This window comes from Strix aluco, chromosome Z (assembly GCF_031877795.1).
Source record: "Strix aluco isolate bStrAlu1 chromosome Z, bStrAlu1.hap1, whole genome shotgun sequence".
Classification (NCBI taxonomy): Eukaryota; Metazoa; Chordata; class Aves; order Strigiformes; family Strigidae; genus Strix; species Strix aluco.
The window spans coordinates 23,422,994-23,999,709 of NC_133971.1; the positions used below are offsets into that span (position 1 = coordinate 23,422,994).

At 42.5% G+C, this 576,716-nt stretch overlaps 5 protein-coding genes across 16 annotated transcripts; 2 read left to right on the forward strand and 3 right to left on the reverse strand.

Moving 5' to 3' along the window:
• Positions 1-7,847: 7,847 nt before the first annotated feature.
• Positions 7,848-68,154, forward strand: KIAA1958 (KIAA1958 ortholog). The gene is made up of 3 exons (XM_074812681.1): positions 7,848-7,999; positions 39,440-40,709; positions 62,677-68,154. The coding sequence occupies exons 2-3, from the start codon at positions 39,557-39,559 to the stop codon at positions 63,720-63,722; spliced, it is 2,199 nt and encodes a 732-aa protein (XP_074668782.1). The 5' UTR covers positions 7,848-7,999; positions 39,440-39,556; the 3' UTR covers positions 63,723-68,154.
• A 41,866-nt stretch (positions 68,155-110,020) lies between these two features.
• On the reverse strand, positions 110,021-123,475 carry INIP (INTS3 and NABP interacting protein). Of its 2 annotated transcripts, none has more exons than XM_074812691.1 (6): positions 123,389-123,475; positions 122,626-122,826; positions 122,041-122,127; positions 115,138-115,240; positions 112,514-112,604; positions 110,021-110,750 (listed from the first exon to the last, which is right to left on the reverse strand). In XM_074812691.1, exons 3-6 carry the CDS (start codon positions 122,063-122,065, stop codon positions 110,655-110,657), a joined length of 315 nt encoding a protein of 104 aa, XP_074668792.1. In that variant the 5' UTR covers positions 122,066-122,127; positions 122,626-122,826; positions 123,389-123,475; the 3' UTR covers positions 110,021-110,654. The 2 variants fall into 2 exon arrangements, with proteins under 2 accessions (XP_074668792.1, XP_074668793.1); XM_074812692.1 differs by having other exon boundaries at positions 122,626-122,733; positions 123,389-123,443.
• Positions 123,476-132,268: 8,793 nt separating this feature from the next.
• On the forward strand, positions 132,269-196,274 carry SNX30 (sorting nexin family member 30). 2 transcript variants are annotated; one of them, XM_074812336.1, is made up of 9 exons: positions 132,269-132,549; positions 152,259-152,447; positions 158,852-158,962; positions 162,644-162,802; positions 165,613-165,808; positions 166,428-166,627; positions 171,945-172,031; positions 176,884-177,036; positions 195,422-196,274. In XM_074812336.1, exons 1-9 carry the CDS (start codon positions 132,388-132,390, stop codon positions 195,509-195,511), a joined length of 1,347 nt encoding a protein of 448 aa, XP_074668437.1. In that variant the 5' UTR covers positions 132,269-132,387; the 3' UTR covers positions 195,512-196,274. The 2 variants fall into 2 exon arrangements, with proteins under 2 accessions (XP_074668437.1, XP_074668438.1); XM_074812337.1 differs by lacking the exon at positions 195,422-196,274 and adding an exon at positions 178,893-184,159 and having other exon boundaries at positions 132,270-132,549.
• On the reverse strand, positions 185,497-191,729 carry SLC46A2 (solute carrier family 46 member 2). The gene is made up of 4 exons (XM_074812938.1): positions 190,467-191,729; positions 188,801-188,884; positions 187,014-187,170; positions 185,497-185,554 (listed from the first exon to the last, which is right to left on the reverse strand). The coding sequence occupies exons 1-4, from the start codon at positions 191,542-191,544 to the stop codon at positions 185,497-185,499; spliced, it is 1,377 nt and encodes a 458-aa protein (XP_074669039.1). The 5' UTR covers positions 191,545-191,729.
• A 7,609-nt stretch (positions 196,275-203,883) lies between the features above and the next one.
• Positions 203,884-474,655, reverse strand: PALM2AKAP2 (PALM2 and AKAP2 fusion). 10 transcript variants are annotated; one of them, XM_074811957.1, is made up of 12 exons: positions 474,213-474,655; positions 428,046-428,126; positions 412,396-412,526; positions 365,039-365,153; positions 364,413-364,434; positions 356,145-356,246; positions 350,694-351,398; positions 318,272-318,354; positions 226,751-229,142; positions 217,503-217,681; positions 214,098-214,136; positions 203,884-207,536 (listed from the first exon to the last, which is right to left on the reverse strand). In XM_074811957.1, exons 1-12 carry the CDS (start codon positions 474,255-474,257, stop codon positions 207,444-207,446), a joined length of 3,987 nt encoding a protein of 1,328 aa, XP_074668058.1. In that variant the 5' UTR covers positions 474,258-474,655; the 3' UTR covers positions 203,884-207,443. The 10 variants fall into 10 exon arrangements, with proteins under 10 accessions (XP_074668058.1, XP_074668060.1, XP_074668061.1 ...); XM_074811959.1 differs by lacking the exon at positions 214,098-214,136; XM_074811960.1 differs by lacking the exon at positions 350,694-351,398 and having other exon boundaries at positions 474,213-474,654.
• Between the last annotated feature and the right edge of the window lie 102,061 nt (positions 474,656-576,716).

Consider the following 576,716-nt stretch of genomic DNA (forward strand, 5'->3'; position numbering starts at 1 on the left):
AAAAGCAGAGTGCCCGAGGTCACATCTATTGACTCAGGTCTCTCAAACTTCTAAGTTTACCAGGCCAAAAATGGAGGGAATAAAAGAATAATATGGTTGACTTACCCAAATCTTCTAGGAAACAAACCCAGCTGGCTCACTTGGAATAAATGCTCCTGTGATGGTGACAGCTGAACACAACCTAAGTAAATAATGCTCCATCTTCATGTTTACTACCTTGGTTGCTGTTATTTTCTTTTCTTTGAAAAAAAGAAGAGCCCCCAAAGACATGACATATGAGACACTGTTGTCAGCCTGCTACAGGTGGGCAACTGCACCAAAGGCTGGAAATGGCTCCAAGATTTCTGTGGCGGAACCTAAAATCAGCCCCCACACCAGTCCAGCTGTCATTGCAACACTCTTCCCCACCCTCCACTGTTTTGTGGTTGCACTGTGAGCTCTGTAAGGCATCTTGTAAAAAAGCAGGTCTGCCCTCACAGACCAGTGTTAAGAGGGGAATAGAAATGGACATCCTGTGGGTCAGCTATAGCCTTCATATGTCGCTACCCCGTTGCTGAACTCAGAAACTCACAGCTAACAATGCAAGGGGGTGAAAAGCACAACCTGTTCTGTTTTAAAACCACTCTCTGTGTTGTGAAGCACATTAGGGAATAACTTGAGGCCACAGGCTGGAGACCAAAGTGTCATGACTTCTTAGACATAGAAACAGCCCACTGTCCTTATCTTATATGTAGAAATTACACATTGTACATTCTTACTAATATTAGCACATAATATAATTAGCACATACTTATACTGCCAAGTCCCTGCTTTCTTTCAAGTGGATTTCTTGTTGAGCTGTTATTATACATTTTTACCATACTCATTATTCAGGCTTTTGTTTAAATTGCTCTGCTTTACCTATGTATTTCTGTCATGCAACAGCTGACACATAGATGTGTCCTGTTGCTTCAAAACCCCAGGTGTCTCTAGTATCATTAGGAGTCTTCCCAAAACAAACCGGGAGCTGCTATCAAGTTGAAGAGGAAATGGAGAACTCCAGTCCCGTCCTTTTCTGTCTCAAACCTTTGTGGCAGACAGATGCTCTGGGGAAGCTGTACAATGTGTGCAGTTCATCAATGCTTTCTCTGACTCTGTTTTTTATTTTCCATATTAGTCTTTTTTTGCTTGTAAGACATTTTTAGTTATTCACCTAAAGCAGAAGTAATTTTCAATATTGAAAGCAGCTCATTCGTTATATTTTTAAAACATTTTTGTAAGAGCTCCATCTTCCAAGCAAACATTGAAGAAATCAGGAGCTTTTCCATATTGCTGCAGTTCACATTCTGTCTGATTTACACACAGAGGGCACTGTCAGCCTCATTTGTCCTTCCATGAGAAAAAGTGACTCAAACGGCTTCACGTGTAGTAAAAGTGTAATGAGCAGTGCAAATGAGACTTCTTAGACTCTCTGAAGTCATATCAGACAAGACAAGCCTGTAAAGTGAAGTAAATGAAAATCCACAGGAATTTCATACAAAGCAGAGTTGTGCAGTGACAACTCTACAAACAGACTGGATTCTCAAGGATATTTCAGGCCTCTGGTAAAGTAGCATAGGATTTTCAAAAGCATCTCAGGGACTGATCTTCATATGCCTTTTTCTGTGTTAGTACTAATTGTTAGTTGCAGTCTAGTAACAAATCAAACAAAGGAAGGACCAGCAGGAAGTGAGTTCTGCTCTGATATGCTCGGGTGTGAATGCGAAGTAGCCTTGTCACACCCACGATGACAGGATTTTTTTGCAGTGTGTCCTACAGCACCATGAACACATGAAGGAAAGATGGCTGCTGCACATGACAGCCTGAGGTGTTGGTCAGGAGAAAACTCACAGGTACCTCTGTCAGATTGTTAGCTGCTCCAGATGGGGCAAGAAGAAAATCTAGAGCTGACCCAAAGGCTGAGTGTTTTTCCTGGGCACTATCATCTCTCTGTAGGCTTTTGTAAACTGTTACCATTTTGCATTTTGTCAGTACACACTCTTACTCACTGTGATCTTAACTCTGACAATGCTAGGCATTCTGCTTTTTTTTAAAAAAAAAAAAGTTGATGACTAACTGCCATGTTAACATATCCAGTCACTGCGAGTTGGGTGGTCTTTAGTGCTGGTACTTATTCCCCCATGTTCCCTCAGGATGTCCAAAGGAAAATGGGAGTGCCCCCATGTGTGCCATAGGCTGGGTTGTGAATCTCCAAATAGAGTGTGGGAAGGGCAGGAGTCTTCTGTTAATCAGTGATTACTGGGAAAAGACAAAACCTTTGCAGTGCATTATGATGGCTGAATCCCTGCTCCTCAGATTGTCCCACTCTGCCTTCTACGTAGGAAACAAGCTCAGGACACTCCTTGCCTGATCACCCCTTTCAATTCAGCCTGGTGTTTCCTACTGGACCAGAAAGATGTCTGCTTGAGCGCTTGCTTAAGTCTGCCCTGCCCTGGTCAGACAGAGCAGTATTTGCAACAACTAACCATAGAAATCTGCTGCAGGCAGCTGGAGAAGACCACTCTCCTCAAGCTTCCCTGTTTGTATCAGGCTCATTGTGGGCTTCTATCTTCTGTTACTGACCCAGAAGGGAGGATGCCTTCGTCTCTTGTGCATCTCTTTAGCTCTCTGTGTCCTGGTTTCTGACCTGTGGAGAAGGGATGTAGGGTCAGTGTTAAAGGCAGCATTGCAAGTGCTGAAGCACTGTTGAGCAGGGTGCAACCAGATGCTGTGGTGAAGGACTGGCAGAGCAGAAGGACCACAGTCTAACAAAGGTGAATTTGTTCTGAAATCATCTCCAGAAGTGACAGAAATCTTACGACAACATGCAGTGGTCCCACAAGTAATTTTTGGGGATACAAAGCCCTCTGCATAAGCCATGAGAGGACTCTGCCTCCTTATTTGCTAACCCCCAGCACGGCACTTGTCCACTTGTCACACCGGTTGTCTGCATAACCTCTACTTGTCACACTAGTTGTCTGCAAGTCGGACCACTTGTCTTCCTGCGGATAGGGAGGAAACTGCCACCCACCTTGCTGTTGTTGACTTCCAGTCCTCATGGTTGGGTGTCTGGAAGCTGTGCCTGCCCCACAGACCCACCTCTTGCTCTGCCCTTCCAGAGCATTGATGTCCCACCAGGGAACCCACCCTTTGTCCAACCCATTACTACTGACTTGCAGGCACCTGTCTCTCAGCAAGCCCTTTTCCCCAAAGAAGCGTGTGAGCCAAGACTGAGTGGGTCTACTCGTGTTTAGTTCTCTGAGAGGGGACTGGAGGAGTGCTCCAGACTGACACATGGATGTTTGGAGTGGGAAGCTGGGTCCCTGGATTTTCTGTGCTTGTATCTTTGACTCAGGTGGAGGCAGTCTCAGTGAAGATCCAGCTGTCTGCCTGCATGCCGGAAGGCTGCCTAAAACAGGCTCCTCTCACAGCGGTACAGAGGAGGCAGTGTGGGACACCACAAGGTTCTGCTGGCATTGCAGCTCTTCTGGGACCTTCTGGGACTCCCAGATATGACTCCCTGCTCCAGCTGACTGACGAGGTCAAATCTTGCTTGCGTCACAGCAAATGAAGACTAAAAAGGAAGATGTTTCTTTTAACTCACACTGCTGTCTCAGGGGGCTGCCTTTTACAAGCTACTGGCTGTGCAAGGAATTCTTCCTGACTCAAAAGTGGTTCTAGCTTAACTTCTTGCACTGCAGGAACTAGTCTGGCATCTGGCACACATTCTTCTGAGGAACATACCTCTGAAAAACACAGCAGTGTATTCCTGCTGTGATAAGACATTGATTCGTGATCTGCATTTGGCTGGTGCCAGCCATGATCAGCAGGCCTTGGAGGAGACAGGGCTGGTGTGGCAGTGGCCTGATCCTGCCCCTCTTCCTGTGATGCAACCAGTCCTGATGGACATAAAACCTATGTGTGGTCAAAAGCATCATTCTTGGCCTTTCTTGTCTTTCAGTCTCATCCCAGCTGCTCTTGTCATAGGTCCTTAGCATATGGCCAACTTTCTGCTAAAAACAGAAGTATTTTCTGATTGCCCCTGTCTCCTTCCCAGCCTGTTCATTACCTCCCAGGGCAGGTTCCTCCTGCTGGGAGAGCTGGGGGATTTCACAGGGGTGCTGTTTCACCTTTGTGTTTCAGCTGGCAAAGCTTCTGGCACAAGATCAGGCTCATGGCTGCTGGTGGGGGCTGATGGAGAGCATATGAGCACGCTGGCACACACTGCTCAACTGGTCAGAAGCAAGCAAGCACGGCCAGGGCACAAACTGTAGGGCCCTGACTCATTGATTGTTTCCTTGCTGTCTGGGTCAAATGCAGGGCAGACCTTGGCAGCAGAATCAAACCTCTCAGCATGAATCCCAGCTCACCTGCCAGTCCTGCACAAACAGGAAACAGCCCTTGCTCGTGCCACTGATGCGAGTCGGTACCTGTCTCTTCTCACAGAGGATGTCCCTGGGAAAAGCCAAGCTCTGCTCGTTGCTGCTTGAAGATGTGAGGTCACTGGTTGTCCATGCGTTTTCTGTGAGGTGGTGACACCTGCGCTCTCATGTAGCTGTAATTTGCTGTGAGTGTGGGACCTCTCTTCAAGCAGACAAACAGGTGTTTCCAAACAGGAGGGCAGCGATTTCTTTCCCTCGTGTTTGACAACTTGTGTACCTTGTTTAACAGTCTACTGGCCCAGCCAATCTTTCCCTGCAGAAGACTCAGTTCTTGGGACATTTGGGATGCTTTTGCCTTTGGCCACTGTTTTTGTCCTGCTGGTGGCACTGGTGTTAATGGGATGGCAGGCAATCCAGCAGGCTGCCCAGTGGTTCAGGAGGGGAGAGCATGAGCTTCAGCCGAGCACCATGGGCAGTAGTTTCCCTGGCACTGTGGCCTGGAATGAGCAAATTCCACATTGTCACACAGCCTGATAGGGCTGATAAATGGTCATAGCACAGACAGGTAAACAGAGGTTAGTGGGTGGCCTGCTGTCACAGAAGAAAGTTTACATTAGGTCTGGGATGAGGATGTGATATATTGTTTTCCTCTGCCTACTGCATTAATGACAGGATCCTGCTGCCTCATCTGAGCATGCAGACCATCTGTGAGGAGAGGCTTAGAACCTCCTGCAGGTGTGCATGCCAACAATCAGGGCTCTGCCTCCATGCGTTTTATGCCAAGTGAGGAATAGGAGGAGAAATGATCAGCAATAACACCACCTCACAGCGGCAGTCCCTCAGCTGTGCAGAGGCAGGGCAGTCTGTCTGTCTGCCCGCCCAACCTGTAGCGACCAGCACAGTCCTGTTGAGTCAATACCAGCAGCTCTTCTTCCCAGAGAAAATCTTGTTTTCACAGGAACATGGGTGCACCCTGCTCACTGCCGTTCCAGTGCAGTTACTAATACAGGCAGGGAGCTAAAATGAGTTCATCTAAACTTGCAATTCTTTGCTGAAGTGCTGGTGACATTACTAGGCTAGCTGAGCTCTTTGGCAGTGCATATGATATGAACCAGAAACCTCTGATGCTACAGCCCTGTGTACAACACGTTGATGGTAATAGGGCACAATAGCCAAGCAACCATGTCAGAGGTTTAAGAAGCATTTTCAAACCCTCTTTTTAATTAATGAGTGCAGACACAGCATTGACCTGGGGCTGCTCCTAACAATGAAGAAGTGAAGAAAGAGGTGGGGGAAGAAGGTGGGAGGAGTGTGGGTTTGGAGACTACTTTCTCCTGTTGCCACAGAAATGCATGAGAGAAAAGGAGAAAAGCAAAGAAACAATGAAAAGGAGTTTGGAGAAAGGAAGGAGGGATCAGAAATGAGAATGAAGAAGCCATGTAAGACAGGTAATGGCTTTCAAACTGTGGCTTGCAGACTGCTTCCAAGTGGTCTGCAAAGTCAACTGCAAAAACAAGTCCATGAGCAATTCACCAGTCTACATAGAAGTTATGGCCAGAAGAGTCAGTTCCTCCACTGCAGAAAGGACACAAGCAACAGGATTGAAGACCATCAGTGAAGAGCAAGCCCCTTCTGTTGCCTGACTGCACATGATGTGCCTGGTTTTAAGGCCCACAGAGTGTTTGTTTAGAAGGCAGTTCTCCAGGAATTCCTTAGTGACATAATTTGTGAAAATGTAACTATTTGATCTTGAAACGAGCATGCAGCAGCCCCAACTCAGAGGCAAACAGAGCACTGGTTTGAACCCTATGACCTGTACAGCCTCTGCCCTGGAGGTGTTTGGTGGCCCGAGGGGTACTGTGGGGGCATATCTCTGAAGAGCAGCCCAGCCCCTGGCAGCAGCCTGTGGACACAGCAGGGTCCAGGAAGGTGCTGGTCTCATCCTCAATGTTGCCAGTGCTTTGACTCCAGGTCCCCGAACTAAAAGTGAGAAGATGTGGGAGCAGGGTGTCATGTGTTTGACCGATATGGATAGAGGCAGACTCTCCCTTTACTCCCTGGAGTAATTATTTCTTCCATTTAGGGTTCTCCATCTTTAGGAGTCTAACACTGAACTCTTAATTTTAAGGTATCTGCTGAGTTGCAATGACATGACAATGATATCTTACTGAAAATAACAATAGCAGAAGGGATGGCAATCTTCCCCAGGCAAAGTTAACGCTGCTACCAAATTCCCCTGCTGCATCACAGGCAAACCCGGAAAGAACATTACTTTTGGCACGAATACACTTCCAGATTGCCTCCATTATACTCTTGCGCAAGCATTGTTGCCATCGTAGCTAGTAGCATGTGTTAGCCCATTCAAGTTTTGCAAATGTTGGCATAAGGAAGACGAGGAAAGGAAACCTCTGGGGCATTAAGCAGTCAGCTTGGAAGGCTGATATTCTCCCAGCAGCAGCCAGGTCTGTCTCCTTCTGGAGTGATGAAACAAGGCAGGGAAAAAATGTCCAACTGAGGAGATGAGCAGAGTTTGCTTTGGCGTGCACCTCACTTACTGTGGGAGAACCAACACCCAGAGAAAATGCTGCAAGCACATGGTGAGCCCTCCCATGATTAACTGCAAAAAAATGCTGATATGAGTAATGTTGCTGTTGAGATCTGTAGTTGTGGACAAATCAAGAAAGTCACGGTTGTCACAACAGATAAATTGCAATTCTTATTGGCCTATATATAGGCGTAGGAGGGGGGCACATATATGCGTGTGTATGTATATACCCCACATAGTAAACACATGGTGCTGTACCTGTGATCTCATGCAAAAAAGTGAAAGAATAGTAAATTGTGTATCTGTCCATCTGCACAAAACAACTGAGTAGCTGTCGTTTGGACACAGCTACTTTGATTAGCCCAGCTGGAGTGAGCCGTCAGATCTCCATCGGAACAATTCGCATTACATTATTTTATGCTGGTCGAGAGCGTGTCCCTCGGGGTTCGTGAGACAGCCCCGGCTTCACGCGCACGCATTTCCCTCCTCGTTTCTCGAGGCAAGCACTAGCCCTGGCGATGCCGAAAACATCCCCATCAGCCCGTCCTCACTCAGAGCCGCGCGGCCGCCGCCCCCCCTCACCCACGGCGGGTTTTTGCCGCCCGGTGTGTCTCCTGCGGGCAGCCTTTGCTCCCGTTCGCCTTCGCGGCGGCCCTGCGGCGGCGCCCCCGGGCCGGGGGGTGCGGGGGGCGGCGGGTGTGCCATTGCACACTTCCTGCGGTGTGTGTGACCAGCGACCGTTTCCGGTAGCTGACAGGAGCCGGAGGCCGCCTCTGCCTCCTCCGGCGGGGAGTACCACCGCGCGCACACACACGCACACACACACGCGCGCGCACGCACGCACACACATACATACATACATACGCACGCACACATACATACATACACACGCACGGGTGGGGGTTGGGGGCGGAGGAGGAGGAAGAGGGCGGAGGGACCGGAGCAGCCCTCCCTCCCCAGCCTCCAGCAATTATCACCCTAATCACCCCCCATGCAATATAAGCGGTATTGCGCAGCCTCCCCACCCTACGCTCCCGTGGACAAGCACCTGCAGGTACGTGACCCGCCCGGCGGCGCCGTGGGGGGGTGTGGGGTGTGCGTGGGTTTGTGCATCCAGCGCTGCCCGCCGCGGGGGCGGGCGGTGTTCCCCGTATCTCCCTTTGTGCGCAGCGGAGGGCTCTCCGGGAAGCTTCCCTGGGCAGATAGACCCTCCCCACCCCGACACCCCCCGGCCTTTCCGTGGGGCAGGGGTCGGTGTGCACCCCCGTGCTGCGCGGGAGGTGCCGCTGCGGGGCGCGGTTGGGGTAGGGCTGCCTGAGGGTCGGGGTTTGGCGCAACCCCCCATTGCATCCTCCTACGAGAAAAAAAAGCGACCCTTCCTGCCCGCCCGCCCTCCCCGAGCTGAAATAGAGGTGGGAGGGGGGCAGCCGGGGAGGCTGCGGTTTGGGGACTCGGGGTCTGGCGGCCGAGCCGCGGGCAGAGGGGCAGTGCCTGGCCGTATGGTTTGGGCCCCTCCCGGGGGGAGTTCAGCCCCCAACGCCCGCCACTTCCCACGGGAGGGCAGGGGGGCGCCGGGCTGAGGGGGGCCTCTCGCCCCCAGCCCGAGCAGGCAGTGGGGTGCGTGCTGGGAAAGGCAGCCCCTTGCAAACTTGGCTTGGCACTGAGACGAGGCAGGAGTGATAAGGGAAGCCAGAAATCTGTGAAACAAGCTTAGAAAAGATGGTTAAGTGCAAAGGAAAAGAGTGAAAACGGTGGAGAGATCTATTGAGCCTTCTGCAATTTAATTCCAGCTGTCAGAAACAGAGCTGCTTTCCAGCCAAAGGAATAACTATGTCACATACGTTAAAACTCACCTTCCATCTACAGTGTTAATGGTTATAAATATCCCCTGAACACAGCTGTTATTCAGTAGTACTAGATGTAGAGTAAGGCTGCTTCCATTCGAGTCAATGAAGATCTGTCATAGAAACAAAACAATACACCAGGTAAAAATGAAGTCTTTTATATGCCTGGCTTTCAACATTTGAATTGTTAATGTGTGAAGTTTGTTTTTGCCTGCCTGCTCTGCCATTCCCCCACTGTCCTTCTCAGAAATACAACCTCTGCAAGTAGTGCTGCAATGCTAAAGCTTCACTGTGAACTGATAAGGACAGTAATGGCTTTCCTTTTTTCTGTTGATCTGAAGAGAAATGGGACCAAGCCCTTAGCGTGCTTGTTAGCAGCAGTGAAAATATGTATCAATCAAATGATTACATTCCTTTGCTGTGTTCTAGATGGCAACTTTTCAGGTCAGGGACTAGACTTGTTTTCCTTAACTTTTTTCCTTCTTTAAACAGAGTAACCCCAAAAGGTCTTTTCAGGTCAGGAGTGACCAGTTCCTGTTCCCCCCCCTGAGTGCCTGTTTCTGTCCCCTCCATATAATTCAGAGCTCAGACGGACAGGGCTGTACTCATGTGGTACTGCAATTAACCTAATAACTCCAGCCAGCACCCTGCTAGGGATGCATGCCTGACCCACAGCACATGTGCCTCGGTTCAGACTGCTTCTGACTGACTGGCATTACCAGGAGACGACTGAAATCACCTTGCGGGTCAGATCTGCCAGTTGTCTCAGGCTGATTTTTCAAATGTCGTTTCAGGCTTGGCTAAACCTATTTTTGGCCACTTCTAAAGCCACACAAGTCAAAGTTGGAAGTCATGCAGTTCATGTGCTTACCTGCTGTCCTGTACTGAGCTATGCACAGGACCTGGCTAAGTGATACCCAGAGCTCCGCTTCCCCTTCTGCCTGTGGCTTTCAGCAAAAAGCTATTTTTTCAACCCTATGCTCCAGCTCTTTGAAATCATTTATAGGTAAACTAACAAACCAAACTGATTAAAAACCTTGCACCCAAATGAGTAATAAAGAGGTAAGAATTGGCAAAAAGATACTGTGTGAACTAAGTATTAACAGAAAGTGTTTGCAGGGATAATAGATGGTCTTGCATGCAGTGTAAAGCTTGTTGTGAGAGATATGCTGTGGAATTACTCTTTCTGGTGTTGTCAGTAACTCAAGAGTGTAACACAGGTTGTCTTTGTATTCCACTAAAATAGCTAGGTTTCCAGGAAGTAGCCTGAAACTTATAGAAAAGCTTTAACAGCTCAAGTACTTCTCTAGCCATTGTTAGCAAGCTGGTGTTTTGTTTTGTTTTTTAAGCAAATATATTTTGATGTTGCTCCTGTACTGATGATGCATTTATGCACTGTTAGTCCCTGTACTGCACCAGGAAGTTTCATATAACTGAATTTACTGGAAGTTTCAAAAGTACAGTATAATTCTGTTTCATTCATGCAATGATAATGAGTTTATAGTCACCGAGTTCCCAAAGAGGTAGCAGATTGCTTTGTTAGCAGTTCACATCTGGCAGTCACCAGGTGTACCTTCATTAAGTGGCCACTGAACCTTGCCTTGGTGCCAGAGCAAGTGTCTACGTGCTTCAGCTCAACGGAGGCTGTTGGAGTTTCACCAATACCATCTTTTGGTATTTTCAGTCTCCCGACCTTATGCCTCTCAGCCTCCTTTCCCTGATAGTTATAAAATGCAGACAGAAGAGGTCTGAAGGTCTTAAGTGTGGCCAGACCTGTAATCCCAACCTTGGCACTCATTTCCACAGTGCCACTGTTTTTCCAAATCTGCACTCTGGGAGTGATAACCTATCCATGCACAGCTCACAGAGGTGGTGTGAAAATTAACTACTGTTTGTTTGTAAGGCACTTCACAGAAACATATATGGCAATTAGTCCTCTTGAGGATTGTTATGCATCTGGTAATTCAAGTGTAACTAGCTGAACATAAGGCTCTGCTTTCAAAGGTTATTGCTGCACACCTTTCTGCGAAGTAAAGTGGGGTGAGATGAAGGTTAGTGGCTTGAAGTAGTGCAAACTTTTATCAGCCTTTCTGGTTCCTTTTCTGTGAAAAATATTCAAAAAGGAGTGTTAATTTGAGTCAAACATTTCTGTGATGGAGCTGCATAATAGTTCAAAGGAACTTGAAAGACTTACACCTTAGCAGTATTAATAATGAAGGTGACCTATAAGGCACGGCTGCTTCATCTTCACTTACTTAACCTTGGCTAGGATTTGTTGATTTATGAACTTTATTTACTAGCAGGGTTGGTGAATTCTTTTGCAAGACAGAAATTACAGCGTGCCAGTCCTCTTTTGTTTCTGTGGTAACAAGTACATGGCACAGATTCTCTAATGAGACCCTTGGCTGGCCACTGATTGTCTGTGTTTTTCTGGTTTGTTAATTCTGGGCTCTGAAGTAAATGAAAGGTCTTGTCCATTTGACTGTCAGAACTCAAGCAGTCAAAATGGAAACAGACATAAAAGAATAGATGACTTCAGCATGGTGAGAATGTACTGTAATTTAGCCTTGGTCATACACACATGGATGGGATATAAGTAAATAACTTTCAGTATTGTGTTTTCTTCTGAGAAGGGTATGGTGAAAAAGATCCATCCCAGATCTTGGTTTTAGTTTGAGCTTTGTGTACCTCCTCTGTGGCTGATATGTGTGCAAAATAAGTTATTTTGCATCACCTGGGGGCTCTTCTCAATTACAGGTGTTCCATATTTTCTGGTCTGCCAGCTTTTATCACAGTCCTTGTATTACTGGGCAGTTTCTTCATATTGCTCCATTCCCTTTTCTTATATATGGCTTAACAACAGGCAGAATCTGCTTTTTTCACCTGCCTGATGTTAGCTCAGAGATATCATATGAGTCCTGTTGGACCCAGGCATCTTAGGGTTTTAGTCCTGTGAAGAGTTACAGGAACAAAAGTTGGGTTTTTTTGTAGTGCAAAATCAGAGGATTAGATTCATGGTATTCACAGTGAGCGCTGTGACCTTCTGCAAGTTTTTATTTCCACTGTAAGAGTTCAAAGTAATTATTTTCCAAAAACAGTCACTGTACCTAAAATATTTTATATGTCTGATTTATAAAGGCTACCTAAGATAACTGGAAGAGATAAGGGGAGGGAAGAGGTGCCTCTTCCTTTTTCTCTCCAGCTTTGTTTGATTAATTTTCCCACCCTTTTTTGTATGGTCTGCCCTCTTATTTTCCTCTGATCTTCAGTAAAGTGAGTGTCTTTGGTCAGTATGGACAACCAGGCAAAAAAAACCTCCAAAATATTTTTTAAAACCAGGAACATAAACATATAGCAGTGGGCAAACATCCAAACACACATGTTGCTTAGCTTTGGCAACTGGACTAGTTAAGCAGTTTTCTTGAATCACCCATGCTATAGCTTGAAAGCTTTATTGTTTGGTGCTTTTGCCTATGAACAGCTGCATCTTAACGAAAGCAATAGATGAGAAAGGTATCCATGATATAATTATCTTCTATAGCAGTTTTATTCAAAATATGTGTAAAGTTGCTGGCAACTGAATTTAGTAATTTCAAATTTCAGTGGCTATCCTTTCACGGGTTAAGGCTGGAGAAAAGAAAAACCACTGAAGGTCTAGTACACATTGAGTTTACATTGAAATCCTTTCTCCTCCCTGCCAGAAGCAGCCTCTAAATGACCTCGGTACTTAACTGCTATTAACCCATCCTGCCTTAAAAATTGCTGATTGGTATGACAAACAGAATAAAACTCATTGGGAGAAGTGGTGGGTTAGAAATCCACCTTAAAGGGGAAGCTGTGAAGTGACTAACAGACACCACACACCTTATTTAGGCTCCTATCGTGTTCTTTAGAGGTAGCAGTATTTTAAAACAGTGTTATCTCCTGTGTAGAAGTGTGCTGGCTTGCGAACAAGGGAGCTGGGGTTGTTGAAAGCTGTTGTTGGCTCTGTTTTGGCTGCCAGTGTCAAATGCCATCCCCTGCCCCTGCACACACCCTCCTCCAAAAAAGCAGAGTTTCTAATATGTCTCTGCGGAACCCAGCCATTTGTTTTGTGGGTGTAAATTTCCACATGGTCAAGGGCTGTGGTTTACAAAGTTGTTTTGGGAAGTCACTTAAGAGTTTGCCCAGTAGTAACCCAAAATGAAGTGCTATCATATTTTATAAATACATAAAGATGTATCATATAGAAATATTAATTAGATACTAATATAAAATTATGTTTTTATAAATATATAATATGTACATATACTTGTACTACATATATTTTGGTTTATATTGGATTATGTATTCTATATTTAATATACTACATAATATCTAATATTAACATGGTATATATTTTTAATTATACATTATTTTAATACATATTCTGTAGTCAGATGAGAGAGAAAAGATAGGTCTCAGAGAAGGTGTCTGACTTACATGATCAGAGTGCTGTGGTTCTGCTGGGATCTCTCTGTTCCTGGTCCTATCCGGTATTTTCCCAAATGATACAATGGAAAGAATAATGCATCTCCTCCCCTATTGCACCTGCGCAGAGCATGAGGCTGGAAGGAGCTGCAAAGATGTGGGAGCACAGAATCAGATTTCAAAATAATCTCAACAGGTTGGAAATCTGGGCTGGAGACGGCAGGGTGTGAGTTGTAAAACACAGGGTTCCGCTCTGTGGTAGGGTTAGAGAAATGTTGAAATTACAAGCTGGGTAGCGATTTTTTAGCCAAAATTTTTTTTAGCAAAAATGCTCTGTAAAAGGAAAGGGAGTTACTTTGCTCCATGGCCAAGGTGAATGGGACAGGAAACAATAACTTTCAGTAGGAGGGAAGGTCAGAGCTAGGCATCAAAACGTGTTCTCTAAGGAAAAAGGCTCACAAAGCTCTGGGGTAACTTGTGAGGATGCTGCTGTGGGAAGTCCTCGCAATGAGGTTAAATGAGTGTCTCTCAGTGGGGAGAGAGGAACTCAGTCTGCTTAGAAGGAGCCCTAATTTTTAGTGATTTTTCTTTCCTGATGAAATCCTTTGTATGTAGGAAGTTTTTCTCTAGAACAAGAGTATAATGGACATTTCCCAACAGGGCTGAAGACAGACAACCAGAAACTCATTTTTTTAGTAGGAAATGGGAAGAAGATGGGAGAAAGGGTGCCTATCCGAAGTTGTGACTGCAAAGCATTACTTTGTAATGTAGAGCAGCATGACCTGGTGTGATGTGTGGAGGGATGCCAGTGACATGAAGAGGGAAATGCCGTGGCAAAATTAAAACTTTTCAATTGGTGTATCTTCAGCCTTGTCCTTGTCGTGGTGCCAATATCTTCCTAGAAGTAGTCCTGGAGCACGAAAGCACTTGAACAGTTAGCAGCCTCTTCCCTTTTCTGAGCAGTGTGGTAGTATGGCATTTACACCTTAGCTGGGCTACAATCAGGTATTTCCATGTAATTGTGCACAGCAAGTTTCCAGAATGATAGCTGAAATTGGGGAAAGATGAGCTCTTGGTATGTGCCTGGTGTGGCAGTGTTTTAACTTTTCTATTTGTCTCCTCTCCTCAAACCTGAAGCTGCAGACTGTAATTTCTATACTTGTGGTGTCTCTGCAGTCTAACTATGGAAGGGAGAGGATGTATTTATGTTCTTTGCTAAGTGTTCTCCTGAAGCTGTAGAAAAAACCCTCATTGCCCTGTGATAGTTTGCAAAATCCACTGCAACACACCATAAGGAGGCAGCATATTTTAGCTGGTAACACTCCAAATGTCATAGCTTAGAATTTGCAAAATATTGCAGGATGGAAAAAAATTAATGAACTAGCCTCAAAATGTAGAAGCTGACACTTTTTTAAATCTGCGAGATTTTGATCCTTGCTGTTGAGCCAGTTTTGCACAGAAGATGTACTTGCTCGGTGGAATTCTCCAAGTGGATTGTCCCCTACAGCACCCTAGTCATCCCAGGTCATGCCACTCTATGCTGTGAGGTTAAATATTTGCTCAGATTTTATTGTAACTGAAAGCTTCTTATAGAGTCTTTTTTTTGTGTTTGGGACGGTTTTTGTGTTAGGAAAGTGAGTATTTCCTGTCTGAAATTTAGATTTCATACTGTCTTTTTTTTAGCTCTGTAAAGGAGAAAAATCATGTTTGGTTTTTTAGTTAAAACATATTTTAACCTTCTTATCTGCAACTGTAAAATCAAGGGTGCCTTTTAAAAACTGAGCTCTTACTCACAGACTCAGCATTAAATTTCTTAGACCCAAGGGCAAACATTTACTGTGCAACCAGTAAACTACAACTGAAATTATTCTGTAAAGCACTTGACATAGTCTGTGCCAGATGTGTGAATCCTAGCAATTTTAACAGACTTGATGAGTGTTGATGACAATTTTAAACCATTTAAACCATTTAGGTTTACCATTTCCAAAAATACAGATAACTGTTATGAATGAACATTAAATATCCACCAACAGGGAGATAATTTCCAAATCTTATAGATTTCAAGTTACATCTCAATGTAGATTCTCCTTACAATTTTTAAAATTTGTGCCCGCCAGTCAAGGTATGCAAAAAAACTCTCATACAAAACCTCTTTCAGTTAGATCATGTTTTCTGCACAAAGCTTCATTTCATAGCAGGGTATAGCTAAGAACCCCATAAATGGCATATTTTTGCTGAACTGAACATTAAGAATTAAGCAATGTAGGAGACTGCACCCACTTTGTCTGACCTGATGCCTGGCATCAACCTAACAATTGGGCACAGTGCTTTGCTGAACAGGCAGTGTAATTTCATTGAAATACTGGTGACTGAAGATTGTTTTGGCCGGGAAGAGGTGGGTCAGATACTTTGATTTTACAAATCTGTCTATCTGAGGGAGAGAAGATATTTATTGTGCGGGTGAGTGAAGAAAGCCAGAAATTTATATATGCGATATATATAAATCCACAGTATGTAGATTTTTCCCCCGTCTTACCATAAATAATCTTAAGGGTTCAGTCCCATAATGTATTAGACATTACAGTGCAATTCAGCAAAACACAGGTGAATCATCCTCCCAGAAACAGAAGCACTAATCAATTAATGCTTGCAAATTTTAATTAGTTCCAGGCTTTTTTTCCCCAAATTGTTGATGAGTATATTTTTCTTTCAGCTAGTACTTTTGTCTGGTTAGACAATCTATTCTGAAATGATGAGACTGATTTCAGTATGGAAATGTACAGCAGCCCTTCTTAGTAATGCATTCACATGTATGGAAAAAGACTGTGTGGCAGAGAAAAAACACAAAAAATTTGTAAACTTGGATTTACAGTTTCTTTTGGACTGCAAGAGAATACATTATATCGAGCATTGCAAGTAAGTCGTGTTTTGGAACAGCTCCACAAGATAGTAGAGCATTACTGGAATAAAGCATCAGGCAGTTCATATGGAGGGTGGTTATTCACCCAGCTCTTTATTTGCAAGAAACATTCCACACTTTAATTGAGCTCTCTTCAATATGCTGCATCTGCTTTAATGCACTGTGTTTGCTCTCTGCATTTGAACAGTCTCATAAAGATGGTCAAAATTGGCTTTGGTCTAGCCAGGAGTCAAGGAGAAATAGCGGGTTGGAGCCATATAGTGAAGATATGCACTGTTAACCATTGCAATTTAATTTTTTGCCTCTGTGTGTGTTAACATTCAATACTTTACTGTTGGATAGTTAACTCCGTAAAGCTAAGTGACCTCTTTCCAGTCAGGCATCTCTAAAACTTGTCTTCACCTCTGCTGACCTCCTAGATACTGATTAAACTGTTCAGCTGTGTTTGATTAGCTTAGTTTACAGACCATTTAACTGGTACAGAAGTATTTACATGGGATAATACTGTGAAGATTAAGATGGGGGAAGTAAAAATCTGGAACCACTTCAGCAGGTTTTATGAAACAAAAGAGGTATGAATACAGCGTGTGTGCATTTTAAAATCTCAGGGCTTGCCTTTTGGGTTCAATGATTTATTTTTCTTCTGGAGAAGAAGCTGGTCTTCCTCCTTCAGTGGAGGGCAATGATTTCCTCATTGCAGCAGTTCTTCTCATGGCTGTATCCTGATGCCAGTGTTGTGCCCATGGCTGTGAGATTCACACTGGGCATGAGGGATATGCTTTTAAATAAGATAAGAGCAGAGCAAATTGCTCCGTGCTTTACTTCGTTAGTATTGATGCACTATCACTGTGCTAGCACAATTAAAAAGTGGAAAGTCTGAGTGAAGACATCTAGGCATCAGCTGTTCAGTGTCTTTCCTTGGCTGCTTCCACCTGTGAAATTTACTACTTGCCTACACTGTGCAGTGTTGAAAGACAGGTTTTCTTGTTCCCACTGGCATAGCTGGGGTAAATTTGTAATATTATATCTGTCCTTTTCATAAAGTGCCCTTTTTTCCACTGCTAATGGTTACTGGGCAGTGATCTTCACTGATGTGTTCAAAGGGAGTTGCCAGTCTTTTTTTTTTTTTTCCTCTCTTGTTTTTTTGGCAGACTGTAGCTCTTTGGAAGAAATTGGGATGACCAGTTCATGGTCATCCCAATGCATTTCTTACCCAGATTGTTCATCAGGAAGGACTTCATTGTACCTCTCTGTGAGGAGATGGAGGAGCATTTGTGTGTGGCTTTTAAGACTCTTGTGTGGAGGAGGGAGCTGGAGTCTTTGCTCAAATGTGGTTTTGCCCTGGCCCCCACAGATATCATTGTCAGGGTTTTGGGACTGGGTTGGCAAGTCAGTAGGAAGGCCTGAAAGACATGCTTGGTTGCCTTGATGGTATTATACAAATCTTCCTGTAAAATGAAGACAGCCTTCGGTAGCCTTGAGGAGGTCAATAGGTGGGGGATATCCTGACTGTGCAGAGGGACCAGGGCTTTTGTGTGGATGAATCTACCATTTCCCTGGGTTTTGTGAGGGTTGTCCATCTTGCACAGTTTGGAGGTGCAGTGAGTTTCCTGCAGTCTTGCACGGGACTTTTGTCCAGGGCTGATGTCCCAGGAAATGTGTTTCTGGGGCTGGGTTAAGCAGAGGTCTGCAGTGCTGGCAGGTGTAAAAGCCTCTTCCCAGCTAACTGGTGACTGGAAAGTTGAAACCAGGCCCCTGTGACTAATGCCGGAGCCTTCTGTCAGCAAGGTCCTTCTCATATGGTGGGAAGGTCTGCTGTTCCCATTGCATACAGCTTTTATGTGAATTAATACTTACTGTCTAAGACATGAAGTATCTTGTTGAAGCTTTAGTGAAGGTCAGGTAAATTAAGTTGTATAGGTCGTTTTCATCTGCTTGATTCACCTTTCCTCACTATTTAATGACTACTTTGAAAGACTCTCACAGCCATCAGGGGTCTAGAAGCTTTCCCTTATGACTGTTGGGGAAGTGTAATCCTATCCAGTTGGATTTAAGTGCAGCACCACTTTTTAGTCATGCTCTGCTTGTGCAAGATACTTTCTCAAAAATAATAGAAGTGTATCACTTCTGCTGTATTTATAATTATACTATAAGGAAGTCAGAAGGACATCAAAGTAAAATTTTTGCTGATATGACATGCTATTTGAGAAACAATGTTTTTGTTGTGTGGGGGGTTTTTTGCTGGTTTCAGGGGACTGACAAAAGAAGACAGCATTACCATTTTTTGCATGGTTTGACCCATTAGATTGTTTGGTAGAAAATATTTGAGTAGGTGGCAAATTGAATTACTTTTACATTTTCAAGACACTTAAGATAGAAAATAGGAAAGACAGCACTAGATAAACATGCTGCATATATAATAATATTACTGCCAAGGAAATTTAATTCTGTCTTCAGTGATGGGTTTGGGCAGATGTGTTGCCTTCAGCTAGAGATAAGGTAATGCATTCAGTGCAGTCTCAAGTAAGTAGGAACAGAATGAAACTGATATTTTGCATTAGTTGTGTATTATTTATTGTATCTAACAGTGTACAGCAGACACCTGATACTACCACCATCTGCCTGGTATCAGATACTGGATCTGCATGTGGAAAGGGTGAGGTGGTGCTCTCTGGACTTTCTGTAGAAGAGTTGCCTCAAAAGCTTTTATTTTGTAAACAACTACTTTGCTAGTGCTTTTCTGGGTAATTTCTTTCTTTGCTAGGGCTGTAGTTCTGTCATTAAAAATAAAGATTTGTATTAGTGGTTGGCCACTAGTGTGCAATGGTCCCAGTATTTTATCTCAAGACAGTGAAAAGCAGTGGTTATGATCAGCTGCTGTAAGAAACCAATACTCCTGTGGTCCGAGGGTAGGAGACTAAGGGAAGACAGTTTTGGGGTATTCTGGTATCAGACTATACTGTGAAGGGGAAGAAAGTCTCAAGTTTCATAAAAGTGCTTTGCCTGAGTGCTCTGAAGAGACAGATGTCAGTAATATCCTTAGAGAATGAGAGAAGGAAGAAAATAACATGAAAAATGCATGGAAGTTTCCAGCTGTTCAAGTAGAAAATAGTTTCTTCCATCAGTTTATCTGGTGTACCAGATAACCTGCTGGTTATGTGCCTTGATGCTGTTCAGCTGGGAGATGAGGTGGGACTTTCAAACTTGAGTTTGCCTCAGTAGCCACATAAGACTGGTGCTTCCAGAAAGAGCTTACCATATTTTGGTATAAATCTCTCGAAGGGAAAACAAGTTTTGAATCAAATTCTCATGCAGGAGACTACAGTTCCCTCTGAAAGGGTGTGGTCAGCAATGGTCTGCCTTGGTCCTGTCCACTCTCCATCCAGCTGCCCCTGATGATCCCCAGGGAAGGCCATGGGGGCTGTTCACAATGCACTACCTTTTGCACTACAGAAATGTGATTCCCATTTTACAGAAGGAGAAACTGAGTCAGAGACCTCAGCTAAAGGGTGTTTTGTTGCTAAAGGGCATATATGCAGTCAGACCACTGAGTTCCTGACTGCTCCAATATGAAAAAGCCTCCAGGGCAATAAGTAGGGGTTGCCTTGCTTTTCCTGAGAGCGCTGACAGCTACAGTGATTTTCCTTCCTGCCTGTGAAGGGATGAGCTCCAGAGGGTGAAAGGAGGATGTTGCAGTGTTGGGCTTGAGCTGTGCAATCCTGCTGCATGTATCTGCCTTGAGTTCAGAAACCCTTATGCTTGAACAGACCACCTTCTCCAAGGCTGGATGCAAGGGAAAGGCCTCTGTTTCTTAGGCTCTTTTCCCAGTCATAAAGCTGGATTTTCAGATAGCCCAGTAGTGTCAGATTTATAATTAAAGGAAACAGCTTTTTTGCCACTGTCACCCCATTGCTCCAAAAGCAGGATTGTTTCCAGGGTGCAAAACCAGGGATCCAGTCCAGGAAGAAGGGGAGTTGCAAGTCTGGTGGTCTAACAGGTCACAGAGGCACAAAATGGGGATAACAACTTCTATCTTCCCACCTGCACCACTGGGAACAACTAGGACCTTCGAAATCATGTGAAAATTACTTCTGAGGGGGAAGTGTATGCAAGAGGCTTGCTCAGCTACAAAGGTGGGTAAAAATAATGAGCAATGTGTTTTGGCAAATACATGGCTCCACTGAGGAGTGTCATGTGCTGCAGCCCTGGTGAAATCTGCACTTCTCCAGGTGGAGGGGAAAAGTGCTCAAGAAGGAAGGTGCCTAATGGTTTCTGGTCTTAAGGAGCACCTGAGCCACTTCAGTGGCCTTTCAGGCAATGCCCAAGGTCAGGAGTAGGCGGTTCCCTGCTGGGTTCATGCTCTTGAGCTGTGTGGTGGAGGACATGTGCAATAAGGATAAAGGAGGGGGACATGAATGAACAGTTGCCAAACAACCTGCACCTGGACAGCACCATGAGCTGTTCTGGCAGTTTAGTGGTAACCTCTTCCTGTTGTTTTCTTGGCTCTCATGTCAGAAAGGACTGGGAGTGTGGCAGATGTGACACACAAAATACCCTCCCCACAGACAGGGTCAAAGCAGTAGGTTTATCTGGGAAGAGGAGGGAACAATATTCAGCAGTGCCTTTGGGGAATGATACCTTATTGATACCTCCAGAAAGGGACCCAAAATGGGCAATGAAAGAGCTATCCTGGTGCTTGTCAGGAAATGCAGCTTGCTGTGTGTGGTGCATGTGGACCTCGTGTTCCACTGCACCTGCAGCATGCAAGCCACCCGGCTTCTCTGCAAAACAATATGCCTGAGTTTTGCTGACAGAAATAGAAAGGGTTTTTTTTTCTTTATGGGATGCATTTGCTTGTAATGCTAGGGGAGCATGGAGTAACCTGGGCAGACAGACGGAATCACCATGCATACCCTCTGGCAAGACACAGTGTTGTTCTGACAAAATCCTATTTTATTCTGGTTTGTTTTGTGTTTGTAAAGGCCTCTGCAGTGCATGCTGGGGACTGAGTGGGCTGGGAGTGGGAAGTTGCAGACTGCTGGGGAGAGCAGTTTTTCAGGAACTTTTGCTGCTGTAAATGAAACCCATGCTCTGTCTGGTTGCCAGCTGCTTCTTCACAGTTAAGAGAAGGTTGTCTAGAAACTGCCATAAGGAGCAATCCTTGATTTTATGTAGTAAGGGTAGTTGGAGGAGATTTACAGGTATTGTGAATTTAATTTTACAGGCATCTGTGCTCACCAAGAGTGCTCCCAACTGCTCCCTCTCCTGTGTGGCATGGAAAGCGTGTGCTGCCTCAGCTCTTGCACCCTGACCAGAATCCCCCCTGATTTCAGGGCTGTGCAGATTATCACACTAGTGAGATACATCTCTCTTATGTTAACTTCAGTGCCAAAGTTTAGTGTGGTGTGAATGGGGAGGTGCAAGGAAAATCAAGTCAGTGTCCTCGTAGTGAATTACTCATGATCTGGCTTCTGACTGGCAACTGGGAATCCTGGTTGGCTGTGACATGCATGGCAGCAGCATGTGCTGTGAAGGTGCACGGTCTGGATGGAGCTGATGAAGTTGAGCCATGATGAAGTTGAGGCATGAAACCTTCACCTTACCTTCCACCAGTCCCTCTGGATGGGCCTAGTTGTCTTGCATATTTCTCTGTGCCTCTATGTGTAATGGTAGAACTGCTAGCACTGTTGGGGGGTTGGATGCTGTGAGCAAGCATTAAGGAAGTCACAGGCATATGTGAGCCTTGCTGAAATCAGCAGGGAGTATTTGAGTTAGTTGGATAACAAGTGAATTTCTTAATAGTAATTAATAAAGGCTAAAGCACTTCCAACTGAAGCTGGAAGCACTTGTTAAAGCAGAGGCAGTGACAGTGTTGCTCTGTTTCACTTAATAGTTTAGTCCAATAACATTACTACTTGTGTTCTTCACGGGCATTTATATAAAATATATCTGTGTTTTGGTTTTGGGGCCTTTTTACTGACATTCATTTCTCAATCTCATCCTAATGTTAAGTGCTGGTGTCATAGACATTGTATGTTACTGACATCAAAAACATTCCATAGGTAGCAGAAGTGAGCTGGTGGTTTTTAAAGTATGAAACTAATAAATGCAGAATGACACCAAATCAGGGAGCCCTGAATGATGCTGCTCTAGCTGACCCCAATATTGCATGTTGCAGAGCTGTGGCTGTGGTCCAGATTTGCACTGTGTTCCAGTGATAAACACCCAACACTTGCAGCCACCCAGGTGAGCAGGTCAGTCTCACTGAGCACCGCCTGCCCAGTGGTGAGGTAGTCTCTGGTGCTGTCTCCCCCTCTCACCTCTTGGCCTGAATGGTCTCATATATTGAAGGCAATGGGGGAGAGAGTTTCTTCTGCATGGCTTGTATCTTCACAGGGTTGGGTCAAGTATCACTTTTAGTTGCTGGCACAGAACCAGTGCTGTCTGCCAAGTGATGTATTTGTCCCAAATAGTGCTCTCCTACCCCCCACCCTGCCCCACCCTTCTTCCCATGTCCATTGGATTGGACTCCAAATGTGAACAACCAGAAGTTTTACCTTTAAATAATTTTTAACAATGGGTAGTTACCAGACAGCGAGCTCTTAGCTATTAAATGTTTAATTTGAGCAGCTGTGATGCAGAGAGAAATCTTTTGACTGTCCTTTCCCTATCTATCATCTTTCAAAAGTGTACACAGCTAAGGGATTTTAATTTCTTGCCTTTTTGTCTTTGGCAGACTTATTCTCGTGCTTCACAGCTGTTCTAAACACAAGCCTTTTAAAATGCTCTGTGAGGCTTTATTTTGTTTGTATCTGTTTTAGAAGTATTCCTAGGTCTATTTGTTCCAATCTGGCAGACAGTTGAGTAGGTTAAATTTCCCCTGACATCCCTGGGTGTGTTGCTTGCTTTAGCAACCATAGGGCTAGACTCCACTGTAGTGTGATGTTGGTGCAGCTTGAAATGAAACCTGATTTTAACAAGGGTGGATGCACCTCTGAGGTCCAAACTGAAGACCATACTTTAACTGATCAAAGAGTATATCCATAAAAGATGTTTAAAGAGGGAACAGAGCTGGTCAGTTTTATCTCCTGCTGCTGGGCTTTATGAAGGTGGTAATGAGGAGCTTGCCCTTTGCAACTATGATTTGGAATGCCTGAACTTCTCAATGTTCTCTGTTTTGTAAAGCCTTTGAGTGCTTTGTTTCAGTGCCGTTCTCTTCATGGATGTTGGCTGCTGTAATTTGGTTACAAACAGGCATGGTTACAGAAGTGATGACATTTGTGCCCCATCAGAAGCAGTATTTCAGCACTTGCTTTTCCATGGTAGTGAAATGGTTAAATTTGAAAAGCTGATTGCAGAGAGATCAGCTTGTCAATATTGTAGATGGCATAAGGAAAGGCATGTCTGTCTGTCCTGTAAGCCTAAATGTGTTCATCTGTTGGGTGTGGCAGCATTTCTTCTTTCTATCACTACAGGAAAGTGTGTGTCGGAAATTGCTTCCAACCTTTTGCTTAGCCAGGGCAGGGGCATGTTGTGCCCCCATGGTACAGTAAGTGAAATGTGCCCTTTCATCTGGCACTCCAGCAAAGTCCCCATGTAGGGGGCTGGTTTGCAGCATTGTTGTTGTCTTTTGTACATGTAATGGGACTCTGACGGGAGGTGCCAGCTTGCTCTGACTCTTCAATGTAATCTCTGTAGATAGATGCTATTGAAACCTTAGACTGAACTAGCAGCATCAGTAGTGTTAGGAAGCTGAACATAGCATGGATACTGACACTATTTTAATTATTTCAGTGATAAAAATCTGCACCTCCATCCTTCTCTTTGGTGCCAGCATATACCTTTTTCTTGTGATTGGGCAGGTGGAAGTTGGGCGGGATGACAGGGATTCCCCTTCAAATCTGGTGGATCTTGTTTTCTCCTGCCTTGCACGTGATACAGTGGTTCTTGAGATGCATGCAGGTAAAGGTGAAATGCTGTCAGTGCAAAGCAGGGATGAAAATCAGCTGGAGGCTTATATCTGGTGTAAGGCAGGGGTGAATTGGTCCTCTGGCTTCTTAGGTTTCTCCAGCATTGAGAGTGGATATTGCAATGTGCAGCAGGGTGAAAGGACATCTGCCTTGGCAAAGTCAGGATAAGTACTATCCAGAGAGAGGTACCAACAACATCACTGCTGAGTGTGGTGGTAGTAACTTTCTCTGCTCCCCCATCAACTCTCACTGGTAATGGTTTGCAAGTGGAAGAAGCTGGTCATGTTTGTAAACACCTAAAGAATGGTGCAAGGCATTAATATAAGAATACACAATACAGAAGTTTTTGTTTTGAACTCACTGTAATAGTAAATGAGCAGCTCTTTCTGAGAGAAGGGGAGATGAAGCTGTCCAAGTGTATTGCCAAAGAAGTCCTTTTGGAAAAACGTCAGCAGAAATTCAAGAAAGCTGGTCAGGGCAGTTCCATACTCTTAGCCCCTGTATTGATGTCAGCATGTTCTTTTTCACCTTTCTCCTTTTTGGTTTTTTTTTTTTAATTTCTAACTAAGAAATCATTCATCAGTATAATTCCAAAATAGCCCTTCTAGGTTCTGCTTTATTCCTCCAAACAAGATATGTCCAGATATCTGCTGAATCTGCATCAACAGTTACGTGTAAGAGACCTGACTGGCTTCAAATGCAAATACCCATTCATCCAGCCATGTCAGAGTGTATCTAATGTGTGCATGTCCTTGCAGAAAATGTTTACAAAAATTAGATTAGTAATTACATATGTTGGAATGCTCTGTGTTACCTAGACTGTGATATTCAGTTATTCTTGACATGTTTTCCAGTGTTTGTTATTAATTGCTAATAGATTATTCGTATCTGGAGAGAACTAGAAGGAATTGGATATTGATATCAATGTCCCTGGAATGACTATAGGGTATGAGACTTCTGGTGATATTTATGGGATAAAGGTTTCTTTCTTTTTTTTTTTTGAATGAGCAATGGCTGTATATTTTCTAACTCTATTCAAAGGCTGAAATAAATGCAACCACAAGAAAAAATTAGGTGGAAACACCGTCAAGTTAATGTAATAAAATATCTTCTGATATCTTTGAAACTTACTGTGTTAAGAAATATTTTGGTTTATTTTGTCTTTTGGCAAGAGAAGAGAAGAGAAAGTCTGGAGTACTGCAGATGGAAAGCTTTATATTTTTTAAGGATTTCTTGTGTTATCTTTGGAGAGACTAAGAAGTTTATTTGGATGCATTTCTTAAAGGGAGTTAGTGGTGTGCTTTTGAAGTGTGTATCTTAAATTGCTATCCTGCTGGTAATTACTTTTCTTCAGCTGTGTTTACTAGTATGGATTTTGTCACTCTAATCATGAAATGAACCAGTATGAACAGAAATAGGTAATTTTGGAAGGAACTTCCTCATCTGTTTGGTGCAATAGATGCAGTACTAATGAAGCATAGCACGAACACACTTTAATGAAGATGTGCAATGCAACAATATATTAATGTTTTTTTCTTTTACTCTCCCTTCCATATTACTGGTCACATGATATATAGTCTTATTTTTATTTGGTCTGCCAAACATTCAGCAGTGTAAGTAGCATGTTGTTCTGAACTCCAGTTGTCCAAAGGCTGCATTTCTGGTTTTGAATCTCCAAGAGGAAATAAGTGAGGGTTCTTGAGACTCTTCAGTGTCTTCCAGTATAGGTAGAGCTCTTCTTCCAAAGTTGTCTTTTGTGTGCCAGCTGCCAGTGTAAAACATGAGTATTTCTCTGTTTCTTAATCATGCACCATCCCTAGATCTCCATGTTGTACGTGCCAGATCTTGCACTGCTGTTAATAAAAACTGTGCTTGCTTAAGAACACTAATTTATCTCTTGGCCAAAGATTTGGAACTTGCCTGGATAAAGCTTGCACAGGTTTTTAGACACTCAGGGTGAGATTTTATATATGTTTACATGCCTACAGAGACCTCTGAAAATCCCACTCAGTGCTTGTCCATCTTTTTGATTATATAAATGCCTTTAAGAACTGGGGCCTGGCTTGACTGAGCCAGACAAGGTCAAAGGGACCTTTTCCATGTACATACATCTAAGCATCTGTCGCTCCAGTCCCACTGAACTCAGACCTGCAGGCTTTGAAATGCCATGCAGAATGGCCTAGGTAGGCTCTGTCCCCGAGATCCCTACATCGCGCTGTGGCCTGCTTCCTGCTTTCTCCAAGAGCAACAGCAGGTCAGGCTGCTCACTCTGTGACTTTGCCACCACCGCCTCACCTCTATGTAGGTACAACATCATGAGGCTTTGATCTCTTTGGGCATTTTCAGGGAACCCATCTCAGTAATCTTAAAATTTTAAATTTTAGGATGATCTGAATTGATCAAATATGATGTTAGAGGCACACAGCTAGAAATGTTTCCAGGAATAATGGAAAAATTGGTGCATAGCTGGGTGAAGCATTTCTTATTTGTTTTTATCCACTGGCTGCTCAGTACAGGATGTTACCCATTATTTCTAACTGGCTTACATTTGAATGTGAATCCTTACTTTTCCTGGCTCATCTCTAGGGCAGCTTTCATATTACTGTTTTTTCTACATCATGTCAAAGTCATGTCTAGGAACTTTATTAGGGGACTCAGCCACATCTTATCTGTTATGTACAGTTGGATACAAGCCTGTTCATGGAATAATCTGCTGTCTTTATTTCTTGTATTTTTTTCTCATGTCTCTTCTTTCTTCCAACTCTTCTCCAAGTTTTTGGGTTTGGTTTTTTTAAGATTTTAAAAAGCAACTGCAGGGCAGGGCCTCGGTCTGATGCCAGTAATTTAATGATAAGGATAATAGTTGATACTTGAAAAAGTGCACTGTAAAGACAGTTTCACAGTGTTTTTCTAGCTGAAAATTAAGTCCTTAGAAAATCATTTAACATCCAAAGCCATCTCTGTTTAAAAAAAAAAAGGGAAAACCTAAACCCTTACATTGTAGTATAGAAAGTGGAATTTCATCCTCACGCAGAAATGCCAAGTTGCTGTGATTGTTCTGTTTTTCTACAGAAAACAACCCCTCTGTTTTGTGTAGATGGTTAATGGCATGTTTTTGCTGCCACTATGTAACTGAATAGTGCATGTTTTCAATATTGCCATGGTTGCACTATTTCAATTTCCCTTAGTTTAGAAAAGCCCTGAAGTGAAAGAAATCCTACAAATAAATACAAACTGAATCTGACACAGTAAAGTCTTTCATCGACAGAAGCTGCTTGTGTTTGCTTGTGAGGAGTGTCATGGTATAGTTAAGTTGTTTGGGCTGGAACTGAAGGCACTGGTTTTCCACTAAGATGATGTGAGAGCTGTGTCTTCATAATTTGTGTGTAAGTCAACATTAATATTTCTGGTGTTTTTTAGTAAATTATGTGCAGATTTTCTCTTAATACAACTTCTAGGAAAATGAAAGAGCAGGGAAAACATCTTGGCTTTAAGCTGTGTTCTTCGTTCTTTGCACTCTAATTCTAAAATTAGAGCGGGTACATACACTTCACTGTAAACTCAGGAAATAATATATTTTAAAGATTTACCAAACGTAGTGCAATTCCTCCATTAAAGTATGATTATGACCTGCAAGCTGAGGCAAATGCTAGTGTCTTTGATATAGTGCAGTCTTATATTCAGAACATCCTGAGAAATGGTGTGAAGAAAGATGTTATTTTGAAACAAATATTAATAAACACAAAATAACCAAGCCATGATACATAAGCTCCCTGGTAGCTGAGTAAAAGCTAGGCTTTTTTCCAAACACTCAACACTTTATAATCTTATTGTTGATATACTTTTCAGAAATTATTTACTAGAAAATGCATTCTTTGTTTAAAAATGTCCTTTGCTGAATACAGAAATAGTAAAATGAGAGATGGCCAAGATCGACTTGAGGCTACAGTAAAACTGCCTGCTATGTCTTACTAATCCTAATGCAGAGGGGTATTTAGTCCTCTGAGCTGTCCCACTGGTTGCATGGTGTAGCAGTACATTGGTGTCACCATCATATTTATGCTGACATGGCTGTTGACAGTCATATTGACAAGGCTTGTGGAAATGCTGTGAATACTGGGTCTTTACCCTGGCACTGTTTCAGCAGAGGTGTTTACATCTTAAGGTGTTGGCTGGATGCAAAGTTCCCTGTCACTGTCATTTCTGCCTCCTCCCCAGAGCAGCTTTTATCCCAGCAGCTCTGCACTGAGTACCAGAGGTACCTGAGTAGTCCCTGCTTGGTTATTGTAAGACCCCTGTCTGGCAAAATCAAACCAGGGACACGTTGCATTTGCTCTGGAAAGCTGTGTTGCTGTTGTCACCCCTTCTATAGCTTGCTCTGAGGGAGGGTGCCAGCTCCTGTATGAAGCATAGCTTGCAGTCATTAAAAGTGGAGGTGTTTCTAGCACTTGAAGAGATTCTGGATTGAGAGAAATGAAGCAAGTGGTCTTATTCTTGTTTCCTGGAGACTTGATCCTGTTACCACATTTCAGCCCTGATCTGAGTGCTATAGCAATGACTTTGGGCTCTCATGAACAGTTGGAAATTCCTGGGTAAAATCTGAGCCTGGACCAGAAACCAAACAACTCCAAAAAGGCTGTTTTCCAGAGCTGTAACACACCTCTGTTTCAGCACAGCCCATGTATTTCTATGGGACTTGCAAAGCTCTGAAAGGAGCTTTAGAGAAAAACCCATGAGCAGGCACTGCTGTATGTGGGATTACCCACTCATGCTGAATTCCTCAGCAAATGTTGTTGGAGCCAGAGCCCAGTAAATCACTTGCCCTGCTGTTGTTTTGGTTTGTTTTTTATATTAAATTTGGCTAGACAAAAGCAAGAGAATCTGGCTTACTACAGGGATCGAAGGACTGGTGACTTAGCTAAAACAATGCTATCTATTAAAGATAATAATTGAAGAATTATGAGTGTGGAGGCATACTTGAATCTGTTCTGGCTCCCCCAAAGAACAGATCAAACTTCACCCATCTAGGGAAGTGACTGCAGGGACACTATTCCTTGGCCAAGCCCAGACTCATAAAATAGATGTTTGGGCCTGATTCAGTGACCACTGAGTTCAATGATTCTTCATTTTGGTGAGTATCAGATCGAGCTCTCCTAAGCAAATTTGATGGTGGATAGTTTGGCTGTACTACAACAGCTATTTCTTTCTGTGCAGCAGTGGTCCTACCTATATTAAAGGAATAAGCAACCATACAGTAATAAAAATGTCAGAGCTAGAAACCTTCATTTTGATTTTGCTGTAGAAAGATGCTTTATGAAAAGGATGGATTGGGTTTGGAGATATGGAAAAGTTCAGTGTCAGACCCATTAGAACCTCAAAGGAATGTAGAGCCAAATTCAAACAAGTGGCAGTTGCACAGCTTTCCATGGGCTTTTATATCCAGGATGGATTTTGCTCTGGTCCTCATTCTTGCTACATCTTCTCCGCTGTTGCTAGTGGAGAAAGCCATGAGTGCAACTGGAAATGTTTGCTCTCTCCTTGCTTTTGCTCTGGAGACATTTCCACTATTGTAGGAACAAATACTGGAGTGAACAGTAAGTAATCATTGTTTCTTCTAGGATGATGGAGCATTATGTTTTTAAAAGCAGAATTTGAGCTGGGCCAGCTAGTGTATTTTTATTTTGAAAGTTCTATTTCATATAGAAGCATTCCTAACATCTATGTTGGATCATATATATATGGTCATTTTGGGGCACTGCAGCAAGCAGCATTCTGGAATGCAAATGTAAATTTGGTAGTAGCTCAGAGGGGAAGGCAGACCTAGATTCATCTTAGCTGCAGGAGGAGTCTGACGCTTTAGCAGTTCAGTAATGTGGGACTTGGCTTGTGGGTTTGGTTCAAGTACATTTAAAACCAATTGTGTTTTCCCTTCATCAAAACTCTGACATTTTTAAAAGTGCATCAAAAATTGTTATATGGGAGCAAACTTCTAAAAACTGGTTGGTGACATAATGAAGACTTGAAAGTTCATTTCTACTCCTTTTCCCTCTCCACGCTTGGAATTTAAGATTATAGCCAGAAATAAATACACATATGTGCACTGAGCACACAAGTGTGTTCATTCGTCGTACATAGATAAGTAAAAAAAAAAACCCAACAAGCCCCAATTGCTTGCTTAGTCATTAAATTCTGACATGGAGATACAACTTGAATTGGAGTGCTGAGACTGATTGCACAGAGATGAGACAGGTGAGCTAGATTTCATTGGTGATGCAAGCAGCTACAAATGCTGCCCAGCATTGCATGTTGGTGAGGTGAAACACCGAATGTGAATGCAGCTCACTGAGCGTGCAGTGGGAAATTATTTCCATGTTAGGTCCCTGCAGTTCCCCTCAGCCGATGTCACTAACCTGGGGGCACACAATGCTTGTGAGAGAGTTCATCTAACAGTCTGTAAGTGGGCAGAACTGCTAATGCTAAACTTTGCTTTCATTTGTCAGCCTGAAGAAACACAGCTTTCAAGCCAGGACATAGAATCCATCTTGTCTCTCGGGTCTTTGCTGCAGACCATGGTGAGAAGTGTCTGCATTAACAAAATGAGCTACATTTCACTGAGGCTTTGAGAGAAAGTTTCAAGGGTGCACTTGCTAAATACTGAGTTGGATAAATAGGATTTCTCTGTCTTCTGTGTTTACACTATTCAAGCGCTATAACTATGTTTCCACTATTCAGTGCTTTCAAAATCCTAAAATATTTTCTGAGTTCAGCTGTACCCTGCTCAGTTGTAAGCAGTGTGAAGGATTAATATTTTCGAGGATTACCTTAGTGCTATAGAGCTTCTGGGAAGAACATGGTGGAACATGTCCTTTATGGGATATGCAAGGAAGATGCAAGCTAAAAACAAATGAAGTGTAGCACTGCCACATGCTTTGACTTCTCTGGAGCTGGAGGTGCTCAGCAACTTTGCAGATACATTCATGAACTGTAGAAAGCTCACTTGCCTTTCTGACATCTTCCTTGGAAGGAAGATCCTTCCTCAGCAAGAAGCAGTCCCGTGCATTTCTGTACTGTTCTCTGATGATCCTAATGAAACACAGAAATTGACTCAACAGCAAAGTTTTTTACTGTTAAGTAGGTATTCTTTATTAGCAGTGCTGGGGTTGCCCTGGGGATTCTCCACCATAAGGGCTCCCAAGAGTTAGTAAGGGACATGAGTATATACATAAAAATCATACATATTCATTAGATTTCCGGGAAAGGGGTGTCTTGTATTAATGAGTTCTTGGAATTCATTTACTTAAGTTGACACCCCTTTGAGCATGTGTCCTAAGTTCTATTGGGGGTCTTTAGTGGTCGAGATAAGTAGTCTTCCTCACGGTGTTTGCCAGTTGACCTTCTTTCCAGAGCATGTGCTGTGATGTAGAGTCCAGGTGTCTTCTACCGGAATCAGCACAAATCATCCTCCCTACTACAGGGTCTCTGTATCCTTTTGTCCAAGTCCCTCTTATCTTAGTTTGTACATTTCAGCAGTTGCCCAAGTGTCTATTGAAGGTCCTGAGTCTCTGTTATCAGTGATTTACACAGGAAGCCTAATGAGTGTTAATCCTACCTAAACCAAGAGGCCTGGGGAAACAGTTAAGGAGTCCTTGGGAAACAAAGATACAAGCAAAGCAAAACACAAGCTAAGTTTCCATAGATCACAGTTTAGTCCTAATCAAGGACTATCAGGAATTCATTTGTTTGAGCCCCTTTCACTATGTACTGCAAGTGAGGACAATGAAATCGGGCTTCTGTTCCTGAGGTCTGAAGCTCAGGACTGGGAAGCACCAGCAGAGGGTGTGGCTTGGTAGAGGATTCATGATAAGGTATTAACATGTCTGAGCAGTTATCCAGAGAGTTGCACTGAGCTGGGGGGAATGGAGTGAGGAATGGGTCTGTCTCAGGAAGCTTAAACTGAGACATTGACATTTGGATGAGAAGAGAGGTTTTTAGGTGACAAGATCCTGCTCAGATTTACTGTACCACCTGGTCTGCTCCCTTTTCACCTGCTTCTACTTTTGGTGCTCTTTTAAAGGCCCCTCTATGACCCTTCAGCCATGCTGTACAAGAGCAAGGCTCACATAGCTCCTGTTTAGTAGGTGCTGAGGAAAAAAAAAATAGAAGCAGTGGTGTTTGTAGCATTACATTTGGATTAAGGATCAATCCCCCAAACAGTTCCTCAGTCTGTTCTGCTGTCAATGGATGGATCATTTCATTTTGTGAATGAGGCAGACTCTTGGGAGGTTCATAATTCTGTGGTAGTCTTCCATGTGAAAAGGCAAGGAAACCCTCAAAACAGCATCCCTGCAAATCCTCCTCTTTCTCAGCCAACTGAAGGCATTTCACCAGCAAATGGGTTTTGCTGCTTTCCTCAGTCTTGCTGTGATGACAGCTGCAGTTGAAGGCGTGCCACACTTGGCAAGGAGAGCCTCCCTGAAGACTAACCATCAGCTGAGGAGGAGCTGCAGTCTCATGGAGCAAGTGTGACTTTCCTGTCACATTTAGGATTTTTCTGAATGGAGAACAGCACTACTGGTCCAGAAAGATGTAATTTTTTTTGTTCCTACATCCCCCTGCACCCCTATCTCAGGAAGTGTTCTTTGCTGCTCATTGATGATAAGAATAATAACTGTGGTTCATTGTGGATGAAGCCCTGGCCTGATTAATCAATAGCAGAGCTCTTACTGACTTCAGAAGGTCTAAGATACAAGCACAGAAGCTCCGAGACACAAAAAAGGGAAGGCACTTGTTGCACATAAATGTTTGAATTGATACAAAATTTGAGATAAGCGCAGAATTGTGGAGGTGGAAAATTAGCATGAAGGTTTTGTTTTGCTCCTACTGTACATCCCTATTTCTAAATCGGTTCTGACAGAGCTAAAGCATAAACAAATAGTATAAACACACATAATTTGGAAATAGTCAATATTTTTAAGGTGAGAGGTTGTTTTTCCCTTGAAGATACCAGCTGGAGACCTTACAAAAGTGGTAAGGAAACAGTAACAAATGAGCATAGCTGGAGGAATTATTCTCTAGTTTAAGAACATGTGACATTGACAAACCGTCTCACAGGCTTGCAAAACTTGCCAGAATTTGTAAGCCTTTCTTCTGTAATTTATACCCCTTTTGTTTCTTGGAGAGACTTTCAAATAAAAACATGTTTTCCTAACTAAAGGGAACCATATGCAGTTTGTATGGAGTTTGTATAGATGGAGGTCTGCCCCACCATGGTAAAGTAGGAAGTCTAGTTGATTCATATCTTGCCTATAAGATGTCATTATTTTCTACATGTTTGCTTTCTCTCTCTCTGCTGCTTCTTGCTTCATAGTCTTTGTTTTGAGCAGAAAGTAAATTGAATAATATTTGAGTTGACATAGAAGTTTTGTACTGCTGAGATCTAAAATTAGAGAAAATTCACTGACCTGTTCCTAGCCCTTCCAGTTCACTGGCCTGTTTTGAATGAGTGGTGGTCCATCCTCGTCCTTTGACAAGTCAATGACATGCTTAGCAATATCCATGAAGAAATCAAACACCAGGGCAAAGAGGCCAAGTTTCAACTCTGCTGTTAGTAGCAGTCCCCTTGTAGGAGATAGCAGGGAAGGTAACTAGTAGCAGCATGATTTTTGGGTGCTCTGTTGCATGGCTGGGGCCTCTGACAGTTGGAGAGTGCTGTTTGGGGAGGCAGCAGCTCCTGCTGAGTCTGCTTCAGCCCCTTACTTTGGGAAGGAGAAATACTGCCTTCAAGCCTAGATTGATGGCTAGCGGGGCCTATGGGACTGCAGCAGGACCTTGTGGTGACCTCAGTACTGCTCTGCCTTCTCTGAGGAATGGACACTTGGATTTCTGCTGGTGTTGACTTCAATCCTTTAGCAATGTTAAGCATTTGGCTTAAGAAATTATAATAATAAAAGAAGCCTAATATTGTCCATTGGCTAAAATCTTGAATGAGATAAGTACTTACACCATGGTGGCCAAACCTTTAATTCACAGTACTCTCAATGTGTTAGCTAGCAATTGAGTTTCCTTACTTCCACATGGAAAACAAAGATTCTTCAAAATGAATCAGTGTTTCCCCTTCAAATGGTGATGAGTAACAGCCCAGCATATTTGGCCAGAGCAGAGAAGCTGAAAACAAAGAGGATTTATAATGTTCTGAGTTTCTTTTGCTAGTGTGATAAAGCAAACAAAGATTTGGGAACTCTGAATGTAGAAGCTGATAAAACAGTGCTGCTCCCTAAAACCACCTAAAAGTCAAGTTTCAGCTGTTGTAAGATTGGTTTGAATCCATGCTATGTAACATGTGTAAATTCAGGGTTTTTTATGCTTGTCTTTTAATGTTTTAGGATTCATGTTTTAGAGTTTTTATACAGCTGTGAGATTAGAAAGATTACTTTTTATTATTAACATCATAGTCTTAATTAAGAATCTTGGGCTTTTAAGAAATTCTCAGTAATGTCAGCCTTGGGATCATATTCCAAGAGTTGGTTAATGTAGCCATGGTTATACTGTTCCCTTGGACAAAAATCAGCATGGAAGTTCCTGAAATGCTAGAACATGGAATAGGGGTGCTCTTCACAGGGTTTCTATTTTTTCATTACCCTTTGGTCAGTAGGGTAGATCTCTCCTATGGCAAAACCCTGGTTCTGGATACAGAAAATGCTCCCTTTACCAGATCAAATGATGTTCCAGTTAATGCATTAATGGATCTCAATGAATGGTTTTGCAATAACAGCGCTTTCTGGCATAGCATGTATTCTGTACACAGTAGTTACTACAGTGACACGTAAATTAGGTTGTAAAAGCAAAACAAGCCATAAAATTGGATTCTTAATTTAGGGTCCAGATAGCTGCAGTGAATTTCCAGTGCCTAATTCACTCTGAATTAGATATTGCTAGGCTCTGAACTGCAGAACAGTGCTGTGGATGGTTAAGGCTTTGCCATCAGTAATGCAGTTAAAATATCAGTGTTATTCATACTGAAGCTATAGCATGTTTTTACCAGCTACTGTATGATTTCAGAGTATACATGCTAGCAGGTTATTAAGCCTGAGTCATCTTATGGAATCTTGCCAGTCTGAATGAAGGACTTACACAATCTTTAAAATGTGATTTAACAAATAAGCAGACTCAGCCAGCAGCATGCTGTATGACTGAGCAGACAAGGTCCCTCTTCAGGAAACTGGGTAGATAAAGATGGATTTTCTGTGCTTTCTACAGGGTGACTCCTTCCCTGCCAAAGTGTCATTGTCAACTTACACTGCAGTTGACAAACCGAAGACACAGTGCTTCTGAATAACTGATACTTTTGGATTTTCAGCCCTGCACAATCTAGACTGTGGCAGTTGACCTGATATCACTTCCCTGTGGGGAAAATGTTTCTTCAGCCAAATGGGGCTTTGAATCTTCCCAAAACGCATCCCTGGTTGTGCAGAAACTGAGCAGCTCCATGTTTTCCCATGGATTTGCACTGATGTATCTTCTGACTATATCCCTGACTAGCTCTCCCTCCTTTTCCCTGTTTGCTTTCCATATTGTACTGCTCACTTTGTGTGAGTATGGTGTTACTCCTTCAGTCTTTTGGTGCTTCTGTGAGGGGGGACATTGTAAGTCTGTATCTCTGAATACAGCAGTCAGCAGAAACATGGATGCCCTGGGGGTTTTGACCACTGTCAAGACTGACAGTGTATCTTTAAAAGGTTTAAAACAAATATAATAAAGAACCTCTAGATGTTTAATAGCTGTATGTTTGAAAGGGGGAGACTTCTCCAGTGCCTAAAAGGGTTGCAAGGTGGGGACCTGCTACATATACTATACTGCACAGAGGCAGTGGTCATGCAAGGAGCTTTGTGTTGCAGGTGATGCTGTGAGATCTGTACCATTGCTGGGGTTTCACGTGGGCAATAACAGAAGTTTGAATTTGAGTTATTGTAGCAGTTGTTCTCTGTGCATGTACCCTGGCTTGAGCTACTGCAAAACTAAGCTTGAATCTTACACCATTTTAACTGTTTCCTGATGATGTTCGTCCATTATCCAGGACTTCCCTCCATGTCATGCTTAATTTCAGAGATGTTGGAGAAATACCTAGAAGCCTGCAAAATGTCTAGAAATTACCAAGCTGGCTCCATTCTTGACCCCACCAGTGAGGCACAGTGCCTGAGTGGGGAGGAAAGACCCATGGGGAGCCTCATGGAGGGATCTGTATGTAGTACTAGTCCATCCTGTTTCCAGTTTGGGTTTGCACAGCCCACCCTTTGCCTCATCAACAGGAGTGGGTGGGCAGGGAAACACAGGCTGCAAAGCCATCGAAACACAGCCTCCTCACCTCCCTTGGCACAGAACAAACATGGTTATCTGCAGCTAGCTGGCAGGTGACTTTGAAGAGCAAGTGAGTAGGCAGGTAGTAATTTGTGTTGATTTTTAGGGAAAGCATTCTCCAGGGGCAGTTAGCTACCATGTAGCTGTCTTCTTGAGCCATGGTAAAGTTCATTTTGCATCTCAAAATGCTTGTGGAGAAGAGGGCAGGGGACAAAATGAGGTGTGACACTGGCATGAATGCTGCATTTCAGTTGGGAAAAATGTGAAGGGCTTTTCTGCCTATGTGGAAATACAAGTGAGATGAAAAACAATGGGAGCTCTAAGTCTTGCATCTCACCTTCACAAGGCACAGAAGGGAGAAGGTTAGGGAGAGTCTCCAAACAGGTCTGCAGAATTGAGCAGAAGTTCCCAGTCACTTGTAGCTGTCTGAGAGTCACTGGATGTGACTTCTGTTACCAGGTGTATACAAGGAGAGACACTCAGAGTTTGCTATCATCTGATGGTGCTGCAGTTTCTTTGGTATCCCTTGGTTACTTTAATGAAAAAAGTTCCATTTAGGTGATTAATAATTTTAAAAATATATTTACCAAATTGAAATTATATTAGATGTGATCCCTTATCTGAAAAAGTGACCTCTAGCAGGTAACAGCTGGTGAGATAGGAAACATGGATATTGTTAGAGAAATATAAACATACATTTAATCCCTATTAATTTAGCTGAGCAGTAACCTCAAAACATTCTCAGCCCAGACTGTGCCCAGCAACCATGAAATTTTGAGCTCTTATTACTGATCTTCAGCAACTCAAATAACCTTCATTTTTAAAAGTAAGACAATAGTGTAAAGAAAGACTGTTCAGTTCTGTATTAATAATAGTGAGGACCCTGGGTGAGGACTATGTGTTGGGGTCCATCTGTGAAGAGCTGACTTTCCTACAGACCTCTGAAGTCTGAGTTACCTGGATGTGTTGAAGTCAGCTAGAGCTTCACATTAGACTTTGATCTATTTAATCCACGGTCCTTGAGGATCTTTACAGTAGGGGGTAATAATTTCCCACCTCAGAAATGGACTACTGAGGAGTCCAGTATCCTAGCAGTGGGATCTGTGCGAAAACTGGTTTGTGCCATCTTTCTCAATGCGATCATTGTTCTAGGATTATACAGACATTTGAATATCTCATTTGGTTAAGGGGAAAAAAAAATGTTATTGCAGTAGTTAAGTAATACAATACTTGGATAACAGGAAAATGGGCATTGGCTGCAGCTTAAATCTGGAAATGTGTGGAATGTAGAACACTGGATGAAAAATAATTATTAATAGCAAATGTTCCTGTGAATAACTGCTTACAGTAACAGATAATTTAGATACAATATGAGAGGCCAACAGATATATACAAGCTGAGCATTCCCACTGCAAGCTTAATTTTTTGCCCTAAGGGCACCCGTGGGCATTAATAGTACTGCTCAGCCTGCCCTGGGACCCCCACCCACGCCCTGCCCATGGCCCAGGAGCCTTGTTTCAGCTCAGCCTGGGTCTGTCAGTCCAGTGCACAATGTCTGGGGCTGCCACAGCTGCTTGTCCCTCAGCCCCAGCAGTGCACTGTTTGAAGCAGTAACTAAGCCCTGTGTCATTAATTCCAGAGACACCTTATAGCCATGCTTATATACAGAAGGTTACTACTCAGATTGTTGAATTTTGATACAAGATAACTTGGTAAACCACTCAGGGAAAAGAAAGCTACAGTCCAAGAAGTTACCTGTAAACAGTTTCACTATTTAGCTGAGTTATGTTACAATTCCTTGCTCTTCTTTGTTTACTGAAAGAATGGTTAATCTTCAAATTTACTCTATCTTTTCCTACTTTTCCCCTCTATTTACTTAAACAAATGAAGCATCTCCTGCATCATGTTTCATTGTCTTTTTTTATGGTGGTAAAAGAAATGTGGATGAGAGAAACAGCTGCAAGTTCTCCTAGAAAGTCCTAGCACTGAAGTCCTGAGAAGTTGAGGGCTTGCCATCTTGTGTGGGATGAGACCTTGCCTGGAAAATAGTTGTACAGTGTGGGCAGGAAGCAGTTCCTAGCTGGAAAAGATGAACATGTGATAGATTTTGTATCTTTTTTTACCTGAAATACTGTAGAATTCATGGCTTTGGGCCCAAAGGTCCATGCCTTGTGCTGCAAATTTCTAAATAGTTCTGATGAAAATGGCACATGTTTTTCTTGAAGAGAATCGTGATTTAGATCTGGGAAAATAGACAATGTGATAAGAGCAAAAGGTTAACTCTCAGTTTAAGGAAGGTTACAACTTAAACCTTGCAGGTGCCTTAAGTGTCTCTAAGCCTTTGGACAACTGATGACTCAGTATAGCACAGTGAAGGGTGAACTTGTTTGTTTTTTCCTTAAATTGAAAACTAAAGTTTCTGGCCTTCATTTTGATGCCTCTTAAATTCAGTTGAAAAGGAGATATTTGCTACATTTGAGAAAGGTGCATAAATGATGTAAAATGTCAAAGCTTCATCAGGTGCAGAGGGAGTGTCTTGAGTTGGTGCTTGATTGCCAACCTGGTGTTCAAAATGAATTGTATGTTTTAAGATTTTATTTGGATTTCCTAAATATGAAGACACAATCACCGTCTTTTGGGCTACATTTGCATTTTGTCAGAGATTTAAGCTTCAAATCATGTTGTCACTGATACCGAACTGTCTTGTTTAAAAAGCTGTTTTATTTTAGTTGTGTGTTGCAGTGATATTCCTTCCCTTGGGTTTAAAGGCAGATTATTTGCAGGCAGAATGAGGAATGAGGCCACGTAAAAGCAGACGCTGTTTTGAGAAATGTGTTTTGGAACGCATGAGATGAGTGAAATGGGTTTTAGTTGAGCTTACAATATTTCACTTGCCCATGCAAATGTGGTCTTGCTTTGGGAGTGCTGAAGAGCAGGGTTTTGCTCTCTGTTTGCAGGCGAGTCAAGCTCATGCTTGCTGCAGCACGTGACTGTTGAGTGCCAGGACCCTATCTGTGATCTGAACCGTGTCTTCAGCTGACTTTCCAGTGGCGAGGCACTGTTGATCCTGTACCATGGAGGACTGCCTTCACACCTCCTCTGAAAATCTCTCCAAGCTGGTGAGCTGGGCCCACAGCCACGGGACCATCTGCAGCCTCATCCCCAACCTCAAGCACCTGCTCTCTGAGGGGAACCATGGCAACCTGACAGCCATGTGGGGCTGTAGTGCCGGCCATGCCTACCACTGGCCCCTGGCTGCCACTTGCCGGGCTGGCTCCCAGGAGCGCATCTGCTTCCAGGACAGCCGCAGCTTCAACTCTGACAGCCCCAGCATGATGGGGGTGTCCTCAGAGACACAGACCAGCTCCCTGGAGCGCTACCCAAGCCGGCTGGGGAAGACCAAGCTGGAATATACCCGCATTCGTGAGTCCTGTGACTACTACTTCAGCGAGCCATCAGAGATGGGTGAGCCTGGGGAGGAGTATGAGGATGAGTCCACCGTCTTCGACATGGTCTGCGAGTCCTCTGTCACCGACGAAGACAGCGACTTCGAGCCGCACCCCCACCGGGCTCCCACTGGCCCCCGTAAGCGGCTGACCAGCAGTGTGCCCACCAGTGCCCAGGCCCAGGCTACTGACGAGAGCGATAGTGAGGCATTCACCAAAAAGATCAAGCAAGAGCTTCCTGAAGACTACTACATAGTGGCCAATGCTGAGCTGACAGCTGGTGCCCACGGGCCGGCCCTGGCCCTGACACAGATGCCCACACCCAAGCCACAGGCCCAGGCTGGCCCTTCCTGCCCGGGCCCTGCTAGGGCCCTGCCCCAGCCCGCCATGGGCCCTGACCCTGACCCACAGCACCGCTCTGCCTCCCCTGCCACCTTGCCCCGGCTGACAGCACAGATGCTGTCCCGGGGCCCCCTGGCCTCCCTGGCACGGGGGGCAGGAGGTAGCCCCGTGGCTGCCCTGCAGGTGCCAGCCACAAGCTCCAATACTGCCGTTGCTGCCGGGAAACCCATCAGCATCCCCCTCTCAGCCCTGCAGCTGCCTGGTCAGGAGGAGCCACCTGCTGCTGAGGACACCCTCCCACCTGCCCCACAACTGCTCCTGGGCAGCGAGGCGGACAGCTCGCCCTCGGTGAGCACTGAGCCTGAGGTCAGCTCCAGTCAGCAGCAGCCCCATGCTGCCTCCACCACCACCACCGAGTCAGTGGTGCAGTCGATGCCAGGTAGGATGCTGGGCGGGAGTTACGGGGTGGTGGTGTTTTGTGGGTGGCCCCCTGGGCATGGCTTGGCAAAGGGTCAGCCAGGGAGGAGGTGCTGTATTGCAGGAGGGTGCCCTGATCCTGCTGGCTTGTAAGCCAGTAGATGGAGAAATCACCCCCTATTTGGAAGAGTGGTTGAAAGACTTCTCAACTGAGCAAAGGCCAGGAGCACTCCCCATGAGAAAGTGTACTGCTGCCATAGGGAAAGCACTTCTTTAGGACAGGTTTGTGGATCTGGTTTTGGGTGCAGTTGTGTCATGGGAGGGGGCATGCAGCTATCTTGCTGTGCATGGGGCGGGGAGGACATGAAAGCTGGCTGTGCACTCTTTTGATGAACCAGCAGCAAACGGTCTCAGCCAGCGGAGCCTAGAGGTGGGAGTTGGGTGTTGCCTTCACCCTGTAGGAATAGTGATGTTTGACATGAAGGGGCACAAGGAGAGCACCTGGAGAGAGGTTTGCACTTCTAGAAACCTTTATTAAGTGTTTTCCCTGACCTGTAAATCAGAGCAGCCTGCACATATGAGAAGAACCACAACCTTAACCATGAAATTGATAACAAACTTTAATCCAAGAGACAAAATTGATAATTTTTTTTCCCCTGTTATCAATGGAAGTTCTCATATCCTGGGTCCTTCATTTTTTTCATTTCCCACTGCTGCCAAAGCAGTGAGAATTGGCACAAACAGATCAACATTATTGGATAAAGAGCATGTTAAAACAGCATACTTCTGCTGAATAATTATTCTATGTGCAGAATAACTCAGTATTGGATGTAGGCCTTCTGGAGCAGGAGGAAATCTGTTTCTTAAGCAGAGTCACCAGCTCCCTCTGGACTTGAGTGCAGACAGTGCTGGTTTTGCTCCTCTAGCTGGTATGTGGTGCCATGCAAGGAGGCTAGGGCAGGAGCGAGTTCTCCATCTGCTCCTTTGCTGGCTCAGCCTAGTAGTGTCTAGTAAGAGCAGAGCCAGACAGTGGAGGGGGGAACGAATTACCTATATGCAGTCCCTGTGACAGTTGCTGTAAGTGCTAAAACCAATGACTTCAACAGCCTGGATGATACTTCAACCTAGATATCCTGAAACCTGGTTGAACGTTAGTAAATCTATTAATTGACAAGAGCATACAGATGTTGTTGCCAGATAAAACAGTGGGCAAAGTTAAATACCCAGTTTTGCTAAGTAAAACTCCCCTAAGCATTAGAAAGGATGATAATTGTCTTAGTTACAGCAAAGCAAATTCTCCTTTGGGACCTATTTCTGCATGGCTGCATCTTTGAGATGTTACTTTACAGTAGTCCTGTCATGTACCATCCCTTATGGAAACTCCCTTACCAAACGCCATCTGGTTTAGAACTGACTCTACTCAGGTAAATGAGAGAGATGGGATGCCTGATGTCAATCCAAATTGCGTGGTAAACCTACTTATTCTGCATTCCTCAGTTTATAGCATATTACTGCTGTATATACTAGAGTTGGTTTCTACCAACCTGCCTCTGCAACTTGCTCAGTCTCAAACTTGCAAGGTGGGGCAACAGAATACAAGCCTAGGCAGAATTTGTCCGTGTAGGTGTGTATTATCTAAGAGAGTGATTTACTTTTAACATATTAATTAAAAAACCCAAACTCTTTCAAACTTTTTGCCAGATCTTCAAAAGCCTAACAAGGTTAGCACTTGTTACTGCTTAGGGCTAAACCTTACAAAAATGGACACAGCATATATTTTCACACTTACATAGTTTCCAGAGCAGGATTGGTCATGTCTAGCGTCTCACTGTGAGGACAAAGTGGGATTGCATCAAGATTTACACCTACTGCGTAAATCAATCCTCAAAACCTCCTGTTCTCAGTACTTCTATTTCTTGTGTTGTTCTCAGTGTTATGCAGTTCCTCTCCTCAGCCTGGTATAGTGTTGTTATAATATGCTGTTGCTGTACTCAGAGGTAGCTGCATCTTAACTAGGGTAAAATGATTGGCATGTGACTAAAACTTGGTATTCACTTCAGTGAAGTCTCCTATTTCCACAGAGCCTGCTCCTTTGGGAAAGCAGTACTGGCATTAATCGTCAAATTGCAGAGAAGTGGGCAATGTTGGCAAGTGAATTTATTACAAATGCATAGTTCTGCATAGCAGATTCTTACAGATAAAATGTGGAGGTTGGATTAAAGACTAGTGGGATGACGGCTCATGTACAGTGATTTCCTTGCATTGTTTCTTAACAAAGACTAATGCACTGGAAGTAGTGAATGATATATAAATTTTGAGCAATATTGAACTACAAGAGGATGTTTACCTATCTTATGTTAAAATGCTTCTGTCCTAAATGGAGAGAAACAAGGTTGAGTATAATTCTTACGTTAAAAAAGGCAGAAAATAATTATACCAAGGAGCCTAGAGCTTTTGTTTGTTTGTAGATTCAGTGGATGCTTGACGAACATACAAAGGTGCAGCTGAACGTAAGCAGGGAATTTAAATTCTGCCTTATCCCCTACAAAGTGTTGCTTAATTTTTAAAATATGTGAAACCTAGCTCCTGGTCCCATTAGAACTGGTTGTATGTTTGAGATCTTTGCAGGACTAAGGCCTTAAATGGTAAGTTTTATGATTAAAGGGTGCGATCCAACTATCAAGAAATACTACTTTTGAGTTTTAGCATAAGTCACATGGCCTTGCATTTGTATCAGACACAGCTGATAGTTTCTATGCGTGATGATCTCATAGGTCATGAAAGTTTGAGATTTTCCATGAAACCAGAAATCTCAATGTTATGTTAGCTTAGGCCAGTTTAAGCCACATGATACTTTTGGATGAGTTTCTCTTTCAAACATTTCTTTCTTTTTTCTCTTTTACTCTTTAACTGTGGCAAGTGAATTTGTAAGCAGGGAAAAGGGTTTTCGTGTCTTAAAGGTGAAGTGGCATCCCTGTGAAGATTCAGTGAAGTTAGACACTGATTTCGGTTAAGTTCAGGTCTCCATCTAAGCATTGTGGAATATACCAAATTATTTTTTGTTAAACTTCATCCCTAATAAGTGGATATTCATCTGTGACTTTTTGGATTGTCTTATTAACAAAACCTTCAAGAATGAACAAATTAGCTGAAAATCAAGCTGAAAAAATGAGAGGACCTACATCTGATAGGAGAGAGATTTTTGCAGTGGTGGAGAGTAGGGAATTTCTGCAACTTCTACTTCCCAAACACTCTCTTTTGGCTTTCTGTTGTGCTACTACTTGGTCTGGTGTTTATGTCAGAACCAGCAAGGGCAAGGTAGGTCAGATCAGTGAAGATAGAAGGTAAGTAACATGTTGGTTTAGATTGCAGTACAACGCAGCCTAGAGAAATTAGTGATATTTGAACATCTGAAATCATGAATGGAAAAGATCTGGTGCAGAAGGATATGGAGGAGGACTATGGCTCAAAGCAGGATAGAGCTTATTGTGTAGGAAGGCAAGCTTTGATTCTGAGAGGTAGGACTTGCTTTGTAGAGCAGAACTGCTGAAGTACTTACGAAGATACTCACTTTCCACCTGAACACTAAGGGTGAAGATGTACTTTGGATTAACAAGACACTGCAGCAAGACATCTCTGGTCCAACACTATAAATATAGGGGCAAAGAGTTCCATAAGGATACACTAAAAATGTCAAATACATATGTACAAAATGTGCAGAATGCAAAGAGTAGTGAGTAGAAATGCAAAATAAAAAGTCCTGTAAATGAAGTGATTAGGGTTGTTGCTTCTGTCAGATGTGGCAAATCATATTCTGTGGGTACCATCACAATGCCATCGTGCATTATACATCGCTGAATTTGCCAGGCTGCATTATGTCTTATGTGTACAGGCATTTACAGAGTTTGGAAGGGAAACATGTTGTCCCCAAGCACCACTGCTTCCTTAGTGAGCATGCTGCACACTGTCCCTCTGCCGTGGTTATCGAACGGTGTTGGTAGCTGAATGCATGCTGTGATGGATGGTGCCCTGGTCTGTGCTGAGGGCAGTATTGTAGCCTTGTTGACTCTCACCTCTGCTCTGAGATCCCCCTGTTATTTTCTTTTCTGTAGCTGGTATGTCAGGATCCCAGATCAGTGTGTGGTGATCACCTTAGCCTGGTGACTTGGGCAAAGATCTAGTTCTGGTCCTGTGCTCTCATCATGGGAATGTGTGAACAGCAATTGCAGCTTTTCATGATTGGCACCCAACATGGGTTCACTCTTGCCCTGCTTGCAGTGTGGATATCCCTGTAGATTCCAGGTCTGAACATGACCCAGTGCATCTGGGGTTTGTCTGGTGTTAATGTAGAGCTTTTAGGTGGGATATTTTAAATTATTTTTCTGCAGTCAAAAGGCTTAGGATGTCTCCCTTTACCACCACCCCTCACAATTGTGTGGGGTTAAGTGAGAGCTGAGATCCTTGTGTGATTGTAAGACTCAGATTAGGAGCTGTTAGATGAGCATCAAAATGTTACAAGAGTGAGGAGAAAGAAGTCCCCCACACCTCATAAATTGCCAATTTTGACTAGGTTTAGCCTAAACTCCTAAATCACTGTTTATACTGAAAGGGAAAAAAAATGTCAGCTAGCACATTTCAAAGAAGTGCAAAAAAAAAAAAGTCTTTTTTTAGAGGTATATAAAGCATCAGCCATACATACAGAAAGGCCAAATTAATCCCTGCTGTAATTCTTCCAAGTCCAGTGGAACTGTGCCAGGAATGAATGTAACACAAGGCAAGCAATCATGTCAAAAGTAAGTTAGAAACACTCAAATAATCGCTGATTGGTCTATGTGTTTGTAATTCACGTACAAAGATTGATGACTTCTGGCTGAAGTGACTGCTGAAGCCTGCCTCCAGGGACATATGCTGCTGAATGTGGTCAAGCAAACAATTATATGTATGTAGGGGTGAAACAGTCTCTTTGGACTAAAGTTCAGAGTCCACTGGTGACTCTTTAGGTCCCATAATTAGTATCTGTACTTGCTCTAGTAGCTGAACTAAAAATAAGTGCTGAGATACATAAATACAACAAGCATAGTACTTTTTTGTTTCAAGGGCTGACTTATTTAGAAGCATAGTATTAGATCATTATAGTTTTAAACAGAAAAAGGAAGCTGAGTTCATTAAGCACCTCCTGCACTGTCACTGCCTTCTGATCTTGCAGCATTGATTTGCCAGCCCACTCCCACCCTTAATTATCTGTGTCCAAATACTGTTAAATTATAAACTAATGTTATGGGGGGCTTTATTCCAGAAGTTCTGGTAATGTGGCTGATATAACTTACCTTTACAATACTGTAAGGGAGTTCTGTTTAAATGCAGGACAGGTTTGTAAAAAGGACAAATTCAGCCTTGGCAAAGTACTCATCATTATCATTGGGTATATAGCATGACAATCCAAAAAAATTATAAAACCATAGTGCTAATAATTCTAATACAAGAGTATGTTTTATGAAGCTGTTCCTACAAGAAGCGTTTATCAAGTGACTAATTCTTGCAGGAGAACACTAAAATGAAGGCTCATCAAGTATTGCCACATCTTTAGATTTTCACTGTACTTAAAAATGTATTTATCACCATTTCAGTATTCCACATGTATTTTCTTTAGTGGAAATTCCTTCCAGATACAAAAGGCTTGTGCCAGCCTCTTTGCAGTCTTGAAGACCAGCAGTGGATTTCTCATGTAGAGGGTGATCTTCTTGATGTCCTAACTATTAAGTATTTATCAAAGCAGCTGTCCACATAAGAGATTAGGCTGCTGCCCTTCTTGATGTCAGGACTTGTTTCGTCGCTTCACTATGGACCTTCTCTGAGTAGAACTACCTGCAGCATACCGATCTCTCTTGGCAGCAGTGGTACAGGATATATATACATATTTTGGAGGAAACCATTTGTGGGTATTCACGCTGAAAGTAGGTTGTTGCGGGAGACATTTGGGGATGGACTTTGAGTTGATTCCTGCAATAAAAGCTGCATGGGCCTATTGATCCTCTGTAACAGGTGAGGAATGGTAGTTTCCATGCAGTCTGTGGAAGTTGCTTGCCTGTAGCTAGGAGGGAGTTGAATCTGTACCCTCGGGAATATCTATTGCAGCCAGGCCCCAGCAGTTTTAAGGCTTAAACAGACTGCTGTTCCATGCAAAGTATTGTGTTTTCCGATAAAGGAAGGAAATAAGGACTCTGCTGGTTCTAGCTGTCCTGAAAACATATGGAAGCAACAAAGGAAACTGGACAAGTCTGTACTGAACATCACTTTATTTTTAGGAAATAGGTGGTTATTATTTAACATGGTGTTTTTTATCAGGGATCTTTTTTTTTGCTGTGTGGTCTTTGCACTTGCTTTGTTTAATTTTGGAGCTGTTTTCATCTCATGATTTGTGAGTTTCTAAGTAAGAAAAGAGGCAAGACATGATCAGATTATGATTTGCCAAGGAGATGCAGCCCAGTGGCCAAGAGACACAGACCCTGGAAAGGCCTCAGACATGCACTTTCCTTTGGCACTTTGGATGGGTGAAGGGATGGAAAGGGAATACAGGACTTGGTGTTTTAGGTTGGGATACTTTCTGAGAGTGTTTCCTCTTAGGATGAGGCTGGTACTTCAGTAAATATATCTACAGATCTATTTCACGTATGTATTCAAGGTCTAATCTTTTAGTAGCAGCAGTAAACTCCTGAGGAACAGTTTTTGTATGTGTCCATGATGGGGACATGCCACTTTTGCATAAGCTGTTCTGTGAAGCTAGCACACAGTGTTTTCTAATTTCTCCCATCTTCTTCATATGTAAATTATTTCCCTTTTAACGAGCCTAGTTCTGTCATGCTGTATTTTTGTGCTTGCAGTGAACTTAGAACCTGCTTGATCATGAAACAAATTAGTAAAAATTTCTGTGTATTTTCTATCTAAGCAAGATAACAATTTTGAATACAAATTTTTGTTTTGATTTTTCTAGCAAAAATAGAATGATGGTGGTAGATATTTAATCATGGCTGGCACAGCACAGAGCAGTGCTTGCTGAAATCTGATCCTGGAAGCACTGAAACATGCTGAAATCTGTCTGTCTTTGATAAAGTATGCTTAAATGAAGCCTATGCTCATGCTGTTCCCACGAAGTGTTGAACCACACCACTAAATCAGAGACTCGAGAGAAACTGAAATGCCTACTTTCCCTGATGAATCTTTCTTGGTGGGGCACTACATGGACTGGTCACACAAAAGCTGCTTTTGACATTCGTTGTTCTGAACAACTTGAATGTGGCTAGTGGTCTCTGGGATGGATGGGTGGGCAGAGCTGTATTTTTGTTTCCCAAATGAGTCCACATTTGTCTAGAGCCAAGCAATGCTGCTGTGCAAAAATGGCAGGATGCTGCTGATTACATGAATGTTGTGTTAAAGGCAGCAGTTCCCAGCTCCTGACTTCCACTGACCCCTGCCCCTGGTGAGAGTCAGGAACAGGGCTTCCTGCATGCATGATATCTAAAATGTGGTGCTGAGGATCTTGTTGTGTCTGATGAAAGCTTTGTTATGTGTTTAATTATACATTGACCATTAATTAATGATCAATAATAATTGATCATTAATGCAGCATTGGCTTCTGACATATACCTGTTGCTCCCATTAACTGTAATTAAACACTAAGTGCACGCACACACACAGAAATACTCTATGTGTTTCTGTTGACTAAATTTGGGATTATCTTTAGATTCGCAGTGACACTGTGGTCTGTTGCTTTTCATTAACTATGTCTTCAGGATGAAAACATCGCTTGAAAACATACAGCTATGGATTAGTAATACTTAATTGCTTGCTGATTTGTCCTTAAGGAAAAAAAAAAGACAGAACAAAGCTGGCCTTCTGTTTTGTTCAGAGTGAAAAAATTGATTCTAAGATATTCTGACTTGGGTCCTATCACCCCAGTTCAAAAGCTGAATATTCTGTTTTACTGAATTATTTCAAGCAGGACATACCTGTACCCAAAGATGAAGCCTGTGAAAGATAAGGACATTCATCGCTGATCTTTGAATAGCCTGCTTCAGTTTTCTGTTTCTCTCAAGTGGGTATCTGCCTAATCTCTGCTTTACTACTGTGACTGTTCAAGGATAGCAGTATGAATGAGCCACGGAAGCATGGATGTTTTTGTACGGGAATAATTAAATTCTGTCCACAACTTGGAGGACTCTTCTGGTTGCGGTGAGCTCTGTCCTTCAGTCATGTGGATGTGCCAGGTCATAGGGATTTTTTTTGTCATTGACTCTTGGGAAATGGAGTGTTGCAGTTGTTTGGGTCTCAATTTGTTTTCTTGGATGTGTAGTCAGTAACAGACAAAAGAACTACTCTTGGCGTTACAGTGCAGCATTCACACCTGTATGCTGATATAAGCTTTGCTTTATGCTCAGATTTACATTTCTTTTTTCTGTCTGTATAAAGTGTCTTTTTGCCTCTGTTTCCTCTCCCCTGATTTTAGATAGCCCTCAAAACTTAGTTTGACAATTAACTTGTATAAGTGATGGTAAATGGGACAATTGTTAAATATATCAAGACTATTTATTGTACTAGTGCATAATAGTTGTATATGTATAATATATATCCATAATTGTATCCATTAAACTATACCCCATGTTACCTCTTATATGAATAAGTTGGTGTTGGTTTTGGTATAAACTCATTCAGTAGCAGGACAAGTGATTGTTCATATCCTATATAGAAAAGCAAATTATTTTTATGGAAATAATACTGCAATCCTGACAGGAAAATTTTGATAACATAATTACAGAAGGGAAATAATAGCCGTATTCTGAGCAGCAAAGAGGTGTGTATGTGGTGTGTGCTCTCTGTATGTGTACATAGCTAGAAAAAATTTGAAATGCCTCAATTTGTTTACAAAGACTTTACTCAAGTAGAGCTGCAAAATGTGACTAAATGTCTGTGCAATTAAACTAATATAAAGTAAGTTTAAACAGGTGTTCAACGACAGAAATAAACAAGTTGTGTCATGAACAGCAGCCCAGCTTCTGACAATGTGTGTTTCTTATCTCTTCATCTCCTCTCTGTGCAGAATTTCCATCACCTCCTGTGCCTCTTGGGTCTCTTTGTCCTGGCAAATGCATGGACGTGCTGTGGCTAGTCTGGAACAAAGTGTATGCTCTTTGGTCAGCAGCATGTGAGCAGCTGCCTAGCAGAGTATCTAACACCTGAGGTCTGTGGCCTTTCTACAAAATGTTGTGTTCATGTCTCCAGCCTCTGCCCAGCTGTTGAGTCTCCCCCAACCTTGTAGGACCTTTACATCTTTGAACTTCCACCCCTTCCTAATATAGTGAGAGTTGTGTTTGCAAAGGTTAAAGTGAAGTTCAAAGTCATCATTTTTGCTGGAGTGTGAGGAGGAGAGGACACTCAGAACAGGCTCAAAACAGAAAAGCAAACTAAAAAAATCAACTTCAGGAGCTGTTTCACTTAAAAGTGTTGCACGTCATTCTCTCTGGAGAAATGTGTAAAGAACTGGTCCTTAAATTCTGCCCTCTGACCCAGTGAAGATAAAGGAAATAAGTGTGCATTGAAACTAGTTAGGCAAGGTTGTAAATCGTGAGCTCTTCATAGAGTTTGTGCCCTTTGTAGCTCGCTTCACTCATACTGGAGAATATACAGCGTGGAAAGGTAAAAGCAAATTGGTCTGGTTGGGCAAAGTCACAAATGGAGAAGTTCAGAAATAAAACTGCAAGCTCAGCAACAAGGCAATTTGAGTAGTTTCCTAAATTAAAGTTGGGGTGGGAGAAAAGGTAGTGAAATGCAGTTCTTTGGGATTGCACGTGCTGCAATCTGTGTTATCAGAAGTCAATGGCACAAGCTTCTGACGTGTTTCCTATTACATCTGCAGTGGATAGTTCAGCCAGAACAGAAGAGGGTATCTTTTGATTCACTACCAATGGTACTTTAACAAAATAGAGGGAGAAATGTCTGCAGTCTCTAATAAGCAATATATCAACTAAGCCCTGTCAGCCTGTGTAGAGCGTTCCACAGCATGATTTATCATGTTAATTACAGTCATGTGGGCCTCACACTCTTAAGTCTGAAACTGCTTACATTCTCAGCTTGATTTAAGAACATGCTTTGGCCAAGACTTAAAGTGCAGCTTATTATGATTAATGTAATAAAATATTTATTACATACTCCTTTATTTGTTTCACTGCTTGTTGCCCCAGTTAGACTGCCTCATTCTGAAAGTGACATAAATTATATTTCAGATGATGAGGATACTCATCTGGTTTTAGTCTCTCTCTTCAGTGCTGTTCTTTTTTTCACATCCCTTTGTTCTGATTTCCCTTCTCCCCCTCTTGTCTTTATTTGCCTCCTATATTTCCCAACTCTGCTTCTCAACTGCTGTCTGGAGGGCATCAAAAGCAGGCAAACTTCATAGCCCTGGCTCATCCCTTCAAGACCTCTTGCATTGCTTTTCTCAACTATGCTTATTAAAGTTAGATCTTAAATGAAATGACATTAAAACTTGTGGTAGGCTGTAGCTGAGAACACACTGAATGGAGCATGTAAAGAGAAGACTAAACTGTAAGAGGATACACATTTGTGTCCTGTTTTTCATTATTCTTCCACAGGGCTTGCAACTGCAGACCGGCACAAAATTCCACTGTGTCAAATTTTCCAAAATGCTGTATAAATATATACCTGTGATTTTGTGCAAACCAGCCCACTAGTTAAGTTGCTGGCTGAGCAATCCATGCTTGCAGGATCTGTTTACGCATGTAAATCTGTTTTTCTCTGTATGAGCATTTAAAGGTGGAAACATTATGGAAAATGCAGCTGCTTATTTTATTATAAGAGAAATGGGGTTTTGCCAAGATAATTTGTGGTTTTTTCCCTAATGCTTCACTAATTCTTAAGTGATAAGCTTAATTCGACAAAGGAGGTATTTCTCAGTTCTTTACAGTTTTCTCTCTTAATTTTGATTAGTTCTGCTTGTTTTTTTTTCCTCTTGGCAACTTTTGAATCAAGTCATGTTATACATATAAATGTTATTCAGTTGTGCCCCTCTTCCACCTTCTAAACATATAGTCCAGTTGATTTCTACCTTTCTACATAAGCATATACTTAAATACAGGGACCCCAATCCAGAATGCACTTAAATGCTTTGTTGAATTGGAAACTTATTTGGGAGAGAAACAGATATTCTGCTGAGGATGTGTGCAACACTTTCTGGACTGGTGCCAAGTCCTCTTGGAAAATGAGTGCATTGCTTCTGCTGTGCATCATCCAGCTTCCTCTTCTCAGGGTAGATTAGACAATCACTGACATACTCCTTTAATTTCTTCTACCACAGATCATGAAGTAAATAACATGCTCTAAAAGGGCAATATTTCATTGTGTTGCTAAAAAATCCTGTGTAAAAAAGAATTCTATTTTCTTCGGGTTAAATACTTAATTCTGGAAAATCATCGGCAAAAAATGTCTCTTGTCTTTAGCCTTAAACTGAATTAGTACTCTGAGTTTTGTAAGTGGAGCTAGGCATAAATTAGTTGGAAATTATTAGAAGATTATATGACTGAATACAAAGACGCATGCTCAACAGAAAGCTGACATTGCTTCACATTCTAGGTAGTGTTTTGCCACTTGTCACCTCCGGCAGCATACCACTTTACCTGATTTTTTTTTTTTTTTTAACCTGAGCTCTAAAAGAGGAGCAATGATGTGTTAGAAGTGAACATAACTGATTAAACTTTCTTCAACTATTTTGCAAAGAAAGGGGTTTCATGGGTTTTTTAAAGTTTTCTAATGTTTTTAGGTTTTCAGTATAGAAATCTCCAAGCATGGCTTTTATGTCTTTCACCTCTGTGAAGAGTTGGGTCCCTGAACCGCAGTCAGTTATACAAGGGTCCTACTGTAAAGTTAATAGCTAATATAGAAATAAGAGAGAGAGATAAGGCAGAGCAGGTAGACCTGGAGCTGGTTCCAGGCTTGGTTATAATCCAGGTGACTGACTCAGAACAAAGCATCTAAAATGGCAGACTCCAGTCCAGCTGTGAGCTTAGTACATTTTCCCTGGGTATCACCTAAGTACCAGATATATAAGTTTCTCTAGTGGTCTTGCAATATATCTTCTGTTTCTGCTCTTCTCCATGCTGTGCCACAGGGAGCAGCTATAGTGTCCTGCTGTGAAGTGCTGTGGTGTTGGGCAAGCCTGAGAGAGCTGGAGTTTGGTGTATTTGTTCGTGCCAAATGGAGGTGGGATCTGGGTAAATATGAACTGAGTAGCCCTACTGTCGGGGTACAGAGGAAATGCATCCCATTTTGCATTGCAGCAATTCACAGTGCATCACAGAACAGCTTCAAAAGGAGGTGGGAAACTATACAGTCTCATATCCCAGAAATACCACTGTAAGTGTTCAGTGGAAGAAGTGAAATATGAGGTATAACTAGCAGGGACCACTTCTCCACTATCTCTGGCAAAACCAGACTAGGTGAAGTGGAGATCATACTTTGAACAAATTAAAATGTCTTTGATTTAGAAGATGCATTTTTAGAACCTTTGGGTTGAAATATCTCAGATGTCATATACAGTTAGGTGGAGAAGGAAGGGAACCTTGTACAAATCAAAGTCCCTAGAGCGCTGCTGTTTTGAACAATTCATTAGTGATTGCTAGTATCCACTGTGTAAAAGGCTGATACAGTCAGTTATAGGAGGACATAAATTCTTAATACCTTGTCATGGCTACAAATTTTCTGTCATCTGAGGATCGTGCAGTAGTCCTATTAATATTAATGTGAATTTTATTGTTGACTTTGCTAGCAGCCAAATTACACTTCATATCTTTCAGGCTGTTGCGGTGTGTAAGTAGTGAAAGTGAATGCACACTGAAAACCAATGCTCAGACCATTCTGTACCTTGCAAAAAATGTACAAATGACTATAGTTTATTTTAGTGACTCTTATATCATGGAGATACCAATGTGTAAATATTCCCATGCTCATTTCTTTGCAGGCTGCGTCCTTTTTTCTTTGACAGAATCTAAAGCTTTTTATTTTCAGAATTATAAAATATTTCGATGATGATTTTGTTGGAGGAGGTTAACTGAATAGAAGCATAATTTGGTTTTGCCTGAAAACATAACATCTTCATAAATGGATTTTAATTAATTTCTGTCATACTACAGGTTTTACATGCTAATGACAGCCTTTTCTGAAAATGTTGAACTACAGAGAGTTTGACTTAATGTAGCGGAAGCATGGTACTTGTAATTGTTTTAGTAGCAACATCAGATGCGTAGGGCAGAAATTCAGGAAAAAATGCAGGAGCACTTTCTTCTACTTCAGTAATCTGCAGCTAACAAATTAATCGTTTGACCCTGCAGAGCTCAGAAGCTGTTAGATGTCAAAACCTGATGAAAGTTTCCAGACAGTCACAGGGTTTTCCCCCTCTTTTTACTCTGATTCACCAAGCCCAAGCTTAATTAAGTATGATTATTATGGCATAGGAAGCGTGCTTTATTTGGCCTTAGGACTTCCTAAAGAAAGGGTTATTGTTGGATATGAAATAATTACATTACAACATATTTATTTTTGACTTAAGCCTTTGACTACTGCATGTGTGTAGGAGTTGCCCCAAGGAAGTTAGTCCATACCAGATGGTAAAAGTGCCAAAAATATAATTCTTCAAGTGTTTAGCTCTCCCAGCCTCTTAATCTCAGGGTGTTTCTGCAAATGCTCAGAGGCACTTCTGCCTGGGAGACCTCACCCTTGCTTTTCAGTGGCGAGATGGAAGAATGGCTTTCCCTTGGTTATTCCTGTGATATCGTGAAAGCCAATTGTTGGCTTTTTAATTTCTGTATGAAGAAAGTACTTATATTCGGGGCTGCCGTGGTACAGCGGTAGCATTCAGCCACTCCTGACAGGGGAGCTATCGCACTGCTTCCAGGAGGGCACATTTGTCAGAGGGTCCCCCCTGCCTTTCTGCTGCCATGACTTGGCCCCGCCTTCGACCTCTGCCTACTGCGATTGTCGACTTGAACGTCATTTACCTGCAGATCCCCATCCCCTCCTGTTGCAAGAGGGTGAAAAGGAGGTTCAGAGCAGGCTGTGGATTACATTAGCTGTTTTAGTGGGCTGTGTGTGGCCATGGCCCATGGATTGGATATTGCTGTTTTTCAGTAACTGCAGAGTAAGGGCAAGAGCTAGCCTGCAATGTGCTGGGGTGTGAAGAGAGAGCACTTAGCACCAGTGTGAGGATACCTGTGTGCACCATTGTCCTGATCCAATGTCAGGGGAGGTTTTGATATGATCCCAAGAGCGAGATTAAGATACAAATGAGGTCAAACGCTGTATACCCAAACCAGGTTTTTATTATTAAAAAAGTGAAGAGGGGTAGTGATAGGATAGAATGGAAGGAAAAGACAGAAATAAAGCAAGGATGCGGGATAGGGCTCCAAGAATAGTCACCACCATGGATCCAGTGGTGTCCCCTTGCTCCTCAGTCTTCAGTTCTTCAGTGGTGGGTGCACACGGATCTGGCTTCGATGATGGATGCACACTGAGCAAAATTTTCTGCTGCCTTAAGTTCATCCTATCCACTGATTAACATATCTGCCCACCTTTAGTTTTTTTTCCTCTGGTTCCACAGGTTTTGTTGCATCTGGCTTCAGGGCAGGAACCTTTGCCTCTTGTCAGTTCATTAGCAATGCAGGCATGGGGCCTGGCCTACACAGTAGAGTCACAAATGGCTACAGGATGGAGACAGCTCGGTATAGTCTGCCCCTTTGAGGCTTATCTAAGGAGTCCAACAATGCAACTGCAAAGAAGTGGGGGGATGCATCCTTCAATCACTCCCGCTTCTCTGGGAAACACTCCACAGACCAATCCACAGGCTGCAGCAGCTTCTCTTGGAGGTTTGCACAGACACAAGCAAGCTTTGAGACAGTCATATGACATTCCAGTCTCTCAAACCATGTAGACTTTTTCACCTGAATGAAAGCATTGTGGTGGAAGCAGATCTGCTGCAGAAGCATTTTCCTAGTCAGAACACAAATTAGGCAGAGAAGACTTTGGATGGTGATGTGATTACCACCAAAAAACCCCCTTACTTCTAATGTACTTCTGAGATCTCATTGCCTACCTTAAACTGAGTTTAAGGCTGTTTGCAATAATAGCTCAGGTGCATGATTAACATTACAAACCCTCTCTGAACATTAATCTGCATCTGTCTGTTGTAAACACAAGGGCCTTTCCCTCCACCATGCATAATTACAGAGGTTATGTCCTTTTCAGGGAGTCTGTGTGTATGTATGCAAGCTGAAATAAAAACAACCCTGAATATGATATCTGCTGATAATGTTAAGTCTTGGCTGTGTTAAGATCACATTATGAAAAAATCAGAAGAAAGCTGTTGCTCTGTAAGAAGGATCATCTCATGGTTGAGGGCTAGCCTGGAACACTTGGCTCCCACTTGGTTGTCTGTTTAATCTCTGCCAGGTCACTTTATCTCTTTGGCTACATTTAAACTGGGAGATCTAAACTACTCGGCACTCTTTCAAACTTAGTTGGGAGTTTACCCCCCAGATTCCACAGTAGGGTGAGTTTTACTGGCTTTTTCTGCCATGTTCTTGTTTTCTTGGAAATGAAACTCCGATGTTGGATCAGATAGGAAACACCAGAGCTCATTTGTTCAGTGATGCAGATGACGGGGCAGGACCTCAGGAAATGCATCTCCAACTCTATTTTTTATGTTTCTGTTCCTAGTCTGTAAGACAGGATTAACAGCACTACCAATTCTGAAGGTTGTGTTATGACAAAGAAAAAGCATTAAGGATAGCTTCGTGTGATAGATCAATGATGACAATTTTTGGTTGGCTGGTTCACACCATTTTACTAGCTGAGACAAATTAGAGCATAATATGAGAGTATCTGTCTTCCTAACAGAGCCTAACAACAGACATCTACAGAAGACTAAGAAGGGTGTGAATATATATAACTCCCCAGCCTCCTATCCTCCAGCAATTTGCAGCTCTGGGCCTTCCTGATACAGAGGTATTCTCTTGTATTGAGAAGTGCTTTGTGATTTCTTTTCATGCTTTTACCTAGTTTTGGAACCCATGCACACTGGAGGGTTGATGATACAGTGAGCAGTGGAGGCCCAAGAGCAAACAGGTTTATGTTTGCAGTAGTCATGAAACTAATGTAGATCCTGTTGTGGTTTCAGCTCAGAGTGCAACTGAGTGTCACACAGCTACTCACTCACCCCTTTCCCCCCAGTGCTGGGACAGAGAAAAATTAATCAAAAGGCTCAGGAATGGAGATAAGGACAGAGAGGGGTAGCTCACCCATTATGGTCATGAGCAAACAGGTTTGTTAGTGGAAGGAAAAGGACATCACTTTAATTCAAAACGCTAACACCACCACCACTTAGACAGAATGAGACAGTGAGAAGCATTACCACACCTTAAAATAAACCTCACCTTCCCCCCACCCCTCCCTTCTTCCTGGGCTCAGTTTTGTTCCAGATATCTCTACCTCCTCTCCCCAGTGGCGCAGGGGATGGGGGGTGCAGTCAGTCCACCATTTCTTCCTCCAAAGGAGAGGGGGAAGCACTCCTCTGCATTCTTCCCACTGTTCCACATCACTCCCCTCTCATGGGAGACAGTCCTCCATGAACTTTCTCCAGCATGAGTCCTTCCCCCAGGATGCAGCTGTTCCCAGGCTGCTCCAGCATGGCTCCCCTCTGCATGTTGCAGTCCTCCCAGTGCCAGACTACAACTGTGGGGACTTCTTTCCACAGAGTCCCAGCTTCCTTGAAGAGCAGCTGCCTGCTCCGGCATGGGGTCCTCCACAGGCTGCAGGCGAGTCTCTACTCCTCTGGTGACCTCCATGGGTGGCAGGGAAGTGGCCCTGCCCTCTCACCGTGGGATACAGGGTGGGGTCCCTGCTCCAGCACACCTCCCCCACTTCCTCCACCTTTCCACTGATTTCAGTGTTCACACAGGTGTCTGTCTTGTAACTCCTCCTCAAAGTCCCAATCCTCTCCCAGAGGCACAGCCACCGTCACTAATCATCTCGACCTTGGCCAGAGGCGGGTCTGACTTGGAGCTGGGGAAGCATCAAGAAGCTTCTCACAGGGGCCACTGCTGTAGCCCCCTCCCCTGCTACCAAAAACTGTGCCACACAAATGCAGCACAATCCGCACCCGTGTTTTCAGTAATTTTCAGCAGGAAAAAGGTGAGACCAAGCAAACATCTGGGAACTGTTATATTGGAAATGCTCCCAAGGACAAGAACATTCACTTTTAATACCCAGACCCAGTGATGAAGTCTTGTACCTCAACAGTTTTCCCAGCTTCTCAGATCCTTACTGTAACATACACATTTTCAAAACTTCACTGTGATGGCACTTGAGATGCCTTTTAGTCTTGAGTTTGTAGTGATTGAATTACTTTTATGTAGCATTTCTTTCTGTGTTAGTCTGGGTGGATTTGTAAGAAACAAAATGACATTACACCAGCCTAATCTTCTCTGGCAAGGTTGCAAGGCCACGTGGCTAAAGCAGAAGCAATCAATGCCAAATGTCCAGACTGTGGTAAAGTCTTTGGTTCTGTTTCTGCTTATTTCCTTTAGGCAAAGTAGAGACATGTAGAGTAGATGGGTGTGTTGTAAGTATTTCACAAGGGCCATTTGCAGACTGCACCCAGAGAATACTTTTTGTGGTGGTCTTGTCCTGTCAAAGGTTGTAGGGAAAGGATGCAAGGTGCGCTTGGTCTTGGGCACTGTTTAATTGGTGATTCAGATGGCGTAATTGTACTGGGTCTGGCTGGGATGGAGTTAACTTTCTTCATGCCCTGCTGTGTTTCAGATTTGTGACTAAAACAGTGTTAATGACAGGACAGTGTTTTGACTGTTGATGAGGCAGACTGGCACAGTGTCGAGGCTTTCTCTTCTTCCCACTCTGTCCCCATAGCAGCTAGATCTAGGGTAGGAGGGGACACAACAAGGACAACCAGCCCACACTAACCAACATATTGCCTGCCCTATGATATCATGCTCAGCAAAAAAGCTGAAGGGAGGGTTTTTTCAGGGAGGTGGGCATTGCTCAAAGACTGAGTGGGCATTGGTCTCCCTTGTGGGAGGTGGTGAGTGATTGCCTTTGCATCACTTGCCAGTTGGGTTTCTTTTTCCTCTTCAGTTATTAAACTGTCTTTGGCTTGACTCACAGGTTTCTTGCTTTTGCTCTTCCTATTCTCGTCCCTGTCCCTCTGGGATGAGGAGTGAGCAAGTGGCTGCGAGGTCCTTAGGTGCTGGGCAGGGTCAACCACCACAATAATAGAGAATAAGGTTATGAAATTAGCAAGAAACACAAAATTCAGCAGTATTAAAAGCATGCCTGGATACAATTTATGTTTCCATGGTAGTGGGAGGTGGATTATATGGTTTCTTTCAGCACTATGAAATCTCCTTATTGAAATGAAGAAGTAAGACTTTAATGACATGAAGAATTATGTCTCCTTCCTCAGCTATCCTAGGCTATAAAGAGCTGTCTTAAGTTAAGTTAGGCTCAACTGCATCATCTGCTTTTGCTGTGGGTGAAAAGCATATGCAAATGATAACAGTGGCTCAGCTGACATCTGATGACTTTGACTGTCTCAGACTCCGTCCATTGGGTCTCACTGCCTCCCTGCAGTCATCCCATGCTATGAGATATCCCTGATTTTGAACAGTCTCATAAGGAAGAGAATAATCCACTACTACTGCAGGCTGGATTTACAGTCAAAATTGATGTAGCTCTCCTGATGTGGCTGGATGAGAAGCTGACCCATTATCTTTAACATCTTCCACCTGCCTTGTGGAGTAACACACCCCAGCACCGCAGGAATGCAGTGTTTCTGGGATACTGTTTTGCTCATGCAACTTCAGGGCATCTTTAATTCAGCATGGGTTTTATAACTGTTAGCTGCAGATGCGGCAATTCCCTTTGCAGATTAAGGAAAGATGCCATAACATAAATGACTGAGTGTCACTTCTGTGTTGTGACAGGCTATCCTCTAAGAAGTAGTGATTGATGACGTGTAAAACTGAGCTGTATATGTGCTGTTTATATTGAAACAGTATTTAAAATGTGGGCTGTCAGTCAAAGCACTGATTACTTACACAGTGCTATAATAAGTGGTGGTGGGTGCAGTGAACAAGGTACCAGAGTAAATGTTTGTTTCAGAGCTTCAAACATCAGTGTCTCTTTATTTCCAGCCTGCATCTAGCCATAATAAAAGGATCTATCCTATACATTGCCTAAAGCATGAGACTTCACTGCAGGCTGCTAGGAGCTCTTTGATACTGACATCAATATTAAAACCAGTTTCTGAAACAGGCTGGTGACCTTTTCTTTTTCTCCTTAAGCACAGTTCAAGCAAATCTCAGTGCTCTGTGGCTGCATTTTTCGTGGCTGCAGAAGCCTCCAGAGGCCTCAGCTGCAGACCCTCTGCTTCTCTGTGTTTTACAGAGGGCTTGAGGACCCCTCTTAATAGGTTTCACTGAGTGCTATGGATGCAGTGGATGCCTTGCAGTGAAGACCCAGGATCTGGTCCCCAGGGATATAAACTCAGCCCTGTTTTTGGCCTGCTGGCAAGTCCTGAAGCAAGTCACTCCCTGTGCCTCTGTATGCAGCTGTGGTATGGAGGTGATGGTGATACCGTAAAAGTCGGTCGGAGAAGAACTCTCTAAAACTCAGAAGTCAGAGTGTTAGAAAGCAGGCATTCTTTATTTCAGCGCTGGGTGCATGGGGGATCTCTCCACCAAACATGCACACCTTAAGCCAGTGAAACCCCGACTTAAATGCAGGTATCTCATACATATTCACGAGGTCTTACAATACAAACATACATATTCATAATGATGTGTAATTAGTCCTAGAATTTCTGTATCAACAGTCTCTTCTGTCTTATCTGAGACGTGATGTGTATCCTTGAGATTGATGTCATCCGCTTAGGCCATAAATGTATCAACATTGTCATGCTTTCCTCCATCTTACCGAAACATGATATGATGCGCATCCTTGAGCAGTGCTATCTTCCTTGGTTCTCGTGTTTGATGTGTGATGCATATCCTTGAATGGGGAGTCATCCTTTGTGTTGCAAATCACAGGTGTCCCTCGTCTTCGGGGGTGCAGGTGTCCTCCATCTCCAGGTATGCAGATGTCCTCCATCTCCGGGTGTCAGAGGCCCCAGTCCTTTGTCCTTGGGGCCCCCATCTTTATTTATGTATGCTTGTGTTCCTTGTTTTACAATTCAGAAATGCCTTGCTTTTACAGCTTAAAGGAATTTTAGTTTAAAGTACAATTTAAGTTTACTATAGCTAACTATTTTACAGTTATGCTTAACTTTCTTAATATACCTATATCAATGGGATGAACTCTCCTCAGAGTCACTCTGTAGATGGGTGGAAGGGGAAGCTGCCCAGCTGTGCACCAACGTTTCTGCACCACATGAAACATTGCAGGTAGACTAGGAAATGAGGTAGAGCCACCTTTCTTTCCCTGCTGCCTCCTCCATTAAGAGGCTTGCAGGGCAGAGTGGGCCTAAGGAGCAAGCATCTGAGCACTGCTGCAAACCATGGGTGTGCTACATGGCCTGGCCTGAATGACAGAGAGGCAGTAGGATCTTCACCTGATCACATACCGCTTCGTAGTGTGTATGTTGGGTGGGAAACACCTGATGAGTGTTACGATGGCACTGGTGAAAGGACACCAAAATATATGGGTTTTGCAATGAGATAGAACAAAAAAGAACTTGCTTTTTTCTCCTCTCCTGCTTATTAAGTGGAACAGAGAAAAAAGAATGTTTTACTCACAATTGCAGAAAATAGTCAAATAATTGAATTTTTCCTTCTTTGTGTTTGCTGTTCATTTTCTAAAACCATTAAGGTTAATCACATTCATAAGGACAGTTCCACCTATGTGTTTGTAGTCTGCATCCTTGTACAGACAGATTTTAGCATATGCCAAGAAAAGTGTCCTTAAGTACACACATCACTTAGATGTAAAAAGCTTTTCTTTTTTATGTTTATCTTATGATCAGCCCAAAAATCAGCTGTCAGTAACAACCTTCATAGTGGTAGCATCTGAATATTGCGGTTGGATATGTCACTGATTGTAAGGACCTTTGAGTATAGCCTTATAGAGCAATATAAAGTTATTTCCAGAATTTGTTTTTCTGCCAAATTAAAAGAAAAGGTCACAAGTGTACTTCTACTGTCAAGGTACAGCTTGATTATGTAGAGAGACTGTACAATCGTGTTTTTCTTCCATATTTTCTGATGTGAGCATATTAATTTTTTTTAATTCTTGTGCATTTGTAAATTACACATTGCTCTGTAGTAGTTTTACCTGCCAACTCCTTTGTTAGGATGTGCTGCTAATGCACATCCTGTACATTTCTGTACTGTTTTGTACTGTACATTTCTGTCTATATTTAGCTTTTTTAAAATGTGTCTGATTAAAGATCATTTTTACTGTCATAAATATGATGCTTTAGCTATCTTTTGTAGAAGAACATTGGAACCAGTACAACCTCTGGTTTCACAAATGAAGTAATTCAGAATGGGCTTATTACTCCGATTGGGCCCTGCACACAGCATTGGGATCCATAGATCCTTCTACCTTGTATTTATTCTAAAAAGCAGATTGCCTCTAATCCCACTGTTTTACACAAATCTCTGGGCACAAAACTGTGCCCTAGTGTCATGAGGATCTCACTTTGGTTTTGTGCCATACTCTAGTACATCATTTGTGAAACTGAAGTTGGCTGTTCAGTCATGTAACAGGTATGTAATTATATTTTCCAGTGCTCTTTCTGAAATTGATTTTAATTTTTTTGCCTTTTTTTCCTTTTAAAGGATATTTGTTCTGGGGAAAAGCACATTGCACAAACTCATTGCTTCTGCTTTCTTTTGTCTTTCCCCTTCTCCTTCTTCCAGACCAGGATGAGAGAGCAGCGGAGCTCAGCAGGGAGCAGAATGAGAAGACCATTCGCAGCACACAGACAGCTCTCCGCAATTTCCGAGAGTTCCTCATCTCCAAGTACCCCTCTGAGACCCGGGAGATCTACGTCATCCCCTGTAAAGAGCTTGATGCCTACCTTGCTTCCTTCTTTGTGGACGCCAGACAGAAGGATGGGTCTGAATACGAGCCAAACAGTCTGGCCAACTATCAGTGTGGGCTGGAGCGGTATCTCAAAGAGCACAGGTATGGATACAGTATTACGAGGGATAAGGAGTTCAAGAGGTCCCAGGAAGCATTAAAGCAAAAGCAGATAGAGCTGAGGTGTAAAGGAAAAGGAAACAAGCCACACAAATCCATGAAGCTCACCTTTGCTGATGAGCTTATCCTGCGCAAAAGAGGCTTGTTGAGCCGGTACAATCCTGAAGGGCTGCTGAATCTTGTCTGGCTAAACAACACTAAGGCATTTGGACACTGCACGGGTTTTCATGGGTCCACCCTCAAGTGGGGAGACATCAGACTGCGGGTGACAGAGACTGGGTTGGAGTACCTGGAGTGGATGGGGCCAGACAATGGAGATGTCAATGCCAAGAGCAAGAGAGGCGGAACAGACTCCCGGGTATACGCCACCCAGCACTCCCCACAGACCTGCCCTGTGCAAGACTACAAGGAGTACGCCCAGAGGCGGCCTCCAGCCATGCGCTACGAGGACGCACCTTTTTATCTGTCCATCAAACCCGTCGTCAACTTGGCCGCACTTCACTGGTACAATTGCCAAGCCCTGGGGAAAAACAAGCTTGCCAAGATGGTAAAGACAATGTGCGAGAAAGGCAACATCCCCGGTCGGAAGACCAACTTCAGCGTCTACCAGAGCTGTAGCACCCTCTCAGAAGCGCAGAGCAACCAGCTGGTGCTGATTTGCAATAACTTGAGCCAGCAGGCTGCCCAGTCCATGGCAAGCCACTCCAATACTGGCAACTTCATAGTGTCAGCATCCTATGACTCCTCCTCTGACACGGCTTGAAAGAGGAATATCACCTGAACACTTTTTTCTTTTCCTTTTTGTTTCAAGTGTTGAATTTGTGCCCAATAATACACATCAACTGTGATTGTACACTATTCCCCCATAGCCCTCTCTCCAGTGTTAATTCACTTTATAAAAATATATAAATATATAATATATTTTTCTTTTTACAAATAAGTCAATAGAAATAGTTTAGTATTACTAACATAGTATTTATAGTGTTAATACAAAAACGTAATGTACTTATGGGTTATAATATAAATGCAGATTTTAAAAGGACAAAAATGGTTCTCAGGCAACACAAGATAGACTGGAAATACCATTTTTAACATGCACACATCAGTGAGTTTAAATCCCCAGGGAGGCTTACATAGCAATTCTATTTTAAATCATTTTTTCAACTTATTTTAACATGACCTCCCAGAGTGGAGGAGACAAACTTACCACTGGCTGCTGCTTCTTACCTGCTGGCTTATTCTTGATCAGCAAGACCAAGAAATAAGAGATACATCAATGTAAGTTCATGAAACCATTTAACACATTTTTTTGTCTGTTTTTTATTTTGTTTCCTGAGGCTCATTTATGCTAGATGGGAAAAAAATCCTGAAGTCAGCTAAAGACTGTTTTTAACTTTTGTTTTTGTTGATAATTTTCTCTGATCAAAATGTTGCTAGTCTTTAGACTAAAAAGTATTGTTTTCAACAATATGCAAAACTCTAATGGCAAAACCACTGTCAGACACATAATTTTAACTGTTTAAGTATGGGTTGTTAGTATTCTGTCACTATGTATACTTAATTTAAAATCTACTGACTTAGAGCCACTCTTTCAGTATTATGGGGAATGCAACAGTGCAGAAGAACCACAGTCTTACCCCAAACTGTACAGAAAAAAATTACTTCAAATATGTCTTAAGCCACCATTTGAAATCTGCAAAAAAATAGCATAGAGAGTGTAATGATAGTTTCGTATTTACTACAGAAAATTAAAAAGTTGGATAGTTTTAAGTGCTGGAAAACAAATTTAAGTCAGCTACACATAATCTATTTCCATTGCAGACAATGGAAGATGTGCATGTGAATCTGAAGGCAGAATTTGGTCCTTAAAGCCTTGAGATAATGAATGCTACTGTTCCAACATTTGGCCTTGCAATGCAGTTCTTCTTCTGCTCTAAGTATGAGGAAAACACTAAAAAATTCAGTATTCCAGTGAATTATTATAATCCTTGAACTTTAAAATGATGTACAATACTTCTCCAGTAATTCAGCTTAGTTTATGTTCCTCTAGGATATCCTGAGGCTGTGATGAGGCTTTAGACAAGTCTGCTGGGGTGTTCTAATGCCCGCTGAAGTCAATGAAAGAGTCAACCTCAGCTGACTTCCAAAGGGTGTTGGATCAAACTGTTACTGAGGGTGTTTTTTGTTTTGGTGTTTTTTATTGTTGGTTTTCTTTTATTCCTTCCCATTCCTGCATATCCTTCATATTCTTTAGATCTGCAACTGTGCAGTGACTTTAATCATCACTAATTCCAAAGAAAGTGTGAAACAAAGGTAGCAGACAGAAAAAAATAACCAACCTGGCACCATTTAAAACTTGCTTCCTATGTTGCTGGGATGAAACATTCCTGTGTGCAAGGGAGGTGGCAGAATGCCTGCACCTCACTTAAGCCTTACTGAAGGTCTGTTTGGGAGATGAGGTAGGTAGCAGATGTGCCACTGGAAGGTCTAAGAGCAGAGATTCCACTATAATAAACATCTGTCTTCCCACAAAGCTTCCTGCAGGTGACACAGGCTGGCTCTGATCTCTTTGTACTCTGCACATAGCAAGGCTGGTACAAAGTCTGGGTTTCCTGAGTGCCAACTGTCCCAGGGTCTTGCATGCCATGGCAGTGTAGCCACCAAATCTGCAGCCTCTGAGTTACAGGCCACTGTCTCTCAGGGCTGTAGGGTAGGCAGTGGATTGGTGGGCACAGACAGTCATTCATTCTGCAGAGCTGTGCTTTTGTGACTTGGTTCTGGGGCTTGAGACCAAATCATGACACTACTGAAGTGAGTGCAAGCTGTGCCCATGACTTTCAGTGCCGTGGCAAATCAGACTTGTAGGTGAAGGAGAGGGAAGCACAAAAAGGCTTTGGCTGCCCAGCTTCCAAATGAGGCCAGCCATCTGATTGTTGTTTGCACAGCCTTGCCTTTTCATGGCAGTGCTTTTAATGTGATAGACTTAAAAATAGTTTTTCAAGGCCAGTGCTGCTCTCTGTGGGATTTCTTTGCTGTTTCTCACTGAAGATTCACGCAGCTGTTCTTAATATGTGCTGGAGTGCGGGGGAGGTCCCATGCCAAGTAGCTCCCTATGGGTGCCAGGTGGGAGCTCAACCATGGAGCCAGCCTCTAGGAAAGTCTTTGGTTTCTGTTTCTCTCCTGTTGGCACTCATCTCAGCACTTCTCAGTGGCATCTATTGCAGGATCTGACCTACTTCCCCACCTTACCTTTCCTGTGCTGCAACACGAGGCTGGGTGTCAGCGTGGTCTTTGTGGGGCAGCAGATGTCTGCTTCCCACCTCTCCTCCCCTGTGCAACCACCCCTCTTTGCTGGGAAGAGCTGCCTTGAGCTTGTAGGGGAAAGAAGCCACCCCAAGGTGCAGCTGTCTTGTGTCTCCCCTCAAGCCCCACAAGGCTGGAAACCAGACCTTATAGCCAAATTGCTTCTCACGCTATTATCAGGCTCAGAACTTGGCAATGGTTCACATCTTCTGCAGGTATGCCTTAAGCATGTTGCTTCAGAGTGGGCTATTTTGTGTGGGTTATTTAGTGTGGTAATTCCACAATTCTTCTTGTCTATGAGGAGGCAGATCACTGGCTGCCGATGTGCTGTGCTGCAAGCAGGTCTTTGAAGTGCTGCTTCACATCAGTGCTGTAATGCAGCCAAGCACAGACCTTGGCTCCGTTGTCAGGAGCCAAAAATGCTCAGAGTGACCCAGAAGAAAGATGGGCACTCTTGGGTTTTCAGCTGGGATGTCATAAAAAGCATTTCCCATGACTTCTTGACTCCACATACTGTCTGAGTCATTTACCACAGTATGAGGATGGTTTGTGCTAATGTCCAGCCCATGTGCTGGGTGAGGCAACATTTCTGATACCCTTGGCTCGGCAGGGCACATCAGCAACTGCTGCCTGTCTGGTTGGGGGATAAGCTGTGGAGTATGTGTGCTTATTGTGATAGCCTCAATATTATAGGGGCGGTTTTGTTCTGCTTTGTGACATCTCTAGTAACTCCAGCTTCCAGTTGGTGCTGATGGCAGATTGCCTGGCAAATTCTGATGGGGCAGCCCCAAACAGGCTATTTGTTGAAGTAGTTAAACACATATGGCCAGTATATGATACCCAAGTAGTATCACATTTCAAAAAAAAAAAAAATTAGCTTTGAAGGGCATTTAGCACAACATACTATCCAGTCTTCATATGTGGAAAGTTGCAAGGAATCAGGTGACCACAGCTTAATGAATTACCATTTGTATTAAGGCCCTGGGAGGGTTGTTAACTGACTAGGAGGAAGACTTCTGATTTAAACCACTCTCATGGTTTTGTCTCATGCTGGTGGGAGAGTAGATGTCCCAGCTGCTGCAGCTCAGCTGACAGTTGGCAACCCAGTTGCTTGTAACTGTCTCCCAGTACTCTGAAGGTGTCAAACCTGCTCCACCAGCAAGTTGCAAGCTCACCACAGTGGTGTGCAGCTTCCCTGGTGCTAAGACATGGCAGTGTGGCCAGGGGCTAGTGCTGCCAACTCCTACAAGCCTTCCTCGCTGCCTAAGCAAAGGATTGGGGTCTCCTACCATGGCTCTTGATACTGAGTACCTTTTACCATGAAATCAAAAGGGCAGCTGGCAAAACACCATACTGCTCCTGTCCAGCACAGTCTGTAAGCTGGTGATTGGGTGGGCTGGCTTACAGTGAGGCACTGCAGGTGGGTGGCTGTCCTCCTGACTACATTGTGCTTCAATGTAAAAGCCAAGCTTTTGCCCCACACAGTAAGGCTGTGATTTCCATAAGATGGAGGTAGCTGGCTCCAAAATGGGACTCGCTTTTCTCCTTTCTTTCTCCCTTTTTTCCTGCCACTCACCTTTCTTCGGTCTGGTGGTATATCTCTTCAGTGAGTCATTTCAACTCACTAGCCCAGCAGAAAATGCAGCAGAAAAAGGGGAAGTCAGATTATTTGGTGCCAGATTTCAGAGTTGAATCTGCTCACAAATTGAGGTGCAGAGCCAGTGGGGGAGATGGAGGTGTGTGTTCCCCTTCCAGTATCACAGAGTCACTAGCCTGGCTCAGGTACTGCAGCCTTGGAAACTCATCAAAAAGCTAATCAGATTGAGATCTGAATCATTTGCAGAAGTACCGGTTGCCTTCAGAACCATCTACCAGCTTTTGGGAGGTTTGGGAGCTACCAAGAGCAAAGTTTGGCCTTGAATTTAAGAAAGAGGCAGAGTGCCAAAGCACAGGCCTGCACACAGTGTGAAGGAGTCTGCACCAATGTTAGCGCAGCCTTTCCCACGTGGCCTTCTCATGACACCAAACCAAGATTCAGACATGGGGATTATACATGGATGTCACTGGACTGATCTGGATGCAGCTGTGCACAATACATGCACTTGGATCTGTTCACGTGATTGCACATTTAGCTGGACAGAGCTGTGGGCACTTGGATGGCTTAAGCTCTGTTTTATTAATCACTCACGCATGTATTTATGATATTGTGGGTTTGCACAATGTACATGTATTCACACAGGTAGTTGGAACTGAAGTCTTTGATATTTGGGTGCTGCAAACTGCCTGTTTAATTTTCAAATATGTATTTATGCAACAAAATGTATTTTTTAGTGCAGGAGAATGAAATACTGTTGTGGACTACATTGTAGACTAAATTACAAGGGATATCTAAAATAACAGCACATAATTTGTTCATTTGCATAGTGCAATAATTCTATGATAGCAGCATCCAGGCTATTGACATATAGGACAATCTAACAATGGAATCAGTGTCCCTGTTGCATATTCTCCTTCATGAAGAATATCAATGCTTTCGAGCTGTTTTGTGTTTCTGTGTTTAGAAGCTGCTGTGCACTGGTATTCAGTCTACAGCATAGTTGCCCTCTTAGAAAGCTGTGTAGGTGCAAGCAACATGTTGTACTGCTGTGCATGCTTGTCTCAGATGTTTGTGACCAGATCTTGTTCTTGCGCAAGCAATGTGGGGTGGGAAGATGGGGATCAGGAAGAGCAGGTGTTGTGCCACTCTAGAGCCTGGGCTGCCCTGAGGACTGAAACAGCCTTAAAGGAAACTGAGATTCCTGTTGCACTAGGTTTCCTCCCTGTCCAGCTTCTATTTACCCTTTCTTGTCACCGTGTCTGAGTACATCCCTAAGTGCATTGACTGACCCGACTAGCACATGTGGTGCATGGGCTGTTCATTCCTTCTGACAATAAGCTGCAAATGACTGTGATTGACTGACTGGTCTTCCCCATCCCCGACATCCTTGCATCTGCACCGTGGGGCAAGGGGACCACTTTGTGCAGGGTGGCTCTTGGCTGAGAGCTCCCTCCTGCCTTTCAAGTGACCTTGTGCTTTGGGGATAACGCGCTCAGGGCAGACCACCTCACGTCAGGTACGTGGGGTTTGTGGGATACTGCACGCGAGCACTCTGGAGGCTCGCATCTCTCATGCTAGAAGCACTCTCCCTCTCTCTTCACTTCTGCTTTTTGTGAGAGCGCTTTCAATTCACGAAATGAGATGAAATTCACTCCTGTGTAGAGGACCAGGCCCACGTCTGTGTGCTGCTTGGCCTTCCACCGACACCCTTAAAATAGGACTGAGATGGCTGGTCCTCAACAGTATGTAACTTTTGGGCTCACTGCATCATGGAAATCAGATCATCACATGGTGTGGCAACAGAGCATGGGGATCCCCCTGACTCCCTGAACTCCCAGAGGCAGTGCGAATGTGTGGAAAGAAGGAGAGCTTACAGGACACAGAAATGCAATTTGATTTGCCTGAAATGAGCCGATTCATGCTTCTGGTTTAGGGTAGAGAAGGACTCAGCTGTTCACTATGAAACGTGACTGGAAGTGGATCTGCACTTCTTAATGAGGGTTCTTTGCTAAACGTCAGTGTGAGGAGATGGCTGCTTTGCTGTCCTTGTGCTTAAGAGAGAGGATGTGTTTTCTTTCTGTGCTTTCATGTGTCTGCGCTGAATCTGCACTCTCAGTGCTGAGGAGGAGTGTGGAGAGAAGGCAGTCCAGCATAAATATGGCTATATTCCTAGCCAAAAAACCTGAACTATACTCTCTGGTGATGGTCCCCATGTGCTGAGCCATGCCTTCCTTGGTGGTCGGGGACAGTACTGCATCAGCTGGTGTCTCCCAGGACATCTGTTGGCTCTGTGCAGAGCCAGCATGGGTGTCGCTGCGCCACTCTCCAGAAACTGAGAGCCTGGGGGTAGCTTGTCAAGAACACCCCTATCAGCCAGGCATCTGCAAGCCAAGAAGGGGGAAGGCCCTAAGCACAACTAAATGATGATGCTTTCCCCATGGACAGCATATGACAGACACGTGAGGCTGGGCTGATACCTCCTCAAGGGTTTTGGAAACCTAAGGGACCTCACCAGGGACATCACCACTTCACCTCTTTCACGGAAGCATAACTTCAGCTGGCGATGGAGTGACCCTTCTGAGGACATGTTGGGTTTCTCTGAGCCCTCGGCAAGTTGTGTGGTTGCACTGCTTCCAGCTCCACTCGTGCAAACCAGGGGCCAGCCTGTTCCTCCCCCCTGCACTGTCTCAGGCTGAGGCCCTGCAAAGCTCTTCTGAAGTTGTCCTCCAGCACCTCGACACTTCCCGAAAGCAGCAGAGAGGCATTTACAGTGGTGAAATACTGGAAAGCTAAAAAGCCCCACAGCTTAGAGACACCTGTGAGCTTGTTGAAAAGTTTGACACTAGCCATTCACTGGAACATGTTCAAAGCAATGGTGATGGCTTTAATTCCAAATCAGATAGGGGAAAGAATGGGTTTGGCATGAAATTTGCTTGTTACATGAACTGATGGGTTCAACATAGTCTCTAGAGTCTCTGTCTCAAGCAAGCAATTTATTTCCTCTGTTTTTTCACTGAATTGGTTGTTAGTTGGTAATGCAGACAAAATTCTATTTGTTTTATTATACAAATGCCATTAAATTAGTTGTCTGTGCGTTAGAAATGGATTTACTGTTTCAAAGGGATTAGGATGCTTTTGCCTAATCTTTTATTCTTGTGCTCAACATTCATTACACAGCAGTCACTAGTATCTGAAAAAATCAGTACCTTTTCAGATTTCAATGTCATCTTTTGTAACTAATAGAGACGTTTTGTTCACAGTATCTAAGAAACTGGTGAGGTAGGTGCTATCATTGAAATTCAGTGGGATAGAGGTTCAGTGGGAATGAGAAGAGGTGTTTAGCTCTTTCACAATGCTTCCGGAATCTGCGTTTGTGTTTTTTGGTTACTACTGTTTTATACAGTCCATAAGTGTCAAGAAAATAAACAGCCAAGTGAGGGGAAGAGAGTCAAGAAAATGCAAAATGTTTTGTACAAAAATATTGTATTATTCCTACACTAGAAAACTAAACTCTAAAAATTAATTTTGCAGATATCATCTTTGCCACTTCAGCTGTTATTTTTGTGAACAAAGATGACTCTCTAACTTTCCTCATGTCTAGAATTTGATCTGCTTTCTGAAGGCTGTAATCTTGCCAAGACTGTTTTCCTTATCATTATAGCATGTTCTCAGCTGTCCTAAATCACCCTGGTCTGCCCCACATTGCTCCTGCCAGAATTCCTCCTTCTCTTCTATCACACATTTAATACACTTAGTATGTGTCAAATTTCCAGCCTGAAAACAAGCCAGTGCCAGAGCCCATACTTCAGCCTCTGTATTCTCAGCAGTGGATGCGAAGTGTAGACGCAGAAGGCAAGGCAATAGAAACTGGCTTCAAAATGATTCGGTAACTTTTGTGTAGGAAGACAAATCTTCTCCTAGTGACTCTTAGTGAGGCTGAAGGTGCACTGAGCAATGACTGCAGTGTAAAACGCTTTCTTTTTTGCCTGGTGCTTCTGCTTCAGATCTTGCAAGCTTTGCCTTCTGTGGGAGCTTTCTCTGTGAGCAGCTCTCAAGACTGGATTCCTCTGCAGAAGGCTGGGTGCGTGGATGTGAAACGCAAGTGAAGAAATACCCAGAGCATTCAGGGATGTGCAGACAAAACATGGCATGAAATGTATGGAGTCTGAATGCTGCCAGGGAAAGAAATGCTGAGCACCTGGTTTTGCTCCCGTTTATGGCAGTGCATGCCAGCCGGGTGGTACTGCTGCTGCAGCAGATTTGGTGCCTGTTCTGCAGAACAATGTGAGAAATGCATGTCCCTGCTGCCTGCTGCTGCCCAGCTCGGGCTGTTAGCTGTAAGCGCATGTCTGGCCCCACTGGAACAAATGGGTCTGAAGTATGCAGGAAAGGACATTGCTTGGCCGTAGTTGTGTTGTCAGTGTTTGGTTTTGTCTGTGTGACCCATCTGTCTCAGAATCATCTTGAGACCTATCAGGGTAGACCAAATATTCAAGACTGGAAGAAAGAGAAGTGGCAGAATATCTAAGTGTGATGAAGAAGTGGAAAGGCAATGGGAAAGCCTGACAAACACAATGGAAGTTTTTGTCTTTTTTTCTAACGAAGGCAGCAAAATCCTTATCCTTTAATATCCTACTTTGTTTTACATTTGAATTAGAAAATCTTTTCAATTTGTTTTAATTATCTGCTGGCTTTAACTGCCTTTGAAAAGCATTTTTGCTATGACAACCCTTGGTCTCAAGGTGAGCAGTACTGGGGAGAAACAGCTAAAGTAAGGCTTTTATCTTTCCCTGCATGCAGTGTTTAATCTTTTTAATCTTTTAATGTGAAGGTGTTTTCTCCCATTTTGTATATTGACAAGATTGGCACCGTTTCTTCCAAAACAGCAGCTGAAAAACATATTTTGCTTAAGTAACCAAATTTCCACCAAACAATGTGAATTCTCCTAAGTGACCAATTCATTCTCAGAGTTAAACCTCTCTCTAAGGCTAACTTCCACTCACTGACTTCAATGACAACTCAACTTTTTTAAGAACAGTTTGTAAAAAAGTAGATTTTGTTAATTCTTTTGTTTTGTTTTATAAGAAAAAGATTCACTGTCTTGCCAAATAATAATAATGATATTAATAATTAATATTTCTATGCATTGTGTGATTCAGTGATGTTGCTGTTGAAATTTTGCATGTTTTCTAGATGTTTTGACATTTGTATGTTTATGTGGTACTTGTAAAAATGCTAACCATTGCTGCTATAATCACCACCCTTGTAGGTAACTGAAAACTGTACTATGAAGCTGTGCCAGTTAGCAGGTTTTTGTGCGTGTCATGGTAAAACTCTGCATTCTGCTGTTTTTTCCTGTTTTAAGCCAGTATTTAGTGCCTTCTGTGGAAGGAATCAATATGTTGTGGTAGACAGGAGGTGCCAAACTTCTAATATCTTGTTCTGCACAGATGATCACTTACCAGCTTGAAGCTTAAAAAAAAAAAAGTAAAAAAAAAATAATCTTGAACTCTCTATCTTTCTTTAAAGTGTCTTCTCATTAATTTTCATTTGGAAAAAAACCCTTTAATAGAGCTGAAAACAAGCCATCTTCCCCAGCTACACCTCCTGCAGCAGCAGTCTGCCAACTGTGAATGTGAGGGGTACGAGGGAATGCGCAGTACTCAAATGTTCCTGTTGAATCCTGTTGGATCCACTGATTAGCCAAGCCTGTTCAAGTCATTGCAGAGCATGCTAAAATGCCGTTTAATGAAAGCAATCCTCTGATTACCATAAGAAACTGTTAGCTCTCATAACAGTTGTGAGCCTGCTCTTGTAAACAAGTGTCAGCCTGGTCAAGTGGTGGATTCCAGTCCCTGTTCCGCCTCCGCTGAAGCCATGCATTGCTGCCAAATGAGACTTGGATGAAATTCAAGCCCAAGATTTTTGGTCTCGTTCTTTCCAACTGCTTTCATGGCAGACAAGCCCTGTTTATCGAAATTCTGACATTGCATTTTCAGCTCCTTTTCCACCCTCTGCTTAGAATCTGGCAATATAGCAAATACACGCATATGCATTCATTTGGATTTTTATAAGATTTTGACAGGCTGGAATCATACCATAGTGTAGTCATGCAACAGAAACAGACAGGAGGGAAATGTGAGGTGTTAATCTGTCTAGCGCATTTCCCAGCCACCAGGCATGGTCAACTGCCTAGGCTGGTCTTCAAAATAGTATTTTGTATGGAAAAAAGAAAAGACTAACCATCACTTTTCCATCTTGACTGAGAGATGAAAGCCTGTTACATGTCTTGAAAAGACTTTTAAAATCAGAGTAACAATTTGCCAGAAAAACTGTGTGATTGGGAAAATAAGAGTGCATTGAATTCATCCTGATTGGTGCTGGTCTAAAGCCATCTCTGTTCTCCAGCAAGACAACTTACAACCCTTGTGAAGTGAAATACTTCCAAAAAAAAAAAAAAGAAGTTTATGCCAATATTTTCAAAGTAGCTGTTTCTTTTTGTGATACCCGGGACACGTACAAAAAACATTAATGAAGAATGCAGCCCAGAACACACTGAAAATCATCCCATGTAGTAGGTTGAAAACCAGCCCCACTAAATTGATGAATTTGAAAAACCCGGCTGAAGATCTAAACCTTTCAGAAGTGATTAGGGTGCTTAGAAGCCTTTTGCAGCACCTTAGTTCCCATCTCCTGGAGAGAATAGGGCTCTCTTCAGAAATGTTAGGCCCTTTTGTTGTCCTTTAAAAATAGGCAGCTGCTTCAGGTTCCTGACAGATCACAAGCCAGCTGTGACCAGTTGTAATGTGTTTTTCCATTGTTTTGCTTGTCTAGTAGCCATTTACACATGAACACGTGCTTCCACTAGTATGAGTGAAGAGGTTTGACTCTGCAGAACTCCTGCATATGTGGCCCTAATATTAAATATGCAAGACAGTGATACACAGTCTTATTTCCTGCATTTCTTCTATTTATAACTAGATCTGAGTCTTCATAGTCCCGCCAATTGCACTAATTGTCTTACCAGTTGGTCTTCCTAGCTGCTTCCACGTGTTGGCCCAACAAGCAAAAAAAATGCAGCACAGCAGCTGGTTTTTTCCCCATCTTCTCTTCCATTGTGAAGCTAGATATATCTGCATTACCTTCATCTTGGATTTGAATCAGGAAAGCTATCAATATCCTTTATTTAGCACTTTGCATGCTGGAAATGCGGTTGCAGTTCTACAGGTGCAGATCTGTCTTCAGGATTTAGCCTGCTGCCTGTAGCATGTCAGAGTCTCTAGTGGTATTTGCTTTCCACCATGGTTCACTGGTTTCAAGATGCAATCTGGCTGATACTAATGGTGGGCTGGTTTAGAGACCACCTTCCAATCACTGTGATGCCTTCAGCGTACATATTGTCAGTCCTGTAATTGCTTGTGTAATTACATTCTGTCTCAAGTGCATTATATTGCAGGACAAGCTTTCCTTTTGTTTGGTGGGTTGGTTGTTTGGGGTTTTTTTCCAGGAAAAAAATACAGCTTAGGCTGTGCTACTGAAAGGAGCCAGGAGAGAATTACCCATCTAAACCCCAGTGTAATTTGGGGATTTAGCTTTTTTCAGACCCCTTTGCAAGCCCCAGCTGTAATCAGCTATTTCAGGCAGAGATTTTAGCATGAGCAGTGCTTCATATCTTCCACTCATTTAAAATGCAGTTTTCTGTACACAGGGCACCTTCTTACAAGATCTCTTGCCCTGCATTTGGCAGATTATATACACAATGGTTTATTAGGGAGAAGTAATATTTTGATGCATTTTAATGCATTAAGCTCTGCAAATCTAAAATATCTGAGGGGAGGGGAGAGATTACTGGATCTTTTCTGAAAATATGAGCAAAGGTGTCAATTACAGTCCATTTTTAGAGCTACCTGTTCAGCCCCATTGTCCTCAAATCACCTTCTTTCTGGAATTGCACAGTGACCTGAGAAAAACAAGCAAAAAGGTTTACTGCTGTAAATGAGGAAAGATTTCATAACCTACTTTGAGCCCCAGATCCCCAACTGGGCTTCCAGGGCTGGTAATCTTTTTACTCATCAGCTGGGTAAGTTTTGACCCATGTGGATGCCATATCACTATTTCTGCAGCATATTTTTAAGAAGCAAACTTCATACGGGGTAAGGTCCTCCACAGGTGAAGACAAATACGGTCAGCAAAGGTTCTGTCACTTGTGCCAGTTGAGAACTTTTTTCTGTTGTGGTTTGGTTTTTTTTCCTACTGCAAGACACTCCACTCATCTTTAATTGGGATGGAGTAAACAGATGTATGTTGTACTGCTGTCTGCCACATTTCAGTCAGATGTCTCCTTGAAAAATGTTCTTTTAGTGTTTGAATACTAAAGTGCCCTCAATAAGAAGAAAGTAAAACCAAGAGGTCTTTTTTTTTTTTTTTTTTAAATGGTGTCTGAGTTTCATCCCTTGCTCAGTTGTCAGATAATGAGGCTTTTAAAAAGAATGTGTTCAGTTGTCTGCTAATTGGAGTATGACATTCACTTTTACTGATCTGCAAATTCCGGAGATATTCTGATCTTTATTGCACTTCAGCTCCATTTTTATTCCCTTATGATAATCTTTAAGAAGTCTGGTTCTGCTGCATTAGAAATTGATTTCACTGTCTGTACAATGTTTGCTACAATTGTAGTGTGACTTTTTATTTTCATTTTTTAAAATTTTTATTGGTACAGCCTTAAACTTACAGAATTAAAGATTATTTAAAAAATAATAAAGATAGTCATTGATGTCTGAGATAAGTGCATGCTTTATTCACAATATTTTGTCTGTAATTAGGTGTAGCGACCAAGTCTCATGTGTTTAATAAACTGTTTCTGCAAAGTTGGCTGCTTTCTTTAATCAAGTCAAAACAATAGACTTGGCATTTTGAAGCATGTTGTATAAAAAAAGCATAGCTCTCATGCTTTTGAAGTATCAGCATAGCTGGGAAATTCCCATGGACCTGTGATGCATTTTGATTAGCAGAGTGCAAATAGGCTTACTAAGAAATAGTTGCTGTCATACTCTCTTTAACTTCTGGGGTTGTGTTTCAGGAAAACATTTAAACAATTGCTTAAGTCCTTTCCTGCTCAGGAATGTACTTACGAGCAAACTTGACTTGAACCATGTGCTTGTTTAATCTCACTTCAGTAGGACTGAAAGCCTACATCCTGAGAGCCTTTTTTGGATTAAAGTAATTTTCCTGAACCTCATCTGGTTACATCAATTCCAAGGCACAGTTTGGCTTGAAATTACTCATTTTGCACTTAGAATTTCAGCAGTAAGGTCTGCTCTCCACATTGTTTTGTTTTAAATGTCCATCTAGAATAAAACTAAATGTGCATCCAAGGATAGGCATCTTTCAAGACAGTTGCTTGTCAGGTCTGAATTTTCTCTATTCAAGAGGTTTTAAAATTAAAGGACCAGAAAACTAAAGCTAATAAAGCCCCTATATTGTGAAAGAGAAACACACCAAGTGGAAAAATCCCTTGAGAGCTCCAACAAAATTCCACTCTGCTGCTGTTCATGGGATGACAACTGTGTTGGAGAAGGTCAGAGTGTCTCAGGTTCTGGCAAAGGAACATGAGAAAAAAGAAGCCAAATCACTCAGGGAACTGCCATCTAGGGAACAGCAGTGTATTTGTGTTGGTGTTAGGACATCAGTGCAGGACAGGAAGAGCTAAGTGACACGATGGGTGAGGGATAGAGGAACATGATTTTCACCAGGTATTCTGGGACTGCATTTCCATCACCCGGCAAATGATGCTAAATAAATCCCCTTCTTTCCGCTTGGTGCTGGTGGTGGGACTGTGTGTTGTTGCTCAGCACAACAGCATGTAAAAGGAATCGTGTCAAAGGTCCTGCCATGGTCCCAATGACAAGTGGAAAGAAAAAATGGAGGCCTTTGGATTAAGAGATAGAGAAATGAGGTATGGACAGGTGATGTCCAGGGTCTATCAGGTGCTTTTGCTATCTGTTGGAAATGCCCAGTAAACCTGTTGACTTAAACTCTATAGCTTGGATTAAGCTGTCTTCACAGAGGTTGAAGTTAATGTGCTTTCCTTTGGTCTAAAAGTGAGTATGCAGGTGGTGGTTAATGGTTAATGTGGTTAACGCAGGTTCAGCTAATCAAATTGGTAAAGTTCTGATAACTGAGCTGCTTTCACTTTTTCCTTTGTACACTGATTTAACTCAGATTGCACTTTAATAACAGCTCTGCTTCCACAGCCCATGGGATGGCTGCATGTCCTCTCCTGCTCTCATACCCAAGAATAACCAGCAGCAGCGTGCACATGTCTGCAGTCTTGCAGGGTTCAGGCCTTCTGGGTAGGTAGGCAAACAGCACTGAGGAATTTGACTCGGGTAATCTGAAGTGCTTCCCCAGGATGATCTCACAAATGTGATGAAGTCTCCTGGTTGCAGCTGAATATATCTGAACATTGCTTAAGAATATCATGACTACAACTGATGCGGAAGTTGCTTGGGGACATTATGGCACATTGCCTCTTCACATTGGCTTTGAAGATGGCAAAGTGGGGTCTGTAACTCACTGGTGGTTTGCTTTGTAATATACACCAAAGACAAATGGAAACTGGCAGCTATCCCTGGAAAGATCTGCAAGATTCCTTTTTAGAGTAGCCTGATGGCTTCCTATGTTACAGCCTTCACTATTGATAGCATTGACTAGCTCTCAAAGAGAATAAATAGAACTGGTAAAACCAGCAATGGCTATGTATAAGAAGATAGAGCTATTGTGTACACACACAAGCACCAAATTCCTACAGGTACCTGGCAGAGAATGCACACGCCAGACTGGCAGCACATGAGACATGCTTATGACTGCTCCTCTGAAAGCTGTGAGGAAATGACACCTGCAAGTGCTTGAAGACAAAATCTGCATGTAGCATGGTTACTCACCTCAGAGCTCCTTGTGTACTTGCAAATACATTTTTAGTTATTCTTGTCCCTATGCAAAATAGCAAACAGAACAGGACTGGAGAAGACCCTGCTTCAAATGTATACCCAGGGAAAGGCAGGCAGAAGCACTGGGTGTTGAGGAGATACAACCCTGCTAGCCATGGAGCCATTAACCCTGTAATACAAGATGATGCCATTCATCTGCATTTGGAAGGAGATTTCTGTATGTCTGGCACTCAGAAACTTCTTGGAGGCTCAGAGCGGCCACATGTTCTTGTGTGCAGACAGTTGCCTGAGGAAACTGTTGAGCAGATAAGCATTGCCCATCCTACAAAACTAGACAGCTAAGCTGTATCCTTTGCAGTGCCAACTGCTATGGGGTTTGCCTTTCCACATCATCTGTGTCCTTCAGGCTTCTGAGTCTGGAGCCCCTTCTGGAAGCGGGACTGGTTACATGGTTGTAAAATGCGGTCATCGAACTGCTCAGCAGACCAGAAATCAATCAGGCCACATTGGCGCTGTATCAGACACCTGTTGCCTGCAAGCCAGCAGGGAGTGTCTCCCTGCTCACCTTGTGAGAGCTGGGTGGCCTCTAGACAGTGTCTAAAATCACTGCGCTTTCTGGACAACAGTGATATCTGCCAGGACCCTGTGATACTTGTCAGCATCTGTGCGGCATGGGCTAGCACAAAAATGAGTAAAGGCCAGTTACAGATGAGTAGCATCTGGGGATTTTAGGAACATCCAGATATGGCAGATATCTTTATCTTCTTTAGGGTAGATGGGCCGGGGATTAGTATGTCTGCTTCCATAGAGGGAGAATGAATACAGTCATCTGGCTTTTCTGATGTAGTGCAACTGAGACAGTGACTGCTGATTTGCAGCATGAACAGCAACAGCCGTGTGAGGAACTGCCTTTGCTTTAGGGGAAGATGCAGAGATGTAAAGAGAAATCAGATCTGAAACCTCACCAGTTTTGATGGCATCTTACTAGCTTGTCTGGCAACCCTCCTCTTCTTCCCTCACCTAACACACACAGTACAACTCCTGGCTTCAGCATGAAGCAGAGCATTAGGTGTCTAGACATTTACCATGTGCATTTCAACTTAAAAGATCTGGCATGCAGCCCCTACGAACCATCAGATAATAGCACAGTTGTCTGCATAGATGTAGGGTGTGTGCATGTTTTGGCAAGCAGTGACAAATATAACTGTTTTTTTCCTGTACGATGTATCATCTCAGTGACAGAAGTTTGGCAAGAGGGCTTGTGCCTGCACAGATGACTGTTTTATGTCATTTTGCAGGTTTCTGCCACGAGTGTAGCATCAGGTGAACCAAACACAAAGATGACTTTTTCAAAGGAACCATCATTACTGAGGTCTTCAAGTGCTGTGTATTCACGTGCCTAGCCCACATCCCCTGAAGTGTTGTTTGAAGATAAACCCTCAGGTAACCTCCAGGAAGAGGGAGGCAAAAAGTGTATTAGGGGTGAGGGAGCAGCACTCTCAGATTTAGGTGCAAGATCTCCGCTATGTTAGTTATTCATGCTGTACCTACAGCGTACTGAGTCAGGACTTGCTTGCTTTCACAGGCAGCCTGTGAGTTACACACATAAAAATGCAGTCTTGCGGGACTTGATCCAGAACCTGCAAGTGTTGATGTAATTATAACCCAGAGCACCAGTGTTTGGAAGGCCCTTCTGGATATGGGATGTGTGTTTCTGGCCTCTTAATGCTTTTCCAAAATCCAAACAAAACCAACAGGTCCCAGTGAGAACTCCTGTCCACGCTCGGTAAGGGTGTAGATTTTGTTAGTGTCTCCTCGTGGTGTCCCAACACCTCTATCACATACTCCAGGTGGCACTCAGACATTGAAAACTCTTAGAGCATTATCCAGCTGCTGACAGGCAACATTGGGGAAAGAGCTTTGTGGTCTGGTATGCAGCTGCTGAAGCCAGTGATGAAGGCAGGATGGGAATACCCTTATCTTTAAACAGAGCCCATGCACTGATGCGTCTCTGAACCAAGGTCCCAGCCTTTTCCAGGACTCCTTCACCTGTCTGAGAATGAAAGGGATAAACTGTTTTCTCCGGGACAAAAGAAAGCAAATATTCATTATGCTGATTAAAAAAAAAACCAAAACAAAACAAAAACAAAAACAGAGAGAAGCAAGGAACATCTATTTCCTTCAGGAGTGGAAAATTGGGTAATTCTTATTCCAGCCTTCTGACGATACAACACCCTTATACATGGTAGCTGATACATGCCTGCCACCACAACACCATCATTTTATTTCATTTTTATTTAGTTATGCCAAGACTCCTTTGCTGCAAGTATTAGAGCTGCACACTACTCACAGTAGTCATTACTTTGATCTGGCTACACTTTCAAGCCTTAGAGCAACTCATGACAATTTTAGTAGTTTCCGAGTTCATGAGGACAAGGTGTCTGGTGGGAAGAAAAGGCGAAGGTGATATAGACTTTAATTGGCATCACCGTGCATAAGGTGTGAAATATCCCTGAATGGCCATCTGTGTATCCTGTTCTGGTGCAGCACTTGACTCGCTGTCCCAGTTCAGCACTGAAGTAGCACTAATAACAAGCTGTTACTGTTAGCTCTATCAAGTATCAGAGCTCAGCTCAAACCAGATGCCCCAATTTTGAAAATCTGTAATCTGTAGAAACCAGGCACTATGACTTAATTTCCTAGCACATGATAAACCCTGCCTTGGGAAGCCAGAAGCAATCTAAGTCTCTGTCTTCTGTTGTGGTTCAATAAATTGCCCAAGTGATACTGTGATTCAGGAAATGGCCACCATAATTTTCAAACCAAGGCCTGTCAGAAGTTAATTAATCCCTGTGAGATTAATTGCAGTATGAGAACTTTAGTGAGGCTGGTGCTGTTGTATCTTCCAGGGCAACCGGCACTGTATGGTTAGGCTCTTGATTTTAGTAGGCTGTTTCCCAAAATGCTCTTGGTGGTCTCAGGAGTCCTTGCATGAGCCAGCAGAGTGAGCCGGTGGCAGCTCTTGAGGTGGCAATTTCAGAAGCAGAGTAGCAAGCAACTTGTGGGGAAATGTGGTATGGGGGTGAATGCTACCAATCCACAGGCTAGGCAAACAAACATTCTAGGAAGTGTGAGACTTTATGCAGAACTGACCCAAGATTTGCTTACTGGTAAGGAGGCAACAGTGCCTGAACAGTCATTGCGAGAGAGTTGTAGCAAGGCCTGAGGGCACAAGGAGGGCAAACCCTTGTCCAGGAGACTGCTAGTGACTGAACAGCTCATCATTTCCATGAGCATCCCAGCCTTTCTTTAGCAGAGTTGTCCACCTAGTAACTGACGGCACAGAGCTTGTGAAGCCACTGACCAGAGGAACTTCCACCCAAGATCATGCCACCTGAGTTTGTCACAACACCCCTGTTCTGCAGCACCATCCCTGGGCTAGCAGGAGAGCAAGTTGTGGGGATGGATGAAGAAGAATACCGGAGAACTCAACAGATGAACTTGTGGCTCCAAGACTGGTGTTACCGGCAGGTCTTTGGATTTTTCAATCATGGGTTGGCATACAGGACACCAGACCTTTTGGCTTTAGACGGGATGCACCTGTCCCAGAGGGGGAAGAGGATCTTGGGGCAGGAGTTAGCTGGGCTCATTGACAGAGCTTTAAACTAGATCTGAAGGGGAAAGGGGGCAAAACATCAGCCCATCTGAAGTGCATGTATACCAATGCACACAGCATGGGTAACAAACAGGAGGAGCTTGAAGCCATGATGAAACAGGAAAATTATGATGTCGTGGCTATTACAGAAACATGGTGAGATGTCTCCCATGACTGGAGTGCGCCTGTTGATGGCCAGAAGCTCTTTAGGAAGGAGAGGTGGTGGGGTGGTGCTGTATGTTAGGGACTGTTATGATTGCTTTGAGCACAAGTGTAGTGAAGACAGGGTAGAGTGTCTTTGCGTTAGAATCAGGGGGAAGGCCAACAGGACAGATGTTGTAGTAGGAGTCTACTATAGGCCACCCACCCAGGACAGAGAGATGGATGAAATATTCTATAGGCATTTAGGAGAAATCTCACGATCGCTTGCCCTTGTTCTTGTGGGAGACTTTAACTTCCCAGACATCTGCTGGAAATAAAACACAGCAGAGCGGAACCAGTCCCGGAGATTCCTGGAATGTGTGGCAGATAACTTCCTGACGCAACTGGTGAATGAACTGACCAGAGAAGGTGCCCTGCTGGATCTCCTCTTTGTGAACAGAGAAGGACTTGGTGGATGATGTGGCGGTCGGAGGACGACTAGGGCACAACGGTCATGAAATAATAGAGTTCTCTATTCTTAGAGAGGCCAGGAGAGGGCTAAGCAGAACTGACATCCTGGACTTCAAAAGGGCTGACTTTGTCTTGTTTGGGCACCTGCTTGACAAGATCCCTTGGGAGATGATCCTGAAGGGTATAGGGGTCCAGGAAGGCTGGGCACTCTTCAAGAAGGAAGTCTTAATGGCTCAGGAACAGGCGGTCCCCAGGTGCTGTAAGAGAAGCGGGCGACAGAGAAGACCACCCTGGCTAAACAGGGAGCTTTGGCTGCAGCTCAGGGACAAAAGGAGAGTTTACAGCTTTTGGAAGAAGGGGCTAGCCACTCACAGTGATTACAAAGATGCTGTGAGGCTATGCAGGGTGGAAATCAGGAGGTCTAAAGCCCAGCTGGAAATTACCCTGGCTTCAGCAATCAAGGACAACAAGAAATGTTTCTATAAGTATGTGAACAGCAAAACAAAGACCAGAGAGAGCCTCCATCCCCTGCTAGATGCAGGAAGAAACATGGTAACAAGTGATGAGGAGAAGGCTGAGGTGCTTAATGCCTTCTTTGCCTCAGTCTTTAATAACAAGACTAGTTGTATTGAGGGAATCCAGCCTCCTCAGCCAGAAGACAGAGACTGGGAGAACGAACCCCGCCACAATCCAGGAGACAGTCAGTGACCTACTGCATCACATAGACACACACAAGTCTATGGGACCGGATGGGACACAGCTGAGGGTGCTGAAGGAGCTGGCTGGGGTGCTCGCCAAGCTGCTTTCCATCATTTACCAGCAGTCCTGGCTGACCGGGGAGGTCCCTACAGATTGGAAATTGGCCAGTGTGACGCCCATCTATAAGAAGGGTCGGAAGGATGATCCAGGAAATTACAGGCCTGTCAGCTTTACTTCAGTGCCCGGGAAGCTGATGGAGCAGCTCATCCTGAGTACCATCACACAACACATGCGGGACAACCAGATGATCAGGCCCAGTCAGCAGGGGTTTGTGAAAGGCAGGTCCTGCTTGACAAACCTGATCTCCTTCTACGACAGGGCGACCTGCTTATTGGATGAGGGAAAGGCTGTGGATGTTGTTTACCTTGACTTCAGTAAGGCCTTTGACACCGTTTCCCACAGCATTCTCCTGGTGAAACTGGCTGCTCGAGGCTTGGATGATCACACGCTTTGCTGGGTAAAAAACTGTCTGGATGGCCGGGCCCAAAGAGTTGTGGTGAATGGAGTTAAATCCAATTGGTGGCTGGTCACAAGTGATGTTGCCCAGGGCTCGGTGTTGGGGCCACTCCTGTTTAAGATCTTTATTGATGATCTAGATGAGGGGATCGAGTGCACCCTCAGTAAGTTTGCAGATGACACCAAGTTGGGTGGGAGTGTTGATCTGCTCGAGGGTAGGGAGGCTCTGCAGAGAGACCTGGACAGGCTGGAGCGATGGGCTCAGGCCAACTGTAGGAGTTTCAATAAGGCCAAATGCCGGGTGCTGCACTTGGGCCACAACAACCCCCAGCAGCGCTACAGGCTTGGGGAGGAGTGGCTGGAGAGCTGCCAGTCAGAGAGGGACCTGGGGGTGTTGATTGACAGCCGGCTGAACAGGAGCCAGCAGTGTGCCCAGGTGGCCAAGAAGGCCAATGGCATCCTGGCTTGTATCAGAAATAGCGTGGCCAGCAGGGACAGGGAAGTGATCTTGCCCCTGTACTCGGCACTGGTGAGGCCGCACCTTGATTACTGTGTTCAGTTTTGGGCCCCTCACTACAAAAAGGACATTGAATTACTCGAGCGTGTCCAGAGAAGGGCAACGAAGCTGGTGCAGGGTCTGGAGCACATGTCGTACGAGGAGCGGCTGAGGGGACTGGGGTTGTTTAGTCTGGAGAAGAGGACGCTGAGGGGAGACCTCATCGCCCTCTACAACTACCTGAAAGGAGGTTGCAGAGAGCTGGGGATGAGTCTCTTTAACCAAGTAATAAGTGATAGAACAAGAGGTAATGGCCTCAAGTTGTGCCAGGGAAGGTTTAGACTAGGTATTAGGAAGCATTTCTTTACAGAACGGGTAGTTAGGTGTTGGAATGGGCTGCCCAGGGAGGTGGTGGAGTCCCCATCCCTGGAGGTGTTTAAGAGTAGGGTCGACAAAGCGCTGAGGGATCTGGTGTAGTTGGGAACTGTCAGTGCTAAGTTAATGGACTAGGTGATCTTCAAGGTCTTTTCTAACCTAGACGATTCTGTGACTGTGATTCTGTGGCTGACAGGCACCACAGGCAGTGGTCATCAGCACAGACAGGGGAGGATCATCTGTCATCAGCAAAGTCTGTAAGTACAGCTGAGTTTAGAAAAAATACTTGCAGCCTACCTTTCAGATGGAAAGAAGTCCTATTTTTGTCCACTGACTAGTTGCAGTGTACGGAAGGAAGAGAGGGTCTCTTCAGTTTGTGAGACCTCTGCCCCTGAACAGGCTTGTACGGCAATGTGCATTTTTCGGACGTGCCCTCTGTGTAGCATGCTTTTTTTCCAGCAATCTCTCTTGGAGTCTTCAGGAGGAGACCCTGGGCTGTCAGGTTCTGCAGACCACAGACGGAGGATTCCTGTTACAGAATTGTCCAGAGCTCAGAGGATCAAACAACATGTTTACATTGTTAGCCTGTGCACGGTGAATCTGGTCAGCTTTCCAGCTTGTTTCACTTGCACTGGGTTCTTCAGTTGCGTTTATGCAGTTCCTTTACCTTTTATATACATTAACAGCAAAAGATGCAACAATAGAAACCTCTTTTTAAAATCACTTCTTCCTAGCATGCAGAGTTATTCCTCTGGGGCTGCAGTAACGGTCAGCTGTGGCTGCAGAATTGAAGGTTAGAAGGAGAAATCCAACACCTCCCTCCTCTTGAGTGTACACCATCTTCTCTTTTCCTGCTGCACTGAGATGGTCACCATGGGGATCACTAACTCAGTGCATGGATGTTGAGAGCAACCTTTCATAGCTAACATGCATTGGGCTGCAAAATCCATTAGCTTCAGCCCTGTAAAAAGTAGACTTAAAGTATAGTGGATATAATAAAATTATATTGGTATCATAAAAATGTATTACCCTATCATAAAGGATATTAAATGTCTTAACAGCTATAAAAAGGTTCTCCATCAATCCTCTACTTTCAGTTCCTGCCCGTGGGGCTGAGGCTTTTCTTTTAAGAAATGCAAACTGCATGTCTTCACTTAAGTCATGGTATTCATCAAGATGCACCTGCCTTTGGTCCACTGAAGCAACAGGGCCCGATTCTGTTGTGCCTAACATGGAATAGGAAGTGGATGTGAGTGGAAAATCATACTTGGTTAGCATGGTCTGTCCAGCTTGCACAGACACCCATGGTACTGTGACACACCAGCAACACAGAGTCAGGCTGTATAGGAATAGGACGAGTTTTATCCCTGCTCCTGAGTTGACTAACAAAGGAAAAACCTTTGCCTTTGTCATCCTCCCACTATTTCTGCAGGGAGGTTAAAGATGCTGTGTTACTCCATGTCTATTACTGGCTCTGTGTGGCAGTACATTTTTAGCTTTGCAGCAACCTTAGGCTGACTTCATGTTGGTGGCCCTTCTGCCACACATGAGTTTTCAGTGCACAAACTCATGGGAAATAATCAGGGAAGTGCTGTGTTTCATCTTTCTTAAATTCCTCACTTTTTGTGAAAAATACAAAGTTGCTCTTAGCTAGAAATGTTGGCAGCATGTCACTAGGACAAGCTATTTTTATCCCCTTTATTTGTTTTCTAGCATATTCAACTAAGCTCAACAAGTTTCCTGTCTTTAATCTTGATGACGACCTCAAGTACCTGTGTATCAGTGCTGTAAGCCCCAACACCACCAAGGCCACCCTATATGCTCTCAACGTGTGGAGATACCGGTGCATGAGCAAAGGACTCAGAGATTACATGGACATCACTAAGGTCAGAAAACTTAGCAAAATACTGTTTTCTCAGTGGTGGGAGCCAGCCCCTCTGGTCAAATGAAATTACCATAAAGTTTGAAAAGAGATGGGATTTCAGACTTCTTTATGTCCTTGTGGTCTTGGGGACCTTCCAAGTTTCTCTTAATAAAGCTGTAACCTTTTCTAATTGACACCCTGTTGCCTTTATGGTTGAGCCAGTGGCTTGGAAACCCAGGGTGATCCTGAAGATTTCCATGTATGTAACACTTGTACACAACCTTGGCCTCATGCTGCCATGTGACAAGATTTCCTGCTGGTACCCTAAGGACATACTGTTTGCATGATTTCGGCTCCCAGAGCTAGCCAATGCAATTCAGAGCATTTGAGGACTTTTCTCCAAAAATGAATTCCCAGGAAAATCAGTGTACACACCAAAAATAAGGACTGTGGCTAAGGGCCAAAGTACAAAAAGCCCCACTCAGATTTTTATAACTAAGTTTCTCTGTTAGGTTGGTCCAAGACATTCGCAGACTAAACCAGTCTGACAGGCAGCCTGACAGCAATATTGACATCTCATGGACAAAAGAAGAAGCTGCTGCTGCTTCTCCCTTTTCTCCTTCTTCTCCTCTTCTTCCTCACCCTCCTTCTCTTTCTCCTCCTCCTCCTTCTTCACCTGAAAACTTTCCAGATGTACCACGTTACTGCAAAAATACAGAGTATCTCAGCCGAGTGGTAGGTCACACATTTGCATACAGTCACACCTCAGTGTGACTGAAACCTTTGTTCACTTCAGAGAAGCCAGGAATTTGGCTCCTTTCTTCTGAATCTGGATTCCTACAGCTGGTGCAAAAGTAGTGCCAGGCAGTGAAATGCATCTGGTCTGTCTGAGCATCCATACACCATGGGATTTCATTCCATCTCTTTTGCTTAGATAAACATGTAGCCTCTTCCTAAGACTCTAGGGCTGCCCAGAAACAAGCTTCTGGGGAAGCATGGAAGCTGCTGCAGGTTTCTTCAGACAGAGGATGGAGAAGCCCTAAACGTGTCTTCCCCACCTGTGACACATTTCCTTCCACATGTACAATGACATCTTTCCCCTTCCTCTTGTTCCAGACCCCAGCAGTGAAGCTCAGTGAACTCCTGAAAGACTTTTACGTCACCGTGAAGAAAACAGATGGGTCTGACTTTCTAGCCACGTCCCTCCATGCTATCCAATGAGGTCTGGGCCAGATCCTCAAGAATGCTGGTGCTGGTTTCTCCATCACCAGCAGCACCTTCAGCTCTTCCACCAGAAAGCTCAAGGAGAACCTTAAGGTCCTGAGCAAGGCTGGGATGTCTGGTGCCTGCCCTCTCAGTGTTGTCTACTTCTCCCTTTCTGATGAGGAAGAGATGTGAAGGACAGGATGCCTGGGAGATGACAGCCCCGTAGCCCTGGTGTCCACAGTAGTGAAATACAACAGCCAGTACCTGAACACACAAACCTTACAGGAGCACGCGGACTTAATGTTTGCAACACTGAATTGCTCAAAGACTCCCAGAACAGTCTGGTTTTTTCCAGAATGGGTAGTGTGAAGCAAGGAAACAGGGTGAACACAAACAGAGCGTGTTAAGGACAGATCTACCACGAGCACTCAAAAGGGCACAAGCTCTGCCCATACTGCCTCCTCTACAAGTACATGTACATACACCAGCCCCTAACACAGATAGAGGCCAAGTCTCCCTTCTAGCTGACAGCCCAGAAGGAGGTCAGAGGCATGGGGAACGTCTGGTACAAGGAGCAGAGGATGGGGCTTCACTCCCTCAGGGGTATCATTCCCCAGATGGCGAAGAAAGAGGAGCTGGAGCATTGTGAAAATTTTACTTTTATCTCCTTCACTCAGGCTCCCCGGAAGCTTGTCCCTCTTAGCTCCTACCAGTAACTGTTCTCTGTCTGCTGTCACCAGCCAGCATCCCAAGCTTTAGTGTGATATGAAGAGGGTGAGCTGCTTTCAAACAAGAGCAAAAAATGGAAAGACAGGACATTAAACTCTTCCTGAGGAGGACTGCACATGTTGCGGTCCCATTTTGGGGATGAATACAGCCTTGTTCTGAAAAGCAGGGGAACAGTGGTCTCCTCCACCACTGCCAGGTCCTCCAAGCAAAGAGGTGGTGGAGAGCATTCTCCTCACCAGGGGCAGCAATGTGTATACTGTGGATTTTCCTCCTTAGCAAGCATAGCTAGGAGAGAGGAGACTGAGTTTGGGGGATGAGAAACTCTTGAAGGAGAAGTGCCTATGCTTTTTTTCAGAGCTACTGTACAAAAGTTACTCTCTTGTGAAACATATTTTTTGACAGTTCACAGTTTTCTCCACTTGTTTGGTGTATTGTAAATATAGATATTTTTCAATACCTGGTCATTTACACTGGATCTGTAGGTACTGCTAGAAACTACTATTGGCTTTAATAAATAACAAACAAACAGATGAAATTAATTACAGCATCCCCGAAGGCCAGCATTTTCAGTCAGTCATTTATAAATGGTGAGCACTTAACTCAAAAATCAGCATTTTGGGGCTGTCCAGGTTTTGAGACATCTTAGAGGGGGCTTATATCAGAAGTCAAATGCTCAGCATCTTTTGAAAATCAAAGCACTCTAAGGTATCTCAAGTCTGGCATCCAAATGATGTAATTTTCAAAAATCAGTGGTCAGTTGTAAAAATAATTGCCTTAAACTTCTAGAGCTACAGCTTGGTCCACTTTCTGTTGAGAGGAAAACTTATTTTCAGCTGGAACTGTGGCAAGCCTTTAAGTCACACAAAAGAAAACCTGGATGACCTAAACCAGAGTTGGGGACGTGCAATTTGATGATGTGCAATCTGCTTCTATTTTAATGGAAAAATATGGCTGTTTTTTTCCCACTGGGTTACAGGGCTCTGAGACGATTGATGAGGTTTACCAAACCTGCTATACAACCATTGATTTTCTAGTACTGTTTAACACCTTGAAATCACAGCTTCAGTCCAATAGGTACATGATTACGTAGATAAAATAATGACATTTAGTTGTACTTTTTTTTTTTGAAAGACAGCTTCTCCCTCCTCCAAATTGCTTGAATTCTTTTTTTTTTTTAATATTAGTTTGATTTGTAGGATTCTATGTTGTAAAATATAGTATTGCTCTTGTCTTTTAAATGCTTTTGCACAGCATTATTTTAATTTTAAGAAAGTAATTCACTGAATATTGAAACACAGAGTAGCATCAACTTCAGCAGGGGAAACATCTACTAGGAAAAGCTGCTACCTACAACCCTTACAGGCTGTGGACATTATTTCCAACTGTCAGGGTTTTTTAAGAGTCTGATCCTGGGATGCCTTGGCAGCCTTTTCGGGAGAAAGCAGAGGATATTCAGGATTCCCAGACAAGCTCATGTGATGGAAACAGGAGCTTCTGCCTGAACAGAGTTTCAGGTGGGCATTGCTCCCAGAGGAAAAATGCTATTTGTCATCATTTTCTTTTGTTTCATGGGCAATGGTAAAGGCCATTACCTGTTAAAAAATGCCATTCTGAGTCCTGCAGAGCAAATCACCAGTAAGGACTGAGGAAAAGCAGCAGCTGGGCTGGGACAGGGTTTATTAGTCTTTGAAAGGACCAGAAGAAGCTGTTTTAACACAAACCATTTTGAAGCCTGAGTGCACCCAGAAAATCAGCCTCTTTGTTCCATAGCTAATCAAGGAACCTGTTTTTCAGAGGTGCTGACCTGATGGAGCTCCTCCTGCAGTCATTGCCACTGAGCAGTTCCCAGCTGGGACCTTCTGGTGGCTGTTGACAGTAAAAGCAGCCATGGTGATGTTTCCTTAGGCACAAATAGGAGGTATGAAAGCCCAGCGGCTGTTCCTTTAATCTCTAGAAGTTTTTTTCCCTTAATTTCTTTGCTCAATTGATGTGGCCGTATTTGGTGGGTCATGAATGCTCTGTGGTGGGCTTGAGTCCTGGCCCTGTGGCAGCACAGGGTGGAGGGTTTCCTAGAGAAGACCTCAGCTCCCTTCTCTGCCCACGTGCCTAGGGGAAACCTGGCATTTCAGGAGATGCGGGCACTTGCCTGGGTTCAGACCTCTGCAAAACTTGTTCCATATATGAGCAGAGGGAACATACAGAGCAGTAGGACTGGTTGCTTTAAGGCATGGTGCTAGGGACTGCTATGGTTTCTCTCAACAATTGCAAGCTTCTCTCTGTTCCCCCCAACAGTTTCAAGGCACTAGAGCAGTGGCTGTAACTAAACAGCATTCCTCTGCCCATGCATATGTTGTTTGTAAAAATCAATAAATATCCAAGGAAAGCATTTAGCTTATGTCCAATATCCCAAGCAGGAGGATAGTTCCTTTTTGACATTTTGCAAAGGGCTGAATATCTATATATGAAAACTGAGTAAATCCCCAGGGTTGATAGGTATCATACAATTCCAACTGACTTTGAGTTATCCTGTTTGTTGTCCTGTTCTTGTTCTCCTGCAGTGGCATCTGATACCATAGAGGAAATGCTCACAGTCCATCAGGGTACTTATGAGCGTGTTTTTTAATAGTAACACACAGTGAGTGAAAAAGAGAAAAAAAAAAAAAATCTTACTGAGTGCTTTTGTGAAGAAGTGTTGGTATTGATTTTATCTCACAGTATGTCTTATTCCTGTGTCTGATGTCTTTGAGTTTGACATTTTGATGTCTCTTTTCTCACTTACAAGCCGTGTTTGTTCTGAAATAAAAGCAGTATCACCTTTGTAAACTGTGGAACCATTATGAACTGAACTGTTACAGAAATTGTTTGGATATGGGGAAGAACATGTGGTGTTTAACTGTGAATTTTTGTCACAAGGAATATTAGCCAGTTAGCCAAACTTCTTCTTCAGTACTGATGGTCCTTTTTTTCTGGGAGTTCCTCAAATCCATGATCCCCAAACCTATGTTTTATCTAACAGTATTTAACTCATTTGACTTCTTTGGCCAGCATATAATTATTTGTATTTCAGCGATGGTTAATGTGCCCTGATGATACCAGCATCATATTAGTATGTTAGTTTTATCTGAAGGAGACAATTTCCATCATGAAGCAATTCCTACCAAAAGGCAAAAAGACAAGGCCTAAAGAGGTGTGATATGACTTCCCAAAGGCCACAGTGCAGGTCAGCAGCAGAGTACAGCCATTCCCTCAGTTACATCCACTTGTGGCACCCCTCATCTGCAAGATCATTACTGCTAAATGCAACTCCTCTGGGAGTCCTCTATGGGCGGGTACTCAAGAATCACCTAGTCAAAATGAAAATCAGGATATGTCAAGTGTGGCACTTACCCTTTTTTACTATTAACAAATAATTAAATGCTGCAAAGGACAAAGAAACACCCCCTCTGGCACCCTATTTCCAGTCAAAGCAGGTGTCATCTCTTCTGTGCCCAAACACCCAAATTCCAGGTAGATGGGATTTATAGCAGCCTTGTGCTTCTGTGGTGCACTGGAGAGCTAGGCCATGAGTTTTGTTTCCAGCCATGTCTCACATGCTGGGCTATGGTCTGTGCTTGTTGAGAAGCTAGCTCTTGCAAACTTCCAGCCAGGCATGCATTATTCAGTCAGTGTTTCTTGCACTCAACACCTTCCTTTAAAATACCTATTCTATTACAAAATCACAGCACTTAGCAAATCCTTACTTTACTAGTTTTTGTGGACCACAGAGATTATGCTGGCAGAGTGTTATTCCTTGTTCTAGGTTCTAAAGTAGGTAGGATTACGGTTCATTCAGAATTTGCTGTTAATTACCAAGATCTTATTTTCCATTCCCTCCCCATTCACCCCAGACCAAACACATCTATGATGTGAGGCAAATGCTTACCCTGGCAGGCTACAGAATTATACCCAAGATTATCAAAATACTGCCTAGCTGAGTGACTAGCATGATAAGACTTCAGATCTTATGATTTTGAGACCTTTAAGGCTTTTCTGCAGTGTGTCAGGTTGGGCATTCATAACTGCTAGATACTTTGGAAGACCTTGGCACAGCTAAGAATGACCACCGTTGGCATGGGTAAAAGGGGACACGCACACATCTCTCCTTATCAGGGTGGGGCTGTGCACTTAAGCATGTTATAGCAGACAGACCTGATGTTTTATTTTTAATACTCTTTGTCATTGGGATGGATGATTAATACAATGTCCTACAATCTTGTGTGCTGGGGAGGGAGGCAGACACTCCTGTTACACAGAACAGAGAACTAAGTAGAATTAGTGTGTGTGTGTATCTGTCTTCACTTTGAAATGCGTCCTCCTGACAGTTAAATTTATGAGGACATGGAGCCCGCAGAGCATCTGGCGTGATGCATTCAGTCCACTTGGTTGAAGTTGAAATTAAGTGATGTTTCAATTTTGCTCCAAGAAAATGTTTTTTTCAATTCAATTGATTAAAGCATTCCATTCTTTGGCAGACTTTCAGTTACTCAGAACATTGATTTCAGACCTTATCTGCTCAATACTATTTAGTAAGTCACTAATCCCTCCTGAAAAACAAAACAAAACCAAAAATGCCACATATCTCAGTCCTGAGCCAGGCCATGCAGAATTACACCTGCACATAGGCAGAGTCCAAAGAACCTTGCGTTTGTAATCCACCCACAAGTTTCCTGTGGACTCAAAGGTGAATGAGAAGGGAAAATCGTTTAAGATGTATCATTTACTTTTTAAAAAAATAATCCATGCACTGTGCTTTTTTCTGTTCCATTGCTGTCTCTTTGCCAAGCTGATCTCTTGGCATGGCCCAATGTAAAGGAGCTGAATGCTTTGGGAGGCAAGGCTGTAGTCCATTTTGCTGGACTGGAAGTCTCTAACTGCCATGCTGGCTCAAGGGTAATTGCAATTTTCACTGTAGACAGGCTATCTATTCACTACAGAGAGTGAGAAGTAATCACTCCTATTGAAGACAGACACTGCAATGTCCACAGGGCATGTCTGGCTCATCCCGTGACCTAGATTGAGCACCCTTATGCAAGGGAAAGATGAAACATGAACTAATCAGGACTGCCGATCACCAGGTCAAAATTAGGGAAGTGAAGGGAGACAGACAGCTGCAAATCCTACACTCACATCTCCATGAAGGAGTCTAAAGCACAGGAAAATGTTACCTAGAAAAACTGCTGCTTGAAAGAACACTCAGGCCAGGAAACAGGGAAATACCTCCCAGCCTCAACCAGCAGCCCCAAGTCCAGATGTGGGAGGGTCTGCAGAGCCACAATCAAATATAATATGCTAATTGTTGCATATTTTTTTGCTCTGAAGGAAAACCTTGCCTTGAGCTCTACATCTCTGTGAATGATTTGTTCCCTGATAGAAAAAAGAGCTCTCATTATTGGTGCTAATGCCAAGGTGAGAAAAGCAACTGGGCAACTGTGAAAGAGGCAGGTGAACAGACAGTTAATCAAGAAGTGCAGAGAGAAAACAGATGGCATTAAGGAAGAGATGTGGATGCAGGAAGCAGAGAATCACAGACTATTCCCAGTGGTCCCATTCCCAGGGATTCCAGGAGTGAATGGAGGGTGGTCAGAGTAGCCCTTCCCAGAGATACCAAGTGAACAGGGGATGGAGAAAGTCCTGCAGCTGCAGAGAAGGAGCCTTTAGTCATCCTCGGGACAGCTGCAGCATGGCCAGTCCCTGGGTGAGCCCTTAGGGTCCTGCCAAGACATGTCAGGATCTACCCAAAGGAGCCTGATCTGACTTCTGTAGATATGTATGGTGGATGAGGTTGCTTTTGCTGAGCTCATTGATGAGGTTTGTGGGAAAATGGAGCCTGTCTGGGGTAAAACAGTGAGATGTGCTTGAGTCATGTCATGCTGGAGTGAGAGAAGTGAGGGTGAGCCACAGTGGTTATTCTCAAAATAGAGCTTCTCATACCTAGCTAAAACACAGAATCACAGAATCATTCAGGTTGGAAAAGACCCTTGGGATCATCGAGTCCAACCATCAGCCCTACTCTACAAAGTTCTCCCCTACACCATATCCCCCAGCATCTCGTCTAAACGACCCTTAAACACATCCAGGGATGGTGACTCCACCACCTCCCTGGGCAGCCTATTCCACTCTCTGACCACTCTTCCAGTGAAAAATTTTTTCCTAATGTCCAGTCTAAACCTCCCCTGTTGCAGTTTAAAGCTGTTCCCCCTTGTTCTGTCACTAATCACCTGTGAGAAGAGACCAGCACCAACCGCTCTACAATGTCCTTTCAGGTAGCTGTAGAGAGTGATGAGGTCTCCCCTCAGCCTTCTCCTCCTGAAACTGAACAGTCCCAGCTCCCTCAATCTCTCCTCGTAGGATTTGTTCTCCAGGCCCTTCACCAGCTTCGTTGCCCTCCTCTGCACTCGCTCCAGCACCTCGAGATCTCTCTTGTATTGAGGTGCCCAAAACTGGACACAATACTCCAGGTGTGGCCTCACCAGTGCAGAGTACAGGGGGACTATCACCTCCCTGCTTCTGCTGGTCACACTATTTCTAATACAAGCCAGGATGCCATTGGCTTTCTTGGCCACCTGGGCACGCTGCTGGCTCATGTTCAGCTGCTTGTCAATTAGAACCCCCAGATCCTTCTCTTCCACACAGCTCTCCAGACACACCTCCCCAAGCCTGTAGCCATGCAGGGTGTTGTTGTGGCCCAAGTGCAGGACCTGGCACTTGGCCTTGTTGAAGCTCATCCCATTACCGTTGGCCCACCGATCCAACCTATCCAAGTCTCTCTGTAGTGCCTCCCTATCTTCATGCAGATCGACACTCCCGCTTAACTTGGTGTCATCTGCAGATTTACTGATAATGCACTCTATGTCCTTATCAAGAGCATCAATAAAGATGTTGAACAGAAATGGTCCCAACCCCGAGCCCTGAGGAACACCACTTGTGACTGGCCACCAGCTGGATTTAGCTCCATTGATCACCACTCTCTGGGACCGTCCATCCAGCCAGTGCTTGACCCAGCAGACCGTTCGCTCATCCAGGCCATGGGTAGCCAGTTTTTCTATGAGAATTCTATGGGGAACTGTGTTGAATGCTTTTCTAAAATCCAGGCAGATAATATTGATAGATTTTCCCTCATCCAATAGTTGGGTCATCTTGTCATACAAGGAGATCAGGTTTGTCAGGCAGGACCTGCCTTTCATAAACCCATGCTGACTAGGCCTGATCCCCTGGTTGTCCATTATATGACTTTTAATGGCACTCGAGATGACCTGCTCCATGACTTTCCCTGGCACCGAGGTCAGACTGACAGGTGTATAGTTTCCTGGATCGTCCTTTCTGCCTTTCTTGTAGATGGGCATCACATTTGTCACCCTCCAGTCCAATGGGACCTCCCCAGTCAGCCATGACTCCAGGTGAATCATGGAAAGCGGCTTGGCGAGCACATCTGCCAACGCTTTCAGCACCCTTGGGTGTAACCCATCCGGTCCCACAGACTTGTGTGCATCCAAGCGGTGTAGCAGGTCTCTGACCACCTCCTCTTTAATTGGGATCAGTCGCAAAGGAAACCATATCAGTCATTGGTCTCTCAGGAACTTGGAGGAATGTATCCCACATCTACCAGCCAAGGTCACAGGTGTGATGGTAGTTGGAGAACAAGCTGTTGTGCATGGTCTTACTTGAAGAAGTCCTACAGACAATTCTGGGGTATTTTCTGTGCTTTTGAGTTCTTTCTGCCTTCTGCTGCTGGTAGCATAGAAGGACAGCCTAGCTGGAAACAGTCCAGCACAATGTGACTGGAGCTTTTTAATCTGGGGCTTTTGAAGAAAGCTGTTGCTTTTTAAAACTTACTCCCAATATGTCAGTGTATGTTAGGAGCAGCTCAGGGTGAGGCCTAACCAGTTGGGTAAGAGTCCATGGTTTGGATTTCTGCTCTGCTTGAAAGATTAACCCTTAACCCTGCCCTATGAGGGTCTCTCACTTTGCTAGCAAAAACTCACCCAAGACCTCCAGCATCTTGCCGAGATCCTCCTTGCTCTACATAGGGAGGACAGGACCTCACTCGATTTCCTGCAGTCTGGCTCTGCTGCTGCAAAGCAGCCTCTTTCCCAAGGGTGAGATAGTCACTGAGTAGGCACAAAGCCTGCTGAGCACCCTCACTAAGAGCAGGGTCTGTCAGTGTGCTCCAGTGCCTTCTGCTGTTTAGGGTTATCTGCATTGCTGGTGTGCAGCTGCCTCACGAATGGGAGAGCAGCTGTGGGTTGGGAAGATTTCTGGAGGAGTAGGATCACTACTTACCTGAGCAGAGGGTTCATTGTGAAGTTGAGTGATGCCATGTTGATTACTCTGCTGTTCAAATACAGCAGAGTGAGTGGGACAGTGTCCCCACAGGGACAATCTGTTGTGTCTGGCATCATTTTGACATGACACTCAAGCTGGGGTCAGAGCTTGGACAAACATGCCACTCCTTTTTCCTTTCCTACTTGGTCACCTTGTTTTATTCATGAAGGACACACCTAAACTTACAAACAGGCATTCATGAAGCACAGGAACAGCTATTGACCAGCTGCAAGTCACATCTGAGCAAAACTTAAAAGAAAACAGGGGACAAACTGGAGATGTCAAACCTGTGTGCTGAAGCTGGTATCAGCTTCAGAAGAAAGCTCTTGCTTGTCAGAAGCAATTCCAGCTTGTCAGAAGCAAGGATATACTAGAAAGAGGCAGTCCAAGATACAACACAAGTCTTCACTCTCCAGACCTAAGTCCTTCTGACAGTGGCACTGAAAGCTGTGCAAGGAGCCATCCTGCACATGTTTGTGGGGTGCACCATGTCTCTGAGCCAGTCTTTTTTGCTCCCTAGCATTTCCCACTGGCCCTGGCCCCAGAGCACAGCCACCCACTGCTGTTCGGTAACTGCTTGGCACTGAACGCTGGCAGGGCTCCTGAGCACCCTGGCGAGGGCTGGCCCTGTGCTGAGGCTGCAGAGCCCCTCCAGCAAACAACCCTTCTCCTGCAAGGAAGAAGCACATTCCCTTGCCCAGAAGCTACCACGGACTGGGGGTCCTTTGCACTCTTCAGTCCTTTAAGCAAAGCAATCAAGTTCTTAATTTCTCAACTCTGCCACACAGGGACGTTGCTGCCTGGTTTTCCCTGGTGGGAGTCTCTCTCAGTGATGAGTATTTGATTCGCCTCCCATCATGGCTTTGTGACTAGTATCTTTCTTATTGAGGCAGTGTCGTTTTTATGGCCCTGGAGACCCTTTGCCCATACCTGCTCCTTCCCATCTGTGCAAGTCATGGTGACAGCGCATCTCTCCCCAGCAGTGCTGGTGTTCTTACTTTTGGATGACATATAATTGGCTGCCAAGTCAGACACTACCCTGTGATCTAGTAACATGAAGTCCATGTCAAGGCTTTGTAGCCTTTGTCATCAGGCACCTGATTATTTTCTGACCATTTGCCATCAGCCTGTTATAGAGGTTAATGTGATCTAATGGTGACCTCTGTAAAGACAGTCATTACTGCAGACTGCTGCAATACTAAATGGAGCCCAGCCTGACACATGACTGTGTTCACTGTATATAACACCATATGAAAATTTGCCTGGCTACTAGGTGTCATTTATTTAGTTATTAAGTCTAGAGATACAGCAGTTGTCAGGAAAGCCAAATGACAGGACAAGCACATATTTTTGTTCACACTTCTGGAGGAGTTTCACTTTCCCCATACCAATAGCATTGGCTTTTGCACTTGATACGGTTCGTACTTTTGATGTTAACTTGCTTTAATAAAATCCTGAAATGTCCCTTGCCTACCTTAGACTTCTATAAAAATCCCATTACAGCAAATTTATTTTTACAGTTTCAACACTGCCTTCTTGTGCTCTTTGTAATACTTCTCTATAACACATGAAGAACTGCCACCTTGGAGTCTTTAAGCTAAATCACAGTGAGAAGATGACTTCTTTGTAGTGCTGGTCCTAGGGGGACTGTTGGAATAGCTGGATGCAATTTCTGAGAGGTCTCACATTTGAGCTATGCTCTGGAAGCTAGTGTCTTCACCTACAGCCTGTTTCAGCCCTGATGGGGGCTTTAGTGCTGGGCTTTTTTCTGAGCCTTTCTGAGTGCTGGAATAATGTTGTATTTCATGATCACTCACTGAGACACTTGCAGGAGATCTGAATGTGCTCCATCCAGCTCCAAGAGCTGTATATAAGAAGGCTGTGGTCCACAGAGAGCTTTGATGTCAGAGACATTGTCCCCAAAGCCACAGCAGCAGAAGCCTGGTCTTAGCCACCTCCTGTGACACGTGTGCCTTGTGGTTGCTGTGGGGGAACAGCGGGTTCAGCACTTAGGCATTCCAGCAGGACTGGGACTTCTGCTTGTTGACTGCTAAGGACCAAACCAAAGCCACAGACCTAGGGCTGCAGCAGGTAGTAAGCCAGTGAACAAATGCAGATGTACCCCACACCGTACGTGATGCTGATGCTCCACAGCAAATTCTGAGCACTGTGTGTGCGGTGAAGAGAGAGAAGACCTGCACAGGTTTAAGTTTGTAAAGGTCTCAGAGGAAGCCCATTTAGATCATATGGGTACAGGCTGAGAAGCAAGGAAAGCCCTCCACTTGGGAGGGAAAAAGGTACATTTTTGCCTTAAGCCATTTGAATTTCAGCTGCACTGTGTGCGCTTGCCTTCATGCCAGGTGCCAACACTCAGAAGTGGGACTCCTGGCATTTTTTTGGTGTGATTCAGAGTTTTGTAGGCAGGTCTGAAGAAACTATCATACATTACTACAGGAGTCATCTTTCCCTGGGACAGGTCCCAACGCTTTGAATGGAAACATGCCCTACAACTCATATTGGGGATTTCATTCCCCAGTGCTGCATGAAGCAGCAGTGTGGGATTATGTCTCCAGGAGATACAGCACACAGTGCTGCTGCTGCTTGTAAATTCAGCTCATGAGGATTTTTCAACTGGATGCTAAAGTGCCTCCTGCCTTGACACCTAACCTTTGAATGATCTGACTGCATCTTGAGGAATGGTCTGGGACCACTCTCGGGCAAGTGAGGGTATTGTTAAGCTTCTTTGGAAACCACTATCTCAAGTCAGGTATGAGGTGTCCAAAAAGCATTGCCACTTCAAAACAGTTTCTTGCGATATGAAAAAAACATGCCCTCTTTGGAGGCCTTTGCACTCATGCTCTTCTGGAGTTGTGTCCCCTACAGAAATGCTCTCAGCTCTCTTCCAGTGAAATTTTTCTTTCTACCTTTTTATCTAAGTTGTTTTTAGGTGTAGATGATTGATCCTCAGAAAGGGATATTTTAAAATATTTGGGGAAAAAAGGAAATAAAAAATAATTTAAAAAAGCTGCTTGAGGTGGCTTACTCTGCTGTTCATATGTGTTCAAGGGCAGTGTGTGATGAAAGAACAGTGGGGAAAGAAGTTTAAAGGTGTGTGACAAACAGCAGTTACGCATGTTAAGTGAATATATGACTACTGCAGTGACATAAATGTATATATTTGTAGAGCACTGTATGTGTTCAACTTTACAGTTAATCTAGAAAGCATGACTAAAAGCTCAAACCCCCCCAGACATTAGAGCACCTATCAACTGTAAACATGCACGTGTTTCTACAATGCAAGATGGGGGGATGTGCAGTAGTGCAGATAGGCGGGTGAGGGGATGTTCTTTCTTTTTGAGGTACGTTACCACTGAGATCTGCTAGGCCCAGAGCACGGGTACAACCTGGTGAGACACTGGGCATCCCTAGCACATACTGAAGAGAAGGCAGTTGATGGGCCATTGGTATATGGAGGTTTGGGTTCTCACCTGCATTCTGCCAACACACAACTAGATGACCTCAGCAAGGCACTTTGCCTTTCTGTGACTCAGTTTATGCTTCTGTTCAGTAAGGCAAACAACAGCAGCTATTGCTTGATAATGTTCTTCCACAAACCTGGGGACAGAACAACGTCAAAGAGGGGCTCTGCACTTGGAACAAACACTCTCACTGCAAGGACTGCTCTACTCTGAGATTAGGCATTCCCACCTTTCCCCTGCCACATCAGAACAAAGCAGAGCACCACAGCATAATTGTTGATCATCATCTGACCTCTAATAAGAGTAAAATCTTTCAACTGATTTACCTGCAACTGGAATCCCTAAGTCACCAAAGGATGATTCCCTCCTCATCTGAGTTCTGAATACTTTTCAATTCCAAGTCCAGACACTGAACACAAAAGAATTAAAGACACAAATCCCACCCATTATGTGAAATATCAACATTACGAGATGCAGGAAAGCTAACATTTGCTAGTAAATAATGCATTATATGTCAGACTGGTAAGAACCACAGCAGTGATTCAGTGTTTTGCTTTGTTCCTCATTAAAATGGTCTCGGTTTTGAAAAGCTGTCACATTTATGAGGGACTGCAAGGTGCTTTTGTAACTCACTGTAAGTATTATTTATGGGGATATTTCTGAAATCAATTTGGCTGTCAGATAGAAGGCTGTGTAATTTACACTATACTGTATGTGTTAGGAAATCCCATAGGTATATTTCCTTCTGCCACTTGAAACCAATATTGTAGGAAATAGCTTACAGGGAAGAAAAACAGATAGAATAGGGGAGGGGGAAAGAGGGCCAGGCATTGGCTTTCATTGCTGTAAGGATCAGCAGCAAGAAAGAGATCTATAATGACATATCTACATGGAATGCACAACGCATACTGGACACACATCACAGAATTGGGAGGCAGTGAATTGTCGTCAGATGGAGAATTTGTGTCCTGTAAGTGAGGGAAAAGCCCTGTATTATTTCAATTTGGGTGTAAACTACTGAGAGGAGATGCAGCCTTCTCATCTCATTTCAGTTTGGCATTATGCTTGTCCTGACCATGCATAAAAATGCTCAACAGCATGGGATAGGCATTCTCCTGATGCACCTTTCTCAACCTCCCTCTTTGGAACTGATCCTGTTTAGACAGACTATGAATATTCATTGGCTTGGAGCAAAACTGGCCTTGTTACCTTGTGGGTCAGGGTCTCACCTGGCCCACGTCCTTGTTCCAATGATTATGTCACCATTTATCACAAAGGGAAGGTGGTCTGCCAGAGGAGACCAAAAGCACACTGCCTTTCTAAGCATGAATCCGGGCACTCTCCTGTGATATGGAGGTCAGGTCCATACTCCAGGCCTGGATGGAGTGGTGCACAGACTCAGACATCATTGACGGGTGAACTTTTACCTCTGAGATTTCTTCTTGTCTTCTCAGATGGTCTGAGGAGGACCAGCACAGAATAAGAATATTCTGAAGTCCCAAGAGCTTCCTTAGAAAGGGAGAAGTATTCCTAACTCAGGTCTAACTATCATTTTGCATTTAAGGTGACATTCGCCCTTCCCGGCAGAGCTGGAGTTTAAGGCTGTCTCTGGGGAACAAACAGGGACTGAGATCTCACCAGGGCTAAAAGGATGGAGGTACTCCCACATGCACAATTCAAACCTATGTTGGAAAACTAGGCACTGGCATCAAACCTTGCAGCTCCTAGGCTCATAAGAGAAACCTTTATCCAATCACCACTCACCCACTTTGTCTCCTTTTTCTGACCCTTACAATCCAGTGGCAAAAGTAAGATGGCCTTACACTGGGTCAGAGCCTGGGGATGAGGCAGACTGCCAACATGCGAGCTGCACGTGCTCTCTATGGGCAAGGGCAGGCGGACTGAGGCCATCTGGACTGAGATGACTTGAGGTGAGCTTTACCAGGTGGTGTTGGTGCTTATCTAAGCTGAGGTGCACCAAAATCATGTAGCATCCCTCACTTGTGTCATCAGGCTTGAGCTCAGGCTGGAATCACCCAGCATTTCTTTTGACTTGGCTTGCCAAGCTCTAGGCAATCAAATGTTACTCTTCAATATCACAGAATCACAGAATCATCTAGGTTGGAAAAGACCTTGAAGATCATCTAGTCCAACCGTTAACCTAGCACTGACAGTTCCCAACTACACCAGATCCCTCAGCACTATGTCAGCCCAACTGTTAAACACCTCCAGGGATGGGGACTCCACCACCTCCCTGGGCAGCCCATTCCAACAACCAGTTCTGTAAAGAAATACTTCCTAATATCCAGTCTAAACCTTCCCTGGCACAACTTGAGGCCATTCCCTCTTGTTCTATCACTTATTACTTGGTTAAAGAGACTCATCCCCAGCTCTCTGCAACCTCCTTTCAGGTAGTTGTAGAGGGCGATGAGGTCTCCCCTCAGCCTCCTCTTCTCCAGACTAAACACCCCCAGTTCCCTCAGCCGCTCCTCGTACGACATGTGCTCCAGACCCTGCACCAGCTTCGTTGCCCTTCTCTGGACACACTCAAGTAATTCAATGTCCTTTTTGTAGTGAGGGGCCCAAAACTGAACACAGTCATCGAGGTGCGGCCTCACCAGTGCCAAGTCCAGGGGCAAGATCCCTTCCCTGTCCCTGCTGGCCACGCTCCTTCTGATACAAGCCAGGATGCCATTGGCCTTCTTGGCCACCTGGGCACACTGCTGGCTCCTGTTCAGCCAGCTGTCAATCAACACCCCCAGGTCCCTCTCTGACTGGCAGCTCTGCAGCCACTCCTCCCCAAGCCTGTAGCGCTGCTGGGGGTTGTTGTGGCCCAAGTGCAGCACCCGGCATTTGGCCTTATTGAAATTCCTACAGTTGGCCTCAGCCCATCGCTCCAGCCTGTCCAGGTCTCTCTGCAGAGCCTCCCTACCCTCGAGCAGATCAACACTCCCACCCAACTTGGTGTCATCTGCAAACTTACTGAGGGTGCACTCGATCCCCTCATCTAGATCATCAATAAAGATCTTAAACAGGAGTGGCCCCAAAACCGAGCCCTGGGGCACACCACTTGTGACCAGCCACCCACTGGATTTAACTCCGTTCACCACAACTCTTTGGGCCCGGCCATCCAGCCAGTTTTTTACCCAGCAAAGCGTGTGATCATCCAAGCCTCGAGCAGCCAGTTTCACCAGGAGAATGCTGTGGGAAACAGTGTCAAAGGCCTTACTGAAGTCAAGGTAGACAACATCCACAGCCTTTCCCTCATCCAATAAGCAGGTCACCCTGTCGTAGAAGGAGATCAGGTTTGTCAAGCAGGACCTGCCTTTCACAAACCCCTGCTGACTGGGCCTGATCATCTGGTTGTCCCGCATGTGTTGTGTGATGGTACTCAGGATGAGCTGCTCCATCAGCTTCCCGGGCACTGAAGTCAAGCTGACACGCCTGTAATTTCCCGGATCATCCCTCCAAACCTTCTTATTGATGGGCATCACACTGGCCAATTTCCAATCTGTCAGGACCTCCCCAGCCAGCCAGGACTGCTGGTAAATGATGGAAAGCAGCTTGGCGAGCACCCCAGCCAGCTCCTTCAGCACCCTCAGGTGTATCCTGTCTGGTCCCATAGACTTGTGTGTGTCTATGTGATGCAGTAGGTCACTGACTGTCTCCTGGATTGCAGGGGGTTCGTTCTCCCAGTCTCTGTCCTCTGGCTGAGGAGGCTGGATTCCCTCAATAGTAACAGAATTGTTTAAGTACTGCAAAAGACAACTTCCTCATCAATGAATCTGAGTGTATGAGGGTGATGCTGAGCTACTTTTCCATTAGTGTCATGAACCTTTCCGCAGCTGAACAGACTCTGAGTTCCCCAAACCAACTTTCTGATCCCAGTCTTCCTTGCATCCGTCAAGAAATGTAATTACATTTTGTTTAGTACTGAAATGGAGCTTCATTAAAGCACATTTACTGTGGTGTGACAATGTAGCTGAGGTAAAAGATACTGCAATAAAGGGAGGCTGATGGGAAGGAAGAAATGGTAAGCACTGATGGGTGTTACCCTATGAAGTCTTAAGAAAATTCTGAAAAGACTTCCAAACAACTAAAAAGGTATAATAAGCAGAAGCACAGACCACATTAGCATGGAAAGGCTGAAAAGTAATAATCACAGGAACAAGACCCACCATGTTTCCCATCTGCTTTAGGGCTCAGTTGCTGTACTGATGTGTCTTCAGCCATGTGTGGAGGCAAGCAGTTTGCTAAGATCTGGAGAGTATGACTGAACTGGGATTTTGGATAAGCAATCATTTACTAGATTTGAGACTTCCCACTCTTAAATGGCTGAATATCACCTGCTACCCTAAACATATGTGAACAGACTGCATTGTCAGAAAGCTCTGCTGAGTGCTGCTGGCATTGTGCTCTCTTCTGACGTACTGCAGCACCACTGCTAAAAGCCCCATCAGGACATGATACTGGCAGGTCTCTCTGAAACCCTGTCTCTGAGTTGATCATTGGAATAAGATACAAAGTAGCATAGGGGATACTACTATAAATGGGAATAATTTTTTTGCAACTGCTCTAGGAATGCTCGGCTGAAAGACCAGTAACAGCGGTTGAACCAGCAGTATTTGCCACTATAAATGACTTCCTGTGCTTAGCAACCTGTCTATGTCAGGATTCCACTGTGCCAGGTGATGAATAAACATGTCAACAAAAGATGGTCTATCCAAAACAACATGAGAATCAGACTTGTTTACGGACAGAACAAACTGACAGATTAAGATATTAAATGTGAAAGTGATTAGGCCTGAATCTGCCAAAAACATTCTGTGCGTGTGTGTGCGCGAGACACTGGGACATATATCCAGGCTCAGCTCAGAGAGTAATTTAGCCTTTGGAAACCTCAAAGTCCAGGGAAGCAGGCATTACTCAGAATGGAGTAGCTTCATGCCAAGCCAGCACAATAACACCTTCACTGGGATGGGACAGAAACCACCTGGTTCTTAGAGGGGCTGCCAGGGTTGCTGGCATTGCAGCATGCATGTCAGCCAGCTGTACACAGGTCAATGCATGGCCATTTTGCTTTCCTTGGACTAACAAGCCACCTGCTAGAGCAGAGTTTGAAAACATATGACTCTTGGTATATCTCTTCTTGACAGGCTGTAATGACCCATGGCTGCAAACATGCAGTAACTCTGTCCCAGCTGTCAGCCAGCTGCACACAGCTCTTGGTGGCAGAGAAACATAGAGATGACAGCTTTGGCTTGGGCCCACATCTGGCCATTCCCACTTCCACAAGTGGCCACCCACTGACAGATGGAGAAGGTCTACAGCCATCCAAGGCAGACAGACATTCTAATGTACTTCTACAATGTACAAAACCTGCATGCCAAAAGTAGTATCTGCTAACACTAAACTATCCTGCTTAGGGGCCTTAATGAAAACAGGTTGAGAACTGTGCCACCACTTTTCATAATTCAATGCCTGAATGAACCTGGCAGAGTGGAGTAACTGAGAAGAGCAGAGCCATTTCCTTACCAGTAGTTAAGTATCATTTTTCATATGTCCCACTGCATTAATCAAGTTTTCTCCACTCAGTGCATTTAACCTGCTTTCTTCCTCTCTGAAAAACCTGTATCCAGGGAAGGCATGTAAAAATCATTTCCCCAGGGAGGTATGTCACTTGATGCCTTCTATCAAGAGCAAGAACCAGGAAACAAGGAGAAGGTGTCCTTGTTGTAAAAAGCCTAGGGCAAGCTCTGTGGTTCCAACAAATGCAGAAACTCACTGGAGCAAGCTTTGAGAAATCCACTTTGCCGACTAGCCTTCAAAGTTACTGCTCACTATAGAAAGCTCCGTACAGTGTATTTTCACCCAATGATACCCTACGGCCTCCAAAAGCGTTTCAGAACACACTGATCACCAGACGTTCCAGACACAAGGGTGTTACTAGCAGATACTACAGGATTTTCCCTGTGTGTTAGCAAAGCATAAATCAGGCACATAAAGCTGGGTGCAGACAATACTTCCTTCTCTCTCCACCTCCTCCTTCAGAAGTGTCTATGCACACAGACCACCCAGCAGAGCTGCCTTCTCTTAGCTTTTCCCTTAGGCTTCATGTGTCTTTTTGGTTACCTGCTCTCTAGGACATGGGAATTGGCTTTGGTTTCAGCAGAAGCCCACAGCACAGTGCACTGACCCTGGTCCTTCAAGAAAACTTGCTATTTGAGCTGGTTTCACAGGAGGAATCATCAGTGCCATAATTTTGACCAACAGGAATCATCCATCTGCTTTCTCAGGCATTCTCCTGATTTTGAATATACATTTAAGCAGATACAAGGTGAAAGAACATCACCTGCATAAGACAGCTATTCTCAGCAATGCATCTTCCTGGTGAATACACCAAGCCCTGTTTTAACTATCATAACGCTTAAGAGGATGCATTGAGATTGTCACTGCCTGCTCACACGTCTGTGAATGCATGCCACACTATTATAGGCTCATCGCCCTCCTTTAGCCCTTGTGGTCTGTCCCTGAAACACTGCAAATGCAAGTCAAGCCACAAAAAGTTGTGTACTCTAAGACATAGTTGTCTGCATTTCCTTTCACCAGCTCGAGCTCGTGTTCCCTCTTACCTGGTTGATAATCAATACCTTCCTCTTCTTTCTAAAGAGGATGGCAAAAGTCTGACCTTCATGCATTTCTACAAGGCTTGGGTCAGAGGACTGACCTCTCTGCTGTGCAGCAGGATGATAAATGACCTCCAGCCTTTAAGTGACACAGGTGGTCTAATAGAAGACTAGAACCATCCGAAGTATCTACCTCAGACAGGACTCAGCATGAATAGTGGTACCTAGGTGCGTTCATAAGACTCAAATTACAGCTGGCTTGTCCTGTGCTGACTGCACATGAAGGCAAAAGTAGCATTTAGCTGTTTTAACTGATTGAACATATCAAAGCAATTAGGAAGCTCCTGGCAAGTGACGTCAGGGGATACAATTTCTTCCAATGACTTTCACAGGTTATGCCATGTTCTGATGTAAAATGTGAATGTAATGTCAGGTACTACTGATTATTTTCATACCATGGTGCTTCTAAGAGATCAGTGGAGTGCAAAATACTAACAAAAAATGGAGACTAAAACCCTGTAGTAGTAGGAAATCATGTGGGGTTCTACAGTCAGGTTTCTTTGGTTAGAAGTGAACTCTGCTATCACTTAAAGTCTGACCTCACAGTGTGTTAGCCCACCTCCAATCTATCTGACCTGTTTAATGCAAGACATACCCAGCACTGTGACCTGCTCTCACCCCACCATCCAGCTCTGATACAGACTCTACACCAACCACCTGTGTTGAGTGGAAATGCCGATTACTACTGTAGCAAATGAAATAAAATGACTTGGGTGATTATGTGTGTTAAGATACTTTTAGGTACACAGGTCAGCACTAGATTACAAGCCTGCTTTTATGAGATCAAGTTAATGGTTACTGCCAGAGCAAGACATCCCAGACACCTCCTGGTATGGGTATATTCTAACTAATAATGATTTGAATTTGAACAAGCAATTCCAACAGGAGAAAAGATTTTGCTTAAATTACTGTACAGGGATTAATGGTTTTAATACTAATAGTGCAAAAGAAAAAGTAAGAGTGGCAAGACAAATTGATGCATCTGACGCTAATTGCTACAGTCTGTGGTTTCTAAGATAGAAGCTTCCATATACAACATTTGTATCTTTGATGGTTAATTGTATCTACATATATCACCAAGTCCCTCATGACTATACAGAAAAATCTGAGGCATAACAACTTGAAAATATTATAACAGCTGTGTCAATTTTTCCCCTCTTTTGAATACCTCTACCTTTGAGCTCAGGCCCAGGCTTTCCAAAAGCAGATCTTTCAATACTCAAGATGAAAACAACACAGCCAAAAAGTTTAACTCCTTCAGTGAAGCAACTATAGCTTTCCAAAGGAGAAGGATCTTTACTGTTTCATTGCCTGGATCATATACAGTCTGTGCAGCAACGCAGAGATATTCTATAGTTCAATTTGTTAGCACAGAGGGTCTGTTTCTAGAGAAAGCAGACATTCTTTCACCACTTTTCTCAAGGAAAAAAAAAAGCTCATCTAACTTTAAAATGCCCAGCCTACTTTTTAAATTCAACTAAAATTAAACTTCCTGCCTTACCTTCTTTGCTTTTGTATGCTTCCAAGCTTGGACTATTCATAGCTGCCTCTTCTACACACAAAGATTTGCAGATCTTTTTCTTCAAAGAGTCTAAGATGCTCAGCTCACACTGTAGAATGAGTAGTCAGGACAACTTCATGGTGAAGTTACTCTTGGTAATTAAAAAGCTATACAGAGCCAATCACTGAAAACAGAACTGACAGTACTCCTTTCTCCACTGCCCACAAAAACTACCGTTCCCGTGACTCACCACATCAAACCCCTCAAAAAAAGCACACAATATTAATAGTTCATGTTACAATTGCACATCTTTAAGCTCTGTCAGGCCTCCTCCACAAGATTCTCCTCCTTGAAAATGTTTCAGTATGCTACAGCTTCTTCAAGGGTCTGTACTCAGCTGAGGTACGTGAAAGCAGTGGCATTTTCCTCATACCTGCAACTGATCTCTTGGCCCTCTCTCTCTGTACTCATGACGAATTCAATTGTTAACCAGTGCTTATGTTCAGTAGTGCTTACTGGATTCAGGCAATCTCCTGCAAGGGGGATGGGAACACGTTACCCCAAATGTCACTAAGGAAATCTGTAGACTACAACCCTGGAAGCTTCACAGGACAGCTATGTTTCTGCAAAGGACAGAGCTGCTTCAAATGGGCACCAGTTTAACACATGCTTTCTGATTTCTAGTTATCACTTAAGTTCTCTTGCTCTAAAACTTGCCTCCATACATAAAGCAATCAATGTACTAGTATAATTGTATTAGTAAAGCTGTGGAGATATGAGAATGTCTATATAAGGATTATTTTTCACTCTAAGTTACTTTATCCTGGTAGCATGCCACAATTCCAAAATAATTTACCTTAAGATCAACATATTGACTTTTAGCATAGAGTTGGAATTGGTTTCCACACATATAAACAGCAAGAAAAAAAACAGACAGGAATGAAACAGACAAAGTATTGAAAAAGCCTTGACTAGAAAAATATGACCTTTTAAACTGAATTGTCCTTGAAGACAACACTTTCCATCTGAAATGTCCAGACAACTTAGAAGACTTTTTTTATTTTGTCTGTTAAAAGGCTTTGAAACAATTGCTTTTTCCCCACTTTAATTCACTTTTGTATTTCACAAAACAAAATAAGAGGCAGGCACACTATATCTAAGGACTTGAGACCAGATGACAGTACAACAGCAAACAGTATACTAGCAATGTTCCTGTATACAAAAAAGAAAAAAATGAAAAAGAGACTGATACATTTGATAAATTCATGTCCATTTTGATGGACAGAAGTAAATTTCATCTTTCATCAAAGCCAAATATAGTACCTGTACACAATAAAAAGAAACACAAATGCTGACAGTGTGCATCTCTTGATGACTCTCGTTTGGACATTTTTTTTTTTAAAGGAAGCACAGAAACAGGGAAGAGCAAATGCTATGCACTTCACACACCAAGGAAGTCTTACCTCTGACTTTGACCTGACAGAGGAATAGAAATACAGGATAAAAATTGCTGTTCAACATTGCTTTTTCATCATTAGAGCTCACACTCCCGAAAGGCAACCACAAAAATCCAGAAAAGGTTTTAAGATAAGTAAAGAAATTAAAAGGTCAGACAGTTCCTGTTGTGGACAAAAATCAGACCTTGCAGTTCTGAGAAACAACATTCCTCATTCTGCCTCAAGTCGAGGTAAGACAGGAAGAATAAGATTTCCAAATGCAGAGTCTTGAGTTATGAAGTATCCTGAGGAATGTGCATGTGCATGCTGAAAAGAGAAAAATATTTGTTAAAGCATAACTCCCTGCAGCACTGATGTAATTTAAAACTTTACAGCTTCTGCAGCATTAATTATTTATTTCTCCCAGGCTGCTCCTCAACCCTGACAGTCAAATTCAAAACCAGCATTTTAGATCAGCCACATCTGAACAGGATCCATCAAGGGAATTAACTTGGCCATTCCCTGCTGCTCCTTTTTCAGCAAATCCCATGGAAGCATGGTAAATGGACTCCTGATCGCTCTCCTCTGCCTAGACCCCAGGCTTCAATTCCCACCTATAACCAACTCACAGGTCTTGGTCTGGGACAGCTGCCACATATGGCTGCCAGAAGCATGCATCAGCAGTGCCACACAACCCAGGGCTGCAGCTACCAATGACACATGACCAGACACATTCCTGTACAACACAGGGCACCAGGCTCCTGCTCACATGATGTATATATGCTTCTTTACCCGAGGAGGGCAGCTGCTGCTTATGGCTCTGGACAGCATTTGTAAAATCCTATGCAGACCTTCTCAGTTCAAAGACTGGACTCCAGTAAGCTAGATGGCCTGTACAATCCTTCCTGCCACCACAGAAAAGCCCTGGTGAATATCAAATTTAGCCTGAGCCGGCAGTGTGCCCTTGCACTGATAAAGGCTACCAGCACAGTGGGTTGCATCACCAACAGCCAGGCCAAAGGAAGCTGCCCATGAGGCTGCATTTGTGATACTATGTTTAGTTTAAAGATACAAACTCAAGAGAGTGCAACATGGACCCAAAGAGACAGCTGGGGGCTGGGCTGGAGCTCTCAACGTTCAAGGGGATGGTGAGAGGACCGAGCTTCTTGTAAGAAGAGAAAGGTGAGGTGAGATCTTATGCTTTTTTCAGATACCCAATGACAGGATATAGAGGAGAGAGCCAGACTCAGAGCCAAGAAAGGCTGTGAGAAGTCCATCCCTGCAGAACTTCAAAACTTCATTGGACCATGTCCTGAACAACACGATATAACACTGCTGTTAGTCATACTTTGAGCACTGGACTAGAAAACTCCAGAGGATCCTTCTAGCCTACAATGTTCTGTGATCAACACAGGACACCACCCAGAGCTCATTTCTGCTTCCACTCACTTTAGGAGAAGCAATCTGGGACCTTTACTGATTAAGAGAAACACAACAAGGCACAGGATACATGAACAAGGTTGCTAGTTTGCATCTCAACATTTTTCCCATTCCTGTGCCCTCTGCCAAACTATGCTGTCTGGAGTGCCAGAAAGGCAGGTGGCCATGTATTGGCTCTCCTGCTCAATTTCCAATTTCAACACCAAAATCAGCCTCACCTGACATAAGCAAAATAGCAGCAAATAGAAGCCTGTAAATGTACAAGTAAGTTTTCCAAATCTTTCACCCCTGTTACTAGTGACTGCAGGGTACTGGCATCTACTCAGATTCAACCAAGAAAAGTCATGTGGCTAGTTCTCCCTACACTTCATGAGACATTCAGAAGTATGATAAAACTGACTTGACTGAGATGTACAGAACAGCTATGATACTGTAGGCTACATTCTTACAACCATATTCAGGGATAATGAACTGATAGATTTAAGTTTTCATCATAACAGAAGAAATTTCATTTGCAAGAAATACAGAAAGGTATGAAACCTAACCTCTAAAAGGGGCTTTTCCTTCTCTCTAGATGCAGGCCTGCTCTCTGAAGGGATGCACATCTAAAACAGAGCCAAGTGAAGCTCTACCTGACTATATCAGCTTACCTGCAGTGCAGCCTTCTGCTGTGCTGCGATGTGCTGTTGCTCAGCATGATCACGGAAATCCTTGTTCAGTGGTGATCTTGCAAGTGCAATGCTGCAAAAAAGAACAAGATGGTAAGATACATACTGCAGAAAAATATGTGTCCTTGCCGTTCTACTCATAGATTCCATGACTTCCACAGCTCACAATTTATTTGACTCACAGCTTGATAATTGTTAACTATTGGTTGGAATTACTATTTTTTAACATGAGAGAACAGGAAAATGGAGTGATCTTATCTGTACCATTTGACCTAGCATAAACACTTGATGCCAAACTAAACCCAGAAGACTCTCAGTTCTGAAGCCTGTTGTGGATTTCACTCATGGGTGGAGTCCCACTGAAGTCAGTGGAACCACTGGGGTGCAACGTTAGACAATGTCAGCAATTTTTAAAACAGCAGCTTTGCGTTTTCACCTTTACTCGGTCACTCAGTGACTGTTCTAAACAACTGTGATAAACAGAAGCACTAACAAAAGCTCTGCAGTCTTCCGAATAAGACTAGTTCTTCAGCAGGTGGTCAGCAGATCACTGCTTATGGTAAAGGAGCTTCATACTTATGTAACTGAAATAATGATCCTCTGATGATAGCTTAGGGTACCTAAAATTGATGTTGCTTATCTATCTCAGTGCAGCATACATTAGGTTTCAAATTAAAATTTCTCAATAGGTTTTCTTGGCTTTTGTATCTTAAGATTTGTCCACCTTGTTAACCAAAAAAGGAAGAGATAAAAAGCAGACTTTTTTTTCCCCCCCCAACTGTAATATTAAAGTAACATGATCAGCCATCCTCCAGATAGAAATCAGCGAGGACTGCCATTAGAGCTGTATCACAAGACAATTCACAATTACCTCTGACACTGGGTCTGGAGACTGGTGCTGAAAGCCCAGCTCTCCTGAGTCAGAGACAAAAGTATGAAGGACAACAAGAGATCCAAGCAAACTCATCAACTGACCTTTCCCAGCGGCTTCAATGTCAACAGCTGATTTAGTAAATCAGTTTTTCAAAAGCAGCCACGCTCGTGAAAAGACCTTTAGCCAAATCTACTCCTAAATGCATAATGAAAGCTAAGTAACAATCCTCTGAGCAGATTTTATGACAAATATTAAGATAAGCTTCACTACTGGAGAAAAGTACCACTCAGTTTATTTAAAACATAACATTTTCAGTTATTTTGAAGGTATTTATTTTACATTTAATTTTGTACTCTATAACTTTTCAATATGATTTCTGTAGATATCTTACAGCTTCATCATAAGCTGACATTTTTCAAGGGAGTTCTTCTGTTCTTGTATAGAGGATTCCCATATGCCAAGGCCAGAAATCAATTAACTTGTTCACCCTTACGTTGGCCATGCCACTATTGTGCTTTAGGTACATCAAACTCTTTCCTGTTGTTTGTAGAATTTCTATGGTCTCATTTCTGACAACTCTGTGGCCCAAAACCTTTGGCACAACATCCCTGCCGCAGAACTGTCCGCTTCTCAAAAATTACACATCAGCCCACCATCACAAAGCAGGCTTTGACTGCTGCTTTGTAGGTTCCTCCCCATCCCCACCTTCAAAATTAGTAAATTCTAATTCTGCTCACTAGCAGTGTTATTTTTCCTTAAAGAAAAAAGCAAAAAAGCACACCCTGAAACTCTGCCAGACTTGCAGTTAAGTATGGAAACACTGTTGCCAGGAGTCAGGGGTTGTACATAACAGTATATTTCTATTTTTTTCTCTAATCAGTAATTTTGCTTGAATAATAACTGTATACAGAGTCACTCAGAGATCTAACTCAGATGATTTCAAATATCCTGCATGTTTTTTGACAGTGTGAAGAGACTAAAGGTGACCTAGCACCTCCTTGAAAAAAGGCACAGGCAGCACTCAGACTGTATTCAGAGCATTTTACTCTCTATCTACATGATACTGCATGTAACATGCTGTGTCTAGAATATGGCACTGCAGTCACTTCATGCTAACCCAAAAGTTCAACTCAGTTTCTCCATGTAAACCAGCATGTGATTTTCTAGTTACTGATTTATGACAACAATCTCATCTTTTTGTCTTAAATGGGAAAAATCCCAGCGACAGCTCTTAAACTCATACCTTATCGTGTAGAATCATCCTTACAACACAGCATCTTTTACAAGAAGATCTGCGGTAACATAAACTGGCTTTGTCGTGCACACAGGGAATTTCAAGGATAACTCGTTCCCTGCCCTAACTGTTCTTCTCTAAACACACAGTAACCTCAACCTAATGCTATTTCCATGCCTTACAGCGTTTTAGCTTAATAATTAGCTTTCTCAGTGCCAGCTCCCTCACTCTTCTTTAACGTAGACTTTAGAACAGTTGAGTAAGCATATCTGCTTCTCCTCTTCTCAGATGGAAATTATGTACGCCAAAATTCAGGGCCTATAAACAATTTAAAATACTTATATGTTCCTAAAGTGCAAGGTCTCTCTGACTGGTTATGGATGATGGTCAGAAAACACTTCTGATAAGTGTTTATGTAAGTTTACAGCTCACTTGCTGGGGTTTTTTTCCCTTTGATGTAATCAGTGATGTCCAAACAGGTCTAAGAACATAAAATACCTGGCTCCAGGGTGATTTGTGGAAGACTGGTTTTGCATAAGTAACTTTCTCTTCTCCTTGTCTAGTTCTGCCAGGATTGCAACCCTATTTTTATTCTGGAAACCTGGTGGGAATGACAGAAAAATATTAGAGAGATTTACTTGATTTCTGTGGCCCAACTCTAACCTTGTGGAATTAAAAGACTCTGTACAATATGACATTATGATGAATACACTAATCTACAAAGCTTTGCAACCATCTGAAAGGCTATTAATAAATAGGTTTCATCTTTCCTTTTCTCATTTGACGACATGAAATAGCTTCCTTAAGCTATCATACATATTAATACATTTTAAAATACAGGTTTCTAACTCAAGTTAGATCCTACCCCTTCCCAAGTCAGCTCTGGAGCTACAAACAAGGTACATGATCAAGTACTTGCTTTTCAAAAAAAAGTAAACTTACCAGGTTCTAGATTTAAAATGAACAAAATGAATATACAGCTCAATGATAATAATGGAGTAGTATACTCATAGGGCCTAGTTTCTCATGCCAGTGAATTCACACTATAGTGCAAGTTTTGCATATGTAACAGGTAGGAATGAGACGACCACTAAGCCTGCATATGTGCTTATATGAAAATTTACCGCCTTTTATTCAATTTATGCAGAAAGCATTTGTTCTAATATACTAATGTCCTTACATATACACACTACCCTTATTCCAAGTATGACCACAACGATGGAATATAAACTGTCTGGACAGAATACAAGAACATGGCCTTGATCTTCTCTGTACAACATTCTCCCAAAGGGACCTTGTATACTAGAGAAGGTGTCAGGAAGTAGAGTGACTCAGGGAATTCAGAAAATGCCTGAAATAGCTGTCATTTGTGTATTTCCAAAATTGCCTTCTAAACGAAAATGTGGCAAAACTGCTGTACCTACACGGGACTCATATGGCAAAGGATCTCATTACAGCCACCAAATAAACCAGATACACAAGTCCGTGCTGTTGCCCTGTATGCCTGTACAGCACAACTGAAGACAACGGCTACAGAGCTGACTCCTACAGGCCTCTGTGTCACTAAGGACACACCTCATGTCAAGAATATACACTTTTTAAATCTCTAATTTGCTGCAATTCTATAAATATCAAGCCACTACACTGTCATTAAAAAAAAAAAAAAGACGTAAAACTCAACTTACCTTCTTTATTTCCTCCATACAAAAAGTCAAAGTAATTCCAGTTGGAAACCATTGCCTGTTGTGCCCCTGGCCCTATTCAGAGTGCTGTTTTAGTAGCACTACTAAAAAATGGTTGCCTACTAACTGTTAGGAAGGCCAGACACAGTAACTCTTCAGGGGAGTATTAGCGTGTCAAGGTAAAATGATTTCAAATTTATTTTCAGTAGCTGCACTCGAAGTTCATTCCCTTTGAGAGATCTGCTGCTGCTGCTCAATTACATAATCCAATTCCTTTCATCAGCATGGTTCACCGAAGGAGACAATTATCAGGTAGAAACCTTCAATTCTAAATAATAATTTGCATTCATATTGCCTTGCTATCAAACCCTCACCTTCTTCTTTTACTATGCTGAACATACACACGCCTGAGCCTCAGTGTCTCAGAATTCTCGAAAAGAGATTACATTTTACTGTGGTTTTATGCAAAATCACCCATAATCATCTTTACATTTGTTAAGTTTTTTTTAATTAAATTTAAATAATTGCTATTTTCCTGTCTGTTAATCTCTCCTTCCCATATGGCATTAGTTCCACTTAAACTGTGTTTTGCTAAGTGTATTGATTCAAATCTTCAGTGTTTCTCTGCTCTTTAGGTATTGTACACTATCTTTTTTTGAACACCTGCACTTGCAATGAGTTTGAAACATTAAAATACAGGTGGATGTGTGCTCTAAGAGATACAAAGGCTGAGAGATTTCACTAATAAGCTAAGATTCAACATTTCTGAGTTGCTAGCCCAGACTTTACTTTCTTGTAAATTCTGGAGACAGTGCTGTAATAGGATGACTGAAGTACCTCTAAGAGGGTCTGAGCTAAAGTGATCATGTCTGTACGGTCATTCTATACAGTTTTCAGCCAAAAAGCTTAATGCTTGACATATTACTCAGCAGCCTTCTGCTAGTGCTTGTTTAACCCAAACTGCATAAATCTAAATGCATGCTTGGAATTCAGATGATACATCGATTGAGGCAAGAAAAGAGAGACTGCTTTTTAATATAAGTTGCCATCAGCTAAAAAATAAAGACTAAATATGCTTACATTTATCACGAAGCAGATGGTATCATTCAGAAAGGCTTGAGACATGTAAGAATAAACTTTTAAATGCTGTTTTTAAACTGTGATCAGAAACTGTGCAAGATTATCACTGTCTTCTATTTTAGTATGAGTCTTGCTATAGTATCTTATGGCAGAAACTTTGGAGGGATTCAAAAGCCCAAGTATTTTTTCTTCCTTTTCTTATTCCTCTACTAGGAAAGGTGTTTTTTTTTTTTAAAAAAAAAAAAAGTATCTTGCTCCAGAATTCAGACTATCCATCAACAACCTGCTGTACTGAAAAAGTAATTTAAACGAATTTGTTAATGGTAATAGAAAAAAGCCTACTTGAGAAAATGGAGGAGGATATCCAACACATACACATTAGTGCTCCTCAGCTGAGCAATGTGAAGTTCCTACGGGTATTTTAAAATTTTTTAAAATGCAAGCTAAAACCTGTTCATTTAAAAGTTAACAATGAAGGGGATGGGACATGAGAAATACATTTTAGAAAGAAAACTTGGCATCGTTACAAAATAATTCATCATATCTGGCAATACATAAGCGAGACTTCCATTTAGATCCTTTCCTGCCCAGGACACTGAAGTGTTTCCATAAAGACTAACTTGAAACAGATACAGAAGTTTCCTACTACAGTTATAAAGGAAGTAATTTTTCCATCTGTAGATTTGGTATGTCTGTTCTGCTTTCTAGTACAAAAAATGCATACAAAAAAAAGCCATCCTTAGTATAGACCAGATTCTCATCTGTGAAAGGAAGTGTAGATTTTCAAACACAGGAAGTTCTTAATAGAGTTTAAAGTTTAGACTTCCATTAACTGGGCTGAGTTGCACTCTTGAGTTTGAACAGTTCATGAATATTGCATCTTTAATATTCTTCTCTGCTTTGCAGACACAAGAGTCCTAACACAAAATGACCCATTTGAGGCAGCTAAACAGATTAATGGCAGTGTCAGATGTCAAACTGAGCACTTGGATCCTCAGATTACTCTCTAAGGTAGCAGATTCAGAGCATTTAAAATTTAAAACTGTTCTTTCTGACACCTCTATTTCTGACATCAACCATTATATTATGTGCTCTGTGCAGGAGCTAAAAGTTTACTTGCACTGATAATTTCAATGTGAAAGGCAGAAAATTAGAGAAAGTTCAAGACTTTGAGTGATACTGGTAGCTTTAAAGAGCTCACAGCAAGCCTCACTCTTTAACCTAAGCCAAACATCTAATCCTACCACCCTACCTCACTGATACCTATGTCAGTTACTTCTACTAGCTAACTGTGTATGGCAAGAACCAGTACTACCTTTATCTACTTTAAAGTTCTTGCTTTTCATCTCATATTTTTCCCCAAATCTGCTGGTTGCTTCAAATTCAATTATGTGTAAATTTTTTTCTAATATGCATTATTTATCATCTGTCCACAGATGTGCAACAGCACAAGAGCCCTCTGCCACTTTGTGTTCAAGATACACTTATACTTGGAAAAATGGTTTCAAAGCTAGATGTCTACTCTAAGCTCTGTAAAACAAAAAGCACTGTCACTGCACACTGTTCTGCCTGCTCAATTCAGAAAGCATTTCACAGCAATTTCTTTACTGAAGTGCATAAATGGTAGCCTTCATGAAGTGAGGCAGCAACCTCTTAAAAAGCATATTAAACGCACAATGCTTGGGAAAAAGGATGGAGTAACTATTTTGATTTCCTTTTTGGCTTGTGACTACCAGCATCACAAAACATCATCTAACAGTCTGCTGCATATCAATACTTTCAGTAACATTTGGATATGCTTTCAAATATGTTGTGTGACAATGAAACAAAAGGCATATTAGTAATTCAGTAAATTAACTCGAATTACTGAAAAATATATAAATATTTTGTCTGCCCTCCAGAAAACAACTACATGCATAGATGAATGTAAGTCATTTATTGCTTTATAGTCACAAAGTTCTTCAGGGAAGAGATACACTACAGCCCTCAAGTACTATGCTTGCACACCGATCAGACTCAGATGCAGAGCAGCAAAGTTTGTAGATGATGACATAATTCAATGCAGAACAGCAAAATCTTCCTTTTTAAACACAGACTTGGTCAACAGAATACTAAATCTAACTGCTCAGACTGAGTTATGTGAACATGCTCACCTTTAGGCCAAAAGGATAAACAACCGCCAGGACAGGAGACCCTGTTGAATTGCTATAGCCTGAAGCTTAGAATTCTGTACTATTTCAAGAGCTTGGTTCTTCCAGCATACCAGAACTCTTCTTTTCTGAAAAGTTCAGCCCTGTCTGAAGCACGACCTGTATTTCTTCCACCTTTGGGAACCTAAAGCAGAGTTCCTTCCTGAGCAGTCACATTTCTCTCATCTCCAAGAGCTTCCTCCAAGCTTCCTCCATGGAGCCTTCAATTTAGTAACACGCAGCGTATGCTCCGGCCTTGCTGTGCACAACCAAAAGCACTGGAAGAGCAGCCTTTTTAATGCCTGCTGCGTAAGTACTCTGAAGTATTGCTGCAGAAGCAATCTATTACCAAGCACCTGAAAGTAATTTCTGTAATTTGGAAGCTGATTTCCAGCCCCCCCCCCCAAATGTACCACTCTGCTCTATGAGCGCATCTTGTGGACAATACACAGCATGCTAAAAGCTTTTCCATCTCTTTTAAATGCTGTAATCACTCTCATGCAATCAGTTCCATGTGGTACTAATGGCCTGATGTAAGGCTTTCACTCAATCCTATTTGGTTTTGCTGCACTCATATGCAGCTCCTCATCTTCAAAATTCTAACCAGAGTGCTTTCCTAAGAGGCCAATGAATTAAAGGGAGTCCAGCCCACAGAATCTTAACCTTTGTAGTCCAATTGTGCAATTAACAGAAAACTCAATTAACTCCTAGGAAAATACCTAGTACTGATTAAAGGGAAAGAAACAGCTAGGTACAAAAAATGACAAACACAGCCTACCTTGTGTAGAAGGCTAATGTCTCATTCATCCTTACAGTTCTACGTGCTACCATTCATAACCCTTCCAGTGGGTGTTTCAGTAGATCCCTATTTCTTTTGTCCAAGAAAAGGGAAATGACAGAATGAATTGCTTGAACAGTACCAATACGTGTGCCATGCAGCAAGCTGGAAATGCAGTATTTGTCTCAATCATTGTCGCTACTAGACTGCGTCTGGCCAAGAGAAAGATACAGAGGCCTTGAACTGTTGCTCACATTTACCTGTTCTTTTCTCATTTTCCTAGGTGTATTATTTATAGGCTCATTTGGGTGATTAAACTTGATGGTGTTTTTTGCCTGCTTAGTGCAAATAATTTTCATAGGATAAACAAATAGTTTCTTTTGTGAGTCTCTAAAGAGTATCTCAAAGTATAAAAGCAGATTCCAAGGCCCCATTAAATTATAAGCCTCTGGAATTTGGAGGGAAGCAAAGGCATTCTGGCACTAAAATCCCATTCTACTTCTCAGTAAAATCACATATTTAAGAAACAGCAGCTTTTAACTCTCTATGACAACATTCTGTTCCTTGCAATCATGCTGACTTGGTATTCACAGAATAAAAGAATATTTATCATTACGTACCAAAAACTTCTCAAGAGTTAAAATTTGCAAACAGACAACCATCTGCATTCTGAAGTACTCCTCTCTCAAAACCTCAGAAAAGCTCAATGAGCATGTCTTTTTGATCAACACATTTCTTCTGTATTTGTTTTGACAGCAGAGGGCCATTGCGGGGGAAGGGGAGGGAACCACACAGGTGATACAGTACCCCTCCAAAGTATCAGCACTTCAGAATGAATTACACCCAGCTTTGGGGGACTGCTTCCCCAGATAAGGACACTCACACACAAATGTGCATGAACAAGTCTTTGTTTGCTAGGAAACTGAATTCATTTCTCATAACCAGGAGGTGAAGAGCCACACCTGAGAAACTTCTTTCTCCTCAGCATTTCCGTAGTGGAGACAAGCCTCACAGTTCCACTAAGACTTCCAGAAATCACCTCTAGAGGGCGATTTAAGACTCTCCTTCAATTTACCGTGTGACCTCCGCCCCAGACCCTCAGCTCCCTCTAATGCACCTGCCTCAGCTAGATAGATGGACCACTTCCACATCTTGAATGATTTTACAGATGCAATTCAAATGCGTCATCATGCAAAGAAACACTTCAGCGGCGTTAGCATTACAATTTTATTTGGTTTTTCCTCCTATGCTTGCCCACTTGCTATCTATATTTGACAGCTACTGCTGTGCAGGTCTTTCTGCTCCCAACATGTAATATATTAAGACTTCTGGCTGCTTCCTGATACAGAGTGCAAGAGTTGCAAGTCATGTTCAATGTTAAGCACTGTCTGACATATGCTTCAGGAAATAACCACAGCACCACAGGCACAATAGGTACTTCATAACCTGAGCATGAAGGAAAGCACAGTAATTCAGAGCTCCCCAGCCATCAATGGTCTTTTTCAACCATTTAACGTTTGTGTCTTCTCCCAGGCTTGCTCACATTCAGCTGCTTTCAGCCCCACCTTCCTGCCTCTTCTTCCCCTTTTTGCTCTTTCTATAAAATAAACTTACAGTTTTGGTGATATTTTGCACATAGTCTTTCCCCTTGAATACTTAGATTAAAACCTACCTTGTCCTGAAGGATTTGCTGCCATCCTTCAATTTTCAGCCCTTGTTTTATTCAGCTGCAGCTCAAATCTTTTACCCCCACAAATACCTGCAAAACAAGCACAATATAAGATAAACATATTCTTTTAAAAGAAAAGCTTGGATTTCATTCTGTTATAGATTTCATAAATGTGGCAACTCTTACAAATCATAAGCCAAATACAGCATGCGTACTGCTCAAAACATGTAAACTATTTGTATTGTTCTGTTTGAAATTTTTAGCTTGAAATATTAAGAGTTATGATCAATTCTTTTTCAGATTCTAGTAACTTAAAATAACCTTCAGAGTCATTCTGGAGTCATACACTTTTTCCTAACAGGACTTCCTCCTGACAAAGTATGTCAGGCTACACTTAAAAATCACGTTGAAACATTATAATCCTTAAATGCTAAAGCCCTGAAAGACCTCAGCTTAGACTCTAACTCGAGAAAATCAATTATTTGAGGAAAGACAATTTAAATCCCAGCTACAAAGTTTGCCAAAGGCTGCCATCCTCACAGCTGCAGCAACACAAAAAGAGATGCCCGCTCCTCGACCATACATCACCTCGGACCACCATCAACTTCTGCTTCCATTAAGGTGCCAGGCTGTGAAGTGCAGTGTCGAAGGGCTCCGGCTCAGCCGGGTGGCGGGGAGGGATGGGAGCACTGACTCCTGCGGGAAATGCGATCAGATGTCTCGGTCAGATTTCAACAGGAGACCAGGAAAGAGTTACACCCCGGAACTGCGGGTCCCCGAGCAGCAACGCTAGAGCAACAGAAAAGTAATTAACAACAGTATTAATTAAAAGCAGCGACACCGGTCGGGACGCGTTTCTCCAAGAGGAATGGTCCGACCTGCACGGCGGCAGCGGGCCGGGGGCCGGTCCCAGGGAGGCCGCACAGCGCTGTCCCCGCTGCGGCTCCCCACAGCCCGCGGGGCTGTCAGACCGCCTCCGCCCGGCCGCTGACGGGCTGGTGCCAGCCGGAGAGCCCCGCGGCGGGGCGGCGCAGCCCCGGGGCCGTCCCCTGGGCCGGGGGAGGGAGGGGCCCCCCCGGCGGGAGGGCGGGGACCCCCGGGCCGAGAGGCGGGGCCGGGGAGGCCCCGCCCGCAGCGCCCGCAGGAGCGGGCTCTCCCACCGCCGCCTGCCCCCGCACGCGGGGAGGGACTCTCCCACCCACCTACCCCCACCCCCCCGCCCCGCGCGTGTGGGCTCTCCCGCTCACTGTCTCCCCCCACCCCCGCCTACACGGGACGGACCCTCCCGCCGCCCCGGGTCGCCGGGGACGCGCTGCCCGCCCGCTCGGGCACCTGCCCGCCCGTTACCCACCTGCCCGAGGGCTCCGGCTCCGGCTCCGGCCCCTTCTCCCCCGCCCGCCCCTAGCCGCAGCCCCACGACCTCACCGCCATCCCTCCCCACCCCCTTCCCAGCCTGGCTCTCCCCGCCCAGCCCCGCCGCAGCCAATGGGCTAGCGGCACATGCTCGTGACGCACGCACGGCGCGACACCGCCCCCACAGCCGCGCCGTCTCGCTCCTTCCCGGGCGGCGGCGAAGCGCGTCACGTCGCGCAGCGTGACGGACAGGTTGGAGCAGCCATTCCGCTTCAAGGAGGGGTGAGGAGAACCCGTCCCCGCCTCGCTCTGGGGCCGCCCCTGGTCTCTAGGCAACGGGCAGGGCCCTGCATGGGGTAACTTCTCTGAAGGATAAGCCTGTCTTAAACAGCAACCTGTGACTTTTATTTTACATCCTTGCGGTTAAAATACTTCAGTTTGACTCAAACCAAGCCGAGCAGTGATGTGAACTGTGGCCCTTAACAGCAGTACCTCTGATCATACATGAGTAAAATCAATTCCTAAGAACTGCAATAAATAAATAACAGAATGCAAACAGATGGGGGCCAACACTGACCTCTGGCTAGCCAAGAAATCAGTCACACTGCCCGCTTAAGTTTTACACGCAGGGTTTTTTTAAGGCAGTAAACAATTTTCATGAAATAAAGGCCTTTTTAGAACCAAATTTAAAGATGAGTACAGAAAGTTAATTTAGTAGGTCTTAGTTCAAGGTGTCTCTAGTTAGATATGCTTTTACTGCAGGATGTTAAGCTTTTTAATACTGAGATTTTGGTGGTGTATGTATCAGGCATTTCAGAACAAATTACAGCAAGGGCAATCTTGGATCTGGTAGTCAAACCTTCTGTACGCTGCTGGGCATTTAATTTCATCTGCTTCCTCTTCCATCATCTCTTAGAAGCCCATAACCTCATGATTCTCCAGGCCTAAAGTGGCTTATTAAAAACTTTTGGTTTAGTTACAATGGAATTATTTATATTGTTAAGAACATACACAGGGTGTACACAGTGCTAAATGCCATGCTCATCCGTTAGTTTGGACAACCAAATATATTCATAATTGTTGAATGCAATTAACAATTTTTGAAGATCTTCTGCTGCAGTCAGCTATGCTAGATGATGTAGAAATAAATTACCTTTTCCAGAGTGTACAGAATGTATGAAAATCCTATCTATCTGTAACCATTCATTTGAGTTAAAACAGTGTGCATTGGTATTTTGCATACAAACTCTGTGAGACGGGGTATGTTCTGCTAACCAAATACGCTGTCTGTCCATGCATTTATACTTACTTTTCAAAGCCTCACTAAGTGTGAAAATTGTAAAACTGAACAAATTTATGTCTAGAGACTTGTAACGGCCAGATTTAGAATTTGGTTACCTAGATTGTTTGCCTGGTAAAACAGCTTCCCTGTGTTTGTGCGTGTTAATGAAAACTCAAACCAGCACCTAAGCAACCAGCAAACATCTGACAGTCTCAGGGAGTTTTCTGTTTGCTTTAAAGCTGTGTTAATTAATACTGTAGAAGGCAAACATTGCTGCCTTTCCCACATATTTTCAACTATTCTCTTTGCCTGAACAGCTGATTGAGTGCCTTCCCTCCTCATGTTTTGGTTTTAATTTTTGTAATTTCTCATTGTGCCTTGAAAACTGGCATACATGCGATTTTTTTTTTTCCTTCTCTCTTGGACGTTTTGCAGTCCATTTTACCTAGACATCTTGCTTGTAATCCTTAACTGCAGAGAAGCATTGCAAATGAAGAGCAGTGCAGTGCCGAAGCTAATAAACCTACCTGGTGCATTTCTCTGCATTGTCATGCCAGGACTGAAGATGTAAGTGATTCTGAAAAGCTGCAGTTTGAGACACAGAGGACAAGGAGGAGGAGTCATCAGCAAGAAAACTCAGGTGCAGAAAGCTTGGGACTCATTAACTCTGCAGTTCTGTACAAATGTGATGAATATTGATCATAGCAGTAATTTTGAGCATCTCTATGCAAACATAGTCCTGCCTCAAGTCAAATGATCCTTTGGCGTTGGGAGGAGTTTCATATCAGTAAATTAATTTCTTCTTTGGGTTGTAGAAACAGGAAGGAATGTAGCCCTTGAAAGGAATGGAGTCTAATCTCTTGTGCATCAGAATACTTTCATTTTCCCTGAAATTCCTCCTTCTTGTTCACCATAATCAAATAAAAAATTATAAAATATAGCATTTATAGTGTGTCTGTCGGAAAATCATTACAATATCTTCACTTCTAAACAAGCTCTTCTTGAACGTTGCCTCACAAATCTGGCCATGCTGCTTCTTGAGCCAATAAAATGCTGTTTTTCAGACTGGCTGTTCTTGTCATCTCGGTGTAAAGGGAGCTGAGTATCTCATTAAATAAACAAAAGCTGAGTTAAATTGGGTGTGATACTGAATGATCATAAACTGCAATATTTCAGAATGGCCATGAGCAGTTCCATTCACTACAGGCTGCTTGCAGTTGACAAAGCTGAAGTAAAACAGTGATTTACTCTTTTTTTTTACTTTTTTTCCTTTTTTTTTTTTTCCCTAAGTGAAAATGGGCTGTGCAGGATGTCTCCTTGGCTTGAGCCAAGATCTTCCAGAATGCTGCTATTATTTCCAACTGGCAGTGCTATTCATACAGATCCATTCTAAACACTTCCTTTTATTTCTATATTGATTGTGCATGTCACAAAAACCCACAACCAACCAACCAACCAAATTAGAATGTTTTGAAGAGTCTTTAGACATTTTAGTCAGATTACTTTTTTATATCCAATTGCCTCAAGATACTGTACCCACAGTTGTAGTCTTTCTCCATGGTTGGAATTCTGAGTTTTCATTTGATCGTCATTTAGCACAGACTTCCACTTTCTTTCACAAACGCCCTATCTTCCCACAATGCTGTTTATTGCTTCCCAATCAAACTTAGCAGCTTTGAAGGCTTTTGATGCAGCAAAAGCTTACCTATTAGCTTAAATGTGTGCATGAATAGTGCTGATGACTTGAAAGTGATCCCATCTCTGTACAGAGTCAACAAGCACGTGCATAAGATTTAACTGGGTCGGATCAAAAGCCTGCTCTCCTCAATCTCTGCAGTACAAGACATGAGCTGTACTAGCATAGGGAAGGAAGGATCTTTTTTCAAAAGATAGCTGGATTTTAAATTTTTTTTACATCTTATGGAATGATGTTATTTTGTAGTAGTTTCATATGTGCTTATGTGCATACAGACACAAACATTATCTTCTCTAGGTAGAGCACAGGGGGAAAAAGATAAAGTGGTCAAAGAGAGGCTGTTGACACTGAGGAAAATAAGTTTTTACTGCCATTGACCTGGCAAACCAGCCAAGCCTGACAGCCTGGCTCGTGTGGCCTCCAGCCTACCTTACTGTTTGTTGTCTATACTGTCTGGAGTGTGCTATAGAGAAGAATCCCGTAATTTAGGCTTTAAATAGAATACTTGATGAAAAGCAGGTGGGTTTTACATGTCTGGTCTAGTAAATAAATTCAACCTGAAGTTAGCCTCCTGCTATTCATTGTAAACTCTATTGCCATTTTATGTCTCATTATCTGAACAAGAAGATGAAGATGCATTGTGAAAAGAATGTTACGAAATGACTGAGAGTCCTTTTCAGGCTCACACTGAGCACTTACAACGCCATCTGCCATTATAAAAACATCCCAAGTGGTATTAGTGGAGTACCTGGCACTCCAGATCAGAAGAGCAGTAAATCACTGGTGCTGCCTATCTTTAAATTTGGAAACATGTTTTCCTACAGGTGCCTTTCCGTTATGATGAAGGAGTTGCTTCAATCCTTGCTTTGAAGAAAAGCACTTTGCCACCTAGTACTCTATTGCTGCCATGTAGTATATTTGCTGCTGTCTGTAACATCTGTCAATTAAAATCAGGAATTGTGTTAAATAAGAAAATGCTCTTTTTTAGAGGATTTAGACAGGCCATAGAGAAAGCACATGGATCTCAGAACCCACCACCAAACTGCTTTTATACCAACAACTGTAGGTATGTCATACATAGTGCAACTCAACAGCACTGCATAGAATCTCTTCAAAATTCCTGTTCTTGCTTATGTGGGCCTATGTCCCACCCTTAGTAAAAATGACAGGAGATGTAACATACACAGAATGATCTCCAGTTGGTGCCAGAGATGCTTAATTATAGTATATCTCAGCCCTAGTTCAGAAGATACAGCTAAACAGCAGAGTATGAGTACTTCCTGAACTAACACTGCCTTATGGAGATGCAAGAGTATCACTGAAAGGGCAGGATAAGGATGAGAAGGCAACCTGTAGATCCTTTCTCTCTCTGTTTGACCTATTACAATCCAAAGAGGTAGCCTGCAGGGCTTTCATTTCAGTGATACAGAGGCAGAACTATTTTCTTCAGAAAAAACACATGTGAGACTGGTGACCTTTTGTCTTGAATTGGTGAGACCCTTGATCTCCAAACTAACCATTTGCCTTCTTGCCCATATGCATACCTATTCTGTTGTATCTTGTTTCTCAGCTGAAATGATGTAAACATAACAAATAGTTAGGATTTTGCTAGGAGAGCACGGCAGATTTTTCAGGTTAACTTGGGTTAAGAGGTGGCATTGAATAGCAGTCTCTCTTCAGCCAGTCACTGATTTTGATTCTCATAGTGTATTTTATTCTGCTGGTTGAATGTTTCATGTGCTGATTGGTTTTAGCTTGGTCAATGTTTAACAAAAAGAAAACAATCAATAAAAATTTCAAGGAGAATATTACAGTCATAAAATTATATCATCACAGTTAGCAGTATGGAGTAGGAACTGGAGAATGGAATGTTACCATGTTTTTAATCACTCATGATCTCTTAGCAGAATTAAAACATGTACCTATTTCAGTGCTGCTACTGTTAGAAAAATAGACACTTTCCTTCCTCAGTTTTTGGCTGTACATTCTTGTGCTTGCTGCTGGAGCCAGACGACCCACATGCTGATTGCATTTAGAGGTTTTCTATTTGTGTGTGGAAAACATTTCCTACAATAAGTCAGCTACATAGCATACCTTTTTTTCTGTTTTGTTTCATGCACAAAAGATTTTGAATTGTTTATGGCCTTTGTTGATAATGTGTGTCTAGTTCTAATCAAGGTACAAAAATTTGCTCCTAACTCTAATTTTTCAAATGCAAGTCTTAAAATGTTTTATCTTCTGTCTTTTTGAAGTTCTAACTCTTGAAATCAAGTACATAAGATTGTCATCTTCCATGTTAAAAAAAATAAAAATGGGTTTTTCTCATGGCTGAACAGCAAGCTAAAAACTTGCCTCAATCTGTGATATGAACTTGCAGAGAAGACAGCAAAGAAATGCCAGCCAGTTGTACAGGTTTTTTTCAGATTATAAATTTAAAGTAAGTTTCGTAAGTTTTGAGATACAATTTATGATTTTTGAACTCTTCTGGTTCTCAGTATGATAGTTTGCATCTGCTACTGAAGGTATATATTGTTGTAAAACCTAGATTGCTGTCTACACAAATATTTACACGCTTAGTACTCACTGAAATCAGAGGAAGATAGACATCTGTCTTTAGTTCTGAACAGATTTACAGATACCTTAACCCTGTCTGTTTGGTTTCACAAAACGCATGTAATTATCAGAAACTGGTTGTAGTGAACATTTATGTTAAAGTGACCTAGGGATCAATACAGGAAAGAGACCTGCTCAACAGTTAACCATCTTGACTTTACAGCATGCTATGGTGTTGGAATTCTGAAATTTAAACATAACTATCATAGTCAGAATTTAGGAGTATCACCATAATAATCGCCAGGTTTGTCTGTTTCCTGGATAAAAGTCCTTCTACTAATGTCTTCTGAACTTTTTCCAACCAGACTTCAGCTTGCTTGTATTCACCTACGCACAAATATTCTTGTATTTTGCATACACTGATTCAGCTAGTTATTTGAAAAAGTTTTAAGTAGTTTTTGTCAGATGAAAAGACTAAGGATGCCATGTTTCAGCTCCAAGCAGAAACCATCTAGGTAGCACAGATAAAGGTGATTAGTAGACAAAGAGGCATATATTTCCTGTACAGACAGTATTCACAGGGAACTAGAGCAGTAAGTGAATCACTGGAGCTTGGAACTTCATCCTTGTGTATGGGACAATTGAGAGCTCACCTCACACTGCTTCAGAAACTAAACATATGACTTCCATAGCAACAAACATTATCTGAATCACTGAATCATTCAGGTTGGAAGTGACCTAGGGAGGTCTCTGGTCCAATCTCTTGCTTAAAGGAGGGTCAGACATGAGATCAGACCAGATTGTCTTGAAAATCTCCAAGGGTGGAGACTACACAACCTCTCCACAACCTGCTCTGCTGCTTGGCTGTCCTCAGGGGGAAAAAGTTGTTCCTAATAACCATCAGGAATTGCTGTTTCAGTTTATGTCCTTTGTTTCTTGTCCTCCTGCTGTGCACTGCTGTGAAGAGCCCAGCTCCATTTCTTCCATCCTCTCCCCGTGGGGTACTGGGGCATGCAGTTAAGTGCCCTTGAAGCCATGTCTGCTCCAGGCTGGAAAAGCCTCAGCCCTGTGGCTTCTGCTTGCAGGGCAAGTGCTCCAGTCACCCACCATCTCAGTGCCCTCCTCTGAACTTTCTCCAGTTTGTCAGTGTCTTGTAATAAGGGACCCACAGTCGGACACAGTATTTCTGATAAGGTCTAATGAGTACCAAGTAGAAGGTGATAAACCCTGCCCTCCAGCTGCTGCCTGTGCTGCTTGCTGTTTAGGGAGCCCGGATACCATTGGTATTTCTTGCTGCAGGGATGCAGCAGGCTTATGCTCGGCTTGTTGCCCACCAAGACAATAGGTTTAATGAGTGGAAGGTCGTTCGTACCTGCACAGAGCTAGAATGTCCCCAGGTCTCCAAGTTTTGATGGTGTTGGTGTAAGCATCCTTGACAGGCTTCCTTTAGAAAAGGGTCTGAGTTGGAAACAGCTGGGTGAGGATGCTTAAGGGAAAAGATGGGAAGAGCTCTTGGAAAGTCATAAGCCTTTGAGATGCAGACTTTCACAAAATGGAAGGGAACTGGTTCCTAAGCAGTGTGGCAGATATGCAGACCTGCCTGCTGCTTTATCACAGTGCTTTCCACTTAAGATAGTCTAGAAGAAAGCTGTGGTGTATGTATTTATGCTAATTTGTATTGTTTCCTTTCCTTGATAGATAAATAGGTGGTTGTTTTTTAATGAAGAAGGCATATTTCACAGCCTCTTTTTCACTGGGGCCTGGGACTTGGTTGGGGCTCTTGACTGTTACCGGTGTTCAAACATGACATAGCATTAAGTAGTTATTTATAGTAAAGATTAATTTTTTCATGTTTTTTTCCTGTGATACATCACATTTCTTTTTGTAATGAAAGTCCACAGTGTTGCAGTCCCGTGTTTGTCCTGCTGCGTGGCACCTAGCGTTGACACCTGTGAAACTTGCTAGCTTAGATTTAAGTAGCAGTGCTGCCCTTTTTCATTTCAATGCGCTGTCCTCCCCTGGAAAAGTTAAAACAGGAGCAAAAATGTTTACAGCATCCGAGTCCTGTTTGGTCACATATCTGTATGCATATCTTTATATATCTACATATAGCTGGAAGGGATTATGACAGTCTCACAGTGATCCAGCTCTCTTCCCCCAGCAACATGTTACTCTATTACGTCTAATTAGTGCTGAGCAGATTATTCACAAAGAGTAATTTATCAGACAAATGTAGCTGCTTTATCTGCTCAGGGAATATTTTAAACCAGACTATGATTTTTCTCCTATTTATTCAACAGTCATCCACACATTTTTCGCACTGTTAACTGTCGATAGATCACTGAAATTTTGTAATCGACACATGCTGTTAGACGAATTCACATGGATCATTTCTATAGGACACGATATAATCTTTAAGCTCATTTTAGCAAATTGTGAGAGCCTGAACGTTGCCTGAAAAAATACAAAAATTCTTTCCACGCAAGGTCAGCGTAAAACTTTTCAGTGCATCTTCTTTAAAATCCGTTTTTTCAAATAGAAAAAGAATTCTCTGCCATGGATTCCAACCAGCTTCAGTACGAAACATTATTCTGCAAAACTGTGAAGCCTCTCGAGTGCGCTGAAAGCAAACACAAAACGGCCGCTGAAAGCCTCTGTCTGTAGTGTGCTGGCCCGGTGCACCAGAGATCACTCTGCCTGTCTCCTGGTAGCCTACGCCCAGCCCACTGGAAATACGAGGTCCCCGAGGAAGAGTCTTGTCCCTAAGCCCGGCTTGGTGGGTCGGTCTTGCTGCTGGGCCTGGAGGAGGGGCCTCCCGCGCCCAACTGCCATTTTAGCCACCCTCGTGCCCATACCGCGACCGACACGGGCTCTCGTCCTGCACGGAGACCCGCAGTTTTCGCCGAGTTTCCCTCCAAGCGCGTGGAGAGTTTGAAGCCGGCGAGCTGAGCCCGCGAAAGCCGAGCAGCCGGTTCGCTCTTCTGGCGCTTAACCGCTGTTGGCATCGGCGCCAGCGCTGGGGGCGGGGAGCACCCGCGGGGCCGCCCGGAGGCAGGGCCGCGCCTCACGGGGCTCCACGGGACCCCGCCGGGCCCGCCCGACCGGGCGGCGGCTGGCACCGCCCGCCCCGCCGGGGGCGCGGCCTCCGCCCGCCGCAGCCCCGCCCGCCGCCGCGCCGGGGCAGCCCCGCGCCTTCCGCTGTCGGCCCGGGGCAGGGGGCGGGGGCCGGGCGGCTCGGCGGCCGCCGCCGCGCGGGGCGGGGCGGGCAGGTGGCGCGGAGGGCGCTTTGTAAAGGGGCGGGCGGCGGCGGCGCGGGCAGGCGCTGCTCTCGCTCCTCCTCCTCCGCCTCCGCCTCCTTGTAGCGCGGTGGCGGCGGGCAGGCTCCGGCCGCGGCCCCGCAGCTCCCCGCCGAGGCGACGCGGCCTCCGCTCCCTCCTTCCTTCGGTCGCGGCCCGGCCCCGGCGCGATGTCGGGCGGCGCGGCGGGCGCCCCCAAGTCTCTCCCGTCCTCCGGGCCCAAGTCGCTGCGGGAGATGCCGCATCCCCTAGCCACGTCCAGCAGCGAGGAGATGGGGCCGGCGCTCACCCCCAGCCCCGACCTGCTCCTGCCCCGCAGCATCGCCGACAAGGTACGGCCCGGGGAAGGGGGGGCGCGGTGTCTCAGCTTGTGGAGGGTAGCATGGAGAGGAGGGAGAAGGGCTCTGTGTGTGTGTTTCCCCGTCACATCCCCTTCCCCGGCTGCCTCCCTGGCTCCCCGCGGGGAAATGGAGCCCTGTGCGCTGCAGACATCCATTGCAAGAGCCCGGGGCTGCCCGAGGGGGAGAAGGCGCCCGGTGTGGGGGCTGCAGGCATCGTGTCGCTCTCTGCGAGGGATGGCTGGGACTCGGATGCTCCCACTCAGCGGAGTGGGTGCGAGAGGCAAGATGTTACTGATCCTGTCTTCCTGGGGCTCATACCCTGTACGGGTGGGTCTGAATGTTTCAGGAATTGCTGCAACTCCCTCGCTGTCTCCTTCCTGTAGCCCTCATGGGGAAGACTTGGAACTGCCGTTGTTTCCTTGCTGCCGAGCTTGCCATCAACTTGTCTGTGATTGTCCTCTCCAGAGCTGAGCTCCTGCTTGCTTCTTCACAGCGGTGTAATATGGAAAGGATGCTGTTGCAGGAGTATCTGTGCCGGCTTTCCCTTCCCTAGCTCTGTCATGTGTCCGCGGGACACTAGCGGGCTTTGTAAAGTAGCGTTGCTCGTGTGTGGGCCTTGGATGTGATAACTCTTGAATGTGAAAGCAGAAGTGGCAGCACAGCACTCCTGATACATTAACTACTCCTGCAAGGACTTGGTATCTCTGTGGGCAGACTTCCTGAAATGCTTTAAGGTAGAATTTCCTGGGACCAAGGGTTGCAAGGGCTGAGATTGGTTTGAAACTTCATAATAAGCAGTTCTGGGCCAGCTGGTGTGTGTACAAGGTGTTACAGAGCTGCTGGTGGCAAGAGGTGCTTCCTGTGGCTGTTGTCCTGGGGAGTGTGGAGCTGCTTGTGGGCAGGCTGGATCTGCTAGCCTCCAGAGGCCTTGGGGCTGCCAGCAGTATCTGCTCTGCTACACTCCCATGCTCTGGGGGAATGAGTCAAGACCTCTTCCATGTATCACCTTCTGCTGCCCTGTAACTGAGCTGTACCGACTCAGCACTTGTTCCTGCCGATGTAAGGAGTCTTCTTGAATATTTGCCCACTGTTGCTCAAGTGAGAAGCCAGGCTTACCTTCTTCCCTCTGGGAACATATACCTTCACCTGAGAAACGTGTCAAAGAGTTGATGTCCCTCTGAGAGAAGGGGGTATGTGAGTAAGGTGGGAGTAGGAATCGTGGAGGTTTTTGTCTACAGTTGGTTGGATTTACTCGTGTAACTGGGTTGCTGTCTGACCAGCTTGTAGCAATAGGAGTTGGCAGCTGCCTTCATAGGTCTTCTCGCAGCTCAGGAGTGCAGTGGGGGTACTGTATTCTGTTAGCACTGTCCATCCGCACTGCTGTGTAGCTGGTGAGCAGCTCTGTTCTGAGGAGTGGCTCACACCCTATAACTTCTTTCCTCAGCTGTATTAAAGAGCTTTATTGTAAGCAAGCTGCTCTCTGCTTTACTGCTTTGAGGTGTCTGAAAAGAGTATCAGCATCCCTGATAACCTAGAAGCAGAAATACCTCTCTAGCCTCAGGCTGTGGTCAGTTAACTTCTTGTCGGTAGGAAGGATCTTGCCCAGTTTTTCCTCCAGCAACACAGGTGAAGTCCATCTTCTAGTACCTGTAGTACTGTCCTGTTGTAGGCATTTGGCAGCACAGATGTACTGTAAAGGGGAGAGCAAAAAGGGGCTGAGGTAAGTGATTTTTAGATTCGAGAGCAGTTCAGTGGTTGACCTGGAAGTGACACTAGGGTAATGAGCCTTGCAGAACAAAAGGATTTCCAGTAGGAAGAGGGCATCATTCTTTTTTCCCTCTAGCTGAATTAGCAGAAAAAGCCAAATGTCTGATCCTTCTGATGGAAGGAGTCCAACAGCTCTGTTGTGTGAGAGATGTCCCTTCTTCCTCTTAATACCTGATCCACTGACAAGAAAAAAATGAGTTAACTTCTTTCCCACCTCAAGAAAAACTTCAGCAAACAAACAGGTGTTCATAAGTTTAAGGCAGTAGTAAACTCTGTTTGCGCTGTGTGTTGAGTAGTCTAGACAGTGAGTATGGTAAGTGGAGGTAAATAGGTAAAACTGCCTTTTAGGTGATTAGTATGTCTTTTGGTCTTATGGTGGTCATTAATCTCTTGAGAGGCTGGCTCACTAGTCAACTAACAATGTGTGGATAGCTTTAGTAGTTGGGTAACAGAGGGAGGTCAGTATTCAAGTCTGACTCAGATTTAAAGCTCAGCAGCTGTTCTTTATTGATTCTTGAATAGGAGCTGTGCTTGTCTGCTCTCTTGGTCTTTCTGGTCAGTCTGGTGGAGATTGGCACTGCAGGAGAAGTTTGGGTTGAAGTCTTATGCTTCAAAGTGGCTCTGAGTCAGTAAGCTTATGTAAAGACCACTGTCCATACCCAGGCGTGTACTAGGACATCCCTCTGGCAGAGGGATAGTGGCAATGGCTGACACATTGACATGAACTGGATTTTCTGGGTGGTTCTTACCTGCTCTGAGCAGATACTTCCTAAACGCTGTTGCAGGACAAAAGTACCTAAGGCTGACATCCTCTGAGGGGAGAAGATGCAGAAAAGTAAGGAAGTTGTCTGCCTGTAAATCAGTGCTTCAGTTTCCACTGCCACAGATGTGCAGCCTGAAGTGGCTGAACTTCAGCCATCACTGCTTTGTATTCTTTAAAGCATGCTTTCCTTGCTTTTTTGGAGATGCTGAGTAAGAAACCTACTTTTTCCTGAGTCACAGGATCCTGGAGGACAGGAACACTGCCTGCCCGTGTCCTGTTGGTTTTTGATTCAAATGTGGGAATAATCTAGTAGCTTAGACCCTGTCTAACTTTGAAGTCTCATAAACCTTTGGTTGCTGTTTAAGAACAGTGGCTAGTGCTACTAGAGCGGTAGTAGATCATGGAAAAGGGAAGGAAAGCCTGTGCTGTTTACTGTGGCTTTCTTGGTTGTGAGGCCCCCGAAGTAGACTAGTCTCAGGTTTTCTGAATCTTATGAAGAGGGCTGCAGAGCTTTGATTGTCTGAAATAGCTTCTTCATCCTGACTTGCAGGAGAGAGCTGTTCTAGGAGCCAGGAAACCTTGACATCTGAGTAGCATCTAACCTCTTAAATGAAATGGCCATTTCTGGTTAAGTACTTGGCTTTCACAGGGATTTTGCAGCAAACATGAAACACTTGTGTTTGTAGATTCTTGCCTCTGAAGCATTTCTGTATTGGCCAGATCTTTCTGTAATGATATTTTTGTTCCTCTTGTGTCTAATTGCGTAAAATGTTGTTTGTCCTGATACCTGACTACCATCAGCTTTTTTGAGCTTATTCTCCCTTTACACTTGCTAGCTGCCAAATAAGGAGACAGCTAAAGCTGAACCTAAGCGGTACTGGCCCCCTCTTTTTTTTTTTTTTTACCTCAGGTGAGAGGGAAACAATCCTTCAGGGTGCATGGCAGTGTCCAGTGCAGGGTTAGCTGTAAATCTGAGTTCTTGCTCTCTTATGGAGCTTCTGGAAGGTGTGCAAGGTAATTGAGATCTGCTTTTTAGAGCAGATTCTCTGCAGAGGAAGGTAAGACAAATGGGGAAGTGTCAGTGTGGATTTCTCTCCTTTTTTTTCCTTTAAAAAAAAAAAAGGAAGTCCTGCTTGCATGTGACTACTTGACTCCAGTTCACTAGTTTGTCACTTTAGATAGTGAATCTGCTCTGTGTGCTAGGACAACCACTTTGCCACTGGGGAGAAAAGGCACTATTAATGGGTTACTGGGTTTGGAGCAGAGGTGAGAAGCAGACAGTAGTTTGCTGTGTGACTGTAACCAAATGGTTGTAAAAGTATAATATTCAAGATACAGCCCCACTGAGGCTGTGCGGATTTAGTAGCATGCTGCTAAGTGTTGGAAGTGACAGGCTGTGCAGAATTAGAAAGAAAGTGTTTGGTATGGCTTGCTCCGAACTGTGCTCTACCTGTGGTCCTTGTAGTCCCTCTAGACTTGTGTTGTGAGAATATCTTTCTAACAGGGTGATATTGGCTGTTCTTGGTATGGTCTGCCTTGAGACTGGCAGCTACCTGATAAGGTCCTAACTCCCAGTAAAAGTGGCTTCTTGCTTATCACTCCCAAAGCTTTCATATCCCACCTGTCTTAAGTCTCAAACTCCCTTGTCCTCTTTCAGACATCTGTAATAACCTGAGTTACCTGTAACCTGTTCAGCTTTTCTTTAAAGATGTGCATGCCTTGTATTTGGCTCTAAGACTACACAGCTGAAGTAAGCTTCAAGGCTGTTTTACAGATAGTGTGTATCAAGCAGAGCTGATGTGGAATACCAGGCTTGCAGTGAACGCATAGCTTGAATTTGCTAATTCAAGGAGATGGATGTTAAAACTCCTACTGCAAGCTTCTGGTTACTAACTGAAAACTATTGCTTGGATGTGACCCCTTGCTCATCTGCTTCCAAGCTACCACCTTGGTGAATCACTAGGCCTGTATTAGCACCTGATCAAGTATAAATACTTGGTGTGTTTGCTAGAGTACTGTTACTTAGCACTCATTCTGGATGGAGCCTGGCAGCTCTTCAATAAAAAATATACTGGGAGTCTGGAGCTCTACTTCCAGCCTCCTTGGTTGCTAGTTTATAATTATTGCTCTTAACTTTATCCACCCACAGATGAAACCAGTTTGCAGTATAATCTGAAATCTTAAAATAGATCTGCCTGAGCTTCTACAAACCTCTTCCTTCTCTGACTAAATGAGAACTGTTAGACCAGCATCATGTATTGTTGTTAAAGCAATCTGGAGGTAAATCCTCAGTCTTGGGAGAGACTGAGGACTACAGAAAGTCAGGAACTGAAGTTGGTGAACTTGTGAAACAGTGTCAGTATGGATGAGTGATCTCAGTTCCAATCTACAGGAACACAAAACTGATAGTTGCGAAAGTTGAGGCTGGAAGGCATGTCTGTATATCTTGTATTCCAAGCCCTCAGTTTAGAGCAAGATTAGCTAGAGCAGGCTGCCCAGGATGCTGTGAAGTTGTTTTTTGAATATCTCGCTGGGCAACTTGCTCCTGCATCTAGTCACCTGCAAAGTAAAACTTCTTTCTCAGGTTTAAGTGAAACTTCCAATATTTCAGTTTGTGCCCGTTGTCTCTTGTTCTGTTGTTGGACCCACTGAAAGGACTCTGTCACCACCTTCTGTATGCCTGACCATCAGGTATTTATCCATATTGGTAAGATCCCCTGCATGTTTCCCTCTCTAGACTGTTGGCCTTCTTTCCCATGAGGCATATTGTTGGCTCACAGTCAACTTTTCCGTTAGGATCTGTGTATGGTGTGGGGTTTTTTGTGGGTGTGGGTTTTTTCTCCTTCTGTCAAGCTGCTTTTCAACCAGTCAGCCCCCAGTACTACTGCTACATGGGGTTATTCCTGCCAGGTGCAGGACTTTGCATTTCCTCATGCTGAATTTCAGGAGGTACCTGTCAGCCTGTTTTTCCAGCCTGTTGAAGTCCCTCTGAATGACAGCACAACCATCTGGTGTATCGAGCACTCTACTCAGTTCTGCATCCTCAGCACACTTGCTGAGGATATACCCTGTCCCATCATTTAGGTCACTGATGAAGGTGTTAAACAGTAGTGGCCGTATTACTGCCTGCTCATGTATCCCACTAGTGACTGCCCTCCAGCTGAAATTTGTGGGATCACCCTTTAAGCCCAGCGGTTCAGCTAGTTTTCAGCCCACATTGCTGTATATCTGCCTAGCTTGTACTTATCAGCTTGTCTAGGAGGATGTTATGGGAGACAGTTTTGAGAGAAACTCTTAAAAGTTGAGATGAACCAGATGAAAACTCTCCTGTTGAACACCAGGCCAGTGCTTGCAAATGGTTTCCAATATTTGCTCAATCACCTTTACAGGGATTGAGATGAGGCTGACTGGCCTGTAGTTCCCTGTATCTGCTGCCTCAAAGACGGGAGTGACACTTGGTTTCTTCCAGTCCTCAGGAACCTCCTCTCATCACTGTAATAAGGATAAAATAATTGAAAGTGGCATTAGAGTGGCATCATTCAGCACCTGTGAGTCCATCTCATCATGGGTTTATGTCTGTCCAGTTTGTTGAAATGCTGCCTAACCTGGTCCTCTCCCACTGATGGTGAATTTACCTTGTTCCAGACTTTTCCACTGGACTTAGGGGCCTGGGATTCCTGAAGGCTGGTCATCTCAATGAATACTGAGGCAAAGAAAGCACCAAGTACCTCCGCCTTATCTGTGTCCTCTGTCATCAGATCCTCTACCCCATCAGGACTGCGTTTTCTATGTTTTTTGTTTTGCTGCTGATGTACCTGTAGAAGCTTTTCTTGTTGCTGTTCTCAAATCCTTTGCCAGATTTGGCTTTGTCCCATTAAACCCATCCCTGCATGGTCAGACAGTGTCTCTGTATTCCTTCTGTGTCAACTGTGGCTGCTTTTTCTTATGCTTCCTAATTATGTTTGAGTTTTGTCAGGATCTCCATGTTCATGCATGCAGGTCTCCAGCCACCTTTGCTTGATTTCCTGATCATTGGGATGGACCAGTTTTGGGGCTGGAGAGGTGCTCCTTGAAAATCAACCATTTCTCCTGCATGCCTCTCCAGGGCCATGTCCTGGCAGATTCCTGAAGAGGCCAAAGTCTGCTCCCTGATAGTCTGGGGTTGTGATCTTTGTTTTCCTCTCTCCTCTTGGGATCCCAAACTCTTAACAGCTCACGGCCACTGTGGCCGAGGCAGCCCCCTACTTTCGTATCCCTGACCAATTCTTCCTTCTTAGTAAGACTAAAGTTCAGCAAAGCATCTCCCCCTGTCAGCTTATCAGTCACCTGTGTCAGGCAGTTGTCAGCAATGCACTTCAGCAACCTTCTAGATTGATGTCATCTCTGCTGTGTTGTCCCTCTAGTGAATATTGTTTTGATTTGTTACCTATAAGGACCTGTGAACGTTAGGCTTCTTCCAGTAAATCCCTGTCCTTGTCTGCAGAAGTAGTGCTTGAAGGACACAAGAATGTTGTTTTCCACCTAGGATGGTAGGATTGCTAGTTTGGTTGAATGATCTCCTGACTTTTCATAATTCACCTATTTATTGAAGCTGCTCTCCTGGTTTTTGGGAAATCCTGTGGTTCTCTTCCTCCAGTCACTGCACTGAATGGGGAGGTTACCTTGCAGTTAAATCACTGAACCATAGTTCTTAGGCCAGGAAGCTTTTAGGTACAAGCAGTTGTCTGCCACACACTTCACGAGTGGACCATCAGCTCTCAAAGAATGAGCTTAATCATCATCTTGTTTAAAGGAACTGCTGTCTTTTCTCCTGTTGAACTGTGTGCATGTATGTACATCAGGCAGCTCTTTTCTAGTGTCCTAGTTAAAAGAACTGTCTTAAACCTAGCATGGCTTTCAGCTTGCCGTTAGTGCTCTACCCACAGCCAAGCTGCTGTATGAATTCAGTTTCCCATCTTTCATAATGGTGGTAACTAGAACTGCTTCCTCTAGCTATTTTATCTCTCAAACTCGTGGTATCACTTGGATAGGTTAATACGATGGTATCTTGCTGAAAGGATAGAGTGCTTGTCTCCTTTCTGCTAGTAGGCACCCTGGGGTTTGGTGTGGAAGCATGTACAACAATGCACTGGTGTGCTTGCTTACAGTTGCCTTCACTTACAGAAATAGGATTTTATCGATAAGGGTAATTAATGGTATCTTACAATGTAGGTGCTCTAGTACTGTTGTAAAATGGTCCTTGGTGGTCTCTTTATGATCAACAACTTCCCAGTACAGCGAGTTTCTCTGGGATTGGCAATTTCATCTCTTCTGAACGAGATGAAGGACAGCTAACACTCTTAACTTGGGACAAACACTTGCATCAGCATAACTGTCTGTCTTAGTACTGCTGCTTTTTTAATCTTTCCATCTGGTAAAACTCAACATAGCTTTTACTGTATAACAGTATTATTACTTTATGGTTCTTATTTCAACTTAATGGAGGGAGGAGTATACTTTGAGGTTGAATTTGGTGTTGCGCAGCTTTCATAATCTTTTCAACAGGATTGCTTCATGCTTAATGACACAGAGTATTGAAAACAAATATTCAAAACGTATGTAGAGGAACTTGGTTCTTCAGCTGGGTTTCAGAAGGGTGAGTCTTGGCAATAACTTGCAAGCCATGGTGGAAAAAGTTATGCTTGGTGGTCGGAAAGAATCCTCTGGGCTGCCTGTGCTGGAATGCCTCAAACCTACCCGAGCTGCTGGATGCTCTCTGAGCTGCTTCATGGGGAGAAGGGGATAACTGGATTGGTTAAGCAGCTCTCTTTTTACAGCTGTGTGGGCACATCATTCTTCTATTGGTGCCTCAGGGGTTTGTGATAAGCCTCGGGCAGCATGTCCCTGTGATTAACAATGGGAGGGACAGAGGATAAAGACTGAGGCTTTCTGGTTGACAGGCTGTGATCTGGGAGACATCAATTCCTAGATTAACCTGCAAACTACTGTTCTCATGTCTTCTAGCATTGTGGAGTACTCTTGTGGTATCTCAAACAGATCGTCTGGCTGTCACACTAGCCAGTCTTTTCCTTATCTGAGTGGAGAGGCTGGTTTCTGTAAAGTAGGTCAGGAGACAAGACGGGAGCTCGTAATGGTGCAGTGAGACTTAGCACTGCTGTGTGAAAATCTACTTGCAACACCTAAGCTGCATCTTTGAGATTGTAACTTGCATGTACTGCTAGTCTGCAGAAGACAATAGACCTGTTAAAAACAACTTTTGCTCTTCTGTATTTCTCAGAAGTAACTTCACTGAGGCTTGTTCTCTGCTGACCTTGAGCAAGATCTTAAATGCTGAGCTGTACTGACTTTTTAAGCTGTGGCTGACTTGACTGCCCAAGCCCAGGTTGCAGTGCAGCTGAGACTCGAAGCTCTTGTGGATGGGGAAAACTACTCCCATGACTAGGATGAAGTGAGGCAGAAAGCTCCAGACTCCATCTTGGAGGTGGTGACAACTGCAGCCCTGAGGTAAAAGCTGAGTGAACTTAGTCTTAGTAAGTTATTGAAAAACTGTGGGGAACCTGTGTCTTTTCCAGCTATTAAGGGCAGTAGCTGACAGCAAGTTAGCTACTAGCAGTACTATAGTGACGAACCGAAGATAGAAAAATCCAGTGAGCTGCACTGTTTTAATGAGTTAGCATTCCCGATGCCACTCCAGCTAAAGTGATTTATTGACAAATGAATTTATGGGACATGTTTTATTTTCTAAATTGAGAGAGGGGCAGAAAGAGGTGTTGCCTTCAGCTGTAGGCAGTGTTATAATGTCAAAACTTGATTCTCAACCAGATACTTCACAGAAATCATGAAATATCAGTCTGAATAACCATGTAGGTGACATGGGCTAGTGGAATTAGCTGAAATTGTGCTGCAAATAAAGGCAATAATCCAAAATTCATACAACAGGCAAGGAAAGAGCTCAATCAACAGCTGTATTTAGAGTGGTCCTCAAAGCATTAATTCCTTTGGAGAATATCACTATTTTACAGCCACGTTCAGAGCTTCTAGACTGCTTCTATGAAGCAATAAGCAGTAGGTGAGAAGTTACTCTGGAAATGAAAGTGGTAGTGCCTCTAATATCTAAAGATGGGCTTTTGCTGGACTCGGATTTGTGGTTTTATGTGTCGTGGATTGAAGAGAACTATACTAATGTGTGGGCGCAAAGAAATAACAAAAATGTGTAGTGCTTTACACTCCAGGAAAATGAACAAAATGTAAATACCAATGGGCTTTACTTGCTTCTAGATGATACCCTCAAATTAAGGAATGCAGACCCTACCATGAGGATGACAGCCTCTCTGCCTGTCTTGGAAAATAATAGTTGCAGTGGTCTGCAGTGTTATTAGTGATGGGATGGTTTACAGCACTGAAACACATGCTTTAACCCTGATTCTTAGTCTGTGCTCTAACCTCAAGCTGAATTTAAATCTGAAAAAATAAGCTCTCTTAAACCACCCTAATGCTGCATATCTGATGACAGTAGCTAGTAGCCTCTCAAAGCCAAAATACTAGCAAGGGGTGAAGCTTCTCTCTGTCACATCTACCAGGAAAGCTGTTACTACACCAGTTCAATGTCCTGTCCTCATGGGAAAGTGTTGCCTTACATTGCTTGATTGGAACTTGCTGTAGCCTTCTGAAGGTCCTCTCAGGGTACAAAAAACTCCCTATCTTTAAGTCTGTCTGCATAGTTGGCCTTACTTTTCCAGTGAGCTTGAATGATGTGATGTGTTACTTGAGAGGAATATGCTGCAGTGCAGGTGTTGCTCAAGGGCAGAGAAGCCTTGACAGCCCCCTCAGTGCTGCAGATGGTGTTAGCAACATCTGCTTTCAACTAGCTTGGTGGCGAAAGTGCTGACCTGTGGGAATGGTGATAGACTACCCCAGATGATACTTAAACCCATGCTTATCTGGATAGAACTGGCACCTTCGCTGTAGCTTTTTAGATGCTAGTATAACGCAAATTGTAAGTGAAAATCTTGGATACTGCCAAGACAAAGCTGTGTTTTGGATTGTCCCCAAGAAAATTCCTGGAAAACTTTAATCAATACTGTTTAGTGCCAGTGATCAGCTTGGCCTCTTCAGAACTTACACACTGACTTTCAATGTGCTGACTAGCTTGCTCCTGGATCACTATACTTCACTAGAAGCCACACGTGCCAAACACCTGTATGTGCCACAGTAGCTATTGTGAGCCTAGGCCATATAAATAAAGGGTGTTTATAGATGAATTAGTCTGCAGATCTCATGCCTTGTTTCTTTCCTCCATCAGTCTGTATAGATAGTTTCTATAGTGTGAGGAAATACTGCATGACTGCTTTTCCTCACTTGCTCCCCTTAAAGCAGGTAGTGAAGCGGTCATACTCTGTGGGTTTTGGTTTTGTGTTGTTTTTTTTTCTTCCAACACATCACTTTGTTTATTTTACCCCTCTGGGAACAAATGCCTATCTGCTGGAGAGTGTCTTGTTTATCAGCAAACATGATGATGGGCTGTCCCTTAAATTGCACCTCTCAGAGTTCCCCCAAGAGCATGCTATTCCACATCTTCCAAGGTTTGAGAGGAAACTGAGTTCTACCATTTTAATATCTCTGCCTCCTTTACTTGCACAGTGATGTCTCGTCAGTCTGACTTGCTCTCATGAAACCTCCAGTGATCTTGTGTGGGGAAATGCTAATGCAACTCATATAAAACAAGGAGAATTAGGGAATCCACATCATAGTGCAATATGAAGGTGTATTCTTGCTTGTTTAAACAAAATACTAGGATACTACAGTGCTTTCCAGCCCCCTGTCATCTCTTACCTTCCTGTTTCTTCTCTCTGCTTCTCCCCAATCCTTTTCATCTGTTCACATGTTAAAAACATCACTGTTTGCTCTCAAAAACATCTCAGCCAAACTGGCACTTTGGTGTCACTGGATACCTAGATAACTGATGCAGCTAAATCTACTTCCAGAGCATGAACAGGAAAAAACTGCTGCATGGTGTGTCTGCAGAGCTTTAACACAAAGCCATATGTCTCTAGGAGAGAGCAGTTTAGTTTGGACAAGCTTAACAAACTGTTCCATCTGTAATCAGATATAAATCTGGCTTCTTGGATTGGGAAAGATTCCTAGTCATCTGCTGGATTTGAGTTTTCCTGCTCACGGTCTGAATCCTGGCTGGTGCTTTGCTATTTAGAGGGTCAGAGCTCAGGTTCTGAAAATGAAGCTTTAAACAAAACACTGGGTGTGTTAGGCTTGCTCATTAATAAGGTGCTCTTTAGCATGTTAAAATGGGTTATGATGTTCCTGTGCACACAGCTGCAGAACCCTTCTGGTAGTAATTCAAGTCTTATAACAAACAATATTCTTGAAACAAACTCCTTGCAGATGGACATGGAACTTCACAGAGCTAGAAGAAAGTAACTAGAGACTTGACTCAAAAGGTCTGCATTTTTAAAATGTTTCTGAAGACATGTAGCTTCTGCCATTTGTGAAGATTTTTTGAGCACATCTAGTGCCTATTGCCTTCTACTGAGAACTGCAGAAGGAAGAAGGAACCTTTAGTGCTGCTAAAGGATGCAAATTCAAGTCTGCCCAAATGTTAAACTCTCTTGCTTTCCTTTGGGTCACAAGCACTTCTCTCTTACTTTCTACAGCTTAAACATAACTGAACTAATCTTGCTGGACAGTTGCCAGACTGGCTTGTTGCTTAGGTAGATAGATAAAGCTTTTTGCGAGGGCTGTAGTGCTTCGTAAACGTAGAAGCTAACCTTGAATCTGGGACTGTTTCTTCCGAGAGAACAGTTCATCCTGTGGATGTGTTAAAATACCTCTTTGCATGTAAAATACCTTGCCACAGTAAGGGAGCTATAAGATGTGGCAAGCATCCAGTTACTTGTCGCACATTCCTTCCTGTTTAGAGGATATGGGGAAGTACATGTCAGGTTAGTGAGTTTATAAGACAAAAGTATGCCTTATCCCTTCACATTTTGCCTAATTAATGCCTGCTCCAAATAACAACCCATTTCATCCACCAAATGCCAGGCCCCCAAAGCCTTTTGACCTTTTGTGCACGAAGTAGTACAGTAACATGGTTTATTACTAATATTGGAGAACTTGTCTTAAGTGCTGTAAAACATCTGAGATGCCACTCATGATCCTCATTTTTAGAGTGTAACCTGAACCACATTTAGCTTTAGTGTGATATTGTACAGTTCCCCTTCCAGGCTAGGAAAAGACGACACCCTCTTAAGGACTCTGTGAGAAGACAGACATGTAGCCAGACTGTATGAACAGATGGTCTAATGTGGTACTTGACTCCTCCTTATGACACCCCGTTCTACACCCGTGCACAGGAAGGCTGAAACTGAGCTATATTGTAGCTGAGTCCTGGAAGACTTCAGCAACAGAGGTAGGATTTGCAGGAAACATTTCAATGCCCACATTCTTGCTCTGGTTAGCTTCTGTGATGACTTATGGGAAGACAAACCACAGAGTAAAATAATCCATCCTATAAAACTTGTCTTTTACCCTCACGAAAGAAGTGGGAATTCCATGACCTGCATGAGAAGCTTGGAAAGTGCTTGTGTCAATCATGTAGTGTCTCTGAGAAGCTTGTTCCTGTGTTTCTCTGTCCAGCCAAAGTGCAAAGAAACACTGTTCAGAGTATGATACCTTTCTAAGCAAGAATGCTCCCATGTCTTGAGTGGTACCAAACTACATGCTGTTACAGTCAGCTGCTTCATCTAAAATTCTTCTTTTCTCAGGGACATTGAGGAATCTGTCTCCAGGCAACTCTGACCTACAGAGCAGAAACACTAGTTTAAGTGATGAACCCCAGAAAAAAGTCATCAGACTCATGGCTTGGCAGCATGCTGTACTCTGACACCTATTTAAAATATCCTGAGAGCAAATTGATCCAATCTTTATCCTCGTGGCTTTTTGGTTAGATGGGCAAAATACCAGTGGTACTGCTAGAACTGTAGGGGTGAGACTTGGGCCAGGTGTGGTATGCATGCCACGTTAGAGTTAAGGGATTTCTGCCCATCTGCAGGACCCACAGACTTACTGCATAATACCCTCCAGGGCTAGGAAATAAAAAATCTGGGCTTGTGTCCTCAACATCCAGCACTGTCCCTCCCCTGCTGACACATTTCCAGGTAAGAGAGAGAAGAATTGCTTCTGATTTGAGCTCAGTCTGTATTGGTCTTAAAATAGCCTCAACCTTGCAGTCTGATTCTATGTGATTAGTATAGTGGAAAACACTGACCTCTTCTGAGGGTATAATCTTGTTCCTTGTGAGTACACCCACACACTGTGCTCTCCTTCCCATTATTGGAGAAGGATGTCAGGAGCTGATGTACATGTAACCACTTGCCCTTTCCCAGGAGGGTAGGTTCAGCCTTAGAAGTTGATCCTTACAGTTCTTGTCAAACTACAGCTTAACACAGTCTTGTTTGTGGATCAGTGTAGAATGAATAGGGTTTTTGGAGTTTTAACTGTGGGCTGTTTGTTTAAAACTTATAGAACAAGACTGCCTTGTTATTCTCCCTTTCCCTACTGTGTCTAGAGTATTCTTCCTTCTTTGCAGTCTGGATCCCCACTTTAGTCACTCTTGCTTTAAAGTAGCTGCCCAAAGACAGGTGCAAGAGGAGGGGACATGCAGTATCTTGTATCTACTGTAGGTATGTGTGGGAAAACAAAGGTGACCTGTAATAAAGTATGATGCTGATGCCTGGCAGAGAATGAAACTGAGCATATATAAAGGGGAAGCAAATGCCTTGTCCTTCGTTCTCTATCTGAAGAGAAGTTTAGGTATTTGTATGCAGCTGGTATTGGATAATAGTGTTGTACAGACTGAGATTTTGCTATACAGATGCTTAGTGAGATGTTCTAATAGGATACTATGCTGTCAGTGACAGATGAACTGATCTAGATGGACTGGAGGACAGAAGGGTGCTTTCTATGCAGAGCTGACCTGTACAGGCCAGTAGCAGAGAACTCTATAAATAAAAAAAAAAATCTGCTTTCAAAACTTGCTGGGATAAGACAAGTAGTGCTATGAACAGGTCTGTGAAAGCCAAGTTAAATGCTAACTTTTATAGTGTTCTTGGGAATATTCACATCTAAACCATTTTAGTTTTCCAGTCACCAGAAACAATTCTATTATGGCTTATTGCGGTGTACTGAAGGTATAGAAGTAAGACTATTCCAGAAACCAGCTGCAATTGTTGTGTGGGATTGTTGTCCCCATGACATGACTATATCTGTGGCTGTGTCTCTCTGGGAAATGGATGGCAAAAAGCAACAGAATGCCTTGAAACAGAAGAAGGGGTACAGCACTCTGTATTGCAGAAGTGAAGCAGTGAGGCTCTAGGAGTAGAACAGTCCTGGCTGTAAGGTTCCGGAGTTAGGTGGGGATATTTGGGGTTAAGTGCACCTCTTGCCTCTAAACAACAACATTTCTAAATGTCTTCTACTGTTGAATGAGAGCAATGTGCTTGCATCATCAGGTGGTTTCAGGCTAACCTGTCCAGAGATGAGTTTATCTGTGCTTGGAAGACCTTGCTGAAGCACCTCTTCCAATTCCTTTATAGGCTACAGCTTAGAGAGCTTTGCTGTCTGAGCTCTAGACTTACTAAGAAAGGATAGATGAAAGCTAACATAGTTTGTAGAAGCTGCAGTATTGACTAGCTGCACTTAATTTACGAGACTGCATGATCTTCATTTGACAATAAGCCAATACCTACAGAATTCTAGACCTTTTTTTAGCCTTCAAGGATTGAATCCTGGATGCTTTCTCTGGTGTGTACCACTCCATTGGGGTAGGCTGCCATCCAGAAGGCCAAATACCAAGCTCCTGAGGTTTCACTTTATGTGGATCCAAGCTGCTCTGTAGATCTAGAATCTTGGAAAATCTCCTGGGAGAATGAAGGAGGGAGAAGATGACATCAGCTGGAAGCTTCCCAACTCATTTTGCATGTCACATGCAGACTTGAAGTTTATAAAATTCAGCTGATTTTTAAACTTGGACAATGTTAACTTCTTGATACATTTAGTATCTGTTTCTGGGCAGGCTAACTAGTCAAGGTGTTTGGACTGTATAATACAACAAAAGAATGTGAAGCTGCTTCATTACCAGATAGCAGCCTGTATAGTTTGGAGGGCTCATGCATTTCCAACACAGGCAGTTAAGGTCCTAGTTACCCTGTACTGTAGGATACCAAACTTGTGCTGCTAGAGTCATCTGATCTCATGTACCTGTAAATTTGGGTGTCTTGAAGAATCCTGCAAACTCTGTAGGGATGTGTGAAGAGTCTGCCTGTAGGTGGTTGTACACAAAAACCTAGCACTTAACCAGTAAATCATGAACCTGAAGGTCTGAATGTCGTGCTATTTCTGCTGTAGGTTGTGATTCAGGCCTTGCTAGACCTTCATCTGACCTGCTTCAGCAGGTGACAAAGCTCTGAGACTGGCCTGAGGTTGTGAGGGACAGAGTCTAAGGATCTTTACTTTAGAAAAAGCTCTGAAACTTGAGGAGGGCCTTGGTGGATGCTCTCTAAGGCTTGAAGAATGTCTTGACAGAACCTGTCCTCCATTCCATCTGCCTGGCTGCCAGAAGCAGCCTCCCCTCCACCCACCCTGTGGGGCTGCTCAGATTCACGGCAGTGTGACTGTACTGTGAATAACAGGTGTTGTGACGAAAAGGCTTTTTTTCTGTGAAGAGCTTTGAGCAGTAGGTACCTGCTGGGACTTGGACTGTGCTGATGTTTGATAATGCAGGTAGGTACTTAAAACAGCAGATGAGCAGCTACTTGGTGCACTAAAGGTGAAGCTGATGCATGAATCCTTGGCACTGAAGTCACCGTTAAATAAAACAATTAATACTAGTCAGTATTTCAAAAGCTTATGGTATAACTACATTGACAAGTAGAAATGCAGATGGCTGCAGATCTCCTTTCCTGCTAGGCTCTGCAGGGCACAGTCCTCCTTCTGTGGTAAAAGCAGACTAGAACAGATGTTGCAGTCTTGCTTCCCCAACTGCAAAAATCCCCAAGTCCCATGGAAGAAAGCCAGTGCCAATTAACATGATGAGGAGGTGCTTTGCTGAAAGGATTACAGCCTGAGATGACTTAGATTGCTAGGCCATCTGCTGTGATGCTTCAAAGCCTACCTCTTTCTAGCAATAGCATAAGACTTCAGCAAACTGATCCTGCCTACTGTTAAAAGAAGTTTCAGCAGTCCTAAGTGCTGTTCGTTGTGCAGTTAGCTAGGAGGCTCCACCCATTAAGAAGGACAAATGTTTAGCTTCTAAACTGGCCTTCAACTACTGAAAACTAGCCAAGTAGCAGGGCATGATGCCAGCTGTGACTGCTGGGGAGAGTTTTGCTGTTGCAGATGAGGCAGTATAGCACAGTAGTACTTTCAGTGTACACATCTTCTGTTCTTTCCCCCCTACCACAGCTAGCAGCCTTCCTGTTCCTAACCAGATTTGGTCTAGAAGCTTTACTTGATCTAAATCTGTGGTGTTTCATGCAAGGCTGAGATCAGGTAAAACTATCACAGCCTTTATTTTATGACCTGAGACATTCCACAGGACCCATGACTACAGGAACACACTCAAGTAGACTGAAGTGGATTCCAGCCTTCACAAACCTCCACCCTGGTTAAAAAGTACAAGGTATGCTAGTAAGATATTGTTATCTCCCAAAAGAATTGGTGAGGAAAGTTGCTAACTTCATGCAAGTGGCTGCAAGCTCCATCTTTGGTCCTTCCTCTAGTTGTTCAGACACCTTGATACAGAGTTTTCATCTGTATCAGATGTGTATCATTTCATCAGACTCCATCATATTCTTTAAGCTTTCTTTTGAAAGGGTTTTGTTACAAGCTTTTGAGATCTCCTGTGCAACCAGGCTTAAGCTGTTTCCACAAGCTAATTCATTTCCATGCTGGAAGCTTAGAATTTGACTGGCAGCAGTTCTGGCACAACTTGCCTTATACTAATGCTTCTTGCACATGGGCAATGAAGAGCTGTCTTTTCCTTTTTGGAAACAGGAACAGATTTGTCTACAGCTACTGCAGTGTCCCAGGGTTTGCTTTGCACTTTACTCTGCTCAGCCAAATTCTTCTGTCTAGCTGAACGGAAGATTTTCTGAAGCCATCTCCTGTTGCTAATCTTATCCTGTCTTCTGCTTGTTCTGTCTGTGTAACTCCCAACAGAACTCCTTATCTGCTGAGTTATTGTAGCATTGCTTCTTCCTGTTGTACATGGTCCTATGAGTCTGAGCCAGATGCTTGTGTAGTTCAAGCTGTCTACCTCATATATGAGCTGGCAAGCTGTGCCATGCTCATCCTGCTCTTTTGCCCTCCTCTTAAGAGAGCATTGGATTGCCTGCCTTCCAGTTCTTGCTCACTTGCCAGTTAAATCTGAAGTGTCTCATCTATTGGCAACCAATTCAGAGTGTTATTGTGTTAGCCGGGAGAATGCATCTAACCTCTGTTATTCAGCAATAGTTTAGATCACCCTTTTCTCAAAATGTCTAGGCTAAAGCATTATTCTCCCTACTTCATAAGGCAGTCCTCAAGGTGAAGAGCAATACTACCATAATTCTGCAGGACTGCAACAGCCAGAGGGCTGTCTGTAAAATCCCAGTACTCCCATGATGGGTTTGTGACAAAGACTGGTAGGAACTTAGCCCTGTTCTTAGCCATTCTCAAAGGCAGACCTCTGTAAGTAGCTTTAACTTGAAGCTCTCACCTGTAATTCTGAAGCCTTGAACAAAGGAGGACTTCTTTTGAAGACAGGGACTTCCCTTGTCCAGCTGGAATGCAAACCACAATTGCATAAGGAATACTGATGCACAAAGAGGATCTGACCTAAATAGGATTGCTTTGCTAAGATTACACGATTCATTTAGCCGCAAAGGCTGTGTGAAGCTGGGGCTAAGCAGTAATTCTAAAACTGAAACACTTCTAGTTATGTGCTGCTTAGCTGTAGTGATGTTTCTCTGTCTAGCAGCTAGAGGAACCTTTGTCCTTACAAGGGAAACACTTTCTCTGTAAATCTACTGTGCTACTAGTTAAAACAAACAAACAAAAAACCCTTCTCTCTTCTCTGAAGAGCCATGGATCTTTGGGAATTTCTAATACTGATGTCAAACGTTCCTACATACTGTGCGACTTGTCACATGCTGTCAGTTCCCTCTGCTACAAAACTGGAGCAGAGAACATGTAAAGTTGCTGCGATATTTATTCAAAGTGGAGTAACCACTAGCTGGAGTAGTTGGTCTTTATCAAAGTGTGAGACTCAAAGGTGTGGGAATGTTCCAAGTTGGCTATGAAGTTTTGTTTTGTTTCCACTGCTGCTGAGTCAGTTTCAAGGAATTACAGACTTCCCAAACCCTTGTGTGTCTCTGCCTAAAATAGCCGCTTGCTGGTTCTTTTAGCCTCTGTCTTCCCTAAGCACTGGATGATACTCCCGGAGTTGGGAGGATGGGAATGAGGACCCCTCCAAGCAAAACACAGTGTTTTCATTAGCCTTAGAACTCCAGAAGAGAGATATTCATAGATGCTGATGCTGGAATGTGTCATCTGTGACTGTCCTGTAGTGCAGTGATGGCAGTTCAGTCTCTGACTGCTGGCAACGTGTTTGGAAGTTAATGGACTGGATGGGAAGCCTCTAATACAAGTTTTCCCTTCTTCCTCTACTATAGGAGTCTCCAGAGGTGAAGTCTGACTTCATTCCAGTCAACTGAACTGGTGCCACTTTGCCTGAAGCCTGCCTTATAAGTAGGCCTCCTAATTTGCCTGGCTGTTTTGTTTTCAGAGTCTTAAGTTGGTTCAGTCTCACCAGGAACTGTTGGTTCAGCAGTACTTCTACTCATGAACAGAAACCAGATTGTGCCATACTGAGGGGGAGGTATGGTGGTAATGTGCTTTCTCTTCAACTTGTGAAACAGTAGAACAACCTAATGCTCAGAGCCCAGACCTTAGGGGATTGCTCAGGTGTCCTGTAAAAGGGTGATCCTTGGAATTGCTGAAATAAATAGCCCTTGTAATATGCCAGTGAAGCTTGTCAGTGGTGTCTTTGAGAATACTGTGCTTCACAGTGAATCTGTTCACTTATTAAAGACTTACTGTTTTTTCCTTTCCAATACAGGATCTCAGTCTACCCAATGGAACACCTGTGGACACTTCTAGCCCAGCCTCCTCCTCATCCCTCCTCAATAGACTGCAGCTGGATGATGACTTGGATGGGGAAACCAGAGACCTCTTTGTTACTGTTGATGATCCCAAAAAACACGTGTGCACAATGGAGACATATATCACGTACAGGGTTACAACAAAGGTACAAAACCATGTTCTTTAGTAGTACTTTTTTCTTTGGGGAGTTCTTTTAGGAGGGCATGTTCTAGACATCTATGCCTTGCATTGTATTTCCTTATCGTAAGGACAAGAACTTAGTGTCTTTCAGTACTTTGTGAATGTGCTGAAGGTGTGACTTCTTTTAGCATAACTGTTACTACTTCAGTATATGAAACTATGCAAAACTTTTAATGTGTCAGCTTAGTTTTTTGTCTCTGACTCTTAAATAGAACTGCTTGTAAACTTGCAAGGCCAGTTTCTTTCATTAACTTGAAAGTTAGTTCATATAAAGTAATCTGACACCCATCTGGTTTGAGTTACCTTCCCTGAAGGGGAATGTGCCTTATGATTCACTGTTAATCATCTCACATTTTGTCTATCATTTTCTGAAGTGCTTTGAGCTTGTTCCTTTAAGTGTTTACCATATTTCCTCTATCAGCCATTTACCTAAATCATAATCTTGAGCCTCGACTGTAAACTAGATTCCATGCAGTTGTTGGTACAGAAAACTGTATACCTGCTGCTAAAACTAAGTAGCCTAAGAATGCTACTGCCTACCAAAAGAAATGTGCTAGAGATTTTTTCAGCATGTGTTGTAGTTCAATCATTAATGCAATCTAATTACGCTAATAGAAGAAGTGATCTGAAAAGTCCACTGCACTCACAACTGGAATGTTGATTTCTGTTAAGTAGCTCATTCCCATTAGCATCAGCTCCTAGGTGATGTTGACATCTGTTTTGGGCACTTGTAGTTACCTAAAGCAGAAAGTGTTCACTAACATCACTAGGAATATACTTGATCCTCTTGTCCAAAAAGATTAATGTTCCTCTGGCCTACTTAGATGACACTTATACTGGAGAGAATATTTTCCTTTGAGATAAGGAAGCCTTTACAGGCCACTCTTTTCAAAATGTCTACTCCAAAGTTCTGCTCTCAGACTGCACAAGAGAAAATGTGGTTTCTCTAAAATAGTAGCTACCTCTTACTGCACACTTAATGTAGGCCTGTCGTTCTTTGTTGCTCTAAGTGTCTTAATGTTGCAAGAAATGCTGTATCTTAACTACTAGAAAATGCTAACAGGTATTGTAGAAAGCTTTTCTACTTGGGCAAACTTAGCCTTCAGCTGTTATATGATCAGAAGCAATAGGAAGGGCAAAATGAGATGCAACTTTCCACAGGCAAATGATTAAAATTAGGTAAAGTTGTTTCTCCTTAAGTTAAGACCCATTTATTCTGTCAAGATAAAATATCTCTACGCAGTGGCACCCAAATAATGTTCCTTTGCTTAGAAACCTGTGAGTTCATATGAGGGTTCCCTTCCTTCTTAAAGCTGAACTCCGGAGCGTGGGTGAGGTATTTACTGTATTTAGATCAGATGAGTTATCCAACAGTGTTGTCTTGTAATTTAAAAAAACCTTATCCTGTACTCCTGATTTTGCATATCTACCTACCTGTCTGTTAATACTTGTTTTATTTAGGATCTCGCTGTAGCACATAAATCTGCTGTATTATAGCATTACAATACTATTGTGAAACAGTGCATAATTTATTCTTACCAATCACTATGAAAGCCTCACCTCTTCAGGTTTATTATTCTTGTAAACTTTTGGCTAACCTTTAGGGTCAGCACCTCTAGCACTATCTACCATTGTTTAAAAAAGACTTTTTGGAAGACTAACAGTATTAATGGTCTGACTCATTCTTGTCATATGAACAAGACCTCTTTGATGCCAAACTAATTGCCCAATTGGCCATTGGATCTGAAAGCAGTAATTAAACATGGCAAAAAAGCCGCACAGGAATAATCCCTAGACAGGGATGAGAATGAGTGATGCTTGCATCTCCAGATTGTAGGTCAAAGTTCTATAGCATACCTTGCTCTTGTTAGCAGTGTAAGGCCATACGTTCTCACCACCTGCCTTGTAGCATTGCATGAGAGGGGTTGGAGACCTGTGAAGGGCTGAAAGGCTCTCTGGTGACTCTGGATGAGGAGGCAGGGATGGCTGCTTTTTTTTCTTTCTCCACTTAAGAATGCTACTGGAACCTCAAAGGTTTGAATAAACATTGGTCCTAGAATGAGTTATGCTGAAGACTTCCTTGCAGTGAAAAGCAGCATCAGTAGGTGGAAGAGGGGAATGTAATTGCTGGCGTTGTAAAATGTGCTTGTAGCTGTGACTGGACACCAGTGCAGGGAAGCATGTAACCTGACCACAGTCTTGGGTTTGTGTTGTTTTTTTCTTTAGAAAGGTCCTTTATTCTAACAGCAGAACAGAGAAGTCTTGCAGTATGCCCCAGATTTCTCATCTGATACCTTTGTCAGTAGGTGGCTGAGGAAAGGTCCAAAACATTTGGTCCGAAACAATGGCTTGCAGAGAAGCTGAGAAGAAAGCTTCCTGGTCCCTGCTTTTACGGCTTCCTAGTAAGAGCCAGGTACCATTCCCCAGCCTGTCTTCTGGGGGAGTGAATTTAAAGAATGTAATGGGAATCCCCAAAATAATGAAGACAGTGATTCAGACCTGGTTCTCTTGACTCTTTCATTCCCTATTTTCTTCTTGCTAACAACAGCTTTCTTATACAGGAGACTGGTGAAATCAAAAAGGTGGCTGAAACTTGTGTTGGAATTTAATTGGTTTTGCTACCATGATTGAAGTGTCTTGGGTGTTCTTGATGATACGCCTCTCTGCTCTTCAGATGGACTGAGGTGCACTCTAGAGGGATTTTATCAAGCAGGTCTTTCTGAGGAGGCGGGGGAAATAAAACTTACACTTATGTAGTCATTTCTCCGAAGGGAAACATAAGTAAGTGTACTTCTAATTTCATTTTTGTTCTACTTGCTAGGACAGCAAGGCTGTCTTCTGTGCCTTTTCCCATGGAGATCTGAACAGCTGTGTGCTATTCCTCAGTTGTGCAGATGCTCTGCAGGCTTGAAGGGAGAGGCTTTCAAACCAGTCAATACTGAAGTAGTGGTCATGGGTTTTTTTCTGTTCTCCTCCTGCTTACAGTGCATGCATTGGGTAGATTACCTGAGCACATGAAACAGCTTGATCTCTAGAGAGGAGCAGGTGTAAGTGCTATGAGCTCTTTTTCAAACAGGCTAAGCTATTTCAGGCAAATGAATCAATTGTTAAGAACACCAACCTTGCTCCCCTCTCCTCTCTGCCATTCTCCTCTTTCTAGTTGAAGATTTTGCCCAGACTTAAATAGTAACATGGAGGGGAATCCATAATCAGGCATACCAAGTAAGGGACTGGAACTGGGGTATAAAAATACTTCACATAGTCATCGCAGGCTAGCTTTAGGTTTGGCTGCTAACTCCTTTCTTGAAAGACAAGAATCTTACACAAGACCAAGACTTGGTGATTGCCTTAATATTACCTCAAGTCAAAACTATTCCAACAACAGAGGTGAAAGTGTCTGTAACCCTGCCTGCTTTCCAGCAAGTAAAACTGAGCCCAGAATACTGCAGTGCTGACTTAAGTGGAACTGTGCTGGAGTCTTCAGTAAATCCCTGAAAATGTCTTGCCCATTATTTTTGGGAGGTTGATATCTGCCTCATAAGTTTCTCAGCTTCCTTTGGGAGAGACATGTGTACTTGCAAGATGAGATTTATGGATCCTATTAAGAAAGCAGGAGGAATTCAGCTGTGTCAAAAGCATAGACGTTTCACTTGCCATCCCTGGACAGCGGCGAGACCCTCCTCCCTTTTGTGTGCAGTCTGGAAAAAATAACTTGTGCTAAGCTAATGAACAGTTTGATCTGAGATCCAGATTCTTTCAGCATTAGTGAAGTGTCATTAAAGCCTTGAAGAGCCCTTATGCTCTGTCCAAATAGTCTTTGAAAAGCTTATTTGCTGTCTAGATTTGACAGCCTGTACAGCAAACACTGAAATGCTGATGACTATGATGTATTTTCATCTGCCTCCCTCTGAGGAACAAAACCTGATATATGGAAAACTTTGCAAATCTGCTTGTGATGTAAAGGCAGCAAAAGCAGTTTGCTAGAGACAAACAATAACTACTGTTAAGTTTGTACACTGGGACTTACGCTGCTTTCCTACTTCTAGACTGAATAGTACCTATACAGTTTTCCTTAACTGTTAGCAGAATACTGGTCAATAAGGTTCTCAGCACTAACAGATGGGAGACTTTACCTTCATCCTCATGCTGCAGGATAAGACAGTATAGTGTGTATACATCCTGATAACTCACATTCACTCACTGTCTGATCTCTTAAGAGGCCTTTGCCCAGTGACAGCTGGTTCACAAAAGCTCTTCCCAATACTAAATCATTACTTTTTTCTTTTTTTTTTTTTCTTAATTTCAGGTCTTCTCCTGCAAGGCTGAGTTATAACTGCCCTGTTAAAAGAACAAAGCAGTCAGCACCACTGGCTGATGGGGGCTGGCTACATGTGTGTGAATCATCTTGTTCTAGTGTAATGCTGTTCAGTCTCTTACTCAAAACAAGTGAAAATAATTCATGTGAAGTCTCAGAAGTTTCATTTATAGTGTGGCACTCTAACATGTTAAATAAGCTGGTGTTACTCTGAAGTGTATCTGAGTGAACCACAAATCCACAGTGGATATCTAGGTCTTGGTAGTCCCTCATCTACAAACATGGCTGCTCCATTGGTAAGCATTCATTATGTTAGTCCATGGACTAACATGGATATCTCTTACCATAGCTAGCAGGTCAGAGGAGGGAAGACATGAGCTTGATTTCTTCTTTTCTGTCTCTTTATGCCTTCATTTTCTAGAAACCAAACCATTTTATAGGTAATATCACATTAGCATGCTGTTTATAGTGTACTAGAGCTACTGTTCTGCTGGTAGTCTGTTAAGGCTGCTAACTTCCCCCTAGAAAGAGTTTTCTGGCATAGAATTTGTACAGGATCCCCAGTGGGGATTAGTGGGAGTAACATGCAGTAACTGAAGAGTTGGAGCCATTCAGAGACCAAGTGGAGAGGTAGATTGCATCTAAATGCTGCTACTTGGCTCTTTCCAAATATGTGGCGGTTGCTTTCAGTCTGTAAGTTAAATACAAAATCTCTGCTGGAATTTAGCAGGCAGTTGTAGTGGCTAGGAGTAGCAAAGCAACCTAGTGCTGGACTCGGTACCAGTTCAAAGCTAGGAGAACTGGTGTGTTCCCCAGAATGCAGTGGGTTTTGATGTCTAGCTGTAGACATGTAGTGTGCTGGCACTGCAGCATCACCTTCATTGTATGATGGTCTTGATGCTGCAAATAACTAAATATAGCTCTCTAGGCTTCTCTGAGTTGTGCTTCTCAGTAGGATGTCTACCTTCCAATCATGACTATTGCAATACCAAGCTCTTTAGTAGAGAATCCTAGTTTCATTAGTGCTTTTAGGCACTTGCAGTAGGTGTTGTGCAAGCAGCCCCATGCAGTTGGCTTTCCAGGCCATGAACTGTTTGAGGATTGGATAAAACATTTGCCAGCAGTTTCTCTGCGTACTTACCTTCTGTCCCAAACTTGTAATGGCAAGTTTAACTCCTTGACCTAAAGAATGAAAACTTTAAATCTTTAACTTTAAACACTAGAAATGTTCAAGGCCAGGTTGGATGGAGCTTTGAGCAACCTGGTCTAGTGGAAAGTGTCCCTGCCCAGGGCAGGGAGGTTGGAACTAGATAATTTTTAAGGTCCCTCCCAACCCAAACCATTCTATGAACTTAATGTTTATCTCTAATAAGGCACTACTGTGCTGTAGTCTTCAATAAATCCCTGAAAAAGTCTGGCCCATTATTTTTTTATTTTTAGAAACTTAGTATAAACAAACTTGTTTCTTCCTCAGAAATCAACAAAAACAGTAATTTGGCAAACCTAGCAATGGCTTATGTTCTAACCTTTTAGGTCTGAAAGAGTGTAATAAGCCTGTCACTTCTGGAATATGGTGCAGTGGTGAAACACTTTTTTAACACATAGTTAATGCACATCATTGAACAAACAAATCATTAAATAGCTTTAATTTAGCCATCAAGAGTTAAAAGCAGTCTTGACCTTGGAATAAGAATTCATACAGTCTTCCCTGCAGGCTTTCAACTGCCAAGAGATTAACATGATGCACAGTACTCCCTTCTCTACATCTTCCTCCCATAGAGTTTATCTGAACAGAACATATAATGAAGTACGAATAGGTCTTAAGAACTCATCAGTTCCAAGTAATAATTTTTCTAATTGTTGGCTTTCTTACTGCTTGAAAGGCCAGAGGACCTTTCTCTCATGTTGGCTGCAAACACAATTTTGGGGATAGAGTCCCTGTGCAAGGCTTGTCTGGCCTCACCGTTGCCAGTGATAGCTGTACTGCATTTGTTGATAAGCTCTGAAGTGAAAGGTTTTGGTGCACACTAAGTGTATCCTGTTCTTTTTTCCAGACCACACGAGCAGAGTTTGATTTGCCGGAGTATTCTGTCAGACGGCGATACCAGGACTTCGACTGGTTGAGAAACAAGCTGGAAGAGTCTCAGCCAACACATCTCATTCCCGTAGGTAGTAAGCAAAGATCTGCTACTAAGGACAGTTCTGTATCTGTCTTCCAAGGGTGATATGTCTCATTAGGTTTAAATACAGTATTTCATTCTCTTGAGTATCTAGATTTAAATATGGCACTTCATTCTTTTCTAGTGGAGTGGGAAGAGCTTCCCATTCTTGACTGATTATGAAGCTTAGACTTTTCTTAGGCAGCATACCTGAGAGGTGAGTTTTGACAGCCTCCTGTAGGGCGGTGTCTGTGCTAACTACATCTGTTGTGGCATAAATGGAATATGCTTCATCTGTTTGTTCAATTATTACATCTAGATTTCCAAGTATCTGAGACTTATAAAAAGGCCACACAGGTACTTCAAGTCCTAGTCTCAGTCAGTTTTCAAGATGGCCTTTTGAGCTGGTTTTAAAAGAGTATTAAAAAACCTAACGTTTAATATCGCAGACTTATGAATCTTAGCCTCTGGCTTGGCAGCTATTACATGCCTTCAGCAGGCAGAAGTTTAGCTAATGAGTTTAGCTAAACTACTGCACCCCATCTTATCACTTAAGCTGGCAGTCTGACCACCTTATGTGATACGAAGAGGTTGGTTTTTCATGCTGTGGAAGATGTGAACAGGTAGGAAGCTTATGAGACCACCATCAGCTCTTTTGAACAAAGAAATTCAAAAAGGCATGTAGGAGATGAATTGTTGGGAAATAGCAACACTGCTAGCATACCTTAGCTTGCATATGTGGGATAGGGTGACGAAGTTTCTCTGCTCTCCCTCCCTCAGCAAGGACTAGGCTAAGTGAGAAGTATTTAGTTAGACTATTCCAGGGTAGAGAGCTATTTAAGTCCTTAATTACTCTGGGACTTGCCTCTCAGTGGAATAATAGCTTAGTCTCTCAAAGATAAGAAATACTTCACAAAATCATGTGATACCACTATCTGGCAGCAAATATGTTTACTCAGGGGTAGAGAGAATAGAAGAGAGTGTGAGCTTGCTGGGGTAAGGTGGAGACATGAGATTAATATGTTGTCTGCCCAGACCCTCTTTTCTCCCTCCCTGTTCTCTGAACATCTGGAGCTGTTGAGGTTAAGTTTCTGCAGATTCTTGAGTGTACTAACAGGCTGCTAGTCCTGCCTGAAGGCAGCAAGGCAATAAATAATAGTCTAGTCACAGAAGGTGAATCACAGCCAGGGAATCAAACTGCTTTGCTGTGACCTGGAATTTGTTGTACACAGAACAGCAAATTTGGCACAAGTGGCTCCAATACCGGACATGAAACCGGCTGCAGAGCAAAGTAATCTCTTAAGTGCCTCTCTTCTAGAAAAAGTGAAAGCATATGGATGTGCTGCCCTCTTCTAGCTATCTATGCACAACTTAGCAGTTACGGAATTTCGTATTAAACTCCTCCATGCAGTGGTGTGATGGGAGATTACTGAAAGCTTTATGCTTTTATTGCCTAGAAGTAGGTGGACAATAGAAGCTAAAGGCAGTTTCAGGTGCACTGTGACTCAAGTGTATTCTGAAAGGATGTTTCAAACCAGTCTAAGAGTGTCTGTATCTGTAACTGGAGATACTGCAGTCCCTGGAGGCCTTCTGTCTAACAAAATACCAGAAGGGGGTTGTCTTATTAATCTCAGTATAATGACTCTGCCTAAAATCTTCCTTCAACAAATGATTTGTCTTCTCAGTGCAGTGAGTCATGATAGCCTACACTTAGGAGCCCGAACTAAACTGAATATGGGTTCCTTTTCGTTGGTTACTGATTTTTACTTTTTAAACGATCTGCAACTTATTTTAATATGTTTTTTCAAACAACAATAAAAATGCTCTTAGATCTGTCTCTAGACTAGAAAGATAAGTCTAACATGGCTAAGGATCTTGTCTTTGGATTGTGATGTTTGGATACTTGAAGCCACTTCTGACTGCAGTGAACTCTGCTCACATGTCACAGCAGGGAAAAGTAGACTATTAATCTGGAAGGCTATAAGGTAGTTAAGTAACACACAGTTAAAGCAGGATATATAAGTTGCTGGCTGTGTGTACTGACTACTCAGGATGGACCTCCAAAGGCCTAAAATGTAAAGAACTATAACTACAGCTATAGCTAAAACCAGGTTAAATGGCAGAAGTCTCTGTAATAGAGGTGCATCCTTCTGCAGGTCTCAAATGCTCAAACTTTAGTGATTATTCAGTGCCAGTTTGCATGTGTCTGGTTGATCTAGGGTTCTTTAAACTAGTCTTCCAGCTTGTCCTTTTCCTCCTGCATATGGTGCTTAGGAAGTCACTGCCTGAAGTATTGAGTCCCGGCTAAAGCTTACAAAGCAAGGGAAGAGAGTTTCTTCCTCCCTGAAGACTACTGCATTAAGCATTATTCTTCTGAGGAAGTCTAATTAGAGTGTATCTTACTGTGGTTTAACTAGAATGACTGATCTGAATGCTAAGCATAATAAGTCTTAGATTATAAGAACTAAACATAGTGCTCAAAATCTAGCTGTGTTGCAGCTAAGTCATGCTGGCTTTTTTTTAGAAGGTGCAATCTTCATGTACATCCCACATCAGCTAGGGTATGGTGGGAAAGGTATGTGCATGGACAATTTCTTTCTTTGAATTACTTTTGTCACAGGTTTCAGGTGACAAAGACTCTTTGCAGAGGAGAATCCTGATTTCTGATTTGATGAAAATGCCTGTTATTGCTAGCCTAAGAGTAAGCAGATTATGTGTCTGGGTGGACTGTTTCACAAGAAAAAAATGTAAAGCACCATTTTAAAACTAATATTAATCTTAGAGTCCATGCTGTCCAGAGAGAACAAAAGCAGATCAAGTGGTAGAGCTGAAACTAATCATGCTGAAACTTAGAGTTAATCTTCCATATGAAGTGGTACTTTGAAGTCTGGAGTCTAAGTGTAACAGGAGGTACTGCAGAACTAGCAAGTCTGGAGGCAGACTTGGGCTTACGTGTTAAGCTGAACTGCGGAAATGAACTGGTGGAGTCAAAATAGGAGTAAGATGAAATGGTAGATATGTTGTCAGACCTTTGCCACTTACAAAGACGTGCTCAGGAATGTCAGCTATGATAGATGACTGAGTGTGCAAATGCTTCAGGAAGGTTGCAGCCTGGATTACATGACCACTTGCTGTGTCAAGCCTCGTCTGTCTTTGCTCAGTGTGGTGCTATCACTAAGACTATCACCTCTCCCTAGAAGGGTTCTGTCCAGGAGCTCTAAATTGTTCAGAAGGGGGGTGAAAAGAGTGAGTAGAATTGTTACGTTTTCTGAGTTTCCTTGGACTGAGCAGCCTTGTTTCAATGTTGGGATGGGGGTGTGTATGCGTTGCTGTAGTGAATAGTGTGCACCTTCACTGGCATCTCCTTTAGAGCTGGAGCTTGAACATGAGTAGCAGTAGCAGGGAACACCCTATGCTGTGCTAAAAGTACTTATGGTGAGTACTGTCTGGGCTTCACTGGTGTGGCTCTCAGCTGAAGCCCCTCTGTAGAATTGCTAGCATTAGGCCAGACCAGCTAAAGGGTAATTCAAAGCAGGGCTTGCATGCCATCTGATGTATGGTTCCTGTTAGCAAACATAACACTTCAGCTCCTGTTAAGACTGGAGTTTGATTTCTTTGTATGTTTCCAAACAGCAGAAGCAAGTTTTTGATCTTCTGAATCTTCTGCATTTTGCTTGTCTCTGACAGCCTCTTCCTGAGAAATTTGTGGTGAAGGGTGTGGTCGATCGCTTTTCTGAAGAGTTTGTGGAGACAAGGAGGAAGGCATTAGACAAATTCTTGAAGAGAATAACTGACCACCCAGTGCTTTCTTTTAATGAACACTTCAACGTGTTTCTCACAGCCAAGGTAAGCCAATAACTTCCAAACACAGTCATTGACAGGACAACACAATAGGGACCTTTGCAGTCTCTTTTGAAATGAAGGTTTAAAGGCACTAATAAAACTACATGTGCAGGATGGAACTTCCCCTAAAATAGCAGAGAGTTGCTGAGGACCTTGAATATTGTGTGTGACAGACCCCTGCGTCTGACAGCTTTGGGGTTGTGTATGGGTTTCCTTTGCTTCAAGGGAGGGGTCGTCTGCAGACCTGCTTGTTTTGTATCCCTGTGTCCAGAACATGCTCCTCTGATGCAAGAGAGGTTCAGAATTTAGAAAATTGTGGACTTTGTAAAATCCTCTTTTGGGGAGGAGGGAGGTGGGGGAGGAGAGATGTCTCTTGACAAAAGCTTTCAAATTTCTTCTTTTTCTCACGTTCGTGCCTTCTGTACTGCTTGTACTTGTTGCCCTCAAAACTAAGCATGATGACCTCATTCTTGTTTGTTCTTGGTCAACAACGTCATGCTTATCTTCTGTGTGACTCATCCAGCAACAGTGCAATTTTCTTTGTCTTTTGAACTGCATTTTAAATAAGACTAGGAGGACCTACAGTCATGCTTGGGTTCGACCTGATAAGTGAGGAGAGCTGTAGAAGCACATCTTTCCAATGTCACATTATGCTAGCTCACTCAAATGTGACAACTTGAGCTTGCTTCAGGCTCATGCTCTGCTTGCTGGTAATGTGAGACTCAATCTCCAGTTCCCTTTTATTTTTCCTCCATGGTGAACTTAACTGCTGAAATCAAGCCAGTAATGCAGAATTCGTTTAGTACCTTGATAGTTAAATGTCAGATAGCTTTGTTCTGCTTTTCAGCTGTCAAAGCATGAGGCAACTTTCTTAGCTGCTTAGTCATCTTCTCCCACCCCTGTAAAATGTACTCAGCACTGGTGAGGCCGCACCTCGATTACTGTGTTCAGTTTTGGGCCCCTCACTACAAAAAGGACATTGAATGACTCGAGCGTGTCCAGAGAAGGGCAACGAAGCTGGTGCAGGGTCTGGAGCACGTGTATGAGGAGCAGCTGAGGGAACTGGGGTTGTTTAGTCTGGAGAAGAGGAGGCTGAGGGGAGACCTCATCGCCCTCTACAACTACCTGAAAGGAGGTTGCAGAGAGCTGGGGATGAGTCTCTTTAACCAAGTAATAAGTGATAGGACAAGAGGGAATGGCCTCAAGTTGCACCAGGGAAGGTTTAGACTAGATATTAGGAAGTATTTCTTTACAGAGAGGGTTGTTAGGCGTTGGAATGGGCTGCCCAGGGCAGTGGTGGAATCACCATCCCTGGAGGTGTTTAACAGTTGGGCTGACATAGCACTGAAGGATATGGTGTAGTTGGGAACTGTCAGTGCTAGGTTAACAGTTGGACTAGATGATCTTCAAGGTCTTTTCCAACCTAGATGATTCTGTGACTTTATCACTAAGCCCTGGACTGGGCTTGCCTTGAGAATACTTCCAGGGAGACTGAGGGAAAAAGGGCAAGTGTTTTTCTGTCTGTCTCTAGTGCCGGAACTTGCTGTATTGCAGCAGCGAGGTGTCAGTTCAGTGTGCGAGGGCTTCAGAATTTAGTTACTGCAGAAAGTCACAAGACCACCTTCTGGTTGAGAAACCAACCTTTCTTCAAGTTCCCAGTTTGGACCAGTAACAGACCAGAATGCCTGAGAGAGTGAGTGAATAATTTTGAGTTAAAGGGTTGTCTTCTGATGCCTACTTGAAGGTAGAGCTTAGGACAGGCAGAAGGCAAGGGTACAGGAACCAATGCATAATTCAAAATTATAGTAGCTGCTAAGATATCAGGTTCTTTTAATCAGACTTGCATTTGACTTATACATAAGTACTTGGAAAGAATGCCATAGTACATGTTTTGAAGATGGCTGTTTTATTTCTTAAAGAACACTTAAAAGTTTAGTCTATAATACCATGTCTTGATTCCTGACCTGGGTAGGCCTGCTTGGTTTGAAAACATGTCTCCCTCAAGCTGCATAGGTAATGTAGTTTGATATGTTGAATAGTGACCTCTGCTGGAAGAAGTAAAATGAAAAATGGACGGCGTTTTGGCTAACTAAACCCGTTTTTTTTTCTGATGTGCTGTCAAAATCCCCTGAAGATTGTAGGTGAACAACCTTGTTAACATAGGCTTGTCTGAATGTTGATTTATGCGAATATGTAAAGCATTGGCAAGGAAGTTTAAGCCTTCGGTGCAGGCAACATGACTACATGTGACCCAACCTGAGTTGCAGTCTGCCTTGCAGAGAAACAGTGCTAATCTCCCTGTGCTGTACATGTACAGTCTTCCCCTGCCTCCTATCCGACCACACAACTAGTGTGAGGAGGCTGCTGATCAAATAGACATGCAATATGTAGCTCTGTACTGGGTCATCAGAGCCAGCTAGTGCATTTGCATAATACTGGTATCATAGGCAGTGACTTAAAAGTATGTGTGGATCAATGGCATGAACAGTATTGGTGGAAACAGAGCTGTTAATATCACTACTTCCCTGGTGACAGTACAGGAACATGGGAAAGTCTGGCCACGTGCGAAAGTGGACTGCTTATTCATTTATACTGTACTTCATACCATTCTCCTGGATAGCCAGTCTCCATATAGAGGTAGTCTTGAAACTGTGCTCAGCTCTACAACTTGTACAAAGTGAGGTTCTGTCCAAGGCTACATGTCACATGTAATCTATTGCTTTCACAAAATTTGATCTTGACTGGAAAGTATCCTTCACTGTATTAATCTCCAACACGCAAGTGAAATATTCTGAACTTTTTTAACTTCATAGGATCTTAATGCCTACAAAAAGCAAGGAATGGCATTGCTATCGAAGATGGGAGAATCTGTCAAATACGTCACAGGAGGCTACAAATTAAGAAGTCGGCCACTGGAGTTTGCAGCCATTGGGGAGTATCTAGACACATTCTCTCTGAAACTTGGTACCATTGACAGAATAGCACAACGAATTATTAAGGAACAGTTGGGTAAGGATACAAGGTGCCCTCTCATAATACTTCAGCTTGAGTGCTCCCCATCTTGTTCCAGTTGATTCTGTCCTGTAATGAGCCACACACAGAGCATAATCTAATGCCTCTTGCAGATTTAAAACAGGCCCAAAGCCTACCATAGTATCTTACCTTAGCTCAACTCTCCAAGTGTTTTTTGAAATCGATCTTGTTATATCAATCTACTCTCTTACTAGAGTTATTTTTTTGGGGGGAGGGGGCTAAAACATGTAGATTCTGTGTGGAGGAGTACAGATGGAATTCCTAAATGATGATAACCTTTACAGACCTGTCTTAGCAGAGCCAAGTTTTACATATGTTTTAAAAAACATGACTTGGGCTACTGCACAGATGCAGGTGTCTTTGTATTGGAAGCTTGTAGGAATGGTCATTTAAGCAGAAGGCAACTTGGACCTGTCACCTGTGCAGCCATAGAGCTCTGTCTATTAAGATGCTAATGCAACACAAGACTTGACTCCTGGGGGAGTTAATGTTTGCCAAGCTTGGTACATAGTTTCTTCTGCTTGGTGTGATTGTTTGCAGATCCTTGTGCCTCGCTCTTACTGTCTTAATCTACTTTTCTTTCTGCCTCTTGCAGAATACTTGGTGGAACTACGAGAATATGGACCTGTTTATTCAACCTGGGGGGGGCTGGAGGTTGAACTGTCGGAGCCACTGGAAGGGGTATCTGCCTGTATTGGGAACTGCTGCACAGCTCTTGAAGAACTCAGTGAAGACATGACGGAAGACTTCTTGCCTGTGCTTAGGGAATATATATTGTACTCAGAGTCGATGAAGGTAAAGAGTCCTGTGGCAGAAGACACTGTTATGGTGTTTGCACGGAATGCTGTATTAGTGACTTTATTTTTCTAATAGTGAGAAGCGTTGGTGGTGTGAAAAGTGGGGAAATAAATAATACATTAAGTCAGAGCATGTTTTCATAAAACAAAACTGTGTATGCTTAGTAGCAGAGTACTGCATGGGTAGCACAAGCTATCTGCTCTGCTATTCGGTCAACCTAAGGTCAATAATGGTAAGGTGCACACAGTGTTGAAGAGTTGCTCCTTCATCGGAGTGGCAGGTGGTACTCCATAGGAGACATCTGTGACTGCTGAGAATCTTTGAATTGTTAGAAAGTCAGTTGTGGCTCAGCTCTTCACTACTGGGTCAGTGTCTGGCCCTGAAGGAAAGGTAGCATTAGCAACTTCTGTCACTTGTATGTGGCAGGGATGGGTGGCTCCTTTTAGAACCATGTGGCCAAATGACAGACACTGCTTCCTCTCTCATCCCCATAACCCCAGACAGGATGTGTCTGTTGTAAAGTTCTGTTAAGGTCTGCATACCAAGTAACTGCATAAAGGTGTTGTTCTCTGCCTTTTAATCTCTCTAAGAATTTGGTATCTTACTGCTTATGCATAAGCAGTATAAGCTACTTCAATGCAGTTTTTCTTCTCTTGAATTAAGGAGCATTGGTAGTCAATCCCATTGCATGGGGAAAAGCATTACTGAGTTAACTGCACTGAAAACTGAAACCAAGGCTTCTAGGTTGGCTGTTGGAGCTTTTCACCACATGCTTATGGTACAGCATGTTATAGCAGTCCCTCTATAGGGTACTAACAGACAAATTCCTTCTGTGGACTTTCTGCTTGGAACAACCATTATGAGGCTATGATATGCACTCCCTTAAAGATCTTATAGCCTGTTGTAAACCTACAGTCTTAACATGGTCGTTCTTTTCCACCTTAATCTTAGTCATCCTATACTTCTCACACTGAGAAATAAAATGCTTACTTTCAGATTTATTTTCCCAGCTTCAGATGGCTAGTTGTATGACTCCTGTCTTGCCTGGCTGAAGTATTCTTGCAGAAGGCTTTGCACTAATTCCCTGTGTATACTCTTTGCTTTCATAGTTATGGTATTGACCCCAGCATAAGTGAGGTACATTATCTTTACAGGACTATTAACACCCAGTTATTGCTAGAACACCCTGAGCTGTAGCTTGAAGCCTTCAAGACCCAGGGTGTTCAGATTTATCCTTATTCTGTAGGAAGAAGGGTGTGTGTACTAACAAATAAAAAGAACATGAGGCTAATGGTTAAAGCTTTTAGCCCAGAACATCTAGCTTTTGATCCTACAAATGCCATGGCCTACTCAAGATGGCATCTGAACTGGCAAACTGAGTTGTGAGAGGCGCTTTTCACAATTGTGGGGTAAAAAAGCTAAAAAACAAGGGTTTCTTCAGCTGAAGAGGTACTTCAGGTAGTTAAACACCACTTACCAGAGGGAGAGAGGCATTAAAGACTTGCAGCTAGACTACCTGTTGGCTTGGAGACAGCCCCATTCTAAAAGGACTCTTGTCAGATGATGGCAAAGACACTAAGTGCATTCTCCAAGCCAAGGGGTAGACTAGCTTCGAGTCTTTAACACCACACTCTTTGTGGTAAGTGGTATTTAACTGCCTGAAGTACCTCTTCTGCTGAAAAAACCCTTGGTTTTTAGCTTAATTTTTAGACTACTGACTCTACTTTCTAGTGCCCTAAAGGAGTCACTCTTCTTGTCATTTATTCTCTGGTAATGGACTGAACATACTGTGCTTTGGAACTCGTTGGATCCAGAAACCACACTTGCAAAATAGCAGTTAATAGCAGATAAAGATTATGCTGCTTAGTGTCCAGTTTGAGCATCTCCATTAGCTTTACTCTGTTGAAAATCAAGACTAAAAACTATTGCTAGCCAAGGCAGACTGTTCCTATTTTCCTTCCCTCGCAAATACCAAATCGAAATCTCTTTAGGTCATATGAAGTGCAGTTTTCTTATGCTAGAAAATACCAGTCTGTTGCTATTTCTGCAGTAAGCAGCTACAGACTGTCTTCCCAGACTTCACAAAACTGAGTTAAGCAACTGTAAAGAAGGCTACTCTTTGAGTGCAGGAGGCTTTCTGCTGAAAGAGCCATCTTCTTCACTAGCAGTGCAGTCCTATTCATCAGCTGCTGTGAGGCCTTGCTTGTGAAATTAAAGTCTGTTTAGGTCTTTCAGAGCACAGCTTTTGGACAGGGACCTTGATAAAAGTGCTTGGTATGTACTAAGAGTTCAGTGCAACCTTGATAGCTTTCTCTCCATGATGTACCCCAGGTATAGGTATGGGAAGTTGATTCGTAGAGCAATCTCCAACTAGATGAGTGTCCCTCAGAGTAAGAACTGCCAGAGTATCTTCATTGTTTGAGATGAGTATTCACCTTAGTGTCTTCTGGAGCACTGTTATACCTGAGGGGAGGCATCCTGAGGTAACTGCACATACAGAGGCAAAGTCCAGTAGTTTGGTTGAAATAAATATTGGCTGACTTCAGGAAAGCCCCATCTCTGGGTTCATTTGAAAGATTTGCAGAAGTGGGGAGAGGCTGGTATTGTGGGCTTGAGTTAAAATGTGTGCTGGTAGTGTCTAGTTGAGACCTAAAACACAGGCTGTGTTTGAGATGGCCAGATGTCTCGAATCCTGGTACAGTGAGGCCCTTGTCAGCAAACGTGTGGTACCACATTTTTTGAGGTATGCTGGTGTTCCCCAGGGAGGCAAGTGCAGAGGATGAACTCGGCTCTACATAATTCAGCACTGATACTAAAATGTTACATGAATTCTGTATGCTTAACACTGCCAGAAGGGCTTATCAGATGATGTGATCCCCACCTGTATGATTGGGCATTACTTTTAATGCATGTTTAAAGCAAGCACCACATGGATAGGTAACTGCCTCTCTAAAGGTGTGCAGTAAATAAGGATCCTCTTGTGAAGTCTAGTCATAGGAGGAAGTTATGCCGTGTGTAAATGCCATAGGATTGCAATTTGAGGAAGGAGGCTGGTGGCAGACTCCAGAAGCTCCTTCAGAGATGTGGGCCAAGGTGAAATCTTTCAACTAAGTATAGAATGGAGGACCTACCTCACTGAAAGCAAGTTAAGTCTTGCTTGTACAGGGACCAGTGGTTTAGTTCTGTCCCCAAATACTTGAAATTTGGTGTGTGTGTGTGTGTGTGTTTGCTGTTGGTTTCTTCCAACTTCTCTTAAAAATTTTTAATTTTTTGTTTTTAAGCTTTTTTTTTCTAAGTACGGCCTTAACTAGTGGAAGTATTGCATGGGCTGTGGTAAGTCTGGGATACTTGGCATAGAGCTTTTCAGAGGAGCTGCTGAAGCATTAATGCATTGATCTACAACTGAGAAGAGATTGCCTGGAGGTGCCAGAGGAAGCACTTCCTCTCACATACGGGACAAGTGAAAGGGAAGGCAATGTTTTTCTCATCACTTACAGGTCAGCCATTAATGGATACTTAAAGCTGAATTCAGAAGCATATTCCTAATTGTCCACAGTGGATGGACTTGGGCACTTAAGGAGAAATAAGACACCTGCTCTTTGAATCTAGTCTGCTGATAACTGTTAATCATTGGCTACTCCTGGTACAGATCCAGTTCACTGCACTAACTGCAGGCTGAATGCAATTGCTCAAGGCAGTGTTTTTTCTGAGAAGAAATTTCAGTTGACTCGGGTTCAAGAGGAAATGCGAAGTAGAAATACCTGTAAAATCTCTCAGGCTTTTGTTACATTGGTAACCTCAACCACTTAAGGGCTATTCTACATAGTTGCTTAGATTCCAGAAGGAACGGGAATGTTGTGGTTTTTCAAGCAAACACAACCAATGGCGTGCTTGCTTGCATCCCTTTGAGGTCAAAAGGGAGGGTTAAGCTGTTGAAGGTGAATTTTTCAATTTTTTCCCCCTTTTTTTGTCTAAACCAATAGCAACTTTGTGGACAGGGTGCCATTCCCATTTATCATGGGCTGAGGTTTGTAAGAATATTGATTGCAACATCTCCTATCTCTAGAGCAACTGCACTGGTGACCTTTCCTTGGCTTAAGAGGGAGGAGGGGGAAGATGATGATTAGTAGATACAGGGTTTGTACATCTTCAATTAAGAAACAGATCTTGGCTAGACAGGCTCTTAGAGCTCTGAGAACTACTCTTTTAAAGAGGTATTTCTACAGGCAGCAGTGCACATGACTAGTCCTGCTTTACTATAAAGTGACTAGTTACCTGCTTTTGTCTTGATGGGTAATGCCTTCTGGGTGGCAGAAGGGAAGACTCGAAGCATGAACTGGCCAAGTCAGCTGCAAGAGAAGTTCAAATTTACAGGTGCCTTGGCAGTGAGTGTTGGCTGACTTCCCTCTGAGCATTTTTAATAACAACTTTGCATCAACTGAGTTATAAAAAAATTACTAGTTGTTTCCTTGTGAAGACTGAATAAGTTGCTCACTCTTGCAGACACAGAACTGCTTTTTTTAGTAGTATATACTTAAAAAGATTGATTTCTGTGGTTGTTTTTAAATTGTAAGATTGTAGTATAACCTTAGTGGAGATGTTGGCTTGTTGATGTAGTACAAGATAAGGTAGCATCTTTTGCTCTCTATCCTGAGACCACTTTGTCAATAAAATGTTTACTGCTTGTGAAACTCACTTGGGTAGTTCAGTGCTTTTCATGTAAATTGTGCTTTTCACAATTTTAATTTTTTTAATTAAACCAACAGCCAACCCCCCCCCCCCCCAACTGATCTAAAAGCAAAGCTTACTTTTGTTCTAACATGAGAATGTAACAGCTTGCTATAAAGGACTTTGAGGAGCCTTTTCAAGTGAAAAGGGAGATGTAATACCTTCTGTGGTGGCCTTCCTGTCTTTTAGTCCATGCTGTTGTCTGCTGCTTGAGGCTATCCAAAGCTTTGCACTAGTCCTTGACAGCTTTGATGCCTTTGTTTATATTCTTTTCATGCTAATAATAGGTCAACTGCTGAATTGAACTTGTTTAGGATTATATTCAGGGTTACATGACAGCTTCTATCTTCCATGCCTCCAGCTTGTCCAAAAGTTGAATTTTATCTGATCCTGCCAGCTGCTGTAAAGCAAGTGCTCTTTTTTTTTTTTAAAAGCTACTCCCTAAATACTGTAAAATAGGACAAAGTAAGTACGACTGTCTCTTTGGACTGAATTAGCACTTAAGCTGTATCACTTTGCACTTGCAGGGTGGGGAGGGAAGGAACAAAAGAATCCCTCTCACAGCTGTCTCTTCTCTTGCCAATAGAATGTATTGAAGAAGAGAGACCAAGTTCAAGCGGAGTATGAAGCAAAACTGGAAGCAGTAGCCTTGAAAAAAGAAGACCGTCCAAAGGTTAGCACTTAAAACTACTCTAAAAAACCATCTCGCACTTACATTACTTCCCCAGAAGAATGGAGAAACAGAAATTGCTTTGCTGGGTCTGGCAGCTTCTTTGCAGTATAAGCAATTTCTGTCAGAACAGAAGCTTGTTGTTGGCAAGCTGGTGTGAAATAAAGACCTAGGTGTGAATGTATATAATCAGTTTAGCAATGTCTGTACTACTGATCTCCCACCGTTCAGAGCAGGATGGCTCTGACCTGTGTAACACTTGAACAACAGCCAGCAATCGGTTGGAGTGTTCAGTGACACGGGCTGAAGCAGTGATGGAACAGTCCCTAGTGATTTAGCAGTATGTCAGCTAGCTGAGTTAAGGCCCTAGCCCTGTCACTGTTGAACTGTATTGTAGAACATCTGTTTTGACTGTGGAAGACTCCATATTTTGCTCCTTCTGCTAAGGAGCTTTTCCTGTGTGATGGTGAACAGACACCACAGGTATCACTTGGTGACAGGTTCTGGCTGGGCTTCATGCAGAAGCAAAGCTGTGTACTGGTGTGTTTATGCTGCCACCTGCTTTCTGTATGAAGCAATGCACAAGAGCCCTATTTTAAAATCACTGCAGCTTTAACCAGCAATGACAACAGGCTTGTTCCCTTTCTCTGCTTGGGATTTTCTGGTTCCCCTTCATCTTTGTGTTAATAACTAATGGATGACTTTCCAGTATTAGGACTACTGTATAAGAATCTTACAGGAGGTTCACGTAATGTCCTTAATCTAAGAAGCTGAAGAGGACCAGAGCATAGAAACACAAACTAGTATTTCTCTGATCTTGTGGCCTGTCATGGACTCTACAAATAGTGGTGTCTTTAGGTATCTTGTGGTGCTCTTGTATTTTGGTCTTTTGCCTGCTCCACTGCTGACTGGTGTGGTATGTACTCTTACTTCCTCAATGTAGCTTTATATAAACAGGTATTCTAACAAGTTGTTTGTAGGATAGGGGGAACTAAATCTAGCATATCCAGCAAGCCAGATGAGATTTTTAAGCATTTTACATTATCAAGATCTTGATGCAGTGGAACTGCTGAATTTTTTAATCTCTCACCTACTAAAAGGCTTTTGCATCTACCTCTCAGTAACATTGTGTAAAGCACAGAACTTAAATAGCTGTCTAAGAATTTTTTGAATACTTAGTCTCCTCTCCACAGTATAAGCATATCATTCGGCAACTCCTTATACCTTTTTTCTAACATAAGTCTTTTGTGATAACAAGATGAAGTTGAACAAACTAATAGAACTCCTTGCATGTTCATGAAATAGTAGCTCGTGGTTTTCAGATCCTTTCCACCTGGAGGGGATGTCCTCATCTGTAAGAGCTGCTAGCTCAGAGCTGTGGCTAGCAGTACATCTTACATTTAGTGAGGTGTCCTGGCTATGACTTGCTGGAAACTAAACGAAGAGAGAGGGTTGTGGAGTGAGTGATTGCCATTTGTGTTCCTTTTATTTAGCTGATTTGGCAGAAATTATGTAAAAAACCCCATAAACACCACACCACACTCCACATCCCCACCCCACCCCCCAAAAAAACCCCCAAGCCACGGAACCAAAACCTTAAGGTGAAAAAGGCCTACTTGCGGATCACAGAATAAGGGCTTATTGTTACTTGTTAATCTTTTCCACTGGAGGGCATTCTGGGACTTACTGTACACATAATCTGATTGTCTTCACAAAGCTCTGGTGTCATTAGGTCATTCTAACATCGGGATAATCAGTTTAGAACTCAGTGGCCTATAAATGCAGAAAACTTGTAGGGCTGCTGTAAATGTCTGTCAGCAAATACTGCTCAGAATGCTGAGGTTTACACCAAAAGCATAGTTTGTGGTGTGTACCAGTATTAGTGTGGAGTCTGCAGCCTTTCTGTTTCTAACAGGTATAGTGGTGAAGTGCATCTTACCTAAGCTCAGCTGGTTTTGCAGTAATCCAACCAATGTAGTGAAGTGCAGGCATTGTTTCCTTTTGGTAAGATGAAGTCTATCTCTGAACTAACTTATTCTGTTCGCCTCAGGGCTTCGCAGTGTGGTGATCAACAGGAACAGTAAATATGACAGTGCAGAACTTGAAGTAGAAGGTGACCATGTGCATTTACAGAAAAAAAAAAGGCTTGGAATAGTATATGTTTCCTGAGAACTAGGAAGGTAAAAATATCATGTACAGAGATTAGTTGCATAATAAATGCTGGATTTGTTGTGCTTCAGTACCATTTGTTATTTGGTAATGATGCTATAGAGGAGTTTTAAAAAAGTGGACATGCTTATGCTGCAAGTGATGCCATCTGCACTTGACCACACTAAATTCTAGATGTGAGGCATACTGAGACTCTGGTTTCTTCAAGAACTGTGTGAAAAGGAATAGATGTAGGTGCAGAACTTCATATAATGAGGTGACCAGACCCCTGAATATTTATGCTCAGTTCTTACCAAATTTATGCTCAGTTCTTACCTGCATATACATCTCAGTTTAAATTGACTTACTAAAATGGTGATGGGGCCCTTCCAGAGTGTATTGGAGTTTGAGCCAGTTGTCACTTGGTTTTGGGGATTGGGTTTTTTCAAGTTATTCAAATAACTTCCCCCAAAGTCCAATCTTCTTTCTTCTCAGTTCCTAGTTGCTAGCTGCTATTTAGTATCTCCACTGATAAAAGCAGATAAAAGCACAGCATTGATGTTTCAACTTATGTCCAAATTTGATGTTAGAACTATAATCTCCCTTATCATTAACCTTGCTCTCAAGTGCTTAAAAGGTGTTAATTTTAAAATTTTGTTTCAGCTACTGAGTTGCAACTTCTGTTCTGGGAAGCTGCAGTTTTGGAAGGAAAGGTGTTTACACTCCCAAATAGGACTGATGTGTGTGCAGACACTGCTTTCATGATGCCTGTGGAGACTTAGCTGGAGTTCATTGCTGTTGTTCCTTAATTAGAGCATATGTGATCCATTTGCTGACCACTGGGTTGTCTGTATAGCTCTAAACTTGTACTGCCCTCTCAGCCTGACCTGCAGGAGATAGCTGTGACAAGAACAGATTTATTTTTTTCATAGCTTCATTGTGGTTTCAGGTCCTGGCAGAAGAAGCAGAAAGCTGGTGAGTGCTTAGAAACTAACTTAATTGGATTGGGAAATCTTATGTGGTTTTGCTTCCAGACTTTGACTCTTTCTCTTGATAGCCTAACCTTTCCTGTTAAGATAGCAGAGTACTTATAATATGGCGCAGTGCATACTTGCCTTGAGGGGAACATCTTCTAAACCTTCCAGCCACTGGCTTGGTAGTTCTTGTCTGAAGCCTGTGAGAAGTTCATGTCTGGAGTTGCAGCAGAGTGGATTTTGTAGCCAGAAGTATAGTTCTTAGAGAGGGCAGGGAAAGTGTGTAGCAACTGAACACCCAAAGTGCCTGTAGTGTAAATCTAGTTGTGTGAATAAAGGGGTAGTCAAGTCCCATGAGTATGAAGGAGGTGCTTCTTGTGTCTCAAACAGCTTTATTGGAGAACAGATGTAGGATCTTTCCTGAGTTGATGTAATACTTCAGTGATTGGCCCTAGTTCACATCTTGGAGAAGAACCAGAGTTGATGTTTCTGCCTAAATCATGTACCTTGCCAAACTGCAAGGTGGTAGCACACCTCGAACTTCCTATATTGTTACCCGTGAAAAGCTTCTTATGTAGTCTGTTTATCTTCTTCCTTCATGCCCCTTTGGGAAAAAGGGAATCTCATGAAAGTATGAGAGGAGCCACTACAAACTTCTGCAAATGTTCTTCATTGTGCCTTTTGCCTTTGTGAAAATCACAGCTTCCAGAGTGGAAGTTCACTTCTCACACTGGTGCTAGTCTCAGGAGTTTCCTCTTTTGAGGTCTTGGTCTTAGTCTGCATGTCCTTACAGGCTTCCTATCTGTGTGGACTATGCAGCACAAGGAGAAGGCATAAAAAGGTGCTTGACAAAACATTTGTAAATTGTTCCTGTAGTTGCCTGGTGGTATACATGATGTTATTTAAAACATAAGCAAAGAACACCAACTTCTTTGGCCTAAAGTACATCTGCCTTGGGCCGGTGACTACTGTCATAATCTGTTTAAATGTCTACTTAGGCTTGCAATAGGCTGTCCTTCAAGATTTCTCCCATTGCTTATGTGGATTATGTGTCCAGTGTTGAGCCCAAAGGCCTATGAGCCAATCCACAGTGATGATCATCAGTGCATTACACTTAAGTTCTTTTCTGGCAGCCTGCAAGGTTATAAGTGGAAGCTATAGAGATTTAGGAATTTTATTCTATCAGCCATAGCTGATTACTGCTGTTTGTATACTACGTTTGAGAGATAACACTGAGGTCTCTTATCCAGCTCTTCAGACAAATGTAGATGTCTTGTTTCATACGCACTAGGGTAAATTGGGAAATGCCTAGTGCAACTGTAAACAGGAAGGAAGAGAGTTTACTTTCTAGCTTGCTCTGGAGCTGTAGTTGAGCTGCTCAGTTTGAGAACTAGGAACTGAGCCTGAGCACCGAGCACCCACACCAAATGACATTCCTTTTCATATGCCTCTAGCAAGGAACGTCTTCCTCAGTCTGTCTCCATATCTGGCATGGAGATGGACAAGCACAACTTCCCACTGCCTCAAACAGCAGAGAACAAATTGAGAAATCCCCTCTCCTCACCAACACAGAACTGGGGCTTTTCTCCCTGCAGCCATAAGCAAGTTTATCAGGGTAACTACCGGACTGTTAACTTACCCTTTCCTCTGTAGCTTTGCTCAGTGAAGTCTGAGCTAATTCAGCAGTCCAGCACCCTCAGTGACAGTTTCAATCTTCATTTCTTTTGCTGCAGGTACCCACAGATGTTGAGAAATGTCAAGACCGAGTAGAGTGTTTCAATGCTGACCTGAAAGCAGATATGGAGAGATGGCAGAACAACAAAAGACAAGACTTTAGGCAGCTACTCATGGGGATGGCAGATAAAAACATCCAGTACTACGAGAAGGTATGTGGCACTGCTGGAGCATTGGCATGAGTAAGAGTAGTTAACTTTCCTCTGAGGTGGTGATAATTCTTCAGGAAATCTTCACGCTGTCTTGAAGAAAATCTTGGACATCTAAATCAGTTCTCTAGTGCTGTGGGAACTGATCTGTGTCAGCAGTTTAGTATAATCTATTGAGTTGCTGGTCATGCTGAAGTGGTCTGCATGAGACTAGCAGTCTTTTGCAAGGCAGCCCTGTAACAGCATTTCGTCCTGGATGCTTGTCTATCTTGCATTCTTGAACTGAACAAATTACTGAGTAGCAGTAGTGGTGATGAAAAAGACCAAAACTGCATATTCTAGTAATACTGCCAGACTAGAAAACATCTTCATTCTGCCTTTTACGAACCAAACTACACGGGTTAATGTACATCCATGGATCCATATATAGATTACACCTGGTATGCATAAATTATTCTAATCTCTGTCCTCTTGCGCAGAGTTCTGTCCCTTGTGTGTGCTAGTCTTGGAAATACCTGGTCAGGTGCCTCTGCCCTTTTTCAGTTGGTGCATGTGTACCTGACATTCAGTGTCAGATTTTAAGTGAAAGGGCCTTGACATTTAACTGCATATGCTGCCCATCTGGTTTTCCTTCATGCCAGAACAATGCTGCCCAGTGCAGTGGTTGATACATTAAACACTACTAGGCTTGTAAATGGTGACATGCTTAATCTTCTTGCCTGTTGCTTTTTTCTGCATCTACCTTACAAACTTGTCCTCTGCTGGGTTACCTCTCCATATAATGTTAATATGTACTTCCTTTGCCCCTTCCAACGTCTGTCTTGTCAGTAATTCATAACTAGTCACACAGAACTTGCTTCACCCTGGTGTCTTCTTCCTTCTGAAATTGCCATGGAGGGGGTATTAATGACTGCTGAACATCCAGCAGTGCCTCTGCAATTGATGGTTAAATCTGTATGTACATCTTAGTTTTGCTCTTAGCTGCAGCAAGCAAGCTTTTTAGTAGGAAAGTGTCTAATCGCTTCAGGATACACGAGCAGAAATACTCTATTCACCTGTAGTACAATCAGCAAGATTAGAAAAAAGATGCTTGACAACGGTGACTTGTGGATCTAAGAGCTGGTGCTGAGTTTGCCCATTCCCAGTGTTTAATAATATGTATTCCACGATCTGTATTTGTCCAGTTTGACTTCTGAGCTGTACGTGGTTGAAAGATGGTAATGATACACAGCACAAGGACTGGAGTAAGTATACGTGTCTGAGGAAATGACTCCAAAGCCTGGAGTGACTTTCTAATAACCCAGAAGTTAGACTCCACTTTTATTTTACTATACCAGGACTACCAGTTTGTCGTGCAGTGGAGTCAAATCCCAGAGGTGTACCAGAGTACACTGTGTCTCTGAACTACTTTCCCTAAATGCATGGGTTTTCCAAATAAGTTTGCTGGAGGTAGTCTATAATAGCTGCCATTGTGTCCAAATCAGTCTTGTCCCACAGTCACATCACAAAGATGTGAATTTCTATTAGAAACAGTTTGTCTGCCAAGCTGAGTGTTCTTCAGTTCAGAAGAATCTAGCTTGATATTTGGAAATTCTGGGTATTCTGATGATTTTTTTAATGGCCTGGGCCAGCCATGACTTTGGAAAGCTTTAACTTGTTTTCTCTGTTTGGAAACTGCAGCTATTCTTTCTGAACACTTTCTTGCTGTTCGTTGTTCTGGGTTTTTTCACCCTTCTGTAATAGTCTATAAAGACCTGACTAGCCTTTCTTGAACTTACATTCTGTTGGTCTGGAAGAGTTGGTCAAAAGTTAAGAACTGATGTACAATCCATTTTTTAAATCTTTATTTCTTTCTTCAGTGCCTTACGGCGTGGGAGTCAATTATACCACTATTGCAAGACAAGCCAGAGACCAAATAAGAAGTAACTTCATGGACAGTCTAGCACTTCTGTGCTCAGTACCACTAGACATACTGGAACTGTATGAAGGACTCATCAAGTTAACTGAAATGCCGGCTGCATTTAGGCTGGAACAGACGCTTTGAAAACTATTTGAATTTTTTTTCTTCACTTTCTGTGTTTAAACTGGGGTATGTTTCATCTTTTTGAGTTATCTTGAATGGTTCCTTCTTTATCCTATGGAGTGATTGGGGGTTCATAGCGAAAGTGCACGGGGATCTTGATAAAACTTACCTCTCTAGTCTGGAAGGAACTAATGAGTGGAAGACTAAAAAGATGAAAATAAAACTCTACTGCAAGGTGCCAAATGACATCTTTATTACCATTCTGTTTTGTTTGCTAAAAAAAAATAATTATTCCTATGATACAGTACTCCCTAACCAATCCTTAGCTCTTTTTTTTGGATGGACAGGGAAAGGCTGGAAATGATTGCTAACACCCATGTGCTCCCTCTGGATAAAATGGTTTCTGGAGACTCTTCTGTGTGGGAGTTGGGCTGTTCCTAGACAGAACATACCAACACCACCTGTGATGCAAGCATGAACTGTGGTTTTTGTGAGTGTGGCATGCTGTTGGTTCATACTGAGTATCTTTGTTTATCTTGGTGATTATGAAGTAATGTCAGTTGGCTGAAGTGTACTTGTGACTGTCTTGGGGATCAAAATCAGCCTAGCTGTGGGAGTGAGTTGAACAGTGGCCGTTCAAGGCTTATGGGAATGATGGAAGCAAGTATGAGTCTTTAGTGTGTTTTTTCTAAAGCTAGCTCTGGAAGTTGCATGGTAGAATTCTCTTGGTCCATGCTTTAAGTGTTGTTTGTTTTTTTTTTTTTTCCTGAACTAGAGCCACTTTGGGCTTGGTCACTTAAGGTGCCTGCTGTAGTAAAAGCAGAACTCCACTTTCTCTCCCCTTGTTTCTTTGCAGCAGCCAAAAGCCAAAAAATGTCAAATGTTTGCTTACACCAAGCATCAGTGTGTGTGAAACTTGCCTTAAACAAGTTGGTGGGGGTAGATTGGTACCTTATTAGGTACACATAGTGTTCATACCTGTCTCTACTGAATCACGCGGCAAGTCTTTTAAGACTACTTTTGGTGCAGATCTGTTTTCTTAGTAGTTTTTCTTGGTTCTTTAGAAGAATAACTGCTTCTGCAAGTCCTGCCCTTTGTTTTGTAGTCCAAGTCCTCAAGTAAATTCCTGCTTGGTGTTAATGGCCTTAGGAATGCTGCTGTGATTTCCAGGGTCCCAGAGTCTTGGTTTAACAGCATGCAGATAAATACTTTTTAACCACCCTAAGTGAGGGGGTTTGGGGCTAATATCAGGGTTAATATTGGGATTTGGGGGAATAAATAACCGAGCACTTACTGCTAAATTTGAGTGATTATTTGATCTCTGGCAATGTTCTTGCAAAGAATTTGAGCAGTAATTGAGTATGTGTAACTTCTGTGTTATGTGATGACATGCCAGGTACTAGTCTAGTTTGGAATTTATCCCTTCATAAACACCAAGTACACCTGAGGCCGCTCTACTCAGCTTGGTGACTTTATAGCAACTGTCAAGATGAGTTTTTGGAGCAATATGGTAGCTGTCAGGCTAATGAGATGTTCTCTGTGCAAAAGTGAAGTTTAAGACTAATTTTAAGAGGTCTTCCTTTTTGACTCAGCCTTCCTTAACAACTCTGTGGTACTAAACAAACTATGCTTTTTGGTTTAAGATCACAGTTTGGCAATATACACTTACTTGGTGTAAATAAGAACTCTGCTTTTAAGTTGTTGTTAGGTCCAGAATGACAAGCTACTCTTGTTGTGCAAGGGAAGAGCTTAAGGGGATCATCTTAAAGCAGTAAGCAACTGTTCTCCTCAGTCTTTCCCTTTTAAAATAAGCACTTGCACAGCATTTAACAGTCTGACCTTCAGGGTTTTGGTCTTCCTATTTCCCACAAACAGACATCAACATGCTTTTTTGAGCTGGCTCTTGTGTGCTAAATGGAATTTTGTCGTTGACTCTGCATCATCACTGCGAGTCAAGCAAAATGTATTTTGAACTAATATTTAGACAGTCTTCCCTTCACCTTATCAAAAAAGTGAAAGATGAATAGAAAGGATGCTGTGTTTTTTTTCCTACAGATGAGTAGGTTTCATCTGATGCCTTACAACAGCAAGGTCTTGTTCCCTCTTAGTTTTACATCAAACTGAAGTGGGTGTTTGGTTCTGGGGAATTTAGCAATTCATACCATACCTGTTCACGAGAAGCATAATGGACAGTGGAGAATAGCACGTGAAGTTCAAATCAACATATAACTGTTGAGGCTGGAGCTGTTGAAGATCATATTAAGTTTTCTTTCATCTGATGCTACTGGTTCTGTGGCATGGTTTTTAAACTAGTCCTCATATAAAGGATGTTTTGATTTCAGATAAATCCTGTTCTGGCAGGCTGTTGAAGGACAGGCATGCTTTGCACTTCTGTGTTCGGAGTATCTGGCTCTGTGGCACCTGCAAGTTGATTTGGAGGAGAGTTTGGAACATGTGCCTTAGACTGTGGCCACTGACAGAATTTCTTACATGGTCTGGAACACCAAAACCTCTTAAGCCCGTGCAAAGGAAGTAAAACTTAACATTTAAAAGAGTAGTCCTCTGTAAGAATTGCTGCAGTGTTAAGAAGGGTGTGTAGTGGTCTCTCAGCTCCTATGGGCTGTGGAGGAGTCTGTAAAAAGAGCTGTTGTAAATCACTAGGTAACTGTCGGAGAGGCTCTGAGGTGTGGGGAGGATCCTGACTGTGAGGTCTGGGGCAGCAGTGGTGAACAGGAGAACTACAAAATAGTGGGAAACTCCTGTAAGATGTATAGTGACACTTCTAAAGAGTGTAGTTACTTATCTGCTGTTAGTGGTAGGTTGAGATCTGAACTGTTAGTGAAACTCTGACATGTTACCCTGTAGTCCTCGCAGGATAGGAGTCTGCTTTGGATGGCCCAAACCTTAAGTGTGAAAAGTGAAAGGTATTGGTAAAAGGAAACAGGAGTAGTGCAGGAGCTTCATCTTTGAGTAACTTCTTGAGTGTTCAGTCACTTAGTCACCTCCTGCACATGCACTAAAATGTCAAAAGTAGTTGCACCCTTTCTGTGAGCCTGTAACATGTGGGTCCTTCAACAGTCCTTAAACTAGCCCAGTTTTCCTTGTAATCCATAGCCAGACCAAATTCCCTCTCAGAGGATGTGTAGTTCACTGCTGTTCTGGTTATTTCTGTGTAATTTCTGGGATGTTTGTTTCTTCTCTTAACTGGCACCAGCACAATAAAGCAAGCACTGAGATCTTGTTTTCATACTTGGTAATGAACTGTGCATTGTTCATATGTATCTTTACCAGGTTCTGACTCTTGCAATAAACATAGATGTTGAAACATCATGGCTTTTTCAGGTATCCACTGAAAAATTAAAGGTAATAGTTGTAGCCCTAAACACACAAACTCTTCTGATTTGAGTTGTATCAAAGAATAAACTATAGTTTCTTCACTGAAGTCTTCTTGGATTTTTGTCACACTGACACTTGTGCTAAGGATAGAGTAGTGGGACAAATGGTAGGAAGAAACATCTGCAAGGCATGAGTGGTGGAGATGGTCCTGTGGAGGTACTCCAAGGTAGCCTTGCAGCAGTGGCTCTGCATAGCTTGTTCGTGATGCATATTGCTTCAGGTGTCACTCCTGCAGATGCCAGCGTACAAAAGAATTCCCTCCCAGACCACCAGGGACTGAGTGTTTTAACAGGAGCCATGCTTTTGTTAACACTTGCACAATCTAACTGACAATGATTATGATTAATGTTGCAGACTGTTTAAAATCCTGGTGCTGATAACAACTGAGCAAAACTGCATAGACTGAACTAGCTCATTAGATGTTCAGCCTTCTGTATATTCTGAAGGTAGAACAGTCTTTCCATTGGTATATTAACTTTTACTACAACAACCAATAAATAGGGAAATGGGGTCTTTTTTTAAGGTAGGGGAGTTGCTACTACTTGCCAGATTTTTTTTTTTGTAAAATAAAACTGGGGATCACAGAATAAACTTGCCTTCTGGCAGTGTGAATGTTGCATTTTAAACTTTTTGGGAGTGCTGTTTAACCAATTTTATGGAATAAAATGGCAATGCTTAATTCAATGCTTAGCACTTTGGAGTCTTGCTGGGGTATCCGAGTTGTACAAGTACTCAGTAATGAACTGGGCTAGTTTGAAGGTTGCATAGCTAAGGCACAGTACTTGTGCAGAAAATATTGCACTTTCCAAAAAGTCATAAGTAGATCACCCTTATGTAAGTGGCATGCAAAAACATTAAAGGCTAGTTGCTGTCTTAGACTACTTTGAAGAACTTGGTACTCTATGCTTTGAAGCTAAACCATTTCCTTAACTCTACTGCTGAGATATGTGTCCATACCTTCAGATCAAGCAGCAGGGTTGGGGCCAGTGCCACATTCCCACTGCACAGGGAGACAGATTGCAGAGGGACAGTCTTACCATTGCAAACAGCCAAAGGGCTTTCATCTTTAGTATATAAAAATAAAGCAGTACCATCCTTGTTCTCTTCTGCCTTGTGCCTGCATCCCTCTGTCCCCCCTTAAGGTTAGGAGAGTTAGGCCATGCAGGTGAAGGCAAGCTGGCTGTGCGTGGAGGTGGATCTCATTTTCCTCCTTGTTGGTGTCAGTACTGGGGACCAAAATGGTGCTGGCTCATAGCCCAGACTCTTCTGCTTTCAGCCTCTGTAAACCCACTCACTGGAACTAGAGTCACTATTCATACCATTAAAAACCAAAATGAAAGCTGTGAAAAGACTTGTGTGCTAATTCTGTGTGAATTAGCTAGTAAACATGTAAAAATGGGAAGGAGGCTTTTGTTTCCTGCACTTGACCAAATCTGGCAACTGTGCTCTTGTTCAGACTTGCAGGCTAGGAAATGTTGTCTTGCCTTCTGGTGCTGGCATGTTTCTATACCCTTTCATATATCTCTGTATAAATATACTTTGTGCGTTGTTTACTATGGAACTAGTATTGATGGAGAAAAACACTTTGAGGTAAAACTGTTTGTAATTCTCTATTAGTGTATACATTTTTTTTAAAATGCACCGTTTGTTTACCTCAATTAATTTAATGGAATGGACCAATAAATGTATTAAAAGATGACTCCTTTACCTAGAGTATAAAGTGTCATTTTTTTTTTTGCAGCCTTCACCATTGAAATGATGTGTGCACTTATTTTGCTGGGCAGCTCACTATCTTACTGCAGAAATACCCTTCCTTAAAATCTAGTTCTACTGCTGATTTAACTAGAAGTCATCTGTCTGTTGCTGTTGTACATCTGGTGTTACTTGAAAGTGAAGCCTGGAGCTGCTGAAAGATTGCAAGAGTATGTGTAGGGGTGGGGAACAGGGTTGGCAGTAACTTCCTCAGAATAAGTGGTTGTGTAGTGAGTAATCAACTTCTGCTTGCTGTGTCCCTGGCTCGAACTGAAGCTGCCTGATTTGCCTCCAGATTATTTCAGTTCCTGAAGGTCTTTAACTTGCCTTTACTTAGTCCAGGAGCTTGGAAGCCACTTAATCCTTATCAATTCAGTTAGCATGTAGGTAGGTATGTAATTTAAGCCCTGATTCCTCTGGGGCATGCCACTTTGGAATCATATTTGGATTTAGCTGACAGCATCTCATGCCAGTTGCTGTATTGTATGAGGTTCCTTTCAGTAGGGGTTTCAACCCAGCATAAATCTGGGGTAACAAGGTAACTATTACCTGACATCAGTGTCCCTACATCTCCATAAAGCCTGTAGTTGTAGTGTGCTGCACTTAACTGTTCCTAACCTGTTACAAGAGTGGTACATCCTGGTGGTGTGAGTTGAAATGCAGGTATTGGCTCTTGAGTCATAGGTGTCCTCCCATGAGCTCTGTTAAAGCACTGTCCAGGGACAGTGGGACAATCTCCCAGAAGTCAGGGGCATTAACATCTGTTCAGGAGTGTTTTATTGTAGGGATTACTGAAAGTGTCTTATCTTAACCATTTGTTTTATGGTGGTATTTCTGTATTTAGTGGTCTCCTACGTAACATTGGTCTGCTGGGCTGACGTCTTTTCTGTAAGAAGACAAGAAGGATCTCTTTCTATCTTCCTCTGCTTTGCCCTTCCATATTGAATGATGTATCTAGATAGGCTGTTTTCATTTCTACCCTGTTCTTGTCCCTCTGCACTATTGCTAACCAGCCTAGCAGGTTGCTGGAAGACTGTTCTGAAGACTGCTGGTGTGCAGTAGCCAATGCCTGTACTCTGCAAGATGATGTACTGCAGAAATAACAGGGCAAACTCTTTTTGTCCTGAATGAGGTCAGTGGCTGAGAGGCTGTGGCATGCTGTGAAATGAAAATGCAAATGAGATGCTTCCTGTAAGGCTGCTAACTGTGGGGCCTAATGTTTGGCAAACCTTCCACTTTGGTAGCTCGGAGTTGATAAAGACAAAAAGATGCTTTAGCTGGTACAGCCTCTGTCACTCAGTTAGAATCTGTATGGAGCCAGTGGTTGAACGTTGTTTGATAGCCACAATGCTGTAAAGAGCAATAAAAATGCAGGTTACAAGAGAGCTGCAAACAACTTTCTCAAACTACAGTTTGCTTTTTCCCCATCAGTTCTTCTAGCTTAAACTTCGCTGGGGTGTCTGGAGCTGGCTGAGTGCTCGTGATTCCTCTCAAGGATCTGCCAGCCTCTCCAAGTTATTCTTGTGTACAAGCAATGACATTGGCACCATTTATAATTTTTTAGACTTTAAGCCCTAATAACTGATGCTTGTGCTGATAATGGTGCTAGCTCCTGTTTGGAGCCTGTATTAAAAAGCAGTTGAGTAGCTAGCAGTGACTGATTGTTAAACAGTAGGGCTGTGCGTAAGAAACAAGTCACTCTTGTGTCTGGAAAATATGAGCAAAGCAGAGTCAGGGGAATGATGAGGATGAAGTAGCCTTCCCCACACTGGTAGTCCTGCTGACACCAGGTGTCACATGTATTGACAAGCCCAGAAAGCCTTTGGTGCTCTGGATGAAGGCACAGCTGATGGTATAGGAACTTTCCGTAGTGTTGCTTTTTCTTTTCTTCCTATCTGAGTGATAACACTGAAGCCAGTATATATAGTGCCTTTAAACTTTCAACTATTATTTTGTCAAAAAATTACAGGAAAACTGGGCAAGAATTTTGCCTGGGATCAGATATTAGCCTATCCAGTACCTGCCTCATATCTGAATGAAAATATTCTTGTTGCACGGATTAAATGCTGACATTATCACAATTCAATTTAACTTCATACTGGAAGTCTGTTTCTAGTAATGCAACAAGTGAAGGGTCTTGGGGAGAGAGGATGATGGGCAAGGTGAGATTTGGAGGGAGATCCTTCAAAAATTCTGGAAGAGTACACGGAGATGATGTTTCAGCTTTCTCTTTAAATTAAGCTGGTTTTGTGCATAAAACTTGTTCAGTTGTGCTGTAGCTGTACAGTGGGGCAAATTCACTGGATCAGAAAAGTAACTGTTCCCTTTGCTATGTGGTAATGGTTTCTCTTTGAAAGAAACACCTGAAGGAGACTCAGATTATTCATTTATCACAATGAGTAAGTAACCTGTAATGGATTTTTAAAAAAAATGTTTTACTTTGTGTAGGATTATTCCCTCATTCTACCTACTACTGTTTTCACAATATCGAGCACTACATTTATGTGAAGGCTTTGTCCCCTGTGATTATCAACTCTTAAACTCTGCCCAAATATTCCTCCTACAACAATTGGTGTTACATTAAACAAAAAGAAGGTTAAAAACATTGGCTAGATCACTTGCAAGTTTCATTCTTTGAATCTCCTTGATATTTGACAACTCATTTCTGCAAGATTTCTCTTCCTTTTTTTTTTCTTTTTAAATTAGAAAAAAATTTATTTTTCCCATCTGTATTACTTTACACCTAGAATTGGGAAGCATGGAGAAAATACAGCATGTCCTTTTGGACAAAACCATTCCTATTCCTTACCTTAAAGGGAGGAGACTCAGGCAGCCGACTAGAAAAGACAAGATGAAACAGAAGCCACTGTACCAGTTTAGTGTGTTTTGATAGATCTTGTTGTAGATTGTAGATGTCACTACTCCAGTGGTGACTAAAGACAACTGCAGCAGGACAAACACTTTACCTGTAAAACAAGAACATAGTTTGTTACCAGGGAGAAAAAACAGCTCTGGCATCTCCCTGATGAATACAGGATCACCACTGCCATGTGCTCACTGCTTCACAAGCACCAGATGGCATAAGCTTGTATCTGCTTCTGTTCTAGACCAGAATTAAATGACTTTTTCTTCATTTAGACATAGGACAAAAGATCCCAACTAGAAAACTGTCTGCTTGAATATTCTAGATCTAGAGGTAGCTGCTTGGAAGGGCAGCAATAAACTGCTTCTTTCCCTATGAGGTAGTCTTGGGCTAATACCTTTGGCACAGGAGAGATTTTAGTCAGGGTCTGCTTCTGCCCTAGGCCAGAAGAGTGGACCACTGGGCTAAAATGATAATAATGCCTGAAAGGGGGAGGTGCATGTGATTTCTATGATGTTTAAGGCAGAGGAAAGGCAGAAACTGAATCCTGGGTGAAACAGTTTTTTTGCTGAAGTGCACCCTTCAGTTTCTGTTGTGGTAAGTGGGGAAAGGGGAAGTAACCCAGCCCTGCTGGGATGTGCAAAGTAGGAGCAAGGTCAGGGCTGTGTGCTGAGCTTGCTGCCCTGACAGCCTTCTCCAGCATCCACCACCTAAGGAGACAACACTGCTACCTGGAGGCAAGGGCTGCTCTGCTGCATCTGGTCCTGTTCCAGAGCTGGTCTGCCATCTAACCAGGTGCAGCCTGTATGGCTCATGGTGGAGGTTAAAAACAACTTCATGATTAATAATAATGATTAATTTGGGGTGTGAGCTGTGCTATTTATGGGAAGTAGGTGAGATTGCTACAGAGCACATTGAGGAGCACAAGCAGCAGGAATGAGCTGGTGACAGAGCAGTGTGGTGTTCATATGGCAGAAGGGAAAAGGATGCAAAGGATGGCTGTGGGAACATGTTTGGAGGAGGCACAAGCAGTCATGGGCCTGAGGTGCTGTTTGAACACATGGCTAGTCCTGACTGTTGTGTCTAAATCCAGCTCATCAGGGTGAAAATGGTAGCCTTCAATATGGTGTTGTAAAATGCATATATTTTACTGTTTTCTAACACTTTTTTTAATGGAAGAGAATTTCTGCTCCTGTTTACCAAAAAGGACCAAATTTTATGCAAAGGTTATCTTTTGTTAAATCATGGTCTGACAGGAACAAATTGCTAGGTAGCACTTGGAGACATGTTTAGAGAGCATAACTGAAAAAAGGTGAAAGAAATCCATCCTTCCGAAAAATGGAAGTGAAAGAAGCCAAATATAAATGGTATGAATATCACAGTGCTTCAACGCAACGTCTTGCTTCTCTTGGTTTTCCCTGGAGTACTGTATTTTTGAGCAGCACCTCAGATATTTTCCCTGCCTTTGAGCTGCATGCTGATAGTAATCTCTTGAAGCACGTGCTGAAAATTTTGTGGATAAGTGATGATGCAACCGAGGAGAATAAGCATGGATGTGACAATCTTGTCTTGCAAGTTTCTCTGCTCCTCCCTTCCCGTTTGTCGTATCAGCTGTTCTGGGTTTATGACGTAAAGCACAGATTGCAGCAATAACTTACCTTTCTCTTTGTACCACAGGCTGGATGGAGGGATTTAAGGATTTTTTTGATCAGTAAGGTAACCAAGGTACTTACCATAGGATGATCCTTCAACATGCTTGGATAACATGGACCTGATGGTTGGTAAGGGGATGAGGGCAAAGAGCATCACTGCCCGTGCTGCAATGCAATGAGTATGTAGTTATCGTCAGTACCTGCTCCTTGTCCCCCAACACAACCACCACTGCTTTTGAAGACTGTGTGCCTCTGTCTTTGACAGGGCCTTTGCTTCACCTTTTCTTGTCCCTTGAGTACCAGAAAGAAGTACAAATCTTTGGTAGGAGTGTAGGTCCTCACTTCATCCAAGTGATGGTGGATAAGCCACCTATTGTTCCCACTAGGAGAGGTACTTTGCCCAAACCAGCTGTGGTCTCTTGGTCTCAGCCCAAAATTCCCAGTGTGGATGAAATATAGCACTGTCCTTTGAGATAGTGAGGCCAGTGATTTGAATCTAACCAGCAGAGAGAGCAGCCCATGCTACACAGCCTTGACAGGAATAGTACTTTTATAACACTACAGTTCTTTTCTGTCTTGGTGCTTCTGCTTTCTCCAGTGTGGAAACTTTTGGGGAGCTGGAATTTACCTCCCTGTCAGCGGAACCAACCTCAGTGAAGATTTGGTCCATGTCTAGAGTACTGAGGTGTTTCTGCAATGCAGGGAATAAACATCCTGCACACCGTGTAGCAGCATAATGGAGCTAATAATAAGCAAGCATTTTTTAATTTTAATTTTTATATTTTGTTGCCCAACCTGATTGCCTAAACAAACAAAATCTCTCAAAAATTTCACCCAGTGTTTGGCTCAATAGACAAATATAATATCCCACTGTCTTTGCCTTTAAAATAACTTTGTTTGATTTTCAGTTTTCCATTCCCTGTAGGGGCAGACAGAAAAATCACTTCAGGCCATTTCACTTAGATCTTTTTCTCACTTCCAGAAGCAAAACCTCAAAGCCATGCAACACACTATACTGTCAGATATGAATCATCCATCTCACTGCCACAGTGGTTGCAGTTCTTGAGTGTTGTTTTCTGTGTTCCTGCAGAGGCTACCTCCCAACAATAAACTTGCCTTTCCTTCATCGTGGCATGCTGTTGTTACCTGTCCCTTGGTCTTTTATACAGAGTGTAAGATTTGTACACTACATTATCTTATTTTAGTTACTAAAGCAGCTCAAATGTTTCACTATCAAGTTTCCCATTGGCTATAAATGCCTTAATGTAACAAAAAAAAAATCACATCTTAAGATGTTCACTTAATAGGAAACCTTTGTAAATTTATTTCTGTTGTAGCCTTAAGCCTTACCTCATAAGAAACAAGTGCTCCCTGTTAATGCAGTGGTGTGGTCTGACTAGTACAGGTAGCCCACAACAATTTCAATGCCACCACAGTGTGAGTATTGTTCCCCTGCTCAGATCTGGCCTATGACCATGTGACAAATTACAAGACAACGGGCCTTAACCTAAGCCTTAGCAGGCTTAGTTTATGTATGCCTCCTCTAGATATTGTAATGTGCTGAGTGTAGGAGTACAAAGGGAGAGTGGGGAGAGGAGAATGATAAAGAAGCCCTCTTGGGAACCACTCGTGTGATGGTCTGCCACCTCCCTGCTCTGAAACTTGTGCTGAAGCAGGGCAAAAGCCCAAAACACCCCAGCCCCTTTGTCAGGGTCCACTTGCTTGTGCGAGCGGCCATTTGACTCACCAATGTAGAACAGGAACGTCCACTGCACGAAAGCCATGATAAGGATGCCAGCACTGAAGGATGCCACTCCAATCATGATCATGGTAATGTCCCTCAGGTATTTGGAGAACACAAATACCCCTAGGAAGCTGGTGATGAAGATCACGTACCCAGCAGCATTGCCGTAGCCAATCTCCACAGCATTCCAACTTAAAGGCTCCCTGAGCAGGAAGAGTGGGAGAACGTTCATTGCACCAACCACAGCAAGGTCATAGAGGATTGCTGCCACAAACAGCGTGATGATGATGAGCTTTGAGGGGGACACTGGAGTGGAGCTGCTTCTCTCTGAAGGTTGGGAACTCTCTGCTGCTGTTGCTGCTGCTGCTCCTGTGTGGGCTGGTAGCTGGCTGCCCACCTCCTTTACACTGTTGGCTTTGGCTGGGCAGGAAGCTGCTGACTTGGGGACTGTCAGGACAAAAATGCTGTAGAGGAGGCAGAAAGCATAACAAGCAATGCTGCAGCCCACCAGCACACTGCCCTCTTGATAGCGGTCACTGAAGCCCACAAAGAGGTAGCCAGATGCCATGCTTCCCAGAAAGCCAGCTAGGCCATACACCAGCTCAATAACAATGAGCCGCAGAGACCTCCTGCTTTCGGAGGACCCCAGGGATCCCAGAGCCATGATGCCTGCCCAGAGTGTGGTGAAACCGCCCGTCAGCCCATTGAGGGCAGCAGCCCCGTACATCACCTCGATCGGCCAGCCCAGCAGGATCAGGAGGAGCAGGAGAGTTTTGGAGCCCAAGTAGCCAACAAGAGGGAAGCAGATGGGGATCTTCCGATGCATCCTGTCCCCCAGCTTGGACAAGCCGTAGGCTGACACCAGCGGGCTCAGGCCTAGGACTAGGTTGTAGATGATATAAAAGTTAGAGACAGCCTTCTGCTGAGCATCTTCCAGCGCATGGGATGGAGCAGTGGCGTTGGTCTGGTTGTAGTAGTTCTTCACCACTAGCAGCAGCGCTGTGTCGTAGAAGGCGCTGGCCACTTGGGAACCTGCAACCACCGGCTCAATCCATGCCCTCATTGCTGTCACCCCCACCATGCTGCTGGTGACTGCCTCTTCTGGGGGAGAGCTGTCTTCAGGGAGATGCGTGGGAGGAAATGGCTCTTCAGAAGCTCTGCTCTGGAGTCATGCTTGGAGAGGAGCAGCGGAGGAAAGAAACAAAAGGTTCGCTGGGCTGCACAGAATCAGAGTGTTGTGCAAGAGATGATCTGACTAGGAGGGTGTTTGTACCTCGCCTTGCTACGTATATGCACGCACACACATCCCTCTGCTGCTCTCATCGCCGGTTCACACATGAGAGGCTTTTGTACTGCTGGAGAACGCCCTGCGCTTGTCGACTGCCGCTGCTTCTCTTCCTGGTGTAGTTTCGACAGAGGTCAGATGACCCAGGGGAATGTCTCTGTCCCAGTTTAGGAAGTTAAAATGCCCTGATCAAGTAATTGCTGCAATTTGGGGTGGTGGTTTGGTTTTTGTTTGAATTGGGTTTTTTTTTCCCTTTTGGCATCCTTCACATGTCAGGGGACTCTCAGAGTGGGTGTGGGGGCAGGGCATGGCTGTGTGCTTTTTTTGTCTGGCAATTTGTGAATTCCCCTTACCACCAGCTCTGTTTCATTTCTTCTATGCAAACACGTTGTTGGCTCTGTTGCTCTTACCTGCTCCCATCTGCCCCGTTGCTGCATCGTCCCCCTTATGTCAGTGTTGTTTCAATAACACAGTCAGGAATTACACCAAAAAAGAAATTAAAAGGGAAAAAGCCTATTTTTGGTAACCTGCCTCCCACAACTGCCCACTCCGCCTGCTGCCTCCTTTGGCTTTACAGTGTGGAAATTTCCAAGAGGAGGAGAAAAGTCCCAATTTATCCAAAGGCATTGGTGACCGCTGCTCCCCAGTAACCAGCTAACTGCGCTGAAGGCTGAGGTGGCTGAGAGCCCACCTCCTGGGAAGTGTTTTCCAGTCCCAGCCCCTCGGGGAGGTGGCTGTGCCTCTCAGCAGGCGCTGATGCCATGAGCAGCTTTGCAGCTTGAAGTCAGCCTCCAATTTTGCTGCTGCCCAAGGGGGTCAAGTGAAGAGACCCACCCCAAGTGGCTTGGGGTCCCTGCGGCCACGATGGAGTGGCTGGCCAGAGGCATGAGAAGCTCTTGGAGCAGGATATGGCGCAAGCAGGCTGCCAGCTCCAGGGAAGATGCTTGTGGTCCCAGCTGCAGGAAATACTGGGAGAATATTTGGCAGCCTTAAAAAATGCTCACTTAAATGATAATGATCTCATTCTGCGCTGGTTTAATGAATCATAACAGGCAGAATAACAATCTGTTCTAGGAAGATTTATGATGATTACTTTAAAAAATAAATTAATGATTAATTTGAAAGAACAATGTAAAAACTTCCATCTGTTGCACTCTCTATTGATTCAGGTGACATTTACTCAATGCCTGTGTACTCATGGCTCAAGAGTTTCACTCTTAGTTTGGTTGTGCAATAATTTTTATTTTATATTTTGATTCGAGGAAAAAAAGCCCCAAGAACTAACAGGGAAAGGAGTGGGTAATTGTCTGCTAGAATGATTTGTTGAAACAATTTCAGTTTCACCAGAGAATTTGGTTTTTGTGAGGCCAAAAGACTCATAGCCAGGTGTAAAATATGTGGGTTGTTCCAACAGTTGGCTTTTCCCCCCATATTTTCTGCAAAAGGTGTCTAGTTTCTTTAGTTTTTATTCAGAAGTGGAACAAATCTTTTTCTCCAAACCCTGGAATATTTTCAGAGGATGGAAATTCCAGACAGCCTTACTGAAAACCCCAAAGCATCAGCCTGTAACCAGTTTAAGCACCAAACGCAACCAGAGGAATTGCCACGTTTCATTTCACCCAGGGAGCCCTGTCTTTTTCACTAGACATTAGAGGGAAAGATTAATTACTTTGTCCCATTCAAGCTTCAATTTGGGATATTAGTTATTTTGGAGTGCAGAGGTATGTTACAGCCGCTGTGCTTGAGAGACGGCAGATCTGCTCAACTCTTAAATAAGGGGTATTGTTTCTCCACACTTTGCTGCATGTACAGTCTGCCTGGCTTATTCATCTGACACTCTTGACATTTAGGTGGTATTGTGTTATGCTTAATGTTACTCAGACCTAGATAGCTAATGAAATGTGCTAAATGCCATTAGTCATTTCATGAATTACATATATATTTCCAGGATATTCTGAGTGTTCATTCACATTAAATGTACTTTTTAGAACTAGTTCTCTTGGAAGGATGTAATTTTATATCAGTAATTGCAAACCAGTAAGAGTTTAACCCAGGCTCCAGTGTATTTCCCACTGCAAAATACTTTTCATGAATACCATATTCATCTGATGCCACAGATGCTTCAAAATTTCTATTCTCTACCATCAGTTTTTCCATGAGGCCCGTTCTCATATTGCTAATACTTATAGGGACATTTGCATCCACTTTAAAATATGTTTGTGAGGCATAAATACAGTGAAGCCTTAACAGCTTTAAGAGAGTGGCCCTTGGCATTTAATAAAAATGCACCTACAGAATCACTAAGACTAGTCTAAAAGCAAAAATACACTGGTGTAGCCTGCTGGAAAAGGAACACATTGTTTTAGGGCATCCCTCTATAGAGTCATCTTGTCTGGAGGTCTGCTAGAGGCCAGCTCAGCACCATGTTTCTCCAGCTCTTGGACACTGGTCAGTCTGGCCAAATAAAGGTGTTTAATGTCTCCCTGTGGTGATGTTATACATTCCTATGCAGTATTGCTTTTTTAAGAAAAAAAAAAATTATGACAGTTACTTTTTCTTTCTGAACAGGGTTGCTGTAGTGATTTCAGTATGGTGGGGCAGCCAGGCTTGACAGGTACCAGCATTTTGGAGCTTGGTCTTCAGCACTCCTCATCTGAAAAGGTCCTTTTGACATCCAGGACTGCAATCCAGTGGGGGCATGTGAGCCCTCTTCATCTCCCTCACCTAAGCCTGCGATGGGATCTGTGATTTACAGTCTCTAGCTGGCGAGTAATTATAATTACAGTCACTGGCTGGCATTTAATTATAATTGCCCCTGTCCTCACAAGGTGTGTGGTTCTGCTCGCAGAGCTGGGGGAGATGGAGGAGGAGTGGAGGCTGCACAGCAAGCAGGGTGCACGGGACAGGAGGAGCGGCTCCTGGCAGCTGCTGCATCACCACAGGGGTATGGTATCCTGGTCCAGGGCAGTGGTCTTGTGGGATCCAGAGCCACCGATGGTAGATCCAGATGCCTGGATGTAAAAGACCACCCCAGCAATCTTGTTTCAGCTGCTCTGGAAAACAACATCCAGGCTGTTTGGAACCTCATGATGCTGGTGCAACAGCTGGTAAGTCCACCATTGCAGTAATAAAACCATGCTCTTATGGGTGCATCTTGAGGTGTCTCAGACCCTGAGACCCCCTGGGCCAGCAGTCCAGCATTCAGGAGGTGCAGCACCGCCAGACATGTTGAGATCACCTATGGGGACATCTGTTCGCTGCTGCTCGTAGGAGGAAGGGAAAGCCAAGGCCACAGGCAGTGTGAGGACATAGCGTCTCTCGTTCCCCCATGCCTTGAGGCCTCATCCATTGCCCCACATGAGCAAAGCCCAGCATAGTGTGCAGGCTACAGAAAAGCTAGAGAATGGATTTGCTCCATGGAGAGACCGCATGGGGTGCACTGGTGTGACACATGGTGAGGAGGGGTGACCCCATGTCAGGGAGGTCCACCAGCCTTCCCTTGGAAGAAGCTGGTGCTCCCCATCACTTTGAGAACAACATAGGAGAGCAGTGAGTAGCTGGAAACAGCAGCACTGTCCAGTTTCCTTTGGGACAGATGCTGTCTGACCAAGCAACACCAGAAACCTGTGTTGTCTTGCTTTTGTCATGTTTTTGTCTGTTTTTCTCATTTCAGTTTCCTGCTTACCTGGTTGGAGTCTCTTATGGGCCTCTCCCTCTGCTGGAAAGACAAAACAGAGCATCCTCGACACACACTTCTTGCTGAGTTGGCTTCTTTTTTCTTTAGCTTGAGGAATTTAGGCGATTAATAGTGCTGACAGCTAATGGTATGCCTTAACATTAATCCTCTCCATGGAAGCAGGAAAAAAACGGTTCTTGCAGTAGCTAGCGGCTGCCTGATCAGCTGGACCACAGAACAAATCCTGCTGTAGTTCTTAGATAAGCTCCAGATAATCCTGGTGCTAAATGACTTTTTTTGTGTGTGCACATCCTCCTTTTCATTAATATTCATGTCTTTTTAAAATTTTTGTCAGCATATATGGGTTTGGCATGGAAGCATTGCAAAGTTCAAGAGTGTGAAGGCAGCAATGGACTTGAGAAATGGGATGGAACAGACTATCCTAGAACTACAACTTAAGCAATCCTTTGTTGAATATAGCAAAAATGGACAGTCTGGAAAAATTAAATAACTATAGCAAAGACATCACTATTAAAAAATTTCACTATTGAATGAACTACAGTCAATAAATCTGTAAAAACTCAGTTCAAAACCAAAAACTGCCCTCCCCTTCCCACGTGCTCTTCAAAGCTATTTAAAAATAATTTTGGTTATCTGCTTCACATTTTCTGGTTTTATGTAGGTATGAAAACTTTTATGGTAATGGTGAATGGGTACCAAAAAGCCTACAATCGTATTTAAATAGCAATAAGTTTGAGAAAAAGCATTAAGGGTGAATAAAAGCTCTGTAGAAGGAGTAGTGTGTGAGTAAATTTGACTTGGGATTTACAAGATTGGAGAGGAACTGTGTGTGAAGTGAGGACGTGAATTAGAGGAAGACTATACACAGAGCATATTAGAAAGGTTAATGTTTCAGAATAAAGGAGAAAAAAAAACAGAAAGTCACCCATCCTTGTGGAGTGAGGTGCGGGAAAAAGAAAAGAAGAGCAAAGGAAAGAGAAGCGCTAATTTTCCTGAGCTGGTAGGACCTTTACTAGATCACTCAGGTACAATTGGAATGAGTATCTCTTCATAAGCCTGTGGCTCCATGGAGGTAAGAACAGCAGCTGGCAGACGCCATCAGGATAGTGGAGACAAAAGGGACAAATCTGTCCCATTTTCCATTCATAAATGCTCAAAGATACAGGCTCTGCCTTGTGCTTTGTGTAAGGCATAGTGGGTTTTGAGGAGAAGAGGGAAGGTAAAATATTTCTTTAAATCTTACTTCTTCGGAACACACCCTTGCCTGGTTATCTAGATGTTTTCACCTGACAGTTCTCAGGTTAGCCCTTTGCGTGGGTAAATTTACGTTTTGCAGGCAGGTAATGCAAGCGCTGAAGCCATCACCTGCAGTAAGCCCTCAGTGATATCCACCCTGGACATCAGAGCAGGCAGATGGTAACTCACAGCCTCTTTCTGTTTACTATGCTGGCCTGGGTCCTGAACACAGAAATTGGCAAGATTAACTATGGTTTTAGTCTCTTGGGTGTTTAAATTTTCCAGGCTATTTTGTGCACAACATCCTGTCAAACACATTCACATTGTTTGTTTAAAAAAAACCCAAGAAACTGCATACACAAACCAAAAGCTGCAGATGCTGTGGCACACTGGTGACGTTTATGAGCCTCACCACCCTGTTTGTCCATGTGGTGGCTCTTCCAGTGGGGTGTGTTTACTGAACCTCTGCAGCTCAGAAATAAAAACCACAAGAACCTCGGTAACAAGCTCTCAAACGCTTTCCTTGATTACAGAGCACCATCTGCTCAGGGCTAGGCAGGTCCTCCATGGTCCACTTGCAAGCATCTCATTGCAGATGGTGGTGGCTGCTGAACGCAGCCCAAGGTGGTTTTGGGATACGAGGTTGCATGGCAGTGCCTATCACTGTTTGTCTCACTGCAAACAGTCCCCAATGCCAGCTGAGGACTTCCAGGCAACCTGGCATCACGAGGCACAGCAGGTAGCAAGGATAACCCTGTTTTTTAACATGTGCCACAGCCACGCCTGGCCAATTAGCCAGCTTGCCACCTAAGGGTGGGGGCACTTGTTTGGAGCTGGCAGGGTGGAGAGGTCCCTGGGACAGCAGGGAAAGGCTCCAGCATCCTCCATGAGGGTGGCTGGGAGGCTATGGAGTACTGTGTCCACACTCACTTTGATGCAGGGTACTAGTGGAAAATGGCACCAATGGGGTAATCTTCATCAGACGAGAGAGCAGAGGTATGCTGAGGGTGGGCAAGCTGCAGCCCTGGTGCTGGAGGAGCCTTCCCTGTAAAGCAGCAAAGGCTGCGGAGGCTCTGCAATCCCACGCAGAGCAGTCCCCTCCATTTGACACACAGGGAAGATGTGTCTGGGGTTCCCTAGGCCCACAACTCTGCATCAGACAAGATGCTCCAGGAGAAAGCTCCTGGCTCTGGAGAAGGCTCATGTAGATAGGGCAATGCAGGTCTCTTTGCATGCTACTCAGGAGAATTTTAGCTAGCACCCTCCCAGGCAGCTAGCAAATGAACAGCTTTGGCAGATTTTGTGTATCCTTAGGACTCCAGTATATGCATAAAAAGACATTAATGGGACTAAAATACTGCATTTCTTCTTTCTCTGAAGGGTCCCATTGTATCTGCAGAAAATTTTGGAGCTGAAGAGGGGTATTGGGTAAAAGGTGCCAGGCAAGCAAGAATGGGTATCTTTCCAGCCATATTATTGCTGCTAACTTTTTCCAGGCTGCAGTTCTGTAATGTCTAACAAGCACGAATAAAGATATATACCACTGTAAATTTTAAGCTGTATGGCAAGACAGCTGCTGTTACTGGTGTCTGTTATTCCCTCGCCCCTTCATTTCAGCACTCTGGGGTATTCAAAACCTTGCTGAGCTAAGACTTCACTTTTATGCCCCATTGTGTAGTTTCTGAACCGCTCATACTGGTCAAGAGCAGCACTGCTTCTTCCCACTGCAACCTCTGCATTGCTTGGCAAGTTCCTCTGAGTGGTTTCATACCTTCTGTTAACTGCATATGGGGAGTGGGGAGACATCTCCCAACTGCTTTACCCATTTTAGCATGGCTTTGCACAGTGTACGTTGGTCACGAGCTGAGTGCCAGTGATGCCCTTGAAAGGAGGACTGCCAGCTACAGTCACCTCCCAAAGGACTGCTGACCCCTGATGATCTTCCCAGTTGCAGGACCTGAGACACTGTTGTTTGCTGAAAATCCATAGGACATGGCTGAGGGCCATGTCAAGTGCATGCTCTTCCCTCCAGAAGACCTTACTTTTCTTGCTGTGCTGTAGATGAGTTTGTTTTGTTGCTGCAGGGCTTGGACCATGCACAGGTGATGTGGGTTCCTGCCTCTCATTGCCATATGTGATGCACTTCCACACCACCACTTTCCAAGGATCAGTAGCTATCCCAGTTCAATACCTTCAGGATTTTGTGTTGGATGTAACCTCTAAGATACCAGTGGAGCTGTTATTGGGTAACAAGTCATGTCTGGCCATGAGCTTTCAGGCACCCTCTGCAAGGACAAATAGCCAGGGCAGCCTAGGGCACAGCAGACAGATGCCCAGAGACTAAACTGAGAGAGTGACCTCCTCTACATTTAAAACCACACTGGTTTAATATTTGTATACAGGAAGGGAACAAGAAAATAAACGAGTCAAAAAATAAGGCCCTTTGAGTCACTGAAATGCGGTTTTGATCCTTTAGTGCTGGAGCATCTTGATAATCCTTGGAAACATCCTGTAAAGCTTAGACAGACTATATTGACTTATCTTTTAATTTATAAACTCAAAGAGTCAGCATGTCAATAAATTATGGGCCTCATGAGCAATGATATAGTTCAGCTATTTCCTGACTCCTGCTGCAGTTTCACCCAGCAAACAGTGGCCAAGAAGGACAGCTGATCTGAACCTTGTCCTGCACCCCCATAGTCTGGACCTGGCAGCATGTGAGACCCATGCTGTAACTGGCAGAGTTTTTTGTCTGGTTTCCAGAGAGCTTGGGTAAATATGCTTTTTGCTATATAGCTTCCGTCCCTGCTCAAACATTGTCTGAACATGCTTTCAGCTGGCTTCAGAAATGGCTCCCTGCATGAAAAATTCCCATCAGCAAGATTTTCCTCTATTTATGTTTTCCACTGTTTATACCTCTCCTCTCTGACCTGCATTATTTCTCCCCCTCTCCCTCCGTTCCTGACAGAAATTTTCACTTTCTTTATACATCAAGTCCCACAATTTGCAATTAACTTTCTCTTTGAAAAAACAGCCTTCTCCACCTTATACAAGCTCAGCCTGCCTTCTCTGCAGCACTCCGTGGTTGGAACTTGGCTTGGTTGTTTTCCTCAAACACAGCATTAAATAAAAGCTGTAACTATGCCCCTTTTGGCATGAGTAACACAACCAAGAGAAGGTTTTTGTTTCACCTGGCTCAAGCCCCACACCCTTTCAAGTCATCACCACTAACATACCCACATCATTTTATCGTGCTTTGGCACAAGCTCAATCCATGGGATTCCATCTGGGTTCAGTGCTCTGTAGCCCTCAAAGAACAAGGTCCTTAGAGTTATTTAGGTATCTAAGTGCTTTGGTACATTTGGATGTGGTCCATTTAATGTTTATCTCATGGGTTTATCCATCTTTCATGGGGTGCTTTGGCAAAGACTTCTAAATCCAGTTAATACCTGAGGAGAGGAAACCAGTCTAGGAGGGATCCTGACTGGAGGCTGATGAGGCCCTGTAGTGGTGGTCAGTCAGGGACCTGTGGTTGGGGACTTGGTCTGATCAAGGGTCTTCGCCATCCCATGAGGGTCAGTGGAAGCAGAGTGAAATACCTGGGCTCATGGGAGCCATCTAGTCTTGCTGCCTGAGAACAGCCATGACTGGGGTGTGAATAGCATTGTATGGAAACCAGAAGGGAATAGTAGAGGGCAAGGAGAGGGCAGGGGGCAGGAAAGGGTAATACTGTGAAAGTCTGGGTTCACCTTGGGCAGGTGCTGTACCCCAAAGCCATGCTCCTAGAAGCAAATAAACCTTACCAGGGAGTGAGCAAGCGTCCTACTTTAGCACCTTCCTTCTTTCACTCCAATTAAGTAGGGCTGAATACTTTCTGCCTCCTCCACGCAATGTGGGGGTGACAAAGCTGCCCAGCAAGTCAATTCCCATTGTGTATCAGGAAACTCCACCTTTCTCCACGGAGATGACGCTTCGCAGAGACTGGAGATCTTCCCTCCTTTCTAATGACTGGTTATTTGTTTGCCACACTTTTGAAGCCTTGCTTGAGTGCTGTGAACTGCTGCTTCATCAGGGTTGTCATTATCCATGTATTTTTGCTAGCATTTTCCTGGCTTCTTGTGTTTCAGTTGCAGCTTGAGGACTTTACGTTTATTTTAAGGTAAGACCAAGAGAGTTCAGCTTTCCCAGATGCTACAAGAGGAAGAATTGCTTCTTGGGGCCATTTGTACATAAGCATTCTACCTGACTCTGAGCCACAGTCTCTTGTCATCAGCGACACCTCAAAGGAAATGCAACACCCTGGTCTGCCTGCTGTGAATGTGAAACCTTCCTGTCTTTGTGGAGCAGTTTCCAGCCTTCTTCTCTCGCCTCCTGCCCTGCATACACCTTCCTAGCCAACAACAGCCCTCACAGCAAGAGTTCAGTGCAGCACGGCCCCTTGCAAAGTGTTTTGTATGCCCAGTCACAGCCCTGCACCAAGCTGCCTGCTGAGGCAATACAGAGTTTGCAATGCTCCCAACAAGGGCTGGCTAGGGAGGTCTGGTGCACTCCAGAACCTGGTATCAGAGGCAATGCCCACTGGGTGTGCATGCGAAGTACAGCGGTGTCTTCTGGGGTCCCCATCCCAACTAACTCCCACTGGGAAGCTCATGAGATGTGCCATGGCTCTCTTCCTGATCCTTTGCTGATCCCAAGAGGGCTTGCTGCTTTAGTAACATGGATGCCATCATAGTGGGCTTGGCACTGATAGGGCCCTGAGACTGATGCATCAGTCAGCACATCCATCCCAGGTATTCAGTGCTCCTAGAATTTGGTTTCCAGGGGACATCCTTGGAAATGAAGAACTTCCCGTGGCCGGTGCAAACCACCCTCCAGATGTCACTGCTGCTGCACAAATCCCCATCCTGAAATCCTCCCCGTGCTGCTTGCAGTAACAAAGAACGTGATAAGGTAGCTTTGCACACTTTTTTTCTTCCTTCATTGATTTTTCTCACTGCTACTGCCACACTCTGGAACAAGGCCTGAAACATTTCCAGCTCCTGGTGGCACACCGCCCTGAATTCACTGCAGAGATGACACATGCCTGGGACTGAGCAGGACCTCTCACACTGACACCACATTTAGTGCTTATTAAAAGCTTTCTTCCTGGAGATCCCATTGGTAAAGCAGTGGGTTAAGTTGACAGTTAATTAGGGCTTAGCCAGAGCTAGTAGCAGATCCCAAGATGTGGATAGCATTTTGGGGCTTTTCTGTTGCTGCCTGGGTTTTTCGTTTGTTTGGGTTTTTTAAATTTTTTTTTCCCCCCTGTGCTATCACTGATATGACAGGATAGCCCCTGTCCCTTGGTCTTGCACCATGTGAAACACTGGGATGCTGTTCAGTCTTTAAGCTGGGGAGGAGTGCAGGGCTGGACCCACACACTGCCGATGGTTTCCTGGACTGCCCGTCCTAGTCAATTCAATTACTAGAACATAATGAAAAGTCACCTTTAGTGCTAATGTCCATGCCAATATTTGTAGCTCTGGTCTTGCCTAACCCTGTCCCTCAGCTACAGCTTGTAGTTCTCTGACTTGGTTTCCTTACACTACAGACCTCGTTTGTGTTTGGGTTTTTTTTAATCTCCTGTTCCCACTCACATCTGAAAACACTGTACCAAATGCTCTCCCTCCTTCAAAAGCAGTTTAATCAATCCTGCCTCTGCAGATATCCTTTGTCTCTCCATTTGCTTTGCCATTGTGCTGGGGCCTCTTAAAGCCACCTACAACTATTAGAGGCACAATATCCCCACCTTATATGGGACTATACAGGAAATGATGTATAAAATGGCTCTTCTATAGTCCTTAACTACTTATATGAGATAAATAGTGGGACAGGTATATGGGATAAACTGGTCCTTTTACAGTCCTTAACCTTATATGGGACTATGCCAGAAATGATGGGTAAAGTAGTTTTTGTACTTCTTAACTACTTTGTAAAAATACTCTAAAGCTTGGTGCATGCCATTTTGGCTACATAATGGAGTGACAGGGATTTTAGATGTGCTAAGTGTGTGTTATTAAACAAATACCAACAGCTGGTAACAACAGAACACATTGCAGAAATTCCTGAGCTGCTGCCACCCACTGGAGTCACTGTTAGTTTTGCAATGTTTAAATGCTCCCCTGCAAATGTCCAATTTCCGCTTTTAACTTTCATCAAACCCAAAGGAGATCTAGGAGGAGTTCCCTTTCCCACTGTGTGCCAAAAAGTCCAATACATTATCCCTCTTGGCACAAAGCAAGGAAAGGCAAAGGAAGACAGAAAGCCTCTTCTGTGTTGAAAAGACAATAACCTGTTTTTGTTCAGAGAGACTGGAATTGGTGGATCCATTTTCAGGCTTGTTTTTTAACCCGTTTTCTGACTTCCAGCAGTATTTACTAATTGGAAAGTAAATCTGCATCCAACTTTTCTCCACAGGCATTTCTCATAATGTGTGCACAAGGGAGAGGAGGGCTGGTGTTACGGTGAGCATGGACTGAATCGCTGCGCTTGGCCCTAGCCAGCTCCCACTGAAACCACCGGTGTCCTCCACCTCCTCCCGTGGGCTGTGGAGCAGGGTTATAATTAAATGCCTGACTATTCCTGGCACAGGGAGGGATGAACCTGCCCAGTTCCCAACAAGTCCCTGCAGCTGCCCATGCACCTGCTGCTCCTGCTTCCAGCTCTCGCAGGCAAACGTGATGGCAGCTTCCTAGCTGGGGTGAGGGACGGGGTCTCACTTGGTCTAGCTGACCATGAAAACTGGGGCGAGGGGCTGCGGCAATGGGCAAGTGGCTGGTTGCTGCAGCTGGGCATGTGAGAAATGGATGACTGGCTGAAATGACATGCTTTGCTGTGCAGGATGGCAGAAGTGCTGCAGGTGTGAAGGAAGCAAGGTAAGAAAGCTCGTGCAATTCATCACGAAGCAGATCTGGCCTCTGCAACTCTCCACAAGCACGTTAATTGGAAAGAAATACTCGGGGATGCTTTGTATCTCCAGCTGACACCAGTAAGTGGAGAAAAGGAGATCTTTCCTGCCTCTAGACAAAAAGACAGAGCAGAGTCAGGAACAGGGGGAGAGACCAACCAACTGCCTTGGGAGGTGGGACACCAGCCACTCTCTTCCAGCCATGTGCTGCTTGCAGGGGTACACCTTCCTACAAGAACGTGAAGAAACAGGAAGCTTTATAGAAACACAACACAGGTTTCTGTTTTAATGAGAAAATAATTATATACTTGCATTGTAGGCCTCACAGTCACTATAAAACAGAAGCAGGATAACATTTAAGTGGTTAACATACAGAAAGCCAGGTATTGTTGAAACTGGTTGATAAGTCATGACAAGGATGCCGCCTTTTGGTTGCCAAACATGTCAATGCTACTGTATTTTCCTTCAGATAATGTCAGTACGGAGCAAGATGAAGCCCAAACTGGCAGCTTTTAAAACAAATTGTTCAGAAAACCTGCACTGTAACCCCAAACTGATTATAATCACAAATGCTAATGCTTAACTATTTCTCAATACACAATTTCATTAAAACCAGTCTTTGCCACGGGAAAGGATCTGAGCATTTCTTTTGTGGAGACAAAGTTAACTCTGCAATAGTGCTCTTTTGTTGCATTTGATATAGTTATATATAGATAGATATGTATTACTGGCGTATACTTATAAACACCTAAGCTTGGTAGCATGCAAATGAAATAACAGAGGCAAGTAAACTGCATTGCACTCGTGTGACCACAGCACTGAATGTGTGCTGCTGACTGCGAGTGTCCATAATTTCTGGAAGAGAAAAACTGCTGGGTGGAAAGTTTGACTGCCCTGGACAGATACATGCAAATACTTTTGCTGCAGGGGCTAAAAGCTCATGTTTTTAGCACAGACGACTCATGCCTGGCCTCTCCCCACCACCACAGCCCCTTTCTAGGGGAACAATTTAATTTTCACTTCAGAGACTGAGGGCTGATTTTGGTGGTAGATGAGGATGTGGCAAAGCACAAAGAGATGTCTTATGATGGGTGATCAATGTCACTGGCTTCCAGTGAGAGAGCAGGCAGAAAAAAACAGGTTAAAGAAAATAAAAGATGCAGGTTCCTAGGAAAGGCAGCCCAGAGCTGCCCTGGTTTCAGGGAGCAAATACTGGGGGGAACTCTGAAGACCACCTCACTGTAAGGGCCATGTCCTTTGCTCAGGAAACACCTTCTTCCCAGTCTCACTTAAGCTCTCCCCAAGGGTGGAGGGAGCCAGGACTCCTCTTGGTACAGATGCGCAGAGCTCACGGACGCGGTTACATGATGTATGGCCTCGCTAAAGGGCTGCATTGGTGGCATTGCTTTTCCTACAGTCTTATGGTAACGACCCACCTGCAGACGTGAATCACTGTCGATTGCCATGTCTGCCCAACGGGTCCCCTTCATTAGGTATGTAACTCCTTCATAGGCATGGTGCCTCCCTGTGCACCAGGGTCTAGAGAGCATCCTTGAGATAAGCTCGCTGCCTTTATCACAGTGAACACTCAGTTCAGCAGCGTTTTCTTCTGTTCAGTAGCACTTAGGGAGACAAATGACAGAACTGAGTTAACAGGTATATATAACTTTATTTGCTACAATTCCCTGAAAATAAGCCTCAAAATGATATTGTCCATGGACAGAAATGACATGCTGAAGGTGGGGAGTGAGATGGGGGGAGGGATAATTTGGTTGCAAGCTCTGTGTTTGTTTAAGAAAAGCACCAGAAGTATGTTCACAGTATCGGTACTCATTTTAAATGAGTTCACTGTTTGAGAATAAAACAGCACAGCAGGTCACGAAACCAAGGAAAGGCTTAAGGGAGGACCAGTATCCTGGCTGATGAATTTTTAAAAAGATGTCAAAATAATAATTGTTTGTTTACAAAAAAGACAAGAGTATTTTATATAGAAAAAAGCTCAGTGTCTTTTTTTCTGTCACCTCCTGAACTTGTTGGTTTCTAGTCCAGAAATTATGGTTCCCAGTTGTAAAATATTCCTATTGTATTGCTTGCATGAAAAGAAAGAGTAAACCCGCAGCCTCTATACTACATACAAATACAAAGCACAAGAATAAATACCACATTTCTTGTCCTAATTGTCAGCTTACAAAACTGGTCAATACTTTGCAATTGTGACTCATGCAAATACCATGTTGGGTCAAATTTTAATATCACAAATACTGCATTAACTCAGTGCCTTGTTTTTATATCCCCTTTCAGAAAAAAAAAAAAAAGAAATTAGCACTCACCCCTACAGCTGGTAAACAGCTTTGGAGAAAATAATCAATACACACACTGCCATACACTTTCTGGTACGCCAGCCTCATGCACACACCCACACACACCCGCACGCACACACATGCACACACAGATCCACACTAATCCTTCACTGCTGATCCCAAGCCTAAGCAATAACTAAAGGCTCTATGGTTTGCTTGTAGCACTGAAGACACTGGCTGAACGGCAAAAATAATGTTTTCTTCCCTTGCCTGATCTTCCTTGCTCGCCCCTTCCAACTCATTATGCCCTTTAGCACTTTTGTTGCCTGAAAATGTGAAGACTTCCACAAAGCACTCTACTTCAAAGGCTTTTTATGTTGTATAAATATAGTTGAAGACATAACTACCTTTCTTCTTTATTTCATACCTCTTTCTAGGCCAGAGTCTGGCTTAGTTCAATTATTGCCTCATTTAAAAATTAAATGTCCTTTATTTGTATCCCTTTCCCACTACCTTTCTAATTCAAATTATCCATCTTCAGAGTTTTTACACATACGCCATTCTTTTCCCTCCCCACCATCAAAAAATACAGATGATCTAAATACAGATTTTCTATTTAGAAACTTTGTTACGTAAATATGCTCTGAGAACCTGGAGCTCAGGTGATATTGCAAGCATATAGGATCCTAAAGCTAAGGTAATCCATTTGGCTTAGCTCTCATCCCCATCTATTCCACTCCTAAATTGTGATGGCTTGTGTTTGCAACACAAGGACTGTTTTACTGAGTCTGCTGGATTGTACATCTGCAGTAACTGCCTCCTTGTTTTGTTTTTCCTTTTAAACAGATAAATTACTAGAAAGGGGAGCAAACCACCCCCACACCCCCCCCCCCCCCCCACTCCAATCCCAAACCCAACCTTTCAGTCCCCTCAAAGAAAGAGCAACAGAGGGCAATATCACTGCGTTTTGTGGCTGTTTTTGTAGCCTGGTTTTTTTTGTATGCCAAAGTACTGCTGATGGTCTTGGTGCAGTGGCTGTGGGAGGCTGAGGAACTGCAGGTGGGTTCGACAGGAGCTGCTGGGGGGACGGTGATCCAGGGGCAAGGCAGGGCAATTCAGTCAGCGGGAAGTACGAGCGTGAGCCCTGGCTGCACGTTCCTCCACGCTGACCTCCCGCCACACACCTGCAGCCTCTCCAGTCCATGGGGACAACCGCTCCCTTGTTCCCCTGCCAAGGGCTCCCACCCCCTGCACCCTCCCCATTGCACTATTTCAGAGGGGGGATGGAGGGAAGGAGAAGAGGGTATTTTCCAGGTGGGCTTTTCCTGTTGTTTTAGGACTGCCAGGAGTTGGATCATTTCTGTGTCTATGTGCATCACTGAGTTTGTTGTGTGTTTAATAAATATTAGACTAAAATGCTGCTGCTTTCATGGTGGTTTTTGTGTTTGTTTTTTTTCTTCCTTTCTCTTTTTTTGGTTTCGGCATGCCTAGTCGCTTTCTTCATGCTGCAGTGTAGTTATTCGTCCTCCTCCCGGTTGGCATAAATGCCAGCTTCCCAACGCAGCGCCAGAGCACTCTTTCTGCGGTTCACCCTGGTCGCCTCGAGGACCTGGTCAGGAGAGAAAGGGACAACACAGCACATCACTCAGCTGCCCCTGGCCCCCGTGCCAGGGTGCCCTGCACCGTGCTCCTGGGCAGGCAGGGACCAACCAGGCAGGCAGGGACCAATCAGGCGACCCCTTCCCACAGGGCTCCCAGTGCCACACTGTGTGCAAACTGGGAGGACTCATGCGATGAAGCACTTGCTAATGTGAAGGTGGGGGGGGGGCAGGGGGAGGATGGCACACAAAGGCAAAGCCACACCACAGGAGGACAGGAGCGGTAGGAGTTGTCTGGCAGCATCCAGCTCGCCCCAGCCGCCCCTTACCACCCCAGCTGCCTATTGTCCCATCCCTACTTGGGGGAAAGCAGGGGACAGGGTCTTGGTCCTCTCCCCAGAGGCAGCTGCACACCTTCAGTACCAGAAGCCAGCGACCACCTGTCAGCTTTGCCCAGAGGCTGCTTTGGAGCTGCATGTGCAGCCTGGAAAGCAGTCTGCTGCTTATTTCAGCATGTCACCCCACAGGCAGAATTAGGCAACCCCCCCTACGTCTTCCAGTGGTCTTTGGATTGCAGCTGTGCCAATGGGAAAGCCTGTGCACTGTGATCAAAGTGCTCTTGGGAGTGAAAAAAATCACTCCATGCATATGGGAAAGGAGATTTACACAAGGAGGACCTGCACAGCCTGCAGAGTCTGGTACAAGATGGCCCCTGATACACTGATATATTTTTCATACACACACACACATATAAAAATATACACACTGTGTATGTATTACACATATGCACACATGCACACACAGAAACAATTAAAAAAGTAAGAAACTGTTTTAATATGTGTTCTAACAAGGTTAAAAAAAAAATCAGACGAAACCGTAAGGTGTTATTGTGATGTGCATCTGATGTACTCCTCAGGAAATAATGCATGGCAGGGGGCTGTTTTCCTCCCAGCACAACGAGACATAAAGGGGTCTGGGGCCTTCTTACAGAAGCACATGGCAATATTATTTTCTGACTGATACTGAGTAACAGCTCCATGATCAAACTACAGAGCTGCTGATGTCCACTGCCCTCAAGTGTTTTAAACCAGCCCTCCCAGAGATGTAAACTTTTGAAATGTTTAACAGTCAGTTAAAAAAAGTCATTGTAAAAAAAACACCCCAACAAATACGTGACTGTTCACTGAAACAGTGCCTGACATCCCCGGTCCCTAATGCTCCCTGCAAACTGCTCTGCATACTCCTTGACTGCAGAAGAGTAGCTGGCCTTTTGAGAAAGGATGATGCTATTTTATTCTTCTGTGTAGAAAGTCAGATGCAGTGAGGACTTAAGTCTTGACTGGAATAAAAACAAATAACTTAAGACTAAAGAAACTCTTCTTTCAGCTTGTGTACAAGCTGTGGTTGGAAAAGTACATAGGTACAAGCGGCTCATGTACAATGTCGGCAATATCGGGAAATCAGCTCCGAACTGCCAGCTGAAATTACAGGGCATAACTTTGCTTATGGAAATGAGAACACACTTCTGCATTTATGCTAAGACCCAGATTTCCATTCAGGAGCTGAGCGTAGGGTGGTGTTTGCCAGCTTTATTATTTCTTTGTCCTCTTAAGTTTCTTTTGACTGTGACTATGAACAAGCCAAAGAACTAAAGGCAAAATCCAGCCAACAAAGATGATTTTGAGCTAAAGCTCCATGTGCTTCCTGGCACTGACCTGGGCTAGAAAAACTGGTCCAGATCCACAGGACTGATTTTTTTTTTTTGCTAAGATTTTGCCCGAAATCATGCCTCCTCTTTTTGCAGAGCAATCACCAGAAAGGGAGACCTGGGCTGAGCAGTTTCTATTTCACCCAGCAGAGGGCAAATGTGCTCACAAATCTAACAATTCATTTAAAAAAAAAAAGAATTGAAATCAGTAAAAAAATTCCTTCTGAGACATCAGTCTGTAAGCAGCATACTGGAGCTCCTTCTGCAGAAGGGATGAGGACCTGTGGTTTGAACGACATGTTTGGGATTCTGAGTGCATGAACCAAAGAAAGACAACCCAAACTGAACAATGGAGAAGCAAAAATGGGACTGGGTATCAGGGCATCATCTTATTATCTTCTCAGAATAAGAAAAATAAGACAGTGGCTGCTCCAGAGTTAGCAATGAAGGGGGGGGAAAACACCCACCTCTTTTTTTTTTTGGATTGCAACAGACAAATACTGCTAGACAGGAGACCATCAAGACCAGTATGGGATAATGATTAAATAAAACACAGAAAATTACTGTTCTCCCACTGGATACTGAAATTTACATGAAAACCCAGCAAATTCAGCATATGTTCAAACCAAAACTGCCACTGTCACAGAGTAGTGATATATTTAAATGAGGTCTGCTGAATTTGGACTGTAGACTTATGCCAGCTGAAAATAAAATGGATTTTACATGATTTACAACTATTCTCAGTCAGTGTCTTCCCTGCTGGAAATTACAATGTTGTGATGGTCTTCGGTGATGGCTTGCAACTGTCAGGACCCTTAAACTTTGAAGATCTATGCTTTGGATCAGTCAGTTTATCTGTCTTAAAATACGGCAACTGGGTTTCTTCCATTTACACCCCATCTGCAAATGTGCCCAGAAGCTTGTCTACTTCTGCAAATGTTGCTGGTTGCTCCGAGGAAAACTGTTTTCAGAATTGTATCAGAGATACCATGAGGCCATTGAATGTGGACTTAGCCTTTGTGGGAAAACAAGTACCAATGTCTGGTTTACTATTAATAAACAATCCCCCTAAATAGTAGAGCAGATACTAATAAACTAAAGGTCCCTTTGAATAGTTTCTCCAGAATTACTGTTCTAATCTACTGAGAAGAGTGCTTGACCTAAAATAACCCTCATTTTTACTCAGCTGTGTCAGTTTTACACCCACTAGAGGAAACAATGGGGTAATTATAGCATCCAACTGGAATGACTGAGTGGGGAATTGGGACTCCTCAATGGGGCATTGAATTCACAACCCAGGAAGCCACTTGCCTAAAATAGCAAATGACCTCCATTTTAAAATATTCTTGGCAGATATCAGGTCTGTCTGTAGACCCATCATGAGTCCAGCACCCACAGGATCTCCACAGCAGGTCAAAGGAAAGAAAGTCTTTTGCTTCTATTGTTGTGCCTTTTTTGGGAATTTGTAACATACCACATTTTGGCCATGTTACAAAATGCTACCTCGACAATTCATAAGTGTCCTCCCTGATGATGCCCCATGTCAGCTGAGTGGGTGCAGGCAGAGTGACCCAGGCAGGGCCAGGCTTGGGTGGTCAGGGTGTCCTAAGGCAGCCAGCTCATAACTGCACGAAGACATATACTGAAAATCTGAAAGAACATGAAGCAGGCAGTCGACTCAGGTTTAGGGTGAAGAATGGGCTACATCTCAATGGTAAGGCCACTTCAGTGAAAAAAGCAATGTTACATTAAATTGCTCTTATTTGGGAGAGGTGATTTGACTACTAGCTGCAATAGAAGAGGAAGAATTTGGAGAGCAGAAGTAGGTGTGAGGGAAAGACAAATGTACCAAGATATGTAGGGCTGTAAAAACTGCTCTCCACCTCTCTTTGCAAAAAACTGCTGTGTGGATCTTGTGGTTGCAGCTCTGGGGTCTCACTGAGAATTGCAGAGGGCTCTCTCCTGAGAGATTTAATTTATTTTTGAGAATTCTGGTGGGAAAAAAAAAAAGATTGACACAGCTACCACTGCTAGGTGTAAGATTAATTTATCTTTCCATCCTAGAGATGGAGACTTAACCTTGTCCTGAGTTTCCCTCTAACAGATGTAACAATAATTGCTCTCTTACTGGCACAAGAGAATAAAAAGCAAAATACAGATGTGGTTTAGTCCAAAGCACATTTATCCCTACCACTGAATGAAACTGACTATGATACAATTCAGGCTGATTTATATTGAACAGTAGCAGCAAAAACTGATGTGGAAGAAAAATTATTTTTCTGGAGCTTAGTATTTTACTGATTCTTCCAATCTGGACCTGAAAGAACTAAAAGCAATAAAAACAGGAAGTGCAAAGGTCTGGGTGTCTGAAATCTACCAGTACCATGCAGGAAAGTCACTGTGTAAGACACCTCCATGGAGCACACTGTGCATGAAGAGACAGAAGCACAAAGGTTAGGAGGGGCTGCCTGCTCCTGCAGATGTGAGCATTCCTGCTCAGGAACGATAAACTAAATGCTTTAACATAAAACTGGAACTACTGAGGGACAAAGAACATCTGTTTCTCTAGTATGAAGGTATTTTCTTTACCATACAGACTTAATGCTATTCACTGAATACACCACACCTCTAGTGAGCACAGTGAGGAGCCGGATATCTGTGACAAAAATGTGTTTACCCTAAACAAGACAGTAACGGTATTATACTGCTGCTGGTCAGTATTAAGACATAAACTGTGTGCCCTCTGCCATCAAATCTAGTATGTTGATCTTCTGTTTTGTAACACAAAAATTCTCAGCAGTAGTCCTTCATGTTGCATAAATGTCACCTTACTGCAGTATCTCCTAGATCGTGATTGACGTTACGCAAACTCAGGATAATGTCCTGTAAATTTGAAGATACATAAGAGTTTTAAGGACGAACCAGAAGATTTCAAGGATAAAACCAACCTATGAATGTTCAGGCATGTAGTTATTGGTGGTATCTTTAAAACAGCAGATGGATGTGTTTTAACGTAGGCTGCAAAAATTTGGAGGTGATAAAACCACAAAGCAGGTTGTGGTTTGCCACCTGTAGCTTACCTTCAGCAGTTACTGTCCCTTGCTAGGGGCCTGCTGCTTACTGGAGCAGCACCAGGCTGATGGCACGGAAGCCCCTGCTCCCAGCCCACACAAGCACAGCTGGGTCAGCTCCAGTGCTGACAACGACGATTAAAACTGAGCCACCTGCCTGCACTGGAGCAGATTTTGGAAGGCTCTGGTGAACAGGAGGCACAGCTCAGCTGTGGGGTCAGTAGAGAGTAGGGGGGCATTATGCTTTTGAGTCTTGCTGTTCTGATGAAACAACTGCCTGTCTTCAGCTAAAGACTCCCAGTGAGAACCAAATCGCTTCTTCAGTCTGGGGCTTAACACTGGGGAGTAGCCAGGTGGCATACTTTCACCTGCATACAGAATCACTACGTCCTACAGCCTTTTTCATCATTATGCTCTCTCCCATCCATGCACATTCATTTACAGGTCATTGCTCTTTGTGTCATTATCATTTTAAAAGACAGACACACAAACCTTCCCAGCAGAAGGCCAAGGGCTGGGCATGTAAAAATCTACCCCTGAGCTTCTGCCTCTCACCCATCAAATGCTCTGATCACTACTTACCATTCATAAATCGTAACACAGATTGTTGTGCAGATATTATGGGGGAGAAGAGGCCCAACCTGTGTTTAAAACCAGCTCTTTGAAAGCACATTCTCTTACACTGATTAACTCTCTATAAATACTCTACACAAAGATCAACCACTGGCTTGTATCAGTGAGATAAAACCCACATTAAATTACTTAATGAATAGGAAATGGCATAGACTTGACTTTGCTTTACTCTCCAGGACAGAAAATGGTCATATACTTTTGAGGTAGCTCATGTGGTAAAATATGTTATGGAATAGGGAAGTAGTGGAAGGTTCATGTTTATAAAAAAATGCTGATGCTGGACAAACGAATGACAGTCATTACCACAATCTGTTCGTGCCTCTTAGAGAAGTCCAGATTTACACACATGTCTGCACAGAAAATTACAGGCAATTGAAATGTCCACATTATCGAGCACCTTGTTCCTAACAAACATCGCAAAAGTGTAGTTGGTATCAACTCCCTGCTCTTAAAATTGTTGCCTTTGGCAGGGTCACGCTTTGTAGGGATAAGAACTGTGCAAGTTATTGCCTTGCTAAAATACCAAATGTCACTGTAAATATCCTTTTCTTTAGCAGGTCTGGGTTTCTTCTACTCTGAGACCAACACTGATGCTAAGCTGTGGGACTGTGATCAGTCATCACACCACAACAGACAAGGACAAGGACAGGTTCACAAAATTCACCAGACTGAGGCCGTGTGCTTGGATCTTACTCTTCCACAGATGAAAGGTTGGTGTGCAGATTCTTTACAAAATACTAGAGATTTTGATAGTGTTAAATACATTGCAATCAGAGACAAAGAAAAGCCACAGCAGTTTCACTCAGCATGTGAGGATGCTTGGATCCCAGGTGTAGCTTTGCCAGCTAAACAGTAACAGGGATTAAGGAGAAGTTCTTGTTTCATGCCTCAGGAATGTTCCAACCTGGGCAGCAGCTCCCATCCCTTTAATTACAACCCCTCCCATGCCAGAAATTGTAACTGGAATCCAAGGGTTAGAAAACCAGCCATACAAATATTTGTTGATGAGAGATACAAGGGAGTATCCCACACACACATTTGCATCCTGGTTTTGATATGAAACAGCACTGGCACACAGTGTGAAAATGCAAACTGCAACAACATGCACTTGGAATCACCATGCAAGAGGAAGCAAAAATAAATAAGCAGTTGAAAAGTACCTCAGAAGTAACCTTGCTAGACAGTAATTTACAGGTGTACTGGTAGAAAGGGAAAAGACCAGCATTAGTACATTGAACAAGCATGTTATAACTAGGAAACAAGAACAAAATAAAGAAATTGTTAAGAACTGGCACATCCCAGAGTGTAAGATTTCAAGCAACTTGGTGTCATAAAAAAAAAAAAAAAGTCAGTTTGGTGTTTTTTAATGATGTTGCTTGGCCAGTCTCAGTCTTGTTTACCATCAGTGCTTGACCCGTTTTCTTGCTGCTGTTTTTTCTCTTTTTCTCACCTGTTGAAACCTCTACTGTAACACATCCTCTTTGGAAGAAACTGCCCCCTTGCCTGAGCAGTGAAGTTCTTCCAAGAGCAGATGTGCTTGATTTGCCCTCTGTGTCTGAAAGGCAAAACCTGCAAGCCCTGGCCAGAGTGGCCGTGTTTTAGCCACCGAAGCCAGACATAAAACAGAAGGTAGTGATGTTTAAAGAACAGACAGGGTAGATGTCCTATTGAAACCACCCTCCTGCCTTTTGGTGTGTCCTATGTAGGGAGAAACTGAAGCTCTATACTTTAGTACTGATGGTGCACTCAGCGTATGTGGAGGAGTTTCCATGGACATCAAACCTCTTCACAGTCCCATTCAGGAGATCGTGGCTGCTGCCTTCTGCCCCTGCAGCAGCTCTGGCTCTGTTCAGCCTCGGGTGCCGCAGCACCCTGACTCCTCCCAGTACCCGAGGAAGCTTCTGGTTCCCTTGCTCACAAAGAGCAATGCTGAGCCACGTTCAGCTCTCAGGACTTAATGCTCCAAGTGGCTGTCTGGTTGTCGGTTATGCTGCTGCCCCTGCTATGTTTCATATATTTTTAAAAACACGGCAGTGATGTGCTCTTTTGTTTCATTAGTTACAGAAATTGTTTTTCCTGAGCACATGGTCAAATGTCCTCTACTGACAAATCAAAGCTATTTGTTGTTTAAATAATTTTTGCTTAGCCTGGCATGTAAAATATTAGCTCAAACTAACAGCGGTTACTTTGCAGCACTTCTTATTTGAATTATCTTTCCCCTGTCAATGGTGGGAGTTGTTTACAAAAGGAGAGCAGAAAAAGGCAGGGAAGAGAAACAAAACACTCCTGCTGGTCCAAGGAAGCTCTCCCGGGGCTCTGCAAGACACTGCCATCTAATAGGATTTTGGGTAGGCAGCAGTAAGAATGTAAATCTTGTTTGGCTGTATGCAATGGGCTTACAGAAGAGGAGAATGACAACAAACCGCAACACTGCAGGACTTCAATGTGCACTGGGGCTCTGTAGAGTCACTGAAGCCTTGACAATTTGTCGCAGAAAAGGATCCATCCCACAATTTGTCTGACTGGCACAATGCTCTGGGCAGCAAATCTTTGGGTGGTCAGTGCCTGGGCAGCTTTAGAAGCGGCAGACAGCTGAGCTGGCACCCAGAGCACATCTCTTTGGTCAGATGCTGCCCAGACCAGTGCTCCGGTCAGGACATCTGGGCTCACTTCAAACTGCAGAAGGCACTATGCAATCGTGGCCAGCCTGCTGTTTAGAGGGCATGTGTGCAGCTCTGCAAGCACACAAGGAGTTGCCCTCAGGTAACTGAGCAGAGGGAGTTAGGTCTAATGACATCTTACATGTCTTTTGTGTGCTACAACATGCACGACAACAGCATGTGACCATCACAGCTGTGGGAGAAGATTTCAGCCACAAGCAAATGCTTCATGGGCTGTGCAAGTCACCTTTGCTCTTTACAGGGGTGGAGTAAAAGCACAGGGTGAGTACCGGCTGAGTGTCACCTCTTTAGCAGAGCAGCTTCTCCGCTGTGCCAAGGTTTCAAGCCACCAGGCTGACAGATGCTCACTCCAAGGACCAGTTCTGGTTTGCACGGCAGGAATTTTATGCCTCTTTTTTTTAAAAGTTTCTCATGGCTTCTGCAAAGGGCATGAGCGTGTGACATGTCTCCTGCAAGCCTGTGAGCACCCTTCAGGGAAAGAGATCCTCTGTGGAGATGCCAGAAAACAGCACTCACCAGAGCAGGTAGAGCCACTCCATTCCACTGGGTGCTGTGGGGAGGGAGGGGAAACCAGAGAGTGGCTCCTTCCCAAGACACAGCCCCAAGATGATGCTGCCCCTGAAGCTGGCTTCCTACATGGCAGCAGGAGCATGATGGACGACGAGATCTTGTTTTTCAATGGTTTCAGTAGAAGAAGGGACCAGAAAGTTTCTGTATGCACTGGAAATCAATCTGTTGACATTTTGAGTCATCTCTCCTACTACATTTTAGTTAACCGGCAGAAATGCAACAGGACCCCTCCACATTGCATTCCTTCTGGATTTTAAGTATCTTATGCTACTGTGCAATATTCACCAGTAATGATTAAAAACTGCTAGAATACCAGTGGTATTCATGTTACAAACCTTTACTTCTATACACCTAATGAGATTCTACCTTTAATGACCATTACTAGAAAGCAGTTTGTTTGGAGCATGAGTTCCTTGGCACTGGGGTCATCGTCTGACATCTCTGGGAAATGCCTAGAGAACTAGCATTCAGCTAGTTTCAGCAAACACTGTGTCCATTTAAGAAGTTTTATATCACACTTACATCTCACTACCTTCTGCACTCATTGCCCGCAGTAAGAATGACTCTGAATAATAAATCCCTTGTGCTCTGTTGGGAAACAGGTTGTACAATGGTTGCATCTGAATTTTCATACTTCCAACCATGAAATTCAGAGCTCTTCTTATTAGTGTCTCTAATAAAGAACACCTTAACTGGGTTAAACTCTTCTACAGTAATGACTGAAATGCAGGCACTCATTTCACAAACTGAAATTCTGGCTGATTTTCTGTTTGTGTGGAAGAAAGACAACAAATCTAGTGGGAAACAACATGCTGCCCATTGAAGGATCCAGCTAATTTCTGCGATATTCCCAATCCAGTTCTGCATGGGGTGGTTTCTGGGGAAGTTGTCCACTTACACTAAGTCCTGAGCACACTGGGGTGGGACTTTTGGGGGTCTACAAACACAGGCAAGAATACTTGCTTGATCCACAAAGTTCAAAAAACCACTAAAATAACCCATTGGAGAGTCTTAGTGATGTGTGAATTAACAGAGTCTGACAATTGCAGGGCAACTACCTCCTGCCCTTAATATTAATTAACTTAATTAAAATGAAATTTAATATGAGTTGCCTTTGATAGTTGCAATGACACTCTCCACTGACCCTCATTCTTCCATTTCAAACACACTGGCCCTTACAATGTGTTAAAATCCTTGCACACTAGCCAGGTGGTCTGACCAGATTCTTGGGAAATAAGTATTTTTGTTGTCTGAATGTTGGTTCTTGTAAGTCATAGTCTCTATCACAGAGCAAAAAGTGAAAAGTGCACTTACACTGCTGTCATCCATCCTTTCTCGTCTCTTAGTTTTGTGTGTTTCGTAATCCTCCATGAGGGTCTGCATCAGGTTCTTGGGTCGCTGGGATCCCGCAGGCTCCTCGGGTGGCAGGTCAGACTGCGAGAGAGGGCCTTCTGTGGTGGGAGATGGAGGAGGCTTGATCTTCTCTATCTTTCCTGCAATGACATGAAAAGGAATAACCCTTTCTAAGCTGAAGGACTCACAAGTTGTTGACAAAAGACAACAGCTGGAGAAGCATTTTCAGCAGGGTTTGAATGAAGAAACACTTTGGAATGAAGTCTACAAAACAATCTGGTAAATCAGGATGGCCATGGGCTTTTAATACACTCTCCCTCTTCCTGAAATCCTCTACACCAAAACACTGCAAAATCTTTTTACAAAACCTAGAAGAGTTACAAAATGATACAACACAAATTTAACCCACCACTATTGTTTACAGTAGTATCTGGCTGAATCACCCCTGTTCCCTCCTGCAGGACACATCTCAGTTATCTGGAAATGTTTGTAAGATTCCAGAAAACTGCAAGATGAATATTTTTCTGGCTCAGACAATACAATGCACAGGATGCCATCACTGTATGCCAGGGATTATGCATGAGATGTCCAAAGAAGGCATATTATTAAGCATTGCTGGCTTTTTCTCTTCTTCCAGTGCTTTTCATCTGCTTTGCAAGCATGAAAGGCTGCGGGTTGGTCCCTGGTGATACTCTTCCCTGCAGCTGTTTCCTGCAAGTCGCAGAGCGTGCTCCTGGAGGGACACCTGTGGCGGAGCAGGATGGAGTCTCTGTCCCACACACTCTGCATTCAGACAGGGCCCTCCAGTCTCCTGGAGGGAGGCAAGTCAGAGAGAAGTCAGGTTGCTCTCTGACTGAGCCCATTTCACCCAGGGGAGCCTGTGTTAAGCAGAGTGACCACAGCTGAAGAAGTGGGTAAAAGGCAGGCCAGAGCAGAGAGACCACTGTGACGAGCTGCGGGAGAGCTCAGGAGGTGGACAACCCACACTTCTTGGGAGAGGACGGCCTGCATTTCTCATCACCGGGTGCTGATCTGGGGTGAGCCACCCACCTTGTCTGGTGGGAAGAATGATGATGACAGTGTCAGGTCGTGGGCGTGGGAATAAGGTCCGGGGGACCTCAGCTGTGACAGGAGAAAGCAATGCTGAACAAAAATCCAGTTCCCTTTTCCATGGCATGTCAGTTCTTTGAAATAAGACAGTTCAATGGATGGGAAAGAAAAAAAGGAGAAAAAAACCCACCCCAAAACCCTTACAAATAAGTGAAATAATCCACAGGATCCTGCAGACTTTCATGAAACTTCCTGTTGCTGAGACAAATGAAAACCCTAGCTGCTCCTCCAAGAAGCATCCTGACAGTGGTAGCCACTAGAGAGCAGCCTTGAAACCTCCTGTAAGAAGCAGCAGGATTTATTCTTGAAGGAAGAAGTGAAACCTGAGTCGACATTATAAAGGTTTTTTACAAGAAATCCCCTTCCCAGTCTTGTTTCATTTCTGACCAGCATGGAAAAACCCAGCATCATTAGTTTCTCGTTACAGGCTTAGTTCATCTGACCAGTGGAGGGATGAGGCTGGGAATTCGTCCCCCTTAGATCACCCAACCAGAGACTGAAGGGGGAGTTTCTATGGGTCCAGGTTCTTCTCTGGGTGGCACCAGCACCAGCTCCACAGAACCGGGAGATATGATGCCAAAGCAGAGGCCAGCAGCCGGTCCTGAGCTACCCAGCTGCACCCCCATGTGACAGCTTGGACTGCTCAGCAGAAAGAGTAAGAACAACTGTCATGTTGCCCATTAGGTCCAGTGGGTAAAAAAGTCTGCTGAAAATGCAAGAACTGATTAAGGGTCAGGTATCTTGCTGTATTACTTCATTCTTACACTAGTAAGTAGCTGTCTTGGACGTATGCAAGTAATGCAGGAAGAAACAGGCTTCTCAGTTGTCTGTCCAGCTTTTGGTTTCCCCCAGGGATGCAGACGCATCACAGGATGCTCAGATCTACCTGAGACCTATGGTTTGTGTCCACAATAAATTATGCTTATGCAACCATTTTCTCTGAGTAAGTGTTTGAATTCCACTAAAAACTCAGGAATTGACAGCATCATTTCAACTATTTTCACAGAGGAATAAAAGTTCCTAAAACTTTTGAGAACTTTCAAGTTCCTAAAGATTTTGTGAGAACAGGTAGGCAGGTGGAAGAGAGAGATCCTACCAGTGCCAGCAGCATCAGAAAGGCAAGCAACCAGCATAACCATCAGTGAGGTTGTGGTTAGATAATGGGGTGTCTGAGGTTTCAGGGCTCTCAGAAAAACCAGAGAAAAACTCCATGAACCTGATCCAGAGCTCCAGTCCAGCGTAGACCTATTCTGCCAGATCAGACTGTGTTAGAAATGTTGCTGGGTTAATTTTCTTCTGGCAGATTTTCATCCAGAGAAGGTACTGTTCTCAGGCAGAAGAGTCATTCAGCATAAAAGCATCATGAGACACAATGATCACAGGCACTTTCTACTTCCACAGTCCTCTGCCCACACCTGATGAACACAGACACTGCTGGTGGTCCTTGCCCAAATCCAAGCTGAGTAATAAGGGAACTGTGCTCTGACTCAAACGGAAACAGGGTCACACTTGTGGATACCAGCAAAAACTGCAGACTGATGGTCACACTTGCAAATTAACAATAGTTACCAGCAGTGTCTTCTCCTCCAGGGAAACATAGTCCCCTGAGCTCACCTTTAGAGCTGTTGCAAGATAGAGTACAGGCTACAGCATCCCAAATCTTCACCTACACACTTAGATTTTTTCTTCTCTTTCAAAGGGAATCCAAAAAATGTTATGTGGCTTTAGCTCTGGTGATGGCTCCCTCCACTCTCTGGCTTCAGGGATCTAGTAGGAAGCTCCCAGAATTTGATTCTTTTAATTTCCTGCCTGCTGTGCTACTTGGGGCAGGCAGCAGCTGCTCCTATGGGGAACACTCTTTCTCAGCCCTGGGGAGAGGAAGGGAAACCTCAGGGAAGGGGCAGATGCTGCTGCGTCCCAGTCTGGTGCAAGACATCGCCAGACACCTCTGTAAAATCAAAGACATGTAAGAGGTGGGGATAAATTAGCTTTCTCCTAACCAAAACCTCTGCACAGCTCTTGGGAGCAAGAGGGGTTGTGATGATGACTTATACACCCTGTGGAGCTGGTGGGTGTACAAGCACTCGCTGCAAACTGAGGAAGGATGCTCAGCTGATTTGCTGCAATATCAGAAGAAACAGTGACCAAGGGGAGACCTTAGGACAACGGCCTGAGACACCACTAAGTAACAAGCAGGTACCAAGGGCCATCATATAGTGTTACCTATATGTAAGTGTATAAAGTACAAAGGAGATGGGAAGAATGGGGCTTCACACAAGTAAGAGCAACTATTTTACAGATGCTGTTGGTGGTTTTTAAGGACACCTGCACAGCAGAGAAAACTTTTCAAAACAACGTATTTCAGCAAGACAGACGGTTTTGGGAGACTGGTCTGTGTTGGAGTCAGGGAATATTTAAGTATGTAAAAAAAGGTCCCTCTTCTAATGTGGAGCCTTATTACCACTCCAGGTGAAAGGTGGGCTTCTTTGGTCTTCTTGAACACTGGGTGATCAACACAAATATGCAAACACACGAATGAACAAACATTAAAAAAAGAACCTCTTGAAGATCCTCTCACTTCATACACATTCTCCACTAGGGAGGGAGTAAGAGAGCAAATGACAGATGAGCTGGTATGCTGTTAAGGCAGTCCTGGAGGTGTTCAGGAGATGAGTGATGAACACTTCAGAGGAATCCTTGAAGAGAATGATGAACTTTTCTTTTTTCATATCAGTGCTTATGAAGGGGTAAGGAAACAGTATCTTCTGTAAACTCATTTCTCCTCTAGCCTTTCTCAAAACTCTAATTTTAAAAAGGGGTTCATGCATATGTATTGCACCTGATCCTTATTCTTTACATGTATACAGGGCATTAAAGATTTTGCAACAGTCACAAATACTAAAAATATCTTGCCCCGAAGTTTCTGCTTCTCCTCCCACCATGTAAGAAGTATCTTCAGGCTGTGGTTGAACCTGAGATGCTTCCTTAGTGTAGGTATTTAGTAGTGAAAAATGAAAGCGGAAAACAGTTTTCAGGCTGAAGTGGCTCCTCTGACAGTGGTTTACACTCCACAGCTGTTATTCAGGAGAAGAAAGCAAGGAGAAGCAAGCAAGAAGTGTCAGGTGCAAAACATTTCACACTGTCCCACACAACATCCTTGTCTCTGAATTGGAGAGATGAGGATTTAACGGATGGACCACTCAGTGTATAAGGAATTGGCTGGATAGTCACACTCAAAGAGTTGTGGTCAACAACTCGATGTCCAAGTGCAGAGCAGTGATGAGTGGCATTTCTCAGGGGTCAGTGTTGGGACCAGCGCTGTTTAACATATTTGTTGGTGATGTGGACAGTGGGATTGAGTGCACCCTCAGCAAGTTTGCTGACAACACTAAGCTGTGTGTGTGGTGTGGTTGACACGCTGGAGGGAAGGGATGTGCCATCCAGAGGGACCTGGACAGACTTGAGAGGTGGGCCTGTGCAAACCTCATGGAGTTCAACAAGGCCAAGTGCAAGGTGCTGCATGTGGGCTGGGGCAATCCCAAGCACAGACACAGGCTGGGCGATGAGTGGATTGAGAGCAGCCCTGCAGAGAAGGACTTGGGGGTATTGGTGGATAGAAAACTGACTATGAGCCAGCAATGTGCACTCACAGCCCAGAAAGCCAACCATGTCCTGGGCTGCATCAAGAGAAGTGTGGCCAGCAGGTCGAGGGGGGTGATTCTGCCCCTCTACTCAACTCTCGTGAGACCCCACCTGGAGTACTGTGTCCAGCTCTGGGGACCCCAACATAAGAAGGGCATGGACCTGCTCAAGCACATCCAGAGGAGGCCATGAAGATGCTCAGGGGGCTGGAGCATCTGCCTCATGAGGACAGGCTGAGAGAGTTGGGGGTGTTCAGCCTGGAGAAAAGAACGATCCGGGGAGACCTTATAGCAGCCTTCCAGTACTTAAAGGAAAGATGGGGACAGACTCTTTATCAGGGGGTGTAGGGATAGGATGAGGGTAACAGTTTTAAACTGAAAGAGGGTAGATTCAGAATAGATACATGGAAGAAATTCTTCACTGTGAGGGTGGTGAGACACCGGCACAGGCTGCCCAGAGAGGCTGTGGCTGTCCCCTCCCTGGCAGTGTTCAAGGCCAGGTTGGACGGGGCTTTGAGCAACCTGGGCTAGTGGAAGGTGTCCCTGCCTGTGGCAGGGGGGTTGGAACTAGATGATCTTTAAGGTCCTTTCCAGCCCAAACCATTCTATGATTCTATAAGAAAGAAAACAGCACCACCACCACCCCCCACTCTCTGGAGTGAACAGTTACCTGAAATTTAAGGGTACCCCATCACTTACATCTCTAAACTGCAACTCTCTACCTGGGCTTTTGCCATCCACTGAAATGCTCTCGTCTTAGTTCATCAACTGAGGACAACATCAGATGACTGCTTGGTGGGCAGCTCTCCCAGATCCACATGCAGATGGGTCTGAGTGCCTGCAGATGAGTGCAGGGAGTGCAACGTGCCTTCTGCCTCACTTGGCAATGTTTTGGTGTGGATGTGGCAGCTTCAGAAAAGCTTCTCCCAGGCATGGCTTCTTGCATTAGGGATTTCCCCATGCCACATCGAGACACCAAATATTGACAAAGGGTTTCTCTTCAACGGAAAAACCTTCACTGAACCAAGACCCCTCATGTAATGATATTCATACCTCCTTTGATGAACAGGATTACTCGAGCCAGGCACTACAGGAAGTTAGACACAAGTTCTTCATATTCTAAGTACTCCTAATAAAAGGAACATGGGAATTACACCACCAAATGTATGCTGGATCCTCTCGTGTCACACACTCATCATCCTGTTCACATAAACGATCAAACAGCCCCAGCTGCTCTGCCCAGGAGGGATGGTGTACCACCCGCACATTTTAGAAGAAAATCACTGGCTTGCTATGCAGCTGCTCAACACCTTGCCAAGTGCAGCAGGTGCTGCATCAAAACAACACAGGAAACATTCAAATTTAAATACAGCTCCCCAAGTATTTTGGGATCCACAATGACTTTCCATTTAGCCATGCTCAAGCATTTTTTTGGTCTTTCTTGGGTTTCCTCAAGCAGGAAAACCCAAGTTTTTGGGAAAGGAATTCTCACAGGTTCTTCCCTTCACCTTTCCAGAAGTACCCCGGAGAGGGTCTTGTCCTGTGTGCACACAACACATAGTTGTCGTTCCACTATCTGAGATGGGTTACATGGCTGCTTCAAAGCATCCCAAACAGTTTTAAAGGATACTTGTTAGCAATACAGAAGTTTATTACTAGGAACAACACTGGCTTGTGACGGGTGGTTGGCAGACACAAAATTTAGTGTTATCCTCAGTTGTATGAAAGTTGTATGCCAGGGTGATAAAAACAGCCTGTTTGCTATCTAAAGTAATTAGCAGTTATTTCACACATACACCCACATGAACTGTGTTAATCTTCCACACTTCAGTCAAATTAACAGTTCAGTTCACTGCAGTCTTTTTTTGTGGTCTGTGTTTCTGTTATCCACATATTGACAGTGGATATCAAAACAGTGGAGTGGCACAGGAGTAATAAATAACCACGGACCACCAGGAATCCTAGTAAAGCTACTCTACCCAGACCACCACCAAAAAGCAACCTGATAGGTAGGCCATTACAAATTCATGTAATTACTGCACCTTTTCAAAAGAGTTCTGGTGAGTTCACACTTCCTCACTTAAGGATTAGCAACAGATTTTTCAGATTCAGACTTGACTCCCTAATCCCTTTCTGCTGAGGTATCCTGATCTTAAAAGAAGAGTGCCAATTCTTTCTCTGGGAAAGGCAATTTCGTGATAGTCATACCTCCGTTTCTTCCTTTCATCACTATCATCATCATCATTTTTATTATTACTAGTATTACTATTGTTATTAGCATTATTACTATTATTTTTCTATATGATACTAGATATTCAGATTACAGTAACAGACATGTTCTACAGCATATTCCTAACTGTGCCTACCACAAGTAGATTTTTTTGCCTCTGGTGAATCACCTTTTGCCTCTTTTTGTAAATATTGAAAGGATGCTGTAAATATTAAAATAAAAGGGAAGTGGCTGCAACCTTCTAAGGAGTTACATGGTATCCATTCTCTCTATTTTTAAGGATGGCCGCAAGCTTTAACTGCAACATAGCTGACTAAAGGGAGAGCAAGGAGGAGCTGAGGGTATACAGCCTGCCACGCTAAGGGTGCCAAGCTGATTTCTGCCAGCTGAGAGCTCTGCTGAGCACATCCACTGTTAAAAAGCACCGAAAGTAGAAGATTTAAGAATGACTTTGGCAATGCTCTTTGTGGCTTTTTTGATCAATGACATCCTTACACATTGCCACATATTCATCTTTTCCTAGAAATTAATTCTTTGCCTTGTCACCAGCTGCAGATTGCAGTAGCTTGAGTCATTGGCTAATAGATCCCAATTTTCTTTCTTGAACATACAGCAGTTGGACATTTAAAGGAAACTGTCTGGAATGAGTCATTATAAATGTAAGTTTCTCATTCTCACCAGAATATAATTTACAGCAAACATTTTAACAGACACAAAGTAAATGCCTTGTGTAGAGAAATAAGAACGAACAGAAGTACACTGTTTTCCCAGATGCTCCATTAAAACAAGCATTAGTGTCAGCAGCCATTATCAGCCTCATTTCAAGCACTTGCAGTTACAGATGATTCCGATTTTAAAAGTGGTTGTGAGCACACCTTTACACGAGTCCTCCTAGCTGAGGTCTACGGTGTCCCATCTCTCACATCTTGTCAGACATTGCTGAAAACACCTCAATTTACGGAGACTCCCTATGAAAAATGCTGTTCTATAGGAGTAATAACAATAGCACTTCAAAGAAATTATCGACATCTGCTACATTTTTTGGCAAGAAACACAAGTTAAAATCATCCTCTTTGCAGAAGAAGCAAAACCAAGTATTAGCTATTATGTGCTGCATAACATTCCAAGTTCACAATCAGACTGGGTAATGGACTAAATCCAGACCTTAATCAAGTTTGCCATGACTTTCAAAAGAAAAGGATTACCCTGCACAATTTTGGGAAGCATCACTGGCTCAGATTTACACCAGTGGAAATAAGGATGGAATTTAAGTATTCTGGGTAAAATTAATACTTCTTCACAATGATCACTTAATAAAAAATTATAAGTACTTGCAAAGCATACGTAGGTCTACACTCATAAAAATCACTACATGGAAATAAGCCTGGCATGTGTTTTTGGGGGGTTTTTTTGGTTTCTTTTTTTATGTTATATTAAGAAGGCATGACTACTTGTTTTTCTATTTTGAAAAGGGGAAGGAGGAGAGAGATATGCTGTAACTGCTGGGAATACTACCACAAGGACTCAGAACCTGATCAGATGGAGGAGGACTTCTACTGAATCTATTAAGCATTTTGTTTGTGATGCCTGTTTAATTCAGCAGTGAATGACACCAGCTGAAATACATGGCAACTCACAGCTCTGAAGATCTTTCTACCTGACAAAGTTCATTAAGAAGACCAAGAAATACCTGAAAACAGAAAGCAAAACATACACAAAATGAAATCTGATGCAAAACCCCCAAATTTGTAAATCTCCACTACCTTTGCACTTCCTTAATGATGTGCAAGAGAACAGAAAGACTGTTAAAAAATGCTTTGCATGTTTGTCTTTCAAACAGCCACACAGCTGCAAAAAACACTGTTGTTGTTCCTTGTGATAATCCTAAATTTCAGTGGGTGGTCTGAGCAGCACAGCGATAGGCATGTCATGCTACAGTGTGGCAGGGGATGAAGACACTGTGCAGGGTTTCCTAATGATGATCAGCAATGCTATGTAAGTTACTTCTGCACTATATTTGGGAAGAAACAAAAAAATTCACAGGTGTGCTCTCATACAGAAAGTTGGGTTGTCCCATGCCCTCCTCCTGCCTGCAGTTTCCAGGCAAAGTCATGACAACCCTCCCACTCCTTGCAAAACGATCTATTAATTTAAAAAGGACATAAAAGCTGAATCTGACCTGACTATTCAGTCACATTTCATGTCCCCTCTGATGCTCTGGGTCTTACCTGGTGCAGTTTTGTAAGACACAGTTCTGGTGGGCATGAGTGGTGCGCTCTTCATAACAGGGCTCGGTGTCACCTGCAGACCTTGCCGCTGCCTCTTCAGCTCCTCTTCTCGTTCCTGGGCAGCTCTGATCTCCTCTTCTATCATCGACAAAGTCCGCTGCTTCCTTGACCGTAACTTGAAAGGGCCCACGGTCACTTCAGGCTCCTGTGTGGCCAGGATGGATGCAGTGCTCCTCAGCTCAGCTGCCTCTGAATATTTGCTGAAATAGCTGACTTCATGCTTGTTTTCCTCCACAAGGAACGGCTGGCTGGCTGAGTACACAGGTGACTGCTGCAAACTCCTCCCTTCCCTGAGTCCTGAGTCTTCCTCTTTTGAAGTCTTTGGTATGGTGTCCCTTTTTTCTTGAACAGGTGAAGACACCTGGGGTGGCTCAAACATTGGGTTCTGCTGCTCCTTGGCAGCTGGAGCTGGGCTGGTGGTGGCTGGCTGCTCTTTGACTGATGTCTCCTTTTCCACTGGGATTTCTTCTTCCTTGCAGTTTGCTTTATCCACCTGCTCAGCTATGGCTTGTTGGATGGCGTTTTGAACAAGCAGGCCAGCATGGTACTCCAGCTGGTCATCAATCAGCATGGAGTCTGCCAAGGTGGAGGAAGGTGAGTTGCAGCCCAGGTCGCTGAATGACTTGGAGATGCCTTCGCTCCTGCACTCTGCCGGAGTGTCAGCCTGCGGGGTCTGAGGCAGGGAGAAATCAGCCAGAGAGCTTTCCTGCAGGGCGCTCATGGTCTCATTGGAGGCACCACTGTCACTGATGTTATCCATGCTGAAGTCATTGGAAAGGGTCTCCAAGACAGTGGTATCCTGAGACCTGACAGACAAGTCATCCAAACCAGAGTCGAGCTCCTCTGGAGGGGAAGAGGCGCTGCCTGACTTTGGGAACTGGTCTAGCACACCCTGTCCATCATCCTTCACCACCGTGAAGACTGCTCTTGCACTCATGAATTCTCCATCCTCTGCCCACAGCTTTGAGGCCTGTCCGGCTCTGGGGCTATCACTGCATGGTAACTCTCTTACTGGGTCAGCAGTGGTAGTCTGAGCACTTGTATCATCATCTGAGGTACAGGAGACCTTCTGTGCTTTGATAACAGTGGTATTGTTACCCTCAAGCTGTCCTGTTTGCCCACATACTGAAATGGGTCTTGTCACGGAAGACGGTGGTCTGTCTACATGAGGAGAATTGAGGCTTTTGTAGAAGGGCTTGATGGAGAACATTTTGGGTGTTCCTGACCGTCTCGGTGGGGCCTGACCCTGAGATGGACCTGAATGCTCCATCAGCTGGAACTGCTTTCTGGCAGCTGAGAAGTCAATTTGCTCTGTGACAATGTCCTCTTTCTTGATATTGGCTGGCTCTGATGGTACAAAGGAGCAGCTGACCTGTTTGGGGGATGATGGTGTTGCACCTTGCTGCTGCTGTCTCTCCTTGCGCTCCTTGTACTTCTTGTGGGACTCCAGATGCTCTTCATCCAGTTGATCCTCCAGGATCTTCTCTTGGGGAGGGTTCCACCATTTGGCGGCAATATTGGGGTTTTTCTTGACCGCCTGGCTTTTAATGAGTTCTCTTCTTTCCTTTTCAAGTTCCATCATTTCCTCTGATGGTCTCACTTTGCGGACCCTGTATTTTTCCTTCTCTTCCTCATCTTCAAAGAGCTTTGAGGGCTTTTTATCTTCATGGAAGGCTCGTAGTTCAAACTTAGCCTCTTTCTTAAGGGTTGTAAGAGTTGTTTCTCCATCCTTAGAGGATCTTCTAGAACTGTTTGAAGAAGTGGGACTTCCTGGCACCTTCAGACTCTCCCTAGTGTCTTCCTTCAGTCCACCCAAGGAATGGCCATTAGATTTCAGGTTCTCATCTGTTACGCTAGCTTCCCGCGGTTCAACTATCAAGGGTGCCTGCTTGTCAGCTACATTTTCTTCCCTTTCACTGGGTACTGAATCATTACTGACATTAACAGATGCTCCTGAGCCATCCATAATGGAGACTGAACTTGGTTCAGGGGAGAATGTCCCATTAAGGGTACTATCTGCAGCAGAATCACAGCAATTTGCCTCCAGCACTTCATCTAGGTATCTGATCTCTTTAGCAACTTCACTATCCAGAGATTCATGCCTGTCCTTAAGTCCATTGTGGCTGGCAGCAGGGGAAAAGAAGTGGGTTGGATTGTCTATGGGATGAGGTGAAGCCACTGTGGTGATGCTTTTATGTTCAGAAACTGGAACTTCAATTTCCATTTTCTCTTCCTTTGTAGCAAGCACAGTAGCTGGCTCCAAGAAATTGGCACAGTTTTGGTCTCTGTTTTTTCTCAACCTGATGTCATCCTCAGGGATTCTGGAAGATTTCTAAAATAAAAGAGAACAAAACTATGATGAAGTCCTAAAAAGCAACATTTTATTTTTTGCAGAGTAAACACCATCTGGAAAGTAAATCCTATCACTTCTTAAACTGGAGATTAAATCAGCCTCTCAGATTGTGGCAAGGCAAGGTAAATCACTAACATGAAAAATAGAAAGTTACCTTACCATAAGCTAGACAAGGCACTAAAACAACAACAAACTTTCATTTAACTATCTCCCACCTGCTTACCATCCTCACTTTATCATTATTTCATGCCTGTGTCCTGGTTTGCCACTAAAAATGAGCTTTGGATTTCTGAGTTATTAATGACTTGGCAGTTTAGGTTCTTCAAAGGTTTGCACATGCAGCACATAACACTTATCATCTTGGTGTTTTAAAAATGCTTTCCACACCTAAAGGAAATATCATAATGTTTCCACAGATGAAAAGTATTACTGCTCCCATTATGCAGAAACAGATGCTAACATGCAGGAAGAGTAGGTGACTCATCCCAAGTCAGGAAAAAGGACATGGCAACAGCAGGGAATGTTCGTTTATCAGTGAATCAATCCCGGTCATCAAACACAAGGTAGAATTACATGGTGCTGGAAAGACATGGGGTCTTTCTCCAGCCCACATGGAAACCCACATGCAACTGGACCTAGGAGACAGGAAGCATTTGCAACTCCCACATCATGCAGACCACCACAAGGAGCATGACAGGGACCAGAGTCATGATCTCCTCCCTCCCACAGCTTTTATCTGCCGTGCAGATGCACTTGATTCATATTTCTTCCTGATGTGTTGCTTCTGCTCTCAAGGAGGGTATTGAAAGAAACCATTTATGTTCAGGTATGGGCAGATTTTACTGGTCAAGCAGCCTACTTAACTTCCCATGAGCAGTCTGAAGGAACTTCTGATTAACCTGGTAACATGCCAATGAATTTCTCAATAATTCTTTACTGCTGAAAGGCAAAGAAAGGAAACACCAAAAGAAAAGAAGAGGGCATTTTCAAAATTATTCTTCAAAAAGAACTTGCTAATTCTTCCTAATTCCTGAAGACCAGAAGTGACACATCTATTCACTTTGACTAACATTTTAAAACAGAAACTCGATGTCTAAGGTCTCCATCTCCCTTTCCACATGTGTTTCTATGTGTGAGGCATGAGGCATGGTCTTGAGAAGCAAATGGCACTGATCAAATCCTCTGAACTCAGTGGCCACCCAACACGGGCACCATTGTCTGCTAGTCACCCGCACCCCTGCTGTCCCTTATCCTGCATGCTATTAATACACAGTGGAGCAGCAGATGATCAGCTAGGAGAACAATGGCACTTACCACTGACCTGAACAATCACACTGCCTCTGGGTTTATATAGGCAGTAAAATGCATTTGACACACCTTGAGGAATTATAGCCAGCCAGCCAGCCAGAAGAGCTCTTTCTACAAGCACTTTGAAAGAGTTTTCTGTCTAATTATGTAGTTGTACACAGTTGAAGACAATGCTGGCTTCAAGCATTAGATACTTTCTTCTTAATTGCGCTTAAACATTGGGAAAAAACCTTTAAAAACAAATGACTAACCAACCTGCTATATTTTACTTGACATACTTCACTGGTTTCACCCGCATTTCACTTTCTGTTGAACCTAGAAATTCTCCAGCTGAAGTTTCTAGCAGTGCTCTTCTTAAAGCATATTACATTTTTTACCATTTAAATATCTAAATGTGGCTAGTTTCTTCTTTAGTTCTACTAAGGATATAATCAAGAAATCAGATGTTATGCAACCAAATACAGTACAAAAAGTCCTTACTTTTTTGAGTGGGCACATCAGGAATGGAAGAATAAACTTTCTTTTAACCTGAAAGGGCAAAATTTGCTCTTTGATTTGCCTGCAGAGCCCCAGGCATCATGACACAATGGGTACTCTGGTGAAAGGACTATGACTGCAATACCTTTCTGGTATTTTGGTTTATATCTCCCCTGCCTGACTTGCTGGTGCAAAACAGGTACGTTGCTGCCTGGAGCAGTCTGTGCAAAGTGACATAAGTGTCAGTGCAGGACTGCTGGCTGTTCCCTTTCATGCAAACCATGAGTGTGCCATCATGCTCCTGCTAACATTTGCTTCTAATCAGACAGATCAAAGACACTAGTGACATTGATAGCTAACTACATGTTCTCTGTAGCCATAAGAACACGACTTCAATGGATGCAGAAATCAGGTAACGAAGCTGTGTGCTCCAGCCACTGAAACACATCACCCTGCAGATCCAAACCAGAGCCAAAGGCCCCCCAGTCCTGGGCTTCTAGTACCTCCATGCTATGGAGCTGGGAATATGCCCCTGATTGTCCCAGAGACCCCATTCATTACAGCATGTCTAATTCCATCACCACTTTAATATATGAACCATTTCAGATCATACCATGTTTGGGTATTCCAGGGAACAGAACCACAGGCACAGTGTTTTACCATTTTCTTAACAAGCAAGAGCCAATCGTCTCATCATAGATGCAACCCATAGCTCACAATTAAGGCACATACATCTAACTGCCTAATCAGGGCACACACTTCTGACAGTAGGCAATTCTGAAAGTGCATGTGTCTGTGCAACTAGTGTGGCACATGTAATTATGTAGTAAGACAGACAATTATGCAGTAAAATCTATGAGGAAACATTGCTACTTATGGGAGGGAGCCTTTCTTTGCTGGGTATTAGTAACTGAGCAAGAATGGCTCCCAGCAGAGCAGAGAAGGCAGGAAGCAATGCTAGAGGATGAAAAAATATGATTAAAAAAACCACCCAGTTTTTCCCTCAACACATTCTGGCAGAATCTGGGGACAATTTCGGGAGGTCATGGCAATTAAAGTATGCTCCAGACACTCCTGTGAGGAGCAGAAGTTGATCTACTGATGAATTACCTGAAGAAAATAACGGAGAAATTGTAAGGATGAAAGCAGCTGACAAAATAAAGCTTTTCAAGCCATTTCAGGCCACAGAGACTGTCCAGGGTAACTGGCTGGGTCAGGGAAAATGGCAGATTGGGATGACGACACCATGGGTTGGAGGAGGCTTGAAGGAGGAGGGTGGTGGGACACACACAGACCCCCTGCCTCAGCTGTTTGGCAGAAGGAGGTGAGCTTGCCAGGGGGCTGCTTTGCTTCTCGGTGGTAAGTACGTATCAACAGCTTTGTATTTGCTGCCTACAGGGAGGAGGCTTTTCAAAGCCTGCAGCATTACAAAGGCCTGTAAATGGGAAAAGGGCTGCATTCAATCCTAATTGTAGCCAGCAATACAGCATTCACAGTGATTCCCATACACTGCTCATCTAGGCCCAGAGCTTCCAGAAGTTACTGTTACATTTACACAGTCTCTGAATGTTCATTCATTTCTGTTTAAGTCAAGATGCAACTGGGTAATTAGTGTCATTTCTACAATGCTGCTGCACTTTAGTAAACTGCAGTTATTAGCAGCTTAGAGAATTATTAGCATATTTCCTCCTTGGTTGAATTCTTCATCTACAAAAGTGTAAGTGTTTGGGCAATCAACTCTTATAGAAAGAAAAAAAATGTGGGTGTGCTACTAGCAAGACCCAGCTAATGTACTGCCAGTGCCTTCCTTTGTTTGAAGCAATGCAAAATGCATATGACAAGAAGTGGGAGGCAATCCTGAGACACATCCACATTCTTCTGAGGCAACAGTGGTGGGAAAGAGGAGAGAGGAAAAGATTAAACATTAAAACTTGTCATGGTTTAAAAAAAAGCTAAAACAGTTTCCTCATTGCAGGCTTCTATCAATCACTCCAGCCAAGTTTCAGGACAGCTTTTGATGCTGTTGGTCTCCTGGCATCATTAGCATTGTTGACTTTCCATTTCTTCAGGTTTCATCTTCCTTCGGAGATATCCAGTACTGCACCTGCTTCTCCTCCCACTGCCTGATCACTGAGGCAGTGCTTTGTTCAGCCCTTTCCCCTCTGCTCTTGGATCTAACTTTTGGCCCACCACGCCTCTAGCAGTTTTAATACAATAGTGTAACTTAAAATCATATTTGCATGTGGTGGACTGGCTAATCCACATCTCCCTGCTGATGTCAGTTATCTTCTCCCTCTTCACCTACTGTCTTGGCCTGCCTCTCTGATGTCTCTTTGCAAAACAGAAGGAACCAAATGATGAATTTGCTAGGGGGCTGACTCTGGCAAACCTTCAAGAGACCAGCTGCTTTCATTCAGCTCATCCTTTTGAAGAACGCAGTCACCATCTGCATCACAGATGGAGTCAGTCCCAAGCACTGCAAAGATACAGAAGTCATCTGCACCTCTGTGCTTCCAGATGGCCACCCTGTCCAGTGGGAAAACCCCTAGCCACACAGGTTCTTGCTAGCAACAGAAAGTATTTCTTTAGAGAAGTAGTTTTCTGTGGAAGAATGGTACAACACAGAAGTGTTGCCATTCTTAAAGACGAAGAAGAGCAAAAGCAGAGCCGTACAAGGTGCTACCACCCATCCCTCACAGCTCATGTTTGCTACCACACAACAGGTGCTCAGAAAGGTGTCACTATCCCATCCCATCCCAGAAGGGAATTATCAGCCCAAACCACTGTGACAGCTCCTGTCTCATGCCAGCTGGTGCACTCCCTCCTTCCCACTGTGGGCTCTCATGGGGTGGCTGCCACCCTGTCCACCTCTAAAAGTGTGGCAATCTTCCTCGTCACTGGAAGGACAAGAATTCTCCAGGTGGGAGCCTTTGCAGAAAGACGTCCAAAGAAATGGGTCAAACACTTTGTGTTTTGGAAATTTCCTGTTTGGGTGAGCTAAGAGAAAGCTGAAGCAGAGAAAAACTATTCAAAAAGATCCTGGAACTGGGGAAGAAAAGGGATGCAGCTGAGGATGAGGGGCTCAAGGAAAGGGAGCGCATTTCTACTCACATTACCTACAAGAACCACATCTTTTCACTAACAAAACAAATAAAAAGCAGCCCAAAAGCAAAGTGTTGTTTTCTTGCTCCTGTGTGAAAAGGTCCCATTTTTCCATACTGTATTTTTATACTGACTCCTAAGGGGTTTTAAAAATATTATGGAAAGTGTTGGCCAAAAAATTTACTATTTTTCACTTAATGAAACTGGATAAAAATCAAGTTTCAGGAAAAAAAAAATCCCCAAATCCTGTTGCCAAATTTTGTCGAATTTAAGACGTCAGGCGCATGCTGGCACTACCTTGAATAGTTCCATTCATAACCCTACTTGCACACAAAAAGCAAAACCTAGCCTGTTCCTCTCACAGTGCAGTACACAGTGTCTTCAATACAGACGGAAACCATTTCTGATGACTAAAATGTGTTAGCATTGAGTGTCACAAGTGACATTCTCTGTAAGCAGCTCTCTACACTTTTCAGTGACTTGTCTAAGGTAGCCAGACAGTACAATAGGCAAAGCTGGTTCACCTTTCTACACACTTCAGAAATCACAAGAGTACATTCTAAAAATCAATGCAACTTCATACTACCTCCCCCTAAGAGGCAATGGGGGACTCTTTTGGAGTACAGATAGTAATATGGGATGTGATGATACAGTGCCCAAATAAGCACCTCTTGGAGAGCTTGCTGTGTGACATTTTCTGAGTGGTTTTCCAGTGGTATGCTGTTTTTCTGTCTGTTTGAGAGAAGGAGTTGTGATTGCATTTGCTCAGAAAGCATGTGAAAGGCTTTGCAATTTTCTTTTTCACTCCAGCTGAGCCACAGGCTTCAGCTTCCCCATGTGATACACTATAACGCTCTTTCATCAAATCAAAGTCCAATCTTATTTTGCTGCTGTAATAAATTAAGGATGGAGAAAAATAGCTCAAAAATTATGAATACTTTAATGATGAACAAACACTGTATGGTAGGATATTTTAATGATGAGCATGTAATGAATGATACCATATTTTTCCAACCATGTCTCTACAGCTCCAGTATTTTCTGTGCCCTCCATGACAAACAGTTGAAGTTTCTCCCAGGCAAGCCAGGATCCACCTTTGGAATAACCATTACTACTTCCCACTAACTCCAAGGTATGTAAATTGGAAGCAGTTTTTTACAGGTAGGAAGTCATCTGATCCTTTATGCCAGTTATTTTCTCTTACTCCCTAAAAATATAGATCTGGTCTCTCTGTGAAGAATTTGCAACCTTAATGACTTGATCTCAGCTATTGCTAGAGGGGCAAGTAAAACAGATATCTTCCTTTTTAAAATTAAATGCTTGTGCAGCTGTTGTAAAAAATCACAACAACCCAAACGGCTTTGTATGAAATATCTTTGTATGAAATATCTTCAATTACTTTGTATGTGTGGTGGTTTAGCCCCTGCCGGGGTCTGAGACCACGTGGCCGCTACCCCTCCCCCACAAAGGGAGTGAAATACAAAGCCCCAAGACTGAAATAAGGAAAGGTTTAATACAACAGTGCAATAGCAACACAACAAACAACAACAATAACAATAACAGTAATAGTGATAGCAATGAACAGAGCAAAATAGCTACCAAATACAGCAGTGAGAAGCACGATGTACAAAACCATGCGCACCACGCTCCCGCGCCAGGAAAAATGTGACCTGCCAGGATGTGACGTCTGCATGGTATCTGAATAACCCGGCTAGAGCTAGAGCTCCCCTCCTCTGCTGGGGAAACTTAACCCTATCCTGGTTAAATCAGGACAGTATGAAATATCTTCATTCCTGCAAAGAACTGTACCTGCATGAAGCACCTGCATGGACAAAGTGATTTATACGGAAATGAATATTGAGGGACAAAAGACTGCTAACTTTTGAATGAAAAGAAATATCATCTCTGATAAAGAAAAAACATCACAGAGGTTATTAAAATACAATGATTGCGTAACTGGCACTAGGGAAAGCAGTATACAAGTGTTGTGGACTTGGGTTCTACAGTGTGTGGGGCTGGTTAGCTTTGCTGTGAAAGCTCTGTTCAGTTCTACAGTAATCAAGATGAAAATCTGAAATTACAGGAAGCTGTGATTAAACTTTTGTTCAGAAGCTGCAGCACCATTCCGTACTGCCTCACTCCACCCCCCCATCTTCTATGAGCATCCAGATAAGAGGATGCCCTGAAGAGCTCCAGAATAGCATTTCACACACATGGGGAGAACTGGGAGCTCCTAATACCCAAGAGATCAGTAAATTCGTGATAATACGATTTCAGGTACAAGCACCTGCTTTCAAAAGACCATTCTCTTGTTCTCTGCACTGTTGAGGTTCTTGTAATGTAGGTCAGCCTGAAAGTGCAGCTGCATCAGAGCAGTAAATGCATGCATAAGAATGCATTTCATCCAGAAAAATGTGTTTTTCTCATCACTCTCATCAGTTCAAATCCCAGTCCTGATGCTGCTTTCACTTCCAAATTGATTTCTATTTCAAAAGAAAATTTCTATTGCTTCACTCAGTTCCCTAGGACAGATGACCAGGGCAGTACACCCTGTGTGAGGGCATGGGAAATAAACCAGTGCTGCGAAGAGCCAGCATTAGACTCAAGGTCAGTACAAATGTGTTAGCGTATTCATCAATCACACCACCACAAATGATTAGTACTTTTTAAACTTTGTTACATATTTTTCCTAAGACTTACTTTTCTGTGGCTTGTGTCTAAAATCTGTCTTTGCTGAAACAAAAACAAATGCGTCTAACAGCTGGGATATTTGATTTACAGAGCATGTAGTGCTAAGTCACTTAAAATGTTAAATATGATCTCCTGAAGCAGTCTCCAATGCTACCTAAGGAAGTACAACAGTTTACTGGAGGAAATGAAGAGCACACCATCCAACTAACACAAGGAACACTATTAGAAATTACACAGTTAGAAAACCGTCCACTACCTGGCAGGGAATACAAGGTATGACATAATCCTTAAGGAATTGAAGGAGAATTTCTTCTTCACAGCTGAAGGTTACAGATGAGGTCTTGTACCATGAACCATTGCATTTGCAGAGCCCCCTTGGATAGGCTTTCCTCAGTCAGTTCTGGTGGATCTGAGCTCAAGGCTCATGGATCTGTTAGTAGTGCGCTCTCATGTTCAGCCTTTGGTGTGATATTCAGTGAAAGTGAAGAAATCCCACTTGAATAGGGACAGAAAAATGTTCATCTTAACAGAGTGCCCAATATAGATACTGAGTTGAGCAGAACATGGCTTCTGAACATATGAATGAAAAAAATCACACTTCTACGAAATGCTGCAGTTGAAATTTGCCCAACACACGTTGGGGATGGAACAATTGCTCTGGTAAAGCATGATCTAATCCCAGCGGGGAGGGGAAAGGATGCTAAACTAAGCCTTGCTTTTAATACTCTCTAACCCATCTAGATAATGTCAGCACAAGGAAAGGGTGACCTTTACGGTCACTTGCATGAAAAAACAATGAGAGAAGGGGATTTCCAAAATTCCTTAGTCGGGGTTCCTGTTCCATCCAAAGAATGAAGCTACAACCCTCTTCTGTAAATGCAAGATCTAGAGAAAAATACTGACATTAATCATTTTGGTGCATGAGAAAGGGACCTCCTGAAGAACGAATTTGGGTTAGTCAGGGGCAGGAGGAAGGCAGTAAATGGAGACAAAAGGCCACGCAGTTCACTTGTTCTCTGAGCAGATATTACGGTTGCTGGGAAAACTGTTTTAATATGTTGGAGGAACAGAGATAAACCTGCCATAACTGTACAAGTAAGCTTTCTGAGATGTATTAGTATTAAAGTCTTCTGATAATACAGATTCTTTCACTGGCTGATACAGTTCTGTAAATCTTTCATAAATGGCCTAAACTGCATTTTCTGAACAAAGATACATGATCTCTCCATGCTGGAGCTCTTTCACCACTTACTTTCAAGGGCAATATAGTAGGAACTGAATGCTTTAACTGAAGCAAGCACTACAAACCTTTGCAATCAAAGCCTAAGAGAGATTATTTTTCACTTTCTTTCACCTCTCTGCTTCATACATGCCAACTGCTGGAGATCATACTTCTTTTAACTATTTCCTAAAGCCTAATTAATACTTACTGCACTTGTAAAGAGCATGACTGTTCAAAATCTACTGGAGTTTGACAGTTAGAAGTGATGCCGCAGAGAGGGCTAAAGGAACAAATTATGCTCAGAGATGTGAAAAAAAAGCTAAACACATATTTCTCTTTGAGAGCTGAAGAAGGTTAAGAATTATTATTGGTGCTTTGTCTCTGTCAGTAGAACTTGTTACAGCTGCTCTCATCCATTAGGTTAAGACCCATCAAAGCAAAATCTCCTTAAATGAAGGTATGCCTAAGTTAACTGTGCATGGTGCAGCACATCTCACCCAGTGGTAGCCTGCTCTGCTCTGAGCACAAAGAGCAGGAGAATGTTTATTTCACTGCAGGCAGTGAGCCTTGGGAGTACCAGGCCTGAACCAGCCAGCTGGCTTGACCACTCCATCGATTGCCTTCTCCCCAGTTTTTCAATGAAATGTGGTTATTTTAAAGCTAGCAGTCCATAAAACGCTCTATAAAGAGAGTGCATGTAGTGTCTCAAAAAGGTTTCCATTTATATTTAGCTTTATCCAGAATGTATTTTAGGCTGTTACCTCCAGACTCAGGCAAAAAGCAGATCACTGGAACATTATCAAAGGAAAACTGAGAGGACATTAAGCAAGAGAAAAATCTAGCCTTGTCCTAGCTCAAAATTTGCTTGAATTACATTGGTGGAGAGGGGGAAAATACGATGGTGATTAAAGGCTATAATGGAAGTCTCTGCCAATAGCTGTGTTATGCACACTAGGGGAGAGAGAAGCCACTTCCAACAAGAGCCTGGCACACCACCTCCTGAGTCATACTCTCCAATCTGTCACCATGCTCAGAAACCCATCAGGAAACCACCACACAAAAATGCTTTCACTCCAATCTCCTTTTCCAGAAACACACCATGGTGAAAACAGCATTTGGGCTACAAGCTAGAGGTTTTACACAAGAGCCAAAACCTCGTAACTCAAGGGGACTACAATTTGAAGGGCTCTTCCTCTAAGGGCATGCAGGTTATTTAACTTTCTGGATGGTACATGTAGAAAAATACCCAAGATACACCCACAAAATGAAAACCACTATAATTAAATGATGAGTCCAACGTGGCCAAGATGATCAGGGGACTTTGACACACCATTTCAACAAACAGCCAGAAAATAAGTGATATTTAACAGAAAAAGAAGTCAGACTACAGGGTCTACAGAACAGTTTTGCTAGTAAAAGGCCAAATGTGTACAGTGTCTAAAAAGGAGTATGTTGCTAAATTCTCCACATGCCATTGCTGTCCCCAGGCTATAAATATGACTTACTATGTGAGTTAGGCATTGTGAGCAGTTAGCAGCTTCATCTAAGCTTTGCTCATAGCACAAACTGAGCTCTACAGTCATCACACTATCTCCTGCAGGAGAGTATTTCACTGAAAGTGAGAATTGGATAGGACTTTTTTCTAATTCCTTATTTGGGAAAAAGGCAGTTGAGAAATCCTGGGGAATAAGACATTCCCTTTCAGCACCTACTACTTCCTATCCCCCTGACCCTGCTCTCCTCCCCTCTTCCAACCAAAGACTCATTATTTCTTCTTTTCCTGCTGAAAAGCCACTGATTAAATGACCTACAGCACATCTGGACTACATTAGGATATTATTTGATTAAGGCATTCATCACTTGCTCTGTCAGCAAGTGGGGAATTAAGATAATGGTGGGGGAAAATGGTGCTAACTGAACTGGCTATTCCAGCTTAAACTGCTCTGCTTGAAAAGTCTGCTCCAGTCCCTCAGTTATGGGTTCTTTTTTTTCCTAATTACAGAGAAATGAAATAAATATTGGTTAATTCATTTAATGTTGGCAAGATCATTAACGCCCAGTAAGCTGTTACATTAAGGGTTGCTGTCATCTGTATTTCTCAGACAATTTGCGATCTGATAGGAAATGCTTGCTTGGTTCCCCATTAAACTGCAAGCAGCACCTCACATTTCTGTACAAACAGAAGTTTGACACATTCCGGGTCAAGTCGCTTTAGGGGAGAGGGGGAACAGACAAAAATGGCTTAACCAGATCTGCTCAAAAGCGTATTGTTTACTAGCCCATCACACAAGCAGCAGCTCAGTTTTCAGTATTTGACGAGACTGCATGAGCCTTCAGCTATGAAGTCCGTGTACATAAAATCCCAAGCACACGCTAGAAGGAAAGATCATGTTGTCTTGGCTTTCAGATACTTTACCCTAAAATATCCTTCCTCATTTCTCAGGAGCTAAAAAATGTATTATCCTGATGTATGCACAGAGGTATCAGCTAAGTGTCACGGCATGCATCAAATGCCACAGACACCCAGAATGCTGTTGCTGCTAAATGTGACTGCTCACAGTAGTACACTTAATTTCCTTCAATGCTATACAACTAAAAGGTGAAGCTGAACAGACACCCTTAAAGCCTCTTTATCGAAAGCTGAAGTCTGCTTTACAGTGTCAAGAAGGATAACACACTCTACTGGGAAACATACCCCTTCAGAACAACTGAAGTATTCAGCCAAAAGACTTTGCAAGTGCTTACTAAAGAATATAGACACTGAACATGTGAGTGGTTTTCCTAGTTATCACATGCACAGGATATACAAAAGTATCTTTTCACCCTAGAACCAATATTCTCCTGTATTACACCTCAGTAGAAAGTTGTAAATTTCAGAGAGCTCTGTCTACTGTTTATAATGAACAAACCAGCCACTGAGCAACGAATTCCACAGCCATCACAGGGAAAAACAGCATTGTAAATACTCCTCCCACTATCGAATGATAAAGGCTCAATGAAGATACAAGTCACAGGTCAGAAAGCTTAGCTTACCCATTCTCTGTTCCTGTAAACTCTGAAGCAAACCCCCAAAATGTCGTTTTCCACAAGAGCCTTTTTTTGGCTCGTTAAGCCAAATTCTTTCTCCAGATCGTTACAGGAGTGTGATGTCACGGGCTGAGGGAGGGCTGGTTTGTTTTTTTGTTTTTTTTTTTTTTTTTAAAAAAAAAGGCAGCCCACACCCTCAGCCCATTCACACAAAGAGGCTGTTTTAAAAGGAAAATGCCAGTTCACACTACTCAAAGAGAGCATGACTTCACTTAACCTGTAAGGCAGCCACCTCCTTAAGAGATCCTCTCAAAATCATCATGTTGGCAACCGACGCAAAGACCTATTTTCAGCTAGCATAAGCTGGGGTTTACTGTTGTAGGTTGTTCTTGGTTTGGTTTTTGGGTTTTCTTTGGGCGGTGGGGGTGGGGGGCACAATCCAACGACACAGCATGTGGCTGGCTTTGTACTAGAAAGTAAGAATTACACAAAGGGCTGCTATGAAAGACACAAGCTCCAAGCAGTAATTAGCAGTAATTTTTACCTGCTAGGAAACAAAAAAAAGGATTGACTATATTCTTTCCACAGGAGAGGCTTAAAGGGTAACTGAATGCTTAGGGCACCTTTGCTAACCTTCTGCTTCAGAAGACCCTGGTCAGGGCACTGGTCTCCAACCTGTAGGAAACGTGGCAGCCACGTGGAAAACAACTGAAGACAGGGAACGTAAAAAAAAATTAGAAGGGAGGGTGACTGGGAAGAAAAAATGCAAAGTTTTCTACAGCACAATACTTGTTCATTACTGCTGCCTGTGGGCTAGTGACATTTGAGCACCCCTGGATTAGGTTTCCTGGAAGCTTGATAGTTAAAGCTAAAAACATGAGCTATTTTGACCAGGCATCCCCTGCGAAGGCCCTCTGGACTTTGGGTTAAAATAGCTTGAATTTAGTGTCATGCTACACATATTGCTATAGATGACATAGCTTAAGTGTTGGAATAGTGTATTTTACTCACCTGAAGAATTACATAAGATACTGATTTGCTTTGTAACTACTTCGAAGGCATCAGCAATGGGAAAGCACTGCCATCCTCTACCGGCAATGATGAAAAAGAACAGCAGTGATATTTTTGACATGAGAACCCTTGAAGGCAGAGGTAGCTCACCTCACCTGATGCTCAACTGCCTGCCTGAACCATGTTAAATGAGGCAGGTCAAGCCTCTACAGTTTTAAAATGGGTAGGTAAGAAGGTCCTTGTCACCAGTTCAATGAATCTATGGAAACAGAATGGAAATAAGAATCTTACAGGAAAAAAAGAAAAGACACTCAACATCCCTGTCCTAAAATAGAACTAAGAGTGGCTTTGCTGAACCTAGACAGGAAATACTGTGTGCATTCATATACCACCTCTCATACTGTCTGAACAAGGGGTAGATATTATAAGACACAGTTATAGCTTTTCCCATATTAGCCTTTTTTCCCTTTCCACCATCCAAGAATTCTATGCCATGATGAGGGATAATGCTTCACTGAAATTAAATTCTGTATTAAACTGTATGGATTTAAACTGCAATTTTTATAGCTCCTTATTGATTAAATATGAAGTTCAAGTAACCCTGCTTCACCTGTGGTCACTGAAGGAGCAGAAGGTCACAAGATATTTATCTTATGTACTCTCCCTGCCACCAACCGTCTAAAGCCCCGCTTGCCCTGGAGGTCACTGGAGGACACAGCTGTAACTGGAGCACTCCCCAGGTGTGCAGAAGATGGTGCTCAAGACACTTGTTTGCTGCAGACTCACAGGACTTTCCCACTTGAGAAGCAAATGCTCTTTTCATTGAAACCTAAAAGAGTTGCACTAGGAAATAACTTTTTAAAAAAATCACCTGTTTCTTATACCAATTAGTTTTGAAAAATAGCAATAACAACATCTCAACATACTGGTTTGTTGCAAGAATGAACCAGGCTGTTGGTAATGAAGATCTTGTGTACAGTATAGCAGTGTAGTTTAGAAGCAAAGACAGCAGATACACCCTGTTAGACCCTCTTCTGCTACAGCTCACCTCAAATAAACAAACAACCTTTTTTCCTCTCAGGAATTCATATCCACCATTGCTGTCAACTTTAAATAAGCTGTGTGGTTTTATGTTTTCCTTAAAGTCTCAGTCCCTTCCAAGAGAACATCAAGTTTATTTTAAAAAAATAAAGTTCTAGTACTCTTGGTTGAAGTGAAAAGCTTGAACTGAAACCTGAAATGGATCAAGAAACAAATAAAGATGTCACAAGTCCATCTCAAAGTTGCCCAAGAATACTTTAACGTTATTCCTCTTAACTTCTTGAAGTGCAAAGATTCTTGACATCTCTGCATTTTGAACCACCTCTCCTGTATGACTATAAGCAGTAAGTCCCTGGGCCCTGGGTCCCCTACATCACAGTATACTGAAAGGCAGTAAGCGTATGAAGATTGAAATCCGGTGGAGTGTCTGTATGAGTATCACAGATCCACTGAACAATCAGCAACTATTGTCTTCTGGAGACATCAAGGGCAAGATTATAAAAGACAGAATGATGCTGGCCTCAGTATCTGAGAATAAAGGACCATTTCAAAGTGATTTACCTGTTTCAGTCCTGTAATCTTCCAAATTTGCAGCACAAATTCACATTAAAGCGAAGGATGCTGGATTTTGTGGCTAAATCTGTGTATATGAAAAGCTAGTGTGAGGCAGACAACTCTGGTTTTGGCTGCAGATCTGAGGATTCTCTGCTCTGTAGCCAAATTTGTCTCTCAGAATGACAGGTCATATGCAGTTTTAGTGCTGAATTAAACTTATCAATATGAAAGACTCTTAAATGGCCACAAGACTGTTCTGTCCATGCCAGGAGGCCACCTGTAGAGGCAGATGAGATGTGTAAGCGAAAGCTCAACTAGTCAAAGAAAAAGATGTATGAGGCACCATGTTCTCCGCAAGAGCCTCCTGACTTTGGGAGACTTTTAAATCAAAACAGCCCTCTGCTGTGAACTTTCAAGATACATGATGAGGCACTGCATGTGGGGCACAGTCTATGCTATGAGCATTTCTGGGAGAAGCTCTCTGAGATTTTAGCTTCTGGTTGCAATTTGTGGTTATGGTTAAACAAAGCAGGGGCCACAAGTTCTTTAAAAAGGTGGCAGAAATTGAGATTTGCAGTGTTGAAGCACCACTTGAAACACAGGGTCATCATTACAAACCTCTTGCAAAGGGCTAATTCTATTCTTGAAACATGTGCTTGGAGAAAAAAAAGAAAAAAGGGTGCCCTTCCTTATGGAGTGTATGCAAGCTTAAGGTAAACCAAAAACATCCTCTTGTGCATCCCTTTCCTGTTCAGGACACAAACACTTGGCCTGACTTTCTGAGCCTGTCGGACTAGCATCCTTATACGACCACTAAATTCAAGATGTGCAATAGCAGAAGCAAAGACAAATACCAGAAGTGTTCCCTTACCTCCTTCTGTACCAATAGTCTTTTCATGACACATATCTCATTATAGAAAGTGTTATCTCTCTCCTCTGTATCACAGCAAAGTTGTCTGCACAGAAAAGAAGGCCTTATGGGACCAGAGTCACCATTTCAGCTTGTTATCTTCAAACTATTTTATCTCCACGGATGTCTCTGTCTGGGACTGTAAAATGAAAAATGCCCCACAAGGCTGGTTGCTGGAAGCATGCAACTGCTGAAGTTTGTTAAACATTTTAAGGATCTCCTTCTCATTTTTAATACCTCCTCTACAAATCTACCCTATCAAGGCAGCAGAGAAGTAAATATGGGTGGTGAACATTGGAGGATGTCATGTGCAAGGGACCAGAGTAAAATGACAAAGATACAGGAGATATGGTAAGGCTTTTAATTCCAGCCCTGTCACTGGCTGGTTTGTGGTTTTTGCTTTTAAGTGAATTGCCCCATTCTTCAGCCTTCTCTCCAGGTGAAACATTTCTGACTTCATGGTCCCATACAGCACTAGGAAATACAGGGACCACAGGTCAGGAGAGGGGAGGCAGTCTTCTGTGCAGGTGCCCATCCACCTGTGATGCTGGTCAGGTCACACCTGCTTACAAGCCAAATTTCAATTTTTGCCAGAGGGCTCACAGTACCCAGGGAAGCCAATCTGACAGAATTCCTTCTTGCAACAAATACTTTTAAAAAATAAATAGGTTTCTTGGATATTTTCTCATGTTTAAGTGGCTATTTGATAACCAGCAATTACAAAGAATTTAATCTGGTGAGCAATCTTAATTGTTCTTCCTTTTGTGGAAATCACACACTTTAAACCCAAAGGCCATTTCTATTTATTTTATGAGAACAAATTGGCTCTGTCAGTTTAATTTCCCCTGATGCTGTAATCAGACCTGCTGTTCTTCTTATAAAGCCAACTGGGATGAGACAGAAATAAAACCAATTTCTGAGGATAGGCTGCATGGAGAGCTTGCTCACATCTCAAATCTTTCCAGAGCAAACACCCCACCTGACACCCATGTTTCAAAGTCTGGTCTGCTGCCGTCACAGCAGAGGAGTAACTGCTCAGCATGAATTACCCAAGAATGGCCACTGAAATAAATTTCCGAGAGGATATTGTCACATTAAACCTTGATGAAGGAGCAGAGGCCTCTTACATTTCACTAGTGCTTTGCATTTTCTGGGCTATTTGCAGTGGGGAGGTGCAGTGTGGTTGCTTGCCACTGCCCACTTTCACAGGGGAAGGGACCCAGTGCCAGGCTCCGTCACTGCTTGCTAGGTAGGACTGTGTCTTCTCATGGTGGAGAAAGACTACATCTTCTTCAGAAAGAAAATGTCTCTGGTGCGTACTCAATACTCACATGAATGTCTACTCCTGCTGGCAGCTGGATTGGGTAATCTAAGTAGGACTCACACCCCAGAAACCTTTAACCCTGGTGAAAACCAAGAGTGTATGTTCAGCACAACTCAAAGAATACCTGGAGGCCCTCTCTTGATGCTACTTGGATTGAAATTCATTTCCAAGGCTAAAAATCATCTTCATCCTTCTCATTTCCTATGCTGAACAGGTAATACTTCTTAAAAGATGCATTCACACTTGACTGCTCTGAAAACTGGGGCTCGGGGGCAATCTCCATTCAGAAAGAAAGCAGCACGTGGCATGGTTACTACTCCCAGCCAGCAAACATAAAATACCCTGTCAAAATTACAAGGGCTGGAGGCATAAATGTCAATCAACTGACAGTGCAACATTTTACAAAAAGATGATAGCTGGAAAAACAAGTGAGAAAGGTCATATGGCATCCCACTTACTTGTTTTCCGCATACACTTTTAGTTAGTATTTGGCTGTTCATCTCCTTATCTACTTTAGCAATCAAACAAGGAATCACAAATGACAAGTTACTTCTGTTTGTTGCAAGCTGTATACATGGGAAAAGACTTCCTCTCCCCTCTCCCCTTTTCTCTGCTTTTTCAGTACCTCAAAAGTGCTGGCTTATCTACACGCTTTTGTTGTGGGTACCGAGGTGGGTGAAAACTGCACTCCACAACCTGTGACAGCAGATGTGACCACTGCCACCCAGTGCGATTCCTGTGGCCATGTACTAGTCACTTCACAGTAAACTTTTCACCTCCGCTCTTCTTAGGTTAAAAAGTCTAAAGCTCATTTCAGCATCCCTCACTGGAAAGCTATGCAAGCAGATGAGCTTCTCCTTAGTGTTAAAGGTGAGGTAACTCAAGCTGGCCTGACCCGCACTCGCAATAAGAGTAGGAAGACACTTTGCCCTGCTGCAAGCCATCTTCATCTGCTTCATGTTCCCATATGTTAGGCATGCACGGACACCAAAGGGGTAAGTGAGCAGTCCCCTATCAGCTGCCCGATGGGAATGGTCCTGTGCAAGCTCTTGCCTCTCTGTAAATGCAAAGTGATTTGAAGAAGCTTCCTCTGGACTGATTTTAAATATTGTTAGCACTTGAGATGACCTGTCATCCTACATGCTGAGGCTGTTTCTTAGATAAACACAAAAGACAGAACAAAAAAACCCTTCTCCACAACTACTCGAGTTAAAACAAGCCATTTATTGTGGTAGCAAGGAACTTGTGCAGAGCGTTTGTTTTGATTTGTTTAGATAAGGTGGCTGGAAACAAAGATCCTTGGGAATTTTGAAAAAGCTAACAGAAAAATGTTTGTTCTAAAGCAGAAGAAAATGTTTAGGTAACTCCCAGTCTTCCAAGTTGGAGATATGCCTGTTAATTTCTATTAATTCAGCCTAAATCTGAGTGCTTTAACTCTGGTGCCATCTTGAAGAGTTACATACCTTGCACAGACAAAACAGAGAGGATCGTTCAGGGTTATGGGAGTCAGGATTCCTTTGGTGGAGTCTAACCCTTTTTTCCATGTTTATAGAAAACCTACTGAATTTTGAGGAAGCTAGAGGTCTGGAGTGAAAATCCTTCAAGCTGTCTGCAGTTTACCTGGGGTTTCAGAGAAAGTGTGGTATTATCAGAAGAGCCTCTCATTACTGTTGAGTACATTAAATAGAACAGACTCACAAGAAGTTCTTCTAAGCATAACCTGAGAATGTATGGGGTTGTTGCAGATGCAGGGCTGCTGTAGCATTGCACAGACACAGTACTTTAACTAAACATATACAGAGAAAATTAGAAAAGAGAAATCCCAGCAGTCCAGAAAGAAAAGAACACGTGGTTGCAATACCAGCACCCTTAACACACTATGCTATCTGCCATCTACCTAAGGGAGAACAGTAAGAAGCACAGGGCAACTTATCAACATAAACTTAATATGATTAGCCTATTACAAAACAAGAATCAACACTACAAAATGTCAAGTGTGGAAAAGATGTATGTATTTCAAGTCGCATTTAATGCTTCTTTTACTGTAATTACTCAGCTGTCATTTCTTCTACACTTAATACTGGCAAATTTCAAAACACACTCAATTATGTTCTATTACAATTGATCCATTTTATTAATAGGGGAGGGTAGGTCTGTTTTAATAAACAATAAAATTACTTTATGTCAGGGAAAAGACCATCTAGACTCCTTTTCCCTGGCTTCCCATGCCAAGACGCTTAGCCCCATGCCTCTCACCATCACTCAGCATCAGCAGAGTTGGGTGTTCACAGGGAATCCTGCACGTTGGCAAGATGATGCTGACCGTCCAACTAATGTTAAGTCTCTCCTGTGACAGGCAGCAACCTCTGAGGCTAAACTTCGCAAGAGTCCAGGATTCAAAGAATTGCATTCTCCTCGAAAAAGAGCTGTACATAGCTTAGGAGGTGACCAGAAAGGCTATTCTTTGTCTAAAAACCCAGCTTAAGTTCATTTCACTAAAACCTCTCAGAAATCCATAATTTCACTTTCTTATGATTCCAGAAGGGTGTGAGAAAAGCAAACACGAGTAAGATATCTGCTGCTCACAGCTTAAATCTTAGACATACATCTAACGCCAACAGATGATGATGCCATCCAGCAAGACTCCAGGCATACAGACAAAGATGAGCACTGGGCTGTTTATTGAAAGAGCAGGGGCATATAAGGAAATGTTAAGGTATCTTTAATTACAAAAGAAACAGGAACATGCATTCCCTAGTTGTAGTGATTTTCTAGTATTTAGAGGCAATTATTTAAATTTTCCAGTAGTGTCTTACCAATAAGCTTGTGTTGAGGCACTGGCTTATCTTCCTAGTCACTATAAATTTCTTATAATGCTCACTGCTATAAAACTAAACTTCACTGAATTGATAGCAGTGTGCAAAAAGGTATATATATGATTGCAGTACAACACCCTACATAAATTCAGTGTTAAAACTTAGTTAATTGTTCAATTAATTCAATTAAATCAGTTTCTCTCTAAGCAGGTGAAACTGTGATACAAAATGAATTATGAGGCTGCAGGATTGCCCTGAAATTCCACTGCCTTCTGAGACACAAGATTCAACTATAAAGATGAACAGGAGAAAACAGGAGTGACCTTGCCAACAGTAAATGCACTGAAACAAGCACCATGTTCCACTATAAGCATACTCCTCCTGATGCAATAATATTTTCTTATTAAAAAAAAATGCTGGGTTGGAAATATCTGAACTGCCTTTCACACTTTGGAGAGGGAGGTGAAGGAGAATGCTGAAGGAGCCTTTCCACACTGGGGCAGAAAAACCACACAAAGACAAGAAATTTCCAAGCAGCACAACTTCTCCTAGGACAGGGCAGACACTCAAAGTTCACATAATCGGAAGAAAAGGCAAGGTGCTCTGAAAGTCAACACATGCACACACAGCTTTGCACATATTTAATCCTCAAGTGTATCTGAGACTATGAAAGTCACGTACATTTTAAAGGAAAAATCAATTTAAGTGAAAGATGTATAATACCAAAATCTTGTTAAGGAGAGGGCTACAGATTATCATTTCTTTGTGTGTGAATTGATTAATTCCTAGAATACATGGGCAATCCTATTTTTTATTATGTAAGAACATGACAACTTGATTTCTTGATGACATTTTAATTTTTCGAATTTATTCTCTTGCAAATTTATTTCTCCTAATTTAAGGACTGATGGTGAAGAGCTCTCTGTAAATCTGTACTCTTGTGTGAAATGCAGAGATCTTACACGACTTACAAGACTTGCTGATACCCTGTTGGACTCTGTTGCCATATTTGTCAGTTTCTTTTCACTAGAGATTTAACATAGACAGCATGAATTAGGCCCTGGATACAGAAATTATAAACTGTTAGATATTAACAGACCTCAAATCTTAGTATACAAATACTGTTCTGTTGGTTGAAACAATGTGCTAACGTCAGAATTATGTGGGGCAACTGTTTATCTCCCTTTCTTTTTTTTTTTTTTTTTCCTAACAGGGTTGATTTTCCTTTACACTAGGACTTGTCTACATCTCTTTGACAAGACAAAAAGACATTGCAGGGGTTGTAAACACACTGGAACACACGTTGTGAACATGCAGTGTTCATTTTGAAGTTCTCCCTACACTGCTAATCCTTGTTATCTCCATTTGCAAGATCTAGCAAATGCAGTTGCAGCAGTCTACGTTGCTAGAAGCAGCAGACAAGAAATATGGTGGCTCCCTACCTGCTGAAGTCTACTCTCCAGGTGCTCTGCCACATCTCTGTGGGGCACGAGTGCTGGGTGCACTGCTGTAAGCTACATCTTCAAGCTACATTTATTGATGAAGATGTTCACCACTGACAGAAGATTTGCCAACTGTGTGTCAGACCCTGAGACAACAGTCCATGACATAAGACCTCCCACCAATTCTGTCACTTAAAAGGAACTTTCTCTCAGACAGCTGTGAGCATCACAGTGACTCCATGGGAGAAGTCTGGCAGAGACCTTTTCTGCTCCATCACTCCTGAGAGAAAAACAGGAGCTGCTGTCTCTTGGGGACTGCAGAACTGGCAGTGATGATTACCCACATAAAGACATCTCTCCACAATTTCTCTTTTCTGATTGTTTTCTCTTTCTCATATTGGTCTTTGGTTTTCCTCAAGCTTTCTCTCCAGTGTCAGCTGCCCATCTTCCTCCTCTGGCTTCCTCCCTCCACCACCTGCTCACATCTGAGTGAAAGAGGTCATGCTAAGTGCATCAGGCCATATTCCTTCCGTGTAGCATCTTGTAATAGTGAGATCCCAGTGGGCTGAGCCTGTTCATCCTGACCTCTGCTGAGGTTCTCTGTACATATCCCACTCTGAATGTAACACAAACACAGCTCATCAACTGTCCAGCAGTCCCCCTACTTGGCATTTTCAAGTGTTCAGCTACAATCTGGGGTAATATATCAGTCAAACCAATGTGCTGTCTCACGCTCTAGGCAAACATCAGCACTGAGACCTTTGTTTTTAATTCCCTCCTCCTATTACAACAATAGCAACAATAAAATCAACCCATAATGATTTCTTGGGCTCAAGCCAGTTGATGAGCAAATTAGGACTCTAACAATGACAAGGATGCAGGGTTTTGGAAAGCAATTGCAAATATTGTACTAGACTGTGTCCACTGCCTACAGCTGTCTTTAGGGTGATGAAAAGCTCTCTCCAGCAGCAATACACTCAGGAGTCACAGCAAAGGAGCTTGTCCCTTCCTCTTCCCGGCATTTTTATACAGCTAGAGGGAAACAGAGAGGGAGCAGCCCCCACTGTGGTAACTCACTGTGGAGCCAACGGATGACTTTATGCTGAGCTTCATCTCATGGTTCTATGCATATGCCAATATATGCTATCTCATGGCAAATTCTAGGTCTGGGAAAGGCCACCCAGCTTGGGGTGTCTTCCCAACCTGTATTCCTGTACGATTAATGTAACAGGCTGTACAGAGACAGCTGGAGAAACATGGGATGGCACTATAATTTCATGTATTAAAGGATGGAGTCTGGAAAGCATAGGCATAAGAGGAAACTCATAAAGGCCATCTGTATTTCTTTTGCTGTTACAGGGGATGATGGACAGAATACCACCTTGTGTATCTCTAGTCCCACCATACAAAGACCTCAAAGCACACTGTAGGCATCCAGATGCTTCACAACATGCCAGGAAATTATCTCCATTTTACAAAATTATCTAAATCATTATTTTTAAAAATGTCTTCCTTTCTTAGGAGACTACCCTCCTAGTACATTTTACCAAGAGTGTGGAGGTTCAGCCCCCGATTCTCTCCAGTAAGGCAGCCCCAAACTGGGACAACCTGAAACTGGGGAATGCTTTAAAAAATAACAAGCGTAAGCAATGTGTCAAATGTCTGACTCATGACAATGAAATAAACTCATGAATTAGATGCCCAGGCATTAATGCCTTAGGTATGAGACTGCACCTGAGATGTCTCTACTCCATTTTAGCTGGGAGCTGCTGGTGAATGGCTCTGTGCCAGCACCTCATCTCCCTCCAGTGCAGGAAGTACTTTCCTGCAGTAGGGTAAACTGGGCCAAAATTTCACACAAAATTGTAGCAGTGGTAGAGGCAGAGCAGGTAGGAAGGTTCCTCAGGTAGGAAGGCCTGGGTTGCCATCCTGTGAATTACTTGTGGAGCACCACCAAGTGAAAGATAGCCATCAAAGCGGGAAACCACATGACTCATGCCTCTGTTCTTAGATTATTACTCTAGCATGAAACTCAGACAAAATTTGCCCATTTTGAAGCCTCCTCCCACCTTCCTGCACACAGACAACCATATGGAGGTCAAGGATGGTTGTCAGTAAAATGCAGTGTGAGGCTTATGAGAAATTTCTCATGACAGCTGTCCTCTGTCCACCAGAGGAAAACTAAATGCCCATGCTGGCATCAATCCTTTTTAGGGTTTCATATTGATCCTTCTGTAGCTGAACAGATACTCATGGAAAAGGGCAATAGCATAACTGTGGAGGACTCCAGGCACTGTCTGCCTTTCTAGAGTCACAACTTCAGTCCAAATATTAATTTCACTTTTATTTCTCATTGCTACTTTTTTGACTATTTAGGGGTTTAGCTTGCAGAGAAGCATTAACACCAGGATTTCTTTTGCATTATTAACAGACACTGTAAAAGTACTGGAACTTTAATCACTTTTAGGCTGAAAGCCTGAGGTTTGGAATACAAACTGTTTGTTTGGTGTTCGCCTAGCTCTTGTCTGAACAGGATTCTTTGGTCATACAGCAGATCTGGGACAAACCTTAGCTGTTTACTTTCTTAGGAGCAGGCAACCTCAGGGCCAGGGCGAGAGGCCGGGGCAGTGGCAGTGGCTGTGTGCCTGTAGCATCCCATTTCAAAACTCCTCCCCCTTGCCCAAAACTGCTTCCCCTTGCCATAGGCTCCCAAAACATGCTTAAGAACCTGTCTGACTTTATTGCCCTCAGGTGGCTTCTCTGGTTTTGATACAGGAGCTTAGAAACTCAGGATGCTGGAAAAAAGCTCAAGCTGATTTTCACACAACAAAAACAATGCAGCACTTTTTTCCTCCCCCCCCCCCCCAATTGATACGTTAGTTTTGGTGGTTTCCCTTTCTGACTGACAGGTTAACTTGCTCGCTCAGAAAGAACTTGCATAAGTAGGATGAAAATGCATTTTATTTTTCTTTTTATGTGCTTTGCAACTCACTAAATGACAGATAGCAGAGTTGTGTGTACTCTATGAGCTGAATATCATTTATCAAAATTGACACATTCAAAATAAGGCAGGGACTGAAATTAGTTATCATAACTAGAAAAATAAATACAACAGCTAATCTCAGAACTAAATTTATATTCTTCATGATGACTTAAAGCTGGCAGTCCTCATCATGTGAGATCTGTGAGCTATAAATAAGCTTAGAACAAATGAACATTTTTTACATGCAGGACTTAATGCATTACAGTTTTCTGGCAGAACAAAAAATAACACCAGACCAAATCCATGTCTCATTTTTAATGAAAAAACAAGCCAGTAAAGCAGACCTCCAAAAAAGGAAATCTCTAATCTACAAGTGCAAGTATCCAAGCATGCCTCCAACTCTTCTCATTCAGTTTAGTAAGAGAGGTAACCAGGCCACCAGAAGTTTACAGACTAATGCAATTACAGGGTGGCTCAATAAGCACTGATTTGTCTATCAGATAGCTAAGCTAACAGGTCTGGTTTTCCTTTCAGAAAGCTGAATACCCATCAATCAATTAATTAGAATGGATGTTTTTCAAGGGTGAAAGTAGCAGTCAGTTGCTGGCAAATATATGAATGACCATTTCTTACAGCTATTTTTAAGATCCATTAACTAACTAAATAATTGGATTTACCTATAAATAACAAATTTATTTTCATCAGATAGCATTTAACATTTCTTACATGACAGTGAAAAAAGAAATCTTCTTAGTAGGTCCAGTATTAAAAGGCAAATAAAATTAAACCCGTAGTCATAGCACCACTTCAAAATCATCATGAACTTTCATAAATTCTGTGAAGACAAGGTTACAAATGTACCATTAAAAAGTCACTCACTGAAAAAAAGCCACTTGAAGAAAATCAAGTTGTTTCACTGTTTGCAAGTGGGATGAACGTGGGAAACAGCCTCTCTTCTGGAATGGTGAGTGGCTGCTTGCACATGGACAACAGCAGAGAGCTGGACCAGTTCCAGATGTATTGAAAGCAGAGATCATTGGTTTTTGGAACCACAAACACTGCAGACCAGGCCCTTAAAACAAAAATGCTGGAACCCTGGTGATTAAACTCTCAGATTCAGATCCTGACATCTTAAAAAGTGCTTTCTACAGCTGATATATCTAGACATTACTGATGTGTATACATTCAGATTTTAAACGCTGAATTTCAGGTATTCAACTTCGCAAGTTTGGGATTTGTCAAGGTTCCACCAAAAGGAAAAATAAAATATATGCCAGGGGACCAATCTGATCACTAACATAACTTCTAATTGTTGAGAATCTCAGATTCTGAAAGGAAAGGTGTACAGTGCTACCTAATTTTCATCACAACCTCAACAGGAAAGTTACCCAGACCACTTCAAAAGTTTGCCAATGGCTGAATTTAAAACACTCACACAACATTCCAAGGGCTGACATTTTTCCGAACCAAGGACAATCATTATTCACATTTCCAACTACAAGGGGAAGTACCCAGCTTGTAGAGAGATAATTCAACCTGAACTAGGTGGGACCTAGGTGGCACCTCTGGGTTGTTCTGTCAGGGCACGGAAAGAGCATGTTTTTCTTCCACCCAGAAATGATTTTCATAGCACCCTGGTACTCTGCTCAGTGGGCACCATCTTGCTTGGCTACACCTTCCAACTTTGGACTCTGCATAGACATGCATAAAGAAGTATTGCATGTTATGCCAACTGATAACTTCCATAACCACATCTAGACAGAGCTTCACTAAATAAGTCAGCTAGGCAGAATCTACCCGAAGGTAATATATGTCTTCAATTAGGGAACTGTGAACATCTCAGCAATGACTAAGTAACAACCTGGCTAATGTGCTTATCGGTGCCTTAGCACTGACATCTCTTCTTACCATTTAGTGTGGTCTCAAAAAGGACAAAGAAAAGATCATACCTTTGTGAGGTGATGTGACAGCCAGCTATTACAGAAGCACTGCCAAAACCTGCAGCGTAATTAAGGGTACATCTGCAAAGTCGAGCTCACCCAGACTCACACCTGCATGTTGCATACCACCACCATTCTGGTTCACACACAGAAACCTCGTTCCTGGGCTTGGCAGAAGTACCATTTTGGTCTAGTAACACAGGCTGGAGTCCATGTGGCTTCTGGGTTCACCCCTAAACCTGACTGTTCTGCAGCGAGGGATGCATGTGACTGCCAATAGTCCTTATCTGACCCAAAGGATGAAGATGCAAGTATTGATATCAACAGAGGTTTCAATTTTGTGGTGTAAAAGGTAATGTAAGTACAGCCCCAAACCATGCCAAAACCTCAAACAGAACTGTAACCAAGACACCTCACCTTGACCATTTCATCAGGAAATCTGATTAATGCTCAGAAGCTCTAGGCACAGCCCAGATGTAGACCTCAGTGTACTAGACACTATCCTAGTTTTAACACAGCAATAATAAGCTGGTCACAGTCTCCAACCAGAGCTAAGCAAAGAGGTGGAAATATGAAGGTAGGGTGCAATATCAGGTGACAAGAAGGTGAAAGTAGTATGGATGAAAAGCAAAGGCCATGCAGACACCATCAACATTACTATTCCCAGCCACAGATGTGTACTGGCATCCCAACAAGGGTGAGACTTGAAGGAAGACACTAAGAAGGTTTTTTAGATGGTTAGACAGACTGTAATTAAAGCCATAAATCAGAAGTTCCCCCAAGTCCACAGGTTATGCAAGGAAAAAAAGCAATCACTCAACAATCTTCAGACAAAGCAAACTCCTCAGAGGAGAAGGGAGCACAAGACATTTCTGTCTGTGCTGGGGAGTGTTCAGGGAAACCAAGAGTAAAATAATGCGTGTCTTCAACAGGAAGCTGTTAGCAGTGAGCATAATTAATGAAGGGAACAATTTAATACAGGCTGTGATGACTGCTCCCTTGCAGGACATGTGGAATCAAAACTGGATGTTTTTCTAAAAGATAAGCTCTAATCCAAACAGAAGTCAATTTAGGGAAATCCAGTGGTCTATGTCACAATGCCAGTCATAATGTGATCACATGTTTAAACCTTATAACCCGTGCATATAATGAGTCATGAATACCAACATTACTGTTCCTTCCTCCAGTGAACTGTCTGCTGATATGGAGCCTGGATGTGGGTGGGTTATGATTAATGATGTATTTTATTGTGACTTTGCTCAAGAACTTTTTTGCCTGATGATTGCCATGGCTTGGACAAGTTCTTCTTCCGGGAATTATGATAAAAAATTGACTTCAGCAAAAGCTCCAATTTTTCTCCTTAAGTCCAGGTATGCTTTCCCCACACAAAATGAGTAAGAATCTTCTAATGGGAACTGAAGCCAAGTTTTAATTATTTAGAATTTATACCAAAATGGGCCCAGAATATGAACATATCATCAGAATCTGGTTCTTATTACTGCCAGAAAAATAGCAGTGAAGGTACACAGCATCATGCTTAAACATATAGTTATAACTGTCTTGAGAAAGGGCCCTGAAAGTCCTTCTCACTGAACGAGGACAGTGAACATGGTGGTCAGCTCAAAACAGATTAAGACACTTCTGCTGGCCAGTTTCTGGTTACTGGTCAGGGAACCTGCTGATACCATCACTCCTTCTTTCCCCCAGTTGATGACTGCTTTTCTTCTGCTTCTCCAGTCTCTTTACACTGAGGACACTGGGACCTCTATTTCATAAGGTCTTCCTACACCTTCTGTTTCTGGATGGATAGGTCTGTTTATCCCTCATCCCTCCCTTTGGTTCAGGTTCTTCCATTCTTCCATCATTTCTAGGGTCTGCTGACACCATTATTTCCTTTCTGCCCCACAAGACAAATGATTGGGATTCCTACATGCAGGGTGTTAAGATTTAAATCCTAAATCCAGGCTAAGCTCAACCAAGATGAATGCATGATACTCTGCAACATGTTAAGCAATTTTTTGATGTTTGTAGTAAGTTCTGTGGATGTCTGGAGCTCCCATTTCTTGGATTCTGGTTTCCTGATTTTTAGTAGTATAGGCAAAATTCATGCTTTGGTGCCTAGACTATTCCCTGGATTTGCTCTGAAGTTGCATTCAAAAATTACCCAGAAATCTCCAAGCAGACTGAAGCCAGAATATTGAGGACAATATTTCTCATTTGGCCAACAGTGATGCTCAGTATCAATGCAGATATATTTTACAGTGAAGAAAATAATTAGAAAAGCCAAAGGGCACTAAGGCCTTGACAGAAGTACAGGTTTATTTTGAAGCGCACAGTTAAAATTATGTTGCTGAAAATTAACAGGGGGTATTATTACAACCTAAAGAGTAAAGAACTATACAAAGAGTCAGGCCTTCTTGTTGTTAGAAGATGCTTCTGTAATTAGATATTGGGGTCCCAGATTTATTAATTCAAATTACTGTGTTTTGCTCATTTGCATTTCTTTAATTTTGGAACAAGATTTCTTGATGTGAAATTGCTGGGCTGCTCAAGGGCAACCAGATGAGTGTCACAAGACTTCAGTATGGGACCTTACCTCTTCCTCTCAGTAATCTTTCATTTAAAGTATGCTTGCTTGTATTTTTGCTTTCCAACCCCATTAAAAATCTTATTTTAACATGCTAATTCTTATGAATTTTGAATTCCAAGAATGTACAAGAAAACAGTAGTTGTTTAAGAATTTTTTAAAATTTATTTATTTAGAAAAATTGAATTAACAAATAACATTTATAGTTTTCAACAGAAAACTGAAAATGTCTTCTGCTGAAGATGCAGCCTGGAAACATCACCCCCAAATCCTTAAAGGACAACCATTCAATTCCCATTTTCACAAGCCTCCTCTTCAATCTACTAAAAATGTAATTGTTTGCTCATTGGTCATATGAAAAACAAAGGGCTGCGAGTGCTTCTATATTGTCTGTCTATATAATAATGTGCACAAACAAGTATTGCCGGCACTTGATGGTACTAAACCTCCCTAATCCCACATCAATAAAACTAATTCCATTTGCTCAGACGTCATTACTGAAGTCCCAGAAAGCCAAGAAATGCCATTTAAAAGCACAAAAATGTACCTATATAGTCCTTTTCATCTTCCTCATGCTTCTTAAGCCCTTAGAGGTCAGCCTGACTTTTTTGCAACCTTTTCTCTGCAACCAGAAAAAGCTAGAAACTTTTAATTATTTTTAAAGCAAGGTGAAATTCTTCTATGCTCCTTCAATTGCATGAACTGAGAGTTTCAGAGAAATGCTCACTATTCCACCACTCAGAACAGAATTAAAAAACCTGGCAGCACAGAGAGGACAGAACCACTTACGTGCAAGCAAGTACCATCCAGCCATGCTGGGCGTTCATTGCCCTTTCTTTTGTTTGTGTTGTTGGACACTGAAGTGCTTTGCTAGGACCTTGTATGCTGAGAAGAGAACTGGCAGTACCTGATCCAAATCTATGCAATCAGAGAGTCATCTTCTGCTACTGCATATTGTTAAGCATAAATCGGCTCCTCCTAGGATGTTTTTGTATTCACTTGTTACTAAGACAAATTACCAGTCTGAAAACACCACTTCAGTTGTAAGACACAGATGATAATTTTTCACTGTGCAGGGCTATTTATTTGCCTGGGAACACATGTTCTTATAAGAGCTGGAGAGTTATGTTACATATCACTCTCAAGAGCCTCCTTCCTGAAAAATGCCAGGAAATTGTAACAGCTTTGTACTCTGAAGAGAACAAGCCATGAGTTAATTCATCTGAGTCACTGAAGACATAATGGTTAGGTATGAAAATTTACTTGTTTTCTGTGCCGGAGTTAATAGGTGGTAGTTGGAATCTGGGAACCATCAGCTAGAAACAGATTATCTGTGTGTAATCATAACTTGAATATTTCTCTCAAATCTTGCCTTTACCACATCCCCTAATAAAGTACTAAAAGCTAGATATGCTAGAACAAACAGCTGTATGTATAAAGAAAAAACACCACCCAGCCAAGCAAAATGCCCCCAGCAAAATTAAAGGATCGCATCCACCTTTACCAGTAAGGTTCTTTCAGTTTTATCTGACCTTAAATTCAAAATGATCTTGTGCAAACAGTCGATACTCATCAGTTCAGTAAAATTCAGAATTCCAAAGCTGACAGAGCAACTGCAGAACTCTACAGTCTTTATTTGTTTCTGGTAAGGCTTATGACGTCCTTTAGTCACACACCTGGAAAGCCTGTGCCTCTGCTTTAGGGAATTTATGTTCCTGCAGTTCCTCCTTACTTCCTAAGGGCTGAGCACAAATTACAGCTTTTTAAATGAGCAGCATTCATTAAATCAAATTACTAGTAATACAGCACTGCCTGAATGTGCCCCTAATTAGTCTTAGAACAGTTCTGCTATGTACCAAGAGACTAGAGGTGGCCCTGCCTTTTCACTGATCATATCTGTGGTAACTCCAAAGTCCCTAGCAATAATGTTTCGACTAAACCTCTCCCCTTCTGGTATCACTATAAGTAGTACCTTCAAACTACTGTCACATTATCTTCATACACCTGAACCTGCACCACTTCAAACCAAGGAGAGTTTTGCTGTTGACTTCAGCAGGAGCAGGCTGTAAGCCTGAATGCTGACCACTGCTTTCATGCAAGTCAAAGGTGAGCTGGACAGTCTTCCAAGTATGAAATGCTTAATGTTGATTTTGGCTGGACCACAGGCTTACCTAAGAGTAGAGATGAAATACTGCAGCCTTCCTCCAGAAAGGTCAATCGTGTACTCTCATCAGCTGTCTAATTAATAGGATTTAATAAATATTTATGTACAACACTGCATAGGCAAAAGGTAATGTAAAATTTATCCTTGTAATAGAGAAGTGCAAATGACTTACAGAAACAAATATTTATATTAAACTGTATTGTTTGTTTTCAACATGTACAAGGCAGAATTGTAAAGCAGGGGCTGTGGACAGCTTCTACATCTTAGGACTTCATAGCCTGGCGTAGTCATAGCAGGCATGACTTCATCCATATGGGGTGCAGTATCACTTATTAGGGGGAAGCCATCTCTGCCTGTTTTTGAGTAAGCAATGAAAGACAGAAAGCTGAAGGTACCACTTACTTCACTGAAGTTGCCATGGATTTAAAGTAGAACACAGATACACATATTCCTGTTTGAGCTAGTATCATAACCACGAGATTGTACTGCAAGGACAGTAAAAGTATTTAATCTTTCAACCTTTTTGACAGAAAGTGGGCATTTGATTTCATTTGATGTGAGCGTACCCCAGGCACCCTATTTCATTTTTGGCTTCGGAAATACCCTGAATTGAAGCCCAGAGACTGAACTGCAGACAATGCTGGGATTCTGCTTTCTGACACCTTAATGCATTTGGATCCAAACATCCAAAATTTATTACCATTGCTCTAGTACTATAACAGCTCTGCACTGCATACAATTCAATGAAGAATGCCATGTCTTCAGAGATCCACTGGACACACGGCCAAATTTTCTCTTCATCTACAGCTTCTGATAATGTACTGGGTGTCTCAGATATGCTGTAACTTATGACTACAGAGCTGTCTATGTTAAAACAGAACCAGGACAAAAAAGCTCTTCACAGACTTCCTGAATATTGTTTTCTGTAATACTTGATTAAGACACCAGGGGCAAAAAGAAGAGAGAAGCTTCTGCAAAAACACAGTGTTTAGAGACTTGCTAACTGTGAAATCCAGTACCACATATATTGCAGATTTATGTTTACCCAGAAGTAAGTGTTTAGAATATAGTAAGGCATAGTTAAAAAACTAAAACCTCTACTGAAGGAGATCCCACAAACATCCCAGAGAGCCCATTCCAGGGGGGGACTCTGCACAAATACCAGCACTTTGGAAGTCCTGGTGCCACCAATTTGACAGCACAAAATCTCACCTCCATACCAAAGAAGATTACATAATGACTGATAAGTGATCTACACAATCTCTATAGTTTGGATGCCTTAAAATAAAAGGATTAGAAAGGAAATAGTCAAAATGGATTTAGCAACAACAAAAGCAACCTATCCTTGTACAGAAAAACAGCTGCATATGCAGACCTTGATCATTCTGTTTCCAAGTATGTGCTTTTGAGAGAGACTGATAAAAAAGATCAATCTTCAAAAATCATAAGAGCTAGTGAGACACAAGTCTTGCAAGTTGTAAATACAAAATTATACAAATAGCATTTTAATTTTAATTTGCCTCTTTCAAGGGACATTGGGGGGCAGAAAGAGGAAAATCAGGGGGTAGTATTTAGAAGCCATATTTTACAGTATTTCTTTGAAACTTTTGAGGCTAGAAACCTATTTTCAAAAATTAAAGGTATTCCTGCATTTGGCATTTTTGGAAAGAAAAACCATGCCAAATATTTCAAGACTTGTGATAAAATCAGGAGAGTTGATGAAACGTAAGAGGTATTTTTGAATTGCAAAGTAACTCTTTCATATTAAATGCCATCAGAGACTAGTAGACTGCTTTCATGGAAAAGAATACTGCAATGTACTGCGAGAATAAGTGTACAAATAATGTCAGGCCAAGTTGATTTAAATGTACACTTTTCAGATGTCAGTCATGTCCATTAGTTGTTCTACTCTGCTACAGTTAATTGTTGTACTTTCATAAGTCCTCAAGGCCTACAGTCTTGAAGAAAATCCAATTTAGAAGACAACTAAAAGGTATTAAGCAACTAGAGGGACTCAGAAGATCTGGATTTCATTCTCCTATCTGCTGCTGACTTGCTGCATGACCTTGAATAAAATAATTTATCCAGGCTGCAATCCTACCTTAACATGCACCTCCTAAGACTGCTATGAGGTTTAATTAATTAATTTGTGCCTATAAACCTTTCAAAAGCCTAGGGTAAAAGAGGAATGCATTTCCCCTATGCAAATGAAAATTCTTAACAGTATTTTCATATATACAGAGGTGCACAGTGACATGTTTGCAGTCTGAATATAAATGCAGAGACATATAAACACACACAACATGTTTTCACACAGCTTCTTCTGACTTGTTCCCACAAGTAACAGCAACACGGAAATACACAATGAAGGAATAAACATTACACATCCCTAAGATCCTTCATTTTCAGTGTAGGTAGCTCTGACATTGCCTCCCCTTTACAGCATTGTCTTAAGATTTCAAATTATGCTTGTTTAACAATATTATGAAAATAAATTGTTCTTACCCTCAGCCCCTGCTCCATGGACAAGCAGAGGACCTGCCAGGGTGCTGTGTACCTGAACATGTTTGGCCCCCTCTGTAGACAGACTAAATAGCAAAAGGCACGCCAAGTCTCTCAGGTCTCCTCGTTGCTTTTCATCTGAGGGATGCTTAAATTGAGAGAAATCCTTTAGTTGTACTCTTCAAGGGCCTCCCGAGCAGACTTTAAGAGCGTTATAGCCATTCCACTTGCACCCCGAGGAACTGAATAACTAATTCAATAAGAAGCTTTTTCTTGGGAAGAGCTTAGCTCAAATGCAATTAGCATAAATAGGATGATAACCTTTGAACCTCCCACTCAGAGGAGCCGATGGTGGACAGCACGTCACGGCAGAGTCGCTCCCTCCCCTGCAAATCTTGAGTTTGTTTGTATTTCCACTGCTGGCATTTGACTCTGCATCACAAGTCCAGAAGCAGCTACCAGAGACCATCTGTAGCTTTGCATTTTTTATTTTTGCTATTATCTTTTAGCCTGGCTCAAAAGAAATACTTTTTCCTTCTGTCAGCAGGGATTCCCCTTACCTGTCTCCAGCACCCTGACCTCTACTTAGCAATCAGCACGATTTTGCTGAACAAACACTCTCATGATAAAACCACTATGGTAAATAAAGTTACCACCATAAATAAGACTGAAAGGTTTTCTCCAAAATACACTCAAGCGAGCTCTTTGCAACACCCGAAATACGATATGCCACAGCCTTGCTTGTGGTCGTTTTCCTTAAAGGATTGTCAGTTTTTGCAGTCAGAGACCAAGGTCTAGTCTACAAGACATTAAACTCGTAAAAGAGTAAAGCTCTGCTATTTTCTACATTGATATTTCAGTGATGGACTGAAATGGTACTTCTGTACCCTTCTGCTGCTCAGAAAATGGTGGGATGCTGTATGCACACCATGGCCGCATTTGCTTATCTTTTATGGCAGTTGTTTGTACTCACAAACCATCACCAATGCAAATCCAGCCACACAGATCAAGTAGCTAACTTACCCTGGTGCTTTTTTTCCTTCGGTAAAGGAAAAAGAAGTAATTTCAGATTTGTATTGACTCAAATCTGACTCAGTGATCCTCAATATTTTACCTCCAGTACTTGTTCTGCTGCAATCCTACCCAAATAAATTACAGGGATGCAGGAAGAACTGTGCAAGACTTGTCTCTACAGCTACTTCTAGCAGAGAACTGAGGTGCTTGTGCACAGCGCTGTTCCCCCATCAGCTCAGAGTACTGAAAATAGTCCATAACGCAGTTCTGCAAGTCCTACTGCAGCACAAATACCAGCAGAAGCACTCTCACACATGCGGTGATTCTGTTAAAAACATTCTCTGAGAAAATGTATCTCCTCATAAATATTTTGTCTTCTTGACAGTGAAGTGACAGACAGCCTTGAAAAAAACCTAGACAAGTAATGAACTGCTGATTTCACAAAGTACTTGGCAAACAGCAAACACACACTTGAGCTCCAGCTTAGCTGAGAATTTTGTTACTACACCCGTATTTGCTGCACATACACAATTAACACAGACATGGCACCAATTCAAAGTATGTAAAAATGCATATCTGTTTAAAATTATCGAAATCATACACTACATACATCACTTAGCAGTGGCATTAACAATGTCTGCATAACCTTGACTGCACAGTACATAAAACCGTGGCTTCTGCTCAGCTTACTGAGATGGCTTTCCTCAATGACCAGTCGTGGAAGCAGCTCTCCTTTCCTTCACCTCTCTGTATTTTGACCTCTTGCTCTGACACTTCTAAAGTCAATTTTGGAAGCAACAAATGACTTTGGTTATTTCTTCAGCAGCTGAAAGTGATTTAAGCCAGAACAAACCCAGGGACCATGGCTAGTATTTCACGAATTAGTATGTTTTTATAACAACCACAAGAAGACCAAATGGCAAATCCGATTACTCAGTATCTGGGCATGACTCTAACATGCATTACAGGAGAACTTATATTACAAACACAAAATAGTTGCAGTGCTTTCTGCTGAAGTAACATTGAGTTACTTCAGCATGGCCAAGGGTAGAAATGCAGATTTTGGTGAGAAACAGCCATTCCACACATCCTTTAAACCTTCCCATGGCCAGATATGCAAACAACTGCCATGGAATGGAAACAAGCCTGTCCACATGCATCTTCATCTTGTAGCCTCTTAATATCTTCCTCTTTTTGTTAAAGCTTGTGTGCCTTGCTCATTACCTACAAGTCTATAGCACAGGATTTAATTCTGAAGGTAAATGAGAATATATAGATACAGAACGCATCAACCTAAGTACTAAGATATGATTTTGAAGACTTAACAGTGAACTAAGTCTGCCAAAACACCTGAAACCAAGAAGATCCCAAAGAAAATCCTAATGACAAAATGTTTTGGCCTAATATAAAATATTAAACAAGCTTCTTAGAAAGAAGTCCTCTGATCTTTGATTTTCCTAGCAAATTAACCAAGTGCTCTTGAATAGCTCAGAAACTGCTAGCCAAAAATACTGTGATGTATCAGCCATAGTTAGGATAGCTAATTAACTGTGAACAACACATTAAAAGCTGCTTTTACATCTTTTGCATTAAGAAATATTCATACAGGTAAACAGTTAAAAGACATAATCTGAACTTTTGTGACCTGGCACCCATACAAATATAACCTGCTCTGCAAAAGTAAGCTTTCCTCTTTCACTTTGGGCTTTCCTCCCCTTTCTTTTTACTAAAAAAGACAGGACTACTGAAACAGCTCTCCTCCTCTAGCCGATTTTAAACAAGAGATCGTAGAGCTGCTGATGTCAGGAAATTAATATAAACATTCCCATACCATGGTCAGAAAGTTAATGCAATTGTTGACTTGTCTTCAGGGAGAAAAAGCGAACAAACAGATATACGAAAGAGATATGACTGTGCCATCCAAGCGGGGGTCTACTGACACTGACGGTACATGCTAATGAATGCCCACTGCGTCTGAAAGCCCATCCTTCTTCCCTCTTACCAGAAATCATTAACACCAGGGGAGAGCTTTCCAGGATTCAGTCAGAAGTCAAAACACTAACCCTCACAGCGTTTCTCTCCAGCAGATCATTTTCAGAAGAGTTAGTGTTGAAATCTTGGAAAAGGCTGGCAGGATTTACAGTAGTGATGCAAAATGCAGTCAGTCCTCACAGGAGAATGCAAAGCACATACCAATAAATATCACACCCACATTTTGTGGTTTGTGTTTCTCAAGCAAGGGTCATTCGACTTCCTGTGAGACTCTGACAGCACAGGATTTACCAGTGCTGCCTTTCTACACCTCCTTTTATTTCCCAGTAAATACAAAGCCTTTGGATAAGGTTAAGAACTTACTCAAACTGATGAAGCCATAAAAGTTGTTAGTCTTCCAGTTGTCCATGAGTAAAGATGATGAGACACTGCATCAAAGACATGAAACCTCCTGCTGTGAAAAATGCATGTGGCTAAAATACTAGACTGGAATTTTTGAGATCAAATCCAATCCCAGGCTCTGACATCTTGGGAAAAATCACTTAATCTCACCATGCATTTTATCAGAACGGTGTTTACAGCATATTTTGCAAGTTCTGTGTAAAAAGTATGCTTATGAGGACACTTGTTAATTTGAAGAATGCAGAAAAAATATTTCGCATAAAATCAGCATGTGAGAGAAGTACCCATATTATATATCTTTTTTTATTTTGATATTCAGAGAACCCAAGAGAAAAAGACACACAAGACTTTCAATTTTCATTTTACTCCCTGTTAAAATGGTTCACTGCATTTTCCTGGTCTCTTGGTGATCCACTGAAATGCTATGTCTTTGCAGGAGAGTGTACTGCAGATACAGTCCCAGCAGTGTGAGGAAGACATCAGCTCCCCTTCCTCTGCTCACCATTTCTGACATCTGACACCAAGACATTTAAAAATTCCTGAAATGCCTTTGTTTTTGTCCATGTGGTATGCAATGCGCAGACACAAAACTGCTGTGAGAAATAATGCATCACTGTGCTCTGCTTTTAACTTACAAAAGGTAGAAAACTGGATTCGTACCTGTTGTACAGAATGTAGCCTGGCTGGCACAGGACACTGCTATATAGGAGCCTGAGACTCTCTCAGTCCTGGAAATAGGCACTCAAAGACTTCAAATAATTGCAGGGTTTGGCAACAGCAAAATACGTCGTTTGATGATCTGAATTTTGGGCAAAAGTACTCAGGAGTCTAATCCTGCCTAGTCTCAATCTGTAATTACTGAAATTCATGAGCACAATATTGCAATAAGAAGAACCGCAGGACTGAATAGGAAATTCTTTGGATACAACACTGCTATTATTATTAAATGTCCATCCTCCTAACAAAAAAGTGCCATCTCTGGGAGAACCCAGTGTGTAGTGATTACAACATCAGCTGATACTTGGTGCTTCAAGGACTAATGCTGTAAGGAGTATTTCAAGAAGAGCATAGGCAACACATTGCTCAGTACAAAATAATTTTCTCAATATTTAGAAGAGCTTATCCCATCACAGAAAAAGCCTTTATTCTGAAAAAGCAAGCTTTTTTTTTTTTAAAAAAATGGCTATTTAGGTGACTATGGGCTAGACTAACACTGTCTGGAAAGATTAACTGACATACCCAGCAGAAACCTGAGGAGCAGAATTTTCTACTCTCTGAAAGGAAAAGCAGTAAGAAAGAGTGTAAGAAAAAGGTAAGTCTGTCCAAATGTTCTGCAATGTACCTATATATGAGTGTGGCTCTTTTGACTACATTTCTCAGAAGGAATGCATGAGATCATGAAGACTAAGATCTTATCCAGGCACTGGATGCGTAAGTTCCCTTGAATACATCATTCTGTGCATGGGATATAACTAGTGATGATACAGAGGCATGAATTATTTTCACATTGTATAGAAAATGACTTGGCTTGGTGAAGATCTGTAAGAGCTTACTTGCATGTTGTCAAACAAATCTTGCCACCAAAAATGCAGGAAGAAGACATTTTGCAAGCCACAGTCTAGCTCTGGGATCTCAGCAACCTGTGGTTTTAAGGCATGGCTCAGAACACACGGAATTAAATGGGTATCTAACTGTACAGTGCAATGAGCTTCAGGCTGGCTCATTCACTGGTATTCACATGGCTCTCCCTAAGCAGGATATCCTGAATTCTCACTCATGTTCTTTTCAAATGAGATCCAACTGCTGCTTGCCCACCTTTTAACCTCTGCAAGACCAAAAGCCAAACACTTTAGAAGTGGGAAAGATGACAAAAATCCTGAAACAATTAGTAGAAGAGGAAACTCCCTCAAATTCTTCACTGTAACCTGGATTTTTTATATATATAGCTTCCTAACTCAGTACCTCTGAGACACCCAGTATAAAAAGAACAAGAGGAACACATCCACATAAGAAGGTAGTGTGGGCTGGATGTAAATTGGCTGTCCTGGAAGATACTGAGTGACTGCCTAACAATTCTCCTTCTCAGCTTTTCTAGGGTGTCCCTCCATAGGTAGTATGCCAAACTTGGCCCTGGGCTGTCTACACAAGAAGTGTTGCACTAATCACGAAAGTGCAACCTTTTGAGGTTTGGCAGAAAATATCACAAACACTTATATAACCACAGTCGGGATCATGTGCAGCATCACCATGAAAAAAAGTCTTTTCATTAGCCCAACAGCACTTAGAATGGTGCTGGCACTATGGTTTGATACTGACGCAAGGAGAGCAGGCAGCTATCGTCACTTGGCACTACAAGCCAGTCCTAAAGGAGTTGGTGTATTCCCGCTCACCTCCTCCCTGGCCGTGCTGGTTTTGGTTGTCTGTCTGGTGATATGGCTGAAAAGCAATCTCAGTAAAAAGAAAAAAAAAAAAAAGTGTTTCATGTCTGGCTGGATTCAACTTCCATCTGAACAAACAAAATAATCACCCAGGGGTACATCATCACAGAAGTCTCCTAAGCACCGCGTTTACCTTGGGTGGTCAGCTACCAAGCCACTGGCTAGGCATCCCCCTCCTATTCTTCTGAAACTTGTTCAGCTCATAGTTTGAAGTAGTGTTTGTGCACAGTTCAAATCCACAAATGTGCTTTCCATTTGCAGTATCTCAGGCTCCACTAAAAAACTGCTTCAGGAACTTTAATAAATGCATGTTGTGAATGGACTGATACAAGAAGGAAACAAAATCTCCTGTGTCATCTGTTCCCATCACCTGTTATGGCAGGAAAGCACGTCAGTTCATCCTCTTTGTGAACTTATTCAAGCTCTATCATAAAAACAACTAAGAAAATTTGTCCCCACTGTTGCCATGGAAGCATTAGTCTGATCCTTAAGGGCTGGCTTCTAGTTTCTAGTCTCTATCTACTAATGGCTACTTCATCCCTGTTTGTTCTTTTTCCAGTACTGACCATTTGGTTTAGTAACCTACTGCTCTTGTTGTTTCCTTCCCTGATGCATATATAAACTTCTGATATATCCCAGTCTGCATTTAATCTCAAATTACATGTCAGGCTTTCATCTCCCTGCTGTCCACGCAGACTCCCCTCCTGCATCCACTGCAGTCTCACATCATATTTTTGGAGCATGAGTGGCCAGAAATGCACATGGTGTTCCAGGTACGATCTTACCAGCAGCATCTACAATGGTGTTCATGTATCCCCATCCCTTTTGGAAATTACCTGACTGGTAAGTAATCATAGCTTGAGATGGGAGAAATCCTTTTTGTACAGCCACATAAGCAAAGACAGCCCTTGGGGGACTCCCTGGGTACATAAGGAAGGTATTTATACAGAAAGCATATGGACAAAAAGAGTGCATGACACTCACAAGGTGCTAGCAGTCGGGTGACAGTGCAGGAGATGGTCACAGTTGTGCTACTCTCATCTGACCGGATTACGCCAATTAAAAGATGACAACAGCTGCAAGCAGATGGGCACTTCAAATACAGACATTTTCTCCAAAACTGGTTGCAGCAGCAGCAGCAACAGCTGTGCTGGAAAGGAAATAAGCTAGTGCACCAAGAAGCCCAGAAAGTATGTTGTCCTTCCCAAACTGTCTTATACTTGCTCCTCTCAGACAGGCTGACACAATTTCTTACCCTCTATTTGTCTTCCAAGCTCAACCGACACTGAGCTAATGAGTGAATGATTAAGCACCAGCCCATGCTACTTTATGCCCTGGATACGATTACCAAAGTTACAGTGCCAAGCTAAACACTTGCAGCTCATTTCCTTTGCATGAAATGGCATCAGAAGGGAAAAACGAAACTGAGGATGCTCATGCAACTGCTTTGTTTACATGGGAGAAAGTTTCAACAACCCAGTGGGAAAAGGAAACTCAGGGACAGAATCCGTTCTCCTTTCACATCATGCTCTTTCTGACGCTTTGTGTCAGAGCAGTCCGTACCACCACAGCCACAAAATCAATCACCTCTCAGACAACCAGTTCTCAGGCATTGCCCTGCCAAGTACTATTGCAGAATGCAATAAATAATAAATAATTGTCACAAATATGGATCCAAGCCTCCCGGGATCCAGCACCAACAACCCCCCCACACACACTACCAGCACCAGCCCCTGCCACCTCCTGACCCTCCACCAGCCCCATCCCTCCTTGCACCCCACTCCCTGCTGTACCCTGGTCCATCTTGCCAGAACCTCCTTTGCACGGTCAAGCACTGCTCGGGCACTGCTGGCACAGCATCAGGCATGGATGAGCAGCCCTGACGCTATCCGCAGGCATTCAAAGGCTCTCTTGCCATGTTGATTTCAAGGCTGTGAAGCAGAGAAGTCTATGCTGGCCTTGTGAAAGTTTAACAAAGTTTATTCATGCATGGTCAGGTGGGTCTCAGCACTTGCAGAACAACGCCCGTTGGCATGCTTTCTGCTGGGTATGGAGGAAAATTTCTTCTCTCATCTGCTCACTTGGTCTCCCCCTCCCTCCTCAAACTTCTCATAAAACCTACATCTGGGTCTGATGTGCACTGACTTTTTCACTACAAGAGCTCCAGGAATGGAAAGAGAAAACGGAGAGGCGCAGTCCCAACTGGAAAGTCGCAGGCAGCCCTGGCCACATGAAGATGTTCCTTGTTCACCAGCTGTATGAAGAAGTTAATCAGCCATATGGAAGGGTTTTATTATGGCTTCTGTGTTACATTTTCTCTTTTCTCCTAGGGGATAGGAGTAATACCATACATATTTATGCCAAATAATGTGTTGGACCACACAATTCATTGGAGAAAAAGCTGGCAGTGTGAAACATTAGCCTGAAACTCATCTGCTCTTCCTTGGAGCAGGTAGGTTTTTCCATCCATATGCAAAAAGTACACAGTAAATAGTCTCCAAACATAACTTGGGTAAGTCTGGGAAGAGGGGACCAGCTCCACTCAATCAAAAATCTTAGAAACTTGCAGTGGGTTAGCCTCATCCTTCCTAACTGCTTCATGGCTTCTTCCTACCTTGTTTTGATCTTTCATTTTATTGCAAAACTGTCTTTTCTTGCCTAGGTCCTGTCCTTCCTGCAGTGAGATGAAACAGCTAATGGCCTGTGCCCTGCTCAGGTCTTTGGAAGACAAGCTCTGGCTCCAAAGGACATACTTAGGCGCTCTATCCTCAGATAGAGACCTCTGCAGAACCACTGGTGGAAAAGGAACAAGGATCCATGAATTCACCCCACAACAAGGCTGCATGTACAAGTAGGTCTCAAGAAGAAAAAGATACAATAACAACACAATTGTCTTGGTCTCTTGGTTTTCACAGAGGTAAAAATCGGCTGGACAAACATCAATAAAAACCCAACAGTCTCAAATTCTTTCCTGTCATTTCAATTAATAAGTATTCCACTTACTCATCTCTGGTCAAATGTTGCTCCAGGTGTGTCAGGTATTTTAAGCAGAGTTTTGATGAATGCTCAGCATTGCCCCAGCCCACCCCCCTCATTCCTTCATTTTCTATCAATACACAAAGTGTCATCCTATTTTAAATCTCAACAGCCTCTCCATCATGTGCAAAGCACTCAGCTGCCACTCTTTTCCTAATTCTCCAGGACAATGATTCTTTTCTTCTGCCTTTTAGCCCAATCCCCTTAAAAACCGATAGATTTTGTAACAGGATTTGTACAAATCCCCTCATTTTCTGTTCATTAATTAGTTATAATGAAGCACCATTTATATGTAAGTGATGAAAAGTTACTGCACTGCCTCCTGAACCCCTAGAGAAATTTTTAGACTTAAGGCTTTCTACTAAAAGACCTTCTCTGACAATAACTACGGATGCCTGTGCATACACCTCCTGCTCCGGTTCACTGACGGAGGCTGTGAGACAGCAGCCTCTACTTAGCACTAGTTAAGTAGCTTCACCCACTTACAGTGTTTCCAACGCGCAGCACAATCTGAGTTTTCTTTATGGCAAATGAAGTTTTCAGTTCATGGCATTAATTGTGCTTAACGAGAGTCTGCCCATAGCAGACAGAGGCTGAGCTAGTCAGGGCTTTCTCTTATGCCAGATGTCGCTGCTGTAGGGCACAATTACGGGAAATAACCTTTGAAGGGGGAGAGGAGGAGGCAGAAGGCTGCTTTGCTGCACACACCCAGTAATACAGATGTCTGTTCACACTCACACACACGTGTGTATGTCTGTCTTGGTGCAGAAAGAGATATATTCCTGTTGTGTGTGCCCACAAGTAGGTTTCTTGTGTGGCAGTGTGCACTTATTGTTAATAATAACTTCATGTTGCTTGCACAAAATATCACTTTGTCCCCGCCAAGATGGATAAAGACTGCTATTGCACAAGAGTCTCACTTAAGATATGGAGCATTTTCAAGGATAAAAGCACTCCAGGCATTAGCAACTGCCTGGAAACCCAGCAGTGGGACTAATTCCCTGACTAATGCCATATTATGATGCCTTTGCAGTATCATTTGTTACATGCTGCTTTTTTGCACGCCACAATGCATTAAGACAAAATATCTGCTACTAGTATTTAACGGGTAGCCATATGGTTATAGCACCAGCTCCTCCATCCAGCTGGCTGGGTGTGTTGTATGGATACTAGGAGTGGCTATTCATTACACAGCCACAGAGCTCCTTTGGCTCCAGATATTGAGACCAGCTGTGCCTTCCATAGATGACTGTTATGGCTGAAACACTGTCATTTGATTACATGTGAAGAGACATGTTGATAAATTAGTCTAAAATCCCAGATTCAGTTCAAGAGGTTGCTTCTGTGTATGCAACAGTTTTGGGCTGAGGTACAATGTTTGCAGGCCTTTTTTATCACTGCTTGCCACTGTCATTTGCAATGATGGGCATAACACAAAAAGAAGGAATATCTGCTGGGTTAGAGCAATTCAGATAAGAGAGACTGATCTTCTCGATCTTTCACAGACAACCACCAACATTCAGCGTGGATCCAAACTTCCCAGAACTGGGTGGTGCTGTGTATGGAGAGATACTCTTGTCTTTGGAAAATAGCTATATTTGACTTCAAGGTATTTTCTAAGGTGCAAGACTAAACAACTCTACAGAACCAATCCATGAAAGTCAAGATTCCTACAGCTGATCGTTCAGCTAGGGGTATATGTTCATTCAAAACCAAATATAGGCATTTTAAAATCTGTTAGCTAATACAATAACATAAAGCATAAATAAAGTATGAGGTAAAAAGGAAGTATGTGACTGGGTTTTCAACTGAAAGGTTACAAGCAACAAAAAAGTCAATTCACTTCTATTCCTTACCCTTAAGTGCAGCACTACAGTTTTGTCAGTTACCCATACATCCCTGCAGCCTATTTCAGAGACACTCCTTCCCTCATGCACAGGGAGAGCATGTAGTGTGCTCCTATTACTGTTGCCTTTGGCAAGGAAAACAAAACACAAACACTCTTCTTTCTACCTTGTGTAATTTGCAAACAAAAGCAAAACACAGGTGAGAGTCAAAGTTGCATAGAAACAGATGTTTTGACTAACTGGAGCACCTTTGGATTTAATGAGCCGGGGTGCTGGCTTCAAGTAGCAGCCCACCTCTTAAGAGAGTCAGAAGCAACGTTTAAAAGGAAACGCTGACACCATTTGATTAGTATTGTTTAAGAGTGCCTTGTTGAGCCAGAAAGGAAGCAGTCATTTGGTTTCTAAGAAGCACCACCAAAAAAATACCATCAAAACAAGATAAACGTTGCAGCCTGACAAGTTTCTCAGCACGTAACTCCACCTAGGAATTTCTCTTACGAAATCGGGCTCTCCCGTGCTTCCAGGTCCACCCGCTGGGAGTGACCAAGCTTGAGGAGCACACTTCCACTGCTTTGCCACTTATGTGAATGGGCTTTGCAGAGGTATGTGTGGATTTGTATTTATTGTAGAGCATGCATACCAGGCTCTGAGACCCAGATGGTGCCTGAGCCAACCCTTAGAAGCTGAGACATGGCTGAGTGACCTTGGAGGCAGAAAGCTTCTCCCTCCATGGGGTTCATCCAAAGAGCTCTCCTCATGCCACAGTGCTCCACAAGCACTGTTCCAGAGTGCTGGGTAGGAAGAAGGCATGGACAGTGCAGCACTGAGGTGTGCCAAGCCCACCCAAAGGCTATCCTGAAGGCATAGCAACACTTTCACACCCTGTCCTGCCCACCCACTGCAGCTCCCTGCCTGGAGGTCACAGGCTTCCCTCTACACTGCTTCCAGCAAGGCATTCTCCATGAAACATGTCTTACTAGCAATGCTGCATACAGCCTGGGGGAAATGCAACCTTTTTGTTGCTTAACAGATCTCTGCTGGAAGCAGATCCACAGAAACGAGTTGCAATGCATAGCACAGGTTATCAATGCGCACAGGTTACCAACACCAGCCTGTGAACAAGATAGCAAGCAACAAGCAGCAGGGAACCACCTGTATCTTTAGAGAAGTAAAATTACCTTACTGGCACCATCTTTCCTCTCCGAGATGCCATTTCCTAGTTTTTGATGTTTCTCCGATGGTTTCTCCCCTAATTTAGGAAACAAACCCCTTCCTGAAATACTGTCCAACTCCCATTTTATGTAACCTAAAAGCCTCGGATAGAGATCATGCCCAAACTGGTTTTGTGTTTCCCTTTTCCATCTGTATTTATTCTTTAAACAGTTGTGGCTTGGTTTCAATGGTGCTTTTACTCCTGCACCTTCTGTATCAAGTGTGGCAAAGGAAAGTCAAGGTCAGTGCAAGGCTTCCTCGTGTAGTTAACTGAATCACTTCTATATTTACAGTCAAGCAATAAGGTGTCTGCCTTCAAATGGTGTTGGTGAGAAAAAAGCAAGAAATGGAAGGCACATGAAACAAAGTCACTGTTTGTACTTCTCTTGGAGCACCTCTCCATGGCTGTCATTGAACCCAACTTATTTCCTTATTTTTAGTAGGTTAAACATGGAAATCTTCCTGGGAAGGAAGGCTGCAAGAACGGCTCCTTGAGAACTTCCTCTTAGGTTTACACCTTACTCCGTGGGAGAACAATTTCAAGGGTCTGGAATGCTGTGGATGTGCTGGTGACACCTTTTCATGCTTTCCTCTGGAGGTCCTGATTAATGGGTGTGGGCAGACCCATGGAGCTGAAACTGAAGCAAACATCACAGGTGTGCAAGAGCGAAAAGGGAACAGACACAGCAACTTCCCTTCAGAGATGAAGGGTGATGTTAAGACTGTGGAGCTGTACAAACAGGGAAAATGGGAGCAAGATGACTAATTAAAAGACAGTGTTCATAACATTCAGTTTTGTCACTGTATGTAGTCTTCACTAAGATATTAAAGTGCACCACACAGCTGGAGAGAAGAATTTGCCATTGCACAATTCACGTTAAAACCAAACAAAAAGTGGGAAATGTATCCGACTTCATGCTTCTCGGCTGAGCTTTATCTATTTGTGGGTTTTATAAATTCTTCTGACAGTCCCACTACGGTTTTGCCCCATAACTGTTAGGGCTGAGGAGACAATTGTTTATGGCCAGAAGAAAAGAAATGGAGTATAGATCTGCACAATTGTGCACAAATACTCTGAAGGACACTAATGAAGAATCACTTCTTGTACCTGGCCTTTATACAAGTTAGTGGTAAAAAACCCCAGACAATATCTTCTTGCTTGTAACAGAGTCTTGAATTTCCCCCTGAAGTACCAGACTGGATTATTAGCATAGTTAGACTATACATCGTATTGCTGTGCAGTTGGAACTGCTTGGGATCCTTTCCTCTCATTAAAGAGCACTGCTCACAACTCACATGGCACCACTTTCACCAAGGCCACCACTTTGGGGTATCCCAGTTCCCTGTGGGTGCCTGAGTGCTGGAAGGGGCTCAGGGAAGATTTAACTGAGCTGACGCACATCCATGCTGTAGGAAGACCGGACACTGCCCAAGTCACTGAACAAGGGGGATGTGTTGTTCACAGGCAGAGCAGGCACTCGGCAGACAAAGCCAAAGCCTTTAAGAAGGTGCATGCATTTGGGAGAGTTGGGGCAGGATGTGTTTTGCTTATATCCTCTTCTGCATGGTGGCTAATCAGCTGTACATAAATAATAGCAGTCTCTTGTGCAGCTGCTCTGTGGTTAAGGATGGCCTTGGGGCATCATGCTACAAAGGGCAGGGACTTGTGAAATTCTTTACAAGCAGCTCAGCCACCTCTTTAGGAGGGGCAGTAGATACTTGAAATTGTAACCTAACAGCCATATAAGGTACGTGCTCCCATTCCTTCTGACACTTTATTCATCACACTGTTGTTACCTCTTCACAACTAGCTTATCAGGATGAAGGACTTGGACAGCACTTCATCACATCTGATAATGACTATTATCACCCCATGCTGAGCACAACCAGGTCTGTTTGCTGAGTCAAAAGGAAAGCTCTAACCATATGAGGAAAGGCTGAGAGAATTGCGTTTGTTCAGCCTTGAGAAGAGAAGGCTTGAGACCTCATCACCATGTTCCAGTATTTGAAGGGTGGCTACAAAGAAGATGGAGATTCCTTTTTTACAAAGAGCCACATGGAAAAGATGAGGGGTGATGGGTACAAGTTACTCCTGGGGAGATTCTGATTGGACACGAGGAAAATTTTTCACAATGAGAACAATCAGCCACCCCAATAATCTCCCCAGGGAAGTGGGGGATTCCCAACCCTGGACACTTTTAAGATTCAGCTGGACAGGGTGCTGGGCCATCCTGTCTAGACCGTGCTTTTGCCAAGAAAAGTTGGACCAGATGATCCTTGAGGTCCCTTCCAACCTGGTATTTTGTGATTCTATGATTCTTTTACTCTAATGGACAATTATCAAAGAAATGTTCATGCAAAGGGAAGACTTTGCACTGCATGAAGGTGCAGGACTCTGTCCTGTGTTTACAGGCAGCAGCTGGAGGTGTTGTTACTCCTCCTGGCAGGCAAGCTAAATTGTGAGCAAGCAGAGACTTGCACCAATTTAAGCAGGAATGGCTAGGTGCATCTGATGTGACAGAGACCCATTTGAGGGAGAAACACAAAATGCTGCACCCCAGGACTCCCAGCCAAGCCAGCTGAGAACCTGTCAGCCCATCTCCATTTTTCTCATTCTTTGCTGCTCTATCAGGACTGTTAATCCCTTTGATTTCGCTGTCCTTTTCTCACTGCTCAGGCAGAGGTCTCTCTGCCAGAGGTAAGAGATGCTGTCTGGTATAGCTTAGAAACACTATGGGAGGAATCCTTTTCAAAAGCACGAAGATGGGCCAGTTTTGCCTAATCCATTAATCACAGTTTATCTCATCGAAATTGGGTGCAGAACTTCACCTGACTTCAGTGGGAACAAAGCAAAGGCACTGCTGAGACTTTAAGCACCTTTGCTAAACCCACGCCCCATTTTGCACAGGAGAAACAGGCAAAGGCAATATGAATTGCAGAGCGCCTGTGGCACTCCTGGGACAGATCCATCCTGTGTTTTCTCCATATGAAAAAAACACTTGAAGTGAAGATCCTAAAAGCCATGCCTGAAGATCTATCAGAAGAAGCAAGAGAGGATCCAAGCAGCAACCCTACCTCCCGTTGCCTGCCTCCTTTCAGAGGTCAAGTCCTGGAGGATGCTGGTTTGTTAACTTGCAAAAGGACAGGACGAAGGGCCATCCATGTTAAATAACAGCATGCACACATGGTTTGCTGTCTCAGTTTGTCCTTCTTCCCCAGTCCACCTCCTTATGCTAAACAAACACAGTTCTGTGTACTGAATTCTCCCCAAAGCATGCTCAGTGTAAAACTGCTAGCCCTTCCCTCAGTCTGCAGATATGTGACTGACCTGTGTGACTGACTCCAAGGTCAAAAGAAACTAGAGAAGCATTTTAAAAGTGTTATTAAGACATTTTAATAGGCTTATTACAAAGTAAGTGTATTTTGACACACAAGGGCTGTTCTTAGTGACAACTGCTCTACTGTTCACCGCTCTCATGCTGCATTTCACCTTCTGCATCCCCTGTGACTCCTTAAGCTCCCTTAAAAGAGTTTAATATGCATATATTAGTTGTATTAGTCAAAAAGGACATTTTTCATGTGCCTTTAAGAAAAAAGCATGTGTTGTTTTAAAAAAGAATATATTCAAGGGGGTAACTGGTTTGAAAAGAGAATGGGACGTTATTGAAAAATTATGTGAAGTAATGTATGAGACAAAAGTTCCTTCTTCAAAGAGCAAACTGTGTGCATAAAAAAATCTGAATTGTGACTTTGTTTCTATTAAGATCATTCATGGACACTTAGTGCAAAAAATAATCTAGGAAAAGGATGGGTCTTCTTGAGACCATTATTGCTTTGAAGGCACAGACCAGTATGAGTAAAATTAAGTGATTCTGCAGAAAAACATATAAGCATATTCTCAGACATGGTTAGGATCTTGAATCAGTTAAATTAAGAAGCCAAAATGACAAGGTTCACTGTTTCTCGCAAGCTCATCAGTTGTGCTAGGAAAATACTTTCTCATTTTTTTCTTTTTTCTTCTCTTGGGTCATATCAATATATTACTTAGATCTAAGAAAACTTCATCTCATTTTCTCAGTCCCACTTCCAATCCCTATCTTAGCAACACTGCCTTAGGAGAAGCAAGTAAGTGGAAGTCCTAAAAAGACAGGAGAAATCTGTCTGTCCTTGAAGTGCACCACTGATCCTTCCTGCCTGCCCAAGTGTTTTCATCCACTCTTTCTGAAGCTGACAGTGGTATGAAACAACTGACTGACTTTTTTTCCTATCTCCTTATTGTCATCTTTGCTCATTTCACATTTTCCGTCTGCCTCAGACTGTACACTTTCATGATTGTGTGTCTGCTTCAAAGCAAACACTTGGCACTGCAAGAGAAGCAAAAGTGAATGACTGAAGTACAGCACCACCTCCCAGTGAATGGGCTGGGAGACAGGAACAGTCTAAATCTTTGTGTCTCAGAAGAACATCCACAAGGACAGACTCTGAAGGACAGACTGATCTGTAATCTTCAAAATGTCTCCCTTGCTTTGAAGGTCCTTTCAACAAGGCACAGGTAATCAAGGAGCCTCTGAAACTTCCATGCTTCAGTGCTGGTATGTAAACAGCTTTTGTAAATGATTTTATTATTTTTTCTGTAAAACTTATATTCAAATCCTTTACCTGGAAGGAGATGAGCTATCTTTTAATACACTCTTAAATCTTGTATAACAAGAGCCACACACCCCTCTCCTGACCAGGAGGAAGCATGGAGCTCAGCTCCAGCGTGTACTAGCTGATAGACGCTTGTGAGTATCTCCTTTCTCTAGGATGAGATAGGGAAGCATTTGCTCCCTGATTTTCTATGAAATGATTTTCAGTGGAAAAGTGCTTTTGTAAATCTGTAAATGTACCACAATCTTGCAATTCAAGAAGGTGTGCTCTGTGCTGAAAACAAAAAGTGAAATGAAAGACTGGCTGTGATCCAGCTGCCTTGCCTGAAAGTTCCCTGGAGAGGACCATCCTGTATGAATTAAAAGCCTAGTAATTTGGTTTGATAGCTCAGTATGGGTTTTCTGTGCTCTCACTTAAGCTTCTTCCAGAGTCAGATACACCATAGTAAAAGAAAACATGATATGGGCAATGACAAGAAGGCTAAAGATGCTCATGAAAGAGATTCCAGTAGATTAAAAGGTTGCATCAAGCCATCCAGACAACCTTCCACCTCTCCTTTGCTTGATCCCTCTGACAGCAATTGAAAGTATTTTTAAAGTTTCTAATATTTCAGTGTCTGATTGGCAGCATCGTTCTTGCCTGTTTAATCTTCACAAAACATGGGAAGATGAGCCACACTAAAAGTAATACTCTGAATATGGCAAAACTATGTTTAACTCTGGTGTTACCCAAATTCAGCAAACTACTTCTGTTTGGATGAAGCACTGCTAGCAAGCTGGCCTCCTCCCAGAGCTCTCCAGTACAGCACCATTCCCCACGTCTTTCTGGGAAAGGTAGCTGAAACGGACCCAGTGAACTATCTGCAAAAAGTACTGTTCCCACCAGCCCATCCGGTGTCATTTTAGAAGACCAAATTTGCCAGACGGAGGTTTCTAAGTATATACACCTTGATGTCTCTTGCACTGCTTAAGCTATTATCTTACCATGAATCTTAGTCCTGGCAGTTCCTTTCATCTCCTCTAGCCTCTGTTATTACTGTAACTTGTTTTATGCTGCCTCTCACACATTGAACGATCTTCCAGTGATTCCTGCCACAATAGTCCCTCATTCCACTAAAGCAATGAGCAACCAAAAACCACTTCTGCAATGGCTATTTGAAAGAAAGAGGTATTTCACTGACGCTTCTGCCTGTCCTGTGTGAATCTTTAGTGCTGGTAAGCACTACAGCATGGTGATAACACATATTTTCTTATGTTCTGTCCGTGAAAGAGCTGCAATGTACCTATGCGCCATGCAAACATGCAAAATACAACCTTTAGCCTCAGTTGGCCCTGAGCCCTCCTCACTTATAAGCCCAGAGCAGTATGCATCACATAATGTGCACTCTGGCACGCAGAAGGAATGCATATTTGCGCATACAACACAGGACATCTAAGTTTTCGTGGTGTGATGGACAGAATTCCAGGCATGTGACAGGATATGATCCTCTTGTGATCAACACAAAGCTGCTCATCTTAATTAACTTGTCTCACCTCTTCTCATTGTATTCTTACACCTGTCACATTTTGGATGCATATCTGGGCATGTGAAAGACCACATAAACATCTCCTGTCACCTAACTCCTAAGATCAAAGAGGCAGACATGCACACAGAAGAGAGGGATGGAATCCCTGCACTTTATTGTGTGAGGGATGGATGTGCTCTGAGATTTCTGACAGTCTGTGGTCCCCTTGGATGGCAGGGTACAAATTACCAGAACCATTCACCTGTCTGAAGGGGAGATGTTGGCTGTACAGTGCCACGAGTGCCTCCAAAGGAGGCATCACATCCCACTCTTGCTTTAACCACCTGTGCTTAGGGGCCAGTCTTGACCATTCCCCCCAGTGAATCAGAAACATTGAAGGTCTCCCTATTCAATCCGCTTGACCTGCTCTAAGCCCCATCTTTTGCAGAAAGACTCAGCTGTAGGTTGACTATACTAGCAACTGCGCTGTTGATAGCATTTAGTCAACCTTTAATTTGTCAAAGATTTAAGGGCCCTTTCAAAACTGCTCCACTCCCCTGGAAGCAGGCACCAGGAAAGCACTGCTCTTGGTCTGCCAAGAACAGGTGTTGTATTTCTTGAAAACAACTCAGAGGCAAAAGATCCATTAAGATTCTTGCACAAATCCAACAGTTTGCTCCAACAGACTTCTAAAACCCTTCTGAAAAAAATAATAAAGCAACCCAACCCCACAGGCAATTAAGTCCTGCCTAAGAAGACATTTCCATTGCTGCATTTGTTGAGTGATGTAAGAATAAGAGAACACTGAACAATTTAATGGACTTTACAATTCATAGGTGTAAATCTAGTGTAATAATCAGGTCATAAATCCTGGGGGCACACAGAGAGCAACTGAGAAAACATGTTCCACGTGAACAGTCTGAACTTACCTGCTACATCAAAGTGCAGGAGGTTTTATCTTTAAGGTCACTTCAATGACAAGTTACTCTGTTCGATTAAAAAACACTGTTATGCTTTTAGTATGCCTTAAATTAGAGAAAAATCTTCACGTGTATCAGAACTACTTCACGAACACCCAGAAATCAACAGTGTGTAGACGTCCGTGGTCTCTGTATGGCCAAGTTTAGCCCTCCAAAACCAAAGTTTGCAGCTCTCAAGTATGCTAATAAGAGCTGAGAATGCTGTATGCAAAAGCAGAACATGGCCCAGAAGCTATAAGTGTAATACTATGGAATAAAATCAGCTTTATAATATTAAACATATGCAACCAAATGATTAGTGGAAAACCCAAAGGCAAAACATTTGCCTTGACCTATTTTTGTTCTTAAATGTATTTGAAGAACTCCTTCTGGCTGTATCTTTATGTAAATTTAGAGATCCTAGCCATGTGCCATAGCTCTGGGTCTCCTATTTCAAAGAACAATACAAAACGTACATGACAGGACTTGTGCTGAAAGTACCCCAACAGCAATTCCCACCTCTAAATGCTGCATAATACCGTATTTTAACCAAACTTTCCCCCTGGATTGAATAAAATAGATGTAACAAGCAGGAATTACCTGGGAGGTCTGCCTCATTGCCTAACATAATGATAATATTTTGCTGCTAAATTCTGCTCCATAAGCACACTGAAAATCGCCAGCACATGTTCAGCATTTGCCTTATGTGACGTTGCCCTCAGTTCACCTATCTTTTGAATCAGGAGCGTGATGAGATTTTATCTGTTTGAGGGACACTTGCAATGACAAGGCAAACTAGCATTTCATTAAAAGAACGCAAAGAAGGTTAAAAATACATTGTGCACACCAGGCTGATTTTGAATTCTTCATGAAAAGTTCTAGGTTTTCTTTCATTTCAGACTGTGATCACTGGCTTTGCAGCATTTTCCCCTATTCTGGATTTACGGTCATGACTCCCCCAGGAAGCTCCCCATGTTGTGCTAAAGGACATATGTTGTGCTGCAGGCTTAGCTATCTTGGGGCCCTCATGTGTATTAGATGCCAAACTCGTCTATTCTAAACCTGCTGTGCAAAGCCTGTGCATCACCTTTCTTGGGGTCACCCACTGCATAGGAGGCTGTTTGGGGGTGGGGTGGGAATGACCATGTTGTGTCCCACTCTCTGCAAGCACTGAGAAACATCAGCAAGCTTATATATGGTCTGCCTGCAATTAAAAGATTTGCCATCATGGTCAGTGACTTCTCTTGCTCAGGTCAGATTCTGCAGTAGATGATGTTGGATTAATTACAGCAATATATAATTACAGCGGCATGCCAAGTTGGCCAAATGTAAATTCCTTCTGCTGCAGTGTCTCTTCTGTATCTGTCTGTTTCTGTAAACTCCAACCAAGCTGACAGAAGAGATAGGCTGATAAAAAAACCCTGTAACTCACATGGGATTTCTATCATAAAATATGCAGTGCCATGCAAATATCTAAACATGCTGAGATGAGAGCCTCTATCGCTTGATTAGGAAGAACAAGTTAGCATCTGGGACTGCAGGAAAATAAGGCATGACTCAGCAATTACTGATTTTCTCCCCCCATCCAGTCCCTCTTCATTTACATTTTTTTAAGGACTGTCTGGCATTTTGATGAAGAGGGAGCTATAGGGAATTTAGGTTAGTAAGACCACATGAAATAGTCACAGTAGTGAGAGATAAGAAGACGACACAGTCTTACTATTCTCCAAGCCAGTTAACAGAGTTTTTAATTTCATTCTTGCTACTGAATTACAAGTGGGATACACAGAAAAGGTTTGGTTTTGCTTTTGCAGAACCTCATGGGTCAGATTTTAGTTTTTCAAAATCAAGGCTGATGTATCTCTCATCTTGCTTCCTCCCTAACCAAGCTTCTGAAGTTGATGAGGTTCCGACAGACATCACTTATTTTTACAGTAATTTACAAGTTACTTGAGACTTGCAAAGTGATTGGGATGCTGCTATACAAGAAAGTCAGATTGTGAATCACTGTATTTCTTAATTTTGCCAGAGTCCCTGAGAAAAAGGGCATCTGAGATATATATTTCCAGATCTATTTAATCTGTAGCTAGTAAAATAATATTCCAGAAAACATGCATTTTCTAAGTCCTAACCTTTACAAAAAAAAGAAAAAAGATGGCAAGCTGTGCAGGAAGAGAGCAAACCGTTTTGTGTTTGCACAACATGAAACACATTTCTTTGAGCCTAACAAAAATATAATTTCCTCTGACAGGTTTTATCTTGCATTTTCCCATATATGTAAGCTATTTTTTTCCCTCTTATCTAATCAAACAAAATTATTATTTTTTTAAGCTTAGAATGGGCCTTCTTCTGGGAATCAGAACCATGTAAGTGGTACACTGCACCATAAAGGCACATAGTAATAGTAACAAGATACCCAGACAAATGCAGCAGATTATATCAATTCTGTTCACAGTGGAGTTGATGAGGTATCTGCCATTAATTAAACTAGGGTGAGGGCTTTATCCAGTGTTTCTACTGGTCTCCAGGGTTGTGCAGCAGGTCACAGACACACAAGAGTTGGTAAGTAGGGAAGCTCTAGGCTCACCTGTTTCTGACGCTCTTCTTCAAAATGAAGTGATGATATTTTTAGGGGGAGGAGACAAAAAAACTGATACAGTATTTTGTTTTTAAAACATGCTTTCTGAGCACTCAATCCTGAAGTTTCCACTCTCAACTTCATACAAACAGACATGTAAGTCCAGGGGACAAGAATGAGAGGCTCAGGCTTGGCAGAGGTTTGCATTTAGTTTGGGACTGAAAAGATACCCTGGCACTTAAGTTCTCCCAAATAACAAGGATCATTAGTTTTAATTTTATTTTCTTCCCTCATCAACAGCTACAGCTACTGTCCTCGCTATATTTAGTTGCCTTTATCTTCTCTCATAAAAGGCACATCAAGATGGAGAAGCGCCTCTCAATCTCAGACATTTTTAGAGCAGGACTATGCTATCATCGTGCCTTGCTGATAACCCTCAAATCTATTTCTTGCAGCACTGTTAATGGAACAGCATCCTATTTGTATGAGGGTAGTTTTCAACAAAAGCAGGATCTACCCTCTGGGATTCATATGCTCTCACTTTAATTAAAAAGAAATCCCATTAAAACTTGCCACTGCCACAAGTGAATCAAATTAATTAAAAAAAAAAAAAGACTGGAACAAAACATTTTTCAGGAGGAAGCAATTGCAGCTTAAATCTGTACACTTTTAATAGTATAAATTAAAACTTACGACTTGGAAGTATTTTCCTCAGGTCTAAGGAAATCCATTGAAACGGTGTAACAGTGAGTAACACTGTGCCCACCAAAGCTACCCCAGGGAAAGGATTGCTGCTTATTTTTAGGTCCAATTCACTCAAAACTGCACACATGCTAATTGATGGTCATAAAAATTTAACTTCAGATGCAGGAACTGTTTAAACTGTTTAAATATTTACTTCCTTAAAAAAAAAGAACAAACTCAGAAGCAGAATAAAATTGCTCTACTTGCAAATGAAATCACATTTGGGACATCTTTGTTTTAAAGCCTTCAATAACTGAGTCAAGATGTGTTTGCTTTCAATTTCCTACTGTTAAGGAATATGGGTATAACCTGCTGTTGCAGATGAACTTTGCAAGGGTGTGCAATGGAACTAGGTGAATGATGGCAGCAGATTAGACACAAATTAAGTTCCCACTGACTCTGCTGATTGCTCAGTCCTTCAGCTGTGGCTGAAGAGGCAAAGAGATTGCAGAGAGAGGGAGAACAAAAGGATAGATGGCCAGGCTCTGCTTCGGTGGCTCTGTGTGACTGTGTGGCTGGTAGTTGCAAGAGACTGGGGAAGGAAAGCACTGCACTAGCAATGAAACAGCAGTTTTAAAAGACCATCCAATGGTCAGGTCATGATGTAAACCTCTGCACTCGCTGGGGCAGGTGTGTGAGCCATTGGGGTAAGCGAGAACAAGAAGTCCTCCCCAGGCTGAGGTGAAATGGAGAACCCAGACGTGTCCCTGGGGAGGAAGGCTTACTTTCCGCTCAGCCCACCCCTGACCCCGCAGCCATCAGGGATGTGGAACAAGGTTCACAGAGTTCCCACCCGAGCACAGCCCAGCTTGAGGTCACAATGGGCTGGGAAGAGGCTTTCTCTCAGGTCTGAGGGCAAACTCGGACTGATGCGGTCACATCTGCACCGGGCTTTGACCCCTCAGCCACTGGTTCCTTGCTTGTTCCTTCAGCTAGGATGCTGGCTGTGCCGCAACAGCCACAGCCTCGGTGCAGGACAAGATATTAACTTAATTAAGCAATGCCTTGACAGCTGTATCTTCAGTGCAGAACATAAGCAATAAATTACTAAACCAGATGAAAGCTCTGACCGTGGTCCAAGCTCTGTTGCATTACCAAGCAGCTAAATAAGCTCCCCCCTAACTTTTGTCATGAAGAAATGAGGACATAGCAGGGGTGGGGGCGGTGGGAGTAACCTCCTTCACACCACTGGAAGTGGATGTTTGGATTCGGAAGATACTGTTTGCACTGAGGCAGAGATGAAAACTTCTGGTTGTGGTTTCTGAGCTGGGTCCAGATTTTGCCAACTCAAATGTCAACCCACAACCCTCCTGAAACTCTTACACACCAAGACCACGGCTTCATCTCTCCCTGCTCTGCTCAGGTAGCCAAAGCATTGCCAACCAGCCCTATTTCCAAACTTTGCCGGCCTCTTCCAGTGAGGAAAAAGCTGCGATGCGAGCACTCGCATTGCCATAAGCTGTAAAACTTCCTCCCAGACACTCCTCCCTGGATGGTGGTCTACGTTCAGTTATCTGTTGTGGCCATTTCCACACTCAGCTATGCTTCCCATACATGCTCTTTGTGCTAGACTTCCCTGCAGGCAAAGAAAATTACTTCCAGAGTGAACCTGAGAATCACAGATACCATCCTTAAAAATATGAGTACACACAAGATTAAAAAAACCAACATTATGCAGTGTATATGTGGGGAGTAATTCCATAACACAGTGGAAGAAAAAAGCCAAGTTGGAGGGGCACTACCTCCAATTTTTGTTGTGGCTAAATATGAACTGCTCTTCAGATTAGCCAGAGGTCTTAAGGACTCCAAACTTTATGACAGTCTCATCTGAAATTCTGCCCAGCTGTCCTTATCTTCAGATGGAAATCTTCTTTTCACCTCTGTCTTCCAAAACCTATGCAAACTACTGTTCCTTAACACACCACTGAAAATAAGCAAATCCTGGCAATAAGCCTCGGTACCAACCCACTGTGGGAAGCAGCAGGCTGCAGACTTCTCACTCCACCTCTTCCACTCCTTCACATGCACTCTGAAACCTCCCACATTTTAGGAAAGCTCCCACCCACTTGGAAATAAAAACATAAAATACAGACTGCCCGCTCCCACCTTCCTCTGCATGTCTAGTTTTGCATCCTTAGTCCCGAACATATACATGGTCAAAACCTGACCACGACACTAGCTCATTCAGCATTTATTAGCATCCCTCTTACCTTGAGAGCTCTGCTCTTGAGGTGAAACAGACTCACACGTGCCTCCCTTATGGGGTAAAGAGGATAAAAAAACAGAATTCTGAAAGGACAGTGGTTTTCTATGTGGCCTATCACTGTTGCAGCAGCATTCATGACAAAATAGGATGGTTATGTTAGATCTGCTCTTGTCAGTGCCTCTCTAACAGGACTGCTCATTGGATTTGGGTGATGGGGATTGATGCTGGTTGGGGTCACAGCAGCACAACCGACAGCAAAATTTGATGTGAATAATCTTTATTAGAAATGGTAAATGATCCTGTCTACTCTGCAAGACCCAGAAAGCGCTCGAAAGGAGAAAAGGCATGCTTGTAAACTTAGAAAAGTTTGACAGAGCAACAGAAAGGATTCCTGTTGGTTCTCAGAGCACTGTCTCTGTTTATGGCATGCTATGGCTCTTTCCTTTCTGACCTTGCACAAAGGCAGCATTAGAGAGGGAGAGAGGAAAGCAGAGGAGGTCTGTTCATGCTTGCCAGAAGGCACTATCAGAGTCCTATGAACAGCAAGAAACATGTTATTATCACTCATTAACAGATTAGGAGACATACATGATCATTTTTGTAGAGAATGTGGATAATGGACCATCTGTTGATCTGTTTCACCCTGGGTAGCACATGTGAGCATTTCTGATAGGTTTAAGGCTGGACAGTGTGCTCAGGCTGTATTCCTTAACTGCCCTGCTCCCCACGGAGAGGCAGCTCATCTGGGGTGTGTGACATTCCTGTGTGTGACATCCTATGCAAGTCATTCTTCATTGCTGTCGGCTATCCCTTGACTGCTTGAGATGACAAAAGGTGCTTGGAGAAGTGAGCTTCAATCCCAAGGATTGGCAGTGTTGGACCTGAGGGATAAGTTTTAAATGTGTGCAGAAGCATAAGAAAGCACACCCTCAGTCAAGATGTTTTCTGCCTTCTGCAGATGAAGAACCAACAATTGCAAAGTACGTTTTTGAGAAGAGCTGGCTGTTAACAATTCAGTGCTCTCTTTCAAAACATTGACTTAAGCAGAAAAGCATTTCTGTCCTGTTAATGCCTTTCTCTTACATTCTCCTTTCTTCTGTCACCCAGTTGTTCAAGTCTACCCCTACACTGATATTTTTCAGTGATGTTCTAGTTTTAAGCAGTGTGTACAGGTGAGTTAATTGAGACCCAAAGACCTTAGGCAGCTTGCCAGTCATGCTAATTAGCTGAGCAAGGAGTATGTTAGCTTTATAGCAGAACTTACAGACTTAAGTTGTATCAACAACAAAAATGATGCCGTGTGAAGCTGGAGTGTGTACATGGTAAGAAATCAGTGTGTAAAAACAAGCAACAAAAAATAATTCACTGAATTCACTGATCAGAAAGACTCCCAAGTTAATGGTGATCAGACCAAATCAAGATTTTATTACAAATGGATTCTGACCAAGATACTCTTTACCAACTGAACTAGGGAGAGTAATTTGAAATGCAAGTGAACGCAAACCCAGATCTGATTTCAAGGAGAATTTCCATATGGAAAAAACATGAAGAACTGCTGGCAAGCAATGGATATATCGAGGGCTAGTAAGATTCCGAGCTGGAAAATGTATGCCTGACCACGGTGAAATTTCCAAACCGCAGAGGATTAAATCTAATTGGATTTGAAGTTGCTGATAAAAACCTTTGAGTTTTGATGCAAATGAAACTGTATTTGAGTAGAATCCTCTCCATCACTGCATTATTTCCCTAACCAAGATAACTACCAAAGCTACAACATGTTTATGAGTCCTTACTGATTCAAACTTTTGTTGTTCACTGCTGTACCCCTGGGATTTTCAATCACTTTTGTGCAGTCCTGTCCCACATATTTTCCATTTAGCTTCTGTTGACAGATGTCAACCTTTAAGATTTTTTTTCCCATGCACGTTCAAAAGTGTCCCAGTTATACATCACTAGGGAAATTTCAAAAATTTTTCAGCAAGTTGTCTTAATTGACTTAAAAAATAGTATGGGTCATATGACATAACACTTTCTCCTGGCTTTAGATTCTTCCTATAAACTCAATCAGCCTTATTTTCTGATCTAGAGCACCAACTGATTGATCAAAAGCAGCAGTGGAGTGGCCCTAATCAGATTTTAGACCAGGCCACCAATCTCTGTCTCGCCAGGCCTGCTTCTAATTTCACCTTCTGATCTTAAATCAGTCATGCAATCTGTAGGGGAATTATAATTATATCCAAATCTACCTGAAAGCAACAGAAAACTTTTTGCTGGCTTCCTTGCTTCTGCACAGCCTCCACTGACCGCAAGGCTGCTGGAAATGCTTCCAGAGTAGGACATACCACGGCAGAGTTTGTTAGGCAACTCTTTCTTTAGTATGAACCAGGCTTTAAAGAATATGTTGAAATGGGTATTAAATCAAAGAAGCTATAAATGCTGCTAACCAAACGTCTGGCATACACATCCCTTTCCAATTACACGAGTGTTCTTAAGACCCAGCAAAATGGTGCACCACACACAAGTGCTTTCAAATCAAAATACTCATCTGCACCTCTTCAATTAAAGAACCAGACAGTACTCAACAGCAGGCACACAAGTAAAACCAGCTGTATGAAAAGAGATGCATCGACATGGAGACCCCTTTACAAATCTGCTTCATGTGGTCAACTTTATGAAGATGATGAGTTGACAAGTCAAATGTTTGGGAAGGAGTCAGAAGCCACATACGTTTTGGTACAGTTAGCCTCTAAAAAGAAAATTAAGGGGAAACTTACTTTGAAATTAAGCAACCCTGTACCCTCTTCCTGCAGAACCCCTTGCAAATTGTTCTGGCTAAATCTTCTCAGAGTCTGATTCAGCCTCAAAATCCCCATGCTTCAGCAGTCTATTTTAGTTGACCCATGAGTACATACAAATAAGGTAACTTAAAATACATTTGAGTATATAGCATATCTAAAAGGATAACTTTTGTTTGTTTTTACTTGCATACATTCATATTTTTGCAGGAGAAAGGTGATGTTCTACAGCTTCTGCACTAAAACCAATTCTTTGAACTTACTGTGCCATATTCCTTTAAACTCCTCTTCAACAGATCAAAGCATCTGGTAGACAACGGACATGCTTTAGGAAAGCTGTAAGAACTAAGTACAAGGTCTTGTTAAGTCATCATTATCCCTGTGCCTGCAGAGAAGCTACTGCAGATTTGAAAGCCTGTCGGGCCATAGCTCCACTGAAACGGGATAAAGCCATGAACTCCCATTCTGCTTTGATTATCAACACATATGGCAACTGAGCCACAGTCCAAGCTAGCAAATCGAAGGGGTTTGGATCAGCCAGTGCTACCTGTTTTTATCATTCTTGCACATTCCATGGTAAGCCAAAAATCAGTGAGCAGGCAGGTGACTACTGCCCCATGAGTCAGTGCAGCTGTGGCACACTGCATTCTCACTACCTCCCCACCCATGTCCACTGGGGTTGCATGATTCAAGGTAGCAATCAGAGTACAAAACAATTACTCTTCCTGACATCATCCCAGCCTCAGACTGTGAGAGCTTCCTTTCGCCCTGCCCCTGCCTCGTTGTTTCCTCCAACCACTTCCCAGGCTTCATCTTATGACAGTTTCAGGGTGGAGTAACACAAGTCCAGAACCACCAAAAACACTACATGTTTTGAACTATTAGTACAACCAAGAAGTACCCAGTTCTAGCAATGCAAAAGTCTGGAGAAGAAATAAGCAATAAGCAATACACCTGATCCTGGCTGCAGCAATGGAGAAAAACCTTTGAAGGCTCCTTCTAACTTCTGTGACCGGCTGGTCCTGCATGGGAAATACAGTTATGACTTCTAAAAGTATGTCCAGAAACAGTGAGAGTTAATCTAGGAGGCTGAAATTAAGAACCCACCCCACATTTTACATCCTCCTCCTCATCATCCATGGTAGAGGAGCTGATTTATTACTCAGAGTCAAACCAAGACTTGTGGAAACATCAACATGTCAATCACAACCATTAAGAAATGTTTTAGGTTTGAATTTTACTGGAACTAGTATGCAATGAGACAAGATGATTTTGTTCTTTGCTGGGACTTGGCAGCCCTGTGGAGTCTATTGGTAGCAATGCTGTCTACCGAGCAAGGACCTGGGTCCACTTTCTTATGCTCTATTTTGTCTACTTAAGATTTTGGGACAGAACCTGTATCTTATAAGGGGTTTATATAATTACTTAAATTCAATTTCCAATCTTAATTAGGGATGCAACAATGAACTATTAATAATATTCAGAGCAGCATCAATCTATCCCTGCTATTCCACTTAAGTGGTAACAGGAACTAGACCATCAGGGAAATAAATTAAAGACAATTTGAGTTTTGAGAGAAATGTCAGAACAAGAGGTTGGGATCTGCATTCTTGCAACAGCTTGTGTCTGTGGGAAATCCCATGGGTACCAGGGAAAACAGGAAAAGGTGGGATGGTGGGCCTACTCACAGTCTGATAAAGTAAAATAAATGCACAGGACATCACAGGATTCAGACCCTGCTGCTGAGCATGTGCTTCAATAAAATTCACTTCAGTGCAAACTAAAAAAGTCTAGTGTCAAACCTCAGTTTAGGCATCTTGCCTGATAAAAACAGAAACGCAATATACCCCACCTCACTATCACTCTTAAAGAGCATTCTCCCATTCCCTTGAAGGGAGTCAGGCTGGACCAGGAATGAACTTCTTGCACCATGTGTTAGATGCCAACAATGCTTTACTTGGTTAAGAAGCCTCTGATAGAAAGCCAAAACGCTAAATACGCAATTGCTACTGACTGACAAAACTAAGCTGTAGTCATACTTCTCAGAAAAAACATAAGACTGTACTCTGCATGGCTTCAGTGTTTTGCCAGAGCAAACTCAGTTATCTGCTGGAATAATTATCAAATTGCTTCATAAAGAGCACTGTAAAAAAGATTTCATTCTTACTGAAATATAAAATTAGCCAGAGGAATCTGAATCTTCAGAAGGGCAAGTCTTTTGTGGAAATTAACTGAATTGACTCTGCTTTGAATTAAAATTAAGCAAAGAACTGATTTTTCAATTCTGAATTGAATAGCTGAAACCTTTAGTTGTATCTTTAAAAGTTTTCACTGAAATCACACAATAATATCCTGAGGAAAACTAAAGCCTTGCTACTTTTTTCCCTCTCAACAATATCAGTTTACAGCTCAACAACACAAGGGTGGAGGAGGAAATGCCTTTATTCTCACCTTCCAAAAAAAAAAAAAAGTTCCTTTTCAACAGGCTTTAGTACAATGAGTTTGTCATCAATTGTTTGCAGGAAACATCTCACATTTTTTCCTTCTATGCAATAAGTTTGATCCCAGCAGGTTGACTTAATTTTATAAAGAAAAAAAAAAAGCTACATACATATGAAAGGCAAAGGAGAGGCAAAAGGTCACGTAAGAAATCAGAAATCCCACTGAACTCAGTAGAATTACCCACACAATGCTAACAGAAGATACAGGCAACGTAGGAACACAAAACCAGAGCAATATGGATTTAGAAGTGAGAAAAAGCATATGTGACTTCACCAAATAGCATTAACAAAAGCAGCGAGTAGCAAGAGCTTACTCCATTATGACAGAGTGTCAAATTTACCACTGCAGGGAAGAAGAAAATAACAGCATATGGGCAGCATTCCCACTATAAGCCTGGACTAACAGGGATTCGTAAGTATCTTTTTAATTTTGTTTGTTAATTTTGTTAAAAGGTGCTGCGAATAAATTGTTTGGCTTGCAGCAACAATACTGCAACATGCAAGATCAAGAATTTAAGAACAAAAATTAAATCTTTACTCTTACTAATTTTCTTTAAGAGTGAAAAGCTATTTCTGATGGAGATTTCTGATGTTTCTCTTAGTAACTTCTGCTGATGGTGAAAAAGCCAACTGCTGCTCTTGCTTGGAAAGCTCTGCTCTTTCTTTGAAATAAGCAACAGTAATGCAGTAACTCACAGCTGTTTCAGAGAAAGTAACACTCTAGAAAGAAACAGGAAGGCATGGATGAATTATGCTTTTTGGCTGTTTGTATTAACCCCTGTATAAGCTCATATCAGGCGAGATCCAGAGGGTTTCCTCCCCAAAACCAGGGCACTGCTCCTGGTCTACCCTTTGTAAGGAGAAGCAGCACTGTGGGAGAACAGGAGTAAGGTCAAGCCTTCAACATCTCCTGGCTTCATGTTCTGGATGAGTGTTATGCCTGCCATGTATACACATCTGATGTTGAAAATGCAGATGCAGGATGTATCAGCAAAGTGAAAAGACTTGCCTGGTAATTGCATTCCAAGAAGGCTTTTGTAAATATAGGCAATGTCTCAGGAGCAAAAAATGTAATTCAGTCAAGCTGGTCTAAGGTACAACACAACAATTCTGTGGTGAATCAGACTGAAGGACTGTCATGGTAACAAGGGCCAAAATCTTTTTCTCTGCCACAACACCAAATCTGTATTAACTCTCCAGCAGCTGGGGCAGTTACTGACCTTCACTGGTGCACAGCTGGCAAGAGAATTTGGTTCAGCTGGTAACCTTCTCGTGGGTTCTCCGACTACTGTCACATACCATGTTACTGTCTAAGCACACATCATATGTGAGCAAGAAACCTCCAGTATCAACTGAACACTCAGAGCACTTCCCTGAGGAGAATTAATCAACCTTCCTCCCAACCTCACATAAATCAGACAGTGACCAGAGCCTGAATATGTATGTAGGATATGTACACTTTATTCTTGTTTAGGCCCCTGAGACCCAGTGCCAGCAAACACTTCAAAGAGAAACTCATAAAACACAGAAGGAAGAAAAGTTTTGAGGTGGCTTCAAGACAAGAAATAGGTTAAAGGTGGAGAGAGGGGACAGCTTGCCCTGCAGAACAAGAGACTGGGGATGCTAGCATTCGGGGAAGGAAAGTGGAGACAGTGCAAAGGTGAAGGTGACCCAGACTGGAACATCCTCAAGAGTTGTTTGCTCCTGTTGAGCAAGAATGTGAGCCAATGCGATTGCCCTGGCCAAGATGACTCCCATGGTCAGTCCCCTGAGCAGTTGCCTGCTCCAGGGCAATGATGTTATCCCCCATCTCCGCACCTCCTTCCCATCACAGGCTTCATGAGAAGTAGGACCCTGCCCTGCAACTCCAAGGACAAAGAAACTCTGGCAACACTGTCATTGACTGCAGGAAATACTGAGAGGGGCTAATAATATATTTCTCTGTTCATTTGTGTTTGCTAGCAGAGAGAAAAATCATAGAGTCTTCTCTTGCCAAATCATGCCCACTGGCATTACTGAAAGCTTGAGCCTTGGGTTTGCACAATTTGGTGTTTTGGAGGAGGGGTGGCTTTTATCAGAGCTTTTCAGAGAAGGGTTTAAACCTCAGTGTTTGAATAAGAGTGACAAAGGCTCCAAAGAAGTAATTCTTTCAGACTCCTCTGATCTTTACAATACACTCTACATCTAAATGTTTTTGTTAGTTTTTAACTCTTCAGTCCAGGAAATGTTGTGAAACTTTAAAATTAAAAAAAAATATAATTACAGTTAATAAGCCAAAACTTGTTATCGGTGAAGCTGCTCTTTAGTTAAATAAGAGAGGACTTTACTTATTCCTTAGGGCTTCTTGTAAACTGAAGAATAATTTGGTTTTAGTCTCCTTATGACTTTTTTCTGTGGAGAACTTTGCATCATCTATAGCAAGCTCTATATCAAACCCACATAATCCAAGTAAATCTCAATTTACTAGAAAAAGTAAACTTCAAATACTGTTCTACAGCATGAATTGTTACTGTTTGCTGTTCTGCAGGTCACTGATGTCCAGCAACAGAATATACACACAAAATCTGTTTCACCAACCCAAAGCTAACCATACCATCCAGCATCTAGTCCCAAATGTGAAATGTAACCGAGCAGTACAGGCCTGTTTCCATACTGCCCAGCTCCTTAAAATGCTCAAGGTCCTGATAAGAGGAGCCTGAGAAATTCTGTCAGCATGATGCTCCACAGTGGATTTCCTCTGGTGCTGGAGCCCACCACCACCTTCTTGAGGAATGAAACCATCAAGTCATTAAAAAGTCCTGACATCATGCCTAGCAAGGTGAGGTCCTCCTGCTGTGAAAGTGGGTCACCTTTTCTCTTTAAAAAAATTCATGTATCCTATTTCAAACTCACATTTGCCACAATAAGAACTGCGAGCCCTTCAGTGTCTCCTTTTTAACTTCTCCCCCTCCCTTTTGTCTCCCAAGGAAATTAAAGTATTCATTAGATCCATAGCTAGGAAGATTTAAATGGCATGATGCATTTCCCAAAGCAGCTGCACTCAGACAGCTGATGCCACTGGGATGCTGGGCAAAGCTCACATCTATGTGCAAGCCTTTTAACTACAGTCAGTCCCCATCCATAAAATATAGCCGTCCCACTGTGCATGGCTGTTACACTCCTACTAAACTCACAGGTCCTGGACACCTAAGAATGCATAGCCGAAAGAGCTGGCAGAGCACCCACAGAGGTAACTTGGTATTTTGGTGTTCAGCTGTTCACTGCTCACTCCCACAGTCTGGACCAGCAGCTACACCTGTGCCTGGAAGACACAAACCTTCTAAGAGAGAGTATGAGCAGAGACCTCTGGTCTGACGCTTCGTGCTTTTTCTGCAGAAGTGTAAGCGTCTGCAGTGAGTAAAGTACTGAACAATCAATCCCTCCCACAATACTGAGAGAGGGGCACAACCTGAGCCGGACCCTGCTGTCCTCAAGAGACCATGACCATAGTGTGAGCGCTGTCCATGTGTCACAAGGCTAACGTGGAGGCAAAGGCGGCACTTGTTACATTGGTAGAAGTGCTTTAGTCTTTCATTATCTCGGTTTCTCTGCATCTGCAGATGAGTACTTCTGGCTGATGCAACTTGGCCACAGCTTTAAATGCCATCTGGCTCTTGACTTAATGAACAGTGGCACAAGTAACCTCTCACTCTCCTTCTTCCACACTCACCACTATTTTTAATAGAAACTGAGTTGTTGATGTGACAAGGCTTTTACACATTTTTTTTGTTTTTTTGCCTCTGGGTTGCTTACCTAACATGACAACAGACATACCCACTGTAACATCTGCACGATCCCAGTTTTATTTTCCATTCTGCAGAAAAATGTCCCACAGACAGGGGAACAGGAGTGCTTAAAAAATACCATGCACATGCTCCTCTGCCCCCACAGATGTACATCCCAGCTAATTGGCAATCAGTTGGCAATATCCTCTCAGGCTTAGAAAGTCCCTTTTTTGACAGTTCACACTGCTGAGAACATAGGGTGTTGGCTTGATTTCCCTTCAGAAAGCTTACGATAATCCAGAGTCTTGGAGCATGCAAGAGAACAGTCCCATCATCCTTTTCTTTCAGAAAGAAAACAGCTTTCCAATGGGAGATGGTTTAATACAAGCCCTATCCAGCTCATCACAGAGAAGTCATGTCCTTTACCCAGGCCAGCAGGATACACTGACTCGCCAGAGTCATCAAGAACAGTAGGCAAGACATGCCCGAGAGCTGAACTTTTGGGTTTCCCACATATCCCACAAGAAGCAGAGAAGAACAAAGAAATTTTGCTGTTGAATCATTGCTGCTATACAGATGAAAGCCCTGAATTATGGAGAGGCCTGGGGAATGAATGAGAAGCAGAACAGCCTAAAAACATTTTATTCAGTGCAGAAGGCATCTGATGACATCTGACAAAAAGGCATGAGCAAGAAATGCCCCTAGAAGAAACAGTAACTCTATCACAGGATCTTCTTTTCAGCACAGCTGATTCTGAAAAACTTGTTTATGTCCCAGTCAGTCTCAGTTTGGCTCAATCACCAAACACTACTTGAGTCCAACCATGACACTGGCCACTGTCATACCCTCACCCACCTCCAACAAGTCAGCAAAACCATAGTGGCATAAACTGCCACTCAAAGCTACATTCTGGGAAGTCCTGCTTGTGTGTTAATAGTTTCACAAACTGGCTCCGTGACTCTCTAAATATGCTAGCAGCTGTTGTCCTCTTTCCAGTGACAACTCCAAACGTGAATTTTTCCCCCAAGGCTGATCCTCCTAGAAATTTCTAAATTACCTGAACTCCCCATTGCTATCTCTAAATTAATTAGATGGAAAAAGATTTTCAAGAAGTTTAAGGGCTTAAAATATATCCTGGTCAAAAAAGCCAACTAATTAAAAGGTATTTTTAATTTAAAGTGAGAACTATTCCCTAGAAATCTTTGTCAATACACATTCTGATCCGCTGTACCATGCCACTTCTGTTCTCATTAACCAAACTGACAAACACATTTTATATACTATGATGAGCATAAACCTGGGCCTTACAGATACATCACCCCAGAATGCCAAATAGGCAACAGGATAGAGGTGCTGACAGTGCCCGTCACAAATGCTGTTAAAAGGCCTCATTTTCAGAAAGTGAACGGGCATTTGTCTTCAGTCTATGCTGGCTCCTCTTTTAAAGCATTTCAGATGGAACAACCCAAATTCCTAAAAACTCCTCAAAAGTCTGGCTGCTGCTCTGCTTCCTCAGAGCTGCTGTTCACCAGGGATTCAGAGGGGACTCACACGGACTTAAGAAGCAGAACAAGCTTGCATTGGCAAGAAAATATGTCAAGGAAGCTAGTATGTCTCTGTTTGACATTTCTAAATTAAACAAAGCCAGGAATTGAACCAGAAGAGTGTAAATGAAAGTATAAACGGCAGGTAGCCCAAAGACAGTGATGGGAAGCATTGTGGAGACTGGGAACATCAAATGGAGTCAGGACAGACTCAGGCTCCTATCAGATGAAACAACAGTATCTAAAGCCAGCACAGGTTCTTCTATGCTACTCTTTAGATCTGACAGTTGGCTGGATTAAGCCAATTCAGGTATATTCTGTATATCCACTGCTTTCACAACAGAAAAATATAGAATTACCATAAATAGTTTTATGCTTGGACTTGATGATCAGAAGGGTGTTTTCCAACCTAAACGATGCTATGATTCTATGAAAATACTGAAAATATGCAGAGAAAGGGAAAATACTTAAAAGAATCAGACCACAACTTTGGCTGAATTTTTCTTTTTGATGATGGCTGCCAGCAGCAGGAGCAAGGAACAATGAAGGACTGGATCAGTCTCACTGATCTGATGAGCTCAGCCAAGCCACCTCAAAACAACGCTGTTGGGAACCTGCCCTGGTGCGTCCCTGTCCCAGCTGTGGGCTGTGAACAGTCGGAACAATATGGCGTTGAGACCTGAACACATTTGAACTCTTGTGGTTGCATTTCCTCCTCACACACCTGGTCCTCCAGCCCTTTCTTGAGACTTTGGCTGGCCACAGTCCTCCTCTCCTCAGCGAGAACAGGCTGTGACAGTAAAATGCATCTTGAAAACATAGGAACAGCTGGAACATCAAAGCATGGCACAAACCACAATGGCCTATTCACCTTGCATGTACTTTTAACTGTTTTAAAATCAGGTTAAGTGACTCTCTGGGTTTATTGATAGTAGTTCCCATACCAACATACAGGTTCTCAAGAGCATCACCAGCAAAAACCTTTTCTTGTACTTACTCTTGGGGCAGGGTAGCAGCTAATGGGGAACTCTAAAATTAGAAGTAAAATGACTTATTTATGAGGCAAGTTGATAGAATAATATTTAAAGATTTGAGATTGGCTTCACATTGTCTTACGAAGCTACAGTAGCACTGTGATAAATTCCAAGTAGAACAAAACTAGAGAGGCAAAAGGTCTGTACAAAAACTGCTGGTTAAATTTCACCTGCTTTAACAAAAGTAATCTTTTCTTCTTTACTTGTGGTAAAACTGCAACCTTTATTAATAGATTGATAGTGATTTAATTAGTTTGACAGTGGGTTTTGGTGCAGGATGCTAATACCAGAGTACATTTCAGCTGATTCCTATTTCTGGTCTAATGTCTTTCTGAAGCCTGCCCAAGAAGAATTATTAAAAAAAAAGGGAACTTCTTAAAAGTGAAGTTTTTTCAAAGATGGGTGGATCTGGGTTATGTATTAGCAATCCTATTAGGGAATTATTCTCAACTGGCACTACTAAACTTGCCCCACATTTAACAAGACACAGAAATAGGGCACTCCAAGCATGTATACAGATGGAGCTATATTTTTCCCTGGAGTACTGGGGAAAAAATGGCTGTTACTAAGCTCAGCTCAAACAAATAATGAGGCACAAGATGTCCACTTGAATTCTCTGATACTGGGTAAAAAAACAACAGCTGTGATGTCAAATATCTGTCCCTGAGAAGAACTGTTAGGAAGGAAGCTACATATGTCCTTATGTCCATTTGCATTTACACCCAGGCCCAGTCAACAGAATTGTCATACTAAGTTACTCAGTGATTGAGGCAGTGGTGTTTGTGGTTTTGGTGTTAGGGTTGGGTTTTTTGGTTCTATTCAAGTCAGTACAATCCTAATGTGTTGACAGTGTAAAGGTATTTTGCAATTATCATGGCAGGAGACAGTTTTTCTCAGTTAGTAAACTGGTAAATTTTAGCTGATAGAAAGGGAATCAATGTTACAGATATAAGCCACCTTCCACTGGTAGTACTACACCCACTACACCCTTAAAAAGTTTTCCTCATTCATGCATACATTATACAAACAGATGTTATATAAAGCAATACAAAAAGATGTAGAAAAAAGCTGGTAAAACACGAAGAACTCTTTGCTTCCAAAGTACATTCAGTGATGTGAATTTAGCAATTTACACACAGAAAGTTTTCTGCTCTTTTTCCTTTTTAATGCTGAGAAAATGGGATAAGAGAGAAATTACAATGCCCAGAGCCACAAGACATCAGTGGAATCAACAGATTCTGGAAAAAAAAAAATCCAGATCTTTGATAGCATCCTTTTCCCCTGGATCATGATTCATCTCTTTAGTCAAATTCTAAATTCTAAAATGAACAGAACATGCTTTTGTGATTCAGTAGCACATACCAAAGTTTTCCCAAGCACTTATACAAGTCTTCTAAAGTAATATTCCTAACCCTTCCAAAGAGGTATATATATTTTGAAGGGAATTTGCTCTGGTTTTAATACATTTTTGTCTTCTCTGTTATTAATAAGGGATTAAAGAAATCATTATCTCTGACAAACAATACCTAGAGAAAATTCTCACTTCTGTAGTATATCACTTGTAAGTATCAATCATATCAAGTGATTTAATACTTGAGTCTTGTTACACCTAAGTATTTTTACATTTCAGAATTACTCTAAAGGCACAGTTCAGCTTTCTCCTGTAAACCAAATATCTTACTGTCATCAAATAAACTAGAAGTGAAACTCTGAACTCTCATTAATTATAAACTTAAGTCAAAGGATCTCTTTTTAAAATTAAGGATGGCATGATTTACCGTTGTAATGGATTACTAAAGATTGTCCATCACCAAAAATAAGCCCATAATTTGTATTGCTAACCCAGAATTTTAGTATGAAAAATGTATCCTCTTTTTTGTTAATTCTGTCATAACACCAGAACAGTTATTAAATTAAATTATAGCTTCAACACAGTGTGATTGAGCAAAGGCTGTAAAACAGCCCTGAAGATCTTAGAACGTGGAGAAGAAAAAGGAAGAAAGAAGAGTTCCACTTTACAGCTGGGAAATTTCTGCACTGAGGATTGAGACTTGTTTTCCAGGACGAAGTGAGATACGTTTGTGGTCTCCCGAAGTTACTATATGCAATGCATCTTTTTTAAGGCTTTATACATATTTCAGTACAGATTTACCATGATTCTCACTTGATCACAGAAAACAGTATTGGAAGGGCCCTGAGATGCCATCTTAGTCAACATCTAGATTCCTGCAGTCAACCACGATGGCTATGATGACAGGTTACCATTAGGTTAATTTAAAAAGTCTTCCCAACATGAGATATATTAGATGACTGACTCTCTCAAAACACCTTTCACATTTCTTGCACCACAGAGGTAGCTTAACATTACCAACTCAAACCAGACATTTTCAGATGGGTGAGATGAATACCAACTCTAATTGACCTACCCCAGGATAGAGGAAGACTGCAAGGCTTGCTTCCTCACTGAAGGCTAAACTGCAGAATCATTCTCCAGGTCTCCCTCCATCAAGCTGAACTGTGAAGTATATTCTTATCAGCAGAATAATTCCAGATAGAAAAGTTCATAGAGCTCAACTGGGTTTCTTGCCACAAGTAATTAGTATTTATCCTTCACAAGGATGAAACAAACTGATGTGGAATACTAATTTACCAGAGCAATGTAATCCAAAGTCTTACAAATATTTAAGCAGAAATAACTTAAAAGTTTTGGAGATGCGAAAGAAAAAGAATACCATTTTGGCATATGGTTCAAAAAGAATTACATAAATTATAGATATAACTGCATTTGCTGGCATTCATTCAGTGCTGCTGTTATATTTCATAATTAAACTTAATTTCATAGAGCTGTACTCTAGTGGTCTAGGTCAGCAGTCAATTAAAGAACATCTCTCTATAGGACAAATGCAATACTCAGGTAAGTGAGCATCATAAATAAGCAGGCCAACTTTTTTTCCTCACGTAATTGGAATGCTAAGACTATCCATATCAGCTTCAATGGACTTGCTCCTAGAGGGCAGGAGTATTGGAAAGGACTTTTCCTCAATGAATTCTGAGTCCAGAATTTTGCTAGGGTACCTTCAATAACTTTTGGCAGGGAGACAAATACAAAGAAACAGACTAGAAATGGGAAGCAAACAATGAAAAGTTGTACAAAAGTAACACAAAATTGAAGATGGACTTCAGGCAGCTGAACAACAGGGCCCATGTGAGAACCAAGATGTGCCACTTCAGCGAAGACAGAAGCTGCCAAAGCTTTTTTTTTTTTAAGGGGGGAAGAAGGAGAGGCAGACAATTTTGGCAGCTTGAACAACCCTGTTTACCCCACAAACACAAATGAACTAACTGCTGGTCAGTTAAAGTCAGAACTGCCTGAGAATCAGTACTGCAGCACATTGACAAGAGAAAAATCATGCTGTGAGTGGTAATAACAGGGACAGTTCTAGATGTTGCATTATGTAGCTCTTCATGTCTTGCTATAAATGCAGAATCAATAGCGCTCGCTAAATCAGCAGGTGTTTCCATAGCAAAAGTGAGTTTTGCAGTTTAGACAACACAAACCAGGCATGAATTAACTTATCCCATGATCAAAGTATACATCACGCTGCTCAGGATTCTGCTGGGTATACTTTCCATGCTGTAAGCCATACGTTCCTGTATTCTTCACTTAGCCAAAACTCTGGCTGAATTCAACAGGAGTTTTGAGTAATTTAAAAGGGCTGGGAAGTTATGTACACATCCCTTAGTACAGAAGCTGCACATCCATAGAGAAGGAAAATGACCATCAGCTGCCACAAAAGCTACTTCTTAGCTACTTCTTATTTTCACTATTTTAAGACATCTATAAATATGGATTGATTTACTTAAGAACTTACCTGGGACCTATACTCTTTGGATAGGTGCTTGAAAACTAATACAAAAAACAATGTATCATTTATCTAAATCCAGTATCTGTATGTAATGTTTCAAACGTGTGCAAACTTACTTTGGCAGAGGCTATCAAAGGGCAGCAAATGGACCGGCATTCAGACATAAAATGAAGATAAACTGAATAAAAAACATTCAATACTGACCAGTCAGAAACACAATTAATACACTTAAATGAACACAATTTCAGCTATAACTTAATTCTCTGTGGCGTGCAGGGACATAAAAGCTGTGACCTAAAAATACATGAAATAACTTGCACTTCTTAGGAAAAAGAACTCATGGGGTACCTCAGATACTGATGGATGTATATACACCTTCCTTGGGCTCCTGAGGTTGGTGAGACCAGAAAATGTAATTGTGAAAGTGAAATAAATCCCTGTCAGATACGCAAAACCTCTGCAAAACACTTACACAGCATGAATACAAATTGACATACCAGGGCTATGAGACAATGCTAGAATCAGAGGATATCATTACAACGTTGAACTGTTAATCACAGTTGAAAATAAAACGTGTTTATTTCGTTGGTAAAATCACAACTGGGGGATCTGCTCTATCTCTTCTAACATTAGGCTGGTACTTATTGCCCTAAGGTACATCTCTAGGAGCTGATACGTGATTCACCTTAAGATAAAAACCAAACTTCAGTATGATGACTGCTGTTTATGGCTAATGATTAATGTCATCGACAACTCAAACACTGATATCCACAGTAGCTGCCTACCTGCCCACCTCAGTAATAATTTCAGTAACTTTTTAGGAAGAGACACCAATGTTTGAGAAGTTTACGCTGCAGTGGTCCTAAGCAGAAGCCAAATAAAAAGAAAATATTTAAAACCCATGCTTTGCTGTTACTGAGGGATCTAAAAATAGAAAGACTTGGAACAAAGGTACCGGAGATTTTCTGTTAAAAAAGGGGAGTCCAGGAAAAACTGAGATGGCCATGAAAAAAACATGCTGATTAAAAAATAATTACGTCACGGGTTTCTCAGGATCTTACCAAACCCCCTCCACGCCACCACCGCGGCTCTCACCCCCCCCGCTGCCCCCAGCCCGGCCGGCTCCCGCGCACCGCGGCCGCTCCTCGGGGAGGGCTGCAAAGGCCCCCCCGGACCCCCACACGGCAGCCGAGGCGGGGGAAGAGCCGCCCCTCCACCTGCGGACACTGCGGGGGTGCGCGCACAGACCTGGCTTTCTGTGCCCGGCCCCTCCGCCCCGTCCAGCACCCCCCGGCGGTCCGCGGCCCCCCGCACCCCCACGTCGTGAGCCCCTCCCGTCCCTAGGGAATGTGCACGCGCGGGGGGTCCCGCGGGCGCGAGGCTGGCGGGCACACCTCGCGGGGTGGGCGAGGACAAGGGCAGGCGTGCGTGGTTCCCCCTAGCACCCCCCCTTGCCTCTCCCTCCCCCCCTTTTCATTCTCCCTTCCCTTCCCCTCCTCGCCTCTCTCTCCCTGCGTTTCCATCTTCCCTCCTCGCCTTTCTCCGGCCCCTTCTCGCGTCTCTACCGCCCCCCCCACCCCTTACCTCCCCCTCCCCACTTTGCTTCCCTCCCCCACCGGCATTTCCACCTTTGCCCCCCGCTCCCGCAGCCCGCCCGCAGCCCGCCGAGGGCCAGACAACTCGCCGGGGCCGCAGCCCCCGCCGTCTCCCTTCCCTCCGCGCAGACAGACAGACAGACAGAAGGACGCGCGGACACACACGCGCGCGCACCCCCGCGCACACAGCTACCTCTCCAAAGCGCGCCCGCTCCGCCGGCGCGCAGCCCCGGCACGTCGGGTGTCCCTTCCTCCTCTCTTCCTCCTCCTCCTCCCCTTCCCTCCCCGCCCGCCCCTTCGCCGACGCCAGGAAGAGGGGGGCAAAGCCACCGCCCGCCCCGCCCCGCCGCGCCCCGCCCCGCCTCGTCCCGTCCCGCGGCGAGATGCGCCCCGCGCGGAGGCTCCGCGCATCCCCCCCGGCTGCCGTCCTGCCGCGGTCGGGTTACCCGCCGGCTGCGAGCCCTCTCCTGTTACGATGCCCGCGCCGGGAGGGAGGGGAGGAAGGAGCCGAGCCCCGGGGGGGCCGGGCCCGGGCCCGCGGGAAGCAGCGCGGCGGCGGCGGCTCCGCGGCCCGCCTGAGGAGGGATGTGCAAAGTGGCGGCGCCCCGCCGCTGGCACCTCCGGGGGTGTCCCGAGCCCTGGGCTTCGGGGTGGGTTTGCTGTTGGTTGGGTTGTTGTTTTTTGGTTTTTTGGTTTTTTTTTTTTTTTTTAATTTTCTTTGTCGGTTTATTGGTGGGGTTTTGTTTTTTGTTTTTTTTTTTTTTTTTTCCTTGAATATATTTTAGTCAGTGGAGCTGACTTCCATGGGTTCCTCAATGTCCCCTTGAATGCAGATGTGCTTGCAGCGTTCACAGTGGGCTCTGGCAAGGTTTTCCATTGGTCTGCCACCCCTCCTGTGAGGAACCTCTGCTTTTTATTTTTGGTTTCAATACGAACTTAATTATCCCCCCAGCTCCTGTGCTAGAGAAGAACAGCTCCTAAGCCCTTCTTTTTGCTGCTCATGGGTTTGCAGACCTCTACTGTAATCCTTTTACATCATTCCTTCTGGCTGAAGAGTTGCAGATTGCTCATGGGGGGCCTTTGTCCATAGACCATTCTGTATCTCTTATCATCCTTGATGCCCTCTTGAACATCATCCTGAATCTAATAAATCCTATTTGAGATGAAGAAATACACAATATTTAAGATGTGGGCAAACCATGGATTCATACAGTGGCACAGTGATGTTTTTCTCTTAGCAATTAATATTTTATGAGGAATTTTTGAGCACAGAGCTGATGTTTCTATGGAACTGTCTGACATAACTCTGAGATTTTACTGATGCAACGGCAGCTCAGAGCCCACTATTTTACACAATTGTTTCTCCATGTGCATTATTCCACATTTACCTACACTGAATTTCTTCTGTTGCCCAGTCAGCTTCATAATGTCCTTGTGTATTTCTTCACAGTCTTTCTTATAACTGACTTGAGTAAGTTAATACCACTGATGAACTTTGCTATTTCATTCCATTCCCAGGTAACATATGTGAGAACTGGTCATTTACTCCTGTACTTTGCATTTTATCTTCTAAGCAATTACTGAGCTATACCAGGGCTTTCCCTCTTGTTGCTATCGCTGCTTAGTCTCCTTAAAAGCCTTTGTCAAGAGCCTTTAGGAAACCCAGCCTGCTATGGTAATTAGATCACCCTTATCCACATTTTTGTTGACTCTTTCAGAGACCTCTTAGAGGTTTGTTTAAGGCAGGACTTTACAGCAGCAATGTTGACCCTCCTCAGATAGATTGCATTAATCCAGGTGTCCTTTAGTTCTAACCCAGTTAGCATCTCTGTATTTGCACAGTACAGGAATGAGGTCTGCAGACCTCTAGTTCTCCATAGTCTGTATTGAAGTTTAGTGTCACATTTGCCACCCTCCACTCTTCAGGTACCAATGTTTAAATTTTGTTTGCTGCTGTTGATAATTCAGCTGCTGCACTCTCTGACGAGAACTCAGGGACACAAATGCTCACATACAGGCACATTGCTGCCCAAATGCGGTGATAGTGAAAAAGTCTTATAATAAAAGCTAATGGTATGAGGAAATAGATGTACATACAGAACTGCAGACCTGTAAGCCAGTGCTATTAATGTAAGTAAGAAGCTATCTCAATAATTAACTATATGCGGCCACTACCCTCTTTGCAAATGTATGTGTCTGAAAGCACACAGGATATGATACAGACAAAACCCCACCAAGGTCTGTGACCCAGGGAACTGTTTGCCATTCTCCATATCTGCAGCCATCTATTTTCTCTCTTGCATAGTTTGCTGTAAATTCTCTGGATCAAGGATGGCCTTTTTTAATGCATATTTTTTACTTGCCACTAGCATATGGCATGGGAAGCAGGAAGGGACATCAACCCTGAGCTGATGATGTTTCAGCTGCACCATCTAGGAATGTTCCCAGGAACGTCTGCAATTCAGTTACCTGCCCAAAGACCAACTCCCACCCTTTGTCCTTCTAGGATATGGTGCAGTTCTGCAGGGTGTGTGCTAGAACCCCAGTACAGCTTCATTCAGCCTGTTTGCAGGGAGTGGGCAGGGAGCCAAGGAAAGCTGCACCTCTGACACCTGAGGGAAGCAACTGTGCATGGACGTGCCTCACTGTTCATGCCTGCCAGCCTGCCCCACGGGTGTAAGACTCTGTACTCTCACAGATAGGTACGCCATCCAAATGGCAATGTGGGGCTGCTAAGGAGAGAGAGAGGAAGAGGAGCGTGGGTATTGCATCCCTTTTGGACGTTACACAGGTTTGACCATGTCTGTTGGGTTTTTAGAAACTTCAGCTGCTAGAAACAGAATAAGCAAATTATCACAAGGAAAGGAGGGAGGAAAATAAATTAGTCTTTTTCAGTTGCAGAAAACTTCAGAACCATGCAGAAAGGTCCCCTCCAGGCCTGCAAAACATAATTAAAATAAGCATGGTCCAGTCTCATGGTTTTTTAAGGCCTCAAGTTTTGGAAACTGACAATACTGCACTGTAGAGAAAAATGTGTGATATTCATAGCAACCAGAGATGTTACACTGCGAAAAGGGGAACTTCAGAGCTCCTTTTCCTGGGTTCCCACCCCTCTGCCCTTTGGTTCCATCAATTAACTTCTGCTCCTGCTCACTGGCCTCATACAGGGTTGGACTGAACTGTGTGACTGCAGCACAGATTTTGTTCCATTAGATAAAGCAATATCACAAATGACACTAATACTTTTTGAATATTTTTTTCTTATGACAGGGATGCATTTACCTAGTATGAACTAGGTAACACATGACTAATATACCACAGAGGAAATCAAATGTGATTTCACTGTGTATATTTTAATGAGTTTTGCTTATTGCTTCTAATTTGCATGTTCAGCAGTTACAACAGCAGAAGAAAAACTATGTCTTAAAGTTTTGTTTTAAAGATGTATTTTGTTTATGCTCTGTATTTTTTTTTACAGTATTACAGAGGGCTTGAGGTAGGGGGAAGAAGGAATTAATCTTTGCCAGAGTGCAGCTTTCCCTAATTTTTATCTTAAAGTTAAAATACCTTTACCTAAATAATGAATTGCAGGGTTAGTTGGGATTGTCCTAAAACCTCTGAAAGTAGGAGGAGTATAAAGATCAGCTGCATTAACCCATTATTTGTCAAGAAATTTAGTTATTTTTAACACTCAAGTAACAGTTCCTCACCTGTTATTCCCTTTCAGGCCTGCTTTATGTGCCCTGTGAAGTGAAAAGCGATATGTCACCCCCAGTATTACCTCATTTCTCCTCTAACAACTAACCAATGTACATCCCAAGGCTGTACTGAACATGTAGGAAAAACTGACAACAACAGATCTTGAGATTAGTGTGATGTCCTTGGGAAAGCTCAAGGAAGTGCAACCACGTATCTGAACTGCTTGTAGGAGGCTGTAAAACTGAGGATGTTTTTCTATATACATAGACTGTAGACAAGAGGACTCACGCCACTGAAGTTTGTGGGAACCACGGACATTCAACACCTCTGACAACTGGGCCACATGCTTGTGTGAGACCTTGTTATTTTACAAAAAGGCTCTTATTCCTACACTTTTTCTTCTCTGCCACATAAGATGACCTAGTTTACAATCTGCCTCTGTACAGATGTGTCCTCTTCCATGGACAGAAAGAGGACAGAGCCATTCCCAACAAACAGTGCCTGGAGTTCAGAAGGGGAAGGGACAGGGCATCTCAGGTTGGGGAGATAAAGAGAAGGAAATGAGAGACAAAGATATTTGGAGGAGAGGGGAGAGAAATACAGACAGAAGAGAGTGAAGCCATATCCGTATCTGCTGCTCCTGCTTTATCCAGAAGACAGAGGAGTTACTCAGAGTTTTTGCTTTGGGACTTTGTCAGTATATTGGAGCCGAGTTTCAGTGAGGCAGTTTTTTTTATTGTTATGCAGTGAACCTTCAAATGGAGAATAATTCAAAGGGGATACCTCTTCCTATTAGGAAGAAATTCTTTCAGGCTGCTGTTTTATAGCCCAGCATGCTGTTCTTGTTCTCTATGAACTCCCAAAGATGCTGAGAGCAGTGCAGAATAAAGAAGGGAAGGAAAATACTGTGATAATGATGCTGGATATGCCAAGCAGTTTTATAACATTTATAAAATGAAATGCAGTCCTGAAAGGTGATGCCTGATCTGGTAGCCTCCACACTGAATTTCATTGACTATGAAAAATGATTTTTGCCTGGGATGCAGATTTTTAAGTGTCTTAGATTAGCTGTCAGAAATTTTGTGATTAGATTCATTTTTCTTTCCTTGTGGTTCTGCTTATTTCTCTGACTGAAGAATACATGCAGATGAGCTGGATGAGGGAATGCACCAGCTTGTGGTAATGTGTGTGAGAAGAAAATGGTAGTTCTGTGTATTCTCTGTGCATTTATAAAACTAATGACTGCAGAGATCCATCAGCCAGTTAACAGAAGAGCTGTGGGAAGTTTGGAGATCACATTCATAAATGCTTTATGTTCAGTATGGGGTCAAAATGTTGAGTATCACAGAGGCAGGGAGCTGCTGGTAGGGAACTGACTGGAGATCCCTGTTCTATTCCTGGCGTTGCTGATGACATGTGATGTGACTGAAGGGAAGTCACTTTCCCTTATTTGTCTATATGAGTTGATGAGTTTTAGAACAGGGACTGCCTGTTAGTGGGTGTTTGGAGAATATAACAGGACCTCAGCTATGGTTAGGGAGTGCAAATACTAATGTAGTATGAACTTAAAAATTATTTTCTGAAGTTATTCAGCTGACTAACAGGCTCATTTACACACATCTATTATGTGGTGGAATAGCTTGGCAAGATCTCTATCGTCAACTAGCTACATGGGTAATCTCATTGATTTAAATGCGACTCCTTGAGTGAGTAATATTTTAGTACTGGCTCCATGAACGGTTTAGTCATCATCGGCTTACAAACTACGTGTGTAGCTCTGCCAGCACTTACCACATAGTGTAGTGTATTTTACTGCAAGCAAGTCTGTCACAGGAGTAATACCCAGTAGTAACTGTGTAATCTACACCCACATGAAAAAGTTACTCTGTTTTGCAGTTGCAAAACCAGCCAAGTTTCACTGGCATTGTGTTCTCTTTGGTTCACGGGAACTGTAAGTTCCCCTTCACAAGAAATCCAAAGAAGTATTCAGTACCTGTGATGTTGTAAGGAAGAAATTTTATTTATTGCAGCTCATGGGGATACTGCTGCATAACTGACTCATGGCTCTCCCTCCTTCTTGTGGAAAATGCAGTCATTGCAAATCTGGAGCTGTAAGGTTTCACTTAAAGCTCTTTACAGTCTTACTCCAGATAATGTTTCTGCTTTGATTACTCCTGCCTTATCTTAGTCTCTTTGTACCCTCTTTCACAATAGCCCCTGTTTCTTTCCCCTTTGTGTCTCCTTTCAGTCTGTTCCTTTTCCTAAGTGCAGAAAAAAATCCCATTCATCGTATCCCTCTTTTATTCTACAAATCCCTCTTTCAAGTCTGCTTCATCAATAACATCAACATAAGGCAGTCCTGAAAGATGGTTTTCCTGTGTCCAGCTTGCCTGATTGAGGGGCAGAGAGCGTATCTCTATATATTTTCTGAATTAATTACTGTGTGCATAGAAGAGCCATATAAATATAGCACTACTTGTTACCACAGCATTACATATTCAACATTTATATCAACTACTGGGGCAAGATAATCACAGACTACAGTACTTCAACAATTATGTACAGTTGTGTATTGTTCCTCCAACTAAACAGGCATAGCAAAAAGATTTAAAGAGCAATCATTATTTTAGAAATAGGGAACCTCTGTAACTCTTCTGTACCATACTTGAATAGCATATTCTCACAAAGAGCATTTGTCTGTGAACTAAAGAGCTTGATCCAAAGCCCAATGAAGGCTCTTCCAATGCATTCAGTGAGCTTTGGATTAAGTCCTTCCTGAGGAACAGATGCAGGGTTTTATTCACTACCACTAGAACAATAAAATTGACAAGACAAAGAATAAAGTTGTCTACGGAGAATAAAGCAGTGTTGTCCTGCAGCAGCTTAAATACATTAGGCTCTATAGTTAAAAGAAAGTCCTGTAGAGTTAGTAAAATCGTTTGTGTAGCCCATTCACAAAATAGACAGTGCAGATATGTTTAAATATCTACACAGAAACACCAAACACTGTGTATTTAACTGAGTATTCAACTTCTCAGTATTTGCAAGGACTGAGTTATAAATGTAACTATAAATTCCAGTTGTGAAAACAAAGATAACACAGAAATAGTTTGTTGCCATTAATCATCAAAACTGTGATGGAAGAGAGAGCTGGAATTTTTTTTATGCCATGGCTCTTAGATGGATCCGAAGTGTTTACTGAGACCTCAGCTAGAGACAGGCTTTCCTTTAGTAAGTTTATGCCATTCAACATAATGATTTCTTATCTGGCCAGTAGATGTTATCAAAATGTAAGCAATAATGAGTGTTGAGGAGCAGAGACATTTGCCCCTGCAGGAAAAACTGTGGCCAGAGTCACCCCAGGAAAAAGCGTCTGACAAGGGAGATAGATAAGCAACTGTGGGAGACACGAGAGACTAGAATGAAGTAAAAGTGACAGCAAATGAGAAGAACAGTTAGCAGAAACTAAGCTGGGTGGGAACCTGAGACTTGCAGCAGAGGCAAAATATGAAGGGAATCTGATCAGAGACTTTCAAAAGGTCTGGGTAGATCTTGTAAAGAGATCTAGTGGGAGAGAGAGAGTGAAAGCAGCATACAAAACAGGCTGTTTTTTTGAAACACCTGCATGGATTTATGTAGAAAGTAGAAACTGGTAAAGGAACCTGGATTAGAAGAGATTGCAGTCACAGCAAAAAAAGACCCTTGTGATGAATACATGGCGCGACAGCTGGATTTTGAAAGAGCTGAGGAATGGGCAGGGTCTGGTGCAAGAAAGTGTGATGAGCAGAAAAGGATGTTACTCAAAACATTTTATACCAGGAAAGAGAAAGGGAATCAAAAGCTGACAAATAGTATCACACAAAACTATTTCTATAACTATTAAAAATAATACCATTTAAATTTTACCTGCTCATGTTTAAATGTTCTTAACTTTTTCAGCTCACAAGTAGCAGCCTCAGAAACAAGTCACTACTCTTAAATCCTTTACATTTAATTACCAGGCAAAGCCAACACAGTGCTTACTCCAGTTCCAAACATTAACTAAATGCAGAAAGTCACCTATTTTCATGCCATCTTTTCCTGGAGGGTTGCTGCAAGGTGTGCTCTGACAATTACGGAGAAGTTAAATCCTTCTGTCTTTGCTTTTACTCTTACATGAGGAACCCTGCCAGCCTCCAGGGACTGAAATCCCTGCTACATCGAAGAACAGCAAGACTCTCTCACCATACTCCTAACATTTCCACCCTTATGTTGCTACAGCCTTAATGAATGGTCCTGCTAATTCTTTATGCCTTTTAATCTTCTGAATTTTGCACATTGAAATACAAATCTTCAGTCGTTAAGCTGCCTCCACCATGTGTTTTACTGAGCCCTCCTTATATTCAAGGCTGGATACTTGTTCCTGGTGTTAAATGCCTCCAACTGGGATGTGTCATTTGCTGCAGGGTGGATGGCAATACTAGAAATGATTAAGTGAGAAAACTAAACCTACCTGAAGGTCTTCAGAAAGCCAGAGACAAGTAGATAATAAGAGAAGACATTCTTTCTCATATGACAATGAATTTTTTCCCCCCCTTAAACAATATCACAGTTTCTTAGATGTGTCCCTTTCTTGAACTAGAAAGGGAACAAGCCCAATGACTAAACCTGTGGCCAGCCTGAAGGACTGGCTGTCCCTGCAATAAGCTGAGGTCTCAGCTTCACTGCATTTTCGGATCATCAGAAGTGAAATCAGGCAAAATGAAACTGTAATGAGATGATAATACAAGCTGATTGTAGGTCTGCTAATTAAAAATACACAGTATTCTTTATGGAAATCCAGCTCTGCACTATGAAACTGCTGTGCATTTTAATGTCTAACTCACATACTGTTGAGCAGGCAATCTTATTTGTCTTTGGATACGAAGATAGGTGGGCATGTTTTACACAGGTGTTACTTTGCTTTGACAGCTTCCATGCAGAGCCACAGAAATAAAATTACAATGCCAGAGGTCAAACATAATGTCTCTGATCACTTTGAATGACTGGTGATCCTCTGGCTTTCCTGATGAACATTACCTGCCTCAGTCATGATAAGAAGATGCACTCCAGAGCAATTAGCAGAGACTATAATTGAAAATGAACTCTTAGCTGTGTGCTATGACATGCAGCTCAGTAGCTCAGATGAATCCTCCTCTCCGTTACTCAGCCCAGCTCCACTGACTTCAGCACATAGTGAGCTGTGGCAAGGACCAGGGATGGAGAGCGACCTCGGAAACCAGGGGTGAGAGCTGGCAGCAGCCAACTGGGGAAACCATCAGCTGCAGAAAATAAATATTTTACTGCCTTGTACCTTGCCTTGGATTTTTACTGCATACTCTGAATTTCATCAGCACCCCTCTATGGCTGGTATAGCAGTGAGATATGTCCTAAACTGCCTGAAGGGTCAGGGTAGAGGAGATATAAGGTCATGCAGGCTTACACTTCGAAAGATGATCAGGGGTTTTTGCTGCCTGGCCTTACAAGCTTCAGATACATGTACTGTGCAGAAAGAGTATCTCCCTTTTAAACTACTCCAGAGTGCTGAAAATATCAAAGCCTCTGTCAGCTTTTGACTGGAAAAGGGGAAACATAAGCCCCATTTTTAAAAAGGGAAAAAAAAGGAAGACCTGAGGAACTACAGGCCAGTCAGACTCACCTCTGTGCCTGGTAGGATCATGGAGTGGATCTTCCTGGAAACAATGCTAGGGCATATGGAAAATGAGGAGGTAATTGGTGACAGCCAACATGGCTTCACTAAGGGGAAATCATGTCTGACAAATTTGGTGGCCTTCTATGATGGGGTTATAGCATTGGTGGATAAAGGAAGAGCCACTGACGTCATCTGAAAAGCTTTTGACACTATCCTGCACAACATCCTTGTTTCTGAATTGGAGAGACATTGATCTGACAGATGGACCACTCAGTGGTTAAGGAATTGGCTGGATGGTCACACTCAAAGAGTTGCGGTCAATGGCTCAATGTCCAAATGGAGAGCAGTGGCATTTCTCAGGGGTTGGTGTTGGGACCAGCGCTGTTTAACATCTTGCTGCTGCCATGGACACTGTGACTGAGTGCACCCTCGGCAAGTTTGCTGATGACACCAAGCTGTGTGTGTGGTGCGGTCGACACACTGGAGGAAAGGGATGTGCCATCCAGAGGGACCTTGACAAGCTTGAGAGGTGGGCCCGTGCAAACCTCATGGAGTTCAACAAGGCCAAGTGCAAGATGCGCTCATGGGTCAGGCCAATCCCAAGCACAGACACAGGCTGGGCGATGAGTGGATTGAGAGCAGCCCTGCAGAGAAGGACTTGGGGGTATTGGTGGATGGAAAAGTGAATATGAGCCAGCAATGTGTGCTCACAGCCCAGAAAGTCAACCATGTCCTGGGCTGCATCAAGGGAACTGTGGCCAGCAGATCGAGGGAGGGGATTCTCCCCCTCTGCTCCACTCTCTTGAGACCCCACCTGGAGTACTGTGTCCGGTTCTGGGGCCCCCAACATAAGAAGGACATGTATCTGCTCAAATACATCCAGAGGAGGCCACGAAGATGCTCAGGGGGCTGGAGCACCTCCCCTGTGAGGACAGGCTGAGAGAGTTGGGTGTGTTCAGCCTGGAGAGAAGAAGGATCCGGGGAGACCTTATAGCAGCCTTCCAGTACTTAAAGGGGGCTACAGGAAAGATGGGGAGGGACTCTTTATCAGGTGGTGTAGGGATAGGATGAGGGGTAACGGTTTTAAACTGAAAGAGGGTAGATTCAGATTAGATATAAGGAAGAAATTCTTCACTGTGAGGGTGGTGAGACACCGGAACTGGTTGCCCAGAGAGGCTGTGGCTGCCCCCTCCCTGGCAGTGTTCAAGGCCAGGTTGGACGGGGCTTTGAGCAACCTGGGCTAGTGGAAGGTGTCCCTGCCCGTGACAGGGGGTTGGAACTACATGATCTTTAACATCTCTTTCAACCCAAACCATTCTATGATTCTATGATTCTGAGTTATCTGTAAAGTTTCCAGCCACAATGCATTCATGGCAGCAGAGTGAGGGGGAGGATGAGGGGAAGGGATTGTATCCTGCATCCATTTGGATTTTTTTTGTTTTTAAACAGCTGCCTAATGAAATTAATTAATCTTTCCAGAAATTCCTGGGCTCAATGAGGTTCTTTGGTGATACAATCTTTCATAAAACCAATGAAAGAGCAAACTGAAGTTCTACATCTCTAATAAAATTGTCCAGCAAAATAGCAGCATCCTTTTCATTGAAAGACAAATTCTTTCAGCCTACTGCTGATTCTTTTATGGTCATAAAAGTTTTGTTGAAAATAGGAGTTGTTCACCAAGATAATCTCCCCATGTCTTGTACAGCAGTGTTGCAGAGAAACCAAATGGTGTATATGTAAGTCTTCTTCCTTGTTACTAGTAAGCAGTTATGATGGTGGAAAAATAAAGGAAAACAGCTGCAGTTTATGCTACTCCCACACACATACACATTCTCCTTTTTGAGCAATAGCTGCAAGAAAGACTCAGTAACAGTGTACATGGTATTCTGAACCTGCACTCCAAAAAGAGCTGCAGGCATAACAGGATGTGTTTTAAATGCAACAATGAAGAGGCAGCATTTTGCTATTTAGAAAAGAAGGAAGAAACAAAAAACTCCAAGATCGTTCACAAACTTTGGCTTGTTCAACAATAGGTCCAGCTTGGCTACTTCTGAGTACATTACATGGAGTGGCTCTTTGGGAGGACCATATTTTTCCTTTCTTGTAAGGGAGAGTATTACTTTGCTTCATGGCTAGTATCAAGTGTAACACTTATTTACTGATCCATATCCTGTCTTCATTGGTTGTGAATGTCATTACCTATTAGATATAAGAGTTTTCTATGCTTTGTTGAAACCTATGTAGTTACCATTGACTTGAACCATACAGTTAAGAGCAGAGTCTGGGCTTAGGGGTAGCTTGTTGCTTCTTGTTACTAGCTTGTTAAAGTTAAAGGAAATTTTATGATGGCCCAGGTCTCCACCTGGAGTAAGTAGGCTATTGAAAATAACAGCAATATGCAGATTTCTATTTTGTGATTTCTATTAATTGAGATTCTACTTTCTCTTGGTATCATCAAAAAAATATTGCACCTAGGTCTGTGTAGATTCTTTTCAGAGTTAATCTAAAATTGATGGTTTTCTTATATGAAAATAACATTGCCCATTTGACTGTTTAGAGGCAGAAGGGACAATTGTTTTGGGCTTGTCTTTCTCAGCAAATTCAAGCTCAGAAGAGTTTATACTGAGCTGTTCCATATAGTCTTTGCCTCAAACACCAGGCTTCTCCCTTCCACTAATAGTCAGGAAGTTATTAAAAAAAATTTCAGTGCTTCATCATTTGCTATGACTAAATTAATTTTCTTCTATGCTGGTAAAGATACTCTCATGGACTTTACTGACTTTCCTGTGCTAGCATTTTGCTGATTCTCTTCATGGTGCGTTGGTAGCAGTGCTGAATCAGCCTCCCTGTTACAAAGATCTGCCATTAAACCTTCTCCTTCAGCAGGGGATCATTATTAAAAAAACGAGACCTCTTTTTTAAAACCAGGGAGAAGACAATGCTAAGTCAGATACTGTTCTGTGTGGTGTTACTCTACCAAGCATTGGAAATACTGTGTTATTAAAACAAATTGCATTGCACAGTCATTGAACATTTTTTCCCCTCTTCCTTAAGTATGACCTTAACTTAAGCCAGAGAAAGTTAGGGACTGATTAAACTCTAGCTCAGAGTGTTCCCAGAAGTCCTACAGGTCCTGCTTGCTATATTTGAGCTGCTACAAAGCGATACTGCACTGAGCAGAGCACTGATAGCAACCAGTGCAAAATATCTGGGAACACCTGTGTAACTCCATGCTCCAGCTGCAATCAGAATGGTTTAAATATCTGACTTAACCATAACAGGAAAGTTTCATTTTCATGGCTTTGCATTATGTATTTGAACCTTCTTTTATTGTTTGTGTTGTAAATTATTTTCCTAAAGAAAGGTGGATTCTCACTGACTGATACCCCTGAGGACATGTTGATTTGCTGTTTTATGTAGATTTAACCTTAAATTTGGTCATTGTTTTCATAGCCAAGAGTATGAAATTCTGTGCTATATTGTACATTCTAAATTGTTAACCACATTTAGTCAGTTCATATTTGCTGTTTATTAGCAGATCTGTTTGTTGTGGGGTTTTGGGGTTTTTTTTTTGTTTGTTTGTTTGTTTTAAATCAGATTAGTCCAGCCCCTTTTGGATTTTATTAGCACTTAAATAAAAACTGTGTGAAATCTGGATTTTGAGGAAATTATTAGTGGTTTTTTAAATGGTAAATTAAACTAGTAAATATGATAAGAAAAATCTAAGAAAAGGTTTTCAAAACATGTTTTGCATTTACATTTTCCATGTTAAAAAAAGTTCTTGCAGGTGCTGATTTTAGCTGATTATTCACCATGACCTTTAAGATCTTAAAGCTAGCTGATCTGAGCTTCTGACACTGGTTTTTACTCATAGACCAGAAGAAGATAGAAACTTGCTGCATTTTTATCTTTAAATGCTTCTTTAAGTAAAAGAGTTAGTTATTGGGCTAAATTTAACTAACTGTAATTTAAGAAAAAATTCCACTGCTTTTATAGCAGAAGTTTGAAATATGCTTCATCAGTTTCATCTGAACCTGTTTAACAGCCTTGATTACTATTTTAATTTAATTTAAATAAATGTAAAAGATTAAAGTAAATTTAGGCATTAATATGGCCTATGTATATCCAAGTTTGCATCTTTATTTAAAAATCCAATTTTTCATAAAAAATTGTTGGAGAGGTCTTTATTTTTTAACATGGTTGGTTTTGTCTTTAGACATACATATTTCATACTCAGCAGTGTCAGCAGTCCTGAAGAAGAATGTCTTGTCCCTGTAGGAATTCACTTGCCCATTCACTCCCTTTTCACTCCCAACATCTTACCGATGAATTATAAGTTGCTGCTGTTAAAAACACATGGCTGCACACAATCACACCAAGAACGACAAAGAAAAAGGAATATGCCCATCATGCCTTTTCCAGCAAAACAGCATGTTTCCACGTGCCACCCAAGTGCACCAGGTGAGGGCAATGAATACTTCTCAGATGCTTGCCCTCCTCATGCTCATGAGCTACTCATGCACGGGTTTCCAGCAGGTGAGAGGAGGTGGGGTAGCAGGAACTGCAGGAGGGACTGAGAAGAGAAGGTGCAAGGGAAGATGTGTGGGGGTTTGACTGATTGTGAGGAAGGATTGAGCATTAGTTTGACACCATCTTGCAGTGAGCTGCCAGGATTATTTAACAAGACCCTCCAGGAGATGCAGTTTTATTGAAGGTCCACATAATCCCAACCATTGCACCAGGCTTTCAAACATTTAGGAGGAGATGCTGCAGTAGTCAAGCAAATGCAGTCTACACCAACAGGATCTGCTGTACAAACTACTCCCACCGCGACAATCTCCTCGCAACTGAAGAAGTGGCCCATCCCACTGAGCATGAGGTGCCATGTGGCATTATGTTTGAGTGCAGCGCGGATCCCTGTGCTTCCCACAAAGATGTGGTGGGAGGAGACTTACCCCTGCACCCTCCTCGGCTTTTGGACTTTCACAGAAGCATGGTCCCGGCGGGTCCCTTGGCAGCATATCTGATCCTCCTGTGCCTACAAAACCAAAGACATTTTATTGCCTATGGGAGAATATGCATGGCTGAGAGGTTGCTTTGCTTTGCTTGGATTTATTCCTACCAGCCACACTCTGTTGCCAGCCTGCTATCTTGTCAGTGTTGTTAAAGAAAGCAGAAAGGGTACAAAAACTGGAAAACATCTTTGCCAGCTGGAGACGGCTCTGCATGCTGTGGAGAGGCAGCCACCACTGGGAGAAGATGCAGCGAGTGCTTAGAGAGTTAACACAGCACGCTGTGGCTCAGGAAGGACTTATTCAATTTCAGCCCTGCAGTGGTGATCCCTGTCCCTTGGGTGGTGCCCAGTACCCGGGGCTGAGGCTGCCCTGATCCCTGATGGGGTGATGGGATGGCCCTGGCTGTCAGGTCCAGCCTTGCCACCCCCAGGGAACCCCTCAGACACTGGTTGCTCTGTGCTTGCCTGTGTTGCGGTGCTGAAGGTGTGACTGGGCTCACACCATCCTCGGGATGAGCTTGTCCTGTCTTGGGGAGAAGCCAAAGGACTTTTCAGCACTTCTATGTATCCCAAGGAAAGGGTAACTCGGAGCATCTTGGACCCTAACTAAGAGAATCTCATTAGCGAGCACTGTTTGTCAGCCAGGCAGAAGTCACCACTACTTATCGGGTGAGGTCAGGTTGCAGGCACAGCTCACAAGGTGCAGGCAGCCTGTCAGTCCTGTCTGGCAGAAGAACCTCTGCACTTTTATTTCTACATCAGGATTAAACCTTAAAGAGAGTAAGAACATATCCACTGATTTCACCTCCAGGGACAATCTTGCTTAAGCACAGCTAGCCACAGACAGCTGCTTGATTGCTTCTGGAATTTCCTTAACAATGGCAATAATTACAATAAATAATGATGAATTAGAGTCAGATTAAATCAGTGAATATTTTCTTAACTGTGTGTGGTGGTTTGACTGCCAGACCCAGTACACTGTGAAATTAAATTATAGGGGCTACACGATCTCCTCTGTAGAAGATAAGGATGTATAAGGATTTATATATCATCTCTAGTAACACTGTTGAATGTACATGTTCACACTGAGAATGCATTGAATAACCTTCCGTGTGCTACCACAGCACTGTGTGCACCTCCTAAATTTGAAATATGGCCCATGTAATAATACAGTTTGAAATGGCTCTGCAGTTCTTGGTCAATACAAGGACAGATATTCATGCCCTCTGCTGCTAGTTCACTCTATGATCTTGAGCGTGTCTCTTCAAACCACCACTGTTTGTGTATGCTCCACAGTTGTGTTATGATTACTTATGCAAAAGGATCTGTGCGTCAAAGATGCCCTTTGCTTATTTGTTGCTCCAGCAGACAGTGGCATGTGCTTACAGTGCCAGCTTGAGCTGTAGTCTACCTATGGGTACATGGAGCACTGACTACACCTGTATCTTTCTAACAATGGATTTCCTGCTTTTTGACAGCCTCAGATCTTTTGCCTTGGGGGAAGTTACATTAAAAATTGTCAGTGCCACTCATGTGCCAAAATTCTGTAGGTGCTTTTAACTTTTTCCAGCACAGGTTATTTGGAGCTGACTGCTCTTCTTCCCACATGCTGACCTATGGTGTCCATGTAGTCCACAGAGCCAATAGGTAGCCCCCAGCAAAGTGTGGAGACTTCATTAAAACCAGTGGAAGTGCGTCATAGTAAAATTGGGACCTTTTTTTCTTGCTATGCTCTCAGCACTCTGGAGAAGTCCACAAAGCCAGAAGTGTAATCCTGTGACTTTACCACAGGATTGATCCCTCTTTTGCGTTCATCTCTGCTGGGTTTTCCCTACAGCATTGCTGCAGAAACGGCATCTAGTTTATTCTGTCCCCCCCCCTTTTTTTTTTCTGCTGTTTTTTTTGGTTGGTTGGTTGTTTTTTTTTTTTTTTTTTTATTTCCAGCTCACTTTGATAGTCATGCTAATTTCAGGACACAAGGACTTCCTTGTTACACATCTGTAGAGCATTTTAGCATAGTGGGCCTCTGATTGTCTACTGATACCTATGTGCTCTCCTGCTATTCAAAGACAGATGTAAAATAGAGATGTGTGTCTTTTTTTACAATTTGACTAAAGCATCCCTTCATACTCAGGTCTCCGTCCATATTTTCCTGCAATGTATTTGGAACTGCGAAGCCTTCAGCGTGTTGTCCTTGTGTGGATGCCTCGGTTTGCATTAGCAAGTAGCTGTGCAGTAGGAGTGGATCAGAGGATGGGAGCAGTTGGTGCTGCTCCCATCTCTAGATCTATATTGTATTTCCAGGATTTAATGTCAGATTAGATTTAGTCTGGTTCCCTGGACTGAATGTTACCACAGTGTCAGAAGGAATAATACTTGATTTGAATATTTGTGTTTCCACTAGGGTTTGAAAAGTATTTCATGTGACCCTGAGAAGAGTTTCTGGTTTGGTTTCCTCTAGAAGGACTCCTGCTTGTGACTCAACAGTCTCATCACATAGTGTGAATCAATCCACATCTGAACTAGTTGCAGGTGTGGTTGAAGAAAAAGGTATGATTTCACTAAAAAACATACTATGTTCTCTGCCAATGCAGTCTATGACCACCAAGAAAGGACAGTTGGTGACTGGGATGCTAAACAGAGATGTGGGTAGCCTAATTTCACACCTGTGCCACAGCTAACATTCTGCATAGCTCTTGGCAGTCACCGGTATTGACTTAAGTTGTCACTGTAAGTGATATTCACCACTGATATGGCAACACATGAAAGATTAAGAAGAGATCATTACAGCAGTAATATATACACTTAACTAGGAAAAAAATTAATGGAAGTCCAAGGCCTAGAAATTAAAACCATAAGAAAAGGATAGATTTCTCCCAAATATCACAAACTTTTAGGTACCATAAGCCTGAGTAGACTTCATCTCCACACTCTGTATTTGGTGACAGGCCATATCTGCCACAGCATGGACTTGATCTGCATGAAGGACCTGGCAACTTTGTAATCACCCTTGGATTAAAAAAAAAAAAAAAAATCCCAAGCACATTCACATCCATGGGCATGTTGTAAAGGCTGCACATAGTACCAGTTCATGCTGCCATTAGTTCTGAAAGTTCTATCATTGTCTGTACAGCAGTGATAAAGTAACTCAACCAGAACAGCTGCAGGGCAGCTCCATCAGCACTATTGGGGCTCAGTGGCTTTTCATCCATCTCTGTGCATGCTAGCTCCACTTCTGTGTAGCACTGTGCTGACTTATTTGTTTCCTTTTATTTGCTGTTGATTTCAACTGTGAATAGGGTTTGATGGATGACAGGAGTTTAACAATAAAGAGGACAGGACAATACAACAGGAATGAAGCTGAGCTAACAGTCTTTTTCCTTAAGAGACGTATCCATGCAGACTTGGGAAAGAAATCAAGGTGCGGATAATAAGAGGGAATTTAGGCTCTCAGATCACCTATATCAGCCAGGAGAGAAAGGAATGAATGTTGTCAAGACAGGAAGGATGAAATTTAAGTGAAAGAGGGAGATGCCCAGTTCCTGGTGATGTAGTTGACAGTGAAAGTGAAGAATATGGATGAAAAATAGAGGTACTAGTGAGGGATCTGGAAAACTGCTGTGCACACCCACTCATTGCTCTTAAAAAGGGGAGACTTTAGCAGTTAGTTCCTGAATCAAAGTTCTTTGTGGGCTGTGCTGTGACTGTGGAGGAAGCACCTCTGTGTTGGTTAGCAGTGATCTGGGGCAGTAAACTCATCTCAAGAGTGCTTGCTCCATCCATCTCAGTCTGTCAGCCCTTTTGGATTTCTGCTCTACTTCTATAGGATCTGGACAAAGAAAGGAAACTAAGGTGCAATTCAGCTACCAAAATATGTGAACTTTCTACAGGGGCCCCCAACTCTCTTAGAAAATTCTTCACAAATGCAAAGATTACCCAGAAACCATGGACTTAGGGTCTTAATTTTGCTTGTTGTTTTAGAAACAGAGTGCTTTGTATTTTCAGCATATAGACTCTCATTGCTGTGTTGTTAAGCTGGTAGAAAACAACTCCAAGCCCTGTACAACCATTACCACTGGGGTAGGCTGTATCCATCTGAAGCCTGTCAACCTACATCCTCTTGCAAAAGAAACTGGTGCAGTAAAGGGGCAGGTTGTAGCATAAGATGACCTGAATCAGGGAACACTTTTAGGGCAAAGATTTTTCTCCTCAGAGGAAAAGGTAGATAAAGTGCTTATGAGTATTCACCAGAAAAACTCCTGCAGTGATCAAATCACACTAAATCAAGCCTTCTTCACTTCTCACATGATAGTCATTTATACCTGCTATGAAAGGTTAGGGCATAGTCAAATGTTCGCTTGCATGGCAGCTGGAGCAGTTTAAGATTTATTATCCTCTTTCACTGAGGTTGTTTGCGGGAGCACTTTTTGTGATTTTCAGAGCCAAGGGAGATTGCACCCATGCACTGAAAGGACATGTTACTACTCCCAGTTTGTCCCTCTCTGCCTGCTGGAGGGTGCAGCCATCTCAGATCTGCCAGTCAGTCTGTTGCACACAAGAGTGTGTCCTGCCCTGTTCAAATTGGAAGGGAACAGGCCAGTTCCAAATACATAAATCCTGGATCATCACTAAACTGGTCCATTTGGTCTTGAACAGGCCAAGGAAGCAATTTATTAGAGCAACTATTTTCACTTGACTTGAACCACAGGGAATCCTGCTGTTTCTCAGTCTGCTTTCTTTCAGCTACATATGACTTGTCATTAAAAATGAAAGCCAAACTATGTCCTCGTGTTGCTGTCTTGGCAATGCCCAGCTGAGCCAGCAGACAGATGCCATGTTAAACTACAAAGCAGAGTTTTTCAACAGTTATTCCTGTGAATAATAGAAGGTCATTCAGAAAAATAAAATCCTCAAAGAAGGAGAGGAAGAGAAAAAAAGAGACACAGTCTAGGAAAAAAGGACTTTCAGCAAGAGTGCTACATGTTTATTTATTGAATTATTCAATATTATTTATTAAAATGGCTTGGTGACCTCACAGAGTTCGTACTGGAAGAGGTCACATATCAGTACGAAGACAAAGGCGTAACTTAAGTGGTGAAGAAAGCCACTCATTTATCTGTTTTTTTTGCACTTACTTCTCATTAATATAAGCTATGTTTAGGCACTGCATCCTTGCTATATTTTGAAACAATAGTAAGGAAACTTTCTTATTCTTTTAACTATGCTTTGAATGCTCACTTCTAAGAGTTAAGAAAAGATTTTAGTCTCAGTTTCCGTAGAATTTTCAGTCTTAGAAAAATTATTGTGAAGAGTGCTGTAGGTGTCACTTCTCTTGTGATGTGAGTGTCTCTCTGATAGCAATTGTCTTAAGAGTGCTAGCTCATTTAATCTGTTTTTCTGCATCTGATAGCAGTGTTATTCACTGGGGTGTATGCACAGGTTATAGAGCTAATGGCACAATTCTCTTTTGCTGATTTGCTTTTCTCTTTCAAATGATTATTTTTTTCAGCTTTCACACTGTGATGTATTTTGGACTTAAATACAAATAAGGCAAAGTGTCCCTACTAGAGCTAGTAAGAGAGAAGTCACACCCACTTTATGCCCCACTGAAAAGGAGCCTTGGCTGGTGTCGTTTCTCAGAGGGTACTGGTTGGATTGTGACCATGCCAGAAGCACTGTGCTGCATCTGTACTAAGAATAGGTGTCAAAGGCTCAGTCTCCAAAATTCAGATGTGTGTTTTAGTTGCAGATCTATTTTGGTGCCATTTTGGAAAACATTCATACAGACTTGCATTGCTGGTTGCAGGTGGTGTAGTTAAAGCCACTGCAGATCTCCATCACTGAGATGGATTAGCTCTTTTCAGCTCAGTCAGGCTTTCAGGAGTGATCTGAACTAGCCCAGTCTAGCTATATTCTTGACATAGCTTTTGCATGCTTCAGTTGTGTGGGAAGTGATGGCAGCTTGGGAGAACAACTATGTCTTCAGCCATTCCCTACAAAGTCGTGCAACACCAGTCTCAAACTTTGTCCCTTATTTGTTTTAATGTGGAATTTCTACCTACCAACATCATTCCTGGTGACCAGCAGTGATGAACTAGTGGTTCAGATTGTGCATGCATTTTCTGACAGATTTAACTCTGTGGGCAAAACCCTTTCAATAGTTAGTTGCAGTAGCATAAAATAGTTGCAAGCATGCTATGAAGTTCACCATTTCTGTCATGAAGCAAGCAAAAAGCCCTCAGAACTATAATCTACATATATTTTGCAATGAAACCTTAAGTATAGACGAGCCCTAAGGTTAAAGTTATTCTAAGAGAATGAGATTACAATGTTGCTTAGAAAATTGCTTCCAATCTCACCAGTCTTGTTCCCAGTGAACAGTTTATGATGAAATTGTGAGAGAAACACTGAAATTTTTGGAGGAAGAAAGGTCTGCAGGAAGTAAGCTAAAACTCTGACATGAATTGGGTGGTATGAGGAAGGGAAAAACTGTGAATTTTGTTTCTCTTGTAATAATTTGCCTTGGAGTGCATTCCCTTATTTGGAAACGCCAGGTAAGAAGTGTGATGTTCTATCGTTAAAAGAGCAGATAGACTGCTAGCTTTGTCTAGAGTTAGTTCCTGTATGTGGCAGCAGTGCAGCCAAACAATGAATTCATTGCCTTGCACAATGGTTTAAAAATAGCAGAGAACTCCTTGTATGATATAAAGAAGGGAAGCACAAGTGACTCATGCAAATTCTTTTTAATCATGACATCTTAAGCTCAACCACAGAAAGCAGGCAGAAGGTAGCAGAAAGATTATCTGCTACTGATAGCCATTCTCTACTAGGAGAAAGAAAAACCATCAGTTACACAAACAATGCTGAAAGTACATGTCTGTAATGCAGTGAGGGAGACAAGTAGCTTGTGGTGGTCATCTCACTGCATCTGCCCAGAGGATTTCTTGCCCCCAAGAAATGCATGTGTGTAAATACCACAAAGATTAGCTCCTAACCCTCTCAGCAGAGCCAACAGAGAGGACTGCAAGAGATGTGTCCAATTTCCTTAACTGCAGTTTATCTCCTGTCTTCATCATGCTAGTCTTGCGCACACTGAAGCAGACAAGGCATAATTTTATGATCCCTTCTGTTACCTGGAGCTGCATGTACCAACAGTTAGGAGTGCTACGTGCATATGAGGAAGATGCTATGGATGCATCTCCAACAGACAAAAGCGGTATGCATCCAGTTAAACCTAATTTCCCCTTCTGTGACTTTTAGCAGCAGGCAGGACATTCCCCATTAGTGGATACTACTGCTGAAGTAAATGGCCATGCCTCTGCAGTGCACCTGATGGGTTTGAGAGGAAAGCAATCTCCATTTTTCAGCAAACTATGTCTTTATAGGACTCTTACAATTATTCTTTTTTGCTTTTCCCTGTGGTGAGCAACCAGTATGGCTCAACAGACTAAATCCTTATATGTGTCAGGTTGCATTACTGTGGAGGAAAAGGGACAATCATATTCTACTGACATTTAGCTGCAGGTAATAGAGTGCATATAAAAGGACCTATCACTGTCAATTTTCCTCTCACACCTCATGGTCTCCTTCAGGGGTGACATTTTGGATCTGGTTTGCATTTGGAGGTCTGACAATAAATGGCTGGCTCACTGAAGCTGCAGTAGAAATGACTGAACTGCATACATCCACCTAGTGGATTTAGGAATAAATAGGTATAGTTTCTTCTGATAAGTCTCCCTCCACACTGCTAAAAATGCCATATTGCAAGATTTTCACAGTTAACCCAGGAGTTAAACAAATAAAACAGTGGGGGTTCACAGCATAAGACCCTGAAGAGGTATCTCTGTCCTTGACAAGGCAACAGCAGGACCCCTGAGTAGACTGAGAGTGGGCTCATCTGCCTGATAAGATTGCAGTTGTTAAGGGCCAAACTGCAGTGAGGCAGACCTAGCCCAAACTGTCTTGACTGGCCTAATGTTTGACCTCCAGTTTTGCATACTTCTGAGTTAAGATTGTAATGTCAGTTGCTTTGAAGGAATGTGCAATTTTTCTATCAGACAAATTTGTATCAACACTTTACTGCAAAGCTAAAACTGCCAGTTTTGCTTGACAGAAGATGGTATTAATTAATGCCTTGTCACTATATTCTGTTGAGGGAAAAAGTGCCAGGTATGAATGAACCTACCTCAACCCTGCATTTGTACTAGACACACATGTTAGTGCAAATCCTGTAAACTCTTCAACGGCGATGCCAAATCTTGCTCTTCCCTAGATAGGTGTATGAGAGTTAAAAGGTTCAGGTGAACTGGTGTTATCATGGTGTGAGCCACGACACTGCTGGAAAGCCATGCAATCCAGGGGAGTGGACCCTTTCCAGCCAGATGTTTGGGTCACCTGAAGTTGAGAGTGGATCTATTATCTGCAAGAAGAGATCCAGAGCACTGAACAGGGTTGGTAACCGTGTAGTCAGATTAAAATCACTGCTTGATGTAAGGTTAATATAATCTGACTTTTAACAAAAGGACATAGGAGGTAAGATCCAGATGTTTAAGGATGAAGACACCTATCTTCACCTAAACCTAGTTGTGCTGCATGGTAATCAGTTTCAGTCATTTTAGAGGGAGTACTTATAGAGAAAGTTACTGCTCAATTAGAGAAGATGCATCAGCCTCTGGCCTCTGTGGATAAGGTTGGCAATCTTAGAAAATGGCATATAATTAGGAAAAATTATAGTGTTTGCTTTCAAAGTACTATTTGTTTTCCCAGAAAAAGCAAACTCACAGGCAAACGTAATACCCAGATACAGTATATCCTCCCCAGTTATTCACACATCAACTCCCCAGAATTAAAATAGGTAGTGAAATGTTTCATTTCCCAGCCACAACATTCAAGAGAAGCATGGCTTGCTAGCCAAAACTCCAGTGATGTTTCTTATCCAAGCCATATGCTCGAAAGAGTTCAGTAAAGGATTGTTTGGCTCTCTAATAGAGGAAGATATCTTTTTATGATCCTCTAAATTATGATTTCGGTCTCATGATATTGGTCTATATTTTGCACCTAAAAGATTTGATGTTTAAGGAAAGATCACAAGTTAATGTGTGATGCCACATTCATCAACTTCTAGACAATACCTAGGGCATTATGAGAAGTATAACAAGCTACATTTCATGTATGCTTTTTGAGTCCTGCTGCACAGAGATGGGCTAACTGGATATAACTTAGCCTGGAAAGTGTCCCCACACTGGGGACTCGTGTAAAGATGGCATCCTGAAACATAAAACCTGGATTCTGCCTGGGAGCCTGACCAAACCTCCATATTAATAAACATAACAGGAGATTAAAGAGGTGCTTTCTCTCTGCGCTTTCAAAATGAGCACAGGCCAGCCATGTATTCCCAAGGGGATGGGATTCTGGCTTTGTTCTCAATCAGTTCTTCAAAGCTACAACATCTGCTCCTTAAAGAATGCCCTGCTGATGCAATGCAAAAACTCTGACTCTTGTGTCCATGGTATACTAAACGTGGCTCTTCAAGAGTAGAACAAACAGCTACGGCACAATCCAAAGTCAGTAAGAAAATGCTGGTTGACTTCTGCAGGCTTGTGGAAATTATCAGCTCAGTTCTACTTGTTCTCTCTCAGCTGTGTATCTGTCCTGTGATGTGCGTTGTCTAAATTTGAAATTAAAAACATTCATAGAGTCACAGAATCCTGACACAATGAATGTCTTTAAGCACTTGCATTCCACAGTGCGTCAAAGAACAACTAAGGCTGATGCTTCACCTTTGGTAGATATGCTTGCATTCGGGCTTTCAGAGCCTCATGATTTTAACTTACAGCACCTTCATTACTTGCTGGGGCAGAACTCACGTGCAAGGCAGTCCCATGATGTGACAGGTTTCCCTGCCTGATGAGACAGTCCATCTGTGCAGGCTACACCAAAGTGGAAGCTGATGCATGGACAGTATATTTGACCGGGGATTTTTTGCAGAGCTTGAGCCCTGAGCCTAGACGGGGGCATGCTAAAGCTCTGATAAACAAAACTGACCTCCTTTTAAAATGTGGCTTTTGTAGTGCATGTGCTTCTCCCTTTATGTGTCCTACTTCTTTGGTTCCCTCTGCTCCTCCTTAGCATGAGTGTTGATTAAGTAAAGTGTCATCCTGAGAGAATTAGCTACCCTCTTGAGAAAAAGCAGCATAGAGCCTGTACCAGGGTTCCAATACACATTTTTCATAGCTCTCATTTTGACAATAAGCCCATAATACCAGTGGAATAGAGCATGAAGAAAGCATAAAATTACATCAGGGCTTCAATTAATTTTCCTATTACCTGCAACTCAAATACTTAATGCTTCTGTGCCAGAGTTATTACTTTTATAAGATTTTAAACTATAACATTTTAAAGAGGCAGCCTGCCCTGTAGAGAGATTCCAGCTCTGAAAACAAACAAAGATCAAGAAATTTCAAAAGGTTTAAGAGTAAGTCCCCAAATGTCAGGCTGCATGTTTAAACCTTTCCTAGTGAAATCTAGCAAACTAAGATTCTTGTGAAATTTCTCAAAATTAGAAATGTATTAGAAAGCCTCTTTTTGAAAGAACCACTGTGCTTTCATGCCAAGTCTTGCCTAGAACATGAAATTGCAGAGACATAATGAATAGATGAGAGGTGTTTTTCGGTGGTGGTTTTTTTATTTATTTTATTTTATTTAAATGACAACCAAATAACTTGATCCTCAGCAGCTCTCAATTTATGAATAGTTCAGTCTGAGTTTAAACGAAGTTCATAGCTACTTCTTCTTTTATTCAGGCTATTCAAACATTCTCTTCACAACCTGCACTGATAAAAATAACAGTCATGCTTAATTTATTTTAACTGTGCAGGTAGGTTGTTTGGATTTTTCACATTCTGAGAACAGCAGTGCGTCTTCTAGTTCAGTAAAAGACAGTTTCTAAGAACACAAGAAATGCCCCACTGGACCAGAGCAATTGTCTTTGACAGTAGCAGTAAGACACTTCACATAGGGAGAACACCTGCACCCAGCCTGTATCTTCAGACCTTCCCCTGTACTTCCTCCAGCATCCACAATCACTAAATTAGGGATGTCATTGGACACATCTCTGCCTTGTCTCTTTCATATGTTTTCTGGATCTGTTTTCCATTGGTTTGTTAACATGGACACATTTCTCTGTCTGGTTTTCTTTTTTTTTTTTTTTCCTGTATAACACCATCGTCATCTACATGGTATATGAACAACAACATTTAGCACTACCAGTTCAGAGACCTCTAAAGAGGATGGATAATGAATGTGTGTACTGTCAGAAGTTATGATTTGCTAAACGGCTTAGTAGTTTTGAATGTCTAAGTTGTCACTGCAAAAGGACTGAATGCTCAGGAATTTAGACATTAATAGTCTGAACTTCAGGCCACCTTAAAAGAACCTCACATAGTATCCAGAAGCAGAGGCAGTCAAAGTAGTCATAACTTTCAGGAATTTTAGCCTCTAGCGATGTTTGTTGCAGAGAAAGGATCAGCAGAGTAAGTTCACATTCACTGCAGACACCCTATTTAATAAGGAATTAGGTTAGTAAAAAAAGACAGATGGCAAGAGCAGACAAGACAGTTTGAAACCCAAGGCCTAATTCAGCTTTGACATAGCTAAGCTGAATAGCAGCTGAAGTCAATGAGATGTTCACATGTTTCTATCAGGGCTAAGTTTGCTTCCTGATGTTTAGCAGAAAGGGGTGAATACTTGAGTTCAGATAGAATATTTTTTTTGTTTGGAAAACAGGGATGGTCATATGACATTTTCAGTGCTACTCTAAAGCCTACACTTTCAAAACTAGTAGACTTTATGAGCAGAGATATTTCCTGCATAATGCAAATACAGTTGAGAGACTGTGCCTGGCCTAAGGCTTTGTATATACGTAATGGAAATAAACAGATGGAGACACAAGCAGAGGCTTGTTCAGTGCAACCTAAGTGGAATGGGACTATGAATCTTTCTTCCCTGAATCTGAGCTAGATCTTTAATTTTTGGGTTTCTACAAGTCACTGCTGGGTGCCCAACTTTGCTTAGAATTACAATGGGAAGTATATTCATTCTCTAAATAAACATTTGGAGAATGAGCATTGGAAGCTAGCATTTCACCTTTTCTGCTTTTCCCTTCTGTCTTGGTGCCTTCAGCTATGAGGGATCTGAGAAAGAGTGCAGAGAGACTAACGGGGTACCAAATAGTCTCCCTTTGTCCACCTGGGGCTGCTCACTTTTCCTTTTTAATGGATCAGTGTTTGCCAAACGGCTCCTGGCTTGTAATTTGTTATCCTGTTTTGGGTATAAAATGAAAAGGTAGATCTTGTCCTGGTAAAATGGGATATTTACATTTTCTGCTGTGTAATGACATCTCTGGCCACTGTGGTTTAAGACATATTGATTGCCCTGGCTGCCTCTGCCAGGGTGCTCCTGCTGCAAATCAGTGACTTGGCTAATCCTCACTGGAAAACTGTGCCTTAGTTGAGATTGAGTTACCAAAATGTTGCAGAAAATTAAAAAAGAGAAAGGAAGACACAGCATTTGTGTTCTTATGTTTTTAATGCCCTCCAAAAACACTGTCAGAATGCTGCTTGTACAAGGAATCAGTAAAAGATACCTCTCTAATGGGAACAGTCATGCTTCTGCTATATAATGCCATGGCATTTCCCTCCCATCCTGTATTGGTGCACCAGCACAAAGACAGCCATAAAGCAATGGCAGGTAATCTTTCTTTGGCTCGGTCTACACTCTGGAAAACAACCTGGTCTATAAAACAAAAAGAACTTGCCTCCATACCTAACAGCTCCCAGTGCCAATATGCACACTTACGGGGCAGCAGATGATTTCCTCATGATGGGAAAAGGTCATTGCTAGGTCATTGCTAGGCAGAGTGTTAACTGATGGGATGTAATATAGGAGGTTTTGGGTCCATAATTGTTCCCACCCTGGGCACAGAAGCACTCTATGTGTGTATGAATTTTTAATGGGGCTCCCTGCAGCTGAGAAGCAGAGTTATCCGCCTGGTAGCTTTTCTGTTCATGACTTGTCCTCTGTGCAGATGAAAAGTGCACATGTGATAACAGTGATGAGCCACATCCGCATCACAAAATGTTTGTTTCTGAGGAACTGTTTGGGCTTCCACATTGTAGGCAGCCACTTCATGTGCTTCTACCTCACTTCCTCATTTTTAATATAACAATGATAACACTTCTCTGCCTTAATGGGATGCTGTGAAATTTCACTACATTGAAGACTGTGAAGTGTTGAGATATGGCAGTGTCTGGGCCTGGGTGAAAATGATATTAGCCATGCTGTACCCACGCACTGTGTTGAGGAACTTAAAACTGGCAATATCACAAGGATGGCTTTTATGTGGTGTAGCTGTTAGTTTTTGTCAGAAATACAACAAGATCAGCCTCAGTCAGGGACAGCAGAATTTCAAGTGCTAATCCCAGTGGGGCCCAGACAGGATATTTTAGTATGCTTGTTTCTGGAGACAGGTCTCTGCTATTTTTTTATACTATGCCACCATTCTTTGGGTCTTTCAGGGAGGAGAAATGGAACTATTTTATTGCTTTCTTAGGAGTTTTTTACCAGCAAATTATATTATAGGACAAGTGGAATTTAATCCAGTTCACCTTCCTTCTGATTCTAAACAAAAATTTGGAACATTAGTTATTTTAATGCAAATATTCAGGAGTGATTTGAAGTGCATTTTAAAGTACTCCAACTCCTATTCTGCAGAATGATCATAAGGCACTAACTCTTATGGTGGGAATCCATATACCTTATACTTGAATAATAACTTTGCTTTGTCTAAAAATGCACATTAGATGTTAGAAATAGCTTACAGAATTTTTTGTAGTTTAATTGTTAAAGACCACTTCCATTCAATTCTTCACTTACTTCCTGTAAATAATGAGGAGTATTCCACAAAAACTTAAGTTGTTTGGCACTTTAGTAAAATCAAGTGTACCAAGTCAGTTGCACAAGGCACATATGCTGTAATACAAGATGCTATCGCTTTGCTATTAACCATATTAAGTTGTCATTAAACTAGTTATGATTCTTGAGGGAAGACTAACATTACACTACGTCAGCTGCCAAGCCACAGCTCATATGTATAACCACCTTGGGTTTATTACTCAATCTGAAAACAAAAATTACAGTCTCCTAGAACCACATGTTATTTCTAAAATGTGGTCACTTTCATGATACCAATAGTTTTTCATTAAACAGTTTCTGGGAACAGTTCTGATATTTTTATTTACCCTATAACACCTTGAGTTCACTTCTACCAGCAGCCCTACTATGTCTAATACTTCACCCCCTCATTCCCCATCCATTTTTCTAGACGTTAATCCTATTTAAGATCTAATACATTGCAGTGAAGACTATGTTGCCCTCTATCTTACTGTTACATTAATTCACACTACTATATAAATGACAGTTTTGATTCAAATACAAATGAAAAAGAGGAACTCTGAAAGAAGAAGAACTTGTACTAAACCACAGAACTTCGCTTGTAACAAGAACTAATCCAAATGTCATGTCAACTTTTCTTTGGACAATCTGTATTTTCAGAAGCTTCAAAATTTGAGCTTGCTCATCTCAAAGTTGGGCATACACAGGTGTCACTGCAAAATCTTGAAGGTGGCTCAGCAAGTCACATCATAGGCTAAAGTCTATATAGGCAGAGTTTAAAGAATTAAACAAGTGCCAAGTAAAGTTTTCTGCATACCTTCAGTAGACTATTCCTCACGGCTGTGCTGGAAGTTCTTTTTTTTATATATTTTTCATAAATATTTGATGTCCAGACTGAACTCTCATATCTCTTTACTAGGGGAAAGGGATACACTACACTGACTGTATTCATAGAATTATAAATGCTTTTTTACATTGGCAAGCTTTACAGGATATTCAGAACTTTATGGCAGCAGAATAGACTTTTCTTTTAAACTTAACCTCCCTTCATGAAAAGCAGATACTTTTAATACTAGTATATTGATTTAGATTTATGGCTTATGTAAAGTAGTACATCCTTCCATGTAAGTTTTTTAGGATCTAGGCTTGCAAAGATTTACACACACAGATTCATTGTGCATCCTGGCCCTAAGAAATCAGAAGCAAGACACCCATTGATTGCAGTGGAGCCAGGACTCCAGCTGCTGCTTCCAGAGAGGGTAGTACTGCACAGCTGAAAGTTTACCAGATTCTGTAAGATGTAGGGTCTGAGGCCAGATTTTTGACATGACACATCAGAACTTTTCCATTTTTGCCCTATTCTCGCACATTTTAGGATACTTGTGATATAATGCCAACAAAAAAGTGACTCCTGTCTCAGTCAGTGAGCTTGAGATTTGATAAATTTGAAAAACCCTAAGGCAAATACTGACAAAAGGATATATTGTTTAGAATTAATACCAAATATTTTTTCATAAACTCAAGCATGTATTTTTTGTGTCAGGAGAGGGGAAGTTGTCCGCACATACATGAACACACACACAAGTCAGAATTTCTGCAAGTACAAAACTATTCATGACTATGAGGTCTGTGGTCAAGTTCAGCCCAGTTCTGAGTCATAAAGCCAACGCAATCTTTGAGATTGAAACCTTCAAGACAAAACTGACAATGGCTGATCCTGCCACAACAGTCATTTTCCACAGAGAGATTATTTTTAAACATAAACAGCAAATGGGAGGGAAGTTCACATCTGGAGACCTGAATGCTATCATTTTTACTCTCACTGAAGTTGACGTTTTACCTTTAGGTCTGGGAATTTGTCTAGATCAGGTTTGGATGTTCTGTGTTTGAAGTTAATGTTATGGAGGCACTTCATCTTTGTCTACAGGTCTGGTTACTAGTGGGTATGATGTGGACATAATGCTCTGTACAGCACAGCCCTGCACAAACAACACCAATGGATCCATACCAAACCACAGCTGATGGCTCACCCATTTTCTGGGGAAGCCTGGACCTAGGCCCAGCTCTAAATCATATGGCTGTCTCTCACCCTTGTGCAAAACCTGTGCTTTGCCTAGCCCTGAAGTTTGGGGTTGGCTTGACTCCTGATCTTTGTGGCCTATGCTCCTCTCTGCTATGAATTACAGCAGACCTGTGTTTGGGCTGTGGTAGTTCTGACCTAAGGAAGGCTTGCAATAGGCTGTGGTACAAAACAAAAAATGATCAAAAGCAAGTTTTCCAGTGTGTTTCCGAAGTTTACTTTTTCCTGTTGATTTTTCATTTATTGCAAACTAGATGATGTGTTGGTTGCTCTCAGAGAAGAAAGACCCTGATTTGTAAATGGCTTGAGGTCTTCCTGATGGACCTGCCAGACAGGCCGGAGCCCAGTCCCCAAGTTCAGCATCAATGCTGTGAAAAATTAGTTTTAAGTCCACCCACAATTTATTGTGCTGCCTGATGATTCCCTATCTCCTCAGACTGGAGAAAAGTTACAAATATTGCCCCTTTTCTCCTCTCATAGAACTGCTTTCTACCAGTAGGTCCAGTTTCTCTTTGACTGACTTGCCTTCAGGTCAGATGAGTTGGGGGATGTCTGCCATGCCTTGCCCAGCTAGGCACTTGTCTGACTCCCACTGCAAGAGCCAGAGTGGGAATGTAAGTGTGTTGAACTGTAACAAATCACACACAGCCTGCTGGGGAGTAGTGATGCCACTTTCCTTCAATAGAGAGGGACTACTGTTCCCTGCCAGTGCCAGGGACAATTTTCTAATCTATCATCTTCATATGACTAATCAACACATGGGCCTTGAATTGTCTTGCAGTAGTATCGGCACTTACACAGCACCAGGTGTTTATATGGACAGAGAGTGCCAGCCTACCTCTATCAAAACATAGATTTTATTCAAGAGAAGATTTCTTCTTGAGGACAGAATTAACTGAACAGAGCAAGCAACTCTGTCTTGGTAACTCTGTTATATTCAGTGTTAATTATTTATATTGAAACAGGCAGAAGCCACCAGAACTGCTTTACAACCTACTGGACATAGTCCCTATAAACACTAATTAATGCTTACATTATTATCATAAGATGCATGGTGTCTCCACCTGAAAAAAAAGACAGCAGGTATGTTGAGGGAGAGAGCTCAAGTGACTTGAGTAAGGGATGCAGAGAGCAGTGTCTCTGAGCAGTGACCAGATCTGAAGGTCTAAGGATCTGTTCTCTCTGGAGAATATCTCTTTGATTGCTTCTCACCTCTGAGACCTTTCTGGATCTGCTAGGGGATCTGCAAGACATTTTTTCACTAAGATCTTTCTGACAGAAACATCTTATATTCTTGCTTCAACCTCTACTACCTGATTTGAGTTTTCCTCACTTTATGCAGTTGAAGTGAGAATGGGAAGGTTGTTTGGGGATCAGACATTACATCCGGCTTGAAGTCCTTTTTTCCTACAGCCATCAGTATTGCCTAGGTTTTTCATGATGCACACATGGCACTGGAAGAGTGATTTTTTGTCCAGGGGAGGATGAGTCCAGTAATAGCAATCGCTCCCCATCAGTTGTTTGTTCTTGAGAAGCTTTAGCATCTGTTGAAGAGTGTGCTAGTCTTCATATGCATGACAATGTATGTTAGACCAGTCTTCCTTTCTGGTGGTAGCAACATGCTGGATCAGAGTGCTCTCTGCTTCAGAGACATCCATGCAGTGCAGCAGTGCTATGCAAATACACATGCAGCTGAAGGGAAAGAGGCAGCAGGCAGGAGGGAAGGGAAAATCAGAGAGCTGGCCACAGTCAGCAGAGAAAGGAGCATTGTCTAGTACTGACAATGTACAGCTGTGGGTCTGTGGCTCTTCATTATCACAAAAATTTGACTTCAAATCATAGTGTCAGCCCTCCAGGCTTCAGCTAGGAGTGCTGTGCTGACTGGAGCCAAGTGAATTTTCCCCTTGAATCTGAACAGCAAAGTTTCTGGAAAAAAAATGAGCTCTGAGAGAATGAAATCACATTGAAATCCACTAATAATAATTTTGGATAGAAAGAGTTGAAGGCAATGTTGTGTGGTAATGTCAAAGGAATATTTTTAATGTATTCCAAATGAGATATTGGGGAGTTTTTTGTTGGTGGGTTTTTTTGTTTGTTTGTTTGGTTTGTTTTTGAAATGCCTCCAGCTGGCATTGAAACTTCTGATTTTGAAGAAAACAGGCTTGTTTTAAAACAACTTGTCAATTCAAAAAGTTTCAGTTTGGGTCCAACATGGTAGAATTCCCTGCTCTGCTTTTGATTGTTCATTTCACCAGTGAATCAAAACCACATTATTTACCCTGCTCTGATACTGACAGTGTTCTCAGCATCCTTCAGACTGAAGAGCATACAGCAATAATTTTTGTGTCCTCCTTTTCCCAGCCCAGCACCATCCTGGCTGCCTATGCTCTGTAGGGACCATACATGGTTCGCTTCCAAGCCCACTAGCAGTGGAGAGCCAAAGAAGGTATCTCTGCAAAATAGAGGTCTTGGAAGAAAAGCTGTTAGCTACATAAAAAGCAAGACCTTCACCACTGCAGGTCACATGGGATTAGTTCCTTTGAAACACTTAACTGTATTTCATTGTTACCTTGCTCTCTGCCTGATATTGTTCAATAACCCTGTTCTCCAAAAATGATGTTTGCTTTACAGGATGGCTCATCTGGGGAACTTTTCTGCTGTTTCCAGTTATTTGGGACTTCGAGAAGAAGTGTTTAATGAAGTGGGATGATACAAGCAGATCCATGGAAATAAATTTGGCTACCTCTGTCGTTAAATTCAAGCACACGGCTCGTTCTTTTCTGTTAGGGCAAATGCCCTTCCTGGGTATTCAAAGACTAGTAGAATGGTTACATTTTTCTCCAACTTATCTTTTACAGGGCTTTTTTCTCGTAGTATCCTTTATTTTTACTGCACATTTTTTTCCTCACCTAGTTGAACAACATGGTTTTCAGCAACCTGTATCACCATAATTCACTAACCTAACTGCTTACTCAAAAAAAATTTATTAGCTGTTCTATAAACTTTTCTGGCCAGCCTTTTCTTAATATAACTGTGCATAGTTAAAAGTGGCTGAACAGATAAGAGGAAAATTAAGACTGGAACTTGTGGGGGAGTGAATTGGTGAATTGCTTTTATAGTGGGTAATATGGGTACACTCCAGGTACCCCAGGCAGCATAACTGGAACCTTGACCCCACTGTTTGGCTCTTGCTGCTGTAAGCAGATTTGCCATTTGAAGTTCTGCCCACAGCAGAGTCCTTCCTGAAGAGAAGATCTTGCTTGTGTGACACTTATTTTCCTTATAAAAGACAAAACAATTGCTTCTCCAGTGCTGCTGGTGACAGGTTGTGTACTTCAGAGTAAGATGGGTGTGCTTTCTTTGGTATCTGCATCAGAGCCTGTGATCCCCTCCCTGATTTTCTGGGACTGGTTATTTACAGCCTGCAATCTCTCTGACACTCAGGACCTATCTTTAAATATATTATTGCATTAGAGAGGGTTTTTCAAACTAATTTCAACACTTTTCTTTATTTCTAGTGCATTGTGGCAAATGTCTGCCCTGACTGACTTCCCAGGCACTCTGAGCTCACTGGACTGGCTCAGGGTATAAGGTCCTGATCCTAAAAGCACATGTAGATTTTTTTCTAAGTGGCTTGGTGGCCCTGCTTGCAGTACTTGCAGCTGTTAAACTGTGAAAGTTGTCCTTTGACATCAGACTGGGCTTAATCCCTTTCAGTCTGTGGATTAGAGGAGGACCCTTCTTGATGCTGAATGAAAGAGAAGAGTTGCTTTCCTTTTATTTCCATTTTCAATTACAGCCTTTAAATACTCTGAATATTGTCTACCGCTTTCAGCCCTGATGTTTCCTCTGTAGGAGCTGTAATGAACAGAGAAAAAAGAGACAGGTAGGCTACAGCCTCCACGCTAGGTCCTGGATTTGTTTATGTTTGGCAAATGTTTAGCACATTGTGAAGATAAATCCGTAATCACTGTTATTTCCATCTCTGTGAATTCTAAATCCTGATGTATAAAATAAGAAAATAAAGTATGTGATCTTTCAGTAGCTTCTCCATATGTCTTACTGTCATTTCCTCACTGTATTCAGCAGTGCTTAAGAATAGTGTCTGTAGTCTCTTAAATACCACAGAAAAGGAGACACAGAGTATCACAGCTCTGCAGGGCTTGTACATGCAGCTAGAGCAAGTATTTTCCAGATTTCATCCTCAGCCAGGAAGCCCAGAAACTACTGTTTCTCTTATTGCCTCTTTTAAACGGTGGCAAAGACTCTCCTTGAATTGTTTGACTCCTTGAGCTGGAGATTCAAACAGGACCCCAAATAGCACTAGTTTTGCAGCACAAGTTGTAGCAGCAAAAATGGGAATGACTTATCTTGTTAAGAGCTCTTTCTTCCCAGGCTGGTGTAAGTAAAAACTATCTATCTTAGTTAACTCTCCCAATTTACTAACCCACTGATGACCTCCAGCTTCTGTAACAAAAAATTCAGACTGAAATACCAGCAGTGGAGAATTTCCAGATGTCAGCCCTGTTCTCAGTGTGCAACTGCACATGGTATTTAACAGCTTTGTGACTTTACCCCATCTCCCTGATAACTTAACCACACCTACAAATATAAAATTGTTTAAACTGGTCAGCAGAGGAAGAATTTACTTTGTCTCTCCACCAATTTGTCTATGAACCCCTATTTCTCCAGTGATAAAGATGCTTCTATAACAGTGCAGCATGTTAAGGAGAAACCTCTTACCACATAACAAAAACTGAGCAGCACAACAATCTATTTAAAAAATTGATAGAGTTAAGTAATTTCATTTGCTTTAAACTGAACAATATATGTACCACACTCCAGTGAAATATATTGATCAAGACCTTCTGCTGGTCCAAGTAGCTGCCTGCTACTAAATAGTATCCTTCCTTTTAAACCATAGGATGCTTACAAACCACAATGCAATGCTGTCTAGAGGTAACCACACCGGCTAAAGAGCAGTACAGTCATTTTAGCATAGGGTTATGCTCAAGCGAATAGACAGCCTCTTTCTCAGCAGGGCTAATTAGCTTAACCAACTCACCCCTGCCCCCAAAAGCTACCATATTGGTGCCAGTGCTGGAGCAGACTCATCTATAGCTGGAGGGAATCTGTAACCAGTGATGAATTACACACTATGGAAATACTCAAAAAGGAAGCTGAACTGATTTGTCATGTCTGAGAAAGTGACGCATTTTTGCATTTGTCTCCTATTTTTCCTCCACCTGTTCTCTCTTTGTTCTCCCACCTACAAGCAACCAAACATGCTACTGTTACGTCCTTTTTTCCTAAATCACAACAAACCCATCATTCACAGCAAGTGCCTGACTGCTGTGAATGTCTGGTTTTGTTGCAATATAGCCTATTTTTTCTGGTTTGGCAGCACCATTACAAGCAGAACCTCTCAAAAACCTGTAACAGTAAGAAGACATTTCATGATGCTGCGTACTCAGGGTAGTCCCACATCCTTGCAGTCTTGTGACAGACAGACATATCACCACAGACCCACAAGGCAGGGTAGTGCTAATTAGCCTAAATTACAGATGTAAAACATGAAAAATCTTGGACCCACAGAGGTACTTATATACCTACACTTCCCATCTAAATCAAGGGGATAATATTTTCTCTACATACCTTTGTAGATCTGGAGATGAGGGACTTTGGTGAGGTCATGCTGAACTGCGTGGAGCAGCAGCAATCGAAAATTATGTTTCACAGGACCTGGACCAGCATCTTTATTAGTGCTCAGTGTGTCCAGAGAGCTTGCTTGCTTACACAGTGAGGAATTGCTGTGTATAAAAGACAGGAGCCAACTCTCTTCTTTCTGAGGCAACTGAGTCCCTAAGTTTGCAGGCCAGGCAGTCTGTGCAGCAACACTACTCCTCCCTACCCCTGATTTGGAGTTACCCACTCTATCTCCCTGCTAGGTGATTATTCCCTCTATTCTTTTTTGGGTTGTATGCTGGGAAGTTCCCTCCTTCAAGTCTGATGTAGCAAACTCTACTTCTATGCAGGTATCTCCTTTGTTGTCTCATCTGAGAAGGTGGTCGCTGTCAACTAGACACTTCGACAATGAAGCAGGTAGTTTTTCTATCATGGGTAAATGTGGATGACATTTTGCACAGCCATGTCATATTTGGGGTTTTGTAAACTCCTTTAGGGACCAGCCTGTGTTTCTCCCATAAGCAGTTACAGAGGATTTGTATGTGACTGTGCACAGTGCAATGGACATCTGAGCAGACCTTTGCAGCATATGGGGAATGCAAATGGACGTCCTGGGACAACAAAAATTGTTATTAATTTATTGTCCCTTTTTTATTATTAATTCCTATGGCTATTAGCCTTAGAGGTTTCTTCCTGTAACCTCAAAAATATTGTAGTGTGAAGCAAGAAATGTTGCTGACTTGGTATGTGTTTTGAGGGATCAAGGGCAGGTTGTGAGGGTGCTGCAGGAAAGTAAGGGGCTGTCTGGAAATGAGCTATTCCACTTCTACCCCCTGACAAACTACTGAAACACCTCAACTGTTGAAATTTCAGAATAAGCACCTATCTTCCTTCTGTTACCAGAAGGATGCAGAACTATTAAAATAAAGGAAAAAGACCAAAAACCTGAGAGGGCTGACCTCCCACATGCTGAATATGCCCGTACTCTGTTAAGTCATTGACCTCCAGAGAGCATCTCCAGAAGAGCCTCAGGGGAGTGCCACGCTATCTCACCAGCTGCTAAGCGTTTTCTTTCTTCCTACATTCTATGACAGTGGAGAAAAAAAGAAAAAAAAAGACTTTTTTCCTAGAGATTTAAAAAGGTGAAATGGAAATATTTTGTTTCTGAAACTTTAGTAATAAAAGTGATATCAAAATTGTCTAGTCTGGTTTTGGTGTTTTCTTGGATGATTCAGTTTTGTGCAGTGGAGGAGCCTGCATCTGAAAAACCTCTCGTGGCTATAGAATTAAATGAGGTGGAATGAAAATAAGAGTATGTCACAGGCCATGGTATGCACCAACAATGGAATATGTACCTGATGTGTCCAAGTGTCCAAACACTAAATTAGTCACACAGGATAATGCCCTTTCATGATCTTCACACAGACACTTCTGCTAACTCAGGGTCATGATCCCTCCTTTTGCCATGTTAACACACTTCTGAATTAGGAAGGTCTTTACAAAACCAAAGAAATTTAAATAGTTATGTCCGCTTCTCTCAGCCGAATCAATTCTAGGCCTTTGGTGACCAAAACATACCAGTTCTCCAGTCATTCAGAGTCTTCTAGGACAGACAAAATTGACTTTCTGTCACTCAAACACAAGTAGGAAAAAACCCAACTTGAAGTCCCACCTACTGGAAAACTTTCAGGACTAAATTACAAAGCAGCAAAGAAGGGCACATGGCCTTTCCTTCTGTGATGCTAAAAAGCACCATTTTGCAAAGGCTCAGATACATATGTGTAGTGTGTGCACATACGTTTATCTAGCTGTATGGCTACTGGGTGAAAGGAGCAGAGGAAAGGTATTTATGTAACAATGGACAATTTGTGGTGAGTTTCTTAAATGGCTGAGTTTAAGCTGAATTTTAGAATTTCTGAGAAGGAGGCTTATGATTCCTGGCTATTTGACACTTCCGATCACTATTCTAAGCCGAGGTAAATATAACATCATGGGAAAAAGCTACATGAGGGTTTTTCTTTTTTTCCCTACAAGTCAGACTATGGCAAGCTTCTTCCAGTCCTGAAATAGAGAGGACACTGTAATAAGCCCTGGAAGAAGACTGCACACTGCTTCTTTTGTCAGTCTTTAAATTCTTTAATGACTACTTCTGGGGAATTACTTATGCTACATGGAATACTTTCCTCAGTTAGGAAATAAGTTGATCAGGGACATACTACCTTGCTGACCAAAGCCAATCCTTTATCTTCAGCAAATATGAAAAGATGCCATGTGATCCTAGAGTAACAGGGTCCGCAATATGCTTGGCAAAATTTCTCATGAGAAGAAAAGGGAAAAGAGAAGTGAGACAGTAACAGGCACAATGAGTTAATATATGTTGAAGCATATAAAAATAACAGTCAGAGCAGGAGGGCACAGCAGTAGAGGAAAGAAAAAAAAAAAAACAACCAACTGTGGAGTTAGTACTTTAATTCTTTTAGTGAGAGAGGCAGCTCCAGTGTGGTATGTCCTTGAGATCACAGAGCATCTTGAAGAGTGGTAGTTAGAGAGAAACACAGTAAAAAGACACAGAAGTAGGCGCAGTGAAAAGGCAGATTTATTTACTAGTAATACTGTACAGAGAAAAAAAAAGAGAGAAGCCACAGTTACAGCATGGCTGTTGCTGGCAGTGTTCTTGTTTTTTTTATTTTTGTTTTTTTTGTACTTATTTTTTTAATCTGAAGAAAAAAACATAACAGTCAAAAAAGTACACTTCAGGTTACAAAGTACAGCAGCTATCCCCAGCAATTCTAATCCAGTGTTAGCACAGCAGTTTTTCCCCAACAAAATGGGATTTTATTTACATTAGCTCACAAAGAAAGTGGGAGACTAAAGCTTAAAAAAATCTCAACCACAACCTACATTCACCATTAAAGCTGCATTTTACACAACATTTTCTTGAACCCCTATAAAGAGTCATTCTTCGTCTATGGAGTGAACATAGTCAGGAGGGGCAGGAAACCTTCAGAATTGTGTTCTTTTCTTCTGTCCCTGACCTGTTCTTGCTTGACTACCTTTGCTGCACTCAGATTCAGTGGCCACTGGAAAAGCAAAAAGCTTTCAAATGGATTTATCTCCCGTATCTGCTCTTAAGCAGTGCCTACATCCATACTTGCAAAATAACAGGGACAAAATTTGAGCCCATCATAGGTAAAGCACCTTAAACATAGATACAGGCCGATCTTAACATATCCTCAAGGCTATGCCTAATCAGCACAGTGTTAAGTATGTGTTACACTTCAAGCAAGTGCTTAAGATTAGTAGAGTTTAAGCACCACATTCAGCTGGAACTTTATACAGTTGCAGAAAACCTTTATTTTTAGGTTTGCCTCTCTCTGACTAGCACATTATCTTGGAAGGATACCAGTAGCTTCTTGGCAGCTAATTTTACTGAGAATGCCTTTGTATGCTGGATCAGTCTGTGGGGAAGTTCACATTTTCTCCTGGCTGCTTTATCCTGCCAATAGCAACCTGAAAATCAGGGGGTGGCTTGTCTTCTGTTCCTCTAAGTGACTTCTGGATGCTGATATTTTATGCACTTGGGCATATCTAGCTCATATAGGCTTGGGGGCTTAGCACGTTCCCACAGGAATGGGAAGAGAGACAGCAGATTTAACTAAATAGTAAGATTTTAGTGGAACTCACTGTTTGGGCAACCCATGGGATGCCAGATGAATAGATAGGGAGAGTGTTCCTCTAGTATCAAATCTGCCCTAGGAATTTAGGCAAATGCAGGAAGATATCCAAACACCAAGGACAGGATACCATCATTTCTTTTCACTTGGGACTCCTGCCAACAGGCCTGAGGTGAGGTTTTTAACTCCAGTCTTCCTTTTCTTCTCGCTCATAGGAGACCACGAAAAGGGAAGCAGAGAGAGGAGGGAAAAGAGGAGCAGCTGAGCAATGGTGTCCAGAATAAGAGCAAGTACAGAGACACAGGACAGGCAGAGTCTGGAGCAGAGGTGTGCAGAGGGGAAAATTTGGAAGAAAAACACTGCCTCTTTTATGTTGTGTTTGTGTGCAGGTATGAAATTCACCCCCACCCTCTTCAGGCCCTGGGGGTTTTGAGAGTTCCTGGAGGGTGTTTTTCTACTTTCAAACACAATCAGCAAGGAGACCATGCTCTAAACCCCTGTCTGCAGAAAAGTGCACCAGTTTCACAACACCATTTAAAAATCTATCTAATTAAAGGAATGAGAAGACACAGTTAAAGCAGCATAAGCCTTGCTTATAGCATATTGTTTAAAGACCAGACCCTATAAGCATTTATTTGTGCATGTGCTTAAATTTCACTTGTCAGGGTTATCCCATTAAACTAAAAAAGGGCTGCCTGGGTGCTTAATTTTATGCTCATAGGCAAGTCTTCAGTCTTATAGACCTACTGAATAGATATGTAAGGTCTAATTTTGGGGATGAATCACTAGCATACCAATGCAAGTTAAAATGTACAAATATACCCAAACTGGTGGACTTGAGTTACTTAACTAACTCTAAAAAATTAGTTGAGGGTTTTTTTTCAATTTCTAAAGTAGATTGATTCTTAAAACAAACCCCTAAGTCCTTTGAGAAGAATTTGGGAAACAATTGCAGGAAAACTTTGCAATACTGTAACAGCTAACTGCCTCAAAATAAGAGAAGCTTTTGTAAACTGGAGGAGCGGTCTTGGAATTCTTCACAAGTTTGCCCTTAAGAAAAGTGACCTATTAATCCGCTGAACAGCCTAAGTGGAACCACCACAGGAAAAAAGCTATAGATTTTGCAAGACTCTTTGCACCCATGAGGAAAAAGGCTCAGTTTTATAATGCATTGATTTTAGATATGTGGGACATTTTTAAGAACTTCATGCACCCTTGTCACTATTTACAAGCTAAGTTGTTAAGATAAGTTTATATTACAGATTGGATTTATATTCTCTTTGGACTAGATGACAATCCATTTATTTTCTAAACTTAATAAATTCAGCCATTTTATACAATTTATTCTTTTACATACAAAAATTACAGTCCATATTTTTGTTGGATATTGTCATAGCCTGCGACCTCTGATTAAGCTCAGAACTAAAGTTTACTCTTGCTGCCCAGAAGGCTCATGAAACATAATCTGAGCAAATCCTAAATTTTCTAATAGACAGAGAGAACTAGTTGAAATTGAGTGAGTTTAGAAAAAATAAAGACGCCACGTCTCAGCCTGTGGGAAAATCATCTACTTTGTCTAAATGATTTTGCTCTACTCTTTCCAGTGGTACCATCTCTTGCATTTTGAAATCTCATGTTGGATAAAGTATGACAAAGTGAAAAAACATATAGTTCTCCTATTTAGCCATACCTCTCTACTGAAAGTAGGTAGCTATTGCCTACCATCTTCGCTTTCTAGATAAAGAAATTTGTCTAGCTACAGAAAGCATAGGTCCACCTTTTTCTGCAAAATAAATTTACTTATTTAGCTGTGTTCATAGCAGGTATATTGGATTTTACTCCTCTAACTTTACTCTTTAAAAAGTGTTGTGGTCCTGCTTCCTGGAGAAAATTGTGGTTAGGTCTACAAAAGATCCCAAGAAGCTGGGCATTGTCATAAACATATGAAAAAGTTCAAAGGCTCAATGTCACGGGAAGGATGATATTCAGAAACTCAATTCCCAGTTAGGGTTTGTATCTCATTACAAAAATATTTATTCCTTAAAAAAATACACAAATGTAAAATACTACGTTTTCTATTATATCCCCACTTACTTTCCAAGTATGCCATTTGGATGTTGGACTAAACCAAAAGGTAGAACAACGTTTATTTCTCTAGCAACTCTGCATGCTATCTTTCTGCTCTGATTATTTTGTTGTATTTCTATAATTTTAGGCATGAAGAATCAGTAGTGAACTTAGGTACAATGGCAGGGTACTAATATATTAGCTGTCAGGGAGGTCCCACTGCTCATGGATACCACTGCCGTGGTAGCAATGCTGACTTGAGACCTGATCCTACCGGATGCTAAGCACCATTTTGGTTTGTGTTTTTCTCAGCAGAAGTAGCAATGCTTAGAGTTAGCCTCTAGGATTACACCACCCTGGGCAAACTCAGCAGCGCATAAAATTGGTACAGGTACACAAATAACAGCCAAACTACACCCTGTGTTAATCACTTATGCCCTGATCTTGCAGACACCTACACACATTTCTCCTGTGAGTAGTCCTGTTGACTGAAATAGCTCTACACACAGCAGAATTAGGTATATGCATTTTTCTTTGCAGGGCTGAGGTCTTCTATTGCACTGGTAAAAGTACGCTTCATGGAGAAGGGCTTGGGCACACTTCTCTTGCTGGGGATTGAAAGATAATGTTGTGTTTATACAGCTTTGGAATACAGCCTGCACTTTTTGGAAAAAAATAAGGAAAAGAAAGAGACAAAAAGAAGGAAACCCAAGAGTGCTAAGGCAAACTGTCAAATGACACATCATACCTACTTTGTCATTCATTTAGATAACATCACAAAGGCAGACCAGAGGAGTTCTGTAAACATATACCATACAGTACATCAGCCACGGGAAATTAAAAAAAGAAAACAACCCTGTAATTCTTTTCTTTCTGTATTGATATTCTTGTAATTGAAAGAGATTGCCTAGCCACTAATCATAATGCTGTGGTTTTTGATTTGTATTTTTCTTCTGTTAAAAAAAAGGAAGAATGGAAGTAAAATGCAGTGGTTTGCAAAAAAAACAGTCCCTGAATTCAAACGAGGGACGACATGGAAAGTGGGTTCATAGAAACTTAGAAAGTACAAAATATAAAAAAGTTTCATAGGTTACTTTTTCCCAGTCTAGGAAAAGATACACTGAAAAGAGGTCTTTTTTTTTTTTGTTTTTCTTACAAAAGTTAAGGCGAGCAGTTTGTTGTGGCAAAATGCTATCACTGAACCAGTTTCTGACTCTACTTTTTTGTATCCCCTCATGCTGAAATTGAAAATGTACATGTGATGGCATAAGTTAAACAGACAGGGACTATGCTTAAAACAATACAAAAAACCCATCCCATAATGATCCTTACAAAATTTCTCTCTGCTTGACCATAGAGTGGACCTCTTCCTTCGCACCTGATTGTGCATGAATTTCCACAGGCAGCTTCCTATCTGAGGGTGAGGGGAAAACCGATCCCTCTGAAAACCAAAGCATCCCTGGAAAACCGGTTTACATTCATCAGCCTAGGCTAACGCATCTGAATTCCCCTGTAACAGTGGCTGCAGACTAATGGCTAGAAGGGACAAGCTGATATCCAGGCATGGCTGCTGCCCTTGTGGAGGAGGATGATTGGAGTAAGTGTGTTTCAGCCAACGTAGCTAAGGTCCTCTGAGTTCAGACTGATTTGCTCCCATTTTGTATTTTTTCTGACCTCAGATGTGGAACTACCTTTGACCTGTAAAGACAAACCCTATGCAGACAAACCTTTAGCTTTTCTGGATCTATCAGGGCCCATTAATCATGGAGTTCATATGAACACATAAAAAACACTGGCCTTCCTAGGCACTCAATGTTAGCTACAAGTACTGAGCAGTAGGTATTTGGCAGGTTTAAGGTTTAAGGCTTGTGCTCTACTTCTAACCACTAAAGGGCCACTTCTGGACTCTTGTGTGCCACCATCTCCCTGCCATGCTATGACTCAGATGGTGTAGTGGTCTCAGACACGTTCTGGTCCCAGACTCAGCAAGCATCTCCCAAAGCTGGCCGCTGAGGGAGTCATCCCCAAAATGCTGAGTCTGTGCTGAACCAGAAGGTCATCTGACAGGGGAGCATGTGGCTGAAGAGATGCATGGACAGACCGGGTTAGGTAAAGATGACATCCCAAATTTCCCAAACAGAAAGCTTTGGGAAAAAATGTCCATAGGGGAGAGGAGAAACAGAGGGAAAGTCTGGGCTGGGAAAACACTGGGAGGCCAAGGTGACCATGAAGGCGGCATCACACCTGGAGAGGAAAGGGTGGTAAGCAATGACATGACCGACCAGGCCAGGAGGAGACAGATGGATGGTTTGTTTTTGACTGTTACTGGTGAGGTGAACAGGCCCCAGAGTGAGAGAACTATTGCAAAGCGCGCCTGGCTCCCGCAGTGCTCACGGGGTAGGGGCGAGACGGAAAGGGCTTCACCCTTTGCATTGCAGTGCTTTGGGGTCCTAAACGCGCCTGGGGACAGCCTCACCAGGCCACCCTGGGGTTGAAAACTCAGGGTCTCATTTTAAGAATGTTGAGGGTTGTAAATGCTTAGCATTTCTGGGAAAAAAGAAAACCACAGAACTGAACCAAAAAAAACCCAAAACACAGGTTACTAGTTTCTGACAAACAGCCACCAGACCTACTGTTGCAATGCAGGACTCTGCGGCTGTTCCTCTTTGATAAAACTTAACCACCTAAGCCTGAGTCAAGAGATGATGTGCAGAGCTTCTGTGGGTGAGTTTGGTCCTTCTCCCATCCAAAAGCCCCCAGGGGAAATGGAGGGAGCATGTGGAAGTCTATTAAATCTGGCCACTGCAGCACATATGGAGGCCACCAAAATTTCTGCAGGAGTCATACAGATGTGGCTGTCTTTTCCTACTCTCCGCTTGCTTTTTTTTTCCTGACTGTCACCTGGGCAGTGGTGAGAAGTTACACTGACCAGCTCCATACCGAACTACATTTTGCATTTTTTTGTGTGTTTGTTTTCAGTGTGCCTTATATTACAACCACCATGAACAAGTGTCTTTTTTACTGGCACAGAAAGAAAAGAGTACAGAGCAAGAACTCTGTTTAATTGGATGCTCTGAACTAACAATGAATGCAGTAAAAACACCATCCAAGAAAGAACAGAAATATCATAGGAACCACCTCAGACTGAAAAGAGGCTTTTTGTTGTTTTATTTTTCTTTCCTTTTCTCTTTCTTTCTTTCTTTTTTTTTCATTTGCTGCTATTGATTTTTAAAGTCTGATAGTTTCAAAGACACTTCAAAATAATCTTCAGTACTTTTTAACACTATCAGAAAATATAAGTCCTGATTTTTAATCTCAATTCTGTAGTTATAAATCCAGAATAACTCCACTAGAGTGAGTGAAGCTACACTTAAGCAAAACCGGTGTGAGACAAGAATCAGGCTCATAATATCTCACCATGAAAAAGCTGGCTGCTTTTTCACTGTAGTTAGAAGAATCAAAGGACCATGAAACAAAGAAACGTCTACTGATTTTGGATGCCTCCACCTTTTTACATTTTCACCTTGAGTTGTTTTTAACAGGCCTGATTTTCAGAGCGCATATGAAGAAAAATTTACTGGAAATCAGGCCTCTTTGAAGTGTCCCACATCAGAAAATGAAGCATCCGAAACCACCAGCAGTTTTTCAAAATGTTAGCCGCAAATGTTAGCCTTGCGGCTGTAAGATCTCCTGAAACAGCTGCTCTGACAAAACTCCGGTGGGCCTCCACAGGAGTTTTACCTGGGTAAGCAGGGCAGAATCAGACCCATCACCTGTCATTATGTAGGTGCACTGGAGGTACACTCTATGAGAAATTACACTTCTCTAAGAATTACAAAATAAAATCTGGCCCTGCCCTCATTCCCAGCGCTGAGAATTTCATCACTGAACCCAGTGGGAACAGGGTCAGACTGTGAGACAAGTTCATTTATATTCTAAGGAAATAGAAAGCAATATCTCTTATCTACTGGATTTCAGCAGGAAAACTTCATGTATAAACATTGGCAGAGTTACTGAAAGGCAAAAAATTAGATCAGTGACTCCATTTCAGTTGGTCTGACAGCTGCATCTTTTTCATGTCAAGTTAATTTCAACTGTAATTTGGGGAGATGAAGTACACATACAATACTGTAATCTGGAAGATTTATATAAGGCAAAATCCTCATTCATACATTTTCTAGAAAGAATAATTAAGGTCCACTTTTGGTATCACCAATAAGCAGAAACAGCTGATGGGTTTTTCTGACACCACAAACTAAACCGGAAAGTTACTATGAAACAAAACTATGCAAACTTTTTGGGAAAGACTTGTCTGAGTTTTAGCAAATTAAAACAGTAAAATGATCTAAGCCTTTCCCCAAGAAATAAAAAACAGGATCTATAAAATAATGTTTAAATGTGATTTTTCTTAAAAAAGAGAAGCAACGTGTTTTTAAGGCTCTCATATCTGGCTGCTGTGAAACTCAGACTCCCACAAAATCCTAGAAACCTGATCAAGCCTGCCAGATATCCAAAGAAAAATGTAAAAAGTGTTTTCATAATATATATATTATATATATAAATCAAATAAATATGAAAGCATTTGTTCCATTTCCCATTTATCGCTCACTCTGCAATATTAAGGAAAAAAAACCAACAAAAAAGAAGCAAAAAACCTCCCAACCCCTCCCCAAACCCCAAATAGTACGTCTGATGGGAAAATAATCATGCGTTCCTCTTCTTGAAGAACTAGAAAGCAAAGCAACCCAACTGCAAGGCAATGGAGGCATTCACTTCCAGTTCACAGTATTGCAGTTAGAAGTACAGTGAGGTCTAGGTAAGTGATGGAGCAGGAGCTGCCCGGAGCAGGGAAGGAGGAGGTGTTCACATGACAATACAGCATTGACAGCGCTTTTTCTTTTGTGTACCTGGGGCAGCTTCCAAGGGCAGGCTCTCTTCCTTCCCCTCAGGAGAGGAGGGCTCTGTCGTGTCCGACAGGGGCCTGCCAGAGACCAGCTCAGCGGCGTTCCCATCCATGGTGGAGACGTCTGTCACTGTCTTCTCCCGTAATGACTTCTCGTCGTCTTCGTCGATCAGAACCAGCTCTGCCTTGATGGTCTCATCATAGCCCAGCACTTTCTTTGTTTCCTCTTCGTCATCGATGTTCTGGTAGCCCATAAATATCATTGTCACCGGCTGATCTGTGCTGGCCTCCGGGGCTTCGCCACCACAGGGTTTGTCTTGGGGCTGAGGGTTCACAGCATGCCCTTTGCTGGGTTTGTGTACCATTTCCAGCTTTGCCTCCTTGAAGAGCATTTGCTCCTTCATATGGCTAAGGTTTCCATCAGCTACCGCATTTCTGTCTGACACAGTCATTGTTTCATACCCTCCTTTTACACTTGATTGTCCAGCTTTTTGCATAAGTTCATCTACGTCCTTTGAGCTTAATTTACGTACTCCATTTTCTACCACTGTGCCACCAGAGTGAACCTCATAGACTACCTTGGTACCATCATCATAGACTTTGAATCCTCTTTGATGGGCCTCATCTGGGCCAATAGGTGAAGCAGAGACAATCTTGGTCTCTCCTGTCTGTTTGTCTTTCTCCACATTAATTTCCATGGTGCACAAAGCTTGAATGAAAACAAGAGAGGAAGTGCATGTTACAACAAAAAAAGCCAGTGAATGGTTAATTGCCAAACAGACAAAGAAAACTACGGTGCCCTTTTCCTACCTCCTGCTTCTAAAGGGCCAAGCATTCTACGTTAGAAGTGGGACACAATGCTGTGGACAGAGATAGTTATTACACTACAGCTTTTTATGCAGCCGGGGGCTAGGCATACCTGCGGCAGACAGGACCTAGTCTTCCAGCTCACGCCATGTGGTGCTGTCTGATCAATTAGGAGCGCCAAGAGCACTTGCATTAAGTATAATTTAGACAAAGGGAGGTGACAGCATGCAGGTTGCCCTCAACCTTACCATTCTGAACTTGCCTCAGAATTCAGAGACAAACTAATTTCCAGGAATCTCTCTACTCTCTTTTCCTCCTCTGCCATCAAACTGCCAGTTAGCTGGTAACAAGTTTTGTTTGCTGCAAGTTAACACCCAGACTGTTTTATTATCAATGCTTGTTCTTGCTTAAGTCTTCCATCCGTGGCATTTGAAACATTTTAGAGGTGAAGAAACATTGTTTACCCCTGTTCTACAGGTGGAAAACCAAAATTGCACAGGAATGGGATAATTTCTCCTGCAGATGCGTGGCAGGGCAGGTCTCTCAGCTTCCACACCAAGGCATCGACAGTGACCTCTGCTTGTAGGTTAAGAGAATGTACAAAATGGCCAAGAAGTGCTCCCTCATTTACCTGAATTAGGCCCTAAGCACCACTGACAAAGTTGAAGAAAAAAGTAATAATGAACTGATTTTCAAAGCGTCATGAAACAACAGGTAAAAACATGCATGTGAGGGATGCTGCTTTAGAATAGCAAAGAAGCTTTTCTAGAGGTTAAGAAGGAAGCAGTGACAAGATGACAATTGTAGAGACCACACAGGAGGAATAGACAGGCAGTCTACACTGCTTTAACACCCATTTTGAGATAGGATGGCTTCTCACTGGACAGCTTTTCAAAGAAAAATGTGCAAAGGTCTCACAGATTTTCCAGAAGTGGTCATCTGTTTAAGCATTCCTTGTATGCAGATGAAGACATTTTGGCACTTGGACAGACATCCACAGAGACTTAATTACAAATTACCACAGGCAGTGACAAGTGTTCGTGAAACTTATGGTGACCATTTCCACCAGTGAATCTCAATGGTGTAATTGTGATTTGTCTTACCTGGGGACACCACAAACTGACATGCTGGCTTTTTTTGCTGACTTATTTTCAAGTGAGTACAGAATATCCTTGGCCCGAGAACCAACGTAGCTTGGTATGCTCATATTTAAAAATCACGAATATAAAAAATTACTCTTGCTTTAACATATTCCTTCAGTCTTATTATTCACACACAGTAGAAATCTTTTCTCTGTATCCTTAAAGCAAAGTATTTAATCAGCAATAGGAAGTTTATCATGATGTGCATCATGACCCCCCCTATTGCTCTAGACAGAAAATTCAAATGTTGCTGAGTGGGTGCATGCTGGCCCTAGCAAGGTGATCTCCTCTGTCCCCTGGGAGTGCAGTCTGGTAGGCAGTCCAGCCAAACAGGGGGTTTGGCCATCTATATGCTATGTGCTCAGACCTCAGTCAGCCCTGGCAGGGCTGGTTAGGTCAAGAGCAACACCACACAAATCACTGCATGGAGCCAGAGGACGGAGGTGCTGATAGGTGAAGGAGCATTGCTACGTTTGAGAGTCAGCCTGGAATGGACTGCAGAAGCAGGGATCTCTCCTTGGCCATTGCAAGCTAGGGGAATATCCCTAAGGACTGTGTTTTACCACTGCTTTGAAAGGTTTATGGACTAGCTGTGTCTATAGCTGTCATGACCCTGAGCACAGGATGCCCATTTTCACAATGAAGCAGGGATGTCAGTTTTCTGATCTCCCTCCCCATGATGGAGTTTTCATGCCTGGTCATCCCACAGCAGCCTGAGCAGTCAGGAGGAGGTTGTGGGGGCGAGAGTTGGGCTCTGCTCTGAGGTGTGCAGCAGGAGACTGAGGGGCAGCCAGCAAGGACTGAAACAGGAGAGATTTAGGCTGGAAGTAAGAACACTGTTGCTCCAGGGCCAGTAGCAATTAAGCTCTGAAGCAGGTTGCTCTGAGGAGATGTGGCAGACTACACCATGGTTCAGCTCAGAGAGCAGCTGGCATGGATCACTTGCTTGGGACTGTTCCAGCCCAGGAGCTGGTGGGCAAGTGCCCTTCAAGTCTCAGGCAAGTACCTCTGCCCTGAAGCCTTTAATCCAATTTATAGAGGTAATGAAACAAAGATACAGGTGCCACCACTGACAGTCTGGAATTTTCTCCCTTCTAGGTGCAGTTTCTTGGGTGGGAGTGACGGGGAGAAGGAAAGGAAGAGGAATTTTGTTTATTGGTTGAGTGGGCTCTGAACATCACTTGACCTCACCAGGGCTGCTCAGGCAGGTATTGCTCAATAACTTCCAACATTACTGAAGTAAAAATAGAGGTTGGCTAGCCTATCATGAAGATGATAAAACTGACACACTGCAGGTTTCTGAGTGGCAGAGAGCTGAACTGAAGCAAAGGTTAACTATGACGGAACAAGAGCACATCCAGAAAATAACCTCTGATAGGCAGAAGTTCCTGATCTGTCCTGAGCACTACAGACCTGCCCACTGACTGGCCACCGCTACCTTCTTGGTGAGAAGCAGCATCCTAAGCTCCTCTGGAGCTCTTGTGCTGCTCCTCTTCTTTGAGATATAAAAATATTATTTGGGGCATGACTTTTGAGTAAAGGCTGCTAATTTTTCTGTGAAATAGCTGAGTGCCATGTTATTTTTAGTGTAGAAGAGGATGTAATCTGCCAGGTCCTCCCTGTTCTGATGAACAAATTTCATTCAGTAGTGTGCATTAAAAGAACACTTGTATAGTGGGCCTGAATTCAGAAGCAGATAGGGAAAATCTGATAGTTAAATCACATGGACCTGGCCATATTTAAGAAGACTTGCAAGAATCATCTATTTATCTATAGTATGGAGTACTGATAAATAACATCTTACTTGTTAGGAATACTCTGGACAACAAGCTCTAGCACCGCTTGGAAGACTCTGTCCTACTGACTAATTGGATCTAGAAAGTTAACAGGTGTAGTCCTTGTGTATTTTGTTTGGTTGATTTACTTAAGCATTTGCCACTGTCAACATTTTCTTTCCATTTTCTACCATGATTTCAGCAGCAGTGTTTTAGATATTGGCATAACATGCGGTTTATCACCTGCCCCAGGGGTCACATTAAAGCTGCTTGTGCAAGTAAATGCATAAACATATGCAAGTTTCTTAGAAAGCTGTTCACTAGTGAAATGAATTGCCATGGGAGAAGTGAGAAGCCAGGGAGAACCTGGCTTATCTACCTGTGTGCGTAATGTTCATTCTCTGCAGGAAAACCTAGCAGCTCTGCTTGTCAAAGTAGCTGAAAAATGAACTAATATTGATTTCTAAAATGTCTTTATTTAACCAGAGCTTATTTACTGCAAGGTGTGCTCTGTTAATACAATACAAAACTATCTGACAATAGAGTTGGAACTGAAAGCAGTAGTTGAAGATGACAACCTGTATTCACAAGTACAAGTTTTCTGCACAAGCTTTAATTACAGTGTAACACGATGCAGTGCGTCGTGACAAGAAGATCCCAACGTGCAGATGAAAGAGTCTGGCTTCTGCCTGTTATGTGGATTCAGAGGCTGTTCTTTAAAAAAAATAAAATCTTAATAGACTTTGAGCTTGTTTTAAGATGAATGCTTACAGTCTACCTTTGAACACATATTCTGGTGCCTTTAAGCTATTGCACACATATGATACTTTTATCAAGGACTACATGAACAAGACTTCAAGGTCATCCAAAGAATGAAAGAAATGATTGTTTTCTCAGTATTGACAAAATGGCACAAAACACACATTGCTTTTAAGACAGATAGGGGTAAGCACTAGTGGAAGGGAAGCTTTTGGAATTGCTTGCAACAGGACTTCTGAACAAAATGGCATATCCCGTAGCTGGTAGTGTCTTAGCTGCAGACAGTGCTTTGCTATGATTGTTAACCCATTTTTCAAGTGAGCCACCTTTCATTCCCACTCCTTGGGACACCTCTTAAGTAGCCACCAGCACTTTGGTCTTGAGAGGGAATATATTGTTTAGAAAAGAAGAGTCTTGAAAATAAGAAAAACATACAGTTTTCCACAATCATGTTGTTACATTTAAGACACATACTCAATCTGAAAAGTGTTAGAAAATTCTCTGTATGACTCCAACCACAAAACATGCCATAGTTCTTCCCACCTTTGCCCTGAGAAGAAAGAATGGCATACAAATAAGTATAAAATGACATAAACATTTGAAGCACGTATGCAATCTTGTGTGTGCCTGTCTGTCTCATTCATCTTAATGGGAGTTGCATGGGTATGATGGAGGAGACAAAATCTTGGCCTAGATACCCTGTATTTGTATCATCAGAGATGGAAAGAACTGAAAGTTTCCATGTAAAAAAAATGGACGCATTTCCTATGCTACTTGTATGTAGTTCAACTACATTGTTTTGAGAGTATTCATCGTGGCTCAAAAACCCTTGACTTATTTATAAAATACAAATCAAGCGGCATTTCCTGGCATTTAAATTATATCAGGACACCAGACCCATTAAGGTAATATAACAAAAAAAGTTCATGGCTACTGGACTGGTATTATAATACTTTGCTCCTTGAGACTTACCAGCTACTCTGCTTGCTCCGTCCCACTCAGGAACTGGCTCTGCTGTTCGTGAATAGAGGGTTGGGAGTTCAGGGATCTGGGAGTAAATGTAATTTACTGCATCTGGTGTCAGAGAACAGGAAACAGTTAGATTCGTGTTATGAGCCCCAGTGGCTTCATTGCTTAGACAGCAGAGTGTTGTCAGCCCTGACAATAGTCACTGGAGATTTGTACTAGATAATTGGATCAAAGCAAACAAAGTGCAAAGTCACTGTCGTGTGATTGGTGTTCAATAGACTAGCTGAGGCAGGAGGGAATGGGTCCAGATGACTCAAACCTTATGTCAGTTGAACACATAAAATTATTTGTCAGGAGGTTCTGGATTTATCAAGTCCGTGACCTTTAAAATGGGAGGAAGAGAGGAGAAGGTAAGGAACAAACCTAACGTGATACCCAGAATACGTGACATTTCAAATAGAGATATAAAAGCCTAAAAATGCTAGTGTTGACTGAATGGGATGAAAGGCCAGCTCTTTTGCACTGGTTGTTTCCGGTATTATTGAACCGGCATTTGGCTTTTTGTTCCTAAAGCTGAAATTTAGCTAATGAAATCACATATAGATACTGATAGGGTGCCCGCTGTGACTTTCAGTAGGTATTAAGCACCTTCCAGTTCTGAAGTGTCATCACTCATTAATAAATCATGAACTAGTAGAAAGTTGTCTTAAAGGAGTGACTTGTTTTACATTTCAATTTATGGTTGTTTAGTATAAAGTAAATATGTTCTTTAGAAGACACATTAAAGAAATTTACAAATATTTACCAGGAGATGTTTTGTGGCTGAGTTAAACTTAACTAGATAGCAAATATTGTTCTGCTAGGATTCAGTGGCTGAGAAAGCAGAGCTCAGAGGAGAGATGTGCAAATAACTGACTTACAGTTCAGGCACCAAACCAAATTGAAAAAGAAAAAAAAAAATTAAAAATCACTTTCTCTCCTATCAACCGGAAATGTTTTCAGTTTTGCATGGAACTGGTTAAATTTCTGTTCAAACATAAGATCCTATCTGGTTTGAAACAGAGCATTCTTCCTCCAAGGGTACTTTGCTGGTACAATGTATAATTCAAGTTGTTGATCCCTTGGTACGGCCTGGTTCATGTGTCAGGGTAGGAGGCAGAATCTGCCTTCCTTGGTGCCTCTTGATGTTATAAGCAGGTGAGATAGGAAGACCAGTGCAGACCATAAAAGTGAACTGGTGAATGGAGAGAGAAAATGAAATGTCCTGTTGTAGGCTGCTTGACTGCATCTGGTGGAGGGAGATACTTTCATCACATTCTCTATGGGCTAACACCTATCCCACAGGTAACCCCCTACACCTGGTGGCATCCTCAGCAAAGACATGATGTGCCACCTCTAATTCCACATTCTGCTCCTTTGGCTGGAATACTGGGTTCGGTACTAATGAAATGATTTTACCATCTTAGCAGCCTGCAGTGGCCACCAGTGCTGCTGGGTGCTGGAAGACAGTAATCACAGTCCCCATGGAGCACTGAAGGTGCAGGTGAGGAGGTCCCCTTTTCCCTTCCTGCATCAGAGGAGGATGGCACAGAGGCACAGTGCAAATTCATACCAGAAAGCCAAGAAGTTAGTATAAGTTTGCAACAGATGAATTTGAAAAAACACTCAGCCAGGGAAATATTATTTTATTTCATACTTCAGTGGACAGATGGCAGTCTTGGCAAATGGGCTTTTATATTTTCAGTGGATACTGTTTCCCCAAAGTTTTTTTTATTTTCAGCAGTAGAGCCTAGGAGAAGTAACTGTTTAGGACACAGCTGACTGAGCAATGGCCAGCAACAGCTGCCTTCTTTTGTAGGGTTTCTTGACTCTGATGAGAAATTGGTACAATGCTTGGTGTTGTTATTCTGGGAAATATCACCAGCAAATGAGCCGGCCATTATTGCAAACGGAAGTAATTTCTCAGAAGAAAGAAATGGGGACTGTGTTTCTGGACCAGAACAAGAAGGCACTTTGTGTTCTGGAAATGGCAGAAATCTAGTAACTATTCACCCTGTAGAGTGTACTGCTGGAACAGTAGTTTCAGTACACGCTCATCCAGTGACTTGAGTGACAGACCTATCTGTCCCCACGTGGGTGTAATCAATGCAGACTTGTGCTGCTTAGCTAATCATCCTTACTTATTTTGCAGTTCATAGAATAAACAGGCACGGTTAGGGTGCAGTTCTCCTCTCTAGGCAGTGCAGAAGGCAAAATCCTTTGCAAGTGTTTGTTTTTCCCAAGTGCCTGTACAGGGAACTGAGCTGCCCATCTTGGCAGATAGCACCGCTGACATCTAGCAGTAAGCAAGATCAGTTGTACAGCTTGATGATGAAATTCTCACTTTGATGGTGTACATGTCTGTGGACCTTAGTAAGTTGGGTTTTTTTGCCTCCTGTATTAGGAGATAATACCTAGGTAAGTGTTAGGTGTCATTAATATCAACTCAATTTTACAAGGAGCGGAAGAGATGCAAATTAGCATTTCATTCACTTGAGAAGACAGAACATAAATTAAAGCATTTGAACTGACTGCATTCAGTACCTTAATTTCAACCTTTGATGAGTTATTAATATCTAAGGATGCCATAAAGCATGTCTTGCGGCTTTTTGTACTACTTACAACGTACTGTGTTGCAGGACTATGGCACTCTTCCACATTATCAGACAAGTGCTTGGGAAAATATGTGGGGCAAGATAATCCTTCAAGGGTGCTTACACAAAATTAAACCTTCAGAACTGCTCAGAATAGCTCCCACGCAGAGGCTTGTGGCCAAATGTCAGATGAGCTCATTTTCCAAGGGCTGGATTATCCTTAAAAAGTCTGACTACTTCTAAAATTAGTGGTAGGTCTTCTGCAAATACTGGCTCCTGGGGCAGGGCTGTTCCACCTGCAAAGCCCTCTGGGGCTCCACAGGGCTATATCAGAGGGAACAGAGATTATGACCCTCCCACCATGTTTGTAAGACCATGAATGGAGGTTTAAGCAGGAAGCTTTGCTACAAGCCTGACTCTGATTTAGTGAATCATGCTTTAAACTAATGAACTTAGGAGGTAGGTTCCACAGCTGATACCTGTATATACTTAAGCAACAGGGTGGATGGGTGTACCTACCAGAGCAGTAAGGAACACGCCCCAACCCTTTCCAAAGGCAAGAACCCTAAGTTCAGCCACCTCAAGTGCATGTATGACAATGTATGTAATCTGAGCAACAAGCAGAGGAACTAGAGTTCTGTGCCCAGTCTGAGAAATGTTATAGGAATCACAGAAACTTGTTGGGAAAACTCACATAATGGGAAAACCACAATGGTTGGCTACAAACACTTTCAGAAAGATAGGAAGGGAAGAAGAGGAGGTGGAGTTGCACTTTATGTGAAAGAGAAATTTTATAGAGGAGAGCTCTGGAGACCATGACAGTTCTAACAGTTCTACTGAATGAATGTCTTTGGATCAAGATCAGAGGGATCATCACCAAAGGAGACCTTATGTTAGGTATCTGTTACTGACCTCCCAATCAGGATGATGAAGCCAACAAAACCTTACTTTTGCTGCTCAGGGAAGTCTCTGGCCAACAGAACCTGGTCCTCATGAGTGGCTTCAGTTACCCAGACTGGGTAACTGGTTGGAAAAAAAATAAAATTCATGCACAAGCCATCCATCAGGTTCCTGGAATGCAGTGAGGACTGCTTCCTGCTATAGATGCTGGACATGTTGACTAGGAGTAGCACATTGCTAGGTTTACTGCTCACAAACTGAGAAGACTTACTTGACAACATAATTACCAATGATAGCATTGGATACAGTGACCAAAACATTATGGAGTTTAAGATCCTGCTGAGCACACCGAAGACCAGTAGTAGGATGAAGACCCCAAATTTTAGAAGAGCCAACTTTAATATGCTCAGAGCCCAGCTGTGAGGGATTCCATGGGAAGCATCCATGGAGGGCAAACGAGCTTGTGAGTACTGAAAGTTGTTCAAGAATAGTCTCCTGGCAGCACAAGAACAGTCCATCCTCTACAAAAACAAAGGAAGAAGGATGAACAAAAGACCACCATGGCTTAACAATGAGGTTTTAAGTGTAATTAAAAGCAAAAAAGAAGCATACTGGCTATGGCAAGGCAGCCAAATAGCCATTGAGGACTACAAGAACCTTGCTAGGGCATGCAGAGATGCAGTCAGGAAGGCTAAGGCTCAGCTAGAACTGAAATTGGCCAAAGATGTCAAGTGCAACAAGAAAGGGTTCTTCAGATTTTTGAACAGTAAGCAGAAGCACAGGGAAGACATAGGCCCATTACTGAATAGGGCAGGGAACTAGTCACTAACAATGCTAACAAGGCAGATGTTCTCAATACCTTCTTTGCCTCTGTCCTTACTGGTGTAGCTGGACCCCAGATCACAAGATCAAGTAGCTATTACAACTCATGTGGTGACCCACCAGTAGTGGAGGAAGGGCTGGTCTGCGGCCTCTCACAAGAAATCAACCCACATAAATCCATGGGTCTGATTGGAATCAACCCCAGAGTATTAAGAGAAGTGGCTGACATTGTTGCAAGGAGACTATAATATTTGAAAGTCATGAATATCAGGATGTCCCTGATGACTGGAAGAGGGAAAATGTTATACCCATCTACAGGAAGGCACCAAAAGAGGACCCAGGAAACTAGAAGACCATTGGTCTTACTTCATTCCTTGGGAAAGCGATGGACTGAGTCCTCCCTAGAAAACTATTACAAACCAAATGAAGCAGGTGATTGAGAAAGGCCAGCGTGGATTTACCAAGGGAAAATCATGACAGACTAACCTGATTGCCTTCTACAACAAAATAACACCTTCTGTTGACCTGGGGAGAGCAGTGGATGTTGTTTACTTGGACTTCAGCAAAACTTTTGACACTGTTTCCCACAGCCTTCTCCCGGACAAACTGGCAAGATACAGATTGGATGAGTGGTCTGTGAGGTGGATGGTAAATTGGCTAACAGGCTGCACTCAGAGGGTGGTGATCAATGTTTTTTGCTCAGGTGGCCAGAGGTGCTGTAATTGTGGCAGCCATAGATGCAGATCAAATTAAAAAGTTACTTAAAACCTACAACTAAAAAACAATTGCTGATGAGTTTTTACAGGACACATGAAAAGTGGTCTACAAAGATCTGTACTTGACTCCTCTGAGGACATGCTTGTCTGTTTTGCTGTTGGGCTGTACAGATGTTCAGGATCAGAGGACAGAAAACCTGAAAACTGTCTAAGCCATGTGCTGGGAACTATACAGTCCAGTCCAGGTTTCCAGAGCCACATCTTTGCCAAATATATGCTAATACATACCAAATTCAAACAGAGGTCTGTGCAAACTGTAGTTACTGTAATAGTGGCTTCTGTATGTTGGCTGAAGTAGCAACATGTAGTTTGTGTACAGATGGCCAAAGACCGTAAAGGACAAATTTACCCCTGAGGCAAATTCAACAGACAAGGGAGTTACATCAGATCTTAATGTGGCTTTTATTTTATATATACATTGAGCCATAAACATATACATACAGAGTAAGAGCTCTCTCTCCTTCCCAGCTGTTCACAATGCATGCAGCATAGCACTACAGCATGCCTGGTTCTGACTGCGGCTGTGAGCAGCAACAAATTATGTCATTCCTAGCATCATCTCAGGCCTAATTTAATGGAGAGCTTGTCAGTGACAAGCCACCAAGTTGCTGGCAGAAGCATGACTGCAGGTGACAGGGCCACAGCCCTGAGCCTTAGCATTTCTGCTCTGCTTTCTCTTGCGTGGTAATCTACAAAGACAAGTGTGTTTGTACACTGGAAAATTTGGGATTTATGGTTTTTGTGCCTGGATCACTTCAAGCTCAGAAATGCTCATTGACAAAACCAGCTGTTTTCTGGGAAGGGTGGGAAGGACACAGAGAGTCACTTTATCAGCCACTGGCACTACCACCACTTCTCCCCTTCCCTTGCAGCCTTCATCTAGACCCCTCTGGGCTTTCTGCACACTCAAAACCTCCATCACCACCGCATATACGGCACAAAAACATGCGCAGGGACACAATGGTGAGATAAATCACTTTCTGTACTGTCATCGCATTTAGAATAAAGGGAAGGATGGACAGAGAGCAAACTAAGGTGAGGCTTATGGACTTGAAGTCTTTCAGGATATTACATCAATTGAAGAAATTACCCCAACAGGTCAGTGTTGGTTTGTGTATGTGTTTTACACAGCCTTCCCATGTTACCCAATGGCTCCTACCATCTTCCCCTGCAGTGTGTTACAGACAGTTGCCAGATGACTGATCTGCTACAACAAAGCAAGTCCTACAAGTTTTTGAAGGAAGGAAAAATCTATGGTACCAAAGTCCTCGCAGTTAGCTATCTATGTGTTTTCTTCCTCCTCTGATCAGTAACCCTCACAGACTGTTGTCAGAAAGAAAACAGAGGACCTGCTAGTCTTTCACCATGTGAAGATGTGTGGTCACATAGTGCCCCCAGTGGCAGGGCTAACAGGACAGCTTGCAGCCTTGGTCATCCCTAGAGGTGCAGAGTATGGTACTGCTTAGAGGATGACCCGGGCCTGCCTCAGCCCACAGAGAGCAGCTGATGAGAGGAAGAAACAAGATATATATATAGAGAGCAAGTGGCCTGAAAGAGAAGAGGCACCAGTTAACGCCTTTACTCCCTGTTCCCTCGGCTTGCACATTTATTCCTGAGGCACTCTCTTCTCTTTGGCATAATTTTGCAGTTTTCTGTTACTCTTCAGAAATCACGAGCTGTCTTTGCTTCTGGCTCAGTCTGTGAAGGAGGGATTAAGTGAAACTAGGCAAAATCTGGAGATCAGTGAGGCTCCTCTTGAACCCAATGAAATACTACATTGCTACAAGAAAATACCTTTGAGGAAACTACTGCTTCATAGTCACTACCTGGGGCTTCCTTTCATTCCCCTTTTATCACAACATGTGTGAAAAGGCAGGCTGGAGTCATAAAAGCTCCTGCACACTTTGGGTACTAATTCCTTTAGGCACTATTCCTCTTCTGGAAACTTACCAACAACCATGGTGAAACTTTGCATAGGTATAAAATACTTGCCATTCTGGATCTTTATGTACTTTGTGGTAGCCAATTTCAGACGCTCCAGGAGGAAGGAAGAGTAAGTTCTTACCATGGAGCATGGAACTTTTTTTTTTTTTTTTAACAATGGGTTTTAATGTAAGATTTGAATTATATTGCTAACAGAAGTGAAAATTTCTGAAGTAGATCTTCGAGTTAAAAAGAAAACCCTCTTACTAAGTAATATTAATCACCTCAGAAAGACAGCTTCAAGTCAGCTCATATACTAAAGTTACCCACATACTACATATTAACCTTCCATTGTGTCCCCGTGCTTTAATGTTAGGATCATCCTACATATTCCTCATCTGTACTCACAGTACAGCTGGGTATGACTTTGTCAGCAGCTGGAGGAGCTAGTATTGACCTCAGTATTTTGAATCTTGTCAGTTCAAAGACATGTACAGAGAATGAGTGTCTGGAGCACAGATTTCTCTGCAGATGGATCATCATGATATCCTTCCTGGGTCCTAAGGGTCCTGGAGAGGCACTGCAAGGGTCTCTCTAGCTTCCTGGGAACCAACCATATTATTTGCTCACTCAAACACCTAAATGTATTTATAACTCATTATTTAGACTGATCACACACAGTGTGACACTGAGTTCATAAACTAGGAATTACTACATTCTCATCCACCCATGCAAGTTTTCCTGTTGTAAGAATCATCACGCAAAGAATATCGTTCATCAGCGAAGTAATCTAATGTTAATAATTGTTCCTGTATATTAGGAATAGTCCTCATTGTATTTAACTGTTTATTAACAGAGCATGAGCACATACAGTGGATAAGATTGAGCACAGAGAGGTGAAAAGGAGTCTGCAATGCGGGGCTATCATGGTGAAAGGAGTCAATAACATAGAAGTTGTATGATGTCTGTTTTAAGTCATCCATGCTGTTTTTACCCTTGTGTACACATAAGAAGAGGTGGAGCTCTGCCAGAGGAATAGTGTTTCACCACAGTAATGACGTTTGTGCTTGCACTATAACAATACCAAAGAAAAAGGTAATGACTCTTGCAATAAATCAGAAACATACAATGAAGAGAACCCCCACTCTGTAAACCTTTGCAACAAAGCTATAGTAATAACTCTTGTTAAAAGCAAAGCATAATAAAAAGGCACTTACCACCATCCTGTGGTGAGAAACTCTGTGAAGGGAAAAAATAAGATGTTTGGTTAAACCTTTCATATTTTGGGTATAATTTGTGTGAAGTCTTGATTTTTATGCTAGGCTTGCTTTTATGGTTGTCTGTAATTTTTAAATTGGTAACTGGGGATGCAGCTCCTCAGGTTTAGGTGCCATTAGAGGCTGAGGGACAGGGTGTAACTAAAAGGAGAACACTGCTGTTTCTTGCAGGCTGTAATGTTCAGAAGCTGTGTTTTTGGTGAGTGATACTATTTCTGGGTGCCACTGTGAGCAGGGAAGTTTGAGATGCCTTTCAGGATCCTGCTGACATCTTTCAGTGGGGCTGAAAGCTCACATTGTTTCCCTACAGATAAGCTAGAGAGATAATCTCTGAACTTCCTCTTCAAAAAAAGCTAGAGGGGGAAGGGGAAATCCAAATAACCCAACCAAAGTCGATCTGACACCCCTGTATCTTTTCTAGTCCTGTTCATCCTGGTTTGAGCTACATGCTCTGCAACTGTCCTCAATCTTCCCATAAGTGCATGAATTATAACTGCTGCTTTCAGTCTACTTCACTAAGAGTCTACCTTGATTTCAATCTGTGCCTGGGTGTCTTTTTTAAATACCTTTTGCAAGTTGTCGAAGGATTTCTCAGTCTCCTTTAGTTTCTCCAAAATGATTTGTTCTTTGGCAGATATTTGGGACTCCTCACTTTCTAATTTCTGTATTTCTTGTTCCAGCCTGTAGAAGACAGACAGACATGCACATACACACAAAAATAAAACATGTTAAAATTATTTCAATGAGCCCTAGTTTCCTAGGTATTTCAAATGTCATCAGGAACAACTTTCACTCTTATTATTCACACTGCTTTCCTAGTGCACGAAGGCCACATGAATTATTTGTAAAACAGACAGAACTAATTAAAAGAAAAACAGTAATCTTCTTATCCACTTCTGCAAAAGCATGTACAGATTAACTAAAAATATACCTTGGTATCACTTCACCCCAACTCCCGTAACATCTTTCAGATATGCACATTCATTTTAGAAATCACAGTACGGGATATAACCATGAATATGCAGCAATAATTAGAGGAATAGGTGTCTTCTAATGCTTCCGCACTCCAGACAATGAAACTGGAAGCAGTTGTTGGAAGCTGGCAGTCAAACAGTTGTGTTAGGAGTTTCTCTTGAACCAGTACTTTGCCCACTCCTGACAATAACACTTTGTGATATCCATCCATGCTTTCTGCTGTTGCAGCATGATACTGGGTAATAAAATACACAGGCTGCTCAGAAAATACACCAGTTTTGCTAGGTAGTAAACATTCAGCACTCTTGTTTCTCTTGTTGAGACCTAATGGCACTCACTCCTTAAGGTGTTTTGCTTGTGATTTGGGATACACTTTAATCAGGGTTAGATTCTCCATTACTTTAACTCTAACCTCCTTTTATTGCCATGATTTATGTAGGTGAAGGAATATTCCCTTTTTCTCTCTCTCTATTTTTATATATATCACCATCTTTATTTTCTCACTTTTGAACAACAGAAAAATCTGTAATATAAGCTAAGATGAACACTTTTGAACAGGGATAGTTACCTAAAACTCCTGTTGTCTATAGAAAGAGCTGTAGCTGTTCACAGCTTTTTGGACCATATTCTTTTGACCACAACAGATCAGCATCACCCAGTACTTTTCTTACCCATGGCTGTTTGCTTCTGCCTTTCTGCCACCACGTCTTAAGTGAAGGATCAGGGCACTGATCCAAGCTAGTGGGACATATTTTTTTCTCTTACCCAGCCCTGCTCAGCACAAGATTTCATTAATGCTTGTTCAATCACAAGGCAGAGGGCAAGGAGAAGGTGATAGTGAGCAGGTAGGGAGAAGGGAGGGAGGGATTACTCCTTTCAGGGACTTGACAGATTGAGTTGCTTGTGAAATTCCTGTACCTAAATAGAGATGCAGTGATCTAACTTAAGGAACCCACCTGGGAAATTTTTCCCCACTTTTTAATTGTGCAAGGATGCACAATTGTGTGGCACTCGCTGATAACTGTTTTCATTAGAGGGAGTCAAAATTGTCACAGCCTCAAGTTGTTGAAGATGGAAAAAGGGAGAGTTTGCTCCCCTGCAGTATGCAAATAGTTAATACTCACCAATTTGTGGTGGTTTGTTGAACCACCATTTTTCTCTTAAAGGCAAGCCCCTCATCTCCAAGTTTAAATGGCTTAATTGCAGTGTTTTTACAAGGAACTGTTGGAAAATACTGCTCCAAACCACTTAATGTTTTCTCAAAATTAATACAAAAACTTAAAAAATGCAAAATATTTTGAAACAAAATCTTTTGTTCTGCTGAAATGGAACAATTTGATACAGGACGAATTTTCCCCCTCATGCTATGATTCAGGGAGAAAGCTTTCAAAAAATACTGTTTCATCTTGACTTTTCTTCCTAGGAAATTTTTAAAAATACCTAGTGAAATGAAAAAATCATTTGTCACTGAGGTCAGCCATTGCCCTGCTCGTACTTAATGAGTTTAGAAGTCAACACGAAGGTGGCTTCTTTTCCTTCCCTATCCCTGGAAACAATTAGTAGATCCACATACATTTATACCTTGTTGATAAAGACATTTGAAATATTCTGCTGTGCTGTCTGGTGAAATTACATTGTGAAGCTGGGAGACTTGGGGTTTACTAGTATGTTCTTTTTCTTCCCAAGTGAATCACTAAGCAGCATTTTCAGGATACATATTCTGTAGCCTGGTACATTTTCCTAACTATATGATCCAGTAAGAGACTGGAAAATGGGAGTGCGTAGAAGTCAGCAACAACAAAACACAGAGGAAGAAAGTAGTCCTTTTTCTTTCAAATGAACTGGATATTAGTTAATTTATGACAATGAAAACACTATGAGTACATGTAATGTGAGGCAACTCATTTGATGTGAGTAAGGTTCTAAACAGGTAGCCTCCTTGTAATTTGGGGTTATCATAAGTCACCATTTTTTGTGCACCAGCTCAAAACTGTAGAAGGTTTGTCATGAATTGTTTTGTCTTTCAGTGAAAGTTTGCTTCTAATGCATGCAGATGTGCTCTTGCACACGCAGGCCTAATCATTGATTTGATTTATATTTTCTTACTTTCTGGCTACTTGCTCTTTTGTTTTTACTTGTTTACTCCTCTTTTATCCTCCCCTCTTGGTTCACTTCCTTGGTTTCTGCTTTCTTAGTGCCAGCCTATCCTCACCATTAAAACAAGTTGGACAGATGCAACATTGTTACTCTATTTTGCAAGACATTTTGTTGTGAGGGTTTTCTGTTGCTTGGTTGTTTTTTTCTCCCCCCCCCCCGGATCCTTTCTTCAGTTCCTTTTAGAAGCAGTATTAACAACAACTTACTAAAGAGGAAAGGGGTGGAGACACAGCTGCCAGGATTTGGAAACATGGGTGAAGCTGGTAGGGACACAGATTTCCTATGTGACATTAAGAATGTATACAAACTCATAGGTGCAAACCGCCCTTTTCCCACTGAAATCAGATTGAGAATCTCCCAGGCTCTGTGTGGGTCTGAATTCCTAATTGTGGCAGGAAAAATACGGATCATTCAGCCTGAATGTTCTTGTTAGATAGCACAGGGGTCATATACCAAGCATTACTACCCATAGGAAGTTGCCTGATACCTTTTTGCTTAATTTTATATCATCTGTACTTTCTAGGCTTAAAGGCTGAGGTAATGCTGCTGAGGTACTGAGGTAACGGAAATACTCAAGGGCACAGTTTCCATGTGAGCTGTTGTATACATTCATCAGTAAACCATCTGGGCACCACAGACCTCACTGGAAAATTTGGACTTTCTTTGGGCTGCCTTTTTACAGCAGTTCAAAAACTAAAACCATAATGCAAACCAAAGGCTGTTTTGCATGCTGTATTTTTTAGTGAGCTTCGTATCATCAGAACTGCTGCGTGATAAGGAGAACTGCCTGCTTTTTCGGTAACAAGATACAACAGAGGCATGCAAATTTGGGCCGCATTAATATCACACCTATTTCAAGCAACATGCCATATAATGGCTTAAACAGTAATAAATCCATTCAGAGTGCACATGTACACATACATGCATATACAAAGTGCTTACATTCTTCCTGTGTAAACCTGTTAAATATTGAATAACATCCTTTTCTTCTAGCCCAGTTTAAAAAGGACGTGCTTTAATTGTCATTTGACACCTGGCAAGGAAACCTTCTAATTCCCTTGTTCCTGGCTTCTTAACAGATTTCAGGCTGGTGTTTGAAAGACTGCAATAAAGCCAATTAAATAAACAACTACAGTATCTGGAGTACTATAGGGGAAAAAAAAAAAGACAAAAATCGGAGATCCAGATGATGTAGAAGTAGTGTAAAACAGACTGTTAGTATTGCTGCTCATTGGCCTAAGAGTTATCTGATCACTGGGATTTGCTAAATGGTCAGCCATGAGATCAGACCATGATGCTTCTTCCAGCTGGGGCTTGAAAATTCCCAGTGATGGGGGAAAAAAATAAAGTTCTAAGGCTACTTGCAGCCTTTCTCTTTTATAGCCTGTAGCTATCAGACATCACGCCCTGCAAAATTCAGACCAGAACCATTCAATAATGCAGGGGAAGAGGATGAACCAGACTGCTAAAGGAAGTCTGGACCGTGTGTTTGGCGGGATTTTGACCTAAGCAGGTGGTCACACGAGTGTAGGCCAGGCTGACAGTGCAGTTTCTGAGAGGACTGCAGGTGGACGCAGCGAATGAAACCTCCTGCAGAGATGCTGAGATCAGGGACCACAGGAGCTGTCAGGCGGCACAGAAGACTTTAATTTAGGTGACAAGAAGGGGAGTTAAGAAGGGACATCTAAGAGGTTAAGATGCAGAAGGAGGGGTTTTGTACTGTGGTAGGTGTACATATGCATATATGTTTAGCACTCAGTATCCAGCAAACATTATGTTTGGATGGAGGGCTCTGTTTTGTGCTCCAGACTGAAGGTGATGAATGCGCTTTCTCTAGGTGAGGGATTTCCTCTGTTTTCCATGCTAAGAGGTTGAAATCCACAGACTTGGGCTGTCATTTTCCTCTCTGATGAAAGGCAGAGGCTGTTCTGACGCAAGGTGCCTTTACCTTGAGCCCAGGAGGGACCCTGAGCAGGATCCTGCAGGGCACTCACACAACTGGTGCAGAGTCACTCTACTTTGCAACAGCAGCACACAAATCTCAAGTAAGCAGAACTATGCCTGAAAAAAACAGCCTTCTCTATCCAGCTAATTAGCTCTGGCAGGCACATGATTTCTAGAGATACCTACATTTGGCTCAGCAGTGTTTTGTTTTTCAGGGTGGGATGGTAACAGCATTATAAACAGGGAAAACAGCTGCAGGTTTATGGACCAGTTTCTTTAGCCTGTACTAACTCTGCATGCTGGGTTGCACCTGAGAAATACTCATGTCATTTCTGCAATGAAGATAGAAATGTAATAGAAGTTATGACTGCAGCATACACACTGACATGCCAGTGGAAAAAAGAACATTCATCAGCACTAACAAGGAAAATATACAAGCATTCAGAATTTAAGAGGAAAACAGGAAAGACCTAATCAGAGTAAACACTCAAAAGGAAAAAGTGACGGATGCATATGTACAGTGGGGGACAACTCAGCTGTAAACTGATTATTTTGCCATTGCTTGACTGACGCCCTAAAAAAAAAACTGATATAAAAAACATGAAGAAGACATGGGCCTTCTAAGTAGTTAGTGTCAGGTCTCTCAGAGCTGAACGTCCTGAAGTGTTACAGATGGTATTAAAATGACAGATTCACAAGCAGAGACCTGCAACAAACCCCTCTGTTGCTCACTAAACAGAAAGTAAAACACCAAATTTAGGGATAGCTGGTCTTGCCTGTAAGGATGAAATTGATCTCTGCATAAACTCTATGTTCATCTCAAGGACCTTGCCCTCACAAAGCTTTTGACCACACTGCAAAACCAGAAACTGAAAGTTCATATGCAGGGTCCACGCTTCTGCGAGCACAGAGCCATGTGTCTTTTCTCACAGTGCAAAAGAACACTGTCAAAAATACTCTACCCCATGGGTTTCTCATTCCCACTTCTTGGTCACTGTAAAGGTTTTTGGGGCAGCAGGGTACCTGTTATCTCACCCAGGTTTTAGAATAACCTTGGAAAATGAACTGGAAAGGGGAAAGATAAAGGGATTCCCATGCAAGATGTCTAAGTCTTGCGTTTAGGTTCTTTAAACCAGCACAACTGGAGGAGCTATGGGGAACTGTACCCGAAATCCCAGTCCAGCATCTCAGCCCTTGACATGCTTCCTGTACCTGTATCAACTGTCAAGCACCAGCAACCTGGCTGTAAACTAACATGCTTAAGAAACTGGAGCTGAAACCTAAATGCCACAGCCATGAACAGTGCCCTTCATCTGCTGTAGGGGAGGGGGAAATCACTAACACTTGGTTAGTTTCCATATTGGCTTAGTTTTCTTAGAAAACACTGGCAGTTGTGCCAAAGCCAGTTGGACCATTTGTGGATGTCACTGTATATTGACACACAGCCAGTGCTGATGGCAAAAAACCTGCTCAACTGCAGGTCTGTTGCAGGATCTGAAATGAGATTCCAGAGCTGAGTAATTCAATGCCTCTTAGTTTAGTCTTTCTGCAGAGCTCATCCTTTTTGAACAGTTCACCCTCAAAGAGGAAAGCTGGCAGTGCACATCTTATGATTTCCAAAAGGCTGTTGTTTACAGAGTGCAGCTGATAATCAAGAGCAGCAAACTTAATTAGCATCTTTAAAAAGGCAAAACCTCCATGACTTGAAAGACTGGGAATACATTATCACCAATCAATGCTTGGAAATGAGATTCAGCATGATTCTGAATGAGTTGCTCTGGTAATCTATATGAATCTTTCTGGATACACAGGAAGGGAAACCATTCCATTCACCAAGCAAAACTTACATCCCAGTACCAGCTGATGAACTTGGGAAGAGAGGAAAAACTCTGTAATTCCCTTTGCTGTTTGAAGTAATTGTGTATACATACACACATGCATAGAAAGAGCTGTATATTGGTATTTTGCATCTGCCTGGTTTAGGACCAGGTTAATCCCTGTTATGTTAGACATTTCAAGGCCAGCAAGTCAAGCAATGGCCACAGGATTTCTTGAGAGAAACATGATGAGGTGTGGAACCCAACAGTCATTACCCTGAGTTAGTTAGTAAAACATTGCCTGGTCCAGGTATAGAAGGCTTAGTGTCAGCATAATGCAGATGCTTTGACCCAGAACTGCAGAAGTTATATGACTGAGTCCCTTTTCTTGCCAAAACAACACTGTTTGTCTATTAATTTTTGTCAGTGGTTTGCCTGATGCAGCATTAAATCTAAGCATGGGGACCTTCAGCACTCTCTGGGGTTACTCTTCCTCCAGCTGGAACCACTTTTTCATGACCTGCTTTTTCTCTGTTTTAGAAGGGTGTTATCTCATTCCAGTATCATCTCCTCATATCACCTTAACACAAAACTTCTTGGCCCTATGGCATTTACAGCCCACACTTATTTGTGGACTTTTACAAGTGTGAGCCTTCCAGGGCCAAGTTCTTGCAGTCTTCTTCAAATGGGAGATGTTTCCAGCCTAGGTGAGATTGGAACCTTAAAAACTTCCCACTGTCCCAGGAAAAGGCAGATCACTGACTGGAAGTCAGTGAATCACTATGCCTTGGATGCTTGCCCTGACAGTGGAGGAGCATATGGCTTGACCCTCCTTTGGGAAATGGAAGGAAAAAAAGAGAAAAAAAAAAAAGCCCTGGTCTGAACCCAGTCCCCTGGCCAGTGGCCAAAGAGGTGAAAGAGAGAAGAGTCCACTTATTTTCTCCCTGTTTGCTTGTACCAGAGTGTTTGGATCAGAAAGCTCCCATTTGTGCTCCTGCCTACACTTTAGGCAGGGCCTGGCAGATCTGACCGAGTCCCTTTATTTCCCTGACCAGCTGAGTAAAACCCTGACAGCTTAACCCACTCTGGCAGCATCTGGCTTTTGAATCATCCAGTTCTTGGAGCACTTGTGTTTAAAACAAATGGCACAGATGTCCTGGTTTCTTGGCCCAGCCCTGTGAGATGAAAATGGATATTTAGGCTCTTCCTGGTGAAGCTGGGTTTTGTCTCTCCTCTTCACCATTGCTATCGTTTTCTTCTTCCCTCCCAGCCCAGAGAAAGGGCAAGCCTCCTGCCTCTGGAGCCTCTTGGTCCAGTGTCTAATAAAGTAAATGAAGTGAGAGGCACAACTGTTATAAAATGCTCAGGCTGCACAAAACATGCATCTCGCCGTGTCCAGACAGAGAGGGAGTCACACCAGACAATGTCCGAGACTTACACTGCAAGTACAGGGATGTATCATCTGTGGTTCATTGTTTGGCACCTGCTGGGATGGCAGGAGAAAGGTGGGGAAGATAAAAATAGCCATCTGAGAGAGGCCATGTGCACTGTATTTTGTAATTGCAAGGTGAAGGTGCAAAGACTCAAGGAAGACATTGAACCCTGCAGAAACTTGCTTGCTCTCCCACAGCTTTAAGTAAACTTTGCAGGACGAGCACAGAAGAGTTGTACCTGGGATGCCTGAGGACACACAAGAGTACAAGGGACAAACATGCCCATGTGACTTGCTGTTGTGAAATTCTCTCCCCCTCCCACACTGTGCTTTGCTCCTACCGTTGAGGTGTACTTCAGGGGACAGGCTGGCCACTTTGAGCATGTGGTGTAGGCTCCAGGAAGGCCATAACAATTGTGGTGGGACTTGGTGTGGGAGGGCATGTGTTGCACGATGTGGTCCAGGGAAAGGAGGGTCGCAAGTGCAATTCCCCCCAGCATGAAGTCCTCATATACAGCAGCACACAGAGACTAGAAAAGCAACACAGGTGCAGCCAGCCCTGTGAAAAACAGTTTGCTGGCACACTGCAGCTATGCACATGAAAATTCATTTAGGTTTAGCAACAAATGCCAGCAGTTCAGCTGTACAGTGGACTGTGTTATTTATATCTTGGAAGAGGTCCAAGAAATAGAGGGAGAGCAACTGGGGGATGACTGTTGTGCTCATTCTTCCATAGTGCAGCAGCGCTACCGCAGCGTCACCCAGGGTTAGTACGGATTTACAATCAAAACAAATGCATGACCTCATGCAGCACCCGTACTGCAAGCTGCCAAGGAAGGAGGAGGATTTTTTTGTGCAATTTCTATACATACTGGTATACTGGAGATACACATTCGGTTACCTAGCAACATTTACAGAGAAGGCAGGAAGCCTGGAAAAGGGTGTGAGTTTTATCTTCACCTTCTTTTGTAATGAAGGGAAGTAACAAAAAAAAGAAGCTACTAAAAGTATTTGCCCTGAAGAGATTTCAGGCTCCCATATACAGATTGGGAATACACTTTTTGTTCCTGATTTACAATGTCAGCTGAGAGATGAGCTGCTAAGGGTCATGGGGAGCTCAAGGCAGAGCATGAGCCACGGAAAAGGACCTGGGGGTGTTGATTGACAGCTGGCTGAATATGAGCCAGCAGTGTGCCCAGGTGGCCAAGAAGGCCAATAGCATCTTGGCTTGTATCAGAAATAGTGTGGCCAGCAGGATGAGGGAAGTGGTCATCCCGCTGTACTCAGCACTGGCAAGGCCACACCTTGAATACTGTGTTCAGTTTTGGGCCCCTCACTACAAGAAAGACATTGAGGTGCTGTAGCATGTCTAAAGAAGAGCACCGAAACTGGTGAAGGGTCTAGAGCGCAAGTCCCAAGTAAGTCATTTTACAGAGCTAGCAACTGACTACATACAGCAGACAAGTATGTGCTGCTGGTTTTTCCCTTCTGAATTTTTTTCTGAACTGCATTTTTGCTCTCTTGCTCAGCTGGCAGTGACAAATCTTTCCACTTGTTTTGGGCCAAAGATTGTTGTGATTTTTTTTTTTTTTCAATCTCAAGGATATAAATATTTTTGATGTAAATATTATTCTTCCTCTGATGTACCTATTACTTAGATTGCCTGGAATGGATGTTAATACAACACAGCAGTGGTTATATCAGTATTTGCTTGTTTCTGTGCAGTGCCACATGGCTCTTGGCAAACTCAAGATCTTCCTTAAGATAAATAGTGAAAAAAAAATCATGGACAGTTCTAATTTTCTGGCTGTGTTGATAAGACATAGAAGTTCTTTATTGTCACGAAGACGTGCACCAAAGTTTCACTCTGAGACTCATTGCAAGTGTTGTAGTTCTTCTGAAGGAATTATTTGCAATGATGCACTGAGCTATACTGTAGTATCTCTGGTCATACTGTTCACACAAGGTGTCTAGCTGAACACCAGCAACAAAAAGCACAGTATTATCAGCCTACTGTAATGTCCCGTCAAGTCAGTTAGAAGATTAAGGGATGTTTAAGGAAAGTATATACTAGTTGATAATACATATGCTATATATATTACAGTCCAAGCCTCACCAGGAATACCTGAGAGCATACCTGAAAATTCTCCCATTTGTGGCTTTGCCCTAATGTATATGTAGATATGTTCACACTGAGTGAAAGACAAGTTTTTTCCTGGTAGGGTCTGCCTTTTTTTTTTTTTCCTTATTGCTATTTCTTGTCTTCCTTGAATTCCTGCATGGGTTATTTCCACACTAGGCTCCAGATGAGTCCTCCTCTGCTGAGGCAGAGCACTGACTCCATCCAAAGTCAATGGCAGCTTGTTCCCTAATGCTCACAAACCAGGATTTCACTCCTTGCAGGTTTCCCATTTGGGATATTTTGAATCCCTCCCTGCCCCCATCATGCATGACTCTTAGCAATTTAGGAGCACATGCAAATGACTCCTTCGTATGGTGATCTGATCACCTCTGAAAAATTGCTGCAGTTATTTACTAGAAAAGCAGTGTTGTTAAAAATAGAAGTCATGGACTAGAGTTGTCTGTTTTATCCCTGCTGTAGCCTCCAACAAATCACTTTGCCTGCATTTCCCCATCTTGATCCTATACATTTTGCCAATCCTATACAGTCTAATCATACATCAGACCATGCTTATCCTTGGTAGATCTGTTAGCTGATATTATTAATTATAATAGTCACTGCATATGTGAGGCTTCTATGATTTTGATTTGACTTGACTCAGATTTGCTGCTAATGACTGCATAGACTTTGTAATGGACTTCTGGTGCAAACAAGGCATTAGCTATTTGCTTTCTGCAGCAGTGGCTTAAAATGTGCTGTTTCAAGGAACATGGTACTTACAAGACTACCTGCTGGTGTAAGAAGTAAGTGCTGCCCAGTATCCAGCACTCTGACTTAAGGTACCCCATGTGACTGATTTAATATAGTCTGAGAATCATACTAAAAATGTCCCAGAGAATTCAGGCTGTTATACTGAAAATATGAATCCCCAACCAAATATTATAATTGGTGTGATGACACCTTCCCTCCTGCATCCTGGCTGTCATGTGGCTGCTAAAGCCATGGACCATGGAAAGCTGCAACTTACAGGGATCCCATCTGCCTCCCTCAGACCTTTTTTAACAAACCTTTCCTTGTCTTTTGCACTGTGCTGTAGTCATGACTGCCTGAACCTGTAAGTACCCTCAGAAGCCCTTTACAAAGGAGTTAGATGGGTATGTGCAGCTGACAGTCAGCATGCCTCAGGCACTGAGCTTTATTAGGTCCTTTTAAAAATTCCCCATACTATGTGCCCCTCACAAATAAACAAATGCATTCCCCTGCACTGCTTGCCAAGAGTGACTTCGACAGCCGGGACAGAAAAAGAGCAGTGGGGCAGGAAGGGGAACACCCAGTAGGAGACATTACTTGTTTTGTTTGTTTCTTGATGCAAACAGTTTCTTGAATTGGAGCTTTGCAAATCCGTCCACTTCTGTCATTCACTTACAGGAACTCACAGTTCATTTCTCCAGGGTGAAGGCTGATGAGAGGCAAGGAATGTGTCCTGTGGGAATGGACAAACTCTCCACTGAGAGCAACAAGGGATGCATCAAGCTGCTGCTGCCCTGAGCATGCTGACAGCAGCATCCTGATCCTGCTTCATCCATCTGATCTACCTTAGGGCTTTTATGTTGTGTTCATTTATTTATTTGTTCTTGGCAGCAAGTGTCCCTGCACTCCAGAAAGTGCTGGAACAAACACGGCTTCACCGAGGAGAGGTTTTGCCCTGGTGGGATAACTGCAAGGTTATCTGAAGTGCTCCTGCTGAGGCAAATCAAGCCAATCAGGAAGCCTCCAGAAACGTGGGCTGTGCTCGGTTTGTTGTTTCCACCCTTAGACATTTCCTGCTATTGTTCTTGTCGTTTTCTCTTGAGTGTCCACTGGGCTCGTGGGTGGTGCTGGCAAGTCTTTCTGGGGAGGCCTCCGGTCCTCTTGGGCACATGGAGAGCTCTGTGCTGTTCCTTTCACAGACTCCCAGCACAAATTTCCAGCATACAAGTGCAGGGAAGGTGGGGCTGTGGTGGTAAACTACATCTCACTGAGCAAAGAAAGTGCCTTTTCCTGCTGGCTGTGTTCAGCTGGGCAAGAATGAAATCATGCCATAAAATGATGAATGAATTTTAGCTCAAGAAATTCCTCACCACTCAAGGAGAAGCAGAAGGTGGGTGGGTGGAAGCAGTAAGTCCACAGCATCCTGGGATTCATTGAGAGTTGTGGAAAGCTGGGGAAATACTAACTGTACTCTAGAAATCGACTGCACTAGTTTTACCTCTGCCATCCAGAGCCTAGTTTTCTCTTTCCAGGAGTATAGGAGGTCACCTAAAATGGTCTGACCCCATGACACCATTAGAGGACCAGAGGAGTCATAACTATCCAGGCCTCTGACAGAGAATGCCCATATCTCATTTTTTATTTCTCTGAGTTTCACGATTACATTTTTCTTTCCTCAGATGTATCTCATGAGTTTCTACCTGCAGTGGGAAAGACTGAGAAGAGCTGGGTGCTGCACTCCCATGCTCCTGTCTCAACTAGAAATCACAGCAAACCAGTACCTAGGCCCCCACCACCTGCTCAGGTAATCATGAGTACATCTTTGGTTTTCATCTACAGTATAAGACAACTTCCCATTGCTATGCAGAAATATCAGACAGCAACTGTAATTCTGCAGAGAGATCCCTGGCAGTGTTGTGTCATTTCTGAGCTGTACTGGTGAACAGAGCCAGCTACAGGGCTGTGTGAATGAAGAAACAAGTGAGAAAAACTTCTCTGAGATTGCTCGGGCTTACTCTTCCAGCCCTTTGCTCCACCCTACATCAGCCACACCTGAGTCATTGCTGTCTGATCCCTCACAGTGCTGGTGTGAGAATAAAAAAAAGGAGAGTGAGTTCAATAACATGACAATGCCCTCCTTTTTATTTTCCACGATGGATCATAAGCTTCCCTTACTGCCTCATGGAAAGTTGGAATGAGGCACAATTTTAATTGTGGGAAGCTGAAAAGTTTGCCTTGACTTTGTGCTGCATGTTTGTGGTAGGAGTCAGCTGATGGCTTCCTGCCTGCGTGGCTCTCAAGACGGGTGAAATTCTTGACCCCTGGACTTCCCAAGAGCCACAGAGCTTCCAAGTCAGGATAAAGCAGACATCTGGGTTGATTTGGTTCACGGGAGCAAAAATCAGCCTGTAGAGCATCTGCAGACCAGGATGGGTTAGAAAAGGGATTATTTTCCTTTTTAAGAGAATGTTTAAAAGCATGCCAGGGTCTATGTTTAGATGATTGGCCCGAAGATGGCCACAGGACATAGCAGAGAGGTGTCACAGGACTGCATTTCTGAGGGTAAGTATCATAGAGGAGAATCTCAAAGTGATCTAGCAGTGTGGTAAATCCCTACTTTCTAATAAATTACTTCATACTCACTTCACTATTCTTTCTGCAGCAAGCTGAGGAAAGCCAAGCATAGCCTGATGGGTTCCTGGTTATGGGCTGGCTGGTCGTGAGGAGGTCATTCACCTTCTGTTTCAGTGGATACTATGACTACACAAAACATCCTCCCAGGGGTCTCCTCACCTGTGTGAACAACCTCTACACCTGGAACAGTGGTACTGAGGGATGAGGTAGCAAGGAGAGTGGTCCATGTCACATCTCTGGCAATTCCTGCTACGTAAGTAGGGAACAGAAGCCAGAGTTTTTCAGAATTTTCCTGAAGTCTAAACGGTCTGCTTTGTCTGGTTTTGCCACTCGCAGTGATCTTAATGCTCAAGGATCCTGGCCCAGAGAAAACCTCAGCTTAGTTTTGGCAAACCTATGAATATTCTTGGTTTTACCTGTAAGATTGACCTCCTCATCTCATTTCTGTGTCTGCTATGGTTTTTATGTTGGTATTTGAACAAGACATTCAAGCAAAATAAATTCTTGTAAGAATGATCAATAATAAATGTGAGACCATTGTGAAAATCTGCTTGGGTTTACAGCACTGACAGAACATTTTCATTTGCTTTGCATAAAATTTCACAACATGAGACCAAGGGCAACGGCTTCACAAATGCCCCTATTATTGAAAAGGTTACGTCCCATTTCACAGTTCATGCAGGTAAGTGTGTATACCTTCAGGACATGGAAAATTAAGAAATTACTGACCAGTTTCCAAGTTACAAAAGATGCAAGTAGTCACCTTCAGGGTTTTACAAAAAAGCTTAAAAGTGATAGAGGTGCTCTTGAAAATGGGATGTGGGTATTTCTGAAAGTTTGTCTCCTGTGATTTCTGTGTCAATTGGTGTATAGTTATGAACACTTTTTAGTCTTTGTTGTTTAAAGGGGCTTCATCTATGGATGTTTATGTTTGAAGTAATAGGACAGTAGATGATAGAGCAGTACTCAAAGCTTTGATTTTAAACAAGAGAGATTAACAGGCATTAAACTGTAGGGGTGTGTGTAGTTCCAATGGTGTGAATAGACAAACTAATACACTTGGATGTAAGCACATGTTGAAGTGTTTCTCTGACTCAAGGCTTAAAGGGTAACCACATTAATCTGCTGAAGACAGCTCAAAAGCAGGAAAGTTGTCCATGCTTTGGAATGGGCAGACTAAAAATGAAATTAAACTACAAAGGCCTTGTTTAAAATAAGGCATAGAAACCTAGAACAGCAACAATATTCTGGGAGCTGGAACAGCATTGACTGCGTTACGACTACCACTAGATGAAGGCAGTTGGAAGTGCAGGCTGTTGAGATGACTGGCCAAAGGGCTGGCAGGTTAGTCACTAAGCACCAGATGGACACCACCAACTGCCTAAATGTTTTCTCCCTCATTCATAATTGGCCTCATTTGTGGCTGAGCTCCCTGGCTGTCTGTGGTTCTCAGGTCTGCTGTTGGCAGCCCCCTTGGCATACACCCTGCAGCCAGTGTGCAAGCTCCAGTCAGCATGACAGTCCCTGAAGGAACTGTGGGTTTGCCAGTCATGCCCTACTCTAACAAAATTTGCCTCATTAGCAGTGTGAAACACCCATGGCACGATTTCTTTCCACTCTCCTTTTTTCATTATTTTGTCTTCTCATATTCGTGTCAGCTGTTGTGATTGGTCACAAAGAGGCATTTTGTGATGTTAGTACAGGGCTACTGATATTTGCCACCTTATGCTATGTTGACACTGGTAAGTAGGAACAGTCTAAAGATGCCGCTCTGTGCCCAAACCTGTGCCTGTAAGCCTCCCTAGCTTCTCCTCAGTGAGCCACGCTCAACTGAGTGCTCTTGTGGCCTTCTGGCTATAGGGCTGCTCTGGTCTCTGCTTGTTGCCCCACTGCATGCCTCCTGCTATGTATTTAGGACTTGTATCATCAAGGTCAGGAAGTCCTCCTGCATAAAGTCCTCCTGCATTTCCTTGTTCCTGCCTTCTTCACTGGCATGTCCTCTTTGGGAAGTACCAAAGTCTTGAGGCAAAGAAGTCCTTGAAAAACTCAATTTCTGTGAAACAAGGGAACTCGGGAATGACCTTGTGCTGAGCTCCAAAAACTCTGCGTGGATTGATTTGTAGCAGGACATGAACCACAATTTAGATGGGGAAACATGAGTTGCCTGGTTCAGGCTAGTTTTGGATGGCTTGAAGTTTGAGCCTAAAGATGACAGAAACATCTACTCACCTTGGAAAGGCTGGCCATGCAACAATTGCAGATGTGAAGGCTCAGCCTAGGAGGTGGTGGCTGTCCCATACAGAGCTTGGTGGGTGCTCTGGTGTTGCAGAGGATGGCTTCTGCCTGGCCCTGCAGCACAGCTCTCACCATCATGTTTTCACAGCATTATTTCTGCCTATGGCTGGCTCAGGTGGGTGCCACTGAGACAGAAAGTAGATAGCATTTCCAAAGGAACCAGGCAAACTGCCTCAGCACTCTTTTCCTGCTGTTACAGTCAGCTGGGAAAGAAAGCTGCTGATGCTTTTGAACAGGTTGGTACAACTGCAAACATGAAGCAGCCCAACACGCAGTAAAAAAAAGATGGAGGACAAAGGAGGACAGTGGTTTTCTCTGACAGCACACCAGAAAGAGCTGGGAAGAGCCATGTTTATCATGTCCATGCACCTGATGTAGGTAATCATGGATGGGTTATTTTCACCGAGTCTAGCTGTTGTAAGTAAGTCTAGCTGTTGTAGCTTGTCCAGCTAACCCGCCAGCTGAAAGCCAGCAGATAATCTGGTGTATCTTGTTTGTGGTTGCTCAATCCTCTAGGAAGGTGGTTGAAGTTGTGCTTTACCCAACATTTGGAGAGGGCTGGTGAGGGCTGTGGCTCATTACCATGGCTCATCTGGAATATGGTAAAATGATACACTGGTAACTTGAGAGTGAGTCTAGGCCCTTTCTCTCTTTCTATTTCAAACTCCCACCCCTGAAATCAGTATTGCAATAAATACCTGCTTGACAGGTGTGCTCTCAAAGACTGTGGCCAGGGGGACGAAGAAAATACCACAGAGCGATGCAACTTTTAATAGAGAGTGCTAAATGTCCAGTATATCTTGCACAGCCCATGGCTATTTTCGCTTTACTCATGTCCCCTTAGTCCTCTCCCATGCATTTTCTCTTTTGCTGAGCCTTGGCTCTTCCTGTAACAGGTTGTGTGAAGTGGCATGTGTGCCACAGTGTAGGAAATGTTTGTCTGGCAGTTTTTTCCCTAATAAAAATAGTACAACAAACCTTCAGATGTACATGCTAAATATACCTCCATGGACCTACGGAGCACTGCAGAATGGCCTCAAATGTTAAACTTCACTTGTGCTCCTGCACCAGTTTATACAAAGAAGAATATTATCATGAAGGTCACATACTAGCTTCCCTTTCTGCTTCCCATTCCTGTTGTATGCTATGGGGCTTGCTTTGGTAATCAGAAAGGATTGCTCTGCAGACAGACTATGCTGTCCAGGGGACTGAAACAGGTCTACCACAGTGGTAAGGAACCAAGGAGAGGGGTCCAGGTTCAGCTATTAAAAAACCAGGAAAATAATGAGAAAAAAGTCCCTACCACTGCATGCATAAACAGATTTTACAGGATGGGATTGCCGGAGGAAGAGTTTCTATGTAGTGTACGGGGCCATCTAGCGAGCTCGGATATTATAACAGCTCCGTTTCCATTGCCCCCTGTCCTGCCTATCCCCAAGGACGGACTTCACACACTAGCTGCTAGCACACTTTAACAATATTTTCCACTGCATAGTGAAAGGAGGAGAACCACTGCAAGAGGGGAGAGGATGACAGCAGAAAGGGCACAGCTGATGCCAAGGAGCTTGGCCATGATAGGCTTCCGTGGGAAGTCAAAAATGCAGCTACACTGACAGTGGAAAGGTGCAACTTTCCACTGAATCATGTCCTCTGCTGCAGAGATGGTGATGACAAGGGGAACTGCTCACCCAGAGGACACCGCAGCAACTGGGGTGGTGATAAAACCTTGTGAGGAACAATGAGACGTTGGCTCCTCAATATTACATGGTGGTTTCCCTGACAGACACCTGGTGAGGTGCAAGGGAACGGGAAAGTGATGTGTTAATAATTTCAAGATTCAGAGAACTGATGCTTGTATTTTGCATGATGCTGGACTGAAGTCCTAGAAGGGAAACTGCTGCAATGCAAAGCATTATACCTACACAGTCCTGTCACTATGCTTCACCCCTGAGCAGACTGGACTCTTTGCCTGGAGATGAACACCCCACCAGCAGCACTGCCCACTCACTCTCCTGCATCTCCTGTGAGGCTGACAGATTATGAGAGCAACAATAAACATCTGGAGATTTTGGCAGCTTTTTGTAGCTGCTCAAAAAGCTCTCAAATATACCTGAATCCATGGCTGACTCTGAAAACTACAGCCAGTGTCATGCTGTTCTGGTACAAACGATGCTTGTTCAGCTAGGGGTACAGTGATGGAGAATGTGAGCACGGTATTTGGGCATTTCAGATGCCAGCATGTGACTCCTGACTCCCCAGTGACACTTTCCACTTTCAGCATAGACCAGTGTTTTTAAGCAAGTTTGTCCTGTTGCATTAGAGGTACACCAGAAAACTGGAAGGTAAAGGTTGGAAGTTCTTCATGTAGCGAATGTCAGTTTAATTTAATTTAATGCTGGAAGCCAGGTAAGCACATGCTCCACTAATTTATCTACCTTCAGCAGAACGAATGCATTCACTTCCTCATCTCTTGGACACTTACTTGACCTGCCTGGACCTGCCTCAAGGGTGAACTCTTCACGTCCACCAGCCTGTCTCTGGAACAGCTGCAATCCTGGAGCTTGGTAATTATAATAATGACAAACTGTTTTACATTCTCCTGAATTGTCATTGCAGTCTTGACCTGCAAATGTTAGGATACCAAATTAGCTTTCAGAGTGTCATTATTAGTCCCAGTGAATATGAGTGTGCACATCTGGAAGCATTTGCTATTTCCATATGCATCTGTCTCTGTTTACACAGGCTATGGACAGAAGAAACAAAATATAATTAGCTTTGTAGCCTGCATCCCAGTAAATACAGCATTGCCATTGCTAGTAACAGGTCCCAAGCTTTGTAATAGGCCCTTAGGACTTGTCAGGCTCTGCCTACAGTCACCCCCTTTGTTTTACTTCTGCACGTTTGTATAATTATATGGTGTAGCTACAATTTTCAGACAGCAGTGCCAAGCAGTTTTTTCTGTAGAAAGAAATATTTATGACCCCACTGTAGTGATTTGGTGCAGAGGAAGATGGGCTTGATGCCGTAGCTGAAGCCTGGAAAGAGAGACACAGGGTGCTGCAAAGAGGAGGTATGGGGACAAAACTGCTTTAGGAGCAACAAAAAGAACAAAGAACAAGTAATACACTCCACAGAAAGCAGATTTGTATCTGACATGGAACTACAGACCTATGAAGAAAGATGAAGGTACAAAGGGTGTTAGAAAATATATACAAATTTCCTCAAGTGGACTCAAAACTGAGGAAAAGGAAACCATCAACATCTACATCACATTCCTCCTGGCAAAAGAAAGAAACCCTCACCATCAACAGAGTATTTGCCCTGATGAGGAGCTTGAGATGCTGATGACTTGCCATACCTTTTATCTCTCTCCAGGACTGATCTAAAGGAGTTGTGGAAGAGTGACTAAGAGCAGAGAAAGGGGCAGGTACTTAGGAAGGCATGATAGTTGCAACTGTTATTCTGGACAATTTTCATGTAATACTGTTCCTTTTCCCCCTCCTATAATACTCTGAGACTAAAAGCTATTCTGTTGTTAGATTGGTAGGATTTTGATTATCTTAACAACAAATTCTTAGCTTTGCATAAAAAGTGTGCTTATTTTTTGTCATAACAAGTTTTTGAGTGCAACTTCATCACATTGTAGATGGAGATGGAGATCTACCTATTTCCCAGCTCAGTGCCTTAAGCACTGGACTGACTTTCTTGGGGGCTTTTTTTGGTCAGATGGGCTTTGAGGAGAATACTTAGAAGAGTCTTTTTTTTAAGGGCTAATTTCTCCACAGCTAATTTAAGGAAATAATTTTCTAGGCCTCAAAGTTCCCAAATGCCATAACAATACAACAACTTGTCTGAGTTTAATGGTATTGACTATGACAGTGTTATCGATTTACCAATAAGTAGAAGTAATTGTGTTTGATTTAATAGAAATATAAAATCATAAGAAATATTTAGTAAAATTTTTATTTGCTGTGGTTTGTACCAGCAACCAATTGTTGCTTTAGAATCCCCTATACAGCCCCATATCAAGGCCAAAGAAACACAAACTGATTTGTAAATTGATTTATAATATATATATACAGGACCAGGAGAATACAAGTAGTTGTCAAAGTCTAGGATTAATGGGAACTGGGGGGAAACAACCGTAACAGCTTAAAAGTACCTGCCAAGGAAACTGTGTCCTTGGAAAATATGTTTGTGTATGAAACTGTGTCCTTGGAAATTGTATATGAGTAAGTTCTATATAAGACGTGTCATTTTAGTGCTTGGTATGCGCTGTTGGTGAGAACACTCCCCTGCGCGTCCGGCCGTCAATAAAGAAGTGCCTGCTTATCTGCATCAAATTGGTGTTGATAAGTTCTTTATTCCAGATTTTCGGTAACAACAGCAAACATTATTTCACAGCCTGTATGAGAAAAACCAGACCATGCTGAAAAGACAGTTTGGATTAAGGTTGGATTGCTGGGTCTAGATTACTAAACTAGAAGTTTAGGAAATAGATGCAGGACAGTGCCAGTGAGTAGAGGAGAAAACTGGCAGGTGTTGCGTAAAAATAGAAAGCTTTTCAGGAGAAAGATAAAACAGAACTTTTTACTATAGTTCATTTAAAAACACTTATTTATTCTTTTATAGATTATGTACTATTTAAGTAATGCTTTCCTGCACTTTTATTTCTGAAATCACCATAATTTTGTAGCAAAACCAGGTATTTTGAAACAGCAAAGTGTTAAAATATAACATTGCTGCATTAGAAATAAACTCCATAGTTTTCTGTTGAATTCACCAGATGATTTTGGTGTATCTCACATGGCATTTTTTTCATATTTATGGGAAAACAATTGCTTGGCTTGAATCAAAGTTCTCATTTTCTGCTCCTTACAGTGTCCTCAATCTAGGAAGGATGTTATACAGATGTGAGACTTTTAGATACGCCAACTCATGCAAAAAGGCTATGTCAGTCTTTAAAAGAACATCAGTCTGATATTTCAAAAACCTGAAACAACTGTAAAGGCATGAGACCAAAGATTTCTTGTGGAGCTTTTCCTCATTCAAAGAATTACTGTTACATCCTTATAATTATGATAGGATTTGTTACATGAAAGCATTTTTCTATTATTGCATGTTAATGAATAGGAAACATCTTCTGTAACACTGCTATGAAAAACCCAGTCTTTGGATTAATTCAGTGGGGGATGGATATATTTTGTTTCTAGATTAAAGACTGGAAACTATGATATAACACTAGTATTATTTGCATGCAAATAAAATCCATATTTGTCCTCAAGATTCTTTTCTTCTTGTTCCATATTTTTTTCCCAGAAGGCTTTATTGCTTAAAATCTTTCAGGTGACCTGTCAGTTCTTTAAGCAGAAAAAATGTGCTCTGTTTCTTTAGGAGTCTGAATGCCAATATTCCTGAGTATAACTGTCTGGGAGACTGTATCATACATCCCCCGGTGGATGGACACACATGGACATCAAAACTTGGTGGCAGATTTTAGGAACATAGATCTCTCTGACATTGCTACTGTAGTTTTATGCAAATTTATGTTTATTCTAGGCAGAGCTGCCTTCTTAATATTCTTCTCTCTAGTATTCACTGTAAGATAAATAAATGCAAGCCACTTTATTATCACACCAGAGACAAAGAAGGTATAAAACATGGTCTTTGGACCGTATACTTGCACTATTGAACAAATAACTTTTGACATTAACCCGTCTAAAGCTTTCTCCTGCAGTCCATGCATCCATCAGCTTTTGCCTGGTAAAGAACAAGACTTTCTACTTTAAAACATGGCAAAAAGAGAAAGCCTATGGTTTCATTTTCTGTTGGTTACATTCACTGAACTTCTTGCCCTGAAGCATCCCTTTGTGGATACTCTGGAAGTATGAAAATAGAAATTACTTGATTAACAAATGGAATCTTCTCTAATCTTAGTGATATGCCAGCTGCCATTGTGTTTCATCAAATTAAGAAGAAAACTGCAAGCCTCTGCCTTCAATCTGTTGTGCAGGTGAATATATATAACAAGGCCAATAGAGCCTTCTTTACTATCCAGCTAGTGGGTCATCCTCATGATTTCTGCAAGTTACAAACCCTAAAGCAAGCAACGTTTCCACTGACCATGGTGTCAGGACAACCAAACCTGAGGTGACTTCTCACATGCTGCCTTTCACTTGGAAAATACAATGAAAATGATGATTTTTGCATCTGTTATAGTTCCAGTTCTTGCCTACGTCTCCCTGGTTTAAAGAAACCTAGAGAGATCATGCATTAGTACCCTATGGAAAGAAGGAAGCTATTAATAGATGTCGTCAGAACTAATCACACAGTCCAAAATACGACATTGAACCTTCCAGCTGTAAATGTTATAGCAGGGAAGAAGCTGTTCCAGATGTGGAGTTGACCTATGAGCTAGCAATCTGTGTCTTAACCCTCTAGTAGTTACAGTCATCTAGGAGTCAAGCTGCAGGCTGTGGTGAGACCAGAGCACTGGAAATGATGTGCTGCAGGCAGAAAGCTCATGATAAAACCTCAGATGATAAGAAGGAAGCTATAGTAGTGATGTGAAACCATAGCCTACCGCACAGCTGCGGCACAGTGGGATTGTGGGGAGTTCCCCAAAGGATGGAAGGAAATGTTCATTAATGAGCATTTTAAAGGGATATCTTAAATACAATGAATTTCCAGAGGTCTGCCAAAATAAGCTCTGATATCTTCTGAGCACATTTCAGTGTAATATTTGTTGATATTCTGGTCCTTGATTTCCACCAGACTTGTATCTTGAATTCAGTCACATTATTTTTAAAGAGAGGAAATAGTCTGGTGTCATTCTGGGTACTTTTTTGGGGGCACCTTGATTCAGTTGATTTTATTTGTGTATTTCTCATGTTGATCTTAGTTTGTTGTGAGGAACTGAAGGAGTTAATGCCTCAAACGTTCATCGACATGGAAAGAGCCTCAAGAACAAATTGTGGCCTTTGTGGTTAGTTTGAAAAATGAATTATCTGCCTAGGGAAGCACAGAGTGTATCGAAGGGTGCACGGCTCCACTCCCTTGCAGCTGTAAAGCCAAATTCCCTAGATGAGCCTCGAAGGAGGGAGACATAGACTGAGTAAAACCATATGTTCAGGTTAAGGCCTACACTTTAATTTATGACTATAGCCTTGAAGAAGAGCTAAAAGATTGGTAAGAGAGAAAACACCTGACACCAGATGGAGCTAATAGCTGGATAATTGCCCAAGAAACAAAAACTGACGAAAAGGTAAAGGTGGTAGGGGGAGATGATGACGACCGACTCAATTGGACAAAAGGGTTAATGCACCCTATTCCCCCTCAATGCAGGAGCATGCTCTACCTTTTCCTTGTCTCTCATGCAAATGAAGTCATGGAATACCTGCCTCATCTAATATGCAAATCAGTTTCATCTCCTCATCTAGTACGCAAATCAGCCAATAAGATGAACTTACAAAGACGACAGAAAACTTTGCTGTGTGTGCACCCACCACTCAGGATTCCTGGACCCGAGATACTGGAACCTGGAGTGGTGATCCAGACTCTTTAAATCTCTTTCTCTCCCTTCCTCTTCTTTTCTTTCCTTTCTTTTCTTATAGATTTATCAATAAGAAGCCACATTGCTTATTATCCTTTTACAAGTTTGATTTGTTTCTACTGCAAATAAAACATTTTAACCGGTCGTTTGGTGATGTTTCACCTTAATTTAACCCGAGGGGATCACGAAACCTTTATGACACCCTGGGCTTCCAGTCCAGGTTGTAACATTCATTAAAAACATTTGTGATTAAAGAACACATTTAAAATATGTTTAAGACTGGCAGAAACCTGTGCTGAAATGCTCTCCTGATCTGGGGCCAGGTGCAGCAAAACCATGCTGTGTCACCTTTTCCTGCAGACGGACAGTGGGGTATGGTAGCAGGGCACTACACTCTCCCTCAGGGTTGGAGCAGCAGTGTTTTGTGGTGAGCCTGGATGCTCTGCGCATCACTGAAGCCTGTTCCCACGCCACACTGACCGGTAGGTGACCTGTGTGTCCCACATCCAAAATAGATGAAATGTACAACCTCCTTCCAGTTTTAGCTGAGGATGTGAGGGACATAAAAATACTTTTCTGTGGTAAACCAGAGCCTTCCCAGGGACAATTCCTAATGGTTGCAGGCAGTGACTCACTCTCTGGGGTGGGATCCTGACAATATTTAATGAAAACTGGGTTATATAAGCACCAATATTTTAGTTAACTATTTGCATTTTGGACACTCCAGTCAGGACTTAGTCTCCAGTAGTGAAAAAAAACCAAACCCCAAAGTGCAAAAAGCACGTACTCTGTGACATTATGATTATATTTCCATTGGGAAGTATATACGGGGTCAGAATGCTGCTGGCCCTTTCCACATGTCCTCAGAAGGGGTTGTAGTCAGAAAGGCCTGTTTTCCACACAAGAAATGTTCTAGGATTTTGCTCTTCTCAACTTAAAATGAGCAGCTGATGGAGGGTGAAGGGTTTAGCCAGCAGACCACTATGCAGAAATAGACATGGAAGGGGGAGGCAGGCAGTTGTACTCTTAGGAAAGGTGACCTGGTGATTTAGGTCACACGAGACTCTAGAGAAGGCAGGCACCATCCCACCATGGTAAACACCCATCACCCCTCACAGAAACCTCATTGCTGGTCTGCCTGTTGGCATGCAGACCGCAGGAGACATCTATCTGGCAGCCTTGAAAAGCAGCACCTCCTCTGCCCATGTGCAGGACACCCTACATTGTCACACTGCTTTGCCTCAGGCTTAACATGAAGCATAGCAGGAGAGATATTCTATACATAAAACTTGTTTTTAGGACAGGACAGAGCAGGGAGCTGAAGTCATTACTGAACAGAAGCCCAGTGAACACTTCTCCTCTAGTGGGAGGAAGCCTTGTGATGCTCAAGTGGTTCCTGAGTGGTTCTGTCCTGGCAGTGCTGCGGGAGACCACAGTGCTATCACAGCACAAAGTCAGGAATGCCAAATATGTGTTTTGGGACCTGGAAGGCAGTTTAGTGAGGGGACGACTAAGGGGTAGAAGGAAGAGTAGTGAAGAAGGCATTTCCACATCCTCCACACTGCAAGGTGGGATCAACCACAGCCACACTATTGCTAAAAGGAGAGGGAAGAGACCAGCTAAGAAGCATCATGGTCGCTGGCCAGAGAGACCAGCAGCAGCAGGCAGAGGGCTGGGCTCCCCTCCTGGCTCCAGCACCGACCTCTCCTGGTCCCTTTCCACCAGGTGCCTGTCCTGTTCATGCCAACAACAAAGGCAATGGGGTAGGATGGCCTGGCATGTACAGCGCTGAGCATGCGGGACTCAGTCCCAGCCAGGTGCTGTGGGGTGGCTGCTGAGACAGCTGCAAAGCAGGGAGAAGGAAAGGAACTCTGATTTGCCTGTGACAAGACTAGTAGTATCATTTAGGTTAGAAAAGTGGTTTAATAAATTCTCTGTTGCTTTGAATGTTTAACATTCTGTATCAATAGCAGAGACTGGAAAAAGCACTTGACATTTCTTAGAAATCTGGAACATATAAAATGAAGAGATATAACAAACTATCTAAAGGAAGCACAATACTCTTAAGACCCATTTGTATGGAGTAAGTGATAGGACAGAAAAGATATCTGTGTAATTCTCCTTCCACATACAATGTGATGAATAGTTGTTAAACAATTACACAACGCTCATATGCAGTATTAAGCAGTTGTTTTGTTTCACTCTGGAAATGGCATTATATCTGCCTGGCCATCGATTATTTTTCTGTCTGTGTTTAGAAGTATACAAGATTTTGACATTTGTGGGGTTAAAGGACATTAGAAGATGATGGCATATGGTTGATGATTTCCTGAGAACTATTATTCCTTTGGAAAACATTGACTTAATTAAATGTAAAATGTTTACAAGAATGTATCCATTTCATGATAGTCTGACAGGAGATTAACTCAATATTTTGTTTCTGTGAAGCAGAAACATCTGCTTTTTATGTTACCATTTAAACTATAAACAGATAGAAGTGTTAAAGTAGCAACATTGATAAAGTTTCAGTCTTACCAAAATACATGTTTACAGGTGGTCAAACAAAAAATATTAATTCCTCTCTTTCGTAACATTTTGGATAAACTTACTTTTCATCTATATTTGAGACAAGGTGAAATTTCAAAGTCTCAGAGCTTTCTGTAAGATGGAAATGTTAAGTTTTGACCCATTCAAGTCATCATTACAATTTCATTTATAGCTTCAGCTTTTCACCATCCTGCCTGCTAGGGTTCACAGAGTCTAAAATTTATGCCTTCTGTTCCTCTTCACAGATGTCTTTTCCAACTCTAATGACAAAGGATGAAAATCCACGGTCTGTTTCAGACTAATGAAACAGTGTAAAAGCATTTGGAGAACAAAACTGGAGCTTTGAATGCAAACCAACAGATTTATTTATGTCTTCAAATAAGAACTCTGAAACAAGTGACTCCAACAGAAATATTTTGCCAGCTACCAAGTGAAGGGGGAATGGAAAGAAAAATCCATAATGATTTCAAGCAGATGTACTGGGAACTGGCAGGCTGGTTCATACTGGTAGTTCTGTGCCTGGCAGTGGCTGTTTCCAGATATTTCATGGAAATGTACCAAAAATTCAGGCTTGATTTGCATGCGGGAAAGTTTCTTCCTGACCTGCAATGCAAGAAATTGGCTTTGTCCTACCCTGTAAGAACCAACACTCTTTCCTAAACACTAATTAACTCTGTAAATCCCTGGAGACCCTGCCTTGGCTTTTGCAAAATATGCCAGTGCAATGAATCAGTAAGTGCAACAAGCTGATTATTTATAAGGCAAAAAATTTGGGTTCCCCTGTCCCCACATTTTTAATTTCCTGGTTGGGGTTTCACCATCTGTCATTTGGTCTGGTAAAAAGCAGTTCCTGCTCTCACCTCTCTATTTCATTTCCATATATTTCTAGCACTTCCTTTCTCCAAAAGAATTGCAGAAACATAGAAAATAGTGCAGCTGTCCCCCTTATCTCAAGTATCTCAACAAACCCCTGTCAAGTCCCTTCCTAAAACTATCTGGGAGTGGAGATCCCTCTGTGGCAATTGCCAACCTACTTCATTGCTTCACTGGGCTTACTCTCGGAAAAGGTTTGGAGGAAGAGTGCTTGACCTTTTTTTAAAAGGTCTGGTCTTCTGGCATTTTAATCCAACTTCTCTTGTCTTTGGAATTATTTGCCTCATCTTTATAGCTATTTTCAAACTAACTGCAGACATTATTATGTCCCTGTTCAACTTTCCTTTCCCTAAATACTTAGTTTTCTCTTGTAGGTAGTGGATCTTTGATCAGAAACATGAAGCAAAGTCTGGAGGGGGCAGGATGCAAGTGCTGAGACCCAGCGGCTCGGGAGAGGGGGTCTGGGCAGGTTTTTGATGGCAGGCTACATTGGCTGAACTAGCGCTGCTCCTGATGACTGTGTCTGTCCTCATCTCAGAGACCGAAATGATGGAGACTTCAGGGCCTCCCCACTGCTTCACTGTCCTGATCATTGAAAGGATTTCCCTAATGAATTTCTGTTGCCAACACTTAATCTCAACAGTTGTCCTTTCTACTGTGAACATAAATAACACTTTATTCCTTTCCATTGCAACAGCTGATGAAATATCTGAAGACCTACTCTCCACATTAGACTAAGCAGTCTTTCCTTATAGACCATGTGCCCCAACCTCCATTTTCTCCTCCTGATTTTCAGAGGCAGTCTGCATTGTGCTTCCAGTGCAGCACTTCAACTGCACGTTAATCCAGCTGAGGCCTTATTAATGATCAGCAGAGGAGGTTTCTTTTATGTCTCATTACCTACATACCAATGTGTCTTTACAGCACAAAATCCTTGACTCACGTCCAGCTTCTTATTCACTCTAATTCCCACATGCTTTGGAGACAACTGGCCTGACAGCCACAGCCCACTCTGTCTGCACAGTTGGTTATGCCTGCCTAAAGGTAAAATTTTGCACTTGTCTTCTATTGTATTTTTAAGACCATCTCTGATTTGTAATCATGATATTGTTCTTGACTGTGTGCCTCCAGGTTTGATGTTGTCTTCAAGTTTAATGAATAGATCCTCTACTCATATACCTTCTCATCACCTAAGGTGTTAATGAGAAGATTAAATGGTCTCAGACCCAGCACAGAGTCCATAAAAATTTTTTCTTTCGATTTTGACCGAACAGTTTCTTGACAGTATTGTATCTATCTGCCTTACAGTTTTGTCCAAACCACATTTCTACTACTTGATTATAAAAGTATCAGTGTCTCCTTACCATCAAGGTAATTGGCATCCTCAACGAACCTGGAGCTATAAGCTGCCTGTCAAGGAAGCTTGTGTATCTTGACAGGCCTTACTTGATAAATTCAAGTTGTTTGTAATTCATTATGTATTCTCCTAGACAATCACAAGTACTTCTCTAAGGACTGAAGTTTGGTTGGTATTCCCTAACTCCTCTTTTCCCTGTCCCCTTGGTAAAGTTAAGCATGACATTTGCTCTTCCTATGAACAGCCCTTTTAAAGGTCTCAAAGAGAAAAGGCTCTGAGACTGCTTCTCCAGTTCTCCAGTCAGGACAGATCTCACCATACTCAGATGATCTGAAACCACCTTGATTTGTCTCAGTATTCTCCAACTTGTTTTTCCCAATTCTGCTCTGGGTATGTACCTTGTGTAACTGCATTTGCCATCTGATTGCAACACACTTTCCAATGAAGACTGAAGCACAAAAAAAGGCCTTATCTCAGTGTCATCTATTGTCTTTCCTCTCTGTGGAACAGGAGACAGTATTTTCCTTTGCTTTCTCTCTACTGGTAATGTTGACAAAGAATCATTTCCTATTACAGTACAGGACACATTATGCCTCTCTCTGCTGTTTTGGTTTTTGCCCTCACATGCTTTTGCAACTCTATTCAAATTATGTTTAGTGATCTGAACTGTTTTTCATTTACTGTGAACTTTCTTCTTTGCTTAAAGCCAAGAAAAAACCAGTGATTTAGTATGGTGAGTCTCTTGCTACAACTCTTACCTTTCCTCTGAGTCAGTTTGTGCTTTCGTAGTAATTCACCCTGTATAGCTCCTCTACCCATTAAAGTTTTCACTTATAAATTCTCTTGAGTTTATTGAAATCTGCCTATCCAAAATCTATTCTTTTTTAGTTTGGTTTTCCATTTGTAAGTCACAGATTTTGTAATTTCACGGTCAGCCTAGAGGCTTTCTAACCTTTCCATCTTTAGGGATCTCACCATGGACTAATAACTGATGCACAGTTTGTGAATGTCCTCTTTCTGCATAGTTAGCTAAAAATATGAGTTCATGATCCAAAGATTTGCTTCCCTGTGCAAGGTGATATTAAGATGATTATGATTTTTTTTTTTTTAATTAGTAGGATTTTTAATTACTTGCTCTTCCTGTAAGTGTTTCTTCTACTGGACCTGTCAGGGAATGTTACTAGTTAGATGAATTTGAGAACGGTGAGTCCCAGAATCTTTTTCAGTAACATTAGGGTTTCTTAGAAGCTTTTGGTTAGGAGAAAATTAAAATGCAAAAGCTATTCTTTCCTCACTCATACCACAGCTTCTTTTTAGATAAGCAAACAGGAAAGCTACAAGAATGCTAATCACTTTGGGACATGAAGAACAAAGAGTTTCCCTCTCTTCTGCAAATCTACCCTCCCACTTAATTAAAAAATAGTCTCCCTTGGAGGATAATGAGGAAAGGAGGGTAGTGGGGAGCAGAAGTAGTAGGAGTCAGAAAAGAAACCTGTGCTGAAACAGGAGGTATAATTTTGACGTTTCCTGATTCCTTCTGGAATTAAAGAATCAGCCCCCTGTGATCCTTTTTTTTTCTGGATTAATAGGATCAATCTGTGTAGTCCAGTCCTCTCCAGCCATGCTCACCCAGGCTGGGCAATGCCTGAAACCCATCATGGTCCCTGCTCAGAGAGCATGGGCAACGTAGCTGGCAGATATAAGGCTCTGCAATGCCACTGACTAAAACTCACAGGCATGGGTTTGCAAATTCCCCCCCTTTGGGGTCCCTGAAATGAAAGGAGGCAAAGAGGCTAGGGTTAAAGCATGGAAAAGCTTCTTGCACTCCCCAGCGCCCACTCTGCTGTAGAGGGCAAGAGCATCCCTGCCCACCACCCCAGGGAGAAGCAGGTAGGGTGGGATAGAGGGACAGGGAGGACCACACCACTGATGAGTGTGGAGGGGCGAGGAGGTGCAGAAAGAATCACAGAATCACAGAATCGTCTAGGTTGGAAAAGACCTTGAAATCATCTAGTCCAACCATTAACCTAACATTGACAGTTCCCAACTACACCAGATCCCTCAGTGCTATGTCGACCCTACTCTTAAACACCTCCAGGGATGGGGACTCCACCACCTCCCTGGGCAGCCCATTCCAACGCCTAACAACCCCTTCTGGAAAGAAATGCTTCCTAATATCTAGTCTAAACCTTCCCTGGTGCAACTTGAGGCCATTACCTCTTGTGTGGAGCCGTGTCACATTGCTGCCTCAGAGATAAAATGGTTTTCGGTGACCAAAGAGGAGTGCCTGAACCCGAATGTTGCCTACAGACCTAGCTGTCTGCCTTGAAGGCTGCCTGTAAGGCAGATCACCTTACTGGCATGGGGGAGGAGAGAAATCTCAAAAACCAGCTGTTTCTCACAGCTCTTTGAATCACAATGTTGAAGAAGCTATCAAACTCTTAAAAATAAAACAATGAAATAAAACAGAAACTAGAGGCTTTGCAGGAGGGGAGAAGATGGATATGAACAACAATTAAGAGGGAGAAAGCTGTGGGAGCTATTAAAGACTGGGCAACTTCAATAGCCCTGAGAGCTATAAATCCTCACAATTCATTCTAAAAACAAAAAGCTAAATCCGTTCAACTGCAGCAAAAATGGAATGCCTCTCTGTTCCTTCCCCTTCCTCTTGTATGTCCTGGCTGGTGAGGAGAGAAGAGGGACAATTAATATTTTAAGTCCTAATGAATAACTGGTGCATGCCTCTTAGGCTGTATTTCAGATATGTCACAAGCAGTATCCACTGCATGAAATCAGCCTGGCCTTGAAAAGCAGAAGTGCAGCTAACCACTACAGAGCAGTTACATATTAAAAAAAAAAAGTGGCAACAGGAGCTGCTGGAGTACTTTTGGTGATTTTGAAGGTGATGCTTTATCACTTTACCTCTACTCTCCTTGGGAAACTCTCTTCGCTGCCTGCTGAGGTTTCTCAGTATTTTAATAAATTTTCACCCAGCAAAAACTGGACTCTTGTTCTCCAGGAAAAGCTGGAGAAAATGGAATTTTCAAACCCCTCATTATGCAAACCCTCTCAGCACAGTCTCACAAAAACCATGATTCAGCATCCCTGGGGCAAATGGACACATTGACAAACTTTGTACACTCTAGGCTATCTCCCAGCTAGCATTCCTCCCACAGTAGACACAAAACACTACTATTTGTTTTGAGGACACTTTTTGTGAAGGAAAGAAAATCCTTCAGAGAATTACCTAAGATTGGATCATGTCCAAAAAAATGTGTTCAGATGAAAATAATAATTCCTTCTCAAATATGCAGCAATACAAATTGTTCTCAGTACATAGAACAGCATGAACTTCACCAGTAAATCATAAACCAGGAAATTTAGGTAAAATCAAGATGTTCCATGTCGTATTTTACTGTCTAGCTGCTATCAGGAAAAGCTTCCCTTACCAAAAAATCAGATTAATCCAACAAAGATTTGTGTAAGGGTTAATATGCCCCAAATACATGGGACAAAATTGGTATATTTCTGGCTACTACAGTTTCTGGGAATCACTTTACAAAATTTTTGTGCCAACTGGTAAAAACTTTCACATGTTTCAAAATACAACTGAATGAAAAAGCTCAGATCTCCATAGTACATGTCACTTCCTTAATGATTGTTCTTTGAAAGAAGGTAATTTGTATTTAGAAAAAGGAGTAAAAAACCCACTTACAACACATTTTCAACTTTGTTCATGCATAGCCATTTAGGCTATGTATATATCTAATACAACAAGAAGCAGTTTAGCCAGAAATTACTAAACACAATCTACCTCCTTCCTAATCAGACACTACCTATCACTATTTCTTTCTTTTATTGCACTGAATCCTTCTCAGCTCAGCAGCATGAAAAGCAAAGATTAATGAAGAAAGAATCACCTTTCAGAAATGCTGGGTCATTGCATCAAGTTTTTCAAATCTCCTCTCCTTTGGGAGATGAGGTGGCTCAGCAGGGGCTGCTAGGATGGAAAAATATCAATATATTCCTCATCCTATTCAAGATGCCAGCATGATCTTTGCAGTCTGTACTGATGCAGTAAGTGCTAAGACAAGCCACTTAATGAAGCTGTGAAATGATTAAACACCACTACTCTTAATGAGAAAAAAGACATATTCAAGACATGTAATTTTGCAGTCACTCCCTGCAGACACTACAGATGACAAAATAACTACTGGAAATAAGGAAGTAGTATCAGACACACTACTTTGCTTCAGGTGTTTTGTTTCACATCCATTCCTGTACAAGGATATTCTTGATCTGGGCAGCTTCCAAAAGAAAAGCTTGTATTATCTTGTTTGCAAATGAGACAAGTCTAGAACAGCTTCACTGAAGCAAGGAAGTTTGTGATTTAGTCAGGAAAACCCAACAGTGCTGCTGTGCCTCATAAAGCAAATCTGGTGCCCAAGGGAGGTCTGGTGGTGCTTGCTGGGGCCTGCTGAAACATGGATGTCTGCACCAAGGAGCCACCTATAAGAGCCATCCTGTTCATTACATGCCTTCATTTGCCACATGCTGTATTTAAGCAGGTGTTTTCACTACCTGAGAACCACAGTGCACTCTCCTGTTCTCCATTCACAGTTGAGAGGGACAAAGTCTGGATACTCTGTTTTCCTTTCTTCTTTGAAATGCTGGAAGAGTGAAATAACTTCCCATAAAATGCTGTGCAACATCAGTCTTCAAAAAAGTGGTGTGTAGCAATCTACACTGCAGGCAAGAAATTTGTTTGTCCCTGGGATCCCTGGTAGACTTGGGCACCGTAAGCTAGGACATCAGGAGGTGGCTCTCATGTATGTTGCTTATTGCTTGCAGATATCAAAGCACTTGTCAGCTATTACATTTCCAGTCCTGAGAGAGGGAAAACTGAGGCATGGAGGAAGGGAAGGGCATTTCTCGGTTTGAGTTTATTTCTGAAGTTCTTTGTCTCTTGTATCTGCCGCAACAAAGATTTTTTGGCTTTCATGTGATATTTCAAGCCTGTCTCTTCTGCTAGGAAAATGACACAGTGATGAGAGAGAGTAAGTCCTCTTTTGTGTGTGTGTAATTTTGGATGACTCTTACACGGTGGACATTGGTCTGATCTGTAGGGGTTTGGTAATGTTTCTGTTCATGTTCTGTGAGTTTTAAATGAAAGCATTTAACAAACCAGTGGTAACGCAGCAGTGTCTCTCTGTTATACCTGAGGTTTTGCATTGCCTTAGGTGGTATCATTCTGACTGTACCAATCCCTGATAATTGAAGTTCTCTGGGTAGAAACTACGTACTACCAATGTTAAGAAAAAAATAGCTAATTAGGAAAAAAAAGTTCTCAAAACCCTGGTGTGAAGCAGACTTCTATTACCGGAAATTGTTTTCAATCCATTCTTCCAGAAAATTTATACGATTTTCAGAGATTGCTGTCCAGACCAAGCTGGACTCTTTATCTGATGCTACACAATCATGAAAGACTTTTCCTGATGGTCTCAATAGGAAAACAGGATAGTTTTTCTGTGACATAGTTTCAGTATGATTGATGAGTTGTATTTGTTGAGCTGACGTTCAGAAGCAATTACATGGCTTTTTTTGTCTGCAGGGTGGTTGCTCCTGAAATCACTTGTCTAAAAGATGATACAAGGGAGTGTTGGCCACTGCTGCCTGCCTGGTAGCCTACTTAATGTTACCCATAGCCTTAAAACTGGGCTTTCAGTGATCATACATGTGACATAAGAAGTTACATCTGCCTTGGTGGGTACTCACAGCCTTTGGCAGGTGGTAAAATATTTTAGGTTATGCCTAAGTGAAAGTGCAGTTGTTGCACATGAAGAAAACAGAGATGAGAATCACCATGTTCTTGGCACGGTGAAATCCTGCAGTTATTTCATGCTGAACCCTGCTCCTGGACACCACAGGTCTCCGCTAAAGATGATCCCAATGGGGTAAGGACTCAAAGGCATGAAGTATTCCCCTTGAATGTTTTGGGACATAAACACAGTACATGTACAAAGCCTGTGGCAGCTCAGTTGTCTTCTCCTGCTACAATCTTTCCTAAAGTCAGAATGCTGTTATGATGGCTTTTTTTAGGGTTTGTTTTTGTTTTTTAAATTATTTACTCTCTTAGCTGAAAATCCTACAGCATCAAAACTGGAATGTCACTGTAACAGATATAAATCTTCTCCCCCTGGGTGAGAAGTGACATCTTAAATTCCTGGGAATAACTTGTGAACAGTGGACTATTGTCCTCACAGGACCAGATGAATGGCTGGCCCCCTGTGACCCATCTGGAATGGCATTTGGAGGGTGAACTGGGTTCTCTGGTTTCCCAACCTGGATGCTGCCAGCAAGATGAGGCTTACAAGCCTGGCTCTGCTGGTGACATACTGCTGCTCTGCAGCAGCTGCTGCCTGAAACGTGTTTCTAAATTTAGGAGCCTTCTGCCTTTCTGAGCCCATTCCAGGTGTGCCAAGTCATAAATCTCAGAGATCATCAGAAAAGTCTGAAAACCCTTAGGCTGTGACTTAGCAGTATTTCATTCTCCCCTTCTATTCTTTTGGAAGTAAGAGGTTTAACTTCAGCTGAAAGTCTTAACACAACTTACCTGGGTTGTTATGACTGTTCTTTTATCTGATGGACCTAAAAAACATCTCACTTCACACCAGGCTGCCAGCCCAATTCCTGATTGCAATGTGGGTTCTTGTGAGTGTCATTTGCATAAAATTCACTGTTCTGATTAATAAGTACCCTTAAATTTATAGACTGGAAAGGAGGCTAAGGAGGGACTCATACAAGGAAACTGTATTTGCAGTTTTCTAAATACATAAAAACCCCACTATGCACAAAAATAAAACTGAATGGAAAAGTTGTCATATAAGGCTTAGGGCTCCAAGACTTAATTAAAGTTGTTTTCTCTGGTGACTTCTTTGACTAGAGTGTTACACACTCCCACACACATACACACTCTCACCTATCATCAGAAACCCATGTTTACTGGGAATATCTGTTTTGTTCATATTTTGTATAGTTAAGATTCTGTAGGCAAGCTCATGTTTCCCAGGTGGTCTTCCTACAAATGAAATGTCCTTTAAAATACCCCAGCTGTAACTACACCATTTAGGGCATTTTCCCTGAGCTACCATCAAAGATGACAGGGTCTGTGCTGGAATTGTCTTCTGTCTCTGATATCTGTTTGCAGAGAACATGTGTTTCTTCTGGTGTTAAAGATCTATGTTATAATTTGATTCCACCAGTTGGTTGCAGACTTGGCTTACCTACCTGGCAGGTCACTCAGCTTGGAAAATCTAGGCTCTAGTCTATACTTTTGGTCCCCACTTCCTTTTCTAGTGATTGCTTGCCTCACTGGCTTATATTATAAAGTATTTGCAGCAAAGAATATGTATCATTGTGCACGGCATCTGGTGGGGTGATGGACCCCACCTGGAGATCTGTGAGGATCCAGGATTTCTGGATCACTGAATACAGAGGGTGACCACAAAAGAAGCCACAAAAATCAATGTTTCATCTGTTTGCATGAAAAACTGTGAAATGCATTTGCCATTTTCAGTAATCCTGTCCAAAAGTACATTTTGGATTTAGTAGGCTGCAAATTTTTCTTCTTCATACAAATGACTAGAAGAAGCCTTTTCAGACATAAATAAAACAAGCTCAGCTGTTAATGGGCAAGGATAAGAAAAACACTAGCACACGAGAGATGTACGAATCATTTGGGAATTGGATTTTGACAGCTGAATTAAAAAATAAAACACCCCCAGGAATTATCAACAAAAGCTACCCATTTAATTATGCAGCTGTGTTACTCCATAGGCCTGAGGCATCTCAAACCACGTCTTCAGCACCACCGAGGGATGTGCCCTACACACCTAGAGCTTGCACTGTTTGAGCACTGATATGCGTGAGACTGCAACAATTTAGACAGCTAGCCAGCTGAGAGACTACGTAGACCATGCTGCAGCTTGTGCCTGTCCTGCTCCAGCTACCCACAGATGGGTGGAAACCACCACAACCACTGGGGCTGAGGCCAGTCCTCTGATTTTGATGTAATCGTGCTGCAGTGTAAAAGTCTTCACCAGTTTCAGTGCTACGCAACAGTGTGTTAAGATACCTGAGCTAGCTTAGACACCATCAGCAGCCAGGCAGTGCACAGTCAACCACCTAAGTATTTATGGAGCTGCTTCATCTTGCTGCAGCTGCAGTGCAATCAGCACATAGGTTCAGAGCTAGCTGAGTGATTTTATACTTCAGCACCAAAGCCTATACGCAGTACATGCTGCTGAACATTTTAAACTTGCATGTCTTTTGCATATTAGAGATTGAACGCATTTCACACCATAACTTGCACATACCACCTGAACACTACATTGCTTTTCTCCTTTCAAATCAAGCTGCTTTGATACATAAGAATGGTGTGACAACCAAGAGCCAGATACAGTCAGCAAGAAGCGCAAGTCCAGTCATACTGTGAATCCCTTTGTTCAGTGAAAGGCTGTTCTTTCCTTTCTCTAGAAGCACAGACTATTTGTGTTAATAAGCATCTATTTCTTATTTATGTTGCCACTGCAAAATAAGAGAACGGGAAGAATTCTAAAGAATGAAAATTTGCACAGGATATCTAAGTGGCACCAGTGAGGTTCCCTTCATACAGTGAGAAGTAGTTCCTGTACCAAAGACTTCAGCTCACATTATGCTTAAAGTGTGCAAAAGATGATTACACAAATGAAACTGGAATAGGAGATGTGGAAGAACTGTTGCAGTACATTTCTCCAAGTCATGTAAGAAATTGGTGGTAAAGGCAAGAGTTTAACCCAGGGGTAATCTGGGCTTCATCCTGTCAGGGCTGGTTTCTCCCCTTGAGGCAGTTCCCAGGGATGCACACCGCACCATTTACGTGGTCTAGAGGAACACAGGATGCAAAGACCTGGTTCCTGTGTCTCTCCAGTTACTGACTTCAGACTGTCCTGCTGATGTGCTGATGTTGCCTAGAGGGTAGATTATTTTTAAACACTTTTTATTTCAGTATGTTTTCCAGTATAGAGAGGTGATTGTACAGGGCTACCATAACCTCTGCACGTAGAGCTCATTCCATTTAAGTGTCTGTACTTTTTGCTGGTAAAAATTGAATCCACAAAGGGAAGCTTTGCTTGTGCAGCTGCATTAGTAAACATGTTCTAGTACAGAGTAGGCATAATTTAACAATCTTTCACACAAATGACTAAACACATTTTCCTGGCTATGGGACAGTAGAAGCATGGTAATTGTCCTGTCAGGTTCTTCTAGACCAGTTACAATCTACAACATGTTTGCACAGCTTTTTGAAATTTCTATCTCATCAGTGATCCAGTTATTCAGAATCAGCTTCACCTTTTTCAGAGCATCTTTTCCCCAGCAGGTGCTTTGTTTTTGAACTTACTTGTCTTTTTAGGACTCTGGTACCATACTGAGGTGAATCTGTCCTGATGCAGACCAATAGCTACAGAGAGGGAGAGCAGATTGCTGTTCAAGACCCAGCAGCCTTATGTCACTGACACGTAGAGTGTATCAAACTCTTGTCCACAGATTCCTTTACACAGGTAGTATCCAGCTGGACTCATTTCAGTACATACCTCTCTTCTACTGTCTCATAGCTATGACTCCTAGTATATCAGGTAGTTTTCATTGGCTAAAGGCCTTTTAAGAAGCATGGACATTGTCCAAGTCTGACTCCAATGCCTTGTAAATTGGAATTTACTTTCACTTCCAAATTCTCTTTGTAACCCATTAATGACATTTTAGGGTCATAAGCCGCTCCAGTTGCTTGAACTTGCTGACCAAACTTTGCAACATGCTGATTGTCTAGGAGTCCTAATTGCAGCTCTGGGTGTTGATTACGTAGGAATCTGTGGTAAAGCTCTGCTTTATCTGGCCTTGAACTCATCTTTTATGTTATTGGTTTTGCAAAATATCTTTGATTTTTCTTTTTTTTCTTTTTTATTTTTTCCCCCCCTACTGCTTGGCAGTACTTGTGACATCCCTGTCAAGTCCTTTTCCACCTGTGCCAACAGTACCAGGTCACAGAAGATGTCATGCAAGTCTGACTTTGAAATAGCTTTAATCCATGTACTTTCATTGTTTAATTTCTCCTACTACCTCCACTTATTACTCCCTATCTGTCCCCCATCTGTTTTGCTGCCCCTCTGCACATCTGTTATACGAAGTCAGTTTTCTAATTTGAGTTCTTACAACAATCTGGCACTGGGACCTGATTCCTCAGTGTCTTATGCTATAGAGTCATATATCACTTCATCCTACGAAACCCATATTTGTACATGGCTATGAGCATGTTTTACATTTGTAACATGCAGATCTGAGTGCTCTGAATGTCCTTCATTGTTGATTTGACCATATCATTCATGCGTTATATTCTTGGATGGCTACAAGCATTTTTGGAGCACTTGGATGTTCCCTGTTACTACTCATTTGCTTTTCTACAGTGAGACTATGATACATGTGCCAGCAGACTATTCTCTATTTCTGAACATGCCTCCCTGGGACTTTTCTTTTCTCTTCAACTGCAATTTCTCAATAAAATCCATTACAGCTGTCCCTTTCTTATCAATCAGAATTCCTGATTGCACATCCAGTCTTTGTTTGTCTTCTGTGGACTATCAGCTGGGATTTGCATTATTTTATACCTTAGAATTCACATACTGCAGCAGTTTAAAACCCCTACAGGGAAGGTGACGTGCTTTTCAGACTGCAGATTTTTTAAAAAATGGCTAAGACTTGCAATGCCCACTGGGTGGCTCCAGACACTGCACCCTGCTCCTCCTCTAACTGTACCTCTACCTACCCAGAGCTAGTTCAGCTCTGCAGTAATACATGTAAGTGCTGACTGCTAGCAAGAATGACAGGGCAGGGCCTGGGGTAAGAAACACATGATGCACCAGATAGATAATTAATGGTTATTAATAACTATTTGCATCACGGTAGTCCCCAGAGGCCCATCGGAAGGTGGCTGTGCACGAAGTAACATTAAGGCTTCAATTCCACTCATTGCACTTGAGGCACTTCACTGAGACACCTACACTCAAGGGAAGGAGATGGGCTTACACAGGCCATGGAGGTGATGCTCTCTCCTCATGACCACATGGGGGGCCTAAAGGAGATGATGCTCTAAATGTCAGTGATTTATTTAAACTCCTGGAATTATACAGGATGAACCTGACCCTTTGGGACAAGGGAGCTACAGAGGACAAGACTGCAGCAGTATCTTACCTAGCTCTGCGAGTACGTGTGTGTGAGTGCGTGTGTATGCTGAACGTTCTAGCCTTGGCAGACACAGACACAGCACAAAAAGAGAGGTTTGGCAGGGAAAAGGAAAGAGCTCTGATATAAGGTGGAGACAGAGTAAATAATCGTTGTAGTAAAGTAAAAAACCACCAACACAATAAAATCAACCCAGGCTGTTGCCTCACTCTGATCCTTCTCTTTGTAAATACACTCCAGGGTTGTCATCTCTTTCAAAATTCTGCATGTGTATGTCACCTCCACACAAACATGTCTTTCTGTTACTGAATTTCCACAATTTTGTTTTTTCCATCCACCAACTGCTACATGGACTAACTGTGTGGAAGGAACTGTTTCACCAGGACTGCCTTGTGGTAGGGCTGGTGTACAAGGAAAGCCAATAACAAGCCAACTCCAGCAAAGACAAGCATAAAAAGGAAAGGAATGGAGACTAGTCCTTTTTGTTTTACTCCACGCAACAATCCCATTTGGCCCATGATTAAGATTTAATTCAGATGTAACGAAGTCAGTAATTCCTACTCTTTATGCTATACTACAATTTACTGCTCCAGGAAACCCCTGTCAGTTCTACTAGGCTTAAAAGAATTGTGAAGATCTTAGATGGCTTTGCGTACAGAGAGAGTGTGGATAAATACATGTGTTATGAAGCTATTTCCCCATCTTGTGAACAGCAGCACATGGAGAGTCATGTGAAATTTTAGCTTTGAAATGTTAAAGCCAAGGAAGCTCTAAAGTTTTGCTCTTGATAATCTGTCACTGGGTCTCATCTAGTATGGCCACAGAAATCCAGCCTTGTGCAGAACGTCCATTTTATTGAAAGGCTGCAATGATTGAAATTGCATTTTTCTTGCTGAACCTGGCCCAGAGGTAGTAACTGCCCCTTTCACAAGGGGCTGTAGCATGTAATATACTGTATTAAAAGTTTTAATCCATTTAGAAATTGATGCTGATTTACAATGCGTTAGCTTGCCTAAAAAAAGGTGTCCTTGAAAACCTGCTTCTGTCCAGGGCTTAATTTAAGCCTATATGTCCCTTCCTTCTTGAGTAACATGTATCTTAATCTACAGAATACTGACATACATGAAGTGTCAGAAGCACTTGAGGTGGAAATTCCTTGATATGTAGAGACAGGGATTTGGAATTTCTTCTATATCTTGCTCCCAAATTAGGCAAATTGGTGTCTTTATCAAGGTCCATATCACGTACACATATTCGAGGACAGCAGACACAGCTGGAGTGGGGGGAGCCTGTGCTCGAATTGAACAGTCAATCATTTTGCCCACTTTATAAGATGCATAGGTATCATTACATAATTACAAGCTAGTGATGCCTAGGAGTTGTGGAAAATCTTGAGCATTTAGGCAACTGTTAGAGCACTGGCATGTCATTCTGCTATTTTAAGTATGGGCTGAGTTTGAGAACTGAGGTAGTAAGCTATGTTATTATTTTTATTTTTTTTTGAAGTGCTACATCTGAACATATTATACCATATGTAAAAACCTCAAAACCCTTGCCACCCAGCAGCTCTTAACTCATGGCTTTTCTGAGATCATCCTCCAAGTCCTGAAGAATTCTCTAATCACACTGCAGATCAGGTTCCTTTGGAAATCTGAGATTTCCTGTTGTTTTGGCTTTTTGCCTGGTTTTGTTTTGGTCTGTGTTTTCCTAAGAAATGTATCACATATGAAATGCACCCCAGTAAAAGCTTTATGGGGGGTGAAGGATGTGCTGTTTTGGAAACCACAGTCCTTAGGGGTTGCCGAAACTGGAATCTGTGGAGCTTCAGCAGATGAGATCTGATATTGATCAGTCTTAGTGAAGAATCAGACAGAGGACTTGGGGACAAACAGCTGATCCTGTGCAGAAAGCTTGATCTTCCCTCAGAAGTTGAGCAGAATTCAGAGAGACTGCCTGTCTCTGAGGAGACATTTTTGCTTTTTCACTCTTAGAGAGCTCACCCAGTGCAACTGGTCATACAGGCAGCATGCGAAGGCAGACTGAGGGCTTGTTTACAGCTGCATCTGGCATTCTAGGTAAAACCCTAAAATGCTGAATAAACAATGTTCCTGGTCATTTTCTCCAGCTGTCATCAATGTGGAAGTTGCAAAACACTCATGCTCATGTGGACCATGCACTTGGAAGACACACTATTCTCTGCACTAGCATATGCTTCAGCAACTGTTCATATATCTCTGGAAGCTAAGATTGAAGGGAAATGGATGAGACCTTGCTAAGGAGAGGTTTATGGCACCTCTGGTCCTGGCTTGCACTGTCTGCTCTAGGGGAGGTCTGAGCAGCTGTTTCTGACATCAGATTATCCTTCTTTTGAAGGAATGCCCTCACATCTGTTTTATGTGCTATCTCTCCCTCTGTCATGCAAAGACTATTAGTAGCAGTCCCAAGTGAGACTGAATTATAGCCAGAGTTCCCAGCCTGAGACATGCTACGTTTTTATCCTGGGAAGAAGAAGCAGGAAACAAACCTTGACACCAGAAAGAGATGACAGAATGGACATTGGGAGAAGAGAAAATGCTAAAGATGCAGCAGCCATGACAAGCTCAACTGAACCATGAGCTTGTTTTTGCTGGACTCTATAATGAGAAGAGACCCAATCTAACATCAAAGATTTGTGAAGCACTCATAGTCTATTAATAAGATAGTGTATTAATAAGATTTTATTTTCTGCATATCAAATCACCTTGGTGAGAGTTTTCTTCTCAGGGCCTAGCCCAGCCTCTCTGGCAATACTCAAATCTGAGCATTTACCTGGAAAGATTCAGTTGCAATAATGGAAGAAGAGGACAATTCTTCCAGCTTTGGAGAAGTTTTACTCCATTTTGGATCTGCTTCTATCTAGATTAGGACTTCTGTCTAATACCTGGTAAGCAGAGATAGGTCAAGCACAGTAGAACAGAGAACCTCACACAACCAACTAAGGCACCTTTTGCTTGAGAGAGGTGGTGTCATCTCTCTTGTGTAAGCTTGCATTCAGCAACTCTTTTGGTCCATTAGGTTAAGTGCTTTTCTCGGATGGAAGCTGTGCTTGTCCTGCAGTCCCTCTCACAGGCTTCTTTCAGTTCAACACTTCAAAACACTTTCCAAGGTTTTGAAAGTACAGATGAACAGCAGCACTCTGTGATGGGAGCTGCTGGGAGGGAGTGAGTTTTTGCATGTATTTACCACCTGCCCACATCAACAAGACAACAGCAATCAGCAAAGACATGTGCTCATCCCAGGAAAGTGCTCATGACCTATGGTCCAAAGCACAGAACTGCCCCTGCCACCATTATCATCAGGCCCTCCCTCCATGCTGGACCACGATGGAAGAGCCTTCTTCTAGAGGTGACAGAGCTGTGGCTCACCACCAGCATGCACAAGGGTAAAAGACTCTACAATCACAAAGGGCTTTTGCAAATGTTAGGAGTTGGATGTGTTGACAGTTGAGTAGCCCTGAGTAAATAACAGGGGATACACACACACCTTGGCTGCTGTCCTGCATTGCTTCATCCCCAAGAGCTGTCACAGTGACAAAGTGCCACAAATATGTCTTGGCTGTACTTTTTAGGGATCTGGCATCCACTGCTTTAAGCTGTCTGCCTGGTCCACATGTCCAAAAAAGCTGCTCTAATAGAATGATAGTTTGTCTGTCCGTGGAGTTGATGGGTACCTCCTCATGCAATGTGAACAGATGCATTGTTGCTTACTGAACAGATATGCCACTTTATTGAGAACTTAGCTCTGTAGGTTTCTTTTCTCCAGGAGCACAAGTAGTCCAGTCCAGTCCTGGTATCTCAAGTCAGTGTCTGTCAGCAAGTAGGGAGATACATTGTCACAGAGTATTTAATTTTGTCATGATACATGAAAGCATCGGAGCAATGAAAACTCTTCACCTTTGGTAGTAAACACAGGCTGCGAACACATACTATAATGTAATCTAGTGAAACAAAATAATTTTGGGAGTCTTTCAAATGCTGTGAAGGAACAGCAGGCTTTGGGTGGGCTGCTCTGCTCTGTGAATGCTGCTGGTTAATACCCAGATGTCGAATGCCAACTTTCCATTCACTGCTGCAAAATAACAGACTGTCATGTGGTAAAAATAACCATGGGAGTTATGCAGCACATTCCAGCGCTTGTTTCACCTACAACACACTTATCAGAAATACATCTGTGGAAGTTCACTGGGCATCTGTATCAATGCTATCCCAAACAATATCTTTCAGGTTTGTGATTTGCAGAATAAGTTTAAGGGAAGGGAAATGCTTTTCATTCATTTTTTACACCTTTACCTAAAATCTAAGGTAGATGTAGAAAACAGGAGATCACTTTTTCACTGTGTGACAATGGGAAAGGAACTCAGAAATGGCTGCTTTCCTCTAACATGGACCTGAGATCTTTGGGAGAACACAAAAAATAAACTAGCTTTAAAGCTTCTCTATGTCTTAAGGACGGTTTGTGCTGAGAGATAGCCTAAATCCACGTCTGGCTTTGCTCTGCCACTGATACAATGGTACCACCAATCTGGCAGTCAGGTTTCAAATATTTAATAATGCAGCAATGCCTTTCCATTATTCCCACTACTGACAGATTTCTAGACCACTTGAGACTCAATGAATGGTGAATAAGGGGTCCAATCTTGTTGTTAAGACCACCAGACCAACCACTTTTTTAAAGAAATGCAAGACACCAGGATTTTTACATGCGGCGTCATAAGTCTTATTCTGAAGACTCAAGTTAGACAAGCAGGAGTTCTGGAAGTCCAGGACCAAACCTGCTTCAACTCTGCTTATTCTTCTATTTCCACTTTGCATTCTTGGATATGAAGACTGTTTCTAGTGTTCATGTATTTCAAAATCTCTAAACATGTTAAACTAATCCCAATTATCAAATGATCATTCTGTCTGTAATCCACTGTTACAATGTTCATATGCCTGCATCTTGTCTTAATCTTGCACACCCTGGTTTTTTAACTTGTATGTGCATCTTGTACTTCTATGTCCTCCTGTTGGTAATTATCAGCATAATGATAGTATTTAATTATTTGTATTGCATTCTCTGTTCTGTTTTATTTCTGGTTTTGTGATGCAGATATTTTTTCAGTTGCTTGGCATGAAGTGTACAGAAATGCTGACTAATGTAGGCATCCTTCTTCCAAATGCTTTTGCAGACAAGAAAGCTCATTAAATCATTACACTTACTCATGTCTAAGTTTACTCACATGCACATATCCTTGCAAGATAGAAACTGAAGTATGTGATTTGTCATGATAACATGGAATTCTAATAAATAAACAGCAGTCTGTACACTCATGCATTTTTGCTGCCCCAGTTGAAATGAAACACCTCCCACACAAAGGAGAACTGGTTACACTAGCTTAAGAATAAACACTACACGCATGTGTACATCTTGCAAAACGTCTGATTTTAGTGGGAAAGTCACTTAAAAGTAAATTAGAAAAAGCAATACCCAACTGAAGAATTTGCATTATGTGCAAGGCCCTTAAGACCATCTACAAACCCACAGCTAGCTCTCTTCTTTCTCTGAGGTAGAGATATTTGCCTCTTCTGGATAGCACAGACCTACATGAGCCCACAACCTCATTTATGTATGTCAGTCTGGTCTCAAACACTATCTCCTTCAGTTTTCGGTTCTAAGTGTCGCAGTTCATTCAGCTTGTCAGACCTACTCTTTACGTCCAGCCTGCAAATAAAGATGGGTATTTCTCTTGTGCCATGGCTGTTCATGTAGGAAATGCAGAGTTATGAGAAAGAGACCTTGCTGAGTGCTTCAGTGTATGCAGCAGAAATGGTGCTCTCTGCAATGACAATGGGATGCTCTGCGGCAAGAGGAAAGGAATAACTGCGTGTTCCCCCTTGTTAAAGCAGGGGCACGGGTGCTGGCTGTCAGCAGAGGTTGGATATTGGCCTTCATGAGTAAGCTTTACCCTGCTCCTAGATCACATGTAAAAGACTTTGTATTTTTTCCAGTAAGGACAAACCCATTATGTGTGCCACAAGCCTCTTTCACAGACATCTTGATACTGCAGCTGTTCTGTGCTTGCACATAGGATGAAGTGTGACTCTAATGAATATGCAAGATCCATGGCACAGTGGCCATACAGTCCCCTGGCATCAACTTTATGGCTAGTCTCGCAGTAGTTTTCTCTCCTCCTAGTGAACCAGCTTAGTTTGTCCTCTGTCGCCCTCATTGAGAGGGTTTGGGCTGTTTCATAGTGATCCCATTGGATAGTGCATACTGCACTTCAGAAGGACCACTGGGCCCCTGCAAACATGAACATATGAATGGTCCCCCCATAATCCTCCCCTCTGATTCTCTCCCAGGAATGCAGAGGGGAAATGTGGTGCACAGACAGCTAAAAAATCCTTTCAGGATGAGTTCATTCTACTTCACTCCTCAGATAACGTGCGTGACATCTTCTCTCTTCTTCTTACCTTTTTTACAGCCCTTTACCTTCTCAGCCTATCTTGATGGAATCTGGATATGTCATGTTGTCATGGATGTAAATTGTAATTAGACTAATGACCTCAACCTCTACTGTCTTATCTCTACAGTACAGGTGTAATATTTTCTCATTTAAATTAAAATAAATTTTTACTATCTTTGGAGCTCCCTCAGGTAACAGGGAAGTTAAGCATGCTAGTGAGGCTGTCAGACAAATGCCCTTTCAACTCAGCAGCAAGCAGCTGACCTGTAATTTGAAGATAGGTGGTCACAGCAGAAGAGAGCTCCGTTACTTCCAAATATTCAAAGATTTTATTTGATGGGTGCAGCTAAAGAAGAAAAAAGCCGTACTACAGGGGCAAAGGTTTCACATAGAATTTCATCCTACTCTTTGAACTAATTAAGCAAAGCAGGTTTTTTTGCCATCAGTGGTGGTACTCACATAGCTGAAATTGAGCACATGCGGATGTGTTTTCTGGATGGGGTCAGAGCACTTAGCACCTTGCATCACTCAGCAGTAGATGAATTATGTATTACAGTATATATTTCTGAAGTTCAGTCCATGCATTCTTTCCATCTACTGCATTAATTTATGGAGCAAAACATCAGGTAGCATATGAAATATTAAAAAAAAGCTTTCTTGCCTTATGTTACCACAGATGTAAAAGAACAATACACATTCTCAAATCAGTTTTAATTAATATGAATCACAAGACAGAGACCAGTAGTGTGAGGCAGCTCTTACATTCATGCTGATCTATTCCACATAAAAGCCATCTAGTGTCATCCAAGCTTAGAGTGGGTCTACCTGTATATATCCCCAAAGAAACATTCTCAGTGATTTCTCCAAGAAATTTTACAGGAAACCTGGCATAAGGCAAACTGAATTCACCAGATGCTAGGCTAATATCTCAACCCTTGGACTGTTGGTCCTGTTTGCTTTTTTCTCCATCACTTATATCCTCAGATGACACATTTGTAAAAGCTGTGGTGCCAGATTTGAACAACTTTTTCCAGTTTTCTGCCAGCTGAAAAAACTCTAAATTCACATTGCCTAAGTGGCAGAAGAAGCAGTTCTGGAATTTGTCCTGTGAGGGATAAAAGCATTTTCCTCATGAGCTTCAGAGCTCATTGTTTGTAGCAAAACAAAGGAAAACAGAAAAAAAGAGGACAAATGTCCACTCAGACTGCGATGGGAAAGAAATAAAAGGAAATAACTCTAATGCCCAAACCCTGCTTCTGAAAGCAGCAGATATTTTATCTGCTGGTTGCATCTGCCGTTGCATTTGAAAAGTCATTTGCACCAGTGAAAAAAGAGTGCAAAAGAGTGTCACCCCTCTTTGAACTCCTTTTGGCTGTAGAAGGTGTAAAGCAATGGAGAATCTCTCTAGTGTTGATCAAGTCATAGATGTACATCTGAAGGGGGAACTTGGCCCTCTTTTTAGCTCCCTTGTGAGAAAAATCCATCAAAGTCCATTAAACACAAAGATACCATGATGACTCTCCCTTGCAAACCATGGACATCTGGGAGACAAATTCTGGGCAAGTTTGGCTGTATGTGTGCCTGCCTCTTATACTCTTCCCTGGGCAGTTGCTATCAGCTGCTGCCAGAGATGGAGACCTGAGCAAGGAAGGTTTCTAGCTTTAATGAGAGTAACTGTTCTTAGGCAAAGCAAAGGGAAAATGTCCCTACCTGTGAATGTTTTCTTCCAGCTTTTTCACCTTCAGTTCATCCTCTTCTGACTGCCTCCTTCTGGCTTCTTCCTCTTCTGCAGAGCCAGCAGGAATTCCCTGTAGCAGCCATTTTTCCCGAAGAGCTTTTGACTGTGAGGTAAAAAAAACCCAAACCTTAGGAACAGACTGAACAAAAAACCATCTGAAGATTGAGAAGGAGCTGCCTCTGCTTCTGGATATTAGATTGTCCCCACTGCATTTCTGATTACTGCTTTAGACAGTCGATTCAAGCCAATCTATCAGCTGTTTATCCAGATATCAGGTCTTCCAGATTTAGGAGTGTCAGTTTTACAGTATACATTTTATTTAAAATCAATACCTTAATATGAAGTTATTTTTAGTTCCCAATAAAAACAAGAGTTTAAACCATGCAAATTAGCCAGTCCTGCAAGAAGTGAAATCTTTGAACAAAAGTGTGGATCTCTCACGAATGATAAGGCATGGGCTGAAAGGACTAAAATCATAAACTTCTTAAAGCTTCAAAAATAAAAGAGCAGTGTGCTCTAAAAGTAATGTGCTTCATGAAGTATATAATCAGTCTGCTATTAAATTAATCAAAGATGTTATTTTTGATTTATACCACAGACCTGTCTCCATACATTTACAGGCATACAGACAGGCACACATACACATGTATACATTCACACAAGCACACATTATTCCTCTTAACCAGACACAAAATAAAACAAAAGTCTTCCAGAAACCATAGGTATCCCAGGGCATAGCAACACTGTTGCAGAAAGCAGCAATAGTCTATATGCAATAGAATTATTCCTGGGAATTTTGATGTGCTTTTTACACCAAAAACATGGCTACAACCTCACCTGGCCACTGTCTAATCCAGCTGCAGCTCACCCAGGGGAGTTCATCAGTGGAGATGCACTGGTTGTAAGCAATCCTTTAAAGAGCACATCAGCCTGTGTGTCTTATTTGGCCCAAATCCTGCCAGAGGGATGCAGCAGATCAGTTGGCAGACAGGACGAGTGCCTGTTGAAAGGAAGATCAGGAGCCCAAAGCCATGCAGGACTTTGCTCCTTGGCAAGAAGGAAATGGAGCTGGTGGAAAAAAACGTCAGCCAAGGGACCAAGCAAACTAGCCCCTTGCATCAGACCAGAAAAAGGGAGCCTCGGTTTTGAATTTGCAAAGTGATTGGCAATGTTAGTTCAAGAAACCAACTGTAAGAGCATGTTTCCTCTCCAGTAAAGAGGAGCTAATAAGGAAATCATCAGTTCAAAGAAACTGGATTTCAGAGGCTGCCCAAATGTGCTGTAACAGTCTTTTCAATGCCATATTTGTCGCTGTAATGGAACCTGACTTGCAAACTATGTATAAGGGAAAAACATTCACCACCAAAAGCAGGCTTCAAACTCAGCCCAAAATAGAAAGATTTTTGACATGACAGACAAGGCTTACTTGTTAGTTTTTGAGTGTATATATAGACATAGTATCTATGCACAAACTATTTTTGTCACTCCATGGCCTGACATCAGGCAATTAGATTTTAATAAGACAGCAGACAGAAAGCAATACAGTACACACAATTGAATTAGACTTTATAAATTACTCCAGCTTTCACTGACTTAAACTGTGCTGCACACCAGAGGACTTCCAGGTGGGTTTTAAGTGATTTGTATATGAATTAGGATTTCTGCATGACAGAAGAGGTCTTGTTCTCTTGTACCATACAGTCATGTTCAACAGTCGGACCCATTGATGCTGGAGACATACCTTACTTGGCTGTATTCAGCTTTGCTCATGGCCTCCAAGGTGTTAGTTAACAAACATTAAGGGTGACTATCTCCAGCCACAGTTTCTGCAGGTTGTGGCTCCTTTTGCTGCCACTAGCATCTACTAATGTTTCCTGCCGCATTACATGGGCTGGTAGTGAGATTTCTCTGTGGGACCTTTGCTTTCTTGATCAACCCAGATGACTATTGCCCAGAATTTTCATCAGCTCATTCAGGGCCAATGTGCTAATGAAACGTCCCCTCAGCAAAGGACTCCCAAGTCATCACATGTACCAAGAAAAGAGGTGAGACAGTCAAAGATGGATTTACAGGTCCTGAGGTGCTACACATTTAACAACCTGTGCTTTGGCATTTAAGAGGTCTCAGTACCACTCAGTGGGTACCTGCTGGGCTAGATCCAGTGTAAAGTGCTGTGAAGGCTGATAATTCTTTAGAAAATTTCTGTCTTTTCTTTAAAAAGAAATGTGGCCAGTTGCATGTGGAACTATTTTGCTACAAGTGTCATACTCAGCTGTGGTCTCAAATCTGAAATCCTGAGTGATACTCAGTTGGAAAAACCCCCCAAGTTTCTGAAGACCAAACTCTAAAGATGAAGGCAGCCTTCTCTGCTTTAAACTTCTTTTAGATGCGGCTCCAGTTGTCCTAATAAAGCCTTTAGCAATATGTTGCTGGTACAGCACTGAAGACGTTCAGTAAACAGTCACTCCTCATTTGCTACAGAAAGACAGATAAAATCCAGGCTTTTTGTGCTTTCACAGAATCTCCATACTGATGCTCAGACAGGGAGAAACCAGTCCTTTCAGTACAACTGCTGTACACCAAAAATAAGATATTTTGTGCAGCTTTTGTTTTGGTCTTCATTTATATGAAACATTTAAGCTAAAAAATCACATGATTTTTTTCTCCCAGAAGCCTCTTTTTTTTGGCCTATTAATAGTATGAATTTGAAACAAGAAAGCTTCAATGGGACTTTTAAAAAGACATATTTAGAGACAAGAATGCTATGATCTGCTAAAAATCCTCCCTCTTGGGTGAAATGTCAGCATATTTTATCTAAAACAGGAAAGCTAGTAGCTTTGATGTTTCTGGCTTTCCTTTTCAAGATGAAAATTAAGGCATTCATTAAATACTACACTAAGGAATCCAGACAAAAAGGCTCTGAGAAATGGAAACATTTATAAGAAGCATTTCTTAAAATTCAGAGGGTCTATTTGCCAAGCTGTTGAGGTTGTGTACATTTACACACTCACTGTAAATACAATCGGCAAACAGGCAGGCACATGTCAGGGCACTGTGCGCAACAGTCTTGCTGAGCAGGAAACAGATGACTGGCATAGTGCTGAAGCAGTGAGTAGGGGTGGAAGAATCTCTCACCGGCTTTGAGCAAACCTCTCCCAGGGCAGCTTAATCAGAAACCCAGGGAGAAGGCTTTGGAACACACAATGAGACCAAGGGTGGGTAGGGCGCAACAGGGAGGTGGTGGTAGAGCTGCACTGGGTGCCTGGGCACAGCTCCTGGGTACGAGACAGTCCAGTGAGGCAGCCAGCATAGAGGCAGTCCAGCCAGATGCAAATGAGAGCCAGATGTGGCTTGGAAACAAAAGATGGTTTGCTGCCATCCATCCTCCACAGCTATGAAATTTGTGTTATGCTTCTTGAAAAAATCTTTCAAAATCTTATCCCAGGAAGAATAGGAGGTGTTTCTCCAATCTGCTAAAAGGAGGATGCTTAAATGAGGATGGAGCCCAAAAATAGCTGCTGTACAAGTTACCCCTGCTTAACAATGTTGTGCATTTGATTTACTTATCAGTCTGTGATTAAAATGGCCACAAGCTAGCATTTTAGCATTGCTCCTCCTTCACCGTCTGCTAAGAGCTTTAACTCTCTACTGCATCTTGGAGCTTCTTTATGCACCAAAGTTGTGCTGTATGATTAGACATTGTCAAAATGATATAGGGCTCCAGGAGTGGCCAGGTATAGTATTGTGAAAATACACGTATTTGTACAGCTCATTCCAATACTGGAATGTGAATATGCTGTACTTTCAGGAGGCACTACTCCACTGGTACAACAACTATGCTATGTACAGTTTGGTATAAGTATTCATTTACTGCAAGAGTACAATTTCTTCAGGGCTAAATCCTTCAGCAGAAATTAGATCATGTCATTAAAAAGGCTCTCTGTTACTGAAGTGGAAAGGGCACTGGGCTTGCGATGCTCTAGGTCACCACTGCTTTCAGGTGATTTCGTTTCTCTACACACAAGTAAGATTGCAGAGATAACAGGTAGCTCCACGTCTATTTTGTTCAAGCGTAGGAAAGCAAAGTAACTTCTGCACGGTGCAAAAAAGGAATAAAACAGGTCACGATTCTGTGAACAGATCATGGTGAGGACAGAAATAAGTGAACAGATGTTGGCCAGGACAGGAAGAAATCATGCCAAATGTTTGAATGCAGTAGACACAATGATGGCCATAAATGTGGGGCACAGCTCCCTTACGTGCCATTTATTCCAGTTTCATGCTTCAGGACAGTAAAGCCTGAGGGCTTTAAGTTGTTTACATTTAGTGCTAGCAAGGAAATAATGCATAACCCCTCACATGCATGTAGTAGAATTAATGCTGTATTGAAAACACTTTTACTTTCAATGCTGCATTTTGCTTTAATGTTGTATCAAAAGTTTAAGTATTGGGCAACATTTTCTTGCAGCGAGTAAATCTTTTTAGCACATTTTCATATATCAGTATAACCATTCTATGCTACCTCTGGACTCCCTGCTTATGAAAGGTGATTAATTCTACCCATCATTCTTGTTGATTTCAGAACTACTTCCATAAACATTGCTCATAAAGAATAACACACTTCTAGTCCCACATGAAGTGTGGCAGTGTCTTAACCTGAGGCCCAGACGCATTTGCCAGACTTGCCATTTGACTATTTATGACAATATAAAAGCTAGTTCTTGCTACGCTGCTACCTTTTGAGGTAGTTTCTTCAAGCAGGTTTTTTGGGTTTTTTTTATATTTACAAGTGGGCAATCGGAACTATCTCTCCTCAAGAGCAGTGCTTGCTAAAGTGGAGAACTCCTCCGGCTGCTGAGTAATTTTCAATGAAGCTGATAATCCTGAGGATAAACAAAGGTCAAAAGTTGACCCAAGACAGCCTTCTCCAGTAAAATGTGCCTATTTTTGAGAAACACTATGGATGGAGTCTATTCAGGGTAATGATGCTCTTCTGTGACATGCAAAATGGGCAATAATGATCCCTGGTGTAATTCCACTGAAATCAGTAGCACTACATCAAAGGCACTTTTACTGAAATCTTTGCCAAATTGAAGTTTTGCCAAAAGTCTTTGGGTTTTGAGGCTCGAAGACAAGACCACCAGACATTAACAATTTAGAGATGGATTAATTTGTTTTGTGAAATTATTTTCTTCCTATATGCATTCAGTATTTCTGTCCTGGAAAAAAGGTGAATGTCTGTGGTTGGTTCCTCATGTTCTCAAATCTGCCTATAACCAGCCCGTGCCCTGCTGAAACAGTGTAATAAAACTCTTCCTTCACCTACCAGTGTGAGAGTCAGATATTAGCCCCAAACACTCCCATTAGGACGTCAGCATAACTGGCTGCATTTCAGATTTGCTCTTTGCATTTCAGAAAGCTTCCTTGGTACAACACGGTTGAATTTTCCAGGCAGATCTGGAGCTCTGGAGGCAGCAATAAGCCAGGCTTTGTTGTTCAGCAGCTACTTGGAGCCACTCCCCAGGGATGGCAGCTTTGTCAGCCAGTGGATCAGCTACAAGAGTGAAGGCTTCCCAGAGCAGCAGATCCTGCTCTACCTGTGCATGCTCCCAAGCATGCCTAGATGATAAAACTGAGTTTGCAAGGAACACAAGTGCAAGAATGACAGCCACTAAAACTCCTCTGGGATCCCCCCTTTTCCTTTTACCCCATTCCTGTGACCACTCTGAACACTGCATCTCTTGCTTGCCATATTTTCAGGCAGCTTTCCCTGCTGTCCAGCTGGCCCTAACCCAGCTAGTGCAGGTTACCCAGCGGGTCTGGGTCTGACCTGGTGGTGTTCAGCACAATTGCCAGCATTAGCAAAGAGGTCACTGGGACATGTACTGAGATTATTGTTCCTTTGCCAGCAGGCCTTCCCTTGCCTTCCAAAAAATGGAAAAAAAAATTGTTTGCATGGCCATAGTGTGAGCAGGCACATTATTATTAGATGCCCTTAACCATTCACAAATAAATATGCAAATGCAGAGAAGGACTGTAGATATAAGCAGTGCAACAGGTAGGTCCATCTCAAAATAAGCAGGTCCTCAAAATGTATTCCTGAGTGATGCTGTAGTATTTCATTTTCCGGTAAGTGAACAAAACAGTTTGACTCTTTGCCCAGACTCATGCAGAATTTTCTTATGTGGGGTATCAGTGTGAGAGAGTCTGTTTGCAAAATGGAGAAGAAGTGTGGTCCTCAGCAAGCACAAGAGATTTTACTCTGCTCTGCCACAAGATGGATGTGGTCTTCTATGGCATGACTGGCCCTGGAACAGAACAAGCAGCCATTTCCAGCTTGCTGGTATGATGCGGTTTTGCATAGCAGCAAAACTTTATGTTGCCTTTCCAGTCATCTAAGACACTTGTTCTAGCCCAAGGAGCATGTCTGCATGATACATGGATATATGAGTCAAGCATTCCTCAGATTAGGGAATTAAGTCATGGTGAAAAATGTGCAGCTTGATTGTAGTCTTGAATTCAATCACAATGTTATAGCTAACATAAGTAAAATCCAACAAAAAAAATTATGTTAACTGGTGGAGTTTAGCCAGCAGAAGATCAAATGGCTTGTTTATAAAGCAGATTAAATATTATTCTGTAGGGTTGTAAGCTTCTTGTTGTTATTCTTTGTCAAGAAATGAACATTTCTTAGAAATATCTTGAGGAGGGGATGTCTTAAAAATATTTTTTAAGAAGCATACATTTAGACCAAGAGTCACAAACATCTTCCAGCAGTCAGTTAATGTGTATTCATCACACAGAACATTAAAACACATTAACTAACCTTTTTCAAGGGTGCCAAAACCTGCTCACTGTAACTGACAATCTTTTGTGACCAGGCGTTGGAGACTGATGGCTTAACCTCTTCCAAAGTTTCTTCTCAGCCACACAGGAACAGGCCACCATGTCACTTGCCTAAGTTTTCCCTTTTTATAAAACCCTTTCTGCAGCAGACCCCTGAGCTCATGATCACTGGTCCTCAGGTCTTGTTTCAGAGCTGCTCAAAAGTTTCCTGGCACCTCCAGGACAGTCTGCTCATCCAAGGGACTTGTGCCCTCCCTGTCCCCAAGAAGCCTGTCTCCTCTTTCCCTGTAGCTCCTGGGGTGACAGAGGTTTGCTACAGCACCAGTGAGCCACTGGGATGGGGGTGCAAGGGCGGGGGGGGGGGGGGGGCACATGGGGAGGTGGCTAAATAAATAGTAAATATGAAAATAAAAATAAATGACGGCCACTATTATGATAAGCACCACCTGGAATCATGGCAGCCAAAAGACTGCAGAGATAATTTTTCCTCCTTGTTTGTTTACTGTAGCTGGTACATCTGACAGCCCTTCAGCTCCCAAGTACTTAGTCACTGCTCTTTCTCAAACCATGTGTTTGGCACAGTAACAGAGCAGACAGGAATGTGTTAAACAGTGCAATGTGACTGCAGAAATGGGTGAGGGAAGACTGACCTAGCTAGCATGATTTGTGTTCACCTGCGAAGGGTTAGTTCTCATCTGGGTGCCCCTGTGGTAAGGCAAGGGGATGCAAGAGTGCAGCTGCAGTGTAAGCTGCATGCAACTGGCATTGCAGATGCATGGGGAAGACACATCCATGGTAAGCTACCTGAAGGATGGGTGTGATGATAGATGTAGCTCCTTCATGAAGGTCTCATGTTTTGTTTAAAAACTCTCAGGAACAGAAATTGCAGCTGTACAAATAGAGGTCCAATTCGGAATGCATTGGGGGAAAAAAGTGCCAATTGTTTTACATCCCCAGAGTAAGCTTCCCATCCATTAGCAAGATCACCGGTGTAAATATTTTGTGTGCATTGCTTTTAAATTGTTCAGGTCCCATATTTTATTTAACTTTGTAAACCAAGTAGACAGTAGTTTCCATACAAAGATGAAGAAGAAGAAATAAAACACAAGCTCTTCCAGCTGCAAGGAAATCCACTACAGCAAGAGACATTGTCAAGACTCTGTGAGAGAAGACACAAGGTTTTTGTCTCTCTTGCTTAGACCATTCATCAGTCACAGAGTCTTACTAATTTCACCGAAAGGGATCACAGGTACAGCCTGTTACAAGGTAAAGTTTTTAAGATTCATTAAAGACTTCAGATGACATGGAGCCAAAACCCAACAATAAGATGAAAGATAACTCAAACATAAGCTCTTTTCTACATATATTCCCTATACATCTGTCCTACAAGAAAGCTCTGCTTGAAGTAACAGGTAAAAACAATCATGTTGGTACCTAAGCTGAAGAGTTAGGGTTTATTTTTCAGTATCTCTCATTGGGAAGTCTATTTAAGATTTCAGACTTCTTTGTGGCAGGATGATAATGATGGCTCTGTCCAATTATTTGGCATTTTGCTTGTGGCGAGATTAAGCACCATAATGAGAATAAACAATAAACAACCGCCAGTGGCTGCTGCAGGGGCGAGGGGAGGGCTGAGGGGACTGGGCTGTGCCAACAGGCCCACACTGGCAGTGTGGGGACACAGCTTGCAAAACGGGATGCTGCAATGAGTGTATATGTGGGAGCAGATTTCTCAGGAAGGCCGTGGGATCTCCATCCTGGGCAAGAGTCCAAATGTAATGGGAGGAGGATGGGCATGGGAGCAACCTGCTTCTGCTGGCAGGGGCATGAAGTGACCTCCAGGGTTCCCTCACACATAAATTACTTAACTCCATGAGAACGTTTCTGTTTCCCAGGGAATTTTGGAGCTGGAGTAAGAAATAACTTCAAGTTAGCTGAAGTTTCTGGACTTTATGTGGTTGGACTGAAAAACTGAATAAGACCCTCCACATATGAAAAGAGTTTGATCACACTTTTCCTTCCTGGAGCCAGAAATTTAGGTATGCTTTGTTTTTCCCTGTGAGTACTCAATCCATGTTTTTAAAGGAAGTAAAACATGGTTTTGAGAGAAAAACCAACCAACCAACCAAACCATCCTCCTTTTGGAATAGTTAACAATCTGTGATTTTTAAAACTGTCTCCCCCCAAAACAAATAAGCTTTGCAAGTTATCATCATTACTACACAGCCACAATTGCTTTTACTATTATCTTCTGAAATAATAATTTCCTGTCCTATTCAGTCTGTCCTCAGCTTCAGTTTATCACTCCTTCCCACATACACACATCAGTCAAAAGAGGCAAAAAGAAAAGCTATTTTTCAGAGATTCCTTTCTTTTCTGGTCTTAGAAGTTCCTACATTCTTTTTTTTAAAAAGCTGGATTCAGGTCACGTGAATTCATTTTTGAGCACATATTGGGCCATTAGGAGGGGCTAGGGTTGAAGTGAGCTGTAAACATCCTTGAGCTACTTTGATACAGTCTGGCTAAAATGAAAACTGCCAGAGTGGCAATAACCTGCTCAAAGGACCTTACTATCAGTGAAAACATGAGTACCGATTTTGAAGGGTTTCAAGGAAGTCCTGCGTGTATGGGGATGCTTACTTACACGGTCATTCCAGGATAACTGCCCCATTTGAAGCACAACTCACACACAATACCTTTTTCCTGAAGGAAAGCATTATTGCAGAGAATTTTACCAGAATAATTATGGTATATTCAGCTGTGTGGCAATGACATGCAAGCAGATAAGAAACATGAGTTAAAGGACTGAAGCCTTCATCTCTTTGGGGTAGTCAATTTGCATAGCTGTCATGGAGAAACTATTCTATTGTGGCTAAAAGATTTTATTTGGGGATAGATATTTTGTTTTCTGATTACTGGAAAAGAAAACATATAAGAATTTTTGAAAGCCCTCCTTTCCAACCACTACTTCCCTGCAAGGATATCCAAAGGCTTCGTTACTCTGTAAGCAATTCAGAAAGAGCAAGTGCTATAAATCCTTAAGCTGTGCAGTCCTATTCCCTCATCCACTCCCCTTCTGGCCTAAGGAATCTGGATTTCTCTTCTGGATCACAAAACAGGTTAGCAGAGAGGCAGAGAGCCTTTCACTTCTCAGCTTAAATCGTGGTGGGAGGTGAGCCTTCCAGCAAAAGATGGGCATCATCCCAAAGATACTAAAGCACAGAAAGGGACGAACAGGGGTCCCCTATGCTCTTGGAAATGGAAATTTATCTCCAAATTAGCTCTTAACCTCTCTGTGCCCCAGAACTGTGGTTAGGAAACGGAAATGACGGACCTTCCAGTCTTGCAGAGGTGCAGTGGGCTCCAGTACATTAAAAACAGAGGGTCAGCCTGGGACTATCATAGCAGACATCACTTACCAGAATGACTGCTCAACTATTAATAAGAATAGGTTTTGGGGGCTATTGCACTGACCCTGTGGAGAATGGAGACTGCCCGTGACATCATCAAACATTTTTTGTGTGCTTGACTGAGTCGCCATTTGGTTTAAGGGATAATTTACTTGAAAATCATAAAGGGACTCAACACAAAGGAATAAAAACATTCCTTCATTTGTGAAAGTTACCTTTGTTTTTCCACACTGCTGCATATATATATGGACAGATAGATAGATCTATTTATATTCTCTGACAGCAGTTATTTTAAGAATAGAATAAATTGAGGATAGCGATATAACTGTGGAAAAATAAAATTAGAATTTCTTTATAGATAAGATAGTTTCAGCCAAAACCATACCCTAACAAAATCTCTGTAACATAAAAAGGCTTTCCTTTGCTTCAGAGTAAAGATATAATTATGTTATAGATTAAGTGTTCATGAACTGCAGTCTTTAAGAAGCAGATGTTAACAGAAATAGGTCTCTAATATTTATACCACTCCAGAAATAAAATAAGTGTGGTAAATGGATTTATTGTAACAGTTAAAGTAACAGCAGAGAGGTAATTTTTCATTCAATTTGGAGGTTTTGTGCTGTTTATTTTATTACCAGCCGCCACCAAACAGAGCTACAGCAAACAATTATAGAAATTCTGTTCAACTAACTCCAGAGACAGCCAGACCTTGGAAGAAACACTTCTGCCCCAGAGTTTATTTGAAATAGTAAACATCTCCATTAAAACTGGCCTGCCCAACTGCTGCCTAGCTGAACAAGTTCTTAAAAGCAGCTGTTGTTTGTAGGTTATATCTCCAGTGCAACTAATCAACCAAAATAAATTATTGTCTTCCTCAAAAAAACACATCAGGTTGGTAGATACTGCAGACAGAATGTTTGTATAAGGTGAATTTTGCCCATTTCTCTGATTTCAAACTACAGAAGCTGGTAACATCTCCAGTTCCCACAGATATGGCAAGCCCCTTTTGTAGGCATATGCCTAATGAACTGCCAATGCATGAAGTTTAAACTCTATCGACTGTTAAAAAACACAACAAAACACATCTTGTGTTATATGAAAGAAGAAGCGTTGTTTTGGTATTAAAGATTAAGGTAGGTGGGACATAAGGGAAGCTATTGTAAATTGCCTCTTACTAGAGAAAAACAGCACATTCAGTGTCAAAATATGGACCTTCAAAGCACCCTGTACTGGGTCTGGCTGAGCTGGAATTGGTTTTCCCCTGTAGCAGCCCTCATGGTGCTGTGTTTTATGTTGGGAGCTGGCAGGGTGTTGATAGCACACTGGTGTTGTGGCTACTGCTGAGTAGTGCTTACACAGCACCAAGGCTCTTTCCGACATTTTCCCCCCAACAGTGGGACGGGGTGGGCAAGATCTTGGGAGGGGACACAACCAGGACAGCTGACCCGAACTGACCAAAGGGATATTCCAGACCATATGACGTCTGCTCAGTATAAAGCTGGGAGAAAGGAGGAAGGGGGTGGGGTCACCCTTGGTCCTCTGAGGCAACCACTACGCGTATGGGAGCCCTGCTTCCTGAGAAGGCCTGACATTGCCTGTTAATGGGAAGTAGAGAATAAATCTGTTCTCTTTTTTTGCTTCCGTGTGTGGACCTTTGCTTTGCTTTGCTTTGCTTATATTAAAACTGCTTTTGTTTTACCCACAAGGGTTGGTTTTTTCCTATCTTATTTTCTTTCCCATCTTTGCCTTGTTGAGAAAAAACGGGGAAGGGGAGGAAGTGATAGAGCGACTTGGTGGGTACCTGGCATTTAGCCAAGGTCAAACCACCACACACCCTTATACCTTTTCCAACACCAAGGGCCTTTCCAATGAAGCATCTGATTGTACCATAGATAAATACACCTCCTGCCTTGAACGGAGTGCCCCAACAGCCCTGAAATACCAGGAGGATGCTCTGTTCCCAGCAACCCTATTTCCCAGTGATTCACAGAAGAGGTGATAATGGCTTTCAGTGTCAGCAATGAGGGAATTCAGTTTTTAGAGCCTACGCTACTCTAGACTCTTTCCTACTCCAGACTTTCACACTTGGAGGGTTTCACTGATTATCTCAGAAACTCACACAGACCATCAATAGCTGAGCCATGTTTTTGTCTGGATGTCCTCAGCCATAAAGCCATTGGCCTCATTCTTGGAAGGCTTTGCAAAACATGTTGCCAAAGCCACATGCATATTCAGTGCTGACATTTACTAACTCTAGAGTTTGTTGGGTTGTTCTGCCTAAAACAATGGGGCAGTAGCTGCTGTTTCCTTATTTTCAACCAGGCATGTAACAAGGGAAAAATGAATGAACTGCTAGTAGAGTTAAGTCATTTTGCCAGGGGTCTAATTGGCATCAACAACTTGAAAACTGTAGGTGATCCAGCATAAACATTTGCAATAAACTATTTCTATTAGATATTTTTCCTATGTGAATAAAATTGTCTGAAATTAACAGAACTCCTGTAGCTTCCAGAACCTTTATTAGGTAACCAAACATGCTATTTTACACAGTGTATTTTAAAAAGAAAATTATTCTGACATTTCACAAAAATGAAGCAAACCCATTGAAGCCTGTCATGAATGTCTTTGGGTGAATTCAAACTGTTATGCTTGTGGGATCAACCCAGATACTGCAGACACAGGATTAACCCAGATACTATTTTCAAAGGTTTCTCCACAGCAGACTTTAATGAACAATGATATGAAGTCCTTACACTCTACACTGACATCAACAACCTTACAGCATTTTGGGGAAATACATGGGCTTCCTAGGCAAGACTGATTTTTTTGACCTGGATTTATGTCTTGCACAGAATTAGTTGAAATCCACATAATTCAGAAAATGAACCATGTTCTACCTAGCACTTCTGAAAGAAAATGGATGCACTTATTTTGGGCTGTGTAAGACAGACTGGGGAGCCATATCAGACTGCAGGATTATATTCATAGAAGACTCGGAGCCCCTGGCTTGCAGAGACTCAGAGCAACCAGGGCGAGGTGAGGGAGAGTCTTGGAGAGGTGGGGGGAGGATACACAGCTTTCCAAATGAACAAAGCAGCCTGGCTGGCCAAGTACCATTTTTGTCAGCATCCCACTAAACAACCAGTACGCTGAACAACGAATGAAAAGAAAATGCAGTTTGCTTGGTCTGTCTCCACAGAGAAAGGGAAATACTGTCAAGCCAGTGACTCTATTTTACTTACTTTTTTTTTTTTTTGAGCCTGAGGCCTCTCTCGGTTTAGAAAGTGCCCACCAGCAATGAGGATGAACTCTGTTATCCCATATAGGCCTCTGCTATCACCTCATCCAGTTCTCCCAGCAGACAGTTGTTTGGCGGTACACTGAGGTGGTACAGACAGCTCCTGGAGCAGCAGTCACCATGACCACTCCACTAAAAGCAACACACTTCTCCTCTAATGACAAGTGATGCCACTGAATGGAGAGGTAGAGAAGATCCTATTGTGTCTTGATGCTCATCCTCGCACTCAGAATTGCAGACCTTAAGTCTAGCTGCGTTTTTAGCTGAGAAAGCTGCCATTTTACATTTCTGTGCCCTGATCTCCCCTTAGCTTCCTGTAAAATTACTGCTCTTGCTCCAGGCTCTGAGCTAAATAGTAAAGGGAAATAGTTAATTTTCATGTGTGTCACTCAAGAAATCCATGCAGCAAGACTGAACCTCTGCTAGTGGCAATCAGCATAGCAGAGCTGAAATCAGTACCAGTTTATACCAGCCGAGGGTCTGGCCCCGCTGCATCACCTTGAGAGGTTTTCCTTTTCCCTGTGGATGATGATAAAATTCAGTTTAGCAACAGCTATGTCAAAATAAATCAGATGAAATACAGAATTGCCAGAATTGGCTTTTCAAAAGGCTCTGCTTAAAGAATTTCATGAAAAATCATAATTCAGTTAGCTTGGAAACAGTTAACATGATAAAGGAAGTCCTCAGCTTTGCAGCAAGAAGAAAAAAAAAACAAGCATCATGAAGGCACTGAAAAGGCATCTTACTGCCCTGCTGCATCACCCTACGGTCATTAGAAGAAATTCTCCCTTGCCTGTAGTCAATGGCAGCCTGAACGAAATGGCAACTCCTGTTGCCCCACAGAAATGCAATCACATCAACTGGTAACACCCAAGACAATGTGTGACATCCACAGATTTATGGTGAAGCCGATGGAGCATTTCTGTAGGCTGCAATCAATTACTTGAGCTTAACTGCATCATATTTACCAGAAAATGAGGAATAGTTTACAGAACATGATGGCAGGGGCTTGAAGAGACAGGAGAAGGATCCTGTCTGTAACATAACTTGAAGTCTAGTCTTCAGGTGCACGAGTGGACAGAGAAGATATTCTGTGCACCATCTCCCCATGCAGGTGCACTGTTCACACACACACACACATACTACTGCACAAGCAACCTAAACATCTTATTTTTAAAAGTACAGCCCAGCTCACTTGCTGCAAGGATAGACTGTCCAGTCCTGATCATCCTTCTCAGATCTTTTAATCACTGAAATCCCTCGGGCTGCCCTACTGAACTAATCTAATGAGATTTGACCACAAATGTGCACTGGTTACAAAAAGATCACATGTACATTTTTGTTTGTCTCTTTGCTATGCACAAATGTAAAGACAAACTCTGCTACTGACAGGAAGGATAAATGACAGAAATAACCAGGATGGCTTTCAAATGATGTATCTGCAGCTGTCATGGAGTCCAATGGGGACTGGGGCTGCTTGGCACCCGGCTAAATATCAAGGCGCCTCTCCATGTAGAGGCACACACATGCATCAACACCCGCCCTGCATGTGGATACATGCCCATTTTATTATGCTATGTATGCCTATTAACTTCATCCTACAATTAAAGCTTTACACACACACACACACACACACACGCATATGCATGCTAACTAACACTCCCTCTGTAACACACAAAATCTAATGACAGGCACGAGAAAAATATAACGCAGCTCTGCAGGCAGAAAGTGCTCACTGAAGCTATGCAGTGCACACCCAATCCACAGCAATTGGTGTCTTACCATTATGTATAATAAATAATAGTGTTAAATCATAACAGCACTGCCGTGCTGCCTGCGCTAACACCCTCCCGACTCCATGCTCCTAAGCTATTTCTGCAACATGGTCCTGTGCATGAAAGACAGAGAATGAAAAGCAGGCAGGACATGATCACTGCAAGAGATAGGCTCCGGCAGTGAAAGCTGCTTCATGTCGGAGTGGGCTCTTCCCAGCTTTCAGACGTGTGATCTGCATGTCTAATAATGAACAGATTTAGTCAATCCATCATTTCTGGCATCAGTCCCTTACCTTGAAATGCTGCAGCTGAAGTATCTGGTCCTCAAGCTGTTGTCTCTTGCCTTCTATTTCTGTCTGCCTTTTCCTTTTCTCCTTGGAAAAATAATTTGAGAGAGAGAGAGAGAGAGAAATCTCGTCAGAAAAACGGAGGCTTTAAGGGTAACAGATTCGTAAGAGCATGTAAGCAGTCAAACGCATCTGTACAGATGTCATCAGTCCCATTTCACCTGCTCCTCTGCCTGCTGGTATGCAAACAGCAGCGTCCTGGGAAGACGCCAGCCCCAGACTAGCCGGTTGCTCACCAGCAGGAGAAATTCTCCTCGCTCGTTCCCAGCAGCCGGAGCAGCAACAGAGTGCACAGTCCCAGAGGAGGGGAGAAAACAGGCATAACAGCTGAGAGAGAAGTTAAAGGGACAAAGATGTGCTTTTGCATTTGAGACGCCGGGCCAAAACCATGGATTGCATGGTGCAGTTGTGACAGTAAGGCAACACGAAAGCAGTGGGTGGCATCACGGAGGAAGGAAGCTGGGTTACAGACCGTGTTTTTCCCTGTTGAGGTTGGTGGTAAGACTTTCCCTGGGCTCGACAGGGAGAAGGTGTTTTAGTCAGATTGCATGGGATTTACCTGCAAAGCAACTGGGATGGATAACCCCCAGCTGGCTTTGTTTAAAATTCAAGCCACCAAGGACAGCACGGTCATTTCCACAGCTGAGGTTTTCACAGTCACGTTCACGAACACGGTCACGCATCCGTACCCAGGCTGTTCCCCTCAGCAGGCAGCAGACTCTCTCAGGTGTTTCAAGAGCAGAATGACCTGCTTTTCTCCCCTGCAACACCCTCCTCTTATGAAGGAAAAACTGTTTGCTTTTTGTCAATCTTCTGCACCTTTGCAGGGAACGTTTCTCCTCACCCATCCCCAGTCTGGATCAGCTTCCCTCTCCTGGAGGTCTCTTCTTATTTTAGATTGTGTGGACAAGACAGAAATACTGGGTAGTAAATGGAGTCAGTCAAACAAGCGTACCAGCCTCAGTTTTTACTGGAACAACAGTTTTTATTCCCTACTGTGAAAGCATGTTTTTGTTATTTAAATATTTCAGTAGCTGTAAGGCTGGGCTTGAAGACATTTGAGGATTCCTTAAGCCCCAAAGTAATTTTTCTGTCTTATTTCTAGATGCCCTACTGACGCTCTGGGAAATCTCTGCTTTTCAGGGATTTCAAACCTTCATGCCTTCTCCTCAAAGGGCATATGATAAGATGCTGCCTGTGCAGAAATTAATCATGATTATATTGGACCTCAAACCAGGGCATTTTGAGTGAAAGCATTACATTTAAAAGGCAAACTGTTTGTTTTTTTTTTTAATGCCAGTCTAACTCAAAACAAAGCAAAACATGGAGCTAGATAACTGTCTGGACTACTCCTGCTGAAGAGTGAGACATCAGAACGGTGATGGGAGGGCTGGAGTAATGAACCCAGAAGAGGCAAAGTAGTCAAATGATGCATATGTCAAGCAGTTCTGTAATACACTGCACAGTCTTACATGCTGATTGTTTGTGTTTATCTACATCTACATGCACACACTCCCCACTGTCTGAAGTATGTCATGCTGAACAAAAATATTTTGCTGAAGTTGTTCCAGAATAGGAAAATTGGATTTTTGGGTAACTAAAATGTCACAAACAGTGCCTGTCTTCAGCTGAAAACTTGACATCTTATTGCTCTCTGCACGCAGAAGATAGTTTGCATTTGTGCACACACAAGCATACAAAATTTATGCATGTACCTTTAAAATCCTTCCTTATATAAAATTGATAGTGTGTGGATCATCCCTTGTATCACTCCTCCAATCCTCTTCTCCCCTTTGCATTTTTGAATGGAAAAGGATATTGGATAGCTCAGGGGTTAAAAAACCCCAACATTGTTCAGGGATCTCTCTCGCCATTTTCTTCATTCTGTGATATTAACAGCATACTTTGGAGACTGAAAACAGGATTTGTTCTTTGCTATTTCCTCAAATAGCTGGTCAGCCATGGACCGGAATAAAGTAGTTCTAAAAGCTGTTCCAATTAATGGCCTAATATTCTCAGAATAAGGATAATTCTGCACTGTTTGCACTAAACTGGCCAGATGACAGAATGTTTGGATTTCACATATGTAGGCATTAACACCCCACATCTGACACTCCATAGGCCACCATAAGGCACCTACATCTTCACAGTTAACTGACCTACATTTATATGTGTGTATATATATACATATGCTTTTGTGTACATATACGTATTCTAGCCTTCACAAAAACTGTCTTGCTAAAACACAGTACCTCCTCTGGCTGGTTGTGTCATGCTGTATAATGGATGTGACAAGACAGCCTTATAAAACATAGATGGAAACTTCTTTTCTTTGTGAGAAAGGGAAAGCACTTAAGAGTATTTTCCCTGTAGGCAGCAACACAGCAGGCACTAAAATACTTCAACTACTTACTAACTAGTGGGCTTCTGTGGATTTGAATTGGAATATTGCTCACGTTTCCATTTCACTGGCTTTAAGTCAGTTTGACTGCATGCCTCTACTGTCTGATTTTGTACCACAGCTATGGCTGAGGAGTATGACAACAAAAGTACTTTTTTCTCTCAAGATTTCATGATTTGCAGCATTGGTAGTTAGCTATCAGGACATTTCACCACCAGGTCACTAGATCACATTCAGTTTAGGTTTCTCCCAGTCACTGAAGGTTGTGGCTATATGTGTTCCTGGTTTATATGGGCGTGTTCTGAAAAAATGTGGTAGAAGATTGGACTGGCTGACAAAAATCCCACCAAAATCAGCATGTCAAGGATTTTAGACATTGAGTAAATGAAACCAGCCCCCACTTAAGCAGGCTCCTGATTCGGGACTTTACTGAAAACACTGGCACATAAAGCACATGCTTACACCTAAGTGTTTGTTAAGGCACTTATCTACGTTGAAAGCACTAAATGTTCCTCGTTACTTTGTTCATCTAATTATAGATATCTTTTTTCCAAGTATGCCTGTTAAGCTACAAATTTACAAAGGGTCCTAGCACCAAGAAAATAAAGTGCTCACTTTAAACACACAGTTTTACCCCAGACAGCTTCAGTTAAATGCACATCCTCTTTTTTTTTCTTCAATGCAGGGAGTACTCCATCACTGCTTCAGCTAGCAGTTAACACTAATCACCTCCAAGAAGTAACCCTCAAGAGCATCCCCGATATCCTCCTCCTGGCAAGGATGCACTGAGCTCAAGCCATAGGGTGAAGGCAGGAGCCGGGAGGATGCTGGGGTATATACAGGATGACCCAATTTTCTACAGTTTCTGCACCTTTTGAGGGGGCTAGTGAAAACCACACACACACACACACACACACACTTCCTTGGACACCAAGTGTTTCTGGGTTTTTTTTCAAGAACTGAAGGGATTATAGAAACTAGGTTGAAAAGAGGTGGAGAAAACAGGCACTGATGCCAGTTTTACTGTGAATGTGGTAGGTTTAAAAGGAAAGATTTATATCTATCTGTGGTGTGCTGCTTTTGTAAGAATACAGATAGTCATCATGGATGGTTACCTTTCCAAAATGGTAGAGGAGTACCATTTGGGAGGTACACTCAAGATGCTCTGAATATTGGGGATATTCATGAGTAAAATAAGATTTAAACCTTATATCCCTCTCTTCACCAAAAATACTAGGAAAATGAGAAAGTTAAAGTACTTGATTTTTTTACTCACAGACCCAAATGATGGGAAAAGAACATAGGTCAAATGGCAAGGTTACTCACACCTTGAAATTTGTTCAGTGAAAAATGAGATTTGCACTCAGGCACTGACATGTGGATGTGCAATATGGAAACCATACATTTATTTTCTTTTCCAAAAAGCTTGATTTCAGAATGGAAGTAATTGCTTCTTACCTCTAAAGGTGGCCAGTGCCACTTTCCTATTGCTAAAAAACAAATATCAGAAACTTGGTAAGACCCAATCCACTTGGAAGAGAGAGAGGTGTTGGGAAGATAAAATGGAGATCTGTAAAATCATGAGTGGGGGAATGGAGACAGCCAGTGGGCAACTACTGCTCACTCCATCTTCCCCGTAAGAAAAGGAGGGGCATCAAGTGAAACTGGATAGGACAAGTTTGAAGCCAAGGCAAACGTCTGCTGTAAAAATCCCTGTCTCGTGCTGTGGGTGCTAGAAGGTGATGGGAAGCCTGGGGACAGTCAGAGACAAGGAATACTGTGAGGGTTCCTACACAAACTGAAATTGCATCTGGTTCAGGAAGACCCTGAACCACAGATTGTTTTGAGGGTGTTTGCTAAGTTTTTATGTACTTGTCCTTCTCTCATGCTCATCCTAACACCACTGATTTTTCATTCATCAGAGAAGGGGTACAGAATTTTTGTCTGAATCCTGTATTACATTTGATCAAAATAATATAGTTTAGTATCAGAACTGTCAAACTGTTCCAGTCAAAAAAACCCAAACCACCACAAACCAACAACAACAAAAAACACCAAACCAAACATAAGACCTTGAAAAAACCAAGTGATACCAAGCTGCTTCTCTGTGACATGGCAGTCAGAGAATACTTCAATTTTCCATTACAAAATCATTTTTGTTCTTGTTTAGAAATCTGCCTGCACAGTGTGGGAAGTGATACAGAGATTATTCGGCTCAGAGAGTCATAACTGTCTGCGGAGAAACATGTACCTCTAAAGCCAGTAAATCTTTGGGGCAATAAACCCTTGGTAAAGCCCTCTGCTTCCCTTGCACTGGCAGAAACACCTGACTTCTTTGGTTTAAAGCCGGGTCAGACATGTGCAGAAAGCACTCCACAGAGCAGCACAGAAGCTAAATGCTGTTTGATTGACCTCACTGGGAAAACACATGCTCAAAGCTGATGGCTGGCTAAGGCTTATGGTACAGGTATCCAGAAGAACATGGGGGGAAAAAACAAAAAAAATCCCCAATTCCACAAAAACCCGGACAGGGATCCTGTGACCCTTGAGGAGATGGGCAGCATGACACCAGAGGAGTTACTACCTGTAGTTTCAGCGAAGAGGTTTCCCATTGGCTTCATCCTGCATGCCAGGCAACTGTCCAGCATGCCACGGAGAAGTGGGTGGAAGAGGGTGAGCTCCTGCCTATCGTGCCAACGCAAAACAAGTGCACCCAAAAATGGCATGGGTGGAGGAAAATTATAGTCTACTTCAAAGCAAGGGAAACAGTTACAAAGAACTGTCCTCAAAGAATCACACGAATTTCTTCAACAAGAAATTATTTTCTCCACTCTGCACAGTTGGCAGATATTATTCTCTATTTATTTAAAGCTCACAGATTTTTAGGGCAGCAAGTAAGGAAACAAACAAGCAAAAGAGCTGCTGACACCTCATTTTTCTGTTGCCACTTCAGAGAGATCCAGAACTCTGGGGGAAAAGTAGCATCTGGGTTCTGTTAATGATTTCAACCTGCAGTTAGCATAATTTCAAGAAATCGTTCCTCATGGAAACTGAAACTTACAGCAGGGTGGTAGTTTAAATGACCATCTTCACTGTGGTGACTTCACATCTCTCAGCAGTAAAATCAAATCTGTAAATTTGTTTCCTCTTTTGTGCTTCAGAAGTAATGGTTCACAGGAAAGAAAATATTAAGAAACACAGGAGGCTAATCTTCAGGTTTTTTCCTCTATTCCCCTCCTCCCCCTCCTTCATTCTCATCTGGTCATTTCTTTTATTTTCCTGTTGTGTTTGAAGAGTGGGAAACTCTCCTGACAGCAGCCAATCCTACCAGTTGCAGTGATGCAGCCCAGTACTGGCAGCACTTTGCAAAATGCAGTTCGGAGCATTTTTTGCTGTTGTAAACAGCATACAATGGAAATCACAGCACCAGAAGAGGCAAGACGCAGAGCTGAAGCAGGGACATAGTTACATCAGAGTAAACACACCTCGAAGGTTGGTGGCAGGATGCCTGCTCCTTTTGGATGATCAATGCCCACTTTGATTACTTGCTGCCAGTACAAGAAGGTGGAGCCCATCATTCTGCCAAGTGTATCAAACTAGATCACCATATGCACTGGCATGAGTGTGCTCGGTGAATATCTTGTTATGGGTAGCCACACAGCCTCTGTAACTGCAAGCTGAAGGCTTGTCTGGTCTCCTGTTTTGAGCACTGGGAAATTTGTGTTGTTTCAGATTATGGGAAATAACTCTTCCTGCAGCTCTTCTCCTACCCTGCTCCCAGCAGAACCAGAGTCTGTCCATTCCTGAGATCCATTTTTCTCTGCAGTTACACCATCAACACATAAATGTCAGCTATTGGCTTGCTGCTCTCTCAGGCATTTTCCTGCAAGACCCTCTCTGCCCAGTCCCCTGAAACCAATGGCCACCTGGCTAAGCTTTGTTTCACCTGAAACATGACCCAGGGACAAGTTCCCTGCATCTCTATACTGGAATCCAGCTTCTGAACTTAAGGAGACTGCAGTCTGTGCTCCTATGTAGCATCTAAGAAACTGCCACCCTTTTTCACTAACAGTCTCCCTGTACAGGAAGCTTATTACCTAAAGCATAGATTCATGGTTTAAAATGTCCTTAAGTGCCTAGGGCCTGGGTGGCTCACCTTACTGGACCCTCTCCATACCAGAACAAAACAAACTGCCTGTTAGAAAGTTCTAGATGATGCAGGAACAGCAGGAGTACAAGATGCTACTGTAATGCTTTCCATGTACCATCCACATATCTTATGACAAAGCTGTGACCATTTCCATCACTCCAAGCAACACGCAGATGGGTTATTTAGGAATGAACAACAGGAGTTCCTAATTACACAGGTGCAGCAGATAAATGCCTGAGGGGAGCAGGTGAAACCCACCTAAAAGATGAAGGCTGCGATTAGCTCCTTTCCTCATGCTTGCTCTTTCCACGGTTTTATGCAAAGCAGGAAGCAAAGGAGAGATTAGAGACAAGGTGAACAGTTAATGACCAGGTATGTATGTCCTTCACCTCCTTTCTTGTGAAACTGGTTTAAACTGGAGATTGCTGTCACAAGAGTTGATCCCCATTAAATAGACAGCTTGCCACAGCATGCAAGAAATGTCTTGGCATGTTGGTTTTGGACACAGAATAGGCTTAATACACAGAGGCAGACCCTGGTGAGGGAGTAAGTAGAAGAGCCTGGAAGTTATAGAAGTGCTTTGTTTCTCATCTATTGACAGGGTCCTGATAAAGGGAAGGTAGTATCACCTGTAGAGAGCTGAACACTCAGGGTGAAGAAAGAAAATGCTCTCAGACCAGAAATACACTGGTTTTCATTGCAGCCTTGCCTCCCTTTTTTCCAGTAGTGAGTGTCAGAGAAGTTATTTGCTTATGTACAAGAATGGGGTGACTTGAGAGAGATAAAGAGATACAAGCTCCCTGTAACCAACTTAAGTGTTCCCAGTAAAGAAGCAAATGTTTCTGGTCTGCAGCCCCCTTTCTTGCTGATTTTATCACTTGCATGCAGAATAACAGTTCTTACTTAAATGGGGAAAACACACTCGCAAAATTTATTTCCTCCCTTTCATCTAAAACTTAGGCTTCCCTTGCATGATGTCAAAGGATGTGTTTCTCCTGTGCTGACCTGCTAATGCAAATAGAGCAGCTCTGTGTCCACATGCGCACTGCCTGCAACTCAATGTTCAAGTAAGAGAACCATAATAGCCATCCTGTGTGTTTGGGACACCAAAGGAGAAGTGCATCAGCATGAAGCCCTATAGGATTAACTCTCACTCAGAGCTTCTGAATATGAACATTTCATGACTGCCACAAGCCTACTGCCAATGTCATACATGAGACTAAGCAGAAGAAAGCTGTCCAAGAGGAGAAAGGATCCTTTCTGGTGAAGACAACAATCTCTGAAAGGATTGCAGCAAAAACTTCAGCTGCCCTGCATGCTTATAATTATAGCTCCCTGGTCACCGAATGCAACCATCATGATGCACACAGACAACGACTGCTTAATTAAAATCACCATGCATCTCAAACAACAAATAAAAGGATGGCACTGCTCCCAGAACAACAGCTCTTAATGAAAAGTGATGAATTTCCCTTTGAAAAGTGAATGCATTTCCCTTTGAAAAACTCACTCATTAGCAATTTTGGAAGGGGACACAATAGAAAAATGTCTCATTGAGATGGTGGAGTAAAATTATTTTAGGAGAAAACGTGGTTCCTCTGATATCACATGGGAAAATTCCCACTTTGATTGATCAATCATCCCCATTTTGATGCAACCAGGATTTTACCTGCAGTATCCCCCTTTCACTGAATGCTACCAGGTCACTGGAAGCAGTGTTTCAGGTCTAACACAACCCATGGGCATTTTTGACTGGGCCACCACCATAATGAGTCCTTGAAGTATGGAAAGATTTAGTTGACTTTCCTTCTCTCCTCCCAAGTCTGAACTGAAACTGAACGTGGGCTGAGACCCACAGATGATGCTTTCCTTCAGTCCTGACTGGAATAAATCCCCCCTTTCCTATGCATTTATGATTTGATCAAGGGTGTCAGGCTCTTAAATGGCTCCTGAGAGGTGACCAGGGTCATTGGTGTTTGAGTATCTTTTCTGTGAGATACAACAGTGAATCAAACAGATGTCCCATAAATGCCAGGTTCCCACCCCTTATTAAATCCACATCAATATTTCTTCCAAAACTTCCAAGTTTTTACACTAACTGGAGTCCTGTAGCAACCTTCTCTGTGGCATCAATTATTTCTGGAAAGTGCTCAAAAGCCTGTACAGAGCACATTGTTAGTATAAATCATGAAATATTTATCCATTATTCTGGATAATCCTTAACACCAGTCATAAATGACAGGCAGCTGAACTTCATTACCTAGTGCCTACTACAGCTAACCTTCAAGATCACGTGTATAGCTTGCTAGCACTGACCTTGTTCTACTGTATCTTGAGCTAGATAGAAAATTCAGCGTCTTCATCTAGCAAATCATTTTTCTTACTAAAAATAAGGTGGAATTTTCTAGGTAATTTTGTGTAGAACAAATTCTGAAACTTCTATCTTCTTTAGAAAAACAGCAAAATTCTGAAAGAAGCTACTTTTAATCAACTACTTTTTTCTGTACTTAAAAATAAATTTTGGTTAAAGAGTGTTAAGCAGCCTTTGATCTAAGTTTTCATTCATAAAAATATACAAGGAGTTCTCTTTAGGATGAGTAGAAAACCAGTTTGTTAACTCTCCCTACTATCATGATGTTACTAATTGGCCTTGGTTTGAAACCATGCTGTTCAATGTACATCCTTTCACTGTTTGCTGTTGAAAAGGAGAAAGACAGGCTTAACTTAATCACATTTCCACAGCTCCAAAGAAAAGAGTGTCTCTTTTTTACCCTCATGCTCTATACACTCCTTAAATATCTCTTCATGCTGCCAAACGGGACATTGTAAAACAGGAGGAAACATCTCTGATTACAGCAAGATATTGAATGTGCAGAGAAACATATATACAAGGCTCACCCTGACCTACAAAGCAGGTGCTGATCAATACAGTATGACAACCACTACAAAATTTCTAACTATTGCATTAAGAAATGAAAAATAAATCACAAAGTTTTTAATTCAAGGCATCCAAGCTGAAGCTGTGATTCCTTACGCAAGTTTCCCACAAAGCAAGAGCCTGGTGAGGATCTCTCTGTGTTATTTTTCACTTGGTGAGAACTTAGATCGGAATCACCAAGACTGTGATTTCAGCAGAATTTGTTTTCCCTCTTTATGGAGTTTAATTGCACATATGACAGACAACTCCACTTCAAGAAGCTTAAAACTCCCCAGGACACAGCAAGTTAAGTGCAAAGAAGAAATTGGATTTTCTGCAGTGGAAAGGGAATAAACTGGTCTGGCTGGTCAGCACAGAGCAATGGCCAGGACCTGTAGGGATGCCACTGGTGCTAATTCTGGTACTTGAATCATATCCAGCTTTTTGCTTGTTATTTTGAAAGTAATGGTAGAAAAGACCCAAATCAAGGAATTAATACATAAAGCTGGTCTTTGTGTTTTAATCCTTACAGTCTGGCTGGATTAGCCAATTATTTCAGAGTCTCAGTGTCTCACATCAAAATGTTTTTACTGATGCTTCCTCCCTTCGCCTGTGAGTGTGGCAGCTTGCCTGCTAACACTGAGGCTTTTGGTGCTGACCTGCATGGCATGATGCCAGATCTCCTGGTGTTGCAGGGCTGTGCTTAGCAGTTGTAATGTACAGGGCTCCTCTGCTGCTGAAAGATACTTCTCGTCATTTGTTGCAAATAACTTCTGAACCCTTTCTCTAAGCTTTTGTCTAATGTTGGTTGTGAGCTAAGGATACTCACATTGTCTGATGCTCAGGGATCAGCTGACATAAGTTGTAGTTGCTGGTGTGTTTGCGTTCTAACTTCTACATTCAGGAAGGGAAAGGTTGCCTTGTTTCACGCCAAAAAGAAAGAGGGAGACAAACTTCCCTACAAACCCAGGGAGATGCAATTGGGAGCCTGAGACTTGCCACCTTCCAGCTGTCAGTATCCTTTCAAACTGGTGATGCTGAGCCCCAGAGCCTGATGGGGCTGCTGGACATGCCATCTCTGCCTCCTCCCCTGTTCACCTGGGGAGTCACATTATTCTGACATGAGACCATAGAGACTAGAGACCACAAATGATGAACGCGATCGTGACTGAGAGGGTGGATACGTCTAGCTGCTTGGCAGAAAAGCATGCTCAGTGTGTGATCTAGGTATGCTAAAAATCCAACCCACCCTCGGCCTTGGCATCTTGCCTACGGAGCACATAAAAGAACTGGCTTCAACTCCAACCAGTTTACTTCTGGAAAGTTTATTTAATATGACAGGTGTAGGATCACATGCCTCAACACTGAACCTTAGCAGTATGCGGGAGCTATTATTGCTATGTCGTTCCTTTAGGTCAAGCATCCCAACACTTTCTTCGTGAACAGGAACAGTTGGGACATTACGCTACACATTGCATAACAAATTAATCTGCCAGCCTTCTCTCTGCACCATCAAAGGCAGAGACCACCCTGATCCCAGCAACACAAACAGGCCCCACAGCAGCTTCTCTGCCACCAGCGTGTCACCTTAAGTAAGGAGGAACGAGTAAGTGTACAAAGCCTGTGACACGTGCCTGCTTGGCTCTCCAGGGACAGGTTAGCTGCAGATCCTCGAGGCAGCATGCTCACAGCTGCAGGTCGCAGTGGCTTTGGGCAGGATGCAGAGGAGTGCATAGTCTCAGTCTGCTGCACCCACAGGGGAGTTGTGGGGCGGTGCAACAAGAAAACACAGTCTGGATCTGACTGCTTTGACATTTGGCTCCAGAACCCATATCCATTTATAAATGAGCAAATTTCTGCTGTGCTGTTGAAGGTTCCAATCCCCTTCAGAAAACTGCCTGCATTTCTCTGTGATTTGCATCCCTGCTGTGAGCTGTATCTGGAAATTCAGCTTTGAGGTCATCTCCATGACCCACAGAACTGCTGAATGATTTGTGCATGTTTATCTGCACTGGTGCTTGAGGTGTGTGTGGGTTGAAGCAACAAAGCCTGTACAGTTTGGATAAATTTCACACTTAGCTGCTCATCTCCCCTAGTCAGAACAACATGGACTCTTCTGAAGCCCAACAAGATGCCATGTGGGTACTGTTCAACTGCTTCTGTGCAAGTCCTCTGTCTTTGCCCAGGTCTTTTGGAGACCTCTGTGCTAACGAGGTCTTATTATTCTATAATCTCAGATTTTGAAACAGCTTCTCTTCTCCTTCCATGGCATTTCTGTAAGTTTTGCTCTTCTGTTAGCTTGGAAATACATCTCTGCAGCAATTCCTACCAGGAAGCCAAAGGAGGCAGAGGGTGCAACTGCAGATGGGTTCCCTCCCAAAGGTCATATTCTTTCTTCTTTCTATCATTACTCCATCAGGAGACACACTATTTTGCACACCTGAGCTTCCTCAAAGAAGGTCAGATCCTTCTCTGTGGCTACCCCAGATGGTTTATCACATTTCCTTCAGGCTATACCTTTTTAACATAGGTAGATTAGTCACCTCCGGGGATTTAGGCAACAAAAAGTCAGTGAATAGTCATGATCTGCTGCTGTCTTCAACCTGTTGCTCTGCACATCTGTGTAGGAGCCCTGGGTGAAGGACCTGTTTTCATTCAGGTCTGTGTGAAATGTGTGTTTCTATTTACTCAGCTCCTGAATTAAGGTGCAAAATACAGCTTGTGGGCAGGTTGTGATATTTTTATATGGATTGTACATTGTGACCTCCTGCAGGAGTCTGTAGAAGAAGTGAAGGCCTGATCTACCAACCTGGCTGTGCCGCTGAAGTCACAGCAGAGCAGAGCAGCAGGCTCCAAGGAGCTCACCCCACCACCTCTCCCTGCAGCCTCTCTTTGGCCTGAAAGACATCTGCAGGCAAAATCTCTGACCCTTTAAATGGAAAGACCTTAAGAAACATGCTCAAAAGACAAAAGATACTGAAGAATGTTGCCCAAAAGAGACAGAAAGCACCATGTAAATTCAAGCACCTGCATCTCATACCCTAGCATAAGGGCACTCTGTCACAGAATTCAACATGATATTTGCTCCACACTTGTGCTAAACTAAATCAGCTGACATTGGGTATGCTCCCTGCATATAAGAAGATGGTAATAAACTTAGAGAGTAAAAAGCTACCTTGATCTATAAACTACATTTAATGGGATCTCCCCTTGGTAGCCAGGTTGCTCCACAGTTTCTGAGGCAATGCTGACTTTGCCTTAGCAGAGCTGACTCTGTCATCTTATGGAGCAGAGGTATGTAATTTCTGGACATCTTACTGGCAAACCTCCTCAGATTGGCACAGTGTTCATATTGTCTCTTTTTTCAGCTAGAGGTAAAGAAAAAAGGAGAGAGGTAGAGGGACAACAGCTCCCCACCTACCTAACAGGGGACAGAGTAAGGTGAGAATCAACACTCGTATTTGTTTCAAACTAAACTAAAACCAGCTTTGTTAAGAAACACCCAGTGTTTTTCATCTCTTTACATTTTCAAGAAAACTGCTGGCTCTCCACTGAACTGCTTACATCTTCCACACAAAGCTCATTACAGTTTGATGTCTGTGCTGCTACCTGAAAAGCTGGATCATTGCAGAGCCCCAATGGGACACAATTACAGGCTTTAGCACAGTGCTGCACACAACCATGTCTTTTCACGGACCTGCAGGAGGGGATGTAAAACCAACACCTGTTGTCCACTAAGAAAAGACTATGGTTTTCCAGGGATGACAGGAGAGTCTGGGAAGAGCGTAGGAATTTATTTCCAGGTACAGAAGAGGGGATGAAAAATCCCCCTCCTCTGGGCATTAGCACTTGTGTGATATGTAATTCAGTTATCCTTCACAACGAAGGAATCTGAGGGAGGTTTTTCATGCAGGTCTGAATGTTAATGGACCTCTCATCCTGCATAGGAAGAAGCAGCTGAGCTCTGTACAAAAGCAAGTTCCCACACTTGGCTGCAAGACCCCACATAGGAGAGGACAAAATAGTTCAAATGAGGAGAGGACTTATAGAGGCCTCGGTAAGGTCAGGTTAGAAACATATTTTATTTTTTGTTCATCAAGAGTTTGGCAAATGAAACTTGGGCTCCAGACAGAGTGTAGTGCTAAAATATTAACTTTTTGTAAGGTCATTTAAAAACAGAAAAGTACCTCCATTCTTGACCACTCCTGACACTCACTGTTGTTTCTCTGGTGGCCTCTTTAGATCTCTAAATCCATGGCAGAGACAGCACCACCTACGCTACCCAGGCTATCTTTATTGGGCTTCCAACTGCTCCACCGCCAGAGATGGGAAACTTTATTTAGTCTGCAAGCCCCTCGTGACAGAGACTGTCTCTCTGTTCTATATTTGCACAAAATTTAACATAAAGAGGTACTAGTTCCTGCCTGGAATCGTTACGTTATGACAGCAACAGTCTCACAGCCAGACCTAACCACTGTGCACAAGAGTTCTGTACAAACTAAATGGATTCCCAAATTCTGAGCCCAGATGGATCAAAACCTGGCATTTTGTGAATTTTTGTAGCTCAGATCCTTCAACAGGTATCTTGCAGAGATGTAGCATCTTGTTCCTCCAGGAACAGCCAGCACATACCTGAGCTTTTCCTCCTGTCACATTTCAGTATGTGAGTGGCACAGTGAAAGCTCAAGGAAGAGCAAATATTGTTTGTCATTAAACCCTAACTGTGTTCAGCAGTGTTATAGATGGACACTGATGAAATCAGAGTATTTTCTGTCAGGGGAAAAGATTCCTGAGGTGATGTCTCACAAAAGTAGGGAGAACTGATTTTCCACAAAGACCCGTTCAGGATTTATTACTTGTTTATATGATTCAAGATCTCTTCTGTTGAAGGACACTAGTTTGACACCCTATCAAGCTTTAAGTAATAGTAAAACTTAAAGAAAACAGTAGTACTTCAAGTATATTATCATTGGGACTTTCAAATGGCTTCACCCACTGTCTTTAATATGAACAGAATGAGGTCACTGTTTGCACATCTGCAGTGCATGCTCTTCCAGTGCACCAGAATAAACTTTACAGGGTATATCACTGATCTGGCAAGCATGTCTCCTGTACCATTGAAATCATCTGCGATACACGTTTGACAGCTCGCTTGCTTGCAAAATTACCCTTCTGTGCAGCCCCTAGAAATAATAGATTTTCCCCATCTGTAGACTACAGTCACGCAACTAAATGTTAAAAACGACAAGTTGTAAGACTGGCTACATACCACAAAGAAAAGAGGGCACAGAACTAAGCTCCTACAGCAAGCTCAGTTTTGCTTGACAGCATGCACACTGCCGCTGAAATCAGATCATGGCAAGACTGCTAGCAGTGATGTTATTGAATTGCAAGTTCTGGCCCTGAAATGATGGGAGTTTCTAGGTATCCCTCCACTCAAGCAAGGACCTATTTACAGAAGTGCTACAGCAAGGAGACAGTTCACAATGAGTTCACTACCAAGCAGGTTGCTCTGCGAGGTGAATGATGCATCCTGAAGGCGAGGTGCTATTGATCAGTTCAAGCCACTCTGTCTGTGCTCTCCACAGTCCTCTGAAAATCAAATGTACAAAATGCCCTGTTGCCAGGAAGGGAAGGGGAAAGGGAGACCCACGTCCCGTTTTGCCAGCAGAGCCTACAACAGCTTACAAGATGGACTCCTATTGAGCATGGTTGGGGGATGGGGTGTGATGGTAACAATCATTAATATCACAAGGTCTTTCATAATATTTATATCTGAAGTGGCAAAATTGCTGGATTCCACTAGAGGAGAAAATGTTTCATCTGCTGGTGTCCAGACTTTCTCAGTCTGGGCTTGGTGGGAAGAAGAAGACCTGATCCCTTGCCACCCTCCAAAAAACCCAAAGGCAAACCTTCTTCCATGGACCTTTTGCTAGATTGTAGCTACATTGCTACATTTGTTACAGGGGAATCATCACATTCCCCTGACTGTTGTTATGTAGGGCAAAACACGCTTTGTAATATAGGCTAGTTACTAAACATCACCTGAAAGGAGAGCCTGGAAAGAGCAAGCATTTTGGGTTTACTTCTGCCAGGTGGTAGAAGAGCTGTAAGCATCACAATATCTATGAGCTCCTTCTGGAGATATCTCTACACAAAATATTGCTCATGTTTCTGCTCTGTGGAAAAAAATAGTGACTTAAATAAACCTCTTCCTGTTCACCCTTGTGGTGAGCAAAAGCACTCAAAATCACCATTAACCACTATGGAACAGAGCACTTTTATGGAAAGAAGGAAAAAAAAGAACACAGATAGAAGGTACACACCGTAGAAGGACGATTTTCAACCAAAGGTTAGGAAATGAGTGCTCTTCCACCAAGTGCCTTCAGGCCTGAGATCTGCTCTGCTCTATACTGTGGCAAGCATCAGCTCAGCAACACTACTGAAAAGAGCAAGACCTTTCCTAGAACATTTCTTTGGATTCAAGCAATCCTACTCAACCACACATGCTCCTTTATATGACCTTCTCCTCCAGAACATGTTAAACATGGTTCTCATGGTCCTTGCTTGTGAAATAAAGGTAATTATTCAGCATAACTGCAAAGCACATACTCAGTCAATCATTTGACTATAACAACTATGCAGAAGAGTTATGGGCAGCTGGAACACAACAGGATCTTGGTTACCACCCACAGAATATATAGTCCGCTTCCCATAATCTACCCCTTTTCTTCAGGAGCTTCTACTTCAACGGCAGAAAGCCAAGAAAGAATCCAGAGCAAAGCAACACAACACTTTGTTATTACTGGCTCCTTTGCCTCCATCTTCCAGGCACTATTTACAGGAGATTATTCTGGCACAGTGGCTGGTAGTAACAGCCAGACCCCATGTCATTCCACTGGAGCAGGAGTACACTCCATAGCTCAACCAGTCATTTAACTCTAAATGATACCTTGCCAGGCTGTCGTAACATTGAAGGTAAGTGAAAGCGCTTGAGGGATCTCTACCTTTTTGATAAGCTATTCATGCCTTGGGAAGTTACACAGGGTGAGAAGAGCCACTGGGAACCATGTTGCACTCTTTTCATCACACAGCAGCATGGCTGGAGGGGAATACATTAAGGTATAAAGAGTGCAGAGAATTTGAGCTCTGAAGGGGAACTAGTGGGAGCATTTGAGCTTCTAAAATAGGAAATTTAAAAGAAATTCTGATTCTTGAAGCCATGATTTCTTTTCTGGTGTTCCTTTGGAGCTGTGCAATGCTACGCTGTTCCTTGCAGATAAGATTGTGTTTCATGCTTAACAAATATAATACATGCGTAAAAGCAACAAGCATAATTTCTTGCGAGTCCCTCCTCATATTATTATTCTTTAGGAGCCAATGTAGTTAACTAGGTTGGAATATAAAATGATGGTCCATAGAGTCTGCTTCCTGCTGTTGGTTAGCACTTCTACTATTTTTAGCACTCTTCCAAGAACCGGAAATATGTTTTGATAAAGATACCATCTTCCAGACAAGCACACAAATAGTGAATCAGTCAATTCATATTAATGTCACGAGAATCATCACATCAAGCCAGCACAGGGCAAAGGTCTCTGCAATGCATGTTTTCTGTTTGTTACCAAAAATTTATACTGTTTGTGTGAGGCAATCAAAGGATTGGGCTAAACTCTGAGGCTGTGTGTATCCACACTTTAATCTCATTGACAGGATTTATGCCTCAGGTCTGTACTCTACTGAAAGATGGCTGTTTGTTTTCCTGTAGCCAGCTATGGTCAGAGCTGGGTAGCCTATAGATCATGTGGCTCACATTCCTCCTGGAAGGCATTTTGTGAGCTGCAATTTTCAGCAGCAATCTTGAAGAAAATTTCCACAGGCGAAAAATCCTGGTCCTGGTCTGCTTAGCATAATAGATGCCTATTTTGTGTTAAGTCTTTTGTGTTCAAGGTCCTTCAAGTTTTGGAAGTGGTAAGATGGGGGATATAAAAGCACTTTCAAGAGCAAAATCTTCTGGAAAGACAAAAAAGACTTGGCAAATACACTTGGATTACAAACATCTATTTTATGGCTCACATCTCAAAATATTATTTTTCCTGAACATACCCCTCCTTCTAGTCTTCAGACAACTCCCCTACCCACAAAAAACTTAGAACAATTCCCATGGACAAACACAGATCGCCCTTGAAGAAGAGCATGTTTATTACAGTAAATGAAGAAATGATCAAGACATGGCAAATTTCACAGCACCTGTCAATTTCCCCAATGGCCCACACTATAATTCCTTTACTTACACTGAAATTCCTTTTTGGTATTTGTCTGAGTAGTGCAACTCAGAGCAATGATTCATATGAGCCTGAAGTTTCCTACTTCATTTTTCATTACCTGAATAAGGTCAGTTTTGTTTTGTTTTGTTTGTTTGTTTTTTTGTTTGCTTTCTCCAGCAATATCAGTTGGCCCAGTAAAAGTTTGCCTTGTTTCCTTCTGACATGTGGATGCATGTGTATGTGTTCCTGAATAGATACATAGAATCACAGAATCACAGAATCATCTAGGTTGGAAAGGACCTTGAAGATCATCCAGTCCAACCAATAACCTAGCACTGACAGTTCCCAACTACACCATATCCCTAAGTGCTGTGTCAACCTGCCTCTCGAACACCTCCAGGGATGGGGACTCCACCACCTCCTGGGCAGCCCATCCCAACGCCTAACAACCCGTTCTGTAAAGAAATACTTCCTAATATCTAGTCTAGAAGCTGTCAGAAAAGTAATTTTGCTCGATTGCAGAATTGCTGTCCACCTATAACACACTGCAGTATCAGCTTTTTTTTCCTTTTTCATGTGAGCAGAATTACTCCCTGATAATCTGCTTTAAATGCTGTGAAAAATGACTAACAGTTTGCAACATAAGACAGCTGTGCTGACTTCTGAGTACCCACCTCTGTTCAGACAGTACCTAACTGGAACTAAACACAAAGACTGAACATGGGCCTGTGCCTATAGTGCTTAAAATAATACTTAAAAATTCAAGGCTTTCACTTTTCTGATCATGTATTTTCAGCATAGCCCTACTTTGGCTGAAATGCAATGCATCAGTGTTCCCTGGGGACACTGAAGTACCCCATGGCATTCTTTATGGACCACTGGATGGCACTAGCATCCAAAATATCACTGACAACCCAGCATTTTTCCGGCCAACAAAAAAACTTTGGTTCTTAAAAAAGCAGTCAAAACAGCAGCCCCTTGGCAGCCTGCAACACTACTTCTGTTTCTGCCAAAATTGCACAGGTCAGAGGAAAAGTGACCTAAACCACTGCAAGATATGTCACTTCGTGGTTTACCATAGCTGCACACCAGGAATTTGGGCTTTACCAAATATCTTTGGAATTTATGGCCATAATGCTGCACTTGAAAAGTCATTTAAGAAATGGATTAATTCTGCTACTAGTTGGATGGATGGAACTCCCTATGCATTGCGTTAGGGGAGCAGTGAATAAATGAAAGTAGTATGTCACTATCTTCTTTTGATCCATGCATTAGAAATGGTCTACCTGCTCTTGCTATATTAGTACTTGCATCAAACCCGGTGGGTTTTTTCTGTAAGCAAAGATGACATTGGAATGTGGGGGAAATTATGATGGACTAAAGTGAGAGAAGCAGCCTGCTGCTACCCATTCTCCAAATGGTGTTGATGGAGATGCTCTTAGCAAACCTTCTCAGCAGTATTTGAAGAATCAGGCTCTATACTTTCATTTCAGTATCTTGCCTTAGAAAAGGTACGTGTTGTCTGACTCAGCTTTGTCCTTGATTTAGGGATAAAATGGGAAATGTGGATTTTTGGTTTTTTTCCTGCAACGCTGGAGATACCCTGGAGATGCTAGAACTGGGACATCACTCTTCAGTGATCAACACAGCTTCTCTAAGTGGCTGGTAGAAATGATTTTAAATGTGGAGTCTGCAGAGCAGTCATGGCTGACTGACTGGCAAAGTCACTTCAGTACGTCAACAGATCAGGGGGTCTGCCAAGTACTTAAAGCTCTGGGAGAAATCCATTTTTTCCAATGAAACTGCAGCCAGGGCAGCAACGAGCCACCCCTTTGTACCCACTCAACAGGAGTCATTCTTCACTGTGCTTCATATGACAAATAGGGAAAGCTGCCTTACATTTAATATTCTCAGGATAGATGCTAAGTCCCAGCGAATGGCACATTTCAAAGTGTGAACCTGCCTTTCAGCAACTACTTTGCCTGTAAAGAGCCAAAAGTAGGGGGAGAAGGAGAAGGAAGGAAGGGTGAAAGAAAAGATGGTAAATAACAGTTGAAGCAGACAAAAGGGCTCTGTTTCTGAGTGCAAATGAAGCACAGCTGGTTTACAGCTGCACTGTATTCCCCTAGAAGGTAGGGCACTGGGGAAATGCAGTAATGCTTTCGTTACCATCAGGATGGTACAACAGACTGGATGGACTGAATGGCCCTTTTCTCTGATGCCTGTAAAAATGATAATAAAAAACCCATTAGTTTCCTTCAGCCTTGTGTGTCACCAGACAGGCTGTCACATGGAAGATGGTAGGCAGACCGCTGCTTTGCTTTCAAGGGATACACAGGCAAAAGGCTTGGAAGAACACCTCAAAACCTGATTTTGAAGACTGACCAGAAGCATTTCAGATAGAGCTTTGGAAGCAAAGATCAGGGTATTAAAGTCTGTTGCAAAGCAAGCTGGATCTAATGGCAAGTTTCCCCTTGACTTTGGCAGGCTTGAGCCCAGTCTACCTGTAATTTTCTGTTGCTCATGATGGCAAAACCTGGCTCTGCTTTTTTTCATCTCCACCTCCTTCCCTTCCCACCTGATGAATAATAGCATGAGCCTCTTGAAGGCTGCACACCAATTTCATCCTCACCTCTCTTTCTCTCCTTCCTTGGCCCACACATTCATGTCAATGCCTCTGTTTGTCATTTCCTCCTTCCTATAATTATAATCAGAATTAGCTGGGATAAGATGTGGTGATTATGTGTTCAAAAGCTTTTAAGAACAAGTACCCTGCTGTTTGTCTGCCCCACTTAAGGAAGCTCTTGTGCATTTGTGCGAGTCCCTCCGCCCTCCCTCAGATAGGTATCTAGCTGCTGCTCAAAATGGGGACATGGTTTGTAAAGTACAGTGGCACCAAATCTGAAAGCAAACTCCCTGTGCATATGTTTTGTTGTCTGAGATGACAAATGAAAAATGATATTTATTGAACAGTAACTACTCCTAAAACACAAAATCATTGCTTCTGCATCAGAAGCAGCAGAGGATTTTAAACTTTTGCATCAAGATGAAACCTGGCATCTCCTCCTTTGAGCTACTTAGCCTTTAGCACTATTCCTGATGTGCTACAGTAGTCTCTCTCTAACTGGGCTCACATAAGACAAATTCTACCAGCTATAAAAAGCTTCAAAAAGTGCAGCTATGAAACCCAAGAATGTAATTTTTTTCCCACCAGGAGTACATCATGAGCCACTCTGAGTGCGGATGTCAACAGCTCCTTTGTTGCATTCCTCCCAGAAGACTCAAAGCTGGGAAAAGTCAAAAGCACCAGCTTCCTCCTTCTGAAGTTGTGCAAGAGCCTTTGAGGTTTTGCTATTAGCAGCCTCCTTTTGCAAACTGTTTATTCCAAGGAACATTAATTCCCCACGTTAAGGTCAACCAGGGGTTTCCTTAAAGCAGCTGAGCCATTGCCATCTCTGCTGGGAGGGCCCGGAGAGAGACACGACTCAGGGATCGCTGTCAGGGGCATGTGCTGGAGACATGGCACAAACCCAAAATCTAACTCAGAGGCTGTAGTGCCAAGGGAAGCTCATGTTTGACTCCAAAGATAAACAATTGCTTTCTGATCATTCCAAAGGCAGGATAGCCATCTCTGTGCCCCACTAAGCTCATTAGGGAAATATTTGGTTTATCTTCTAACAGGAAGAAGTTACATATGGGCTATTAAGTTACATACTTAAAAGATGAATTTGAAGACTTTTTCCTCTGTGCCTTTCACACTGCTGTATGTGCAGGACAACATGTGATAGCAAAACTTTGCAGGTAGACCTTGTGATTTTCACCACAGTGAGGCTTGCAGATTTCCCTGGAAATGGACCTTTTAAACTAAATTAATGGATTCTGGAATAATAAAAAACCAATTTATTTTCAGTTGTTTCACAAATGAAAACATGTTAGCTTAATTTCTCTGTGGCTAGGAATTTAACTACACAGAGCTGGAGGTTTCTGCAAGAGGGGAATGTATGGACAATATATAGTGGCATTAAGGATAGTCATGTGGAAGCAGAAAGGCTTGAACTACCCTGTAGTTTGACAAAATCAACAGTTTTTGCAGGGATATCTTGCAAAGAATCTAACAACTACCTATGCGTGAAACACATTTTCTTATAAATAATGATAATCACAAAGCTATTTTTGATACTCAGGCTAAGTACCAGGTCTTAAAAATGGCAACAAACCAGTGCAGCTACTGCAAAAATGGTATTTTTTCATCTTCAGTATGAAGCTTCCTGCACTGGTTCAGCTTTGTAAATAATTTCCAGCAATCAATCAAATGACAAGTCTGTGGAACATTATCTTCTGCTTTCCAGATGTTCCCAGTCAAACTAACACTTGAATCTGTCCACCTCCTTTTCTCTTGCTAAGTTTTGTCATTTGAAGGAGTTTTCACTTTATGTTGGGTAAAGGTACTCATGAAGAGGGATGATGGATGCATACATCTTCTAGTAATCATCTGAACTCCATTTTATGCACAGAGATACCGATGGCATTCCCAGAGCAATGAAAGAAAATACTTCTTCCCTGTATAGTTATCAAACATGTCAGGTCTGTTTTATCATTTTAATTTGTTATCTAGGAATGAATGTTATCTATTTAAAAATCTTGTCAGAATATTTCATAAAGATTCATGCAATAAATGCAGAACATTCCAGATATAATTTGCACAGAACTCATATGGTGGGGGACGTCAGTTCTCACCTTCCAAAGCAACAGCCACTTAGGACTTACGTCTCAGTGCAAAAGAAGGCACAGGCACGTATCTGTTTTCCAAAGCACTTCACTGTTGCAGGAAATTACTGCTCTCTGGCTCCTTGTAACTATCTTCTTGCCAGAAGCTACATTGCTTTACAGTAATGTTTCTGCTCTGAGGTATCTGTTTCAGTGCAAAGTCAGCCATATTGGTTTAAATGGAGGAAACAGGTTTTTTGCTCCACTGACTGTGGAGCTTCTACCAAAACGCAGTCCAGCATCTGAGTGTTGTCAACTCCTCAGGGCGGCAGCTGAGTCCAGAGCATCCGACTATATGTCTCTGCTCCTACGCATTTTAGTTGCATTTGCATAACACGACTAATACACAAGATATTAATGAAAATGCTGATCCTAATCCAATCCTACTGTTTCTTTTTGCTCAGCCAAGCATGCTGCTGGCCCCACCACTTTTATATAAGAATTTTCTCCATTTTGGTTCAGCTACAAAGATCTTAAAAGCCTGCATTGAGTTTTTCTAATTTTTTTTTTTTTTTAAATTAACTTTTCTACAGTACAGTCTAAGCACAGAGTATATGATCTTCAGCAGTATCTAAGAAATATGAGAGTCTCCTTTACAGCACATGTATGTACTGTATGCATATCCATGGCACAGCTTTCCAGTGTACAAAAGGGAGATTGTATGGGCTTACTGGTTTTCCCCCTTCACTGTCCCTTTTAAGTGTTTGGACAGTGTATTCAATCAAACCATGTGATGATGAGAAAATATCAGCAGGTGAGCTAATAGGTGCCTGCTCCTGGTTTCTTGCAGAAGCCTTCTCAAACGACTTGATGACCAGTCTGACACCATGTGTGTCAACAGCCCTAGGACTCGGGGTGCTTGGGGTGTGCGTCACACAGCTTCTGGCTAGCCAAAATCAAGATGAGATCCTCTAAGTACATTTGCATACATCGTTTCCCTGGATACCATAAAATGACACGTTTGCTATTTTTTAATGAATACTGCAGCTTTAAAACAATTGAGTTTTCCTCTATTGCCATTCCAGTCTAATCCTTTTAAAAATTAACAAGCAAATTTTATCTTTATTATGGTCTGGGATTCATAAAAGGTTGGATTCTCTAACCTGCCTGACATGTTTCTTAACAGCTGCCAGTTTCTGTCTACCAGGAAAGCAAAATTGCATTAGAAAGGGATAGTTTCTAACTCACAATGTCACCAGCATACAAAACATTGGACATTACAGAGTTTCTGTGTCATACTGAACCAACACTCATGGCTGGCCACTTCTTCACCAGACCTGATGGATCTCATTGAGCAGCTATTATGCTACTTTTAAGGTCTGTTTTAGAGTCTGTGTCACCCTTAGGGGACACCTGCTACAGTAGACCTGCAAAACAAACTGGCCTGTGGGTGACATGCAGCCCACAACCCAATTCCTTGTTCATCATATGTTACTTGCACAGCAGGGAAATTAACTATGTGACCATCTTATAAGATGGACTGACAATGAAGAGCTATTAATGACCGCACAGTATGACTCAAGTGGGGGGCACTGTAGGAATTAAAAATTAACATTTTTACTTTTAAGCTATTCCACAAGCCATGTTTGCATTTCATATTGTCACAACATGTAATCAAATTAATCAGGAATAAAGAAAATATTTTTTAGTATAGTAAAACATTTCATCTGATTAAGAGAAAAGATGAGCTTTTGCTTTTTGGATAAAGTCATTTTTCGTTTTGAAGGGACATGTCAGAATCTTTGAAATCCTGTGGAGAGAGAGGAATGTTTGCCCTCTTACCACGTCTAGTCACCAGACCACACATTTTAGTTCAAGAACGCACATAAATTATACAGCCCTTTCCTGCAGCTGCACAGACTAATAAAAGGAGCTGCAAAGAATAATTTATTCACTTTTCCATAGATTCTTAGAAAGGACAAATAGCAGTAATTTTTTTCCCACCCAATTAGAAAACCTTGTCTTCTATACACTCTTTTACAGAAACATCTCGCTTTTCCACTTTCTGATAGATCACTTGGCTGTTTCTGTATTCCTAATAAAGATTTTCTTGTGGTGGCTTCTAAGACCCAGTCAGACAGTTGTGAATGGCAGTGACTTAACTGGATCAACACAAAAACAAACAACCCCAAACAGTCAAATTTGCTGAACTGTAGGTTGTATGTTGCATCCTTTCATGCTCTGCTGTGCTTCAGTCTCCAATGTGTACCAGACCTGCAAGTGCAGCTGAAGTATCTTCTGGTCACCAGGTCCCACTGTGTACATGGGGACAGTGTGCCGTGACTGCATGCCCTTGTGACAGCTCCTCAGGCCAGAACACCTCTGTGCTCCACGCTTATAACTTGGCAAAACTATTTGGTACTTGCAGAAATGCTGTGCTGGGGATGACAGCAAATACTAGTATTTGGTAACAGGTGGTTAGAAAAAGCTGTTGATGGCACGAGTCCTCAGCCAAGAGTCAGTTTGCATTAGTCAAACTCTCGCACTGGTACTGAGAGGGCTTTTACTGAAGGGGCAGCCCACCCTGGCTCTGTACCGGTAGCCAGCCTGAAGAATAGGAGAAGGGTTGCTAAAGGCTTTTTTAGGTTGTCCCTTGAGTATTGCTAGGGTAGGTGAGCAGTAAGACAACTCACATCCATGTGATGGATAGTTCATAAGAACTATCTAGCTTTTAAGCAACAAGGCTTTCTATTCCCCATGGAGCTTTAAATGCTAGATGCCCAGAGTTTTCAGTAGGAACAGAGAGCTAACAGACCTTTGTGGGTCTGGATATAAACGCATACACAAGAGGGTGCATTTCTCTTACTGCCCAATGGTTCCCAAAGGCTGTGAACCTCACTTTGCAATGCTGTGTGCCTACCACCTTGATGCTACAGACCTAGTGCTACCTTACTCTGGTAAGGCAGGGGAACAGTGAGGGTGGCAATACTAATTTGAAGTGTTAGATAATACTTCTCTCTCTTACTTGAGTGATATGTTGTCAAGCAAAGGAGTCTCAGCTCCTTCAACCATTGATGGTTCAGCTACAATTCAAATCTGAGAACTTCTGCTGTACCATCTCACCTCTGTTTCCTTGGATAAACCAAAATACCACAATTTCTACCTGTCTCTGCCGTACCTGTCAAATCCTACAGACTGTAGATGGCACCATATTCTCTGGGACTGCTTTGAAACACTGCATAGTTGAAAGTTGTCTCAGTCATCCCATTTCACCATTCTGTATTACAGCCATATCCAGAGGACCCTCAACAATTCTGGTTACCGTATGCAAAAAACAGCAGTTATCTAGTTAACCAAAATTTCATGTAGAGAGCATGTTGTACTCTCCCAGAGCCCTGTTAAATGCAATGAAACAGTCCTTGAAAAGCCCAAAGATAATTTAGACGGAAATTTATTCTGTTTTTAGAAAGGAACACAATGGAACATAAGAAAGCATGATGCTCTTTCCTATCACCTCCATCTCCCTTTCTGAACACACAGGTGTCACATAGTGTTGTCATGGCTGTAAAGTTGGAAACCCTTCCTGTGCCAGTTAGCTCAACATTCAAACCACACTTTGATGACAGAGGAGCTGGGATGGCATCTCACAGGGAAGAATCACCCGTGCTCTACTAGGAAAGAGCAAATTCTCCCTGTACCACACGTGAAAGGCAGTCACTTCTCTGTGCATACACAAAGCTATCATCTGATTTGTTGTAGGAAACCATTATGTTTCTGATTCTGCTATATCACTAGTACATCCCTGCAGAGCCCTGTAAGGAGTGTTGTATGCAATGTGGTACACAACAGCCTTTTTCCAAGTCAGAGTGCGAGCAAGGCCATGTTTTGTTATGCTAAACAATACTTTGAGAGAGAAGAGTGCATTCAAAGTGCTATGAGATGATAAATGGGAACAGATGTATTAGTTTAACAGGGCACTGCTAATTTTTAAAATCAGATTTATTGTCACCATTTATTTGATGTGCAAAAGAAATGGGTTCTGTAAGAAGATTCTGAATTACTTTGAGGCAACAATGAAGCTTATGAGTACTAGGCACTACCATTTGCACTATAGTAATACCAAGAATCTCCAGGCAAGGAGATAAAACTTAAGATTCAGTTATATCAACTATCAGATTTCCACATGGAGAGGTACAGCAATCTTTACTCATATGTAACCTCCCTCACTGCTGCAATTCAGTTGTGGTATTTTGTCCCACAGAAGTTATTTTTAGGAGGTGGTCATCATGAAAGAAATCTTCTGTCAACTGCAGCTGCAGGCTCTCCATCTCAACTTTGCATCTGTTTTCAGTTTAGGTCTCAAAGTGCAAGTTTCTGATACTTAACCAGCTCTCCTTGCTAGAAGCAGATGACATCCTCTGCAGATCTTCTAGTAAAAGTCTTGAATGTCACTGTGGGCTATACACAGGAGGAATATCAAACAACATTACAGCTAGCTCTATTTTGCCAGTTCTTGTGATTTTATAGCAAGTTTCACAACATCTCCTATTTTTCTTAAAACCTTAGCTATCAAGTTATGTGCCTATATGGGAATCTCAATTTTCATATAAAAAATTAAGTTATGAGTCCTTAAGAATACAGGGAAAAGGTGGAAGTATGATCCAACTGTGGAAAAGAATAAAAAAAAGTATATAAAATATCATAGTTTTTTCTTATTATCTGTATTTTACAAGCCAAATCTCCATTTCATTATGGAGCCAACATATAAGCCCATTCTTCCATGCAAACTGGCAAGGATGAACACCCCTCATTTATTGCGCTGTAGACTTTTTGTGATCCCTTTTGCTACCCCAAGTAGTGGTACAGGTACGACTCCACAGCTCCAGCTGGGCACTTCGGTGTACATCTAACTGCCAAAGGCAGATCATTTCCATTAGATGACAGTTTATTTTCTAAATTGGTAATATCTCTGACATCAACTTGAGCTGATGTCAGTAACACATTGTCATCAGGAAACAAGGATGATAAGTTTAAAGCAATAGAGTTGCCAAGGAAGTGACTGAATGCAAATTAAAACTTAACTCTTGCTCAGATCTACATGGTTTTCTTTTTCAAATGTCCATAGCCTTTCTACAATTCCTTTGCATCAGTTTACAATCTGAAGGTGGAGAAGACAGTAGCTCCTGCAAAGCTTCCCTCTCATTTTCTTAAGCATGAACTACTTTTAAGTAGTATTTATAATAGTGAACTTGCCAAGAATTTCTCTCTGGAATAATTTCCAGTGATGTGAGTGTGATATGAGAAAAGATTTAGCTGGTAATTGGTATGGATAGTTCTCATACAAAGTGTGTCTTTTAGTTGATTCTTCAGAAACAGAGTGGTCTGAAGAGAGTAGATTACAGGGGGAACAAAAGTTATTGGCATGTAAGAACAAGCAGAATATATCTTACCCTCTCTGAAAAGAAAACTGAAAGAGTTTCAAATGCTGACAGAAGAACATGAAGATTAAGTTTTGAGTGAAAAAAGATTTGGGAAAAGAGCTGAATTTCACTTTTGGGATTTGCATAGACAGACATCAAACAGGACAAGGAAATGAGAAGCCTGGATGGGATGTAAGGATGGGTACATTTATGACTTTCTTTTCCTTTAAGTTTCTAAAATGTTTTCTTATAGTGTGGCAAACAGATGGGATCCACCCACCAGGATTTTATCGTAGACATATTCACTACATTTAGTGAAATATAACCCATTGCATACAGAAACGGTAAGGCGGGGGGACACACACAACATACTCTGTATTTTCAAGGTTGCATCTTTCATTAAAACCTTTTCCTATTGTATGCTGCATGCTGAATTCTTCTGCAAATCTGGTCAAGATTTTTCATTCTGCAGAAAAACTGCAAGCCAGGTTGGTCATGGGGGAAGAAAAGAAACATGACAAACAGTAAGGAGTGATATTAAAAACGTGCAAGTACACACATGCTGAGGATGAAACAGCAGCTGTACAAGCTCCTCAGTTTTCTTAGCAAGGGGAAGGAGAAAATCCTTAAAGAGAAAGATAGCATGGTGCTGAACAATGGATTTTTCCATAGTAAAGTATCTTCTGGTCACTGTACGTTGCTGCTCAGTGTTTTCTATGTTGCATCAAGCTGAGCCCTGACTGCCACCCAAATATGACAACCTTTGATACACTCGAACTATCAGGAAATACTTTCAAGAGATGACTTTACTTGTCTCCCCTATGGCCAGTTGCCATGCTAGAACACAGCATAGGATTGCTACGTTGCTTAGTTCAAAGGCATATCAGTGTCAGAAGTAAAGAAAAAAGTTTAAAAAAATGTGATCAAGTCAGTTTGATAATGAAACAAACGCAAGTTCAGTCACATTCACAAACAGTTTAACCTCTGGTGCTTGATAATGATATGTCAGATAGAGGCCAAAATATTAAATCTGCATGGATTCTTTAAAAAGGGAGAAGGTTTAGAAATACTTTTCTAAATAAACTGTTAACAGCATGTCTTGGCCCACATGGAGCATTCAGTGGGAATGGCAAGTAACCTATCTCCCATTTACAAGAAAGCCTCTATAACAGAAAGAGATAGAAAAATATCTTATTTTCCAATACATCCTATGTAACTTTTGCCAAGTCAAAGTCTCCTATAATAATTTTTCCCGCAGTCCTGTGCTGAACAACTGGCATACAGAGAAGATGTACATACTAATAAAACGTGATTCTTTTATCATTGCTTGTCACGAGGATGCATCATTGTTGAGCAACTAGCTGGCTGGCAGTCCTGATAACTGCCAGTGGTGGAAAAGGGCTCTCTTCCTTCCAAGAGGCATGCTAAGAAACTGGCACCAACGCCTTCACCTTTTTGGTTTTCCTCTCTGAATCTTAACAGCCTTAAAAAACTCAGAATTTCCCACCACCTGTCCAAGATCACAGCTTGAAAGGCAGAGGCAAAAATGATCCATTCCACTGCTAGGGTTTTGAAAATACATGTCACAGTTATGTGATTTGTAATGACTTGGACAGAACAGTTCTGTACATCTGAAAATATTTCCATCTATGCTTCTCCTTCCTTAAGCCAATCTTTACTCACAGCATAAATTATTTTTTCTTTCTAAGTGTTATTACTTGCCCAGGAACAGTATCTCCGGATGTGTTTGTGAATTAAAATAGAAAGGGAGGGAAATCAAGCTATGTCCATAGATGGTGTAGCTGCAGAGAAGGAAATGTAATCTATTTATTTCCTAGGTCATGCTAGACTGTGAAGAGATGTTCTTGTTTTTCTTCCCTAGAAATAAAGAAGCATGAGGTATTCACAGGGACAATGCTGTACTATATATTCTGTGTGACAGCTTCTAAACTCTCTCTGTCTGTCATTGCAAAGGTACTAACAAAACCTGCCCCTATACCCTCTGAATTAGACCAGGTGACCAATAGCAATGATCATGAACATGGGAACCACCAGTTCAGCAGGGGTGGATCCAGGTTCCTTCCCTGACTTCAGATGCCTCTGTACTGGAGTCAGCAGGCAGATGCTTAATGCAAATTCTGGTCCCAAGACACCTCTGAAGGATCTCTGAAATTGCATTTTTGGTGAGGCTGCTCACATGCAGGAAGGCAGTAAAAAAGAAACACAATGGGGTAATTGATTGCACACGCTGTAGTCACAGAATATATGCAACAGTGCCAAGGATCAGCACTTCAGCACATGTTGGAAGATAAAGTCTACTGATGCCAGCTAACCAAAATGCATGAAAGCTCTACAGAAGATGCTCTGCTGAAGGCCTTGATGGCGTGGTTTATGGAGGTGGTGGAGAGTTTGGGCCACCAAAGAGTCAGAGCATCCTTCAGGGAGGAACACACATGAGACAAGAACCCTGTGCTCACATAGGGTCTTTCTACACCTGTAACAGCAGCAGGTCACTGGACTGTGGGTTTAAGTGCAGGGTGGGAGCCTCTGACCACAGCAGTTAATGTGGACACAAGCAGTGAGGTTCAGCGTGTAGCCTGCCAATGTCACAGTCAGACAAGGTAACTACAGGGTTCAGCTCATTGAACATCCTCGGATGAATGATTTCACCTTTCTGTGCTCATTTATCATCTTTCCTATTCTCTCCTCTGTTGGAGTCTGATGTTGGGCACATGTTCGCTGTTGTGCTAGCACAATGGGGCTTAGACCTCAGCTGGCACTGCTCTAATGCCAGTAATGAACAATAGAGATTCATGTTCTCTATTGCCAAAACAGAAAGAAAACTACCCTGAAATTATTCAGAAGGTACATGACAGGGTTTCCCTTTGCTTCCCTTGTAGCATCAAATTTCATCAACTGCTGGAGACGGGATAATAAAGCTCTGGGAAGCACTTGTGTCTGAAGTCCCATCTTTAAAGCGCCATTCCAACTTGACATAAATGGTTTTCACATTGTTTCTGTGGAACGCTAAGTATCAAAATCCACATTTTGTAAGGAAAGATGGGAATGCAAGTTTAAGTGGCATGAAAAATCCTACAGAATGATTCAGTGACAAAAGCAAAACTAAATATATTATAGAAGGTATTTCTGTGCTTTTTTTTTTTTTTTGCATGACCCACATTGTGGTCTCCAATAGCATGCCTTACTACTGAGTAGATTTGGTTTCTCTCCTTCTGCCTTTTATCTATGTTTCATGGGAGAAAAAAACAAACAAATGAATATTGATTGATTGAATTTTAAAAGCACAAAGACCAGTGATGCAATAAGTGTCAAAGGGTGAGTAAGTGCAATTTTCCCCTATCACAAACTGTGTGCTTTTCTTCAATTTGCCACTTGTGAATCTGGTCACCTGCCACAGGAAAAACTATTTTTCTCCTACAAAATGCTCTAAGTTTCTTCAGGCTAAAGCATTTCAATAAACATTTGATTTGCCACAGATTTACTTTGGATGTCTAGCAGATGTAAAAGTCAGATGCACTGAAGTTTCACAATGTCTTTGACATTATTAATACAAGAGGTATTCTGGATATATGAAACACTACACAACCACCTATTTTCTGAAGAATGCAGGCTTTGAAAAGGTCCCATGCTGAGTGTTAAGGGTTAGTGGATACTTCTGACAATTTTGCTCTTACTATGTGTCAGGAAAAAAGTGGGGAGATAGCTAGTCCTCATCAGAGCAATGGACAAAAAAAATATTAAAGTTTGCGATGGTGGTTGTTTGGAAAAAAATGACTGAATAAGGACACTAATAAGAATAATAAACAACTGCATCACCTCCTTTCTGAAACAGAAGTTTAGACTTCATGATGAGTTTAAAGAGTAAGGCTCTTTGGCATGTATTTTTGAGTTAGATGGGGAGTTACAGATGCCATACACCACAGCACTGTGCAGACGCAGTTGTGCTCAACCTAACTGCTCTGTGCTGAACTTGGAGCAAGTTACCAGCTTGCTTCCATTACCTTTGGTATCTGTTGTACATCCATTTCAATAAATATCTGATTTGCCCCAATGAGGACTTGTTTTGGATACCTATTAGACCCAAAAGCCAGATGTGCATCTTTGTACAGATGTAGGTACTTCGGTGTATGACTTAGACATGCCCTAAAGGATTGTAATTATTCTTTCGGTGCCTTTTAGCCAAGGAAACATTTCCAGCATTTTGAGGATGGAATATGCTATGGTAATCTTTGAAAGACAATACAGCTTGAATTGCTGAATACCGTTTACACAGTCACTCTTCAGAAAGTGATGCACTTCACAGTAAAAAATATCCCAACTCTTGGACCAACCAAAACCACTGCTGACATTTATCAATTAGCCAAAATAGTTTTTTGCTTTGTTTTTTAAAGGGGCAAAACTGGTCTAAAAAGAAGGATTTAAGTTGTTAAATCACAGCCCAATGTGACAATTGTAAGTTTAAAACTCAGGAGGTAATTTCTGCTACAACACAGTAAAAGGCTGTCACCAGCTTCACCACCTTTGCACTCTAGTAAGTACCCAATATCTGCAATTCTGGATCGTGTATGGAAACATCTAATGCTTCAGCAATATATCCACAAGCAAACCAGGTGTCCATTGTGTGGTTTAAGTGAGGGTTTATTAAGTTAAAAAATTCTGCTAAAAAAAGAGAAACTGCCTGAAATGGAGTGCACACCAACAGTGAAAGCTCTCTTAAATATGATGTGAATTGCCTTAAAACATAGAAAGAGAGAGAGACAAATCTGTAAGGCTGTGCTATATTCTGATCACCTGTTGCCCTACCTTAATGCATGCTGAAAGGCTTTCTGCACATACAGGTCAAAATGCAGCCACAAAGGAATCACCTGCCTGAAGATGAGCTTTCTAGAGGCCTTTGACAATTTATTTGCACTGTAGATTATGTGTGATTGATTTTCCAGCCCCCAAATATGTGCTAAGGATCTGCTCCAAAGTTTCAGTGCAGTATTGTATTGATTTGCAAAGGCAACTCAAAAACAAGTTAGGTGGGACAAAGAGAAAAACAATGAAATTCAATGACAGTGTTGTCTTGATTTGCTTCTGCTAGCATCATTTTGTGCTAGCTGAAGGGTGAGGGTCTCATCCCCTTTGAATTTAAGTTAGAGCATTAGGGAAATTTCAGTTTGCTAAGCCTTCACAGTTTCACACCTTCCAGGATCAACAAAGAAACCACTAACATGATTTCCCTGGAACTGAAAATACCTCCTCTTTTTTTTTTTTCTTCCTTTTTTCCCCCCCTTCATCTTACTGAGAAAACAAGGCTGTTACCATCATTTTTGTTTGTTTCCTGTTGGTAACATTTCTAGCAAGAGAAAAACCTTCTGTTGGAAGGAAGATTCAATGGAAAAAGCACCTCTTTACAAAGCACAGGTAAAACAGGGACAGGGAAGTGATCTTACCCCTGTACTCAGCCACACCTCGATGACTGTGTTCAGTTTTGGGCCCCTCACTACAAAAAGGACATTGAATTACTTGAGCATGTCCAGAGAAGGGCAACGAAGCTGGTGCAGGGTCTGGAGCACATGTCGTACGAGGAGCGGCTGAGGGAACTGGGGTTGTTTAGTCTGGAGAAGAGGAGGCTGAGGGGAGACCTCATCGCCCTCTACAACTACCTGAAAGGAGGTTGCAGAGAGCTGGGGATGAGTCTCTTTAACCAAGTAATAAGTGATAGGACAAGAGGGAATGGCCTCAAGTTGCACCAGGAAAGGTTTAGACTAGATATTAGGAAGTATTTCTTTACAGAACGGGTTGTTAGGTGTTGGAATGGGCTGCCCAGGGAGGTGGTGGAGTCCCCGTCCCTGGAGGTGTTCAAGAGTAGGATCAACATAGCGCTTAGGGATATGGTGTAGTTGGGAATTGTCAATGTTAGGTTAATGGTTGGACTGGATGATCTTCAAGGTCTTTTCCAACCTAGATGATTCTGTGATTCTGTGACTCTGTGAAGCTTATTCCAGCAATGGTTATTAAATACCTGGACTCTTTGTAACATACAAGAGAAGTAGCCAAGAGCAGTGGCTGTTAAGAGACCCAGGTTCTCAAAACTGGCTGTCTCCTGTGGGTGAACAAGAAAATGTGGACTTCAAAATCTAGTAATTTTTTTACATGAAAGTTTGAACTTTTGCTAGGTGAGTTTAGTCACGTTCTAACTGTGCCTCTGTACTACTGCTAAAGAGTATGTGACAAGTGGCAAAGCATGCACCTCTCAAGTTTAGAGTAATGGTGAATCCCACTTTATCTACCCTCAGCCAGGTTGTACTGGGAAGTCTGATTTAGAAGTGTGATCTGACACATATCTGGCGCTTTTTATGATGATAAAGAGTCAGAAATACTGTGAACACTTATGGGAATAGTATGGTTCTGTTCCTGATCACCACTGAAACTATCAACAAAATTCCTATTAACTTTGTTGGGAGCAGGATAGGGTCTTACTGCGGGAGAAGAGTTTAGGGACTGGTGGTCTAAATTCAACAAAAGGGGTAATTTTATGTACTCAGATGTGATCATGTTACCCAACATATCTGAACTACAGACTACAGTGGCTGACTACCCATGCACTAGCCTATCCAAAATGCAAAGTAAAGCAACCCAGCTTCAGATTCTTTCACTGAGGTTGGATTAAATTGTTTTCCTGGGTCTCCAAGCATCCATATATCTGTCACCTGCCAAGTATCAGGAAAGCATTGTGCTTGGCATTGCAAGAAAACTGACTGGCTGCAGAAGAACCCTTTATATGTAAGCTACTTATTACCGTGTGAGTGAGCAACATCTGATAACAAAAATACTGGGGACCCACCCTAGGAGGAATAGGAAAAGTTTTTCCTACCCTTAAACAAGGTCAGCTAAACCTCAGTATTTTCTTCACTAAGCCAGATAACTCTGACTTATTCTGTATTCCCTCAGAACTGTTTTTCCCCCACTTCTGATCATTCCTGGCTCTCCTGGACTCTTCTCTATCTGGCCCCTGTCATTCTTGGAGACTAACATCCATCATGGCTCTGACCAGAGCACCATTTCATATGCCTTATAGGAAGCATTGCTGTCTATATCTACCAGCCTGTTTGCCTTTTCCATGACAGATGAGACAGCTGAGTAATGTTCACTGAATTATCCACTATAACCTTTTCTTTAGAGATGCTATCTAGCAATTGATTAGTACTAGGTGTTAAGAATCCTTCATTTGTTTTGAAGACAACATGTGAAAAAGGCTAATAATCTGCCAGTACTATTTTAAACTCTCTTTTTCATGCATGCATCCACAGCCCCTTCCAGTGAAGCCCAGGTTACAGATACAGTGGTTGCGCTGCATTATCTGATACGGGTTCATGAAATGCTATCTAGAACTGGAACAAGGTCAGACCCAGGCTGGACACTCTTTGGTACAGGTTTCCACTCTGACAGCCAATTGCTAGTGTGTGTGTGTGTGTATATATATATATATTTGTGTATATATATATATATATATATTATTGTTTCAGTTCTCCAGCCACTTTTGCACCTGTCAGCTTCACCTAGACAGAGACGTGATCAACACAACAATGCCAATGAGAAACCATGTGTACCTTCTCCTCACTGAAATCTCCTCCAGCTCAGTGTGCCACTTGCAGCCGGAAAGATGAACCATGCAGCAGGTCCTGCAGGTATGGCTTTGTTGTTGGTGAGCTCACCAGTGTCACAGCAGCTCATAGAAGCACACAGTCTGATACCACTTCTGCCTTCAGTGGCACATGGATGGAGCTTAATTAAACCACTCTCCAATCCATACAGATAGTCACAATATATAACCAGGGCCACCTAATATTTTTGGACCTTACTGCCTTGCAACCAGACACCTATGACTTGCTCACAATCACATCGTCAATGTTATCCACATCAATGTAAATTGGATTTATTTCACCAAGGAACATGTGTTTTCAAAGACTATGGAGACCAAAGACTATTTTTGTTCTCTTATGTCTCCACGTGAGGATGGTGGTTTGCCCTACAATGTCACAGATCAACATGAAGTAGAAACAGGAGCTGTAGGTACTTGGATCACCAAAAGACCAGTCTTGTTTCCTTATATCTGCTTTTCAGGACCGTTTTCATGGGCTGTGTGTTCTCAGGCAAGGAAGGACGGTGCAGTGCTCTTCCAAGAGACAGGGGGCAAATGCAGAGGGGAATTCTTCCCAGTGCTCTGAGATTTGTGGAAGCGTTGTAAAACGAAACTCCTACCAGACTTCTCCAGTTCAGCAGGGTTGTCCGTCCCCTCCTTCTCAGCAGTGGAATAATCTTTAAAAGACACCTTGTGTCCTTAATTATGAATTATTATACTGTTTTAAAAGCCTGTAAAAAAAATCATCATTGATGTAAAGAGTTGTCTATATTGGAAACTTTATTGATTCTGGAACAACTCCTCTGTGGGACATTCAGTCCTGTGAATTGCTGAGAAATTCACAGAGGAAGAGGCCTGCACTGTTCAGTGTCATATCAATCTCATCAAAACCTTTGCTCAGCATTGTATGTAATGTCACACATGATAAGGACAAGAATGCATGTAAACCAGTCAGATTCTATTATTTTTCCTCCGGAGATCAGGAAGCTGATAATGAAAAGCATCAAAAGTATGAACAGGCCTCTATTTCACAGAGCAGTTTCAGGTCTCCTATACGGATTTCAGTCTAAATTTTGAACTTTTGAAACTTCGGCAATAACAAGTGTGAACTTAGCACAAGGAACTGATATTTCTCAGGTCTAACTGATACAGAGACACAGGTCTTAAAGATGTTGTGTTTAGACTGTTCTTGATTTCATTTTTTAAAATCTGAAGATTTTTTTTTTTTCCTGTCTGGTTAGAAGATAATTCCTTAACCAGAACAATTTACTAAATTCACCAGGATGCTGGGATGAGTTTATGTACATTCCTAATTCAGCAGTTTTTCCTGCCACAAGGAGTGGTCTTAAAGATGCAGCTTAAAATGCCAGAAAATGAATCAGCCTTCTGCTGGAGCCTACTTCTCTAAAGTGCAGCGAGTGCTTGCATATGCTTGTATTTATTAAGAACAAATAAATGATTAACAACTGACCCTTACTTTTTATGTCAATGTAGGTAGGAATTCAAAATAGATAAGGGATTAACTCCCAAACACTATACTATCTGCACAGAGCTGCCAGAACTTGCCAACACATCCAAGATAGTGCTTTTGTACCAAAGCCAGTGTATGAGACAATCCAGTTCCCTGTGCTGCAGTTATTGTAAATTTAGTGACACCTTGGATGCCAAATGCTTGCTTTATGCTCCAAACGGGAAACAGTTGGATGACTACAGATCCTTTAAAACCCATGGATGTCAGTGGGAGTTTTTCCAAGGACCTGACACATGGTGCAGCGGACCTGTTCCATGAAAGGTTAACAAGTGTGTGTGTGCATGTGTGTGTACTCCAACCCCTTCCCATCTGGGAAGCCCACTGGGGAAGACCAGTCAGTCTGATGCTGGTACTGCAGCATGCAGCACTCAGCTGGTTAATAGCTAGACACTTGCATTTCGCTTCGTTATCCGCTCCCAAGTAATCTCAGCTCTGCACTCACTCCTGCTGCTGCCATAAAGAGGCTGCAGCTGTGTGACTCTCTGCACCAAGCATTATGGGCTGCTCAACTCTTCCTCTTCTAGCAATAAATTACATGGCATACTGGCTTCTAATTTCTGTCCGCAGTTTTCAATCTCTTAATAGGGACTCCTTAGCCATTACCTGCCCAGGTTACTTCCTTCTGCTGCAGTGCTGCTTATAACTCAGCATGGCAAAAGAACATGGCTGAAGCAGAGGAGCTGACAATGACGTGTCCCCCCAAAAGGCTGGAAAGCACCTTTTATTTAGCCCTCTGTTGGTAAACTGAGGGCTTACTTTCAGGGAAGGTATTTTTAAAAACCTGAGCACACCTCTGCTGGTCCAAATCTGCAGCTGATTGTCAGTAACTGCTATTATTAGGCACTGCAGAGGGGCTGAGCCCCACCCTGCTAACTGTTGTCTGTGGAACCTGACAAATGATGCTGGCAGCTCAAATTAAAATAATCAGAGCACCGCCTAAATCAACAACCTGAGCTCTGCGTCGTCTAGAAAGGGCAGCAACTCACAGATAAGAGCAGGTCTGTCTCCTTCCAAAAAGAGCTCCCCAAACTGCAGTGGTTGTTGGCCTTTTTTTCTGCACAGAGAACGTTTGTTTTTACTGGCGAAGAGGAAGAAAGCTTTACACGCCTCCAGCGCCTAACCTCACTGCAAGTCAGCTAAGTAACAAAAAGCATCTGTGTGTCAAGAGCTACACAGGTCTGGTGTGCAACTGCCAAAAGGCCATACCCATTTCACTGCCACTGGACTTGTCGGGTGATGTTAACCCTTGCAAGCATTTGGCTTTCTCAGATCAGAACTTGCAACAGAAAAGGCTTTTCTATGCTAGGCAAATTAGAACCAGGGCAGGTGTAGCATCCCTGAGCTCCCGACTCCAGCTCCTGAAAGGCACCCTCAACCCAAACAGTGCCTCAGCACATGCAGAATCAGCACGTGCTCATGTGCCACTCGAGAGAGGGCAAGGTTTAAGATCACATTTCAATGCCATCCTGCCTAAATAAGGAAGAATGGATTGAATTCAAGGCTCTGTTGGTTTTGCTGGCGAAACAGGCAAACAAAACCCTTGCTCGAGCTTCATTTCCCCCATCAATAAACAAATACACTGAAATCTTTGCAAAGTTCCTCGGGACCCACTCACAAAGAGGCTCAGAAGCTAAGTATTACTGCTGTGAGTCCTCATAATTTACTGCACATGCACAGTCCAGTGCCTTTCCAATACATGCTGCAGACCAACCATCTTGCTGGTGACTGTGCTTTGCAAGGATTCAGCTGAGGAAAGAATACACTTCATTCTGTATGAGAATAAAACAGTATTTGTAAAGCAGTTAAGGACTTATATACGTGGAAGAGCAAGAGTGCTCAAGGAAAGACTGAGCGCCCCCTTCCAGCCCCCCCCCCCCCCGCCCCCCATCCCAGCTATCCATCACTCTTAGCACAGCATGTAAATCCCAAAGTCTCTCTTCTGACTTCACATGAACATCTACGCCACTGCTACCGCAGTGTGTGGCGTCTGTCCTTAAAGTTACACTCCAGACTACAGCTGTTCAATAGTTTCCGAAAATCTAAACCTTTCACAACTATTTTACCAGAGACTTAACAACAGCAACAAAATCACAAAAAATTTTCACCAATTTTCAACTTCTTTTGCAAAACTTAATTTGAAAGGCACAAAATGAAATCCAGTATCTCAGCTCCTTGTCTGTGCTCAAGAGATGTTGGTGATGTGTTAAGGGCGAGGAATGTGCTGTGGAAACAATTCTAAATTTAAACAGTTGAGTTTGGGTAAGTCTGGAGACTGTCTAGAAATTTCTCAAGAGTAAGTTGGTTTCTGGTTTCTATTTGTTCCTAGTTTTCACTGATACCTTGACAGCAATATTTTTTCATCATATTTCCGCTTTTCTTGCTGTCATGTAAACATTCCTAAAGCTAAAATACAGATAAAACCTGAGACAGTAATTCTAGTTTCCAGACATTATAGGCATTCTCCTTTGGCTTTTGGTTTAGAATGGGCAAAGGCCATAACATTTCTTACACCGTGCTTTAACTCCCAGTGTTTTATATGCTCCAGAAGTCAAGACAAGATACAACTGTGCTCGCACAGGTTTCTCTGTGCATGGTCTGCCATGAAGCTGACTCATGATATTGCTGCAGCCCAGGGTAGAACTGCAGATTTGTGTGCAGCGAAACCTCTCTTCATCCTTTACAGCAAATGCAAACATAACACTTCCTCTCCCACGGCTGATTTCCACTTAGATTCACAGGAACCTCACAGGTTCATATCGTGCTCCAAATATAGATCTCATTTAGATTTAGTTTGTGATAATCCCTAGTTTACAGATACTAAACCCACTCCTGGAAACATTTGCAGCAGGATACAGACTCTTCCTAACCCCACCAGGTGTTTCTCACCATAGAGCACTCTGGAAATCTGTTAAGGTTTCACTAGCTCTCAAGTTTTTTCAGCTCAGAATATAAAAGGAAGATAGCTACAGCTACAGGAAGATTTTCTATTTCAGGCATATGGATGTTAGGACTGATGAGGAACAAGATGGCAGAGGAATGGTTCTGATTAATCGGAGCCTTAAATACAATTGCAAATAGGATAATGAGAGGAAAATGGGAATGGAAACATTGGATTAAACTATGTAGCAGCAATATTCAAATAAGCTTCAAAATTAATTGCAAGAGGGGCTTTCTTTAGTGCTGAAACTCATGAAAACACTTAAAGACATGGTTACTCCAGGAATGTGTTTGAGTACACAGGATGGTTGTACTTTCTCAGACCATTCAGCCCATGCTCCATTCTAGGATAGTGCCTAAAGCAGAAGACTTCAGGAGCATGGCAAATACATGTAAAACTTCTCTGTCACACTCTAGTAACTTGTACCTCAAAAATTACTTCTATCTAATGAGAAAGTCCTTCATGGATTCCACTTTCATAAGAATGCCTGGGTTCTCCTCCAGACTGGGTGCACTCTGAGCATTCACCACATCCTGGAAAAAGGAGCTCAACAGCTTAATAATTCATTGTAGGAAGAACATCTCTTTGGGTTTGTTTTATCCACAATTGCTACTCTCCTTAGACACCTACTAATTCTTGTGCCAAAAGGTGTTATCTTCTCTCTCCATAACACTCATGACCTTATAGACTTCTGCAGATTCTTCTCATTCACCTATTTTCCAAGCAGAAAAGTCCCAGCGGGTTAATTCTTTCCATATCTTGCTGTCCTTTTTTTCTGTAGGCTTTAGGTCTGAAAACAATTGAATTCAGACAGATTCGATCATGTGCTTACCTTTAAGGACAAAAACATTACTTCCTAAAAGAAGGCATAGGAAACTAGTGTATAAAGTCATCAAAGCAACAGTAAACTGTTGATGAAATGAATTTTCTTTCTATGTAACCCCCAACACCAGAGATTGTAATTTTTATCAACAATGTTCTCTGGAAGGATTCACAAAAATTGTGAAGAAGTGTTACAGGAAAATGACCTTGGGCATGAGATCTACTACTCATGAGTTTTAATTTTAGGGGGTAATAGACAATAGGCAAATGGGGGGGGAAAAAAAAAAAAAAAGAGAGATACTGGCTTTTCTGTCAATAAATTTTCAGAAATTTATGGACACCACATGATGCTCACTGCAGTTGCTGAGTGTCCAACCCAGAAACGTAGAATGCCTAGGTTACCAACAATTGCGATACTGAAACTATACCAGTACTATCCTTCCAAAAGATAATTGTATTACTATTCTCAAAGACCTGTCAAACAATTAGTGCAACGCTATATGTAAACATATATGGACCTGCCTGCCCTGTGGGAGGACTCTAAAACATCACCTGGTATAGGTTTAACTGGTGTGAAACTAATATCCTTTGCAGGACAAGGATCCCCTCCTCATCCCTGCTGAATTATCTCCCACACTAGTTCTAGTCCCTTGCAAAAGGCAGCACTGCTCAGACTGCAGTCTCCTCTTCTGTGGTGCTGGCCCTGTACTCCCTTATATTTGGACTCTGTATTGGCCTCATTAACACGAGCTGTATGAATGTGTGAAGGACTTTAAATGGAGGACTCCATTTACCAAATAATCCAACTTGCTCTGCAGGACTGCTTTTTGTCATTGTAATTACTCCTCCTCCACCATGGTTTATATTAGTTGCATACTATCAATTTTGATTTTTCATTTACATCAAAGTACCAATAGAGAACACCTTAAAGCCTTGAAAAGCTGCTTCCTATAAACTCTCCCCTGTCTTTGCTCTCCAGGAACAAGGCTCTGTTCATCAGTCTCCCTCACTAACAGCAACTTTTTGTGACCTGTCTGTTAGTCAGTCCTTAATCCACCTAAGGCAGGCCCCACTGATACAGAAGGGGGCTATTTTTAAACAACAGTGTCCTGCCATACTATGTCAAACACCTAATGACATTTAGGTGATGTTAGATCCAGTTCAACAAACTCGTAGTCTCATTGAAAAGGCAAGAATGGTCTTGTTTGACAGGAGGTATCTTTGACATGGTTACTTGAATGTCAGTAATTACCTTTCTTTATTGCTTCACTGAGCTACTGGTTCTTAGAGCTGGGCATGGTAAGCTGTAACCATTGTTACTGTTGCTTTTACTTGCTAAGAAATCAGTACATTTTAGTAGCTTCCCACTTGCATCTGCAGGCTGGACCTCTCCTTAAACCTGAAAACCTTCTCCAGCTCCTGTGTTGGTTGTTGCTCTAGTGGACAATTTCTCCTCAGTTCTGTCCCTCAATGATTGCCTTTAATTCACCTGATATATGGGTAACGCATATTCACTGCATCATATGTGCATTTGTACCCCAGATGCACCGATACATACTCAACACCTCCGCTTCCCGGCTTTATGAGTGCTAGCTAAGCGACGGAAAATATTTACATTTTGCAAATGTTTGTCTATGTTTAGATCACTATCTGGTGGTGATCTCTGCAGTCACAGAGAAGAGGGACGTATAAGAAATTGTGGAGCCACACAGTTTATTTATCCAAAATGTGATAAATTAACTCAGCTCACCTGTCCCCTGGCCACGGAGCCTGCATCGTCCAGGACTGTTTGCATTCCAAACTTCTGAGCAACTCGCAGCAGGCATATTTTTTAAAGCCACAAAAATACTTCCTTTTTCACCCAAAATTTTACCCACTGCCCCCCCTTCAGGAAAAGAGCAGATGCAAGCACTGAATATGTTATAGGAACAAGCTCTGAGAGAAGACAGCGTCCAGCCCCCTCTTTTAACCTCTTGCTTGCCTTCTGCAAGGCATCTTCCTGCAGTGTTCTGAGCTGGCACCGCTTGGCTCCGTCGGCAGTAGAGCAGCAGATTGGTGCTATGGTGATTTAGGGTCAGGCACAAACAGATGTTAAGAGTGGTGTGGCATGACAGAAAGATTTACCAATATCTGTCTGTGGCACACATGATACCCAACTGGGGAGATCTGATTTGAGTTCTTCTCAAGGAACAATCAGGAAACCAATCACTCCTGGCCATCATAGGACCTCCCCAGGACACAGAGTTTATGTTTTCCTCCCAAGTACAGAAAAGTGAGTTCCACTTTTAGTAGCTGCCTCACATGTCCCCACTTCTTAAACCAGACTACCACAATGGTCTGAGTCTTGTTATAGTCAGTTTATGAATTTTAGGAACTTCAGAATCAGAAAGGTCTAAAAATCACAGCTTAAGCATGTATAATGATATTAAAAACATATACACTTAAACCTGCTTTTCTTTTAGAATCACACATTCTATTTTTTAAAGACTTACTTAGCTGTTTCATGCCCTGGTAAACCATAGCATCCAAGTTCTCCTCAAACTTGCATGCATCCCTAACAGCTCTGAAGCATGGGCAAAGTCCATTATTCACAGTTTACAGATGGAAAATGAATGCAGAGGGAGACTCAGTATTTGCTGCTGGCAAAACAAGTGGCTGGCTCATATTCACCAAGGTCTAGATTAATGTCCTAACAGTTAGATCCCTTTTTCCTCTTCCCATGACACTTTGCACCAGACAGGCATATATTAGAACTGTGATTAGTCACAGTAACAAAGTACAAAATCAAACTTTTCAAAAGGCGTCAGCCTTCTGGTGAAAATACTCATATTTACATGTTTGGATTTTATTTTCCTTAAATATTCAGTGATGCACACTTAAAATTTACTCTGCCTGTCTTCCTGGCAAGCTCATTTGCCGTGGTGACTCTGAAGCAAGCACAAACTACAGACAACCATGTGTAGAAGTCCCAGTGGTAAATGGATTTCTTCCTATATGCCTAGCATCCAACCATCTTGATTGAAGAGTGCTAGTGTAAGCTTCTGCTCATCTGAGTGAGATGTTGCACCTTGTTAAAATAGAGGGAACACCAAGATGAACCGAAATGCTACCTTTTTCTTCTTCTAAGAAAGGCCATGCAACTTTTGAGGACTGACCTTATTTTAGCCAACTGATGGTAGAATTCCCTAACTTGTGCCATGTCACTCATCCTGATGGAGCAAAGCTTACACTAGAAATCAACTTCTCTACATTCTGACAAACATTTGCAGCAGCCCAATCACAGAAGAAAAGTTGTCTAACAAGCTTATATGGAAAACCTTTTGCTGTGCAGAGTCGGTAAGCAAACAAGTCAGTTCATGGACCACATTCAAGCTTAAAAGAAGGCTGAATATTTCTGATGCTGAAGTAAAATTCTTTCAAGCTAATTCACTGCCTACATTGCTATACTATGTTTTATTTGTGGCTAGAAATAGAAACCAAAAAGAAAATATATATATAGAAAATGAAGATCCTGATTCTGAAGGCCTTCTCTCATACCAGCATAAATCTACTGTAAAAAGCTGCAATACACCAGGTGATCATTTTATTTCCATGATGGCCTCATTGGTCTGAAATGCAAAGCACCAAGAAGCAGAGTATCTGATTTACTTTGGTGAAAGGTTTAAGAACATCATGTGGAGTGGAAATGGGTGCTGCTTGGTTTTCTGTTATATAGTGGTCAAAAGAAGCAGCAATAATGTAAATAATGTTTTTAATGTAGAGATGGAAGTTTTTTAGAGCTATGCAGAGCAGCAATGTGTGGAGCAGTTCTGCAGTATGGCTCTGCCGTACAGGAGTCCCAAACCAGAGGCAGTGGCGAGGGTTGCCTCCAGGGGAATGTTCCCAGTTCTTCCATTTGGAGATTTGGCAGTGCCTATGATGACAGAAAACTGTGAACCATCTTAAAAATATGCATCTACTTTCTGCTGCCTGAAAATTAAACAGTTATAGTATCACTCCCCCCATATCAATCAAATGATACCATTTGCTCTTTTTCAGGAAAGATTTTTTAAAGAAAAAAACCCCAATCTATTTGTTTTACATCTGGTTATTTTAAATCTCTGTGGTCCTATTAGTGGAATAGTGGACTTAAAGAAAACTGCTTGGAACAGCAACAGCAGCAGCAGCAGCAGCAACAGCAGCAGCAGCAGCAGCAGCAGCAGCAGCAGCCATTCCTCTTACTACAAAGGAAATCTGTAATCTCTGCTGGCTACAGTAAAATATAGCATCTGTTGATCACTGGGGGAACCAGGGAAGGGAACGTAAAACCCATGCGGGCTCTGCCGTCTTCTGTCAGACCCTTCAAACCTCCAGGTGTGTGGTCCCCGGCACAGACTGTGCCACCCGACTGGGACCCACACAGCTGCATCAACACTTCAGCCCTGGGGAAGAAGAAGAGCTGGGTGTCACTCAAACAAGGGCAGGCTGTGTGGGGCTGGCAGACTGGCAGTGCCCACAGAAACACTGGCATTTTGACACAGTGCCTGTGCCGTGTGGAAGATGAGCTGGCAATTTCTGTGTGCCGGGATGATGATGGTTTTTAAACAGCCAGGCCCAATCCTCATGAGGTGTCACTGCCCATGTTCCTCTGAGGTCTGCACCAGCTGAAGCCCATGGCTCACTCCAAATTATGGTACTAAATGTGAAAAGAAAAGTTTTAACTAAAATGGGGCAAAATCCTGTCTAGACTTTACGCCTGTCAGGATGCAGCTCAGCAGGGAATTTGTCTGAAAGCATGTGCTCAGCTATGGAGCTGAGGTGACAGTTTAACTAGTAGATCAAATAATTACATGATTTTGATAATGCAGTGTTTGTATTGGATTGTCTTAAAAATTAGTAATATCACAATTATTTTCTGCAGTAAAAGCCACCCTGCAGCAGATCATTTTGTTTAACTTCTTAATCAGCTAAGCTAAAGCTCCCACTGTGAGAAAATATCTTTTCAGCAGAGTACTGATTTTCTCCTGCAATCTCCCCTCCTCCCCACTTATTCCTTCTTTTCTTCTTCATCATCAATCTTTTAAGCGTGCCACTGTGCATTCACATTTTTCTTTCTGCACGTGTCAGCTCAACGCTCTTCCTCAGAGCCCTCTTTCTCCGCCAAATCCTGCAAAGCAGACTTTAACCACTCATTTCCCGAACGGGGAACTCCACGCACAACTTCGTGAAAGCCAGGCTCTCTGAGTGCTTCCCAGCCACGGTGCCGGAATCCCCCCTTCCCTCCACAACCCGCAGCTATGGACAAAAGAGCAAGTAAAATGAGACTGACTTACTGCTATGGCTTGGAGCCTTTCCTTGTGCAACTCTGCTTCCGCCATCCTGGAAAGAAGGACACGGGAGGAGAGAGAGGGAGACGGGTGGCGAAAAAAGAAAAAACAAAAACAAAAACAAAAAACAAAAAACCACCAAACCAAAAAATACAAAGGCAAACAAAACCAAAACAGAGCACACACTGCAGTCACCCAGGGGGAACTGGAGTAATTGCAAAGAAAGCCGAGATCCTGTGTAGTAGTCAGCCACTTTTGGAGGCACTGCAGGCTGGCTCACGGTAGGATCATTTTAGTCACTGGACCAGTGCCTGCCTCGCTGCCTGTCTCCCAGCTGTATTGCTAACTGCATTTCATTGCTGCTTCTGTGTGCTGTTGCTGTCACACAAGCCATGTATGCACTCTCCGAGCAGCTGAGTGCAGGGATCGCTCGCATGGCTATAATTTTTGCGTTGACGTCTCAGCTCATTTGCTCCTCCTATGGGGCGCTGGGTCACGACAGGAGCTCGACATCAGTAGCGTGCACAGTAATCCAAACCTGCATGACTGCAGCAGAGGATCAGACAGCTGTGCCACAGCATGTCCTTAGCGAGCAGCACAGCGGGGAGGGAAGGACGGTGGCACATGGCGCCGTGAGCGGGAGCTGCGGCAGGCAGGCAGGCAGGCAGGCAGGCGGTTGCAGCCCTGAGTTAAAGCACTTTGGCTAAGGGAAAGGACAGGGCCAGCAGGAGGAGGGAGGGCATACACCGTGGGGGAACGGCACAGCCACTTGTGAATGGAGGTATAACATGACATGTTGCAAAAGGCTGCTGCTGCAGGGCGACCTTTGCAAACAGTGGTGAAGAGCATAGGTGTGGGGAGGGAGAGGGAAGGCGTCCATCCACCCTGCACGTGCATTGCACATTAAAGCACTGCATTGACATAAGACACTGGAAAGTGACAAAGCCGTCCTTACAAACAGTCTGACGGAAGACCCCAGGTGTGTTATAAATAGGGAGGCAGCCAGGTAGGGAAGGGAGGGGAGGCCTGAGCCAGTATCGTGAGGATAGCCTTGATTTCAAGTGTGGCTTTGGGTTTGCATGCAACCTCCTTACTTTTTTTTTCTTTTTTTTTTTTTTTTGTATGATCTCCCATCTGCTTTGTTTTCTCATAAATGGCAAAGAAGCTCCCCACTGCCTCCAGTCCAGTCCCATGGGGTTCTACTACAAGGGTGAGCACAGGGCTGCCCCGGCAGAGGAACTGCCACTGTGCCAGCTGGAGGGCTGGGCAGGGGCTGATTCTGGCATCCTGCTGCTGTCCTGCTGTGAGGAGCAGAAGTGCATTTTGCAGCATAGAATTTTGGTTTAATAACTGCATGTTTACAAGACAGGGAAACCATCATCCTGGAGGAAAGAGGTCTGGAGGTCACCCTGCTTCCCCTGTGCTGCCCTTTTGTGTGCCACCCAGCCGGCATTTTACCTCTCTGCTGGCACCCCCATCTCCTCTCCCAGACATCCTCCACCTCCATCCCATTTCCAGCTCTGGGATGTATTACTTGCTGCAGGCTGCTTTTCAAAGCAGCTTTCTAAAGTGTTTCTACCTCCTGGTCCCATTTCTCTTACTGGTGCCCAGCCTCCTTGTCTTGTGATAGCATGTCAAAATCACTTCTTGCTTAGCTTTGCCTCTGTGAGAGAGGTCCTTCGTTGTGTAGAAAACTCACAGAACATTATATAATTCCAGTAGTCTCTGTGGCCAAAAGGGAAAGTTTTATTGCTGTATCCCAAGTGAGACAGTATCTTTAAGTGGGTTGGGGTTGGCTCACAGCTGGGGGAAATGCAACAGTTCCAGCTTAAACTGGGATACTCTTTCAGTCTTCCAGCTTCAAGTTAATTTTTTGTATGGCATCTGTCCTGTAGCTTATTTGGTCCTCTTCAGCTTGTTGCTTTTCTTCAAAACCTCTCTTTTTTTTTGTTTTCAGTCACCACATAAAGGCCCATGTATTACTGCTTATATTACTACAGCTGGTTTTGAAATATCCCATCACACAGAATCCAGACATCTATACTCCCACATGTCCAGTGAGAACATACACGGGCAACTCCTACTAAGACTTGCAAGCTATGCAATTAAATCCCTTCAATACCCATCTCATGTTCTGCTGTTAAGCCTTGCCCAGGGGAGGAAGTCTGCTACAGGCTCTATCCAGCAAAGGCAAGGGTAAGCCCCAGTGCTAACTGGAGCTGGGATGAACAGCCTATTCATGCCATGACCTGATGCTGCCAAAGCGGTGTGTTAAATTCACCACATTAGGCTATCCCCTCTTTCCTTCCACAAAGCATTTAAACCATATATTTAAGTGCATTCAAGGTAGTTGTATATAAAAGTGCATGTGCACATCTCACTTCTGATAGAAAACATCGTGACAGTTCATGAAGCACAGTAACTGTAGCTGAGCTGGACACTGTATTCATCCTGTGTTTACCTGTTCTCCCATTTAACTACAGTGCTTGTTGCAGGCGAGGGCTAAGCAGGATGCATCCTAGTGAGTGCTGGGGTGTTCCTGGCCCCAGTGAAACATGCTACAGGGCTGTGCACCCCTCTTCAGTTTAGTTTGGCAAGGAAATGCTGTATCAGCCCACCATGTCGGCTCTTTACGATTGTACAGAAATGGCAAGGGGATGTATCAGCAGCGGATCAGTTTCTTGCTGGTGACTTGCAATGTAGAGGAAAGGCTGGAAATCTGCAATAATAATAGCCCCTAGTTTCCCTACACTGTCTTTCTTTTGTATAGCTTGAAGCCTGTGATGCAGTGAGGTGGGAATCCTTCAGGCAGGGTGCTCATGGAGCACACCCGGGTGAAATGACATCTATGAGGTGACTTACTAGGTCATGCAGAGTCTGCAAGGGACAGCCCCTATAGACATTTAGTTAGTGAAGGCAGCTTTAAACAAAGCAAAACAAAACAACCACCCTGTCTACTTCTACACATCTTTTTTGTCCATGTTGGTTAGGATTTTTGTTTTCAGAATGTTTTGCTATGTTGGTAAGGATCTTTAATAAAAAATAAGAAACTGTGTTAAGCCTCACAGTTTTTTATTTGTTTTGTTTTACTTTTAGGGCAGGAGGGCAGGGTACTATTTCCAAATTTTGAAGTTATTAAGAAAACAAGAGAGGATGGAGGGTGTAGGGAGGAGGAGAAAGATTCTAGAAGAGTAAACAAGTAAAAGAAAAGAAGTATTTTCATATACATTTTTTGGTAGCTAAAAATGAAGAAGAAAGGAACAATGTCCCTATTATTTTTCAAATGTCAGTTAAAAGGCTGTTCTTTTCACCGCAATTTTTAAAAGAGCAAAAACTGCTACATCTTAATAATGTGTGAATTGCATCCCATTTCCATGCAAAACAGATTTTTATTTTCATTTCTCTGGAAATGAGTGTAGGAAACAATCTGTAGTCCCTGCTCAATGCTGGAGAGGATCCTGAAAACACTCTGAGTTATGTGTAGCCTGAACTTTTAATGAGACAACTTAGTTATATGGTGGAAGTCAGGTTCTTGTCCTTGCTATGGACCTGGATTAGTAGTTTAAATAGTGGTAGTTTAAATCACCTGTGTTTGTTTTTTGACAAGCCATTTTCTTTTTTTGACAAACCAGGTTTTTTTTGCTATTGCCTTGCATATGACAAGAACCCTTCTGCATGACGCCAGGCATCTTGTCCTTGGGGAAAAACCTTTGGTTTGCCATCCTCCTGGCTGTTGGTAGGACTGAATCAGTCTAAGAAACCAGACTTTAGCCTGAAGACTGCGTAAGGAAGGCACACACATACACATGAGGGTCAGGATTAACGCCTCAGCCATTGCAAATGCATTGACATATTTTTGTGGTGACAAATTAATGGTTGGATCCTGGCAGCGGTTGTCAAGAAAACACAGAGCAAGGAGGAAAAACAGGCTTCACATTTGCATTTCAGATTGTTTAAGAGGAGATACTTCTGGCTCTTAAAATTACCACATGCCAGCATGTTGCATTGTACTGTACTAACACTGTGCTGGCATCCTCAATATTGTCGAGCATTCCTCCCTAGGGCATATTTGAACCACATTATTTTCATCTGAGTTGAAATTTTGAGGTTTGATTAATCTGGTTTTTACCTTCCTTACCAGACTTTGGCCTCAGATGCTGTATTAAAATACGCCAGGAATGAAAATTTGTCTAAACTTTTAGATTCCTGAGCCCATCGTCCATGCTCACTTTTTGGACTCCCTCAAACATAGTGTCTCACACAACACAACCTTCAAAATTTTTGGCAGTGGCACCATCCGACATTTCCAGGAGAGGCTATTCCATCTGCAGTTTTAATTGGGGCTCTCAGCTGTGTGAGACAAAAGTCTCTTGCTGTCCTTCTCTCTCCCATACCCAGGATGCTTGCTGAGGGTGCACAGTGGCTGCAGCACCAGAGGTCGTGCTTGGGCCACTTGGAAGCTCAGTGCTTGTACCTCAGGGACCCCCACCCCAACAAGCCATCACCTCGGGACAGTTGTCCTCATCCCATGAACACATTAACCCAGTAAGCAGTAGCTTCATGGTGGGGACTGTGTGTCCAAGCCTTGCACACCCACTCCAGGTGGCTGGTGGTGGGGGTGCCCAGTCTGTTGCCACTCATGACTTGCTGTGGTGAAAGTGAGAACTGGCTGAACACCCGAGTATGTTCTCTCACCCTTCTGCTGCGGGTGGCAGATGCTAGCACCAGTACACCTTCTTCATCCCCCACTGCCCCTTGCGTGGGTTTTCATAGGCACAGCCCCCAGGCAGCGTGGGCTGGTGGGAAAACCAGCCTGAGCGATGGGACAAGCAAAGGCTGGGAAGTCTCCCCTCCATCTCTCATAGCATTTCACACCTGGAAAATGCAGATGGGGAAACCATAAGGGATATGCCTGAAGTTGAACAGGAGGGCAGTGGCAGAGCTCAACCTATACATCTGAGTCCAGTTCTGTAAGTGCACAAGATCATTCTTTCTTGATTGAAAAAAGTCTTTATATCAGACTTGGTTTAACTGAATTTGTTTCCTCCCCCTTTTTCTGTTGTTTCAGTTTTACCACTTGCTATCAAGACTTAGAGTTGAAGCATGCACAGCAGGAGATGGCATTGTTTAAGAAATAAAAAGCTAGAGCACAGGGCTTTGTTTTAAACCTTCCCAAGACAGCAGGCTTATGAATAGGTAAGCCATAATTTATTAATAAGTGCAGTCTATTAGGTTTTTCCATGTTTGCTTGGTTTCATTCTGCAGCCATGGAGAGTTTGCACTGAGAAGTCCTCTGACTAGAGGGGTCTTCACACGGTCATGCCAGTGGCAGGACACATTCTCTCAGTGAACCACCAGATACTCTGAGTTGAAGTGGCCCATAAGAGCCTCCACAGAGCAGAGGTCTTCTGGCCAAATGATGTCTTTTGTCCACAAACAGTTGCTTGTAGGTGATTCTGCAGGTATCAGGGACAAGAAGCAATGGCTTTCCTGAGACCTCTTGTCCTGCCATCCCCTCTGCCATGCTTACACAACCTCATGTTAGCCTGAAATTTATTCAACACCTTCAGTTTTTGTCAGTAATTAATGAAGCAAGACGCAGAGCACTCCCTGTCAAAGCCTGCAGGTCAGTAAACCAGGAGATCCTGTTTGCAGTGACTTTCCTTGAAGTAGCAAAGAACAAGAAGAAATGATGTATGCATTTCACCTTTCTCCCTTCTTTTCTCTCCTGGTAGTAGGGGTTATTTGAAGCGTCCCAGGTGGAGAAAGCAACCTGTCTCCTCTTGGGATTTCAGTGCCAGCGCTGCAGTTTGCTTACCCAGCTAATGTCTTGCTGCAGGAGCCTAGTCTGGCTCCTGGGGAGCAGAGGTGGATTGGACAACCTACAGAGGAGAAATCTAAGACAACCTTTCCCAATTTTGTTTATTCTCTCTGAAATTACATAAAACCAAAAATCCTGGTAAGTCCTTACCTTCCACTTTCTATTCTCTTGACACTTTATATCCAGTTGGGGCAGAGAGGGGTGATGAGAGCAAATATTACTCCCAGCACTACAATGCAGGGCAGAGATATATCTGTGAATAGGACAACTCTTCACTAAAAGGGAAATTTTTGTTGAATTTCTATTATATCAGCATAATGATGCCACTGAAATAGGTCACCACCCCTTAGCTGCGCAACTCTCTGTAGCTCTTAATGAGCTGAGATTCACGTGTAGACCAGGACTTGTGTTAGCCACCCCATTAGAAACATTTTGTGGCATTGAATTTTGTGGTTCCTGACAACTTTAATGCTGATGGGGAAGAGAGTCTTGCTCCTTTTGCCCCTTAAAGCTGACTTGGTTATTCAAATCTGTCAAGAGAAAGAGGAAAAAAAGCACATTTTTTAACATTGGATTTAAAAACTAGAGCTTGATTCTTGTAGATTCTGGCATGTCCCTCTTCTTTCTCTTCAAACAACCCAGATTGCAGCAGGAAAGCTGCTTTTAGCAGCATTTATTCCTGTTCTTGTGCCTGCTGATCTTCCTCCACATATAGTACATAGCTGAAATGATATTCCCTTAAAAAACACAAAATATTTACTGCTGAGGTTTCTCCTAGTACACTGGATTTTGCTTCAGAAATGAGGTAGTAAAGAAAAGAAGTTACCTGTAGCCCAACTGGCAAAAGCCGTAGAAGAGGTGAAAATAAACTACTGCCCCAGAAGGTAACAGGGGCCAGAATCTGAATATTTGGGTTTTATTGCTGCTCTGACAACTGTGTGACCTTTGCTCCCATTCCCCCATATATGACAAAAAGATAACTTAACACGTCATTTTCAAACACTCTTTTGGCTCCAGACCCTCTAGTCCATTCTCAGTTTGGTCTCCTATCCTAACAGGCTCCTCAAAGAAGGACTAGGGGATTAGCATTGGATTTGCAATGCCAGAAAAGTAATAAGGAGTCCACCCCAGTCTACAAGGGCAGTTTTTGCTAATGACAAGCTTTCAGCTAGGGTTAAATAACCAGAAAATTTAAGACAGTATGCCTTCATTCTCTGCGGAGGGGCTGCCCAGAGAGGTGTCTTCAGATTGTCTGCATCAAGGCTATAATTTAATGATGGGCATTTCAGATCAGTCCACCTCCACTCCAGCACATTATAGCAATGAAAGAGCTGGAATTTTGATTTTATCTCTTTGATGAAGAGGAGTTAAATCCATCCATTCAAATAAGGGATCTGACAGTACTTTGAAAGAGGAGAGAGTCAGATCAGAGTCAGGTCTACTTATCACAGCTTGTCTTTCTGAAATTCTCGAGGGACCTGTCATGTAGCCTTTGAGTCTGCTAGCTAGTGGTGCCACCCCTAAAAAAAGGACCCCCTAAGGACAGATTTTTAGGCAGTATCCCATCTTTGGTCCTCTGACTTGAAAAAAATGGAAACCTTTTGCACAGAAATAATTTCCCAGCCTTTTGGCCTCTGCTTCAGGTTGTGACAGAGTCACACAGAAGGAGCAGAGACAAAAAACAACTGGCTACTTTCTGGATCCATGCTGAAATTTTAATATGAATTTTGGATCAGTCTACACTACGCCCAAACTGGTACATCCAACTTTTGTGGTTAGCTAGGGAATTCATTAAGCTTTTCACAGCCTGAGGCAGCCACAAGGTGCCAAGAGTTTGCCTTGAACCAGTGTAACACACAGTATGTATTATGCAAAGCTACTGTGTTTCATATGTGCAAGTGATTTCTTCCAAGAATTGTTAAGCCTGTTGTTTCTTCTCCATGGTCCCACTTTCAGTGCTCAACTCAACGGCAGGCAAGCACACTGTCATGTCCCTTTCAGGTATCCCTGCTGCTTCCTTGCTCAGGGCCACTGCAGGTATGTGGTATTCCCTCCAATGCTTTTAAAGACTAGTGCTATAGACAGCAGAAGTAGATGCTGAGAAAAATCGTAATCAGGCTTCCTGAGGAAAATGCAAGTTCTACTGACTTCCTATTCAAGTTGCTCCAATGGTATTATTTTATACTTCAATATTATAAAATACAAATTGGACAACTGTTTTACATTATATTGCATACCACATACAAGCCTCACTTGAGATTACCATTAAACTGGTACCTCTGGCGTGCAGCTAATTAGGAAATCAACTTTATATCTTGCGCCTCTAATGCACAAATGCCTTGTCTGGTAAGTAGCATTCAGAAGAGACAGTATTCATTAAAGCTAGTAGTCAGATGTTCCTAGGATGAAATTTAATGCTGCTTTACAAAGCAGTCTAAATGATTGACATTGTCTTCCACTAATTTCAGTGGAAAATCATTCTTAATCCTCTAGACTGCTTTGAAAATCCCTGTCAACATGTCTGCATTTTTAGCTTCTGCATATATTCCAATTTTGGAACCTGGAAGAGAGTACAATACAGAATTGTTTCAATGGTAAGCAATCACCCAACCTTTTAAATAAAGATATTTGGGGAGAGGCTGAATGCTTTAACCCTGAAAACTTGTAGTTATGTCTTAATTTAGTATTTAAGCAGTCTGTTCATCTTTCTCCAACTTGCTGTCATTGATGTGTCTTGTACTGGAGAATAACAAAATGTGGAACAAGGCTGCAGGTATGCTCAACCTCATGGTAAATTCAGATCTCCACAGAGAGATGGTCTGAAGAGAAGTTTACCTGCAGCTAGGATAGTTATTGCTGGGTGTGCCAGGAATGAAAAGAGAGAGGCTCCCTGTGAGGCTGGGACTGGCTTACAACAGACAGGTAACACAACAGAGCCTACTGTAGTTATGTGCTCTAGGCACTAGCTCATTATAAATTATAATAATAGTAACCATGCAGCAGTGTCCTCTGCACAAATGGAGAAGGAGACATGTCAGGTTGTTATTTTAGCAAAATAAGACTTTTTTTCTTGAGTAAGTCTTGTGCAGAACGAGAGCCCTGCAGATTTCTACTAGGAGGTTTGAATCAATTTAGTGAAGGTGCAGAAAATCCATCAGTTGAGGCCTGCTTCTGCTGCTGCCCACTCTTCACAGCATAACAGTCTGAGAGTCTTTCATAAGGATGGTAGAGGAGCTTTGTTCTGCTTATAAAATTATAGAGAAAGAGATGCAGCTAATGAAAAAATACATCTCTTCTTCCTGATATTACCCAATGTGATTGTCAACGCTTTCCTTTTCTTGTAGAAAACAAAAATGATCTCTCTTTTTCTATGTTCTTCCTTGATTTCTTTAAATGACTGATTTATTTCAATGTTCTGATGTTATGGGCAATACAACACTGGCAGTCTGGGCACTCACCAAAGGCATGGAGAGTACTGTACTATCTGTCTGCATCAGATCTGTTTAGGCAACTTAATTTTCTCCACATGTTAGACCGTTCCTATCATGGAAAAACATACTTTTTAAAGACTGGTAAAATAATTCCAGTTGAGATTTGGCAGAAGACAAAGTGTTTGTTGACTCTAGTGCCCTGGAAATCACACAGTGTGGTTTTATAGCTGTTTCAGGATACTTCTAGCATGTGTAAACCTACATACATATGTCTACAGCAGATGACAATATTGTATCTGGTGTGTGATGGCAATGAGGTGACAAGAGTCCTGGACGTGTCTGTTTTAAACAACTTCAACAAATCTTCTAGTTGCCAAATTACTAATTGCTAAGCCCCAGTTCAGCTACACTGAATGCACACAGCCCCATGTTGTTGTGAGAGTCCCATTTAAGGATGATGGCACTTTCCAGAAAACTGGGACCATATGAAAAAAGGGACTTTTAAAGTTGTGTTTTGAGTTCTCACATTTCAGATCTGTCTAGGAATTTCAGTATATTTTTCCTCTGATTACACGCATAGAGAGATGTAGAAGTGTAACAACATTTGCAGCTTATTTCCTGTTGGGCATGTAAGCGACAATGTCAAGTCCCAAGTATTCTACTTGAATAACAAACTTATATGTCTCCAAATCAATAACACTAATTACAAAACAAACTCTAACCTAAACAACATTAGATGATTTTATTTAGTAGAGTACACCAACAAGCAGACATTCTGTAGATGTGGTTACTAACCAAGCCCTGACAACTTGCAAATCACTTCTTCCATGGAGGTGTTTCTTTGCCTTCTGTCTTCTTGTTCTTTTAATGTGAACTCTTCAGTACTGGGACTGCTTGCTGTGTGGCTGCTGAGGAAGGATGACGATTAGTTAAATTACATCTGTCATAGCAATAGCTACACCTACAAAAAATTAAGCTAATATTTAGTGTTTAAGAAGAAGTGTCATTGATGGCAAAATAATGATAGTTTATCAAATCTAGCTTGCACACAAGATATGCATTCATTTTAATGAGATAGAAAGATTAAAAACCACTCCCATTTTATTTGGAGAATTTCTCAAAAGGTTTGATTTCTTTCCTAAAGGTAAGATACATTCTGAGAAAAGCACTTTACACTGTTTTTTACTTTTGTATAGTGTCAGTATGGGAATATAAACTTGCAAATGATGTGCTGTATTTTAATTTTTTATAAAAAACTATTTGAAATCCTGCTTATTAGTACCTTCAAAATAATACTGCTTTGCTAGGAAGGTCACAATCAGAGCTTGAAGAACAGCTCTGGATTTGATTTGCCTTTCAAAATACCCAGTTATTGAACCATGTTGCACTTGCTATCAGCCTAAGTTTCCAGCCCTCTACTGATTTATAGTTATTTCTGACTGTCAGTGGTATATTGTGGCAAGGAGTTCCACAAATTAGCTCCAAAACCTGCTTCTTTTTAATAGGCTTTTTTTTTTTTTTTTTTTTTTCCCTTGGTTTCACTGCACCTGTTATCCAGCTATCAGAGTTTTGATTTAATACTCTAGGCTGCCTATCTCATCCCATGATGAAAGTGTACCAGCTGTGAAATTTTATAATGGGAATCATTCCTGCAATCGATATGAGCACAGTTTTCCCAAACACCACAGAAAACCCACTATAGCAGAAACAAAGCATAGCTCATAATCTTCTGGAGTGAGGCAGAGAGGAAGAAAGATGTAAAACAAAAGGAACATTCTTGATACTTTGAAGAGAAACAAAGAATGCACTGAGAAAAATGAGTCAATAATGTAAAAATGGCAGGAAAAACAGGGGTTGCCTTTAGATCAGAGATCTGGTCTGCATTGTCAAATTAAAATGATGTTTCAGGGGAAGAAAAGCAAGTATTTTAGTCTGTTATTTTTGTGTAAAAGGTTCCATAATAAGCATTAGCTTGGCATTTTTTTCCCTTGAGTGAGCTGCAGCTTCAACAGCTACAAAGCCAGTGAGTCAAATGCAACATTGCTGCAAGTAGAAGCTGGAAAAACATTTCAACAGTGCCCACATCAGAGAGGACTGTGAATAAGAGTGGGTTCAAAAGTCTTTAAAAGGTGGTTTAGTTTGTTCTGGTGATCAGCAAATGCAGCTTCAATTTTTATATGGATGTGCCCACCTGTGTGGCATGCAACCTGGGCTGTTCTTTTTTCTTTTTCTGAAAAGCTAATCCTGTTGTATGCCTAACTGAGCAACCTAAGGTCCATGGATACTGTGGTTATTGCAGTTTTAATGCTTAATTAAGCTGTGATCTTTTGGCTCTGGATAAATCATTGAGTGATGACAAATACTGGTTATGACAGTGTGGATGACATTCAATGCAATGTCTTACAGTACCTTTTGCCCCCAGAGCAGGTTACAAGCCATGGTTTCTACTTGGAGCCCCTGAACAGATGTCCTGAAGTGGCAATCCCACTAAAGTCACACAACTCTCTGCTTGTGGGGCCTCTTTTGCATGATTTGCCTCATACAGTCTGGATTTACTCAGCCCGTGTCTGTGTAGTACAAGGTGCTACCATTTGTAGGTGCTACCATTTGCAGGTTTTTGAACCATGGGGGTTGTTCTGGGGTGTAGAGAGGGCTGATGGAGCAGAGTTTTGCCTGCAGGAAGTGGGATAGCCTTCTGACACAGGACTGTGGTGCACGACGTCTGAGATCTGTTCCTGGCTGTTTTGCCCCTCTGTGTCACCCTCATATAGGGCTCCTGTCTTCCCATAGCACCAAACACTTGCAAAGCCCAGTGCTAGGAAGTATGGGAGAGGCTGAAAGTCCTCCTGGATTTCCACAAATGGCTGTTTCCCATGATTTATAACTCAGCCAGCTTTCAGAGAGGATATTTTAAGTCAAAGCAGAGCATATTCTGCTTTCAGTGGTTCGCATTCCCCATTTCAATACTTTAGCCTAATCTGCTGATGTTTCAGAGCTGCTAAAATAGGATATATACACATTGAAAAAAGAAAAAATGAAAATGTTTCTGCTACCCTGATATAGAGTTGCTGCTACCATTGCAGCTACATACCCTCATGGAGTGGGAATGAACTGAAAGCAGCTTTTAACTCACGGCTCCCTCAGCCTCACTGGCAGATCAGATGTCTCCCCAAAAGCAGCAGATCCCATGCCTTACCACTGAAGAATGTGTAACAGTGGTAGACCACCAGTCTTCTCAGGGCATCACAGCTGTAACTGAAGTCAGGGTAATACACAAAAATACCTCTGTGTCTTCAAAGTAATGTAGCCTTGCAGCAAGGACATCCACATGGGCAGAGTTAAGCTTTTGCCCTTCCCACCCTTTACCCTAAGGCCACATTTTTACGCTAGCTGTGCTAGAAGGGAGCAGGTCAAGGCAGACAGGACAAACGGGCTCCCTGAGCCGAGAAAACTGTTGCTGTGATCTGTTCCCAATAGGCTGACACTTGGAGGGGTTGTCATGTGCCTGTGCTGGAGCTAAAAGGCCTTATAAGGCAAAGCCTGAACAAACTGTTAAGCAGTCTGAAGTGTTCCTCAGTGCTGAAAAACCTCCAGGGAATGCACAACATACCCCTGGCAAAGATTACAGCATATTTTACAGCAAGCTCATAGAGTAACAAAGCAGATATTGTATCTTTGAATTTCAGGCTCTGCAGGCTACTCTCAGCAAGAAAATTAAGATCAGGTCCCCTTCTTGGATTCATTTTACTGCAGTGGTACAAGTTAAGTGTCATTCATTAGATCTGTCTTCAATATTTCATAAAGTTGCACATCGAGTCTTCTGCTGGAAAGATGCTCTCCACAGCAGAAAACTTATCTGGAGGCGCTGTGACCTGATGGCTGGACAAACCAGATCTTTTTAAGCTGCGGCAGTAGTCAATACCAATGATGAAATGAGCAGACCTTACTTGTGAAATCTCCACAGTAAACCAGCCCTGCTTTGCCACTCTCCCGCTCACTTGGGTCATGAGGTGTGAGAACTTCCACTCCCTCCACTTTTCCCTTCGTGCTTAAGGAGGAGCTGTGGCACAGCTGCCTTGCACTCTCTTCCCAGACCTGCAGGAAAAGCATTGCATGCTTAGAAGCAACATACAGAGAAAATAGCTGAAGATTAGCTCTAACTAATCTCAACCTCACCAAAGACTCAGAGAGTAAGACGAATGACAGCAAAAAAGTGTGAATAAAATGGCTGCACCACTGAGGAGCTCAGAGCAGAGCCATTTTCCTGTGGCTGTGAAGGAAGCATAGCTGTGGCGAACCTGTGCATCAGGGCCAGGGATGAAGGCTTAATATCTTCCCCTGAGAAGGCTAAGGACCATCCACCCTTTCCTGCTGGAGTTAAAAAGCCTTGGAAAGCAAAGCCTGAAAACAGTGTGTTTTGCTGCCTTTTTTAATGTTTGTTGGTTACAGCTAGCTGCAACTTCTAGTAGTTTTTTTGTAGTTTTTCCTCTGATCTGCATTTGCTGAATATCTTCAGTATACTTTAAGGTGCTTACTCACCTACAAAACAGTGAACTGTACCAGAAAGATGTGGGCCATCTCTTTCATAAGCCAGATCAAACTGCTGCCAGTCTAACAGCTGTGCCTGTGGATGCCCACAAACAGTTTCTCTGATGTTTTTCTCTGTTGGTTCTGCTATTTGCATTCTCTTACTGAAGCCTGTTTACTCTTCCAGCCTTTTCCTTGTTATTTTCTAATATAAATAAATCCTTTGCAATTGCTTTTTCTGTTTCTAACCAGCTGCCTGTTTACATTATGGAGGTGCTGACCTAAAACTTACATGGGCATCCAGAGAGAAAAGCATGTTTAGTCACTTTTCCAAAGTGAATATGGTTCAGAGCACCTTTATTAATTAAAACAGTAATAGAAAGGTGTGAATGCCAGTGTGGAATGACTTTCAAAAAGCAAGACCATTGAATTGAGATTTGTTTTCTTCCTCCTAGAAGGAAGCCACATGGAAGTAGCCTTGCTCCAGCTGAGGAGGAAAAGACTGGGCATCTGTTGGTTACCCACTGGCTCCCCCTCATACAAGAACTGATCTAATAGGTCTCCATGCAGGAAGGACTTGCAAGCACAGGTGTCATTTGCAGTTGGTACCTTGTTCATGGATGCCGAAGATAGGACTGGAAGTACTTTGGACATATCCGTAGTCCACCTCCCTGTCCTAAGACATATTCAGATACACTGCAACCTATTCAGTTACAGTGAGACACACATTGTCATGGATGCAAAAGATACCATCTTACCATCATACCAACCATCTTCATCAGAAGAAAGACTTATCCTACCTAAGTTTTGGTAGGGCACTGGATAGCAGGACACTGGCACATCTGTAAATCAATCCCCAAAAGGTAATATGGAAATCAGCAGCCAACTAAAGTGACTGGGGTTGAATGAGGACCAGATAGCAAAGTTAGTCACCTGCAGGTGACAACTGACAGTGTCTAAAGAGGGTTGCAAAGTGCTATTTGTCCTGTAACCATAAGAAAAATGAAATAGTGTAAATAACAAAACTTTTCAGCAAATTAGTTTTGACCATTAACCCACCATTTTGTGCATGACTTTCTAAGAATGGACAACTAATTGAACCGGCAGGCATACCCGTAAAGACATTTAAGGCTCTTCTCTGCAATTAATATTGTAGAAAATCACGTTTGAAATCCATCAGCACAAGAGCATTGTCATTGAAGACATATGATCTCTAGGAAATGCCTTCTCTCAACTACTGAATAGCAGGAGCTGGTGACCAGAAAGACCCAGACTGAGGTATAGTTATTTTAAAAGACTAATGGTAAAGGCAAGCAAGTACGAAAAAAAAACTATAGAGAAAAGCAGTGTAAGCAAATACCATGCAGAAAAAAAATGCACTCAAATCAAAAGCAAGTTTGAGAATATCAAATCAGTGCTAAACTAAAGGTCAGAGGAATCAAAATGTAGAAATGGACACAAATTCTTCACTAGCCAAGGCAGATATAAGAGATGGGTCAAAACCTGTTATTAAGGTTGGTTCAGGCCAGTGACTTGAAGTATGACTCAATTTGGTGTGTAACATACATGACTGCTTGCATCTAACTAAGGGCATGCAAAGCTTTCACCAATCTCCTGAAGCAGTCCTTTTGTGGTGTAAAATGAACTCCAGGCTGACATAAACTGCTGACTCTTGAAACTTCTTTATGTCCTCCATTATGTTTTATCCACAAACCCTGTATTTTTTTTTAATCTTTAGCATCATTATCTACAGTAGTAATGAGAAAAGAAGAACACTAATGATTTCCAGAGCTTGTAGGAAGAGGTGGCTGAAAGCCAAAGAAACCTTTTCAGAAAATACTATGTGGATGCTGGGTTTTGACTTTGCTTAATCCCTTAGTATTTACAAATAAAGAATGCCAAGGAGGTAAACTAAACAGTTCAGTGTTGTACATTTGATGCCGAACAGATCTTTGATAATGCCACTCTTCACTGGTGTCAAATCTCTGTATTCAGGAATGATCCAGAAGCTCAGATACCACCACTTAACATTTTCATGCTTTGAAGATAATGCCTAGGCTGCCAATTACTACCTTGTAATTTTTGCTGCATAGTTTTGAACACAGATGTTCCCAAAAGCTGCTGTTTTCTCTGCAAATACCTGTGAAGGCAAGAGGAGCAGAGTTTGCAGAATTTAGTATTTCATATTTAGACTATCAAGCAATGAAACTCAATAATGAGAAAAACATTTTTTACTATGTGCCTATGTAAGAAATCTCTATCTCTAACTGAAAACTTTAATGTCAAAAATATACAGAAAGAAGCTTTGGCCTCTGACCAGAAACCTTGTTACTAAGCCTACTCAGGTCCTACAAAGACTGAGAGTCAGGTTGATGGGTATTCTGCCCTGTTGATGAACATCTTGAAGCCTGTGCCTCATTCAGCAGGATTTGTCTATGAAAATGAGTTGAACATTCATTTCCAAGGTTACCCTGGGTCAGAGACTGCTGATGGACATGTATCTGGTAAGTGGAACTCTGATTTTTATACCTGGAATTAAATTCTGTAGAAGTAAAAACTTTGTATTTTATAGAATAAACCTGTAAGAGTACACTAACTCTCTGGTTAGTGTAGGATTACGAGCAGAGGGACCTGACTACAAGCGAAATTTTATTGAAAATATCATTACTGAGCTGGCTAACTACAATGCTATTAGAGGGAGAAGCTGCATGAAGGGATGAATTGCTGTTTGTCTGCTTTATGATTCATTCATCTGATTATGCCAATCGAAACAATTTGCTGCAGTGTCTTTTGTACACAACCAGGAAACAGAGGCTCTCAGAGCTCCAGTGGTTCTCTCATTTGCATGTGGCTTGGTACCATTTGAATCAACCTGCACGTAATTAGACTCCAAAGTCCCCCATCACACACAGAGGTACTTTTCTTAAGAAAAGAAGGCAAAGTCATATCAGGTCAAATTTCCCCAGCCAGTGTAAGCCAGCCTGTGGTGCCAGAAGACTTGTAGGGAGCAGTCATGAATGCTTTTCAGATCAAGGAAATCAGTGGAGGTGTATTGACTTAATGTGGGCAAAGATGACAGACGAGGTGAATGTTTGTGACTATGAACTTATGCATGTGGCTGGTGGAAACCCAAAGGTTTGAACTTGTTCTATCTCATCATCCCCCAGGGCAGTGATCTAGCCCTGAGTATGCCAGTAAACCACTGATCAGGAAACATTACAGAAAGCCCTAGGCACGTGCAGCCTTGTAGCTGTCTTTTTGTCTCATGACTAGACCTTCCACGTGTCCTTGTTCTTGCCAGATTAGAGCAGAAGATCTCTTTTAAGTGCTTCTTGGCTGACACTGACCACTCAATAGACAGATAAAAAGTAGAGAGATTTCCTCCTCCTGTTTTTCCTCCTCCCATACACAATTGTCACTTATCTCCCCAGCTAAGCCAATTATAGTGCCTCAGAAGTGTCCCCACGAAGAAAGGGAAGCAGCCAGACAGACACCAATTGAATTTCCTACAGGCACTATACAGAGGTTGTTTTGTTCCTGCAACAGAGCCATTACTCCCTTGTGCCACTGGTGACTCAACTGAAGACTGAGCCTTGTGAGACAGTAAAACCGATGCAGTATTCCTAAAAATCCAACAGGCACTACAGATGCATCATGAAAATACTGATTTTATTATCAAAGAGTCCAAACTGCACTCTAAACTTTAGGGTTTCAGGAAGCTGCAAAAGGGGAAAAAATCAGGGAAGAAGAGGAGAGGGCAATAGAGATGAGGGGAGGGTAGTGCAGGATGGGAAAGGGAAGAATAAGTGATCATTTCTAAACGCCATTGTCTTTGTATGGATAGCTGATGCCATCCATTACCTAGTAAAAATAAAAAGTTGTCATTATTTGGATCCCACTAGCAGCAGTATCCTGGCCATGGATGAAGACTTGCATTGTGCCAGACACTGCACAAATGTTGAAAAAAGAGCAGTATATATGGCTCCTCTGCAAAAAGGAAAAGCATGTCTATACTAGCTTAAATCCATCTAACTTGCGTAATAATGTAACAGGGCCTCTGCAATACAAATTGGAGTGTTGGGTAGCTGTCCAATTCAGTATCCAGGGTACGATTTGCACAGATGTTCTGCTGCTACCCAGGGCAGCTAACACGAAGCTACAGTGGACCTGTTTCTTATGCTGCAATCCCACCTTCCAGTTGCAGCTCAGAAAACACCTCAGTAAGAGTGGGAATGAAGAGCAACATCAGGGACTCAGCAACCTACCAAGGGCAGCATTCTGACAAGCTGTCAGTAAGTTTGACGTGAGTTTTAATGAATGCAACATGTTGTCAGCTGAGGATCAAAGTCCTAAAACATTGCCAGGTCTATGCTATAACAAATCCACATCAGTACTGTTTTGTTAATATACTTCCATCAACAAACCTGTACCAGTGAAAACTAGGGCTGGTGGCTGTACCTGGCAAAACTGTGTTTTCATTAGAAGAATCTGCACCAGTATCATTGCGTGAAATAAGACCAGCTGAAATACACAAGGGCTTTTGCTGGAACAGCAGTTTTGCAGAGCAACCGTATCTGTTACCAATAGAGCACTGTTGGCAACATTTTCTAGTGCAAGACCACCCAGCTGTAATTCCTTTAAAGTGTGTATTTTATTGAATGTTCATGGTAGTTTCAACATTTGCATAAACTGAGGCGTGTCTATCCAGCACTGCCATCCCCTAAATATTGTTTGATAGAGCAGGAGGAAGGAATGTAAGAAGAAAGGGAAAGGGAAGGAAGTAATAGTTTTACCTCAGTCTTCAAAGAAGAAAGCAGAAAACCTCCATTTTCCTAACTACTTCAGCTTCCTAACTGACAGATTTAATTTGTATGTAAATTTGTATAAATTATGTTTTGGATGAAGATGTTAAAAGTATGTGAAACTTGTGTAAATGTGTATGTATAATCTAAAATGAAAGGTGTGGTGTGAAAGATACATTGCTTTGGCTATCAGCACATTCATATGTAGTTGATGCCAGAGATGAAGGAACAGGCTTTTGTTCTTTCTTTTTATGTGCCTAAACTGGGATCCATGAAAGTGTCTAACCTTCAGTTATGTCAGGCTTCCTGTTGCTTGAAGTCAACGTCTCATGTCATGTCATGCATCTCATCTCAAGAATCTTTCATTAAAAGACATCCCTCACAAGAAAAGTCAATCCCACAGCAAAACAGTTTAATTGCATCAGGTAATTGTCACGGACATTTGTTTTGCCCAATGAATCACAGAATCACAGAATCGTCTAGGTTGGAAAAGACCTTGAAGATCATCCAGTCCAACCATTAACCTAACATTGACAATTCCCAACTACACCATATCCCTAAGCGCTATGTCAACCCTACTCTTAAACACCTCCAGGGATGGGGACTCCGCCACCTCCCTGGGCAGCCCATTCCAATGCCTAACAACCCATTCTGGAACCCATTACTTCCTAATATCTAGTCTAAACCTTTCCTGGTGCAACTTGAGGCCATTACCTCTTGTCCTATCACTTACTACTTGGTTAAAGAGACTCATCCCCAGCTCTCTGAAACCTCCTTTCAGGTAGCTGTAGAGGGCGATGAGGTCTCCCCTCAGCCTCCTCTTCTCCAGACTAAACAACCCCAGTTCCCTCAGCCGCTCCTCGTATGACATGTGCTCCAGACCCTTCACCAGCTTCGTTGCCCTTCTCTGGACACACTCGAGTCATTCAATGTCCTTTTCATAGTGAGGGGCCCAAAACTGAACACAGTAATCAAGGTGCGGCCTCACCAGTGCCGAGTACAGGGGCAAGATCACTTCCCTGTCCCTGCTGGCCACGCTCCTTCTGATACAGGCCAGGATGCCATTGGCCTTCTTAGCCACCTGGGCACACTGCTGTTTGTCAATCAACACCCCCAGGTCCCTCTCTGATTGGCAGCTCTCCAGCCACTCCTCCCCAAGCCTGTAGCGCTGCTGGGGGTTGTTGTGGCCCAAGTGCAGCACCCGGCATTTGGCCTTATTGAATCTCCTCCAGTTGGCCTTAGCCCATCGCTCCAGCCTGTCCAGGTCTCTCTGCAGAGCCTCCCTACCCTCGAGCAGATCAACACTCCCACCCAACTTGGTGTCATCTGCAAACTTACTGAGGGTGCACTCGATCCCCTCATCTAGATCATCAATAAAGATCTTAAACAGGAGTGGCCCCAAAACCGAGCCCTAGGGGACACCACTCATGACCGGCCGCCAATTGGATTTAACTCCGTTCACCACAACTCTTTGGGCCCGGCCATTCAGACAGTTTTTTACCCAGCAAAGCGTGCGATCATCCAAGCCTCGAGCAGTCAGTTTTGCCAGGAGAATGTTGTGGGAAATGGTGTCAAAGGCCTTACTGAAGTCAAGGTAAACTACATCCACAGCCTTTCCCTCATCCAATAAGCAGGTCGCCCTGTCGTAGAAGGAGATCAGGTTTGTCAAGCAGGACCTGCCTTTCATAAACCCCTGCTGACTGGGCCTGATCATCTGGTTGTCCCGCATGTGTTGTGTGATGGTACTCAGGATGAGCTGCTCCATCAGCTTCCCGGGCACCGAAGTCAAGCTGACAGGCCTGTAATTTCCCAGATCATCCTTCCGACCCTTCTTATAGATGGGCGTCACATTGGCCAATTTCCAATCTGTCGGGACCTCCCCAGCCAGCCAGGACTGCTTGTAAATGATGGAAAGCGGCTTGGCGAGCACCCCAGCCAGCTCCTTCAGCACCCTCGGGTGTATCCCATCCGGTCCCATAGACTTGTGTGTGTCTATGTGATGCAGTAGGTCACTGACTGTCTCCTGGATTGCGGGGGGTTCGTTCTCCCAGTCTCTGTCTTCTGGCTGAGGAGGCTGGATTCCCTCAATACAACTAGTCTTACTATTAAAGACTGAGGCAAAGAAGGCATTAAGCACTCAGCCTTCTCCTCATCACTTGTTACCATGTTTCCTCCTGTGTCTAGATGGGGTTGGAGGCTCTCTCTGGTCTTTCTTTTGCTGTTCACATAGAAACATTTCTTGTTGTCCTTGACTGCTGAAGCCAGGGTAATTTCCAGCTGGGCTTTAGACCTCCTGATTTCCACCCTGCATAGCCTCACAGCATCTTTGTAATCACTGTGAGTGGCTAGTCCCTTCTTCCAAAGGCCGTAAACTCTCTTTCTCTCCCTGAGTTCCAGCCAAAGTTCCCTGTTCAGCCAGGGTGGTCTTCTCTGTCACCAGCTTCTCTTACAGCACCTGAGGACTGCCTGCTCCTGAGCCATTAAGACTTCCTTCTTAAAGAGTGTCCAGCCTTCCTGGACCCTTATACTCTTCAGGACCATCTCCCAAGGGATCCTGTCAAGCAGGTACCTAAACAAGACAAAGTCAGCCCTTTTGAAGTCCAGGATGTGAGTTCTGCTTAGCTCTCTTCTGGCCTCTCTAAGAATAGACAACACTATTATTTCATGATCGCTGTGCCTAGTCGTCCTCCAACTGCCACATCATCCACCAAGTCCTTCTCTGTTCACAAAGAGGAGATCCAGCAGGGCACCTTCTCTGGTTGGTTCTCTCACCAGCTGTGTCAGGAAGTTGTCTCTCACACATTCCAGGAATCTCCGGGACTGGTGCCACTCTGCTGTGTTGTATTTCCAGCAGATGTCTGGGAAGTTAAAGTCTCCCACAAGAACAAGGGCAAGCGATCATGAGATTTCTCCTAAATGCCTACAGAATATTTCATCCACCTCTCTGTCCTGGGTGGGTGGCCTGTAGTAGACTCCTACTACAACATCTGCCCTGTTGGCCTTCCCCCTGATTCTAACGCAAAGACACTCTACCCTGTCTTCGCTACACTTGTACTCAAAGCAATCATAACAGTCCCTAACATACAGCACCACCCCACCACCTCTCCTTCCTTGTCTGTCCCTCCTAAAGAGCTTGTAGCCATCAATTGGTGCACTCCAGTCATGGGAGACATCCCACCATGCTTCTGTAATAGCCACGACATCATAATTTTCCTGTTTCATCATGGCTTCAAACTCCTCCTGGTTGTTTCCCATGCTGTGTGCATTAGTATACATGCTTTGGACACACTCGAGTCATTCAACGTCCTTTTTGTAGTGGGGGGCCCAAAACTGAACACAGTCATCGAGGTGCGGCCTCACCAGTGCCAAGTACAGGGGCAAGATCACTTCCCTGTCCCTGCTGGCCACGCTATTTCTGATGCAAACCAGGATGTCATTGGCCTTCTTAGCCACCTGGGCACACTGCTGGCTCATGTTCAGCCAGCTGTCAATCAACACCCCCAGGTCCCTCTCTGACTGGCAGCTCTCCAGCCACTCCTCCCCAAGCCTGTAGCGCTGCTGGGGGTTGTTGTGGCCCAAGTGCAGCACCCGGCATTTGGCCTTATTGAAACTCCTCCAGTTGGCCTCAGCCCATCGCTCCAGCCTGTCCAGGTCTCTCTGCAGAGCCTCCCTACCCTCGAGCAGATCAACACTCCCACCCAACTTGGTGTCATCTGCAAACTTACTGAGGGTGCACTTGATCCCCTCATCTAGTCATCTATAAAGATCTTAAACAGGAGTGGCCCCAAAACCGAGCCCTGGGGGACACCACTCGTGACTGGCTGCCAACTGGATTTAACTCCATTCACCACAACTCTTTGGGCCCGGCCATCCAGCCAGTTTTTTACCCAACAAAGCATGTGCCTATCCAAGCTGCCAATCAAACTCCTTCCTACAGCCACTGACAAGACAAAGGTAAAATCTGTTTTTCAAATCCAGTGATAATGCATTGTTAAGATATGTGTATTGGAGAAGTCGTCTCATGTTCCTCCCTGGGCACAGCATCCAGCAGTTTCAGAAATGTGTCAAACAACAAGTGGAAGTATAGAAGTTTTCTAGTTTTCTAAGTAAAACTCTGGCCCAACATTTGACAATCAGGACTGATTAAAGATGATTGGGAATAGTAAGAATTCCAATGCCTGTAGTAAAAAGCAGACAAAAATCTGTTCAGTACCTAAAAACAGAGTTAATGCTATTTTGGTGGCTACTCTAGTGACTGAAACATAAGCAGTACTAATCCAGCTCAAGGAAGGCACTTTTAGCAGTCTATAGTTTTTTTGTAATTCCTTGTTTCAGGTCATGCCATGTAATGTGCAGTTACGTTTCTTGTGCCTGCTAGATAATCCAATGAAACCTCTGTATTAATGACCTATCCTATTTAATAACAGAACATTAGCATTCCTGGAAAAAATTGTGAAGTTGCTACATCTACTGAGACCAAGTGTCTCATCCTCAGATCAGCACGACTGTGGTACACCTCTTTCTTAGATGTAAACACATGACTTACTGATTTTTCAGGGTACTTTGGGGTGTTTTGTATTATGTTGTATTGCTCTTGCTGGTTCAGACTTCTTTCAATTAGTTTACCACCATTCAGTGAGGAGCTCAAGGGTCGAAGCACCATCAGTGTTGCCAGCTGATGTTATGCTGGGGAATAGCGACTTGGCTTGTTCTTACTTATCCCATTGGAGGTGTTGCTGCGTGGAGTCTTCAGCCACACCTGTGAAAAGCATCCCTCCCCCTCATTTCTAGGAAGAGACACACTCTGGATGATGACATTTGATGGTGCAGTCTGGCCACCTGATACCTAAAACTCCTGTTTCAGTGTTAAGACTGAGCCTCCTTTTTTTTCCCACAGTTTCTCTCAGCTGTGATGATGGAGGGTGATTCACCCCTGCTACAACATCTGGGTACATCATTTTTCCGCTTCCAAGCAAGATGTAGCAATTGTGCTTCTCTGCAAAGGATGCCTTACCCTCCGAGCCACACTCCTTTTCCATGAGATCATCTTCATTAAAACATCAAAAGAGAATTCAGTTACATAATTTCTTGTTGAATACAACAACTCCTCTGTTAGGGGTAACTAAGGCTAAGCGCTAGTGAGAGAGTCAAGTCTTAAATGCATGCAGTCCCTCTAGCTGTCTCAGAAAATGTAAGTCAGTGAGTAATGATCATGTTAGCCAAGTCCTTATTCTACTCTCTGATCTGCATCTGATGAAAAACAATGCTGTCTGATGCATTTCAGAGCTGCTTACCCTGAAGATACTTTTTTGCTACAGTACATCACAACTTGATTGCCCTTCCATTAACAATTACTGAGGAAGGTCTTAGGAAAACTTAGGTACCATGATGTCTAAACTTACTAGTTTATAAAGATCAAAAATGTGTGAATTATTGGAGACATTTATTAGTTTTTCCTGAATTCAGGTGTTTCCTAACTTCTGAGAAACAAGATACTTTTGTGATTTTTATACCTGTTTACTGCATCATCAGTACACTAATACTGGAATAATTAAACTGAATGCATAATAGAGGGATTTTTGGTCAGATTGCTAATGTCTGTGTTCTTAATTGCTTTAGCCCATCAGTCTCACTGAAATAATTGTTAGTAAAACACATGCTTTGGAATCAGGGAAGGAAGTATATTCTTTTGGCATATTTCCTAGAAAAGAATCTGGCATCCACCTTTCCCAAAGGAAATAAAGTTATGTCTTCTTCTTCTTAAAGAAGCCTATTAGCCTATATTAAAAATAAGATTGAAAATAAAACAGTATTTTAGGACATACAGAATTGAAATGAGTAATTTGAGGCAGGCTTAGAGTATTTTGGAAATGAGGCATCTTGGTTTAGTCACGCAAAGTCCATTGTCATCACTGTAGACCATTTAGTTCAGTATACTAGTGTATATTCCCCACAAATATGTTTATCTTCTTCCATGAAATAAATGCTTGCATTGTCAAATGAAGACAGTCCATCTTAACTGAAAATTACTCCATTTGCAAGAATTTCCTGCGTTCTTCACACTTCAAACTCATGTTGGTGGCAAATTTAATTATTCTGGGTAGAATCCAATTATTTAAAAGGTTAAATTCTGTTTCCTTGACCTATTTTTAGTAAAATAAGACTCACTTCTCTCTGCAGCTTTGCATGTAACAACAGTCCCAAGCCACAGCGCCTAATAAAGAATTAAATGTTTCATATCCTGTCGCTTCAACATTAAAAGCAATAAAACTGCTATTTTCCGCTCTTGTCCTTGATTCTCCACAGCACTCTTGATGTAAGAAACCATTTTGTTGATGGAGGAAAGGACAGTCAGATCATCTGGGCAAACTTACAAGTTACAGCCCTAAGGAAGTTATACAGTGCAAATGCAACTGTTCTGGGTCAGACCAAAGAGCCGTTGCCTAGTGGGCCATAGTGGGCCCTTAGGAAAGAGGGTATGCATTAAAAAGGCAATCATATATATGATGCTTCCTCCAAGTGTTCTCCCAGTTTCCAATCATTTGACACTCAGAGACTTCCTGATGAGGACATAACCCTCCCTGGACTTTGCTGCCCCAGGCTTGTACACTTTCCCTTTGAACCTGCGAGGCCCTTTAGCACCTACAGCATCTTTCAGCCAAAAATGCCTCTTCCAGTCATTCATGCTTCATAGATTTCTAGTATGCTTCCCCCAGTTCATCTCTTTCCAGGCTAACATATCTCAGTGTCAGAGCCATCCCTTGCAACAAAGGATGACTCCATCCCTGTGGTTATCTTTCCCAGTCTTCTCTTAATCTTCTTCAATTAGTGGCAATATTCCTTTAAGTCATAATCACAGGTTATCGATATATATCTTTTTTAAAAGTGCCATGGGATCTTTGCATTTCCATTTGAGCAGCTTCTTTGAAGTGCTGGGTTTTCATATCACACTGTGTCTAGGGTATGTAAGCAAATGAATTCAAGCTCTGAAGCAGCAAAGCTTTCCTTTCACTTTTTTACTTACCTAACAGGGGGTAAGTAATCCCATTACAGAGAGGCATATGTCAAGCCCGGGAGGTCCTGTTTGGTGAAGGGCAGCATTCGTCCTGCAGCCTGGCCGTGTGGTGCAGCTGTTACAGAGGATGTGGAGCTACACTACTACCCAAAAGGGCACTGCCTGAGTATAATTCACCCCCCTCATTTGTGCCCCTTTCCTACACTCCTCATGAAATTAGGTTGCTGTATTCACATTGAGAATCCCATGACAGTATGATGTTCCTCATTATGAGATTTAAGAACCATTTCAAAAACTAGTCTATGTGAGATCCTGAAGGAGAACAGTAACTATCATGAGGCCTGATGACATTTGTTTCTGTGTTCAAGAAAAGCACCTTCTGGGATGTATGGGGGAAAATATTAGTTTTATGATATCTCCCATTTGGCTCTGTCTGACAGTAGAGTACCCATACTGTCACAGAGGGGCTTTTGCTGTGAAAGACATTTCTGCACCACACTTCTTCAGGGTCATCTTGTTTTACTTGCAGTGAATGGAAGCATTATTGACTGCATTGCCTTAGACTAACAGTGTTGACCTTCAGCAAAGGGAAACTCAACTTCTTCATTTTATAGTTTCACTCCCAATTTATGTAAGATCAATAGAGAATCAGCAGCTTCATATATTAGCACAAAGTTCTACTTTTATTTTTTTATTTTAACCTTTGTAGGTATGCAAAAAACCCAGAAGTTTTGTAATCTCTGCAAACTGCTGTTCAGCAGATGATAATGCTCATGGGATTGCATTCCATTCCAGAAAAACAACATTGTGTCTCTCAGTCCCCTTCTTAATTTTCTTGGCATCATTTCTTCACCTAACTACATGGTGCATGGTGCAGTGCACTGTTGGCATTAACTTGCTAGCCCAAATATGGGTCAAGAAAGGATGTGTAAAGTATGTGGAGCATTGAAGTGTTGTATAAATGGAGGGTGGCGTCTGAAATGGATGGAAGTTCCTCTGAACAGACAGCATAATATATGTGTAAGGGACAGAAGCAATCTTATGCTCTTCTCCTTAAGAAAAAGATACCATGCAAGTCCATCTTGGCAATGTTTGATCACAGGACCTGTACAGATCTGGGAATAGCATCTCCACAATATCTGCCATGCCAGTCTACAAGTAGTACTTGAAGTGATACTACAGAGTTAATTAATGAAGGTAATATGCAGCAACATGTATCTGACTTCTTTTCTGAAGTTTGTCCAGTCAGAGCCTTGGGCTCTGCTGCAAAATGTGACTCATGACGGGACAAATGACCAAGTAAACAAATCTTAGGTTTTAAAATCCTTCTTGGTAGATTCTTATTCCAAAGGAAATGCCTCCCTTTCAAGACAGCTATTTTTGGAAGAAGAAATAGCTGTGTTGTAGTGTCATGCATGGCTAGAAAAAGGCTATGGCAGAATTAGTATTTTCAATTCTAAGTTTTCTTTGTATCCTCTGAAAATGCACTCCTTTAGTCAAGATATTAAAAAAAATTTTATTCATGGCTAATCCTAGTCTGCAAGCAGGAGCAGCACTCAGAGCTGCTGATCAGGGCATAAAAATCTTTAATGATGTATAACTATTAGTCTGTGAAAAATCAGTGAACATTACTGCATTATGTTGCATTATAACTACATACTGAAATGTTCCATTAACCACTGAGTCCAGATGCTGTTTTGGTTTGCTGACTGTATTTAACCTCCTTGTATTAGCCTTGGTGTGCCCTAGAAATTATTTTGTCTTTGATTTATGTCTAGTACAAATTTACAGGGAGGGGTGACGTAATTTGTGAAGGACTCCTACTGTACTTTCTGTTCAGATTATGTAACTTTTATGGCACCTTTCTGGTATAAATGATCCAAACTTGTATTCACTGAGGCTGGGTTTGTTAGCTGAACTTTGTGCTCTCATTGCAAACATCACAGACTGTGATAAAGGTGTGTGAAAGCTTACAGAAAAACAAGGAAATAGAAATAGAACCAAAACAATGTCAGCACGCATGGGATCAGTGCATGGAAGTACCACGAACTGCAAAGATCTTCATGTCTTGTACTCTTGGTAGGAAAAGCTGACCATTCTTGCTGTATTTGAATAGCACAGAAGCATTTATCACGTTTTAAAATCCTTTAGAAATCAGAGGAGAAACTGTCAATGGGTGTCAGTGATGAGAAATCAGGACCTTCCGGTCCACACCTGTGTTCTGTGTACCCCCACCTGCAAAATGCTGCTCAGGAGGCTTCTTGACTGCTGCTCAGCACAAAGGAAATCTAAACTACTGCAAGCTAAATGTTAGTCATGGAAAACTACAATACAGCTCTCTCATCATGTTTCTGGCTTCTGTGCAAATTAATAAATGTCATCCAATGCAAAAATCATTCCAGCCAATATTCAGGTTTCTGGTACCATGCAGCTTCTTTTTCTGAAAGATCGCTATCAAATCACCACCTATTCCTGCAGAAGTGCTCCTGTAAGACCCAAACTTGCACATGCTCCCCTGCAACTGAGCAACATCAGCCTCAGAAGAGCAAGTAGAAGCAGAAGATCCTCTTCAGCCAGAAGCAGGATGACTCATGGATATTTTCCCTCCCTGATGTAACACTGAGAAATGTACCTGGTCAGCATGTTTAAAAACACTGTGTTGAAAGGGGAGTTATTATACCAAACTGGAACAGATAGATTTTTGTCAGATGGGAATACTATTTATTTCTCTTTTCATTACTATGGTATGGCAAGAAGATTTGAAATAATTATTCGAACTGCAGAAAGGTCATTACAACTGGGCAAGCTGAAGAACACCATGAACTGGAAGTCTGACTCAAGGATTTGTGCCTTGATCTCATTAAAAGCTAGCATGCTGCTGCTGTTGTAAAATGGAAAATGGCATTTTCTTTTTCTTTTCAAGATATATGTATACATATAAATGTGTGTTCAATTATTTCAAAATCTGTATCAAAGTTTCAAGGAAACTACGTAACCACGTTTAAGAGAAGCTTCTGGCAAGACTAAGTAAATGAGAGTTCAAATTATTTGAAGTCATGCAGGGATCTGTGCTAACCAATGTATTTATAAACAACCCAGGAAAGGGGATGAGCTGCAGGATGACAACATTGAGGGTAGCAAGTGGCCGTGCCAACTGTGAAGAGCTGCAGAAAGATCTGAGTGACTGAGTGAGAAACTGTGAAATTCAGTATACAGAAATGAAACATAAAGTGTTCCACAAGTGGAAATATCAGCTGAGCTTTCTACATAAAATAATGGACTCTGAGTGGATGATGACTTCTTAGGAGAGAGGTCTTAGGGTTATGACAGACAGTGACAAGAAAATGTCAGCTCAGTGTGAAATAGTGGTCAAAAAAAAGGCAAGCCAAAAGCTAGCAAGAAACAGAGAAAAAAACAGAGGATATCATAGTGCCACTGAATAAATTGGTGTTTTGCTCACCCTTTGAATACTGTGTATAATTCTGGTACTGTAATCCCAGAACAGATATAATGGAGTTGGGGCAGGGTAAGTCAAGGATATTTAAAGGTAAAGAATGGTTTCTGTATAGGGAACTTCTGAGTAGATGGGGACACCTCAATCTGCAAAAGAGAGAAATTTAGGGGATATTGTAGACATCTAGCTATAAAATCATGAATACCAGAGAAGGCTGATCAAGTTCACTGTCATCTAGTTCTACAACAAAGGGGCATCAAATTCAGAGAGTGGGAACCAGGTTAAAAGCAGACAGCAAGAGGTGATTATTCAGGCAACAGGTCTGTGAAACTCCTTGCCAAGGGATGCTTCCATAGTGCAGGTTTACATGGCCCAAGGGCCACTAGGGTTAAGTAAATACACAGAAACACATGCAAGTGCAGGAAGCACCCTGAAGTGGAAATACCTGGGGACTGGCAGAGTGTTAGAGAGAAGTGCGATATGTACTTGGCTTTTTTCCCAGGTACTTAAAGTGACTGCTGAAAGCAGGATATAGAAAAGCTAGACTTTTGGTGTGGCACAATGTAGATGACCTCAAGTATGTCACTCTCCAAATAAGCTCCTGACTCTATACATGCTGGATGTGGCAGAGAGCAAGGGGCTGTGGTGGTGCAACCCCCCCTCTCTTAGGCGGCTCAGTGCTTAGTGCAATTTTCCTCCCCCCGGGTCACATGCCAACCCAAGATGAATAGGGAAAGGTAGGGAATCAGAGCGTAAAGGCACTCCCTTAATGATCCTGATTCCTACCTCCCCCGTTGCTTGGGAACAGACTGCATGCCAACTCAAATGGCCTGGGAAAGGCAGTAGACCAGAGCGTTAAGGTGCCCCCTTAGCCCACCTGGTTCCTGACCCCCTCCTCTCCTGCTGTTCGAGAACAATGACAAAAGCAGGGGAGGAGAGCTTTAAGGCACTCTCCTAGCTCACCTGGTTTCTGCCCCCCTCTGTTACTGTTTAAAGAACAATAAGAACCATCAATTCTTCCTGACAGCCTAATATATTTAAAGAACAATAAGAACCATAAATTCTTCCTGACAGCCTAGTACATCTGTACTTGCTTGTGGCCCAAAGAGGGGTGATACCAGAACTCTGAGGTCTAGCAAGTTCTGGGCCTGCACAACTGGTAGAAAGTACCAGAGCTGGGTGAAATGAAAAAGTACCTGACAAAAGTCAATTATCTCAGACCCTATAAATAGTGATTCTAAGTGAGACACTTTGAGATCTCCTGGATCACAGCAGGCTGTGACAAGTGTCTCCCCTGACCTGGGACACCTCTCAGGCTCAGACTTCTTGAAGTCTGAAGATTGTCTGCCCACAAATCTGATGGGAGGCCAGGTTGAAGTCAGACTTCTTCTCAAATCTCAGTTACTGCCCATTGAGAAATACCAATGCATTGCAAGTATTTGCTCCAAGCTGTGCAAGAGAGAAAGTTTAACTATAGGCTAGCCTCTTCCATCCACCTCTTTACCTATCTATGTGTTTAACTACAAACATTTGCCTTCATGAGTGTGGATGGCTATATATTTCCCTGGATATCCAAATATTTCTGTGCTGTTCATGTGTGTATGTTTTGTGTTTATATGTATATACATATATATATTTTTAATACCTTGCAGTATTAAGTGTAAGTGTGAATCTTGTAATTCTTGACTCTGTAATCAAGTCATTATTTTAATCACAACATATTTTACTAAATCACTTTGTTAATCTTTAAATTGATCAACCATTAAGTGCTGCTAAAATTCAAACTTTTGATCCATGTCACACCATTAATAAATCTTGTTGTTAAATCTTAACTGTGTGAGATACTTTAATCTATGACAGGGGCTACTTTTCTCTGTTCTTGTGGCTTCTGAAATAGTACTGAAGGATGTAGAGGAAGAAGAGTTATCTCACATGATGTAGCTGCTTTTGTTCATCTTGGTGATGTAAATCCAATCGTTTTTATTGTTTGGGATATTTTAAAATTCTGTTTATTTGCTGTAATTTTTTTTTACCACTTCTTGTAAAGACTTCCATGCTCAAGAGCTTTCTGATTGATTCAGCACAAAGTAGAAAAATACACTGAAAAATCACATGGTGTGCATTACCTCTAACTTAACCACATCAGCATCTAAGCTATTAATCCATACGTTTATACTGCATAACTGAACTCCATCTCCTGCAAGGAATATTTCTCTTTGTGTTGGGAACAAAGAAAAATTAAATGGAAAAAAGTTGCTACAAAGAGTTGTGGTCAAAGTCTTGTGAAAAACATCTTAAGTGGTGTCTCCTGCTCTGGCAAAATGTAGGCTTTAGGAAAACTCTAGAAGCCTGGAAAGTTAAGGAATATTGAACACAAGCTTTCCTCTCTATAGCAGTGCCCTGAAACACCACCACCCCTACATACCTAGGGGTTGCTTTCACAGCAAGTTTGAAATCAGTCTAAACCATGACTGCTGCTGCCACATGCTGCCCCATCTTTCCACATACGGCCAAGTTTTCCCTCCCAGTCTCCTTCATTGATCTGTATAAGCAAGAAGTAAGCCAGTTCAAGGAGTTGCTCTGTCAGAGAGATAACCTGGCAAAGAAAAATAACTATTTTTCAGTTGCATCAGTTCCAGCATGCGCAAAGGACAGGGGCAATGCCAGGGAGATGGTCTGCCTGGTCAGTCACTGGTTTGTGTCTTACTGACCTCAGTGAACGCTGACTGAGGTGAAAGGACTGTTTCCCTTACAGATAATACTATTTTGTAGTGCTTTGTAAAGGTGAAATGATAAAGCAAAGACTATGGAGATTTAGTAACTTCAATAGTTCAGTCTGGATCACTGTCCTTTGCCTAGCAGAAGGGGATTTCAAGTATCTGTTCTGTCCCTTGGAGCACTTTTTCTGTTCTCAAAGGCTTTCATTACATGTAGCCTGGCAAGGTTTTCTTTTCTTTAATCCTTCTTCTGTACATCTGTTCTGCAACAGTAAGGAAATGTGGGAAAACATCCCTGATAGGACTCCTGCCTTTTTAATGACTCCTTCCTATGTATAGATTTACATACTTTAAGACACTGCAGATCAGTCTTTAGCACTTCTCACTGTCTTAACTGAGAAATAAATATCCTACCTGCTCTGACCTCCAAAATCCAAGATATCCTAGGAAAGGTGACTTTTGATTATAAATTGTAACCTCATGTTGTATTAAAGAACATGTCAAAACTGATCTCTTTGCAATTCTCATTTGTGCTAGCATCTGGAATAATTTAAATTATAAATGAAAAACTGACCTCTGTGGTTAGCCAAATCAAAAGGCCTGAAAGACTTCATGTTTAAAGAGTCATTTGATTCCTAAACAGATCAGGAAGTTGCAGAAACCGAAATCTGAGCAAATCCTTCAAAAGAAAACAAGTGGGACAAAAAAATAAAAGAGAAGAAAGAAGAAAGAGGAAAAAAAGAAGAAAAGGAAAAGGGAATGAGGGGAAGGGGAAGGGGAAGGGGAAGGGGAAGGGGAAGGGGAAGGGGAAGGGGAAGGACTAGCCTCTTCACTGAAAAGCTAGACAACAAAGTGCAGACAAAAAAAAAAAGTAATATATACATTCTGCCAACACTAAATAATAAGCTGGTCTGGTGACCATTTCAATGATGTACTTTAACATGCCATAGTTTCCTACCAAGGACTTAGTTGAAAATCAAGCACATGCTTGATGCCTTTGACAGGAAAGGATGGGATTATTAATGATGTTTAATGTTAAGGGCTGAATGGCACTGGAGCCATAACCAGGGGAGTATACTCCATAAACGCAAAGTTCCTCATTGAACAGGCCTCTGCTATCAGGACTGCAGGTACTGATCTCTTCCTGTGGCAGCCGGCTCAAGGGCCCCAGTCTTGTGCCAGGTAGAGGGACGTTCAAACAGAGTTTGGCAAAAATTGCAAGAGGTTTGGAAGTTTTCCAATGGCTTTCCTCAGTTACATGAGTAAGAATTGTTAAATATATGAAGTCAGCACTGTGTGGAGCAATTCTGCTGAAAAATGCAATATCCTTTCCCTTGATTTAGGCAGGGTATTAATTAAAAACACATATGCATTTACCCTCCTGCTAGAACTCAAGTTGGTATAACTAGGTTGGCTCTAAATTTGACCAATTCCCTAAGCGTCAATCTGAATTAACATAGCATGTTGAGAGGGACGAGGTTAGCTCTTTCTTTGGTCAGGATGTCTTGAGATCAGGAAAAGACTTTTAGCTTTTAAACAAAAGCAAAGTTTACCAGATTATGTGGGCACATAAGGATAATATAGCAGGGAATGTGGGCTTCTCTACAGAAGTGGGAACTGTAAATGTCAGCTCAGTATACCAAGAAAGCAGCCAGCCTTACAAAACACAAATTACTTTATGATGTCAAGTGGAGAATGGCTGGCTAGTGTAAATCCTGAATATTTATTCTATAACTGTTTTCTTTAAACATGTAGCGAGGCAGATCCTTGTTTTACCATTAAGTAAGCATTAGCTGCAGTCTCAAATCCTCTCTATGACAGGAAAGGACAAAGCTTAAATTCATAGCAAAATTGCTGCATAATCACTTCTCAGACTTTAGAAATGAATAGTCTTATAGCTCACTATCAAATCAGTAATTTTTCTGAAGAGGAAAAAACACTGAGTGGCTATAAAGAAGGGCTATTACTATCCTATTCTATTTTGAAAGATACTCAAGTGTTCTGGAAATAAATCACAAATTGGTGTTCTCTGATGTAAGTATAAAATCACATAATCATGCCTTTCTCAGTAGTGGATACAGAAAAAGTGGTTTCAAACTTATAGAAGAGGCCTGCAAAGAATAATTTTAATGAGCACTGTATAATTTAATATTTCTAGTTGCATTTCAGGAAAAAAAAAAATCTCATTCTCATGGAGATATTCCCTAAACATCTACTTCCTGCAGTATTTTTGACTTACACATTTCATTTGTTTTATAAGACAGCTTATGGAAAATTGCTAATACAGAGAAGGAAGTATGGGTTTCTAGTAAAGAATAAGGAAACATGAATTCCGTTCCTGGCTCTGCTAAAATTTTCCGGGTGACCCTGAGCTATTTTCTTAACAATTGTGCACCTTCAGTTGAGCACACTAGCATGTTTTTTCCCTTCATACAGTGTCTGCTTGTCTTGCTCAGTAGCAAGCTGCTTGGAGTGGACCAATTCTCACTACACACTATGTAGGTCCTATGACAACGGATATCTGATTTTAACTGTTATCAGGTTCATTCAATGACTAATATTCAATATAGAAATGGAAGCATCACAAAGAGGAAGAAATCAGTGGCACAGGCAATGCAGGGAAATGTTATAAAGGGGTAATAAGGTTCAGTCTTGTGGGTTTTGTGTGTGGAGGGGAAGGTAAGCTGAGCTGTGATATGAAGGCTGAGGGTGGAATAAGGCTGTTGAAATGCATGTCCCAAGACAAGAAGAGCCCAACTTATTTTCTTCCCTTTTGCATTTCCATTTACTGCTTTGGGAGATGCCCCTGGGAATGCACTCCCCAACTCATACTGCCAAACACAAGCAGGATGAAAAAAGTGAAATAGAAAGCAGGCAGCTCCTCATAAATTTGAAGATTGCTAGGTCTGTGAATTTGCAAGAGCAGCACATGCCAGTATATCTCCCAGTCTCCAACCATTGTAAGCTTAGGCACAAAATCACCAACATTTTCACAGGGAATAATGCTAATCTGTAAAATTTGCCTGGAAATCACTCAGGGGTAACATTCATTTCATTACTTTGTAATCAAATTCCTTCCTAAGGGTAAATTGAGTGCAATTTTTCTTTTATCACTACCCCTTCCTTCCCCCTGCCTATGCACATGATTACTGCTATGAAAAATCAGAGGAAAAAAAAATCAGTTCTGAGATAGCGTATCTTTAAAAGCTGCAGCCAAGTCCAGAAAGCTTTGTTCCCCAAATGGAAAATGTTTCTCTGAGTTAAATCATTTCAAGACTCTCTTTCTGTCACTTTCATCTGCTTTTCTATCCTGGCATGTTTAGTCTGAGTTACCACGTGGGTGTTGCAGTGGTGGGTTCATATTATGTACTGGTACCCTTCTCACCTTCTGCCTTCACCTGATCCAGAGAAGAACATGTCCTCTGATAACACCTCACAGCCCAAGTGCCTCCTCACTCCAAAAGCCTCAGTAATAATAAATAACACTCTGATACTATATGTGTGTATATATATAAAATATCTATAATACTATATATAGTCTAACTATATATGTATAGTCTGATACTATATATATAATAATATATCTATATAATAATGAGAATGAAGAATATTAAAAATGGCTTGAAGAATCCCTCAGCCTTTACAATATATGGCTTTTCCAGTGTATCTAAGCCTTCAAATCCTTCCCTCTGGTTTGAACAAAAAGATTTTCACTTCTATATACCATTTCGTTGTAAATCAGACCAGCAAAAATAAACAGGACACAGCTTCCACTTGCTGCAGAGAAGACCGTGAAAAGGAAGGGGCAAAAGGTGAAGATCTGCTACAAAGCACAACTCCTGCTTTCTGCTACTCAGAGCCTGCAAGCTGTCTTCTCTTTTTCTTGTCCCCCTTTCCCTCCTGAATCATTCTTTCCTGCCTCCCAGATCCTGTCTTCTGGATAAGGAGAGTTTTTCCCCTCCTCTGCAGCACAGGGAACAGTCACAGAGAGAGGAGGAGTGTAAGATCCTACCACAATCTTATGGGTAGAAAGATTTCTTAAGTAACTTCTTGACATGTCTTCCTCATGCATTTAGGATATATCCCCTCCTCCCTCAGCTCAGCCAGGACTACTGTCTGTTTTTCCTGTCCTGTGCTTCAGAACAGAACAGGACACCTGCCATGTACTCAAAGAAACATCTGCTGCTGCAGGGACGTTGCCAGCATGCTCCTCCTGTCTGCCTGCAGCACTGTGCTATTGTACCTTCTGGTCATTTTCCATGGACCTGACATTTTGCAGTATTTTGACAAGTGTTTTGAGGCTTTTGTCCTGGGAGGCAGGTTTCCTGCCATAACTGCTGGATATTCTGGAAAGGGGTCTCAAAGTCAGAGGTCTTAGAGGTTTCTCTGCCCATGAGCTGTCTGCCTGGGGCTGCAGGTAGGGCTTGAACACTGAGGTTGTTTCTGGAAGCCTCACCATCCCTGAACTGCTCCCGTTACACTATGAACAGACTATGAGCTCCAGAAGGTGGAAATTAGTTCTCATTAATAAGAGGGCTAAGGTGTCATTATGCTTTTTACAAATTAACCTACAAGTACGAAGTGGTTTATAAAGGAAGGGATGTTGTCTCTCCCATTTTTCAAGCCCTGCTATGTCTAGTCCCTCGTAGTGCAGATGGGTGAGGTGTTGGACATCACTTTTCCATAATCTACAGGAGGAGTCCTTACACTCCCCAGGCTTAGATTGGGCCCTTTGCCATACTGCAAGGCTTCCATGAGTTCAAGTTATGTGACTCTTTCACTGAGGACAGCAACCAAAATGACCAATACAACTGTGAAGTGTTTATTCTTAAATGGCTGAACACAGTGGAATGTTTTAGATTTTAACCTAAACCTGATAGTGACCTACCTGGTCTCCTATATAACAACTTTTAGGACTGGAGAAATAATTTTTCCCTTGTAATCTCTATTTTGTTTCTTCTCTCTCCCTGGCACTCTTCATCTATTGTGCAGTCCTCCTACATCCTCATCCTACATCCTCACTAACTGTGCATTTATACAGCACACTTTTCTGGGAAAATTTGTGGACTTAATTTAATATTTGCTTCATTCTCTGAATACTATCATAACACTATTCTCATGAATAAATAATGCAACAGCAATCTTTCTTTCCCTGAGTACTGTAAATTAGCTGTTTCTGGATAGACAAGGATCTCAAGAAAAAAAGAAACAGAAGTGCTGCTGTGATTTCATCTGTTTTGTTGCAGAAAATTTTCAGTGTCAGGTTAGAAATACCTGACAAAGGTATTTCCAAAAGGAAAAAAAACCTTCATCTCTATACAGCAGAATGTAAGCATCCTGTATAACTTTAAAGCTGCAAGTGGGCAATGAATTACCTAGGTGTGGGACACTGTTCAGATGACATATGCCACTAGATAATCGAGACCAGACATCCTTCTGTGAGCCTTGCTTTTTGTTTTACAAGACCACAGTGGTGGCTCCGTCTAGGAATCATTAAGCAATTTATATGACTCAGACAACTTGTTCACTGTTTGCAGGTATTTCCATTTGCTGAAGTCTGGTGACTTCTGTACTCACCCAGTCTGCTATGGTACATGAGTCCCATAGCTCACGAGCAGCTTTGCAGTCCCCAGTGTCCTTCCTCAACCAGTGACTGTGGAACCCCAAAGAGTGAGAAAGGCTGGTTAGAGAAGGCACATATGGGCCCAAGCATCCACATGGCAACAAGAACGGAGGGACTGAACCACCTGCTTTTGAACATGGGGAGAGGTACAACAGCTGTGTGGAGTAAAGCAATCCTCTCTAATGGGAACGGGTGAAGAGCAAGAGTGGAACTGAACAGAGAGCAAGAGCTGAAGAAGAAACAGCTTCTGAAAACAGTGCTAAAAAGAAAGAAAGTTGATAAGGTTTCTTCTTTCTGTTGCTGCTTCTTTATGCACCTGATCAAGAATGAAAAGCTCACACCCAGACACAAGCACGCCTTTTTTAACTCTGGCATTTATTTACCTCTAAATTTTCATATGCTGGTCAAAGCTGGAAGACAAAACTTAGTACTTTTCATCTTCCCTCTCCTAATTTTCTGCATGTCAATGGACCAGAATCGTCCCAACAACAGACAAGGCTCTCTCCATGTTTTTTATTGGGTAAACAACTCACAATCTCCTTTTGAAAAACCGTGGAATGAAAATAACTAGAACATTTCTCCCAGTTTTTGACTAATGCTTATGGTGACTTTGCTTGCCTAAGTGCAAAACCTGAGGACAGCACCTCACTGTGGCCAAATGCCATGGACTGTGAAGTGATAAAAGAACCAAATATCTTTTTCTGGGTATGTTGAGCTGCAGGGCAGTTGCATATAACAACATTACCTCAGCTCTGGAGAGCCTGGAGTATACTGTTATACCAACTGATCGCCCGCCTTGATAAAGTAGGGGTTATTGCTGTGTTGCTACATCCAAATTAAAACTTTTTTGTCATTTGGCAAAAGATAAATTCTAATTAAGACAGAATAAATGTACTAACTGAAAGGCAAATATCCCTCATATTTTCTCCTTCCTTTAGTCCTGGAATTCTGCACTTTTATGAAGGTTAAACAAAATATTTGGAGCAAAGTCTGCTTTTTATAAACCCTGTCTCTGTCTAACCTTTCACTCTCAATAACATGAAGAAAAATATACAGTACTGAATGTCTGGCAGCAGCTCCCAGCCACTGTGAGACAGTTATGCTGCTGCTAAATCACGTTAGCTGGAAGTTTGCAACAGTGAGATATTCTTGAATGTTTCACCTCTGTTCCTACACAACAACATTTGGTGTGAGATTTTTGTTTAAAACTCCCTTTGCACAATTATTTCCCCATTATTTATCATGACCATCCATTTTACAATGATGTTTTTAAAAGCTGTTGATGAACAGTCTTTCTGTACTTGCTATTCTCTCTTAATGGAAACCTTCTGAAACCGTTCCAAAGACCTCTTCGGTTCGCCTGCCAGATAAAGCCTCAGCCTGTCTTTGCCTTCCACTCCATTTTTGTTTTGTTAAATTTAGCTCTGTTTCTTGATTAGGTGCAAGTGACTGAACAAGCTTTTCCTGAATGATGTCCACTCACAAACATGTACTTGCTGCAAGATAGAACAAGCTATTGGATACTTATCATCTCCTTAGTGGGCAAAAAATGTATAAATCAATGAAATGAGGTGAAAACAACTCCAAAGGTAATAAATACAATGAAATCCTTCTCTGAGGCCTGATATGGTGATGAAGAGATACTCTTTTTTTTTTTTTTTTAAAGATACTTAAAGCCTGACTGCAGTAAATCCTTTCAAAGAATGGTTTGAAAATAGATAGATAAACATTGCTCAGGTTGGAAAATCAGCACTCCAGTTCTGTCATGGGTGCAGCAAAGCACCTAAGTTGATGCTCAACTTTAAGCTGCTGCTGAACGAGAGCACTGATAATGGTTTTCTTTTAGTTCAAGGAGGACAGCTGTGTTTATTTCTTTTTCTCCTTAATATAGAACAAAAGTGCCTGGAACACTTGGTTAGATGTGTTTGTTAAACTCCTATATAAATCTAAATAATTAGCTAAATGAGAATAAACTATTTTGGCCAAAGCCTTTCTCTCCTTTAATTTAATAATCTGATGAGCCATTCCTTCTTGCTTTCCCTTGCTCCCTGTGTGCTGTGATGAAACCTATACTTCTTAACCACTCAATAAAAGCAAAATGCTTATATGAAGTCTCCATTAAGATTTATAACTTATTAACGTATTAACTATTAATTTCCTAGCTTTCCAGTGCTTGGTTTTGATAAAAGATGGCACTGCATAATGATATGAAAGTGATAGTTCTGGCTCCATCTGCACCCAGAAGCACAGCCTGAAAAGGGAAGCCAGGACCCATTCTCCTTGAGCCTACAGAACAAAATTTCCATGCCAAGACTCCTGCTAGATCCTGAAACCAAGGCGCTGTTTACCGACTCACTGGTCTGCTGTGTTCTGTCCCCCAACAGAATTCAGTGAACCCTGCTCAGCTACCAGGACCTAGGGCACCACCAGACTAAGAGTTGTTATAGTCCAAAGAACAACGGATCCATCAGCTAAGGAGAATTCTTCTGAGGCCCCCCCCTTCTCACAGTCCAGAAAATGTTCCTCTATGGCCAGAGGTTGTGCTGTGGTACTGAGAGGTCTGGGCCACATCCCATTTATGATTGGACTCAATGAACTTGAGTCTTTTCCGACCTGAATGACTCTATGATACTATGATTAGTATTGCAAGCATCCTCAACCATTCTCACCTGTCACCTACCTGTTTAGAAACACATTTCTCACCCATTTTTAAATCAGAAGCATTCAGGTCAGTTATTAAATAAATATATTATATGCATGTTTGTATTTTGATCAAACATTTATTTTGTGACTAGCAGATAACTTTCAAGTTTTCTACATATGCCTAAGAGCAATTTAAGTAATAAAAATAGCTAAAGCAGTATAACAATAAGAAGAATTGGATTATCAGTTTGCTTTCTACATGGCAAGTTAAAAAAAATCCTCCAGAGTTAAATTTTCTAAAACAAGATAAGGGTCTCTAGATATGACTCAACAGTAGTGGATAATTAAACTACATACATGCTAGAAAAAATGCAATGTACCAACATTTAAAGTGTTGCTCTCCAGATTCACCGTCAACACATATCAAGCACAGAAATTATAGCTTGGTAGTGCTGAAAGCAGCCAGTTTATTTCAGCTGAAGGACTGTCCCCAAAGAATCCAAAGCATGGTTCATTCACCCCATTTTAAGAGACGGTTCACTGTTACTCATCAGAGTGAAGAAGACCTGCACCAAGGTGAGAAATAAGCTGGATCCCACACCCACTGACAAGTGCTCCAGCATCCTTCACACCTCTGTGCATGCAGAAACATCATGGAAGGAGAGAGTGTAGTTCCCACTCTTAATTTTAACCATTTAACTGTATCTTCAGCTCTCAGGGAGGCTACCTCAGGTACCTTTGTACCAGCCACAGGAATACATCATTACTGTGGTTCAGTGGTCAGCAAGTCTGGTAAAAGCAGAAGAATTTCAAGCAGGAAGCCCTTAGTGCAAGGCTGTTGTTGGATCCCCTCTGACATTAATGGTGACCTTGGTAATCCAAGCAAAATTAAGCGGTGGCAGATCAAAGTCCTGCTGCTGTCTCCACACCCTGAGCTCACCACTCAGATGTAAAGCTAGTCTGAAATAAAAGCCAGATGTTGAGCCGGCTCTATTTCCTGATTAGCTGAGATGTCACTTTGGAAGCCGACTGTTCTGGTCCTGGTCCTAAAATTGAAAAACCCTTCCACTGAAACATCAAGGCAAATAAAATAAAAGGCACAAAACTGGTGTTGGTTGTGATGAGGACAGATTATCTCTTAGAAAGTGGTCCTCTCCCAGAAATGTAAAATTACTGCAGGGAAAGTAGGTGGTGGTTCCTGCACCACATTACATTATTAATTTAAAATCAGGCAATCTGCAGAGCAGCCACAAGCAATGCTTCTCACGGCTAATAACACTAAACACCGACAGGGTCCCATAATAAAATACATTGCTTCCAGTCGGAGGCAAATGGGTCTAAGGCAGCCTTGATCCTAATCCTGGTAAGGCTGATTTACCTGTACTTTCCTCTGAGAACCAAGAACTTGAAAAATGTTGACCAAACCCAGGGGAAAAACAAACAAACAAACAAACAAGAAAAATTGTGAGGTTTTTTTAAAACTTTCCTTTTGAACATATGTTTTTGAAAATCTAGTTTTGTTTAAATTTGTGACATTGTGATTGTTCTTAAGATTTTTCCATTTGCAATTCTTGTCCAGAAGACTGGGAGTTCTTTTTCTCTCTCCAAGTTTGAATTTTCCAGTAAAAATACCCATACAAGTTTAAATTATGGAAATTTTCTCTTGATTTTGGCAAAAGTACCTTACATTCCTGTACAAGTTAGTGTGTGAATATTGTGGAAATTAGCTCTCCTGAGTTATAACACTGTCTCTTGAAAAAAACACCAAAACAAAACTGATAAAATACATTTAAATCAATTATGTCAGCTAATCTTCTGCTTCCCTATCACTGCTTTACACAGGCAAAACTCCCCCAGTCCATGTGCAGGTAGTTGATTTAAGCTGTGGGAAAGATGTATTGCCAGGCCAAGTTCTTGATTTTAACACAGTCCTATTAACACGCACTCCCTGAACTCCTGTCCTTGCGGGACAACCAGATGATCAGGCCCAGTCAGCATGAGTTTATGAAAGGCAGGTCCTGCTTGACAAACCTGATCTCCTTCTACGACAGGGCGACCTGCTTATTGGATGAGGGAAAGGCTGTGGATGTTGTTTACCTTGACTTCAGTAAGGTCTTTGACACCATTTCCCACAGAATTCTCCTGGCGAAACTGACTGCTCAAGGCTTGGATGATCGCACACTTTGCTGGGTAAAAAACTGTCTGGATGGCCGGGCCCAAAGAGTTGTGGTGAATGGAGTTAAATCCAGTTGGTGTCCGGTCACAAGTGATGTCCCCCAGGGCTCGGTTTTGGGGCCACTCCTGTTTAACATCTTTATTGATGATCTAGATGAGGGGATCGAGTGCACCCTCAGTAAGTTTGCAGATGACACCAAGTTGGGTGGGAGTGTTGATCTGCTCGAGGGTAGGGAGGCTCTGCAGAGAGACCTGGACAGGCTGGAGCGATGGGCTGAGGCCAACTGTAGGAGTTTCAATAAGGCCAAATGCCGGGTGCTGCACTTGGGCCACAACAACCCCCAGCAGCGCTACAGGCTTGGGGAGGAGTGGCTGGAGAGCTGCCAGTCAGAGAGGGACCTGGGGGTGTTGATTGACAGACAGCAGTGTGCCCAGGTGGCTAAGAAGGCCAATGGCATCCTGGCTTGCATCAGAAATAGCGTGGCCAGCAGGGACAGGGAAGTGATCTTACCCCTGTACTCAGCACTGGTGAGGCCGCACCTCGATTACTGTGTTCAGTTTTGGGCCCCTCACTACAAAAAGGACATTGAATTACTTGAGTGTGTCCAGAGAAGGGCAACGAAGCTGGTGCAGGGTCTGGAGCACATGTCGTACGAGGAGCGGCTGAGGGAACTGGGGGTGTTTAGTCTGGAGAAGAGGAGGCTGAGGGGAGACCTCATCGCCCTCTACAACTACCTGAAAGGAGGTTGCAGAGAGCTGGGGATGAGTCTCTTTAACCAAGTAACAAGCGATAGGACAAGAGGTAATGGCCTCAAGTTGAGCCAGAGAAGGTTTAGACTAGATATTAGGAAGTATTTCTTTACAGAACGGGTTGTTAGGCGTTGGAATGGGCTGCCCAGGGAGGTGGTGGAGTCCCCATCCCTGGAGGTGTGTAGGAGTAGGGTTGACATAGTGCTTGGGGATATGGTGTAGTTGGAAACTGTCAGTGCTGGGTTAGCGGTTGGACTAGATGATCTTCAAGGTCCTTTCCAACCTAGACGATTCTGTGATTCTGTGATTCTGTGAACTGAGTTGGTGAGAGCTCAGCCCGAGACATCCACTTTAATTTTTGTCCAAGAAACAGCTGCTATCAAAATTTTAAAAATTCAGGATTTGACTTAATTTTCCAAAGCATGCAAATTTTGTTTTGGATACGTAGCATTGTATGTGGGCAGCAGTTTTAATTTACTACCCACCCTGTCTTGAAGCAGAAATACCCCTTGTAAATGGTTTTATGTGGGCTAAGACCTGGCCCTCAGATTTCAGCATTAATTTGTTTGCTTGCACTGGACTCAGCAGACTGAATAGATGTGCTCTTTATCTGAGAAAATGTAAGTTTCACAGTTCGTTTATTCCTTGCCCATGGTTCTCCTTTACGAGATCCTACTGTAAAGTCTTAATTCGAATTTCTAGCTTCATGCTCACTTCTCTGGAAATTGACTGGGCTGTAGAGGAGACTTCAGGAGGGGTGACAAAATATTGTACCCACCTGTTTCAGGATTAATAGCAAAGAAAATTGTTCTACCCAAAAAATGCTTGTTTCTAAATATTCCTTCTTTTCAGTTTGTAGGTCCCATGCATGAAAATCATCTTACAATTACTTATTTCGGGTTTTGCTCCCTTTAATTCTGTGAGCTCATTAACAATGACTGCAGGTCTAATGACTTTTAATTCTCTAAGATCTGAATTCTTTAAAAAGTCTGGGATGAACCCAACTCCAAGCTACAATGGTAAGCAATAAATGTTATAGTAACAGAAATCACATGCCATTGGTTTCCATTGTGGTGATAGCGACTCATGAAAGCAGAATTTGTCCACTGTATTTTAAAGACAGTCAACTGCAAAAAGTATGAAAATAAAACGTAGTGTCCTTTCCTGGAGGGGAGAATACCATGATGGTAGAAAAGACTGCACCCACTAATGCCTTTTTTTTTATATCCTGCTTTTCTAAAAAAGGTTCCTTTTTTCCATTTCACTATGTGTCACTATGTTCCCTGCCACCACATGACTCCTTACAGGGAAGGTTTGACTGTGCACAGGCGAAGGTGACACCTCCAAGGGTCCCAAACAGCCCACTAGAAATTTCAGACTGTAAGAATTTTTCCTGTAATACCAAATGACAAATGCTTCCTCCTTTTCCCCATTTGCCCACAAAACCCTCATGGTCCAAAGGAGAAGCCTTCAAGTTTTGAAGGCATGATTTAGGGACCTACCTGCCAAAGCACCAAGAGCACTGAGACGGGAGAATAGGGTGGGGGGTGGAGTGGGGACATGTCTTATCTCTGAGAAGATCGTTTCCTCATTTTCTTCCACTAAGGAATGAGAAAATAATTTAAATCTTAAAAAAAAAAAAAAAAAAAAAAAAAAGCAAATTATTTATAACCCATCTCTTTACATGTACACTTTTTCAAAGTAGGTGACAAATGCCAGAATACAAAAGAACCAGTGAACCAGTGACACAGTTTCTCATTTAGAGTTATTTTAGCAGAAGGACCATCTGATACTGATAATAGTAAAAGCTTTTTCTATACTGCCACATAGTATGCCAAGAGTTGAACATACAGTGGATTCAAAGCAGAAGCATTTAAGTTATCCCCCAAAACTCCTGAATCAGCAGAGAATTACAGAGCATTGCAGTTTTACTGCCCTTATGAATTTGTGCTTCACTAATAACAAAAATGAATACTTTTGTTGCTGGAATGACAACTGGGTTAATGAAGCGTTGTGAAAAACATGAGGAATGGTATCATTGTACAGCACTACTCAAAATTAAGGTGTGGTATCACTGCAGAATGGCCACAACAACTCTGTTTCTGAATTGCTTTTCTCTCAGAATAAAAAGAACAATAGCCCCACTTTAATTTAATTTATTTAAATTTAATATTCAATTTCATTCTTTTATATTCTATTTCTTTTTTTTTTTTTTTTTTTTTTTTTGTCATTAATCCTTTTCAGCATGGACTTCTGAGAGAAAGAGATGAGAAACTAGAGTCCTTTTTCCAAGAGGCCCCATGGCACTTCCAGAACCAGAATGGGGTCAGTCAACTCAGCACAACCCTGCACTGACCCTGGGTCCAGCCTGCCTAGGAGGATCAGCACTGGTATGTATAACTCTGGTCTCAGGCCCCAGCATTGCAGAGCAGAGGAGAGGAGGAAACTCTTGACCTGCAGATACCTTCAACCTCTTCTAAGGATGGTGATGGCTGAAGCAGCAGCAGGAGTCAATTTCAGTTTCAATTGCAGCCTCGCTTTTCCTATGCCCTACTTCCTGATCCTTCATTAGAAAAAAAAAAAAAAAAAAAAAAAAAAAAAGAAAACCAATGGAGACATTCAAGGCACAGCTCACCAGATTCATAAAGCACGTGCCACCTCTGGTGCAGTAGCCTCATTTTCTGTTCTCTTTTCCTATATGCATATCCTTTCCCAGCCCAAGCTACCTCCCAGATGATTGCATTTTGCGACTGGCCTGAGAACTGCTTTGGTGTCTGCTTACCTCATGCCAGTGAATTGGCAGAGCACTTGTCTAAAATCAACTAAAATGGTTTAGAATAACTGTGTAGCTGTGCCAAAAAGGTACTTCACTGATACATCTTAACAGCCTTGATTTGCAGTGATTAATGACAGTCTTCATTGTCTTGGTTGCCTTATCACACATTTTGGATGTTTTCATTTGACATAATTTCTACATCTACAGGCACTCTGTGTTCCTGCTCATACACAGGTAGAACTTGTATATTTTATCATATAGTTACACCTTTCAACTGCCTTACAATGAAGGAGCTTTGCATGCAAGGTCCAGAGTTACTTTTATTTCTTTTTCAATAACAATGTAGGGAAGCAGGGAGACTGACATGGTTTCAACATAAAACAACTTAGCAACTTAGAGTGCTCTGAAAGATAGTATCTCAGAAACCATTCCGCTGAATTCTGAACCTCTATAAAAACATGGAAACTGAAAGAATTAACAGTTCACTTTATATATATATATATAACTTTTTTTTTAAACAATGCCTGGCTGAATGACATGCTGTATTAATCATGTGAAAGCCCAGAAGAGGGGTGGAAAAATGAACTTGTTTTAAAAATGAGCAGTGCCATGTGGTGTTTCCATTCAAAAACATGACACCTCAAGCATGAGGCTTTGGTGTGCTTGTCATTTTGTGGCAAGGATTTGCTGTGAGTGTTGGGGTTTCCATGCTGATTGGAGAGAGTGCTATGCCCCTTTGATGCTGACCTCTTTGGAGCAGGACCCCAGTGACCTACCCAACTACACCCAAATGCACAGAGTACCAAGTGCACAGAAAGAAAGAACTAGGGCTATATTTTGCATGAGTCTCCCTGACGTAATTTTTACCTCCACAATACCTCTATCAGCTTGCAGCAGGAGACCCTTACTTGGTTTTGAGCCATACAGACTTGTGTGGTTTCAGGGAATAAGTCAGAAATGAGATTGTATAGAGGCTTTGTTCCTCTTTGGAAAACAGCAGTATCAATAAAAAATAAGAGGGCACCACAGTACGTTTGGTAGTCTAAAACCAAAGCAGCTTCCCATATACAGAAACATACTGAAGAAGGGAAACATTCTCCTGAAGAATTATGTACTGCATTCGGGTATGTTCTTGATTCTGTGCACCAACACAAGGAGGGACGGATTCCCACTGTGTGAATACTGGGGCTTGTGAACTCTGTAGTCTACCCTGCAGCACACACGTATGATGATTTAATGGGCCTTCTGTTTAGTTTATAGCCCATCCACTCACCCAGAAGTGGGGAGTAATGATCACAACCCGGGACAGTTGCAAAGCATATGCGGAAGGCTTTTCAACCCTAAGGCTCTAATTTCTGCTGTTAGCCACCACTGCCATGTGGTGAGGCTATTACCATCCCTGACTCTGAAGCACAGTTCATAAACTCCTTCCACATGGTTTATACAAACCCCTACAAGGCTGTGCTGCATTGTTCTGCAGGCAAGGAGATGCATCAGGCTTCACTTCCCCTCTTCTCTTGCTGAGCCCAAGAGAAAATTATTTGTCAATGTTCATTTATGAAATAGTAATTGAATTCTTCTTCTGGTGATTAAAGAAATGACAGATGTTGACACGTACAACTTAAATGAAAACAAAATGCTGACCAAACTAGAGTCATGTGGAGGGACCACTGTTACCTCCTGATGCAAACTACAGATTCCAGATGAATCCCAGATGCTCGCTGGAGTATGCACAAAGAGGACTGTGTTTATTGTCACTGCATGGTTATCTCAGTGGTATGTCCAATATAAAATGATGAAACTTGCTTTCAAGCTATTTATCAGAAGAAAAAACAAACCAAAAAGCTTAGGAGTCTAGAAGGTGTCTTAACTGACAAATGGGAATTTTAATAGGAAAGATATTGAAAACCCTTTGAGCTTAGACTCATTCTTGTTGAAAAGGGCCTTTGTTTATTTTATTTACTCTTTTTTTTGTTTCTGTTCACACTCTGTCAGTCTTTCTAACTAGGCTTTAGCATCCCATTACAAGAAGAGTATGAAAACTCTCTGAGGATGAATTCAAGTTATTATTTCTGAGGTGCATCACATCTATCCTTTAAATGCTTAATATGAAATGGGCACTTTGAGGTAAATTCAGTTGTATTTCATTAAAAAAATAGTTGTTTCTCTAAGTTTTCATAGAAAACAAAGGTGTTCTAATTTAAAAGATTATTAAGGCTGATGTCCAATTTTGTTCCTATTAAAACCACAGTTTTTATGAAATTACAACCTATCCAACACTTTCATTTTTCTGAACAAATGAGGCTAATTGTAGAAGCTATAGTAACTTACCTGCAAAACAGTAGCTTTGGTAATATAAATCCACAAAACTTAAACATGCAGGGTTAGACCTCCTCCTAGTTATGACTGGAAGAGTTCTGCTGATTTACACTAGCAGAGCATCTGTTCTGTAAATTTCTCAGTTCTTTTTACTACATAGAGAGAAAGCACTAACTTTTTTTTTTTTTTTTTTTTTTTTTTTTTTAAATTCACTCTCTACACAAATCCCCACCCATAGCTTGCAAATCTGCTGGCCAAGGTTTAAGCTGAAGCACACACTTAGGCACCAGGAATGTATTTTGGAGAAGAAAGCTTTTACAGTGGAAAGGCTGACATACTCCAAAGTTTTCACAGCAAATGCAATGGAATAATGGAAAGGGAAAATATGTAAAGAACAAGATGTATTCTTACAGGAAACTCCATGAAAAAGTGCATTCTAGTTAATATTGGGTATTCCCAAGAGAAAACAATTCAGCTTATTATTTTTCTTGCCCACTAATACCTTAGTGTTGTTAAAACTAAGTGCAACTCCTGTGTTTGGGGTTTTTGCACAGATACCCTTTGGCAGAACAGTCATCTTACGGTTTATTTTCCATGACCAGTATGCCTGGTATTTGATTCCTTCTTCCTTTTGTGGGATTTACAGTCAAGCTGCAGATTTTAACCCAGTTCAACTTCCAAGATTTCTGGAGAAAAGCTTACTCTACCGATCAGAAGACTGGAATGCTTTCCGGCTATATTTTCCCTTATTTTGTCTTCAACTCAAAGATGTTCATTAGCCAGGTAGAGGAATAAAGAACTACCACAGTCTGCATCTAGAGCTTTACTTGGAGTTTTAGATACAAAATTTAAAAAGAAGTAAACATGTAAATATTTGTTAGTAGCAAGATCTGAATATAAATAATCAAGGATTAAACCAGAAAAAGATAAAAAGCTCTGAAATCACTGTTTAGAAAATAAGAATTCTGTATGTTTGCATTCTGTATTTTGTGAATACAAATGAACCTCTGGGATATTTTAGTTAATTTCTACATAGATCATCAATTAAATGTTTGGTTTGAGGAATACATTTTGTATGTGTAAGTACTCCCTAGGGGTATAATACTATTTATGTATCTTCATTCTTTCACTTTTGTGAGAAGACTGAACTAAATGGGGCAAGGGGGAAGCATATTCCAGGCATTACAGGTTTTAGCAGATCTGAAGTGTCCAAATCATTGCAAACTCTTGGGAGTGCAACTGACTGAGTTAAAGTCAGCCTTACACAGATGATTTTGAAAGCATGTTCTGGGTCAACAGCCATCTACACCTACAGAAAAAAAAGTCTCCAGGAGTTTGTAAGACAACTGAGCCCTATCTGCAGGAAAAAACATGGTGTTTTGCCTTGCTGTGAGAACTGGACTAGGCCTGCTCTTCGACTGCACTGTCAAAGTTACTGCTTGCTAACCACCTCTTCATGCCCATGCTTTGTCCAGCTTCAGCCAGCCAGAATTATTTGCGCCATCTTTGTTCTCCCATCGCTGATGTATAGGTAACCCAGTCTGCAGATGTGAGGCAGACAAGCAAACTTGGACAATGCTGCCACGGCAGTAGGAAGGAGAGTTAGAAGATAAAGGACTAGTAGCTTAAAGGAAAGGATACTCCCATTAGCCATGGAAAGCATTTTCCATAGCAGTCATGGACATTAATAACGCTGTCATTTACACCAATTAACAGCTTTCCATGGTAATGTGAATTATAATTAGTAGGAACATTTTACTAATTAAAACTTGAATTAACCCCAGTATCAGCTAATTAAATTAGAACCGCAATCAGTTTACTGTAGAAAAAAAACATGAAGAGCTTTTTTCTCCCATCTCCCCCTGCATCCCCTCCCTCACTCTTTCCCCCAAATCTGTCACTAGTCATCACTCTCCATGATGCTATTTCATATGAGCCACGTCCAAGCCTTGCCTGTGCTGTAGGGTTGTTCTCCCATGACTAGCCTGCTTAGCTGTACTATCAGTCCCCTGGTAGGAATACAGGGCATGACATCAGGAGATTTTTCTGCTAATGAGGCATACCTTTCAGACAAAGTAAGGTGAGCTGTCAAAAAATGCCTTCTGCTGGCATAACTACATTAATAATGCTGTTTTTCTGTTGGGTTTGTTGTTGTGGTTGTTGTAAGCTGGAATAGTGGTGTTAGCCAAAGGTGAGTATTTCCAGCCCAGACCCAACATCATGCTATTGGTGAACTTTGTAGCATTATGTGGGACTGAGACTTTCTTCTGAAGGTAGAGATAATGGGCACAGGTTTTTAACTCTCAACCTTTTTCTGCCTTTGTGTATTTTCTTCTTGCATCACTCTTCTCTAGGAGCAGCATTCAGGGGGCATGAGGGGAACATCATGTACACTGTGTTCATGTTCTGGTCCTGCCACTACACAATTATGGCTAATTCATTCTCCCTCCCTACCAGTTTCATCATATTTGAATCAAGTAGTAACCACCACATTTATAAAATGCATGAAGACAGATAGGAGAAAAGTGATATTTTCAATATTTTTCATCTACGCACTTCAGAAATAACCATGGATTAATAAACATTCCTCTTGTTGAATTAAACTTTTTAAAACAAAATATTGCAGAGTGTTACAAATTTGCGTGTCCTGATTACACAGAAGAAACAGGTACAAGAAGCAGGATTTTAAGATTTGCCTAGTTAATATTGATTTCAATAAATACAATCAGTCAGCTTGCACGGCAGTTGGCTCAGAGAATTAACATGTGTCACTAGCAAAATATTCAAATGGTCCCTTTTTATTTACTTTGTATCAGTAAAGGAGTACAACTGTAGTCCCTAAAAGATTACAGCTGTAACATATTTCAGAAGAATATTGGGAGTTGAGAAGTCCAATGTTTTTCAAGAATAGATTCTTCATTTACCTGTCAAAAGATAAGTTATTTCTCCCATTTTTTAAAAGAAAATGCAGCTGATGTTCTATATGCTTGTGACCTGTTCTACTTTGCTATAGTGCCTGAAATAAAGCACACGGTGAGAGAAAGTACAAGGAAAGAGAACGTGCTGTTCCAGAAGCTCTGTACTGAGGAAGATTTTAATCTTAGAAGCCATTTAGATACTATAGAGATGGTTACCATAACATCGAGACAGTGTCAGATAGAATACGTGTTTCTCCTAGATGCTCAGGAAAAACTCGTATTGCTTTCCCATCATGCCAAGAAAGCACAGCAATTAAATCACAGACATGCTTGGGCAGATCCCTATGTGTACAGTCACGGGCCTGTAAGCACAGTTTCCTGAGCGTGATGTCTTCTGTTGAAGCCAAGGCCTTTAAGAGGAGCAAGGACATAGGACTGCTGTAATCTGTTAGTGGAGAAATTCCTTGCTGTTGAGGGCATGCTGTCCTTGGACAGCAAACTTCTGTGTTCAAGCATTATTCCCTTGTGAGCTTCACCCAAGCTTTGATCATACTAATGTCCCTGAGAGATCTTTCACGGGGTGTATTGAAGTGAAGGTCTCATGTCACATCGAACGTACATGAGGAAGAGGGAACTGGCCTGATGGTGTGGTGCTCTGGACTGTCTCTGCTTCCACCGACTTTGGGGAGAAATATTTAGAGATAATTGTCAACATTTGTCAGGGAAATTGCTCCAATTTCATATTGCACCAATACATCATATCTTGAAGTAAAACAGCCTTGAAAGGATTTGTGTGTGTGGTTTGCTTTGTTTTTCTGAGTTGGATAAACGATTAATGAGTTTTCATGGGGATATTAATCTCTTTCTTGTTTTGCTTTGCCCATTCACACTAAAAGCAGCTGAATTTAAAGTGCTCTCACAAAATGGAAGCCATGTCTGGTCTGGCAGCTGGCAGACCTGAGCATGGCTTCCTCATCAGTCTAAGTATGCACCCCGTACTCTGTGTCCTGATGACAGACACAGGCTTTTCAAACAGTTATGTTTGCTTCCACTTGTTGCCCAAGCTAACATCCATTAAAGTCAAGAAGAAAGACTCCTAATGATTTCACTGGTCACAGCATCCCAACCCTTCTCTTGTAAATGCTTAGTCCCTTAACTGGTTTTAATTCTGAGCTAAGATTCCTTACAACATGTTAAATCCAAAGATTTAGACAATCTCAACTTTGTGGAGCATAAAATTTGAGACATGATGAATGAAAATCTACATGTAAGTGAATAAATCAGATATATTCATCCATTACAATTATGCCCTTCACCAGCTCTATGGAGTTGGCAGAACTTTCCCTTAAATGATGAAAGGGAATTAGAAGAAAGTCTGACTCAAAACAATGAACTGTTTCAAAGCAAAGCTGAATTCCTTGAGGTTAAGCAGCAGTAAAATTGGCAATAGGTACACAGTTGAGAGGTTTAGATACGCCTGTTGTTTTGGCTGCTGTCCAATTATAAAAACATTGTCCTTGAAGCTTAGCAATTAGTGATGGTAGAAGTAATTCTGCAAAGAGATGATGGCCTTTAGACAAATGGGGGGAAGCAGGGAGTGGACGTGAAGGTTGCCTTCTAAACAACCTACAGACAGAGTGAGTTCCTTCAGTATGCAGGTATTTATTTTTCTGCTAGGATGAAGTAGAAAGTAAAGGACTCTTTGAGTTTGATTCACTTCTAAGAGCACATACAGAAGCTGTAAAGCTGTTTTAGATGACCATGATAATAAAGCACCCCAGTGCCTCTGTTTGAGACAGCCATAAATGTCCCTCACAGAAAAAAGTCCTTTGACAAACTCTTGTGTGGTGATCAGACTGACAAACTATAGCACAAGTTGCGTCATTGTTTTAAGTTGCAGCAGAAGCAATGAGAGCCATCCTTAGTCACACTGGGCAGGAGGCCTGTCCCCAGGCGGGCAGGGAGGGCTGGGGAAGGGTGTGCTGGTGGTCAACAGAGGAGCAAATAAACTGCAGGGAAGGGATTTCAAGGTGCTCACAGTTTTCCACCCAGGAAAGCCTGTCAACACAGTACTGTAACATGGAACCACTTCACCCGCCGTCTCAGCAGCACTGCTCCTGATTACCAAATTATAAGATAAGATAAGGTATTCTCTTAACAGGAAAAAGGAGAACCTGCTTCTCTTGTAGGCATTAGTTTGGCTGGTCAGACACATCTAAGCTGGCCTCTTTAGAGCAAAGAAGGTATTACTGCAAAGACAGATGTCTGCAGACACTGGCATAATGGTGAGTTCAATCACCACAGTCAGTGATCTCTGTTCTTCTATTTGTACATCCCTTTTTCATGTGTTCAGTAGAAGCACAAAATGGGGAACACACTTTGGAAGACTAGATCATCTATCCTTTGTTAAGATACAGCCTCACAGAACTGGCTGAAGTTAGGCAGGTTGATTCTGGGCCGTTGGGTGGGTGAGACTATAGAACTGGTTGGATCAAGCTGTCCAAAAGATGTCAAGACCCATTTCTTTTGTTCAAGTAATAAAAAGAACCAGGCAGAAACTCAAGAGAACTCTGGAGGAAGCAAAGGGAAAATATGGAGTTTAGCCTCGGTTATTTTATATAGTTGGGTATGGCCTCCTATGAAAGCTTTGCTTCTTTAGGTATTGGTGTTTGCCCAGCTTGGAGTTCAGGTGTATTTTATTAATCTATTTTTTTTTTCCTCCTGCTCTATGAAACTGATTGTTATTATTATCATTACAATAATTTTTTTTTTTTTCCTGCAAAATGCGTAAGACACATCAGAGGGAAAGACCTTGAGTTGTGTTGTGCTTTCATGGAAAGCAGCATACTGTGCACTTGCCAATCTGCTGGGCCTCAAGGTGCTCCACAGAACTGAATGGTGTCTTTTGTACTTATGAACATGTACTAATCTGGATACCAGTATACAGCTGAAAGTATCACGAGACAGTTTACTGGTCAAAGAGAAGCCACCTGGATATTGAAGACAGAATTAGTACTGGAAGCTGAAACCATTCAGCAAAGAAAATATGACTACTACATTTGTTCTGTTTTTAAAGTAGATGTGCCTAGTTTGGACTGGTTCTCTCTTCTTTGATGTAATCTTCCACCTTTCTTACATCTTACACAGTCTGTTTTTCAATTCCATGAGAGGTCACAACATAAGAGTGAAGGTGTGGCTGGAATACATCAGGCTGAGAGTCCATCTACTTTGATATCTTTCAATAGTGGCCTAAGTAAGAGTGAAAATAAGAGCAGGAGCAAATGATATTTCCTACAGCAGCCTTCCAGGCATCATCTACTTTCAGCTCAGGTTGTTTGGGGTCAGATGCAGTCTCTCTGCTTGTGGTAAAAATTCCTCTTCCTTGAACCATGAACAGCTTCCAGTCTGCCCTTCAAACAACACCAACTTTAAAAAGCCATGATTTTCAACTTTTTGCTGACATCTTGAAGCTTTTGACGGGAGATGTGTTACACATCCATATGTTCTGGTGAGGCTTCTTCCACAGTACCTGTGAGTGCCAGGACATGATCTTCTCCTCTGAGCCAGCCTATTTAGGAAACCTCTATTAATTATAGGCTGAATGGATGCACCTTCCAAAGATAGGGAAGCATCATTACATTGTCACAAAGTACCAAAAGGGAGATACTTGGATATTGCTAGATCCCTTCTGCCTAGACCAGTGGTCTGTCATGTCCGCTCCAGATGCTGTATGTCATGGAGATAAAAGATAGGAAGAATCAATTCTTCAGTCTGCAAAGGAAAGGGTGAAAAAAACCCCACAGTGTCCTGGTCTTTGGGTTTTATAGACCTAAATACAGGTAGATGAACAGGCGCCTCCTTAGAGGGGCTGGAGTCATCAATGTTGATGGCAAAAAGGTGGAATCTCTACAGTGAATTTTCTCCTATTGAATAACGCTTTTACAAAGAAAAAAGCAAGGCTGGACTCTTTGGATGTTTGCTGTCATGGCTGACATATGTTGATGTAGAGAGTGAGGAACCACCCCCTGGGAGACTACTGTTTTTCATAGCTAAGGGAGAATGAAGGAAATATGTATAATACAGCACATTCCATTACGGTTTCTGTGAGATGGGGAAGGCCACACCTGCACTAAAAAAACTACTTCTGCCTCAAAAGTCACAGAAGTCCTGGGGAAAGATATCAATGTGATCTTCTTCAAAGAAATTGCCATCATTTCTCAGGTTCTTCCAGAAAGGGAAGAGGGTGAAACTGCAGGAAGGAAGAGAAAGTAGGTCTCCAGTTATTTAGTTTGAACACTATTTTAACTTCTTGTGTTTCTAGCAGTAGCTCATCACATCTCAGATCTCAGGTTCAAATTCCTTTGACAATGCTCTTCTTATGGCCTTAGTGCAAACTACACCAGACGTCCAGGTAAATTTAGGCTATTGGCCTCCACTGCTGTCAGTTTAATGGCTTTCACTGGCACTGACTCAACTTTAAAATATCACACTCTTGAGATACACACAATTTATATGTCTGCATATGTTGAAACAGTCCCTACGTTCAGTAGAAGGCTGTGTAAGATGTCTACATTTGAATGATTATGAAGCTGAGCCTGTTTTATGACTTCAAATATTTTCCATGTTATCACAGATTTCAGACTGCATACCCACCTGATATTAGTCATTATTTTTAAAGGTTGTATTTGCTTTCCTCTTCTTTCTTTTGGGAAAAAAAGAAAGACCAAAATAAGGAGCTAAAAATATAATTTCCGCCCCCCCCCCCCCCCCCCCCCCATTGAATTATATCTAGAAAGCTTTTACATTGTACAGGAACATACAGTATTAAAAAAGTTGAAAAGAATAGTTATAACTGCTACTGTGAATTCAGTGCTTTAAGGCTGGAATTGCTGGCTAAAATATCAACATCTGCAAAGGAACACAAGTCTCTTTTTTTGTTGTGAAGTCATTAAATTATGTATCTTTCTAAAGGATTTTATATAGTTCAAAATGAATCAACACATGATGCAGAAATGACTTAAGTTCAACATCTTATGCTGCACAGAAATTTGGACTAAATGATCATAACAGCTCTTTCTGGCATTCAAAATTTATAAATAGCTACCTGCTTCTAGTGATTTCTTAGGAGTGAAATTTGGCTTGTTGGATATATGTGTGTCAGCATCAGAGTGGATGGTCTATTCAGGCAGACATATATAAAATCTGGCACTGATTGAGTATTGGCTCAATTATTAAGCTCAAAAAGAGTTTAAAATAACACTTTTGGTCTGCTTCAGATTCTGTGTAAGTCAAATGCCAATTATGTAAGTCTGTAATATTAGATGTTAAATCCTCCATACCGTGCGGTACAGTATAGCAAACTATTTATCAGTTAAAAAGCATGACTCAAAAACCTCTGAGCTTATACACAATACTTTTTTATACAAGACATTAAAGCAGTCTTCTATTAAAAAAACAGCAGTTTACTGTGGTTATAGTGTCTCAAGTATTATGGGATTACATACCACTCTGGAGGGGAAGAAAGCCTTAGGTGGCTTTGCTTGTTTTGCTTTCTCTTTGTCTGGCAGTGGGGAGGCGATGAAACAAGCCCTGATTTGTTAAAATGCTATAAAGGTAACCAAACCATCATTAAATTCCAGAGCCATTTGTCAAGCACTGCTCAGGCACAAATGCAAACAAGGCTGGCTGCAAATTAATTCCATTTATGCTTTATCACAGAAAAAAACGCTATCTCAGTAAGAGCAGAGTAAGAGCCAAATAATAGCTGTGCTGAACTCTGTGAGAAAACTGCAAGTGTTTTACCTTTTCTCCCCAGGAAAACTGGGAGAACTGTTAAATATGGTCATTTTGAAAGAAAAAAAATCTTTAAAAAAAGAGAAGTACAGATTTTTGTGGCTTTGCAACTGAAGAAAACCATTTTAATTTTTTTTCACATGCTTATTTTCAAGCCAACTTTCTGTAGGACTGATGTCACCTGCATCTCTCATGACTTATATTTCTGCAAATGCAGAGTTTCGTACAATTTTTCTATTGATATGAAGTTGCCTCCAGATTGAAGTCCTGGCTCTCAAATACCTCCTTAGTAATGATCACCAACTGTTCTTAACACCTGAATCTGGAAGAGCTCAGACACCTGGAGCTTTGCTTCCAGACATTGCACAGAGCTGGAAATTCATTGGCCTGTAGGATTGCCTTAGCCTTACTACCCCCATCACACTTCCCCTGTCTTTCTCTCCAAGTTCAGAGGTCATATTTCTCCTTGGGTGTGGAGAAGTCTTTGCTCTGTGTGCAGATTCTCAAGAAAGGTTTAAAGTTAATCCCAGAGGCCATCTGTAGCAGTCTCCCTTGTACAATAAGACAGGAGCAAAGATGCACTGGGCCCAAAGTTTAAGTCTGGGGCTCCTCTTCCTTTTTTTCATGCAAAAAATAGCTGATTGTTGACAGTCTGAAATGTGGTTGGGTATTATGTAATTGTAGGAGCAAGACTGTTAGTTAAAATTAATTACCTTGCTGACTGGAGAAGAGGAATTTCTCCAGCACTCTGGTGTAATTGGTGCCCTCCGCAGTGCACTATGGCGAAGTGATGGAGCATTTTTGTGAAGGAGCCAAGTCTGGTTTTCTTCACCAAAGCTGGCTCATGTTTGGTCTGATGGGAAGAACCTGTCTCTCATGAGCTGCTAATAGCTCACTGGGGTGACTTAGCCAGGGCTCCAGTAGGAGTCAGGGAGGGGGGTTGCTCTACTCGGGAAGTGTCTCAGTGATGGAGAGGAGACTGTCTGTGCGGCTCTGCCTGTGGATCCTTCCCTGAGTTGTGCAAATTTCCCGGGACACACCAAGGGTGTGATGATTTTAACTCAACCTCTTTTAAGACTGTGATTTTTCTTACTTGCTGATGTTCAAGAGACAAGATTCGTGGAATCACAGAATCATTCAGGTTGGAAAAGACCCTTGGGATCATTGACTCCAACCAACAGCCCTACTCTACAAAGATCTCCCCTACACCATATCCCCCAGCATCTCATTTAAAAACGCATCCAGGGATGGTGACTCCACCACCTCCCTGGGCAGCCTATTCCACTGCCTGACCACTCTTTCTGTGAAAATTTTTTCCTAATGTCCAGTCTAAACCTGCCCTGTTGCAGTTTAAAGCTGTTCCCCCTTGTTCTGTCACTAATCACCTGTGAGAAGAGACCAGCACCAACCTCTCTACAATGTCCTTTCAGGTAGCTGTAGAGAGTGATGAGGTCTCCCCTCAGCCTTCTCTTCCTCAAACTAAACAGTTCCAGCACCTTCAATCTCTCCTCATAGGATTTGTTCTCCAGGCCCTTCACCAGCTTCGTTGCCCTCCTCTGCACTCACTCCAGCACCTCGATATCTCTCTCGTATTGAGGTGCCCAAAACTGGACACAATACTCCAGGTGTGGCCTCACCAGTGCAGAGTACAGGGGGACTATCACCTCCCTGCTTCTGCTGGTCACACTATTTCTAATACAAGCCAGGATGCTGTTGGCATTACTTGTTCCTAATCAGTTATAAAGCCTGTGACCCAAGTTAACTGAGACGTGAATTTAGCTTCAAACTCTTCAGCAGCTACAGGCTTTAGTACAGGTTGTTGTGAATGTTTTTAATGGCTTTGGCTGTTGGAAGGTATTTCTGAAATGTATCCCAATCGTGCCACGTGTACTCAAATAAAATCTTCAAGCCTGTTCTATAGACCTGAAAATGACTCTGGAAAGCAACTGAGACCTGCTAAATGGAAATTACAGCTCTTGGCCCTGCCTTGAAAATGAAACTGCTGAGAAACAAGACAGAACGCCAATGTCTGTGTGTGCAGGCACTCTGAGACTCCCCTGGCTTCCCTCCACCCCCAGGTTTTGAGGTAAGTGCTTGTGCCAACACAGAACTACTTTCCCATATTTATGATTTTTTTCTGTAATGCAACATCATCTTCTATGCACACTGAGCAGTAACAGGCCATAAAGTTAGAAGAGCACATTGCTCTGCACATGGACTAGACCTCTGAGTTGCAAGAGTGTTTCTAACAACAAGCCATTTCAAATACACAGAGAGCAGCCTCAGAGCAGTCCTCTGTTTGGGCTGTTCTCAAAATGCAGTACAATTAGGCCTGATTTTCACCCTCACCTTTGGGTCTCTCTGCAGAGATCTCATGCAGATTCAGCTGTTGAAACACAACTGCAATTAACCATCTCATAGACATTTGTAGACATTTGTAGCAGCCATGGAAGGTAAAAAGTGAATATGTTGCCTAAGTGGAACAGAAATATGTGTCCTGTCAGGCTTTCTAACCATTTTTCCCAAGCTACATTTAACCTTGAAAAAAAAAATCTTCATTATAAATCAATACATACCATATTAGAACAAACTGAACAGTTGCACTAATGGCTTGCATTTAATTGACATAACTGGGTAAAGGAAATTAACAGTGTACCAGAGAAATATTGGATTACCCAATGTCATTAATCCTTTTTTTAATAAAGGAGTTTTGGAAAATTACTTTGAGAAAAAAAAAATTACAATGTTAGGTTTACTCACTGTTCTTAACAATATAAAATGTGAGGTTCATTGACCATTATCATTAAATTAGACAGGCACAGAACTCCTGGTACGAGTGATATATAGAGGTGTTAGATGGAAAGGCTCATTTTTGACTGTGGGAAGATTAAGGATCATGACAGAGACACAAAAAGGCAACAGCCCAGCAAACTATGTGATTAGCTCTGCACTGTGGGCTATCCCCAGCATTATCAGTGGGACTGCTCACATTACATCTAGTTAAGCACAGCCCAGGTTTTATTTTTGCTTCTGTGGAAAATGGTAGTTCAAGTGTTACTGATTCCATAATACAGATGTCCAGCTGAAGCTCAGTGTAACTGGTGTGTTACTCACAGGAAGTGTGGAATCCAGTTTCAGGATGGTCACTAGTGGGGAATCCTGCTACAAGAGCATTTTTAAATGTTTTAGCGCTTACGGCCCGCAGAGTTGTTGGTAGAAGAGTTAGAGGGACATTGTCAGGTGAAGAAATCTATTTTAAAAGTTTTTCTTTAAATGACATTTATCAAACAGTAAATAATTCATCATATAAGGAATACTTACTTAAATTATGTAGCTGGCACTACAGTTATTAAATATATCAGATAAAATTCCTTAAAGATCTTTTTCTCTAAATCAGCTAACAACATTGCTCATTTTCACATCCTCTCAGTGGCATGGGTCATACAAACCTTGTGAGCAGGATAGTTCTAAATTTTCTGTCCAATTACCTTAACCGAAATACCCCTCATAAAAGGCATGACCTCTCAGCAGATGTGCTTCTCTGTTAATGGCCTCTTTTACATCCAGAGTTCTCTCTTGTAGTTGTAGACTTGTTTACATCTATGTGGACAAGTGTAAAGTTGTCCTGGTTCAGCTAGGATAGGGTTAAGTTTCCCCGGCAGTGGGGAGGGAGCTCTAGCCGGGTTATTCAACACTATGCTGATGTCAGGTCCGGGCGCCCAAGCGCGGGAAGAGCAGGGACGGCTTTTGTCCGGGTCGGTCCCCTCACTGCTGTATCTGTGCAGTATATCTCTTGTTCTGTTCGTTGTTATTACTGTTATTGTTATTGTTGTTGTTCAGTTTGTTGTTGTTGCACTGTTGTATTAAACCTCTCCTTATCTCAGCCCCGGGGTTTGTATTTCACTCCCTGCCCCGTGAGGTCTGAGGGTGGGGGAGGGGCAGCGGCAGCATGGTCTCAGGTCCCGGCAGGGCCTAAACCATCACAGCCTTTTTGGCGCCCAACGTGGGGCACGGGAGGGTTGAGATAAGGACAAAAAAAGACAAACCTTGACCAGAGTGTGTTAGAGCAATCTGTTAGGTGCAATTTTTTCTGTTTTTATTTGTATTGTTTGATAAGGAACATTTGCAATGCTGGCCCACTTGCTTGCATGGTTGGGCTGGATTAATCCTTATATCCACTGTGTGTTCCCAGTGCTGGTGTTTGTTGGCAGTAGAAAATGTCTCACGGGTCTTGTTTTGCTACACTGGCTACTGACTGCTTATAATGTGCTTGTATCGCTGCTTGTGGGGGTGAACCGGTATCTGTGTGCTGCCTGGGCTTTTGTTAGGGGTCTCACCCCCTCTATGGGTGAGCCAGGGGAAGAGATCCTCTCGGTTTTTGAGAGTTTCAGCTATCCCTGGAGCACCCAGACCAGTGTGCTTGCAGCACAGTGCTTTCTAAACGTTTGCCAGATCTTGTTTTGGGCCATGCGGTACTTCTCCAACAATAGCACCACCTGGAAACCTGCCCCGAGAGCAGATAGTTATGAGTGGCAAGGTGTGTGGGAAGAGATGGGCAAGTGCCTGGGTCAGTGGTCACCCCCAATGCTTTGGGATTTCACTCCTGAACAAATGCAGAGTCCTGATAAACTGGTGGAGTATTTGGAAAAGGTGTGTGGCCAATCTGACAAACCCCAGGAGCACAACTCACTGCGATGTGCTGGGGGCTTGTCCATGCCTACCGTGTCATCTTTAACACTGTTCACTGCCCTCAAGGGGGAGAAGGGGCTGCAGGATCTGAAAGTGAACTTACTGGTACAGCAGCTGGGCCAGAGGGACAGGAAGTGCCAGTACCAGTCGCCCCGATACAGAAAAACAAATATACCAAAAAGTCAGCTCAAATAGTAAGGGATGGAGATGAGCCAGGCCCAGCACAAGAACAGGAGAAAGACCCAGAGGTGATCACCCGATCTCTATCCCCGAGTGAGTTGCAAGATATGCAGAAGGATTTCAGCCGCCTTCCAGGTGAGCAGATTTTCACCTGGCTGCTCCGATGCTGGGATAGTGGAGCTGCTGGTTTGGAATTGGAGGGGAGAGAGGCCAAGCTGCTGGGATCTTTGTCTAGGGAGGCTGGCATTGACAAGGCAATAGGGAGACAGACTCAAACCCTCAGCCTTTGGAGGCGACTCCTGCTCAGTGTAAGGGAGAGGTACCCCACAAGGATGATGTCCTATGTCTGTTAGGCAGGTGGACCGACATGGAGAAAGGCATTCAGAGCCATCAAGCTACAGTGGGGTTGAACCCATCTGTATCTCCGGAGTGACAGGGGGATCCCAACAGCTGACCCTATTAGAAGCTGAAGTAAGCTTAACTGGGAAGGACTGGCATAAGCACCCAGACTGGCCCAGATGCCCCGTGCATCCTAGGTATAGACTACCTCAGGAGAGGGTACTTTAAAGACCCAAAAGGATACCGGTTGACTTTTGGTATAGCTGCCCTGGAGAAGGTTGAACAATTGTCCACCTTACCCGGCCTCTCAGAGGACGCCTCAGTGGTGGGGTTGCTTAAGGTTGAAGAGCAGCGAGTGCCAACTGCCACCAAGACGGTGCACCGGCGGCAGTACCGTACTAACCGAGATTCCTTGGTCCCCATCCATCAGCTGATCCATCGACTAGAAAGCCAGAAGGTGATCAGCAAGACTCACTCACCTTTCAACAGCCCTATATGGCCAGTAAGAAAGTCTAATGGTGAATGGAGACTAACCATGGACTACCGTGGCCTGAATGAAGTTACGCCAGCGATGAGTGCTGCAGTGCCGGACATGCTAGAGCTCCAGTATGAGCTGGAGTCGAAGGCAGCCAAGTGGTACGCCACGACTGACATCACTAACGTGTTTTTCTCCATCCCAATAGCACCAGAGTGCAGGCCACAGTTTGCATTCACTTGGAGGGGTATCCAGTACACCTGGAATCGATTGCCCCAGGGGTGGAAACACAGCTCCACCATTTGCCATAGACTGGTCCATACTGCACTGGAGAAAGGTGGGGCTCCAGAACACCTGCACTTCATTGATGATATCATTGTATGGGGGGACACAGCTGAGGAAGTCTTTGAGAAAGGAAAGAAGATAATTGAAATCCTTCTGAAGGCTGGTTTTGCATCAAGCGACAGAAAGTTAAGGGGCCTGGAAGGGAGATTCAGTTCCTAGGAATAAAATGGCAAGATGGGCGTCACCACATCCCAGTGGAGGTGATAAACATGATAACAGCCACGGCCCCACCAACCACTAAAAAGGAGACTCAGTCTTTCCTGGGCACTGTGGGGTTCTAGAGGATGCACATCCCAACCTACAGCCTGATTGTGAGCCCTCTCTACCACGTAACCCACAAGAAGAACGAGTTTAAATGGGGCCCTGAGCAACAACAAGCCTTTGAACAAATTAAGCAGGAGATTACCCAGGCAGTAGCCCTCGGACCAGTCCGGGCAGGGCAGGAGATCAAGAACATGCTCTACACCGCAGCCGGGGAGAATGGCCCTTCCTGGAGCCTCTGGCAGAGAGCACATGGGGAATCCCGAGGCCGACCTCTAGGCTTTTGGAGCCGGGGATACAAAGGCTCTGAAGCTAACTATACCCTGACTGAGAAGGAGATACTGGCAGCGTACGAAGGAGTTCAGGCTGCCTCAGAAGTGGTCAGCAATGAAACACAGCTCCTCCTGGCACCCCGACTGCCGGTGCTGGGATGGATGTTCAAAGGAAAGGCTTCTTCTACACATCATGCAACAGATGCCACGTGGAGTAAATGGGTTGCGTTGATAACACAACGGGCTCGAATAGGGAACCTTGAGCACCCAGGATTGGTGGAAGTGATCATAAACTGGCCAGAGAGCAAAGATTCTGGGATGTCACCAGAACAGGAGGTGAAACGTGCTGAGGAGGCCCCACCATATAATGAGCTGCCAGAGGAGGAGAAGCGATATGCCCTGTTCACTGATGGGTCTTGCCGCATTGTGGGGAAACATCGATGATGGAAGGCTGCGGTGTGGTATCCCACACGACGAGTCACTGAAGCTGCTGAGGGACAAGGTGAATCGAGCCAGTTCGCACAGGTGAAAGCCACCCAGCTGGCTTTGGATATTGCTGAGCAAGAAAAGTGGCCAAGGCTCTATCTCTACACTGACTTGTGGGTGGTGGCAAGTGCCCCGTGGATGTGGTTGCAGCAATGGAAACAGAGCAACTGGCAACGCAAGGGTAAACCCATCTGGGCTGCTGAAGTATGGCAGGATATTGCAGCCCGGGTGGAGAACCTCATTGTGAAGGTGCTCCATGTGGACGCCCATATACCCAAGAGTTGGGCCACTGATGAACATCAACACAACCAGCAGGCGGACCAGGCTGCTAAGATCGAAGTGGCTCAGGTGGACTTGGACTGGCAGCATAAAGGTGAACTGTTCAGAGCCCGGTGGGCCCATGAGACCTCAGGCCACCAAGGCAGAGATGCAACATACAGGTGGGCTCGAGATCGAGGGGTGGACCTCACCATTGACACCACCACAGAGATCATCCACGGATGTGAGACGTGTGCTGCGATCAAACAAGCCAAACGGGTGAAGCCCCAGCGGAATGGAGAACAATGGCTGAAATAAATATGGAGAGGCCTGGCAGATCGACTGCATCACACTGCTACAGACCCGCCAAGGCAAGTGTCACGTGCTCACAATGGTGGAAGCAACCACTGGATGGCTCGAAACTTATCCAGTGTCCCATGCCACCGCCCGAAATACCATCCTGGGCCTTGAAGATCGAGTCCTGTGGCGACACGGCACCCCAGAGAGGATTGAGTCGGACAACGGGACTCACTTCTGAAATAACCTCATAGATGCCTGGGCAGAAGAACACGGCATCGAGTGGGTCTACCACATCCCCCACCACGCACCAGCCTCTGGGAAGATCGAGCGCTACAATGGACTGTTAAAAACTACATTGAGAGCAATGGGGGGTGGAACCTTCAAACACTGGGACACACATCTGACAAAGGCCACTTGGTTAGTGAACACAAGAGGATCTGCCAATCGAGCTGGCCCGGCTCAGTCAAAACTTCCACGTGTTGTAGATGGGGATAAAGTCCCTGTGGTGCGCATGAGGGATCTGCTGGGAAAAATGGTCTGGGTTAGTCCTGCGCCGGGCAAAGGCAAACCCATCCACGGGACTGCTTTTGCTCAAGGACCTGGGTGCACCTGGTGGGTGATGCAGAAGGATGGAGAAGTCCGATGTGTACCACAAGGGGACTTGATTGTGGGTGAAAACTCACCATGGATTATATTGTGCTTTTATTAGTTGTTCTTTTTTGTTATTGTTAATTGCTAAATGGCAGCTGGGCATGACGCAGATGGTATAGAATAAAGGGGTGGATTATGTCCTGGTTCAGCTAGGATAGGGTTAAGTTTCCCCAGCAGTGGGGAGGGAGCTCTAGCTGGGTTATTCGATACCATGCTGACATCACTTCTGGGCGCCCAAGCAGGAAGAGCAGGGACGGCTTTTGTCCAGGTTGGTCCCCTCACTGCTGTATCCGTGCAGTATATCTCTTGCTCTGTTCATTGTTATTACTGTTACTGTTATTGTTATTGTTATTGTTGTTGTTCGGTTTGTTGCTGTTACACTGTTGTATTAAACCTCTCCTTATCTCAACCCCGGGGTTTGTATTTCACTCCCTGCCCCGTGCGTTCCGAGGGTGGGGGAGGGGCAGCGGCAGCATGGTCTCGGGTCCCGGCAGGGCCTAAACCACCACAAAAGTGCAGATGTAATAAAAATAGATCATTTCTGCACTTTCCATGTTGAGGCAGCTCCCATATGCTCAAAGTCTTAGCAAGGCTAAAGTGGTGGTTAATTAGGACATTGAAATTAAAACATCGTGACATATATGTTTATGATCTTAGAGGTCTTTCCCAACATAAATGATTCTATATTTGATAAACTGGAAAAAGGTTTGATGCTGCATTCCCAGCCCAGCGCCACCTTGCCCTCGAGTGTTTTTTGACCTTGTCTGCCACCCATGTTAGGGGGAGCTGAGATATCTGTATCGCAGAGAAGAGTCACAGCACAAGCTGTCTGCTGGCCATGCTGCTATGGCTGCAGTGAAAGCTGAAGTCACTTCAGTGCTAGTAATAAATAACCACTGAACTATTGCCTACTGAAACTACCTGCCACTTGCGACTCCACCCATCAGGAATGACATTTAGTCCTAATTGTAGGGAATGCTGACGCTTCTAGGAATAGTTGAATCAGGTGTGTATTTAATACAGATAGATGGAGGGATATCTACTTAGGAAGACACCAGGGACCCTCCATGTGATGGAGCACTTCCAGTGCAAATTAACTTTGTACATTAAGTGAAAGGCAGGGGAGGGAAGGGTTGGCCACCCAGGTTACCTGTGTACCCTCCTCTCCAACACTGCAATGCTTTTCCCTTAACAGATGTGATTTACAGACACCTTTGAAGTTGGCAAAGTCTCCTTAATCACGAAGGACAGACAGTAAATGGAGACACAGACTATACAGCTGGGATGGTTTTACAGGAGTATGAGTGTGTACAGGCCACCTGACTTACAGGAAGAAATGCAAAGGAAGGTAAAGCAAATTTTGGCAGGTGAAAATTTTTCCTCAAGGTTTAATACTCAAAAAGGCCAGCAGACTTCTTGATTTTTTTTTCTTATTACCTTGAATCCACATCTTACCTAAATTATATCTGTTATAATTATATTGCAAGATAAGAATTTTTCTTTATAGTTCCTGCATTGTTGGGTGTTTTTTTGAAATTATTTGGTGGTGTGCTCATGAAATACCAAGATAAATGCTCTTTCACTTTTGTTGGTAGTTGAATTTGTTACTGTAAAAAATACCAATATCTAGTTCCATAAAACATTTTAAAAAGTAAGTACATTTTCCACAGGAATATTTAAAAACTTTTTTCCTCCTGATTTGTATATATTTTTTAATTGTTAAAATAAAACTGCTGTCTGTGAGGCTTTCAGAGCATTCATGGTAAAATATTAAGTTTTTTGATGATTTCACAAAAAAATTGAAACTGAAATAAAATAATTGCTGATTATAACAGATAAAGTCAGTAACAATTAAATTTTTCCAGAAGCATTCATCTTGATTGAAAAGTGCTTGTTGTTATTTTGAGACATGGTATTTAGAAAAAAATGTGACAGGTGTGGTTATTGCGATACCAGATCAAAAATTCAAAAGCCTAAAAAAATTGCACTATGGTCCTCGGAGACATACATTAAAACTATTCAATTAGTAAGGCCCTCATTAGTCAAAATCTTTAACTGCTGAGGATTTCTTATCTATCTTCTTACATTCAGGAAGACATATTTAATTGTCTGAGATATTAAAAACAGGGTGTCAACAGCACACAGTGTAAAAATCTATATATTTATGCCAAAGTAGATGTAGTCTATACCAGGGAGTCTCTTTCTTCATACAAATTAACATTTTAAAAAACTCACCTTTTTTTTCCCCTCTGTATCAAATACTGTACTCCTTGCGCTCTAACATGCATAGACAAGCTTTGCACAATTACAATTTGTCAAGTATATATTCTTGTTAAAAGGACTGCTTACTCAAAGCAGACTTCTTACTGGAACTGCTGCTTACTTGGAGAGATCCAAAACAAATATATCCTAACTCACAACAGTCTCATACTGTATGATTTATAACAGTATCAAATGGATGAAAAAAAAATCCACTATTTTGATTTGATAACAGTTCTTGATGTTTTCTAACAAAAACAGAACCAAGCCCTCCACTGTGTTTCCTAATGACGCTCAGAACATGGTTTGTCCAGTTCACCAACTCATTTTTCCTGGGCTAATAAGAAAGGCCAGACCGAGTCAGGCATTGATTAAACTAAGTAATTTGCAAACAATCCTCTAGTTGAAAGGAAGGCAAAATGTGAAGCAAGCTTCAAGAAAATGAAGTTTATGCAACAAATTACAATTTGTCGTATTTAAAAAAAAAAAAATAAAGTCTAGAAGTGACTAATTAAAGCAAAAGCTGAAAGACTTCTTGACTTTTGTTATCTCATTATATCACTAATAAAGTAAATGCAAGAAGATCTTTAAGGACAACTTCTCCTTTATTTATCAGACTAAAAAGTTCTTAGAGCATTGCTTCGACTTTTTCCCCTATTTGCCACTTTCAAAATATCAATAATCATAATCCTGGTCTTATTTTACTGGAAGGCTGATGAAAAGATATGTTAGGCATATTTATTCTGAGCACTGACATTTGAATAAGAAGGGACATAGGGGTGCAAAAATAAATGTTCTTTTTGTTGAATATCCAGTGAATAAGGAATAGACTGTTAATGTACCGGAAAACAATTAAACAGCTCAACTAAAAGCCTCTTTCTGTCTTGCAGTTTCTTGAATTTGACTTCCTTGAGTTTGCACTCACAGTATTTCTCACTCCCCATACAGCAGAAACTACTCCAAAAGATCCTCTGAAATTCTGCCTTTCACTGGTGGAGTCAACACAGAAAACATTTTACCAATACAGGTATAGTGATAAAGACTGATTTTGCACAAAGACATAATTTGGGTAGCAAACCCCATTAAATAAGAAAGGATTATAGTGACGCAGGGCACTCCTGAGACCCAGAGGGCTTACTGACCCCCTCATACTTACACCTGGAGTTTGCCACCATACCTAAAACTGACAGATTTTTGGGGCTAAGCTCAGAGTTACTCTATGTCACAGACATAACACAAAGCCAACACTAATGAGATGGTCTCGTCTCAGAGGAGCTCCCCAATCTAGCAGTAAGTAACTAGACAGCAAAAGATACCAAAGAAACTACATGCTTAGGAAGAGTTGAGATATACTTTGACATATAGCAAGCATATAAGTTTAAACAGAATATTAGAAGATATTTAGTACTGTACTTCCACAGAGTGGAAAGGTCACATCCAGAAGAAAAATCAGGGGAAACCAAGAAGTTGCATAGTTTGGCCCAGGTTTGCAGCCAAAGGTCTAAGTAACAAGTTTACCATCACTGAATAGGTGCTTAATTCCATGCATAGTGCTGTTAAGGTTTTAATGGTCATAAATAGTTGTGGGACCTAGACTAAATTTTCAGCAAACTAAGACAAGCAACTTTTAAGTTTTAATTTCTGTGTACTAATAAACAAAATGACCATAAGCATTGACAGAGCCTCCATTGGCTCTCTGGGTTGCAAACACACTGTATTTCCACACTTCTGTGCAGAACCGGCCTGCATAAAGAGACGAAACTGGAGAAAACTGGAAAAAGATCTCCTGAACCTTTGTCCACACACTGCTGAAAATAGAAAGGGTGAAAGTGGAATTCAATGAGAGGATACCAGTTTGGGCAGAAAAGTTCAGCCACTGTAATACTGCCCCATATCTCTTTGTTATCTTTGCATTAGAAAAGGTAAAAAAAGGGCATATACATGCCTTTCCATACATATATATGCTCCTACTCCTACAGGAATATTAGATAGCCTGTGCACTTCCTCTGGAATATTTCACTTCTGACAAACAACAACCAGCTGAAATATAACTTGACTAACCACCTTCTGTGTGAGACTGGCAAACAGGAGACCTCACACTTTTAGCAGATTTTGGTATTGACTACCACTGCTATACCAGCAAAGAGCACAGACCCACAATCTTCAGCAGAGGAGAGTTATGAAGTCCAAAACAACCTAGAGACATGTTTTCACAACAGCTGTGTACCAACCTTCAGCACACAACCAGGCTCTGAACAATGCTGGGTGAATAATAACCATATGAGAATGAAAATGAGTGTCACGGGTAGCCGAAGAGGGAGGAAAGAGTATTCAAGATGCAGATCCATTGGGTGTTCTGGAACGGTCAATGTGCAACAAAACCAGCTTTGTCTGTCTCATTGATGTCCTGCTGCAAATTCAAAGCTTGTTTTGCTGTAGTAATTGAAGAATACCCCTCTCACTGTACTGCATGCAAGGGATTTGTACACAGTAAACTTATTTCTGAGGTAATTCCCACTCATCAGCAACAAAGCTATGTACAAATATTTCTCTCTCTGAAGTTCAGGGCTGAAATTGTATCTGCTTCATTTTTTTTCAAGACAGACACTCAAAAATATGCTGGAAATTCAATGCTGTGTCAGATGACTTTAAAGGTTTTTCCAGCTCTTTCCATTTCCATGCAATAATCCATTAAATAATTTCCCTCGAGATAAGATCAAATGTGGTTAGAAGCTAAAATTCTGTGTTTAAATTAACCCTGACCTCCTCTTTATGTCTTCAAAAAGTCTGCCAAATTCTTCTGACTGTCATACATTTAAAGGTCTATTTGTCATCGGTATAAAGTGACATAACAACGAACTTGTACTGCTTTTTTCTTCTCTCTTAAAGGAGACAAGAGAATATTCTGGTGTCAACAAGAATGTGCATGCAACATAAGAGCAGGGGGGCAGGAAAGATTGTTATTGATATAAAACAACTAAGAAAAACTCTCATTTCAACAGATTGAAGGCCCTTATGTCAAATGAAGATACCAAGGCTTTGTAGCATATTTTTTCCTAACATTTTTTTAAGATTAGTCTGTTTTCATTTGCATACGCTGAAAAAAATATTATGATTTTTTTTTAAAGGTTTTTGCTTATTTTAATTTTTTTCTCAAACCCTGTTAAGCAGAAATTATTTAAGGTTTTGCTGAAAGATGCCTAGAAATCTCAAATGTGTTTGTTATGAGATTTTACAGTTTACTTGAAGAAAGTGACGGTTTAAATATTCAACAAAGGGGTTTTTTCCCCCAAATGTTCATTGTCCAGTGGAAGTAAATGGAGAGCAACACCAACAGATACAAAGTAAACAGTTAAAAAGTATAATTAAAACCCTTTATTCTGCATTGTTTAGCTTTTGCCCTTACACTTTCAACAAATTGCCGCTTAAGAAAGAAACCCAGCCCCTTCCTCAACCCTTTCTCATAAATATGTTAGAAAAAGGACTGAAGGTACAGTTTACCATATAGTTTAAAAGGCCAATCCCAAGAGCAGGCATCCTGGGTAAAAGAGACTGGAAGAGATAAATCTCAAGGGAACTGTAGAGTTTGTATCTAGCACATGGCTAAAGCTTAATGCAATGAGAGAAGGATACTAAAAAGTAATATCTTGAGTTATAGGAGAAAACCTTTACGTTATCAAGCTTTCTGGTGAAAAGCTGAATGTGTCCATGGCAGCTGAAGTGACACGGGTTTCTACATAAAGTGGAAATGTTTTGTTTGCTTTAAATAGGCTGTCCAGACCTTTCAGCTGAAGAAGGAAAAAAGAAAAATGTATTTGAGCTAAAAATCAGATGATTTTAGACCTTGGGTGTGTAAAATTTGAGGCCAAAAGTAATAATTTTGCATGACACATTTCTTACTTGCTGGGTAGCTGTTTGAGGCTCTGAAGCCTGATCAATAAGCTAAAATTCAGGGGTAACTGAAAGAAAAATAGCTGACCCTCATTTCTGCTACGACAGATAATTCAGTGACTGCTGTGAAAATAATGCCACCTGATAGGAACAATAGGTGAGCTAGGCATAGTTCTGCTAAATCATATGTAACATTCAGAAACAGCCATGTTCTTGAAGCAGCCTCTCTGCCCACCCTTAGTTTCCATATGCCAAGCAAGAGGCTCATTCACAAGGCCACGAAACAGCCAGAAATATACACGAGAGGGCAGAATCACATGGCATTGAAAGCTGATAGAGAAAAACCTTATGTGGCAGAACTGGTCAAGAACAGCATTGGTGCTGCAATTAGTTATTAAAAGGAATGTTACTATTCGTCATGTTAGAGGAAATAGCATAAGTTACCTCTTTTTCATTCTGCCTTATATCTATTTTAAACTTAAGAACCCACTTCAAAGACCCACAGACCTCCAAAGGGAAATATCCCAACGCCATTTCTCTGCATGGAAAATATGAAACTATTGACGGGGGTAGCCTCAAAAACTTATTCCAATCTTCAGACAGATTCTGTCTGTAACTTACCCTGATTACAGAAATATGCCCCTCCTGAGACTGCAGTGGGAAAATCCCACACTCTGTCTCCCCTCTCCCTCCCCATTCATTTTTGTCTTCTGTCTCTGACAGGGGAAGGACTGAGCCTTCATCTTGGTCAGGAAGATTAAGTGATTTTATTAAACCAAGGTAGACTCAACATTCCTCTCATATTCTGCCTCAGCTCAACAGCAAGACAGCTCCTACACAAACAGGGGCTCACCTCGATTGCCAAAGTGCATGCTAGAAAGGGTTTTAGCACAGATGCCTCAAAAAAAAATTTCTCTCTCTTTTTTTTTTTTTTTTTTTTTTTTGTGCAGGGAGACAGCATTTCATTGATACAGCAATATATTCTTCACCACTTGCATGTGTTTTACCATCAAAAGTGCATCAAATATGCCTGTATACTCCCTATACCCAAAGTTGAAGTTATTTCTTACTGAGAATTTTATTGTATTATTCAAAGTGATATTTACTTTCTTTAATGGAGAAACAAAAAAGGAAAGAGGAAAGAGAGAAGGATCAAAGCTCATCAAATCTCCCTGGGTCATCATTTAAGTAAAAAGAAATAAATTTGTCCTTTCTGCCTCCTTTACAAATAAAAAAAGCATTTAAATCTTGACATTTTCTCATGGGACATGAAATCTGCTTTCTGACCAGCTCTAGATGGGAGATCTTGAGTGGCTGTAAGCCCTTGTGTAGCACAAATAGCAATAAAGTCTCCTTGTCAAAGCAGATAAGGACAGTGCCCTTCAGAGGACTCAAAGCTGCTACAAGGGCAGGCATGACGAACATCCTGACAAGGGAGATGGAAGGATTGAGGAGAAAAACTATGGATGGTGCAGCAGCAAAATGGGAACTGGAGACCTTGTGGGCAGCCTGAAGGCAATGTCCTTCAGAGCTGCACCTCCTGTCAAATGAGAAAAGTACATCTGCCAGACCTTTCCCACCCACAGCTGGGTTCATCATCCAGTGCCGAGGTCTCTTCTGGAAGCACCACACACATGTCCAGCTCACTGTCCCACCCATCCTGGCCCAGTAGCAAGGACCAAGGCACAGGTCTCAGCTCTGAAAAAGCATTAGCACACACTATGTCATTTACCACATGGCCATCTGTTTGTGTCTGAGCACAGCTATTTGTTTTCTTTCTGTTCTTGATGATACCTGGGAAGCCCAAAAGTCCTTTCGCAGAAGAATTTGAGTCCTTTGGGATTCATTGCTGTCATGTCTCCCACATGGCAAAGCCGAAAACCCATGAAATGAAGCAGAAGTGAAGTATTAATCATCAAGAGAAGGGAGGACTGAATGAAAACAGAGAAACCATAATTTATGAAGTTAATTTATCCCACAATACTTTCCATATGCTTATGCTCAAGGAGAGATTTACAGCATTGTGTGCAGTCTTACCATTACTTAAGTACCAACCCTGAAAACAAGTAATGTAATTTCACCGAAATGGCTGCTGTCTTTCACTGGCCTTTTTCTGTTCTCCAGCCACTTCAAGCCGCTGCATTCCTCTCCCACCTCTTGGCCACACCTCCAGCTGCTGGGTGATGGAGACAGCAGGGAAAGACAGCACAACTGCTTTAGCTGCAGAGCTGCACATCCCAGCAACAGGCCAGGCAGTGATGCTGGTGGGCTGCACCCCTGCTCCAGCGTGCCGTTTGTGGTACACAGAGGGCTGAAAAAGAAGCAAGGTTTAGCTGGGACAATGAACTGAAAAGCAAAAATTTCTGTTCTCCCTCTCTCAACACACTGGCTGCTGTCTCAGCTGGGCACTCAGACCAAACCTCTCGCTTCATCTCACAAAGACTGCAGCAAGCCTGCTTGGCGTGTGGGACTTTGACACTGGAAATCTCATGATTACTGGGGAAATTCATACATCAGCATGTAAAATCCCTCTGAAATCTGCTGTGCAGCGGGGAGCTGTGGCATTGTTAATGCCCACTGAAATGCATGTGGTATGTTAATATTTTAGCAGTGGTGTGGGTGTTTGGTGTGACAACTACCATTGTTGGGTGGAAATGGAGCATGCTACACTAGTGATGAAAAAAAAAAGGGGCGGTACCTTACTCCTCACACAATGTTGGCCTCCAGCAGGGTCTGAGGGTAGCCCTTGGCACAGAATGGAAGTGCTAGGACAGGTTCAGCAGTTTTAAGGATGAAGAGAAGGCATGCGAGCAAGGGTAATGAACCACAAATAGAAAGGTGGAATGTTGGCAATAGCTGACAGAACCCTCATGGTAGGTACTTGTGCGGGTGAAATGAGTTTAGTCATTGGAATGGGCTGCCCAGGGAGGTGGTGGCGTCCCCATCCCTGGAGGTGTTCAAGAGGCGGGTTGACATAGCGTTGAGGGATATGGTGTAGTTGGGATCTGTCAGTGCTATGTTAACGGCTGGACTAGATGATCTTCAAGGTCCCTTCCAACCTAGACGATTCTGTGATTCTGTGATTCTGTGAGTGGATTACGTTGTATATGACTGGTGCCCACCAGTAAGTTGCAATGCAGGAGCCCGAGAGCGGAAAGGACAAGAGCAGTGCTTGCAAAGGTGGCATTTTTCACAAGTACAGCAGCCTAGCTGCATATTTAATCCCAGCACTGAAAGCAAGCTGTTTTGCCACGGCCCTGTTGTTAATCCAATGCTTTTGCCTCACATGCTCCCTCAGTTTGGATCACAGTTTCATTAGTTTTCTCCTGCATAGATTTAATCAGGTTTAATCAGTCTCAGATTTTAGTCTCAGTCTCAGATTTAATCAGTTTTCAGGATCCTAGCACCTTGCAAAAGACTGCCCTTCAAAAATAAGACGGTAAATTGTAAATGCACTAAGCTTTCCCCTGATTACAATGGCAATAACTGAGACATGGGCTCTGTCCCTCTTCCTGGGACGGGGAAGAAGAGAGAGGATGTACAAGAGGTCACCTCCATGATCCTGACAGCATTTTTTAAAAAAGGCTACAGAACAAGGGAGAGATACCTGAAGCAGACACGAGGTTCAAGAACAGTGCTCCATCACCCTGCTGCTGGTCACAGCCTGCCAGACAATCAGCAGTAAGAAGACAGGTATGCGATACTTTGCAAAGGGCAAGCCCCTGAGGGCTTGACTTGACTTCCAAAACAGAAGCTAACAAGACCATGGTTCTCCACAAGCCTGGATACTTCTGTTGTGCATGTAAGAAAATGCTTACTTCTTCAATTTTGCTAAACTCGTGGGTACAGTGACGCCCAGTGGCAGTGACTTCCATAGCCTGGCTGTATGTGCTGTGTTACAGACACTGTTTCCTCTCCTTCATGTGCTGCTCTGCCTCACTACATTTCCAGAGACCGTCACTGCAGCCAGCAGCAAAAGGAGGCCCCTCAGCTCTCAAAATAAATGCTTTGCTGTATGTCCACAAGCTGTGAATGTTGAGGAGGCAAGAGATTTTTTTTGGCTGCACTGAGGCTCTGTATGAAAAGGTTTATATATGAACAAACCATGTTAACACAGGGTATTGAGTCTTCCACATTACAAGATGCATTTTCCTCTCACAGTGTCCCTGGGAAATAAGGATGTGCTGTCACTCCTGTTCTGGAAATGGAGACTGAATCACAGGCAGTCTGTGCAACTTGCTTACCAAAGTGGACAAGAGCAGAAGAGGCACTTGACTCACCCGCCTAGTGCTTTCCTCTTTAAGACATATTTCCTCCCTGTTTTCCATGCTGAGGTGAAGCAGTGCTGTGTGGCAAGGTTTGTGCTGGATGCACGCTGACCTGCTGTGAGTCCCAGGGCAATGCAATTCCCCTCTCAGTGTGTAACCACCACTTGCTGATGGGGTGGTGATGGGACAGCAGGCTGACTACCTGCTTGGGAAATGGACAGCTCATCCTCTCGCTTGCCCATTAATCCCTCTTCTCCTCACATACCTGCGTGTCTCCTCCACCCCATGCAGGGATGATCAGAAAACATTTGCTCCATTTTTGGTACTGTCTCTTTCTACGGCTCCTCCCTTTTCCTAAGCTAGGATCTCTGCTGCCTCTGCGGATAGCCTGATGCATTAAGCATTCTAGTCCCACGCCCTCCTCCCATCAGACTTTTTCTCTCTCTCATCCTCCCAGAGACACTTGCTGCCATTACCAATTTGCATCCCAAGTCTCACATCCTGCTGGTTTGCAGTGAGGAGCCTGAAGCAGGGAGCCCCAGGAACACTGGGCCAGTGAGAGGGCAGCTCAGTGCTGCATGGGAACACCTCTCCAAAATAATCCCCCACTGCAGCAAAGCTACCTGCATGTGGTCCCAGGGACATGGCACCCAGCTGTCTGCCTAGCGCAGCCCCACACTGCCTGCTCCTGCTCTGCAGACAGCTAGCGCCCATAGGACCAAAGAAGAGCGGGCAGGTCCTGGCACTGCTGGATCAAGTCTGGTGGATGGTTGCCATGGAAACATGCTGGGGAAGAGGGATGGCAGCCATGGGAACAGAGAGCATCCATATTCACCCTACTGCCAGGGTGGGGATTTCCTCCTCAGCCTGCGCACAGGGAGAGGCAGTGCATGGTGCTTGCTGCTTCTCCTCTCATCTGTATGAGAAACAGTTTTGTGAGGTGGAGCTCCCAGCCCTGTATTTATTTGGGTTTTTTTTGCTCTCCTGATTTCAGCCTCCTGTCTGGAGACTGTGAGGAGTGAACTTGAAGGATGCCTCAGTGCTGCTTCCAGGCAGAAAGGGAGGCAATTGGACAACACATTTTCTTGGAAAAGGTAACAACACTCCTGCCCCAGGCTTCATGTGTGGGTACCTACACCAAGTTGTTAGGCACATGCACTGCAGATCAGCAAATGAAAATGCAACAGAAGTAGCCAGGAGCAGGATATTGCACTGTACATGCCCTGTGTGTATATGGCCATGTGCAGAAACAGCACCAGTGAGGTATCCTCAGGGGCATACTTTGGAGTGTTGTGTTACAAGTATCTGTTCAGTATATAAGCCCTAAACTATGTCATATATAAGCTTTCACGTTTCATAAGGATTTGGGTGTTGCTTATCTTTAGACCCGTGAGTGGTGCTATCTGCGTGCTCTGCATGAGCATCCTGAGTGTCGCCTGTCTGTGGTATCGACTTCCCAGCAAGGTCGAGGAGCTTTTAGTCTCTAATGTTAGAGACAAGGAAATGCATATTCCTTAACTTAAGGACAAAATCCAGTATGTGCTTAAAGAAATACACATATTAACTGTTTTCTCCCTCTAGTCAAGAAGGCCAGAGATTTCCAGCCTGTTTCTGGGGAGAGAGAAGTGGTGTAGCTGATGGGGAGGAGAGGAAACTAGTGCTTCCAGGACAAATTTCCCATACACCCCGTTCATCCTTCAGGAATAAACTGTGTGGGCTGGGAGGGGCAGCCACCACCACTGCAGATGCAACTGAAGTTGGAAGGAGCATCAACCTGCTGGGGACTCTGACTCCAGCCTTGGACCATCTCTGCTTCTCCTGCTCCTTCCTTCTATCTTTGGGCACCCCAAAAGGACTCACTGAGCAAGAAGCTGCATTTCTTTGTGGTGTCCAAAAACATCTAGTGGGCTTTTTCATCCCCACAAACTCACCCCTGCTGCTCATCTCTCTCTACATCTGCAGTGCTGGAATCTGGGGGGATGGAGCTCAAGACCTGTCCCTGTCCTTGTGAGGCTCAGCAGAAGCACCCCATCACAGCAGAGGTAAACATTCAAGATCCAGCATTGAATTCTGCAGTGCCCGATGTGTGTAGAGCCCTGCGAGGAGCAAGACTGCTCTGTCTGAACTGTGGAACAGTACTCTCCCAGCAGCCCACACTGCCCAGAAGCTCACAGTGTCCAGCGGAGCTGCTATCACACTGCAGTTGGCAATGCAGTGAAGTGGTGTCCTTCCTAATAAACCTGATGCTAGTATGTCATAGGACAGGAAACTTCAACAAATGGACTGTAATGATTTCTTCCAGGTCCTGCAATGTTTCTTCAGGGCCAATTTATTATTTTAATTTGTGGATTATGACTGAGGTAGAGCTGGTTACCAGTGCAACTTCTGGTATCACCCTAGAGAAAAACACATTCCATGAAATTTTTATAGTAATGAACTGATAAGAAAAGTTTGAACAAGACTTGAAGAGAAATTAGTCCCACTGTTAATGAGTCCCACTATCAATGAGGTTGTATATGGTATTCAAGCATTCATACATTTACATGTAAAGCCACCACATCCATAAAACAAAAAGAAACTAAACTAAAATATTCATGTGAGTGGAGCCATAGTACTTCTCAAAGCAGTGCTAAATATGTCTTTCTAAAGTACAAAGCCTGCAAGAGCTTTCACAATTAACTACAGTATTAAGAATGATGTTGATTAACAATAATTAGTATCTATAGCCAATTTACAGAAAATAATTATTTAATCCCCATAATAACTGGCATTAGGTAAGTGATTAACATTACTTTGTTACACTCCACATATTTAACATTCTTTTTGCAGTAAGTCCCTGGAGGGAAACAGCAAGGGTGTTTCTCCATCTGATTAAACACTGCAAAACCCATAAAACCACCTTTCTAATCCAGAGGACTTGAGATGGACAGATTTTGCCCAACTACTCAGAGAATCTGAATAAGTCCAGCCAAAGCCTTCTTAGACTTGCAGAGGTCAGTGTGATGGACTGTCTCAGCTCCTCTGACACTGGTATCTGCTCCCTCCAGAGGGTATGAATAGACACCTTCAGTTGTCTGCCCACGTCATCTCTTTCAAGATATTCTGGAAAGTTCCTCCCTTACCTTGTCCTGTCTATGTGAGGAGCATGGAGGGCAGAAAGAGTGCACATTTCTTTTGGTTTGGAGCACTGCACATCAGGAATTTCTTGGAGACAAATGTAACTAACCATGCACCTACATTGAGTAATCACCTTTTTTTACAGTGCTTTATGACTTTTATTTTTTTTTCCATTTCAGAATGTCTCTCAACATGCTGGCATGATGGAGAAGTTAGAGATTTTAAATGTGAGCAATTGCAGGAGAGAGCAAATAAGACCAGGTTCCTAAAACTATTCAAACCTTGACCACCCAGGAGCTTCCCAGAGCTGGTGGGAGGATACCAGCACTGGGGCATGTGTGCACTCTCTCACAGCCTCTGGCACTCTGTGCCTTCTTCTGTTGAACCATGATGAACTCTGTTCTTGTTTTTACCTTCTCCGCTCTTTTCAAACTGGTTTGAAAATCAGTTTTCAAAATACTGTGCCACACAAAACATTCTCACACTCCTACCATTTTCTTCTTGTCTTTCAAACACAGTTTGAGGGATGATGGCCAGAAAGTACATAAATGAAAGCTGCAATATAGGAACAGATATGTACATATGCATATTTACATGTTTTGTTTCACAAAAATGTACACATATATACTTGTTTCTTTCTGTTTATTTAAGTAACTGATACCTTATAATCTGTAATTTGTTTATATGAATTTCTCATCATAGTTCTGTTTGTCTTTTTTGATAATGATTTGTCCTACCTGCATATCAAGCAATCTTTGTCTGTTTCACATGCTGTTTCACAAAGCTGACTTGAATGCATGACACATGTCTTGGGTTTTAGTCCTGCAACAAAGTGCTGGGTTAGTCTTTGGAAAGGTTGGAGGAGTGGGACAGGTGGCTGGCCAAGTATTTTATGACTGTTGTAACTGCATGACGGTTTGGTATGGACAGTAATCACATCATCAATCAAACCTGCTGGGTGCAGTCATAGATGTTTAGAAGCAAGGGCAGTCATTTGTGTCATTTCCAAATACAATTGATTCCCTGTCTGAGGATCCAACTGAGTTATTTTCCAGATGAACACTAAGGAGGACATAATATTGTTATTTGAATGTTTGGGTACAGTCCTGCACCTTCATCAGGGTAGGGACACCAGGAGGTCTCTCTGAAGCCAGCAAGCTGTTGCTTGCAGAGCAGCTGAATGGGTTGGGCTGAGCAGTGACCTGCAGTCCAGGCTGAGCTGTCTCCTATTTGCAGGCATAAAGGGGCTGACAGTGCAGGGAAAAGCAAGAGGATGGATGGCTGCCTCCTCCTGCTCTGCTGCCACCCCTCTCCCTGTCCGCCAGTGCCCATGTCCATTTGCTCCTTTTCGCTGTCACACAGCCTGCGCCCACCATCCCTGCCTCTGAAAGCCACATCATGGTACTGGCAAGAAAATCACTGAAAGAGCTGTGCAGGATCTGAACAATGCGCCTTATTACTCAGTTGGTCACACCCTTACCAAAAGTCCCTGCTGTCATGCCACTGAAATAGTCTGCAGGAAGAGGAGGGGCAGGAGCAGGGTGAGCAGAGGGCACAGCACAACATGCACCCAGTGAGGAGTTGGGTCAACAGCCCCAAATGTTGAGTGAGTGCAAGGATGGATATTGCATGAAGCAAAGGGAAGAAGAGCAAACATGCTAAGGCTGTGAGTTTACTTTGAAGGCATAAAGATTCGTGAATTCTGAGGTGCTCCATCAGTAGGCTGCCTCGTGTCCTTCCACGAGCCACTTCACCTCTTTACACCTCAATTTCCCTAGGTGTGAAATACATTAAACATCCCAATCCAGACACCCCACATCCTTGGCCAAGCGGACAATTCCAGCTGTCTCTGCTTCTTTCTTTCTTTCCATTTGACAGTGATGTTGCACTGCTGAAAACTGGAGTCCTTATCCAGCCAGATATAATGGGAATACATGAGAGCTCATGTTTCCAGCTGTGGCAGGGCTTGGGGAAACAAACACCTGTTTTAGCACCTGAGAAGGACTGTAAGGCACAAGTGCATCCCTCTTACTGCATCATAGCTACACAGAGCTTTAAAACCTCCCTTAATTTGCAGTCATCTGTCAGCAGACAGAAGGCTGCATGCAGTGGATGACAGCAGAGACCAAAGATCAGCAGCCTCAGTGAGGCCAAGGGAATGATTTTTCTCTCTGCAAGACAGAACAGAGTGTCAAATGCCTGCTTTGCTTAATGATGTTTTCTTTGGCGATGGTCTAGAGACTAAATATGCAGCCCATCCCAAAGGAGGGTTGTGGTTGATTACACACACTGATGTGCTCAGGAGAAATAAATATGAAATCAGATGAAGAGGTGCAACACAGAAGCACAGAATTTATGCTTTGGGGAGCTCACAAAAGGACCTTGGAGATCAGCAGGTCTATTCTCCTGCTGCAACGCAGAGTTGGCTAAACAAACTGAAAGCATTCCCAACTTGAGTGCTCTTGTCTAACCTGCTCTTAAAAGCCTCCAGTATGCAGGCACTCTCCTCTTCTGCATTTAAACCTGCATCCACCTCATGACAGAAAAGGTATGGACAGAGGGACAGGGGAAAAAAAGTAAAGGCAAAAAGTTGGAGTGAAAAACCCATTTTAGGAGGCTGCATTCTAAGATGGACCCAAAGATTTATAGGCAAAGCCAAAGTCATTGTGAGTCTTTCCACTGACATTACCAGGCCCTTAAGAAGACAGTTTCCAGCAGTTACCATAGAACCAAATCATTTCAGATTGAAATTAATTTTCACGGTGCTGAATACAATGACATCAGACATTAATGCAAATGAAAGAAATAGTGTGTCTGTGATAGGTTGAGGATTGCAAAAGCTGGTCCTGTGCCACTTTCCACAGAACTTCCCAGATTGTTTTGGCTCTGTTGCAGCTACACCAGTTCCAGAAAACTATCAGTTTTGTTGAGCATCTCTAAAGACCACCAGTATCAACCCACCTGTATTCTGACCTGGGCAGAAATATGCTCAAAGACACTCCAGCTCCGTGCTGAATCTTGTACAAAGGAAAATGCTGACAGTACTGGTAACTTCAGTAATACAAAGAAAGCTGTATGTGTGATTGGCCATTCACACACAATACCTCTGGTGAAATTCTGTAGTGTGCTCAGATTATAATTCCCAGCTGCAATTTTGCCCAACGCTTCTCTATCTCTGCTATCGGTACCACTCAGGGGAGGCCCCCCCCCCGTGTCCTGTACCATGGCACAAGTCACACAGATGCTTAGTGCCTCCTTCCACTGTTCCATCTGCAGTATGTTTGCACCTGGCATGACCATCAGCTGAAAACATTTCTCAACAGTACATATATTAAGCATGTTATGAACTCATGGCACATACAATACATGTCACGTGTGTGTCCCTGTGTTAAAATGCATATCAGCTGTTCCAACTGCCAGTGTTCCTGTGGTCCTAATGGTCTCCTTTTGTATGATATCAGAATATAACATCTCATCTCAAAAAACAAATGAAATTCAGAGTTGCTGGCTGTGATCAGCAAAGCATACATGCACACACTTGGCTTTAAAAGTGAGCATGTGCTTAAGAGTTTGATTGAATAAATATGGACTTTGGTCATGCAATTTGTTATAATTTCTGAAATTTGGTGTCTCTGCCCCAGAAATCAATGAGGGTAAGTCTTAAGAAGCAGTTACATTCAGAGTAAATTTTGTTAGTAACTCTTACAAACAACGCAGGCTTTAATTTCCCTGCCTCTTCTTCCTTTTGAATAACAATGATGCAAAAGCTCCCCAAAAAAATTTAAAAAAAAGTTAAATCCAAAATCTTCAAAAATACCTCACAGTAAACCAGTGCACATTTGACAACTGACTCTAGCTCTAGGCAGGGTTTTGGGACACTGCTGAAGAAACTGTGCACATTGTTCTGTGAATAGACTCACTGAAGTCACTGGGATGGTACCCTACATTGGGAAGAGATGTCCAGAAGATTGTAGGGTTAGTAAATCACTGAGCTCCTGAAGTACTTTTTAAGGGAAGAAACCTAAACCAAACGGGAAAACCAACCCGGTAATGCACTCTGTAAATGTGGAAAGAAATCAACAATAACATTGTATTAATGAAAAAATATTTAGTATGTCAGCACTTCATTAAAGAGGCCTACAGAAATATTGAGGTAGAGAGAAGGTAGATCCTAAACAATGAAAAAAGGGCAGTGGGTATCACATAAGGGTTTATGACTAAATTCAGAGTAAAAAATCTGTCAGTTGGGGCTCTAACAAGGTCCTCAGTATTGTAGTATCTCAGCACATTATTGCAGAGTAAAAAAATGCAATAGACTATAGACCTCAAGCAGTGATTTTGTATCTTACTCTACAGCTTCATAAGGTCTAAATACAGATCTTACCTACATTTCATGAGAAAAGACTGTGTGTAGTAAAGCAGTCTGGGAAAACCTAATTGTGCAATTAATTGTATCTAGCTCTGAGGGACAGAGGCAGATGCCATCTATTCATGTGATGGGGAGGATGCATCTTCTGCCTTCAACAGGGATCTGAAGGCATTTGTGCCATTCTGCCAGAGGAGAAGCAGAGTCGTTTTGTTCATTTCAGTTTTATCTTGAGCCAGGGAATAACAGGATAGCTTGGTACCAGTGGCAGTCATGGGACTGGTTTTATTTGCTGTGTGTTCAGCAAGCTGTGAGAAGAGTCGGTTCTCTTCTTCAGCTCTGCACCTATGCAAATTGCTTATTACTTGACATATATTTAGGTATTTCTTTGTGCACTTTTGGAAGAAAAAGAGGGGAAAGGAGATCAGAACTGGATCCACTTCAGAAATTTCCCATGTCTTTCAAGTAAAGTGGAAATCATTTTTTCTCTGTTCTGCAATGGATATGGACGCAGTATGATACGCAAAGCCCCAGGCTACACACTGCGTGGTGAGAATAAAAATAAATGTCAATTCCAATTTTGTAAAAGAGCATGATCTGGGGAATCTCACAGTATGATTTTGTTTTGAAATGTATCAATATTGTTTATTTACTCAATAGCACATTCATACTTTAATAGTATAATATGATAATGAAAAAGAAATTCAGCAAGGAAAGCACTGGGAAAATATTCTAAATTATGAAAACTCTCTATGAAAATAAGTTAGAAATCAATCTGTTCTCTGATAAACCTGTGAATTAAGAATCTGACCTCCTCTAGCATAAAATACACACATAAGACGAACATATCTCTGGCCTTCAGGTGGCTAAGCAAGCCTTGTTTCCTTAAGATGAAAATGCTAGCTGAACACAGCTGCATTCCAACTTTAAGCTCTTGCCATCTTTGTTAGGCGGTCACCAGCAGTGCTTACTAGGCACTGTGAGGAGCTGCAGGGATCAGCTGGAGCTCTGAGGAGCCCTTAAGCAGCACCTAGTGGAGAGGTGAATTTTTCAGTTTCTTCTCTATTTCCATTTTTCACAGACCCTGCCTCTGTACAGAGAGGCTACAACGAGAATACAAACCCACCTCAGCAGCAGCATGGATTTGTCCTGAACATGACATTTGGGCCTTCGGAAGGGACTGATCTTGTGCAGGGCTGTGGACCAGCCTAACCTCCTCAGGTTGAGTTGGCTGCAGAGGGAGGAGGGGACTTTTTACCACCTTTTGAGGCCCTGTAGCTCTGTGCCCAGCTCTTCTCTCAAGTGACACCCTACCTTCTCACCTCCTTTTCCACTGGCTGGGGTGGCGCAATGACCCAAGGAGCAATAAAAAGCAATACTGACATGCAGAAACCATCAGACTGCTGAAAAACATGGCTCTGGTTACCAACAAAAACCACTTCCCTGTTGAAAGGCTTTCTCAACCACAAGGTTTCAAGCTACCACATAAGCTTTGGCACCTCCAAAGTTGTTTCTGCCAAGACCACGGCAAAGGTGGGCTTTTTGTTTGGAGGAGCTGAACCACAGCTGGTGCAGGAACCACCAAGGACTGTCCTCTGCCTTTGGGCTGGTGATGTCCAAAGTCTACTGCTGACCACACAGGGGCTTTGCTCCCATAGGTCTTGATGTGTGAGACTAATGGCAAAGCACCATTTCTTTCCCAGCACTTGTGATGAGGGTTGCTTAGAGTGAGGTCCTATTAACATCAGTAGTCCTACTGACTTCAGGGAGGCAACTGGGACAAATATCCTCCACCACAATATCAGGAGGTGCAAACCAAAGCATCCTTCATGTTTGATCTCAGCAAGCATGGAAAAGTGCTGAGTACTGATAAAACATTTGGAAGAGAATAAACGTTTCACCATTTAAAAATGGCTTTTTTAACAGAGAGTTTTATTTTCACTGAAACTGTTGACACAGGAAAAGGAATAATTTTTCACATAAAATATGTCACTTTGAACACTGCACCCAAAATATTAACAAATGTTTTCTAAACTTTGATTTTTACCAAAACCAGACCATACCATGAGAATGAGCTCAGGCAGCTACAGAGGGACAAATTAGAGCAATTCCCATTGTACTTGCTCCTGCACAGAAGACTAAATGGAGATTTCTGTGTCTCACAGGCAGTCATAGCAAGTTCTCCCTCTCCAGTAACAGGATCAAGGGAGGCAGAGAAGGAAAAAAATGAAGGTGAAGAAAAAAATGCACACATTAGAAATGTTGCTCAGTAAAATGCCTAAATAATCATTCTTACTCAGCATATCTGTCAGTGGGAATGATAGAGTTCGTACTATTCAAAAACAAGTTCTGGTGACCCAATGGGACCAACAGTGCTACAAAAAATGAGTTGTGGTCCCCAGCAAGAAAAGTAAATGGCTGTTAAGGACATCTGTGAAAACTGGTTGAAGGCACTGGGTTCATATATATGTCAGTGTGGCAAGACATGGAGATAATAGGTTTGCAGAAGTATAATTGTCCTTCAGAGGTATTAATGCTGCTGCTGCCACCGCCAGAGAGCAGGACTGGTATACACTTTTTACCAGAATACTCTCCAAAACCACCCCGGATGCTTTCTATGTGTGATTTTATTTTAGGAAAGCACAAAAACATTTATTTTGTCTTTTTTTTAATATTTCAACTTAAAAAGAAAGGAAAGGGTTTTTCTGCTCCAAAAGGAATGCTTTAATCAATTTTGTTACATCTGAAAAAGTTTCTTTTTTTTTGATTTCTTTTTACTTTGTTTTCTTCCATTTTCTTGCATCTATTTACTCTTACCCACAGAAAAAGAGGACCAGAAAAATAAGAAGAGGCTTTTGGAGAAAATTCAGTTCTTGTGTCTCTTCTTTTGTTTCTCTGAAGTGCAAAATGATAGAGAAGTAGAAATGACCTTAGTTTTGCAAAATCAAAACTAAAAATGAGGAAAATGGGTTTTTTAAAAAAAGCTAAAATGGAGCACAAATGTAATTGGAAGTTAAATTAAACAGAACTTTTTTTCTGGAATATCTGGTGGAAAAATTTAAGACCATTTCAAAAAGGGACTTTTGTTGCAATGTATTTTCTTGAGAAACAGCTTTGATTTTCAGTCTACCAAAAGTAAAGCAGCAAGCTCTGCTTACCAGAACAGTTGTAATTAGAATGAAGTCAATTCTACAGGACCAATATAGTTGATGAAGAAATCATTACTGACATTAAGACGAGGGACCATTTCTGTAGACTCGTTTTTGAGAAAAGAGATCAGGTACCAGGTACAGTCCCTTGGTCATGGTGCAGTGATGCCCTTTTTACTTACTGCACAGCCTGTCTAAATGCCACTTCTTCTGGATTACCATACCATTAAAAAAGACCATTCAATGGCAGGCTTGCACATTTCTATTTTCTAGCCTTGCCAAAATGAGATCCTTGTCCACCAGTCCTGGCCATCAAATTTTTGCACCAGGATGTTTGCTACAGCTCATTGTCTCACTTTATGTGAGATTGTTGATCCCCACTAGCCTACCGCTGGACTTTGATGCACTTGCTGGAATGACAAGACCTGCAAGTCACAAGGTTATCTCATTCAGGAAACAAACCTCTAATTTCACCTTTCACTGAGCTCTTGTGTCCCACACTGGTTATTGGACACCCAGAACAGATGTATCCAGAAAGGAGATCTCTTCCTAACAGGTCTAAACTATTCTGTGCCACATTTTTATTTAATATTTTGCTAGACGCTGAATCATAGCTACCTCAGAAGCCCAGCCTATGTGACTTGCAGCAATAAATGGTCATTCTGAGGCTGTTTCTTGAGTCCCTCTGCAAAATATCAGAGTAAACTTGAATGAGTTCAAGTTCTGCTAAGGCCAGCAGCCACGATATGAACTGGGAAAAGACAAATACCAAGACTGTTATTTTACTTATATCCATTCACCGAGTCAAAGGCTGGAGGAAAATGACAAAACACTTGGCCTTCCTTCTGTTCCAGTGCTTCTTCTGCAAGCTGTGCTACGGGAGTCAGGCCATTAACATTTAGATGTAGGCATAGGTCAGCGGCTGGCTGGTTTCATCCTTGCAGCTGGAATGCCACTGCCTCTGCTGCTCATTAAGTCTAAATGTCTCCTACCACTGCTCTGCCTTGCAACACCCCACTCCCCAGTGCTCCAGGGAGACTTTTAAATTGTAGTCAAGCTTGTTTCCTCTTTCATCTTCATTGTTAGCTTCTGACAGCAAGAATATCAGTCTACAGAAAAAATGTATTGGACTTGCTTCTAGGTTAGATTTTTCTGTATTGGTGCCTAAACTCTGCTAATAATCTTGCAGTATTTTTCTTCCCCAGACAATTCCACACACTGTCTATCACCAAATCTATATGAAATTTCTTTTATTTTGACTTCTCTTTTATACTTTTCAGAACTCATAAGAGTTGGTGATAAGTTGCTGCAGTCACTCATTAATCTTGTTCAAAAATATGTGCCTTATTTCTGCTCTGAATATGCTTGCCTTCATTTCTTAGCTATTGGGTCATGTTTTTGAGTGATAGAAATTTCTGTTCTCTGTGCAGGTTTTTGCACTTGGTGATCTGCCTATCTTCTCTTCTGCGTAAAGCAGTTTTACGTCCCCAAGTTTTTCACTGATGCATCTTCCAATCTCTGTTCTTGCAGCTCTCTTCTGATCTGTAGCCCAGTTTCTGACATCCTACCTGAACTGTGGCTGCAGGAACTGGACACAGTATTTCAACAGAACAGCTAGTGTGTAAACAGAGGAAATATGATTCTCCCCTCCCATTCACCAGCCTACTGACCAAACTTGTCAAGATGAGATGAGCCCCTGTGACCTCAGTATTGCCCACATTTAGCTGGTTCTCCTTCCTGATCACACCTTAAACTGCACTATGCTGCTAATAAAGTCTCTGCAGTACGAGAAGTTCATATTCCCTATACGCAGGTGTATAATTTAAGCAGTTCTGTTAGAATATTAGCCACATGAAGACTCATATCTAGTCAGAGAAGATTACCTCATCTGCTCTGGACAGTCTCTTCTTTAGGACAAAATTCTCTTAATTTCAACACTTTACTACTCAGCAATGGAAGAAAAAAATCCTTTTGTATAGTCCTTATTTTTCTGTTCTTTTGTCATTCACTCTTCCTACAGTCCCTGTCATATTTTTGTCTGAAAATTGTGGACCTTTTAGAGCAGTGAAGTGCTAAGGCTTGGACAATAGGCCCAAGCCAGAGTTGACCTATAGATGAATCCTGTATATTTTATAACTGATAACCATTGTGCTAACAGGTATTATACTAAGTTATAACAAATCACCTAGTCTGATGTAAAAGGTGGAAGTGTTGAAGCCTGAGCAACAGGCCCTGAACCGAAACTGTTAACTCAGTATGTAATCCCTAATGAAATATGCATGGAGGATGTAGCTATCTTGAATGTATCTTTCCTTTGGATATGAATAGAATAACAGAGTCATGGAGGCAGGTGCCTGTCCTCGAGGCCTGATGTGAGACCTTGTGCATAATCCAATCAGATAAGCAGAGAAATTCCCTTAGTTTCTTCCCTTGAGCCCTGGCCAGGCTCTGGGGGGAACCTAATGCAAAATTTAAACCAGATATTTCCTCTTAAAACAAAGGTACCAGCTATTCTGGCTTGCTGATTTTTAGCATATAAGGCTGGACCCACTCGCAGTGACTTTGGAAGCCTCACTTACGGGTGGACGCACCCCGTAGGATTTCCCACTTGCCAGGACAGGCTCTCCAAATCCTCGCTGTAACCGGGGCTCCCCAGTGACTGCGGATCTGGATGATGGTAACGTATGCAAGTGGAGATGTATCTTTCTTAATCACTATTCTCTCTCTCAGGTAGTAATGATTTGATGCGTTACCCTGTATTTTCCTATTTGTTTAAGTGCACTATTCTGTCTTTTCTTACTGTATGTTTTCTGTATTATTCTGTTATATTATTTAGTTATTTCTAGTAAAATACACCTGCTCTTTTCACTCTGGTGTCTGAGTTTAATTGATATCCCTGATCAGCAAAACAAGCAGTTAGCCCACAGTTGGAAAGGCTTGCTCGAGTGTTTGAAAGCATGTGGTCAGAGCTGTTCTTTAGTTGGTATTAGACAGACAGATAGATTAAAGAGATTTTTATATTGGAAAGGACTTTGATGTTGATCTGCGCATGTCTGTGACATTGTTATACAACTCCATTTAGCAGAGCCTGTATCAGGCTTGGTAATTCTGGCTGAGCTAGAGAACACTTGGGTCTCAGACACTTCAACTAACAGAGAATCTCCCAGGCCTGAAAAAGACATGTTTATCTTCTCAGTTTACCTCTGTACAATACACTCATATAATTTCAATTCTTATATCAAGGTCACCACTCCTATTTCAGCTACAGCCTCCATTTAAGAGTCTGCTTATGCTCACCACTTGAACTCCCCCCATACAGATGTCCTAACAGACTCATCTTCCCGCATTCATCTCTAGCTAAGCTCTATTTTAAAAATTAGTTATGCTCCCTGTTCAAATCTAATGTGTTATTTGCAGATTTGTGTATTTCTAGCTTCTAGTTGGTAGGTGTTGCTGAGCTTTCATGATCTTGTTTCCTCACCCATGCAGGAATCAGCGTGCATGTGCACTAATTGAATGCATGCAGTCTGGTATTTCAAAACTCACCAGTCACTATAACCGATTATAGCCACTGGCTTAATTTTTAGGTTATTTCCTGAGGAGATCTAGTGCTGGTGCTGCTATTGGTCATGTAGCAAGATTCTGTAATGTATTGCTAATGTGGGCAACTTCATCAGTTTTAAGGCCGCAAGGGAACCTTACAATCACCAAGACTGTTCCCTCAGGCCAAAAGCCCCATGATTTCTTCAATCATGCCTGCCTCTCCAGAGTTCAACTGTTCCACTTGTCACAGAGCTTAAATAAAGGCACTTTGCCTAGAGACATTTCCTGGAGACTGAAAGAAAAGAAATGAAGATCCAAAAGCTTCTGTGACTCCTCCACCTTCATTTTTGCTTTCTCCCATAACTTGGGCCAGATGTTTCTGAGCAGTCCAAGCACAAGGTCTTCTGCATTCCCCACCTTCCTCAGCACAGTGATTGATATGTATTTCCTATGTGCCAGTACTGGAACTACCTGAGTGTATTCACCAGTACATTGCATCTGCACACAGCTTGAGCCCTGTCTATGCCCAGGGAGATGCTCTTGGAGGGGAAGTAAGCAATCTCATGTAGGTACCGATGAATAAGCACATATTTGGCACTGCCAGTGATGTTGTAACTGGATATTTTTAGCAGAGGAGTGGCCCCAACAGGTCCTTGAATAACAGAAATAAAACCATAGCTTTTTCTCTGTGCAGGGATGGGCATGCCAGGTGGAGAGATCTGAGAAACTGCTGTCAGCATCCTGCTGTAGCAAAAAGTTTAAAACAAGTGCCAGAAAAAAGCAGCAGAATGGGAGAAAAAAAATCCTGCTAGCATTGTACAACAGCGGTTGTATGATGACTTCCAATTGGTTTTGATTATTGGTTGGCCTTTTAACTAATATGGTTTTGTATGCTTCACTAAGGCAGTGACATTCCATAAACCAGTATTTGAGTGAATATGTGGTAGCAATGGAGCTGATTTTTAAGTTTGTACATGTCAAAAGGGATGCTATTAGATTGCCTAACAAATGGCATTTTGCAGGAGAACAATCTTATTCTAAACAGAGAATGACAAAACATCTTTGCCCTACAAAGTTCAATGTACTTTATGCCATGTTCTAGGCAGAAAGAGAGATTTTCCACTGGTGCAGTCTCAGTAAGTTCACAGAGTTAATCAATAAAACACTCAGTCCTCAATCCTGTTGATGTTGGTTAAAAGTAGCATTTTTGTTATTACAACAGCATTATGATAGTTCCTTCAAACATGGTATGCAACCTATAGCTCAAGAATTGCAAACAGTGCCTGGATATCTAGGTACCTACATCTTTAATGTATGTATCCTCATAATTATCTTGTAGGATTATCTTGCATGACCACAGGACCCTGAAACACAGTAATTTATCCCAACCCATATAAGAAATCTGCAACAGAGAACTAGATTTAACTCACACCTCTTGGGATAACAAGACCCTCTTTCTACCCTTTGATTTCAATAAAGACTGACTGTGCAGGTGACAAAACAAGACTTGCTTCTCCAGAAAGGTGAGTTTCTTGCCTTTGTTCCGGTTATCATGGATGCACCTTATATGTATATGTGACTGCAAGTCTTGCCCTGCTTCTTCTTGGGATCTTTCCCCTGGAACATGTTTTTCATCTCATTTTTGTGGGGAAACTTCTGTGGTCTATGCATGTGGGTCAACAATTCCCAGTGGATTATTGAATACTTTTTTCTTGTATCAGGTCTCAGGACTGCCTTTATTATACTTCAGGTTTATTAGCTATTGCATGACAAGAAAGTCCATGCACCAAATTAAATATGCACAAGTACATGTATCCAGAACTGTTGCTGGAGACTCTCCCTTCATATAAACAAGACATTAAGGAGAGAAGTGGTTTTAGCACTGTGTATAAAAAAGCTGTAAGTCATTCAGGGGCAAAAAGAGGAAAATTTTTTTGGGATGACATATCAAGAATGCAGATTAAATACAGGGCCCTTGGTGAATACGTATGGGACCAAGCTGCTGTATACCTGCTAGCTTTTCTTCAATAGAAGGCATGAGAATAGCACGATAGTCAGCCAGTCATTGACATCCTACTAGCTTTTATCAGCGTAAAGTGTGTTTTCACCAGCCTGCCCTAGTGTGAAAGGTGGCAAGTCTTGCTCTGCAGGATGCTGTAAAGAAGTTAGTATTTCAGTTAAGACCTAGTACAGGTGTTCTTTACTATATATATCAAACTTTCTACTTGTTCTTGTTTATTTCTTTTTTGTCAAGAGGTTGCAGTTTGGTGGGGTTTCCTATGCTGTCAGGCACCATCTAATTGCTTTACCCTGTTTCTGGTTTGTCTCTCCTGATGCAAGGCAAGCATCCAAAGTTTTACAGAAAGGCCCTCACAGAGCGCAGAGAGAGAAGGCAATAGAGGAGAGTGATTCCTCACAAGGCAGCAGAAACACAGTAATGTCCTTTTGGTACAGAGGTGGAGGCATGCAGCCCAGGCCTTTCTATCATTACCGTCCATCTCCCCTATACCATGCTTTTAAACCATCCTGGCCTTGTGTTAAGTGTTGTTTTCTTCAACTTGCTCAGCACAGCACAGCTCAGCTCAGCTCAGCTCATGTCATAGTGATAAGTCAAATGGACAAGATCCTCAGCCTTCCTTGGGGAAAAACAAATACCTAGCCCAAGATGGTTATGAGGAGAGTGATGGATGTACAAACAGTATTGCTCATAAAGACTCAAACCCCTGAAGGTTTAGTGTTTGCAGTGTCAATCACATGGCACAGCCACATTGTTGCAGATGGAAAAATTAATATGGTGATGATTTAGCAGCAAATCAAGATTTATTAATGACTAACAGCACTTAAACAACCAGTTTAAGGATTTACAAAATAATTCAGTAAAATACGTTATGATTAAATAGAGACAACTACAGATTCAAAAATGACAATATTCACACTAACTTACTATAAAGTATCATAAATCTATATATATATGTATATTCATAAACACAAGACACATAAACACACGGACAGATAAAAATATTTGGATCCAATGAAGTATGTATGTACCCACACTCGTGAAAACTGTGTATATTCAAACATATAGACAGGTAGAGAGGTGGGTGAAAGAGAAGCTAGCCTACAGTTAAAATTTCCCTCTTCTCGAGTTTAAATACTCACAAGGCATCAGCATTCCTCAACGGGCGATAACTGAGTGTCAAGCAGGTCGACTTCACCCTGCCCCTTCATCACCTTTGACAGCAGATGGTACCTGGAGGAGTTGATACCTGAGAGGTGTCTCACGCAGTGGAGGTGCTGCTCACAGGCCCGTTGCGATCCAGGAGAGCTCAAAGGGTCTCACTTAGGGTCACTATTTATAGGGTCGAAGATAATTGACTTTCATCGGGTACCTTTCCAACTGGCCCAACTCAAGTGATGAAATATTTTGGTGTTTTCCACCAGTTGTGCAGGCCCAGAACTTGTTAAATGTGCAGTTATTGCCCTCCCTTGGCCACGTCCCAGGTACAGATGTACCAGGCTGTCAGGAGGTGATGTCCCAAGCAATAGGGAGAGCAGGAGCCAGGCACGTCAAGGGGGTGCCTTAACACCCTGGTCCTCTGCCATTTGCAGTCCATACTGCCCTAGGTTGGTATGTGGCCCAGGAGGAGGGTGGAATCACACCAAACAGCAAGCAGCCCAGCAAGGGGTGGGGGGGAATTGCACCACCACACATATTTGCAGTGATCTGAAATATTATTCTGAGACAATGATACCACCAGAATTAGAATTTACATGGCTACATTAGAATCCAAGTAGGTTAAAGCTAGAAAATCATTATTTGAATTGGACTGCTATGTAACTCTTAGGAAATGCAATGAAGTGGAACTACAGAGTTCATTTTAGTGCAGCTACTCAATGCACTGTGTGCATTAGAAATTATTAAAGGTTTGATGAAAAATAGTTCAAGCAGAGAAAAGAGCATGTTTGATTTTCACACGGAGTTGCATTAAATTCAGGGGCAATCTGTGCTAATACATCTCATTTTCCTACCTGTTTCTGGATCTATAGATAATGTAAGCCTGAGGTATTCTGACAGCATTTTAACACATGATCTGAATTTCAGATGTGCATAGAAACTAGCATAAGAACACCGTATAAAATTTTGCAATGGCTGAGAGCTGAGTTATCCGTTACAGACATGATACATGACTAATTCAAGTTATTCTGTTTCTGCATTGTCTTGTGAACAGCTCCAAGTTGTATTCATTTATTCATTAAGCATAGCTTTATGTGCAGCTTGTGAATCCATTGAAGCCTCTGGTTGGTTTGCACCCTTTGACCATTCTGACTCAGTGCAGTTCCTATTGAAATGAATGAGATGTTTCCATTTACTGTTTGCCGTGTGTGATGTGTGATTGTCCCCTCTTGGTGAGGGGATGCCATTGTTCTTGCTCACTGAAATATTCAGAACATAAATTCAGAAAAGTGACTGCAGAATACTCCGTACGTGAATACCCTTATTTACATGCAAATAAATATGGCTGTCTGCAAAAAGTGACATTCTGAGTCATAAATATAAACAAAAATCCTGTTCAAACCAATAACCAAGGATCTCAGAAAAAAAGCAGAAGTGCAGCCATGGTTGCATTGGTGCAGAAGAGCCTTCTGCAAAACACTCCCTAACTATCCCTGCATCAAGAGCCACCCTAAAGTCATACAGAAATACACCCTTGCAAAATTAAGGTGGAAATATAAACATCACACAACCCTAAGTTATGTTTGAGGACTATTTTCTGTTCCATCTGCACCATCTCACTACACTTGAACCTTGTAGAGCCATTGCCTCACACTCCAGCTTAATGTACAGCTCTTTTTCTTGGTTGGTGAGATGGAGACTTAGAAATTACATGTAAGTAGTTTCCATGTGGGAATGAGAGGCATTTAAGTACAGGGACCAAGTGTCTAGAGCTTAATGTCTCATACACTTCCTGAGCTACAGCAGCTCTTTGGGTATTGCCTCCTATATTTTCATTGCCTCATTTTCATGGCTATTTTCGTTCTCTGGCTAAATGCTCTGCACCATGCTGGGAAGCAGTGCTCTAATAGGGTGATAAACATGTAGGGTACTGGAGGGCTAAGGCAGCAACACAAAGAATGGCATTTCAAGATCTTGTCCTGCTCTAGTCCCCAGCACTTGCTTTGAATGCAGTCACTGGAGATGAGGACAGAATTTGACATGAGGGTTTTCAAGTGAGATTTTCGGAAGTATTCAGCACAGACATTACAGCAAATGGAAAAGTTCTTATTTTACCACTGGCTTCCAGGGATGCACATTTAGGTCTTTACTGAATGCACTTGAAAATCTCCTCTCTCTCATCATTGTCACTGTGTACCCTAGAGCAATAGCAACAGTAGCAATCATGTCAGAAGACCAAAAAGCAACTCAGAGACACTTATTGTTTACTTTGAAGCAGCTGGAATTATCCTAGGAAGTAAGAGGAAAATCCCCTGTCTTCAGTTGTCAGCTACCCAGGCCTTCTACAGACAGGGCAAACCCCAAACGGATGTAATTGTTTTTGTATCGTCAAGTTTGTCATGCAGGCCTGTGGGTGGCTGCAAAACTTGGTTTGAATTCTATGGCTACAAGTAAAGCATCTCAAAAGAGTAGACCATTTCTCTGGTTCCCTTTCTATGCACAACTCTATGGATGGGAAGTGAAACAAAAAAATATACTTCTTTTCCAGATCTGTAAAAACAATCTGCAGAAAAGATGGGCCAAGATTTAAGGTAGTGAAATAGCAATGCCAAGTTTTAAATGTATGAAATGTTAGTATTGAAAGGGCAGTAATGCCACTGATTTCTGACAGCGATGGGAAAGGTGACAGAGTGAATGTCACACAAAGCAATTATGCTCTGCCATCATCCCAAGGAGGGTGAATCCTGAAGGCAGACTTTGGATCCCATCTGGATTTCAGTAAGGGTTTTAAGACCTGGGAGGTCAGTGTGGAGTCTCCCCTCTGTTTCAGCAGAAGCTGTGAAAAATATTACTTCCCACTGCAATGTTACTAGGAAGCCATTCTACTCTTTACTGTACCACTATGAATCAAAAAAAAAAAAAAAGTTTGATTGTTATACCATATATGGTTGAACAGAACTAACCCTTGCGCTACAGAGTTCCTCTCAGAACTTGTTCAAATGAGAGTTCAAAATTAATTTCCCAGATCTTTCCACCATGAGCTTCTGTTTTCATCTGTTTAGGGGCAGGACTTCACTGCAGAAGCTGCAAAGGGCACAGGCTCCAAGGTGGCACATACGTACAGGTCAAATAATGCAAAAGGGAATCCACGCTTTGCAGGAGGAGCTCAAAATCTGTTGAGGTGTTATACCTATGTTCAGAAAGTGTCTCTTCACACCTGTCCTGACTTGGTTCAAATTCTGAACCCTCCAAAAGTGTAAAGATGGAAAGTGATGAACTGATGCTATGCATCTAACCCAGACATGAATGAAGGCTGGGCTCTAGAGGTAGGAAGATCAAAGGAGAGGAAGGAGCCATGATAACATACAGTCACCCTGTAGCTGATAAAGGAACCAGAGACATTGTTAGTTTAGAATGGTCTCTTCAAGAGCCTCAAAGCCTTGTTTTTTGACAGAGTACCAGATGCAACCCAAAAGGCCTTTCTGGCATGACGTATGTCCTTCCATTCTTCCTTTGAGCAGGAGGTGGAAGGAGGAAGACAGAGCAAGAGAAAGAGAAGGAAGTAGCTCACTCCTGCTCTTCCTTGTTTTCTATTTCTGCTCCTTTCAAGTGTGTGTTATGGTGGTGGCTGAGTTACCACCGCTGGTATCACACTGAGCTGGACCTTGAGAAGGCAATGCTATCTGTCCGTGGGAAGGGAAAAGGTGTGCTTGAGACTGACCATGTTTCAGGCTGAGATATGGGAATAGCAAATCACTTTTCCAAGAGGGAATGAAAAAAATGCTTCCGTTATATTTAATTGATACTGCCAACAATCCACACTTTACAGGTATAAATATGTCATTAACTTCAAGGGATTTAAGAAGTACACAAGATTGGCACATTCATTTCCATCCATGGTTGCCTGGGATATAGAATCACTTTTTAAGCAAAACAGGCCTTCTGTTTCCATTTTGCCTGAAAACATCAGTTTTACCCTGGAACCCATCAACACACATACACTTTCTGCTTTGTAAGGAAACTAAGCCCAGAGGACAGCATTTCACTCCATCCCCAGCAATGTCCTGAGTCTGAGACATCTGGCTGTGAAGCAAAACCAAGCTCGTTTCAAATAATGCTGGCTGAGAGGGAAATGCATCCAGAAACAGGGTCTGAAGCCCTTTCTGGGCCTTCCATTGAGAAATGGCTGACAAATGGGCAGCATCAGGGGAGCTACACCACTGCCTGGGAGCAGCTAAGTGAAGAACCTCTCTGATCTCTGCCTGCCTTGGCTTGGAGGACTCACCATGGTAGTCCACGTCTTTGTCTGCATCCAGGCTGAACTACTGAGACTTGTCCTACCTGGGGCTTGCAAAAAGAAAAAAATGAAGCATCCTTTCTACTAATGACTCTTTTAACAGCGTATTTGCTTCCTAAGCTGTCCATTTCTGGTGGTAGGTCAAGGTGTTAATTGCTCTTGGCTAAGAGCTCCAGCGTCTGAGCAATCTCTTCTCTTTATTCATCCTCTCAGAGCAGCTGCAATCTGGGGACTGTTCATTCCAACTACTGGCATTAAATTATGCCATCTCTGAGGCAGCTGGGTCTAATGTGAAAGGCACATGCATCAGTCTATCAGCTTTTCTCAAAGGAGAAATATTTTATGGAAATTTATCAACTTTAACCAGGTTTTTGAGCAAGTGCATGAGCTAAATAGATCTGAAATGAAAACTGATTTTTTTATTGAATCAGACTGAATGATGAAATATTCAAAATCTGTCCCACTTCTCTCCAATTAGGAAAAAGTCTGAAGACTCAGAAACCGCTATGAAAGGGATCTGTCACCTCCAGCTTCACCTTACCCAACCTGCCCTGTGCACACAGGCAGCACAGGAGTGAGTGAAGATTGCTCTGGTGTGAGCCCCCGCTGTGCACAGGGACTCAGCAGTGTCTGGAGAAGGTTGTTTTCATTTAATGCAGGGCAATGAGAGTTTGGGGAAAAGCAACTCTGAGACATTTTCCCACACAGACAAGAAGTGAATCTGGCAGACTTCAAGGCACCTGCTAAATGAAACCTGCTATTGAAAAAAGTATTGTATTTAAACATGCTGACTTAAATCACTAAATGCACATCAGAATTTTCCTGTACTTTCTCATGGAGAATATGTGGTATTGAGTTTGGATTTTACTTGGGAGAGGTGAGAAACAGTGGCTCCATCAGAGTAACATCACCTCAGGAGAAAGAATGGAAGGGACTTTTGGCTCCAGAAGTTTTAAAAATGGAAACATTATTTCTTCAGTTAGCAGAAAACTTCTGCTATCTACTCCAACTCTTCCATGAATTTCTAATACTTCAATTAAAAACAAATGCCATTTAATTTTTTTTAAAGTATGAGTTCAATAAAGCCTGAATTCTGATTGACAGTTCTCACCCACATTGAGACAAAATAAATTTATTCAAATGTTAAAATAGGAGTCACTTCTTCAATAAAAAAATTAAGTATTTAATATTTGTTTACATATACTTTATATATACTTCAATATACATTTCAAAGCGTATTTTATTTTTAAACATTGAGTTTGTGTTTCAAATATATACATCACTGAGATTTCAAATAGCTGCTCAGCAAATTTTAGCTTAATGAGAAGAGACAGGCAGAAGAAAAAAATAGCTATCTCTATCCTAATTTCATTTGAGAAAAACACAGTGTTGGCTGAAATATCTGCCCTTGTTACTCCTGTTGAATGTAATTTGAAAAGAGTCATTCCTCACAGGTAGATATTCTTTTGAAAATTGTTCCTGGATGATTCCACTGCTTGCTTGTTGCTGAGGCCAAAAAAAGGCACTTCTGTGAAGGTGAGAATGGGAGTCAAGACCCTATTGTACAGGTTTAACCTATACCACTGCTGACATGAGGCAGAAGCTGATGTGAATTTATTTGCTCGTTGCATTAGCTTTAACAGTCACTATTTATTTTCAGACATGGAAGATGACATTAAGAATGAAAGTCTGGTCCACAAAGTACTGGAACGTGAACCCCTCTGAATTTGTTAACAACATCCAAGCAGAGATTTTTCTGCTGAGCATCCAAGAGAAAACCAAGTTATACATGCAGTTTCTTTGCCTGTTTTCTTTGGGTTTGAGGTCAGATACCTCTTATGGTATTACTCTTTTCATATTTTAAGAAAGCAGTATCCTTGATAATGCTGTAAATGCAGTGTTTTGCATTGTTGACCCATCAATCCCTGTGGAAACTCCAGGGACTCAAATAACAGAAAAGAGAAGTGTACACAGCTCTTGCTGTGTAGGGGATGTGACAGCCTGGAGAGGGACATCAAAGAGCTTCCACCTTGAAAGGTGAAGCTCCTACAAGAGAAGTCTGCAGTCAAGGATCAGACTCCCACCAGCAGCAGGATTTTACCACATCTTCATGCAAAAACTTTCAGAGTTACTAAATTTCTTTTTTTTTCCTAGCAGAATGAACAAAAAACACAGGAACTTCTGACCCAGCATTTCTTCTGTTGAGTGATGTGGAAAAGGGAAGGAATAACTACTTTTGTCTTTAAGGTATCACTATAAAATATGAGAGCCCTAATCAGCTGTAAATTTGGAAATATCTCTACGGAGAACCTTCTGTTTCCAGCACCTCACCATTACATTATTTTGGGGTGGACAGGCACTTCATTGTACAATACACACAAGAGAAAATTATTTCTACAATTTCTTCATAAGAATTATGACTAGATTAGAAAATCACAGCAATCTGCTTCCCAGCCTGATATACAAGATCTGTTTGCTAGTGAGATTGCAAGATACACCATAAACTGAAATGCCAGAATTAGCCTGTGCACTTTCATTTTCCCAGAATGACAATTGTATTACTTTTCTACCATGTCCTAAATTCCTTCCACTGTGTCTCCATTTGGTGTGATCTCTGGAGAACCATGATACAGCGCTTTTGCTCATGCACAGTGGCAGTTCCACTGTGTCCAAGATTCAATGGAAGTCAAGCCTTCTCTGATTTAATAACTAGATTCAAAAGCAGGCCATGTCTCAGGACTTAAGATGAGTAATTTGCATGATCTGTATGCATAGTTCATCCCAAGGAACAATTTGAAAGGACTGTTACTCATTTCAGCACTCTGCTTTGAAAGATGCTGAGTGTGCAGGGTCCAGACAGTGCTGCAGAAAATGGCAGCAAGACTCCTGTAGGTTGCTTATGACGAATGGGAATGTTTTCCTCCTCTTCAGTTTTCTCTGATGGTAGTCTGCAGGTCAAAACCTCTTTGAAGTCAGGTGGCTTTGTTTAACCTATGAAAGATTGCACTACTCTCTTTTCCAGTGGAGTTTTGCTGTGAAAAGCACTAGAACAATTTGTCTTAAGACCCTTCATTTTCCACTGATGAGAATCATCAGCCAGGTACCTTCACCAATAAACTAGTCCCTGATTTGGGGATCTCTTAACTCCAAAACCTTCATATTCTGCTGCTTTTGGAGTTTTATGATTTGATGGGCTATTTTAAAACACCAGAACACAATGAGTGATGATCTGGGATGAGTGATGGTCAGACTGCATTTTAGCAAATTGAGCTGTGCACAGCTTTAGTAAGCTGGAGGACTTGCATCACCCTTTCTGGCTCAGTAAGAAGAGCAAACGCTGCTCCCTTTGGGACAAAATCCAAGGGGAGTCTGACTTTGCAATTGTTGTCTTAAACCTGCAAACTCTCATTTCCTTCTTCAAACGCAATCAGTTTTGCCTTGCAGCAGTAACAACTGCCGTTGCCGATAAGCCTCCTCGGTTCACAGAAAACCTCTCATTGGCAGTGAAGTTCAATTGTCTTTCTGTAGGTGGAGCTGTCGTCTGAGAAGTTTACACATAGCTGAAAAGTTCAGTTCCGGTTTCATCCCTCCCAAATGCCAGCGAGCTCAGTTCAGAGCACTAATACTCAATGTGTGCCATGTGAAATGTAGCCTTTGTTATGCTGAGAAATACTCATTACTGCAGTCCCATCCTGCCTGCCAAGGAACAGCCTTGGCACAAAGCCTGCTTGTTTTCTCTGTGCTTAACAGTTCGGTTCACTTTCTGCTCCCAGATTTGCACTATCCTCCACCACTAAGGAAATCATTCTTGCTCTGCTTTGCTCTTGTCCCACTGCTGTCCCTTTAGATCTGTATCTTCACCCTTGTAGGTTGGAGCTGTCATCTCCTCCTGTGCAGTAAGCCAGGCACAGGCAACTCCACAGACAAGCAGTATGTCTTACTCCCCAGAAGACCAGCATGATAGGACCAGTCCAAGCTGACAACTGTTTTCAACATAGAGTTCAGTTGCAACTAAAACTCAACCTGCAAATTAAAGCTAAGGGGACTTTACTGAGGGTGTAACTGATCCCTGGTTTCAGGCCATTGCTAGGTGTTCAAGACCAAGATGCATTTATCCAAGTGTGCAAGCAGTACAAACCATAATTCATTATCCTGAAATACAAAGACACAGCAAGGGCTACTGAAGTCCTCAATTTAGATTTCTCTTAAGATTATAAAAAACATAGCTCTCTGCCTCTTCCCATGTGGCTGCTACTCTGTCATCCAGTTTCACCATGTGGAGGAACGTCAAGGCTGTGCTCGAGCCCTACTGCACAGCACCTGGATAATGGAAATACAAAGGCAGTCAGATCCAAGCCATACCCTAAATGTGAAAGACCTGTTATAAAAATCCCATGCTGTTATGGTGATGCAACAGAAGCAGCATAACTTTCTCCTTTTTTATGGGATGAAGCTCAACATAAATGAAATAATAAAGTTTTTTCCTGGGGTTGCCATAGCTACCCTCTGAACAAAAAAGAGAGAAATATCCGTATCTGAAGGGAAGACCATAATGAAGTCTTTCTCTGTCAAAAGCTGGTAAAATAACAATATTTGCCGTAGCGGAACTAGAGATAAGGTTTTGATGCAAATCTCTGCTTCAGGCTGGGACTATCTTTGATTTCAGTGGCCAGCTCTGGGTTTTTATGGGAGGCTCATCTCTGACTGAAGCAGACCCATTGCAGGTACCTATTCCAACTGAATTTCCTGCCTTCTGGCACTAGCTGATCTGATGCCCTTTGACAGAAAGCTCACACCTCCTATCTCTTTTGACACCCTCAGTATTTTGCGGACTGCAGACATTGCCTTCCAACAAAGAGGAGGTAGATATTCCTTATATGTGTTATACATGCTTGCATGAATGCAGGTAAAGTGATCCATTCCCATTTATGCTAAGGGATGCCCCACAACTTGCACAAAGAATGCCAATATGTTCTGTGAAGGAGTGTGTTTCTAAGCGAGAAAAGTGTGGCAGTCACTAAACTACAAAACTGGACTGAAGTAATTTACAAAATATGTCACCTGTAGAGAAAGTTATTTTCTGCCTATTAATTGCAAGAAATAGAAGACTCATTATAGGAAAACTGAAGGACAGAAATGGAAAATTATTTATGGAGTATACCTACCATTTGTCATTGCAGCTGTAGAGGTCTTGCAGCAATCACTTTTTATCTGTGGTTTCCTGGGGTTTTCCCACCAGCTCTTAAACATTTCTCCAAAAGCATTTTCTATAAAACCACAGCCTATACATACACTAAAACAAAGTCCTAAAGCATGAATGCCTGATAAAACTGTATCAGGAGATTATGGAGAAGATCAAAGCAGCATGTACACTGCCCAACTGTCAGCAGCATGGGTAGCATATAGAAAACCTGTAGCTAAAGGT

What these genes read in the sequence shown, in the direction of transcription:
- KIAA1958 (XM_074812681.1), top strand. Translation starts at nt 39,557, where the DNA reads ATGGAGGACTGCCTTCACACCTCCTCTGAAAATCTCTCCAAGCTGGTG. An exon ending in AGTGGTGCAGTCGATGCCAG is followed by an intron (nt 40,710 to 62,676) that starts GTAGGATGCTGG and finishes TCCTTCTTCCAG; the next exon opens with ACCAGGATGAGAGAGCAGCG.
- INIP (XM_074812691.1), bottom strand. Translation starts at nt 122,065, where the DNA reads ATGGCAGCAAATCCTTCAGGACAAG. An exon ending in ACAAATCACCCTGGAGCCAG is followed by an intron (nt 112,605 to 115,137) that starts GTATTTTATGTT and finishes TCTTTTTTGCAG; the next exon opens with CATTGCACTTGCAAGATCAC. An exon ending in AGCAGAAGGCTGCACTGCAG is followed by an intron (nt 110,751 to 112,513) that starts GTAAGCTGATAT and finishes TTCTCTTTTCAG; the next exon opens with CATGCACATGCACATTCCTC.
- SNX30 (XM_074812336.1), top strand. Translation starts at nt 132,388, where the DNA reads ATGTCGGGCGGCGCGGCGGGCGCCCCCAAGTCTCTCCCGTCCTCCGGG. An exon ending in CGTACAGGGTTACAACAAAG is followed by an intron (nt 152,448 to 158,851) that starts GTACAAAACCAT and finishes TCTTTTTTCCAG; the next exon opens with ACCACACGAGCAGAGTTTGA. An exon ending in AGCCAACACATCTCATTCCC is followed by an intron (nt 158,963 to 162,643) that starts GTAGGTAGTAAG and finishes TGTCTCTGACAG; the next exon opens with CCTCTTCCTGAGAAATTTGT.
- SLC46A2 (XM_074812938.1), bottom strand. Translation starts at nt 191,544, where the DNA reads ATGGTGGGGGTGACAGCAATGAGGGCATGGATTGAGCCGGTGGTTGCA. An exon ending in TGTTGAAGGATCATCCTATG is followed by an intron (nt 187,171 to 188,800) that starts GTAAGTACCTTG and finishes CTTGTTTTACAG; the next exon opens with GTAAAGTGTTTGTCCTGCTG. An exon ending in CTGAGTCTCCTCCCTTTAAG is followed by an intron (nt 185,555 to 187,013) that starts GTAAGGAATAGG and finishes TGCTCTTTACAG; the next exon opens with CATTGTGGCTATCAAACAAC.
- PALM2AKAP2 (XM_074811957.1), bottom strand. Translation starts at nt 474,257, where the DNA reads ATGGCGGAAGCAGAGTTGCACAAGGAAAGGCTCCAAGCCATAGCA. An exon ending in TTTCTCACCACAGGATGGTG is followed by an intron (nt 356,247 to 364,412) that starts GTAAGTGCCTTT and finishes CTCTGACACCAG; the next exon opens with ATGCAGTAAATTACATTTAC. An exon ending in AAGCCGAGGAGGGTGCAGGG is followed by an intron (nt 229,143 to 318,271) that starts GTAAGTCTCCTC and finishes CTTTTATTTTAG; the next exon opens with AAATCTTCCAGAATCCCTGA.